The 576,716-nt window shown below is 42.0% G+C and overlaps 20 protein-coding genes across 30 annotated transcripts; 10 read left to right on the forward strand and 10 right to left on the reverse strand.

Annotated features, from left to right (window-relative positions):
* Positions 1-2,374: 2,374 nt before the first annotated feature.
* On the reverse strand, positions 2,375-18,152 carry LOC309704287 (cytochrome P450 2K1-like). The gene is made up of 9 exons (XM_082529353.1): positions 17,421-18,152; positions 17,102-17,264; positions 15,755-15,904; positions 15,405-15,565; positions 4,926-5,105; positions 4,693-4,834; positions 4,175-4,359; positions 3,925-4,066; positions 2,375-3,850 (listed from the first exon to the last, which is right to left on the reverse strand). The coding sequence occupies exons 1-9, from the start codon at positions 17,628-17,630 to the stop codon at positions 3,663-3,665; spliced, it is 1,521 nt and encodes a 506-aa protein (XP_082385479.1). The 5' UTR covers positions 17,631-18,152; the 3' UTR covers positions 2,375-3,662.
* Positions 18,153-33,506: 15,354 nt separating this feature from the next.
* abca3b (ATP-binding cassette, sub-family A (ABC1), member 3b) lies at positions 33,507-78,913 on the reverse strand. Its single transcript, XM_082529369.1, is given in 41 exon segments — positions 33,507-34,792; positions 34,876-35,059; positions 35,150-35,291; positions 35,398-35,582; positions 38,157-38,298; positions 38,401-38,580; positions 39,726-39,886; positions 40,037-40,186; positions 40,969-41,131; positions 41,236-41,340; positions 44,718-44,846; positions 45,464-45,537; positions 46,070-46,266; positions 46,363-46,533; positions 46,629-46,816; positions 46,922-47,116; positions 47,233-47,361; positions 48,837-49,009; positions 49,132-49,290; positions 50,343-50,562; positions 50,681-50,885; positions 52,707-52,980; positions 53,065-53,371; positions 53,458-53,656; positions 55,318-55,416; positions 56,019-56,169; positions 56,372-56,582; positions 56,695-56,850; positions 57,236-57,390; positions 57,493-57,622; positions 57,812-57,958; positions 59,147-59,328; positions 59,448-59,621; positions 62,223-62,343; positions 63,218-63,334; positions 63,421-63,680; positions 64,449-64,614; positions 66,566-66,693; positions 75,374-75,617; positions 77,548-77,646; positions 78,594-78,913. Coding segments are annotated over 40 exon segments (6,549 nt in total). The 5' UTR covers positions 77,602-77,646; positions 78,594-78,913; the 3' UTR covers positions 33,507-34,770.
* An 8,648-nt stretch (positions 78,914-87,561) lies between these two features.
* ccnf (cyclin F) lies at positions 87,562-98,901 on the reverse strand. Its single transcript, XM_082530776.1, has 17 exons — positions 98,590-98,901; positions 97,602-97,756; positions 97,387-97,493; positions 97,235-97,302; positions 96,915-97,111; positions 96,595-96,648; positions 96,144-96,248; positions 95,842-95,919; positions 95,242-95,396; positions 94,718-94,882; positions 94,500-94,623; positions 94,210-94,390; positions 93,965-94,052; positions 90,718-90,817; positions 90,457-90,590; positions 89,752-89,930; positions 87,562-89,563 (listed from the first exon to the last, which is right to left on the reverse strand). The coding sequence occupies exons 1-17, from the start codon at positions 98,600-98,602 to the stop codon at positions 89,109-89,111; spliced, it is 2,358 nt and encodes a 785-aa protein (XP_082386902.1). The 5' UTR covers positions 98,603-98,901; the 3' UTR covers positions 87,562-89,108.
* A 9,392-nt stretch (positions 98,902-108,293) lies between these two features.
* Positions 108,294-386,987, reverse strand: tedc2 (tubulin epsilon and delta complex 2). The gene is made up of 10 exons (XM_082529354.1): positions 386,969-386,987; positions 114,759-114,897; positions 111,911-111,969; positions 111,181-111,775; positions 111,025-111,081; positions 110,845-110,923; positions 110,536-110,674; positions 110,146-110,241; positions 109,073-109,266; positions 108,294-108,968 (listed from the first exon to the last, which is right to left on the reverse strand). Exons 2-10 carry the CDS (start codon positions 114,860-114,862, stop codon positions 108,819-108,821), a joined length of 1,473 nt encoding a protein of 490 aa, XP_082385480.1. The 5' UTR covers positions 114,863-114,897; positions 386,969-386,987; the 3' UTR covers positions 108,294-108,818.
* On the forward strand, positions 123,453-128,691 carry hmox2b (heme oxygenase 2b). 3 transcript variants are annotated; one of them, XM_082531170.1, is made up of 7 exons: positions 123,453-123,497; positions 124,086-124,235; positions 125,417-125,532; positions 125,643-125,760; positions 125,960-126,451; positions 126,733-126,856; positions 126,945-128,691. In XM_082531170.1, the coding sequence occupies exons 3-7, from the start codon at positions 125,465-125,467 to the stop codon at positions 127,070-127,072; spliced, it is 930 nt and encodes a 309-aa protein (XP_082387296.1). In that variant the 5' UTR covers positions 123,453-123,497; positions 124,086-124,235; positions 125,417-125,464; the 3' UTR covers positions 127,073-128,691. The 3 variants fall into 3 exon arrangements, with proteins under 3 accessions (XP_082387296.1, XP_082387295.1, XP_082387297.1); XM_082531169.1 differs by having other exon boundaries at positions 123,459-123,539; XM_082531171.1 differs by lacking the exon at positions 123,453-123,497 and adding an exon at positions 123,546-123,901.
* dnaja3a (DnaJ heat shock protein family (Hsp40) member A3a) lies at positions 130,570-135,659 on the reverse strand. Of its 2 annotated transcripts, XM_082530277.1 has the most exons (12): positions 135,388-135,659; positions 134,226-134,368; positions 134,056-134,139; positions 133,746-133,952; positions 133,455-133,607; positions 133,225-133,372; positions 132,552-132,616; positions 132,308-132,436; positions 132,101-132,216; positions 131,920-132,017; positions 131,630-131,762; positions 130,570-131,373 (listed from the first exon to the last, which is right to left on the reverse strand). In XM_082530277.1, exons 1-11 carry the CDS (start codon positions 135,629-135,631, stop codon positions 131,644-131,646), a joined length of 1,506 nt encoding a protein of 501 aa, XP_082386403.1. In that variant the 5' UTR covers positions 135,632-135,659; the 3' UTR covers positions 130,570-131,373; positions 131,630-131,643. The 2 variants fall into 2 exon arrangements, with proteins under 2 accessions (XP_082386403.1, XP_082386404.1); XM_082530278.1 differs by lacking the exon at positions 131,630-131,762 and having other exon boundaries at positions 135,388-135,655.
* Positions 135,732-251,331, forward strand: coro7 (coronin 7). The gene is made up of 28 exons (XM_082530273.1): positions 135,732-136,143; positions 137,715-137,811; positions 138,960-139,040; positions 139,210-139,280; positions 140,296-140,482; positions 141,558-141,634; positions 146,054-146,104; positions 178,922-179,005; positions 179,884-179,966; positions 244,336-244,390; positions 244,496-244,553; positions 244,651-244,796; positions 244,885-244,983; positions 245,063-245,167; positions 245,279-245,438; positions 245,559-245,734; positions 245,875-245,983; positions 246,067-246,153; positions 246,562-246,704; positions 246,927-247,031; positions 247,350-247,435; positions 247,538-247,679; positions 247,763-247,852; positions 247,953-248,069; positions 248,206-248,341; positions 248,478-248,569; positions 248,684-248,770; positions 249,734-251,331. The coding sequence occupies exons 1-28, from the start codon at positions 136,084-136,086 to the stop codon at positions 249,740-249,742; spliced, it is 2,793 nt and encodes a 930-aa protein (XP_082386399.1). The 5' UTR covers positions 135,732-136,083; the 3' UTR covers positions 249,743-251,331.
* On the reverse strand, positions 201,198-223,765 carry vasnb (vasorin b). Its single transcript, XM_082530274.1, has 3 exons — positions 223,376-223,765; positions 216,920-216,962; positions 201,198-205,122 (listed from the first exon to the last, which is right to left on the reverse strand). The coding sequence occupies exons 2-3, from the start codon at positions 216,922-216,924 to the stop codon at positions 203,049-203,051; spliced, it is 2,079 nt and encodes a 692-aa protein (XP_082386400.1). The 5' UTR covers positions 216,925-216,962; positions 223,376-223,765; the 3' UTR covers positions 201,198-203,048.
* pam16 (presequence translocase associated motor 16) lies at positions 252,095-255,487 on the forward strand. Its single transcript, XM_082530282.1, has 5 exons — positions 252,095-252,216; positions 252,540-252,624; positions 253,510-253,646; positions 254,099-254,164; positions 255,318-255,487. Exons 1-5 carry the CDS (start codon positions 252,214-252,216, stop codon positions 255,405-255,407), a joined length of 381 nt encoding a protein of 126 aa, XP_082386408.1. The 5' UTR covers positions 252,095-252,213; the 3' UTR covers positions 255,408-255,487.
* Positions 255,678-287,909, reverse strand: glis2b (GLIS family zinc finger 2b). 2 transcript variants are annotated; one of them, XM_082530276.1, is made up of 8 exons: positions 287,793-287,909; positions 287,334-287,435; positions 263,769-263,963; positions 263,553-263,683; positions 262,038-262,175; positions 261,807-261,940; positions 261,597-261,715; positions 255,678-261,172 (listed from the first exon to the last, which is right to left on the reverse strand). In XM_082530276.1, the coding sequence occupies exons 1-8, from the start codon at positions 287,803-287,805 to the stop codon at positions 260,460-260,462; spliced, it is 1,545 nt and encodes a 514-aa protein (XP_082386402.1). In that variant the 5' UTR covers positions 287,806-287,909; the 3' UTR covers positions 255,678-260,459. The 2 variants fall into 2 exon arrangements, with proteins under 2 accessions (XP_082386402.1, XP_082386401.1); XM_082530275.1 differs by having other exon boundaries at positions 262,038-262,193.
* tfap4 (transcription factor AP-4 (activating enhancer binding protein 4)) lies at positions 288,259-301,399 on the forward strand. Of its 3 annotated transcripts, none has more exons than XM_082530280.1 (7): positions 288,259-288,371; positions 294,730-294,895; positions 294,994-295,092; positions 295,209-295,379; positions 295,474-295,623; positions 299,102-299,269; positions 299,353-301,399. In XM_082530280.1, the coding sequence occupies exons 2-7, from the start codon at positions 294,821-294,823 to the stop codon at positions 299,509-299,511; spliced, it is 822 nt and encodes a 273-aa protein (XP_082386406.1). In that variant the 5' UTR covers positions 288,259-288,371; positions 294,730-294,820; the 3' UTR covers positions 299,512-301,399. The 3 variants fall into 3 exon arrangements, with proteins under 3 accessions (XP_082386406.1, XP_082386405.1, XP_082386407.1); XM_082530279.1 differs by lacking the exon at positions 288,259-288,371 and adding an exon at positions 291,164-291,684; XM_082530281.1 differs by lacking the exon at positions 288,259-288,371 and adding an exon at positions 291,893-292,642.
* On the forward strand, positions 306,671-320,488 carry srl (sarcalumenin). Of its 2 annotated transcripts, XM_082530882.1 has the most exons (7): positions 306,674-306,737; positions 314,747-314,842; positions 315,071-315,166; positions 315,902-315,937; positions 316,918-317,034; positions 317,283-317,516; positions 317,612-320,488. In XM_082530882.1, the coding sequence occupies exons 1-7, from the start codon at positions 306,680-306,682 to the stop codon at positions 318,421-318,423; spliced, it is 1,449 nt and encodes a 482-aa protein (XP_082387008.1). In that variant the 5' UTR covers positions 306,674-306,679; the 3' UTR covers positions 318,424-320,488. The 2 variants fall into 2 exon arrangements, with proteins under 2 accessions (XP_082387009.1, XP_082387008.1); XM_082530883.1 differs by lacking the exon at positions 315,902-315,937 and having other exon boundaries at positions 306,671-306,737.
* On the forward strand, positions 322,810-368,618 carry LOC309704822 (adenylate cyclase 9). Its single transcript, XM_082530272.1, has 10 exons — positions 322,810-326,391; positions 352,298-352,470; positions 355,392-355,502; positions 355,896-356,152; positions 357,538-357,640; positions 358,253-358,461; positions 359,571-359,730; positions 359,952-360,094; positions 361,385-361,408; positions 361,877-368,618. Exons 1-10 carry the CDS (start codon positions 324,579-324,581, stop codon positions 363,234-363,236), a joined length of 4,353 nt encoding a protein of 1,450 aa, XP_082386398.1. The 5' UTR covers positions 322,810-324,578; the 3' UTR covers positions 363,237-368,618.
* crebbpb (CREB binding lysine acetyltransferase b) lies at positions 369,408-415,426 on the forward strand. Of its 2 annotated transcripts, none has more exons than XM_082529344.1 (31): positions 369,408-370,335; positions 386,172-386,761; positions 392,898-393,065; positions 396,646-396,886; positions 397,703-397,816; positions 398,542-398,787; positions 398,877-398,973; positions 399,166-399,303; positions 399,407-399,524; positions 399,679-399,841; positions 399,994-400,050; positions 400,317-400,438; positions 400,932-401,120; positions 401,285-401,671; positions 401,907-402,083; positions 402,261-402,435; positions 404,221-404,339; positions 404,437-404,676; positions 404,856-404,944; positions 406,267-406,377; positions 406,511-406,567; positions 406,673-406,750; positions 406,871-406,938; positions 407,017-407,167; positions 409,709-409,855; positions 409,950-410,063; positions 410,177-410,342; positions 410,739-410,906; positions 411,158-411,319; positions 411,638-411,919; positions 412,039-415,426. In XM_082529344.1, the coding sequence occupies exons 1-31, from the start codon at positions 370,251-370,253 to the stop codon at positions 414,451-414,453; spliced, it is 7,434 nt and encodes a 2,477-aa protein (XP_082385470.1). In that variant the 5' UTR covers positions 369,408-370,250; the 3' UTR covers positions 414,454-415,426. The 2 variants fall into 2 exon arrangements, with proteins under 2 accessions (XP_082385470.1, XP_082385471.1); XM_082529345.1 differs by having other exon boundaries at positions 406,297-406,377.
* A 963-nt stretch (positions 415,427-416,389) lies between these two features.
* trap1 (TNF receptor-associated protein 1) lies at positions 416,390-425,890 on the forward strand. Its single transcript, XM_082529346.1, has 18 exons — positions 416,390-416,602; positions 417,653-417,823; positions 417,904-417,986; positions 418,068-418,208; positions 418,649-418,720; positions 418,844-419,004; positions 419,104-419,213; positions 419,303-419,376; positions 420,501-420,656; positions 420,881-421,001; positions 421,088-421,157; positions 421,920-422,067; positions 422,166-422,351; positions 422,490-422,628; positions 422,709-422,794; positions 424,260-424,405; positions 424,492-424,564; positions 424,951-425,890. Exons 1-18 carry the CDS (start codon positions 416,482-416,484, stop codon positions 425,050-425,052), a joined length of 2,160 nt encoding a protein of 719 aa, XP_082385472.1. The 5' UTR covers positions 416,390-416,481; the 3' UTR covers positions 425,053-425,890.
* A 35-nt stretch (positions 425,891-425,925) lies between these two features.
* LOC309704298 (MAPK regulated corepressor interacting protein 2-like) lies at positions 425,926-429,425 on the reverse strand. The gene is made up of 5 exons (XM_082529366.1): positions 428,938-429,425; positions 428,760-428,829; positions 428,181-428,320; positions 427,273-427,362; positions 425,926-426,304 (listed from the first exon to the last, which is right to left on the reverse strand). Exons 1-5 carry the CDS (start codon positions 428,990-428,992, stop codon positions 426,234-426,236), a joined length of 426 nt encoding a protein of 141 aa, XP_082385492.1. The 5' UTR covers positions 428,993-429,425; the 3' UTR covers positions 425,926-426,233.
* A 1,094-nt stretch (positions 429,426-430,519) lies between these two features.
* On the reverse strand, positions 430,520-435,692 carry LOC309705186 (glycerophosphodiester phosphodiesterase 1-like). Its single transcript, XM_082530814.1, has 6 exons — positions 435,127-435,692; positions 434,427-434,602; positions 433,442-433,547; positions 433,159-433,251; positions 432,626-432,837; positions 430,520-432,397 (listed from the first exon to the last, which is right to left on the reverse strand). Exons 1-6 carry the CDS (start codon positions 435,391-435,393, stop codon positions 432,250-432,252), a joined length of 1,002 nt encoding a protein of 333 aa, XP_082386940.1. The 5' UTR covers positions 435,394-435,692; the 3' UTR covers positions 430,520-432,249.
* Positions 435,686-466,541, reverse strand: dnaaf5 (dynein axonemal assembly factor 5). Its single transcript, XM_082530811.1, has 13 exons — positions 465,974-466,541; positions 465,098-465,282; positions 464,834-464,958; positions 463,402-463,520; positions 461,705-461,937; positions 461,156-461,380; positions 457,545-457,688; positions 455,980-456,148; positions 450,788-450,935; positions 443,418-443,568; positions 441,959-442,115; positions 441,506-441,697; positions 435,686-436,271 (listed from the first exon to the last, which is right to left on the reverse strand). Exons 1-13 carry the CDS (start codon positions 466,533-466,535, stop codon positions 436,117-436,119), a joined length of 2,565 nt encoding a protein of 854 aa, XP_082386937.1. The 5' UTR covers positions 466,536-466,541; the 3' UTR covers positions 435,686-436,116.
* A 6,474-nt stretch (positions 466,542-473,015) lies between these two features.
* Positions 473,016-539,507, forward strand: prkar1b (protein kinase, cAMP-dependent, regulatory, type I, beta). 2 transcript variants are annotated; one of them, XM_082530812.1, is made up of 11 exons: positions 473,016-473,209; positions 474,941-475,128; positions 490,011-490,181; positions 493,185-493,276; positions 513,070-513,131; positions 517,378-517,424; positions 520,049-520,207; positions 525,011-525,071; positions 527,259-527,380; positions 535,664-535,745; positions 537,097-539,507. In XM_082530812.1, exons 2-11 carry the CDS (start codon positions 474,955-474,957, stop codon positions 537,267-537,269), a joined length of 1,143 nt encoding a protein of 380 aa, XP_082386938.1. In that variant the 5' UTR covers positions 473,016-473,209; positions 474,941-474,954; the 3' UTR covers positions 537,270-539,507. The 2 variants fall into 2 exon arrangements, with proteins under 2 accessions (XP_082386938.1, XP_082386939.1); XM_082530813.1 differs by lacking the exons at positions 473,016-473,209; positions 474,941-475,128 and adding an exon at positions 487,070-487,630.
* A 13,984-nt stretch (positions 539,508-553,491) lies between these two features.
* Positions 553,492-571,951, forward strand: pdgfab (platelet-derived growth factor alpha polypeptide b). Of its 2 annotated transcripts, XR_014276263.1 has the most exons (7): positions 553,492-554,205; positions 555,225-555,321; positions 558,935-559,078; positions 560,277-560,467; positions 568,229-568,355; positions 568,906-569,034; positions 569,754-571,951. XR_014276263.1 is itself a non-coding variant. In XM_082529601.1 (6 exons), the coding sequence occupies exons 1-6, from the start codon at positions 554,146-554,148 to the stop codon at positions 569,765-569,767; spliced, it is 633 nt and encodes a 210-aa protein (XP_082385727.1). In that variant the 5' UTR covers positions 553,492-554,145; the 3' UTR covers positions 569,768-571,951. The 2 variants fall into 2 exon arrangements, 1 of the variants encoding a protein (XP_082385727.1); XM_082529601.1 differs by lacking the exon at positions 568,906-569,034.
* The last annotated feature ends 4,765 nt before the right edge of the window (positions 571,952-576,716 follow it).

The raw sequence follows: 576,716 nt of genomic DNA on the forward strand, positions 1-576,716 counted from the left end.
TCAATGCACTGAACTCACTATGTTATCCCTCTAACAGCCTCCACATGTTCTCACTGTAATTTCCCCCTCATGAATGAATTTATGCTGCACTAATTTGAATGTGTCCCTCCAGAGATTTATAATTGCGAAACCGGTTCACCTTGTACACGCTGACTCCACAGACAAGGTACGAAAATATATCAGGCTACGTCAATAGCGGTAGGTCGTCAGGGTTTCTACTCCACGGCCGTATTTCATACGGTTCCACATTTCCAATGTACGCTATTTTCTGCAAGTACCGTCTCTTTGCATCCGGACGCAACCTGTCTCTGTACCGTCCCTTTTCTTTTAAACTGCTTTTAAGCATGTTTCTAGCAACCGTCCTTCCAGCACAGTGTGTTTGCTTTGATTCGTGACCCAGATATATGGCGCCGCGCTCCCACAATACATTGCGGCATTATGTCAACTCCAAAGCCCTACCGTTGAGTCCCTTCCAGTATTTCAGACAATCCCTTTCCGTCAAGAGCCACTTGTTAATTTGTTGCGGACTTGTGATTTGCACTTCCCAGCCACTGTAAGGAACACTATCAGACACTCTGATCGATGTCAATAAACATGTGCGCACTTAGTGCAGACTTCCCCAAGCTACAGTGGAAACTATCAAAAAGAAAAAGAGATCCTAATAGAACAAAGATTCATGTTCCAAGCCATCAAGTATTTCACTTGAGGAAACTTTTATCCTCTCCAAAATCACCTGGGTTATTTGGTGGATTCTTAAGAATTTGCTAAACAAAAGACTTGCCTTATAGAAAGGGGCCCATTTTAAGGCATACCGAGACACAAAGTCTGAAAGAATATGTATCCCCTGCAACTTTTAGAAGGAAAGACTAATCTTCTCCAAAATCATCCATATTCGGTGCTTCCCCCTCTTCTTTGTGCTTCCAAGAATGGGATCACAATTTCTTCACGACACCTTACTTATGTCTGTGAAGGTTCTCAGTCATCCAGGTCATCGTAGTCAAAGGAGCTTGCAAAGAAAAGCGTCTGGACTTCTTTAAGTTACTTGAAGACGTTTCACCTCTCATCCGAGAAGCTTCTTCAGTTCTAAGGTCAAATGGTGGAGAGTCTGAACTTACGTCTGAACAGACTTAACAATGTGGTGTATGCTGTACAGTGCAGCGAGGAATGCCCAGACCTCTACATTGGAGAGACCAAACAGCCACTTCACAAGCGCATGGCACAACACAGAAGAGCCACCTCCACAGGACAAGACTCAGCAGTCCATCTGCATCTTAAGGATAAAGGACACTCTTTCGAGGATGCCAATGTTCACATTTTGGACAGAGAGGACAGATGGTTTGAAAGAGGAGTGAAAGAAGCCATCTATGTCCACTGTGAGCGACCATCTTTGAACAGAGGCGGGGGTTTACGACACCAACTCTCTGCCATCTATAATCCAGTTTTGAGATCCCTTCCCAGACGCCTTAACGCCCACTCACATCCTGGGCCATCTGATCTCAGGAATTCGCATGATAAGGTGGGGCCAGGTTTCACAATGAACACACCCGAAACTCTGGCTGATTGGGACCCACACCCAGTTTCACACCTTGGCTCAGGCGATTAGAGGATCATCAGGGGGTCCTTTTGTCCCTCTGTGGGGGGTTACTCCCACTAGGTTTATATCTGGGACTCTCCACCATTTGACCTTAGAACTGAAGAAGCTTCTCGGATGAGAGGTGAAACGTCTTCAAGTAACTTAAAGAAGTCCAGACGCTTTTCTTTGCAAGCTCCTTTGACGACGCCTTACTTACTTTAACCTCACTTTCACCATTGCACTTTAGTACAGAAAAAGAAACTTATTTTCTTTGTGGGTGTGTTTCGGTGCAAATGGGAAGGAGTTATAGTTCTTAGTTATAGTTTATAGGCTGTGATAAGTGCTGTTATGAATTTTCAATTAATTGTATTACAACCATCATATGACTCCCTGAGCAAGTGCTTTGGCAACAGTAGGAAGGAAAAACCCGCTTTTAACAGGAAGAACAACTAATGTGGTCAAGGATGTTACCTGGGTATTAACTACTAAACATAGACACAGCATAGGTAAATTTAAAAAAAGAAATTAAAAGGTTGCACCAATGGAAAAGGTAAAGCCTTTAAAAAATTACTGTCTAAAAAACAAAACAAAACAAATTCTAACTAAAGTCTGGTCAACCATAAATCTGACTGTTAATGGCTTGGACTGTGAGTGTTCATTATAGAGCTTAGTTTCCTCCAAAGGTTTGTTGCACTAAAATAGCTGGCTAAGCAGATTTAAATATTGAATAAATTAGAGTACAATGTAAGAATACCTATCTAAACCTGATCCAACATGCTGTATTTTTACATGCCATTTGTAGTATCTTCACTGTTTTGGTAAAAGTGTGTCTTCTTTATGTTCATGATGTGTTTCACTGCGTGCAAAAAGCAAACTGAAAAGCTAAAGACTTTCGTTTATTGCCATTTTAGATCCGTTATTGAAAATGCACAATTCCAAATGTATCTGCAGAAAACAACATTTTTCACAATTCTCCTGCAATTGAAAGAATAAACCTCTAACAAATTACTCTCTAAAAAATAACAGTGAAAAACAAAAATACTGATATGATCTGTTAATCATTCAAACAAAGTTCTGGTTGGTAATCAAAAATTTGAATGACTCCACTCATTCTGTCAATTATACTTTGATTTTACTTGTTAGAAGTGACTGGCATCGGTCGGCCTGCCCGTGATGTTGTGTTCTCGGAATTTCGAGGGTTAATCACCACCTGGGACGAGGGTTATTGGAGGACACGGGGTGTTTATTCTCTACTCGGGCACGGACGAAAAGAAGAGGAGAAAACCACCCACTCAACTTTCATTGTACCTGGATCAGCTGTTCACTGTTTTTACCACTTTGTAAATAAACCACACTGTTTATTCTTAAAGAGCAGTGTGTTCTTCACTTTTCACAGTACAACAAACTAACCTGTTTATCCTGCACTAACCTACAGCAAGGAAATACAGCAGCTGGACCTTTAGCTAGCAACACACTTTGAGACAAACTGCACACAAACACTTTGTGTGTTTGTGATGTTTGTTGAGCTGAGAGGAAAGCTGCACTGGAAATTAACTGACACTTAAAAACAATCACTTTTAATCCCTGACTTTGACACATGTCATCTTTTTTTATCCACTGGTGATTAATAAACAAACAAAGGTCTGCAGTCTCCAAAAGTTGATTCTGTTTATCTGAAAGTAGCGTTTTCAGTGGGAGAAACGTTTCGTCTCTCATCCAAGTGACTTCTTCAGTGTCAGCTGACTGCAGGTTTCTCCAATCTAATTAACAGTACATTTGCATAATGACTGAAACCAGCCCAGTGAAGGAACAATGGGCTGGGAGGTCCACAGTGACAAGATAATAACGAGATAATGATTCCCCCCAAATGCATTATAGCCAAAGTAATGAGCCTGTTTTGAAAACGTAATAAGTAGAAAGTACAGATATTTGCTTGAAACTGTAGGGAGTAAAACTAAAAAGTAGTCAGAAAAATCTGTTCCCTTGACATCTGCCTTTGCCTGTTGTTCAGAATGCTGACATCTGTTTGATGCTATTGCTTATGCTATTGTCACAAGTAAATGCTATAATGTCAAGTTCCATGTGTCTCTCACTGGCGACTGACAGCACACAGCATATGAGATGAAGGAGGGGTGGTGAATCCCAGAGCTGGTGTGAGATCCAGTTCATCCTCTGTGATTCCAGGTGGAGGAGTGAAACGAAAGCGCTGAATGAGGGAGGTGAAGAAGAGGAAGAGCTCCATCTTAGCCAGACCTTCTCCGAGACACATCCTGCGACCTGCAAGAGCAGTTTACACTCATTTAAATCCAATCACGTCTGTGGAAGTGTACATTTTATCAAAGTTGTCATACCTGCAGAAAAGGGCATGAAGGCATCTCTCCTGACAAATTGACCCTTTTTGTCCAGAAAATGTGAAGGGTTAAAAGTGTGTGGGCTCTCCCATTTACTCTCATCATACAGGACAGAGGTGAGAAGGGGAAACACAATAGTTCCCTGTGGGAAACCAAGAAGATTTCTCATGTAGATGTACATCTACAGAACTAGTTCAGGTTATCAGAAGTGAATCAAGATGTTAAAATATATTTAGGTACAGCAGCTGACCTTTTTGATAAAGTATCCCTTGAAGGTGACATCTTGGCTAGTTTGGTGAGGAAGAGAAATGGGAGCAATATTCGCCAGTCTCTGAGTCTCGTGAATGACTGCATCAGTGTACGGCAGGTTTTTCCGGTCATCTACACAAACTTGTCGGCTTCCTACTACCCGGCTCAGCTCCTCGTGGACCTGCTCTGCAGAGACAAAATAAAGAAACGCATTTGTCCACATTAGTTTTAACAGATCTGCTAAAATGTGTAAAAAAAAAAATTTAAATCCAAAATATACACAGAATATTGTTATGGTGCACATTGTTTGCATCTGACATGTGTATTTATTTACCACTGACTGGTAGTAACAAAGACAAAACTCCTAATTTTTTGCCTTATCTCTCTGATATCACATGCTGACATGTCAGTAAACCCATAACTGAAGTCCTTGGTCTTGTACCCCAACAGGACACTGAACTCTATTTATGTGTTATTACCATACATAATGAGACTTGCATGTCTTGTCCAGTTCCTTACCCTGTATGTGTGGGTATTTAGCCATTAACAGCAAACCCCATCTCAGTGTGGCTGCTGTGGTGTCAGTGCCAGCAGCAAACAGGTTGCTCACTGTGAATGTCAAGTTCTCCTCATTGTAGTGAGTATCCAAAACACAGGAGTCCTAAAAGAAGTAACACTCACATTGCTTATTGCTATCAAACCTAAAGTGTAAATAATATTATCATAATTTTAAAAAACACATATTGTCTTACTTCTTCTTTCTGTTTCACAATCAGAAAACAGTCCACAAGCCCTCGGCACAGTCCGGGCTCCAGAGTCTCTTTCAGATGATTAATTAAATTCTTTATATCTGTGACAGCCATCTCAACATTTTTTAACACCACCTGGCGATTTTTTATCCAACCGAACAGCCGAGGAAACATGTTAAAAAGCTGTGGAAAAAACAGTAAAACAAAGCTTATTCCAAGTAAATACACGTAATTATCAGAAATAAAATGAAATACACTTTACTTTGTCATATGACACAGTTTACATACTTAAAAATGTCAATATAGTATTATTACACAATTTTTCACTAAATCCTGGTTTTCATTTTTGTGAAAGCACCAATGACTTAACTTATTTCAGAATTTCTCTCACAGAAATCATTGAAATCACAATTAACAAAGTTACTGTTGCTGTGCATCTAAAGATATCTAATATTTTCAGGTAGCGTTACCATGTATTCTCTTAATGACTGTGAGTGCATATTGTGTCATATACAGTGGGGCAAAAAAGTATTTAGTCAGCCACCGATTGTGCAAGTTCCCCCACTTAAAATGATGACAGAGGTCAGTAATTTGCACCAGAGGTACACTTCAACTGTGAGAGACAGAATGTGAAAAAAAAATCCATGAATTCACATGGTAGGATTTGTAAAGAATTTATTCGTAAATCAGGGTGGAAAATAAGTATTTGGTCACCTCAAACATGGAAGATCTCTGGCTCTCACAGACCTGTAACGTCTTCTGTAAGAAGCTTTTCTGTCCCCCACTCGTTACCTGTATGAATGGCACCAGTTTGAACTCATCATCTGTATAAAAGACACCTGTCCACAGCCTCAAACAGTCAGACTCCAAACTCCGCCATGGCCAAGACCAAAGAGCTTTCGAAGGACACCAGGAAAAGTATTGTAGACCTGCACCAGACTGGGAAGAGTGAATCTACAATAGGCAAGCAGCTTGGTGTGAAAAAATCAACTGTGGGAGCAATCATCAGAAAATGGAAGACATACAAGACCACTGATAATCTCCCTCGATCTGGGGCTCCACGCAAGATCTCATCCCGTGGGGTCAAAATGATCATGGGAACGGTGAGCAAAGATCCCAGAACCACACGGGGGGACCTGGTGAATGACCTGCAGAGAGCTGGGACCAAAGTAACAAAGGTCACCATCAGTAACACACTACAACGGCAGGGAATCAAATCCCGCAGTGCCAGACGTGTTCCGCTGCTGAAGCCAGTGCATGTCCAGGCCCGTCTGAAGTTTGCCAGAGAGCACATGGATGATACAGCAGAGGATTGGGAGAATGTCATGTGGTCAGATGAAACCAAAGTAGAACTTTTTGGTATAAACTCAACTCGTCGTGTTTGGAGGAAGAAGAATACTGAGTTGCATCCCAAGAACACCATACCTACTGTGAAGCATGGGGGTGGAAACATCATGCTATGGGGCTGTTTTTCTGCCAAGGGGACAGGACGACTGATCCGTGTTAAGGACAGAATGAATGGGGCCATGTATCGTGAGATTTTGAGCCAAAACCTCCTTCCATCAGTGAGAACTTTGAAGATGAAACGAGGCTGGGTCTTCCAACATGACAATGATCCAAAACACACCGCCCGGGCAACAAAGGAGTGGCTCCGTAAGAAGCATTTGAAAGTCCTGGAGTGGCCTAGCCAGTCTCCAGACCTCAACCCCATAGAAAATCTGTGGCGGGAGTTGAAAGTCCGTGTTGCTCGGCGACAGCCCCAAAACATCACTGCTCTCGAGAAGATCTGCATGCAGGAATGGGCCAAAATACCAGCTACTGTGTGTGCAAACCTGGTAAAGACCTATAGTAAACGTTTGACCTCTGTTATTGCCAACAAAGGTTATGTTACAAAGTATTGAGTTGTATTTTTGTTATTGACCAAATACTTATTTTCCACCCTGATTTACGAATAAATTCTTTACAAATCCTACCATGTGGATTCATGGATTTTTTTTTTCACATTCTGTCTCTCACAGTTGAAGTGTACCTCTGGTGCAAATTACTGACCTCTGTCATCATTTTAGGTGGGGGAACTTGCACAATCGGTGGCTGACTAAATACTTTTTTGCCCCACTGTATACATTTTATTGTATCTCATGATTAAGAATTACTCTCTTTGGCTCAATGAGCAACAAACAAATTTATAAAATAAGAAGAAAAAAGATTGTGAAAAAGCAAACAGTCAGATTTCCAATGCACCACAGAGCCACATTTGCAAAACACATGGCCAAACAGCGGGAGCAGCAGGAAGAACTGCAGAATCGAATCGAGCGTATGATGGATTGAGAACCTGGCAGCTCGGATCGGGTCCCGGCCGCCACCCCAACTGGCGTTCCCCGAAGCCGTGGAAGTGGAGGAGGTCCTGACTGTTCCGGTGCCCGTCGTCGGGTGGGAGCGGCTGGTGCCTGGCAGCCTTATACGTGTAGTAGAAATCAGGTCATGAGGCCTGTTTGTTGTTGCTGATTTAAGCTGCTTTTATAAGATTTTATAGTTTCACAGGATGTTCTACTTCCATATATGAATGTATGTGATTGTCATTGTAGCAGGTTGAAAAAGCTACATGTTTATTTTTGTAAGAAAACGGGATCGTCTAGTGGTGACGTGTGTGCCAAACGACCAGAACTGGTGTCCAAAGTCTCAGGGAAGGCTGCATTGAGTGCGTCATCCAGGGAGCCCAGGTCACAGTCAAAACGTCAAGATGGCCACTGTTACCCCACGGCGGTTGTTGATAGTAAAGATCCAGAAAAGACTTTGTGATTTGAGTGTGAGCCAGCTGCGCACTGTTGTTTCTTCAGTGGAGGATGGCAGTATGACTCGCAATCTTGATGGCTTAAGTCAGGGGTGTCAAACTCAAATACACAGTGGGCCAAAATTCAAAACTGGAACAAGGTCGCGGGCTAACATTAATATTTATTGAAAAAAAATCTTCCTCCAGATTTAAGAATGAATCTCTTCTTATGGACTCAAACAAGTTTTGCTGAAAAACTGAATATGGAACGAGCAAAGCTTAATACTAAACAATATATATATTAGCTGTATAATACCAGTAGGCCAGCTCTAATAATAATTTGGTATGGCTTCGCGGGCCAAATGTAATTAGGCTGCGGGCCAAATTTGGCCCGCGGGCCAGAGTTTGACACCTATGGCTTAAGTGAACCAGAACTGTATGACCTGATCGTTGAGTACATCAGAGGTGAAAAGTTAAGAGCGTTGGAGGATGAAGGTATGGCCCAGCTCTTGCTCCTCGACGACATCGAGAGTGACCTGCTGTCAACGGACGTCGGAGGGGCTGGAGATCATCTGGCCGTGCCGCTTGAGATGGAAGATATTCCTAACCAGCAGCAGGAGTGCCCTACTTGACCCCACACATCCTGACAGACACCTGGCTATGCCAGCTGACCACATCCCCTAACACAGACTCTCACACACAGCCCATTCTACCGCAGGACAGAGACATCTCCACCTTTCCCTCATCCATGCTAAGAGACACTGATACGCCCACCAAGAACTTCAACATCCCAGCTTCAGTGTCACCGGCGCCTAGTGTTGCTGGGGTTTCCCCTGGCAGGGTGAGTCGTCCGTCCAGAGGATATGACCAAGTTTTGAGTCTCAGTGATGTGGCAGCTTTGTTTCCACGCAGAGAATTCAAGTTGCATGGTGGACAAATTTCAGATCTTGGCTCGGATATGTCCTACAGTAGTCTGTGCAAACAAATTGATGAGGGGTTACAAGAAGGGTTTACTGAGTGTGAAATAATCAGAACCTTGCTAAAGATAATGAAGCCTGGTACTCTCAAGGAAATGTTAACCAACAAAGATGATTTGACAGTTGATGGTTTGAAGAAACTTCTCCGCTCTCATATTCGAGACAAGAATAGCGCTGAACTCTTTCAAGAGCTAAGTAATGCTAAGCAGCAAGACAAAGAGAGTGCACAGCAGTTTTTGTACAGAATTATAGGGTTAAAACAGCGTGTACTATTTGAGTCACGACAGCCTGGTGCAGACTTTAGCTATGACAAAAAGCTTGTGCAGGGCACATTTCTTCACACACTTTATCAAGGGTTCAATGAAAAAAACAACTATGTGAGACAAGACCTCAAACCTTTTCTTAATGACTTGCAGGTTAGTGACGACTTTTTGCTTGAACAGATTACAAAGTCCATCAGCGAGGAAGCTGAGAGACTGAGGCGACTGGGTACAGCATCTAAAATCAGACCTGTGACTGTAAGTGCCGCTCAGCTTGCTAACACGGACTTGACTGAGCAAGCGAAGGTTAACACTGAGCTACAGGCTAACCGTGCAGCTATTAGAGAACTGACTGCCCAAGTGTCTTCATTGACTAGACAGCTAACTAAAGTGGTGAGCCAGACTGATAGTGTGGCATCTGGAGACTCCTGCTCGCCCCTGAACCACCCTCCAACACCTCCAGCTGAGAACCGGGGCAGATGTGGTGATTGTGTACAGCAAGGCAAAGTGAGCTGCCCCCCACTGCTTTGCGTGTGGCCAGCCAGGACACCGGGCTATTGGCTGCCTGCGGCGTAAGGTGTCGGGAAACGGGGTGAGGTCACTGGAGAGGGGCTGCCAGTGACCGAACAAGCCGAGGAGTCCCCAGCACACACCAGTTTTGCTAAGACTTCAAGTGTGGTGAGATCAAATGTACCCAGTCCTGCACCACCAGCGAAACCCACTGCACAGCTTATTGGGAACAGATGTATGGTCTCATGTGCCATCAATGGAGTACCACTTAAGATGCTGCTTGATTCAGGGGCCCAAGTGACTATGGTATCAAGAGCATGGATAGAGAAAAACATCCCCCACATTAAGATCAAGCCACTTGAGTCCATCCTTTCAGACCAGCCTCTGGAAATAGCGGCAGCTAATGGTACAGACGTTCCATTTGATGGTTGGGCAGACACGGAACTTCAAATTCAGAGTGTGAACTATGGGCATGTCGCCATACAAGTGCCAGTGCTTATCAGTCAGCACAACCTTAACTGTCTTATTTTAGGCAGCAACGTAATAGCTGAAATCCTAAAAACCAATAAAGAACAGAGAGGTGGGGCTGACCTGTCTGCGCTCCTCAAAGAAGCTTTAAGTGTCAGCAGCAGTGCAGTAGATGCTCTAGTTTCAGCACTTCAGATGCCCACCCCTGATGAAATAGATCCTGAGTGTAGTGTGAGAACAGGAAAAAAAGGTGTAATGATTCCTGCAGGACAGATTTGTGAAGTAAAGTGTAGAGTCAGAGAATGGCCAAGAGGTGGCCCACGACTCTTCCAACCAAATCTAGAGAACAGCTGCCCTGAGGGTTTGGAGTTGTTCCCAGCTTTGGTAGATGTCCCCAGTGGGTTGACAAAAATTGTTAAGATTCCCATTCAGAATCCTACCAAACATGACATTTTTCTCTCCAAAAGAACAGTCTTAGGTACATTGGAAGAGGTGACTGAAGTAAAACCTGTCAAGTATCTCTCTGCTGACGCAGGGTCATCAGCCCATACAAATGTAAAAGTGTGTTCAGTTCAGCTAGGTAACGAAAAGCATCAGACAGAAGTCAATGAAGGTCAGAGATGGCATCCACCTGTTGATTTGTCCTACCTGACAGAGGGTAGTTAGAGACATGTTGTATGAACAGTCAGATGTTTTTGCCCAAAGTGACTCTGACATTGGTTGCATCCCAAGCTTGCAGTTGAAAATTAATCTGAAAGACGATACGCCTGTCCAGACATCCTACAATTCGGTCCCCAAACCTTTGTATAAAGAGGTAAAAGAATATGTTCAGAATTTGCTGGACAACGGCTGGATCAGAAAGTCCACATCACCCTACTCATCTCCGGTGGTGTGTCCGAAAGAAAGACAAAAGCTTACGCTTGTGTATTGACTTTCGGGGCCTTAACCATAAAACCATTGCTGACCGCCACCCACTACCACGCATCCAAGACCTGCTGGATAATTTGGGGGGCTATTCATGGTTTTCAATACTCGACCAGGGTAGTGCGTACCACCAGGGCTTTGTTGATGAAAGATCAAGACACCTGACAGCATTCAGCACGCCTTGGGGGTTGTACGAGTGGATCCGCCTCCCATTTGGCCTTACCAACGCCCCAGCAGCATTTCAGAGATGCATGGAGGGGGTCCTTGATGGTCTGAGGGATGAGTGCTGCTCACCATATTTAGATGATGTGCTTTGCTTTTCCAAGACTTTTCATGACCATGTTGATGATCTGATGCATGTGCTTTGCCGCCTGCGAGAGCATGGTGTGAAGCTACGTCCCAAAAAATGTGAACTGTTTAAGCGTCAGGTCAGGTATGTTGGGCGCTTGGTGACCACTGAAGGTGTCCAGATAGACCCAAAAGATCTCGAAGCAGTGGAACATTTGAGAGACAGAGAGCCAAAGAACATGGGAGAGGTCAGAGCACTCTAGGGTTTCTAGGGTATTACAGGACGTTCATTCAGGACTTTTCTAGAATAGCGAGGCCACTGTTTAAGCTTATTGAGAGTCCCAGTGATCCTAGCCTGCAATGTAGCTCAACTAGAGCCAAAATCAAGTTAAAGCGCACAAATGGTGGTCAGCTTCCTTCCAAAACACCAGTGCAATGGACAGCAGAACATCGTACTGTGGTGTCACGTCTGGTGGATATGTTAACCCGTCCACCTGTCCTGGCTTACCCAGATTTCAGTTTGCCCTTCGTTCTACACACAGATGCATCAAATGAAGGCCTGGGGGCTGTGCTTTATCAGCAACAGGGGGAAAAGCTCTGTGTCATTGCTTATGGTTCCAGGACACTCACGCCTGCTGAGAAAAATTACCATCTCCATTCTGGCAAGCTTGAATTCCTTGCCCTGAAGTGGGCAATTTGTGATAAATTTAGGGATTACCTCTACTATGCACCCACTTTCACAGTGTACACAGATAATAATCCCCTCACATACATCTTGAGCACAGCAAAGTTAAACGCTGTGGGACATCGGTGGGTGGGCGAATTAGCTGACTTCCATTTCACTGTAAAGTATAGACCAGGCAAGTCCAACGCAGACACTGACACGCTCTCCCGCTATCCATTGCCACTCCAGGAACACCTCATGGAGTATACTGAGACACTGTCCCCAGAAGTGGTTTCTGCAATCTGGCAAGGAGACAAAGCCATGAGAGACGGTGATGTACCATGGGTGGCTGCACTGCACTGTGTTGACGACACACCCCCTGAAGGTGCCCCTGTCATCACCCCAGAAAACATCAGGGCTGCGCAGAGGGAGGACCCCCCTATCTGTGAGGTGATAAATCTGAAAAAGAGTAGATGGAGTCCTAATAGTAAAGATAAGAGACAGCTAGGACAAGAGACACGTAGGCTAGTACATGAATGGAACAGACTTGTACTTGAGGAAGGAATACCGTACAGACAGACTGGACAAAGAAAACAGCTGATTCTACCCAGTAAGCTTAAGCAAACTGTACGGAAACACCTGCATGATGATATGGGACATGTTGGTGCTGACAAAGTCATTCAGTTAGCAAGGGAGAGGTTTTACTGGCCTTTTATGCAGTGTGAAATTGAGGACTATGTCATTCGCCAGTGCCCTTGTATCAAACAGAAACGGCCAAGTGTCCCAGAGAGAGCACCAATGGGCTCGATAACAACCAGTGCCCCCTTTGAACTCATTTCGGTTGACTATTTACATCTAGAACCAAGTAAAGGTGGCTTTGAGTACATTTTAGTCTTGGTAGATCACTTTACCCGTTTTGCCCAAGCTTACCCGACTAAGAATAAATCTGGCAAAACAGCAGCTGAGAAAATCTTTCTTGACTTTATCCCGCGTTTCGGGTACCCTGAAAAGCGGCATCATGACCAAGGCCGGGAGTTTGAGAACAACCTTTTCCAAAGACTCAAACAGCTGGCAGGAATAGGCCACTCTCGAACAACCCCCTACCACCCACAGGGAAATCCTGTTGAGCGTCTAAATAGAACACTTCTACAAATGCTACGGACTCTTCATGAGGAGAAAAGGGCAGAATGGAAGGATCATTTGCCCCATATAGTCCATGCATATAACTGCACAAGACATGAGGCAACAGGCTATTCACCTTTCTTCCTCCTTTATGGAAGAGCCCCACGCTTGCCTGTTGATCTGCTTTTTGATTTAAAACCTGAAAAAGAGTCACAGTCCAGACAGGAGTATGCACAAAAGTGGGCTGCACGCATGCAGGAAGCCTATAAAATTGCTTCAGAAAACAGTGCAAACTCCTCTGCAAAGGGGAAAAAGCATTATGATCAGCAAGCACATCAAAGGCATCGCACTGCAACCAGGAGATCGAGTGCTTGTCAGAAACCTCTCCGAGCGGGGTGGTCCAGGCAAACTCCGTGCCTACTGGGAAAAGAAAATTCACAGAGTTGTTGAGAAGATTGGAGATGGACCTGTATATAGGGTACAATCAGAAACAGGAGACAAAACCTTTCGTGTCCTGCATCGAAACCTCCTGCTGCTTGTGACTGATTTGCCGGTAGAGCAAGATCAGCAGGGACGTCAGAAAAGACAAACACAAAGACTGGGAGAGACAAACCCCAATGAAACAGTGGAACATGAGTCTGATCATTCGGATGAAGAGGAAGGGTACACATACAGCCTGAGAACTATACCTGTGTATCAGTGGAGGAGAGTTAACCCCAAAAGGCCTCAGCCGAGACCACACAGTGAACAGAGCTGTAGCTCCTGAGTTTCAGCCAATAAGACACGAAATGGAATCAGTGGAAGTGCAGCAGGGAAGTGCAGTCCCACCAGCTGTATCTACAGAACCAGCAGATTTCCCAATGCCTGTTGTTTCATCACCAACTGTGGAAACCCAGGAGGAACCTGCAACTGAGGATCTTATGGAGGACACAGGGTTGGAGAGCTGTGTGGATAACAGGGACCCTGCCCCAGAGACACCAGAATGGGATGTGCCACCAATACGGAGGTCGACTAGAGCTGTGAAACCGAAAGAGGTTTTTACATATAGCCAAATGGGACAGCCTTCATATCAGCTCTGGAGACCTGGAGCAAACATGATGCTTGCATATGTTCCCTGCCACATGTCACTTTACCCAGCTGTTCCTGACTGTTATTACCTCACACCAGTATGGACATGTTAGACTGGTGACCAAAAGACCTTTTGACATTACTCCTGGAACTAATAGTTTTGACTATTAGACTTTAAAGACTTTGGGCAAACGCCATGAAGTGTGTTAGTTTGGTTCCAGATGTCCGGAGCCATCTCTTAAAGCAGGGGAGAGTGTAGCAGGTTGAAAAAGCTACATGTTTATTTTTGTAAGAAAACCAAATAGGCTACCCCCTTATTTTTTGTTTATTATTGTGACTTATTTTGACATTGTTATGTGTTGTTATATTGGTTATATTTCATTATGCCAGTAGATGGTGCTCTTGCACTGCTGTGGAACTACCAGAGAGACTAGCTATAGGCTCTGCGTATGCGCAGCTCAGAAATAAATGAGCTCCAGCCTGAGCAAGACGCTAACTTCGGTGTCCTCTCTATTAATCCACAGGTACTGACAAACAAACTTTTATGTTACCGAACTGGTTCTAAATGTCATGTAAGTTGAGTAACAACTGTTCGGCTATATTTTGAGATGAGAGTGATGATGTTGTTTTGTGGTATTTTGTTGTAATGAGTATTAGTGTATCATCGGCATAATGCTTTAATGCTACGTAGCACTATAAGTATATGCTATGACAGTGGCAACCTGCGACTTCCGAAAATGTGTTGTAGTGTTTGTTTTAGTGTTAGCCAAGCAGTACTGAGTACATGTATTAAGGGGAAAGCTTTTTGTTGGTGAAACAATGTTTGCAGTCGTCTGCCGCCATGTTGGTTGCGTTCAGGAGACGCCATGTTCAAAAGTAATAGCGTATATGGCGCGAATGTGGGGAAAGGTTGTGTGAATGTGAGATGGGTTATTTTGGTATGTTGTTATGCTTTGGCCGTGAGTGTTTTGTTTAAGTGTGAGTATGTAAAGTCATTTTGAATTAGTTTGTATTTATTTTGCTTTTGAGAGAATGCTTTTTGTAACTTTATTTTTGTTTATGAACTCTGTTATTTTATGAGAAGAATGCATGGTCTAGTGTGATTTGTATTGTGTATATGTGGAGAAATAAATGAGCTCCAGCCTGAGCAAGACGCTAACTTCGATGTCCTCTCTATTAATCCACAGTTTGCTCATATTTGGCTACGCAGTGCTCTCTAGCCTGTGTGCCGCTTGCTGCCGGTCCAGATTCCCCTAGGTCTGGTGCCGGTAACATCATCAAATCTGAATCAGCATGAAAACGGATGCTGATTGCTGTTAAAGCTGTAACAGTATCAATTTATACCTCGATCCTTTGCACAGTGGTAATATTAGTGGATTTAAATCTTATGTGTAATTTATTTTAAAAACAGCGTCAAGTCAAAAAGCCAACCTGGACTGATGCAGAACCTGAGACACATATGGTTTGATTGGCTCGCTTCACCATGTTCTTGAATACAGGGTCACCGTAGTCAAATCTGCTTCCGTACACAATAGAGGAGATAATGTTGGCTGTTGCGTAAGTTATTGGAAGAGCTGTATCAAAAGCATTTCCTGTAAATTGACACACAAGGGGGGGGGGGAAATCTAAAATAAATAAATTCGTACACGGGCTAACAGAAATGCACAAAATTTAGAGGTGTGCTAAAAAATTTTAAAAAATCCTTTAAGTTGAAGTTCAGGGTTCAAAACTGCTTCAGCACACAATGTCATCACTTACATGTACACACACTATCGCCATACCTTTATGCTCTTCAATCACTTGAATCAGATAACCACACTCCTCCAGGATTTTATCCTGAGAAAGTCTTTTGCCCATCCCAAAGTTTTTGAGGGTGGTGAGGGCAAAACGTCTCAGCTCTTTCCACGATTCTCCATTTGCAAACAAAATTCCTACAAAACATAAGGTATAATGCATGTCTGCTCCAGCCTAGCAGCCAGAGCCTGACATTCATCAGTTCAGCAGAGGCACAAATGAACAATCAGGCTTGTAGCGCAGACCTTTGTCTGTTTCAGCAGTAGTCTCTGTGACAGAGTTCTCAATTTTGCATTCATGCCTTAACTCAAATAAAGAACTGACAGTATGTGTTTCATGTAATTTTGTATTTCAGCGTGTACTTCTCGGGCTCCACAGCTGAGGTCCTACTTTATCATATTTATCATTTCAAAGTTTGTTTGTTTGTTTTTTCCTGTGTTAATTCTCTTTCACATCACCAATCGGGTAAGAGGTCAGATGACTGCTGTCGTTATCAACTCGATATGTCAGTCCAGGATTTCCCAATCATGTGCTGATTATTTCAAACATGGATAAGTCTGAAGGCAGCAGAGTGACGACTTTTACAAAGCAAGAAAAAAAGATAATTACAAAATAAATATAAAGCATCAAACCACCTCAACCAACCACTGATTCTGAGTTGGATAAGCAAGGGAAAGTGACTTTAGCTGGTAATATAACATGCTAATGTGTGTTAAATGTAAAATCCACAAAGTAAAACATTGATAAAGGGATTTGCTGTTGAGCGATCTGTCAGGTCAGTGAGAGTGAAGGGGGCTGTTGCTCAATCTGATCTTAACCAAGCAAAACAGCAAAGATCAGAGCAAAAAAATAAAATAAAATCAGCATTTCTTCAAAAAGAAAATCATCTGTTTTTAAGGTTTTCAACCGTAATTCTACGGGTCTTTAATTTTTTATTTCAGAGTCATTTTATCACTTTTGATCTGACGTTTCCATCTGTGTCATTGGTGAAATGTTATTATAAAGCCAACTATCAACTGAACTCAAAGTACAACACAATGTTGTCACAAACAGCAGAACTTACTCTCATGGCAGACATCGAGAACAAAGGAATATGCACCACTAAACCTTTAAAATATTATTTTGAAATATTATTTTTCTGATTGAAAAGAAACCTGGACTTCAAGATATTGGTCAGCTGTTGCAAAACATGAGGAAACATGCTGTTAATTGTGTAGCCTGTTTCGATCATGTTTTCTTATATCTCTAGTGATCACAAATAACAAAACCCTGGGCTAACACAGGTTTATGAACATGAAATTAAACTTAATAAACCACAATATAAAGAATCTTACCATGACCTCGGTTTATATCATTAAGTATCGGGGAGATGTTGCGCTCTCCAAACTCCTCTGCATAGTTGACCAGTGCCTCTCTGACTGTCTCATATCCAGCCAGGACCACGACTTTGTTGGTTCCAAAGTAAAGAGTAAATACAGAGCCATATTCCTTTGAAAGCTGGAAGAATCATTCAAAATAATAATAATTAAATAGCATGTTACGTTCCCCTAACATTTCACAGGAGACCCTGCTAGGGCCATAACATAGCATTAGGTATTGTAATATGTTTAAACTGGCTTCTTTTGATTCAGATCTTGAGAAGAGTTACCTTACCTCACACAGAGTTTTGTGGGGTCTGTTAAGATCTAATTGCAACAGGTTACCAAGCAGGGGCAGAGGTCTCGGTCCTGGGGGTTCATTTCCTTTTTCCTTAGAGATGAAAATGATAGAAACAAGATAAAGTACAAGCAGGAAAACAACGGCTGCCAGCATTGTGGTGGGACTGAACAAAATGAAAAAGATAAAATCCCCAAAATGTTCCATTTGCTCTGATGTTGATGGTTCTCCTCTGTGCTGTCCTTGCAGGTAACACACTTTGCTTTGTGCCAGACTGCAGGGTGGGGGGGGGTTTGACTGGCTTTGCAAAAAGTAAACACTGCATGGAAGACAGTTAACTCACTCGACGCCGTTTACTAAAATCAGGCTGTTTTCCAATGGCTGATAAAAAGGCCAGGAAGGCTACCAGAGACTCTGATGTCAATAAACAACTCTCCAAAACCACCTGGGTTATCAGGTATACTCTTTTTTTTTTTTTTTTCTTTCTCATATTTTTATTGAGAGACAAGTGTACAGTGGTTTACAATGACAATACAATCTGTTCCCCTCACATATTTTTTAGTTTTTCTTACATGAACAGATACGATAACACACACACACACACAGGCACACCCACACACACGCTTAAATAAACAAACAAGACAAAACCTAATAAGAAACTGTTAAAGACTAGTAGTTAAACATATGCCATTTTATGACCAAAATACCCCTTTCTCTGCGATTATGACCGCCACCACGGGGCAAAGTCGCATCATAAAAGTGATGCTTGCATCCCCGAAGTTATACCAGACATCATAAACCAGGTCGCAAGCATCACTTTTATGATGCGACTTTGCCCCGTGGTGGCGGTCATAACAAACAAAACAAACACAAACAACAAACCCCAAAACACACAAAAAAAAAAGGGGGGGGGGGAAGAGATATGATATTAATCAGCTTAGATAATGTCACTTCAGAAAAGAATATAGCCCATATGATCTTCACTGCCCTATGCATAGCCAAGAAAACAGTCCTCATGAACTGGAAAAATAAAAATAATCTTAATTCTAACCAATATAGAAATTATCTATTAGATTACATTAGTCTTGACACAGCCTCTGCCACCACATCAGATCAATTGCTCTGGGCCCCTTTTATCAGCTCCATCACCTAGTGGGGGTGGGGGGTCATAGTTTGGTCCCGCCTTCACTGTTGTGATTGGTGAGGGGGTAGGGACAGGCTTAGGGCGTCGGGGGGTTCCCCGGAGGCATCTTCCTTGGGGGGCTCAACCCGGGGTAGCGGTCACGTCCGGTTGAGGGCTCTGTTGGCTCTCAGGTGACTGTTTCCTCGCGGCTGCGTGCAGCGGGGCTAGGGGAGGGTCTGTGCTGACGGACGTGGGTTACTGACCTGGCAACCTGGCTGCCCCTGGGTGGGTCCAGGATGGGCGTGAGGTTCTGGGGGTGCTCCGTCTCTGGGCGGGGGCCCGGGCCGGGCCTCGGGGGCTCGGGTCCTGGTTGGTGTGTTGCCGGGGTTGTGGGCGGGTGGGTGCATGGGGGCCCGGCCCTGGAGCAGGGTGCCGCCGGTGCATCGAGCCGCCTGGGGGGCTCTTCAACTGGTGGGGGGGATGGTCACATCTGGCAGGAGCTTTCTTCTCTCAGGAACTCTCTGCAGGAGGGGGAGATACAGGAGAGGTGGAGGAAGATCTCAGCCTGGGCGTTTACCGTCTTATGTAGTCTGGAAGATGTGTGGTTGGTGGGGTGGGTGCAGTTTTCTCTGTGGTGGGGTTGGGTGGACTGTCCAGGGCTCTGTGGAGCCGGGGGGCGCTACTGCACTGGGCCCCGGTCTGATGGGCCTGGGCCCCCCTTCCCTGGCGGGTCGCGGAGGGTGGGAGTGCCTACTGGGGTCAGCGGGGGAGCTGGCCCCAGGGAGGGGTTACCTGCCCCTCCCTTCCTTCCCTCCCCATCTCCAGCTGCCTCCCTCTTCCCGCTCCTCCACAACCACCCACACATGCAGGGCCTTGGAGTGGGGGTATGTCACCAGGGTGCAGAGGAGGCTACCCCCCCCCCCCCCCCTGTCCCCTTCTGGCTGCCTCTGCCTCAATTTTATCCCACAACTTAGACATTCACATTATTCACACTCTCATTACACATACATATAGGATCTTGGGGGTGGGCACAATCACGGAGTCCAAATCACCATCAGGGTGTATACCTCACCCCTGACGTCGTTGCCCACCTCTCAATTTTAAATACACTTAGTCATTGAGGGTTAGCAGGAGGGACTATGCGCTTACCTGCTGCTCCTTGGCAGGTAGCTCCATGCCCTCCTGGGTTTTAATTGCACCTTAGAACACATATGCATCAACACTACAATGAGCGGGTGGAGGGAGGTTTGGAGTCTTCTCCCACCCCCATTCTCTGCGGCCTGCTGGAGCGGGAGGGCTAGTAGGAGGAGTTGGCTGTCCGACTGCGGTCTGGGGTGTGGGGCCTCCCTGCTGCTGCGGAGTCGGGGTGGTCTGCCCCTCCCCACCGCAGGGAAAAGGGTAACACCACCTGGGTCTGGGTGCAATTCCCCCCTCCAGGGGCAAGGGTACCTAGACCCGGTTTGTAGAGTACGCTTGGGGAGTGTGATTGTGTGTACAGCGTCTCTTTATGTCTGTCTCCACGTTGGTTGAGTGTGGAGTGAGTGCATATGAGAGCATGAGGGTGGGAATGGATGTTTGTGTCTGTGTGTGCCTGTATGTCTGTGTCTATATGTCAGGTTGGGTATCAGACGCCACCTCTCTGGGGACACCTCAGGCCCTCCGAGGTTTGGAGGCCTATCTCCACCCACCACCACTTCCCCTGCCGGTGGCGGACTCCCTCAGGTGTCGGTGTGTTGGTGGTTCTTTGTGTCTGGGGGTGGGCGTCCGGGTACACACCGGCTCACTCCTTGGCGGCCGCTTGTCGGGGCCTGGGGCCTGGGGCTCGCTCGGGCCCCTTTGGAGGTGGGGTGCCCCCGGCCTCTCGGCCTAGGGCTCGGTCACTCAGGCGCAGCTGGGGGCCGGCGGAGCTCACGGGCGCGTCACTGCAACCCCCCCTGGCTTCTGCTCCGCGGCTGCTGAGTGAGCCCTCATCTGGGACTCTCCTCAGCTCTTACTGGAACAGTGGCGCGGCTGCCCCTCTGTTGGTCTTCCATGGTCTCTTGTGTTCTGGGGGCCTCTGGATGTCTGGAGTTTTGATCTCCTCCATACCCGCTTCACACCCTGGAGGACGGGGCTGTGGCCCCCCCACACTCCCTAGCAGATCATTACATGGAGAAACCTTTGGAATGCAAGCATGCTGATCCACACAGGTATGCACACATGGGTATTCACAGACGCGGACTAAAGCTTTCTTGGCTGCTGCCTCAAAGCACACTGTGCGCTGTCTATCTTGCGTGCTGCACAATATCGTTTATTACTTAGTAAATACTGATATCTATGACTAGCTAGTTTATTGTGATGGTGCTTTGTTTTCTCTATTATTATGTTGCTCTTTGTTGTTTGCTGTCTCCTCTGTTTGTTTGTTTGTTTGTTTGTTTGTTTTTTCTCCATACAGGTGACCCAGGAGTTTTTTGGTTTTGTTTTTTGTTTTTTTTTGTTTTTTTTGTCTCTCTTCCCCCCCCTTCTCACCGTCTCTTCTCCCCTTGGGTTTTCTTTCTTTCTCTCCCCCTCTCTCTCTCATTCATTCCCCCTGTCCTATTTATTAAAAAAAAAAAAAAATGACAAAGGATGAACTGAAGCTCTGCCATCACGTAATGTCGCATACTGCTGTTTCTGATGTCATTTAAAAAAAAAGAAAGAAAGAAAAAAAAAAAAAAAAAAAAGACAATACAATCTGTTCCCCTCACATATTTTTTAGTTTTTCTTACATGAACAGATACGATAACACACACACACACACACAGGCACACCCACACACACGCTTAAATAAACAAACAAGACAAAACCTAATAAGAAACCCAAAACAAACACAAACAACAAACCCCAAAACACACAAAAAAAAGGGGGGGGGGGGGGGGGGAAAGAGATATGATATTAATCAGCTGGTAGAGCGTGTAATGACTTGCAATAGTCTACGAAGGGGCCCCAGATACGATAAAATTCTCTGTATTTCCCTTCGCCACAAGGCCTATCTTTTGCAATTTAAGAAATGACATCACATCTCTAAACCAAAAAGAAACTGAAGGTGGCTTTGAAGATTTCCAAAGGAGTAAGCTGCAACGTCTAGCCAAAAGTGATGTAAAGGCTAATATTTTGAAGTGTGTAGGGTCGGTTAGACCAGTGTTGACTGGAAGCCCAAAAACAGCTAGAAAAGGGTCCATGCAGCTTTGGGTCCCAAGAGCCTTGGAAAGAATAACTGAATACTGACTCCAGAAGCCATGGAGTCTTGGGCACAGAAAGAACATATGGCCTAGGTCACATGGGGTGGCATGACATCTCTCACACTGATCCATCACTTGTGGGTAAATCTCAGACAGACGAGACTTTGAATAGTGAACCCTGTACAACACCTTGAACTGGATAAGTTGTAACCTGGCACAGGACGTACTATAACGGACATTGGATACTGCCTTCTCCCATTGCTGATCCGAAAAAATTACTCCTAACTCCCGCTCCCAAGCCCCCCTAATTTTAGCAACTGAATGGACATTTAAATCCATAAGTTGTTTATATATTAAAGATATAATTGACTTCTTATTGGGTTTAAGGGATAAGAATTCCTCCCACGGTTGGACATTTGGAAGAAGAGGGTAGGAGGGGAAGAGAGCAGAAGTGCAATGCCGTGCCTGAAAATAACGGAATAGATTGGTAGCCGGAAGATTTGTTTCTGAACACAGGTCTAAAAAAGTTAAGAAAGTACCATCTTTATAGAGATCCTTAAACGTATTAATACCATGATGCTTCCACTGTACATAGGTACCATCAATGAGGCCAGGAGTAAACAGATGGTTCTGCGTGATGGGCATGTGTACTGACGCAGAGATGTACTTAAAATGACTCCTGAATTGTGACCAGACCCTTAGACTAGACTGTACCACGGGATTTTGGGTGAAATGAGAAGGCTTAAGTGGTAGTGGAGAGAACAATAAAGCTTCTAAGGATGAGGAAGTGCACGACAGGCGTTCCAGTTTGCACCACAGCAGTTCTTGAGATTCAAGCCAATGGGTCAATTTGTGAACATGAGAGGACCAATAGTAAAATAAAAAGTTAGGCAAGGCAAGACCACCATCAAATGTCAGTCTCTGTAATAATGATTTCCTCACCCTGGGGTGTTTCCCTCCCCACAAAAACGATGTAACTAGCTGGTCTAACTTTTTGAAAAAAGCTTTAGGTAAAAATATAGGAATACTCTGAAACAGAAATAACAATCGAGGCAAAATGTTCATCTTTACAGCATTGATCCGACCAATTAGGGACAAAGGTAGCGATTTCCATCTCTGAAAATCCGATTGAATTTGAGTCATTAAAGGGGAGAAATTGGAAGAGTATAGAGAAGACAAAGTACGAGTCACGTTAACTCCCAAATACTTAAAGCCGGCAGGGCTAAGTCTAAAAGGAATGTCAGATTGTTTACGTGTAAGACTTAAAGAATTTATGGGGAAACGTTCACTTTTAAGAAGATTTATTTTGTAACCTGACAGAGAGCCGAACTTGTTTAATAGAGACACAATCGATGGTATGCTAGATAAGGGATCAGAAACATATAGAAGCAGGTCATCTGCATATAAAGACAATTTTACGTCAAGGCCTGACCGGGAAATACCACGAAAATGAGGAAGAGCCTTCAAAGCTATAGATAGGGGTTCAATTACAATAGCAAAAAGTAGGGGGGACAGGGGGCAACCCTGTCTCGTGCCGCGTGACAATGAGAAGTAGCCAGAGGAAACACCATTTGTATAGACACTGGCTTGGGGTGCCTTGTACAACAGTCGAATCCATGAAATGAATCTGTCCTTGAAACCAAATCTTTGCAAGACCGCAAAGAGAAAGTTCCACTCCACACGATCGAAAGCTTTCTCAGCATCAAGTGAGATAACTACTTCTGAATTAGTGGTCGAGTGTTGGGAAAGAATGACATTCAAAAGCGTGCGGACATTAAAGAACAGCTGGCGGCCTTTAATAAAGCCATTCTGTTCATCTGAAATAATAGTAGGAAGAACCTTTTCAAGGCGAATTGCTAAATTTTAGCCAAGACTTTAACATCAACATTCAGCAGTGAAATAGGCCTATACGAGGTGCAAGACGTAGGATCCTTACCCTTCTTTAAGAGAACAGTAATTAGTGCTTGAGACAATGTAGGGGGCAATAGACCACGTACAAAAGATTCATTATACACTGAAAGAAGTAGTGGGGCTAACTTGTCTACAAATGTTTTTAAAAATTCAACTGAAAACCCATCAGGTCCTGGTGCCTTACTATTGTGCATGGTCTTGATTGCATGCACAATTTCATCCAACCTAAAAGGGGCATCTAATTGTTCAGCTATAACAGGATCGACAGTGGGCATTATAAGACCGTTAAAAAAGGAATCCATCTCAGAGGCGTCAGCAGCAGATTCAGATTCATATAGGGAGGAATAATACGTCTTAAACACCTCGTTGACTTCCTTTGAATCAGAGACCAAGTTGCCTGCCGCATCTTTAATTTGAGAAATTAATCGAGAAAAGGCCTGACGTTTTAACTGATGGGCCAAAAGCCTTCTGGGCTTATCACCATGTTCATAATAAGTCGCACGCGCACGAAGTAAGAGACGTTCAGCATCTGCCGTAGAAAGTAAATCAAATTCGGTCTGCAAGTCAAGTCGTCTTTTATGCAAATCAGGAGTGGGACTGTCAACAACCTGTCTATCTATGTCACAAATTTGTGTAGTCAAAGTTTGAAGTTTGGCTTTGTGGCTTTTAGTGGAATGGGCAGAGAAAGAAATTATTTGCCCACGCACATATGCCTTAAGAGATAAGATAAGATAAGATAAGATAACCTTTATTAGTCCCACACGTGGGAAATTTGTTTTGTCACAGCAGGAAGTGGACAGTGCAAAAGTTATGAGGCAAAAATTAGAATACAATAAGAATAAATACAGTACACAACTGTACAGAATAGAATAAAATAAAATACTATATACAGTAGAATAAAATAAAATAAATATACAATAAGATAAAAATAGAATACAAATACAAATACTATATACAACTGAGTAAAAATACAACGATGACAGAAAGGATTATTGCACTTAGTATTATTGCATATGTATGGATGTGTGTGCTTGATCAGTTAAAGTCTTTATTATGGAGTCTGACAGCAGTGGGGAGGAAAGACCTGCGAAATCTCTCCGTCCCACACCGTGGGTGCCGCAGTCTCCCACTGAAGGAGCTGCTCAGTGCTGTCACAGTCTGCTGCATGGGGTGGGAGATGTTGTCCATCAGGGATGACAGCTTAGCCGCCGTTCTCCTGTCACTCACCACCTCCACTGGGTCCAGAGGGCATCCTAGAACAGAGCTGGCCCTTCGGATCACCCTGTTCAGTCTCTTCCTGTCCCCAGCAGAGATGCTGCCGCCCCAGCAGACCACACCATAAAAGATAGCAGAAGCCACAACAGAGTCATAAAATTTCTTCAGGAGTGGGCCCTCCACTCCAAACGACCTGAGTCTCCGCAGCAGGTACAGCCTGCTCTGCCCTTTCCTGTAGAGGGCGTCTGAGTTATGAGTCCAGTCCAGTCTATTGTTCAGATGAACACCAAGGTACCTGTAGCTGTCCACAGCCTCAATGTCCATACCTTGGATGTTCAGTGGTTGCAGTGGAGAATGCTTGTGCCTGCGGAAGTCTACCACCAGTTCCTTGGTTTTACTGGCGTTGATCTGGAGGTAGTTCAGCTGGCACCAGTCCACAAAGTCTTGGGTCAGACCTCTGTACTCCTTGTCGTCCCCATCAGTGATGAGGCCGACTATTGCAGAGTCATCAGAGAACTTCTGCAGGAAGCACTGGGTGGAATTGTGGGAGAAGTCTGCAGTGTAGATGGTGAAGAGGAACGGAGCCAGAACCGTTCCCTGTGGGGCCCCCGTACTGCAGACGACCCTGTCCGACACACAGCCCTGAGTCCTCACATACTGTGGTCGGTCGGTGAGGTAGTCCAGGATCCAGGTAGTGAGGTGATGGTCCACTCCAGAGTTCACCAGCTTGTCCTTTAGAACCGAGGGAAGAATGGTGTTGAAGGCACTGGAGAAATCAAAGAACATGATTCTCACAGTGCTTCCAGCGGTCTCCAGGTGAGCGAGGGAACGATGTAGGAGGTGAATGACGGCATCATCCGCTCCAATGCCAGGCTGGTAGGCAAACTGAAGTGGGTCCAGTGATGAGCTTATTAGGCGCCGAAGCTGAGCCAGGACCAACCGCTCCAGGGTCTTCATCAGGTGGGATGTCAGAGCCACCGGCCTGTAGCTGTTGAGGTCCTTGGGGCGTGAAGTCTTTGGCACTGGTACAACACAGGAGGTTTTCCAGAGCTTTGGGACTCTTCCCAACCTCAGGCTCAGGTTGAAGAGGTGCTCCATCACCCCACACAGTTGGTCCGCGCAGGACCTGACGACCCTCGAGCTGATGCCATCTGGACCCGCTGCCTTCTTGCCATTAATCCTCCTCAGTTCCCTCCTAACCTGGGTGGTTGAGAGAGACAGGCTGGAGCCTTGTGTTGAGTGTGTATTGGATGCTGTTGTTGGGGGTGGGGGGGAGTGAGCAGGGTGAATAGAGGAGGTGTGAAGTGTCTGAGGTGGAACAGCAGCAGTGGGGGTGGGTGAGTCTGCAGCCGATGTTGCAGACTGCCTCATGGCTGAGTCAAATCTGTTGAAGAAATGATTCAGTTCATTTGCCCATCTCACATCCCTCCCAGGCAGAGAGTTCTGCTGTTTGTGGCCCGAGATGGTTCTGAGGCCTCTCCAGACTTCACCAACGTTGTTTTGTTGAAGCTGGTTCTCCATCTTCTGCCTGTAGCTCTCCTTCCCATTCCTTATCAGTCCCCTCAGCTCTCTCTGCACCCTTTTCAACTCTTCTTTGTCTCTGGATTTGAAGGCCCTCCTCTTCTGCTTGAGGACGGTTTTAATTTCTGGGGTAATCCAAGGTTTGTTGTTGGAGAAACACCGTACAGTCCTGGTAGGTACAGTGTTATCCACACAGAAGTTTATATAGTCAGTAATGCATGTAGTAAGGCTGTCGATGTCCTCACCGTGGTCATCACAAATCACCTCCCACACAGTCGACTCAAAACAATCCTTAAGAGCCTCCTCGCTCTCCTCTGACCATCTCTGTACTGTGCGGGTGGCTGGTGGCTCCCTGCGCACTAAGGGCTCATACACAGGGACAAGGTGCACCAGGTTGTGATCAGATCTGCCCAGGGGAGGGAGAGGTGATGAACTGTATGCCTCTTCTGCATTGGCATACAGTAAGTCCAGTGTTTTATTGACTCTGGTTGGGCAGGTCATATACTGGGTGAAGGTGGGCAGTGTGGAGTCCAGTGAGGCATGATTGAAGTCCCCTGATATTATGAGAAGGGCTCTCGGTGATTGTGTTTGCAGTCTGCTGACCACAGAGTGGAGAGAGTCACAGGCTGCATCCGCGTTGGCCGAGGGGGGGGACATAGGTAGTACGGACGCATGCTAACGGCTAACAGCTCAATGTCTCTGCTGCAGAGTTGCTCTTTTACAGTGATGTGCCCAGGGTTACACCATCTGTCGTTCACAAAAACTGCCAGTCCCCCTCCTTTCCTCTTACCGCTGTCTCTGGTCCTGTCCGCTCGCAGCAGCTGGAATCCCGGTAGTGTCACGCTTGTGTCCGGAGTTAGCGATGTTAGCCACGACTCCGTTAGCATCATGATGACGCTAACCTGGTCACCCTCTGTGACCAGGTTAGCGACATGAGCTCATCCATCTTATTGGGCAAAGATCTTACGTTTCCAATAATTACAGAAGGAAGAGATGGTCGATAACGTCTCCTTCTCGGGCGACGGCGCTCCTTCCCAGCACGACACCCCCGTCTTTTCCTCCTCAGCTCGCTGGGAATATCGGGTCTGTCCGCCGGCAGTACCGCTGCAGGACTCAGCGCTAACAGCTGATCCTTACTGTAAACAAAGGATCTCTGCTCTGGGTCCCCAGACACGGGTGAAAAAAGTAGAAATAAACTGAGAAAAACGACCAGGACTAGCACAAAACGGTAGAACATGGTTGCAGAGTCTAATTACTAATACGTTAGTTATAAAAAAATTACGAGAAAAAAGATAAGAAAGAAAGAAACTCAGAATGAGCAGAGCTGCTGTAACAGGCTGCCGCACACGGGGGGCGCTGGAAGGGATTCCCAAAGTAATGACCTCGTAACAGTATCGCTGTCGTTAAACACCATAAATTCATCAATTGCGGATTTGATAAAGGTAACAAACCCCTCATCCGAAAGCAACAAAGAGTTAAATCTCCAGGGTGAGGAAAAAGAGGACTGGGCTATGAGCTTGATGTCAACGCTAAGTGGTGCGTGATCGGAAATGACAATAGGATGATATGTAGATGACAGTACTTTTGGAATAAGGGAACCGTCCACAAAAAAATAATCAATCCGCAAAAAGGACTGATGTACCTGAGAAAAGAAAGAGTACGCTCTGGTAGTAGGGTTAGAAAACCTCCAGGGATCTACAAAACCATTCTGAGACATAAACTCTGAAATAGACTTGGACATAGAGGATTGGGTCAGGGTCCAAGGATTCGAGCGATCTAAGGCAGGATCAATAACACAGTTTAAGTCACCACCCAATATCAAAAGATGAGTATCAAGGGAAGGGAGACTACTCAAAAGTGCATCTGTAAAACCTGGATTATCAAAATTTGGCGCATACACATTGACTAAGAGGACGGGTACATTGTACATGGTGCCTACAACAACCAAATATCTCCCGTTTTTGTCAGCTTTAATCTCAGAGGCTGTAAACTGTACCCTTCTGTTTATTAAGATCGCCACCCCCCTGGCTTTTGAATTAAACATTGAATGGAAAGTATGACCCACCCATGGGCACCTGAGCCTAAGATGATCCCGATTTCGCAAATGGGTCTCTTGCAAAAACATTACATCACTCTTTAAACGTTTAAGATGCGAGAATATTTTAGATCGTTTAATTGGGCTATTCATACCTTTGACATTCCAAGTTAAAAATCTAATACCACAATTGCCTAAGGACTGACCTGAAGTACTGGTCATTGCAGAAAGATAAAAGAGAAAATACTTATTTCTTCACCCCCAAAGAAAGAACAAGTGGGAAAAACACACTCACACAAACACACAACGCAAACCCACAACAACAGAAGTACAGCTTCAGAATAAAAATAATAATAACACGTCAAACACACCCTCCCGCCTCCCCCCTGCACAGCAAAAGCCCCCATCCCCAAACGATGGAGACGGCAGTGCACGCTCCCACCCGGAGCAATCTGAACAAAAACGCTCCCGACTACGAAACGAACCGTGTCAAACCAAAGCTCCAACAGAGTTATTTCTCAATAGATTAAAAGGCACAAATAAAATAAAAATAACCCAACTATATTTTACTATTAGACAGGTAAAACAAAACAAGTGTTTGGCAGAGTAACAAACTTAGCTTACCACAATGATGTTTGGATTTGGATCATGCGCTATTTCAAACAAACAAACATTGTCCCGCTATATTTTTTATCGCGTGGTTATTGTCTTAATATATTCCTTGGCCTCATCTGGCGAGATGAAGTCGCGCTGCATTCCTTGATAAGTGATCCGCAGTCTTGCTGGATAGAGGATCCCAAATCGGACTCCCTGGATGCCGCGAAGCTGGCGACGGACCTCATTGAAAGCCGCACGGGCCCGCGCTGTCTTAGCGGTGTGGTCGGGGAACACAGAAATGGTCATATTATTTATCTGCACCCTCTGCAGCTCCCTGGCCTTCTGGAGAATCCTAGCACAGTCCGCGTAATAGTGCAGCTTCACAACCATAGCACAGGGGCGTTCACCGGTGTTAGGTTTGGGGGCCAAAGTTCGGTGGGCTCTGTCTACAAGCGGCTCCTTCCCAAGCTGAAATGCCTCCATCAACAGCACGGACACATCTGTAGCGGACAGGACGTTCTCCTCTGGCACACCAACAATGCGTATATTATTGCGGCGAGACCTGGACTCCAAATCCTCGCATTTATTCTCCAATTTGGCCAACTCCTTTGACATCGCATCCACTTTGGCTTGGAGGTGGACAATATCATCCGTGCATGTGGAGAGAGACTGTTCCATCTCCGTAACTGTGCTCCTGAGGCCAGCGAATTCCTGCCGCATGGTAGTTATATCTGAGGAAAGGTCCGTTTTTAGTTGCTGTATGTCGGACCTGATAGACGTGAGATTCTCCGCAAACGCTGCCGTCAGTTCCTTTTTAAACAGTGCTGAAATTTCTTCACGAAGTTCAGAGAGGAGTTCAGCCTTCGTGAATTTTTCCGTAACGACGAGCGGCGTGTCGGGTGACCCAGGCAGTGGCGAAGTTTTACCACGAGGCGGGGATGCAGTGTTAGCAGCAGGCCGCAAGTTCGGCTGAGAGGTGCTTGCGCTCTTATTAACCTTACGCGACATTGTAAACACAAAAAGCAAAAACAGTCTTGTCTCGGAACTATACAAAAAGAAAAAACCCGTCAAAATGTGCCTGGAAATGCTAGATAATAACTAGACTCTGCAGGAGCTACGCTCGGTGCGACCTACGCCATAGTCACCTAAACCGGAAGTCCATCAGGTATACTCTTAAGTATTTGCTAAACAAATAATTTGCATTATTGAAATGGGCATGTTACGGATTCAAATATTGGGGATGGATACAAGAGGAAAAACCAAAATAACAACACTGGTCGGGCCGGGTCAAGTCAAACGATGATTTTAATGATCACACGCGTGGGAGATGGACACCGTACGCAGACAGCATCAGATCTCAAAATGGTGGAGCATTGATCAAACTCTTATAGCCTCTAGTGGCCCCCATCTAATCATAAAAGCCTAAAAATTCACATTCTTTCTCTCACACAGCGCCTAAGCTACGACCTTGGCTCCCTGTTTATCTGCTCCTGCTGAGATGGGGCAGAAAACTCCAGTATGTTCTGTTCTCTTCTAATCAGACAAATAAGGCGATGACTTTCTGCGAACAGTATTTCTTATAACTCAGCAGTATAATGCATCATAAAACAATATCATTCATTCACAATAAATCAGAAGTCTATGCAAATCAGTTTAACAAATGTAATAGTTATCACCTTCTTCTAATTCAGGAGAATAATGCAAACTAAAACTACATAATAATTCACAATCTTTAATTAAGGGTCTAACATGGCATAAAATAATATTATAATCCCACAGGCACATTTTAAGGCAAGTATAAGTAAAGTAGCCAAAATAAAAAAGTTAAGAGACTGTAGATTATTGGAAATGATAACACATTTAATAAATTACAGTCTAAGCAAAGAGTTACATAAAGCAGGAATGTATGTCAGAGTTATGAAAGCAAGACCCAAATGCAAGACTTCCTGTAGAGTACAATGTGTTTATTTACAGGGAATAAAATGACAACAAGTGCAACAATCTTCCGCGTGTGTTTCTCTCTTCGTGTGCTCGCTCCCGTGCATGACTTCTCCAGTGTTCGTGGTGGTTGTCCTTTTCCTTTCAGTAACTATGAACAACATGCTCCACTTCCTCCACTCGTTTCCGCAACACTTTGGATATAAACACACTGCCGTTAATACACGCAATCCCCTCCACTCGAAACACTATCACAAAGTAGCTGGGAACTGAATGATTTCTCACAACGATCCAGCATCGAGTGAAGCTCAGCTCGTCTGTTAAGTAGCTCTTCAGATTAGGCTGATCAGTAACAGGTGAGTTTCATTCACTTTCAGGTGTGGCTGGCTTAACGGCAGGAAACTCTGCGGGCCTGACGTCTCCAGAAACCCCGCGGGCCTGACGTCTCCAGAAACCCCGGACACCGCTGTACACACACACACACACACACCCATCAACTCACAAGTGAAAATGAGGGACGGTGAGTGTTGTGTTGGGCTCTTGAATAAAACTCCCGCTCAAGCGATAACGTGGAGCAACAACAATCTTTCTTTAATACAGCTTACTGTCGTGCTGTTTTACATCAGTGATGTTCGATTCGTGAACGAATCGTTCAATACTCGAGAATCACTTTACTGACTCGTGAATCATGATTCACAAGCCCAACTGACTCACTGACTCATCCCTGTTGCTGTTAGCAAACTAATTCCATTAGTAGAAATATATCTAGCTTATAATTAAAATTGTGGGGGGGGGAGAAACAACAGCCAGTTTCGTAACAAAAGCATTTCTGCTCTGAACTGGAAGAAAAAACCCTGAGTAGAAGCTCACATCAAGAAAATAGCTCCTCGGTTCAGAGTAGCATCGCGCTGCTAACATGCTAACAACACATTTGAGCTACTCACCCCCTCCCTTCCTGTGCTGAATCGTAAGCATAAGCGAATCACTCAGGACTCGCTCACCCCTCCCTCCTGTGCTGAATCAAAGAGCGAACGAACGAATCACTCACTCACTCACCCCCTCCCTCCTGTGCTGAATCATAGAGCGAGCAAACAAATCACTCACTCACCCCCTCCCTCCTGGCTCACAGCTTCTTCTTCTTCTTGGTTGGCAACCAATGTTAAGGCGCATCACCGCCCCCTGGCTCAGAACGCAGTGGACATTTAGATGAGAAAATATATATTTGACACACTTAAGGAAAATACTAATAAAATACAAATAAACAAAATAAATGTTTATTAAGCAATTTTGATAGGAAATTGCTTAATTTTAGAAATGTTTTTGCTCTTTTTTCTCTATAGAATAGTTGTTGTTTTTTAATCATTCATCTTAGCAGTGGGATTTACATGAAAAGGGAAACAAATTAAGTTTGAGTGAAAATGTAAAATTTTTGCACTCTGGTCAACTGACTCAGTGAATCAAATGACTCAAAAAAACCGATTCACTTTGGTGAGTGACTCATTAACACTCGATTCAGTAAAAAGAATCAAATTTACCATCACTATTTTACATGCTACCAATTTCCTGTTTAGTGGGTAAGTACTGCCGCCTAGTGGCGCATGATGTACATCAATATACAGTGAGCAAACACATTCATGGCCACGGCAGGTCGTCAGGCAGGGACGGCAGACCATGACAATATACTGAGCTGATTACTTTTTTTTTTTTTTTAACACAAATTCAAATTCTTTTGGGCTTATCAACCCTAAATCTGAACCTTAATGGCTTGGACTGTGAGTGTTCATTATAGAGCTCAGTTTCCACCACAACTTTGGTTGTTGCTCTAAAATAGCTGGCTAAGAAGATTTAAAGATTATATAAATAAGAGTACAATCTAAGAATACCTATATGATCTAAAGCTTGATCCAACATGCTGTATTTTTACATGCCTTTTGTAATATCTGCACTCTTTTGGTTAAAGTGTGTCTTCTGTATATTCATGATATGTTTAACCGCATGCAAAAACCACACTGAAAATCTAAAGACTTTAGTTTGTTGCAATTGAAAGAATAAACCTCTACCAAATTACTCTCTTAAAATAACAGTGAAAAACAAAAACAGTGACATGATGCACAAATACATTTTGCCGTGTTAATCACCAAAAGCACACATTCAAACAAAGTTCTGGTCGGTGATGAAAATTTTGAATGACAGAACTCATTCTGTGTATTATAATCTCCTTTTACTTGCTAGAAGTGACTGAAATAAAGGGTTCCCTTGTAGAGGTGGTAAAAGTATAGAATTTTGTTCTTAAGTAGAAATACTACTGCAAAAAAAAAAAAAAACTCCAGTAAAAACTGAATTACTGATTCAACTTCTTTACTCAAGTAAAATTTAAAAAACAAACAAACAAACAAACAAACAAATACAGGCTCTGAAATGTACTCAAAGTATGAAAGTAAAAATAGCTCTTTGGAGGATTTTTCTCTTACCTAGATTGTTTTTCTAAACAGGAAAATGTGTGCAGTCGGGGGTTAATGTGAGATTCAGTAGGTTGGAGAACCCTAAAATTGGTTGCAATACCTCAGTGTGTGGAAAACAATCATAACTCACAATTGGCATGTCTGCTGTGGCAGACGGAGAGGAGTGGAGAAAGATTGGACCCGAATGCAGTCACTGATAACGGACTTGAATTGAGAGTAAGCCTTTATTACGGCAGAGCAGAATACAAACAAAAGCAAAGGGTGGCAATGAGTAAGCTAGCAAAACCTAAACTGGGAGAAACCTAAAAATAAATAAATAAATAAAGAATAATGACACTAAAGCCCTGCAACATGGGAAATGCAGTTTGCAGACAATCCAGCAACAAACAGGACGACAAAGGGCTTAAATACACAGAGGGATAATGAGGGAATGAGACAGAGGAGGAGGAGAAATCACACACAACGAGACCGGGGAAATAAAACTGAAAACACTAACATAGCACACGAGACTGTAAAAGTCTCTGAGCAGTCGTTACCTTTGAATCTAACCTCTCTTCTTCCTCTCCTGTCCTGTCTTTCTTATCTTTCTCCATCTCTGAGTGAAGTTGGCTCTCTTTCTGTTCTCTCCCTGTGAAATACAGCAGCTGGACCTTTAGCTAGCAACACACTTTGAAACAAACTGCACACAAACACTTTGTGTGTTTGTGATGTTTGTTGAGCTGAGAGGAAAGTTGCATTGGAAATTAACTGACACTTAAAAACATGGTGGCTGTAGCTCAGGTGGCAGAGCAGGTCAGCCACTAATCAGAAAATCGGTGGTTCGATCCCAGGTTGCCTCCTGGCTGCATGCCAGGAGGGTAAGATACTAACCCCATGTTTGCCTACTGGTGGTGGTCAGAGGGCCCGGTGGCGCTAGTGTCCGGCAGCCTCGCCTCTGTCAGTGCGCCCCAGGGCAGCTGTGGCTACAACGTAGCTTGCCATTGCCTGTGTGTGAATGGGTGAATGACTGAATGTTGTGTGAAGCGCTTTGGGGTCCTTAGGGACTGAGTAAAGCGCTATACAAATGCAGGCCATTTAAAAAACAATCACTTTTAATCCCTGACTTTGACACGTGTCGTCTTTTTTTTTTTTTTTTTTTTATCCACTGGTGATTAATAAACAAACAAAGGTCCGCAGTGACAAGATAATAACTCCCCCCCCCCCGAATGCATTACAGCCAAAGTAATGAGCTTGTTTTGAAAACGTAATAAGTAGAAAGTACAGATATTTGTTTGAAACTGTAGGGAGTAAAACTAAAAAGTAGTCAGAAAAATCAGTTTCCTTGACATCTGCCTTTGTCTGTTGTTCAGAATGCTGACATCTGTTTCCTGTTGGGTTAGGATGATAAAAACAATGTTTATGCTATTGTCACAAGTAAATGCTATAATGTCAAGTTCCATGTGTCTCTTACTGGCGACTGACAGCACACAGCATATGAGATGAAGGAGGGGTGGTGAATCCCACAGCTGGTGTGAGATCCAGTTCATCCTCTGTGATTCCAGGTGGAGGAGTGAAATGAAAGCGCTGAATGAGGGAGGTGAAGAAGAGGAAGAGCTCCATCTTAGCCAGACCTTCTCCGAGACACATCCTGCGACCTGCAAATGCAAAGAGTTTACACTCATTTAAACGAATCATGTCTGCGCTAGTGAGAATTTTCTCAAAAAAGCCTGACAAAGTTGTCATACCTGCAGAAAAGGGCATGAAGGCATCTCTCCTGACAAATTGACCCTTTTTGTCCAGAAAATGTGAAGGGTTAAAAGTGTGTGGGCTCTCCCATTCACTCTCATCATACAGGACAGAGGTGAGAAGGGGAAACACAATAGTTCCCTGTGGGAAACAGAAGATTTCTCATGTAGATGTACATCTACAGAACTAGTTCAGGTTATCAGAAGTGAATCAAGATGTTAAAATATATTTAGGTACAGCAGCTGACCTTTTTGATAAAGTATCCCTTGAAGGTGACATCTTGGCTAGTTTGGTGAGGAACAGACATGGGGACAATATTCGCCAGTCTCTGAGTCTCGTGAATGACTGCATCAGTGTACGGCAGGTTTTTCCGGTCATCTACACAAACTTGTCGGCTTCCTACTACCCGGCTCAGCTCCTCGTGGACCTGCTCTGCAGAGACAAAATAAAGAAACAAATTTGTCCACATTAGTTTTAACAGATCTGCTAAAACGTGTAAAAATAAATAAATAAATAAAAAATCTAAAATTATACACAGAATATTGTTATGGTGCACATTGTTTGCATATGAAATGCTGTGTATTTATTTACCACTGACTGGTAGTGGTGGTGGTTGTTTTGCCTTTTCCCTCTGATATCACCTGCTGACATGTCAGTAAACCCATAACTGAAGTCATTGGTCTTGTAGCCCAACAGGACACTGAACTCTATATACGTATTTATGTGTTATCACCTTATATAAATATCAACTATGTGTGTTGGAAAGGCTGTCGACTGTGTTCGAGAGCCCCCTTGTGGCGAGAGAGTTGAACTATTGAGAACATGGTCCAGATCATGTAGGTTAAGCTAACACATAGCAAGAGGCACCTTGTAAACTGACTCAACAGTGGACGTCTAGGCATAGTGTGAGTTGTGTGCGTCTCTAAAGAACTGTGAGTCGACATCTTGATTGAATCCTTATTATAATCAGCATTCTGTATATGTTTTGTTTACAGACCACACATATGGGCTCAAATTGTGGGCATAAATATTTTGTACTCTTAAATCAAATGTGTAGTTGTGAACTAAGTGTGTAAGTGTGTGTGTAAAAAAGATTTGTGTTTGTAAAAAAATATTTACACAGTTACAAATTTGTTTGTTAAGGTCTGGTTACAACGGTGGCCCTGAGAAGCCAAACGGACTGCAACTTACACCAGCAATAAGAAAAACGTTGCAAAAGCACACAAAACACAACGGAAATAGGAAACAAGAAAACAAAAATAGGAAAAAAAAAAAAAAAACCACACACACACACACAAGGGAAGTGTTTCTGGGGAGACAACCTGACGGACCAGTTGCAGGAACCGAAAAAAATGGTGTGTTTTATCATGATTCATATAATACTGCTGACGTATTTTCAGACTAATAGTTAGGCTAACACACTTACCTCTCATCTTTTCTTTCCTCACAAAACCGATAGATCCTTCACTTCTTCTAAGTGTGTCCCAGCGCAATTCTTAGCATAATTTGGTTCCTGCAACTGGTCCGTCGGGTTATTGTCTCCCCAGAAACACTTCCCTTGTGCTTTTGGAAATCTGTTTTTTCCTATTTCCGTTGTCGTTTTTCCTATTTCCGTTATTTTTTGTGTGCTTTTGCAGCGTTTTTATTGTTGCTGGTGTTTTCTTAAGTTGCAGTCCGTTTGGCCTCTCAGGCCCACCGTAGAGGTTACAGATACAAAGCAAAAACCTGCGTATTAAACTCTACACTTAAGTTCCCTGGCTATGTGTGACTTTCTTCTTATGAGTAGTGTTAGGTATTTTAGTACCATGGGAGCATTTACTGGATATTGTTTTATAGTGACATTATGCAGGAAAACTCTGTCATTCAATAAGGCCCCTTTGTTTCAGTGTTTTTCTCTTTGACCCAAGAATTGATGTGTGAGAATCACAGGCTGGTACAAGGTTGAAATACCACAGAGATCACTCCCTCAGCTACATTAGTTTCTTAATCTTTTAGACGCCTGTTGAAGGCCAGATGGTTTGTTTCAGATTTCACTAATGAAAGAACTCTTCGTTTTGTGCCTTGAAAATATGTCGCTGAGATAATCACAATTGTAGCTGAACTAATAAACTACACAAAGGATGCTTCTTCACCCAAGGGCAGGAAGACGCTCCCTTATCTTGGTCTGTACTGGTTTAAACTGATAATCTGCTGTCTCATGAATTTTTCCCTCTATATAAACTGTTGTACTTGTGAATAAAGTTGAGTCAATTTGGGAAGACAACCTGAAGCAGTCTCTGTTTTCTTGTTCTCCCAAGCTGCTCCCGAGCTCGTACTAACACGCTGAATGGCATGCTTGAATGTTGCTTGAGAATATATTTGACTGTGTTACAGACTAAGGGACATTCTCTGCTGATAGGTGAAGGTACATTCTCTGCTGATAGACGTCCACGCCTCGGAGGAAGTCGATCCACGGATTAGGCCCTGGAAACCGTTTCCTTCAAGTAGGAATTTTGTCCCAATTTTTCTGCCTTTCACCTGATTGGTCAATGTCGTGTCAATCATAAATTTAACAATCCAGTCAGAGAATAGATGGGTTTGGGGTGCTTTGCTGAGCTTCAGGTCCTGGAAGGGTAATGCAGTTTGAAGCTGGAGGATCTCTATATGAATATCCTAAGCTAGGTCCCTTAACTTTTGGCAGCTACTGAAAGGATAAAGTTGTGCTATACCAGAAATACCATTATTACTTTAGTATTGAGCCCATACACAGACCCCACCTACGAGTTGTACACCACCCCTGTAAGCCTGTGGTTGCATCACTGTGCTGTTGTGTTAAAGAATAACAGCAAATAAGGAATAACCTTATTTGTGCGTCCTGTGTGTTCTGACCGACACCCCAAGGTGAACACCATTGTTATTCAACCAACGCCTATACAGTCCTGGGTGAAACCCAAATTAACAGTGTGGTATTTCTTATCAGCCACATTCTTTTGAGGTGAGACTTGCATGTCTTGTCCAGTTCCTTACCCTGTATGTGTGGGTATTTAGCCATTAACAGCAAACCCCATCTCAGTGTGGCTGCTGTGGTGTCAGTGCCAGCAGCAAACAGGTTGCTCACTGTGAATGTCAAGTTCTCCTCATTGTAGTGAGTATCCAAAACACAGGAGTCCTAAAAGAAATAACACTCACATTGCTTATTGATATCAAACCTAAAGTGTAAATAATATTATCATAATTTAAAAAAAACAAAAAAAACAACACACAGTCTTACTTCTTCTTTCTGTTTCCGAATCAGAAAACAGTCCACAAGCCCTCGGCACAGTCCAGGCTCCAGAGTCTCTTTCAGATGCTTAATTAAATTCTTTATATCTCTGACATTCATCTCAACATTTTTTAACACCACCTGGCGATTTTTTATCCAACCGAACAGCCGAGGAAACATGTTAAAAAGCTGCAGGAGAAAAAAAAAACAAACAAAAAAAACAACAACCTTAAAGCTTATTCCAAGTAAATACACTGAATTATTAGAAATAAAATTAAATACATTTTACTTTGTCATATGACACATGTTATAGTTTAAATATTTAAAAAAAAAAAAAGATTAAAGTCCACACATTATTATTACACATTGTTTCACCAAATCCTGGTTTTCATTTTTATGAAAGCAGCGATGACTTGACCTATTTTAAAATTCCCCTCACAGAAATAATTTAAATCAAAAATAACAAAGTTACTGTTGCTGTGCATCTAAAGATATCTGATATTTTCAAGTAGCTTTACCATCTAATTTCTTAATGACTATCGGTGCATATCGTGTCATATATACATTTTATTGTATCTCATGATTAAGAATTACTGCCTTTGCATCAATGAGCATTAATAACAATAATAAAAATTTAAAAAAAAAAGATTGTGAAAAAGCAAATAGTCAGATTTCCAATGCACCACAGAGCCAGATTTGCTAATGGCAGCGCTACAGCTTTGGCTCTAGCCTGTGTTTCTTCACTGAATGTTTAGAGCCTTGTTATTGTAGGGAGTTGTGTATGCCTTCCAGAGAGCCATATCGATGGGGACTTTAGCCCCTGGGATCCCTGTTCAGCCAGGCAGGTCACGAGGTGGAGGCCGGACAACAATCGGCAAAGTCAGATAAGACAGACATGAGATGGATCAGTTATCAGGCCATCCTGACTCCCCGAAAAGCCTTCAGTTGATCCAAAATGCTACAGCGAGAGTATTGACTGCAAGCATATTTCTCCCATATTCGCTTGTCTTCACTGGCTTCCTGTTAAATCCAAAGTTGAATTTAAAATCCTTTCACTTACAAAGTCTTGAACAATCAGGCCCAGTCTAATCTTATAGACCTCATAGGAACACATAGCACTGCTGGTTTACTTGTGGGACCTAGAGTATTCAAAAGTAGAATGGGAGCCTAAGATACGAAGCACGTAGTAAACATCAGGTCATGAGGCCTGTTTGTTGTTGCTAATTTAATTTAATTTATAAGATTTTAGTCTCACAGAATTTTCTACTTCCATATATGAATGTATGTGATCGTGGCCAACTTCACCAACTCATCGAATCTGTCAAAAAGCCAACCTGGACTGATGCAGAACCTACGACACATATGGTTTGATTGGCTCGCTTCACCATGTTCTTGAATACAGGGTCACCGTAGTCAAATCTGCTTCCGAACACAATAGAGGAGATAATGTTGGCTGTTGCATAATTTATTGGAAGAGCTGTATCAAAAGCATTTCCTGTAAAATTGATACACAAGAAAAAAAAAATCTAAAATAAATAAATCCATACATGGGCTAACAGACATGCACAATATAACATTCAGAGGTGTGCTAATTAAAAAAAAATCATTTAAATTGCAGTTCATGGTTCGTGTACTTTTGCCATACCTTTATGATCTTCAATCACTTGAATCAGATAGCCACACTCCTCCAGGATTTTACCCTGAGTAAGTCTTTTGCCCATCCCAAAGTCTTTGAGGGTGGCGAGGGCAAAACGTCTCAGCTCTTTCCACGATTCTCCATTTGCAAACAAAATTCCTACAAAACATAAAATCCTTTATTTTAAAAACTCAATTAACTGATTTTTATGATATGGAAATAGAAACATGCTGACAAGGCTTAAACCACCAGTAAGGAAGGGCTGAAAACAATGAGTATTTTTAAAATTTTTAACTTTTGAAGTAGTTTTTGTTTTTGAATATATCACATTTTGTACCCCCCAAAAAGTCAATTCTGTTCATCTGGATGTAGTGTTTTTACTAAATTACAGTACATTTGCATTTGTCTTTTTTTCCCCTAAATAGTTTAAAATTGTACATGTGACTCTATTGTATTGAAATTAGCACCGCTGACTAAAAATGTCAGATTCATGATCATTGGTCAATGAACATTATTTATAAAGCTGGGGAATCTTGCAGTCAGCTGAGACTGTAGAAGTCACTTGGATGAGTGACAAAACGTTTATCCCACAGAAAACGCTGTCGAGATGAACAGGATCAACTTTTTGGGATTTCCTTACCTGGACGATTGAAGCAATTTCATAATAAAAGTGCTGTATTGCATAGTTTACTACACAAACAGGGTCACATCCTCACGGAAGACATTCAACATTAAAGGAATATGTAGCACTAAACTTATATAAACTTTTTTTTTTTTTAATTCTGGATGGAGAGGAAACCTGTATTTCATGAAGTCATGTGAGTCACAGCAGCTATAAGTGCTGTTGGTTATTTCTGAGAAGCCAGGTATCATATGTTGACCGGACTATTTGTGATAGTAAAATGAAACAGAATAAATGGTATTATGAAAGAATTTCATACCATGACCTCTGTTCAGGTCCTTAAATAGCGGGGAGACGTTGCGCTCTCCAAACTCCACTGCATAGTTAACCAGTGCCTCTCTGACTGCTTCGTACCCAGCCAAGACCACAACCTTGTTGGTTCCTAAATAAACTGTAAATACTGACCCATATGTCTTTGAAAGCTGGAAGAATAAAAATTAAGCAAAAGACAACTGAAATAGCATTAAATACATTGCAATCTTTCATTAAAGCTGCTCCTTTTGAACGAGAAGACAGCCTGATTTACCTCATGCAGAGTTTTGTAGGGTCTCTTGAGGTCAATTTGCAACAGGTTGCCTAGCAGAGGCAGAGGTCTCGGTCCTGGGGGTTCCTTCCTTCTTTCCTTAGAAATGTAATTGACAGATAGGAGATAAAGAACAAGCAAGAGAACAGCAGCAGCCAGCACGGTGGTGGAACTGGAAAAGTTAAAATCTACAAAAAGTGCCATCTCCGTCTGGTGTCAGTGGTTTTTCTCTGTGTTACTTATGTGAAAACTGCTAGAGCTTCCTTGTAGGGACTCCCATGATAGGTTTAGCATCCATGTTCCCGCCCCTGAGATGCATATCTCATCTGTGCATTAGGTAACTCCCCCAGTGATTTAATTACAGGAACTTGTTTTGCCAGAGCAAGTGAGAGCTGCCTCACCCTTCAAAAAGCCACAGCTATGTTTTTTTAGGGTCAGCAATGTTTCAGTTACCAGGTTGCTATTTATCACACAGAGACATGTAGAAGATTGAGGTCTGTTAGGCGCCACCTCTGTCCCCTGGGGCTCCACCTTGTTTATGCTCATGGTGGCTTTTGGAACATTTTAACACAGTTATCTGATTTAAAAAAATATATCGCTTGCTGTGTGATACAGCTCATCCTTCCTTTGGGATTAATAAAGTATGCTGATTCTGATTCTGATCTAAGTTTGGGGAGTGGAATTCTAATATTTAATTAGTTTGTCGCATAACAATAAGTAAGTAGCAGATACATCCAAACAGTTCATGGGTGGCAGCTTGTTAATGAGGCTCATACAAATATGGTCACTAAAGGCTCCAGAAGACTAACCTGGTGGAGGTCAAAATGCTTACTTGGAAACTAAAGAAGGACCTTACAGTGGTCTCCATTATCCAAATTATGCTGCATATATATATTCATTCCCCTATGAGGATTGTCACGTGACTCTCCAAACAGGCTGCTGGACATCAGGATGTGCAAACATTAAATTATAAATGTAGCAGGGAAGGAGTATTTCCAGGATTTCTGAAATGGGATGGAACAGGGTGAGCAAGAATGAGAATACGTAATCGGAAATAAAATCAACACAGAAAACAATAGGCATCATTTTCAGGCTCATGTGTAGCCCTGTGGTCTTTAATAATTTTAATTAGTTATATATTGTTGGGTAGTCTGAGTTATAACAATGCAATTAATCTAAAAAGAATAAAAAATAAATAAAAACTTCAAAATAAATGGAACAAAGAGCAAAACATAGTAGCGTAAAAGCTTGAAGTAGCATAAGATTTAAAAAAAAAAAAAGAAAATACTTAAAGTACTTCATGAATACTCGATTACATTCCTACTGGTCTGTCGCTGCTCTCCTCCAGTGGTGTTGGGCATCGTAAAACACTCGAACACCTGGTGCTATCCACTCTCTCACTCTAGCCTACCTCAGTTCTCCTGCTTCTCTGTGCAGGTATGCCATGATGTCCAGCTTTAGGTTGGCTTAGATTTACATAAACCCATTTCTAACATACATTTGTTTTGTGTGCATTTTGTTTTGGGGTTTTTTGTGGGGCCTAAAGGGAGAGTTAGCTTTCTGGGGATGATGTGGTTGCCCATCCTTGTCTGTCACAGTGTGGTTAATCCAGGAAGAGGTCAACAACAAAATAAACTCAAAACCCTTCACCACTTACCTCTGGTGGCAAAACCATTCAGGACAAATGCTGAACAAACTGAAATATAAAAACAGGATCCCACACTGGGCTTTGCATCCTTTTGCATAGAGCATTATTTAATTTAAAAAGAGTAGCGATACATTTAGAGTTGACAAAGTCAGTCCCATGGCATGGTACAGTACAGTACACAATTACAATGATGTAAATTCCCTTTTTAAATTTGATACACCACATTTCAGCGTTAAACATTCTTCAATATCAGCAGCGCAAACCTTTTAAATGTTTATCATTTTTCTACTTGTCTAACAATGCTGTTATTTCAAGTCACACATAATGAAAGAGGATTTGTGCAAATACACAGAAATTATAATGTAAAAACCTTTGAAAACCTCTAAGCAACACATCTGTGGGGTTTTTAGGAATATCAGTTTCTTGTTTAGCATAAAGAAAGCACTGCGGATATATCAAGCTGTTAATACAGCTGTCAGAGAGCTTTTTGTGTGTAAGACGGTATACATTCATTTCATTTCTCGGAAGTGTTTCTTTGAGGACAGCAATGTCAAGTAAAGGACTCGGTGTGGTTATCCCAGATTGCAACAGCAGGATACTGAGTAAGAATTCGTTTTTGGAGACATTAAAAGTCTTCAATCTGTTTTGCAGACTCTGGGATGAATCCAGGAAGTGGGCTCCCATTTTATCTGTCGCTGTCTTTACACATGCACAGGTGCAGCATGTGAATTGCACAGCTGATGGAAAAAAAACAATAAAAGGTCATTGCAGTCTCGGTGTTCTAGGCCAATTTTAATTGAAAGACTTTGAGTTTCACCAGAACAATGGCACGAGTAAAATCTCCAGCGTCACTTTGTGGGTTTTTTCTTTTTTTATAAACAGCTTCGACGTAAGCACTGAAGCTGATATCCACATAGTAACACACTGTTCCTGTACTTTTGTTGGGCAGAAAACTGAATAGTTACCTAACAGGAGCTGAAAATTGAGATGTAGTAAATGCTCTAAGAAGAGACTAAATGTACCCTGTGGATTAATCCTCAGTCTGGACGGCCTTCTATTGTTCACTAGCAGCTCTCTGCTCTCCCAGTTTCGTGCATTTTGCAAGTCCTATTTTAGGCATGCATCCATTAATGATTCCAAAACAGGCTTTAAATGAGTAAATGGTTTTAGTACCATGAACACATCGCATTATGTACATCTGGCAACAACATTAAGAGGCTCTTAAGGAAAAAAACAAAAACAGTCCTTCTTCATAAGGGCGACATAAAGAAACAGGAACCCTCATTTGTTAGATAGGGCTCAAAGGTGTGCGACAGTTACACAATAAAATCAACTGGAGTGGTCCGTTCTCTTGCAATGATTGACAGTCACCGAAATAAAGCACACATTTTTGAACACACACAAAAAGTAATAAAAATCATAAATAACAAAATGACAGACTGTACACTCAATTAAAACACACAAATAATCCCTGTCACACACATTTCATAGTAGTGGTAGTATCTATTGAGTGATGCAGTTTTCTTTGTTTGACCTCGCTAGAGTCAGTGTAATCGTGTCGTAATCAGAATCAGTTCTTCTACTTTTAAACAACAGCAAATGGCATGAGTGACCAAAGAAAGACACATCCGGGTGATACAATAAAAGAAACGCTGAAGTTGGTGTTTGCCACTGACCCGCAGAGTGTGTGTTCGTGTTCAAGGTTTAAAAACGGCGCTGGAGATGAACTGTGTTCTCCTCTCCACGCCTGGCGATGTAACCGAGGCAAGTCCCTGCATAAGGGCCGTGTGCACGTAGTGTAGGAAATGGGCGATGGGATGGACAGATTCTTCACCTAGTTCCTCTCGCTCTGTGTGCAGTGCTGAAACTGGGCAAAGCTAAGGAACACCTGCTCCAGTGATATCTGACTCACGCAGTAGTCTTCAATGTGGTATTTCTCTTTGGCTGCCTCCAAAGTGCCAAACACCTAGATGGGAGTTGAGAAAGAGAGGACATGGAAAAGTGAAGATCACATTTAATACCTTTAATTTGCACACAGTTAAGCAGACAAAAAAAAAGAAATCTACTTTTTCATGCACATCCAAATACCGGTTAGCTTTTATATATACATTTTTTTGTTTTTCAGTATTTTCCAAGGCATTTTGTGCACCATGTATCACAGCAAGTTTGTATGTTAAAGTTATGATATGAATACAGACTTTAAAATTAAAACACGGCAATCAAGACGTGGAAAATGTCAAGTTGAAACCTTGATCAAGTTACAAGAGGACTAGAAAAAACTGACTTAAACAATGTAGTTACTATTTTGTCCAATAGAGGGAGATATAACACAGCACAAGTGCAGGGACTTATTTTTTTATTTGTGAGCGATCTACTTCAAAGTTGACTCACAGATGACTAAAAACAATAATTAAAAAAAAAAAAAAAGGACAAAAATAAATATAATTTCCATCATTTGTGCATTCATCTTTTTTTCACTTATCCAGGGATAGGTCAGGGGTAAACGTAAGAAAATAGAACATAATACGATCAATTAAAGTATAGACAAACAGATGCAGGGTAAAAGATCAAAAGTAACTGTACCTGTGCCCAGGTTAGTGTTTTGTCAGTCAAATGGTAATGCACCATTCCCTGGTGTTCATCCTTGAGCTGACTTCCTGTTGTGGAAGAAAACTGACAGTTACATTTGCTTTGTTATTCTTTTACTTTGAAAATAATAGCTTAATCTGATGAGCTTATCGTCCCACTTGAGTGTTTCAGTAAACTGTAAATGTGCCGCTTGTGTGTTGTTTACCCTTTTGGAATATTTCGGTTTGACCGCATTGGTCAAATACAGACTCATTAAAAGGATTTAAAAGGCTTCACCACGAAGAAAAGGAACTTCATTGTATAGTTTATTAAGAGTAAGGTCTTTGGATATTATGGCTTCTGTCTTTTGAGAAAGAGTAGCATACATTTTTGTTATTGGATATAGTCATAACACCACCAAGTGGCAGCAAACAGCCACAACAGGTAGAATTTCCTCAACATGCAATGCCATGCTTGAAGCTTAAGATATATATAATTATTTATGATCTTGGTATTTTCAATCCCTGAGAACATACTTCTAGTAACTCACATTTTTTATGAGAAGTATTTATAGTTAGATTTAGAAATATTGAAACAACTCTTCTATCACGAGGCTCTGACCTGGGAAGGTGCTTTCAATGAAGTCTTTAAATAGCAGCAGGTCGCTGTGCTCCAGTTCAGCTTCTACATGGACTTTAGCCAGCAGCGTGTAGCCACTGCCAAACTTGCTCTTTAGATGTTGGGGACTCCCGAGGCACTTGAACTGACCGTTGACCATCACTGCCAGCCTGGTGCACAGGGCCTCACACTCCTCCATACTGATGAACGAACATATCGGTGGGAAAGTTAGGTAGGTGTAAGCTTAACTAGATGGAGCAAATCAGCTGCTATCTACCATATTCTTTAGCATGTACCTATGAGAAGTGATGATTATAGCCTTGCCAGACTCCCGTGTGCGTGTAACAGCGTCCCACAGCAGCCTCCTGGCAACGGGGTCCATCCCAGTCGAAGGTTCATCGAGGAAGATGACAGGAGGCCCACCAATCAGAGCCATTCCTGCGCTCAGCTTCCGCTTATTACCGCCGCTGCATATGTGCATTACGCCACATTATTAGAAAAACTTTTTCAAGCATTCTTCAGGATAACATGTGTATCCTCCCTCCACCAAAGAGCTACCTACCTGTAGCTGCGGACCAGTTTATCAGCATGAGGCTCCAACAGCAGCGAGCGCAGGACATTCTCCACGCAGCCAGACACGTACTTCTCTGGGATTCCTCTGAGCCGGGCGTACATACTCAGAGTTTCTCTTCCTGTCATGTGGTCCAATACTGCATCAAACTGAGGACAGTACCCTATGCGCTGCTGCACCTGTTATACAGAGATAAATCTTCTTTTTAAATATTTGTGTGTGTTGAAAGCAGTGTAGTTCGCCACTCTAGACTTTGTGGATTCTCCCATCTCCCTCCCTCTTACCTTCTTAATGTCTCTCCGGATGCTGTATCCATCAATGAAGGCATCTCCAGACGTGACGCTCTCATCGCCTGTCAACATCTTGAAAGTCGTGGTCTTTCCTGCTCCATTGAAGCCCAGCAGGCCGAAACACTCCCCTTTTCCTACAGCGAGAGACAGCCTGTCCACAGCCAGGAGACTCTCCCCGCTGCTGTACACCTGTGAAGAGGAGATAACAGTTTTACATGTATTTCAAAATTGGGACACTCAGTCCAAGTATTTAAAAAATAAGTCAAGACCTTTGCAAATAAGCAAAATACAGCTAAGCCACTTACTTTGCTGAGCTCCTGCAGAATGAGGGGGCTACCAACCATAGACTCTACTATCGGCTGGCACTCCAGAACCCGCTTCCTCTCATCGGCAACATCTCGGTCCTCTGGGAGCAGTGCTGTTGCCATGGGTACCTAAAAAACACACCAAAAAATGACATGATATCCACCTGATATTAAAAGGGATCAGATAATTGCATTTCTATGCACACAGTTTCTATGTGAAATAGCTTTCTATGTGCCATTTTGGATAAGACAAGTCCGTTTTAGGTCAGTTACACTGCAGAAACATGTTTCAACTGATTCCCTTAAAAAGAGCATATAGGGTCTTAGGATTTGGTAAGTAGCTATTTTAGGAAACATTGTGCAGCTGTCTTTGCAGTGTGCATCGCTGACATGAGTGGGTCTGTGGGAAACACAACAAAACAATCATTTTAGAGCTGGACCTTCAGAATAACATGCCCATTAATAAAATACTGGCATTATAAGAGAGATGGACAATGGACACCTCGCCATGGTTTAATCTGACCTTTAGCTGAGTGACCTAAAAACAATCTGAAACTGAGCATTTAAAGCAGTCTGAAGCTATAGATGATCAGTATGAGCAAAAACCCATAGTGGCCATAATTAATATATGCATTTATCATTGTAGCAGCGTAAATATGGCAATTTGAGCACAGTCAGTGCTTTCTTACAACAAGCTTCATTCACGTGGCTTTGTCTATGCGTAGGCCCTTTCAATATCTGGCCCAAGGATTCTTTTTCAGGTAGGTTGGAGGAGCCATGTATCAAACTACCAAACTTCTAATTAGTAAAGGTCACACTCTCTCTTCTGAGCCTCAGCTGCACCCAATACTAATAATATTATCTCCATGGACCACCACAATAGCCATGCATAGTGTCACAGTGCACCCTTGAGAAATTCCGCATGCGCACCACTTCACAAATTCAAACGTAAGCACTAAATATTAAAAATAGAATGTTTTCTGCGATCATTAGTCATAACCCTGACCCGTATACTCAAACATGACATCTTTCAAAAGCCTTTTGTGTCCGACCAGCCTGACACCAGAGTTTACAGCCTTCCACTGCAAAGAAAGATCAGTTAATCTTCAACACGAGAAAAGAGAAAATGACCGAGATTGTGACTGTTTCACAAATGAAATAAATCTTTTTTCTTACAATCACCTAATCACTTTTACTTCTAGTTTTAGCTCTGAGGTGTTTTCTTAAATTAGCAACACAAATGATAATTTCATATGCAATTTTTCAATGTCAAATAATCCCTAAAGTCCAACTGTTCAGCTTTGCATGGATTTTACAGCTCCAAATATTATGTCCTTGTGAGGATGAATGCAGAGGTGGTAATCCATTTTAGAACTACCAAGTGCCTCAAGGGTATCTATTCTGGTGAAGCAGATTAATATACTAATCAATATTTAATTCCTCCAAGACTCAAAACTGTTCCCTTGGAAAAAATAAAAAACACAATTCAAACTGACCGCATTTCAAATGCAACATAATATAGACCACACTAGTAGCAGAAATGTTTGCAAATTAACCATGAAGAAATATTTTAGTCTTTTTAAGCACCCTCTTAATTCATCTACCTTTTTGCTCCTCCTGAACAGTGAGGTGAAAAGTCTCCAGAGAGTGTGGATGCACTGCAGCTCGATGACAAACAGCAGAATGATGAAGACCACACCCTGCACGGAGAAGGCCACGAGAAATCGTCCCACCCCGGGCTCTGACATTGAGAAGTAGTTTCGCTGGTATGTGATGTCTACAAACAGAGAATCACCAGGTTACCTCTGCACTTCACAAGTAAACTTCTGTACTCGCGGCACAAATAAAATAACTTTTAAGAATAAAAATCAAGCGATTAATCTTTTAGGCAGTACTTACTATATTGCTTGCAGATTAATTCAGTCATAAAACTGGAGGTGCAAAACGAGATATATTCATAGTTCTGGTAGAACTGGCTGAAGGACATTCCCAGGCAGTAGTTTGGGAAGATCAGGAACACCTTATCCAGCAAGTGTGACATGTGCTGCAACTCCAACTCTAGACAGGAAATATTATAATAAAAATATATTTAACGGGATGGATTTATTTTTTAAGCATTCTTCATCTTTTTTCCCCACGAGGACCTAAACGAGTGTGTAGAGATCCAGGGTTCTCATCACAAGTACGTCTCACAAACCCACTCCTTTTCACAAAGTTAATCCAGTTTACCAGTAGGAGGTAATAAAACATGATTCTTCACTGACTTCCCACACATACTTATACTGTCTATTGTATTCAGTGAAGGACAGAGCCAAGCCAGAAGCACTGCTGCTGGGAGATGAGCCCTAATGCCAAAAAGAAGGACTAAGTGATTTTTTAAATACATGAAGTTGGCACATTACATACTGCTGGTCTGAGTTTATTAAAAATATTGAGTTTGTTAATGGAAAAAATATTGAGCCGTAAAAGCTCTGGTCACTTTAATAGGTACACCTTGTTAGCAGCCAACACTGTGGTCATAAATTGATGGACATGGTCACCAACAGTCCTCAGGCAGGCTGTGGTGTTTAAATGATGCTCAGTTGATGCTAAGTGGAGCAATAAAATATCCTCCACTTCATTACATCACCAGCAGCCTGAACCGTTGATACAAGGCTGGAAGGATCCATCTTTTCATGTTTACTCTGAATTTTAAACCCAACACACTGAAGGTTATAGCAGAAAATGGGACTCATCAGGCCAGGCAATGTTTTTCTAATCTGCTATTGTCTAATTTTGGTGAGCCCGTGTGAACTACACCCTGACTTTCCTCTTCATAACAGTGGCACCAGATGTGGTCTTCTGCTGATGTAGCAGTCTGTCTGTCACCAACATCAATGCCACATTCAGTCACTTAAATCACCTTTCGTCCCTGTTATGATACTTGTTTTTAACTTTAGCAGGTCGCCTTGAATATGTGTCTGAATGTCTAAATGAACTGAGTTGCTGCCATGTGATTGGCTAATTTAAAATTTGCTCATTTGTAAACAAGTGTACCTAAAAAACAACTAGCAGTATGAAAAAGAGGGGCTGTCGTATTTTGACTGGTGACCATCCATAACCGCTCTCACCTGGGATCGTCAAGATGGTGACAGCCAGAAAGGTAGCAGTGCCTGAGATCATGTTGAAGATGGTGAGGCGCGTATATGCAGTAGCAGCAGTGGAGAAGAGGAAGCTGAGCAGGTACATAAGAGGCACCACAGCCCAGCCGTACAGCAGAAGTAACAACAACACATCTATAAGGTGGTTGTCCTCTAGAAAAGCACTGATTCCAAAAGCCTGGAACACCACCTGAAAGAAATATACACATATATGCATACAACAGATTCACAAAACCCTATATTGAAACCAATCAATCTGCCTTATTATCCTGTCTGAGTATTGCAGTAGTAACAGATGTCATACTGACCAGCATGAGGAGACAAGGCAGCAGGAAGTTGACCAGGTCCCAAAGCAGGGCTGAAAACCAGAAGTTTGCCAGGTAGACGCCGCTGACCTGCTGCACATGCTTGGACTTGATGGAGGACTCTGTTACAAGCAGCAGGGCAAAAGTGCTGGACAGGGAGGCCATCCCATACATCAGGTTGATAGCAATGGCAAACCCTGTCTTACTCCTACATAAAATGGAATGAAAGAGTGCGACGATTACACCACAAGATGGAAAAGAGGTGGGAAAAGGTTGCAGACAGGGCGTCTTTCTATGTCCCAAGTCTTACTGCTATAACATAACTTGAATACAATTTAAATGCCTGATTTATATTTCAGAAACCAGAAATCTTAACCCTGTTAAGACTGGTGTGGTGGTGTGTTGGTCTCTACCAACACTTTAGGGATGATACCCAGCAGCAAAATGTTCCACTGTCTGTGTCTGCCTCATTTGCTGTAGGTGGACAAGCAGTGGAGAGATCATTTTTTCTAAGTCCACAGTGAAAAAAAACACCCAAGGTTTTCAGCTACACATGGGTTTAGTCACCCTAAAAGAAAGGAAGCAAATCTGCTTCATGTAACAATGATGTGTCACTTTGGCTCACCCTCATCACTGCAGGGTTATTTTCCAAACAGTAAAGGGTATTAATGAGCTCGACTAGAGAAAAAACACAGCAACACTTTGAATGTTTGAGCCTCGTGACAGTGAAATTAAAAATATTGTAGAGCAACCATCCTGCAACATCAAACACGAGAAAACTGTTTGAAGCTGGAGAGGAGAGATGTTAGTTACTTCATACTGGGAAGTGCTGTGAATTGGTTTCAGCTGTTTACTCACTCACACCTTCTTTGCGTGAAAGGAAAGAGCTTCATTTGAACAGGAGTACACATGTGCTGATTGTTTTTTTTGTTGTTGTTTTTAGAAAAATCTAAAATTCTGATTCAAGGAAAGCCCTAGGTGTACGCATCACATACAAAAATGACTAAATTGAGAAAATCTAACTTCTATCTGTCTAATTTCTGTGATTTTTAAGTTGCTTGGAACTGTGCTCTTAAACTAACTTCTATTAATTAGTCTGAATGTTTGAAGTTTTTGAGACTGAGCAAATACTAGGCTCAGTCTCAACTGATCCAGCATAGAATTGAAAATTTTTAATTAAAAAAATCAAATTAAAATACTATGAACAACAAGGTTCATCTCATGCACCAACATCCAGAGCAGAGGAAACATTAAACTGGCTCAACTGAAAAACCAGCCAACACTACGTCCTAATTCAGAGCCAGCTAACGGCTCAGTCCCACAAGTCAAAATAGGAAAACAACCTCCTTGCATCTCCAAAAAAAGAAGAAAAATGGTGGCTGCGTGGTGATTATATAGTTTTTTGTTTTTCACATTTTGTGATCGATTGCAAATTGTGGCGACTAAATGGTTGCCTTTAGCTGTTCACTCATGATTGTACAGGTCGCCTGTGGCAGGAGGCAAAATTACTGCAGTCTGACTTGGACTGACTGCGTTCCCTCTCAGGGAGATTGTCGAAGTGTTGCGAATAATCGTTCTAAATCTGCAAACAGATTGCCAGCGTGTTGCCATCTTTGTCAATAAGCACAACTCGAGGGGACTCGACTCATTAGACTTGCTGAAGCACAACTATAATAGTTAAATGGGAATTCCTGTCTATGTATACAGCAACAGATATGTGATTTTCAACAATTTATGACAGTTAATTGCTGTATTAATAGAAACAGAGTGCATGTAATGACCAAATCAAACACTGATGGAAGACTGACTTCAGATATCGTCAAAAGTTGAACTTTTTTTATCTTAATCTGTAGTTGAAAAAAAAATGTGAAAAATCGCAATATGTGTTATTGTGATGCTTCGGATTAACAAAATATTAGAAATCACAATAATATTGAATCCTAAAGGAAGTATTGTGATAATATCGCATCATGGGATATCTGCTGATTCCCACTGCTAGCAAATACTACCCTATCCTTTCTCTACTCACTCTGAGAGCTGGTTCTGAGCACTCTCAGACAGGTTGCGTGGCATGGGATAATTGCCTGCCTGGATGGAAGCATTCGGCCCTGCTAGAAGTTTGAACAGGGCATTGTCCACCATCATGAGTGCTGTGGCAGGTGTGTGGTAGCCCTCGTTGTTAAAGTAGGCTGTAGCTTCTGCAAAGTGGTTGCTGCTACCTCGAAAAACAGCGCCCACCACGCAGTGCTCGTTAAAGCTGCCTCCTTCTTCGTCCGCCTGAGTTAGGATGTAATCGTTGAAGTCTACAGGGAGAACGAAGGCTTACGATCAGTAAATACCAAAAGTGAGCAGCAACACCAAGCATTTGTCCTCCTCGTTACGCTTACCAGTAGCATTGGTAAGTTCGCCAAGCTGGGCAGAGAGCTGGGAACCGTATACGCTTGCCCAGGCAGAAGCCAGGGGTCCTGCCCCAGACTGCAGAGAAACGGGAACCCTGGTGGGACCATAGCGACTGAGTCCCAGACTCAGTTTCGGAGCATCATTATGACTGGGAAGGGTGCGTGCCACAAATAAAGCCACAACAGTGAAGACAAGAGGGACCAGGAACTGAGCCACCATCACCTTCCAGTTTCTCCAGCTGTACAGCGCCCTCTTTAGGAACATGGCATAGAACTGCTGCAGGTGTAGTCTGACCTGTTACAGGAGAAAATGGGAGCTTCAATCAACAGAGCAAATTCGCTAAAAAGACGCTGAGCATCGCTTTTATTCCTCTGTCTTACCCCGGTGTTCAGCTTAATGTTGGAGCAGTCTTCTGAGATGAGTGTGCCGCTGTCTGTGAAGTCAGTGACATCAGTCAAGCCGCTGATGCTGCTGGCATCATCCATGGTCCAGTCATGAGAGCGTCTCTCATGTTGGTACTGCAGGGCTGGCAGCTGGATCGCCTGGATATCCAAACTAGAGTCCACCAGCTTTCCAACTCTGGAAACACAAATAAATCTCATTTTATCCACTGAAAAAAAAACAAAGAAAAAACAAAACAAAACACCATTGGTTTTATAGCTGACACAAAAAATAAAAATAAAATTTAGATAGTTTAGATAGTTTAACATTAAATATCAACTGTTTATGATAGAAACATGTATGAGGAGAGAAGAATCTATTCAATCTGTAACATTTTAATTCATTTCAGCACAGTGCGGTGAAGACAGCAGGGAAAAAATATTTCTGGGCCTATTTATAATTCAATAATCAATGAGAGGCTCACAGAGTGCCTTTGTGAGCGTGCAGTTTAGTTTTATATTCTTAATATGCCACTTATCTGTGAAATGTACTTTCACAAGTAAGAAAAAAAAAGAAAAAACACAGAAGTTACATTTTAAAGCTTTTCAACTCAACACCAACTCAATAACAAATTAGCAACAAAATCTCAGGAAAACACTATTAAAAGGTGATTTATTTGTTGTGAATAATTATAGTTTGATAATAATTAATTGGCAGCATTGTGTAATGGAGTTATTACACTCGGCTGTAAAATATGAATGAACGAAAGAAGCTAAACGACCAAACGCTCCAACAGCAGCTTTTCTTTGGTGCAACGTGTCAATGGCCAGAACACGCTGCTGGATTCTCAGTATGAATCATAAATAATGAGGCCTGAACAGCAGCAAATACAAATGTTAAACTCGTGCCAGCTGAAGTAGCACAGCGTAAGCCTTCCGCAGTGGATGCGGTCTTGTGATCGTTGCCACAGATACGCATATTAAATCCAAGGGGAAGAAAAAAATAACTGAATAAGGCGGCTGGGACTGCAGTGGATCAGGAAGAGTTGAGTTTGCAAGCAAATTTTTTTATATTTTATTTCTATCAAAGGTGGCGTCTAAAGTTCCACAAATTCCAAAAACGATTTTCAGTAAAGCGTAAAAGATTCAGGCACTGAACACCCTATACCTACGACTAGAAGCAACTATAACCTTTTCTATCACGTCCATACTGTTTTATATACTAGAAGACATTTAGTCTTACACTACTGCTTGTGAATGTAACACTATCTTACGTTACGTAAAAGAAGGAGGAAAGGTCTGCACACCGTTTGGCTCCAAGTGATACCTGACTGATGACGACACTATATAGAGAAATATCATTGTCACGCTTCGATCCATAGTGTCCTTTAACCCATTTTTGCAACAGCATACTCTGTTTTAGATTACATTGGAAGCTGATGACAGGGAAGGAGCAGTGTGTTGTGGAAGGAGGTTCTGATAGCATTCATTTTTTCTGTGCAGGCTCAACTCCTACTGTTGAAAACGTCCGGAAGAAAACCACTTCCTTCTCCAAAATTCACTGAATCTTCATAGACTTTAGAGCAAACATTTGATAGCAAACATAATGTCCCCCATGTGATCAGAGTCAGTTGAACTTAATTAAACCTACTACTTAAGTACACTCTGAACCAGTTTTATCCCCATCTTCACTAAAATTCTCCCCAGAAAATATTTTATTGCCTTTGTGATCCGTCATTTTAAAGCTTTTAATTTTACAAAAATGGTATTTTTACAGATCAGAGACTAATTTTCTGTGATACCCGAGAGAAAAATGACTTTAAGGGAGAGAAAAACTGTCACTTGTCCTATATTTCCTACCTGAGGAAAACCTCTTCCATAGTAGTTACTGAAGCGCCATAGCTGGCGATGCCCAGCTCCTCTCTGTTCATCTCCAGCTCAGCAAACAGCAATTCAAACCTGATAGAAAGCAACAAAGAGTTTGATTATAAAATTAAAAAAACAAAACAAAACACAGAGCCAAAATTGCTGCTACCTTTATTTAATATAATCATGTCACCAGTAGTCAAGTGAAAATGAGTTACATTTTTAATGAAAAGCTGGCTTGAGTTATTAAATACATTCACTGATTCAATTTGTGGTATTGTATAATCTGTTGACCCATTTCTAACAGTTCAAAGTAATATTTCCATGCTTTTCCCTCACTCCATTTTTTCTTTGTTCTTTTCCTTCCCCATACATACATAATCGTCTGCAATAAAAAGACATGTGAGAGCAGAACAATTTCCTAAATAACTACATTTTATTGCGCATAATGTGTTAAAATACTACAGTTTATTACATCTTTTATTATATGACTATTTTATTATTCAGTTGCTGTTTTTCTTTGTATACTTGAATGAAATAACTCCAATGTCCCTGTATGTCTAACCCCGAGTCTTTCAGTTTTTTCAGTCTAATAGTAGTTGTTCATTTCACCCGGTGTGACTTCTAGCCTGTTGTCTTTCTTACAAAGAGGTCAGTCCGCACGCTGTGTTTTTGTGCATATGATCAATGCTCACCTGCTGGTGCTTTCTTTGGGAAGAATATAAGAGAGCTCAGCTCCAGCGCTGCTCTCCAGAGTGGCATTGGGAACATACATGTGAACAAGGCGGGTGATCTCGGACACGTTACAAAGAGCATCCTTGACGATCACCATGTGGTATCCAGCACCTGGTTAAAAATATTACATAAGACATTTACAGAATCAGTCCCAAGAATAGTTAAACTGCATGTGAGTTGGTCCACGTGCAGTATTTCTGTTGAAACAAAACAGCAAAATTTCAATGCATGCTTTTGTAATACCACCGCTAGTCTAGGAAAGAAAAACTGCCTTTCAAGAATCCATCTGAGAGTACAGTATGCTTTCACTAACCATATTTATTCTTGAGAAAGAGTGGTGAGCCGCAGCACTGCAGCTCTCCTCCTGCCATGATGGCAATTCGATCACCGAGCAGGTCAGCCTCGTCCATAAAGTGTGTGGTGAGCAGGATGGTGCGGCCGCGTTTCTCCCCTTGCAGAAGGTCCCAGGTGCCACGTCGTGCTGATGGATCCATACCTGATGTGGGCTCATCTAACATGACAACCTGCAGATGGGCAGAAAGGAAAAGAAGGTTTGCAGTAGTCCGCCCATACTTACACATTTTACTCAAATGACTCTAATGTTCTTTGGTTGTTGTTGTTTTTTTAATTCCAGACCTTGGAGTCTCCAATGAGAGCAATCCCAATAGAAAGTTTTCTCTTCATGCCACCAGAGAGGGTCTTGGAACGAGCATGTCGCTTATCCTCGAGGTTTAAGATACGGATTATCCGGTCCACCTCATCTGGAATCTTGTCTTTGGAGTAGCCTTTCAGCTGGATATAAAGTAGACAACAAATGGATCAGGTTGTCATCTGTTTTTTCTGCAGCTAATTTACGTTAATACAAACTGAGAGGCTGGGAGACAGCAGGAAAGTGCAGAAAATGGAGAAGTTCACTTGCTACTCAACTCATACAAAGTTTTTGTGTGAGGAAAAAGACAAAAAAAAAAAAAAAGGTAATAAAAGTACAATAAAAACATGCTTTGTGCTGCTTTTAATGTTTTTAATAAACAAAACCAATTAAACTCACTTTAATGGAATCAGTGTGAACACCTCGTACTATAATGTGTATAACAGCAAGTGGAAACATTAAGCTATAGTGGATGTGTAGTACATAGAGATGTATTTTTTACATAAAAGTGCATAAGTGTGTAAATACCTGTGCATAGAACAGCAGGTGCTCTTGTACTGTAAGGTTATCAAACAATACATCGTGCTGGGGACAAAGTCCCAGGCTGCGTCGGATCAGAGCCATGTCCTGACAGATGTCGTAACCACTGATATAAGCCCTGCCGCTGGTGGGAGGAAACAGGCCTGAAACATGAAGGAAGGTAGTTAAATTTTTTATTTAGGGGGCATGTTTAATGTGTGTGCGTGTATTTATTGCTTGTTTACATGTGCATTTAGGCGTCTAACCTGTTAGCATAGACAATGATGTGGTCTTCCCAGCACCATTGTGTCCTAGCAGGACTGTGATCTGTCCTTCGAACATGTTCACTGTAAGGTCTCGTACGGCCTGACGTGTCTTGTTGCCCACTTTGAATTCCTGTTAAAACGCGTGACATGAGCAGAAATGGAATGCATGAAGCGTAACCTTTTTGTCCATTTACCTTTTAGTAGTAACACTGAGTACTACGGTGGAGTTATTAGTGGCCTTTCTTTTCCACTGGGGCATCTGCAGCGTACGCTAAAGTGGTCATGATTACTCTCTGGATCATAGTGTTTTGCTGCTCACCTTAGCGAGGTGTTTAATCTTTATCCCAGACACGAGTCCAGCAGGTTCTTCTTCTATAAACTCTCCTTTCATGGCCTTTTCAGCATCCTCTTCTTCTTCCTTCTCATTTACCAAAGCCATGCGAGGGGTGCTGCACCAGTATGAAGGCTGCAGAGGAAGACAGTCAGGGAAGACAAGGGGAGTAAACCAGCATTTCTTCCAAAACTTTTACCCCAAATTTTCACTATTCATTTCCAGTATATCTAACAGTATAATTTTACTAGGAGAACATCAAATATAGCATCCTATATTAACCACACGGTGTGTGTGTGTAATATAGCACCATATATTACACACACACACACACACACACAGTGTGTTCTGACTTATCACTGAATCAGGTAATCATCCACTGACATAAGGAAGGAAGAGGAACACAATCATTCACTTAATCACAAGAAAGAGAGATCGAGCCAACATTATTATTGTTCATGTACACTCTGCATGAAGAGATTGTTTCCCAGCCAAACCACCTCCTGATTCACTTCCTAAAGACCGGAGTCAAACCTCCCCTTTTTACGGAGCAGAAACACCATCTGACACCCACTCACACAATGGACATGGAGGAAAGTGCGTCAACATCTAATCCACACCCTTCTGGCAGTCCCTTAAATTCCTGACAACTGAGAAAAAGGTTAGCAGGAGTTTATTTTTGTGTAGGCGCGCATGTCTATAAAGGCACGCCATTTCGTGATCGCTCATAGTTGTTATATAGATAAACCTTATTTGTTTTGGCTCTAGATACTCAGACATTTCCTGTTATTCTAACTAGCTGAACCCAAGGCTTCCTCTGGTCGACATGTTGAGACCTCTATTTTGGAAACTCTTCTGCCCCCGTATGTGACAACCACTTTCACTGAGAGCAGCTTCATTTTATCAGAGAAAAGCTCTTGGATATAACAGATCTCAACAATTACCACTGACACTCCCTAGTGCTGCCTAACGCCACCCACCTGCAGACTTTGGTAGCATGAAAATACCCGTTTAACTTGGCAGAGCTCATAGCCAGGGAAGTACTAAGGTGAATGTGTTAATGAGCACAGCGTGAAATGTAATAAATGAGACAAATTACGCTGAACTTGCAAAAACAAAATGATCGGCATCGTGTTTGCATTGGACTACATTTGTTGCAGTGTTTCTTTCAAGTTTGAAATACTACTTGGTATTAATGCTGCCAATAAAGGAGAGACAGAAAAGTTTCATAATTTTGGCTCGCAAATAGCCATTCATGCTTATATCCCCTCATCTATTCATCGTTTACTGTCACATCATCAGTAACGCCTTTTTAAAACATACCAGTAAAAAGAAGTACGATGGTAAAGGCACGCCATACTCTCCAGGAAACACCGCCTCCATGTACCAGGCCACCATCCCGTACAGCACAGCATCGAAAAGCAGCAAGCACAGAACCTGAGCCATGGAGAAATCATCGTCCACCGTAACAGCGTCAAACAGGTTTGACCACTGGATTCCTGTACCTGAGGAGCAAGGCACGGACAAAATTAACCTATATTAATATTAAAATTCCATGTTTTCAAAGCTGTGCACAAATAATCACAAATTTTGGGAATGCCACATTGCCGCATCAAAGTCTCACCTTTGCCTTCAAACATTCCTATAAGCTGTGCGCCCATGGCCATGGCCACATTGGAGATAAGGCAAGCTGACACTTTCTGGGAATGGCTCAGTAAGTCGTAGCGCGGCCACAGGAACAAATAAGGCAAATAGCTGAGAAAATAGATGAAGCCCCCCGCTGCTGCCGCCACATTGGCTAAGAACACACAGAAGAGAAAGAAACAGACTCAACAGTCATCTTACAAAATATTTAAAAAAAAATAATACACCCAGCACGCCCCTGCGGGCGGTTTATCCTTCAAGCTCGGGTCCTCTACCAGAGGCCTGGGAGCTTGAGGGTCCTGCGCAGTATCTTAGCTGTTCCCAGGACTGCGCTCTTCTGGACAGAGATCTCCGATGTTGTTCCCGGGATCTGCTGGAGCCACTCGCCTAGCTTGGGAGTCACCGCACCTAGTGCTCCGATTACCACGGGGACCACCGTTACCTTCACCCTCCACATCCTCTCGAGCTCTTCTCTGAGCCCTTGGTATTTCTCCAGCTTCTCGTGTTCCTTCTTCCTGATATTGCTGTCATTCGGAACCGCTACATCGATCACTACGGCCGTCTTCTTCTGTTTGTCTACCACCACTATGTCCGGTTGGTTAGCCACCACCATTTTGTCCGTCTGTATCTGGAAGTCCCACAGGATCTTAGCTCGGTCATTCTCCACCACCCTTGGGGGCATCTCCCATTTTGACCTCGGGACTTCCAGGTTGTACTCGGCACAGATGTTCCTGTACACTATGCCGGCCACTTGGTTATGGCGTTCCATGTATGCCTTGCCTGCTAGCATCTTGCACCCTGCTGTTATGTGCTGGATTGTCTCTGGGGCATCTTTACACAGCCTGCACCTGGGGTCTTGCCTGGTGTGATAGACCCCAGCCTCTATGGATCTTGTGCTCAGAGCTTGTTCTTGTGCTGCCATGATTAGTGCCTCTGTGCTGTCTTTCAGTCCAGCTTTGTCCAGCCACTGGTAGGATTTCTGGATATCAGCCACCTCCTCTATCTGCCGGTGGTACATACCGTGCAGGGGCCTGTCCTTCCATGATGGTTCCTCGTCTCCCTCCTCTTTCTTGGGTTTCTGCTGCCTGAGGTATTCACTGAGCACTATATATATATATATATATATATTTTTTTTTTTTTTTTTTTTTAAATAAATATATAAAAACAGTCAGCTATGCAGTCCACTCATGAGTTACCCAAGAGGTACACTACAAAATGCTACCTGATAAACTCAAACAGACACGTAGACAAGAGCTGACGGAGAAAATAACTGAGAGAAGAACTACATTTGCTGAGAAACCCATTTCTCTGATAGGCAGACGAGCCTGAGTGCAGCTACAAGAAAGCATTAAATAGGACAAAAGAGAGATGAGCAAAATGGGGAAGAAAGCAGAGTAATGCGCTTCCATTTGTAGACAGCCTGACAGACCTCATCAAAAACCACTTGTTACAGACAATGTGACATTTTGAGCCTGCTTGGAACATGCATTTACAAAGTACCATCATCTATTCTTAAAAACCACATCACTGGGTATGTGCACACGGCTGCGCGTACAAAGACAGCGAGGGCAGAAAAACAGCCCATCTTTGTTGTTGTTTTGTTTATAAAAATTGCCGTGTAGGTCACTCGAGGATCCTTTTTTTTTCTTGCCAATTTTCTGCAAAAGCCTCGTCTCCCCCTTCTTCCTCTACCGCCTCCAAGTCAACACTTAGAACCAAAACCCTTGAACCCAGCTGGGGTTCAATATATAATGATTTCATTGTCTAGGGTCAGAAGGAAAACAACATGACAGAGTTATTTTTATTTTGGGTTTTTTTTAGTTCAATGAGATTAGTTTTAATGATTTTAATAAGGTTGTCAAATGTTACAATTAGAGCATTGTTCAGAGAGAAAAGGCAGGGCACCTTTTCATGTTCAAGCACCAAATGAAAACTGTCAGGGCAGGTGACTAAGCACATCATATTCATTACTCAGAGCAGAGACGCAGTACATCTGAATGTGAGAGAAGTCAAAACATCAGTGTAAACAACTAAATGGAGGTTTTTAAGGTGTTTCCTTCAATTAAAAGCCTAGGCATTACCGTCATAGAGTTCATGTTTCTTATGAGAGCAAGTGGAAATTTTAAAAAAATCAAAGTAAAAACAAGCAAATAAGTGCTCTTTGAAAATACTGCAAGACACTGAAGCAGAGAAGCATTTGGAGCTCAAGATACTTCGCTGTAGAAAGCTGAAAGAGGAGGCTGCTAGTCTGAATGAGGAGCTTTGAATGAGGAAGAGAGCAAAGGAAAGGGATCATGGGAAAGGAGAGATTTAAATAGTTTCCTTTATTGGGGAGGTTGTCCAGGCCGAGCAGGCGAGCTTGAATTTCACTCGACTGAAGATGGAAAGAACTGAAAGTGACTTGCTCTTTTTTAAAAGGGAACACAACACTTCTGATCACCAAGAAATGGCAAAAACAAACTAAAAACCATTAAATATTAAGTGCTATACTCAACCGCTAAAGAAATCCAATTATTCTGTGCAAATCAACAAATAAAACATAGCTTTCTTTTTTACTGCTGTGTGCATTCTGCAGACAAAGTTAAAGGAACAAAGCAGAAACTTTGGTCTCAGAGACACACCGTGCATTTCAGGAAATGAAGTGAAAAGTTCTTTCTCGCACATACATTACAAAGCAAGACAGCAGCAGTCAAAAAGAGACATTATTATTATTATATTATCATTTAGAAATGAGTGGAGTGACAGAAACACACACCTCGTGAGAAGAAGGCACTGATCATAAAGCTGAAATTGATAGTGGCCACGGTGAAGACGAGCAGGAAGACGAAGACCAGCGTGGGGTCACTGCTGGTCAGCACCGCTCCGTTGGGGCTCACCTAAAATACGAGATTGGGTCTGAGTAATCACAACATTTATAATCTTTAAACCGAGGGTGTCAAACATAGGCCAGCCAAAGGGTCCCATCCAGCCTAATAGCTGCTTCACAGCTTTTTGGGCTGGAGGGCATCATTTATGGGCTTTTTACTGCATTTTCTACCAGGAAGCAATGTGTCCTGTGTAAGCATAGATCAGCTGTGTCACTTTTACAGCCTTTTGCAGCCTTTCAACTTATAAATGTTTTTATAGGTTATTCTGTATTGGCTTTAGTGGAAAAGCCCACTTGAGATTTAATTGGGATGTATGAGCCTGTTAACTAAAATGAGTTTGATCCCCTTTAAAGAATCAGCTCAGTGCATGAAAATGTGGGCTGCCTTTTCATTTTTGTGAATTGTTTGCCATTTCTCTTTGCCATGCTCATAGCTCAAAATGCAAAGCAGCACTCAATATACAAATAGTAAAATAATGCTTTTTTACCTCAGACACCCAGATGCTCCTCCAGGTCAGACATTTTACTAATTTCTCAGATGTGGTTACAACTCTGCCAACAAGACCTCAAACTGCCCCACTGACATGCTGAAATATGCATGAAAGTGGCTGTGATACAACTCCTGGATCAAACCATGAAATTCCTGGCATCTCTTGAGAACTGGATGAACTCAGAATCTCCATTTCTTCCATTTATTTATTTTGTTTTGTTTAGAAACATCAGGACAAGCTCATCATCACCTGAAGCTGACACTTTCGGCGTTTATATACGTTACACTTCTTACCTTTAGTCTGGTATGTGTACCATGGTTTCTTTTGCTATGCTAAAGGCATCACAGGCGGGAATGTGCAGTAAGCAAAGACAGTTTTTTAACACTGGCTCACCTGGATACAGAGGAGCAGAGTAACAAAAAACACCGAAATGGAGAGGAAGAGTAAAAACATGAGGAACCAAGCGCTCCAATGGAGCCAGTTGCTGAGACCCATCATCCTCATGTACTCCTAGAATGCACAAAAAAAAGCACAGGTTAAAAGAGTCTGGCAATTTTATTACTCCTCCAGCTCATACAGAGGCTCGTAAAACATACCTTGAGCTTCCTTTCTTTTTCCTGCACCACAGCTCGTACTATGTTGAGGGAGGTGTAGGTGAAGCTTAGCACCAGTAGTAAGGGCAGCTGGTTCTGAATAGCCAGGATGAAGACGTCATATTTAAAAGCAGGGTAGGGGAACCGTGACATGACCACTCTGATAGGACGCAGCAGGTGCGAGGCAGCGGTTCTGTTGTAAGAGTGCATAATGGCTCGGTCCACTGCATGCTGTACTGCCAGAAAGCCTTCTCTGTAATAACCTTAAAATAAGAAAATAAGCAGCAGCACTTAATAGAATATATTAACACCACCATTACACCATCAGTAATCAGCGTCTATGAAATGACTCAGTGGGCATTTTAAGCCCACTTAAAATGTGACCTGCTCCACAAGGTCAAAGCTTTCCAACCTCCTTCTAGAAGCTGACATGAGAATGGACAAGCAGCCTTGAGTAACAAACTTGAAGCTGCAATCACAAGTTATTATGCACGTGGAGGCTGGAAATCCATATTCATGTGACTCTAAATGATAAAAGCATGTCACTTTTATTATGCTGTCAGAAGGGCTTTGGAGTATACCTCCTCTTTCTATTTTAGCTGCAAACAATTTTTAAGGACAAAAACATTTTAAGGAGAAATAAAAGGCTGCTGGGACACACTGGAAAATGCATCCTCCATTGTTACTGTATTATTTAAACCAGCTGACGGGCAAATGTGAAAATGAGATTAACAGCAACTCATGCCTCCTGAAGGGTTCTTAACGCCTTGAAAATGCCCCATAAGTGATTGGTGGGCACACTGTGCCCTGCCAAAAACTAGATAACGCCGATTATGCTGAGCATGTGCAGGGGTATGGTTGCCATGGAAATGTAGCCTGATCAGGCAGGGCTGTCTCTCCACTCAAAGTCGAAGAATTAAGAGCTTTTTATCAGGCATAATCTCTAAGTAGAAAAATAAATACCTACTATTTTAGGTGTCATTTAAAAATAACATTTTAAAACAGCATTTTAAAACAATAGGAATTCTCACCAGGTGTTCCCCCTTCCTTGAAGTGCTTCTCTCTTGGTCCTGGCAGTTGAAAAAGGGGAAATAGACTGTGTGTGTGCCAGTCTAAGTCATTGTTGGGGTTCAGCTCAGACTTTTCCGAGATCGGGGCGTTGCGTGGCGAAAAAGTAAAGCGCAAGTGGTAGCTCACCTGCATGTCAGAGCGCAAAAAGAGAACAGACGTTAATGAAGAGTAGAGTGATACGCTAAGCAATACACTCAAGTCGTGCAGTGAATTTAACAACTGTAGCACCTCCAGTGGTTTTGTCCTTAACAATTTTTCCATTTTCAAGTAATATATAGCCATTGAGAGATTTCTGTCTGTACTGGTTATTTAATGTCCTTCTGAAAACGACTTGTAGTGGCTTAGCAAACGCCTGACTTTTCACATTCAAAATAATCCAAAGTCCACAGAGCAGCGCTGTTACTGAGATAAAGCGCTATTAATTTGAAGTAATAAACACATACAGTATCCATGATTTCAAACTAAACTTGAACAGGGATTACAAAGATTAACTAAGGATTGTCTGAAATCAAAAGCAGCGCAAGTAGAGGCCAATATCTGAGGAGGAGATCTGTGAGGTCGAAGATTGTGTATTCCTGTTTCAGCCACCCCACTCCAGGTAGCATCACCTGCCTTTATGTCCTCTCGACACCAATTTCAACCACTAGATGGGGCAGACTCAAACTAAGTAATATTAGAAACTGATCTATGTTAAACATAATCATCTTTGGCTCCTACACTCTCACATTTCAGGCATGCTTCCAAAATAAAATGACTGGGTGTGCATCTGAATTTAGTGAGGATGATCTCTGCCTATACAGCTTACTGGGGCTAGCCTTGGAAAAACCCAGGCTTTCAAACCATGTTTTTATTGATATACACTGAGGGGTCAAAACTATCCTAATTTAGGAGTGCTTTGTTTTCAAAATAAAGCGCATATAGAGCTTTTGTACATTAAAGAAAAATAAAAACTAAGGCGAAGCTATGACAGATGTGTGTTTACAGTGCAGTGTGTCTGTTCGCCTGTCCCCAAGTTACCATCCACCCATCTGTCAATGTGTTAGGCTACATCACCATGATAAGGTATTTTTTGAAACAGAAATTTTTCTAAGTTCCTCCATTGACATGAAAACGCAAAAAAAAGAAAGAACTCTCACACGATTCTCAAAAGTGGCAATATAACCGTAACCATGAGGAAATGTTGGCCAATCAGAAGCACAGAAACAATGACATGGCACAGTCTGACATGAGAAAAAGACATAAAAACATACACTTTTAATGTTGCAAGTCAAAGTCTCAGTTTTTCTTCTCTGCACGTAAATACAGAAACACAGCTTTTGAAAATGTTTACCCTGGCTTAACTTTTTCAAAAGCTCCATTTTCAGTGATCTGAAACGTCGTTTATGTCATTATTACTCACAGATGATGCTTACCAAAATACCCGTGAACATGTGGATGTAGCTGTAGTCTCTTGCAAAGAAATGAAAGAATAGCTGACATCTACGAGTGCCTTCCTTTAGCCTAACAGTTCACTGCTTTGATTGTGAATCCCATTATACAAAGAAAGAGAAAACCGCCAGTAAAAGGTGAGCATTAAAGAGATGTGCATGTCTCACGCTTCCTTTTGTCACCTGTATTTTTTTAAGGTTTAATCTGGCAAGCTGTACTGAAGTGATGTGGCTGACACACAGGGAGACAGGCACAGAGGAAGCGTAATCCAGTACGACTGAAGAGACATTTTGTTCTTAAATGATTCACCCTAAAATGTAGGAGTACGTCTCTTGAAGGCTTTACAGTGAGCGATGTGAAGCTTTCAAGCCTTTTAAGCCTGTCAGGCTTTTTCATCAGAGTCAGCTGAAGCTTTTCCTACAGTGCTAGACTGCGTGACCCTCTAAATGCATCTTTCCACCATCAGGTTTCACTATAAAAACTAAAGGTTGTTTGGTCAGACTTTTCAACTACCACCTCTCAACAGGTAAGGCAAATGAATGAATTTCAGGAAGAAGATAAATGTGCCTTAACAGGTACTGCGGGTAAAACGCTGTAAAAACAAAGTAATCTTCTGGAATTGTCTGTCAGTGTGTACGCTGCATTTTACCTGTTGGGGCAGGGGCTCATCATCATGCGTGAAGTGATGCTCAAAAACTACAGCAGCCAGCACATTTCTTGATTGAGGGTCATTCCTCACAAAGTTCTCAAACTGCTCCTCTGTCTCAAAACCACGCACTGGAACAGGGACAAATACACACACACAGACGAAGAACATTAGATGAATTGTGTTTTGGTATTCATCTCATGCACACAGGTGTTTTCACACCTGTCTCGCTCCTTGACCTTGCGGCTTGCCTTTCTTGCCGACAGGCATGAAATTGCTCACGATGCGGACAGCATACCAAATTCTGTCACAAATATTATTAATAGAACCGATCAGTCCCCCAGAAGACAAGTGTGCACTGGAATATGCTTCTTTTTTTTGGGGGGGGGGGGGGGGGGGACGACACAGATGACAGATCACTTTAAAAAAAATTGGAGCAACATGTGGGGTTCAAAACACAAAAAAAGATGTCACAGCACCATAAATAAGACTAAACCACCTTTTCTTATGTAGTTTCACTGTTGATTAAATCGGTTTTATTGCTGAACTCTTTATTGCACTTATCAAGCAAGCATGAAGGTATTCTGCGCCTGGCAAAGAGCGTCAGGATTACACACAGGTCTCGGGGTTAAATCTGGTTCATGATCATAAAATAAACACTTGCACAGAGATAAAGAGGAAGGGCAATCAGCCAAAAGACACAGTTCACATATTCACCTGATATCCTTCACGCTCCTCAAATGGTTACCACTAGTATAACTCAGTAATTCCCATCTAGCAGCATTAGAAATAGATACATGGGAAGATTTTGGGTTAGCTCAGTTGTATTAGTGAAAAATCGGATTATTCGAAGCAAGTAGAGACAGTTTAAAGAGTAAGCGTTAGTTTAGGTGTAGTATTTTTTAAAATGAATCAATAATTAGCCATGTAATAGCCATACTTGTTGGCTAAATTACACTAAACAGTACAAAACAAGTAGCTAAAGTTAATGGTTAGAGTTTGGAACAGTTAGCTGGTTAGTGCAAAGTACTAGAACAGCAGGTTTGTCAATTACCACTTGAAGTGAGAGTGCGAGCCATGACAGTGCAGCTGTGCTGATAGTTTACCACTTAATGGTCTTTGACAAAATTGTAAGGTTTAGGAATTTGGGTTAACTAGCCCTTCAAATCCTCAGGTTTATTCTGGAGTTCAAGTTGAACTCATATAAAAAATAAAATAAAACACCCAGCACGCCCCTGCGGGCGGTTTATCCTTCAAGCTCGGGTCCTCTACCAGAGGCCTGGGAGCTTGAGGGTCCTGCGCAGTATCTTAGCTGTTCCCAGGACTGCGCTCTTCTGGACAGAGATCTCCGATGTTATTCCCGGGATCTGCTGGAGCCACTCGCCTAGCTTGGGAGTCACCGCACCTAGTGCTCCGATTACCACGGGGACCACCACATCCTATTCATGTAGCCCCTTCCGCCGGGGTTACTTGCGTAGTAGCATTCCAACAACGCCCTGTTTTCGTCTCTTGCCCACCGATGCCTTCTTGTTCCAGTAGCCCACTTTTCGTCAGGGTGCCCTGGTTCCTCAACACCTGACGCGGACCTTGTTGATCCGGGTGACGTCCTGTTCCAAAGGCGTGTAGTCTAACCACTACGCTATCCAGCTGCTATGGGATATATATATATATATATATATATATATATATATATATATCTCAACTTAAAGAAGTCCAGACGCTTTTCTTTGCAAGCTCCTTTGACTACGATGACCTGGATGACTGAGAACCTTCACAGACACAACGAATATGACTGCACGTTTACACCGACATCATCCTAGTGCAAAGACAAGTGGAAGCAGACAAAAACAACAAGCATGCATGCTACAAACTTTACCCGAGTCATTTAGACAGCCGTTAGCACATGATTCTCCTTATGGGGACCTGATATGTTTAATATTGTGGCGAACTCAGACAAGGAGGAGACGGAGGTGTCGTTTGGTCTTGCTTCCCGTGAGCTAGCCAGGGAGCACAGCCGTTTATTGACAACTGCAGAAGAACACTACCGCTAGCTAACTGCTCAGCGCGGCAACCGCACAGCAACAACAACAACACACAGGGCGCCCTCTGACCCCGGAAGGACACACCGTCGCAGCGAGAGGGCGTCACCCGTAACTATGGCAACATAAACAAAGCATAACTGTACAAACAGAACCCCGAACAGCCCTGACCCGCTACATAGCCCCCACCTAACCCCACACAAAGTCCTGCAAATGTCCAGGTGCCTTCTTTTGGCGCAGCGGCCGGTCACGACCGGCGGGGGAAAAGTCACTCGGGTCAGAACATGGGGTGCCACCATCATCCCACTTCTGACACCAATGTGGCGAGCTCAGACAAGGAGGAGACAGAGGTGTCGTTTGGTCTTGCTTCCCGTGAGCTAGCCAGGGAGCACAGCCGTTTATTGACATCTGCAGAAGAACACTGCCGCTAGCTAACTGCTCAGCGCGGCAACCGCACAGCAACAACACACAGGGCGCCCTCTGACCCCGGAAGGACACACCGTCGCAGCGAGAGGGCGTCACCCGTCACTATGGCAACATAAACAAAACATAACTGTACAAACAGAACCCCGAACAGCCCTGACCCGCTACATAGCCCCCACCTAAGGGGTCAGTCGTCCCCAACGACCCCATTACCCCACACAAAGTCCTGCAAATGTCCAGGTGCCTTCTTTTGGCGCACCGGCCGGTCACGACCGGCGGGGGGAAAAGTCACTCGGGTCAGAACATTGGGTGCCACCATCATCCCACTTCTGACACCAATGTGGCGAGCTCAGACAAGGAGACGGATGAACTGAAGCTCTGCCATCACGTAATGTCGCATACTGCTGTTTCTGATGTCATTTAAAAAAAAAAAAAAAAAAAAAGAGTTCAAACTGATGAGTGGGGCCACAAATCCAAGGCAATCACTATAACAACCACGGTGATATCAACAAACATCAACCTGAACAGAGTCTCATCACCGTTTTGGTCAGCAAGGCAACGAGCTCTCATCCAACACACCACCAAGAGACAAAGACATTAAAGAAAACCAGAAGAGCAACTGTTCCAGCGAGAAGGAACAAAAGTGGCCACAGCCATCTGAGAACATTGTTGTTAGGAAAAGTCAAGTGGTGTTGAACAGCTGTGGTTAGCACTCAGAGAGAATGAGAAGGGCCCGCTGTGTTCTGGAGGAGGCAGCGCAGTGTGCAGTCCAATCTACGCTCACATTTTGTCTCTGCTAATCCACGAGCAGGACTGTGAATACTTATGAGCAGCTGCTGTTTCTGTCCCGCACAGCAAAAAATCCCAAAAAAACCATGTCTGAAACAGACGAGAGCAGGGACGAACACACGGGAGAACTTTTTTTAAAGTGAGCAGCCATTGCATCATTAAAGCTAGCGTGCCAGTCTCTATAATTAGATTGCTCCAGCGAAAGCTGGCGAGACTTCCTTGGCTCTGGTTAGCGTCTTTTCTCCGGAACTCCTCGCCTTGGGCCCAAATTTTAGCCTTCATTATTCTTTCCAGTTGTCCAATAAAGCCCCCCCCCCAAAAAAAAAATAAAATAAAAAATCAGAAAAAAAAAAAAAAAAAAAGGAGACGGAGGTGTCGTTTGGTCTTGCTTCCCGTGAGCTAGCCAGGGAGCACAGCCGTTTATTGACAACTGCAGAAGAACACTGCCGCTAGCTAACTGCTCAGCGCGGCAACCGCACAGCAACAACAACAACACACAGGGCGCCCTCTGACCCCGGAAGGACACACCGTCGCGAGAGGGCGTCACCCGTCACTATGGCAACATAAACAAAACATAACTGTACAAACAGAACCCCGAACAGCTCTGACCCGCTACAATATGCTGCTGAGAATATAGCCCAGAAGAAGCGGTCCGCAGGTGCGCATTCGCTGTCCAAAAAAAAAAAACCGAGCACAATATATGAGGTTGCGACGCGTGTTTGCGTACATAATATTTTCTGGGAGGACAGACATTTGTTTAGAACTCTTAAAGATGTCGAAGAAGCAAGCTCCTTTAAGCAATTACTTTGGTGTTCCTCCACAAAAGAAACCACAAAAGAAGCACGTATTCTCGGAAAAGTGGTTGCAGGAGGTGAGTGGCTTCAAACAAATGATGAACGCACAGAGATGTGGTGCGGAATGTGCCGTGAAAATCCCACTCTAGCGGACAAAAACAGTGCTTTTTATATGGACGCAAACTTGCGTTGCAACTTCTTATCTGGTGCGCGTCTTTTATTTTGACAGCGAATGCGCACATGCGGACCACTTATGTGCACCTGTGTAAACAAGGCTGGACTGGGACAAAAAAATCGGCCCGGGCATTTTGACTAGAGACCGGCCCACCAGGATAAAGATTGAAAATGTGACGTCATTCAGGGTTAAAACCGCAAAGGATTCTGGGAACTTGTGGCAAGAGGTACTAGCGCACGCAGGCTTTCAATTGAACTCAGTTACACAGCGATAAAAAGAAACCCAAAAAATGACAAGAAGCTGTTGTATTATTAACTGCAATAGCCGGTCGCATGACAGCCACGGGAAGCCGACGGGTAAAGAGATCGTTTTTTTTTTTTTATCGGATTAAGTCGTTGAAGTCTGTGAAGGTTCTCAGTCATCCAGGTCAACTAAGTCGTTGAAGAGAAATTTTTTAAGCCATGTTTCCGAAGTAAGAGCCGACGGATGGTCTGGATATACCAAATATAACGTCTCAGAACACTCCAGCTCACAGGTTAGTCTGCTCCAAGCATTCCCACAAAGGTCAGAGTTTTGTAGTAGTTAATAGTCATTTTTCTTAACATAATTGGTGATATAGGTTACAAGCAAGTCTGGCGCTGAACAGAAATTGTTGCGCTATGCTCCTTTGTTTATTGTGTTTATTGTGCATAAATAGTGAATTGTCCTGACACAATATTGCGTTTCGCTTCTGTTATTACCATGGTACATTGACAAAAACATAAACAGTTGTTTTGTATCACTAATTGTCCAGTACGATTACAGCATACAATATTATTGTCACTGCTACATTTCTGTAATGCTACCAGAAATTATTTCCACTACTAATTAATTACCGTTGAGCTCAAAGGTTATATTAATAAACGGTTAACGAATGTGTATTTATGAAGACGATTTGTGAGACTGGTAAACTCTGTACGTACGATCGTCTTCCGTTCTACACGGTGCATTTCAAGGTCCTGTACCCATCCGTCGGTAAACTGTACCTGGGCTTGTTGCAGTGACCTGAAGTTACTAAACTTCATGAGTGCATGCACTCACTCCAAGAACCGTATAATTATAAATATGAGCGTGGTGAAAGTTGGGCAGCACGCTAATGTCTTTTGTCCACTCTGTGTGCTCGTAAGGGTCTAACCCTTTCACTCCTTTGATTTTTTCCTCATATCTTTTCTTTGTCCTTTCGTCGAGTCTGTCTTTGTACGGACCGGCATTATTCTCCTTTTGTTTTTGTACATTCCTTTTTGTGCGTCAAAGAAAAAACAAGAAGGCATTGGGACCGGAGAATGAACGTTTTGCGGTGCTGCAAATGCTTGCATTTGATGCGGTACTTGGATTGTTTTGCCACGAGTTCCCGGCATGCAATGCGCGAAAATCACGTGATTGCTAAACAAGGGAGAGGGTGCATCCGGCCTCCTCGGCTGTAATTGGTCCAGCCCAGAGTCGATCATGACCAATTGGCCAATCCAACACCTTTCATTATATATACCCTTCCTAAAAATAAAATAAAATAAAATAAAAAATCCATCGGCCCATAAAACACGACAGACAGACAGACAGACAGACAGACAGACAGATAGACAGACAGATAGACAGACAGATAGACAGACAGATAGACAGACATATATATAGACATATAGACATATATATAGACATATAGACACATATAGACATATCTATATCTTATTCTCTGCACCGCTTTACACCCTCTGAAATGCTACTATCTAGTCCCCAAAAAGTCTTGCTGTGATTGGTCAGTTTGTACAATGAAAACCAGGAAATATAGTCAACAAATATCCAGCATAGGTCTTCTCCAAATAGGACTGCACCATATTATATTATCTGCGATAATACCAGCAATATTTCTTACATGATTTAAATGTGTCATATTGAGGTTGCAATAGCAATAGCTATGTTTATGTTCCCTAGTTCACAATAACAAGACAAGATAACAAGAGCCATGTGTCACCCTATGTTGAAGACTTAGTACCTAGTGCTGTGCGATCATGCAGTGTTTGGTATCAATTCAATAACAAGTAAATACAAGGCCAGTACTGCAAGTATTCGGATCGATCCATGTACCTCTTCCTAAAAAGGAAGCTACTTCAACAACCTCCAACAGAAAACAGTATTTATCCAGTAAAATATGCAAGGAAACTGTTCCAGTTAAAGGTGGAAACAACAAATGTGTTTCACCACTTGGCAAAAAACACACCATCGAGTATGATGCTAGCAGCTGGTGGTGTACAACCCAAAAGTAACCAATGACTCAACCAACCATCACAAGTTTCAGTCCATATGTCAGGAAGAGCAAATGGTGGATTTAAATTAGTGATGCGGTTACATGGTTGAAAACCAGGGCTTTAAGCAGCTGTTTACAAAGATAAAACATCCCGGGAAGAGAATATTTTGCAGTTTTATTATGTGACAATATTGTGCATCTCCTCCAGAATTACAGGAGAACTCTTCGTAGGCTACTCTGTGCTTGCATTTGTCACTGGATATAATGCTGTGTGACTACTAATACACCATAATCCTGTGGCTGCTGCTGCTGGCACCTTGTTTCAATAGATTCACACTACAAATTTGGCAGTCTGTCATCAATGCTCACTGCAAAAGAAAGATGGAAAATTCCCTTTAATTACTTACAAAAGCTGCTGCCTGCATCAATAAAATTTGTCAAAATCATCGAATTTGCAATAATATTGCACATTTTCTTGGAATATCCAGATATAATTTTGAGGCTATATCACCCACTGCTACTCCTAAGAGCAGTTCACTTTACCAGCATTAGAAAGACTTTCTGTAGCTTCTAGCAAACAGATTGTAACAATAGGATATTAACACGAACGAACACACGGGTATTTCCCTAATGACAGTAAGCCACCGCGTTTTCAGTTCCTCAGGTGCATAATATGATGTTTATGTGTCCATGGTGATGCTGAAATGTGAAAAGGCCAGATGTTCAGACTTAACTTGGCAGAAAGAACCATTTTCTTTCTTCTTTTTATAGGAGGGTCTGCTTGGAGTGTGAGAACATGAGACTGAAGGTAAAACAGTGTGTACGAGAGACAACCTCAATAACCCTGAAAACAGATCACTGAGGACATAAAGATGTTGGAATTGCATATTTTCAAAAAACAGTGATTTAACTGATAAAGTAAGATTAGGTTTTATTAATTGTTGTCTTGAGTAAAACTGTTCACTTATGTGTTTAAAGCTTTAAAAGAAGTAGATTATCTGCAAATTTTAAAAAGGGAAGCATTATTCTTAAATGATGACAGGAAGGAAAAATAGTTTTGTAACACACCATTTCACAATATTTTGGAAAATAAACAATTTCATGACCGGAGTCACAAATAATTCCATTATTTATCTCTAATTATTAATTAATGTGTTATCTGTTTAAAAGAATCCCTCATTTTAGGCACAACATTGTAGAATTACAGCAGGAAAAACAAAATATCAGTGATTCAGCCTTGATCACCCCCTCTTCACCTTCCCCTCTGAGTGCTAAGACTAGTTAAATTATTTATTAACAGCTGAGCTTAGATCTCAAATAGCTGTGTTCAGGGAAGCAGTTCCACAGATCTCTGGCTACCTGTGTATCTCTCCGCTCACCTCACACGGCAGCCATTTGCCCGTCGTGCCAATTGTCAGTCAAAATGAAAACAAATATGCAAAAAGCCTGTTTGTACACCTGTCTGTCAGGCTGTCTGCATGTTTATCTGAATAACTGGTCACACAGGGCAGATGTGTGTTAGCGCCTGAGTTTTTAAAAAGACGTGTCCCCGGGGGAGCAGCCATGTGAGCTACAGTGTGTGTCCTTTTCATTTCCTTGTCTAAACTCTAAGCTGACACCGTTTGGTCGTGAGCAGGGTGTGGCCCTTCTGAGGATTGTTTCTGGAAGAACAAGTATTCCCAGGTTTGTCCTCAACTACAAATGGTGTCAGGGCTAAAGGGTTTGTTTTACTGGCAATAAATGTTCCTGCAAACATTTGTTTTTTTACTTCATCTGACAAGAAACTGTACTAAAATAAATACTAAAGGCAGAAACCTGTTAGGTCGGCTCACTATAAAGACTGGAATTATGGGAAAGACGCATTTTAATGTTTATAAGTCGGCTTTAGTTGAGAGGTGAGGGTAGATTTCATGCTCTTTTCCTGTTTTTAGTTCTACGCAAAGCCAAACTAACATGCTGCATTCTGTAACCTTGTGTTTACCAGACAGACAGTGGAGTTGGTATTGATCTAATCTTCAGGAAGGTTTCCCAAAATGTCAAACTATACCTTAATGAGACAAACAGGCTGATGGATGATCACATTCAGAAAGAGCTAAACACAAAGACGGACACGTGAATACCTTCTGATTCAAATCTAGATGTATTTTTACAAAAAAATGCCTTTGATCATCTTTGGTGCCAATCAAATCTTGGCTGTTGACTGATCAACTGCAGATGGAATATATTTTCTGACCTACTTTTCACAGATCTACATTTGGATTAAAATTCCTTCTTAAACAAATCTTTACATGTTATACGACATTCGTTCCCCACCTGAGGATAGGAACAAGCTTCTTTGCACATCCTCTGCCACCTGACGCACCACGCTGGAGTTGCCGGGCACATATGTCAGCTGTAAGTTTTTCCAATCTTTTGGTAGTGTTTCTACTGAGTAGCTCTCATAGATTGTAGCATTTGGGTAATCCTTGAAAGACACCTTCTGGCGCAATACAATGAGGATGCAGGAGAAGAGCAGGGGAAGAAGGATCTCCACCAGAGTTACAAGGATTTGTCGTTTCTGGGGAGCAGAGTGAGGGAGAGTATTAACACTGGTATCAAGTGCATACAGAAACACAAAGTACTGATCATTTTTAATAAAGGCAACACATCTTGGGAAATAAATAAACTCTCCCTTAGGTCATCCAAAATGGAAAAATACTGTGACATTAACATGTACAACCGCTCTGCAAAAACCTCTCTATGATAATGCAAGCTACTAATCATTTGAATCAGGATGGGGTTTGGGGCATTGGTTTATTCCTATTACCCTGTTATGGAGTGAAATGAGACAATTTCACAGACACTTAAAATAAAACGTAATTTACGTGATAGACTCCGCTTGCTGAGTGATTGAAGTACAAAGTGCATTGGACAGTTTCAGGACATTAATCTCAATCTCAATATTACACCCTCCCCTTTCAGCAATAAATCCAAATTGCTACTTAGGAGAATGAATGCAAGCACAGAGTAAAATATAGTCATGCAAAAAAGTCAGTGTGAACTGTAGTGTCCCCTTACTGCTCCCATGGGTAGGAAGCAGCCAGATGCTGCTAATAAAATGTACTGGATTAACTGATCATCAGCAAGTATGACCACCTTTGTAACAACAGCAGTTTTGGCAGTTTACTGGTGTGGAGCAGCAACCTGCCAAAACTGGTTGGCAGGTTGCTGCCGGCTGACAAAGAAAAAAGTCATATGTTGCAATGGCCCAATCAAAGTCCGGACCTCAGCCTGACTGAAATGTTGTAGCAGGCTCTTTGAGAGAGCTGTGCATAAACAAACACCCACAAACCTCAATGAACTGAAGCAACATTGTAATGAATACACCAGAATTTCTCCACAATGATGTGAGAGACTGATAAAGTCATACAGAAAATGATTACTTTGGGTTACTGCTGCTAAAAGAGGTTCTAAAAACTACTGAATCATGGTGTGTACTTAGTTTCATGACTGCATATAGTTGTGGGAAATCTGTCTTGCTTACACAACTCGCTTGCTTACAAGTTTTAAAAGACTTAACTAGAAAATAATGTCAAAATCAACATGGGGGTGATGACCACAAAATAAAAAACAGGATGAACCAGAAATGTATGGGCTTTGCTGTGGGCTTTAACAGGCCTAAGCTACTGTGTCTGTGAATTTCATTGTAAAAGTCAAATATGATCATATATGAGATTTTGTAAGACAGATTAAATTATATAGTGCGCCTGTGTTCTGCAAACGGAATCAAGGCAACAGCTGGAGCAGCAGGTGAAAGACAAATAGGTGATGGAGAAACAGCCCTCAGAGCACACAAGCTATGCAGCAGAAAGCAAAAGCCATTTCTCAAAATGTGCAGGATTGTGAAATCATCAACTGGTATTAATGTTCAAAAGTGTACAAGAGCTACAGAGCACAATGCACAAACAGAACTGTACCAATAGCCTGTGCCAGTATAAATCAAGCACTCTGTATTGCAAAAATGATTTCCAGTCTTCTGTAAACTGACAGGCTTTGAATGTAATCACATGCTGTTCCCATAAACACAATAGAAAAATCCAGCTGTAATGATTTTTGTCTCATGATCTATGTTGAAAGAAAAAAAAAACTGAAATAACTAAAGATATACACCATGACTTCTCCCGAAGACAGCCATATAAGGCTAGGAAACGCATGTGATAGCCACCAATAAGCTGACCAGTCTAGAAACTGTACAAACATATTGTCTATTTCTGAGCTTAAACAGGTTTCAACCCACTGGGTAACATCTTAAGTTCATGAAACTAACTGTTAGTCAGTTTACTGTATTTATGAGCTTTCATATTGCTATCAATTCAGTGCTGTAAATCCAGGCGGCCCCTCTGTAAACACTGCTACTTCTGACAATACACAATGGTGCTGCGAAGAATATCAGCACCTAAAAAGGACATAGAGGCAGGTTAGAAGTGGTACACCTTCTTTTAACTCACCTGCTGAAGATAATTTTTCCACAGCAGTAGTCCAAATTGTTGGAAAATGGCCATTTTGAAGGGTACATAGGACACAGTTCAAGCTGCCTTCTGTCGGAGCTGGAGACAGAAAGAGAGCGAGTCAGGTTTTCATTCCAGATTTACCTTCTACTAAACTGTAATGACTTCTTTCTGAGTTTCTATTTAACAGCAGATTCGAAAAGAGAAGTGAAATTGAGCAATCATCAAAAGCATGATCTTTAATAATTTCTGAGAACCATGAGGAAAACCAAAACAAGAGAAGTTAAAAGGAAATTCCACAAACTGTGATGGGTAATAAATATGAACAGCTATAATAAATACAAAATAGATGATAAGAGTCTAGAAATTTGTTCAGACACCAGAGGCACATGGGCAAAGAGGTGATAAGAAAAAAAACCAGGTCATTTACATTTACATAAATAGTCAATGGAAATTCCCCAATAGGTTATTATAGGAGTAATAAGATCACAGACAGAGAGCTATTTGTGACAGCTCCAAAACACACGAGAATGCGCACATCTGCAATACCACATTTACAAACACACACAGTCCAGAAAGCGCGATCGATAGACATGAACTCCTAAACCAGGATGTCCTCGCAGTCTCACAGTACACTTTTGTCCCATTAGAATCTTATTTCACAGCACAGCACGAATAAAACAGAATAAAACTGACCCTTCTGTGAAGGAACTGGGAACTTGTCTCATTGACTATAATAAGTCAGGGCTCAATTATCGCATTGACCTAGTTCCTTATTAGTATTTTCTGGCAAACAATAACCACGCACAGGGAGTTAAAGACGTGGACCTCCTCGACATCGTCTCTGATTGGCCCATCCCGGGCCTTCTGGCTCTCCCGATTGGTCAATCTTCTTGTCAATCCTTAAAGGGCTCTGATGAATGCAAATAATGCAGCCGAGGGGGAAAAAGACAGCAATTTCCTACATTTGAGGCACTGACTCATCGACACAGTTACATTTCACACTATTTAATAGTGTAAATAGTACTGTAAATACGCTCAATTACCTCAAAAAGAAAGGTTTCTGCACAACAACTCCACGAACTGCGGTGTCCCTCTTCCTGTCGAGGTGAAAACAGTCCCTCCGTATCGTCTTAAACCGACAACAAAAGCATCTCTTCGGCTCTCTTTGCTTCGCCAGTGCTGTCGATACTCGGTAGCATTAGTGAAGCTATTCGCCGGCAGCCCAGTGCAAGTTTATACCCTCCGGAGTTTGCTGCTTGCTAGCGAGGCGATGACATTGCACCAGCTTCTGGATAAGCCCATGGATATATTGCATGTAAAATACAGCGAGAAACGTCAACAAAAGATATCACGTGACCACATAGGGGTGTCACATGATCCCAATAACTGGGATCGAAAGTCACCGCTGCACATATAACACCAAATATAGATTAAATAATAGTTTTAAATATAGTTTTAGTTGGTATGAGGCTGTATACTGTCCTTATTGTTACTATTTCCTTGTTATTTATTCAGCTTTCTATCAAGACCACTAAACTTTTTTTTTAAGTAATCCCTGATGAGATCATCTTCCGTCTTTAAGCGCAAAGGCACCGCATTTATATTTATATGTCAGGCTTGAGGAGTACTGCTCCACTATTTTTTTTTTCTTTTCACAGAGTTGGGAAACTTGCAAAAACTGCATAAATAAATATAAAAGTCAGTTTAGGTTAAGATGACAAAAAACAACAACAACAAAAACTTACTACCCAGATGGAGTAACTTCTCTCTTGGATTGTTTATATAATGTCTGCTTCTTCTCCTTTTTTTAATTCATGCTGATGAAATTATTTTGAGGTTACAGCTCACTGACTGAATGTTAAGCTCTGGAGAAGACAAAGATATCTGGAAATGTCTTGGGACCTTTTTTGAACTTTTTGAAGATTTTGATCTAACAGAAATTTGTTTGTTTTGACCATGTAGTGTATCAAACAAGTGGAGCTATTTGCTTTCCTTTTATCTTTATTAAGTGTGTGTGTGTGTGTGTGTGTGTGTGTGTGTGTGTGTGTGTGTGTGTGTGTGTGTGTGTGTGTGTGCGTGCAGGGGGCATCTTTTGTTTGCTTTTGTGTTTGTATATTTAGCATTAAAAATAATCCAACATACTGTTGGGAAGGACATATATGCTTCTGGTCAGCAGTTTCATACACACATCATGGACGTGAATGTCACTGAAAATTGGGGGTTTTCAGTTCTGTGACCTGTTTCTTTTCCAGGGTGGAATGATTATATGGAACTGTAATGATATACGGGAACTTTGTGCAGAAGTTGGAATTTATTTTGGATTTTCTCTAGTCCACACAGAGCCAAAAGTGTACATAAAGGCTCAAATATATACACACTCAAATCTTTCACTAAATGGTGCTGAAGGTTATGAAATGTCTTTAAATGGATAAGTCCTATTAACTCCTTATAGTGATCATGATTGAATACAACTGGTAGTTTCTCTTTGCCAGCATAACAAGGATTTGTTTGACTGCTCTCATTGGATTGACCAACACTCAGAACAAAAGGAAAGTACAAAGAACTCAGTGAAGATCTAAGGAGATTGTATATTTACACAACTTTCAAATGTCTGTTGGAGCCATTTCTAAACACCTGCAGATTCCAAGACCATAAGTTTAAATAATTGTACAAAAGTTATTTGGATGTGTCAAAAAAATTGCCAAGATCTGAAAGAATAACTAAAATGTCACCTGCAGATGTCAGGAAATTGGTTTGGATTTGCAGAAACCTCCCAGGAACAACCAAAGCTCAAGCCTGCCATGGACTAAGAAACACCTGCTCCAAAATCGACACCGTTGAGCTTGACTAAAATTTGTAGTTGCTTACATGGACAACCCAAATGTCTTCTGGAGAAAAATTTCATGGTGAGATGAGACACAGTTTGAGCTATTTGTGGGTTAGGGTTACATATTTTAGGTATGTGCCATATATATATATATATATATATATATATATATATATATATATATATATATATATATATATATATATATATATATATGTGTGTGTGTGTGTGTGGGGGGGGGGGGAGACCGGGGATAGTTGTAATGTGGGTCAGTTGTAACTAGAGATGGACCGATCAGATATTACGTATCGGTATCGGTCCGATACTGACCTAAATTACTGGATCGGATATCGGAGAAAAATAAAAAATGTAATCCGATCCATTAAATATCACGAAAGCACCTCACAAAACTTGCAACACGCCGTAACTCACCTCAGAACGTTAGCACGTCGGAGCAGTATGCATCACGTGATAGAGCGCTGTGGCATGCGGGACCTGTTGGTGGTCTGGATAGCATTTGGAGCTTCGCTAGCTACCGGGCATTTCATCTCCAACAAAGTTATCCCCGAGAGAAGTAAAGCAAGTGTGTAAGTCCATCTCTGAATGTTTGTAAAGCATTCCTGCGTTAAGCTTAACAAGCGATATATGGAGCGACTGCCTCTTCTTGCTGCTACTTCAATCATGAAACTGCTTAATGATCAGCTGATCGGCTTTTCTGTCGTGAGTCCATCTCTCTTGTTTGTTTTTGGCCCACTTTGCACCAGAAAGAGGAAACCAGCGGCTGAACAACAGCAGCACGTTTAAGCTTGATCAGCTGTTGTTAGAATTTATTTAATATTACTTTCTACACCAGGAGCTGACGCTGGTCACTGTGCAGGGGCGGATCTAGCAAAGTTTAGCCAGGGGGGCCGATAGGGCATTAACAGGGAAAAGGGGGGCACAAAGACATACTTTTCTTTCTTATTCTCATTTAAAATGTCAAGCTTTTAATAAATAATTATCTGACACCCAAAGTTTTAATTTGATGTAAAATGAATAGAAGTCAATTACTGTATATAGTAACTATTAAGTCTAATTTAAATACCCTAGTAAGCTATAGTACTTTTTCCTTTGGGAAGGTACCATCTGTGCAGTCTGCAATTTTGTTGAAGAAAGATGTTGAATCTATTTAATATTTCTTGAAAAATAATTGATTTCTGTGCATTTTTTTTCACACTGCATCAAATTAAGGTTGATTACGTCGATTAAGCGTCATGAGGTGGAGCGTGAGGGGTGGTTCCCTATTTTTTATTTATTTATTTTTGTTGATGCTGGGAGTTGGAACCCTATTAGTTAGGTTGCTTAATATTTACGCTAAGTACTCTTTAACAAGATGGCGCCGAGTATGGCAGCCTCGTCGCGAGCTCCCCCAAGCAACAGCTTTTTTCTGTGTTTAATTTTACTTTTCCTTTATTTTTTCACGAGCAGCACTTGTCTCCTTGTGTACGACCGACAAACCTTACTGGACATAAAAGACGGTCTTTCTTATAACTTTCCGGAGTTCAAGTTTTGCAACACGGACGCTCCGTTTGCAGACCCCCCATTCATCTCACCTGAGACGCCTTTGTTCTCTGGCCCTGGAGGCCGCAAACGCCGACGCAGAGGGAGAAGATCTGGCGTTCTGGTTCGACTGAGACGGCGCACTAACAGACCACCGTTACCCAGTTTATTACTGGCTAATGTGCAGTCTCTGGAGAACAAGCTGTGCGAGCTTCGGGCACGGATCTCATTCCAGCGAGAGATGCAGGACTGCTGCGTGATCTGCCTCACAGAAACCTGGCTATCGGACAAGGTACCGGACTCCGCAATACAACTACCGGGGTTCTCCGTGCATCGCGCGGACAGGTCACAGGATCTTACTGGGAAAAGCAGAGGCGGTGGTGTGTGTTTCATGATCAACAACAGCTGGTGTGATTATGCGAACGTGCACCCGGTCAAATCCTTCTGCTCACCGGACCTGGAGTACCTGATGATTAAGTGCCGGCCATTCTGGCTACCGAGGGAATTTACAGCAGTGATTATTACGGCTGTTTACATTCCCCCACAAGCCGACACTGACCGAGCACTCAGAGAACTGTACAGCGCGATCAGCAGCGAGGAAACCGCACACCCAGAGGCAGCGTTTATCACAGCCGGAGACTTTAATAAGGGAAACCTGAAGAAAGTCTCACCCAAACTCCACCAACACATCCATTTTAACACTCGTGGAGACCGGCTACTCGACCACTGCTACACCTCTTTCCGGGATGCGTACAAAGCCCTCCCCCACGCCCCATTCGGCCAATCAGATCACCGCTCCATCCTGCTCCTGCCCGCCTACAGGCAGAAGCTGAAACAGGAAGCTCCAACCCGGAGGGCGGTGCACTGTTGGACGGACCAATCGGAGTCTGCGCTGCGGGACTGTTTTGATCACGCGGACTGGGAAATGTTTCACGTGGCTGCTAGGGACATTGATGAGTACACAGACTCAGTCTGCGGATTTATCAGGAAACGCGTGGAAGATGTCGTCCCATCCAGAACAGTTAAATCCTTCCCAAATCAAAAACCCTGGATTAACGGAGATGTTCGCGCGGCACTGGCGGCACGGAGCACCGCCTTTGCCTCCGCAAACACATCGGACTACAAACACGCACATTACCAACTCCGGAAGACGATCAAAGCAGCCAAACGTGAGTACAGGGACAGGGTGGAGCAACAGTTTGACAACCCCGACAGACTTTAGAGGGAAAACCAGCACACCGCAGACCACGGCCTCTCTGTGTGAGGATCTAAACGTATTCTACGCTAGATTCGACACAGCGAACACCATGAGACCGGACAGTGTGCGCACCGCGGATGACGTCAGTGCGCACACTGTGTCTGAGGAGGATGTGCGGAAGTGCTTCAGGAAGGTGAACGCACGCAAAGCTACTGGTCCGGACGGGATTCCCGGCCGCGTCCTCAGGTCATGCGCGGCTCAGCTGGCTGGAGTGTTCACGCACATCTTCAACCTTTCCCTCTCTCTGTCTGTAGTCCCAGCCTGCTTCAAAATGGCCACCATCGTCCCTGTACCCAAATCCTCCACCATCTCCTCATTGAACGACTGGCGACCTGTAGCCCTGACCCCCATCGTAAGCAAATGCTTCGAGAAGCTGGTCAGGGACTTCATCTGCTCTGCACTACCCGACTCACTGGACCCTCTACAGTTCGCATACCGCCACAACAGGTCCACTGATGATGCCATAGCCCTGACACTACATACTGCCCTGTCACACCTGGAGAAGAGAGACACGTATGTGAGAATGCTGTTTGTAGATTACAGCTCAGCATTCAATAACATCGTTCCCTCGAAGCTGGACAGGAAACTCCAGGATCTAGGACTGAGCAGCTCCCTCTGCAGCTGGATCCTTAGCTTCCTGTCTGACAGACGCCAAGTGGTCAGACTGGGCAGCATCACCTCATCCCCCATCACACTGAACACTGGTGCTCCACAGGGATGTGTACTGAGCCCTCTCCTATACTCACTCTACACCTACGACTGCACGGCCACTAACAACTCCAACATCATTGTGAAGTTTGCGGACGACACTACAGTGGTGGGTCTTATCACCAATGGTGATGAGACGGCTTACAGGGAGGAGGTCAGCGCCCTGACCCACTGGTGTCAAGACAACCATCTCACCCTCAACGTCGCAAAGACAAAGGAGTTGATAGTGGACTTCCGGAGGTGCAGAGAAGTACACACCCCCATCACCATCAACGGCGCTGCTGTGGAGAGAGTGAGCAGCTTCCGGTTCCTTGGTGTACATCTGGCTGAGGATCTTACGTGGTCAGTACACACAAACAAAACAGTGAAGAAGGCGCAGCAGCGCCTCTTCTTTCTCAGGAGACTGAAAAGATTCGGCATGAGCCCCCGCATCCTCAGGACCTTCTATTACTGTGCCATTGAGAGCATCCTCACTGGATGCATCACCACCTGGTATGGCAACAGCACCGCCTACAACTGCAAAGCTCTCCAGCGAGTAGTGCGGTGCTCTGAACGGATAATTGGAGGTGAGCTTCCCTCCCTCCAAGACATCTACAGGAAGCGCTGCCTGAGGAAAGCGGGGAGGATCATCAAGGACTCCAGTCACCCCAGCCATAAACTGTTCAGACTGCTTCCATCAGGAAGGAGGTTCTGCAGCATCCGGTCCCGTACCAGCAGACTGAGAGACAGCTTCTTCCATCAGGCCATCAGACTGATGAACACGTCATAGACACCTCACCTTCACTACTGGAACTTTAACATTATGCACTCCATACTGTACAGTAATGCCACTGTTTTGCACATGTCTCAACTCTGTATATTTTTATATATTTTATTTATTGTTTACTCTATTTAATTTGTAAAATATGTGTACACACACACACACGTAGAAAAATATTTAGTATACACATCCAGAAATGCATATACTATTATATATTGTACATATATTTATTAGTTTCAGATGTAGCCATTCTTGTATTTTGCTTGTTTACATTATTGTATTTTGCACAACTCTGTTGCTTGTGAAGCTCACACACAAGAATTTCACTCACATGTGCTGTACCAATGTACCTGCACATGTGATGTGACAATAAAAGTGATTTGATCTTTAAAATACCAGAATAGGGAGGATGGTGTAGGTTTAAGTTTATTAGATTGATCAGTATTGCTGAACTATGAAATATTTTTTTTGCATACAGGTATAACAGAATAGCTTTAGTGTAGTTGTTGTTTTAAACTTGAGTATGAACTTATACAAAATGCAGCACGATATTTAAAAAAAACAGTTTTGTTGATTAAAAAACACTATATCAGATTCATATCGGTATCGCAGATATCCAAATTTATGATATCGGTATCGGTATCGGACATAAAAAAGTGGTATCGTGCCATCTCTAGTTGTAACACTTCCAATTTCTCCAATCAGGGCTAAGTTTCAAATGATGTGACTCATCCTGTGCATGCCCAATTCAGTTCTGCTATCACATGTGAAAAATCAGCACATTTTGTCAAACACAGACAATTTAACACGAAAAAAAGTAATTTGTATGCCAAAAAGTAAGTTTTTCTACTTTATTTCAATTTCTAATAGCATTATTTGCTTTTCAGTTAAACTCATCAAACTTAAATTGTGTTATTTGTATGTCTATGGGGATATATTCTGTGTAGGTCTTTAGTGCTAATGTTTTAGCCGTTGGCTGTAATGTTAGCTAGTTCATGGCTATAGGAGTCTGGGTCAGTTGTAACAGCAACAGTCTGGGTTATTTGTAACAATAATGCAGATGTTACAACTTACCACACTATTACTTTAACTTGTATTAAACAAGTTGGGGCAGTGACATCAGCAGAGAGAGGTTCACTGGTCGCTTTTGTATATGCGGTTAATGCCATTGACAACACAATTCCTCCACTGTTTGTGTTCCCACACATACATTATGCAGACCACTGTGTCAGAGATGGACCAGTAGGAAGTACTGGTAGTGGAAATAAGTCAGGATGGGTGTAAGAAACAGATTTCCTCATCTTTCTGAAGCACTTTGCAAACCACACCAAGGTAAGCCATGATAAAAAGTAATGGAATTGCGATGCTGGTGAACAACTACATTTTTTCAGCTTCATTGTTATGTTCAAAATTGGTGCACGAGTTGTAGGTTATAATGCCCACTGAGCCAATGAGGCCAAACTCAAGGAAGACCAACCAAAATTAATGAAATATTCAGTTGCAGAAAATTCCATAACTTGTCTTTTTTGGGTGGTTGGAATATGTTCAAAAGCTAGATTTCTGCATTCTGTCACACACACACACAGAGCTACATAAATGGCTCTAAGTGCATTCATGTGTTGAATAAACAAAGATTACATGTTAATGTTTTGTTAGTACCCTTATTTCATTGTGTTACATTTCACCCCAGGATATGTTACAACTAACCCAGACTATGGGGTTAATTGTAACATTTCACTCTTTGTGTTTGAGACCATACCATGCAATGGGTAATTGTGCTGCAGAGAAAATAGCTGCACTATTTAATAGCAGAGACATGTAAATACTTTGCATTACATTTTGAATCCTACCTTAAAAGAGCTCCAATTTACAAATAATCTTGACAACTCAACTTTTAGTAATAATTGAAGTTCTTCTTAGATCACCTGTAGTTTACACCTTAGGAGCTTTCAAAAAACAGCTATGATAAATATAATAATTACCTCATCACAAGAAAAGGGGCATAAAAAATAATCATGAGCACAAGCATCCTTGGCTCCATTACTAAGTGGGCTGCACCAATGTTTTTTCCTTAAATTCTTTCTGATGTACAGCCTGTTATGATTCAGTGTTATCAGTGTTTGTTTTATGTGTGACTATTCCCAAAAGAGGATGGCTGTGAGTTTTTTCCTTTTCTTTCATGGGGGTGGACACCTGGGCGTGCCTGCTGAGTTGTTGGGTGGAGGTTGTTCCTGCCCTGGGATTGGACAATTGGTTGATCACCCCCAGTATTTAACCACCAGATGACAACCACCTGACCCCTCTCTCCTAGCCTCCACCACCCCAACAAAGAGCCTGTGTTTTTGATTTGTTGTTACATAAAGTGTTTTTACCAATTGACTCGCAAGTTTAACCTCGTGTGTGTGTCTGGCGTTAGAGCTTTGATCTTGTAAATAAATTTGTAAAGAAGCATTTGTGTACCTTTTTTTCACTGTGTATATATTGTTCACTGCAGCAGCCTGCTAGGCGTGAGAAGCCATTTTTTGTTGATTCAGTTTTCTCCTGTTTTTCTTTTAGAATGTTAGGTAAGTGAACTGTCTTTTGGTTTGATTTCTTTTGTATAGGGAAGCATAGGAACCTTTAGGGAGTTTTGTATATTCTTTTGGCATTGCTCACTGCTGAAGCAAATAAACGGCACTTTAAAGGGTGATCCTGTTTTTTCTTTCTTGAGTAGTGCGTGAGTGGGGGCCAATTTCTTTTGCGTTCAATGCGCACCTAGACTTAGAACGATACAAGCCTTATTACACTGTTATCTACCATCTTTTTTGCTGGGAGCTGGAGTGGGAAAGAATGCAGAACCAACCCAGATCTAGATAATGTGAAATAAGATTTTACTGTGCAAATGTGCAGTGCTTCAAAGGTGACACTTAGACGCGCCATGATGTCTTGATTTATTTGAAAAACAGAAAAAAAAAAAAAAAGTAGTACATATTCACATCAAATGTCTACTGAGAACACACTAAAAACAATTTCACAAAGAAAACTGCCTTTTTTGGAATGAAGCAAATAAAATTTCAAGTAGTGGCATTTTCTTTGTTCTTTTTTCTCATTTATACATAAAAACACTATGTACATTAAAAAAAAAACCCACAAAAAAACAACACAGGCTATAACCAGTCTGAAGTAACAGTTTAAAATGCATTTACAGTCAGTCACAATCCTTTCAACATCATGTACTGGTCCTCCTGAATGTGGGATGAAATTCAGTGAAAACCCCAGAAAGAAAAGACAAAAAACAAAAACTTGTTTAGTGTAAAAAAAACAACAACAAAAAAACAAAAAAAACAACTTCCATTTGCGTCAACGACAGAAACACTAATGCATTAAAAACCACTTTAGTACTGATTGTTCAAGCGTGGAAAGTTGTTACATTAATCATCACAGAAGGGAGGGTGGTTCAATCAAAGTGCTAGACCTTATACAGATGGAGAAAGAAAGAAAAGTGAGTAAAGCACTTTTTCACATCATCTTAGAGTTCTGTGTTGCGCTGGGTGCTGTGTCAGGTCTGCGCAAAAATAAGTTACAACCACACAACACCAAACATTTGCACAATAGTTGTTCGGCTGGTGGTTCTTGGTCATTGGCAAAACTTCACAAATGTATAGTGTATGAAAAACCCAACATTTACCACCTGATGTGATTAGTGTGTTACAGGTCTTAACACTGATCAAAACATTAAAACAGAATAAAAATTTATACACAGCACAACTGGTGTATAGTTACAAGACTACAGAGGATGCAGTTCACCAAATGAGTCATTTCACAGCTCTGCTTCTCTGAAGGTAGATGCCCCTGAAACGAGTAAAACAGACACCACCACAGTACCTTTGGCAAAGAACAAAAGTGAACGTGAAGGCAAACAATCATTGACGATCCATTAAGTAGATGACAGTGGTCACCTATGTATGAAATTCACCAAAATACAAGCTTACTTCTTGTACAGACAGTGCATATCAGCAACCAAAACAATACACCCCCCCAAAAACAAAACATATCCATGAGGTTTCACTTTTTACAACTATCCAGCGTGATCTGAGATAGGTCGTTGTAGGAGACTGTAAAAATAGCTGAAATGGCAACCATTGTACCAGGGTCCTGAGGAAAGGCAAGTTATTTTCCAGTGGTATCAGAGCTGAGTGTGAGTCTCTTTACTGGAGGTATTTAATTGCTGCAAGCCTGTAAACATGTAAATGAAATGTAACACAATAGAAGGCATGTTTCTATTCTATTCATATACAGACGTTCGTCTTTCCCTTACTTCTCCTTGAGCCAAGTCTCTAGATCTTGTGGTGATTGACAGACCAGTGCAGACTGACATGAGTCAGCCTGCAATATTGAAAAGTGCTGGAATTTTTTTTTTTTTTGTGTGTGTGTGTGTGTGTTTTCTTAAAGTGTGAAAAGTCTGAGGCCATCAAAATAACCATGGTCTATAGGCTCAGAAACCCTGCACTGGCAGAATACTCTTCTTCCTCCTCTTCTCTCTCCACCTCGCATCCACTGTGAGCCGCTGTGTTCTTCCTTTTTACTTGTTTGCTAGATGTGCCCCGAGGCCTCTGCATGGGAACTAAGAGGCGGAAGCCTGGCTGGGCATTGGAAGAAGCAGCACCCAGAGAAGTGGTAAAGGTCTTGAATGTGCAAGCCCTGAGAGACGATGAGTAGGAGGAGGAGGAACATGTAGATGAGGGGCTTACACTCTGGACTGAGGAATATCCTGAACTGTGAAGGTCTTTAGAGAGGGAAACGGGCTCTTGGCCTTGGGAATCCTTGTTCACCTCCCTCCTTGCGTCACAGAAGCTGTCCTCATCGCTGGATAGAGCTCGGCAGTGCTCCCCCCTTTCGCCTGCATCAGTAAGCGGATCCAGCTTGATGGATATCATGGAACCTATTGGGGGAAAAAAAGAAAAGAAAGTGCTGCTTAGTCATCTCCATTTAAATTATGTCTTACTCAAGATGAACTCAGGCATTATTCTCCTGTTCATATAGTTTAGCTCATTTAAATGCATTAAAGAATTTGAGCCTGCTGGTAATCAGCACTGCATTAAGCGTGCCCTACCCCTCCCTCATACTCACAGTCATCCTCTCTCTCTCCCTCGCTTTCTTCCTCCCTGTCCCCCTCATAACCCGAGCAGGAAGTGTCCAGGCTCCAATCCAGGATGTCGCCCAGCAGCTTCTCCTCCTGATTTGATAGTTCTGCAGTGGGCGTGGCCACAAAGCTGCCTCGGTGCGCCTGCATGCTGTCATCGCGTCTCCTTCGGAAAAACAGTGGGACAAGCAGAGGGGTTGCTGTGAGTCACGGGAACTTCTCGCAGATGGCACAAAAACAAACACCTTCTGGTCAAGATGCTTCACGAGTCAGTTCGCCACAGCACACAGGTGACTCAGCCACGATAAGAGCTGCTAAATGAGCAAGGAAAGAGGCGGGGTGTGTCTCAATTCTCCGCATGTCCTAAATCCCATCACACCAGCACTCTACTAAGCTTGTATTGATTTTCTATATACATCCTGCACATGATGCAAAACTGGGTGCTACACATGCCACATCATGTTACATACTGGAGCTTTAATAGGAACTGTTCCCTGGTCTTTGCTGATGTAGTCAGTACACTTATCTAAAATCATTTGATTGCTCGCACAGGGTACATTGCGCAGCAAATGTTTTTACTGAGTGGCCAATTAATACCGATTTTCACAGTCATAGAAAGAGAAAATAAATGCCACATTACTCACAATTATGTGAGCTAATGATGTGTCTCTACACATTCAGACCCTGCTTACTTCTTGCTATCGCTTGATGGAGAGGCCAGGAAGGTATGGATGTCCGCTGGCTGACCAGTGGGACTGGGAGGCTCCATCTGAGGCACCACCTCAGGAATCTCCAGGATCTGGCAGAGCTCTTTAAAATCCATCACCTTGTTGAAACCATGAAGGGGAGGAAAAAATTTCATTCAGAAAAACCACGGCAAGATATGCCTTAACCATGCCTAACCCTTTTTTATAAAATTAAGACAATTAATAATAATAATACTAGCGCAGTACCTTATCTTTACTGATGTGGTGGTAGGCCTCGTCTTCAAACCGTTGCTTGACACCAGTGAGAGAGACGTGCCTGTAATCTTTGGGAACATCTTGACTGAAACTGAAGACAGACAGGGAGGGGGAAGCAGAGGGGGAAAAAAACAAGACCTGAGTATGATCCAGTTTACTTGCAGCAACACTTCAATCATCTCTTGGGGACAAATCTTGTTACTTGTCCATTTGCGAATTACAGTTTGTTGATACGATGCTCACCTATCAAAGAGACTCACCCCGAGGCACGTTTCTGTGACTCAGTTGCTGATTCACTGGTCACCCACACACACACACCCACATCCAACCACCTCCACATCAATAGTCCAAATGCTTCCCTCTGTCTATAAGACTCTGGCACTCTCTCCACTTTGGTTTTGCTTTAAAACCCTCACGGCCAATCACTTTCTTTGGCCAGAGTCATCAATCAATTCTTGTTATCTTCCAATCGAGGAAAGCACAGTGAGGCAACAGGGAAATACATTTTTGGCTCATCTTCTCCAATGTAGGTTCTGTAAAGCTGCTGAGCTGTAAATAAACAGCTGAACAGGCATTTGCTTTATTAATTTGTGAGATCCAATAATAGGAGAGAAACTGGTGAGATTATTGGCCATGGGAGCACGTCAATAGCAATTTTACAGTCTGCTTGTAGTTTTGGAGTTCCATCGACCAATCACGTTTGAGCAGGGTTTAGGTGAATGCAGGTAAATCTCTTTTCTCCGAACATGGACGAACTGTAACAACGAAACCACCAATTATCATAAGTGACAGCTGGGAAACAAAAAAACAAAAAACAAACGCATTGATAAATAATAACCCAAAGACAAAACAGGAAGTTTTTGTCATCTGCTTTCAGTCAGCCCATTAGCCCACTCCTTACTTTGCCAATGCTGATTCCCCCCCCCCCCCGTTTTTCTTGACTTAGCGTTGCTTCTTGCTTTACCATAACAATTTCTTAAGTACATAAAGAGTTATAAGTCCCTCAGCCGAACAACCTGTAATTAACAACAAGCTACAAGCAAGACGCAGCCTCCAGGGCTGAAAATCAAGCCAATAAAGAAGTGCCAAAAACTGCAATCCTTCTAATTGCCACTTAAGTATGACTCCAAAAAACAAGTCATTTCCCACAGGCTGCTCTTGTTAAAATATCACATTTTAAAGTTTAAAAGCAGATTTACTGCCCGCTACAAACTGTTATGGCCTCTATGGATAGTTTCTTCCTTCATCACAACCCTACTGTGGGGCGATTTATTAAAGAAAAAAACAAAAGAAAGAAAAAAACAAACAAACCCATCCTCCATGCTGGAGTTTGAGGCATAGCAGCAGCATTTGTTATACTAGGCTTCACCTCCACAAACTGCATCTATTAACTGGACTTCTGGACTGTGCTCCAAAAAGAACATTTTAATAGAACTAACTGACTAAGAATATGGCTCACTATTTAAAAACAGGCCAAGCAAGAAATTTGTGCTTCAGTTTTTTGCGAGTAAGAGTATGATGCATTTAGAAATGCATTCATTCCTAAATGCAATGATGTGAAAACCTCAAAGCCATTTAAAAAAAAAAAAAAAAAAAAAAGGAAGAAAATAAAGAAGAAAGATCCCGTGTGCACAGAGATTTCTCCAGATTCTCAGGATGTTTTGATATTGGATGATTATATGGATTATGATGTACATGGTGAGATATTTTTGAAGTCTCCACAATGTTAAACTGATGAACCTCTGCTCATCTTTACTCATGAGAAACTGTCTCTCAAAGACCCCCCCTTCTCAAACCCAGTCATATTACTGTCCAGATGCCAATTAGCATATTTAATTGTAAAATGTTTCTTTTAAGTACTACTTTAATCTCCAAGCCGTTTGTTGCCCTACATCCAAACTTTTTTGCGCCACGTTGCTGCCAAATTCAAAATGAGCTAATATTTCCATTAAAATTACGCTCCCTCTTTTCTGTGATCTATTCTGAATAAAATATGGGTTTATTTGATTTGAAAATAATTGCATTCTGTTTATTTACATTTTAAGTGCACAATTTTTGGAATTTTAGCAATTTCTGCATACTAAAACCATGATTATGCTGTCTATGCAGACAGGTGGCGCATAGACAGTATATAACATGAACATAGCTATTGTGATGTTACTCGTTGATTTCCGAAGTCCCGTTTTGAAGCCCAAAGGTGAGTATAAACTGTCTGTGAAGCATAAACTGTGCATCTATTGGCTGATGACTTGTTGTTGAAACCTCATTAGCCAATGAGTGTACAGTTTCACGCCATAAATAATCCTCGATTATGAAAGATGGTATGACCAAGATTTACAAAAAAAAAAAAACTTCCTTTTTTTAAAATTTAATATTATCCCAAAATGTATGACTGAGTCCATCAGACTTGTTTACAGAGGTCAAATCAGAAAGCTGTTTTTCTAGACTTCTATTGGATCGAAAGTCTTTCTGCAACTTCAGCTATCACCATCTGGTGGCCTTCAAGCAGAATGCAAGTTTAAGGCATTTCTACATTGGTTTCATTTTTCTGACGTGGAAGCTACGTCCATGTTTTTTTATTGTTTATTGAGCTGGAGACACGATGGCTAAGTAATCATTCCTGTTGTACTACTTTGTCCACCTACTCTGGTACACATGGGGTTAAGTGCATTGTACTGCTAAGTCTCTGTAATGCAAAGACCGAGCTGACTCAGACGTGCAAAGTATAATCAAGGCTTTAAGCAGATTGCTCCTGTGTCGGTGGGGTGAACCAGTAAAGTTTATGCAGTTACATCTGTAGTTCCAATTACATGGATACTAGATAATGCTAAGACTTAATCTGGTTTTATAATTTCAATGTGCACGAGTTCTCTTGGGTTCCTGGAATGTGGAGGGTCCAAGGCTTCAAAGAAGTATAACAGGAATGATAACTCTCATGTTGGGTCTCCAGTTGTCCGTGTCCGTAACCAAGTATAACCCAGGGTTTAGTAGGATCTGCGCTAAGTAACCACTAATCAAATACAGTAGGGTAAAGCAAACAGCACAAAATAGATATGCCCATTTTATATTTCTTATTACACTTGCAGCTTATGATCTGAAGCATTTAAGATGTGCAAGTCACGGCTGCTCTGATGTCATTTGATGTCACACTCTGTGAATCTAACATGGCGTGATGTGAGGGAGTTTAGTTTTGCGTACACACACACACACACACGCACGCACACACGCAGAAACGTACCATTTGACATAGAGCAGCACTGAAAGGGGAACAATGTCTTGCTTGGAAAAGCCTGTGTAATCTGCCAACAAGGTGGGCCAAAGAGGAGCTGCAGAGAGGAAGAACACAGACATAATTTAAGATGAAGGTAAACTTAACACGAAACTAAACCTGTACATTCTGCTTGTTTGAAAAGACTCTTGAGTTACAGCCTGTTGTTAAAAGGCTGGAACGTTGTACGAGTGTGTATGAGCGAGTGTGTTTACCATAGTGATGTAATGCCCGTGTGAGCAGCAGTGCGGCACAGGCCAGTTTAGCAGGTGGCGGTGTGGCTAGAGCAGAGTAAAGCAGGGACAGCTCGCAGATGTAGCTAAATAGGTGAGTGGTTCGCCTCTCCAGAGGGAGCAGAGAGAACAGGACCTCGCCGTAGTCCAGCAGTGTGGGGCTCTGCAAGAAAGCATAAGCATTAGTCTTTGCATTAAAGAAGGTCGGGAAATACTTCACTGGCACCAAATACTAAACAATACACTAAACAAACGATGCTTGTTGTATTCACCCTGATGTTTCCCTCCAGCACAGAGATGACCTCTCCCATCATTCGAACCAGGTCCTCATATTTGTAGGTGTTGTCTGTCAACCAAACTGCTTCACGTATGGTCAGGATTTCTTTGCTGATGTATCTGAAAAGGAAAAAAAAAGTTACAAAACATTTGCCTTTTAGATAAATAAATAATTCAGAAACGAACAAAAACCATGGTATGTGTGCATCCTTACCTTGTGCAGATGACCATGCAGGCGATTCCTAATAACTGAAGACGAGCTTTGGGGACAGACCGCAAAGTCAAATAACGGTCCACGCAGCCTACAGTCACATGCAGCGTCTGGCTGGTGAAGTCCTTCATTGTGGTCACCTCCACAAGCCAGTCCACCAGGATGTACCTGGAGACAAGCAGACAAAAAAAATTTAAAATCAGGTGCATCAGGGCAGTGTGCCAAGTTTTAACCATGTAATAATAATCAATATCGTAAACCTTTTAAGAATATAAACTGGGTGGCTTTGGAAAGCAGAAAGTGGCGTTTCTAAAACTTGGTAACAACAATTCAAGTTAACTCAGGGCATCAGACTCGATCACATCCACCTCAAGTCGATGTGGTAACTTTTATTGCCGGGGTGTGTCATCCCTTTACTAATGTCATTAAAGAAGGGGAGGATAATCAGCACGCAGTGAGTCATCACAGGGACTAGAGATATTCATCAAGAGACAGTAAAATCATGACGTTGCTTCTGTTCGATCTACCTCATGCTGTCCTTGATTCCTTGTTTCAAGATTTCCTGAGATGAGGGCCGTGATGCTGGATTACAGGAGCTGAAGAGCTGGGCGACTAAATCCGAGCAGGCCTTCGACTCCAAACCCAGCGGATTGCCACTGCTGCACACTTTGGCCAAGGACAACTAGGGGAAGAAGACAAAGCACTAAAATAATTACACAAGAAGGCTTGACATCTTGCTGCTATGTAACGCTAGAAAGGCAACAACAAAGTTTAGTACTGTATTAGTTTCCTGATATAATTACAGACCTTGGGATTTAGCTGAGTCATACTTTTGTGATTCAGTGGGGCGAAAAAAAAAGAAAAAAAAGAGAGAACGTCAACATCTGTCAAGCCCTCTTGACTTTAGTTGATAGCATTTCAATAAGCAACTCCAACTCTGGAGAAATGTAGGCCCGGGTAATAAAAAACAAGAAATGACAGCTGAAAGGCTTTCAAAAGAAAAGCCATTTGCTGCTTTTTTGTATCACCGCAGGGGAGTACAAAGAGAGAACAAAGCTACAGATTGACAGAGAAAACCGATCACAAGAAACCAACTGAAAGTTGGTGAATTGTCCTCAATCACGCACCTGTGCCTCCCAACATCCTTTCCCAGCATAGTCCCTGAGGGTTCGCACACACTGCAGGTACCTTCCTGGATCTGCGATCTGAAACACATACACCAAAAAAACCGAAAACAAAACCGTAAGCTCATGATTGGAGTCAACGTGAGAATCTTTCTAGAATCTGTAAAGCATTTACTATGTTAGCTGGTTATGTTTGACTGACTGTGTAAATAAGAAATAAATCCCAAACAAACAGCTGTCTTCACCAAAGGCGCATGCTTCTGAGAGTAAATCTCGAAACACGGTAATGAGAGAACCTGACTCACAGCTGCCTTACGGCTGTGCTGCCACATCAGGTATGAGCTCTGTAGACAGCCAGCCTGTGACGACTCCTCCAGCATGGATATGGCTTCTGAACGCTTCTCATCATCCTGGACAAATGAAACACAGTTCCTTAAGGTTAATGATAGCAGTAAAGGTAAACTGTCTGCCGCATGCTGTCTCTGCAACATATGAAGGCTCGTGACATAGTTCTGCTTTGTCACATTGGTAAATAACAAAGCATACTGAAGCTGTGAGTAAGAAGAAACAACAAGGCCTGTAAGACAACAGAAGCTGCATGACAGGGACTTATTCCATCTGTGGTGCTAATGACCAACTGGTCCAACAGCCCCTGTGACATCAGCTCAGTTTTAGGTTTTGGTGAAGGGGTGGGGGTAATAGAAACTGGTCTAACCACACCTGGATTGAGATACAGCCCCCCACAGTCTCACTCACCTCAAACAGCTGCAAAACTTTGGCCAAACAATGCAACAGGGGACCCCTCCTCTCCTGCAGAGAAATCACAAAAGCAGATTGGTAAACAGTTTTGCACATGCAGTGTATGGCACTGTAAATCATAGTCAACTAAGAAGAACAGAAGCCAAGCTTTAGGGACAGGGTGTTCAGGCAGCCTTCCAAATATTACATTTTTATGTAATATTTTGTCTGAATTAATGATTTAAGAGAAACCCCAACTTAATACTTTAAGACCAAATCAGACATCAATGGAGATTAAATTTGCACCCCAGCTGGTCAAACAGGAACTCTGAGCCTACCATGTTGTTAGCGCACTCAGCCTTGAGGTGATCAAACACCACGGCCTTGCAGCAGCTGCCGGTGGGCGACCACGGTGGACGGATGAACACCCAGATGAAGGGATCTGCTGTGAGGGAGCGCAGGCTCTCTGCGAGGCTAAAGAAGTGGGAAGCCTTTCGACCACACACATCTGCTCGGCCCTCGTCACTTAACAATGCTGAAGGCGAGAGAGGATGCACATTTTTAATCAATTAGTTCAATTATTTAAAGGGTTTTCTGTTATCTGTGTTTATATATGACTCCCCATTTAATCTCTGACATGAACCAACCAACAACTTACGTCCTTCATTGTATAAATATGCAATTCCAAGCTTCACAGCAGCTTCAAAATTCCCTTTGTCAGCAGCTCTAAAGGAAGACAAAATTTAAAGTAAAGACTCAAATTGACAAACAACATATATATAAGTACACTTTTGACAGTAGGTGATGTACCTTTCAAAAAGCCATAATGTGTTTGGGGATGGCCACGTGTCTCTGAAACTGACCCTGGCCCAAACACTAGAGTGGTTGTCAACAATGTCCCGCAGCTGAGAGTGAACCTGAAACAGGCATTTAAAAAAATAAATAAAAATAATTAGAACCCCAGCAGAGGAGAAATCTCAGGTAATAAAGAGTTTAGCTGTGTCAGAGTGTGCACTTTTACTCACAGCTCGGATAGACAGGAGATCCTCTGCAGAGAGATACTGGAGCACACAGAGAAGAACCTCCTCAGGAAGAGACAGCAAGGTGATCCCAGAAGATCGCTTACGTACCCGCTTCCGTGCTGGAACCGAGTAGCATTTTGAACAACGGCAGTGGACAACTGAAAGAAAAAAAGCAAAGAGGAACTGCATATATTACACATCAAATGTTTTGAATACTTGAGCATCTTTCCCATATTCACCCTGCAAGCAACAGCACTGGGAGGAATGCTTTAAGTGTACACAATCAAAATCACAAATCACTTAAAATTCCACACCTAAGTGCAAGATTGGCTAACTAATTCTCACATTAATGACTAACTAATATTTGCCTTTCATTGAAAGCAGGTCAAGTTGATTTAGACATACAGTGATGCACTCCAAGATGAAGGTTGCATGGCTCCACATTCAAAACTACTAACGTAAGGCATCTACGGGTGGTCTACTCAAACTCTCTGTGAGTGAGTGGGAAAATGTTTAAATTAATGGAAAGATCATCACCTTAAAAGTATTAAAACACATAAAAAGCTAATGTTTTTTTTCTGCAGATGTTAAAAATCTAACGGCGGTGAACTGAGCAGCTGAAGGAGGAAAGTCAAAGTCGATGAGCGCCCAAATTTCCCTCCTGTAAGTTCCACGGCAGTAGTAACGATGAGTTTCAATTAGGTTTCAAATTCGAACTAGTCTAACGCTAAGTATTTATTTTTCAATGACCACAAAATGCTCACAAAGTTAAAAGAAGAGACGTTTTACCTGCATAGATATATTGCCAATATGATTTACCATTACTTCCCGGAGGCTATACCAGTTAACGTTTGTGGTGAGCAGCAGCTAATCACCAATGCTAACTGTGTCAAACTTTAGTGCTCTGAAGTAAGACCGCAAACACTTGTTGCATATTATAGTAATTTCCATATATCGGTGTTAGCAAGAACAAGTTGAAAAAAGTACTTACCGCCTGCTTTCATTGCAAGTACAGGGATCACTCCTCAAACAGCGATGTCTTACTGTAGATGCAACTCTTGAGTAGCGATTTATATACGAGACGATGTTGGCTAATGTTACTCACATTCAAATGCTCACACTAATTACTAGAAAACGAAATAGGCAGTGTTACAGTGTTGTTTCCTGTGTCTGTTTTGCTGTGATAGTTGACTAATGTCTCCGTAAGTTGTTAGCTATTGCCTGAATTCAAATCCAAGCACGCGTCCTCACTTATTGGACCCGCCCCAAAAGATGCTCTCTAGGACCGCCCGCGCTCACCGTTTAAACTATACGTTCAATCTGATTGGTCCTCACTGATGATGCCTTTATTTAACATTTTAGCCATTTGATTGGTCAGCGCGAAGAACGCTCGCGACGATTGGTCAGACGGTATAAAACTGTAACATATTAAACGCTCATTGGAGAACGTAACGACATTTCGAAGTACGCGCTCGTTAGTGAAGGTATATAATTGGCTGACCCGATTTAGAAGCATGCCCACCGAACAACCTTTAAACAGTGGACTGTGGGAAATGTAGTTGGATAGAGAATATTTTTTAAAGGTACGGTGTTTAAAGGGACAGGTGCGTAGCGTCAGCTTTGAAGGATGTCAAAAGACATCCCCCAAACATATTGTTAGCCATGGGACTTCATTGTAACTTTTTAATCATCTTCTGTTGTATATATATATATATATATATATATATATATATATATATATATATATATGTGTGTGTGTGTGTGTGTGTGTGTGTGTGTGTGTGTGTGTGTGTGTGTACATTAAGCTAGATGTTTCTTTACGTCCTGATATGTAAAATATTTGAAATGACAGAAGATGCCAGGTCAAATCAAAGTTTATTTTTATAGGACATTTAGAACAACCTCAGTTGACCAAATATTATATAATTAACATTAAACCAGCTCACTAATAAATACACTAATATACACAATAAACTCAATAAAACATCATGAGATAAATCTCAATAGACATAAATAAGACCAACTGTAATAAAAAAAAATGCAATACCCTGCTCAGCAAGAATAAGCAGGCTTTAATGTGTGTTTTAAAATGACTGAGAGTTTGTAATATGATATGTAATATGATTATATTTGTTTGCTAAAACAGAGATGTAACTAAAAGAAATTAGCGACTGGTTCAGCTTCTGAAGCAGCTGCCTTTAATTAGATGACACCCTGATTGTAATTATGATTATTATGTCCCCACTGTTATTTGCTATACTGTCTCAGTTCAATAGTATCTCTTCATTGCTTGTCTTTCTGAAAAGGGTCTTAAGGGAGCAGCGTAATCTCCCAAGAGTAATCATGTGTTCCTTTCAGGCTCTCTATTGATCCACACATCACCTGCTCATCCAATCTAATCATCACTAACAATAGCCAGTGCTCAACATTGCCTCTTCCACTCAGTAGGTTCCTTTAAAAAAAAAAGAAGAGGAAAATGCCTAAATAAGTTTACATGAAACTTTTATGTAATTCACAAAAGCATTAAGACAACACATCTAGGCATTCTTCTTCTATAATCATGAGCTTACAAGTGTTTAAATTGCTCATTTGCTCATTCTTAGGCTATTTAAAACTGGAGGTGCAGGATGATCAAATTATCTTGTAGCGGAGTGACCTCAGAGAGGGAAGGGGCTGTAACATCCACAACTAGATGCAGCAGTTTCCATAGAAACTCAGAGTAATCTTAACCGTTTTCTCAGTAAAACACAAAGTAACCAGGGAGAGGAGATCCAGTGGTGCTTTGAACCTTAACAAAAATAATTAAAGCTAAAGCTCAGTGTGCTCAGAAAACTGCAAGATCTGTCATTTTTATTGGTAGTAAAAAAGTTTATTTATATATGGGAAGTAAATGGGAGATGACTTCACATTTCAGTGACTTAATTTGCAAGCTTTATTGATGAGAAAAAGATTGCTACTATCTGTTTGTAATTTCCAGTGTTGATGATGCCCATACAGAAATACCTAAAACTAAGAACCAGCATTTAGTTTGTGTCACTGTTGGATTATTAAAGTATTCTCAAGTCTTTGAGTGATTAAGCCCAATGTCTTCTCGTCACATTTGTTTCTGTTGCAATAGCTACACACAGACTGCAGCTTAATGTCATTTTGCTTGTGATTTAATCTGACCGTCTGGCCAGGCATGTGTAATTTCATCTACAACTGTCTCCAAAACAGCTCCCATAATATCTGGAGATGAACTGAAATGTAACTCCCTCCTGCTACAAAGGTATTATGTGGAACCAGCCTTAGTCGCTGGCTAATTAAATACACCCAGATTTGTCTTTTGAACAGATGGTGTTGATCCGAAATTTGAATAAAGTATAAATAAAGTCTTGGGACACCAGATGTCTCTTTAATGTGTCAAATTGTGCTGTTTGCTTCTTTTTTCTGTTTTGTATGTATTAAACTGAGTTTTATATAATTCAAAGTCTGATAAGGAGCCAAATAGTGCTGAATGTTTTGGTTTGAGGCCAAGTTCTGGATAAAAAGAGGCGGACGACTTGTTTCCGTCTGGTTTCCTGTAATCCGTGCTGACCCTAGCAATCCAGCTGACCACTTCCACCTCGTCTGTACTTTGCCCCTCAATGGCCTACCCACCCTTTTATCAAGACCTAAGCACTGTTCCCTCCACACCCACGCTTTACCAGCTGTAATTTAATTTGATGAAATATGTTTATACCCAGAAATATAAAATTAATTCCTGCAGAACTGTGACTTAATAACAAGTGAGAGTACTTGGCCTACTTTATTCTACTGCCAGTAGGTGGTGTCATTTATTCTGATTGATGTTGGCCAGTCTGTTTTCTTAACAACCAGATTCCTCATCCCCGGGTATCTGAACAAGTCATCCTAGCTGGCAGGGCAACACATGACAGCGCGTCTAAATACAGCATCGAAATTTCAAGCGAAGGCTGTCAACTGAAGACAGGTTTTGCGTTTTGTGAAAAAACAGAGCGACGGTTGTAATTATTGCTCACACTGTTCGAAATAGAGCCAAAACAATGTTGTTCTCCTTTGTATCCACTGTCCACTCTCCACTTGTCTTCTGTATTTTTAGCCCTGTCAGAGATTCTTCCAGATTGACCAGGACAGAGTTGAATGGTGTGACGGTTCACACTATTCTAAATTATTTTCCAAAGCAAACAAGTACAAAGACATACAATGAATGCATAAAGGTTCTTTCTTTTTACCTTTAGGCTATCACAAACAAAGGTGCTTATGTGACATTTGTTTAATACAGTGCTTACATGAACAATTCAAATTTACATATGAGTAGAAATATACAGTACAAATAGAAAAATAATTGTATATACAGCACCAAATATTAGTGGGCACACAAACCAACGTATTTTGTGTCACTCGCTGGAGTGACAAAAAGCATAGGCTGACAGCATGGCTGTCTTCTGGGAGAGGGACATTTTTCCCCGCAGCAGAGAGAGGTAGGTTTTCCCTTTAATCTTTCAGAAGGCAGAAGGGAAATCACTTCACATCTCCAAGAAACAAGAAACAATTTCTGGTCACCTTCCATCATTTTTTTGTTTTTGTTTGTTTGTTTAGTGTCAATATACTGGCACGATATAGCTTTAAAATGAACAACAATGCGGCCAAAGTGTACTACATATATAATGTGGACTATACAGAGGCGAGAGTATAAGCGTATACACGTTACCTATCTTGTTTTTGGCATCCTTTGTTTCCCACAGTAAACTGACGAATAACCATCTTTTTTTCCTCTCTGTGCCACCAAACATCCTTCTCTTCCACATCTGTGACAGGTCCACCACATCTGTCCACAACTCATGCCCATCATTGTTAGAGCAAACCCTAATCCGGGTGAACGGATCTGATAGCAAAGCGAGACAGCCCGTGTAATGTAAATCTTAACTTGTCTTGATCAGAGGATACTAAAACAATGGCCCACCTATAAATACTTTTATGAGCTTTGTGCATTTGACATTTACCTTAAAAAAAAATTATAAATGCTTGCAGTATGCCGGTGTTTGCAAACACACTGATCTAAGGTTCAGAGAAGACTTATTCCTCTCCTATTCAATTTAAATTCTCGCCATGGATTCCAGTAATGCATCATGTTCCTCGACAATATTACTGCTTTGTTCAGGATGGCTGATCCTAATCTAACTGCTGGGGCAACTACTCACTGCCACATGTAGTGAAAGGAATGACTTCCCAGGTTCCTTGTTTTTCTCCATTACCTCCTAACTATATTTCTCTTCCTTCATTAGCATGCAAGACAACATCTAAATGCACACTGAGCCGCAAAACATGTCAAAAGAAAAGGGGCCGACTCTTTGCAAGTGTACTGAGGTTGGGCAGGATGACAGATGCAGCCTTGAATTTGGCAAGTTGGCCTTCAAAAGGTCCTCGGTGGGATTGGCATTCGATGTTAACTGTTACCCCTGGGTATACAGACACATTTTCCTTAGCAAGCTTGACTAAACCAGTGGAGACAATCAATGCAACAGTGATCTATAGTAGCTCTCAAAGGTAAAGAAGTGTCACTAAAGTCCTTCGCGTGGAGACAAATTGTCTTCTCTGAAATTGCTATACATTGTATACATTGCACTTACTCCCTGCGGGAGTTACGTTTTGAACCTCATGTTACATTCAGTCACACAAAAGAGAATGATTAAGACAGAGTAAAATGCCATTGTTTATCTCATCCTGTGAGAAAGCACCTATTCACAGATGTGGCGCTGAGCGCAGCTACATTCACTCACTCTTCCTAAAAGAAAATGTGAAGGAAAAGGAAACCCCAGAGCCACTTAGAGCCTACCTATTACTCAATTTTCACTAGAGAACAGCCTTGTATCCTATTTTCACACAGGATTTTGCGACTCACTTTTAATCAACATTTTTTCCACAGCTGGGGGAAAAAATTAAAACAACCAATTCCTTTGGCACAGATAGATAAAGACTGCATGAATGTCTGCGGACTGTGAGGTTGTCGTGTAAGTGTGTGTCTTAATTTGAGCATAATAAGTCTGTCCACACATCTCCTGGGCTATACAACAATGGAAAATGAGTGTGATTAAGTCAGAAGCTGGCAGTGTACAATGAGAAACAGATTTGAAGAGTCCTGTTGGGTAAAGAGAGAAAGCAAAGGGGGGTAACTCTTGGAGTGGGGGAATGTGGCAGAGCTTTTTTCCATGAGTGGTTGCTCAAGGCACCAAACGGGAGGGGCCCTAGGGGAGCAGGATCAGTCAAAGTGTCCCTGCCGTGGCATGTCCCCTATGGCAGTGTCCTTCAATAATCCTGGACTCCTTTGTATGGAGTTGAGGTGTCCCACAAAGACATAGGGCTGAGTGTAAATGCTCACTTATTGAAAAGAAAGGCAATCAAGTCAGTCATAATTAGGTCCCCAGTCCTTTGTAATGCGAAGCTGAAGCTACAAAAGGCCTTTCAGGGTATGTCGCTTTACTTAAAATGCTTTCTTGTTTGCCATGGACATGGCCATATGTGCAAATCTCTTTTTCCTTCATTGTGAGGACCAAATTCCAAAAGTCTCTCAGTTGACCTGGATCTTAATTTGAGCACACACAAACACTTTGCACTCCTCCAGCAGGTCCTCTACCCTCTCCAACTGATCGTCCACACAGATGCCAGTAAGATCCAGCAGGACTCAAGTTCCAATCTCTCATTGCGCAAAAAAAAGCCCCCAACACATTGCTGTAGTGTCACAGGACGAGTGAATGACGTTGGCCGCTGACGTGGGTGCGTTGCTTTTTCGGCCGGGTATCAGGTTGCCGTCTTTGGCCCGTTTGTGGCCTCTTGGAGTGTCACCTGTCCTGATACAAGGAATGCTGTGACTGACGTGCCTAGTGACGCCAGCACTGACTCCAGCAGCAGCTCTGCATAGCGTGTTAGGTGTCTGTGTGAGCTCCCGCTGTAACTGCTCGTGCGTAAGTCATCAAAGGCCTGTTAGTGTGTGTAAATATGCATGCAGTGTCCAATGCATATTCTGCACATCTCCTCGGAGGTTGTTTTGACACCGGACACCTGCTGTCTGATGATAAAAGAGCGTGTGAGGCACTGGTGATCTCTCATTGCCAATCCAAAAAAATCTGATGCAGACCTCACAGACTAAACAGATCTTCGGCGTCATGTTTATCTGTCCTTTTGACCCAAGCTATCTCCAACATGATTTGAATTCAACTTTGTAACTTCAGAGAATGGAGGGACGTTGCATTGGGAGGTGAAGTGAAGAATTTCTGGCCAAACCTTGAGCTCCCAGCTCTAGGCATGTTCCTCTATCATACCCCTGTGTTCACTCACAGGGGACACTGCTCAGACGTGAATGAGCCCCCCTCTTTCTTTTTCCTTCTCTTCTTCTTGTGGACAGTCCAACAAGCAGTTGCCATCATTAACAGCAAAATACCCATGACGAGTAGCACAACTGACACCACTTTAGTCTGAGGCAGGTCATTATAAGTGTAGGTCACTCCTGTTCCTGCTACACCGATAACTAAAGAGATGATTCCAAATGGAAAGATGCAGCGGTACCAGGACTTCTCCATTCCTCCAGTAGCCTGAGATAGACGCTCCAGAGAGGAGAGCACCTCGGGCACTTTGGCCCCACCAGTCTCTAGCGATTGACCCTCCTGCCCCAAGTTGGTCTGCGGCTGTGGTTGGCAAGCCAAATGGCCTGTTGTACAGCCCATCCTGACTGTGTGGGCTGGCGTATCCTGACAGGATCAGCAGCGTTGGCTTCTGGGATCCTACTTGTAGGTAGCTCTGGCCTGGAGAGACAGAACGAGACAAACGGAGGCGGAAAAAAGGAGAGGAAGGAGAAGGAGGTCTGTATGAGACCAAAGAAACGACTTGAGCAGGTATGGCTTGAACATGTCCGATGAAATCTTCTAAAATCAGCTGAAATCCACTCACACTTTCCTCTTCTCTGCCTCCCTCTCTTGCTGTTTCTCTGTACACTGTCTGCCGGCTCTCTAGTAGCACATTGTACACTCTGCAGAACGTAGTGAGGGGGGCATATATATATAAAGGCTTAAGGAAAGAGGAGGGGCTAGGGAGGAAAAACTGGGAAGTCCAAGTGCTACGATTCGTTAGCTCATTGGTGACATCAAACACTGAAGTAGGGAGAACAGGGGTTGACGAAACACAGGGAGGGGGAGGGGAGGAGAGTTAACTGCTCTCTCTATTCTTCATGCTCCCATCACTGCCTCTCAAATGCAGCATCTTTGTTTTCCTGCAATATAAAACGTTCCCCATGGGAACGCAGAAGCCTAGTGTTGACTTGAAATTAGATGCGAATGGGAAATCCTTATTTATCTCTATGTTTACTGAAAAAAGAAAAGGGACATTCCCCATATAGATCGCTACAGATGTGTCATCTCTTCATGGGAATCACACAGTCACAGTGATTCCATCCCCATCACGTCAACATGAGTCAGTCATCAATATATATATATATATATATATATATATATATATATATAGGGCCTCTATTAATGTAAATACAATGATGAAAATATTGACTCGTGGCAGAAATACTCATAAAAAAATACAGGCAGCCTCCACCTTCCCTCCCACACACACATGCACACACGGCTGGAGCCAGTTCTTTCTGAATGGAAAGCAGCCTAGTAGTAGTTAATCCCCTTGTATGCTCGCTCTTCCACAAAAAAAAGAATTAAATAAAATCAATCTAGACACCTTTCATGTCCAACGTTTGCTAATCTTCCTCCTCCACATTTATAAAGCTACGTTTGTGAAGGACACACAAATCTGATTGTCTGTTTTATCTTCAGGCATTACTGGGTTTTCTACGACAGCATGTTAGCCTTTTAATGCTTCCAAGATTTATTTTTTTTATCAGCTCAACTTATTCTTGATAATATGATAATCAGAGATTTTACCAGAATAGAAAATACGTCATGCTCCCTTATAAATGCCAAACAGGCTTCCTTCTGTACAGGACAGCTGCTGTTAAGACCGTGTATGGGTTGTCTTGACAGAAAAATTCAACTTGACTGCCTGATCAGTGGGGGGAAATCAAAAAATATACCCTAATGTTGCCTAACTGATGACTACATTGACTTAACAATCTCGGCTGTAGCTCAATCAGCAACAACTATTTAGAACAGCCAAAGAGAAATAAAAGAGGGGAAGTGAGGAATGTCTTTGTGAGGAGTGGGGGCGCAGTAGAAAAGAGACGTTCAAGCGCAATGGGCATTTGAAGGACAGAAGTGGATTCTTGGTAGCTCTGTTGGGTTTCTGGGGATTTGTGCTTAGACTCCAGTAAGCGATTAAAAGTGAGATGACTGGAGGAAAAGAAAAAAAAGAGTGGAAGCTCCAAAGTATTTGAACTTTTCCCCTCTGTAAGTGTGTGTGTATGCGTGGCATATGGCAGTAATTTCCATGAAGTTTCACCCACGGACAGTAAAACTGTCTTGCATCTTCCATTATGGGTCACAAAGAGGCGTGAGAAAAATGGGATAAAGGCGTGAGGCATGCATAACCTTGGGAGGACCGGGCCATGCTGGAAGAGTGGAAGAGCTCTGCTGGTGACAGGCAAAGCCAGGCAGCAGCTGATGCATGCAGGTCACAGGAAGGCTGAGCTCCATGAGCACCACTCCCACTAGGAACTATGTACAGTGTTGACCCAAGGATACTTCCATGCCTCCTTTTTTTACCTCCCTCACACACATAGACAAACACAGATCTAAGACTATGTGAGGCCATAAACCAGCAGCACTCTGATCCAGTGCCCTGCAGATGACTGCAATCCAAAAGTAGTTGGACATTTCTGTGTGAACAGGTCTTGTAAACCTGCAAATGTATTCTTCTTTGAACCCAGGAACAGACGTTCAAACCATCAGGCCCTTGTTCTTTTGGACTCATCCAGCCATCTGAGGCTGAAATACTCCTCCTTTTTTCATATAATCATTTTTTTGTCCCTCTCCTCAGGGAAACATGCCATTTCCAGCTTGCAGCATGCTGCGATGCCAGGCACACCCAAGCACATCTTCTTTATGACTCAGCCGGCTCTGGGTGTGCATGTCTCCCTGTTTGTGTGCGTGCGCATGAAGGGCCGGTGCAGCAGGGCTTCAACACCCACGTCCTGCTGCGAGAACCCAGCGCCACCTGTCGCCCAGTCTGGCACAGCTCCTGCCATCCACCTGTCATCTGTGGGCACGAGCCTCTAAGGCTCCTCCAGGCGCTCCTGAATTTCACGTACAGCCTCATAGCACATTTGATCGTGAATACCATATCACAGAAACACAGTGATGGCCCCATATATGCGATCTAGCAGATGTATGTATGAAAGATTATGCTGGCTCAATATGGGGGATCAAAAACATATGGAAAAACAGTATGGAAGTGTGTGTGTGTGGTGGTGGCACATTTCTTCTTTCTTTTTTATTTAAACACTGAAAATGAATGATATGAAGTGAAACACACAGGTAAACTTGCAAGGGCATCTTTGATTAAAATGTAATTTGGACTCTTTTTTTTCTGTGAATTGAGTGCCACCTGCTGGCAAAATTCACCGAGTGAATATTACACTTCTGAGGCATCAGTTACGATGTGTCAGAATTTAGCAAAAAGGAAAAATTAGAAACAACTCAAACATATAATTTAACCTACAGCTTACATCACAAATACACACACTTAAAGTCACTGTAATATTATGTATCTTTTATTACGTTACTCTGATCAATGGTGATACTTAAAATTGTGCCTGAGGCATTTATTCAGAAGCTGCGTTTAAGAGACAGGATTAATGATCACAGTTTTATACAGTTGTGACATGACATGAGACACTGACATAACACAGCGATGCCACTATTAAAAACAGATTCTTCAAAATAATCATTCGTGATGTTTCAGTTACCATTTTATTAGGTACACCTGTTTATCCATCCATTAATATTTCCATGATATCTTTAGGATCACGAGGTGTAACACAGAGCATCGAACCCCTCCAGCAGAACCTCCTGAACCACAGCTGCCCTCTGAGGCTGTTCACTCAATTCAGTTCCCCCCTTTGTTTTTTTTTAACCATGTCCTTGTTTTGACTATGTCAGAGGGGTTTGATTTCATCAGTGTTGCACCAGATTGCAGCATACCACAAGGCCTTTAATGTATTCATACCTGTTTCTAAACTTACAAACCTATAAGTCAATTTAATGTGCTCATTAGTCATGCAGGCTCAGAGTCCAGGACTATAGCTGGGAAACGTTCCCCTCCTTCACCCAGCAGGGAGTACATGTCTCTGAGTACACTGGGGCTCAGACGTTCAGGCCCAGGTACGACAGCCGAAAACTGAGGGGACAGGGTGTCCAACAGAGCCTGTGGGACATCAGAAAAGACTGTCAGCCAGTTCCTAGCTTCTACTAAAAAAGAACATGCAGGTATGTAAAACTCACGAGGTGCTTTCAGAACACGTCACCTACCTGTTCAAGATCAACCTCTTGTTGCAGCAATGCCACCCTCATCCGCAGCTGCTCAAGCTCTTGCAGCTCTGCCTCTGTTGCATATGTTATAGTCAGGGGCAGGGGTGAAGTTCTCCCATCTCCCTGCACACCATTTGCCCCAGTGGGGCAAAAACAACCTCCCTCTGGCCTCCATCGATCCCATGCTTTCCACTCTGACGGAAAAAAAGGTTATTTTTAGAGCGCGAGCAACCATACCCCTAAAACTTTTTTCTTTCTGCTCTGTTGCCTCAGCTTTAAATAGCTAGGCCCTTGCTTAGTGGCATCAGGACAGACAGCTTTAAAACCCCATCGTCATGGGGACGAGGGGGTGAGGGGGGTCTGTTGAGGCCAAGGAAAGGACTGAGCTGGCGCTGAGGGTTCACGGCAGCTCTGCTTTCATTTTCCATACGCCAAGATGGAGAGGCTCCATTAGCGCGTTAGCACGCTGCACTCACCATAATCATTTTCTAAATGCTGTTAAAAAGCAATAAAAGATAATTCCCTCCCTGGATATTACAACGCGGTGAAATAAAAATACTAACGTGAGATGCTAGATTGGATGACACCAGACGTGTGGACCTATTCATTACTGGAAACTTCTCTGACACACTGGATTTAGTTGCTACTTGTGCTACATTGGTGCTTTAACGAGTAAACATCAATAAATCTTTGTGAAGGTGTGAATGGAAAATCTCTCGTCATTCAGGTTCTTTATAACTGCATCAGTGGAGGAAATGGAAATGCTGCTGTGCATATTGTAGGTACAGACTCAAACTGGGATGCCCATAGACGATGACCCACATGGAAAAGAAATCGCAAAATGTATGTAACACTGGTTAAACACAGCCAAAAACCATGTCATGATGTCTCCACCAGCATCTCCTTTAGGAAAGTCAGTGCAAAGGAATAAATATTTTTGATAAGGTGTCTTCCAGCTAATGACCACCTGTCTACAAACAAAGATCAATGATCTGCAATTAATGCTGGAGAAACAATTATTTTACAGAAAGGTTTATGATGTTTATTATGCTGCGTACAAACAGGATTCTTACCTTGTTTCACTTGATCTGCAAAATTCTTGAGCTCAGCTGCTGTGAGCTGCAGCCTTTCCAGCGACATACAGGAATCATACTTGTCGCCTGTACTAACTGTAAGAAAGCACATTAAAAAAAGAGAGTTATAATAGAAGCTTACTGAGAAGCAAGTGGAGTTGCATTAAAAGTGTGTTTACAGTCACTCTTAGCGCATGAAAGTTGTTACAGTTATAGAAAAACGTCAACTTCCTGATGGTTCCTGGCAAAGGAAAGTCTTGATTTGTATCAGTCGAAATAGCTCGCACAGTCACTTCCTGCCAACTCCCACATTGTTATTTTGTCACCCACTGACTTATGGAATCAGTCCCTTTCATTTCTCCCGAATTCACATAAAAGCTTCTCTATTACCCAGTCTTAATGTTATCTCTGGCATCTGTTTGGTTAGAGGCTCCCCGCAGAGCTGTTTCAAGTCTTGAGCTTGGTGAATCAAACTGTCCAGCAGAGCCCTGGTCTCATACGGGCTGCCAAATGGCCAATTCCTGGGAAACTAAACAAAGCAAAGGAAAAATGGTGTACAATGAAACACAGGGGTTGTTTAGAGAAATTAATGTATATTAGCTAGAATTTCTCATTAATACACTTGGCTGGTTTTCTAAATTAGAGCATAAATTCCAGTTTAACATGACATCATGGCTGACCCCAGCTGATCCATTTTACCGTAGCTCTCATTCTCTCCATGAAGTGACTCTTCCCAGGCCCAGGGTTCGTCTGTAGGGCAACGGCTTTATCCCACAGTCTGAAGATAATGTACAGAAGGAAACTTTGTGAATAAAGGAAAAATGTACAAGGAGGAATTTTGTTTTTATATTTTTTTGCATTACAATGCATTGTAGGCACCTGCTCTGCTTGCTCTTTAAAGATTTCCATTTTGTTGTTTGCTCAGAAAATATCCTGCTGAAGCAAAGTCAAACAGAATGATTATAATATTACAGAACATGTTTTTGTTTTTTACAAAGCATGGTTATTTTCATAGTGTAATTCTAAAAAACATGCCCATTCTGTTGAGGGAAACTGCATGCTCCTGGCTCATTTGTTTGTGAAGAGGACACTACGTTATTTGAAGAATTTGCAGCGACAGGTGCAGCTTTCCTCAGGTCATCACCACTCAACATATTGCTTCTGATAGTCTTGTTTTTAGAGAGCAAGCTTGTGATGTGATCAGGAGAGACAGACGGCATGACAGCCTGCTGCAGTTTCCTAGAAGCCTGGTGATGCAAAGCGCCAGCTGATGAGGCAGGATGGTTTTGGATCGTGTTTCTATTATCTGTTCTTTTGGTCTGTCCGGGGTCGGTGCTAGCTAAAGGTCCCGAGGCTAGTGAGGAGCATACTGATAATCCAGGCCGTCCGTACCCTTTTCTGTCAAGGCTGGCAGATTTAGTGGATGACCTTATCGTTCTTTGGCTTCCTCTAGATGCTGCAGATGAATGTGTGATATCCACAGGCCTAGCACCTAAAGTCCCCGTTTCCTTTCCAGGTTTGGGTATTTTGGATTCTTTTTTAGAAGGTTCTGAGCTGGTGCGCACACGGAGGGCTTTCTCTAGAGCCTTCTCAAGCAGTTCTATGTCTTCCTTATCACATGGGGAGACACCTGTTTATGAAAATAGCAACATGCAAATATGTGGTTACTACTTGGCAAGAGAAAAGAAATGTAAATAAACGAATAGGCTATTTTGTTTTAACTATCAGCACCTTGACAGACAAATAAAAGCTATTTTTTAACTACCTGTAGGAGCAGCACCTGCCAATTCTGTTTCCTCAAAGCTCACCTCGGGTTGGGGTGTTCTGTGGGAAAATACTTCATGTGAACACACACTAAAATTAAAATAAAAGTTTTAAAGTCTTTAAACATTCCAGGACAAAAATGATGTGACACAACAGATGAGCATCAGCCACTGCCATTTTTAAATGTCATCTCATTTGCAGAAAGGCCGCTGGCAGTCAGAATGGATGCTTCATTCATACAGTATATTGCATTGGTGATCTCTGGCAGACATAACTGCTTAATGATGAAACACACTGTTAAAAAAATAGAAGTCCTAGTGTATCTAGGTATGTGCAACTCTCAGAATCTAGTGTAATAGTGCACAAAATTAAAGAGGTTTTACAGGGAGTGCAGAATTATTAGGCAAGTTGTATTTTTGAGGAATAATTTTATTATTGAACAACAACCATGTTCTCAATGAACCCAAAAAACTCATTAATATCAAAGCTGAATGTTTTTGGAAGTAGTTTTTAGTTTGTTTGTAGTTTGAGCTATTTTAGGGGGATATCTGTGTGTGCAGGTGACTATTACTGTGCATAATTATTAGGCAACTTAACAAAAAACAAATATATACCCATTTCAATTATTTATTTTTACCAGTGAAACCAATATAACATCTCCACATTCACAAATATACATTTCTGACATTCAAAAACAAAAGAAAAACAAATCAGCGACCAATATAGCCACCTTTCTTTGCAAGGACACTCAAAAGCCTGCCATCCATGGATTCTGTCAGTGTTTTGATCTGTTCACCATCAACATTGCGTGCAGCAGCAACCACAGCCTCCCAGACACTGTTCAGAGAGGTGTACTGTTTTCCCTCCTTGTAAATCTCACATTTGATGATGGACCACAGGTTCTCAATGGGGTTCAGATCAGGTGAACAAGGAGGCCATGTCATTAGTTTTTCTTCTTGTATACCCTTTCTTGCCAGCCACGCTGTGGAGTACTTGGACACGTGTGATGGAGCATTGTCCTGCATGAAAATCATGTTTTTCTTGAAGGATGCAGACTTCTTCCTGTACCACTGCTTGAAGAAGGTGTCTTCCAGAAACTGGCAGTAGGACTGGGAGTTGAGCTTGACTCCATCCTCAACCCGAAAAGGCCCCACAAGCTCATCTTTGATGATACCAGCCCAAACCAGTACTCCACCTCCACCTTGCTGGCGTCTGAGTCGGACTGGAGCTCTCTGCCCTTTACCAATCCAGCCACGGGCCCATCAAGACTCACTCTCATGTCATCAGTCCACAAAACCTTAGAGAAATCAGTCTTGAGATATTTCTTGGCCCAGTCTTGACGTTTCAGCTTGTGTGTCTTGTTCAGTGGTGGTCGTCTTTCAGCCTTTCTTACCTTGGCCATGTCTCTGAGTATTGCACACCTTGTGCTTTTGGGCATTCCAGTAATGTTGCATCTCTGAAATATGGCCAAACTGGTGGCAAGTGGCATCTTGGCAGCTGCACGCTTGACTTTTCTCAGTTCATGGGCAGTTATTTTGCGCCTTGGTTTTTCCACACGCTTCTTGCGACCCTGTTGACTATTTTGAATGAAACGCTTGATTGTTCGATGATCACGCTTCAGAAGCTTTGCAATTTTGAGACTGCTGCATCCATCTGCAAGATATCTCACTATTTTTGACTTTTCTGAGCCTGTCAAGTCCTTCTTTTGACCCATTTTGCCAAAGGAAAGGACGTTGCCTAATAATTATGCACACCTGATATAGGGTGTTGATGTCATTAGACCACACCCCTTCTCATTACAGAGTTGCACATCACCTAATATGCTTAATTGGTAGTAGGCTTTCGAGCCTATACAGCTTGGAGTAAGGCAACATGCATGAAGAGGATGATGTGGACAAAATACTCATTTGCCTAATAATTCTGCACTCCCTGTATGGTTACTGAAGTTTGGCTATATAATTCAAAGCAAACAATCAACAATTACCGCTTGATATCCAGATGCTGTTTAAAATGAAAGATGACATACACCGATTAAGATTAAATGATATTTTTAAAAACAAAAGATTAGGACCAGTATAAAATGTTGTGTAGCTGTTATGGGTATATTTTTAAACATATATAAATTAAGATGTGACACTCACTGAAACCATTGTACAGAAATAGCATAGTTATCCTGTATTGTCATAAAGGTTTAGTGCAGAGATGCTTCAGATGCTTACAGCTCATTTGTAGATGGAATTGACATAAATTGTTTATTGTTTCTTATTTCTTATCTCATTACTTAATATTTATTTTGTCGTTATTCTGAATGAAATGAGTTTAACTATGTAGTTGATTTGATATGCGTTGTTGTATCAGGGGCAGGTGTCATATAAGCTCATTTACAACAGTAAATAAGTCATGAACTCATTTAGTGTTCTTGAATAGTCCAACAAAACTAAAGAAAAATCAACCAACACACATTTTGAGATAATGTAGAGTAGCTAATACACACACACAGCCGTCTCGTGTAGCAAAAGGCACTGCTGGGATTCGAACCCAGGATCTCCTGTTTACTAGACAGGCGCTTTAACCAACTAAGCCACAGCGCCGGATGGTTAACCAGATCTGTATATAGCCTACGTAAAGAGTCACTCAACTACCGAAGGATTCCCCTACAGATTACTACAAGTGGCACACAAACATCACAATACTTTGGACCTATGTAACTTAAGAGGATTTTTCATAAATGTTTATAGAGAGTCAAAAATCCAGGATACAAACTTCAGACATCGCAGAAATTGGATTTGTTTTTAAATTTGTTATAAGAAGAAAACAGCTTGGGGGGAAAAAGTCAAGCGTGTACTTACAGGCTCTTTAATAATTCTCTGTAGAGTTGAATGCGGTGATTAACCTTAGCTTGTTCCACTTTGCATGACCTGACAGCTTCCTCGACTGCGCACAGCAGCGACATGATCGTGTCTGGGTGTATAGCGGTGGTGACCTTCTCTGCCACGACAACACGAAAAACAAAACGTTCACGTACTTGTTTAACACTGATTAATGACTTATTAGAAACAGTAAGACTTGGTCAAAAAGTGCAGAATACGTCGTTGTTAGATCCTCTTTATAATGAAAGCTTTTTTGTACAGACCCGCGAAACGCTCGAACCCGACGGATGCGGAAGTCACATTTCTCCCCCTCTGACTAAAGAAGGTCACCGATTAGTAAATATTCAGTAGGTAATCAATGCGATGAAACCTAAGTGACTTTAGGTGAATAGCTAAAGTTTATATATATATATATATATATATATATATATATATAAACCTGTCAGGCAGAAAAAGAAACTTTGAGCATTCGTAGAAACAACGGACTCGCTACTTCTCGCGAGAAGTGTGATGGTTACCAGGGACGCTGTTGTCATCTATACTGCCTATCCGGTTGTTAAGTGATGACGTGACGACTCCTACTTCCGGGCCTAAAGTAGTCTGTTTAATATGGCTTTTGTGTTGTTAACATGTTTAATGTTTTGTATTTTCTTCTATTTAATCTCAAAAAGCTCTAAGACAGTCAGTGATCACTGTTGACCTCCCTCGGCTTTTATTACCACTAATCATTTAATCAATTTGTTTCCAAAACCCCGCAGTCAGGACATGCTATATTGTATTTAGATAGAAGCTAGCGAGCTAACTCCCTGCTAACTTCTAACTCCGTTAAATGTCATAAATTCCGTTTTCATGGATGCCTGGATGTTAAACTCAATTGTTACACCTGGTAAAGCAGAACGCTGATCATTTTATTAAAGATGAAAGACTTTAGACAGTTTTTCAACTCTCAGTAATGCCATAGTGATGTTTGGACCTGCAGCGGAGTTTAGGTCCAGACACGGCTAGTGACGTCAGACTGAACGACCGGATTAGATTATTGAATTCTTTATTACCACGTTTCTATTCAACAGTACTCACCCAGTCTTAATTTCTCATTTGGTACTCATACAGTTGACTCATAAACATGTCATAATATATGAAAGTTTCAAAAATGAAGAACACTGCTGATTATTTCTGATAACCACAACCATTAAACGTTCCAGTAACATTCCCAAGTTACCTGCTTACACTTACAGCTGTCAGTCTGAGTGAGCCTCATGAGAAATGTCTGGAAAGCAGGTGTAAACAGAGGCAGATTATGAGTAACTGTTGGATAATTTGCTGCTTATGAAGTAAAAATACACATATGAGAACTGAGACATTAAGCACAATCAGATGTTGTTGGAGCCAATAATTCCTCTCATAAAACGTTTATCAAGCTTTGGTGGATTTCATTTATATTTACCAGGTTTGCAGTATTGCGCGTTCTGTTGTAAGGGCATGAATGTCATTACTTGTTTAATTTTTGTTAGTCTATAATACACAATCTTTTGCCACTTTATTAGGTAGAAATATTGTATCAGTGGATGCTTGTGGTGGTGGTTTAATGCTGTGGGACTCATTGAAAGTCTCATTAAAAATCTCTTTCAAGAGAGTCATGGCCAAGAGTGCGATTAGAAATGAGAACATAACACAAAATAATATAATAAGTAAGAAGGAAATGAAACTGACATTCAGTACAAGTGGACACAAATATGTAAGTCATATGCAATAACACATCAAGAGCAACATCAAAAACAGTCACACTGACCAAAAGAGCTACTTTCTCACTCCTTTTAAATGGACTTAAACTCCCCCACTGTAACCAGTTCTGGAAATTTCAGGTCCAAGTGAAGATTATTCCAAACGTTTTCCTGCTCTGACTCTTGGGGCAAACATTTAAAATATTGTGAGAACATATACTGTACTACTTGTATTTTTTGCACACATAAATATTCACAAATAACAAGGCATTAGCCCAAGCAAAAAGTTATATACAAAAACCAACTAATGAGGAAGTCTCCAGACATACAGAGATACCTATTTAGCACCAGTATACAGAGAACTTTGATGTGCCAGATTTTCATGGCCTGCAGTAAAACATACAGCACAATGGTAGATGGTATCCAACCTCTTTAGGTACTGGCCACATAAATTCATAATCCAATAAAGGAACAAAAACGTTGCATATACGAAGTGTTTCCTCAAGTGGAGTGACAAACATTTAAAGATGTGACCTTTAAATGATACATTCTGACCTATAATGATGCCTAAATACTTTTGTGGCCATTTCAATTTCAGCTCCTTCAGTGGTTTTGATTTCAGGAAGTCTGAGCCCTTTAGTACCAACTGAACCTTCTGTGGCATCCATTTATGGCCGCCATCCTCTGATGGTTGCTCCCAGCAGGATAATGCACCAAGTAATAAAGCTCGAATCATCTCAAGCTGGTTTGTTGACCATGACAGGGAGGTCTTTGTCTTAAAAAGCTACCCACGGTCACCAAATCTTAGTCCAATAGGGCACCTCTGGGATGCGGCTCTATTCACATCACAGATGGGCAGCCAATCAATCTGCAGCAATCTGATGCTATCATGTCAACATAAACAAAAGTCTCTGAGGAATGTTTCCAGCACCATGATGAATCTATGACTTAAAGAATTAAGGTATAATTAAGGTTCTTAAGGCTAAAAGAAGGTCTAACCTGGTACTAGGAAGACGTACCTAGTGAAGGGGCTGGTGAGCAGCTGCACCAATACAATATCCCCAGCAATAGAAAAATGAAGAGAAACTTCCAGGAATAGACACTACTTTAAATTCATTTATTCCCCTTGTTTGACAGTTATTGTTGCCACTTTACTGACTGAGGAAACTCAGTGAATTTAATTGAACTTTAAAAAGACGCTCATTAGTTTGTAAGTTAAACTTTTTAATAGAGGTCCTAATGAGTGAAAGGAATGGGCTTTTTCTTTTGATTTGATTGACATGTCTTCTTGGTGCGCACCACATTGTTTTTCTTGCTTTTAAAAGCCTGCGCTTGATGTTCCCAGCATGACATTTCACTTTCCGATTAAGTCATGCTCATTTAAATCCCAACAGTTGTGTTATTCTTTTTCTATACTGATCCCAAATTAAGGGGCTTCACACTTCTCTTCATTAACAGGCAGTTTGCCTCGTTAATGCAGGGAAGGAACTAAGAAAACCTAATGATAACTGACAAAGTACGTCCTCATCAAAGAAGGCCATTTTTACTTATTTTTCCCCCACGTATGTCATTGACATGTGAAGCAATGCAGATGTAATGTTTCATTTTTCTGTATTGTTGCCATTTTTAGGACAAACTTAGTAAGTTTTTTAATGTGTGGCAGCCATTTTTAGATCATGCATTAAAACAAATTCCTCTTTGATCGATAATTCAGTCTACCACCCTAGCATTTCATTTTTGTATCTTGCCAGTGTTGAAGTAGGATCTTTGTTGATGCAGTGTGATTTTTTGCCTTTTTTTTTTTGCCCTTGCTGTTGTGTTGTCTGTTTTGTTTTGTTTTCTTTATATCAAAAATCTTAATAAACATATTTTTAAAAAATAAATAAATAAAAATCAGATCCCAGCAGGTACCATGTCAGATAGTGGTAGGGTAAAATGGACTGCGTGCTATATCTCAACCACAAAGGGAATGCACAGGAAAGCAGAGTAGCAAACAAAACTAAGTAGCCGTGAAACAGGCTGAGAGACTTATCAAGCTGTCAGTGCAAAGAAATGTTATGGTTTGTGTGGAAAAATCAGCTTTAAAGCTAACATTTCTTCTTTTAAACTGATCCCCCCCCCGCTCTGAACGGTATCAGTAGCTCAAAAGCACTTCCCAAAGCAATTTCACTAATGGCAACAGCTTTGTGGCCCCATTGCAGGGAAATGAATCATCTTGTTATCCTCCCCACCAGGCTCCTGTGGCTCAGCAGCAGAATGAGGGGGAGAGGCACTCAACTGCCCCCCTGCCAGCCACACATCTGACAATGCAGCCGGCTTGCCAGACTAATATTAGGCTCTGACAATCACATTTGGACAAAAGCACACACACACGTACGTGCCCTCACAGCTACAACATGCAAGTGGGCTTTTAGCCCTTTACTAATGGATCAATCTTCCAGGCAACATTAACAGTCACTTTGTACACTGGACCACTGCTACACTACGGTCAAGGACGGCTACAAGGCACAATCCCGCCCCCCGTTTGGCAAATCTGATCACGCCGCCATCTTCCTCATGCCAAAATACAAACAAAGGCTGAAACAGGAAGTTCCGGTTCAGAGGAAGGTCGCGCGCTGGACGGATCAATCGGTGGCCGCGTTACAGGACGCACTCGATGACGCAGACTGGGGCATGTTCAGAAACAGCTCCGACGATGACGTCAACGTGTTTACGGAAGCGGTTGTGGGATTCATCGGGAAACTAGCGGATGATACCGTGGAGACAAAGACTATCACAACGTTTCCCAACCAGAAGCCGTGGGTGGATAAAACCATCCGCGACGCTCTGAGATCCCGCACCGCTGCCTACAACACGGGACTCATGACGGGGGACATGGACCCATACAAAGCCGCGTCATATAACGTGCGGAGGGCGGTGAAAGAGGCGAAGCAGCGCTACGGGAGGAAACTAGAGTCACAACTCCAACAGAGTGACTCTAGGAGCCTGTGGCGGGGACTAAGGACAATAACGGACTATAAAGCACCAACAACCGGTATGACGAACGCGGCCGTGACTCTGGCAGACGAGCTGAACACTTTCTATGCTCGCTTCGAGGCTGCAGCTAAGGTCTCCAACAATGCTAGTGTTGGCGCTAACGGCTGCAGACAGGAAGATACTGCTAGCACCGGAAACGTGCTCGTCATCTCCGAGCATGAAGTAAGGAGAGCCTTCAAGAGAGTGAACACCAGGAAAGCAGCAGGACCAGACGGCATCCCAGGTCGTATCCTAAGAGACTGCGCATACCAGCTAGCTCCTGTGTTCACTGAGATATTCAACATCTCTTTATCTCAGTCGGTGATCCCCACATGCTTCAAAGAGTCCATCATTGTTCCTGTCCCGAAGAAACCCCACCCTGCTTCTCTCAACGACTATCGCCCTGTAGCCCTCACCTCAGTAGTGATGAAGTGCTTTGAACGCCTGGTCAGAGACTTCATCATTTCTTCACTACCAGACACACTGGACCCACTACAGTTCGCTTACCGTCCAAATCGTTCCACAGACGATGCCATCTCTCATCTCCTCCACACATCACTCACTCACTTGGACACTAGAAGGGGGAATTATGTTAAAATGCTCTTCATAGACTACAGCTCTGCATTTAACACCATAATTCCCTCCACACTCACCACCAAGCTGGAGCATCTGGGACTCAGCTCATCTATGTGTCAGTGGATCTCCAACTTCCTAACTGGCAGACCACAGGCAGTAAGGATGGGCGGACATGTCTCAGCCTCCACCACTCTCAGCACTGGAGCCCCCCAGGGGTGTGTTCTGAGCCCCCTGCTGTACTCTTTGTACACATATGACTGTGTGGCCACTACCAGCTCCACCACCATCATCAAGTTTGCTGACGACACCGTCGTGGTGGGCCTGATCTCTGATAACAACGAGACGGCCTACCTGAAGGAGATTAGGAATCTGGAGAACTGGTGCCAGAGGAACAACCTCCTTCTAAACGTCAGTAAGACAAAGGAGCTGATAGTGGACTTCAGCACTAAGCAGGAGAGGAACTACCAGACCCCCGTCATCAACGAGTGCCCAGTGGAGAGAGTGGACAGCTTCAAATACCTCGGAGTTCACATCACGCAGGACCTGTCATGGTCCTGTCACATCAACACCGTGGTGAAAAAGGCCCGACAGCGTCTCTACCACCTCAGACGCTTGAGAGACTTCCAACTGCCCTCCAAGGTGCTCAGGAACTTTTACTCGTGCACCATAGAGAGCATCCTGACGGGAAACATCTTAACCTGGTTCGGGAACAGCACCATGCAGGACAGACGAGCTCTACAGAGGGTTGTGCGGTCAGCTGAGCGCACCATCCGCTCCGAGCTCCCTGACCTGCACTCAATCTACAGCAGGCGGTGCTGGACCAAGGCCAGGAAGATCGTGAAGGACCTCAGCCATCCCAACAACAGACTGTTCTCTCTGTTGAGGTCAGGAAAGCGATTCCGCTCCCTGAAGACCAACACAGAGAGACTGAGGAGGAGCTTCTTCCCGCAGGCGATACGGTCTCTCAATCACACCACCACACAGTACTGACCCACACATATGGTTCTTACACACACACTGGACTTTCTGGACTTTGGTTTTGCACAACACTGGTCACTATATTCTTCATTTCCGGTTAATACTTGTACAGCTGCTGTTATTGTGTATATATTTATTTATATTTAGATTTCTTCATACATTCTTATATAGTTCTATATTGTGTATTGTGTATTTTGTTGTACAGTTATTTTATTTTCAACTCTAATTTATATATTTTATCTTATTCTTCCCAGTTAAATTTACCCTTCATTCTAATTTGTGTTGTACAGTTATTTCATTTTTAACCTTAATTTATATTTTATTCCTTCCTAGTTAAATTTACCCTTTTTAATTTTTCATATTTATTTCCTATCTTATTCATAGCCTTTTCCTTTTTTGTTCTCTTTAGGTCACGAGCAGTTGTCCAAGCATTTCACTACATATCGTACTGTGTATGACTGTGTACGTGACAAATAAAATTTGAATTTGAATTTGAATTTACATATGCATGATGAGTATACACGAAACATCTATGCACAGAAACACCCAAAACGTAATTATCACACTTGGATCTGTTACTGACTGTCATGATCCAGTCAGTCACAGATTGAAGAGGGGGAAGAGGGTGAGGCCCTCATGTTAAACTTCATCTATGGAACAAATGTGTTTGGGACAAGCTGTTGTACCCTCACAGAAAACCATTATGATTTTACCAGTGTATGAGGCCAGTGTTTTATTCAAAAGCCTTGAATTCATAGGTGCATCACCTGAAGCGCCAATAAGGAAGAACATTGAATTGTTCCCACGTCAGATTAGTGGATATTGTGCAGCAAGTCCTGTGAAACTAGAGAACAGCTTGGGTAAAATGGGCACATCACTGAACACCAGCTGATGAGATGATTTAAAAACACTGCCATAAACAATGCCATTACAAGGATAATTGCTGTCAAACCCAGTGATGGTTTTATCAGGTTATGTAACTTGCAATTACTTCATTATGGCCTGATAGAGAGCTACAGATGGTTTTACTAAAATCACGTCCTGATTTGCAACTGGTGTTGCAATTTAAAATGTATTAAAATGAGCATCCATTAAAACTTGGACTACTTTATCTTTTATTCATTCCCAAAGGAACAGTAACAGCAGTAATTGTTGACAAACCATTGCATTTATTTGGTATGAAGGCCATCTTGTGGTTATTCTCTTGTAGCCTTTTGATTTGGTCTTGGTTTTCTCTCTAGGTTCCAATTTCTGTAATTTAGGACTTATGATGTGTCTCATACTATATCTAGCAGTAGAAAAGATTATCCCTAATGTTAAATGACATGCAAACCAGCATGTTTGGTATTCATTACCATGAAAAATTTCCTTGAGGAATAGTATGAACATTGATTTTGCCAGGTGCTGGAGATTGCCTTCTGATGAATCTATATCTTCAACATTTGCAGGAAAGTTTTGGAGATTTTCTATCCTGGTGACACCTACAGGATGATCAGGCTGGCTCTGGGATTTGTTGTTATCCTGACCACTTTCTGCATCATTTACTGGACAGCAGCAGAGCACTTGTCTAACAGACTGATTCAGCTCTGACAGTAAATCTTTCATACCTCACGCAATAGCTCTCTACAGTTTACACATCTGTCTGGCAAGGCATCACCTCATGCTAACAGTTTATTTCAAGACTGTGCTCTCAAAACACCTTACACTCTTACACTTACCCACTGTATGTCCTCTGGTTTTTGCTATGCTGCTTTACTACAGTCAGTAAGCTAGTTTAAATTCTTCTCTTTGACATGTTTTACTTAGCTGTACATTATTATTTCATGCTTTTTTCCCACCTACATCAGACTGACAACCTGTCCTGAATGTACCCTGGCTCTTGGATAGTCCCCAGCCCTCAATGCACCTGAAGTGGATAAGTTGAAGAAAGCAAATGGATGGATGGATTTCTATTTCAGTTCACTTTTTTAAAAGTATTTATTTTCATTCCAGGTTAGTTATTGTTTGGTCATGTCATAGTCTGTTTTGTTAAGCTTGTATTCTGTGTTTGTTTGGGATAAAGTTTATCCTATCTTATTGTCCCTATTGTGACATACTACTGCCCTTTTCTCCATAGTTACATGAATTTCTCAATTATTGGAGTAATAAACAGATAGTTCGACGGGACTAGCTATTTGAAATCTATGATTTAGTTGAAATTCTTCATTATTCGGCTACATCTTTTATTATAGCCAATTTTAATAGTTTTTTCAGTAGCCTTTTCGCTGTGACGAAAAGCCTAATACTATGAAGATACGGAATTTTTTCTGGATAGTTTTTTTTTCTGTAGTCCTGTGCGAGAACTACAAATCTTAGAGCATCCTGTAGAGTATCGTGTGATCATCGAAGGGGCGGAGTTAAACGTAGTTTCGCTCTGGACCTCCGCACGGTAATTTTGTAGCTGTAGGTAGCTTATCACGGTGCAGAGAAGGTTTGTTGTGGCATTGTAATTTAGCATTATTACATTTTACGAACAGAGACGTGGGCCCCTGGTGTGTGGCAAACCGCTGATTTCTCAAATCTTAAGCGTGTTTTGTGGAAATGTTATGTTAGCTAGCTTACAGCTAACTTGGCTAGCGTTGTTCAGTAAAGTTAGCTGTGGTTGTTAAAGTGATGCTCCCACTGTGGGAAGCTAGAGGACGAACTCTCGGGTTTAACCTTCGTGTGATGATAAAAGGTGGTTTTACAACATGGTCTGTGATTGGAGGGATTCAGCTGATTTAAATCACTTACGAGGCTCTCCTCGTATGGCACTTGCTTGCTCATTGTGCGAGTTATGCTTGGAGTCTCCCGGTAAATGCCAGAAGGCCTGTGCTGTGTTGTTTGAGCTGCTTTTTGTTTGGCTGCATTGATTTAGGTCACACCTGCCTGGATGCTGCTTATCTCTGTAAACCAAGCCAGCACTTGCCCGTCTGTACTGTATCAGTTTTCACTCTGACCCTGTCTTATCTTTCTTTTCTTTTTTTTTGTCTTACAGTAAATCAGGTCAGAGGCTTAAAGCCGCTGGATTTAAGTGGCAAAAGGCTTTATTTCTTTGACCTCCATCATCATTAACTCAGGGACGACAGCCACTGTGAAGAGGTTATTAGCTTCACTCGTTTGCTGATTAACCTCTGTGTCATCTTGGGTAAGAGTTAATTCTGCTGTTATTTAATGTACGTCTAAATATCCAAGGGATATTTATGTTTTGGTGTCGGTAGTATTTGACAGTAAGTCAAACACCATAAACAGACTTAGCTTTATGATTATGGATCTGATATGATTATTACAAACTTATTATTATTATTACAAACTTATTATTATTATTACACACTTATTATTATTACACACTTTATGGTAAGTTAGGTTTTGTGGACTCTTAACCACTAATCTAGGTAAACTGTTTTTAATAGCGTAATGTATTGGTCTCATTCTATGTCAACTGACCCAGAGCATCCAGCCTGATGATCTCCAATTTCCTTGAAAAACTTCCAGTGATGATAGACTTGAACTTTTGAAATTATTTATTCCTGAAGTCACAGTAGCAGATATTTGGCCTATAAATTAGAATGACATAGTGTAAGTAGTTCTCTAGCTTCAGGGCAGTCAGAGGTGGTCAGGCTGGGAAATGTTCTTAAATTTGGTTATGTCAGTTGTCATGTAAAGATCCATATGGAAAAAATGTCGTTCTGCTCCCAAGATGGTAAATAGCAAATGGATGTACAGCGCTTTTCTATTCTACCTGAGCACTCAAAGCACTTTATACAACTTGCCTCAATCACCTGTTCATACAGGCACTTTTTTCTATGCTTTTTCTACTGAAGTGCTTTCTGTCTAACATTCATGCATATTTAAACGAGAAACTTGGGGTTAGTATCTTCCCTGACGATACTTGGCATTAATACTGGAGCAGCCAGGGATCAAACCACCAACCCTCTGATTAGTAGATTACTTGCTCTCCCTCCTTTTTTAATTTTGTTTTTTCTTTAATATTGTGAGATAGATGACAAAAGGAAAAAAATCATCTGTCAGGAGGAAGGTACAGAAACTACCAGGTTTGATTTGAAGTTGCTTTGTTAAGAGACAGTGCTTGACATTTTTATTCAGGATAGTGAGACAGAACATTTTTCTTGGTAGTGGATGTGTTTCTGAATGTCCTTTTAGCTCTTGTACGCTATTAATTTTGTTTGGATCTCGAGTGCTGCAGTGAGCAATGCAGCTGTACGGCAGCACTCTACCTTGACAGCATATAGATTAAAAATTATGGAGCGTGATAATACTTTTTAATGTGACTATACTGCTTGTTAAATGCTTTGTTCTGATTTTTAGGGTTAAGTAGGTGTCAGGAAACATCATATCAATAAGTCACTGGAGAAGATGGAGACAACAGGGAATGTGTCCAATGGTGCAGGGCCTGTGTATGAGCAGAAAGAAAAGACCCTCAGGTAAAGCTGCTTCCAGTAACATAGTATCTGTGTTAATAAGATTTGAAATGAATAATCCTGCTTCAGTTTTGCCACATACGCAACAAACCAAACTTCCTTTCTTTCTCCAGGCCAGAGGATCTGTCTGAGATGCTGGCAGCAGGGACCAAGCAGATTCATGAAAAGGCTGAGAACACTCAGTTTGTGAAAGATTTCCTCAGGGGTCGCATCCGCAAAGAGCTCTTCAAGGTGAGTGTCAAGAAAAAAGGTAGACGATGTCCTTTTTTTATATAGAAGACTACTTCACAAAGCAAAGCCTGCAAATAAATGTGTTATAGAAAACTGGTGGAAACAAGAACACAAAGCAGACAGCTCATGTTACGCTTGTGTTTGAAGAAGGGCAGAAAAAGTGGCTTTTACACCAACTTTTCATGTTTGTTTCCCTCAGCTTGGTGCGGTGGCGCTTTACTACACATACACGGCCCTGGAGGAGGAGATTGAAAGAAACAAGGATCACCCCTATTTTGCTCCTCTTTATTTTCCCGCTGAGCTGCATCGCCACGAAGCTCTGGCCCGTGACCTCGAATACTTTTACGGTCCAGAATGGAAGAGCCACGCAAGCTGCTCAAAGGCCACCCAACAATATGTGGACCGCATCCATCAAGTAGGGCAGGAGGACCCAGTTTTGCTGGTTGCACATGCCTACACTCGCTACATGGGGGACCTATCTGGTGGGCAGGTGCTGAAGAAGGTGGCACAGAGAGCCTTGAAGCTGCCGCCCACAGGAGAGGGCTTAGAGTTTTACCAGTTCGATGCCATCCATAGCGCCAAAGCATTCAAGCAGCTGTATCGAAGTCGGATGAATGAGCTGGAACTGGACATGGAAACAAAGACGAGACTGGTGGATGAGGCTGTGAAGGCTTTTCTGTTCAACATTGAGGTGAGAGGCCAAGCCTTAAGTCTTAAACCTCAGTTGTTGAACAAGTGTGTCTCCAGTTCACCTGTTTATACACAAACGCATTCAAGCACCGTTGGTGGTGGACGTGCAAGGTTCTTCTGTTTCAGTAGTGTAATAAATCGGGGCTCCAGCCATCAACCTTATGAGTTTTGCTTTTTCCAAGTATTTGAATTACTCATAGATGTTTCATCTATCTGTGTTATCCAACAACAAATTGTAGACTTTATATTTCAACCTCACATGCTTCACGATCGTTCTGGCAGGTGTTTGAGGAGTTAGAAGAGATCGGCAAAACCATCCAGGAGGATGTTTTAGATGCTGGCATGCCCGTTCATGGAGCAATGGGTGGAGACATCAGCAAATGTCCCTACTACAATGCCAAAATGGGTAAGTGTACTGCCTTTGTAAATATATGTAAGTGATACCGTTTCTTGTCACTAACTAAGCTTTTGTCCGGACCTCCTTTGTGTCACAGCGGCATCAGGTGGAACAGCATACGTCCGTCAGCTGGCCATGGCTGCTCTCAGACACCCGACAGGACAGGTCCTGTTTGCTACTTGGTTTGCTGCCTTGGCTGGACTGGTTGCGTGGTATCTGATGTGATCTGTCGCTCCGTCTGCCACTCTGCTGCTGTGTGAAAAGAGGACTGTAACAGGAAGGACAGTAAAGGACACTGAGATCTTTCCACGAGATGTGGACCGTGTCATAGCTTGTGGTCCAAGTTTATTTATTGTTACATATTGCATAATAATGTAAGCTTACAAAAATATGGAACAGTTAAATTCAAGCAAAATGATCTATAGGACCAATATAATTCCATCCATCACGCTAGATTTATTCATCTTTTAAATTCTCTACCTCCTCCTGCATTATCCCTCCAATCTGTGTCCTTCCAGTTGCATTTGGTCGTATCTCGAGACCTCATGTAGATCTCCTATTTTCTTACTGAAGTGACATTTCGTTCCACAACTGTATCTGGCTGTTTAGTATTTATTCCTTAATAATAAATTGAACATAGAGTGAGTTAATTGTGTGATTAGTAAAGTTCGCTGTGCACTTTAGATTTCTACTGAAGCCTTTAGTAAGAAGATTATTTGGAAGTGTAAACTTTGACTCCTCGTATATAATTATCTTTATTTCTGCACAGTAATTCAGTTGCAAAGTTAATGGGAAAACCCAAATTTCATTAATCCATTAAGCTTCAGCTTCAAATATTTCCAAACGGTTTGTTTTTTGAGACGGGCGATAGCAGTTAAAAGCTTGATTAATAATCAGTCTTCACATACTAATAACATATACAGGATATTTTAATCTCTCCTGGTGCATGTTCAATTGTATAATTTCTCTGTTTTCAGAATTATGTGACAGTGCACCTTGTATTTGTTCAACAAAACCAAACAAACCTGCCTGTTAGTTTGATTGCAGAGCTTAACTATCCAATATGAATAATTCACTGTAATAATTCAGCTTTACTGGCAAACGGGAGCCTATATTAGGACAGAGGTGCGTGCGGCTGTTTTAAGAGGAAGATTGTATTTTTGTACTAATGACGCTTCATCCACATTCTTTCATGAGATGAATTTGTGTGAGAATACCTTCAGCAGCTCAGCACTTATTTATGTGTCCATTCGTTCTGGATGCATCAGTATGCATTGTGAATGTACGAAGTGGGATGATCACCTATATTGAGTTTTATTTTGTTTTTTTAAGCACAGAGAAGTGTGTACTGTATGTATTTTGTGGTTGAAGTATAATCTTTATCCTAACACAGTAACGGTATTTTTTAACTTAAAGCACTTGAGGCACAGAGAACCAAAAAAACAAAAAATACTGCACATAAGTGGATGTGCAGTATTTTTTGATGACAGATGGCTTTATGCATCATATATGGAGGACAAATACAGGGATAGGCTGATACGCTCCTGTAGTTTCCACGTAATACCATTTTATAATGCTAGTGTCAAAATGATTCAGTAGTTTTGGACCTATTATCATAGATTAAACGTGGAGTGATTGCCTGAGTCATATGTATTTCTGATTTTCTTGCATTTTCATTGACTCTGCTCTTAATCCTTATCTGTATCTAACTGGAGCTTTACTAGTAACTGGCTAGAGTAATCTCTTTGTATGAGAGTGGGGAAAAACTGTATGTTATGCTTTCAGTAATGAAAAAAGACATGTTTTGTTTTCATGAAGAAATAAAACATTCTTTTTGACTCGTAGTTGCTCCTTTGTTTGTTTGCCTTTTCTATCATACAGCTACAGTAATTATACGATTTTGGGTAAAACATGAGATGGATTTGTTGTATACATTCATTGTCACCTAAAGGTCTAATAACAGATGAATTGTAGGTGCCAGGTTATGTTACTCATAGTGCTGTCCTCCACCACTCCACAAAACGAGAGAAAACAGATGGAGGGTATGCTTGCCTCTTTGGATTTTGAATTAAAGTTTAATGTTGGCACACCTTTGGCTACGTTCACACTGCAGGCGAAAGCGCATCAAATCCGATTTTTTTGACACTATGCGACCCATATCCGATCATGGTATGACAGTGTGAACGGCACAAATCCGATATTTTCAAATCCGATGGGTCACTTTTGTATGTGGTACTGAATTCGATACATATCCGATGTTTTAGAAAGCGACTGCTGTTTGAACGGTCATGTCGCATTAAATCCGTCTTTTACATCACTGACACAAGACACACGCCAATTATCAGCGCCGGAGAAGACATCGCAAACGCTTCCTGGCCATCCAGCGTAGATGTCAGTGAAACTGTTGGGAAGACAACGTTGGAGAAACGTGAACGTTTTATTTGTACTGTATAATCTGTAGATTCTGACAGAAATCTGCAACTATCCTTTGAAGCACCGCTCCTCTCTAAAACAGCAATAAGGATAATTATTAGGTTATCTACATTATTATGTAAATAACAAAATAACTTAAAGCAAAAATTGGGAAACGAAGTCCGAAGTCTTTATTTTAAGGGCCATCAATCAAACAATATTGTTTGCTGTGGGTCTAAACAGAGCGCGTTATGTGTGACATGTTCTTTTGCGCATGCGGGCCGCTTTGAGCGTTCACACTAGAGCACGTTTGCTGGCACATTTTATTTGTAGTGTGAACAAGCAGACAAAAACATCGGATTTGATCAAAAAATCGGAATTGAGCATTAACACCTGCAGTGTGAACGTAGCCTTTGAGAGATGCTCCTTTATTTTCGCTCATCACCTTTTTGTTGCACAGGGTAATGTAGACACTTTGTGTGGGAATGAGTTTACTCATTTACACATATAAAACAAAGTGAATGAGCTCATCATTACTCATACATAAGACTAAAAAAGGGTATAAAGAGTCAGAAAAAAGCGAATAATTTCTATAGTTTTGGCTGATTACACGCGCTAAATCCTTCATCGCCATGGAACCCAGGCTCTGCAGGATCTTCTTTCTCATCCTGCTTAAAGTGTGTGTGTGTGTGTTTCTCCAGCAGTAATAGTGTTTTGGTACCCTGCTGTTGTCTTTATGTTTTTGAACCATACAGTATTATCAATGAAGGATAGAGATTGTTGCCTTGGACAGAAACCACCTCTTGTGATTTGATGAAATATTTGCAATTTCACAGGGTTATTATAGAAGATTTGTCAACCCTAAAATCAACACCACAAAGCCTTTCATCTGCCTGTAGAGGACCAGAGCTTGAGAATCACACAAATTCCATCCCTGAGGGGGTATGAGGCAAAATTAAAACTAGATCTGAAAAACAATATAAAAACTACTTTCGGGGGAAAAAATGAACTTGAAAAACAGAGGAACTCTCTTTAGTTTTAGTTTCTGTTAGGTTATAATATTATCTAAAGTTTTTACCAATTATTTCTTACAGCTATGTAGTACAGCTGTTAATACCTGTGCTGACTTTTCTAAATCTTGCCTCTGACAAATGCCCTCCACACAATAAAAAGATGACAATGTCAACAAAAAGTGAAAATGTAAAAGTGCCGGAGCAGTAGCGCTGTAATGCATCTCTGTTTACGGGTGTACCTAATGAAACGATCAGTGCATATACAAAGACATGTTAAACATTAAGGTGCAGACAGAGTCAAAGCATTGTGAACTTTATTTTTTCTGTACTTTACATAAAAGTTTTTTTTTCTGGGCCCTAGCTTTATTAGAGCTGTACAGTATCTCTTCTATATAGCACATTGATGCATTAATGTATGCTCTACAGCTGTTTATGTACATGTGGACTGTGGTTGAGGATTAAAATCAATTTCTCTCTCATAATGCAACATGACAGATCAGAATAAATCAGTTTTCACAGTTTGAACAGTTCAGTTCGATCTTCTATGATAATTCTAAGACTTTTACTTTCCACTGTTGACACACCTCCAGCCCACCACAGCAAACTTTATTTTGATGTTTATCCTGCCAGGACTGGCAGCGCTGAGGAAGCGGAGAAGCCCAAGCATGAAAACACAACTGATGCATACAGAACTGAAAGATTAATAACAGGATTGTTTAACCCTGAATAAAACTTTAGACTGCACCTGAAGTCTTTGTGGATACAATAACTTATTTGTGCGCATGTGGATGCTGTTATCACCGTTATGTTTCTCTTCTGATAAAGAATAGAAAACTAACATTGACATAAGAAATTACAAGTGTTTGCTATCACCATTGCTTCTATGGATGCTCGACAGAGGTCTCTTGTTCCAGGATCCACTTTGGCAGAGGTACAAAGTGCATAATCCTCTTGGTTTTTGATACAGGGCTGGGTAGGTAGGTCTGTAATACTCCATCCAGAACTACAGTTGTCCAAATCCCAGTATTCCTCTTTCCGTTGTCCTCCTACTTGTCTTCTGACACACTGATGGAGGCTCTCAGTTCATGGAAGATCTTTTACCTTGAAAAGGAAGCAAAAAAAAAGAAAAGAAAAAAAAAAGAACTTAAGACAACAAGAAAAACAGCCAAATTGAAAAGATAAGGAGCAGACACCTGATACATCCCTAAACTGGCTAAATGCACTGTGTTCTTATGCGACAGCCACAAACCAGATAACAAAGTATTAAAAAAGTATATTAAAAAAGTTTACTGTTTGTGAACAACAGCACGAGAAAAGGTTCAGTGAGAGATGAACATAAATCAGTAACCAGTCCTACCTGGTTTGTGGCTGTCAGGACGAACTAAATAATTTCCTTAATTTGGAGAAGAAGCCAACTTGTTGATTCAACTCTGCCTTGTTGTCATGTTTTCTTTGCCCTGCCTCAGACCGCCTACCACTGCTGCCCCCACCTGGACAGAGATTGATACTCCATCAGCCAGGTTTATCAACTAGGCAGAAATTCCTTTCTCAATCTTATTTCAGTGGACCAGAAGTACACAGCAAAAACCACAGAAGAAGGTAGAAGTAGGTAATGAAAAAAGCAGGAAACCAGATGAAGCTGTGTACCTGTGGTGGTGGCAGTGACACCATTTACTGTCCCCTCTATGTCCGTCTCATCCTCAGCGTAGCTCATCAACAGAGCTCTTTGCCTATCTGTGAGATTCCTATACAGGAAAACAAGGTTTTAGCTTTATTGTGATTTAATACATTTTTAAATTACACTGCAAGGATGTCAGTGCAGTCTTACTTGGGTATTTTAATTTTGACGTGGATGTAGTGATCTCCAAAGCCATAGCCACTGACTCGAGCAATTCCCTTCCCTGACAGGCGGATCCTCTGGTCTGTCTGGATGCCTGCAGGGATCTAAAGACAAATCCAGTCAATTGTTACACTGAATGTGTTTGAAATGTTGCCCAAAGTTGTTGTTATTCGGGTAACAAGACTTTCTACTTACAGATAAATTCAGAGTTTCATATAGGCCCTGTGTTCTCGCTGTGCCGCCCAGGATGGCTTGCGCTACGGATACGTAAAGGTCAGAGTGGATGTCTGCGCCGTCCCTCCTGAATATGGGACTTTTTTGGACCTGGTCACAATCACACGGCAATCCCATTAAAGAGGCTCAGAAGGAAACCCTTCTGGAAGGTCTGGCTATGAGATTAGCATTAAATAGCAGCAACTGATGCGCAACAAATACCCACCTTAAATGTGATGAAGATCTCCTTCTTTCCAACCGGCATTCTCACGGTCTGACCATCCTCCACTCCTGCAGGGCATAATATGTAGTATCAATTAAAACGACTTTTAACTTGAACAGTGGAACGATCCATCTCAAAGAATAATCCCATTAAGATCAACACCAGCAGGCTTTAAAAGGTACAAGGAGGAGATGTCGCTTACATTTATACTTTAAATTTTTAAGATTAAATGTCTATTTTGTTTTTCTAGACTAAACACCTCAATACAGAGATAAACTATCCTCCAGTCCACAACTATTTAATTATACATTTAGGACAGAGCTAATTAACTTTCTGGCACAAGACCATTTTCAATTTAATATGCATAACTATACGGACAAAAAAGGAGCCAAAATAACCCTGATTACATTACTCGAGTCACATTATGTATTTAACTAGTTAAGAGTAATTTTATCTTTGCATTCTTTCAAATTCTGAGTGATTAAACTATCTTTTACTCAATGTTCATCAGTGAAGCTGCCCTTTTAGGCAATGTTTCAATAACTTTGTGAAACAGCCTATAGCAAAGCTTGCTTTGGCACATGGTCCTGCTCATTAAAAATGAATGCAAACATATCCTTGAGGTATTTGCAGCGTGTAAACAGTAGTCAGATAAACAGACTTGAGTGTGACTGACCTGCAGGCACAGGAACCATCACCGTCTTCTTCTGTTTGGTTTGTCCCGTGCCACGACAAGAGTTGCAGGGGGTGGAAATGACCGTGCCTTTGCCACCGCAGCGCCGACATGTGGAACGCATCACAAATGGGCCAGTATTTACTGTTTCCTATAGCGGGGAAAATTAATGTTTAATAACACACTTGGAAAAAAAAAAGAGATAGAAACGAGATGATTGTTGGAGCTCTTACCATGCCAGAACCATTGCAGTTGTGGCAGTGTTGCACCTTAGTGCCTGGCTCGTGGCCTTTACCATCACAGCGCTGGCAGGCTGTTTCGATGTTAACTGACATCTCTTTGTTGACTCCCTTTGCTGCCTGAGTAAATGTCAGCTCCATAATGTACTATGAGAGGGAGGCAAAACAAACAAATAAAACATGTAAGAAGAGGACATTCTGATTGATAAAATAAACTGTTTCAATTAGAATCAGCTAAGGAATCGCTCGTCTTCACTTCACCCTATTTCACAATATCCCTCTAACCTCCTGTGGCTGATCAAATATGGCGCCGAAGTCTCCAAAGCCGCGGCCTCCAGAGAATTCTCCAAAGATTTTGCGGAAGAGCTCCTCTGGATCCACATTGCTGGCATGTCCACTCCAGTAATGCTGTCCTCTACCCGCCTGACCTGCATCAAAGCCCGCTGTGCCATATGTATCATACTGCTTCCTCTTCACTTCATCACTAAGAACCTATGAAGAACAAAGTAAGGTAATAATGGTAAAACCTGGAGATGTTTCATAGGTTTCAATGGGCAAAGCAAATCTAGAGTAGAATTAATGCCCAAAACCAAACCTCATAAGCTTCAGCCAGCTGAGCAAATTTTTCCTTGGCTTGTGGGTCATCTTTGTTGGTGTCAGGGTGATACTTTTTAGCCATCTGAGGGACAGCAAACATGAACACACCGTCAGCTACTGCAAACACTACTGTGCTCAGTTCAAGCTGCATCTCAGGCAGGAACAGACCTGGTAGTAGGCTTTCTTGATCTCCTTCTGCGTTGCTGTGCGAGGTACCCCAAGAACCTGGTAAAAGTCCTGTTTGCTGCTGGCAGGGGCACTTGTGTGAAAGGACTGAGTGTAGACAGCGTTTGGTGGTTTGAGGCCTGGAACTGTTCAGCAGGGTGAAAGGTGTGAGTACAGTTTCAAGACATTTAAAGAGAAATGCAGACAAGTAAAAAGACGCCAGATGGAGGACAGCTTTAATGTAAAACTTGGATGCATCTACAACCAAATAACACTAGAGTGTGGATCTGAGAATGTGTGGTTGTTTGTCTCTCGGTTAGCTCTGTGATGGACTGACAATCTGTCCAGGGTGTAGCCTATATCAGCTGGGATAGGCTGTAGCCCCACTGTGATCCTAAGAGGTATGTATGGATAAATGAGATGTCTCTCCAAATGCAGTGGTGCATTTTTAACTAAAAAGTTAAAGTTGTGGCTCATCTGTCCACAAATCCACTGTACAAGAAGTATTGTGGATCATGTTAGATGGTTTCCTCTGTGGGATTATTCCAATAACACAATTCTTGAAAAATAAGATGTGGAATAAAAATGTAAGTAAGCTGTGGATATTTCTGTAGGTGTTTGTGTAACTGTGTCACTAATTAGTGTGTTTAACATTGTTTTCTGCGGTTAGTTAGCGAGTGTAGGTGACAAATAATGCTAAAAGACATGAATGGAAAGCATCCTTAGACTAACCCTAACTGACAGAAGATTCTAGAAACAACACAGATCCCTAAAGCCCCCTCCAAATGTGGAGCATGTGAATTAGTCAAACTGACAGGTCTAATGTTAGTGTTAAGTTACTGACCAGGCCAAAATCTACAGTCTGACAGCAAAATGTAACACCGGCATCGGTCTCCTGCAAACTGAACTTAATGGCTGCAAAGTATGCAAGACTGACTGCATCACATTTGATCAACTTTGAGAGTGCATCATAAAAATGCGCCGGTCTCCAAGCTCGTCTTTTCTTCAGTGTTTGCTTGAACCGTCATGAGGGCACTTTTATTTAGCTGTCTTACCCTGCGTCATTCGAGTGAACTTCAAAACAATTAGCCTAGAATAGCCTAGAATAGCCTAGCCTAGCCTAGCCTAGCTAAGGCTACTACCATATGGCTAACACAGCTCTTACCTGACAGCCCTCTCAATGTCACCGCTTTCCCCACTCCGCCACACACCAGGCTCCCATCGCGCCACAGTTTTTCGGCCCGCAGTGTAGAGAAACTCCGGACTTCTCCATGCCCAGAGCACACAATAGCACTGACAGCTCTCCGCTGTCCTGAAGACACGGCGACTGTAATCCAACGTGAGGAGCAACGAGCAGCCGAGGACGCCATCATTGCTACACTGGCCGCCGCTCCAGACGCTCTGCGCATGTTCGGGAAACAGTGGGCGTCTCCCACTAACCCCCCCCCAAAGATATTCTGTTTAATCCGAGATGTCACTCTCTCAAGAAAATATGAGCTTTGAAAATTTAACTTAAATCACCTTTTCTTTTTTTAAATAAATTCTGCTTAAGAAGTCACATCATATAAATCACGACCGGCTAAAATTATTCAATTTCCCCTGACTTTCCTCTGTATATCGAACATAACAAGTGACAAACGAAAGAGGATGCACACCTTTTGCAACACGGCGTAGCGCGTGAAGACAGCAACAATCCAGAAACAAATCTCCCGCCCTGTCGGACAGCTCCGTGGAGCAAAGCGAGCGAACACTTAAGCGGCAAGGCTGAACTGTCAGCTGTAGAAGGAACCCTCCTTTGCCGAGTACCAGCCACCTCGACACAGACACCCGGAAGGCACGAAAGTCAGTTTGAGAGGGCAGCATGAATCGCTTTAAGACCTCCAAATTCAAAAACACCACTCCGAAAATTGCCAAGAAAGATGTGAGTAGCTTGCGAGCAACAGAATAGGTGCAGATTTGCTAGCTAGCGTTAGCGTTGGTAATTAGCTCTGTGGTGTGCTCTTTTGTGGGGAACGCCTGCGTGTTTGCAAGGGATGTTGAACTTCCTGCATCTGGAAATCTGCACAGCATTCAGAGCAGGAGATGCAAGTGTTCTGTGGGCTCTTAGTGAAGACTGAAATCATTGTGGTTGCACACTGCTGTCAGCCGTGATAGGATGCTGTGGTGATGCACATCACCATACTTGTGTTAAAATAGCTTATTAGCTCTTTGCTGCAGTATTATATGGTTTTGATTGCTCCGATTTTCAGTCAATGGGAAAAAATATAAAATTTCCCCACTGGGAAAGGAAAATAATAATAATAATATAACTACCATATAACTACCACAGTTGCCTCTTTTTCAGTGATAGTAGTCCTGCAGATTGCAATTGTTGACATGTCTGGACTGGACTGCAGTGTCTTGCATACAAATCTGGACCAATTCTTTCTCAACTTTAAACGCCTAAAGCTCTGCTTTGTGAGGTGTATATTATTATGTAATCCCCAGCTTTTTTTATTTTATTTTATTTTTAAAGCCGAGGCAATCCTTGGCATGCACAGAAACAGTGGTATCTCTACAAATCTGTGCCCGGGGTTTAAGACAGCAGGTGGTGCTTTGCTCTTGTGAATGTTAAACTAGCCCTTTGCACCGGAGAGCAGATTTAATGTGAAGTCATGTGTCTGTGTGCTGACATTTTATACTCAGTGCAGGGGTGAAATGTTGGTCAAGAGGAGATGCAGGATTATGTGGCTAGAATGAGAAAAGAAAGCAATTTTATGTCAAAGCTACTTCAAATCATAGGCCTGCAGAGGAATTTAAAAAAGGTAGTGAAAGAAAGTGACCAGTGAACATAAAGTTGTCTTTCAGATGATATAACTAGAAGTTTTATAGACTCAGTTATTGTAATAATCAGCATTATATGTGGTTTAGATTGAGGAATTTAAGTTAAGTCATATGTTGTGATTTTGTTTGGGATTGAAACGGCCTCTAGTGTGATGTATTTGCATTTGTTGTCTACCTCGCTTTTGACACAAACATGTCTAGTTTTGTTGCAATAAATGCAAAGAGTGCTTTGAAATGAATGAACAGAGCAGCAATACATCTCTTCTGCAAGGCTGTCAGAGCTGTCAAAGTGCCCTTTAGCGGCTGAATGACCATCAGGATTGCTCTTAGTTTCCTGAATAGCAGCGCAGCAGTACTTACTGGAGCATGCTGTACAGACACACTTTCCTCTAGCTGCTCTTGCCTTGTTAATGTTATGAAAGAGTTTTAAGAGTTCTCTGCTGTGCAAAGCAGGGAGGACTTCCACTTCCTTCCCACTCATGCGTGCATGTGTGTGTGCTCTCTGTCAGATCCTTCCTGTTTATTGCAGCGTTTGCTTTCTTTTTCTTTTTTTTTATGGTTGTGACAGTGTGTGGCTTAATATTATGAAACAAAGAGGAGATGGTTGTTTGTGGTCTTTTTTGCATTGACTTATGCTTGCGCATTATTAAACCCATGTGTTTCCACTAGGAGTGGATCAACAATGTCCATGCTGGCTCCTTTGCCTCCCAGGGCAACCACATCAAAGCAAGTTCCAAGCTGGTGGCTTTCAATACTGAGCAGGCTGGTAAGACTATAAAGGTTTGGCAGAACAGTAACATTCCCTTATACTGTGCTGTGAAAAGGTATTTGCCCCCTTCCTGATGTCTTTGTAAGGTTTTCCAACCTGGGTTGATTACTGAAACTGAACTCAGCTTTTCAAAAATGTGGTTAATTATAGTTAAATCAGGAGTTAACAAGGGTGGGGTGTTACTTTTCAAATAGGGCCAGATAGGTTTGGATCGATTGTTTTTTCCGCTTCTTAAATAAAATCATCACGTTAAAAATACATTTGAATTTACTCAGGCTTATCTTTGTCAGATAGAAGTATCCACTTTTTACAGTATGAGTCATGTTTATACTGCTGTTACCCAAGTTCAGAATATCAAGATTGTCATGGTCCTGGGCCATGTGGGCCCAGTATTCTTAGTTCCTTGTATTTTTGTATTTCGTTCCTTATTTAGGCCATGTTTTCTGAGTTGCCCTGTTGTGTTGTTCCCTAAGTGTTTTCCCTTCATGGCTTTTACCCCCTGTGTGCCCCTCTGTGTATCTGTGAGCCCTCGTCTCTCCTTATGTTTTATTCCATGTGGCCCCTGCCCATTATGTCTAAGTTCTCCCCGTGCTCTCTCTCCCCCCTGTGTGCCCTCTATGTATTTATGAGCCCTCGTCTCCCTTTGTGGTTGTTTCATGTTTCCCCAGCCCGTTATGTCTGTGTTTTCCCCGTGCTCTCTCTCCTCCTGTCTGAACCTCTGTGCCTGTACATGTCATGTTCAGTTCACCCCGCCCTGTCTCGTTATGATTATCAGTATCACCTGTGTTCCCCGTGTGTGCCCACTTTCCTCGTTTACCCTCTGTGTATTTCTGTCTGAGTCTCCCTCTGTTCGGCGTCGCGTTCTCCCTCATGCTGTGTGTGATTCCCCTGTGTTCCTTGGTGAGCTTTATGTTAGTTTTTCCCAGTTTAGTTTTGTATTGTTTCTCGTGGCCAGCAATAAAGCTGTGTTTTTGAGTTCATCCCCGTGTGTGTGAGTTTTGCGATTGGGTCCTCATCCTGCCTGCCACACAGCCAAAACATGACAAAGATAACATAACCTAAAAATCAAACACAGTTAGAAGGAACATTTTGAATTTTTGAAAGGATAATTCCTGACATTTCCTGTCTGCTGTACGTGTCCACAGGTGGAGGCATGCTGGGCCTGTCTTCAGTCCAACCAGGCTCAGACGGCCAGCGGGCTGTCACCCAGATTTCCTGCCATTCTGGTAGTTTTTTTTTTTTTTTTAATCCTTTTGATTGCCTCTTAAACTCTTTAAAAACAGAAATCACATGAGAAATCTACATGATGTTTCTCAGAAGTGAAAGTAGACACATGACCTGGTTCTAATATCTTATGCTAATGTCTATTAATTAATTTTCCTTCTCTCCTGTCAGATCTTGTGACTGACATGGACTTCTCTCCTTTTGATGATAGTCTCCTGGCAACATGCTCAGTAGATGAAACGGTGAGCTGTTCAGTGTCCTACTTCTTTCTGACCTTGTTCGTTCAAATATACTCATAAGCCAACGTTCCATCGTCTCAGGCCTTGTTATTCCTGCCAGGATTTTGAATTGTTTTTCCTATTTAAACGTTTTGAAGACTCCTTTCTCTCAGCCACAGGTGCCCCAGCTTACTGGAATGTGCTGAGCGGGGTCCTGCGTCTTCATACTCAGCAGCTCGGTTTACCTCACAGACCCGTAAAGATATGCAACTTTTGCCGCACACACGAACCAAAGTGATCTGCAATGCCCCGCATCTGCAAAACACTTTCTCTCCTCTTATCTTTTGCCAGCACGTCATATTGTTTCACCAGCTTGGTTGTGCTGAGCAGGGAAAATGTCTGGGAAACGTGATCTCAATTGTGTGTTTTTCCTGACTTAACTAGACTTTATATAAACTCTTTTTCATAAATTTTCATGTAATCTGATATTGATGTTAGAAACATAACATGAGCCCAGACCCCAAATTATTCAACATTTAGAGAAATACATCATTTGACGGCCTGGTTGATGTTACACTTTGATATTTTAATTACATGCTGTTTTGATCTTCTTCACACAGTTTGTTCCCTTTGTGAGGCTAGACAACCACAGCTCCTGCAGTCTTATGGTTGCTTAGCCTAGCCATGACCGGTTGGTGAGGGGAGGGAGAGAGGACAAAAAACACACTGTAGAAGAGAGCCACACAATAATAATACTTAATGATTAAATGCAGAGTCATGTATAAACACATTTAGTGAGTGAGTGAAGAAGAAACCCTCAGTGCATTATGGGAATCCTCCCAGCAGCTTAGGCCTATTGTAGTGTAACTAAGGGAGGATTCAGAATCACCTGATCTAGCCGTATTGTTTGTTTTGCTAAGAGGAGGGAGCGGGGGAGAAAAGGGATGAAGGTTTGTTTTTTCCCTGAAATGGATACAGAGATGGCAGGAAGAGGGAGAAAGAGCCATTATCTTTATTTTTAGTCCTTTCGTGTGCGCAGGTGAAGCTGTGGCGTTTGTGTGATCTGGCGCAGGAGCAGTCCAGCAGTCCAGAGCTGACCCTGCGGCCAGGTCAGGGCAGGCTCGAGCTGGTGCTCTTCCACCCCACCTCCTCTGGCTTGCTGGCTGTTGGCACCACTAAGTCTGCTCAGATTTGGGACACCAACTGCCAGGAAGCACCGCTAGCAGGTAACTACAACCAGCAGCTGAGCACAGTTAAATTTTTTTATTTGAAACAAATCTCAAAATCTTTGTTCGTACATCATGTGCCGTGCTGTTTTTCACATGTAACATTTCAGTCTGTGTCAGTTAGTTGTCAGTAAATGTGCCGCATTTTGTTTCTGTGTGTAACAAAAGTTTATATATGGAGTGGAGTGAAGTGCTTGCCCTTTTTTTGTGTTGGAGACTCTCTCACTGACACTGCCTACGTTTTACAGCCCTGTGGCTCTGTCTAAGTGCTGGAGCAGCAGAGGTAATGTTTTGGTTTGCAATCCTGGCCCCAGTCTCCTTGGATTGGCCTCAGAATATAATCACTATCCTCTGGCCTCACCCCCCCCACACCCCCCCCACACCCCCAAAAAAAACAAAAAACAACCCCAACCCACACACATATACTGTGTCCCTCCTTCTCCACCCCCCCATGACAGCTGGCCTGGCTGCTGCTGCTCACTGCTGATCCAACCTGCCACCGTGTCTTTCATCGCCCTCATTTGTAGTTTTCTTTCCATGTGTGGTCAAGGAGCAAGATCTGAATGAGAAAATGTGCATCTAAGTGAGCGTGTGTTTGGGTTCTTGTGTTTATTTGTTTGTTTTTTCGCTCTTCACTTTTACTTTGTGTGGCACTGTCCTAACAAGAGCACCCTTCATTTTTTGGTGTGTGTCATGGTGAAATGATTCACACAAGCTATGCTGTGATCACTTATGGCACTTCAGCTTACACGTGCCATGCTTTGAATTTCTTACATATGCCTACACTGGTGAAAGGTGTAAACCACTCATACTTTTATTGTTGTGTTTTCTGAACACTGTGTGCTTGATTTATGGCCTCATCTCTTCCCTGCATTTTCATGAAGTGACCTCTTTACATTGATGTGTGTGTTTTGTTTTCTTTTTTGTCTTGTCTGTGTTTGTGCTGTCAATCTGTCCTCGCTTCCCTCTTTCTTTCCAAACCATTTTAACTTTCTTTGTCATTGTTTTGTCACTGTCTAACATTAACATTATTTCCAGTTTCTACCACTTTAAAAGATCCATTGCGTGTTTGCAGTTCTAGAGCAGCACGGTGACCAGGTGCAGAGTCTCGGCTGGAAACTCGATGGATCTCTTTTGGCTTCCTCCTGCAAGGTGAGGACAGCTCAACCTGAACAGGATGTTAAGTCTTAGTCAAAACTAAGTCAAAATGCACAAGCACTGTGTAAAAAAAAAAAAAAAACTAAGGAAACCTCACGATTCAGCAGTTTGTAGAACCAGCTGTAGCAGCAATAACTTGAAGTACTTGTTTTTCTTTATCAGTCCCTCACATCATTGTGGAGGTATTTGGCCCACTCAGTTCATTGAGGTTTTATGGGCATTCTCTTATGCACAGCTCTCTTAAGGTAACACCATAGCATTTCAGTCGGGCTGGGGTCTGGACTTTGGCTAGGCCATTGTAACACCTTGGGTCTTTCACCTTGGATCATTGTCCTGTTGCATGATAGAAATTTGGTCAAGCTTCAGCTGTCAGACAGATGGGCTCACATTTGAGTAAGAATACTTTGGTTTACAGAGGAGTCCATGGTTTACTCAATAACTGCAAAATGTCCAGGCCCTGTCACTTCTACACTAGCCCAAAGCATCACCTCTCCACCACTGTGCTTAAAAGTTGGTATCACATGTTCTTGCTGAAATGCCGTGCATGTTCTTTTTAGAGAAGAAAGACAACCCTCCCCATCCCTTTTACTGAACTTTACCATTTAGCATGCTAACTGAGGCCTGTAGAGTCTAAGATAGAGGTCTTGGGTTTTTTGCTGTTTGTCTGAACATTAAAGTCAGTTCACCCCAAGGTCAGTACAGTCTGAATTTACTGGGGCTTTCACTGCTGGTAAAATTGGCACCAATCATGAATGTTTTCCACTTGCGAATACTTTAGTTCACTGAACTGACTTCAGATTGTTTGGAAATGACTCTATAACCAGATTGATGAGCAACAAAAACAGCTTCTGTAAGTTCAGAGAAATTGATGTCCTCTTTGGACTGATCGAGCAAACTGACAAAAGTTCTGCTTTTATGGAGGTGCTCACACTTACTGATGATCAATTAATCAAGTACATTTGATTAGCAGCACGTGGCTGCTACTTACTCTCTTAATTCCTATGCAATCAGTAAAGATGTTTTCAGTTTTTCACATACTGCTTCTGCATTTTGACTTTGTTAAATATATAATAGTGTCACATTAAAATAATATATCGTGTGATGTAATTCATCTGGGGTTGTATTTACTAAATATTAAGACCCTTTTAGGGACAGATTATTTTCATTAAATCCTAATGCATTAAATCATAGACGTACTTTCTTTTTACTGTGACTGTACGTTACAGTGATTTAAAGTGAATGCTGTAACCCTCTAATATATGGACGGAGGGTTGATTGCTCTAGTTGCAGTTGTGGTTTGTGACCACTAGATGCAGTCAGTGTCTCACACTGAGTGCAGAAAGCCCCACTTTGAACATTGCTGCACTTTATCTGTTTATATGAGTTAATTTCAGAAAACTGTTAACACGGGTCAAACTTATAAAAAAGGGTGGGGGTCACATTACACATTAGATCAGAAACTGTTGAGCAGGTCTTTAGAGGGGAAAAGGGGATACATTTAGAAAACCAATTTTATAGCAAAAGATGTAATTTACCGTTTATTAATGTTTTTGGCACCATTATTAACATATTAAAACAGAAGGCCTGTGGAGATTTTCTTCATCAGACTGGAAACTTCAGTCTCTTGGCAATAAAGGCTCTAATAATGGAAACAAGCTGCGTACAAAGGATAAATATATCAAGGCCTTTGTTTTGTCTTGCCCCCACCTGACCCCTGAGCCCCAAACCCAATAAGAAGAATTAGAATCTGGTGAACAGTGCTTGTTTGACATCTCCACTGGGTATGTGGTTTATAGGAAAAGCATGAAATAAACTAAATTAATTGCTCAAGAAAGGAAGTCTGGAAAGCTGTGTCTTTATGGCCAAAGGGTTTTCTGTTTGGGTGTTAATAATTTAGGCAAAGAAAGAAGAAGAAAGGATGTGGTTTAAATCTGTTTAGGAATAGAAGTTTATAAGTTTAGAGGGAATTATTTGATGAGTATATTTTGAATATAGAAAGAGCCCAGGGATCATTTTTTAAATATTATTCTGTTGTACACTGTTTTAACTGTCACATTATGCACTAGAGTAAACTTTACTAAAAGCTCAAATTAAGTGATTGATATGAAAATATGACAAATACTTAATGAGCTTACTTGAGCTTGAGACCAAATAAACTTTGACACAGAAATATACCACATGCATGTAATTAGCAGGTAACATTGTTGGCCCAGGCTCCCTTTGTTTGTCTTTGCTCTGACAAGTAACAAATTAATCCAGCAGTCATGGATTGTGTCCAAATGATGACATTAAGTTGACAGGATAATAGCCTTCACCGGAGCTAACAAGCCTTTCTGTCCAAAGTGAGACTTAGACGGAAAGAACCAGGCACCTCAGAAACAAGTGTGCAGAGGTGTGGCGGTGGGGTGGGGTGCAAGATCAGAGGCTGTGAGGCCTCTGAGGTTCTTGCCCCATTGGGCTCTGGTGTCATTTAACCAAAAGGCCCCTTTCAGTCTCCCCAATCTAGCTTATTAAAGCAAATAGGGCCTGCCAACATGTGGGTCCAATCTCTCCAGCCCTCCTGTAGGGTAAACACTGCGCACAGGGCTGGGTTGGGGGAAGATGAAGGGGAGACCACCACCCTGAGGAGCAAGAATCATGACAGGCCTCATTTGAACCTGGAGAGATGTGTATTTATGACACACTGTGGAGAAAGGCAGCATTCAGTGCAATGAAACCCACAGGTAGTGTGAGCAGGGATGGAGGTAGGCCCTTGTTTATCTGAATGATGGACGGGCCTGGGTGGTATGCTGTCTGGAAGTGAGGTGTCTGTGGGTTTATGCCCCACGGTTCACCTTGAATTTTGAATTTTATCTGTGCTCTGTCTCCCACAGAGCACAGAATCACTGGTTAAAAGGTTGTGTGATCCCAAACTGCCAGTCACAGTTACACTACACTAGTAACCATGGGAAACAACAAGCTGGCAGGACAGTGTGTTTGATGAGTGAAGTTGGAGTGAGAGAGCAGCCCTCGCCGAAGATTCCCAGCATCTGTGTGTGTGTTTGCACACATGTGAAAGTTGTGTGCAACACACAAGTGGCGAAAACTCATTAACAGCAGCTTGAGAATGAGGCTCCATCACTTTGATTATACAGCAGCTTTCTCAGCACACACACACACAAACACACTCATAAACACACACAAGGCTATCTGGCCACTCTGCATTTATGAGTTTAGGTAAAGTTTATATGTGTTGTTGTTGTCATAGGCTTAACAAGGTGTGTGTGTGTTCGCGTTTGCTTGCTGGAGAACATCTGTATGTGAGAAACCTCTCATTTGTGTATTTGCACAAGCTGGTGTCCTCTTCCATATCTTATGTGAGAGAGTCGGCATGTATGTGTTTGCATTGAAGGTTTCAGCATTCACAACATAATTCAAATAAATCATGGACATAATTGTTAGGGGCAGCACCAGCTTACTATCTCCCAAAATAAGCTCCACAAATAAATCTTTACCACTTAGAGATAGTTTAGAGCTCATAGATTGGTTTTAGACCAAATCTGGCATTTTGGCAGCAGGTGGGCTGTGGCCCATGTGGGTGTGTTTGTGTGTATGTCTGCCTTCTGAGTCTTTGGCTTAGCCCCAGGTCACAGCGGCCTGAAGACACAGCTTTGGGCCATCATACTCGTGGGTGGGCTTCACTCACACACGAGTGGAGAGGCAGAGAAAGAAGCAGAACGTTAGTTATTACCCTTGTTTACTACTCAAGTTAAAAAAATCGGAAAAATGTAGCTCTTTATTTATATTCTGTTGCACAGAGCTCATCTTTTTGTGACTTTAACTGCATCACAGTTAGCATAGTATATCTTTAAAAGTGCCGATGGTTTTGCCTTTAGAGTATTGCCTGCTGTCAGCTCCTCACGTTAGGCCGTTGCGGTGATCACGGTCGTGCTGCAGACACACATTCACATTCACAGTCACAGTTTGATCCCATTAAGCCCCCATTTCCTTCCAATCACATAGGAGCCACTGTGATTGGCTGCTTTGATTGATGCCTAATGCATGTTTGGGCTGGCCGGGGTCACGGCACGGGAGGCCACGGCGAGGTCACTGGGTTGCATTTGCTAACAATGAATCAGTGAGATCACGCTGATGAATAAGGGCACTTTGGAGAGCTTGTGTTGCTCTTTCTTAATTTTACTATAGATATATAGACTTTTTTAAAAAATACTTAAAAAAAAGCCCCTTTCCATTGAGCTTTTTTCCACAGAAGGAAAAAGAGGAAATTACAACACAGACATAATTTTTTTGGTTTTTAAAAAGTCCCAGTTTAAATTGGCCCTCTTAATATTTGTGTCATGTATCAAAAATAATAAAAATTTCTAATATTGCTAATTGACTTACTAAGTCTCTCTTTCTTTAATGCTTGGATAGGATAAGATGATCCGCGTGTTTGATCCCCGAGCCCAGCTGGCACCTGTTCAGGTAAGTCTCCAGTAAAAAGTCATCACAATGCTGCCAAAGGAACAACTGCAGCTGCTCTCTGGGCATTGTAACACTTGTAACTGTGGTCCACTTCTTGCTTTTTTTTGTGGCGTGGGATTTTGTTTACAGTGTAGAAGAAATAGAAAATCATCTCTCTTCAAAGTACCTATTGGTAGAATAACCACCCTGTTCATTGTCACTGTGCTCTACTGCCATTTACTGTAATATAAGCCCCTTTACTTTCCCGCACTCCATCTAGTGACAAACATGTTAACAGTAACCAAGAATGCTCACCACTGGCCACTCACAGTAATTCATCTACTACTGATTTATGGAAGTGCTGCACACGATGTCATCGCTGCTCTTTAATTCCCACGGGTACCCATCCCAGCCCTCATCCCTCCTTTTTTTCCCCTTTCTCCTCCACTGGCAATCAGCTTTGAGCCAATTTTATCCACCAGCAATGAGGGAGTGGAGTGGTAGGGCATTTGTGTGCTAAGGGGATGAGGAAGAAAAGATGAAGTGGGGGAGGCATGAGTGAGTGTTGCGAGAGGCAGCTCAGTATAGTGCAAATAATCTCACACATTTCCACAGTGGACCTCCCAGGCTGATTTAATTACTGGGGTAGTATTGTGCCTGATGGTCTCTTGTTCACATTTGTAAATATAAAGAATCTTGCAAAAACACAACATGAAGCAGCAGCTTTAATATATTATATCACAGAAATACCTGGAAGGCACAGCAGGCTGTATGGAAGTGAAGCATATTTGTGGGTTCATGCACCTGCGAACATGTGAAGACATTTGTATCTGCTCACACTGCACAGTATGTACTCGCCCATGTGTTCTTTATTGTGTGGATGCTTTAAGCATCCACACTATTGAGTTCCTGTTTCTCTTTATTCTTTATTATTCTTAGGACTTCCGTACACTTTTCGCCGTTTAACTACTTCCACAGTTTTTGTGCTATTTTCACCGTTCAAACTTTAAACTATTCAGCTATTTTTGCTAATGCCGGCTATGACTTTTGGTATTTTTAACTATTATACTTTTTAAAATATTAAGCTTTTTTCCTTTAATTTGTCCCATTGAAATGAATGGGAAACTTCAGCAATTCTGCTAAAATTTGCTTGTTTTTGAAACTTAACTACTTCCTCATACTTTCACCTAGAACAACCATTCAAATTTTAAAATGTTCACAAATTATTGGGCTATTCAGGTATGATTCAGCTTTTTCAAATCTTCTACTGTTTTACTTTTATGCCTCTTAAAGTTTTGAGTTGCAAAATTGTGATTTTTCACAAAATACATGCGTTGTTATGGTTGCTATGCTCTTGGCTTCCAGTGTGTCACTGAAGGTTTTGCAGTCTTCTCTTCATGTCCGAACAACTGTTTGCTACTTGCTCAATTTTCACTCAACTTCCACAAATTATACATCAAAACGTAGGTATTTTTGCTGGCTTTCAGGAAATGTCACTATCATTGTTGTGGGATTTATAGAATTTTCGCAAATCTCCTCAGACCAACACAATGTCAGAAAACTCTCCATATAAAGTCAATGGAGAGCTTGTTCAAAATCACCGCTGGATTTCTGTAATGAGAGGCATATTCGAATCGTCATATCTCCTTAACGAAGCAAAGTTAAGACATGAAGCTTGTCCCCGAATATCTTCAGACACCCCTGACGCTCACAATTCAAGAATTTCTTTCTCACCTATTACCGTTCTGAAATGAGTTGGACTTGTTTGAGGGTAGGAAATTCGTCCTTCGCTCAGATTTCTTCAGATTTCAAACTGTGGAAATGAACCACTTTTTTCTCTCGTCATAACTTTTTGTTGGATTTCCACAGAGACCTGAAAATTTCCATGATTGTTCACCAAAGCCTGCTGTCTCTTACGGTGAAAGAATGATATCGATACTCCAAATAGATTTCAAGTCACAAAGCGTTGTTTGAGGGCAAGTCAAGGCAGTTTTTGCTTCGCTCTACTCAGTTATGGTGCATTAGAAGTCAAATATCTTTAATAATTCATATTTTAATGATAAATGGTAAACACTGGAAGATTCCCCCATCTCTTCTGAACAAAACGGTGTAAGAATGACCGCTCTAGCCCCTACGGTTTGGAAATTATGGTCATTTGTTTGAGGGGAGTCCTCACTATGAGAAATAGGCTGCAATAATCCTGTGCCTCTCTGTGCTGCGTGTGTAAAAAGAGGCACATGTTTTGGCGGGAAAAAGTACACAGGCTCTCTGATTGGTGGATTCAAATTCAGCAGCTCCCAGGCTGACCTAGAAACTTACTTCTCTCTCCCTGTGCATTTTTTTGCTGATTTTTTCATTTAACAAGTATATTTGAGGGACCCTCAGCATGTTCAGCATTTTTTCAGCTGTCCATTTTGCTTTTCCAATTTTTCTGTTTAACTTATTACTATTGTGCTAAATCATACTATTTCTGCTATTTTATAAGATTTGTGCCTAATATAGTATTTCTGCTAAATTACAGTATTTCTGCTTTTTATACTATTTGTGCTAAAACATAGTATTTCTACTAAATGTAGTATTTATGCTTAATCATACTATTTCTGCTTTTTATGGGATTTGTGCCTAATATAGTATTTCTGCTTTTTATAGGATTTTTGCTCAAACATAGTATTTCTACTAAATGTAGTGTTTATGCTTAATCATCCTATTTCTGCTTTTTATAGGATTTGTGCTTAATATAGTATTTCTGCTAAATTATAGTATTTCTGCTTTTTATAGTATTTGTGCTAAAACATAGTATTTCTACTAAATGTAGTATTTATGCTTAATCATAGTATTTCTATATATTTCTGCCAGGTCCCCAGGCAGCCAATCCTCTGTGAGGACTTAGACATTCAAATTTTCAAATCAGGGCCTGCACGGTTTCCCAACCAATCATATATGTGTCCTGAGGCATTCAAATTTGCATATTGGGGCCTTCATGGCTTCTAAGCCAGCCAATCATATCTGAGGGCTGAGGAATTCAAATCCACAAATCAGGGCCTGCACGGCTTCCCAGCCAGCCAATCATATATGTGGCCTCAGGCATTCAAATTTGCATATTGGGGAATTCGTGGCTTCTAAGTCAACAAGTCATCCATGTCGTATATCTCTAAAAATTCACATTTTAATGATAAATTGTTAACACTGGAAGATTCCCCCATCTCTTCTGAACAAAACGGTGTAAGAATGACCGCTCTAGCCCCTACGGTTAGGAAATTATGGTCATTTGTTTGTGGGGAGTCCTCACTATGAGAAATAGGCTGCAATAATCCTGTGCCTCTCTGTGCTGCGTGTGTAAAAAGATGCACCTGTTTTGGCGGGAAAACGTAAACAGCCACTCTGATTGGTGGATTTAAATTCGGCAGCTCTCTTCTGTGTGTGTGTGTGTGTGTGTGTGTGTGTGTGTGTGTGTGTGTGTGTGTGTGTGTGTTTAGTGGGAGAGAGAGGACCCTGCCCTTATTTGGCAGCATGTCATTGTAGGATTTAAATTGAATATAGTTAGACTGGTTGACTGGATTAGAGCCTGTGTTTGTGTGTCCCTCTGTGCATTTCTGTTTCAATATGCCTCCATATTTGTAATTTTGTAAGTTATTACTATTCTGCTAAATCATAGTATTTCTGCTTTTCATAAGATTTGTGCCTAATATAGTATTTCTGCTAAATTATAGTATTTGTTCTTTTTATAGGATTTGTGCCTAACATAGTATTTCTGCTAAATTATAGTATTTCTGCTTTTTATACTATTTGTGCCTAATATAGTATTTCTGCTTTTTATAGGATTTGTGCCTAATATAGTATTTCTGCTTTTTATAGGATTTGTGCCTAATATAGTATTTCTGCTTTTTATAGGATTTGTACCTAATATAGTATTTCTGCTTTTTATACTATTTGTGCTAAAACATAGTATTTCTACTAAATGTAGTATTTATGCTTAATCATACTATTTCTGCTTTTTATGGGATTTGTGCCCAATATAGTATTTCTGCTTTTTATAGGATTTTTGCTCAAACATAGTATTTCTACTAAATGTAGTGTTTATGCTTAATCATCCTATTTCTGCTTTTTTTAGGATTTGTGCTTAATATAGTATTTCTGCTAAATTATAGTATTTCTGCTTTTTATAGTATTTGTGCTAAAACATAGTATTTCTACTAAATGTAGTATTTATGCTTAATCATAGTATTTCTATATATTTCTGCCAGGTCCCCAGGCAGCCAATCCTCTGTGAGGACTGAGAAATTCAAATTTTCAAATCAGGGCCTGCACGGCTTCCCAGCCAATCATATATGTGTCCTGAGGCATTCAAATTTGCATATTGGGGCCTTCATGGCTTCTAAGCCAGCCAATCATATCTGAGGGCTGAGGAATTCAAATCCACAAATCAGGGCCTGCACAGCTTCCCAGCCAGCCAATCATGTATGTGGGCTCCAGGTATTCAAATTTGCATATTGGGGAATTCGTGGCTTCTAAGTCAACAAGTCATCCATGTCATATATCTCTAAAAATTCATATTTTAATGATAAATTGTCAACACTTGAAGATTCCCCCATCTCTTCTGAACAAAACGGTGTAAGAATGACCGCTCTAGCCCCTATGGTTAGGAAATTATGGTCATTTGTTTGAGGGGAATCCTCACTATGTGAAATAAACTGAAAGAAGCAGGTCTATGTCTCTGTGCTGCGTGTGTAAAAAGATGCACCTGTTTTGGCGGGAAAACGTAAACAGCCTCTCTGATTGGTGGATTCAAATTCACCAGCTCCCAGGCTGACCTAGAAACTTACTTCTCTCTCCCTGTGTGTGTGTGTGTGTGTGTGTGTGTGTGTGTGTGTGTGTGTGTGTGTGTGTGTGTATGTGTTTAGTGGGAGAGAGAGGACCCTGCCCTTATTTGACAGCATGTCATTGTAGGATTTAAATTGAACATAGTTAGACTGGTTGACTGGATTAGAGCCTGTGTTTGTGTGTCCCTCTGTGCATTTGTGTTTCAATAAGTTATTACTATTCTGCTAAATCATAGTATTTCTGGTACTTTTCGGTACTTGTGCTAAATACAGTATTTCTGCTAAATCATACTATTTCTGCTTTTCATAGGATTTATGCCTAATATAGTATTTCTGCTAAATTATAGTATTTCTGCTTTTTATAGGATTTGTGCCTAACATAGTATTTCTGCTAAATTATAGTATTTCTGCTTTTTATAGGATTTGTGCCTAACATAGTATTTCTGCTAAATTATAGTATTTCTGCTTTTTATACTATTTGTTCTAAATTATAGTATTTCTGCTTTTTATAGGATTTGTGCTTAATATAGTATTTCTGCTAAATTATAGTTTTTCTTCTTTTTATAATATTTGTGCTAAAACATAGTATTTCTACTAAATGTAGTATTTATGCTTAATAATAGTATTTCTATATATTTCTGCCAGGTCCCCAGGCAGCCAATCCTCTGTGAGGACTGAGACATTCAAATTTTCAAATCAGGGCCTGCACAGTTTCCCAGCCAATCAAATAAGTGTCCTGAGGCATTCAAATTTGCATATTGGGGCCTTGTGGCTTCTAAGCCAGCCAATCATATCTGAGGGCTGAGGAATTCAAATCCACAAATCAGGGCCTGCACGGCTTCCCAGCCAGCCAATCACATATGTGGTCTCAGGCATTCAAATTTGCATATTGGGGAATTCGTGGCTTCTAAGTCAACAAGTCATCCATGTCATATATCTCTAAAAATTCATATTTTAATATTAAATTGTCAACACTTGAAGATTCCCCCATCTCTTCTGAACAAAACGGTGTAAGAATGACCGTTCTAGCCCCTACGGTTAGGAAATTACGGTCATTTGTTTGAGGGGAGTCGTCACTATGAGAAATAGACTGCAAAAATCCTGTGTCTCTCTGTGCTGCTGCGTGTGTAAACAGATGCACCTGTTTTGGTGGGGAAAAGTGCACAGCCTCTCTGATTGGTGGATTCAAATTCAGCAGCTCCCAGGCTGACCTAGAAACTTACTTCTCTCTCCCTGTGTGTGTGTGTGTGTGTGTGTGTGTGTGTGTGTGTGTGTGTGTGTGTGTGTGTGACATGTGCATGTGTGTTTCCTCATGTGTACATATTTGTGATTGTGTGGCTGTAATAATTTTTTTTGCAGATTTTTGTCATTTAACAAGTATATTTGAGGGACCCTCAGCATGTTCAGCATTTTTTCAGCTGTCCATTTTGCTTTTCCAATTTTTCTGTTTAACTTATTACTATTGTGCTAAATCATACTATTTCTGCTATTTTATAAGTTTGTGCTTAATATACTATTTCTGCTTTTATAGGATTTGTGCTTAATATAGTATTTCTGCTAAATGTAGTATTTATGCTTAATCATACTATTTCTGCTTTTCATAGTATTTGTGCTTAATATAGTATTTCTGCTAAATTTAGTATTTCTGATTAATTATAGTTTTTCTACTAAATCATAGTACAGTATTTCTGCTTTTTATAGAATTTGTGCTTAATATAGTATTTCTGCTAAATTATAGTATTTCTGCCAAATTATAATATTTGTGCTAAAACATAGTCTTAATTTAAAATTACAATATTCATAGTTCATCACAGTGTCTCTGGTAAATCACAATATTTCTGCTCTGTTGTACTATTTTTCTAAATCATAGTGTTTCTGTAATGTTTAAGTATTTTTGGCTAAATATATTCTTTCTGTTATCTTATACTATTTCTCCTAAATTCTTGTATTTTTGAGAAGTTATCATGTTTCTGGTAAGTTACAATATTTCTGCTAAATTCTGCTATGCTGTTATATTTCTGCCAAGTATTATGTTTCCTCTAAGATATTGCAGTTCTGCTAAGTTATTCCATTTTAGCAAACTTCTTTTGCTTCAGCAAAGTTTTTACAATTTCTGCAACTTTTCAGCTTTTTCAGCTACTTTTTGCATACAGCTTCAGCTTTAAGCATCCACACTGCATTTTCGCAGGAAATGCAAATTTTTCTAGTTTGTTTTGAATCTTTCGAGACCTTTATGTAAGGGTTACAGTTTCAGAGGTATGTCTCTGAAGTCAGCGAGGCAGCAAAGGAAAGGGTATGCAGATGATTTTATTTGTGCCACACGTCTTACTGCCTGTATAATGGAGTGAATGGGTGTCTGTTTTCTGAGGTAACATGAGCTGATTCTCTCCAGTCTTTGAACCCAGTTGTTTACATCAGGTGTCTCAGTGTTGATGTCATTTTAGCACACTGCTGTTCTGCAGCCTGTTGGAATTTTCTGCACAGGAGGATTTTCTCCCCAGAAATCCAATGCAGACTTTAAGAAGATGTGTCCAGCAGTGCTATAAATTGCCTGAAAATATGATATTCCAGGCAACTTGGTGCAGCCAAAGGGTGTCATTAGTTTAGATTAAATCAGTGCTGGGTAGTCTGTCTGTCTCAAACAGTGTCTCCAGTAGGAGCCAGTGGTTCCTAGTGGCGGGGATATGCTGCACTAGGACATTTTAGGAATGGGGAGAACCAAATACGTGAAAAGGCAAGGTCTTTGGGTCAGTTTAAAAAAAAATTTCCTAAACGAGTACTGCACAGATTTTGCACTTCACATCTATTCTTCCCAGTTCTGCTGCATCTGAATAATCCTGGAGATTCCATCATTTTTTATCCACATACATTTTTTGATTGAGTCTTAGCTCATTTGGTCGATGACCTGATGAGCTCAGTGGATGCAGTCGAGAGGCATCTATCAACAATCCGTTCATTCACAACAATAATTGCTGCTCCTCTCAGAGTATTGTTCAGAACTGAATCAAAGTTACTCACAATGATTACCTGATGTGTCTCTTTTGGGAGTAGGGGTTCAAAATCAAGATTATATTTGCCATTTCACGTTCACATTTTTCCATTTTCACTAGAATGTTTTTAAAGAGTAAGTTTAAAATGCATGGGTAGACTGGTGTCTTTTTTAATGTTTGAATGATTCGTAGATCAGTGTTAAGTGGTTTAACAAACTAAAAAGATTCTTCTGAAAATGGTCAAGTATAAGGCCTGGAATCAAAATAATTTAAAAAGCAGCTTATGGCATGAAAAACTTAAAAAAAAACAGGCAGAGCATTTGCTAAGACTAGAAACGACTGAGTATTATATGGCTAGAAAAAGGCTAAATTATGTCACATTCTCCCTGTGCCACATCTTCCATATTACTTCCTTTATTACAAGAGATAACAAATGCATTGTCAACACTTTTCTATCTAAGCAGTGCAGCTATTGTCAGAGATCTTTATTAATGTAGTAAGCAACCACAGTAGGAGACAGACTGAAGGTTTACTCTTGTTTTTATGCTTGCTTAACTCTCGTTTCTTCTTTTTTATTTTCTGTATAAGATATATAAGAAGCTAATGATAGACTCCTTTAGACTCTTTTTATCCCTCCCTCTCCCAGCTGGTCTGCAACAAAATTGTCAATTCAAAAATGGTTTGTGGCTTTAAAAAAAGTTTTCTTAGACTGCTTGCCGCAAGGACACTCAGAGACCATTGAGCCAAGTCTGCTAGCCTCTCCACCCTCTTTGTTTCTCTCTTTGCTTTCTCTGATTAATGTGTGTCTTTGCCTCGCAGACTACTAATATGTGCAGATATGTGATTCAGCAAACTGAGATTCTCTGTAGTCAGCACATTAATTCACCACCTCAAACCAAGGAGAGCTGGGATCCAGATCAAAGTTATGAGAGGGTTTGCTCTTGCCTTTTTGGTTTTGCATTCTCTCCCTTTCTTCTTTTGCTTCTATAACAGAAAACCAGAAGGTCCTGCTTTGAAAAGCTTTGGTCTGGGCCCTCTGAAGAGTGGGCAGAACCTCACCCATACAGCTTTCAGATGTGTTTCTCTGTCAAAAGAATGGGAGAGCCACTGCCACTCCTATTAGCACCAGATCTGCTGAAGGGTGTGGGTGCTGAATCCTTAACACACTGAAACATGATGAGTGCAGTAATTCTGATGCAGAGAAGAGTGGGAGCCACAAAGCAGTTCGACACCATAAAACATAACATAGCACAACATTTCACATTGCATGAGTGGTTTCGATGAGATTCCACAAAATAGTTTGTTTGTTTCTGACATGAAGGCATTTTCAAGCACTTTCTCCACTTTGCATTTTCAATGGTTTGTTGTTGTAGATGTGATGCGATGGCAGGGAACGGCCATTGTGGCCACAAAGTAAACAGAGGGGCAGAGAAATGGCCAAACTATGCGAATTTGTAACCTCACTGGGAGGTCTGTTTTCCTTCCTGCTTGAGCGCCAGTCAGTTGTCTTCATCAGGAGACGCCGCAACTCTTCTCTGAAAAGACTTCTGGGGGAAGGATATTGTAAGAAAGCTGGGGAGCATTAGGGTAAAGCACGAGTTTCTCCAATTTTCAATCCGAATTTCCCTGGAGTAAACAAAGTGAAATGTATACATCTAACAGAAATGTTTTTCTTTTGCCCGAATTTGGAAGGAAGCCGACGTATCATTTGCAACACTCATCTGTGTAGTGCTGATCCAATAAGTGATTGTACTGGCTATTCTCCTCCTCCCTTAAGGACTGCAAAAGAAATTTGTATTTTCCAGGTATTTTTAGGTAGTTAACAGTCACTGGATATACCACAGGAATGAGAAATAACTCAAGGTAAATGCAGGCTTATTGATCGGTTCCTCAAAAAGCAGGTGCGCTCATGTAGATGTAATAATGAGGAGTTATTTGTTATAATGGTGGCTCTTGCGAAAACAAGAACAAGGCTAAAGAGAAATATTAAAAAATTAGAAGAGCAGGAGTGCCATGCAGCTCACCTGCTAAAACCATTAAATGACATGCAGTGTAAAAGCCCCCATCACACTGTCCTAGACGCGGGTCGGCGACTACCAAGGTGGCTACTATTTACTAGGGATGAATTTGTATTCCCCAACCAGTTAGTGTGTGGTTGCTAGAGGTTCATGCCTTTCACTGGGTGAAACCGGTTGCAAAGAGGTTTACGGTTCAGCTGAATTCCACTTTGCATTATACTTTTAAGAACTCATTTGAAAGAGCAGGTCATCGAACGGTCAGAAGGTTGGTGGATTAATTCCTGACCTTTCATATCAAAGAATCAGTAGATACTGAACCCAGAGTTGATCCTCTATGCATCTGTACATTACCGTGGCGATCTGATGCTATGCAAACCAATGGCAACATGGTTTTCTGTACAGCACTGTATACCTTTTTGCAATAAATTTAATCTTGCAGCTACAGGCAACCTTCAGCAACTCACCATCTGGTCAGCGAATACACAGTTTTCCCTAGCAACCTGTCGTTGCCAGAGGGGCATAGACTGCTGTTTAGGCCACTAGGAGTGAGTGGGGCTTTAGGAAGCAATTTTACAGCAGCTACCAGCCACCTCCAGCTGCAACTTGCCAACCAGTCAATACATAAACACTTTGCTAGGGGGTAGTTGACTGGGACTTCACACGCAAACAATAAGAAAAATAGGAATTAAGAATCCTAAGCAGCAGACAAGCAAAAGTTAGATGAGATAGTTTAAGAGATGGGTTGCAAAGATGGTTTAGGAAACAGCTTCTATTGTGTTATGGGATGAATTCTTTCAAATTAAGTATTTTGTGGAGATCATTCCAGCAAATACAGTATTAGGAACTGTGACACAGGTTTTATTGTGCACCTGATTGGATTTTGTGAGGCACTCCTCATCCTCCACAGCATCCAGAACCATGAGCTGGGACACAGCTGGTGCCTTGGTTCCTCCAAAGGCAGCCTAGTTGAGTGGGGCTTGCTCATCCCTGTGGCCAGCACTGAATTGGGTTCTCCCTTAGCCAGGTGGAGTAAATATAGGCCCTAATTACAGCCCTGCTCCTGCTGTATTTATGGGAAATAAGACTGCACAGGGTAATTAAGGTCTTGGACAGAAAGAGCAGTGTATATACTGCATCTGTAATCAGTGCAAGTGTGTATGTATGTGCACAAGCGACAGTTGTTAGGTAGTTGGCGCACGGAAGACGGGTTCAATTTCAGATTAAATTTTTTTGTTTTTCCTCTGGACATCTTTTATTTTTTTCCAAGTAAAGGGGCTTTTTGATAAACTTCTAGATATCCTTCAACATACGTTTGGGTTTAAGAGTTACAAATAGATTTTTAAATAGTACATCAACCGCCAACTAATGTCATCCGAAGAACATTATATGATTTAAAGCAAAAATCTGTTAACCACACATTCACTGGGCATATAACATATCCTAGTTAAGCCGTCTCGTTTGTGTCGTAAAGCCTTTAAAATGGTAACATATATCAAAATCAACTGAATCTTTGGATTTCTCTCCAGAATTAAATGACACACAGCATGAGCATAGCAAAGTGGTGAATCATCAAGTACCAAACAAACATTTTTTTTTTAAATCTCTTTGCTATTCTTGGTTCTACCCTCCCTGCCATAACATCCCAATACTGGCCTCCTGTTTACAGATGAGTTTCTTTCACATCTCTTTGTTGCTGGGCCTCCACCCTGTTTTCCTGTACTGAGCTACTCAGTACAAGACTCCTCAAACTCGGCACTCAGGGCACACTGACCTGATCCTAATGGGCCACGTGTCTTTGTGGGCATCTCTGTCTCCTCTCCACTCTCTTGTCTTTTGATCTATCCCCAATGGCTGTGTATTTGCTGAGTGTGTGGTTCTGTATTTGACTTTGTGCCTGTGTGTATACCATGTGTCTTTTAAATTACAGTGCTGAAAATACCCCTCATAGTTTTGGGCCAGTGCTGGCCGTAGAGCTGTCGATCTGTGGTCGCTGGAAGAGGAGGGAGACAGGAAAAGGGAATAGTTTGCTGGACTTGGGGGCCACATTACTCTTTTTCAGCTCGAGCTTCTGCTGCTTGGGGTGAAATTAGAGAGGACCATGGGCTGCCGTGGGTTTGGACTTGAGGAGGGAACACTGGGCAGGGCCAAGGAAAAGCAAAGTGGTTTCAGTGCTATAGCATCTTTTATATCCCGCTATAAATTACACGGAATGAACTCTGTGTTAGCCGTTCTTGTATTTATAATTACAGGCATAATAAACTACACTTGGATGTCCGTCTTATCTGCGTTTCTTTGAATTCTTATAATTGTGAAAAAATAAGAGCGCATATGTGTGTGTGTGTGTTTGGAAAATGTGCGATCACTCTCAGATTACTCATTACAGGCTGAATAAACTACAGGCAGGCATGATGAGCTTAGATTGTGTGTGGACTCTGGCAGGCAGCACAAAGAAGCTCTTTGACTGCTGCAGAATAGTTTAGTTTGTATCACTGATGTCGACCCAAAGGGACAGCCATGAAGGAGAAACACTCAGAGACGTGATGTGAAATGGATGGACTTAATTTTGGTGTTTGTGCCTCTGCATTTGGTTTATTTGATGCTTCATTTCTTGTGCAACTCCGTGCATAAGAAAGAGCGGTTGAGGTGAAATTAACTCACTCTAGTACATTTTATTCCCATAGATTTAATCTTTGTGATGTGTGGATTTTGGATCAACCGTTATTATGGAAGGACTGCAACAATCAGCTGATATCAAATTATGAAATCTGTGTTGTTATAGTTCATTAGTGTGAACACATGCAGAAAGATACTGCAGTGCAGTGACTTGATGCAAAATGTGCAGTCAGCATTTCATATGTTCGTCCATCCATTGATTCATTTTCTTAACAAAATATCCAGTTCAGAGTCGTGGGGAGCTGGAGCCTGTTATTGATCGAGACGCTGGGTGAACCCTGGACAGATCGCTAGTCTATCACATACTAACACTATGGTCAATTTAGAACCTAACATGCATGTCTTTGGACTGCGGGAGGAAGCAGTTGTACCTGGGGAGTACCCACACAGGCACAGGGACAACATGCAAACTCCAACACAAAGGGGCCCCCAGCTGGCTTTCTTACTGTAAGGTGACAGTCCTAAGCACTACACCACTGTGCTACTTCTTTTCTATGTATTGGCTTTAATTTTCCAAATTGAATTTAAGAAGACAATTGCACTTCCAAGTTCAATTAGTTTTTGTTGTATGCTTTTGATAAGAGAGGCGGCTGGTGCTCAGGTCATCTACTAACTGGAAAGTTGGTGGTTTGATCGCTGGCTCCTCCAGTCTGAATGCTAAATATCCTTGGGCAAGATGTTGTCCTGTGACACATCTGTCGAAATGTATGTGAATGTTAGGTAGGTTAGGTGAATGATTGAATGAGGCATGTTGTATAAAGCGCTGAGTGCTCAGGTAGAGAGGAAAATCTCTATATAAAAACCAGTCCATTTACCATAAGAACACTTGGCTGTTCGAAGTTGAGTTTCATAGTTCATGTTTGACCTTGGAAGCAGGAGCTGACACGATTATAAAGGAAATCCTATGTTTACTGTTAAATAAATAGGATATCACTTGTTTTAGAGGCTGGAGAGGAGTTAGTAGAAACATGATAGAATAAATGTATGTGAGTGAGTAGGAGACAGGTGACAAGATTAGAAGTTAGTATATCGGAGCGAACATTCAGGTTGAGATTTGTGGAGACAGAAAGAGGCAAGGTTGAGATGTGTTGGACATGTGCAGAGAAGCGATAGTGCATATACTGGAGAAAGGATGTTGAACACAGGAGATTCATGGATTTAGTGAAAGGGGACCTGCAGAGGAGTGATAGAGGAGGATACTCGGGACGAGGTAAGACGGAGGCAGGTGACTTGTTGAGTAGCCAAAAGAAGAGAAGGAGGATCCCTGACAAAAAAATATTTTTTTATTAACAATATTTGCCGATATACAACTATGTGATCTTATAAAATTTTAATCTGCCTCAAAATATAATAGAAATATTGACTTTGATTGAAGCAATTTCCTCAAGTCCCCGGCTGTGGAGGCTTAATTTAAAGCCAAACCTCTCGTTAATATTCAATGGAGTATTAAAATATGCATCTAGTGTCAATACAAACTCTCATAGTTTCATAACTGTTCAGTATTCTACCAACAAGTTATTTCTGATTGCAGAAGATCCGTGCTTGCCAGAGAATGAAGTTTCACTTCCCGCAGAATGAAGCTTGTTTAGAGTTCGGAGAATGTCTAATACTAACACCACAGGGATATGGAGGCAACGTTGTGAAATGTGAAATATAATGTCTTTAAAGAACCGGAACTTATTCCAAGAATATGTCACGGGCTTACTCAAAGCTGAGCTCCGAATTCCAGCTACACAAACAGCATAATTTAACTTTAAACTGAGCCAAAAATGCTTCTGTGTTTTAAAAAGTATTTGTCTATATACCAGTATATCTGAACATGGCTGGAACCGGGCAATTTGTGGAGGGAAAAAAATGTTTCAAACGATTTAAGGGACAGGCTTTCATGTGCTGTTAAACAGCTTTTTAGTGCTAAATGTTTTCAACATCAATTTCTCATCCTGAATATAAACGTGCCATATCAGAAATATTCCTGTTTACCTTCCCACAGCGTCTTCAGAACATCCTCTTTTTCAGTAAGTGTGCAGCAGACTGCACACAGTGGTGCGGTTGAACAAATATTCACATTTTACATGTAATGCCAGTGAAGACTGTTATACGTACATTAGTTTTATTTTCTTTATCGCAACACATCTTCACTGTTTGTATAAGTTATGCTACAGATTCAAGACTCTATACAGTTGTTATATGTTACAATCTGCCAAAGTCAAGCTGCCTGTTAGTAGGCTGATCCAACCTTTGACCTCCTAGGGGCTGTCGTATTTTGTCGCTGGTGCACACATAATTCCATGTGATGTTTCTGTCCTACTCCTGTGGTTTGTCTTTATGTGAATACTCACCGTCCTCCTCAATCAGTATCATGCACAGTACTTTGTGCTTGTATCTTTTCTCCATCAGACCCTGCTGAGTTCAGGACCTTGTAATGGCCAGTGGTTAACTCAGCCCAGATGTTGTGCCCCCTCCCCCGTTTTCCTCTTTCTTTCCTTTTCTCTCTCAATCTCTGCTCCCTGTGTTACTGGCTGCCGCCCCGCTGCCAGTCTTAGTTACTTTCAGGGAAACTGAGGAGACTCTTTCCTAATGAGGAGTTTTTCTATCCAGGCAGCTCAGCTAAACAGTGGCAGAAAATGTGGCTGTTCTATTAGCAGAATTGGATGGAAAACGTCTCAGTTATGATTACTTTACCAGTGCTTAGTTTGTGACCTACAGTCTCTTCTCTATGCGCATTGACTCTTTGTAAGCTACGTGATGTCTCAAAGCATGAGGGGTTGGGGGGAGTAGCGGGGCCAAAGGTTTGAGGGGGTGTTAGCTCCATTAACAATCCAGATTTGTGTTTGTGGGTGTGTTTTTCAGAGGACAGGGGGTAAAAGAGTGGATGCCAGCTGGCAGCACCAAAGCCCTTTGCTCACATGTGTGTGTTGTTTGTGGAGCGGAGGCCCCATTAGTGTGCTGGCTGCTCTGAGACTCCCATTTTCCAAGTAATGAAGACTCTGTGCACACATGTGGGTCACACCTGGAGCCAAAAATAGTTGATGATTAGCTCTTTTTTTTTCCTTGTCTTTTTTTCCCCTGCCGCATCCTGAGATAATGGATCCACCGGCATGGGAATTGGCTTCTTTTTTAGCTTGTCTGTCATTTTTTCTCTGAATCTGCGTTTTCTTTGATTTGAGGGCAGGCTAAGAAGAAAGAGTTGGAAAACAGGGATCAGTTCACATGGGAATCGGTCGCTTCATCATTATTTTTAAATGGGATAGAAAAATATAATGAACCGACATCAGCGCCGTTTCAGGATCTTATAAGCTCCAATTTTACTTCACCTCAGTTTGCCCTCATTATCTCTGCTTTAGTTTTCAGCATGACCTTAATTGCCTATTTTGCTGTTTTACTTATATGATGCATTTAAAAAATACAGATTTTTTTTTTCTGTGTTCTGTTTAAAATTGGAAAAAGCATGCTGCTCCTGGAGGAATTACAGGAGAAGGGAGAAGTCTGCTTTGGAGGTAGAGCAGCAGAATGTGATGTGAATGAGCAGGTGTGTGATGCTGCGTGTGAATTGACCTGAGGATTAGTTATTATTTGGGTTGCACTTTCCTTGTGTGGAGTGGGTTCTCTTTGGACCTCCTTCGGGCTCCACGAGGAGTGCATGAAAGATGTATTGCTGTATGCATTCAATGACATCTACAATAGAAATCACCACATCTGGAGAGCCTGTGAAATGCCAAACAGCATAAGCAGAAGCTGACCTGTCAGATTGTGATGAGACTTGCATCCATATGCTGTGCAGTAGACCTCCACTGTAGAAGGAGAGAGCAGGAACTGAAAGACATCTGAGGCCAGCCTCAGAGTGCCCTCAGGAAATAAAGAACAGCGTGGGCTCTGTCCAAAACTAGGCTTGTTGATCTTAGTTTGACGAAATGGTGGCGATATTTCACATAAAAAAATACAGCCTGTGTTTTCTCTCTATGATATCTTTAATCACATAATTCAAGTGGAAAGCACTTGAATTCATTTCATTAGCTATGTAATCACTACAATGTGATTTACATGATAAACAGTAATGTAACTAAAATTATTTCAACAATTTCCCATGTTATATTGAATATACAAAGCTCCTTTAAGACTTCGATATATAAAGTTCTGCAATAAGGAATGTCAAACTCATTATATTGTGAAAAAGATAAACAGTTTATGCAGTGATTATGTCATTATTGTATAATTGCAGATAATTGGCAAAATAACAGTATAGATCAAGCTGAATAATAGTGTTGTTTTACTAAAATGTGTCATATCATACCAATAAATCACTGGTGGAATCCAAATGGGAAAATGTAAGTGTTATACATCATTTGCAGCAGCTTTAAAACCACCTTTGTAATAATGTATACAGGAGCTCTTAAAACAGGCTCAACTTGATCACTGGCAGCAGGTCTTTTGGGTTTTTTGAGCGGTAGGGTGGGGTCTCTGTGGATCAGTCGTGACCTGCATGGCACATCCCCTCGGATGCTTCAGTGGATGGTGAATATGGGTTGTTTGGAGACTGTGATTGTCTCTTTGATGTGTTCCTTCAGTTGCTCCAAAGCAGTTTTTGTGGTGCAGCAGGGCACATGTTCCTGCTGGGCAAGGCTACAGCCACTGGGGATCGTCATTGCCATGAAGGGGCAGCTGTTTTTTTTAACAATGTTTCAGCGGGTGGCATGTGAGACTGTGACATCTCTGTGCACATTTTCAGGCTGTTTTCCGTATTGCATAAACTTAACTATAGCTATTCAGCACAAGCCCCAGAGGACTTGCAACTTGTGTTTTAATTCAAAAAGGATTGCTTTGAGATGGTTTTGTACTGTTGGGCAGAGGTTTCTGCTGTTAGCATCAATAAAATTCTTGCTTTAAACCACATAGCAGTGGTATTTTTGCAAAAAAAATAAAGATTTAGATGTTCAGTATTGAAAAATTTCCCAAAATATTCACCTTAATCTCCAAGGGGATGCACATGCAGAATGGCCTCTATTCCAGTGCTATTACACTGATTCTGAGCATTGGACACAGGTGTGCATACCTGCATAGGTGCTAAATGTTTTTCCTCTCCAAGGCCAAAGTATGTAATGAGTTCTTAACAGTGGAAACTATTGAGCATGGAGAGAGGAGGGTGGTGGCGGCGGGAGCTGAAATTCTGGCTCACACAAGTCTTTTAAATGCTACATCCTTTTCCAACAAAAGCAAGCCTGGGTCATCTTTTACTAATTGAGTCTCATAAGACAACAGGTTCTGCTGCAATTTGTGGTTTCATGCAAGAGCTAAATGGAAATTTTCCTGGAGTGAAGCTGCTGAGTGTTAGAAGGCATGTTGTAATTGGGAGAGGAGAATGAGCTGTTTGTTAGCATAGCAAAGACGAGGTAATTAATCAGTGTGTCACTCAGCTTCCCCATGCTTGGGTGTTTCACATGCAGTGTGCAAGAGGTCAACACTTGGGCAATAGCCATTGAAATTAAATCCAGTTTTTGAAAGATATAAGCCTGGTTGGGATTTTATACACTTGCCTCATCTCATTGTCCCTTTAGGCTAGCACCTGCTGTGGCCATTATAATCCCATTAAACTACTTGTTCTCATATTTATTGTGATCTTTTTTTCCCGTAATATCAATAATTTCACAGGTCTTTGAAATCAATACAGGAAAGCTCCAATACCTAACTTTAATTACTGAATATAAACAATCATTTTGGAACGGAAGCAATTAAAGGAACAGCCTCCAGTATTTACACAGGGTAAAGGATTCCTGGAGTATAATGACACGGACGTGAAAATGACATGCTTTGCACACGTGTGCCTCTCAATTGACTCTCAGCGCTCGCAACTCATGCTTCTATGCAAAGGCATGGGGGTATACTTTGAAGATGTGAAGCCTCTATGATGTGGTTTCAGAGAGGGAGTGCAGCCAGCCAACTGTATCCGTCGCAGCTATGAAAGAGCCATAAATGACAACAGGCACTAAAGGGCTGGGTCAGGCTACAAAGACTGAGCAGCCTCGTGGGGTCTTCAACAGTGTTGGCATGATTAATTGTGTAGGCTCCGGCTCAGTCAGAAATGCTCTTCTATTTTTTTGCACATGAAAAAAAAAAGAAAACAAAAGAATTGTCTCTTTGTTATTGTGGCTCAGGTCTGGCGTGCAGATTCTCATCACCCCGAGTGTTGGCAGTTCTTGCTGTCATCAGCAAGATCATTCCTCCTTCTGTCATTTGTGCCCTATCCTGACCCATGAATCTCTGGTTGGATTTAAAAGACTGAGCCACTAAGTGCATCTCTGTAATAGTCATTGCTTGAACCTTAACCACAATAACCATCAAAAACCCTGGAGATCACCAAACATACACTTGAAATCTCCTCTGGCTGGATTTTGCTTCTTTTGGACTGAAAGACTGATTTGGGGAATTTACTGGTCCCGTTAATCAAGATAGTTCCAGGAACCAGCTAAGTCTGTATGGTGTGCTGAGCCAAGGAAAACTTCTGTGACCTTGGATGGTTTTCCCAGAGGGAGGCCCCTGTTAGTAGGCACACTGTTGGTATCGTCAGAGTGGTGCGATTGGGTCCAGTATGTTGTCCCGGGATCCTGGAAAGTGGTGAGCATAGCGAAGGCTGGTGCTGTTGGCTGCTGGATTTCTAGCAGTGGCCAAATGCCCCAATTAGCAGCCTGGCTCATATATACAGTTTTTGCACCACTTAAGTGTTTAATTTCTTCGGCAGATAAAGTGATTTGTTCACATAGCCCAGACCAAAAATCACAATCTAAATCTAAAGCTGCCTTGGAGTTGAGCTTCTGATAGATTTTTATGACATTCTAGTGTATGATTCATGGCTTTATTATACAACTCTATTATCTTAGATAGAATTTAACTGATCCCTTTTCTAGATGCTGTGAGAGTATGCTTAATCCATCAGTCACCCATGTTTAGGCAGCTGTGATCTCCGGGTTTGCAGTGGTCTAAAATAAGCAATTAAATAAGTTCAGTGCCTTAAATATTTTGAGTAAATGAATCTTAGATTACATGTGAAGTTTTAACAGGACTCTGTGGATTCCTGTGAAAAGTATACCTTTACTGCTTCCATAGGAATTAAGATGGTAAGCAGTAGTAGAAGTATTGCTAATGAAATGCATTCAATTAATTGATCATCAGTAAATGTGAGCACCACAAGTTTTTGGCAGTTTGGTGGTAGTTAATACAATGTTGAGGAGGTAAGACGTTTCCAAATAATTTAAAATCTATTGTTCTACAGCAAAAAAGATTGTTAACAAATGGAAGCATTGAGGACAGTTACCAATCTTCCAGTGTCCCAGCAAATGCATATCAAGGTCAGACCATGTAATGCAATGCTACATTTCAGACACTACAGTCCTCAGTTAGCATGTTCAGAAACATCAGAATCAGAGTACTTTATTCATTCATTTGTGAAGTTGCTTTTGAGTAAACCAATAGACATCTGAAGCAGTTTTCCTTGAACAGACAAGACCAAAGTGGAAATATTTGATTATAATGCACAGCATTATGTTTGGTTAAAGCCAAACACAGCTTATCAGCACAACCACGTCATACCAACTAAAGCTTGGGCTAATTTTTGGTCATGCAACAAGACGATGAGCCGAAACACAGCAATAAATCGACTACAGAATAACTGAAAAATAAAGGAATCAAGGTGCTGCAATGGCTCAGTGAAAGTTCAGACCTCAACCCGACTGAAATGCTGTGGCGGGACCTTAAGAGAAATAAATGCCCACCGACCTCAAAGAACTGAAGCAATATTGTAAAGAAGAGCAGGCCAAAATTCCTCCTTCAGTGCCATTTAGTCTCTATGATTTATTTTCTTTTTCCTGAAACGAAAAGCAAAAAAAGCAAAACTAAAAACAACATGCATCGCAGCATTGCACCTGCTATCTCACATTGAAGGAACTCTAGGACATATGATGTATATTCAGAATGTGGGGCATGTGTAGGATGAAACTGAGAAAACACGTCTTTGATCCCCCTAAGATTGATGTTTCCAGTGTAAAGGTGGACTATGTGCCTTTTCCTCATGATTCATTTCCCATTTCTACTCATCTCTCTCTTAAGCTCTCCACACTTTCTCATCTATTAGAAAGTAAAAGTGGATGCATTTAAAAGGGAGAAGAAAATCTAAACATCTGGCTTAAAGAAAAGACTTCTGTATATTCCATTGTAGCTGGATGCTATTTATATATCTATATATTTATCTATATATAGATATATATATGTAAACTTGGGGAAAGTCCAGTGTGTAGAACCTCCCCAGGGGCTGCAGGCCTTGCCTGTTGTCTGCAGAGTAGACGTGGCCCCTTAGCTGTGCTCATTGTCGTGTTGGCTCACATCTCAGTTCATCTTGAGCGGGACATTTCATTTGCTGACACAGGGGAAATGAGACAGGCGGAAAAATTGACTGTAGGCAAGTCAAAAACGAAAAAATAAGGATGTCTGTGTGGTAAATTGTAAAAGTTAATGCTATTAGTAAGCTCTGTAGCTGCATTTTATTGTTGGAAAATAATCTGGCCCACTGTGTGTAAGAATTTTAGGATCAAAATGTGAACCCACGAGCATTAAAGATTGACAGCAAGCAGGATTGTTTTGGTTCTTTGACGCTGATCAGTCTGCAAGGCTCTAAAATAAATGCGAGTTATTTTAATCACAATAGTGTCAACACCAAAAAAATTCTATATGCATTGTGAATTCAGGAAACATTTCAATTACATGGAAATGGGGTCATATTATGGATTTATGCTGTTACAGCTGGATTTACACTGTTGTCCACCTGCTGACCCTGCACATTAATTTTCATTTTCAGGAAGGGAGACAGCAGAAAAGGCAGTGTGCAAAAATAAGAAAAGGGACTGTGTCTTCCTGACTTTGGAGAATTGAACAAAAAAAAAAAAATAGTATGGTTCCAATTAACAGAGAAAAAGCGGCGGTAGGCGGCAGAGGAAATGAAAGCATAAAACGGCTGGTTTGATTACCATCTTCCACCCACCCCCCGACCCACCCCAACTCTCTTCTTCGTCTTACCTCCCCCTCTGTCCTATTTCTAGTAGAAGCTTCTGTGGAGTCCGAGTTACATTTAAGACAGCAAATCCCGACCTAAAACACAAGTTAAATGGCCCGTGAAGGCAGAAAAGGATGATGAAAACCGAGCAATCGCTAAAAGACTAATTAGCCACAGATGAAAAGACTGAGAGGGAGTCTGTTTCAAGGGTGATGAAAGCGACGAGGCAAGGAGTTATTGATTAGAGGAGTGGAAATAAAAATAAAAGAAGGCCGATTCTTTGGGGAAAGAAAATGAGGAGCAGGTTGCAGCTGCAATCATGTGATGCAGTGCTGGCAATAGAGAAGCTGATCTGGCTTTGTACGTCATTTTTACATCATTTATAAACTATTAAAACAAATGAATGAGTGTACGTTATGGTTCTGGCAGGTGGATTTTGTTACCTTTAGTCAGAGTTGTACCATGTTAAATACACTACTTTGCAAAAGCCTTTGACGCACTCCTCTTTTCCTGATATTTTGATTCAAGAAGTAAATGTTCTTGTAATTTCTACAGTGGTATTGAGCAATTGTTTTCCAGGCTTTCTAACGGTCTTTAAAAGTTTTTCTTTTTTTTACATTGATTGCTTTAGCACTCATTTTCTGTCCAAACCTGGTATTTAACTAACCCTAACCTATGAATAATTCAAGCATAACAAAGGGACCTAACTCAAAGGATGAATCAGGATGAATAATCTATAAATAACAGACAAGTTAAGAAAGACCCGATTTTGAATTGTATCTTTAGGCGCTTTGTTACTAGCAGAAAATATCAACAATAACACAGTTTGACAGGCATAAAATATTTTTGCACCAGCGATTTCCAAAGACTATTAACCAAAAACTTGTTCTATCTTAGCATTGCGTGCAGTGTATCCTAAACAGATAGGAGGAAACTGGGCAAATGGAGGACAGAAGAAGAAGTGAAAGGAAGACAAAACTTTCTACAGCAGAAATAACCTTATCTGAAAGTCTTGTCCTTAAAAAATAGTAAACAATGCAGCAAAGACCTGACAGATGTATCAGGCTCATCAAGAAGCCAATCTTAAGGAAGGGAAATGGGAAGAAAAGGCTGAGGTATGCCAAATTACACAAGAACTGGAGTGAAAATCAGCAACGACGTGTCTTGTGGAGCAATGAATCCAAATGTCATAGTTTTGGTTTAAACTATCATCAATTGGTACGGAGGAGGGCAGGAAAGAGGTACGACAGTCGGCATCCAAAGTCAGCTGGAGGCTCTGTCGTGAGTTGTGGCTGGTGATTGAAATCTTGTTAAAACTGATGAAATTATAAACATCAAAAAGTACTGTCAGGTTTTGATCCATCATACAGTACCATAGAAAACGGCTGATTGGCAACAGCTTCATTTTCAGCATGATAATGATCCCAAACACACTGCCAATGCAGAAAGTTACAAGAATACGTGATAAATGTGGTCAGACCAAATACTAACCTTTAAGCTTGTTACAATTGTACAAATAGTTTTGGCCTTGTAAACTGTATTTCCATGTATTTTTGCATGTTTTATTAAATCTCTGCACCCATTTCCCATTTTCTTAGCACAATTTAATGAAATTAGGGGTGGTCCAAGACGTTTGTACAATACTGTAAATCTTGTAAGGCAGTTAATGATAGGATTTTCCAAAATTTTCAAATATTATTTAATATAGAGTACACGTAAGATCCCTTTTTTTTAATTTGAGGAAGCTGAGCAGCAGCAGATGATTGACACCTACCAACTTTAAGCCCACATTATCAGACTGGACAGTGTCAACACACTGTTATAAGACAGGATGAAATGAGTACTTATTCTTCCAGTACATTAAATTAAATTCTTGACTGCTGGCGCTCATTGTTGAATACACTCCCATTGAGCTGATATAGAGAACATTGAAAAACTGAACAGAAAGAGGGGCAGTGAAATAGAGGGATGGAGAGATTGTGATAGTTCCCATATGTGCATACAGACACCTGATATTCATCCTGGTGGGTGAATCAACATTCTCGGTGAGTGACACAGATGTGCACACCGTCTGCTCAAGTTCAAAAGTTAAATAGCTGAGGGAGAAGGACAGAAGGAGATGGAATGATCTTCATTTGTTTATATTGAGAGAGGATATTTAATAGACCCATAAAAGCATAATTGGCCAGACTGCTGACTGGCACTTTCCTGTTGCCTGTAAAGTGTTTAACCTCGGTGTAAACCCTGCCTGCTGTCACTTCAGTTTGAATTGCATTATCACTGCCAACAATTCTTTCATCCTTTCTTTTTATCCTTCTTGGGCATTCCTTCTTTATTGTTATTAGACTGAATTCAGTATTTTTATGATTTAGTCTTTAAAATATTTGCCCTGATCTTGATGCGGACGCTTTATTCTTTTCCCAGATGTGATGTAATTTCCTTTACTTCCTTTACTCTGTCATTCGAGCAGGTGTAACTGATCCCCTGTGCATATTTTGTAAATTCATGAAGTGTCTCTCACTTTTTCTCAGCTTATCTGTGATTCCATCCTTTGTTTGGCTTTTAAGGAAACATTTGTCTTGTTTTCCTTTTTTTCTTTTCTGTTACCTCTCTCTTTTTCGCCTCATTTTCAAATGTGTCGTGGTCGATTAGTCAGATATCTGTAAGGTTTAGCTGTGAGCAGGAGAAAGCCTAGGTGAATGGGATTTCAGACAGATTTATGACCCCAGTGGAGAGATACTGTTTGGCAGCATGTATATACACACTCACAAGGTCCAGATGTTGTGTCCTCTGGCCGCCCTCCGGCATCAGTAGTATTGTAGCCCTCTCATGGCTGTGCTACTCTTCCTTAAACTGAAACACTGTTTACTGGGAAAAGGTGAATGGAGCTCAGAAAAACCTCCTAATACTCAGTTGTGCAGGGGCTCCAGTTGCCAGCTGGAGCCACGATGACAGCTTCATTGAGGGGCTCAAAGTTGCACGTGCTTTCAGATCTGCACGTGCCTTCAGATCTGGGTGAAGGATGAGATGTTGCCGTGATATCTGCAGAGAGACTTCAGGCTGGTTTATAAGCCCTGCCTGGCTGCCTCATTGATGGCCTGTCTGCAGTGGCAAAACTAAGCTGTTCCTCTCCAGATGTGGCTCACAAAGGTGAAATGTTGGTTTTTTTTCTTTAAAAAGAATTATGTCTTTTCCTCCTTCCTACTCCACAAGCAGTTCTAAAAATAGGACAGAAATTTATGGTGGTATGAAATGAGGGTCTTGTACAATTGGCTTCTTTAGTATCACTAGCAACATAGATCTAGGGCTTGTGGATGGTATAAAGAGATATGTTTCTTTCTTCTTTCCTTTATTGCCACCATAAGCTTGAAGTCTCTAAACAGCTATTCATGATCTGTAATTGCTACAAACTTTAAGGTTTCCGTGCGGATGAACTTATCATCCTCATTCGTGACAGATTAACTAAAGAGGCTGTTCCCATCAGCCTCAGATGTACTCGGTGTCAGTTTTGGAAATAATAGTGTGTTAATCAGAGACTGTATTTAAAAGGTGGATGTAGCCACAGTGACATCAATCAAATGTGAATCCACTTTTTAAAGTCTTAACTTTATGTTCAATTCAATTTTATTTATATAGCGCCAAATCATAACAGTGGTCAAGGCGCTTTGTATTGTAAGGGAAAGGCCCTAAAATAGTACAGAGAAAGCCCCATCCATCAAACAATCCGCTTTGAGCAACCACTTGGCGGCAGTGAGAAGGAAAATCTCGCTTTTCACAGGCAGAAATCTCCAGCAGAACCAGGCTCTGGGAGGGGTTACCATCTACCTATAGATGTTGGGTGTAGTGAGATTTATGTAAATGTATGACAGTTATCAGCCAAACCACACTAGCTATGTTAGCATATCATCTAAGTCACACTGACTGGTTTATCAAGGTAAATCTAAAGATTTTAGAGAACAACAAAATGCTTAAATTTCCTCACATGCTTCTTGGTTGGCTGTTAGTCTAGTTAACTGCCCCACAATCCAAATTACTTTGAGTTTCTCGGGAAGGGCATCTTTATTAGAGCCTCTAATATCTCTACAGTGGATATTAAAAGCATGGACACCACTGTTAAGATGAAAGGCTTTCATGATGTTAAAAAATAAGGCCACAATAAATAATTTCAAAACTTTTCCACCTTTAACCCTCTGATGCATAGTGGTCACTGGAGTGGACAGCTACTAAAACGTACATATCTCTTTAATGCATTGGTTTCTATGGTGGAACTGCATATTAGCCTCTAGAGTGCTCTCTGCTGCCATGCTCCATTGAGGTCAATTCAGTGTTCAGTTAGTGCAACTGCAAGTAAATTTCCTCTGAATCAAAGATGGCAGACAAACTGTCACCCCTGCCGACCACTGCTGGCATATCCTGTCAATCCTTCTATGCTAAAAGAGCCCAACAGGTAAAAAAAAAAATGATGATATGCAGTAACATCTAGGGAAGGATATTATCTGTTTGGAATAAGAAATTGTTATGTCTAATATGTAGAAAACTACGATTAACCATGTGTCCACTGTAGTGGACATCATGCATTACCCACTATATTTTTTTAACATAAGTCATAAATTGTCTCACTGTTTTTTGGGACTGTTTTGGTTATAATTAAGCATATAATTGTTACATTTATAAGCTTCTCATTTAAAATATATATTTCTGTGCAGATCAGCTGTAGTTTGAGTTACTATAATAATTATTTTATCATATTTTGTAGACTTCAAATGCAGCAAAGAATAAGGCAGCGTACAGAATAGTCCAGGAAATTCCATCCAGCTCCAGTGATGATGATTTCATTGATGAGTGCAGTGATGAGGAGTTCAGTGATAAGTCCAGTGATGATGAGAGTGGCTGCCAGAGCAGAACAGAGACATAGGAACTACGGATGATGAAGACACAGACAGTCAGGATGCAGAAAGTGAGAACGATGAGGGGCAGGATGAAGAGGAAGGTCAGTATGATCAGGGAGCTGTGGGAGATGGGTACATGGCACCTGACCATACTCAAGCCCGCAAAAATATTTGGAAAGTCCAAGACAATGACTTGGTTGGAGACTTGCCTCCTTTTCTAGGAGAGTGGAAATTGAATGTGGAGGGGAAGGATCCCATAGATTTCTTCAGACATCTGTTTCCAGCAGATCTAATTGATAATATAACATACAACACCAACTTGTATGGGAAAGAACTGTCAGTAACAAGAGAAGAGATTCTCCCTCCAGCAATGCAAAAGAGGAAGACCCAGTGGGACCCCACAACCCGTGAAGTGGAGAGCAGTCACCAAAGTAGCCTGTGAGGTCAGGTTTGCCACAGGATATCACTGGCCCCAACTGACCGAGGTGAAAAATGCAAACAGGTGCCATGATGTTGTGTGCACACGGAAGACCAAATACATCTGCATGCAATGCTGTGTGCCATTGTGCCCTGGATGCGTTGCAAACTTTCGCACAGCCTAGGTGTGATGAACATAGAACTGTTTGGAGATGCAGAGACTAAGATGTCAGTTTGTGTTTTCTTCCAGCATGCTACTAAGGGCTTGGTAATACTGTCCTGCATCGTTATAGAACTGTGTAGACTCAAAAATGTTTCTCTTGTTGGAGATAGTTTGCCATATTCAGGTGTAGGATTCATAGCTAGGACTGTTGATTGGTTTTGTTATTTACGTCTAAACATTGGGGCCTTATGAGTTGAAAGTTCCAAAAAAATTGCTGAGATGTTTTTCAAAGGATACAAGCAAACAAGTGTTTGTATATTTACAATAGAACACAAGGTAATTAATTTTTACAGTAAATTCACAGTATTTCATGCTAAGTGCTCAGGCGCATGTAGTCCACTGGAGTGGACAAGTTTATAACTTTATAAAAAAACATATTTTTGAAAAAAAAAGAGTTAAACATTTTTTTTCATGTCCTGAGAAGAATAAAAGCACTTAAGAAAAAAATCTTGACCAAGGCTTTCATAATTCATGCATCAGAGGGCTAATGTGACCTTTAGCAGAAATGCCACTATGTACGATTTGACTGAAAAACAAACACATCTGTTTGGGTGGAGAAAAAAGCACAATAAGCGGTCTGTATAAGTGCGCACACCCTTAAACTAATACTTTAAGTACCTTATGATTTAATCAGTATTCAGTGACATTCATTCAGCGGCGTTCCCCTGGACGAGCTGGGTGAGGTGTCCTGGAAGAACGAGTTTTGGGCTTCTTTACTTAGACTGCTGACCTCAACACATGGACCAAATTATTTGATAGATTATTAAAGTATTAAAGAGTATTAAAAGTTCACCAAAAATGCACCTACCAGTTGTTAACGTGTTTAATTCTGGCCCTGATTTTGGTGTTTTAACAGCGAGGGTAACTGGGATTTATCTGCTTTTGCAAAAAAGTATTCAAGCCGTTTTTGACTAATGCTAAATTTAGATTGTAAATAGAGTGAACACCAAATCTCATAAATCAACATAAACATTTACTTTAAGCGTGTCAGGTCAGAGCCATGCCGTGCCCAGTACAGGTCCACAGGAATGGCAACAAGCCTGCAGACTTGGCCTTCTTCACGGGTGATGCTTTTCTCACTTATTGCAAATATGATTGGGGGGGAAAAAGCTGACCTCACATTAACAAAGTCATCTGGTGCTCAGCCATGGATTAGCATAACTAACTATGATAAAAAAGTGATGATGATGCTGTATTTAGTCTGTTTACTCTTGCATGTAATTAGAACACAATTGGAATCTCCATCTGTTTTTGAGAATTGTGACTCACAAAACACATGTGGCTCCTAAAAGCAGTTTGAGTGTTAAACAGAGCCCGCATGCTTTAAATGGACTTCGCTCAGCTTGTTCTTAGTTTGGTCAGAGTTCCTCACCAATGCTTTACCCCTGGAAGGAAATCAGCCAGTGGTGATGGTGATGAACGGCTCAGTGGCAATGACTTCTTTTCATGTCTGTTTACACGGCACTAGCTTTAGCTTTTCTCCTTCCTTGCTCTTTTCTGATGTATTGCTTCTTTCGAATGCCTGTGTTTACTCTGGACCTCTGCTGTACATCTGAGGATGGACTTATCAAGGCAAATATGAGCTCTGTTACCTGCATGAGGTACACCATCTGACTACAGGCTGAAAAATGATCCCAGTCTCAGCTTAAGTGTTTATTCAATCCAGGACTTATTATCAACTTTGTCAGTACAACTTTGGTAGTGTTGCTTTAGAAATATGTTTGAGGGCCAGGTCAGTAGTATATTTTCTAAACCCTCTTAGTGGATGAAGCTATCTGGGAGCATACCAGGAGCCAGAGCGCATCTGTATAACATACAGGTGGTGTTAGATAAAACAATGAAACAGACAAAGACATATCACCCCTGAGAGTGGTGCAGAAGTGAACGTTTGATCATGACGTGTGCAGATGTAGCTTTGTCAACAATAATTTTGTTTGCAGCGGCGTCAGGTTTTTGCAGGATATAATTTTAGATCTCCAACATGTGGTTAGTCACCGCCCTGAGTGGTTGCCAATCAGGAAATGACTCATCCTAAAATCAGCATCTGATTTCTGTAGGTCAATATCTGCTTAACAAGAGGTCTGTATTACTCTTGCTTAAGCTGAAACTGTTTAGTCTGAAAAAGTGAAAAGCTCAGCAGATAACACTAAGATGAACTGCGGTGGATCCAGCCAGCAAGCTCTGATGACATCTTCATAGAAAGTCTTAAAGCCGCACATTCCTTCAGATCTGGGTGAAGGATGACATCATGTTGATGTGTTTAATAATATTAAAAGATATCTGCAGACAGAATCCAGGCTGGTTTACATGCCCTGCTTGGCTGCCTTGTGGTGAAGTCCTGAGGGTTACTACAATGACTAAACAAAGTTTTTCTGCACCAGATGTTGTTTACAAAGGTCCAATATTTGATCTACCAAAAAGAACTGTGTCTTTCTGTCCTTCCCACTTAGCAGGCAGGTCTAAAAGTAGGGTAGAGGTTCATGAAGGTATGATTTAAGATTCATGGTGGATGGTCTAAAAACATATCAAAAATCTTGCTGACCTTTAGGTGTTTCTGTCTTATTTTTTTGGTGCCATCACAAGCTTTTGTTGCTATTAACAGCTATTGTTGTGAAGGTTATAAAATTTACTGCAGACAGGAAGGTTTGGATTTAGATGATCTCATCATCCCCCTGCGTCTGGTTAAGGTATAGCTGCTCAATTGTCCCCCTGTGGCATCACCAGAGGGGGTTAACATTAGAGATTAAAGTGCACTCTCCATAATGTGCAATGGGCAGATATCAGCTGAACAGCTAAAACAGCAGGTGAAGTTGAAGAATTTAGAGGTATTTCTCTTTTTTCATTATTCCATTTCATGGGGGTCTTGAGCCTTGGTTGTTTTTCTTGAACTTCCTCAATAATATCCTCTCATATGGAGGGTGACAGCTTGGGTCTTCTTCCAGACCTTTGCAAAGTGGTGACACGTCAGTGTAACTATTTGAACTGATGCTGTTGGATTCTGCAGTTCTTTAGAAATACTACAATTCTCCTTCTTAGAGTTTCCCAGAACTCCTTGGACTTCCCCATTGTTCTGAGTATTGGTCAATCCAGTGAAAATTGTCAAACAAATCTTTTTTATGCTGGCAAAGGGAGGCTACCAGTTGTAGTAGGCAACAAGAAGTTAATAGGCCTTGGCCATGTCAAGTTAAAAGATATAGAATTTTCAGAATGACTTATTCAAAGATTTAAGTGAGTTTATGTATATATTTTAACCCCCAAAAGTGTTTTTTAAAGTATTAAAGATATATACGGTACAATCATTCCACCCTGGAACAAAAGAAAAGGAAAAGTTCAAAGGCATAATTAAAAGTCCCCAAATTACCAAGACATTCATGCCCATGATACGTGTATATAAACTTCTGACCACAACTGTAACCTACTTAACAAGATAAGACACAATTACACGATCCCTTTGGGGAAGGGAGTGAACTTTTAAGATTCCTATTCAGTGAAATAAATAAAACAAGCATCAATTCCAGTAAATGACCACACTTATCCTTTCTTTTTTCGGTCCAAAGAACTGTGCCCTGAGCTACCAAAGTGTGTCAGTCATAGTTTGGAAATTTCAAAGTAACATGTGCCTGGAGAGGATTTGGAAGGAATCGGCAGGGATGAAATGCTTACTTGAAACATTTATAAACCATATCTTCAATTTCTTCCTCTGAGCAGTCAATTCTGAAACCACCAGAATCAGACTGTGTCAAGAACAACATCAGAAAGGGGGAGGGGGAAAAAGGAAGTGGGATTTGAGTTTGAAGTGATAGGTCCCACATATGTTTGTCCTTCCCTACTCAAATTTGCAAAACTCTTTCTAAACTGCCTTTTATTGTTATGTGTTCATCCCTGTTTGACCAACTGTGGGCTTCAGCTGCAGATTTATCATTGCCCAGCATATATATGGAGGTTGTATAGTGCCAGGCCCTATTACCCTCTGACCTCCAGTGAGATCAGGGGTGCAACATGGCAGCTTAAATTCTCCCCATTTGTTTTTACAATTTGTCATCTGTGACTATTTAACGGTTGCACAAGAATGAGGCTGCATGCTCTGTAGGGAGGTTGTTAGAATTGAGTCCTAGAAAACAAGCCTCTGTCTTCTTGCCATACACAGAAGTTCAGCCGTGTTCCTCGGGGTTAGTATGTCCATAAAGAAGACAGCATTAATTTTGTGAGGCATATTGGGCTGAGGGGCTCACAGCTCCTGTTCCATGGAAATCTCATCACTGGCTCCCATTCCTTATGCTTAAAGCTCAGTGTAACTTTAGTATTACTACACAGATATTGGGGGAATTGCTGACTGAGAGTGGCTGTGAGACTTTACTTGTATTACCTGTCCTGATGGATAGGCTCTTAATAAGTGATTTTAACACTTGAAAGTAGCTGATGGATATTCTGTGAATGAGCTTAGTTTATCTCGTCTCAGCTCTTTTGTCAATAATCACAGCACATGCCATATGAAGTGAGTCAGTAGAAACTCTGTGTTTAACACAATACACACAAAATCCTGCTCAATTACATGCACTCTTCTGCCTTCTCCTCTTTAATATGTTGTCTTTACAGATTGCCACATTCCTTACATTTCAACACTCCCTGTTGTTTTTAGGCATTACTTCTGACAATGTGTGTCATTTGTATTTCGAGACCACCCGGTAAACTCGGCCCGGTTGTGCTGTTTCTGCGCATATTCCCCATGGAAACTGTGCAACAAAGACTCATGAATACACCAGTAGTGTCACAGTTTAGGAACCTTAGCTGCACTCAAGGCAGAAGTCCCCTTGTCTGCTACATCAACAATAACAAGCTCTCCTTTCATGGGGCAAGTCCTGTTCTGTCCAGCCACGGGGATGTGAGGCACCTGTGAATCCTGTCTGTAGTCCTTCCCCTTTCTTCTTTTTGCTGCAAATCATACACTCATCACTTCCCAAGTTATCTTGAGCTAGACCTGGAGGTTATATGTAAAGTTGGGGGTTTCTCTAATGGGCTGAATGGTTGAGAGATGACGTCAGAGCGCTAGATGATTTCTTTAAAGAAGGTGATTTGTATGTTAAACTTAGGGAAAGCTATAATTTGAAATGATCTGATAATTTTTGGAAATACATATAAATTAAAGATTGTATAGGAAGTAACATCCAGGTGCATCTATGTGCCAACATTCCTATAGTCAGTACATGCAGGTTTTGGATTGTATTGATCAGTGATTGAAGTGTGACTTCCCCCATGTCACCAAGGATCTCCTCAGGTACCTTACCACAGTTGAATAAGCCTGTAATGAGAGTATTGATGTGGTTCTAGCCCTGAAGCTTTGGAAAGGATCGACAACTCTGACACTAAAAATTTTTGCTAAACAAATGATGGACATCCTTGTGAGAAGATGTTTGGAAGGCTTAATTGTAAAAATGTAAAAATGAGGTCAAGCAGCAATGGGGACAATTTTTTTATAAGTTGTTGTGATTCCAATAGTATCTCCTAGATGTTTGATACTTGACTATTACTCAATAACTTGTTGTACAAATTATCTCATACACCTCACTCCATGTCTGCGTCTTTGAGCGGCCTTATTCATTCCTTTTGTTTTGATGTTTTTGCATTTAATTCAATAAAAATTCTTAATTATAAAGTTTGGGTTTCACCACTGAGACTTTAACTTTCAGGAAAAATGACGTGTTTTGTCTTCTTGTGATGCCGATTGGAAAGTCAAGTAATCTATTTATTTTTTTGTATTATTTTTCCCATAGAGTGCCAAGAGTCTTCAAAGCAACAAGGATTCACGGATCCTGTGGACCAAAGATGATCTTTTACTGACCACTGGCTTTGATACGGTGAGAAAGTGTGAAGCCAACTTGTTATACTTGGTACAGTGTTTGTCACTGTAAGAATTACAGAATCAGTGCTTCTTTGTACAGTAAGTTGTATAAAACTTACACCAAAAACACGAGACACCGCAGGCAGGAAATTGTTTTATTCATGCATTTAAAAAATATATATATTATTCCAAAATTCCCAATCACACAAGAGGAAATGGTGATTGGCATGACCAAAACTATTCCAACTGTGTGCAATAAATTTGCAATCAGGTGCCGTCTTGTTGCATTAAGATGCTGGTAAAGCAGCCGATTTAAAAAAAAAAAAAAAGACTGATTGGAGTTTGCTATGTGTTTGCCATTGAATTGGGTCCAGATGCCTATTTCCTGCAATTTATGATAACACAGTGATAACTGTGATAAATCAGTGAAAAGTACTGCCGACTCCTTCAATCTGTTTCACATTAATTACATTCAGAGTCTAGCCAGAACCTCATAGATTTGATATGGAAATTCAGAAAATCCTCCACAAGCAGGGACTTAGCTGCATGTGTGCTTGGCAACATTGGATTAGTGTAGAATACAATCAGTAATAGTGCCAATTGATTCCCCACTGGCATAAAGATACATCACAGACGAGTTGCGCTCCTCTGTGTGAGTGATTGCAGTCAGTCTGAGTTAAGACTGATTGTTTGGAGAGAGGTTACCTCCCACCCGATGACCTGTGCAATCATCCTGCAATCAAAATTGAAAATTAGCATCACATAGCGCTGTAATATGTGACAATTTCAAAAACACCTCTTAGGTTCATATAAAAAAAGTAACTTATTTGACCCCTTTTGGCGTGCTCTGTCTCTGTTCGGAGTACTCAGTGTCTTACTTTGTTGTTTGTTTAGATGCGTAGTCGTGAGGCGAGACTTTGGGACAGCAGGAAGCTGACCTCTTCGCTCGGCTCTGTTTCGCTCGGCACTTCCAGTGGGTGAGTACAGCATCAGTTTGTGTCCATAACTGACTCACACAGCCATGACACTGACCTTCTCACTTTTAAGTGTTTGTCTGTGAGTGAGAGTTTACGAGGTCATGTGTTGCAGTACAACGGTGTATCTGTGTGTGCATATCATGTAGGTGGGCATATTAGTGTGTAGCTGGCACATATGCAATGATATATGGCCAGACAGGCATGTGGACCTCCCAGAGTTTTTACACTGTTCCTCCACATTCTTGCTGTTTCCGGGAATGTCGCAGACAGATTCGTGTACTGTCTCAGTGGAGCAAAGCGTGTGCACATGTGTGCTGAGCGTCGCTCTCTCTACGACTGCTGCAAAAGGGTCAGGAAGCAGCAGCAGACACACTGACACTTCCTCCCTCAGCTCGCTGCTTGTCATTTCTCCAGCCGCTCAGTTTATTTTCCCAAACACGGCTGCCGAGGACCGGAGGACAGCAGGAGCGTGGCTGGGCTCCAGAGGGGAGACAAGGGGAATAGAAGGATGGAGGAAGAAAGAGAAAAGAGGAGGTGGGAGTGAGGATTCCTTTGTTAGATTGAGCTCATGCATTGTAGTGTTGTTATGAACAGGCTGGCCTTCCAAGTCATTCCACTCATAAAGTGACTGGACTTTGTCGGGTCATGCTGTAGTCTGTGGTGGATGAAGTAAATTTATTATCATTATTATTACTGCAAAAAGCATTTTTCTTGCCATATGTGAAATGGCCACGGCAGGACAGATTCAACATTTGTTCTTCTGGCACTGCTATTCAGACTGGGTGTCCACGTGTGGCTGCACCAGAAAGTGTGAAGCTTTATGGCCTAGTTTTTTATTAGACAAAACACTACCAGAGGGAAGCGGTCTCTGTGGAATGTCATAGTTTTTGTTTTCTTCCAGTGAATGAGAGGAGTTAATACAGCAAGGTCCCTAAGTACCAGCCTCTGCTCTCCCTCCCTCTGCCCTCGTGCTCGCCACTCGTCTCCATTTCCTCTATTTCCTCTTTCATTTGATTGAGACAGATAGTTGCATGTCTGAGTGCCTCTTCGCAATCATCCCATTGTTTGGTGCCTGTGCACTTTTCTTGGAATTAGGGGATATGTGATGCCACAGATGCCAGTGTTTACTTCCTGTTACCAAAACTGGTAATTTGTTTTGTGAGATCCATGATACAAGTCATACAAGTCAAGTCAAGCTCACCCAAAAAACCAGAAAACCAGAACAACTCAAAGATAATGGACAAACAGCGTGAGGACGGTCACTAATCTGAGGACAAGCTGTTAAGCCTTCTGACTCTCATCTTACTCAGCCAGTGTCTGTTTTTTTTTTTATGAGCCTCCCTTCACCCCCCCCCCCCCCCTTTTTTTTTAAACTGACAGAGAAACGGCTCATCTTGCATTTATTAAATTCTTTAGATTTAATTTGAGACAAGCCTTTTGGTTTCCTGGTTTTTGATAGTAGTTCAGTTTTAATGCTGTGATTTTTCCATTGGACCTAATTGCAAGGTTTGGAGCTGTCCCATCCGCAGTATTTTGGATGTCCTGTATTAAATCACTTCAATCATGCTATCATATGCCGAGATGTGTGTCAGAGAGCTTTTACTCGCAAGGCCACATCCCTTCCAGATGTCTGTACACCAGCACTGATATAAAAGAAACAGACATTTAACCGAGAGACGAGACCTCATCATTTACTGCTTTTCAATATTGCCGTCTCACTCTTACACAGCTTAAAAAATGATATACAGTTTTTTCTCGTGCCTTTTTTCCCCTCAAAATACTCTAAGTTATTACTAGAAGATAACTGTTTGTACAGCCAAGTTTCCAGAAAAGAGTGGCACTGAAAAAAATGTAAGAAACCACAACTGCACCCACACAATTGCCAAACATTAGTATCGGGTTGTGCGCCTATTAGTGAAACTTCGTGTTTATTAACTTCTCATGCCAGCTTATCCCCATTTTTCTCTTGATATTTTTCACAACCTTCACTCTTATTTTTTTAAATGTATTTTTAACTACGGCCCTTGCCGGACTTTTGACCCAAGCTGCCGTTACAGGCCGAGTCTCCATTGTATTTGGTTATTCTCTGCAGTGGGATACATCAGTGTCAAAAACAAACAATGCTTCAGGAGTCAAATTGAGGGGAAAATGCAGTGATTACTTTCTATTCAGCCATATCCATGTAAGCACTAGCCAACCTCTTTATCAAACTAAACTACTAGATGTAGTCTGCAATCAGTATTTACTGATAATAGAAAGTGCTGGCTGGTTTCTACTTAATGGCCAAGGTCAAAATGTTGCTGACTGCCTATTTGTCTCACTGTCTTTTTTTTTAACCTGTGTCTTATTTTGTAAGTAGTGGAAAAAGATTTTTGTTCTCATTTCAGACACTGTGTCCATGTCTGTGTAATATTTTTAGCACGAGTGCTTAAATTAAACATCAATCAGCCTGTTCCCGACAGGAACAAACTGTCTTTAACCTCCTTTCCCCCCTCTACTTCTTTTTGTTTTAACTGAGCATTGCATTAGTGTTTTACCAAGCAGCTATGGCAAAGACAAAATGCACTAATCAAAAGGGGATATTGTCTTAATTTTTCTCTGCACCTAATAGATTGAAAACAAGTGACCAAGGAAACTCAAAGTCAAACATCCATAGAAGGGCACTTCCTCCTTGTCGTTTTAAGCCTGAGGTGCATATAAAGATGGATTTGTTCATGTTTTCCTGCCTGTTTTTAATTAAAACAGCTGCGGTAAACATGGTGTGTAATTGAAGCAGTGAGCTGGCTTGTATCAGGTTAGCTTTGCTTGTAGACAGCATTCAGTAGAACTGTTTTCTTTGGACTGTCACAACATAAAGAGGCCCAGGATCATGAGCCAGTAAAATAGAGTTGTGGGTGGAATATAATTTGGATGGAGAATAATGGGCTGGAAATGTTTATTTTTTGGTCGGGGTTGAAATGGAGAATGAAAAAAGTGAGGGGTGATGAGTCTGAGAGGAGCATTTTGAACTATGTTAAGGTGGCTATTACTGCAAGCCTGTTTTCCATGCAAGCTGTAGAGCTGCACAACGAGGAACTGTGCGGGTCTGTGTGCACTGCTCTCTCCCTCATATTCTTCCCCCTATAAACCAGAATTATAATAATGAGTTTAATTGGGTCTTTAAGCCAGCTGCAATCAGTGAACTTTATAGCTGGGCACGATTGCTACCAGCTTGTTGTGTAAATGCTTGAGACGTCACGATAATTATGCATCCTCCCCCCACTTCAGCAGCTAAACATACTTTGACCACACTTACACAGCCGCCTCTCGCTGATGTTTGCTTGCATACTAGCTTGTAATCGGGTCATAAAGATGACAGTCAGTTCTCCAGGGGTTACTCGGTTAGCATTCAGCTTGACAGAACTGCAGTCTCAGGAGAATTTCAGGCTGTGACCTCCTCTAACTGTTCTCGGTCCCTATCAGTGTTACCCTCCTCTCCTAATGGACACAAACACCATACATTTGCATGCATGCTCATTTAGACCTTCTGTTATTTTGGTGTCTCTTAATGTCTGGCTAGAGGCTGATTTAAGTAGATCACTGTGACCTGCCTGTTGATTGGGAAGGACATATGTTTGCCCCTGGAGAGCCAGCCTCACTGCTTTTACAACCAGTCACAGGTTATACTAAGGACTTGCCGTCTGAGGCAAGCGCTGCTGACAGACTGTGCTGTTAACTGATGGAGAGAGGCTTTTGTTGTGGATGATAGGAGTACTCCTAGTGCGCTGCCTGTACTCTTGCGCTCCTTATTGACTGTGTGGGCCGTGCCTGAGCGCAGGGCCCAGTCAGTAGGTGTATAATTGAGCCAAATTCCCTTTAATCAGATAGATTGAGAAGAGGCCTGCGCCCCATAAGAGAACGAGCCTTTTATACAGAACAGTCACTCCTTTCTCTTGCAGCGGCCCGGGCTCTCCAAAATCAGTCCCAGATGATGGCTTTCCTGTGGGTATTAGGTGCAGCTGCAGGGCCGTTTACCAAACCAGAGCGAAAAAAAATACCACTAAATGTTTGAATGATAGTCTGACCTTTCTCCGTTCTAGGAGTTCACCTTCTAAGGAAAAAAAAAATAGAGCTTTGCTGTTTGGGTCCAGCTCAAACACAACTGTTTGAGGTGCAGGAAAAGGCAAAACTACAGTCTTCTTCAGGTGATCTGCAGGGTCAAGGCTCACCAGTACGGCTGTGGGGGATGGTATAGGGTAAAGATGTGGCCGCACGCGCTCGGTCAGCATTCTGACAGTTGAAACATGGCATCTGAAATCTGTTAGCCATTTAGGGTTTCAGTTTGTGATTAAGTGGAGAAGGAGTTTGACCAGAAGAAGAGGATGAAAAAGGAGGAGGGAGCTTTGAAATCCCCTCTTTTCTTTTCTTTTTTTTGGTGAATATATCATTACTCTATGAACCTTTATTGGCTGCATGTGTAAGTTCATATGCTAATCCTAAACTTCTTTTGCTCTTAGTTTGAGAAATTCCCCCTTGTGATTAACTCAAAGACGGAAAAAAAAAGGTCTACCGTCAGCTGTTATCCTTCAACGAATCTTTATCCTTACCTGACCGCCTCCGAGACCTTCTGTCTATTACTATCTGTACCCCTTACTCATCTACCTCTCCATTACGGATAGATGAAATGGAAACGGAGAGCCGGGTTTTTGAAGGTGCTCGTGTCTGGGCTTCTAATTTAGTATTTTTTCTTTTTAGAGCCAGACCTAATGGAGCTGCTCAGAAGCGGTAAAAGCAGATGGAAATATGTGAAGCGTTTGGCGGGGGATATTTAATATAATTCACAGAGGGTTTTTGATTTCATCCCGCAGGTATGTGCTCAGCACTCCAGGGATCAGAAGGACCCTTTTGTGTGAACTCACCACAGAAGGAAAAATAAAAAGTCTCTCACTCCCACCTTAGGCTGCCTCCTTTCACCCTCTTTCCCTCCTGTTTTCTTTCATGTACCTTTGTATTTCTTTAGTTTCTTTTATACTTTACATTAATGGTATGGAAATGGAGATTACTAGTCGCAGGAAGTCACTCTGCATTAAATTGCACTTGAGGACGTCCTAATGTTGTTAAGGTATTTAAACAAATGGTTTGGTACTAGAAGGCTGAAGCCTCCCCCCAATTTGTCTCAGTTATGAGGCTCGAGACCGTGTCAGACTTCACTTTCAAACCTTAACAAAAGCAGCAGCAGAGTTGCACTTGCAGCTGTGGGTATTGTTTTTCTCCAGCATCTGGAAAATTGTCTTTCTTTTCCCTTTATTGGAAATGCACTCACAATAACAGTTAGGATCTTTGCTGCTCACACTGCTCAGGATTATTTTAGCACTTGTTTCTTTGCTCTGTGGGTTAGATATCCAGTAGCTGAGGAATAAATACACTGCTAGTATCAATGAAGGGAACTGTAATAATTTGATGGAGATCTTCTAAACTTAAGCAGCTAGTTCTATATGTATCGTTTTTCCTTCCTTTTCTTTTACCTGTGTTTTACTTATTTCCTTTACTGTGCTCTTTTTTTTTTTAAACCCGATTTGTCTACCATCTGTTAATGCCTTTGAAATTTGTATTCTAGTTTAACCCCCTCTTTTTGGACCCAAGTGCCTTTCAACAAATCCATGTGTTTTCTAAGACTCGTGATTGCGCCTTTCACGAGACTCAAGAACCGTCTTGCGGTACAGAGCTCCCGTTTTTAAAATCATGCCTTGGTTCTGGACGCCAGTCACCTCCTGGATAAATGCCACCTCTCTCTGCTGTGGTAAGAAGACCAATCTGAGTGATGGAGAGAAGTGTGTTTCTCATTAGTACATGGTTTCCTCTGCCTTGCACCCTGCCCACACCCACCCTGCAGGCTGGCCTCTAACTCCTGCCTCTGAGACTGGAGCCTGTCATTGTGCGCCTAATAGGCTTGCAAAAAAGAACAGAGGTAAGAAGGGAATGACAGACAGCTCAGGATATGGATGAACAAAGACATGCAGGAGTTGAGTCATGGCCACGTAATTTATATGTTATGTGCGTTCTTCTACATGCACAGGAGAGATGAAAATAGATAAACTTACACAGCCTGAGAAAAGAGCAGAATAAAATTTGTGGTACTTCTTATCTTTAGTTTAGTTAAAAGCATCTAACACAATCCATAAATTTTGTATAAATTTTAATAAAGTGTCACCTTTCAGCATTAATTCAAAGCGGTTTACGTCCATGGTAGTGAGTCTTCCTTTATAATTCTCACAATATAGTTGGCTGGGCTAAATATAAAAGCAACAAAGAACCAAAAAATGTTTGTCCTCCATTGAGCTGTTTTGTCCAATAAGGTTCCTTGTGGCTGAGCAGATCAGACGTTTTTGTACAAATCTGAACTCGTCTGAAGCTGAAACTTGTCAACTAAACACTACAGTCATTGTTTTATTAATTTCAGCCAACGAAAATGTGTCAACCAAATACTGGAAGCCAGATATGATAGCCAACAGTGATGCCACAGCTGATCTCATAATATCTGAAATGGTGATGTTTCCCATGTGTAAATAGTCTGTATACTCTCTGCACAGCCATCAGCCACATCTGGACCTTCAAAAAAACCAGCCCAACTTTCCTTCCTTATTTTTAAAGCCTCTTTAAGCGAGCAGACTTTTCCTATAATTTAATAGCGAGAGCAGGCTAGGTGGATTGTCTCCTCATTGTATTCTCTTTTATGGTCAGGTTTCCATGATAGAAACCAGCAATCTGCATCCTGCCATTGGCAGGTCTGCTGCCTAAGAGGAGAACTCACAGAAAACAGAAGGAAATTCAATAAAAAAAAATTTCCCTCTGTTTCTCGAGTTTTCTCAACGCTCTCTGATTGGCTGGTGGCAGGTGGGCCACATGTGCTTCTGGCTGATATCTCTCCCCATGTGGGCCCTATTTGTCTGCCCACAGCATGGAAACATGTCAGTGTCAGCGAGGCAGGAGTAATATGCCATGCATAGTTTAATAGGAAAAGTGCTGAAGCCTGCTGCTGCTCACTGACTATTTGTGTGCGCAGTCTCATCTTTTAATTGTGTTTATTCACAGAGTCAGCCATGCATACATAAATGATGTGTACACGTATGCACATGTTACTGAGTAGTAGGTGGACAACAGAGAGGAAAATAGCGGTGAAGGGTCTGAACTCCATCGCTGCCTGTCAGATTTCACTCGTCTCTATGGAAATGTTATGACAACAAAGCTGCTCTGCACCTGCGTGGCCCCTTTGTTTTCCTGTTCAGAGTTGTGTGTCTGCATCTGGGCAAGTGCACTTGGCCTAAGAAGATTAAAAAAAAAAAAAAACCCGTCAAGATGTAATTGGTGGTGGGAGAGCGGAGGAGGTGGTGGTGGCCAGGAAATAATTTCACCATTGTGCAAAGCATACTGGAGGAACTGATGAAGAAAAGGTGGAGGACCCTCAGGGTCTGTGCACTCTTGAAGAAACCTCTGTGGACTTTCCTGCTTTAACACTGACTGAGAGTCCTCTGTATGAGGCCAGCTAACATTATTTCAGGAAGGTCAATTAGTCAGCCGGCTATTGTATGCATGCTTTGTGTTAGACCGCAGAGGGAGAGGACTAAAAGGCTGGGGACTAGTGGGAGGTAGAGTCTTGTTTTGTGCCTTTGTTCTCCTTTTTTTTAACAAAAAACTAAAAACTAAAAAATAAAACATTTTCCCTTTGGAAACAAAGGATGGTAAGAAAAGTGGACTTTATCTTAATTGTTGGATTTGTAGCTGTTTTTAATTTACAGAATGCTCAAACAGCTAGTTTAAAATGGTAATCAGCTATTTTAATTGAACACCTACTGAATAATTGTGGAAACTGCTGAAATCATTGTTGCAAGCAACCAGACCTACATGGATGATTGTTACAGTGTGGTTTGCTTGCTTTGAGTCTGTAGAGTTCCTCATCCATGTCATCCATTCAATCTCGTCTGTGTGCTGGGACACAGGGTGCTGTAATGGGGGTTCTGTTACTCTTCAAGTTTACAGTGCTTTGCATGCATGCATGCATGTTTGTGTTGCACAGGTGTCTCTCACAGCAGCCCAACCATGAGATGGAGGGGCTGCATTCCTACTGGGAAGCTGGACTGGGCAGCCAAAAACACACGTGTGGATTCACAAGCGATGTGACTTGCTGTCGTACACATTCACAGGTCTAGACGTGTCGGCCATTTCTTTGCCTTTTTCATTGCACGCAGACCTTTTCCAAACAGCATTCATGATCACTCAGCAGGTTTTGACAGGTGGAGTGACATAAACGTAATCTTCCATGCCTTTCTTCTGCTATACGTTCATGCACTATTTGGCCTTTTTTGGTCAAAGTTAAAACAGCATGTATTGCACTTCTTCATTTTCTGTCTTTGTTTTATGTTTTTACTGCAGTTTAATTCAGACCAGTCACTACAACATGGCTGCAGTGATGACCCTAATGTGCTGTCTCTTATAGACATACAGTGTTGTGGAGAAGTATTTGCCCCCTTACCTGAGTAGGCGTATTTGTCACATTTAAATGTTACAGATATAATTTTGTTTATTAAGGGGAGAAGATGTCCAAACCTACCTAAATTCAGACACATTGGTGCGTTTTTAAGCATGAACGGTCTGCTTAAGGTCATCCCAAAGCATAACAATTGGATCTAAGTCTGGATTTGGACTAAATCACTTCAAAACCTTCTTTTTTTTTTGTTTTAGCCATTCAGAGGTGGACTTGCTGGTGTTTTTCAGATCATGCTCCCAAGTTGTCTTGAGCTTCAGGGCATTGACTGATAGCCTTACTTTCTCCTTCAGGATTTTCTGGTAGAGAACAGAATTCATGGTTCCATCAATGAGAAAGTCATCCAAGTCCTGAAGCAAAAAAACAGCCCCAGACCATCACACTACCACCACCATGTTTGACTGTTGGTGTGATATCCTTTTTATAAAATTAGCTGTTGAAATGTTAGTTTTATGCCAGATGTAACGAGTTTTGAACTTTCCAAAACTTAGACATTTGTCTCATCAGTCCATCAAATACTTTCTCCAAATTCTCAGGGATCATAACAATATTTTTGGCAAATGTGAGACGAGCATTTGTTTTCTATTCTATGGTCAGCTGTGGTTTTCTCCTGTCCCATGGATGCCATTTTTGCTCAGTCTCTTTCTTATTGTTGACCTCTACTAAGGGAAGCGAGGCCTGCAGTTCTTTAGATATTGTTCTGGATTCTTTTGTGACCTCCCGGAAAGGTTCACCACTATTCCATTTTCTCTATTTGTGGATAAATGCTTTAACCGTCATTCGCTGGACTATTAAAGCTTCAGAAATGGCTTTGTAACCATTTCCAGGCTGATAGACGTCAATGACCTTTTTTGTTTGTTTCAACTGTAGTAGTGTGTTGCTTTTTGAGATATTTTAGCTTACTTCACTTTGTGTGATAAATTCTGTTTATTAAATAATTTCTTAGTTAAGGTAGTTAAAGTAATCAGACCTAGGTCTGGCTAATAAACTTGAACTAAGCTTTCCAAAAGGTCAATCATAGTTGATTCATGATTTAACAACTTGCAAGTTTGGATAGTGTTTTAACGCTATCTTCAACTTTCGTCTTTTATTTTCTGTCTCTTTAATCTCCAGGAAATCGTTCATGTAATGTGTTTATCAGCTGAAAGTCATTTTATAGCTGCAGTGCCCTCACAGTTTTGTACCCAAATGTTTACTGTATCCTGCTGTTTTTTCGTTTCCACTGGTTTTCTTAGTGTGACAGCTGGGTAGATTGGCTCTTGGAGTGATAGTAAAAGAGCAAATTCATTACAAAGCACGTTAGATAAAAACATTTGACCAAAAGACCAGCTTTTATAAAGAAGGAGGCCCCATTATTGGAAAAACTTTTAGGGGCTGCTTGTTCTTTAGTGTCCATAGGGACAAAACTCTGGAGCTGCTGGGCCTTTCAGTCTAACCTACTTGGTTGGTGTTCCAGGGGAAGAAACCTTTCATTAGCACTGGACTGAAAAAAACAGACGGTTGATGGACAAATGGCGAGAGACATATATACACATACACACACTACTGAGGTGACTTGTATTATTCTTAACTGTTCTCCACACATCCTGGCCATCATGGTCCACCCACGGTCCACTGCTGATGTGAAGCTGTGGGGATCCACAGCTGTGAGCTGACAGGCTGTGCACTGTCTTCAGTCATCTGCACGCTAACTACTGTGCAAACTAACCACAGTGCTTACAGTGCTCCTAGCCATGTCTTCTAAACTTTTCTGCACATTTACAAATAACAGCAAACATTTGTCAGTTGCACTTGTTTTAAACTGAGGTTTTTGATTGAGATATCTTATAAATGATACTCCTGCTATGCTGAGTTTTTGTTTCTGGAAAAGTTTATACTTCCTTCTTACTTGCAGTAGTATCTTTCTTCTGTCTGCCTGAAGGGGATTGCTAATGGACAATATGCTGGAAGGCAGGCTCAATAGCCGTTCTACGAAAAAATAGAAAAAACAGCTTGAGGAAGCTCAAATCCTTACTGGCGCCTCACCTGTACACACCCGGCCAGTCAGTGTGTAAAATGTAACTGACTATAACTGGGAATCGAGTTGACTGAAAAATATTCGTCAGATTCTGCATCTCTCAATTCTGCTTTTACCGTGGGGACAGGAAGTCTCAAATATTCTTAGATGACCTGACAAGTATTTTCAAATTTCCTAGCGCCTTAAAGGTCAGTCCTTCTTATTCTGCCAAAGCTTTATCATCTATGATCAACACTTGATTTCTTAGAAAAACGGAGTCACTATTTAGTCCTCAAATTCCTCTACCTAGTGTTTCAAGGCACATCTGAAACAAAGATTTATGGCACACTAGATCTAGGGTCATTTTAACTTAACTTGTGTATCTGTACACCGCCGCTTGTGTATCCCAGACCTGGCATGTTTGTGTTATTAACATGCACTCTCTCTTTTAAATAAATAAATGAAAGAAATAGAAAAAACAGAGAGAGAAAAGAAAAAAAAAACATGCACACTGACTGCTGAGATGGAGTTGGCATTGCCTGCTCTGCTCCAAACCTTTAGTGGGTTTGTTTAAATTATATCCCTTACGAGGGAAAATATGTAGTGGTTGAACTAGAGGACCCCCCCTTCTTCCAGATTTCTGTCTGCTGTCGTTTACTTTTTTCAGTAGCACACCATCCGTCTTCCAGACCCTCTTCAAAGTCTTCTGGTCTTTCGCTTCATGGCTTCCTCTTGCTCGCAGTATTCAACTCATACTTTTATGAAGTTGTTCCCCTCTTTGGTCTCATCATATTCATATAGTCCTGATTTGTCCATCCATTGCCTCTCACTTCTCTATCTCAACTCTCTGGTTTTATGTCTCTAAAGCTGCCTTCCCTCAATCCTTGCCCTCCCCTCTCATCCTCCCCACAGTTATGCTATTTTCTACTGTGCGTGGTTGATACATTTAGCTTGTGGTTGTTCGGGAAGTAATGGCTATAATGGCTACATCAATTGCCGGGGGGGGGGGGGGCTCTGCTGCATTGCTACCTTCCCTTAGCCACAGCGGAGTCTCTGCAGACTGATGCAGACTTTCCACTAGGGTGAACCCATCGACTTGGGGTGCCTACTGGGGCTCGCTGCCGCCACTGACACGCCCCCAGGCCACAGCCCGGGCTGGCAGGCACCCACAGAGGCACGCGGCGTCAGCCTGCCTAGCGGACGTTCTTGTTTGTGTTTGTCTTGTGTGGTGGTGAGTTTCTCACTGTGCTGCAGTGACCGTAGCACCACCCAGCTGCCTCATACCAGGATATGTTCCTGCACACCCTGGTCAGGCCCTGTGGGCCGTAAGTAGCCTTTTCCTACTCGAACTACACAGAGGTTGACTGTAACTCTTGGTACACATCCTGAAGTAATGAATGGCTCTACTCAAGACACGATACTGGTGGTTTTTATGTTTTTACTCATTTACACCCTGCCTTAAGCCATTTTTATTTTCTTGGGCTCCCTTTCTTCTTTGGCTTACATAGCACCGTAATACTAGAGTCACGGTAGGAGAAACAGAGGTTGGAGTCCACAACAAAACCATGAACAGTGAACTTAACGTCTTGTTGCCTTTTGAAATGGTTGCTTCACAGATGGAAACCTGGTCTGTGACACTCCACAGTTAGTTGCCATCAGTTGCTGTTTTATTGTTACAAAAAGGTGCATCAGAGACGAGTTGGGCTCATCGACACAGACCGACTCTGTTAATCTGTCTGTTTAGAAATTAGATGGCAATTGTTTGCAGGTTTTTACCAATCTGTCTGAGAGTGATTGTATTCAGACTCAGCTGCTGTTTGACTTTTACTCTACTATGACTGAATTTGATCTGTCTTTGATTTACCTCATTTTGGGGAATTTCCACTGGGTATTGTTGATGTTCATATAGGAATAACCTGCTATATTTTATACTGATTGTATTTTGAACTTAAAATAATCACAATCAGTGTTGTGTTATGTCTGTCATCAGTTAGCACGGACTACCGTCTCAATAAATATGTTTAATATGAATGCCACCAGTTTTCCCAGTTTTATTTAATCTGTAAAAATTGCAGAAAAGAAAAATCAGTAAGTATAAACAGGCTTGTAACATCATAACTCCAGATATATAAAATGATGTCTTTGTGTGTGTTTATCCTTGTTAAATCCAGAGTATTTAGGATATATTAACTTCTAATTGCCAGATAATAGTCTGCAAAATGCCTCATCCTGCTCTGCTATTCCTTCACCATGTCACTGCTAATCAGCTCTCTGACACCTGTGACTGTCCAGACCCCTGCTGCAGACAGAATTAGCAGATCAACATTTTTGAGTGTAATGACCCACTCCGATTTACCCCCCTTAATCTGAGTGTTGTTAGTCATTTAGAACAAACAGGTGTTTGTTGCATGGAAGCTGATGAACCATGCAAGGGTCAGAGTTCAGTGGCCTCCACCCTGTAGTGACAGGATCATTTGGGATAGCCATTATGTTCTGCCAGTGAGTGTTTGTGTTTGGCCTGGAAGTGGATGCGTGTTTGGAGCAGATGGAATTAGTGTGACTAATATGGATTACTGAAATCGGCCTTTGCACCAGAAAACATTAGGGCGGAACACTCCGCATGGTAAGATCATACACATGCGCATGCAGTTTGAGCTGTAATTGTTTAATAAATTTCTAAGTGATCACCAGAATAAAAGCATTGAATGAATGTATGGTTATATGTGGTTTTTAGTCTAAAGTGATTTGAGTGGTTAGTAAGTATGCCACACTGTTCCAGTCCACCCTAACCAGCATCCTTGAAAACAATATGTTCAGAGAGCTTTTGTGTAATATTTCCAAAATTCTTTATGAAATGTTAAAAAAATTACTTGCTTCATTTAATCCACTTAACATTTAGGGAGGGACTCCATAATTCAAGAGCTACATACTTTAAGTCATTGTGTCTGACACAGAAACGGTGAGTGCTTATAGTGTTGAAAAGGATTACAGCACATAATGTGTGAACGTCGTCACCCTCCATATATGTTTAAACAAACACATATTTCTGAAATAACTTTAAATGTCGGTAATTACTTATACCAAACATTCGAATGCCAGTCATTATTTTCCCTTAATGAACTTAAACTTTTCTTTTCACTCCCTTGTGCGGATGATATGCCCACCCACATTTCAGCATAGCTCGGCTCAGTTTGAGATTACACAGGAGCTTCAGCTACAAACAATGTGGAATCTGCAGATGTGTATACATAGCACGGCTGTGATGCAAGTAAAGTTTGAAAGTTACACAGGATGTGTACACAGCAGCTTTTGATGAATGTCTGCTGGTGTCACAAGGTTATATATCAGTGACTCGAATGCTTGACCCCGAGGCTTTTGGAGATTTTGATGCCTGTCGCCGTGCTTCTCTTTGTCATTGTGTTTTTATAGTGCAGGTATTGATATGAATATTAAATGTTAAGATAAATGTTTATGCATATCTGGGAACTGATGATATGAGCGGGGGGGGAGAAGATGTTTTGCAAGTCACACCACACACTGTTTGCACTCCAAAACCAAAACACATCACAAACAATTGTTAAATTACTATTTCAGCCTCATCTGATGTTTCAGTCTTTTTTGTTTGTACGATATGTTTCTTATACTCAGTCAGTGAAGCTGTACTTATCTCGTGAAACACACAAGTAAATTTTTTTAAATCACCACTGCAGATTTGGCCAAACAGGCAGAAGATCCTCTCCCACTGGTGACCCCCACTTTCACCACAATGCATTTTTTGCCTCCTTTTTGTGACTAAATGAGAGTTTCAGTAACTTTGTGCGATCTTAGAAACAAGAGTCTCTTTGCAATATGTGAATCTTATCTTGAGAGATTGAACACTGATTTTTCTTCTTCTTTTCTTTTCTTTTCTTTTTTTTGCCTTTTTGTGGTTGTTTGTAATACTCACTCTACTCTCAGTTTAAGAGCTAAGTGCTTTGTAAGAGTATTAACAGCACAACAGACAGTTCAACTAAATAAATAACCAAGAGGGCCATTTAATGTCACTCGCTTTGTCAGATTTCAGCTGTCAGTGTTGAGGCACTGGAGTTTTGGACTATGCTGGCTCTGTGAACATCTGTGGTTAGACCTTCATCATTTTTCATCACAGCTTTTCTTAAAAGGGGCATGTGAGGTTAGTAACCTTACTAAGGTCCAGCTTGAGAACTCGTGCTATTAATTAATTAGAGCTTAGTGCCATGATGGTTATAGCTAGTTATATTTTTAACAAAGGGAGGCCCAAAAAACTGTTTCCTTGCATGAGTTTCATCTACAGTAATTGAATTTAGTGTTTACAACTATTTAAGACCTCCTGCACCCTTTTCACCCTCTATGACCTCCTCACCATCTGCTACAACCTCATCTCATTAATACCATATTACTCATTTGCTTATGTTTTTGTAAATAAATAAAATCTCCCCAGCCTCCATCCCTCCATTCCTTTCAAATGAGAACCACACTTGGGTTGCTTTCCAAGGGTGATAGGCGGTACTTTTTAGGTGCTCCCTGCTGGCTGTTGGGCACAGAGAAACACACATGCACACACTCAACACCTCCACAACTTCAGCTTCTCAGACCCCGCATCAGTCGATTTCCAAAGACGGATAAATTTATCAGTTCTTGTGGCCTTGCTTGGACTTAGCCAGAAACAGCAGACCCCCTCCCCTCGCATTTCATCAGTGCTCCACCTCTTTAATTTCCTCTAATTCTTTCCATCCTCTGCTTTTTATATTGCAGCACTCGTTGGCTCATCACTCCTCATTTCTGGTTTTCTCATTTCTGTTTAGATTTTTCTTCGAGTCTTTAGACACCTTGCTAGCTTGTGAAAAACCACACAGAAATCTTGTCTGCCAAACGCCAGAGCAACGTAAAATGCCTGAATGAAGCAATAATGAAGAAAATTAATAAAGGAAAAGTTTATTTCATTTCACACTTGTCACAACAACTTGAATAGTTGAGTTGAGAACGTTTCGATTGAACAGCAGCACCAGCAGCTGCTTGCTATTGTTTGGGGAACATAGATTTTTCCCTCTTTTATGCTCACGTGACTGAGATCTGAGGTCAAATGAACATGTGAATGTGAAAAAGTACTATTCTTTCCATAAGTTATGAATTAAATTAAGAGTTAAAATGCTTGCAGCCCTAGGGTATTGCTTTATGTAAATCCATATTTAAATCAATGTAGAGCCCCCATTTGCCTCTGTTGTACATTAACTGCCAGCTTGCATTGTCCATCCACTGTAGAAATGATATGGAGGATCAGTGAGCGCTCTCCTGCGAGGGTGAGACGGTGACTGAAAGAGACACAAATGCATGCCTTGCATGGACAGAAATATCTGTACTCGGGAAATCAGGCTGCCATTTGTTTTTATTTCTAATAATTCACCGAACTGCACGTGAAATGAATCACATGTGTGCCTGCTGATGTATTTTGCCAAGAACTAACCAAAGTCAAATTCTTCCTTTGCTTTCTTTCCCTGTTTTTCTTTCTTTCTGACTTTCCCTTCTTTCTCTCCTCGTTGCTTTTTTTTTTTTGGTCAGAGCAGCAGCTAGGCCATCTGCTGGAACAGGCATACAGTAGTATGGCATGAGAGAAACCAGTGGCACACCAGCCTTCATCTGTTATTAGTACTTTTCAGGAAGATTTAGAGGAGGGAAATGTGGAATGTGAGGCAGGAGAAGCGTGCAGAGAGCCAAAAAACTAGAGCTGGAGAACCTGGATCCAAAAAACAAAGTGGTCGTGTCTTCCCTTGGCTGAGCTTTTCTTTTCCCCCTTTGCTCTTTTACTCTCTTCTGCCACAATTCTATTTTGTACCACACACCAACATCACAAGGAACGAAATACAGCTCAGCAATACTACGAATCTCTCTCCTCTGATAAGGAAAAAACACAGTTTGTGTGTGCTGATGAGCAGAGGTGGGACCAAGTCATTGTTTTGCAAGTCTCAAGTAAGTCTCAAGTCTTTATCCTCAGTCTCAAGTTAAGTCTTAAGTAATGTCAGGCAAGTCAGAGTCGAGTCTCAAGTCACTGGTGTAAAAGTCCGAGTCAAGTCACAAGTCTGAAACTTTGAATTTCAAGTCCTTTCGAGTCTTTAAAAAAAACAAAACGAAAAAAATAATGTTGCAGTTATGCTAAATGTAAATATTAGACCATGTAATTTTAAAATCTGTGTTTTTCTCAACACATGACAAAATAGTGAACTTAGAAAATATACACAAATTGTGAAATTGCACCTCTTTAAAATGCAGCTCAATTAAACTTAGCTCCAAGAATAATTTTCACCGACAGTTCTGAGATAAGCTGCATGTTATTCTTGGATGCGGTTGTAGGACCGGCTTTAAAATCGCATGACAAAAATATCATACACATTAAAAAAACTGTATCACCAACGTAGCCTGGACAACATTTGCTAGTTAGATGAAGTCAGCTATCTCATCGTAGCATATTTATATGCATATTTATAATCATACGGTTCTTGGAGTGAGTGCATACACTCATGAAGTTTAGTAACTTCAGGTCACTGCAACAAGCCCAGGTACAGTTTACCGACGGATGGGTGCAGGACCTTGAAATGCACCGTGTAGAACGAAAGACCATCGTACATATCATAAGTTTACCAGTCTCACAAATCGTCTTCATAAATACACATTCCTTAACCGTTTATTAATAGGGCCTTTGAGCTCAACGGTAATTAATTAGTAGTGGAAATAATTTCTGGTACGCATCACAGAAATGTAGCAGTGACAATAATACTGTATGCTGTAATCGTACTGGGCAATTAGTGATACAAAAAACCTGTTTTATCCTGTGAATAAAAGTATATGTTTTTGTCAATGTACCATAATAACAGAAGCGAAACGCAATATTGTGTCAGGACAATTCACTATTTATGCACAATAAATAAAGGAGCATAGCGCGACCATTTCTGTTCAGCGCCAGACTTGCTTGTAACCTATATCACTAATTATGTTATGAAAATGAGGTATTAACTACTAAAAAACACTGACCTTCGTGTAAATGCTTGGAGCAGACTAACCTGTGAGCTGGAGTGTTCTGGGACGTTATATTTGGTCTTTGAATGGCTGCAATCCAGGCCACCCGTCGCGTCTTTGTTACTTCGGAAACATGGCTTGAACAATTTCTCTTCAACGACGTAATCCGATAACAACCGATCTCTTTACCCGTCAGCTTCTCGTGGCTGTCATGCGACCGGCTATTGCAGTTAATAATACAACAGCTTCTTGACATTTTTGTGTTTATTTTTATCGCTGTGTGACTGATTTCAATTGAAAGCCTGCGTGCGCTAGTACCGCTTGCCACGAGTTCCCAGAATCCTTTGCGGTTCTACCCGAGAATGACGTCACATTTTCAATCTCTATATAATATGCATGTTAAATTTTATATTTGGGGTAAAATATCAAGTCTTTTCAAGTAAACAGGTTCAAGTCCAATTCAAGTCCCAAGTCATTGGTGTAAAAGTCCAAGTCAAGTCACAAGTCTTAGAACATTTTTTCAAGTCAAGTCTAAAGTCATAAAATTAATGACTCGAGTCTGACTCGAGTCCAAGTCATGTGACTCGAGTCCACACCTCTGCTGATGAGCATTACTAAAGCAGTAACCTTTGCACCAGTATAGATGTTCTTATACTGAAGATATCAGTCATCTATTTATCTGCTTTTTCTTTGCTGGTTATAATAGGCTGAATGCTTCATCTTATGATTTTTGTCAATAATTTCATTTCCTCAACTGCTGACTGTAAATAATCTAGACTGATGTCCGAGAGATGGTTGGAGGTTACTGGGAGGTCAGATGTGTCGTGTGGGCAGTGGGGATATTTGGAAAATTGAAAACTGAGCGGCAGAGAGAGGGGAGAGAAACGACCGAAAAGGTCAATTGAATTAAAGATTGTAAAGTGCCGAGGGAAGGCAAATGCTGCCTGCAGCCACATGACCCCGTGCTCCAACACTCTGTCATTGGCTGCCTCTTCTTAACCCTGAATGTGGAAACTAATTAGAAAGAAAAAATAGGGAATGCGGGGAAAAGAAAGGCCAAGAAAAGGAATAGAAGAGGGAAAAAAGATAACTTTATGTAGATTTGTGTGTGTGTGTGTGTGTGTGTGTGTGTGTGTGAGTCTCTTGAAATTACAAAACTACAGTAGGGACCACTGAGCAGGGTGGGCTGAGTGAGTGTCAAAACTGGCTCTTGTCCAGGAACCAGATTTCCTTTAAAGCCAGGGGAAAAAGAGGAACTGTTCTACAGTAGGAAAGGAGAGAACCCACACACAGAAACTTCCTTTGTTCCACCTCTTCCTATTTACTTACATATCCAATTCTCAAACCTTGAGTCACTGCAGCTTGCACATATACAGTAATAATTATTTGTACAAAAGACGGTAAGTCCCTTTACACCTTAAAAAAAAAAGTGTGTCTATAGCAGTTTGGATAAATATTGAGAACCTCAAAAAAACATGGTGGCTAAAACTGCTTTAAAAGGACAAAAAACAGTTAAAACCCACTAACCTCTAGGTTCCTGCATTATTTCCTCTGTTTTTTTTTCACCAGGAAGTTTGTGCCATCTGAGCAAATTGATATAATAGTGCCTGCATGACAGGAGTGGTGCTGTTTTATGTGTTTGTGTTGTTAGCGTGGGACCAACCGCTCACAGCTATGGGCCAGTTTGCTTTTGTTTGTGGGTGTGGGGGTGTGTGCTTGCATCCTGCATCAATCCCCATACCAACATCCTACCTATAAAACACATGGGTGGGCAGTTCTGTTTATTGTACGGGTTAGCAAACAACGCTTACTTATTTAGTGAGTCAGTCATAATGGTTAAATCCATTTATTACCTTCCTCTGCCTGTTTTCAATCATAATCTTTATTTCCATTTTGCCTTCAGCACACTGCTGGCAAGGAAGAATTACAAGACCTCTCGTGCACTGAAAGACGACATTAAACAGTTATAAACGTTTGTTTTGGGTAGTGGATTATGGCTGGATTCAGCAGACAGAATTCAATAGTTTGTAGAAGGGGTTGCACGGTCAATGTTTTTCCACTTACTATCCGATACAGATACCCTGGTTTGAGATATCTGCCAGTACTCGGTACCAATCCGATAATGGTGTCATATGAATAGGCTATAATTCTCATTATGAAGAAGAGAATGGGAATCATTGTTTTATGTTCAAGGAAACATCAGGCTCAGCTTAAAGATTACCTTGCAAGATAAAATGTAGGCAAGCAAAAACCTTAGAACATACCTTAAAGATAAAGAATGAAAAGAAACTAAATCTATTAAGTTAAAAAAAACAGGATTCACCTTATTACCCAATCTAGTTTTTAACCCAAAACAAATGCTCTACCAAAGACATAACAGAGAGAGCTTCTTCAAACGTCTGACCTTGAAGTCAGTTTATCTCTAAATGGTAAATGGACTCAGAGTTCAGTATCTTGTTCAACGACGCTTTGACATGTAGACTAGAGTGAAAGATGTCAAAGATATTGCCAAAACTGAATGATGAAAAACACATTTTTCCAGTTCAGTTTGAAGTAGTTGATGTCTGGTGAAATTGGTAACAAAGAGGGTGCTGCACAAAAAAGCTCCTTGCAGTCGCCTTGTTCGTTGCCAGAACGCTGTACTAGGAATGTACAGTATTCACCGACTTGACTCGCAAACACACACCAAGCTGTACTGAAACTTGAAAATGTGAAATACAAACCAGTAAGGTTGTGCCCCACTCTGAGCGCAACCTTTACTTTGAGGACGAATGATCTCCTCTATGTGACCATTTCACCTAGCAACAGCCCGCAACCACTCACCAACAGGTTGTGACCAGAGGTTGTTATAGGGGGTCTCTGATAGGTCTCTAGGTCTATGTGACTGAGGCTGAACCTACATAATATGTCTGTCATCACCAGCCATTTTATTAGGTACGTCTTAATACTAGGTTTTACTGCCTTTTGTCTTTAGAACTGCATTAAATCCTTTTTAAATCATAGATTCACTATGTTGCCATCTATATTGCTCTGTGTTTACATTATAGCATAGCTTTCCTGTTCTACCTATTCCCAATGGTGCCCTATGGGTTTAATTATAGTGAACGTACTGTCATGTTCAAGACCATTCTGACATAATATGAGCTTTGTGAGATGGTTCTTTATCCTGCTGGAAGTAGAAGATGAAAATGGTGTTCATAAAGGGATGGTGATGGTACTACTTAATAATCAAAAAGCTAATAACAATAATACTTGGATTACTGATGCTCAAAGTGTGATTAAAAATTCTCCACACTAAGCTGCACCTGAAGTGCTGATCCAATTACATTTTGACGTGCTTATGCAAAATCCTCACTCTGAATATTACAGCAGAGACTTGGATGACAGGAGTGGCACTTTGTGGTGTTTGTATTGCTGTAGCCACTCTACTTGTGTTCAGACTGAAGCAAAAGTGTGATCATAAACAAACAGAGCTTCTTTTAATTTAATAATACTAGTGGCCATATAGCTAGGAATATGATTGGTGAATGACAATGGCAACAAAAAGTTGGCAGGCACATGCTAAGTGTTGTTTGCCAATAAGGTGGCATAGACTGATTGTAAATGTTAAGGCAGCTATAGACCATTAAGAATAATAAACACCAGCAAAAATGTATAGAAAGAAATACAAAAAGGATGATTTGTATTTTTGGATATTCATTTAATGATATCACTTTTTCCACTTGTACAAAGATGTTCACAGAGTAAAAAATAAACAACACATAATAGCAAAGGGTTTCCCAAAGTAAACAGGGAAAAATTAACAATCACATCGAAAATACTTGTGGTGATCTTCAATATTTTCTATTTTACAGAAAAAAATATTCCAGTTTTATCACATGATCGTGGGTTCTCCAGACGCTTACGTTAGCATAGAGTTGTTAGCTGTACACTGGAAATACTTTAGGTAACTTTACAGACATTCACAGAGGTGTCTTTGGTGTGTTTGCCTTTAAGTGGAGTTGCTTAAGTACCTCCGCAGGCATGTGGGCACATAAAGGGGTTAACTGATACAGGTGTTTGTGCAAGACAGAACATGTGCTTGCATTATCGCTGATGATGACAGATCTGCACACACACATACACACACACACATACGCATCCACACATACACGCACCTGCACCCCCTCATGCACCTCTCATTAATTTGCTTTGGAGCTTACTGACCTGTCTGTAATAATAGCAGTCATGCAGTGGATCTCTGCTAGTCTCACAACAATATAAACACTCTGTTAGCTGCATTCTGGCTTGTGCCTGTTCATAGTCTCGTTTAGTACGAATGAGCAAAACCGGGATCCTGCTTGCCAAAGAGAAATTGTGCATAGCGTTACATGCAGGCTATTTTTTAATCAAGGGAAACACAATACACATCCACTGTTTGCTTTACTTTTTGTCAGCCAGGCCGGTTAGTATGTTTTAAGTGTATTTTGGTTGAGGGATAAAACGGTGACTATAAACCATAAATAAGGTATCCGAAGTTTTGCTGCGTATTGTCAAGTGTTTTACTGTAATTACCTGTGAAACAGAGGGGGATATGTCAACTGCTCCACTCTGTACTTTTTCTAATCCTGCTTACCTCCTCTCTTTGTGGTGGCAAAGCAGGCTGAGGGCTCCAGTATGGAGAAGGGGGATTTAGTCTTGACTCTGTCCAGACTCACATCTACTTAGACTGTCTGATATTCTGGGGGCAAAGCTCTTTGATTGACTTTACTGGTACCAATGAGTTTTAATCTTCAAAGATTTTAATCTGCTGTTTTGTCTGTTAGTCACAAGAGGTGGGGAGGAGGGTGCTGAGGGCTGTTAACAGTCACAATGTTGCACAATTTTTAAAAAATAATAGACACAGATATAAAAAAAAAAAAGCATGACAAACATACATAACAAAGTCTTAGAGCCAGATAAAACAATAAAGGCATCAGTTTTTTCTTTGCACAACTTCATTTAGTGTCTTAAAGGTCATTCACAGCAAGCAAGCACTGATCCCGTTGTGGGGTAGTACTGATGAGTTACACTCAGCAAAAAAAAATTGCTGACTGTTTTAGTTGGGCTGGTGTGATCGGGAAAGGCAGCACAACCCCATTTTAGTCCACACCCCTTTATGGACAGATAAAGGAGAGCATGAGGTGATTCTGTCTCTTAACCCTGTTTTCAGTCAATGACAAAAAAAACACGAGTTCCAGCATCATATCACACCATGGGGCCTGACTGCATTCAAGCAAATATGCAGCCTTTAAATGGAGTGAAAAGCACATTTTATGCTTTTTGAAGTCCAAAAGCAAATTCTGAACTTGTTTAACGTCTGCTTAGACAACGAAATAACCAGGAAGTTCAATATATGTCCATCTTCCTGTTTCCTGGTTGGTCAGCTGACACTTTGTTGTCCACTTTCACAACGGCAGTAGCTGCTCCTTTTTTCTTTTTCTTTTTTTTACTTAGGAGGGCAAAGTTGAACATTTAAAAATCCTCATTGGGATTAGAGTAGTGAAAAAGGCAGTTGTCAAAAGCAGGAAGGCTTATGTAAAGATATGTTGTTATTTGACATACAGTGATCCTGTAGTAGTAAAACCTCATATTCCTGATTTCCACTCTGAACAGCAGGTTCTGGGATCATAAGTTGCAACTGCTTTTGAGGCAGGGGCCCATTGTCTAAGCCAGCTTTAACTCCATCCAACTCTAGCTGGGAGGGATCACAGTCAAGGTCTAGGTTGCTCTTGGTCCTCTTCCTGCGAAGATAGCATACCACTCCCACTGCTACTGCTATCAGTATAAGAAGTAGCAGGATCACAATTGCAGGGGCCAGTATTTTGGTTAGCTTTGGATCCTCAACCAGTGGAATAGTGCCTCTAAGGATTCGAGGGGCTGTATGGACCTCGGTGCAGACGCTGTCTATGCCATTGGGGGACCTTAATGGACTGGCACACACCATGTAGGTGGAGTTAGGATTCAGGCCGTTAAGTGTGTACTCCAGCAAGGTTGGAGGGAGATTGAATTGAATTTGTCTGCGATCTGGTCCAGAGAGATTGCGGTAGGTTAAACGGATTCCATGGATGTTAGGCTGCTTTTCAGTGTAGCGATGAAAGTCCAGGAGGACAGAAGTTCCGGTTATCTCACGCAAGCTGATGTCGAGTGTGTCTGCAGTGACAGTTGGTATGTGGGGTTCTGCATCAGGTGGTGAAGGTGGGTGATGGTTTTGGATTTCACAGTACATGCCAGAGGTACCAGGTGGACAGGTGCACATTACCTGACCACGTTGGTCCAAATGACAAGTACCCCCATTCAGACAGTTGTGAGAGGGACAGAAATTATCCTCGTCTGGGTTTATGCTGCTACTGGGGGACGCAGGAACAGGGGGGTCCGGAGAATCACCTTCTTTTTCAGTGGGGTTGTCACTGGCCCGAGGAGCGGGAATTACCTTAGTAGTTGTTGGGAAGGTAGTGACTAGAGCAGGCTGGGTGGTAGTTGTTTTTACAGTACTAGTGGTGACAGTGGTTGTGGTAGGACAGCCAAAATCTCTATGATCCAGTCTTTCTAATACCTTTCCAGCATTGATAGGTGGGAAATGGCAGCGGGTCTCCTCTGTTTTCTCAAGGGTGATGCTCTGGGTTCTGAGCCATCTCGGGAACCATGCTAAGTTGCAGAGGCAGTTGAAGGGATTTTGTGCAAGTGTGAGCTTTCTGAGGTGGGGGAATAGCTGGGAGAACTCTTCAGGGAGGCCCTGCAGACTGAGGCTGCTTATGTCCAACTCCTGCAGCTCCCCAAGGTTCTGCAGGTCCTGAACCTTAACAGGACCCATTGGGTTTCCAGCCAGGCTAAGGTGAATCAGCCCTGGGGTCTCTTTAAGCACTGAGGGAAAAGACTCGATTTCGTTTTCTGAGATGTCCAATTCATGGAGATTCTTCAGACCAGTTATGAGCTCCTCATTCAGACTGGTAAGCCCCACACCTCCCAATTTGAGTGACTCGAGGTTTGGGGTCTGAAGGTCTGAAGGACCCAAAGTGGGTAAAGTATTAAAGCGAAGGTCCAGCAACAGCAGATGAGACATTGATAGGGTTGGAAGGGATGTCAACTGGTTCCCCTGCAGTTTGAGTTCAATTAGGTGCTCCAAGCCATTAAAGGCTGCAGGGTGGATAGTCTTGATGTGATTACTATATAAATAAAGACGCTCAAGCAGTTTCATACCGTGGAAGCATTCCTCTGAAATGTGAGTGATCTGGTTGGATGACAAGTCCAGGTTTCGCAAAGAAATCAGAGGTTCAAACACCCGATTGGGAAGATGGGTTAGTTTATTTTGACTGAGATCCAGCATGTCCAGGTTCTGTAGTCCATTAAAGTCCTCAGCTGTCAAGCCTTCAATCCCATTGGAAAACAGGTAGAGGCTTTTTGTGACTGGGTCCACTCCCTTTGGCATGGTAGAGGAACGTCTTTGGAAACAAAAAATGGATCCTGAAGAACAGCTGCAATCTACTGGGCATTCGCTAGAAAAGATGCCATCAGGAAGGATGAGGAGAAACACAAAGGGGATCACAGGAATGTGAAAGATCTTCATGGTGCTGACTCTCTCCATGCTCAGCCTGAAACAAGATAACATAAAAAAAAACCTATTAGTCAACTGTATAAACATTCATAGTAATAAAGAATAAGTACTGACCGGTAAATAGGATACAACAGCAGTATATAAACATTTTATGGCCTTTGTCATCAGTCACATACATTTAAGGGCATGTAGAACAACAGAGATTTTCCAAATTGGCTTGAGTGAGTTATTGATTCACAGCGTGCTCTTTACTGAATTTCATGAAGCCAGATTACTATCAAAGGCTTTAACTATGTGCAGCCAGTGATCAAAGGTGGTCAAACAATAGGGCTGTGTCCATGACCTCAGTCTCGAGCCTGATGCCATACTCTGTGAAAAGCTGACATAATGGCACCCTGCCACACTTTTCTGGCTAAAAGACATTGCCTATGTAATAGTCTGTGCAGCAAGATATATGCAGTGATCTCACAGTTTTAAATTTGGATCTAGACTGCCAACACAGCACCGTACACTCTGTGGGATTAAAGTTAACAGTCCTCCCTATGCTAATGACTGGCACTGAAGCCTGTCAACCACACGCTATTTGTCTGCAACAAAGTGTGTTTCTCTGTTTCTCAAGAGCCAGTGAAACAGACGAATGTCCTTTGAACAATTAAATCCATGCCTGAGTATCTTCAGTTTAATATAACCATGTCACCTTTGTGTGTCTGTGTGTATAATGTATGCCACGCTACACCCGATTGTGAAGAATTGGCCATATGACTCACACTTCCCGTGTTGTTGATACACAGCCTGCCAACTAGTTATATATGTCTAATAAACGTCTTCAACTGGGTTTGAAGGAGGAGTTCTGCTGATGATGAGAGTAGAACATCAATAAGATATATTACAGTGATTCAAAGCCAAAATGAGCCCAGGCCTTAAAACAAATACACTGGAAGTGTCAACACAGTGCTTGAAAGAACTCAAAGGAGAAGAGGGATGTGAAGAGGCATAGAGGACTGAATGGAAATAGAGAAGTCAGACAGCCTTGGAGAACGAGGCAACACTATCCACCTTCGATGATTTTAGCAGTCAACTTTATTTAATATCACTATTTAATTTTAGTTACTTGAAAAAGTGGTTTTAGGGCTTTAAATGATGCAGTTGTTATTTGCACTACACAAACACTGTTCTTACACTGCTTAACTGGGGTCACTCCTCATTTCACCAAAATAGCCAAATAAATTATTGTGTGTTTTATTTTTTGATTCTATTCTTTTTTTTTCTTCTTTTTTCCCCCAAACTTACATGTTAATATGTGAAAAATATCTCCTTTAAATTAAATAAATAGTATAAAAATTCCATAATCTCTGGTACAGGTTCAGCATTTGTTGTCTTTGTACTATTTATGATTAAATACAGGGTTTAAAATCAAGTGTTGTTGTTGTTTTCCTTAATTGACTCATGCAGTAGGCATCATTAGCCATGTTTTGCTGTTTCATTAATACAAAGTATAAGTTTTAGGCCCGGTAAATGTTACTGTGGCAAAAGAGTAAATGTAAATTTTAAGAACTTTTCAATATCATGCTCTGGTCTTTCTTTTCACTTTTTAATAAAACATGCACAAAAAAAGTCATTGTATCCAATGTCTGAACTTGGAGAGGAGATCAAGGCAGCTACATCAGTGAGCCAGAGGAAGGGCGAGTATCATCTCATCACACCACAGCTATGGCATTTATTTTCCTTCCCTTTTGGCATACTTTTCTTTCCGCTCCTCCTTGAAATTGCAACCTCCTTGGAAAGAGTTCCCCATCTCTTATTTTCCTTCTCCAGTGTATAAACTAAAAGCAACTATGGCATAGGCTTGAGCTCCCACTGCCAACTCTTTCCAACAAGGCAGAACTATTGTTCTGTTCAGCCAAATGTTAATGACATGAACCTGCTCAAACCTTACATGTTTATTAAGCAAAACAGCTAGCGGGTTTTTAGAGTCTGCACCTGCTAACAGGATGGAAACACTGTCCAGCTTTGTCAGCCATGCAGAAAGTTAGACGCCTTCTGTGCTGGAAAATCTCGTGCTGAAAGCAAACATGACATAAGCTTGCTGGCGACTATGACTAAATACACACACTCACTTAAACAGGTGATATAGTTTATTTTCACCTGTTCAGAAATTCATATTCTACTCAACAAATACTTGAGTCACAACTCCAAAGGCCAGATATAGTCTTGGAGACTCATTTTTTGAGACCAGGCTCAGAAATTATGGATGCATAGATGAAAAAAGGGGAAAAGAAAGTGTAGCTGCTGTGCTGCATATGTGTGTAGAGCAAGGAAAAATAAAAGGATTTGGGAAGATAAACAGGAGATAAAGAGGATAGGGAGAATCAAACAACAGCTGGAATGCATGCAGATGGTTTCAGGTTTTCATAGCATCACTGTGCAGGGTGCTGCATTTTAGTTTCAGGCCATGATATCGCGTGTGTATTAGAGAGGGTACACACACGTTATTTTAACCTTCTTCAAAATGTAGAAAAAGTATATTGAGTGTTAGAAGTTGTCCAAAAAAATTTTCTTATTTCTTCTGGACATAGCGGAACTTCACTTTGTTACAACATATCAGGGCCAGACACGGGTATAGGGGTCCGCTGCCAGAATATACAACAACATCAAGGCAGCTTTGAGAGAAGAGTAAGCTATGCAGATAAAACTGAATATTTTTCTTAGAAACTCATCGTGGCGATTCTACCGTAGCTCCCCGGGGCAACGTGTTTATTTGAGCGTGCCTCATTCCAAAGTGGGCCAGGCACATCTGATAACCCAATGGAGGAGAAACTGTGGTGGAGGTGGATGGGGAGGAATTTACCCAGCGAATATAGCCAGATCACAGATAAACTGTAGCTTGATAGTTTAGATTTGCCTGCTTTCTTTCCCTTCAAATGTGTGGCTTATGCAGATCGGAGGTTAAGATAAGGTGCAGTTGTGGCGTCAGTGCAGCATTGATCCAATATGCTCTGGTACTGACTGCCTCCTGTGAGTGGAGGTGGAGGGCTGAAAGAGAGATTAAAATTTTGAGGAATGGCCCTCCCCCCTCCCTTTTAGCCTTCTTTCTCTCTCCTTGAGTTGTAATTTCCTTTTCTCTCCCCTGTGCATTTGAGATATTTCTGAGACAGACAGCCGGTGAGTTTGAAAAAGTAAGGAAGCTTATTTTAGGTTTATGAACCGACAATGGATTGAATTAATGTGACCTTGTCTGTCTGTCACGCGATAATCGTGCTTACTTCTGTGGGGTTTTTATGCATGAGTTCAGGTTTAATAATAATAATAATGGATACTTTATTGATCCCCATGGGGAAATTACTTGTTTTTCTCTGCATTTGACCCATTCACTCAGTGAAGCAGTGGGCAGCCCACTAAGCAGGCGCCCGGGGAGCAGTGTGTAGGGACGGTACCTTGCTCAGGGGTACCTCAGGGTAGCCGTTAAGTGGATTCGAACCGCCGACCTTCCGATCATGGGGCGACCACTTTACCTACTGAGCTATCCCTGCCCCCATACTAGAAGAAGACATGTTGGCTGATTAATACACAGTATCACCCAAGAGCCTGAAACAGTAAGAGGAAAGCACACACACACACAAAAAAGAAAAAACAGACTTTGGGAACATCTTTGCGTAATAATAGTGGGGAAAGCATTGCCTAAGAGCCTTAGAAAGAAAAATCAACGGAAGGAACAAAAGCATTTTCCCCTCTCCCCCCTCTCACTTCTTATCCAGGTTTTTCTTTCTTTTCAAGATAAGGAAGAAAAGAAAACACAAGCAGCAGTGAAGACGAGAGCGGGTTTCTGTCAGCAGGGGCACCAGGGTGAATAAGGCCTGGCTTTGAAGTGGGCTTCAACAATTAAATCCTGGCTGGATGAGTGTCAAGAGTTTTTATCTTTAGAGCCGAAGGCCAACACTGAGGGGTAATGAAGGCAACAAGAAAGTTGTGGTGTGTATGAGTTTAGGCTGGTCACACGTCATTGTGCATAATTTGGCAAGCCGGGTCAGAGAGCAACATGCCAAGTTACTGTAAGAGGATAAGACTGCTCAATGCAGAGCGTAGGCTTCCAATAAAAAAGTTCCTTATCTTTTAAGGGAACAATGCTTGTGGTATGCACATTAGAGTATCATCTACGTAGGTATGCACAGGCCTGCTGGCTCTGCGGTGCCCTAATATAATATTTACTATTTCTGCAAGCTGAGCTAACTTATTATAGCTGGTTCATACTCAATTTCATATTAGTCATACATAATAATCCTTTCCAGTGTCAATCTTTTCCCTCTCTGTTTTTGCAGCTTTTCCATCTATGAGAAGGCAAAAGCCCACACACTCCAAACACACTCATGTTCTTGTCCCTTTCCACTGTCAGCAGTGTCCCAGATGGATGTTGTTATCCACAATCCTGTGGGGCTATCCATCAACGTGACAAAAGGGTCAAGAGATAATTAGAAATGAAGCTGAAGGGGGGAAAAAAACACTTATGTAGAATATTTGATGATGACAAGATTGCATGTAATGTGCTCTGGAGAGACATGAAAACATCTGTTCAGACACCAGAAACACAAAGCTTAAAGTATGAATTCAAACAATGTCAGCTATGTTAACGCAAGACTGCCATCACAGCGTGAAATGCAGGAAATATTTGTTTATAAGCCAACACGTTTTTTGTTTGTCATTTTGATGCTGGTTGTACCTGTTGAACTATGGTAGATAAGAAAACACATTTTTACGGTGGCACGAGGAGCACAGCACTTGATGTCATCAACGCTCAGTGAAGGGATGCTCAGAGGTTTTAGGATCATAACAGGATAGCAAGATTTTCTGCTTACACAAAAGCCATTGGCTGTTTTCTTTCATCATTGTGTGCTGTCAGCGCAAATAATGGTAAAATTGTAACGAGGCAAGAAAGGATTAGGTGTCTCTTAAGATCAAGGCTCAGCTGCATTAAAATCTAAGTGAAGCCAGTCGTAACTTTGTTAAAAAGACAGATCACATTCCAAAATATGCTCTGCTAATGCAGCACTTACATCAAGGTCAATCAAGAAGACAGAAAACAAACACGCCAGGCGGAAGGGAGGGGAATGTGAAACAAGAGAAGAATGATCGTTTTACTGAGTTTGTCACTGGTAATACTCCTCTTGAAGCCACAGTATCACTGCTGTGCTTTGTAGTGGTACAGAGGGGGTTAGGCTCTGTAGCAGTTTTACAAACAAAGCTTCCTACTGATTTCAGCCTTACCACAAGAAAAAAGGGAATTAATTCACCCATTGTACATCTGCTTCTGCTAGTGCTGAATGATGGGGCTGATGTTTTCATAAACAGGCAGGTTGTAGTTGGTCCGCTTCCTAATAACAGATCAATGATGCACTTTTCTCAACTTTCTACACTTTAAGCGTTCCATACTGTGATTTATATCTCAACTAGCCGCTTCAATATCGGTGTTAAAGGCGGCTCTTTTCATCTGCGGATTTATAGGTCGAAACGTGCCTGCATATTACGACAATGTGAAGCAATAATTAGAGCCTGCAGCTGGAGAACTTGAAAGAGAGCAATAATATACAGTCCAGGGGTGAATGGGAGGGTAGTAGAATAGTAACACTCACATAAAACTGTGTATATCTTCAGCACTGTGGGGCAGCTCTGTGTTTGAGTAGTTACATTTTGGATTTCGGTGTAACACATCTGTTTTAATGTGCTAAGAATGAAGTTGCAAAATACAGCTGCAAGGGAGACTGAGGAGGCTAGCGTGGCCAGTTCAGCAGGGCTTAGGTGGTGTGGCAACTTCAGATCAAATTATGTTAAAACCAGGGCTCTAAGCACTGGTAGGAAAAATTTATACTCATTGCAGCATCCTTGATATATAGGCAAAACAATTTGTGCATAAACACGACACCAACTTCAAGCCTATTTTCTGTCATTTACAAACCATTACATTTTTTAGGTTATATTACACATGGCTACAAGGGTCAGTATAAGATAATTACGGATTATTTTCATCTATGAATCATGCAAAGCTATTCTAGCAGAGTCCAACAATGAGAATGTGTGAAGCTGAATATGAGAATAATAGTGGCCCGCCACTGACTCCAGTGGCAGAAGAAAGAAAACTAAAGATGCTATATAAATAAAGACAGCAAATGCTAGCACAGAAGAGTCTGAAAGCCAAACAGTATTTCTTCCATTCATCTGGTTATATAGCATCAGTCCATGGAACAATAAAACCAATGAGCCAATGAAGCATAGAGTGTCTCCTGGCGGTCAGAGGTCAGGCTCTGTTTCCACTTCTCTTGCTATTCTGTTGTTGTCTGTTGTAACTCTGGCCCAGACAGCATAGATAAAAGGCCTTGTTCGACACAGGTACACACCCAGCTCCAGTTACACCCGTGTTTACCTGAGCCTTATAAGTCCTCATCTTCACAACAGGTGTTTTCTCTCCTCCTCCAGGGCAGCATGAAACCCAAAACCTCAGGAGTGTGTCTGAGTAAATGTTGTTACCTGCGCCAAACTTCCAGCCTTTACCGGCTGCGCACTCCTACCTAAGCGGAGGCGAGAGGGGAAAGGAAACAAGCAGAGGTGGGCAGCCAGGCAGCCAAAACCAGACGAGCTGGATCTCTGCAGTAGCATGTGTGCAGTCTAGTTGTGCCTCCTCTGAGCTTTAGAGCATAGAGGTCATCTACTACGAGTTCCAAAAGGAAATGTGGGCCATTTCCTTTTGTTTTATTGCTATAGGATATGACTGATGGTGTAGTAGACGCTAGACCCAATTTTGTTTTCATAAAAGCTCACATGAGAGGAGACACAGGATGCACTGACGGAGGCTGTGTCTTCTATTATCTTCTTATTCTGTGTCTCAGACACAGGGTCCACTTGTTTTGTCTCGACTTTGACGCCAGTCTCTCATCAGCGCACCCTGCCCTGTGACCTTTGGGGACAGACAGACAGTCAGAGGTCTCACATACGCATCTATCTGCTATCCTCACCATGGGAAACTCACATTACACAGATACAGCAGATTTCAGTTCACCAACGACAACCTGTGCTTTGATCTGTTTTGTTATTTCTCCTTGGTGTTTACTCCTGCAGTGTTTCTTGTTCCCTTGGTCTTTTCTCTGTTGGTCTTTTCAGTCAGACACAACAGCAAACCACACCATTGAAGAAGTCACTGCCTGAGTCCAAGAGTACTAAATCACCAGGAAACAGTAAATATGACATCCTTGTGTCACAAAAAACTGGACTTTCTCCAAGTCTGGGCTTGTGCCTTCATATCCTGCGTATGGCTAACCACGCCTCTACCCAGAATCAAAACTTCATTGTGCTTTCTGGCACGCTGACCCTGTTTGCAGTTGTCCACACATCTGTGGAGTGTGTGTGGTAGAAACACCCATAGCAAGCTGTGACTGACAGCAGGTAGTGATTCAGAATGACTTCTATTGACAGTCCTCAAAACACCTGACATAACAGGACGGTGCGTCTGTGTGTTGCATGTGTGGTAAGTTTTGCGGTTTAAAGCGACTGGGTGGACCTGTTCTATCAGTGAGCCTAAAATAATGTGCACACTTTGACACTCTGTCTGCTCCAGTAGCATTCATTTGACTCCGGTATGACAAATGCTAGTTTGTCCCCTGGCCACTATGACCTTTATCTACCTGAAACCAGCCAGCCTGCATTTTTTTTCCATAGTACAAATCACTTTAGTTTCCTGGTAAGTCTCCTTTAAAGCATAGGCCAGAATTAACATAAACCACTCTTAAGCTTTGCTTTTATTAAAAGATCAGGGTATGGTCCTACTTTGTGGACAGCTGTTGACACTGTTTTCATCTTTATCCTGTTTGTATGATTCAGGCACAAAGCAGGATTATGAGTGCCTCCAGGTCAGACTGACTGACAGGCTGGCAATCCTTGTTAGACAAACAAAGCCACACGTACTGACGAAGCGCTCGTATATTATCCATTCGCCTGTCTGTGTCATCTTTCTTCTTATTGTTTGAACCGTTGTAGCTGCTACTGTTTATCTGAGTATCTACTCTAACCCCCCCCCCCTGCCACACACACACACACACACACACACACACACACACACACACACACACACACACACACACACACACACACAGCATTATAACAGAAGGTGCTCTTGTTTAACACGTCACACAAATATCTCTGAAATTCCCCGTCTCAGCCTTGTGATTTTTGCGCCCCGCACTCTACTTGCTCCTCTGTTTGCCCCTTTTGCTTCCCTCAGGTTTGTTCATGTCGCTGACAGGAACACAACTGGAATCTGATGAAGGCATGTCTTCTCCACTTGCCACAACAGCCCTGGGAGGCCTCATGGCTGCTATGTAGCAGCCTACATGCTCATTAGAGAGCTCCGGGCTAAAGTAATGGGGATGGTAAACAGAAGCTTAAGGGGAGCAGTAGTGCTGACAGGTAAATATCAGCTTCTTTAATAAAAATGCAGTTTAGGATTTAGACTACGTTCAGCATGCAGACTTGGAAATATACATTTAAACACACAGCACATGACAGTTTTATCATTTGACTGTGTCAACACATCTTTCACCTGTCTGCAATAATACAACAAGATGAGCACTACAGGACATTTCTCTCAATGAGATGTACAGAGGTCAAAGAGATAACAGGTCTTATTTGGTATTTAAGCTACATCTTAAAAGGGAGTTTGCCTTCTCTAACTGCTCAACTATGACAATATAGAAAATGAGAGAGGCGATGGGAAAAGAGCCGAGTGAATTACTGATAAATTGTCTATTTTAGCTTTGAGCTAAGCCGCTGATTTGGTAGTCTCTGCTGTCGAGTGAGTGGCAGATTGAATCACGTTCACTTGTCAGTATTATTAATTCTTTGTTACGTAAAGATAGTGGCAGTAGTGCAGCTGTCCTGCTTTTTCTTCTGTATCAGAAACAACACTCGGAGGCAGGCACCATACCTGTTTTTCTGGGCCCTAACCCTACACCCCTACCTTTTCCACAAGTTACCGTTTGTTATTTTTCTAGTTATTCTTCTCTGCAGTCTTTTCCTTTTAAAAAAACAAAACAGAAAAACAACTTAGACATGTGCCACACACACAAGATAAATGTGAACTGGAGATCGTCGGTGCTGATTACAATGTCACAAAGGAATTTATTGTGAAACTGCTGCCTGTGTCGGCACCGCGCCAGCGCTGGGGAGCCTGGCTGGCAAATCAACAGTCAGGCGGCACAGTTTTCCCAACCCCCAAGGTTGACATGCCTTTCCTCCGTAGCCTCAGGTGCCCTGTGACTTGTTTATTAAGAAATTACAACCAGTGTTTTTTAAGGGTATTCAAACTGGTCTCTTGGAAATCTGAGTTCATTAACTATGTAATCCTTTTCATAATTTGCTAGAGAACCAGCCCCCCCATTCAATATCATTCCTTAAATATAATGCATTACATCTCAATTATTACTTCATAATCTCCACTGCAATGTCTGGAAATTCAATTTAAAAAAATCCACAGACACACAATAGGATGCTGTGAGCCAGCATTTTATCACCACACTGACATGCTACGCTACCTGTGCCAACAGCTGATTAAACAGGTGAGCTCTGCCATGTTAGAGACTGTAAAGACCTCATTCAGCAACAGTCTATTAAGACATCAACAGTGACCCACAACTCAGCAGGCTGCCCACAGCAGGTGTGCGTTTCCTAACACTTAAACAAGATGAAGGAGGGGAGACAAGGAGGGTAATGACAGCAGAGGAGGTGTAAATAAGTGAGCCTTTAGCCTGCTTTTCCCTAGAGGCTGTCAGTATGCACAATTCAGGATACATTTCTGCCGAATGCTGCAATCTATCTTAAATGATGGATTGTATAGAAGGCCATCAAAATCAGTGTACAGTATACCTCTTATAATGTGAAAATAAATCAGCTGATCTCATTTGTATGTCAAAGAGAAATAAGTAGAAACCAGTGGATGGTTCACATTCAAATTAGAGTGTGATTTATGACCCAGATCTTGGCATTTGGTATAAAAGATGTGTGTTTCTGTAGGTCTGTGTTCGGTTAGTCAAAGCCAGAGAAGACCCAACATTCAGTAAAAGAGAGAAGACATAAATGGTTCTTTGTTATCGTAGCAATTTGTCTACATTGAGAGCAGTTTACTGATTCTCATCGACACAGTCGTTCAGGCTAGTCATTAAGTGAGTCAAGCAGATTCCTGAGCTGACCTGTAACATAGGGAACAATGCTTACCTGTGTAAGTGTTTGCTCACACGTGTGTGTGATCTGGCTATACGTATGGTTGAGTCACGGTATATAAATATCCCGGAACACCTTTGTTTGCTCTTACATGTTTGCTTTTAGGTAAAAATATTAACAATATTAAGTGACTCTTGCCGCGGTGTCAAGAGTGCACTAACTTGTGGCATTTCTGGACATTCAAAGCACAGAGCCAGCAGAGACTGCTCACACCCAGACATTTGGCTTGAATTCAGCCCCTCGTTATGTACGTACACCCATATTTTACCTCGTATTGAAGAGCGTGTAGGTGTGGCTAGACGTGTGTAGTGTTACAGTAAATGCTTAAGAAAAAGGCAGGAAAAACAAGCATGCAGGATGTCAGCGTATGCTGCAGTCAAAGGCAGTGTTGATGTTAAAACTTCAGGATCATGGCATTAATGGAGTCAGTGTGTGTTTTAACACTGAAGCATTGACTGCATAGCAAATAATTTACAGCGAGCGAGTCGAAACCTCGACCTGAGGAATGTCTGCATGTTCTACAAGCCAAAAGCAGCAGGAGAAGAACTCAGTTTCACCAATCTTCTCGGCTCATCTCTGTTTTCCCTGAGATGGACGAGGTGGGGGAGTCAATTAGTGAAAGTAGCGATGTGCGTCCAGATGCTCAAGGCTATGCCATATCCTGTGTGTGTGTGTATCTTTACAAGCCCACACAGTTCCTGTTACAGCTCATTGAGAACTAGCACGACACAGGCTGGATGGAGAATGAGAGGTCAGAAGGAGCGTGTAGGTGAATCCTGCTCTGTCAGACAGTAAAACAAGACAAGCCGACTAGACTCTTGATACAGCAACACATTAAAAAGCTGCAGATTGACTATTCTAATGGCCAGTCTGAAGTTTAGCGCTCATTGTTTTTGATAGACTGCATACCGACAGGATTGTGTTCATTTTTTGTCTGTTTATATCTGGATTTCCTGAGAGGGGTGACTCCACTGATCAGGACAAAAACTTTTAAATGATAAAACAGATATTCTTCTTTTTCATGTGCAATACTTTAAGATTATTGTTGGAATATCATCACGATGGTGTCACCAGACTTTGAGGGGATTTGAAAGTAATGCCAAAACAGCAGAAACCATGTAGGTTACTAAGAAAATGTTTTCAACAAACACAGGGTCATTATTCTACCTTTTTCTCCAGCAACCAGACCGGCATGCTAAACTTCAAACTTCCTCCATTCCCCCCTTTCCTTCTCCCTCTGTCTGAAACTCTACACAGCCTCACTGTATCTATTAAATGCCGTGTGTGCTAAGAGAGGCGCTCTTGTTCTCCTGCCAGTCTTGTTAAGAGGCTCAGAGCTGTGTGAAAGGATCCCATTGAGGGAGCAGAGTGTTATGGTTAACATGGTAAAGACCGCCAACTGCGTGCCGTTTGGGTTTCTTGGTGCAAATATTCACAGGGCTGTATTATTTAGCCCGTGCCAAAAATACTACATTACTTTTCTGTCTATTTTTTCTTCTTGTATAATAACTTAAGCTATCTTTGCACCTTGGTATCAAGTAAAACGACCACATCTTTCAGATATAATTAAAACTCACCCCATGAAGATGCTTCCACTATTCTTCTTCAGGTCTTCTTTCCCTGTAAGGAACACAAGAGTTGTAAAAACAAGCCAGAGAGGTGTTGCAATATTTTTCTGAGTGCCTCTTTTCTACTTATTTGGAATCCAGCCCCCTTTCATGTCTTGTCAAAAGCACATAAGTGAAACAGGAAGTTTTTTTCCTGTTAATTGGGTAAATTCCACCCGAGTGTGGGAGCACGCCGAGCAATGGCAGAGCCGTGTGGCAACAACACGAAAATGATGGAGTGCCAGAGGAAGAATGCGGGCCGACCACTCTTTCTCCATCATCTCCTACTACAGATGGACTGTAGTATCGGTCCATCTGCCATAAACTGCAGTTGTGTACTGTACGCAGAATTGTGCAGCATGTTGTTATTCAATCAAATGGTTTTTATTTCTATTTCAGAGCAAAATTAGGCTTTCCACTGTAAGCCAAGAACAGCTTTTCATTTTATGATATCAGCTGGCAAAAGCTGACCGCGCTTTCTTCATTTCTTTCTTAATGGTGAACATTGCTTTAGCCATAACCACAGCACAATTTGTGCGTGCGTTCATGTTCGTGCTGCTTTCTGTGACTATTATCTGGTATCAGATGTTATTTCTGAATGTGATTACAGGATCATAAACATTAGTTGGTTTGGGGAAAAACCTAAAGAGTGCCTGATGGATGTTTTATTTGTGAGAGGCATTTAGCCAAAAGCACTTTCAACATTCTTTTCTATTGGCAAACTGTTGTTTTTTTTTTTTCTTTTTCATTGATATAATGCTGTTCTAAAATGGTTTCTGAGATAATTACCTAAGAAACACAGCATGCCCTTTCTTTCTCTGTGTACTGTACAGCATTGTATATCTGTCCGCGGAGCATAAACCGGCCTGACTCTTCCAGAAAGTTCCCGCTAAGCAGCCATTTTTCATATATCTAAGCTCTGAGTCACAGTCTGTGGATGCGAAAAACAGAGTGACTACAAAACCACGTGTTATACCTGGCTTGTGTGACTCCTGAAACCTGACTTCACTTTGCGTGTAGCATATCTCTGAGCAGCCACATGCTTCCTTCATGTCAAGGGTGTAGTGTTTATATCTGAAAATAACCTGTTGCACTGCAGGGCTGGCTTTGGCACGCTGACCTGTGTTGAGGCCCGTGCTGCGCTCTGCATCCATGTGTTTATTTGTCTGTGGGACTGCTACACAGAAGCTTTTTTGTGAACGTACGTGTGCGGTCAGTGGGTGTTTTTCCCTGTGATTTGCATACATTCGCACAGGTAAATCCAGCAGTGGCTGAGCGAGCGCTTCTTGCATGAGTGGCTGCTAAGTTAAGTACGGGGACTCCTTTCTGCTGACACAACCCACGGATCTGTTACCCGAGGTCACTGTATCCCGCTCTCAGACAGTCCTTCAGCTGAACTGTAAATGTTTTTGCTTTCAAAGTGGAACTAGACACCCTAAAATAGATACAAATTGTCTTTTACCGCTAAACGTCTTACATGACTGCAAAAGACTAAACTGCTAACAACAGTGTCCTGGTCTTGGTTTCCCTTAATAGCTTAAACAATCTCTTTCACTATTGTCTCAAAGACATTCGGTCTTTAATTAGTGCAGACTGCATGCTACCAAAACATTTGTAGTATCTTTTAACCTGCTTTGTACCTCTTATTTTCTCTCTTTTCGCTATTATTGGCTTACTTTGATATTCAATCTCTCTCTGACTCCCTCTGTCCTTTTTTGGGAGCACTGATACGTTTTAGCTTTTCTCTCCACTGTAATTTTCTTCCTTCCTCTGTGTTCATCTGTTCAACATAAATATCACCTCACCCTCGTCGCCTCTGTTTCTCCTTCTCTCTCTTTCTTTCTCCCTCCCTCTCTTCTCCTTCCCATCTGGTTTAAACTCTCGTACGATAGGAGGGAGCTGAGCAGCTTGACAATAACACTGGAACCGTTTTGTTGTGGAGTAATCACGTAAAACTGAAAACAGTTGGTTAGCTCAATGTATGTTCAATATGAACTGAAAGATTGCAGCTCAGAACATGAGTCCAAGCTAAACTGCTAAAAGAATTGGGTGGAATAAATAAACAGGTGCCTTTTACTTGGATGGCTGGCATTTAATGTGACACTCTTGGAAGCTTCTTCTTGGGTAAATCTGTACCAGTGACAAGTTGCGACTTGTCATTGATACAGATTTGTCACTGTCACAACTGCCTTTCGGTTCATGCAGGCTGATGCACGATCGTCTTCAGGCATATGTGCATGCATGCTCAGATGTTTCTGAGTAAGGCTCAGGCTTCTGGCTCTTTATCAGGGTGGACAGCGCCAGATAACAACACTATCTGTGTCTGCTGGTAGCCGTGTAAATAGACCTTAAGGAAAACGGGACCCGGCGGACTAAAGCACTGTCTGGTGCGATGAAAGAGAGCAACTGTGTGCATACGTGTCACCTTGTAAGCGACACACGCTTACATGAAAATGTGAGTGACCACTTTCTATGGTCTCACACACTTGGTGACCCAGCTGCGAGCAGACGAACACTAACCCAAAGGTACATGCACTTCTTAGTGAAACATTAACAACTGACATTAAACTTAATGCTTTGTGTCAAAGTTTGTTATTAATACCCCAAATTTTCATTTGGCGGCAAATAATTTAGCCCTGTGCTTGTGTGCGCGTGTGCATTTGCCCTTGCTTTTGCTCTTGCCCAGTAAAATCTGGTTCAGGGCTCATTTCCTAATTACAGTGCTGGCCAGAAGTAATTACAACCTTAGATTAAGAGCCGTTTCTCCTTTTTTTATAGGTTCACTGAAATGCAGCAATTTGTGGTGACTTGGGACGAGCATCCTCCTTCTCATCCTCTCTCTCTCTCTGTTACTCACCATCTGCCTCTCTCTCTCTCTCGCTCTCTCTCGCTCTCTACTCCATTGGAATTTGGGGGATTTTATTTTTTGCCTCTTTGCAGATTTTCCACTCAAGTGAGAAGGTTAAAAAAATAGCGCAGTTAATCACATGAGCGGTTCATTTCAAACAAGAGATAGGGAAAAGCTGTGAAATATGACTTTAGTGGGCCTGCGTGTCTCTGTGGACATATGGACACGGAGGACAGCAGTTATTTGGGGTTTGCACTCAATCCGGGGCACTCCAAAGCCCGCAGATCCCTTTGCATGTGTGTGTCTATTTATGCAAGGTTTTGAAGTGGTTCTTCTGAACGCATCATTTGGATGCATCGGCAAGCTCTTCTTCAATTTAGCTTGGCAGGCGTATGGGCTGGGGTTTGCCCTCCACATACCGCTGGTTCAGCATTGATGTTTGAGGCTGAGGCCTTTGAAGCCAGGGGTTTTATTTAAGACGCCTCTTATAACGGAGGAGCTCCAGCTCTTAGTTGTCAACCAGAGAGCAGAATCCCCCCACCCCCTGCTGAGAAGCACCTGAAAAGGGGTACCCGGAAGGAGGATTTGCACTCCTTGAATCGCTCACACAGACTCCTTGCTAATTGCGATGAGACTCCAGCTTCACGTGTTCTCCAGAAAAATAAACACACGCACACATATTTGCACACTTACTCCAACTTTCTGTCCTGTCGACTCTCCTTTCCCTCCCCGCTGCGTAACTGCCCCGCTCTTGTCCTCCTTTTGTACCTCTACCCCCCATATCTCTCCACTCTTCCCTTCCCTAGGCCTCCTCGCCTCACGTACCTGACTTTTAACCCTCTAATCCCTCTGATACAGAGGGAAGGGTGATTCAGCCACTGCTGCTAATTGGCATAAAAAAAAGATAAATCCTTCCCTTCTTAAACAGTTTGGAGAAAGAAAAGAATTATTCATTATAATAATCAGTAGATTTATAGGCAGCAGATGCTACTGTAAGATGTCCAGCTCATCTTTTTGTCTCGTCTCAAAACAAAAAACTTAAAGATCACCAACTGTCAGTCATCATCTGCAGCAGATTTAGACATCAGTGCTCTTTCCCTCTCGAGCTCTTTTGCACAGATAATGAAACACTGGCCTTGATTTTGTAAAAGAAAAAAAACCCCCCAGAAGTAATAAAAATAACAGATAAAGGTACAGGCTGACACAACGTTGGTAACCAGATCTTGATGGGTCCTGTGGTTTCAACATCACTGTCACAGTGGTGTGACAGCAGGCCTGTGCTTAATTGTATAAATTAGATTCTAGAACAAAGGGGTCGCCTTAGTCATGCTTCCCCATCCACAGTCAGACACTTAAGGGGAATAAATATACCGGAAAGTGGAGCACGGATAATCAGTCCGAGGTTATTATGTATCCCGTGCACAACTGCAAGTCTTTGACTTAAATTTTTACATCACAGAAGACATGCAGCTTCCTTGTTTATCTCTTCCTGTAATCATCCTTCTTTCATCACTGAGACGGTTGTGTCAACAAGTTACTTTCTAGGTCTAACAGTCACTGAAACATGAAGCGTCAAGTCTCTACATGTTTTTAGTCTTACTTAACATATTAAAAAATTCAAGCACACTTCTGCATTCTGTAGTATTCCAAGCTGTGCCCACAAACAGTCTGTTGCGCTGTTGTCTTGCCATCTCTTCCACACATTATCCTCAAAGTTCTCCACATTAGTGGAGGATAATTGGTCTCCTGTGGCTGCTCTGCAATTTCTGTTGGCCTAATATAAACAGATTACAACTATTTTATACTGTCAGAAACACATTAGCTTCTCCTGTAGTGTAATTATAGTCTGTGAGGAAACACTTGGTGGTAATAGAGAGGCTTTTGGGGCAGTTTGTGCTGCTTATTTGGCCTTGGGACGGATCGGGTGATTTGCAGCATCTGTTTGTGTGGGCCTTATAAATGATGCTCATCTGAGGACTGAATTTAGGATTCAAGTGATGAGATATACTGTGATTTATTAGATTCGATTTTTTTTTTTTTGATCAGGTGAGTATTTGGAACTATTCACATAATAAAACAGAGATGAAAGAAAGCTGGTGAGATTGACGTTAGTATGTTTAATTTGGCACATTATTTGGAAAGGTGAGATCATATTTTCAGACACAGACACACTGAGATTGGTCTAAACCTGCTGATCCTGTCACTTGATTGGATGCTGGTTTATTGGTGGGCTTGATCACTGTGAGATTTAATCTTTCAGGAATGTGACCCCATGGCTCACTGCTCTGCTGCACACTTGCAGTAGATTTCTACCTTTCCGCACATCTGAGCAACTGTTTCATTTTTTATGTCTCTGCACCGAAATGCCTTCAGCTAAACGTCAAATTGCGCAGAATGTTAAAAATAATAATGAAGTTATGTAATCCCTTTTAATAACAGTAGCAGCATTTGATGGACAGCCCAATTATTAGTAGCCTATTGCAACGGGGCTTCAGTAAGCTTTTTACTGGCAGCTGGCTTTTGGCGTTATACAAATGAAACATGGTTGTGTTTTAATCTACGGAATTACTCAAAATCTGAGGTTTAATCAGCGCATGCTTCATAATGTTGCTCCTATGAAACATAGCCCTTACTTCCTCGACAGTTTGTGCTTCACATTGAAAGCAATGACCGTCCAAATGCTAAAATAACCAAATGTACTAAATTTGCAACTTTGAGTGGTGTGCGTATTGGAGCCGTTTCAGCGCTCGTGTCCTGCTGAACTTGGTGTTGTGGGACGTCCCCTTGTGTGGTTCCAAAAACAGCTGTCCTCTGCGGTGGACACCGCTCGGTGCGGTGTAGACATTCGGCACGGCTCTTGCATGCTGCACGGCGTCCTGCGGTCCAACACCAGCCCGCCTCATTACCGTCCCGGCGGCTCTTTTTGCACCGCGCACACGCTCGCGTTTTCTGTTTTCTGGGTTTGTTTGGTTTATTTACGCGCTTTCCAAATATAAAGGAACTCGCGTTTTGTTGTCTGGAGAATTAATGGAGCCCACATCTCCAATAAACCTGTTGAATCCAATGACTCAGCGGCGCATCTATGCAAATAACCCATTTAAAAAAAATTTTTAATTCAGATTTCCACTTAGTTGCTGTGCATTTACAGGAGAAACAGGTTCGTGTTTAACGCACTGTACATTACAAGCAAAACGCGTTTTTGCAAAGAAGACACGAGTCTGTTGAATTATTTGAGCGAGTTTTTGTTAAGAAAGTTGTCACAGGAGAGAAAAAACTCGGTACCACTGTCAGCTTGTGCTCAAAAGAGGAAATAAAGCCGACAAACAGCTGGAGTGTTTTTTTCTGTTATACATTCATTTTATTCTGACAGTCAGTCGATTCAGATGTTTTTAAAATGATCATTTACTTAACCCCGTTTGTCAATATATCCCTGTTCACGCGTCTTTACGCTGGACTCGATCATGCCGAAAGTGTTTTAGAGCTAAAACACACACACACACATACACACACACACAAAACAAAACAATATTCACTCTACCATTTAAAATATAAGTAAGTATAAGTAAGTCAACTCTTACCCGTAACTTCGGAAAAGTGAAGCTGGAAGCGCAGTCGCGCTTGTGTCTTTATCCAAGAGGAGCACTTCAACGATATAACTCCAAACCTGGTAGTTTCCCTGCGTGCGTTCTCGGAAAAAGAGACCTTTCTGTGAACGTATGAAACTTACAAGGAACGGTCTTCATGAAATCCTTGGAGGGGTACCCCTGCCTCCATGTCAAGGAATGCGTTCAAGTACCAACTCCCTGGACAAAAAGCGCTTTATTGGTGAGCACAGAGGAGAGTTTAAAGCGGAGGAATGGGAGGGGCGAGGCGCGCTGCAGTTGGGCGCACTCCTGCGCTGAGCGGAGAGCAACAAACATCTCACCTTGCAGCTTTGCAGAGTGCGAAGGAGAGAAATTCCAGGCTCTTTTCAGCTCACTATTTCTTAATTCCTACCTGCGTGACCTGTTTTGAGCAAGATACATTACTGATCTTACTATTTACTTTTACAAAAAGTTAGTCGCATTTCCTTTGAGGGACCATTAACTTTGCCTCAGAGCACTGTTTGTGGCTTTCTCTGCAAGAAATAAGCAAACTGATACAGGTTTTTGCTTGGATACAGAGAATGGTGAGAGCAGTCAATCAAAGTGACCAGTTGATCCCCAATTAACCTTCTGCATAAATAGGGAGTGCCTGCAAGATTAAAAATAGAGTGGACCAGAACAGGTTTGATTAGAAAGATTGAAAGTTAAAAGTCATGGATAATCTGAATGGAGATTAGCAATGATCAGAAGGTGGAGAAAGTTATACTGTTTTAGTGTGTCTAGCAGCTGAAGTTGTTGCCTTATGGAAGAACCCATCGGAGAAATGGCCAAAGCCTAATCAGATGGAAAAGGCTGGGGGTTAAAAAGTGATCTATGGCATATTCAACTTCACATTAAATGAGAATAATATGTTAGTAACTGTTTCTTTCATTTGTTCTTATGCTTCATCTGTTCATTCACTTATGGGGGACAGCCAGTTGCCTCCACAGTGTACGTGCGGTTTACATTAGCTCATATGGTTGCTTTCGTTGACGGAGATGTCTTCAAGCTGAGAAAGCTATCAAATACTTCCTAACTCCAGTGACAAACTACCCGTTGGCAGCTGGGAGCCTATTTCAATGCCAGCCTTTCCCAACAAGGTGCAGTAAGGCGATAGCTCTCTGGAACTGTGTCACCACCGGTGTGTGCTTTTGGCCTCATGTCACAGAATTACACAGATCCCTGAAGCATACAGTGGCTGATTTTTATCAGCACGTTGCTGCTTTTTCTCTTAATGTTGGCAAGAAATTGTAAAAGATCATTTGAGCCAGGTTTAATTCCTCATGGCTGAAGGCAGAGACACTCCAACAAGAGAATTATTCAACTAGCAGACTTCTCTGTAGCCTTACACTATTGCACGTGTCTCCTTAAACCACCCCCAAACCTAAGTATCTTCTGAGCAATGGGTGCTTTAGTTAGCCACTTGTTGAGCCATGCTTGCGTTTTTCTTTTCTTTTTCTTTTTACCATTTACTGTGTGATAGCAGTCTCCACTTTGCCTGTGGCTCATGAATTTCTCTCGCTCATTTTCCTCCATGTAACGCACAGGCTTCCATCTGCAAAGCATTACAGTAAATGACAGGAATAGAGAAATGATTTCACACACGTTCCGCATGGGCCAGATGCAGCTCCAGAGTCACTGCCGCAACTAAGTCTCATGTGGTAGGAAGAAATAAAGAAGGAGTAAATAAGTCTTACCCTGCTGCATTTTAGTGCATATGTTTGAGGTTCACAAAGTCAGTGCCTCTGCCCTGGTGCTGTATTATCGTTTATATTTGTCATTCAGCTCATGTGTGTTGGTCCGGCATCTCCAGATTTGACTCTCATAATTTTTTATGCTTTGTTTTTACAACTTGCAGCAACCAGCTGGAGTAATCATAAATATTACCTCATCCTCACCAGGACCATGCTGCTTTTTTCACAGCTTTTATTTGAAGGAGTCCATAATGCATATTCTTAGTAATAATAACTTTATTATTATTTTATTATATGTGTGGAAATTCTTAATATTGAAAATGTTATTATGTTTTTCGTGTGTCATTTGTATGTAGCTAAAGACTTTAAAATCCTTCTTTCCTATAACTACCCTCTGTAATATCAGTTCTGGGGCTGAGGCTGTTTAGTGGATTTGTTACCAAAATCTACATTTCTACTTAAGCTAATAAAGCATTTAACTGTATAATATTTATTACTTATATAATATGATTTAAGCTTTTCTGACTTTAAGTATATTCTAGCCTCTTAGTTAAAAAGTAACAAATATCTGCTGTCAACAGATATTATCCAGTCTCATCAAACACTGCTTGAATAGTAGAATAGTCTATTTTTGGCCGTCTTCACATAGTTTCCTGGTTAAATGTCCCAAGCAGCAATGCGTTCCTGTAATCTGTTTCACATATTTGCACATATTTAGCGGACAGGCATTTGGTCAGGGGTGTAAATCAAAGTGGCGGTAACAGGATTCTGCGTGCCATCAGCACGTTGCGCTCCTAATCACCAGGGCTCAGTAAAAGATGGTGAGGCAGCCTATAACACTGCCCAGGGGAACCAATAAAACACTGGTTTGGTGCTCAGCCAGTTCTGCAGCCTGCTAGGGGTTTAATGCTTGAGGCACTTAGTCATACAGCACCATGCTTGTTTTTTTAGTTGTTGTTTTTTTTAAGGACTTAACTGAAAATTTCTTCTTGTCAGTTTTCATAAAAGATGCGCTCTTTAATTTTCTTGTAGCTCACTTCACTGTTATTCTCCTCGAATCCTCTTTTCCATCTCATTTGGTCCTCTGAATATGTGGCTGCACAGAGTCAACCAGACTGTCCCCACCCTGTAGTGAAGCAGATGTTAACAATTACATCTGCTTCATCTTTTTGGTCTTCATTCGTCTTTTATTTATTTATTTTCTTGCCTCCATGATACGTGGTAACCTTTAAAGTCTCTATTTCATGTTTAACTTTGACCAAACACTGTATTTAACTGTAGATCTTAGCTAACACAGGATTAACTGTTTGGCATAATTATCCAAAATAGAAATATGACAATTTAAAGTAAAATTAACATGATTGTGAGGACAGTGGGTGTTCCATAGCACACAGACAGCTGTATGAGAAACACTTTTGTCTCAAAGGCACATAATACCACAGTCTCTAGTTTGGGTTCCTGGGTTTTTTGATGCTATGGCGAGGCTTCTGTCCATCGATTCGCAAATCACAAGAATTACTATTCCTTCTAGTATTGGTTAGATTTTAGTGAAACTTGCGCACACTGATGTGCTTAAGATCGAGGTGTAGGTCTTGTAATATGATGCAGATGATATATGGCAACTCATTTTACATTTTAGGCCGCATATAGCCCACTTAAATCTTGTGTGGGTCGAATCAGTGAAGGTCCCCTTCCTCTAGGTGGCCTTGTGTTTCTAAATATCACGTTACTTTGGACCTTTGACGTCTTCTTCAAGTTCAAACGTTCATAAAATGCCTTTTTTCTTAAAACACTTGTTTTAAATTCATCTGCCTGTCTTTGTATTGGCAACTTTTAGGAAGTGATCGTCTTATAAGGAAATTCTAAATATCACATCCAAACATTTTGTCACATTTGACCTCTGATCTCACTTTTACATTTACATCTGCCTTTCTTTCAAATTGATCTTTCTGTGTTAACGTCTCGGTTCCTTGTTCGTCTTCGGTGCTGGTCCTCATGTCAGTATTAGTTCTCTTCATTATTTCCCATTTTTACTTTGAATTCTGGGTTTTCTTTCATGTCTTGCATTAGTTTTGCTTTCTGTCGGTTTGATTGCTTTGATTTACTTTCACCTGTGTTGGTTATGTCCACCTGTGTCTCGGCCTCCTCCTGTCTACTCCCTAATCAGCACATTTTGTGTATACGTGTGTCATTTGTCTTTTGTGTCCCCTTAGGTTGATCTTTTTGCTGCTTGACCTCCTCTTGGACTCTTTCCATCTTTTGTTTCTTTACCGCCACCCATTAAAGCCTTGTTTTATTTCTTATTCTGCCTGCTTGAGTCCTTGCGACACAAAAATGTTATCAGAAAGGCTAAACTGAGTGTAAACTGTCTTCTACCTTCCTTTCTTCTTACTGACCTCAGTTTTCATGAGTTGAATGGGTCTTAATAATACACGTACATTCCCGTAAATATCAGTGTTTAATGTTAATTACATTTTAAGGGCCAGTTCCTTTATTCCTAAAGGAAGCTAAAAGGGATTAGAGTTGGATATTTGTTGGCTTGTTTGGCTTATTATATGTTGTTTGTGCTTGCTTTGCTGTAATTATAGGTTTGTTCTGCATGTGCAACAACAGTTATTTTTCTTGTGGAAAATTACCCCCTTTGCTTTTTTCCCATTTTTCTTGCTCACTACACTCTTGTCTAGTGTAGGCTTATTGAATATATATAATATAATGATCAGGTTAATTTTGTTATACTACATAAAGCACAAAGATGATGAGATATTTACACCAAATGCTGTAAGACCCTTTAAACCCATCTCCACATTTGTCCTGGACAAACAGACCCCCACTAGGACCCGAGCATAGACAGACCACATAACCTTTGTCGTTTCTCTTCCTTTGTTTGTCTCTATAATGCACTCCTGCTTTTCTTCTTCTTCTCTTTTTCCTCTGCTGCAAAAACGTTTCTGCCCCTCTCTGAGCCTGGTTCTCACGAAGGTCTCTTCCTGTTAAAAGGGAGTTTTTCCTTCCCACCATTGCCAAGTCCTTGCTCATAGTGGACCAGCTACTGTGAATTGGTGCTTATAATATCATTGAACTGAAGTGAAACTACAAAGGCCTAACCTTCATTGTCACGTCTGCAGATCTTTGCCAACACACAAACGTGTGCCTCGGTTTGAGGTGTTCATGTTTTGTTGTTCACAGCATGCCTGTGGCTTTTTACTTTTAGGAGCTTTTTGGGACAAAAAAACCCAAGAAAAGCATCCTTGGAGCAAACACGGGACAACAATGAGTGAGAAATGTCATTTGGTAACCACAAAATGACATTTCACTTATTCACTCATTCCACGTGTTGTCAGCCGGCACAACAAAATGCTGTCTTTTAAACAAACAAAGCTAGCTTTATGATCTCTCTTTTTTTTTCTTTTGGCTCCAAAAACAGTGTCCATCAAATTTTAGAGAGTAACACTGATGGCACATTTTGTAACCAAACAATGCAGCTATGCACATTTGCTAAACCATTTGTCATAATTTTCAAGATTTTTCCCTGTGACAAATCTCTGGTCACACAAAGTGTGAATATTCATTTGCTTTTCTCTGGCTATTCCTTCAACATTATTTTGTTACACAAGTGTTTCAGGAATGCCTAACATCTGTTACTTTTTGAAATTTTGAAAAGCACAAAAGCTGCATTACTTTCCTAGGACAGCGTGGGAATGATTAGTCGTTAATTTTCCATCCTCTGTCTCATTGAGAGGTTGAGGAGATTATGTCCTTCTTTAGTGTTTAGTGTATGTGCATAAATATTTGCAACTCTGTACATTTGCGTTTTGTGCACATGCACGCCATCCTCCTCTGTCCACAACTACATGTCTTCCCGTCACACATAAATGCGCTTTGACGGGAGTGTGTGTGTGGGCTGCCTAGAGACAGGCTGGGACCTCCTCTTAAGGCTTGAGCTGCCTTTCTTCCCACAGCACCCGGCAGGAGGATGTCCATGGGAAGTATAGTGCCGTGCAGAGGGGAAGAAACCTGGGAAAGAAGAGGGAGTACCTCAGAACATGCATGGTTAATTAGTGGCTGCTATGGGAACTTGAAAGGGACAGAGAAATATGGTCAACACAGCGTGCAGCAAAGAAGCAGAAGTTGTCACTATTTGTGTAAGTGCAAACACATAATGCTAACATTAGATACACCATATCAGATAAAAGTGAAGTGTCGTCTGTTTCCACCCATCCTCTCTTGCGAGGTCTAAACATTATATGTCAGTGTGTTCCTCATAAAGCTGTCTTCCTTAGAGGAACCTTTCACACATAAATTATTATTGTGTGTTGTGCCGTCCATCGTTGGTTAATCAGGCCCGGTATGGCTCAAGGAACAGTGCGTATCCTGAATTTTACTTATTGTTTAGGGTTTTAAAAAAGGGCTTGGGTGGTTACACAAAATATATTTTTACCCTTTCTCATGTTTTTGTTTTTGCTTTTTTTTTGGGGGGGGGGGGGGGGGGGGGGATTAAAAAGCTGTGCTACTAAATCTTGCCTTTGGGAACACAGACAGGATGTCATAAAGAAAATTTAAAAATGGCTCCTGTTTTTCATATATTTATTATTTTGTTCTTAATACTTTTTATGATTGTGATTTGGGGCTTTTTCTCATTTCCATATGGTCTGGTTATTCCCTTTTGGTCTCGTTGGAGCTAGTTATGTCAACATAAAAAGCCCTCAACACAAAGACCTCAAGAATCCCAACACTGAACTTTTAGTGATTGCAGGAGCTGTTTGTTTCACACAGAGGAGGGCGAGACAGCAAATACACGGAGACCTACAGAGGTCAGACCATAGTTCACTTTGAGGTTTACTAGTCTGTTGACTTTGTGCACGCTAGCACTTCTCATTAAGGAGCGAGACAGAAATGGCAGACAGCACAGCTGGTTCATTCCTGCCTTAGAGCTGGACAAACCATTAGAGCGCATTTTATTGTAGAAAGGATAAAAACAATCTTGGCTTTACTAACGTACATTATCAAGCTGATTGAGAACATGCTTCCTTTAGCATCTGTGTGGTTTGTATTTTTATAGGTATTATTTACCCTTCAAGGTCTTTGGTGCCGTGTCAGCTTGTGGTATCTTGCATTTGTAGACAGTGCACTTGTTACTAGTTATCTGTTCCCTTGAGTTAAAATTGAGGGATTTTTGCAGGGGCTGAGGGTTAAGAGCCAAGGTAGAGAGACTGAGTGGCCTGTATATAAAAAGATAGACATCCACTGTGAGTCTTGCTTTAAAGGATTGATCTCAGCATTTTGGCTTCTGTCATCTAAAATGGGACCCAGAGGTGGCCATATTTAGATATTTTAAATATGAATATTTTACTGTGAGTCTGTGTGGATTTCCTCATTTGCTCACTTTGCTCACTTTTAGACACAGTCTCAAAATAACGATTAGAGGAACTGCAGGTTTTCAGTTACGCAGCAGCTTAGTTTTTCTTTCCTGGAGGTTGCTTCTTAGGATTTAGAGGGACCTGTCCCTGGGTTAGTCTAAGACAGTAAGATTTTTGTTTATCCTAAAATGTAGTATTTCCTTCTTTATTTGTTTAGGTTGGGTTTTTTTATTAGTTTTTTTGTATATCTGTGTCTTTCTTCTTTAGAGACTAGAGGGGTTTTTTATTGCCTTACACTGCAATTCCCCTTCAGCTCTACCAAGCATATTAGCAAGTTTGAACTTGATTTGATTCCCTGGTTTGTAACTTCGTTAGGCAAGCTGTTATTGTTCTCATTAGACACTTTATTCATTACAGCTGATGGCTGTTTTCAGTTGGCAGTTAAAGAGCCAAATACTTTCCTCGGAGTTTGGTGGAGACCTAAAAGAAAGCAAAGGGGATGGTGAATATTTGATCTTTTTTGGCATTTGACATTAATCACGACTCTTATCACTAGCTGATAACATCACCCTGTGTGTGTTGTAATTAGAGAAGTGTTTGCTAAGCTAGCCACGTCAACTTAAAAGCTAGTTTGTCAGTGTTGTGTTAATAGTGTCTTATGTTACAAAAACAATCCATTAACCCAGGTTTAAAAAAATGATATAATATGCAAATGTGCACATAAACACTTCCCTTCAACTCCAACTGTCTGTCCTGCATTCCTTCTGTGCTCACTTCCTTCTACCTCTCAGACAGATTTTCAGCTTGCGCATTGGTATGCCAGGTATTGAGTAGCAACAGCATGCCTGTGGTTAAGTGCAGGAATGACTGAAGCTTAGCTATATTATGTTCACTATGACAATTGCAGGATTGGTACTATGGCAGAAACTCTTTCAGAATGCAGAGAGCAGCAAAGGTCTGATCAGGTCATCCTGGTGCTTGCACATGCATAATTTCCACTAAAAGATGGTGTTTAAGCATCTTAATTAGTTTTTTGTTTTTGCAATATTGACTTTGCTTACATCTAATTATTCCAGCTTCTGATTTAACAACTTGCTTTGTTAGATTTTTCTTTTCAAATAAATACATTGTGAGAAAACATCAATGTTTAATATCTCCACAGACTAAAAGTCCACCCCTCTGATTCATAGCGGGTCAAATCCCGTAAAGTCCACCGAGCACAGAGAGAGGGTTTGTCAGTATTATTCTTTCACCTCCTCTTCTTCTGTTTAATGCCTTTCACAGTACTGGGTAAATCTTTCAGTGTTGTACCCTACATTTTTTATTATCCCACCATCTTTCCATGCCCAGATGCAAACTGTGTGGTCTTACCTTCGCGCTGTGTTTCTAAACTACTGCGGCAGCGTTGCTACACACTCTCTCAGCCACTGAGTCTGAAGCCCTTGTTGCATTTTTTTTGTTGTTGCTATTCTTTGACCAGGCAGTCACATGAGTAATTTAGCTAAAAATGACCTGACTAGTTAAATAAAAGACTAAAAACAAACACGCACGCACAGATAACAGGTGTTCGCTCAGCTGCGACGCTGATACCATCAAGAGATGGATGCAAAGGACTCGACATTGAGAAAAGGTCAAGAGGTTGATTAAATGAAAAGAGAGAGCCAGGCTCACGTCCCCGTGGCTGTCGGGTTTTAGAAGAAGGGCCCAAGCCGCAACTGTTATTTTGGATTTTGTTTCTGTTCACTTCATGACAATCCGGTCACCTTCGTGTTTGCAGGGCCCATCTGAGTCTGATTCAGTGCAACTTGAGCACCACTTAGCTTTATCCTCTGGAAGAATATGCATGTGCTGTGTTAACAAATTGCTCAAAGCTGCTTTGTCATGTAGCGGATGGAAACGAGCCCCACTGTTCCTTTTACCACAAACTGTTATGTTTATACATCTCATTAAACTTTTTTTGTGTGCGTGTTACTGGAAAACTATCCGTCAGTAATTGTTTCAGTGATTAGGTGGTCAAAAAATGTGGTTTCTCCGTTGACCAGACAGAGATGGTGGAACAAGAGAAGAAAAATGTGTTTTGATGTGTGCGGATGGGGGCAGAAATCGGAGCCGGTCTGCTCGTACCAGCAGCTCATCAAGGCTATTGAGTCAAGGCTATGGTGTCTTCTGTAACAATCTCTCGGGTTCTCTTTGGAGCGGGTATCGCTTCATTCTAACTCTCCCAGATGTTGCGTTATGAGCTCAAAGCATTCTTGGACACACACAAGTATGTGGACATGCATAACTGTTGTGATTTACTACAAAAATGTGATAGCGATCTTATCTTTTACTTCTCTCTCTCGCTGACTCTCTGCTCTCCCTCCCTCAGTCTTTCGCCGTGTCTCATAATAAATCTGTTGTTCTGTGAGTTTTTTATAGTGTTTTACGGTGCTTATTCCTGCTTCTATCATTAAAGCAGAAGATTTAGTGTGGGCGTGCTGGACCTGCTAAAGGTAAAACACAGAATTTCGTCAGAGGGTCACGGTTAGTGCAGCCAAGCTAAGTCTTGAGGCTGTTAGACCGACCCCCAACGATGTGGTTAGGGATTTTTAAACCAAACCTTGTGTGTAAATTTTTCACAAAAGATCACACTTGTCGTTTTGAAAACAATCCTTTTCTGTACTCCTGAATGTTTTTTTTTCTTTTTAGAGATTTAGGATTGTTATCCAACAGGACTGGAATTTCTGCTTTTGAGATATGAGAGAGATTGGTGGCGGGAATAGAAGCGATAAAGGTGGTGATTCAGAGTTGAAGACACCACAGAGTCAAAACATGTGAATGTGGATCCTTGAAAGGTGCTCCGCTCAACGCCTCAAGAATGTTTCGTCTTGTGAAGAAGGTTTGAAGAAGTTGTTTTAGGGTTTATGTTTCTCCCTTTATTTTTCTTCTTCCTTCTCTCGAGTTGACCCCTTTAACTCATCTGCACACATGTAATGTACTCGGGCTTGTAGGAAAAACAAATATTAAGCAGTCGTGTTTTGCGTACATAAATCACTGGGTTTTATGGTTTTAGCATTCCCAATAATGCAGACTTGGCCGGCCATGAGCGGGTGTCTCGCATACACTCAGACATATACACTAAGGTGAGTATGTTCTGGAGGTTTGAGTCAGCAGTTATGAGCTGTTCTTCCAGACCATTAGCCTTGAAGAAAATCAGAGATTTCCAAACTGTCGGCTGGGCTGCTGCTGTCAAGCACCAGAATGTCCTTCTGAGACTGACCACAGTCTGTTTAGCTGGACAATATTTTAACAGGGCTGTAAGTCCTTCATCAAGGCCATTATTGGTGGATTGTGTTTTTATATTAGACTTTACTGAGCGCTGCAGTGTGTGTAGCGTAAACCAGCAACAGTTCGGGGCACATGTGGTCTTTCCACACCAGGAAAAATAGATTAGAGTGGACCTACGTCGCCAGTGTGATTCCTGTTTGAAATGTACATTTCAGCTATGGCTCTGGTATGCAGAATAATTACTGTGCACTGCGTGATGTCGATGGGTGATTGCAAGCATGCCATTCTAATTATCTGGTTTTATTTTCAAAACCAGAAGATATTTTCATTTCTTTTCATTTTTGAGTCAGAAAATAGCAAAAACGAAGTGGATTTACAAAGACACCGATACAGATTATATGCAGCTTGCCTTGTGTTACCTGCTGAGATATACCGTAGTTTTGTAAATATCATTTGTTTTAGTTGTATTCTATTCATTTTGGCTAATTATTATTAATCTCTGTGTGTTTTTTCTATCACACAACATGAATCGCGACAGGTTTAGAGGAAGGCTGCCTCTCCCCGAGCCTGGCTCTACGGGACGTTTCTTCCTGCGTTGTGCTTGCTCACAGGGGATCGTCTGATTGTTGGGGTTTTCTCTGTTTTCTTTGTAGTATTGTAGGATCTTTATCTTACCTTAAAAAGGCACCTTGTGCTTTGAGACTGATAAATAACACTGAATTTGATAATTCAGTGAGTGTAATTATTTCTTCAGATAATTTTTAGCTTTGAAACTAAAGCAAGTCTCCACATTTCCTTGTTTCAGTGTATTTGTTGATCGAATAATGTCTTTCAGATATTACTATTGTCCAATAATCTATCAACTTCAAGTCAAGAGTGCAAAACAGTTCCACACTTCCTCTTTAACATGTGTACTGTATTTTGTGTTTAGCGTTTAAATTACAACCATGACAAGAGCAGGAGTTTTCTCAGGTAACCTAACAGCAGAGAGGGTCATAGCGGTCGTGACCCTCACCCTTTTGCTGTCTGTCTTATGTGCCACGTCCTCTCCTCTCTGCTCTGCTCTGAGGCAGTCACAACTACCAACTGGTTCCCAGGCCCTGAGCGACAGGTCACGCTATGGTCGTCTAGCCTGGGCCCTTGATGCTGAACCCCGAGGTTAACGCGGAACACATCCTTTCAGGGGCGCTGCGATCATCATCTCACCTACTGCACCTACCAGCTTTTTAGAGATGTAGAGACACAACACACAAACATGTCTCGGTAATGAAAGTAGCTATTTATTTCCTCTAGCACGCTAGTCTTAATTCCTAAAGTGTGTTTCATGCAAATGAGCATTTTAAGTATTTGTGTTTCCCATTAGTGCATCCTTATTTCTCCCTCATGCCCACCCACATCCTACAACAAGCCCATTCCCACTGAGCACTGACAATCAAGAGGCTGAGCCCTCCCACCAGTTTATGACCAGTGACCTGACTGTTTTATAACTGAGCAAGTCTGGACCAGTTTTCCACACATTTGTGTGTTTTTGTGCTGACATGAGCATCTGTCATTTTTCAGATAGTATTTTTTTTAAATTTATCTTAGAAAAGCATCTGTATGCGTTTCATCATTTTAGTGTACATATCTGTTCAGCCCGATTAAGCCCCCTCGTCCTTAATCGGCCCTTCGTCCCCTCCAGTGAAAATAAAGATTGGGCTTTTCATTCTTCATGTCAACATTATGTAAAGCAGATGTAATGCCGATCATGTGGTCATGCAGCATTCTGTTAAGTTGCCTCGAGATGTGTTGAAGCTGCGTTGCAATGGGCTATTTTTCTGCACGTGTTTGGTGTTTTGCAGAGATGCGTTATGTGGCGGCAGCAATATTAGTAGCAGTGTTGCAGGTCTTGCTGTTTCTGCCTGCGGAAATGGATTAAGTGAGCGATTGGCCGCACCGATTTGGGTAGCCTGTGTCGGTATGAAGATAATTTGGAATGCTAATGAAGCGTTATTCTGTTTCTTGAGGACACGAAGAAAAATACTGTGGAAGCTTCTGCATTTTTTTCCATTTGGCAACTTTGCGTGTGGTTATATGTGGAATTGGATGGTGGGTGTCATAAGGGTCACTGCAGACCTGTTGACATCGGATTCAGTGAGTTTAATTAAATCGTGGTCCATGTACGTGTGTGTGTGTGTGTGTGTGTGTGTGTGTGTGTGTGTGTGTGTGTGTGTGTGTGTGTGTGTGTGTGTGTGTGTGTTGGTCCAGAGGATGGGGGCCCAATGGAGAAAGCAGAGAGCAGGCGCTTGGCAGCCCATCTGAGGGGTTCGTCACTGGGGCTCACACACGGCCACAGCTGGCCTCTCCACTGACAATCCTGGCTTTTCTCCCCCTCTCAGGAACGCACTGCGTCAACTCTAATTCCTTTCTAATGAACTGGCTACTGAAGGTAGCTAGGCAGGCAGACCCGGCACACTTATTAAAAGCACATAGTGGAAACTAAACACATACTCAGTGGAAAAAATATGTCACACTTTTGTACATTTCAGTTTTCAGCAGGATGTCTGTGCAGCTTGGCTCAAGCACCCGTTGAGAAACTTCAAACTCAGAATGTCTTTGAACCTGCAGTCAGCTCAAGCAGAGCTGTATCTTTAGATTTTAAACCATATGAGAACCTACAGTTTGTCTCATTGTGAAGTTTTTTATCGCCTACAATTGAGCCACAAAGACTCCTTTGTCTGATATGATCTGATGATCCGTGCGGTTTACACTTATTCACTGGTTCAGTTCAATTTTCTAGTCCAAATAAAGATAGTATCTCCATATACCATACCTTATGCATGGAACAATGATGTACATGTCTTTGGGAGGTCTGAAAATACTTCTGGAAATCACAAACAAACCAGATTAACCAGAATAATCAAGCCACAAATAGATTTTAGAGTAAATAGCATTGATTTTTAAATTACAACTGTACTTTTCAACATGCATAAAGAGTCAAAGATGTTAATGGCTGCAGACATGACTGTAGAATGCACTATCCAATCAAAGTGTGCTGGAAGATGCCACTCTGACACAAATCACCTACCTAAGCCTATTTTTCTAATGCTGCAACGTTAATTTGTATCGTCCCTGTTGTATAAATAAATAAAATGCAAATATAAAACATTGTTACAGCCTGTCGTGGTAGCTTCCTTGCAGTTGCCTCTTTCAGTTGACAGAGTGCATCACTGGATCATGAAAAAGAGATGAATCTTCAAAGATGAGTCCACTCCTTGATGGATCAGATCAGTTTTGATGGCCTGATGGGAGACTTACACAGAGATAGTAACGTGGTTTTAATGCTGTGGTCTATCGGTGCAGTGCTGTATTTAGTATAAGAAGGTCGGAGCTGAAACTTTGGTTTCCTCTTGTGGGAATGAGATAAATTTGGACAGTTTTACGTGAGGACAGTTGAATGTATTTCAGTTAAAGGCTAGTACAACTATGATACAGAGTGAGTCGAGCGGCCTCACTGTGACCCTTTGCTTTTACTTCTGTGGTGCAGCCTGTGGATCCTCTGTTGCTGCTAATGGAAACTGCTAAGCACATTGAGACAACACAAAGCGCATAGGTTTGATTGCTGTGTCAGTTTACAAAGGTGACAGAGTTCATCAGCTTTGATGTATTGTTTATTTGCCTGCGTCTGGCACCCTTGATGGATCGTGATGCTATAGTTTGAAAGCATTTGTCTGTTCCAAAGCTTTTGTTGACTTTTTAGGTGATCTTTTCCATGATTATCCATTTTCACTTGGATTATCTCCTATGAAAAGTATTCCCTTTTCTTTAATTTCACATACTTCGTTAGCAGTACATTATAAACCAACCTCGAATTTTCCATCCTGGAGACAAGCTTACAGCTTCTGTGAATCCCATTTAATATCAGTGGATTATTCCACTCCAGTCCCTTCATTATCGAGGTAATGTTAGCACCCGCAGCGCAAGTGTGCATAAAACCATTAGCTGTGTCCAACTCATTTACACAAAAGTAATAACACTAGAACAGGAAGGTTGTGCCCTTTCACAGAAAGCAATAAAGAGAGGAAGAGGGCAAGGTTATCAGGAGAACAAGTAGATATTCTGCCGGTCATATGAACTGTCTTCATCAGATAGTGGAAAATAACTGAAAAGCATGTGCTTATATGGTCACACTTTTAGATGGGAGATACAGCTCTTAGTTACAGCCAGATGGTTATCACACCAGATATTTTTACAAATCAATTTTATACTACAGTACATATGCCACATTATTAATCTACTTTATGTCTGTACATGTGAGAACAGATAGAATAAAGTCAAAAGTACAATTAAAACCTAGTTGAAGGTTTTACGGTCATTACAGCTGTAACTTTACAGCCATACAAGCGATGGTATCTATTTTGCTCTATGTGAAACTCAGAACAATATCAGATGTCATGAACCTTTTCCCAGATATTCGTAGTGACCAGGGGACAACTAATGTAGAATCGCTGATCCATCGAGGACAAGACAAGATGATAGTTTATTAAATTTAAATGAAATTTGTAGATTGTTTCGGTGGAGTTTAATAAACTGCTTGCTATCTAAAATATAACGGGACACCAGAGTATATTCTCGAGCATCTTTAATCTCTTTTCAACTTTAATCTCAGCCAAACAGATTTACTCAGGAACAAATAAAATACTAAAAAAGCCAAACAATAACATTTTTAAGTTATCTAAGTGACTCATATATCATGTTTAACCTGAGTAGCGAAAGACGGCGGTGGGTTTGAAGACGATTTGCGGGGAGTCCGGTGTTCTCACGGGCTCTAGTGAGCCTTGCCCCCGGCTCGCTATCGAGCTAGTGGGTAAAGAAAACGTCGGAGCGCTTTTGAAAATATTTGGTGTCTTGATAAACTGAGCAGATATTTGAGGTTTACACAGCTACATTCTTGCCTAAACGTTTATTTTGTGACCCAGAAAGAATGAGAGTAATATTAAAACTAACTAGCTGCCGCCATTGTTGTAAACTGCGCTATGAATTCTGGGAGACAGCTTCTTCTTCTTCGGGGTTTAACGGCAGCTGGCATCCTTGTACATGCAGTGCTGCCATCTTCTGTTTCAGTCCGTTATTACACTCTTAAATCCTACTACTTATTCCTGCGTCTTTTGGGATCTTACAAAGCTTCAAACGACGCGTCGACTATTAAATTAGTCGTCGACGATTTTCATAGTCGACGTAATCGTGACTAGTCGACTAATCGTGGCAGCCCTAAATGCTACCCAGAAAGAGGAGGCCTTTGAGGAATATGAAGCCAGTTCAGTTTTTGACATTCAAAGCTCTGAATGTGACTGCCTTTTGTTCTGGGGAGGCCAGTCCATGACTGATAGGGTTCCATTGTGTGTTTTTCTATCCAGGCATGCTTTCACTGCATGAGCGGTGTGTTTGGGATCATTGTCATGCTGAAAAATGAAGCTGTTGTCTATCAGATGGTTTCCAGATGGTACTGAGTGATGGATTAAAAATCTGATGGTACATTTCTGCGTTCATATTTCCATCAATATTGACAAGATTCCCAAACCTACTGGCTAAAATATAGCCCCAAACCATGTCAGAGTCTCCACCGTGTTTTACAGATGGCTGTAGACACTCACTGTTGTATTCAAAATTTGAATACATCACTTTATAAGATATGTTGACACTGATTTTCAGTCGTTCTTGTATAATTTGGCATGACTCAGTCCTTTCTCCCCATTTCCCTTCCTTAAGAATGGCTTCTTGACAGCCACACTTCAGTGAAAAGTAGTTGGATCAACAGATCCATCTCTCAGATTTGCTGGGGAGACCACGTTCATGCTTCAAAATCAGTGATTCAAAACTGCTAAAATGTGCTCTGACCTATCCCAAGAGTCTTTGTGGCCAAATAGTCCGATAGATAGCTGACCAGCAGGATTGCAGTGAATCAGTCAGATACAGATGGACAAGCTGAAGCTTTCAGTCTGTAGAGGCAGGTGGGCTGATAAAGTGGGCTGATTGAGGGTGAAGGGTCTGTTGATCTGTGAACTCAGAGATAGCGCTGCACCCATCACTCCCACTGACGGGGATGACATAACCAGGACACTGATAAAGAAGATGGGAGTAGGGCGGATGGTGTGAATAAAAGGCAGGTTATATTGTATACAAACATTACAGTGGACACTCTCCACTGCTGTGACTCAAGATAAAGTCAAAATGGCTTTTTTCTGGTGGAACTTGGTGAACTCTGAGTGTTCTCGTCATGAAAAGTAGTATTTTATAGGTCTAGCACATGGTTACAAGCATACAGCATCCTCTACAATTAGCCTCTCACTTCAAGTGAAGAAGAATACTTAAACAAGGACAAAAGGAGAACCCTTTTATAGAAGGATTAACAGCAGCGAGAGGGCGAATTTCAATAAAATAGTTAATAGTTCGAGTGTTTGTCCATCCAGTCTGAATAAGACTACAACAACTGAGCTGGTTTCATATTCCTCAAAGGCATCCTCTTTCTGGCTAGCTCTTACCTGTCATCTGGAGCTTATTGAGCTGTCTACTGTGTGTGTGTTTTTGTGCACGTGTGTGTTTATAGCAGTAAGGTTAGCCAAGCTTTAAGGCCGTGATCTCACACGACAGAGAAAGGTCCCTTTGAGTGATACAGATCTGGTCGTAGCTCAACCCATAACATTATACCTCCACAGGCTGCTTCCATTAGCTCCACCTATACTCTTTATACTGTAACAGTACTGTGTGTGTCTGATAGCATCAGTGTGACTGGATGTGCCTGCACACTCACAAGCATTGTGTGGGTGTGCATTTTCATATTTCCGAAGAACATACGGTACAAGAACATGCACCTCAGTGTGCTACTGAAAGGACTGTGTGTGTGTGTGTGTGTGTGTGTGTGTGTGTGTGTGTGTGTGTGTGTGTGTGTGTGTGTGTGTGTGTGTGTGTGTGTTTTTGGCGTGCACAAGATTTGGGAAGTGCATATAATTGGGCACCTGCAGCTAAAGTTGGAAAGAAACTTCAGGGTTGATGGAGTTCAACCAAGCAAAAATGTCCAGTCACTGAACATTAAGAATGGGCACAGCAATCAATTTACACACACACACACACACACACACACACACACACACACACACACACACACACACACACACACACACACACACACACACACACACACAATTTCTGCACTTGTCTTTCATCCACATGTCTGCTTGTCTGGCCCTCCATTAGCCAGTTATTCCAATAAAATACACTATCTCATACATTATCAAATGACAGCACATTCTCACAATAATACTATACCTGTGCTGATTCTGACTCACACACTCGCACACACAGACTCACTCACACAGATGCAGGCTGGGGTAATATACCCATCATATCTGCTGGTGATGAAGGCTGCTGTCATGGGGCAGAAGGTTGTTTTATGATGGTTCATTTGGGCCTGCGTGAGGCAGCAGTGTGAGGCGATGGCAGACGAGACAGGAGGCGTGCTCTCTGTGCTCTGCTTTGTGTAAACTCTGACAGGAGCAGAGTCCCAGTGACAGACTGAAGCCAGGGGGATTTGGGAGCACCGGGCGGCTCGTTGCAAATCATTGCAAGAGTTTGAAAGGTGTTAAGATGTTAGTGGGTGTAGATGCGACTGAGAAGAGTCTGGCAAAAGTTAAATCTTTCAAGGCGGGGTTGCTGAATTGTCATGTTTTCCAGCTGATATTATAATAACTCGTAATAAGTTTTCTCGTTTGGTTTTCTCTTTTTCTTTCTCTTCTGCAGTATTATTTGATGGCTAATTAGTGCATGTGGTTTTAACTTGGAAGCACACACCCAGCACTGGAAAGGTCTTATGTCTGGATTAGCATGTCTGGCTGCGTTCACTGCTACACTCGCACCTCTCCTGAATGAGCCCTGTAATTGTTTTCCTTTCATTCATAATCAGCCCGTGTGATCAGGATCTGCATAACAAGCTCAGTCCTGTGAGTCTAACTGCACTGTGTCATTAATAATACATGTATGCATACATCATTAAGCTGCGTAATTAGCCTGTGTATCTTGTAAATCTGTGTGTGTAAATATGCACATGCATGCTTTGCGTGAGTTTTCCTGTGTGGGAAAATGCTCTTGTGGTGAGGTGGAGCATGAAATACGACAGTAAACACAGGCCGCTATCAGTGATAAAGCTCCGCTCCTGTTATGTGGATGTTTGACTTGTACTTTTACTGTGAGAAAACCAGAGATAAGACCTCAGAAAAACTGAAGGCAATTTGGAGAAATAATTGGGGATTGTGGAGGACAAAGCGAGCTCACGGTTGTAAGCAAGGTTGTGTTTTTGAATGAGGAAGGCTTGAACGGGTGAGGGACAGGAGGACAGGCAGCGAGAGGGATGTGGGAATGGAGGTGTTTAGGGTCTCCCTGTGGAGCGTCTCGGATATGGGAACACGGAGTCGGCCTAATGAAGCGTGGCCGCCCCTCGCTGACTTAACAGGCCTGAGATACAGGCAGGGATGTTGGGGGAACAGAGAAGTCACAGGTCTGATACTCGTCCAGTTTTTGAAACAGAAAGAAAGAAAGAGCATAAGAGGATGAGAAGAGCAGGGAACACTCGTTAAAAAAAGACTTACACCTACTGGATAAACATTTAAGGAACAAAACATTAAAATGACAGTCACGTTGTTCTGGAGGGAGACGACTGATCTTAAAAGGTTTTAAAAGATTATGTTCCTTGATGTGCGCTGGGTCATTTCTGCCGTTGTGGCTTTTGCGAAGCAGCTGATATTTCAACAGGTTTAAGAGCTGAATACTTTGTATGGGAAGAAAATCATAGTGGACTCTTAGCTATTGACGTCATGGGGTTCAATGTTGGGACCGGCAATTTTGTGGTGCCATGGCGGTGCCAGCTTTTTGGCACAAGGAGCAATGCTTTTATTTATTGAATTTTTGCATGAAACTAGTTATAGATTAGAAAGTAGCAGCGCATCAGAGGAAATGGGTGAGTGCAGAGTAATATAAAGTGGGTGTGTGATCACCTGTTTGATAGCACTGCAAACCAAGTTTCTTAGCTAAACTGTTAAAGTCTGTGGCCGTCAAACTCCATTCTCAAATTCATCCAAAATACATTCTTTCTCTGGAACCTCTCACGCATGTACACACGATAAACCCTCGCGTGTCTCCGTTCCCTGTCACTTAAGATACCCAAACTAAGTCTGTCATTATGCTGTCATAGTTGAAGCATTACATCACCAGTCTGTCAGTCTCAGTTGATGTGCAGGCAGCCAAGTGGCGTTCCCCTGGAATAGCACCATTACACAAAGTCTTCATCATAAACCAATCATTCGGACTGCCTCTCCACTTCAATCAGACTATCCGTGGTCTGTAATGGGAAGCGGTTGGATCAGCCAGCACTCCCTGTCCTCTTGTCCCGTCTGTGACCGGCCCTGGAAGCTAAACTGGAAATGGAGATTTAAGAGCAGACACCGAGGTGGAGAACAGGAGATGTTTGTCAGCATTGCCAGTGTTTGCGCAAATGTTTCCTGTTTGGTCACCACATCCAATTGTCCTTTCCTTGCTGATTAAAATGGCTTGCTCAGTTTCCGCAGCCCTCAATCTTCTTCACTCAAATCATGAGAGAAGGCAGGTGACTGTGGGCTTGTTTTCAGCGTGCATGGGTGAAAGGTCAAGGTTGAACTAGAAAGTTTGAACAAAACATTAATGAAAAAGTGTTGATAATAAAAGCTGGATTTGGAGATTTAAAAAAATCTTTTTAATCTAACAAATCATAATGTTGATAAACTACGAAACTTGTTCCCAGTTCCAGTTCTCCTCCCCGCTCACCTCCAGTAATGTTTTGCATTTTTAAATAACATTTGGAATGTCTGGCATTTGCCTCATGGTCTCCTCTCCTCTCATTACTTATCGTCACAACCTTGTTGGTTTTAATGCAGTAACAAGTCATGTTATTATTAAATTTATTTTACCAGGAAGTCCCACTGAGAGCAAAACCTGGCCACAGTTACAACTATATAACAGAAGTGTCTCTAAAAAGTTGCAAATGCAACAAAAATATAAATTCACAATATAAAAAATACAAACGCATATTTTAAAAAAACTTCCAAATATTAAACAGCTTCTCAAAAGAAACATCTGCAAGAAAGTCTCCATCACTGCATTCCTTATTATGCTTTTAAATTCACCAACAAATTTAGGCTTTTCTGTAAATTATTCCATGTTCAACATGAATAGTGAGAAAATACTGGTTTCTCGGATCTCTCAGAGCCGTAGCTAGCCTCAGGACTCTACTGCCTCCTTTACCAAATAAATGGGCATACTACACCATCTAGTGGCAGCTCACTAATGCTTAAACCCAAAGAGGACTTGAGTGTATATAATTTTGAATGACAAGCCACTCTCTGCTGAGCCAAAGGCAGAGGATTGCCATAGCAGGTAGCTCCCCCTGCTTTGTTGTAGCAGAATCTTACGCCTTCCTGACCCAACCCTGAAGGGATTTGAACCAGCGACCTTTCATTTACCGAGCAAATGTGTATATCATTTTGAATGTCAGCTTCTAATGTCTCTTTCTCTCTTGTCTCTTTTCTTTCAGGACACTGATCCCACTATTTGATGAGGACACAGGTCTGCTTCTACTGGCTGGCATGGTAAAAATATATGCTTGAATATTAAATTTGTTGTTATTGGTTATGTTTTTAAATATCAGCTGGAATGACCACACCATTAACATCACCTCTCTGATTCTTATGCAGGGAAACACTGGGATCGATTGCTTTGAAGTCTCTTCCTCCGAGCCTTTCCTCTCTCAAGGTGAAGCTCTGTTTGTTATCTGTCTGTACAGATGTCACAACCAGTCGTCTTTCCTAGTATCCTGATCCATCTCTTCTTCTAATTCTCACATCCATAGTCAGCCACTGTCTGACGGATACCTCAACAAAAGGCGTTGCCCTGGTCCCCAAGCTTGCCTTGGATGTGATGTCCTGCGAAGTTGTGCGTGTGCTTCAGCTGACAGACAGCTGCATCCTGCCGATCAGCTATCAGGTCCCTCGCAAGGTGTGTAGATGCACAGCAATACTTACAGCTCGCAAATAAAGGTGATGGACTTATTTTAAGTTCTCCGTGTTCATTTTTTGTCTTCCAGAATTCAGGTCACGAGTTTCATGACGACCTTTACCCAGACACGGTGGGCACAACCCCAGCCATGTCTGCTGAGGAGTGGTGGAAGGGAGGGAACAAGCAGGTACGTGATCCCTATTTTCAAAAAGCTTAATCCAGTCTTCACGCTGCACAGGAAGCTCAAGCTGTTCGTTTTATTGTAGGTGGAGAGAATTAGCCTGCACCCAGACAAACGTCCCAAACAAAAGGCAGCACCAGCAAAACAGACACCTGCAAAAAAGGAAGTGGCCAGTGGAGGGAGCAAGGAGGTGAGATGCACAATTATTCAAAAGATGGGCAAAATCTCCCAATTTAAACTTGATTTTCTTTTTAAAATACCAGTGGATTGAGGATAGTAATCCCATCTCTCTTCCCCACAGGATCAAGCTCGCGACTGCTCTACCTCCAGCAGTCCTTTGAGCACTCCCAGCAGCAGCGCCGCACCATCTCGCTCTCCTTCCTCCACCTCCGGCCTCTCCTCAGGCTTTGTTCCCAGCCCCAGTCCCAGCCAGACTGCCAAGGCTTTCCAAAACCTGATGGGTAAAAACAAATTAAAAAACACAAACGCACACTCTTAATTTCTCCTTACCCATGTTGGCGTTTTATCTTTCTTTACACAGTAAGCTGTTAATATTGAATTATTGTTATTTTTTTATTCAGGGCCAACTTCCAAGTTCCGTCATATCCAGGGGACAGTCATGCACCGGGACACGCACATCACCAACATTCGTGGCCTCAACCTGACCACACCTGGCGAGTGTGACGGTTTCTGTGTCAACCGCCAACGTGTGGCAGTGCCCCTCGCCATCTCCGGGGGACAGATTGCCGTATTTGAGGTACAGCAGCAGAAGAAAAATAGAGGGATGTTGTTTAATAAAACTGCAGATCCCGTTTTCCCCTGTAGTTAGTTATATTGAGAAATTAGACATGTGTGTGCTGTATCTATGTGTGTGAGTATTTTTAATCCTTTCCTCAGCGCTCCCAGCCTGGCAAACTTCCAGATACAGCCCTGCCCACCATCCAAAACTCTGTCAATGTGGCTGACTTTGCTTGGGACCCCTTTGACACACATAGACTTGCTGTCGGTGAGTGCATATGCACTTTAGGGTAAATTGGAAGTGTCTCAGTATGTATTTAACCTGCTTGTCTCTCTCTCTGTGCATGCTAGCTGGTGATGATGCTAAGATCCGGGTTTGGCAAGTACCAGAAGGCGGGTTGAAAGAGACCCTAACTGAACCTAAGATCATCATGCAAGGTAGAGTTTTATTTATTGCAAGTTAGAAGGTATGCAGATGTTTGTACTGCGTGTTCCCTTGCAATACACTTTGCATTCCCTCCAATCTGTAGTTTACAGAAAAAGAGAGATGATCTGAGAGTGCGTGTGGTGCATTTCTCTACTGAAAAGGCAGAACTTTAGCCAAACTGCCACTGACTGCGAGCAGTCAGTTAGTAGAGAGCCTGGTGAAGGAGGTCCTAACTGCAGTCATACCAGTTATTTTGTGCTTTGGTTACATTGTGATGTTATCGACGGTACCTGAGATTGCATCAAAGTTAAAGTGAGGACATTTAAGTTTGAGTTTCAAAAGTAGTTCAAAAAGAAATTCGCACCACGCTCCTTAACAACATTACAGACAATACTGACTTCTGAGGCGACACTTTGCAGGCCACACAGAGAAAATCTACTCCATCACGTTCCACCCTCTGGCCAGTGGACTCCTGGTTTCTTCATCATATGATCTCACAGTCAGACTGTGGAACCTAGAGACCGGAAAACAAGTCAAAGTTCTCGATGGACACCAGGACCAGGTGAGTGATCAAGAAGTACATGAGGTTAAATACAGAAACACTTTGTGATTTCATTCTGTGTTTAAGAAGCCAAAGAAAATGATGCCGTATGTGCAGACTGTCTGCACCTATTTGGATATCTGGATCAGTTTCCATACAATGTCCTGATGAAAACCTGATCATCTTAAAATTCCTGATTTCTTCTTCATCTTCTCTTGTGCTCCTCTTTGTGGATCTCATCAGGTGTTTGGCATGGCGTGGAGCCCAGATGGGAAGCTTCTGGCTACAGTTTGCAAGGATGGGAAAGTTCGTATCTACGATCCTCGCAAATCCACTTCACCTGTGCAGGTGTGTATCACCAACTTTCTAGAAATGATTTGTGTTTTGTGAAAATAGGACAAATCCACACATCTGAGCCTCGTTTTTGAATTCTAGTACACTAAGAAACAGACTCCTACAACATATCGACTTGTTGTGCTCATTTCCAGCTCTATATTTGATATTCTTGGGCTCTACTACAGTAGTTTCACATGATTTACAGCTCAAAGAAATGCTTGCATGTATTTTCGCCAGGTGCTCAGATTTCCTTAAAGCCATTAAGTCGTTAAGTCTGCCTATCTGGGGACACCGACAGACACTTAAATGCTAATTTCGCTCTTCTTTCAGGAGGGCCCGGGGCCTGAGGGCCACAGGGGAGCTCGTGTGGTGTGGGTCTGTGATGGCAAGTACTTGCTGGTGTCTGGATTTGACAGGTACTGCAAATGTCAGAGAGTTTTTAAGCAGGCAGGTTGTTGGAGCACCAACGAGAAAGTCACAGGAGAACTTGTCTACTCACTCTTTTCCTTCTTCTACAGTCGCAGTGAGAGAGGACTGTACCTGTACTCTGCTAGCTCCCTGTCCTCTGGGGCCGTATCCAGTGTTCCTGTAAACGTCTCCCCTTCCACACTGATCCCATACTATGACCCCGACACCAGTGTCGTCATCCTAACTGGAAAAGTGAGCACACAAACAGAAATATTTACTCTCCATAGCCATTGTTCCATGAAATAAGATTTAACCTGACTGTGTTTCTTTGTCAGGGTGACACCAGAGTGTACATTTATGAGATCGTCCCTGAAGATCCATATTTTATTGAGTGCAGCAGTTTCAATTCTCCCGAACCACATAAGGTGTCACAATCGCTCCCTTTATGTTTCATTCATTGTTTTCCGCTTCTTTTTAAGTTAACTGGATATCGTTGAACTAAATCAAAATGTTTCCTGTTTGCAGGGTTTGGCCTTTCTGCCTAAGACTGAGTGCAATGTTCGCGATGTGGAGGTAGCTGTTGGACTGATGCTCACCAAGACAACCATAGAGCCAGTGGCCTTCAAAGTGCCAAGGGTCAAGGTGAGCCAACTGCATCACCTTGTGGCCAACTTGGAACATTACATGCTTTCCCCTCCTGATGCTTTTTCTAAAAAGTAACTGTAGCTCTTATTAGACGCTGTATACCTAATTGTGTATGGCTTTTTTGTGTCTCCAGAAAGAGTTTTTCCAGGATGATGTGTACTCAGACACAGCGGTGTGGTGGGAACCAGCACTTACTGGCTCTGCCTGGCTCTCCGGCTCCAACGACCAACACAAAAAGATCAGCTTGAAGCCTAAAGACATGACGCCAGGTGCAGGCAACGACACAAAACATATACACACATGCCCTTATCTAGCATGCCTGTCACTCCAAATCAAGATTCTTACATCTACAGTCTGCGTGTCAGCACTAGACATGTCTTGGTATGTTTATTCCCCATCCTCTAGTGAGTGAGGCCCCCAAAGAGGCTCCAGTGAGGAAATACCTTCCCTCATCTGTTTACCTGGAGGAAAAAACTGATGAACAGAAGAAAGACGAGGTGAAAAGAAGCTCAAATACTGTATACTTTTATTTCGAATAGATCTCCAAAGTTTAAGTATTTAATACTTATTCAGTACGTAATAAATTATTAATAAATGTGTGTGTGATCCAGCTTCTGAATGCCATGGTGGCTAAGCTGGGAAATATGGATGACCCACTACCACAAGAGTCCTATGAGGGGGTGGATGAAGATGAGTGGGTAAGTGAATGTGATCAAAATATGAATGTGTGACTTTGATGTTTCTTTCTTTCTGAATAAATACTGATTGGTTCAAAAATGCTGATGTTGAACTAACAGGAACACATTTAATCAGTCAGTCAACCTCAAGGAGCATCAATCTCTGCAGTTAGGAAGCGTAAACCACTGTTTCACTTGTTTTGGCTCAAATTAAAGTGACAACAGGTGCACTGTGCAACATTGTGTAACACACCCTCAACACTGGAAACTGTGCTGAGAGGCACGGCAAACAATCGGGAGAAGCCGGACAACCTGAGCAACCTGAACGAGCTGCAGGTGCCGTCTTGTGTTACCAGTAATGACAGCGCAAAACTTGAGAAAAATCAGTCAGGAGTTGATAAGGAGAGCACCGTGGTGTGTCGGCACCACCTGCAAAACCATTCCCTTTTAGGCCACTATAACTCTCATCTGATTGAGCATGTGTGGGTCAAAAGGCTGCAGAGGCCTGCGTGTCATTTTCTGTCATTCCTTCCTATCCACTCTCTACTGTCCTGTGCAATAAAGGCTAAAAATGATAAAAACATCCCCTTTTTAAGGATGTCTTGTTGTTTTCTCTCCAGCGCACCTGTTTTCACTTTAATTTGCACCAAAGCAGATGCGATGCACAATGAGTCACAATAGCTTATGCATCCTAACTGGATAGATTGCTATCGCTGAAGTTTAACTGATTTTGTGTTACACTGTGACAGTCAGGTGTTCCGCTGTTTTTAGCATGGTGTTGAAGAGGTAAATTCGGATTTCTATTCCCTTGCAGCTGACCCAGAAAGCTTTATGACCAATAAACATGGATGTTCTGTCAACACTTTTTTAAATGCATTAAATAGTTTGCTGTGATTACTGTCAGACAGAAGGGTCAGTAGAGACTGAAGGTAAGTTGCAAGCCAGGGTTGTACTTTTGCTAACTTTTGTTTCTTTGTCATTTAGGACGATTAATGGGGATGTGCCTTTGGTCCAGTCGCCGTGCCAACAGCAGATAGAGGAGAACAGCTCCAGTGTTATATTGCCAGTCACTTCATCGGTGTACATCTCAGCCTACTGAGCACACACAGATTGCTGCATCATTACTGCACAATAACTCCATCATTTTTTGAAAAAAAAACAACTCCTTATCTTCTGTACAACCTTCTGGTTTCAGTACTGTATGCATGATATCATCTGTTGATCTCTATATCATCAAATTTGATTTTTTGAAATCATTCTGGGTTAAAAACATTTTTTTGTGTGCATAAAGAAATAATATCACTCTTTTCACAGTATTAATGGGAAGAAATCACCATCCAGTACAGCAATATTTATCAGGATATACAATGAAGCCATCTCAGTCATATTGCTTTAGAACAATCATAGGAACAATAATAGTGCTATATGCTACATTACCAGTTAACTCTGAGTGCTCAAAACCAGGCCGACCCGTGGTTTACTCTCACATCAAGCAAGTTTTAAATATCACACATGTACTTTTCATCTGTTTTTCTCTCTGTGTGATCATGGTTTGATAATGTGATACACGCTGGCAGTATCCTGAAGTACAAAAAAAAAAAAGAAAATGTTTGTTTAGGTTTACATGTCAAAAAACAACCTGTACCTACACAGTGGACCACTGCTTGTATTTTATACTGGCCAGTCATGGCAGCGTGCTCAGCTCTGCAATAAAAAATGTTATATGGCAAAAAAAAAAAAAAAAAAAGATTTTTACGTCACCCAGCTGATAAAACCAATTGTCTTCCTGTTAAGTTGGGTTAAATCCACACGCTCACACATGCACAAGCACAAGTTTAGCAGCAAAAATCCACGCTGAGGATAAAACAGGTTCGCCAGTTTTCATGTTTAGCCATGAGCTGGAGTTTCTATTTACAGCAACATTACGTTATCTTCTCTTTATTAGCTGATATTTGCCTCGGAAGCCATTCTAGCATAATTAGGTGCCAGGTACATATGATTCAATTTATGGCCAGTAGTAGTCTCATAGTTGGCGATCAAAGGTCAATACAAATAAACCACTTGCTTTTGAGTTTTAAGACAGGGCTTTATATACTTAAGGATGATTGTGTCTTTCTTTTTATTTATCGGGCAGATTAACTTTTAATTTAGACTCTTGTCGGTGTTCTGACTGTTTCGGGGATCTCCCTCATTAAATGAGCTAATTTTAGTATCTAATTTTTCCTACTAACAACTTATGATGGTGTTAATTAGACAACAGTACAGTATTAATAATTTACAATGCAGCCGTCATGTAGTTTCTTTGTAGAGCTACAGCGGTACCTTCAGTAATTCAGGCTTGATCTCACAAAGTTTGTTTACAACCTCTGATGGACCGAAATGTTTACTTTGCTTAGGTGTCGTCAGGTTTTTTGTGATGTATACTGTAAGTGCTTGTGATTCTCAAAGGCCATACTTTTTCTTCCTACTTTTGGATCAGATAAACTTGCCTTCCATTTGTTTTTATACAGTGAGTAAAGGTTTGTTTTGTTTCTGTCTTACTTTTTTCAACATTGTCTTGCAATAAACACCTTTTAAACTCATTTCTGCTTGTCTCTGTATGACTAAGAAAACTAGTCGATATGTGATTTTTTTTTTTTAAATCCCCACTAACATTTGGTTTAATGTCCCTTAGCAAGGTTTCGTTTCCATCAATAAGTTTCTGGGATAATTCTAGCTGAATTTTTGACCACTGTACTTGGCAGAATTGGTAGAGTTAGTTTAAATTGGACTTTTAAACTTTTAAATCTAATCCACAAATATAAATAGCTTTGAGATTTGGGTTTTGGGAAGGCCATTCCAGAAGTTTAATGTTAGCCTACTTTATCCTGATATGAGTTTGGAAGCATTATCCTGTTGGAACGCCCAGTAAAAGAAATCATTAAAAGCCCCAAGTACCATAAAATTCATGCCCATGATGGTTAACAGTAGCTGCAGTTAAACTGTATTTGCAGCTTCAGTTCATTATAACTTCATATGTACTTTATTTTGTTTGGCCTGACTTTTTCCGTCCTGTGTTAATTCACATCACCATTTTTTCTTGTGAGTCAAACAGTTTATAAGCTGCGTTTTTCAACATACAGTTATTTTTTTAGCACTTAAGTTATTGAATTCTTTTATTGCTAATTATACAGTGTCAAGGAACATTTACCAACATATTTATTTTAATCAGTAGAGTTTAGTCATGTATACTCGTTTAATTTTATCGTCTTACTGTTTTGAATGAAAACTGCACTTTGACTTCCCGACCAGCAGGTGTCAGTGTTCAATTTTTCTCCGTCCAGCCGAGCCGTCTTCAATTTGATATTGTCGACTCTTCCTTGAACTCTGACCTGTCTGTAACCTTCAGCGTGCATGTGAAAACAGAAGAGACGTGCTGTTAGCTGAAGCTTTATTAATATTATTATTGTTGTTATTATTATATCATGGTAAGAGTACATTTGATACTTTTTGTGTTAATGTGCCAACACTGTTAGAGACTGCGGTTATTCCGGAAGCTTCCCTTGTGTGTTTGTCGCACATAAGACGTAAGACAGCTGTGCCTCCTCTTCACTGAGAGGTCTTTAATTTGATTTAGGGTTAAATTTAAACAGTTTTTAGTAAAGTCACATCCAGAAAGGATGTAGACGTGTGTGGAAAGCGTGTCGCTGTTTACAGATGTAATGCAGGTGTTGTTGACTGTAAAGTCACTTCTGGGTGTTTTTTGTGATTAACTCCGTCATTCCTGATGTTTTTTTTTCTCCTGTTGTAGGCTAAATATCTCGCACAAATCGTGGTGATGGGAGTTCAGGTGGTGGGACGTGCATTCGCTCGTGCTTTGCGACAAGAATACGCAGGTATGACCCGGAGTTAGTCGATTATTCGATTCTTGCGCAGAATACATTGTTACAAAGTACTATCCTAGTTTAACACCTGGCATAAGGTAATATAAGAAGTATCAGTTTACTTTCAGTAATATAGGGCCACACCCTGGCTGTAAGGTAAATTGTGCACACCATTATAGTTTTAGTTACCTTAGAAGCACATTTTGTAATTTTCAGACAAATGTTGCACACAAAGTCACAAGTCTGATCAGCATTTTTTTTTTTTAATCACCATTACATGTTCACTGGCCTCATGTCTGCCTTTAATTCTTCATGGCATAGGTTCACGAAGCTGCTGTAAATATTCCTCAGATCAGTTCTCTATTGGATTTAGATCTGAGGACTGTTGGAAGCAGGGAGGGATGGACATGGTCAGCAACAATACTAAATTAGCAGCCGGTGTTGTCTTCTGCTGCTGTAGCTCACCTGCTTCAAGCTTTGATGTGTCCTCTGCCTACCTTAGATCTAATGAGTGATTCTTTGAATTACTGTTGCTTTCCTGTCAGCTCAAAGCAGTCTTCCCATTCTCAATGTTGATGGCCTCGGGCATCAGCCAAGTACTTTCACCTAGACATCAGCCTGGATATTTTCTCATTTTTTAACATTCTCCGTAAACCCTACGTATGGTTATGTGCGAAAATCATAGTAGATCAGCATGCAATATTTGAACTTCAGCATGTCATCTTGACCACATCTGCATGTCTCAGTGCATTGAGTTGTTGCCATGTAATTGGCTGATTAGATAGATCCTGGCGTTAATTAATGGGAACTAATGTACCCAAGTGGCAGGTACTGTAGGTGTATGTGTGTCTGTGTGCATGTGAATCACATTTGTTTTTGTTGTGTTTTGCTACACAGCCAGTCAAGCTGCAGCGCAGGCCAGGGGCCGTTCGGGTCAGGAGTCGGCCGCAGCCTCCAGCATCACTGGAATTAGTTTGCAAGAGGCCCAGCAGATCCTCAATATCTCCGAACTTAGCCCTGAAGAGATTCAGAAGGTACAGTCACACTAGTGATCCTTTTAGATCCTTTTAAGGTTGAAATTGGTCTGGAGATCTTAGAAGCTTTTTTTTTTTAAATACCATCTGATGTGGAAGCTTTTTACTCTTACACAGTTATTAAAACAAATACAGTAGTTTGGTTAGTTTACCGTCAAAGACTGCATGGAAGGTAAACCATCTCTAAAGTGGTCATCAAGTAATGGAATTTTTTTTTTAGCGTTTGCTTAACACTAGAACACTAACATCGGGTATATTTTACATGACAATTTCCATCAACAATACATGGCAAGCTGAAGTACTTTTCTTTTACTTCTGAATCTCTGATGTCATGTCACTGATGTGATTTGATAGAATATTTGGTTAAAAAGTGTGTGTTTCTGCTGGGAATAATTAAATGGAGTCAGATGCTGTCACTAGAATACTAACACTGAAGCATTTCTCTTCACCAGAACTACGAGCACCTTTTTAAAGTCAATGACAAGTCAGTGGGCGGTTCCTTTTACCTACAGTCAAAAGTAAGTGCTCTAAACGTGCATTCACTTTCACTTTCCAGACATTTTTTTAAATGTGTACAGTTAAGGCAGCATGAACATAAAAATTGGTACATTGTTTTTGCTTGTCTAAAGATGAAATCAGCACCAAAAAATAAATAAATAATTAAAAAGTACAATTTTATACCTGTAGGTGTCAGAGTTTTGAGTCTCAAACTCAGATCTTTCTTCTGCCAGATATTGTGAAGACAGAACTAGCTGTTCTAAAAGGTTTTTTAAACTGTTGCAAAAGGCATTTTCACCCTTTTTTTGCTGTTCTCTTGGGTTCTGATGATGCAACGACGAATCCAAACAAACCAAAAGGAATCTCTACCAAGAGGCTGAGAACATTCGCTCCACTTATTGGTCAGATGTGTCTGAGAACTGAGGAAGTATCGAAATAAAAGATATGTATCATGTCAATTTAAAGTGGCACAACATCAGAGTTGGCATTTGCTCATAATGGTGGAAATGATAGAAATACACCAAAACCATAACTTTGCTCTTTGTGTTGAATTTCCGCTCATTCACACTTTGCTTGGGGAAAACACTCAGCAGAATAAAGTAGTTCATGTTGATCATGTAGCACAGATCATGTGACGGTTGCAGGTTTCAGTGCCCTGCCTTCTTCCACAATACAAAGTTAACTGGTCATACGAGCTGTTTAGTTCCTGAGGGAAAACTAACCAGTCTGATCAGACTGAACTAAAGAGTGATGATGTTAAATGACTCTGATGCTGACAGATTCCCTCAGAAACTGTTTATTCTCAGAGATGCTGTTTGTGTTCAAAATACCTGTTTTAAGGCTAAAGACAGAAAAGTCACTGTGGGGCAGATTTCACTGGCTGACTGGTCAGATCGGACCAAAGTCCATGTTTGAAAGCTCAGTGTTTTTTTCGCTCTCAGGACCAGCCTGATAGTTTCTATGACAGATGTGCAAATACAAACTTCTCACTCCTATTTTAGTCTTCTCATTGAATATCAAGTAACACGTGGGTGGAGTCGACTCTTTGTAATGAGTAATGTTTGACGTTCAGTCAGTTGCTCTGTACTTCCTCTTTACTGTGACTAATTTGTATTTTAAAAACATTGAAGTCACCTCTTTCTCTTTGTCATCACTGTTATTGTTTGTGTGTAGGTGGTGCGAGCAAAAGAGCGTCTGGACGAGGAACTAAGTATACAGAAAAAAGAAGAAAAGCAGCAATCACAGCAGAACACGGAAACATGAAGGACAAAGCGATGCCCGGTCTTTCCTCTCCCCATCCTCTGTAAATTATAACCCAATTAAAAGTCTTCTCCTTTTCTCTAGTTTTGACTTTGTGACACTTTTTTTGCCAAGCAATGAGGTGCAAAAAAGGAAACTATAATTCTAAACATACAATTTTAGCTTATGTGCTGAATTTAACTGCATCGAGTTGAATGTTAATCAGGTTATTCTGGGTGGGTTTTCACCTGTTTTAATGTATATGTGAGATAGAAATGAAAATGCACACAGAAGTATCAAATGCAGCTTTATTAAACATTTTTTTGTTTTCATTGACATTATTATCAATATCGTAATAAAATTCCTCTAAAACAGGAGCACGCCGCTATGTTGTACCAATTGGAGACTTTTACAACTCTAAAATTCTGCATGTTCGACCATAGAACATGACGCCAGGAAAAAAAAATATATTTTCATATAATCATTTTCTTTTTCATAGTGTATAACTTCTATATTTACCTATAATAATAAAAAGGCACTTGGAAAAATTAAAATACTGACATAATATCTCACAAATGTGCAAAAAAACAGAACTTGGAACAGGCCTTGCGTGGCCTTAGTCTTATCATTAACCCTTTGTGCAACGCCGTAGCGCTTTCGGTCAGCGGCACCCCTTTTACCCTGACCCGACTCGCTGACAGCTTTTTGCCCTGGATTTCAGCTCCACACGTCTCAACGTGAAGTGTTAAAATCTGCAGGAACGCGTACCACTTTTTCTTTTTATGCTATATGAAAAATAAGATTTTAGAATTCAGACATTTTAGCGACTCCGAATGACTTTTTACAATGACTTTGTTCCCAAAAACAACCGACGAATAACGCACTACGCTGAGAAAAGACGTGACAGCATCACCTTATCTACACTCGCTATAAAGGGGGGAGGGGGGCGGTTTATTACAGGCTGAGCTCAAAGGGTTAATGGATCGTACAGCTTATTTAATATTAAAGATGGGTGGACCCTGGAAGGATCCGTGTCAGTATCGTTCAGACTTCTGCAGCCACGCAGAGTCTCTGTCCCTGGCTTCGACCAGCAAGAGGAAGAGACAGACAGGGGAGGTGGAGGAGGAAGAGGAGAGCCGCAGCATCTGTGGGTTTCACTGTTGCCATGGAAACCGTGTCTAGCCTACTTAACACCTGTTTTGGTGACATCACACGCCAGGATTGTCCACTCAAAGAGCGAGAAATTCTTTTCAATTCAATGCCCACCCGGACTCCAAAGACAGGCCAATGGTGTGTGTGTGGTGTTTTTTGGGGGGGGGTCTCTGAGATAATAATGACTAACAAAATTACTGAGGCAGAAACACAGGTAGGCTGTGAATCCTGGTGGACCTGTGGGCAGCACAAACTCAGGCACGGGGGTTTATACTTCTTTTGTTTGCTGTGAAAGTGGCCTTTTTACTATCCCTGTCAAAACAAGAAAAGCTTTTTGGCCGGGAGGTGGGGGAGTTGAGCCTGTAGGTTTAATCTATAAAAAAAAAAGAAAGAAAAAAGCCCAGAGGGCAGCTAGAGTTCAGTGGCCTAGTTTTCTGCAGGCTGGTATGCCTCTGAGTGGCTGCCACATTGGGCACAGCACAGCGACTTCAGAGCTGAGAGGGCCGTTTGCTGGGGTAGGTGGCCAGATGGAGAGTGGCTGCGCTGCACAGCCATCCTCCACTGGCATACAGCCTCTGCTCTCATCTCTCCCCGTCCCTTGTCTATTCATTTATTCATTCAGCCAAGCCTTTCTCTTTGCTCTCACGCTCTCTCAGTGCTGCCCAACATTTCACAGTCAGATGTTTTCCTTTTTGTTGTTTTTTTGTTTCGGATACTCTCTCAATAAAGACATTTATTATGCTCACACTCCCTCAGTGGCACACACCGGTGTGTTTGTCTTGGAGGACTGTAATGTCAAAGCAGTGGTTCCAACCTTTTGGCTTAAGACAAAAGGGATCAAATCTGCAGTTATGGCCTCGAAATCAGGGTTGCCAGGTTTTGGTAGAATCTGTAAAGTTTTGGAAGTGCTGCCTCTTGTTTGTTCTGCATGAAAATTGCACACATCATTCATTTGAACCCAAACCTACTGAACAGATTACAGATCACTGTGTCTGCCACCTTGTCTTTTTGCACAGTGTATGGTCTTAGTCTTAATATATGTTCAGCAGATCCCCCAAACACTGATACCGTTCCTTACAACACGGTTTCATTTTAACTCTAAGAAATTTAACAGCGTCGCCCTTTACATATTAATAAAGACGTTGTTTGACGATCATTAGAGCAGGTTCTATGTTTTTTTCCAAGGGTAGCCTTGGTAAGCTGTATAGGCAGAGCTCACTTCTGATTCAAACCCAGTCATTTTGCTCTGGAAGCAGATCTGCAATATGACAGAAAAGACTCAGATCAAAGAGAAACAAAGGTTACCCATAGAAGGCATCCAAGGGGGAGGAGTTAAGGAGTTTGTGACACTGTATAGGAAACCACACTGAGGACTTAACTGTCTCTGTGAGGTTACGCTCGGGAAAGGCAGTGTGTTAAAGTACATGATAACATACTACAATGGAAAAAATTGGCCATAGGTGTGAACAGTGGTCTGTCTCTCTGTTAGCCCTGTGACAGACTGGTGAGCTGTCCTTTTGCCCAGTAAAAGCTGGGATACACGCCAGCACCCCTACTAATCCTGAAGAGGATGGATGGGTGGATGGCAGCACTAGATGATAGAGATCACTTGAATTATTAAAATGATCCTGAGGGGCAAAAGAATCACACTGGATTCATTATTCTAGAAAGACTAAAGATTATTCACATATAGGTCTAATGGCAAAATAACGGGCTGGCAAACAGACTTAGTGTCATCCACTGATCTACTGAAGCATTTTTAAAGTTTTTAAAAATTATTACCCGACCCTTCAGATTTATAATAATATCCCTTTTGTCTCCCAGATGTCAGATTGGGGACCACTGCTGCTGGAAAACCAACCAAAGCTCTCCCTCTCTTCGACTCTTCGACCTCTCGAAAGACTCATCCTCGACAGCAGAAAGCTGATTTGCAGAGAAGCCATGACAGAACACAAGAAGCATCTTCAACATTAGAAAAAATGTCTCGTCTGAACAACAGCAAAACAAAAAGAGAGAGAAAAAAAACACGAAACAGCAATAACTAAATGTATCGCCCCCTTGGATAAAGTGATGAAAAAAGGAGACAGCCAATGAAGCGGAAGGAGAGGGGAGAGATGGAGGAGTGAAGAGAGAGGAGGGCTGGGGTTTATGTCAGTCTCTTGAGGGAATGTTCCTTGTGTTATGATCCTCCTCTCCCGCTCCTCGACCTCTCTCTTCTGTGCACGCAGCAATCAAAGTCAGTGTCACGGACAATTACTGAGCGACAGGCGTCTGGAAGGACCCACAGCAGGAAAAAAAACCGGACTGAGAGCAAAACAACTGATCAAAGAACCGTGTAACATTTCATAAGAACACACAAGGGATATAGTTTGTGATAAGTGCATGTCGACAGCTTTATCAAACCATGAGAAGTTTCCCAGAAGTTAAATGAGTCTTTTTTTGTTGTTGTTTTGTCCATTTTTGCCCCTTTGGACAGAGTAAATTGAGGCAGTTTGCAATAGTGTGGCTTCATATTCAGTCCAGCTGTATGTGGCACTGAGTGCACAACACCCCCCCGCCCAAACACACCTCCACCCCTCCTCTGTGGCACAATGTGAACATCCCGCTTGCAGTTTTCCAGGTACTTTTGGCACAGCGTGAAAACTTGTTGAACTCAGGACAAATATTCGACCGACGGCTCCGGGTTGGACCTCGACTGGACGACCACCTGTTTTTCACAGCTGGTTTTGGGTCGGGTTACTTAAAAAAAAAAAAAAAATACAAGACAGTAGTGTTTATCGCCACAGTGGCCCTTTCATACGCAAGATGGCCGTGTTGATTCAATTACGAGAACGCAGCTGGACAATCCAAGAGAAAAAAACAGTGCTAGTTCTGTAAAAGGCAAGCAGGATGTCGTGTGTGTCACGTCCTACTAGGAGGGGGGTTGGAGGGTGTCGGCTACACCACAGTGCCTTAAATCTCACTTGAAAATCGATTGGTGATTGCCAGGTGATGTAACACCGTTTGTCTATGTTATGTCCTCAGTTTGCTCCGTGCCCCTAAAAGCCCCTAGTCTGCACACCTCGTACACATTCTGGTGGACTAGGCTGGTCTGTGTTGGTCACCCTCTCCCCAAACTGGGGACAGATTGTCAATAGTTAGCAGCAGTTTTGAGGTTTCGATACTATAGCCAGTTGACGCTATTATTCGCTGTGTTTAATGGTCTCGTCACCCCGCACAAATACATTTGAGTTCACTTGCTTTGGTTTGGCAAGCTTGTCTGGATCATATTAATCACAGCGTCCTGCGAGAAATAGGTCAAAACTTTAAAGTGATTTGAGAATCCCCCTGTTTGCCTAAATGTGAGCGCGTCACTTATTTTGTGTGTGTGTGTGTGTGTGTGTGTGTGTGTGTGTGTGTGTGTGTGTGTGTATCTCACTGCGAAGCTGGAGGCACACTGTCAAAGTACAGTCTTATAAATACTTGTCAATGAAGGAGGACTTTTGTAAGAACACAGAGCACTAAGACTGTCACTTTCATGGTCCTTGTCCATAGAAACAGCAAACAGGAATGAGTAGAGTATAAAATAAGAGAGGAAAGAGGAGCCTGTTGTAAGGCCTTAGCCATACAAGTTTCCTGAACAGAGCATTTGGGCCTCAAGTTTAGTTTTTTGCCAACAATGCGATAGCCTTCCGTTGCACGCTCATTCTTGTGAGGTGTAGTATTTTCACTTGTTTTGCTGATTGCCGATTTGATAAGTATGCTTTTATTCTTTAAGTGTCTCTATCCCAATGCATTGCCTGGATTTGATTGTGCGAGCCAATCCCTATCACCTTTGACTGCCCAGACCCTCACTATGGCATTGACCCTCCCAGCCCGACCCCCTGAGCTCTTCTGGAATGTGTGTTAGTAAAACGTGTGTGTGTGTGTGTGTGTGTGTGTGTATCAGTTGACCACAGCTGGCTTGAGCACCACAGTGCCTGGGGGGATGACGACCCAGGACAAAGGATCATGAGACCCTCCTGTGCAGAGGTTCAGGGCCCCCCCAGTCACCTCATTCTCTGCCTCCTCTCCTTTGCACTCGGATGCGGGCCCCAGAACCGGCACCATCGGCAGGCCCAGGGCCGAGGAGGGAAACGCGGGGGAGAGAAGATGGGACTTTGTGAGACCCAGCGGGGAGCCGTTGAAAGAGAGGATGGATGTTCCTCCCAAGCTGCCAGGAGGGGAGTTGGCACAGCCCAGTGTGCTGAGGTCCAGGGGCCGAGAACTGAGTGGGGACAGGGGCAGGCTTCCACCCAGGCCCTGCAGAGCATGGCCTCCCAGGAGAGCAGCCGCTGCCCCTGGGATTATAATGTGGGCTCCACTCACATAGGACAACTCTGAATCTTTCCCACCACCACTAGTAAACCCCCCGCTCTGACTTCCCTTTAACAGGGAGCCCACTCCACCTGAGGAGCCCTGCTCCTGAGTCACAAAGTGGCCGTGGGCTTTGATGTGCTTGCGGAGAGAGCTGGGATCTGTGTAGCGCTTCAAGCAGCCCACCATCTTGCAGTAGTAGGGCTTGTCCACATAGTGCGTGCGTGTGTGTTTGAAGCGGTCGCTGGAGTTGGAGTAGCGCTTGTTGCAACCCTCATACGGACAAATGTAGGGCTTTTCACCTGCAGGGGGAGAGATGATACAGATGTTTAGATTCATTCAGAAAATCTTAAAAATCTACTCCACAAAAACAAAAGCCTTTGTAGGAATTAAGTAGAGACTTTATATGAAGGATTTCACAGCCTCAAGCTGAATGTTTTTGCAGTCATCGTCTTAGTTTTTTGAAACCAAACAGCTGTTATCTATTGACTCTCCAATCACAAGTCAGCCAATGAGCACAGCTCGGTTTAGCCTGCTTTCTTACTCTAATGGAGATCGCCATTTACAAAATGTCATGTTTTATTTAATATGACTCGATAGAAGCCATCAAAAACACAAGCTGACTATTATAAAGAACTTCCTTATTAATTTTTACTTTACAGTTTAATTGTATAGCAAACACTGCCTCAGATATCCGTCAGTACTCACTGGGCTCTGACCACTGACCTGTGTGTGAGCGGTTGTGTATCTTGAGATTCTCCAGGCGCGAGAAGCTCTTGTTGCAGGTGGGACAGCGATGGGGTTTCTCATTAGTGTGAGTGCGAATGTGGATGAGCATTTTGTACCTGCGGCACACACAAACGAAAAAGCTTTAAATCTATTTCTCACTTGTTGAATTTCCCCCCTCAGAGACAAAATGAACCGTTTTCAACTCACCTAGCATTAAACCCTCTCCCTTTGCGAGCACAGCCCTCCCAGTGGCAGCAGTACCCAGAATCCTTTTCAGGTTTGACGTGGAAGTCGTTAACGTGGTCCACCAGGTCTTGCAGGGAGTCAAACAGCAGATGGCACTAAGGGAGGGAAAAGCATTTGAATATAATCTTGTGACAATGCAGTTGTTTTGATTTGATTCAAACTTCCCTGCAAGGGCATCAGAAAAAGCTTTACCTTCTTCCAACGACAGGCTAGCTGTTCATCTGCTGAAAGATCTGGAGAGGATCTCTTGTCACTAGTCTGGCCAATGAACATAGAGGATGGAAGGTGAAGTCCTGTCCCATGTCCTATTGGCACAAAGAACTGGAAGGCCTGTGAGATATGAGAATTCTGGTAAAAACAAACCAAAAAAAAAAAGAGGGAAAACAGCAACAGAGTTATTAAACTGCTGCACAAGCTTTACTGTATATCATAAAACCCAGAAAATGAAAGGATATATGTAAATAACACTCAGCTGCCACTGTCCATAGTTATGATCGTATAAGGGTGAAACCTTCTGTTTAGTACTAGCTGTTGCACTTCCAGCTTTAAAGCTGTGGAGTGCGCTGCATTGGAAAAGCAGACAGGTGCTGATGGACGGACTGACTGACAAAGTAAAAGTGTCGCTTTTTATCAATGGAGTACTGAACTGCAGATTCATGTCCTTCCCTTCAAAAAAAATCCCTTCCACTTTTCCTCTAGTAGTTTCCCGCTGTGCACTACAAAACCTCCCTACATCCCTGAGCTCGGCATGAGAGATGTAAGATTCGCTGGATCTCAGCTGGGGCTCAAAGATCTAATGCACCAGCTCACCCACACACACTCATACACACACAGTTTATCTTAGCTCGAGGAGAGAACGGGAAGGATGAAATGCTGCGTTTACAAAGAGCCACACAGGTACACGGAGATTTCAAGGGGAGCACAGACGGAGAAAAAGGGCGTACAGAGAGATCACAGTCTTCAGTGTTAGAATGCGCAGGTGACAAATTTCATAAAATGACGCCGTTTCCCTGCACTGAGCTGCAGCTCTGTGTGCAAAAAGTGTGTGAGCTACTTTGTAAGAGGTCTTATTTTTGGGTGTGACGGTAAGATAGACTGATAGTCTCCAATCTATGTCCACAGGGATAAGTTAAGTGTGTGCTGCGGTGGGTTTGGGTTGGAGGGATGTGAGACTCAATAAGATGTGGGGCGACTGAATGGCCCCAGCCAGCATGCCTCAATTCAATTGCGTGGGAATTGAATTAGGCGGCGTGAGGTCTGCATGTCTTAAATCCGATTATAAATGTACACACCAACATCCATACACACACACACATCATGCCAGCAGGGCCACTGAGTCCAAGTTGCACAGACAAAGGTATTTGTTGGGGACACAAGAGGTGTTTGATAAGACTTTACCCCCTCACTCTGCCACTCTGTCTCACACAGAGGCCTCCCACCCTTTCCATAGCCTGATTCCCTTATGTGAGTGTGACACAACCCGATGTTGTTCCTGATTTGCTGACCCTAGCAGGCTGACTCACTCCTAGCTGTCGACAGGAAAGTGTGCTCACTCACCGCTGCAGTGAGAGACGGTGTTCATTTTAACAACAACTTGGAGGTGAACGAAGAAAAGAGTATGAGAGTATGAGAAAATGTGGATTTGGAGCACTTATGTGTGCTTGTCAGAGTGTGTGTGTGTGTGAATTTGAGCTCTGATATACTCACGCCTGAAGGGATGTAGTTTCCGTTGGTCATTTCTGGAGAGCTTGGGGTGTGGCGGGAGGATGGAGACATGCTCAGGTCCACTGCAGGGGGGGTGGGAGTGTCTGTTCGATCATGAGGGACCACCTGCACGCCTATGAAAACACAACACAGGGACACTAGCCTCAGTGTGTCCACTTAAACATAGAAACAGTTGTGTTGTGGTTTGTTATTACTCACCTGTGTGTGGAGATGCTGGTGAGGCAGGCTCTATGACTGCTGTCCCATCATCTGCCATGTGGAGCTGGCGAGCATGTTTGGGGTGCAGCGGTGAGAGAGGAGGATTGCGCGCCCCTCTGTCCTTCCCGTTGGCCCTCCGAGGAAGCTTCAGGTCCAGAGGCTCGTCCAGCGACAGCATGATCGCAGACCTCCCTCCTGCAAGTGCGTGCAAGCTCGGCGTTAATATACACCTGCAGTACTGCGCACGTAAATGTTGTTGAAAGTATCTCCCTTTCCACGATCCCACTGGGGAAGAAATACCTTAAACATTGCCGAACCGACCACAATCATAAACTGAAACACCGAGTGAGCCAAAGAATAATAAACACACAGACACACACACACACACACTGAGGGCCCAGTGACCCCTCTTCTTTTTTTTCTTCGACCTTTACGAACACTCATCCTGAGGAATGTCTACAATCCAATCCAGATGGTCACCCCCACCACTAGCCTGACTTCTTTCCACTCCTTGGCCACTCTTTCGCTCCGTCACATCACCCCCACCCCTGAGACCGTGCACCTTCAGACACCGTAGACCTTTGAGACCAAACCCTGAAGGTCTTTAAGTTCAGCTGTACCCACTGCATTTATCTCCTCCCTCCTCTAAAAACACTGACCTCTGGACCCAGACTGGGGGCTGTGGGCATGACTCTTCTTCTAACTCTCATTATGACTCAGGAACTGGACACCTCCATGAAGCCCATTGTTATATTTATGAGTTCAAATCCTTAACAATAACTTCCTAAATAAAAAATCACATTCTTTTGACTAAATGAATTAGGAATTCTATCGTGGTCCAGACAGTTTTTGTGGCTTCAGTTCATTTTCTAAATTCCCTGGTGTGCAGCTCAATAGCAACTTGGACTGGCCACAGGCAGGTGGTGTACAGTAAGGGACAAAGAGTTTCTGTCCTAAGGAGACTAAGGTAATTCAACAGCTGTAAACTCCTGCTGTTCACCATACGGTGGTGGCCATTGCTCTGTTTTTTTTGTTTTTTTGCTGTGGCCTACTGGGAAGAAGGTGTAGACAAACTTATCAAGAGCGCTGACTCTGCGGCCGGGTATGAAAGCTGTCGGAGCTGAAATCAGTTATGATAAACCCTGCACACCCACTCCAAACCCTGAGGTTGTTTGGTCTTTATCATATTACTACAGTCATAGATTGAATGGAAGTGATGGACTTGTCCACAAACGTTGGCGAGCTACACTCTGAGCTGTACTGAAAGCATAAATGGAGACCATTCGCCCTCAAAGTCCAAGTTGCACCTTATGAAACAAGCTGGCTGCTGCGCTGAGGCACAGCTTTTACTCTAGCAACACTTTTTTTATTTCACTTTACCAAATTGTACTACTGCTCGGCTAGTAGTTAGCAACTATTTGCAGACATATGTGAAAAACTACAGTAACTTTAGTAATCTGCAAACAACCAAAGCAATCACTAAGAAGTTTTTGGTACATTGCCCTCTTTGAATCTGATTTCCCCCACCGAGAGCAGGCAACCTCCAGGAACCACTGCTATCCAGTCAGGGAATACATATTTTTCACTAGTAACCGATGGCTGTATCACGTCTATTATGTCTAACTGTCATCCACATGACATCTGTGAGAAACCTCAGTACACCCCCATTTTATGATAAACGCTTAATTTTAGAGTTCCAAATGTGTTCTGGAGTATTTTTAATTCTACTGTTTCCTACTCACGTTTGGGTTTGAGTGAGTGAAATTCTGGCAGTTTATCAGTATGTTATTTTGCATTAATTGGCAAAAATCTGTGTCACCCATGCAGTCTATGTGAGGGATGTCAAACATAAGGTCCAGGGGCCAGAATCAGCCCGGCAAAGAAACCAATCTGACCCACAGAACGGCTCGGGAAAATCTACGTTTTATAGCTTTTCTAAGTGACAGAACTCCAGCATGGCCATGGCTACAATAAAGTGATTAATTAATAAACAATTAAATGACAGAAAGTTCCTGGTTTTACACTATCTACTATAGAAAGTGCTGAAAAAAGACTGTTTCTGTTAATTAATAAAAACTTTCAGGTTTATATTACAGGGCAGTCTGGCCAATAAGCTACCAGAACTACTACTTCTTTCTGTAATTGTCCACATTCATGTCTTAGAATTTCAAATTCAAATTCAAATTCAAATTTTATTTGTCACACACACACAACCATACACAGTATGACATGGGGGTGAAATGCTTGTAGCTGTACAATGCCCAACCATTAAATGACAGAAGAAAAGTTTTACAATATTTACAATTTACTACAAAAATTTACAAATTAACTTAGGAATTTACAGTAAAGAATGTGCAAATAGCAGAAGAGATTATAAAGATAAGGATTATAAATTATAGGAATTATAGGATTATAGGAAATGTGTGGTGGTGCGTGTGGTGACGTGTGTGAGAGTCCAGTCTTATAGTGACGTGTTGGGAGAGTCCAGTCCTACACCTGGTTCAGGCCCCGAATAGCCTGGGGGAAGAAGCTCCTCTTCATTCTCTCTGTTTTGGCCTTAAGGGAGCGGAAGCGCTTCCCAGACCTCAACAGTGAGAAGAGTCCATTGTTGGGATGGGAGAGGTCCATCATAATCTTCCTAGCTTTGGACTTGCACCGCTTGGTGTAGATGGACAGCAGGTCAGGGAGCTCTGATTGAATGATGCGTTCTGCCGAGCGCACCACCCTTTGCAGATCTCGTCTGTCCTGCTTGGTGCTGTTCCCAAACCAGGTGCAGATGTTTGACGTCAGGACGCTCTCGATGGTGCAGGAGTAGAAGTTCTTGAGCACCTTCAGTGGCAGATGGAAATCTCTAAGTCTTCTGAGGAAGAAGAGATGCTGACGGGCTTTCTTAACCAGGGTGTTGATGTGACAGGACCATGACAGGTCCTGAGTGATGTGGACACCCAGGTATCGGAAACTGTCCACTCTCTCCACTGGCGTGCCACTGATGATGAGGGGTTTGTAATTCCTCGCCTGCTTTGTAGTGAAGTCCACGATCAGCTCCTTAGTCTTGCTGATGTTTAGGAGGAGGTTATTCTCCTGGCACCAGGTCTCCAGGTTCCTAATCTCCTCCAGGTAGGCCGTCTCGATGTTGTCGGAGATCAGGCCCACAACAGCAGTGTCGTCAGCAAACTTGACAATGGAGGTGGTGTCGGATGTGGCTACACAGTCATAAGTGTACAGTGAGTACAGCAGGGGGCTTAAAACACAGCCCTGAGGCACTCCAGTGCTGAGTGAGATGGAGGGGGAGACTTGTTTTCCTACCCTCACTGATTGGGGTCTGTCTGTGAGGAAGTTGAGGATCCACTGACACAGTGATGAGCTGAGTCCTAGATCCGTCAACTTGGTGAAAAGCTTAGAGGGAATTATTGTGTTGAATGCTGAACTGTAGTCCACGAACAGCATCCTAACATAATTCCCTCTGCCAGTGTCCAGGTGACTCAGGGATGTGTGGAGCAGGTGAGATATGGCATCGTCTGTGGAACGATTAGTCCGGTAAGCAAACTGAAGTGAGTCGATGGTGGGAGGAAGTGAAGAAGTGATGTGATCTCTCATCAGTCTTTCAAAACACTTCATCACAATTGAAGTCAGTGCTACTGGACGGTAAGCCCAAAGCCCAAAGAGTTGTGCTCACCGATTTCTTTCCTTTTCTCAGGAGCAGCATTTCTTTATCACGTAGAAAGACTGAGATGTTTTATTAAAATTGCACTTCTTTTTCTTTTATTAAGATATTTTGGGGATTAATTAAACTTGTTTACACTGACAGAAAGGAGACTTTCACAGGTCTGGCCCACTTAAAAATGACTTTCTCATCCCTGGTCTACAGATTCAGTATGCTGACCAAAGTTGCTGGCATTAGCTGACAGCTAATAATCCCAGCCTGCCATGTAAATGTTTTCATTGCTAGAGTGGCAGCTACAAAGCTAAAGGGACTATCATTTACATACAGTCTATGCCATACAATTTTGAATGTTTAAGCCAAGCTATCCTCTGAACATAAAGTCCTAGGATTCAGTGCTTCTCTACACAAACATCTTCTCCATCTGTTGCAGTTTTATAATTTCTTATTTTAAGTGTCTATAAAGTGTATACCATATGCACACAGATTCTTTCTGATATACATGCTTGCTCACACATGCATACAAGCAATTGCTCAAACTGTAATTTCAAAAATTATCCATCTGTTCCCCCTCTCCTTCGCACACATGCCGAGACAAACTCATAGAAGGGATGGCTAGTCGTGAATGGTGGGCTTTCAGTGCAACTGGCTAGCAGCCACATGAGAAGCCCTTGTTTCTGGGAGGCATGGAGCAGGGAGGTCACCAGGTTCGCCATCCCAACGAGGGATTGCCAACAGCTCACACACACACAAATACAGACACACAGCCAGGGGGTTGGGAGGGGTGTAAAGACTCAATCAGCCATAGATAAGAGGATGATAGTTCACACACGTACTGATGCAAACAGAAGAAGGCACTGTATGAGAGCAGCGTCATCGGTGAGATGAGCTGTGATGCATGAAGAGACACCCATTTTCCTCACATGCACATAAAAACACATCTTACAACAATTCTTTGGGGAAAAAAATCCAAAGTCCAGCATCAGTAGGTAAATAAAATATTACCTCCTATAAGCAAACTAATAATAAAAAAAACCCCCAGACAATCATGCATTCTGCTTTAAAATAAGCTCTTTGTGTACATTGTCCAGAATATAGTGAACCACACAACCAATGAACACATGAAAAATGTGAAGCTGTTAAATGACTCGCATGATTTCTTGGGTTAAAGAAATGTTGGTGTGGCAGTAAAACACAGAACCTGAGATTTTGCGTGTTAGTCCTTAACCGGCTGTATGCTTCTCGCTTCACCAGTGCAGACCTCCGAACGAGGAGATTCACTTATTATTGTTTTCAATCACACGGTTATTGTAAATTATATGGTGACACATAATGAATGTTGCTAACAATAAAGGCGGGATTTTACTGGTAATTGCTGTCAAGTGGAGTTTGTTGTCATTAACTGTGAAAATAAACATTTAAAAAATCTCATAGTGAATATGAGCATCTGCTGCAGTTAATACTACTCCCATTCTCTGCTGTACTGGGTGGCTATGACTAACTTGCTGTAACTCCTACCACACATGCTTGCCAAGAAATTTTTTGGCTTTATTGTTCGGCCAAAGTAGCAGAAAATCGCCTGTCATCCACTTTAAATTCGTAAAAGCCCTCACCCCGAGGCGCAGACCAGGAATCAGCTTAACCTTTCTATAAATCCTGCTCAATCTTATGCAGGGACCCATCGGCATTATGGTCCATGCAATGAGGAATGGATATGGAATTTCTGAATCCATATAACATTGGCATAGAATTTGGTTTGGCACCTGATGTCAAGCAGAGAGCTACTACCAGGTTCTCCACCCACTAAAGATCTTCCCTGCTGGCTGCTCCTTGTGCATACCATTACACTAAACAGAATGTAATGATTTTGCAAATCTCATAAACCCACTGACACTAGAACATACTAAACATATAAAATGTCTACACTGAGAAAATGCACCATTTAAAACATATGTCAGCTCATTTTGAATTTGATGGCAACAGCATAGGTCAAAAAAAAGTGCCGGGGGCAACAAAAGGCTGGAAAAGGAAGGGGTAGTAAAAAGAAACAGCTTGACTAATGTTTTAGAACTAATTATGTTCACTGGCAACAGACTGAATATAAAAACAGCATCTTAGAGAGACAAGAGTTGCTCAAAATAAATAATATCGTCAAAAGATTCAGAAAATTTGGAGAAATCTCTGTGCGCAAGGGAAAAGACCAAAAATCTTCAGGCCTTGAGGCAATACTGCATTAACACCAGGCATGACTCTGTCATGTAAATCATTGCATGGGCTCAAAAAACTTCCAGAAGTTATTGTCTTTCAACACAGTTCACCGTACTATGACCAAATGTAGGTTAGAGCTCTATCACGCGATGAAGAAGCCATATGTGAACCAGAAACACCGCTGTCTTCTTCGGGCCAAAGCTCATTTAAAATGGACTGAGGTAAAGTGGAAAACTGTTCTGTAGTCAGACGAATTGAAATTGGAAATTATTTTTGGAAAACATTGACCCTCTCTCTTCTGGCTAAGAGAGGGACCACCCGGCTTGAGATCAACACTCAGTTCAAAAACCTGAATCTGTGATGGTACTGAGTAGCATTTGCTCCAATGGAATTGGCAGCTCGTGCATCTGGAAGGGCACCATCAGTGCTGAAAGGTACATACAGATTTTAAAGAATTACATTCTCCCACCCTCACTACGTCTTTTTCAGGGAAGGCCTTGCATATTTCAGCAAAACCACATACTGCAATTATTACAGCAGCATGGCTTCATAGTGGCCTCCGTGCCCGACTGGCCTGCCCGCAGCCCAGACCTTTCACCAGCTGAAAACATTTGATGCATCATGAAATGAAAAAGCAGACACAGGACTGTTGAGCAGCTAGAATCCTAAATCAGACAAGAACAGGACGACATTCCTCTCCCAACAGTCCATCAGCTGGTTTCTTTAGCTCCCAGACGTCCATAGCCTGTTGTTAAAAGAAGAGGGGATGCTACGCATCCACGGACCATTCCCAACTTTTTTGAGATGTTGCAGTAACATCAAATTCAAAATAACCTGATATATTCTGTTTTTATTGATACATTAGACAATGTCCCAAGTTTTTCATTACACACACACACACACACACACACACACAAAATGGACTATGCAGTTCATTTTCTCCAATTTATTAAGCACGCCTCTGCATCAGCCCCCAGCCCACTCAAACAACAGCTAGCCAAGAAAAGTGTTGTTTCCATGCATCCATCCATTCGCTTCCGCTTGTCCTTTTCAGGGTCGCGGGGGGCGCTAGAGCCTATCCCAGCTGTCATAGGGTAAGAGGCGGGGTACACCCTGGACAGGTCGCCAGTCTGTCGCAGGGCCAACACACAGGGACAGACAACCATTCGCACTCTCACACCTAGTGACAATTTGGATTATCCAATTAACCTATCCCCACAAGCTGCATGTCTTTGGACGGTGGGAGGAAGCCGGAGTACCCGGAGAGAACCCACGCAAACACGGGGAGAACATGCAAACTCCACACAGAAAGACCCCGGCCTGATGTTGGAATTGAACTCAGGACCTTCTTGCTGTGCGGCAACAGTGCTAACCACCGTGCCACCGTGCTGCCCTGTTTCCATGCACAATATATCTGCTGCATGTTGAGAAAATGCCACTTTTTTTTCCCAAAAGAGCATTACTGTCCAGTCTTTTCTTGCTTTTAAATTCCAAATAAATAAATAAGTGTTCAACATTAAGTTGTAGGGTTTTTTTTTTAATTATTCGGTTTACATGTGTCCACTGAACTACAGCTTTAATTTCTTTGAGATGAATGAGGAAAAATATCATTTTAATCAGCAGCAAGCTGATAAAAAAAATAACTGATCAATGTCTGCACATGTGTCATTTGTAGGCTTAAAGCTCCATTGGCTTTTATTCATTATCAGCCTGGGGCAATTATGTTCATTGCTATGAGTAAACGGTAATACCTGAAGGCCTTATAAAAGAAAGGGGCCCCTAAGTAAACAATGTGACAAATATTTAAAACAAGATTCACCTAAAAGTTTCTTGGACTTCCTAATGACAGCGAGCTAAACAATAACTACAAAGCCTAGAGCAATCCATACCTCACTGATGTGATCCCAGAGGTGCTACACCTGCTTTGTACTTTTTTTAACCCAGACAGACAGGAGAAGTGTGGACATGCAGTAAAAGTGCAGCCGGCAGACAGTCAAATCTGGAAATTGGCTGCAGAGGGCATTTCCCCCCTACTTTACTACTCATTCATCAGGTTACTGGACTTGACAAGTATAACTCTTGATGAATGTGCTGAATTTCACCTCAACCTGCCTTCGTGATTGTTCCTTAATGGAGAAATAGTAGAGTGGCTGGGAAGTGACTCACAGAGTGTGGATCTTGGACAGGATTTACGGGATCTTGACTCCACGCTCAGTCACTGAGAGGGGGGGCTTGTGGGAAAAATGAGACAGAGAAAGGGTGCCTAACAGAAAGAGTGATACTGAGGTGGAAAGAGTACGGTGCTCTGTGTGCACGTCTGTGTGATATGCGAGGATTTGTATAAAGCCTAATGGCGGATGGCTGTGAAGTTTGGGGAAGGGGTGTTGGCTGGCCCCCATGCAGACTTCCTCGCTCAGTCGTGGGGGTCAACAGTGTCTCTGAAAGGAGGCATTGTCCCTCTTTGGGCCTTCTCCTCTCGCTCTAGCAGAGTAAACACTGACTACAGCAGCTGAGCGGGAGAGAGAGCGGAGCAGAGGGATGACCGAGGGGGCCACAGCGAGGATATACGAGGGTGAGGAGGAAGTGGAGGAGGAAGCGTGCTAAAAAGGAGGCTTGTGCATGTCCTCTTTAACAACCCTTGTGACTTACTCCCCTGTATAACCCTTCCACCTGAGTCTTACTCTGCTGACCTTGCTTTGATAAAGTATGAGTATGTGTGTGTTCAGGGGTGAACCTGGGTCGAGACTGGAGGGTGTGAGAAAGACGGCACGGTTACTTATAGGGTGAAATAGTGCAAGGGGACTTCAGGTCAAAGGAGGGCTATGTGTTTCAACACCCCTGTGCTCTGAGGCTAGGCTCACATGGATCATTGCTGACCCCACTCTGACCGACTGATCTTTACCCTAATCTGATCTGGTGAGGATTGCGTTTCAGCTCAGTCTGCTTGGTCTGATGGTGCAGATACGCGCCAATAAAACGCATCAGAAAACATTATAATTGTGCAGTATAAGATGATTATTTTACAGTTTATAAAATCGCATTGTGCAATATTTTGTTGTCACAGTGTGGGTTTCAGAGAGTGAGGGAATGTGTTTGTGTGTGCGTACACATTTTGTGAAACCCCCTCCGAGTTTGGCTGTAACTTAATCTCCCTCCTGCTGTGACCCTGGGAGGTGGTCTGTAGGAGGCAAGCCAGTTCTCCCCGGGGCTCTTTGCTCTCTTTTTCTCTCCGTTCTCTTATATACACACACACACGCACGCACGCATGTGCGCACACACACACATACATGCACACGCACACATGTGAAGAGAACACAGAGAGAGCAAAAAAGCATGATGAGAAAGATAGCTTCTAGTGACCGATGGCGTTAAGCTAAACAATGCCATTTAAGCCAATATTAAACTGGCAATAAATATATAAGTAAAATCAGAGACGTCATTTACACATATTTCAAAATACCATTATGAATATATTTGAGCGAATACAGCTTTATTTAAAACAATTTCATTCGTAATTAAAAAAAGATTTAACATTAACACGTATAAAGTGCAAACGTTTAGCCACCACGCATTTCTTGCCACTTTGCTTCCAAGTTTCCAGACATTATTGTAGTTTTGTAAGTGGTCTTGAGGAATAGTTCTCTAGGCTTTCTGAAGTTCCTTTAAAGTTTTGTCATAGCTGTCACGAAAACACAAAATGCCAAATATGACACAGTTTCACGGGCATGAAAGGTTTTTTTAAACAACCAAAAAGGTGATTCCCAAAGAGCTATTAGCCAAAAGGTTGGCATAACTTGGAGTGGTGTGTAGCGCAATCTTGTCCTAAAAAAAAGCAAACTATCTAGAGCAGTATCTGAAAGTCATTTCCTTAGGAAATTGAAAAAAAAAACAATGACACAGGACCTGAGAGATGCATCTGGTCCTTGTGTTGATTCAACTACTGTTCACCGAAGCCCCATCAGAAATGGTCTCAGTGGAATCAAGAAGTCATTCTTAAGGAAGGGAAACAGGGAGGGAAAACACGGTGAAGGCTCTGTCATAGTTTGGAGCTGCATTTCAGTCAGTGGTGTTGAGGATATTGTCAAAATTGCTGAAACTATGAAAAGTACCGTCAGATTTTGATCGACCGTGCAGTAGCATCTGGAAAGCATCTGACTGGGAATGGCTTTATTTTTTGCATGACAATGATCCCCAACACACTCCCAATGCAGTAAAAGCCTACCTGGATTTAAAAGAAGAAGAATCGCACACACTCACACACACAATGGCTTCCCCAGAGCCTGGACCTCAACATTATTAAAGCAACGTGAGATCATCATAGCAGAGAATGGAACAAAAAAGGCGACCAACATCCAAAGAATGAATGTCCTTCAAGAAGCCTGGAGAACTAGTCCTGCAAACGACTTAAAGAAATTACAATGAAGCTTGGCTGAGAGAGTTCAGGCTGTTTTGAAGAATAAAGATGATTTTACCAAATACTGACTTTCAAACTCATTAGAACTATAAGCACAAATATACTGCATTTCCATGTATGTTTGCACTTGTTTGTTGAATAAATCACTGCACTTATTTTCTTAGCAAAACATAAATAAATGATGAGTGCTTCAAGACTTTAGCACAGCACTATGTCTATAGAGTAGAATGGAATAGATTATTTGAAGATGCACGTGGAAGAGTATGCATGCAGTAAGGAGTCTTCTTATGTGTATGCGCATATATCAGTTGATAGAACATAATCAGAGCCAGTATAGTCCACTCAGAAATCCAAAAACTTTTTATAGCACGGTGTGGTTAAATCACATTTTAAACAGAACAATTATGGGGTTACTGAGACCTAAATGTGGACTTTCTGCCATCACAAAGCAAACACAAAGGCTGCCTGGCACATTTAATGAACTAAAGGTCAGTAACTCTCTTAGTAAATGTGTTTCTAGGTTTTCTGTGGCTTGGCGCTGATGTGTAGCGACCCACAGCTGCAGCACCAGTCATGTTGAAACCTGCAGGACTTTATATCCAACAGGTGAGGGTGTGGTGTGACCTCTGACCCCTGTTCAACATCTGTGACCCAGGCCTAGAGGAAATAAACAATACCCTCACATTTTCAAGCAAACGAGCGCAGTACTCTAAACAACTGTGACTCCAATCTGCAGTTTTCCTCAAGAGTCAGATTTACATGGATTCGTGTCAAAGGTGAGATCAATTCGAGAAGGATGCGACAAAGGCGTTTTCGTTCATCATCAGCTGAGCCGCGTTAAAGGCCGATGATTCGAATCTTTGCATTTAGAGACGCACGAAAAACAGACCCAAAAATGGTCACTCTTTCCCTCACACTTGTCTCATCGCCGACGTTGCTCGAAGTAATAACCGCAAGTGACCCCACCTCTGCTGACACATACACCCCCCCCCTCGTTTAAGCCCCTGATGGATCACTCAACACACAAACACACACACAGGAGAGGGTTTTTTTCCCCCTGCTTCTGTCCTCTTCAGCCAGCCACCTCCTCAAACAGGAAACCTCAGTTTCCACTCCTCCTCCTACTCCTCTGGGCCCCATATTCCCCTTTTCTTCTTATATTTATTTCTTCATTATTTGCTTTTTTTGCTCTTCTTACATTTACTGCTTCGTTATCCCTTTATGTTAATATTCCACCTTCACTCTTATCACATTTAATGTTATGTTTTATGCTCTAGCTTCTGTGAAGCACTTTGTGATAGTATCTTGAAAGGTGCTATATAAATAAAATTTTACTTTACTTTACTTACATTCCTCTGATTGAATACTACACAAGATTCTGCTTTAAATACTGCAAAGCCAATTCCTGTATTAAAACATTTTATTTAAAAAAACATATGCATAATAAGGATTTCAAAGTTTTACTGGTGTCTCCAATTTTTCATACTTTTCCTTCAAACCTTTACCTCTTGTCTTTGACTCTACTGCAAAAAGGCACACAGGATCTTACACAGGATTATGTAATAGCAGCAAGCATGGAGCCACAAGGGAAGGGCTATTGAGGAAAAACTATTTTTGCTGGAGTCACAGTGGCTGGAATATATATAGGGGGGGGGGGGGGGGGGGGGGGGCACACATGTGTTAACATGCTTCAGGGAAGAATAAGCACAAAATTGCCACTTGCTCTTTTGAGGGTTTTAAAAAGACATTAGGCATACATCATCTACAAATAAAAGACAGGGAAGAGATAAAAGGTGCCGACATAGAGAAGAAGAAAGAGGCCCGAGACACAACAGAGCAGAGGCGAAAAGAGCAAGGGAAAGAAAGAAGGAGAAAAGGAAGGGATAGATGGAGTGAAGGAGGGAGAGGGTGCAACAGGAAACTTCTCAGCGAGCTACTGATGGCCTCCAGCCAGAGCATTCAGACACTCAGGAATTCCAGGCAGAAGGCAGGGAGGGAGGGAAGGTGCCAGGAGGGAGGGAGGCACTGAACGAGGAGGGCGGGTCGCACTTGTGGTTTGTTGTCAAAAGGCGACTGCTACAACAGAAGGGACGAGCACACACTTACAGTGGTGTTTCTTGTGATGTAAAGCTTTTGGTTAATAAAAGCATTTTTTTTCTTTATCACTGCAGTGTAAACTTGACTTATAATTTCACTGTAGAGCAGTTGCACAAAGTTGTGATCACTATAAAGAAATGCAATACCATCTATTATATAAGTATTTTCTGCTCTTCTCTGTTTTGCATTATAATAATTCTTATTTCTTTAGCAATACAGCTGCTGGTGAGACACCAACTTTTATAAACATTAATAATTTGGTCGTTTATTTAGCAATCCAACTGAGGTTGCAAAAGGGGAATGTGGCATATAAATATATATAGAGATATAATAATAATAGCCAATATTGGGAAATGGTGGCTGGGTGGTGCTTAGCACTGTTGCCTTACAAGAAGAAGGTTGTGGTTTGCATCCAAAGTGGAGCCTTTCTCAGTCAAGTTTGGAGGTTATCCCCGTCTCTGGGTTCTCTTCCAGTATTCTGCTTCCTCCCACAGTCCAAAGACAAGCATTGGTTTGGGTTAACTAGTGATTTTAAATTGGCTGTAGGTGTAAACGGCCGTTTCTCTCTGTCTGTGTTAGGCCTACAACCTGTCCAAGGGTGCAGCTTGTCTCTTACCTGCTCCCCCAGTTATTTGATCCCTTAGAGGAAACTACCAGGTATTTACCGTAGTTTCATGTTACAGACTTGCACTTTAGACCTGTAGGATATGCACTAATGATGTTTATATGCACTCATAATGCCTGGGGTTAATTTAGAAAGTGTGTTATTATCACATAGTTTATCCACTAGAGAGGTTTTGATGTCAATGTTTATAATCGCTTTAATCTCTGATTTATTCCCCATAGATGTACAGAATCTGTGGGATAACAGCAGCTTTATGGTTTCCATTTGTAGTCTGATTAGAATTGGTCAAATACATTTCATGGCTTATTCAGGCGGAAAGTCCGGTATAGAGGAAAAGTGGAGCACATTAGAGGGGTTTTTTAATTTCATTTCATCTATTTATTTATTTTTACAGTGAAAGTGTAAGGTCTTGCCCCCTGACATCAGTTATCTGTTACTAGAAGCTATGGGTTGATGTGCTGTGTATGTTTACAGTTTTTCTCAAATGCTAAAACACATGTCACAAACGTTACCACCAGGTCCCCCAATGTCCAAACACAACACCCTTCTCTAAAGCTACATAAACACAACCACACCTTCCCACTGCAAAACTCAAACTCCCACACCAAGAGAGCAGCTCGAAGCTGTCAAAACTGTAAACACTATACACAGCATTACACACTACAGCAAAACAATTGAAAACACAATGCTCAATTTGTGAGAAGGTTCTTTGTTTCATAACTGCCAATGCATATTTTAGAAACTATACAGTAACGGATCGTCGTAGATCCCTGCAGAGGATTAGGCATTTAGATTTGTGAGTTTCATATGAGTAGTATAAATCTATAGAAAATCCTGCATGTACGTACACTACTGTAACACAACTCAATGCAAAAACAGAATCTATTGCACACAACAGTAATCTTGAAAACATGAACAGGGTGTGAAGTTTTTTTATTTACGTTATTCACACCACACACACACCACAATCACTGTGCGGCATCATGTCGCTGAGCTGTTGCTCGCATCTCGTCAGTAATGATGGTGCGAGGTTGTCTTGCTCTCCCTCCTGGACCTTCTCCTCTCCCATGTTGGCCTTCTCCTCTTCCTCGTTGGTCGCTCCTCTTCCTCCTCTCATTTGAACTCCTCTTCCTCATTGGCCTGCTCCTCTTCTTCCAGGGCCAGCTCTTCTCCCTCCTCTGCATCAAATTCCTCTTCCCCTGACTCTGCCTTCATCCATTGTGTTTGTTTGGAATCTTCAGCATACTGTGCACTCTGAACTTGCTTTTACATGTGGGTACAGCATTAGCAACAAGTGTCTTCAATTTTGAGTCATTGTGTGTAGTGAATGACGCCAGGTGTGTTCCCTGTGTTCAAAGATTGGTGACTGTGGCAAGCATTTTGCATCACATGGGCTTTCATTTGAGAATATGAGCAGAGTTGTTTTGCAACATGTGTTTTAGCAAAGAAAAATGTGTTTAGATTTATGAGTACAGAGGGTTGTGTTTTGTGACTTGTGTCTTCATGTGACATGTGTTTATGGTACTGGAATATGGTGGCTACATTTAGTAAATGTGTTTAGACTACTGGTCATTTGGGTTACAGGATTGGCTTTTGTGTTTTAACATTTGAGAAAAACTGTAATTTGAATCAACACACTCCACCAGGCTGCGTATGGAGCAGTAACAGCACTCAGACCAGACCTGACAACAAAGCAGCAATTCCACTTAGTCTGCCATATAGTGAGATTAGGCCTCGAATGATCTATAAAAAGCCATTTGACTGAGATTTCACAATGTGTCTGTAAGCCTTATGGCCCGCTAAACCAGGGATTGTGGCAGTCTTGGTTAGGTGAGGAGTGATGAGAGTGGGTGAATAGAAGGAAAGAGAATAGAGGTATGTTAAAAAAGTATATAGAACTGCTTTAATTTGCCAGTTACTCTTGTATCAGTGTCTCACAATATTATGTATGGTTTTTTTTATGTAGTAAGATGGAAAAAATAAAGGAAGAGGCAGGTAAAGCAGGAGACAACTGCTACATATTGGCGCGAGGCTAGGAACCTTCCTACCCGGCTATAGTTTATGAGCTGTTGTATGACATGAACTGTACGTGACTGTGAGCCCACGTGTAGCAGCATGTGTTTTGAGTCACTGGATTGTTTTTCTCCCACCTATTCCCCATTCACAATCAGATGGGCCACATAAGGTTTTAATTAACAGTTTAAATGTATATCGTAGCATCAGGACAGCAATCAGTGCTAACAAGCTACCCCCCCCCCAAACGAGGACATCTACTCTGGCTGTTTGATGAATGTTTAAGCGGTGAACCCATCCGACGCTAATGCTTAAGGCACTTCACACAGCGGTACCGCAGGCTTTGAAGAGCGGTGAGTAATCTTACAATAACGCAGGGCATTTCACAACATTTGGCATCTGGTGATGCACCAGTGGGGCAATAGCAACCAGTGAACTCAGCTCTACTGCCATCCGTGAGAAGAGAAGAGAAGAGAAGAGAAGATCTGAATATCTGATTGGCATCCCCACCCAGGCTTACTTTGACCTCCACAGTAACTCTGCTGGGCCCGTCTCCCCTCTGCAGCCTACCGACTGCATTCCCTCCAGCCCTCATTCCTCATCTCCTCTTTGCTCTCACATACTTCCACATAAACAAAACATGCCTCATCTCCATTCCCTCTTGACTTGCTCTTCACTTTTTACATCTATATACTCAGCGTCTGTCATCGCTCTCTCCCCTTCTTTTCCCTCTCATTTGTTGACTTCTCTCACGACTCTTTATCTCTCTTTTCCCTGCTGCCCCCCCTTCAGTCCATTCCTGTGGCCGCTCCCCACAAGCAGTGATGCAATCCTCTGACTCCTGCGCGCAATCACAGGGTCTGGAGTTGGAGCACCAGCCAAGCAGGGGCGTCACCACACCACACTCAGTAGGAAAGCAACGGCAGAGGAAAGAAGGGAGGTGGGGAGACGAAAGAAAGGAAGGAATGAAGCCAATGAGAGAGGAAGTTAAAACAGCCCGACACTGTGTGAGCTCTGGGTGATAGAAGAAGGAAAAAAACAAAACAGCTATGATAAAAGTGAGCATTTATGTTTCCCAAAGCAAAAGTTTGGGTGATTTTTTGCTTGCGTGCGTTCAGCTGTGTATCCTCTTTCGAGCACACTAAATTACATCTACTGAAGGAACTTCTGAAATAATTTAATTTATCAAACATCGGGACTCTCCACCCCCACACCCATCCTCACATCAGCCTACTAACCAGCTGCGGCTGTTTTGCTGGGATTTACTGAAAAAGGTCTGTATTTCGGAAGTGACGGTTCTTTGCTACTCCCACACTAGATGCTGTCATTCCAGCTGACTCACACAAACATTAGCATTATTCTAACAGCCAGACGTGCGATATGACATTTAAGCGAAGGAGCGAATTTCATTGTTTGATTTGGAAGTCTGCATTTCTCTCAAAGTAAACCTCCTTTCCTCTTCATTTCCTTGGTGGGGCAGTGCAGATGAAATATGTTAATACTATGTATATACAACAGACGTGGAGTGAAATTCTTTCCACTAAAAGTCTGAATCGTATAGCACTTTAAAGTAACTAAAAAGATTTAAACTTATGTTATGAATTAAAAAAAAAATGATTCCACGAGCGCGTGGACCCACATCTGCTTTACCAACTGTGCCGAGGCAGACCTCCCCTAAAGGCAGCAGAAATGAGCGCAAGGTCAGGATAGGAATGCAAAGCACTGGCACCTGCCTAAATCTTTAAATTAGCAGGTTGTCTCAGCAACACACACACACACACACACACACAAGCTATTGTTGACCACTCCCTAAAACCCAGCTCAGGATTTAAGCCTAAAGAGAAATGACTTCAGCTCAAAGCCAACAGGTGTGTACACTAAAATTTGAGGATGTATGAAAGTATATACTTAAATTACGATGAGAGCTTTAAACTCTTTTCAAAACATCTCAGAGTGCATAAAACGTCTTCAGCTGAACTCTCAACGGGACAAGTTATTTTCTCACTGGTAACATCCCAGAATAAAGCATCTGAGTAAGAAAGCATGGGAAAGTCAGAGAACCCCCTCTTTCCCTTTCTCCTCTACAAAGTTCAAAACAGTCAGAGGGCATTTTATTAGGGTTGATACTTATAGAAACTGAGGCACATTAAGAAGAACTGAATTACTTTTAGCACCGGTGGATCTGTCCCTGTGGTCTATTGATTCATCAAGGATTGGGGTGCGAATTATAGTATGCATCCACACAGTGCGGGCACACACAGACATACCGACTGTCCGGCTCTTGGGTACGAACCCATGCACGAGTGAGCTGCATGCTTAGCTGTGTGCTGTGGAGTTCAGACCAGTTCAGAGCGCTGTGGTACCGCTCCAGCTTTTGGGAGGGGTTCATCTGTCTCACAGTCATTTCCTGGACGGGAATATTATAGCACCACACGCATGAGAAACAAACCCCTTTCTTTTTACACACTGACTCCAGCCACTTTCATTTGCTTGCAACTCAATAGAGAAATCCCTGGGAAGTAGGTCTTCTTATTCAATAGCCTCGGTAATATGATTCCAACAACAACTTTATGCAACGCGGCCTCCTGTAGGCTCGAGGCGAGGCACGGAGTCGGTGGGCGCTCTCTTTATTTTGCAGGCTTACGTCTGCTGCACCTTTAACTTTTAAACTCCTTCACCCCTGTCGCTTTCTCTCAAGCGGGGCTGGGCGACACCTGTGCACCAACTGTACTGAATGGCAATAACAAAGAAGGCGGGGCACGGGCCCAGATGTGCTCTGGGAGTGTCTCCACTGGTGCGGCTTTGTTAGCATGTGGGTCTATACGTGTGCACGAATGTGTTCATGTACAAAGAGGAGGGACAGAAGAGGGGCTTTGCTTTCCAAGCCAAAGCATAATGAAAAGGAAGGAAAACAGGAAGAGGGAGAAATGCACAACAGCAGAGAGCAATTAGTAGACTAAGTGACGTGATGCATGTTTTCATGTTATGGACAGCAGCAGCACTGTTGTGGAGCTCCTGCTTCTTTAAATCTCAGTGTACCCCCAACTCCCAGACTGTCTGCTATACCTCCATTTTAGCCCTTCTTCGTCCCTCTCCAGTGATCGCACGTATACATGTAGGCACAAAGCTTGTGTTGTCTTTTCCTTGTGAGGCTCTGCCAACTTAATGGCAGCCCTGTGTTCTCCCTCCTCACATGGAGCGCCTGTTTTCTCTGAGTAACCCGTCGCCCCATGTCTCCTCCCACCATGGCTGGCAATATGACAAGGTCAATATGACAGTCTTTTCTCTCCCTCTCTCTTTTTCTACCTTTGTCTCCCACCCCTCTCCTTTTTTCTCTGTATTTCTGTGTTCTAGCTCAACTGGTGACAGGCTCCACCCTGCAGCTTTCATCTTTTTTTCCCTTTTTTTTTTTTTGAAGCTCCATCCAAGAGTGGGAAGCAGGGAAAAAGAGAGCAGAGAGACAGATGCAAAGGGACAGATGGAGGGTGACTGAGATGGCGACAGACAGGGTTGAGCATAATGCTGTAAAATGGAACAGCACTAAACTCTCGATTTAAATTTGTTGACGCGTCCAAGTCGTGCAATCAGTTGGAGCTGAGCGTCAGAAAGATCTGGTGCCGATTCCTCCTCTCGTTTTGGCGAAACGAGAGATCGAACGGCGAAGAACCAAATAAATGTGTTGTGGAACAAACCGCACATCGGCAGCCTGAGAAAGAGTCTCAGTTAGAGCTGAAGGTCAAGAAAATAGCCATGCTCTTGCATCTGAATCAATGCCAACACTTTAGAATCAGATAAGGAATGGCAAAGTCAACTATGACTGACAGCACCGATTATTAAAGACACGAGCAAACAAAGAGCGAGTACGCGGCTTTCAGATGGCGACCATCAATAGTTAAGATGGCCACTGAAGCCAATTCACTTTTAGCGAGCAAATAAAAACAGTGAGGCTGTTTCACAGAAGCGTCTGAGGTCAGAATTAGTCTCAAAAAGCAGCCTCAAACTTAAAACATTCCCAAATTACATAAGGCTCCCTGGTAAGAGGGAAAAAAAGGGAAAACAACCACGGTACATATGAATTAAATTAGTGCTGGCAACATCTCCACAACACCACAGAGAAGGTACAAACACTAAGAGGCCAAACTTTCCCCCCCTCTAACTCTCTCTCTTTTACTGCATGTATAAGATGGAGAATGTCTTATGTAATGTACACGAAGCTGGGAGCTCATGGAAAGTGGGAGACAAAAAACGTAAGGGAAGGACGGAGGAAGAGAAGGGAATAGAAGCCGAGTTGAACGCGAGGAGGAAATGGCGTCTCAGGGAATTAGGGATGGAGGGGAAGAGGGTGGTAGGAGGGAGGGGGGTGAAGGGGGCAAAGTCTGGAAGCTAGCTGACAGGATTGGATATGCCCAGACAGAGAGCCAGGCCCAGGCCCAGACTTGAGAGCCTTATGTGAATCTTAGAAATGCCTCACCCATCTCTCTCCCTCACCCCCTTCTCTTAAAAAGAAAAAAAAAGAAACCCTCACAATTCCTCCCTTCCCAGTCCGATACTCCTCAGCCATACTCACGGGCAGAGCTCCTCCCTTTCTTTTCTCCTCAAACAAGCAAACACACAAAGTCAAACTGGACTGCACATACGACAGAATCCAGGGTGTTGACCGAGCAAGTAATAATAACATAAACCAGCTGCGGCTCCACTTCAACCACAATACTTTGGGTATATTACTGTACAACTGGCAGATCCCTTAACTCAGCTTTCTGATCCCTTAAAGGGTCAAACTAGATCTACTTTTACTTTCATTTGCAAGTTAAACAGTAACAATGAAGCTGGAAATGGACCAAAAGTACAAAAAGTAAAAAGGAAAGGAGAATAAAAGGGAAAAAAAGAGAGCGTCTTCCTCTAAAATCTCCCATGTCTTAGCTCTCTTTCTCTATCTTTCCTCATCAGCAGTGCCCTGCCCCAGACATGGTCTGCATATTGTCTGCAAGGCTTTGCGAGCTGAAATTCTCTCATGATAGAAATACTGAGCAGGGAGTGCAGAAGGCGCTTTAAAGAGAATGGGAAGAGGTAGGGCGGGGTGGTTGGAGTGAAGCACTGAGTTGTCTGTGTTTATTTTGGAAATGCAGGACTGCACACTTGCAGCAGAGGAACTGACCCTAAACTTCACCGATCCTCACAGAAAAAGCCAAACCCGAGCACTCATTTAGGATGTCCCACACAGGTGATTTAAGAAAAGGGTAGACCATATATCCCCTCGGGGCAGGGGGCTGAGGGGTAGTTTAACCCACCCTGGGGACACAGGAATGGTCTGCTCGAGGAGGAAGCAGTGAGGCCGTGAGGTGATTAGTGGTTACAGTTTAACTGGAGAAAAATGCACGGTGCGTGAGCCCCAGCCAGCCTGGGAGCAAAGCGGTATGCACTGGTCTTTTTCAGTTTTCAAACTAGAATGAGTCAAGTCACTGTATGCACTTTGTCTATTCTTAATGCATGGGTCCAAGAGTGTGACCCATACAGACACATCAGTCTGCAGCGCTCCAAAATATGTCTGTGTCATTCAGCAAGCACGTGGCAATGATTAAGAATAAAAGATTTGATTCGTCTGGAAGTGATTTACTATTATATACAAGTTTATCTACATTCAGGTATTGAGATTTACATACAATGTTCAGCTTGACGCTACAAGAGAGGACTTTACTAACCAGTGGATGATGCCAAAGTGGTTTTATCCACCCTTTATGTACAGTTAGTGGTAAGCAATTGAATGATTACATTGCCTTAGCGTTTTGGCAATAATTTAATTAATTAATGAAAACAGGCAACTCATTCATTGCGACTTATCTTCAAATAGGCACAGCTTTCTTAGAAATGTATCCAAAAACTGACCATCCTCTCTTCTCCGCCTAGCTTCAGTACAAAGACATTTCTTCTGGCACAACACTTGCATCTCCTCGATCACTGGTAACGAGCTTGAATGCACGACCCCGCCAAACGCGTTCGAGACGTGACATTTCCCTAATGCATGAAGCACGAGGCTGTTCATCTGATTAGCGTTAACTCTCTACAAATGCAAACCCCAGAAAGGACAGGCTCTGCCATGGGAAATCTCAAGTGCTGCAGCTCTTATCCCTGGGAAGATAAACGCAAGTGTGTATCAGGTGCCTTGTTTTCACTGCATGCTGCCTCATTCACTGACCACTGTAATCCTCCCTCCCCTGCTGCTGAGTTGCCTTTCAGCTCGCCTGTAATCCCTAGCAGCTACGGAGCCCCACTGTGATATTAATTCGAACACTCAACTTGGCTTTACCAAGCAGGTTTGTGCAACTTACATCCCACCCACTTACTGGTAGCAATCCTTGCCCTCCGCACAGTGTTTTTTCCCCTCTTAAGTAGCAAACATATTGTTGTGGTTTTACATGAAACTGTGAAAAAAAACCAACTTGCTTCTGCCACCTTTTAGACTTTAGATGAGGATTTCTTTGGCGGCAATGCAAAAAGCACAATGTAACAATCAAATCTATGGTGTCCATTTGTATTGGGCCTCGTTTAAGGTATTAAGCACAAGTGCACCCTGGGTTCCCACCATCTCTCTACCACAAACCTCGTGGTAATGCTGACGCAGGAGTACGCCTTTGAGTTCCACCTTTTCCACCATAAAACAGCTGCCGTTCCCTCACAGTTTGGACCAAAACTGAATGATGTCACGGTTGCGGTGCAATCTCAAGACACATGGAAAATTGAGGAGGGGGTGAATACCACACCCATGATCTGATTTTAGAGACTGGCACGGTGGACAGCCTTAATAGTACATATCCTCTGAGGAACCAACTACAGCAGCCAAAGGCTGTCAGACCTATAACTCTGGCTAGCACTCGGTGCAAGTTGTTGCTCCCAGCAGCAGTCCAGTTCCCTACATATGGCCAAGTATGAATTAAGGGAAGGAAAAGGAAATATACAGCAAGAAAATTACACACACACATCCTGTGAGCGTGGAATGCCACCACAAAGATGCACAGCTGGAGCTCTGTGGACATCTGGCTTTATGGTGGAGATGAGAGACTTTTCTCTGCAATGACTAAATGTTGTGGGAGAGAGTCGTTGCCTGAATAGCGATGGTGATAAATGCCTTTCCGTCTGACCACAGTCTTTCTCTCGGATGGATGTTATGGTTGACCTGCGGCTGAACTGATCATCAGCTGACTGGATAAACAATGCAGCCAGTGGGCTGTGGATGTGAGGAGCACCTGTGCTCACAGTTCTGAGAAGGTTTATGGATTACATAGTGGGGGCCTCAGGGAGGGAGCAAAAGGAGTCTCTCCCTGTGCAGAAAGCCTCTACGGCCTCTTTCGCTCCTTCCCCACATTCTTTGAGAGAGGTCCAGTGGGCCTGTGGCCAGACCTCCTCTCTCCACATGCTGCCTGTGTGACGGTTTTTCTCATGCACCAACACACTATATTGTTCACAGAACACCTCACAGTCACCTTGGAAATATACAGTCATCCAGCTCTTATCCCAGCCCCTGAGTGTGCCTCGTTCTGCTTGTGGCCTAATGCGTTTTAATGATCAGGCCTTATTACCCTCCAGCGTAGGCCTTGTTAGGTCTGCCTTGGCAGGGCAGAGCTCGGCTCTCTCTCTCTCCTGGCATCTTCTGGAACAATGGGACCAGGGGAGGCAGCCAATGGGGAGAAGGTCCATCCCAGGCCCAGTCCCAGTGTGCACACAATTAGGCTTAGGAACAGTGGAATTGCTTAATTGGAGGAAAATAGAGCTTTATCTAGGTTTCTCTGCCAGGGCTCATCCTTGCCCCCTTTGCTACATGCTTGGTCGCATCTAACTCAGAACTGGATGGAAAAAAATGACACAATGGCAGGCATATAAAAAGACCTAAAAGAGGTCTTAAGATCATAGTTATGGGCAAAATATTCCATTTAATCACAGCACATTTTATACCCAGTTGCAGCAAGATGAAAAGTTTAAGTGAGAAAATAAGTTTAAAAAAAAAGAAGAAGTATTTTCTCATCTTCGTTATTTACCAATAACAAACATCACCGGTTTACGTATCACTCACAAGCATGGAGACGTTGAACTCTCTATCAGATGCGGTGGCAAACATCAGAGAGCTTCTATCAGGGAGGCTCTGTCTTGCACAACAGCTGGCTGAGCGGTGATGCATGCTTCTATATAGGGCGAGATTTGTGACACTGCTCTAAAAATGTCTCTCTCGGGGTCTGTGGAGGGGGATGCTGGATTAAGAACGGATGCAGACACGCGGAAAAGGTCGGTGACGCGGTTTGTGGGTGAATGGCACAAAACCCGGCGATGGCACGCTCGCCTCCACCGGCCTGTTGGCTGTGACAGAGCGGGGAGTCCTGGCTGCAGGATTTTCGGCGCACCGCTGGAGAGAGTCCCCGAAAATAGGTCACTGCCCTGTTTGAACTCGCGCAAATTTTCCTCACAAAGCAGGAGCGCACTCACACCAGCGTGACCACGCAAGACAAGTGGGCACAACACACAGAACTGACGTCTCAGATAGGGTTGCCTTTGGCTTACCTTGAAGCGAGAATGCCGTGGATGTGGTCGAGATATCTCCGGCTTGGTCCCGATCTCTGCTGTGCAAACTTCGCACGCAAAGTCCCGTGGCTCTAACGGCGTCTGTGTCAAGAAGACCCCTCGTCAGTTTGTTGCTTTTTCTACGTTAAAAACGAAATAAACAGCTGTCATGTCTTGGGAAAATAGAACTAGGTGTCTGGAGAGGCGGTCCGTTTGCAGACCATTGTCAGGATTATTTCTAAGCATTGAAAAGCAAACATAAGCCTTAAAACGCAGCGTGTGTGACAGCTGCTCGTTTAAATAAAGGCTTGTCTACGAGGATGACAGCCTTGTCTGTGGTCGTGGGGTGATATTTTGCATGTTATCCCGACACTGGAAACCCGTCAAAAAAGTGCAAACACCCAGAGATCCTTAGCCTGAACTGTTCCCGCTGAGGAAAAAACAACGAAGACCACTTGCTTGTGCTGTGCATCAAAAGCGCATAGGTGATTTCTTCCTAAATTCAAAGCGCATCGCTTAATGGCAACGCTGGTCAAGTACAGGGGTTCCTATGGGTGGTCTCGCTTCTCCAAAGAGGGGGCGGGGGTGAAGGGGTGGGAGGGCACCAAGTGGTGGTGGTGGATAGGATAGATAGGGCGGGTTGGCGACGGGATGTGGGGTAGAGGGAGAGGATCGTCTCTAGCTTCTTCGGTGATTTTCCAGATGCAGAGGTAGGGCTGTTTTTGGTTTCTTTTCGCGCAGTGATCCCCGTGTGCCTTCTGCCTGATTTTTTTCTCTCTCCTCCCTCTCCGCACTCGGGGAGACGCTGAGTGCTGATGGAAGTCTCCCCCACGACCGTCTGACGCGCACAGACAGCCGCCCGGAGCCCAGCCAGCCCGTCAGGACCAGCCCAGAGTCTGCCAGCTCAGCGCATGCTTACTGCTCCGCCCATCCACCATAGGCAGTCCCAGGCTCCTCTCCAAACTAACCCTCTCTCTCCGTGTCCTCACGGTCATCTCTCCGCCCCTGCTCCCCGCCAACAACAGGCCATCGCGCAGGGTGACACCTCTCTTGTTTACAGTTTAAAATGTTCTCTTCTTCTTCAGTTTTGTCTCTTTGCTCGTATTAGCCACTAACTCAGCCCCGACAGGCTGCTCCGAAAAGACGGAAAACGCCGTTACGTAATTTAAAAGTTCAGTCTCGAGAAGAGCAGGCGATCCTTCTGCAAGACAAACGCACATTTTCACCACACGAGCCAAAACATCCCGTACTTGGCTCGTACACTGCACTGTCGTTAGAAATGTCAGTAATTATAAGGATGCATTACTGTAGCGGTAATTAGACAAAGCTGGTTATAGCAAATGCAGTCTGTGAGGTAATTAACAGACAGATTATCCTTTTTAAAAGCTTAGCTGTGAGCACCATTTTTACCTTAAAGTGTTTATTTTTTTAATTTCATATTTTGATAATCAATGAATCAGTAAACAGAACAGGATTTGCTGCCCCCTCTCCCTTTTTTGTTGTTGGTACACTGTCGCCATAAGTTGTAAGAAAAACACATCAAACATATTTTAAACCTTTATTTGTTTATTTATTTACAAACTTTTCAGTTGCTGCATCTACAGTAGAAATTCACTACATTGCCTAGTTTGTCATATTTGGCTGAATCCTCATATAATTTGGTGCATTCTTCGGGACAAAAGAAAGAAGAAAACAAAACAAAAACAACCCCCTCTTGTTTTTGTCATTTGGATGGAAATTACACACCAATATTATGATTTGAGCACATAAACAGTGTGAAAATGTCACCAACTGAGCAATTTCACCTTCTGGAACAGTTCCCTGGGCCATTTACTCCTCTTTGAGGTTTCACATAACCCATTTGTTTCTCACAGTAATGGTAAGACTACAATTACACGGTTGAATTTGGGAAACAAAATGTCAGCGTGTTAGATTTTAAAATTTAAATGTCAAAAAAAGAGAAGTGATTGCTTGTCTTGTATTTTGTGGTATCAGCACGTTACAGACAAAGCCAGTGGCACCACAGTGATAGTGTGTGTGTTTGGAATGTAAATAAAGGGTAACCTGGAGTGATGTGGCCAATGCCGAGCTGTAAGTTACTGTAATATATTAGGATTAAAAGCCTTTTATTGTCATTATAAATGTATAAGTCAGATGCAAAGAAAAAATTAATATCATACAATAATTTGTACAGTAAATGTAAAAAAGTGGTACATAACAACATTACTAAATAACCAATGTAGATAAAAGGGATCTAAGAGGTAATGTGTCATTTCCAAGGTGCAAATATTTTGCTGTATATGTATCAGTGTGTACACCACTGTTTTCTGGTCTTATAGGCTTTTATATATGTTCTAACTTTTAAAGGAATTCACGTTTGTAAAATAACTAGCAGCACAGATACCAACTCAAACAGAAGTCTCTGTCATAATCAATGCAACTTTTTTTTCTAACTTTTTTTCCTGATAGGTTTCTGTCCGGCCCATCTTGTGCCATCTAATGTGTGAGGTGTGCAATATGGCAGTGACTCGCCCTGGGTTTTCCTTTTACAACCACCAGGGGGCGTAAAGTTACCGGGTGGAAGGTGAAATAGCCTCCGGAGCCTTACATTTACTGCGAGAAAGTAAAAAATAAAAACAGTAATCTAACACTTCTATTAAAAATAAATAAAATGAATAATAAATAAATAAATAATGGGACTGAATGGAGTATTTGTACCATCAGTGTTGTAAAACATTAAAACTCCATCTAGCCTATCTTCATGTTATTGGAAAGTAATAAGCGGGGGCCTAAATAATAATGTCTGTGGAGTTTAAATCGTCTGCTATATCTGGAGGCATTACGATCTGATTCGGGATTCATGAACAAATGAATATTCCAGATAATATAAAGATGATTCAATGATGATGATGATTCAATATTCAAAGATGAACAATGTAGGCTTTATGAATGAAAGGTAAAGAGCGGGTTTGTTTCTTGGAAGCATTTGTAATTTGGTGAAACGGTGCTAAGACGCACTTGTCCAGAAGAGGGCTGCTTTAAAAATCACTGCCACGGTTTCCAGCACTGATCTCCCACAGATGTATTCCTCTATTCTCCTGTAAACGCCCGACAGCGTGCAGCCGCACCTGTGGGTAATTACTAAAAATGCGCCATCGTGAAAAGATATAAAGCTGCTGCTGCTGCGGCTCAAAATTCCGGATCAAATCCACTGCTCCCGTCCTGTGACTTCACTCCATGCATGCGCCATATAGCCTCTGTTTAACAGATTAGATCAGGTTACTGTAATTTAGCCTCCCGTGCTTCCACTGTGGGTCTGTCACACCCAAAATGGTGAACAACATTAACATTCAGTGTGTGTGTGTGTGTGTGTCCCTAAAAGCCCTCCCCGGTGCGCTGTTGCTGTGCAGCGTTGCCAGCTCGTCAGCTGATCCCTCTTGTTCCCTTATCGCAGCTGTTGGATTGTCCACCCCTGTAGTAGTCCCGCTCTTTATTTGCTCATGAGCCCGAGCTGTCACGGTGCACTGACATTTGGGTTATAAAATAAGAATTTAAAATAATGTTGTTGTTGTTTTGTTTTTTAAGCCTATTTATGTTGAAATCATAGCCCCTCTCTACATAAAGTATATTTAAACCGATTCAAGCCATGTGACGGGAAACCATTAATGATTCAGCCCAGCTCTGTGACGGCAGATCTGATCACAGATCAGCTGTAAATGCCCCCCCCCAGGTTTAAACATTTCAAGCTCCCTCCGCGGCTCTCCACATGTGTCGGTGTATTTCTGCGCTAAATAGTCCTTTGTTTACGCGCAGTCCTCCCCCCCCTCTCTCTCTCTCTCTGCGGAAGGAGGCTTTTGGTAGTGCAGTGTGTGACTCCTACCAGCTGTTTCCCGCCTTGAAAGCCATCCGATCAGCTGCGCACACACACACAGACACACACACGGTCATGCAGAGGGAGAAAGCAAAGGGGAGGGAGAAAGAGAGAGAGAGGTAGAGCGCCACACACAACGAGGGAACCCCATCAGCTGGAAGTCGAGTAACATTACAACTCTCAGCAGCCTCAAAGTACTACATTACACGGACGAGGCATTCATATCTCCTCTGTGGATTTAACCCGCATCGGATCACGGGGGATTTTTACCCACTAACGTCATCATTTTTCCCTTTTTATACCACGGAGACTGTTTGCTGCTTTTCTTTTTTTCCCCTTAAAAAACTGCTGGTGGTGGGGAGGGGGGGCACCAAACTGGCGAGAGGCGAGCATGGAGTATTTCATGGTACCAACTCAGAAGGTGCCCTCCTTGCAACATTTCAGGAAAACGGAGAAAGAAGTGATTGGTGGTCTTTGTAGGTGTGTATGCCACGCGCGTTTCACCCGACATGCTGTGCCTGTTATTATTTTTATTGTTATTATTATTATTATCACCGTCATCATCACTATTATCACCATCAAGTCATCTGCTGAGAGCACCGCGCACTTAGCGATGTCGGTTTTGGGCAACACGCTTGGTCTGATGTGTTATTGTGTACACGACCCTCTCACGCGGAGCTGCGGGCATTAATTAACATCAAACGGCGAGATCAAGGGGCGACCGAGCACGCGGGGGGCTCCCGCTGTGTCCACGGCGTCCTCTGCGTGCTTTTATTTTGCATCTTTGACTGCGAAATCGATGTATTTTGTGGCTAACAAACATAAACCACGTGGTTCCGTGCACACCACGCTGCTACTCGCTCAGCGCATCCCCGACCTATTTGTGCTTAAATAATCCCTCACCCGTGGCCTATGTGTACTTAAATTTACACGAGAAAGGGAAAGTTGAGCTAGCGGGCGTCGCGGTGTGTGAAGGGGTCTATTTTCGCCTCGCACATTCGTGGGGGTTGACGATTTCGCTCGCAGGGAGCCGAAGTTTATTGTGGGTAGTGCGGCCATGCTTGTGGCTTGTGCAAAAAAGTGATGGAGGTGGGGGGAGTGGATGAGAGAGGGGGTGAGAGGGTCTGGCGTTTGTTTCCTGTTTATGGCGCCCTGTTTTCATTCACTCCAAACGTTAAAAAAGCACTGCTGTTGTCTTATTCGCCCCTGTTTTAGGCGGCGGTGGTTTAAATGGCGTTTCTGCGCTTCCCGTTGACGCTATCGAGCCGCCTCCACTGCGTCGTTTCATCCCGCACCTCTGCCATGCTGCCTGCCGCATTGTTGTAATGGCGGAGGACACGAAAGTCTGCTCGGAGCGCGAAGGTGGTGTCGGGCACTGTGAGGACGGAGGAAGTGTGTTTGGGGGACGTTAAAATACGTTTCCCGTTGGATTTGTTCGGTAAAAGGAGACATTTGGCTTTTCGCGGGGAGGCAGGAAAATTAAAAGTGGCGTTATTAATAAGGGGGTGTGTGTATGTCGCGGAAGGCCCGTCGATACGTCCGCAGCCCTGTTTGAAGAAGGAGGCGGAGGGATCTGCGACTGTTGCTCCTGCTGCTGGTAGTGACATGGGCAGTCTGGGAAATGTAGTCCGCTTTTCTGCGGGGAATTGGTGCACCGCAAGGAAAGCCGGAACTTTACCCAGACAAACTTTAAATGCTTTTACAATTTAAAATAAAGCGGAAATTGGCACATTTTTTCTTTAAACTTTGACTCCGTGAGCACACTCTAAAGTCCTTATCACTCAAATATAACTTAATAAAAACCAGAATGACTAAAATTTGTATCAGTTCTTGTTGTAAAGTCACATTTATTCAGCAATAAAATACACAGTTCGTTATTAATTAGCTTTTTTAAATCCCTGGATCTGTAAAATATAACAGTTTTTAAAAAAATGATGATCACTGTTATAGTTTTATTGTTACATTTTATCTGCACAACAGTTTTAAAACTCATGTCCAGGTTGTTATATTTGAGACATTTTGGCAGTCTTGCTGGAAAAGCAACTTGTGATTATTAATGTATTTGTAGAACTCGTAGAATTTGAAGACAAAGTTAGAAAGGCAAGGTTGAGATGGTTTGGGCATGTGCAGAGGAAGAATAGTGGATAGGTTGGAGATGAAAGATGGACCTCCCAGTTGAGCAGATTGCATACAGAGGGTTGGAGTGACAAGAGAGGTTGCTAAGGGTTGGATGTGATGGAGGCAATCGAAAAATGATGTTGAAGATATTTGTGGAACCATATTTCAATTTGATCAGTTTTAATCAGCCTGTTGGTTGAGCTTTGTTTAGTTTCTTGGGTAATAATTTAAGCCTAAACTCACTCTAATTCAGGCTCTAAAGTGGCCTGCGTTTGTAAAGTTCAGGCTCAGTTGGTCATGTTTTGGCAGTGGATCTGTTTGTTGGATGTGCTGCTGCAGTGCTACACGTGTGTGTGTGTGTGCGTGTCTGTGTATACACACATAGACACTGCTTTTCTAATCTGCGTCTGCACAATTGTTCCCAATGTTTGCACTAAGGCAGCTGAGTCAGTACAGATAAGAGCTTGGTTTCAGAGAGGGTCCCATAGATAGTGTTTGATACTGAGGATGTTAGAGGAAATTCACTTAGAATTCCCCCTCAAACTGAATTTAACCATGTGGAATGCACTGATTCACAGTTTAAATATTGGAATGTTCATAATAAACTATATGCTGCTGCAACATTGACATATCTTCTAACACGTGCTAACAATTCAAATAAACAGAACTTGTGATCTTTCATAGGTTTGTAACAATTTCAGTTATTAGCAATGATACATGTAGTTGCTAGTGAGCTGAAAGGACAAAGCCGCTGTAAATACCTGTGTAATCACAGGAACGGGCCAGTCATTTCTGCTCTTTGGTGGTGATATAAATACACACTTTAAAGAGTCAGCTCACATAAAAACAAAACAAACAAAAAAACAGTTGATGTCAAGGGGAGCAAATGCTGTCAGCTTTTTGCTTTTCCTCCTGTGTCCAGATAATTTCTTATGTAATGCAGTTCTGGTATATGTAAACTTAACTCAGCTGCAGGTTTACTGCATTGGTGAAGAGTGGAGCAAACTGTGCCTTGGCATAAACTGTTTTTATTGGAACTATTTCTTGGGTATAAAGTAGTTCCAACAAAAACCATCAGGAGAGGCTTGCCTGTGCTTGCAATTAGTTTACTAACTTGACCACTAATAATTTCCCCACACTAAACCTTGAGATGTTTTTGAAGTGAAATGAAGGAAAGTGCTAACGGAAGTACGAGAAGAAAGAGCAAATTGAGGAAATCTGGGCTGACCAAAAAAAAAAAGATTTGATTAGCATTCGCAGCAACAAGTTTACTTGTGGCCACTGAGTGTGCCATCAGCACCATATTAGTAAATGTTTTTTGTTTTAACACAGATTGGTTTATTTTTAAGTCTTCTTAAACTGTACATTTTCCCTAATAGCTTTCCTGCCTCTCCCTTCTTCCCCTAGCCTGGCCAACATTCCTCTGACCCCAGAAACAGCCCGGGACCAAGAGAGGCGAATCCGTAGAGAGATCGCCAACAGCAACGAGCGTCGGCGTATGCAGAGCATCAATGCTGGATTCCAGTCACTTAAAACACTCATCCCACACAGCGATGGAGAGAAACTCAGCAAGGTGGGTCATAAACAGTGATTTAAATTAGATGATGAGTTAGCTGGAGCTGGAAGGGTCTGAACTTGCTTTCATAACCAAACTGTAATGTTGTTTTTCAGGCTGCCATCCTGCAACAGACGGCAGAGTACATTTTTACTTTGGAGCAGGAGAAGACACGTTTATTGCAGCAGAACAGTCAGCTCAAACGAATCATACAGGTAAACCAGTGCGCTGCCCATGCAGACTGTTTGCAAAGGAGTTAGCTGTCTTTTCACTATCATCAATCTTAGCATTCATCTAAAGCACATCTCACATTTCTGTTTGCGCTCTCTAGGAGTTAAGTGGTTCCTCCCCCAAGAGGAGGCGTGCAGAGGAGAAAGATGAAGGGATTGGCTCACCAGACATCCTGGAGGAGGAGAAAACCGAGGACTTAAGAAGGGAGATGATCGAGTTGAGACAGCAGCTGGAGAAAGAACGTTCAGCCAGGATGAATCTAGAAGAACAGGTGACGACAATAACGCAGTTTCAAGAGTTTGAAATTCCACCGACTGCTGTGGTTTGAACTTTTCAGAAATATTATCCTATTTTTTGCATCTTAGATGCGGTCCATGGATGCCCAGTTGTACCCAGAGAAGCTGAAGGCAATCACCCAGCAGTTCCAGGAGCAGCAGGCCCAACCGCAGAGCCTTGTCCGTCTGCAGCAGCACAAACAGCTGGAGAGGGACCTCACTCCAGCCCACAGCCCACAGGTTGAAACATCTGCATATCACTGACTGATATACTTTAAAGATGTATGCTTTTTACTGATATAGAAAAATCCCCTCTGTTTCAGTGTTTCAATAAAACCTAATGAATTTAAACCGTTTTTGACACAGAGGATTAGTAAATCAAATCAAGAGTAAAAATCTGGCCTTTTAGACAAATTTTTAGCTTTGAGGTAAATATTTTTGGATTTGTCGATGGAATGATAGGATAAAAAATTTAGACCTTTTGTCGTCATTGTTCAGCTCAGCGTTTCCTTTCCCCCTCTGTTCATCCTTTTAACATATACAGAGGCCATGTGCAGCAAGCTCTTGAATTTGACACACAAAAAAGTGTTTATTTTTGGCTCATTAGCCTAAACTCATCAGCTGGCAGGCACCAGATTTCCCCCCCTTCCCCCTCCCTAGCATGTAAATTTTTTATGGACTTTGAGTCAATTATGTCAAAGTGTGTTGCGTTTTCTAAAAATACACACACACACACACACACACACACACACACACACACACACACACACACATATACGCAGCTAGACTAGTCTCAGAGTCTACCATAGATTTCACAAAGACATGTGGACAAGGACATGACAGTCCTGTCCATGTCTACAGTTAGAGCTGTCAGCAGCTCAGACAGATTTACAGTGTGTTAAATGAGCCGCTCACACGTCTTTCTGCCGGTGCCGTCTCCAGCCCTGATAGCTGCAGCGTCCTGTTACTGCAGGCTTACCCTAACTGAACATGATGCCAAATCAATCATCGCCTGATGTCTGCCCTATCCGCTCCTTGTGGCAGCTGGGCTTTTGCAGTAAAAGATGATTGACGCCCTTTACATTAGTCATATGACACTTTGTGACTCCATAAGCAGAGCTGTGTAATGTAACCTCAAGTCAATATCAGTATGAATTTGCAGAATTGCAGCAACACTGAATTACCCGGGGGGGGGGGAAGCTAATTCAGGTGTGATTTACTGTATTGTTACCATCATGACTACTGAACAGTCTAGGACTGCATTGCATGACTCATTTTAATATTGCATTTTAACTTGTTATCATGTTAACATCTCAAAAAAAATTGTGATAGGGTCATGTTTAGCACTATGCAGCATCTTCTCTTTTTTTAACAGTCCATAAACATCTGGGAACTGAGGTGATCAGGGGCTAGACTTCTGGGAAAGAATGTTGTCCTATTTTTGTTTGATATAAGAATTTAGCTGCTCAGTAGTCCTATCTCTTCTTTGTCATAGTTTTCATTTCATAATGTCAATTGAGCTCAATTTAGGGTTTTTATATAAAGCACTAAATCACAACAGTCCCCACAAGTCACTTTATACTGTAGGGTAAAGACTCTATAGTATTCGAAAGAAACAATCAAACATACCTCTATGAGCAAGCTCCAAGAAGTTGAACTTAATTCTTCTCAGTATTAATTTTATGTTTTTATAAAATGCTGCAGGCAAGCGTAGATGTTAGGTGATTGAAATGTGAACTATGCGCCAACTTCATCACTACTTGATCAACAAAAAACAAGTGTAAACAATCTGCATTACTTTTGCAAAACACTTGTCACTTGTCTCCTTATGTGTGGAAAGTTCTCACCTGCAAGAGAAGAATACAAATCCAGCAGTGATACTGAGTTGAAGCGCTCTGCCAGTAGTGAATTAGACTGCAGGTCAATGAGTTCAAGCTCAACATCACTGGATCCATTATTCAAACTGCAAGTGAAGGGAGCTGAAATCATGTGCATTTCACTCTCAAGTGTTTTGAAGTCTTCAAATCACCTTGAAAACTCATTATGCAGGGCTCCTAACATGGACAAGTACCAGCTGAGGGGATCAGCTGATGGTATGGCTTCTTTCACTGTTGACATGTAAGTGAGAATGGTGTTCCCAAATCGGCTTGAAAGAAACTGCAACTTTCTTATGAAACCTTTTTATGAAGCTTTACATTTCATGTGCAAATTGGCCCTGTCTTGCAGTTTGGTATTTAGTTCATTCATTAGTGCAGTCATATAAATAACAAATGTAAGACTGTATTCCGTTCTCCTGAAGAGCGCTCTGAATTATCCTTGCCTTTCTTCACATAAAACTCTTAAATTTTTACTCTCAAGTGCGACACTCTTACCCAAGCTGAGCCACCTGACAGCTGTGTGGTAGCCTATGTCACCATTTTCAGTCTCGCGTCCCTCCAAAAGTCTAACAAACGGTGCTCTTGCCCACATCAAGTTAAATATTTCAACAATGATATGGTTAATTTTTAGCACCTACTTACACAACACCTCCTGGTGTATAATACAATGCAGAGATACCTATTTCAGTTCTGGGATCATTTCAGTCCCTTTTTCTTGCATCCACTTCAGAAGGCTGACATTTTCCCTGTCAGATTAGATTTTTTTTACTCGGGGTATGCTAGCACAGCACAGTCCACAAAACACTCTTTTATAAACTCCCCAAGAGAAATTGGCTTAATGTTTTTTTTATGATTTGATGAGACTCTTCCATCCCTAGATCTGTAAAGCCTGGTAAAAGGTCTTTGTCGTTTTGTAGCTTTTTTTTTTTAGCAAAGGTTCAACTGTCTGTTCCCACTCTGCATAGGTTCTTGTATTTCTCTAATGAAGAGCTAAAAAATTTCAAAGTTTTTCTAACTTTTAATTGAGCTTTGGCCGAAAGAGGACTGCAGTCTTTCACTATTATGTTCACATGTGCCTCTTTTTTGAGTGAATGAGCTTCAACATGCATTTCTGGTTAGCATCGTAAACCGTTCACAGACAGTGATTTCTGGAAGTGTTTCTGACCCCATGCAGTGATTTCCATGACAAAATCACATCTGTTTTTAATGCACTGCTGCCCAGGAGCCTGAATATTACAAGTGTTCAGTATTGATTTTTGGGCTTGTCTTCTTTGCGCACAGAGATTTCTCCAGAATCTCAGAATCTTTTGATCATATTTTGTACTGTAGATGATGAAATATTCAAAGTCTTTTTCAGTTTAACATTGAGGAACATTTTTTTGATGATTTTGCAGTTTTCTGCAGATTGGTGATCCTCTGCAAAGACTCTGACCCTCTAACATGCTCTTTAATATACTCAGTCATACTACTGACCTGCTGCAAATGAACCTAATTATTTTAAAATGCTCCTCCAAGTTTTCTTTTTTATAAAACCACTTACTTTTATTATTGCTCCTGTCCCAACTTTTTTGAGGTAGTTTTTGCCATGAAAATCAAAATGACCTTAATTGTCTCAGTTTATTAAACAACTGATATGATATATTCTCTTCTCCTTTGCATTTTACACAGGATCCTAACTTATTTGGAGTTGGGGTTGTATTTTTGTATTACTGCTAACGTTATTTACAAATTTAATATATGTTAATAGTAAACGGTGCAGGTTAAAAATGTGCCTTCAGTGCACTGAGGTTGCAGAAGTGATGACATGAGAATAATAAACGGTGATTGCACCTTTCTACCAGGTGTTGGCCCCTGCTACTCCCCCAGCCCCTACACACCACGCTACAGTCATTGTTCCTGCACCTGTCCAGACTCCTCAGTCCCACCATGTTACTGTGGTAGCCATGGGCCCAGCATCAGTTATCAACACAGTTTCCACATCTCGACAGAACCTGGATACCATCGTTCAGGTAAGGCACAAAATCCTGCCTCATATCCCACCACTAGAGGGGGGTGTTGTCGCTGACATCTGTTGCCTCTGTGTTTCCCTCAGGCAATCCAGCACATCGAGGGCACCCAGGGGAAGGGTGGCGCCGGGGAGGAAGAGCAGAGGAGGGCGGTCATCGTCACTTCAGGACGTGTCCTCTCTGACGCGGCAGGCTCAGACACAGCCTCAAACAGCGACGGGCCGGACGACTGTTCACTGCCTTGAGTTCATCCCTGACGTCTTACGTACCATACACTCACATGCACGCACACACCTACACACAAGCCCCAAGCGGAGCAGGGCTACAGGAGCCTACAAACTCACAGCGCTGTTGTTCGGTGGAAAAGTCTGCTAGTTAGATTGAAGCACTTGTTTTGTTTTCTTAATCAATACACGTCATGTTGTACCGTGATAGGCAGCCCTTATGGTTTACACTTAGACACTCACACATGCAGCCTCTTCTGTTTTTTTTCCTTTCCTCTGCTTATGTCTAGCGCCGATCCTTCATTCACTCACTTACACAAGCTTTCTTCGTTAAACTATAGAAAGACAAATAGAGCGACTACTTCACTGACTATAAATGCTCTGTTTTACTGGATACTAGAACTTTCGAATGTCAACTAAACATTTCCATTAACTACCAGGACTGTTATCTCTCTGTGCGCCCCTGAAGTCGAAAAAGGAGACAAAGTCAATGAAGAGCCCATTGGTGTGGCGTCAAAACCCCCGCACCAGAGCAATTTTTTTTCCCGCCCCTAAGCTGAACATCCTTTAAACCTTCCTCGGTTCCCGATCCAACTGAGCTGTATGGAGAGACACTGTGAGGAAAAAAAAGACTGTCCTAAAGTTCCACCTTTTAGGCTTTGTGTTGAGAGAATGTGTTATTTTACTTTTGTGAAGTCGACATTTTCATGCTGTGTTTTTCTTAAGAGTCCTCTAACAACAGGTTGATGAGAATTTCAAAGCTGTTTTTCATGGCTGACTGGTGCTCACAGGAAATGAAGCGAAGCTCGAAAAGAGAGTGCACTTACTGGTTCAAAACGCTATTTTATTTTTCTTCTCATGTTGTTTGTTTGTTGCCATTTTTGCTGGGCTGGGATCCCAGTAAACCCACATATCTTGACCCACATGACTTATTCTGTTTACTCGTGGTCTGACCAAAAAAAAAGTTTTTAAATTTCTTTTTTTAAATTTCACATTTCCTGACATCTTCCCTTTCTGAGTTTAAAAACACATGGCTTTTAAAATAAGCTACTCTTTGGGCCCCTGTCGAGTAACTGTCACATATGTGTCTCTTTTAGTGTTTTGAATCAGCGAGGCTTAGCGGTGCTCCGGACTCTGGTAGTCTGCAGCAGACCCGCTTTTGCCTTGAAATTCTTGCACGTGCAAATATAACTTGAATACAATCACTTGTTTGCTCGATCTTAAGAGCTTGTTCTATTTAGCCCCTTCCAGTGTAGTTTGCTTGTTTGTTTTTTTGTTTGTTTGTTTTGGGATATGTATCAAAGCAGAATATGCTTAAAATATGAGGAAAATGCCCAGTCTATATGCATTTCTTTATATTGAATATTTATCCTTTAGTGCGTTTTCTGTAAAATGTACCATGTTTTTTTGTTTTTTTTTTGTTTTGTTTTGTTTTTTTTTTTGTACACATTTCTGCTTACATTTTTATTTGTTCTGTTGCCGGGAACTCTTGGTTGACGGACAGATTGACAAAGACATGTAGCGGAGAGAGGCTGCAGCATGCCTTACTAATAGCAGGTGCAGGGAGGCACTGTGAAGCCAGCCTTAACACAGCCCTGGGGTTGAGGGAAGTTTTATTTTTTTATTATTATTATTTTTTCTCTTACCTGCGTCATTTGGTAGCCGCTGGAACCCCTTTTTGTTTCGAGCTATCAGATCAATCCAGCTGGTTTGTGTTGGAATACTGTATATTCCCAGTCATACTTTGTTTTTATTTTACTATGCTTTTTTAAAAACAGGTTGCATTCATATGGTCCTGAAAGAGTATTCAAAATGCGATTTCTGGTTACTAGTAGATTTTATTATATTTTAGCCCCTTAAAGCCAGTTGATTGGCAAAAATATATATACACACAAATATATATATATATATATATATATATATATATATATATATATATATATATATATAGCCACAAAGAGACGTCAGCATTCCATAAATGTCCTTTAACAGTTCATTTTTCAGAAGATTAGTTGCATCTTTGACGCATCCCTCCTCACCCCTTGCGTCAGTGCATAGATGGAGCTTCGAACCGCTGCACAGATAAATCGCGGAATTGCCCTTTAAAGAAAAAACTATTGATGTCAGCTGCACTGCAATAAGCAGAATTAAATGATGGGTTGTTTGCGAGTGCTTCTCTTGATAGGAAAGGGGATTCCTGGATATGGAAAAAGTTTGCATGCTCTTCTGTTTGTGGAGCTTGCTTTCCTTATTTTTTGCCGTCTGTTTGCATTTGATCACTTTCCCCTAAATCCCAGACATTGTTTATTTCCATCTACGTTTTACGCTCTGGGTCGAGTGTTAGGAAGCATACGCGGACATATCAGGTGGTCGGAGAAGTGGGGTTGGCTTTGAGGGGGTTCCACTAAATAGGGTCAAGATTACAAAGCACTTACTGTACTATATAGGAGTTTGCTTCTTTCTTGTTTTTTGTTTGTTTGTTTTTTTTTATATGAAGGAGCATCTCCTCATTTGAAGCTCTTGAAGTTGAGTAAAAACCGCACAGCTGTGTATCCCCCCTTTCCCTCCATGTCCAGTCCTCCTACATCTTGTCCTGTCACATTCTTTTGCAGTTTTTATGCTGTCTTTGTTTATCTGTTGACAAGTCTGAGCTCTCTTCTCATTTTTCCGCTTGTTCTCCTTCCTCTACCCATTTTTTTTATTTTTTATTTTTTTTGTTAGACCCATCAATGGATATGGTCATCAAGAAGCTATTTTTTTTTTTTTTTTTTTTTTAAAGAGAAACGTTTTGGGGATAAAGAGGCTCGTGCCTTTGTAAAGACAGAATAATAAAGTTTGTACTTTGTTTTGTAAACACTGGGCTTTCTGTGTGTCTTTTCTGTTTCTCTGGTAACAGTTATTCTAACACAAATAGTGACATAACCAGCTGAATTTGATTCATTTCCAGTTCTGTTTGGCTGTTACTCAAGCAGTCGAGTTGATGCACAAGTGTCTGTTCCTGATTGGTGGATGGGCTGTTCAAGCCTCCCTCCCTCCCCTGCTCAGTTGCTCATGGCTAAATTAAGACTGACCACCTTCTCTGTAACAGTTAAAATTTACACCAGGGACGGTAGACTGCATCTCCCGTTGTCATCCTGTCTCTTGCCTCTTGTTCACACGCTCGCACATCTTGTAGAGATACTGCTGGTTTTGGTGTCTGGGGTCAGCTGTTCGTGTCATATCAGGATGTTCTCAGTCATTTAGTTAATAACCAAAATCAGGAACGTCTACAACAAAAGTTGAATGTGGTATTTATTTCAAATGTCATTGACACGTTGAGAGCATGGGTACACCCTAGATCAGGGGTGTCAAACATAAGGCCTGGGGGCCAGAATCAGTCCGGCAAAGTCTCCAATTCAGCCCCACCTGCTGTGGAAAATGTGACGGGCATAAATTTTGCTGTTTTCTGTGGTCCCCTGCTCACCCACTGAGCCTAACTGACACCCATATTAAGAAACAGAAGACTTGGATTAGGTGACTCTTTCTCACTTATTGTTTAGATATGAAAGTTGCTGTATAATTTCTCATATTATAAAGTCTGTAAATGTCCTCATACTCTCCTCCTGTGCCTCAGGTCACCAGCTAGACTTCCTCAGACTCCTCTGATGGCATCATCATCCTCCCAGATTGCTTTGACAAGCTGGTTTCGGCCAAGCCAAAAGTAAAACAGGAGGAAGAGGAGGGTTTCCAGCACGAACTTGTGCAGGGATGCCCTCCGAGAGAGAGGCAAGAGTTGACAGAGGTGGTTCACCGGCAAACACTGGGCCTCCACCCATCACTCGAATCAACACCACCATGGACCAGGTGCTGTGTGCCTCACAATCTGTGGATGATGTGACGTTGTTCTCCCTGGGAATCAGGGCTCCTATTTTCTGTACCCCAGCTTCTCCCATCAGCCTCCTTTAATCACCAAAAAGTCCAAAGGGAGAAGCTTTATAAATGAGCTTAGGTTATAAATGCTTTGGTGTGAGAAATTAGTGCAATCTGTTACCAAGCAAATACAGCGTCAGTATCTGCGATACTAAGTACCGGTACTTTTCACTAATACAGACACTTTATGTAAGGGAGAGCGACGTGCTCAATCTGCATACTTTTTAATCACGACTAAAGATGCAATTTTTATGATTGTGAATTAGTTAACACAACAAAACACACCTTCCACAGTTTTTCTAATGGAGTATAAAACTGAAAATTAAAACTGCTTAAGGGCTAAAAATGTTCTGAAAAGCCAGCACACATGTATCATGGTGTTATAAAGCTATCTGGATACTTTGGGGGGTTACGGGGTCAAAGCCCAGTAAAAAGAACAAGAAGCGCATATTTAAGATTTCTTGCATACTGTTATTTCAGACATTGAGATGTGGAATGTGCACAAAACTGTCCAAACAGATCACCTTTCAGATGCAGGCAGGGTTTTCTTTACTGCTTTTCAGGTGACACCTGCACGGCAGTTCGAGGGTTTTAGAGACAAGTTGTGTTTTTTGTGGTTTTAGAGCAGTTAGAATGGAAAACATCCGCGCCACCTATCATCATCTTTGCCAACCTGCATTTCTACTCATTCTGATTTAACCGTCAACTGCAAGCTAGAAAATGTCTTCAAACTGTTACTTAAATGACTTATTTAGGGTGAGAAGAAATAAAAGCATAAGGAATGAATAAAGGAGGAGTCGAGAGCATGGGTAGAGGAGGGAGAGGTAAAAATTAAAGAGTTGGACAAAAGATGAAGGAGGAGAAGGCTACACTTGTCCAAGCTTAACTTCTTTTAGGAAAAACTTGAAACGCGCTTTTTCTCTTCAGAGTTCCTGCAGAATTTATCCCATGCTTGAAGGTTTTTCATCTCAGCGATCATATCTGAATTCTGATCAAGTATCTTACACCGTCTTCTACTGCTCTTCATATTTCTCTTTCTGTAATTTCTTTGTCTTCATTCACGTTTTTGTTCATTTCTTCTTCCATGTCTTTTGGTTTCCATCTGTCGTTGCTTCTCCTCCTCCGTTTCAGTGTTTTCTCTTCTGTACTCTGTTTTATACTCCTTGCAAATGCACATTTTTGCTCACCATTTCGTGGATACTACACTACATCACTTTGCATACTTTCTCCAAGTTTTACTTCTTTTCCTCAATTTCAATATTTCAAAATATAAAATACTTGCAGTGCCCCATATTTTGTCTCAAAGTCTTGGAGAATATGCTGCAACCCTAAAGTCAAAGTCCTGTGCTATTGCATATGTGCATAGTGGTTTGAAAATTTTTCAGCCTTTCGCTTGCAAAGCAATCAGGAAAACAAAACAAGAGCACATGCAGTAGTTTTACTCACAAGCCCTTGAGTAGCCAGTGGCAAAGCTGGACAATGTGCTAGTGAAGGAAACAATGAAGGAGTGCTGCAGCAGCTGGCAGCAACCAAAAACCCTCTTGAGAGATGTCAAGAGACATCTGCAGACATCTGGGTTCCTCTATGCTCCATCAAAAACTCCAAGGACAGCCCCCTGGTCAATAACTTTAGCCAGCGTACACAAATATCTCTCAGTCCACTCACATTATGAAGCCCGTTAAAAAACACTAGAACCACCAAAGTGGGTCATTTTGGCCCTTTTGCATTTTAAAAATCACATAACTCTGTTAAAATTTAAAAAAATTGTCTTTTCCTAAAAATCGGATCACAGTATTCATCAAATAGTGAATCTTGGGGTGTGTGGGATTGAAAAGCCCATTGTTCATCAGTGCTGTTGGTTTCAGTCATTGTGCAAATGTACTGTTTATAAGTTTGGGGAAACCTGCAGTCAGCTGAGACTGAAGAAGTCACCTGGATGAGTGATGAAATGTTTCCAGATTAACAGAATCAACTTTTTGGGAAACCATAGCCCCCAACTACTCCCCAGCACCAGTGAACTATCTGAGGATTAATGCTGTTTTCCGCTCTAAAATGAACACGCTGTAATGTTTGGACATGCTTCCCGAGTCATTTGGAAAAGGCATGCTTGGGTAAGAAACTTCTGCCATATTTGGGGATTAATTTACAGTGGAGATGTTGATTCCTGAGGAATTGTGAGATTATGTTCGCCACACTACATCTGCCTGAGTGTGATAAAGCAGTAATCCGCCCAGCCTTTAGCTGTGCCAGGGATTCAAGTCTGACTCAGGGGTCCTCATGCTTCCGACATACCCTCTCTGCAGCTCTCTCATCCCCTCACACTCTCTTTTGGTGATTACTTTAACCAATACGGCAGCCAAGTAAGTCTTCCTTACCAGAGTAAGAGTCTGACAGTTCCCTTCAATGCTTCAGTGCAGCACATTTAAGCCTACTAAATCTAGAAATTCATGGAGATGGGTTAGTAAAGCTGTTACAGTCATTATTTTCTTTTGTTTCAAATTTGATAATGCTTTAGTTAAATAAGAGGAAGACAGTCTCTTTAGACACAGCTGTACTATTCATTCAAATTGCAGCAAATACTCCAGCTCTTGGCTGACACAGCTTTGTTATTTGGTTTAGACAAGCAAACTGCAGTTCCTTAATTAGTGAACTTCCTGGGAGAGGTGCTAGTCTCGTAATTATGGTGTTTTGGTCGGATCATAGCAGAGCAGCACCTATATTTTTTCCCTGTTTGCAGCTTTTGTGCTGAGCAATGCTAACTAACTAACAGATAAGAGATTCCTGTTGCTCTATTAATCAAGTACTCACCAAGAAAAGGAATGCATAGGTCCCAGTTTGAGCTACTTCAATGCATTTGGCATTTATCCACTATGAGAATAATTTAAAAAAAAGAAGAATTATATTACTTAATATCTGTGAAAATCTTATTCACATAAAAAATGTGGCTATTTCAAGTCTCTGGCATTAATTATGTGATATATATTGTTAGTGAGGAGTTGAGTGAATTTGCTATGGAGGATAGAGCCAACTCTTGTGCACTTATGACGAGGCCTGAACTGCAGCCTCCCGCTAAAAAGAAGAAGAAAGAGTCAGCTGCTTGCACATGTAGAGTCCCTGTGGCACGATAGACTCCTGTAACACCTCGAGCACACACAGATCTCAGCCCCTCCACCAGCTGGCCATCTCTGTATCCCACCTCTTCTCTCTCTCTGTGCACTTTAACCTTCCTGCCTTGGTATATATAGTCTGTGTGACTATCAGAGTTCTCCTGGCAGCCATCATGAAGGGTGCAGTCTCGATCTGTTTCCTCTCTCTGCTGCTTTTGCAGGCCACAGCAGGTAAGATTCAGAAGCAATTTGGTAAAACTTGCTGTTTTAGGTGAGCTGGTGCACCGTGGGCGTGAGAAATGTTTGTGTACAAGTACCGCTGATGATTGAAATGGTGATGTGGCATAAGTTTAGAAGCAGGGTTAATGAATGGTTAATAAATAGCACCATATTTGACTGCTTTGTCAGCTTGATACTTCAATGGTTCCTCAAAGATTCAGAGGATGGCCAGAAATGGCCTGTCATATTATTGAAAACAGGCTGTCCTGTAGGTTTTTGTGTCTATTGTAGGGTCAGTTTGGCCACAAATGGCACTGGCTTTTAGAGGCAGAGTACAGCACCACCCAAGGATAAGGATAGACAGACAGAAATGTTACCCCAGCCTTTCTTTACCACCAGGCTAAGCTATTTAAATCTGTCCCAGTTTATAGTTAAAAAGCTGGCACGTGTTACAGAGTTGTGGATTTACCTGTCTCTTTCTAATGCTCTTCATTATTAAATCAAATGTTTCATGGCATACTGGAACAGCCGTCACTTTTCATGTATGAACAAATCGCGTTTGGGCGAGTTTCTGAAGTTCGGGATTATTCAAAGCCGTTCGGCCTCCACTGTGGACTGACAGCATGTCAGCTGTCCTAATGCACGGCACCAGCTGATGGAAAGTCTTAGTCTAACCAAGGAGACGGGAACGGCCACGTGGGAGCCTGAATGGACGCTGAGCTTTTTCTGCACGCGCTAATTCGGTCTGTTTGCTTCATTCTTCGGTTTCACCTGCTACAGTCTGAAGAATGACAACCATAACACCAAAACAACATACATCCTAACTATATCAAAGGGCACCCATGGAGCTGAATGTCACAGCGAGCTGATCACCCATAACTGCGCCCAGATTACCCATTCTAAAAATGCGGACTGGTCTCTGGGGCTGGACTAGCGCGGGTATTGTTACCCTTGTCTGTCACCCCTGTCCGTCCTTGGGGTGGCGTTCAGCTCCACAGCCGGGACCCAGGCCTCCATATTCCAAGCTGCTGTCAGGTGTCTAAGATTGGATGGGCTCCTGAAACCCAACCCCAAATCCCCCCCTCCCTACAGCTCCTCCCTCCCTCCTCTAGACCCTCTACCCTCCCCATCCCTCCTGAATCGTCACCCCTCCCAGTTCCATGCTTCCCTTTAGACACACTGCACAGCTGCTGCACTGTCACAATCACAATTTATTCCCAGCAGTTGGCCTTTTAGGGACATGCATTCTCCAGGCTGGAGGGGCCGGGCCGTGGCTTGCAGCTCAAGCTTTCGAAGAGCCCTTTTTTGCAGGCTCGTGCAGATGTCTTACGGTGGCCCCCTGTCTGTGAATATTTTCCACAGGCATACTGTGTATTGATTTTTGCTGCAGAGCTAAAAAGGACTTTATGTTGAAATACCCCCAGGGTATGGCAACACTGAGTCATGAACTCTTTTTGTCTCGGTGTGTAATTATGGTGTTTTTATTTGGTTCAGTCAACTCTCAGGAATTCCACTGAACTCTACAGGATGGACACGAAGGTGTAACCGCCCTCGAAAGCAATGTGGTGTTAATATGCTATCATTTTATCACAGGCTGCCTAGCATACAGATTTATTAATCCACCAGAAAATCTTATATCCTTTTTAAAAAAAAATACACCTGAAGGCTGCATCAGGGCTGACATATTAACACAGAAACTGATCATGTCAAATCTTATGGAAAAAGCCTAAAGCGGCTGATTGCATGGCCAGCATTGATCGCCTTAGCTGATTGATTGGAGTATCCACATTTTGATATAAAGCAAGAACACCAAATGATGCAAGTCATCTTTTAAGCTTAGATATCACTCGGCTGATGTGCAGCAATGTGAACATCTTATAAACCAACAGTAATTTTTTTCTCACCTGACATTAACATGCAGTCATTAAAAAGCTAAAACTTTTCACGAGCTATGTTTTTGGCGGCGTAAACAAGCTGCTGGAAGTTGCAGGTTTCTTATGTGGATGTGACACTGCTCAGTGTTGGCATGTACTGAGAAACATAGGCTCTGTAGGCAGAGAATGTTTTGTGTGAATGGCTACGATTGACCATTCAAGGACTACAATTGTGTTTGTTACATTATAGCAAACTTTTGGGTAAACTGTGAAGAGGCTTAAAATTTCACTTTACTATCTAAAGTACCTTGAGATTGGTAAAATTGTAGTGAATTAAAACAGCCGCTGGTGCAAATGTAGAAAGATTACTTGTCTAACAGGCAGCGCTCAGAACTTGAGAGTCAGCAAAAAGGACAAAAGTGCTATGTGTAGAATATTTCTGCCCACATAAGCACTAACAGTTCTTCAGCCGTTTTGGTCCTTCAGACTATTTCTTCACACTGCTGTGTTTATAGTTGGTGGCAATACTATCCATCCTCACTCAGTAAAAATATCTTTGGCCTCCTCACTTTGCAGAGGGGAGACACTGAAAGTTAAAGGAGCACGGTCTCCATGTGATTCTCCTCTAATGGCACGCAGGACATCCCTAGGCTGGACGTAGTGCAAGGGACACGCCAGTCATACTCGGTGACTTTATTACACACGCTTCCTAAGACGAGCCGCGCAGCCCCAAGGGCACCTGACGTCCTTTCCTGGCTCTAAAACAGGCGAGCAGGGACTGAGGCATCAGATCAACACTTCAGCGTAAAGCGCCTTTGCCCTCGAACCTTTCTTTGAGCCTGTCCCTACCCTTGATGCAACCCCCCCCCCCCCCCGGTACTGTTTGGTGGCTTGTTCATTATTGTATGACATAGTAAAACTAATGAAAAAAAAAGAAAAGCAATAACAGTGATAATTGCTAAGTGATAAACACTCAATTCCATTACTTGTTATATTTTCAGAAATTTAATTAGCGCATACAAGCAAAGCCACGCATTTGTAGCACATTTAAATTTACATGCATCATGCTTTTCACTTGGCTAGCCTGTGTACTACACAGTCAGTTTGTAGGGTGAGGATATCTCTAAAGTCTCCAAACTGACTAACAGTCAAAACCTTAAAATAGGCAGCAGTCATTTTGCCACCCCTCCTCTGTCCATCTTCTGACCCATTGTAGGGCTATTTTTGACTGTGTGGGAGTACGAGCTGCAAGCAGTGCCACCTGTTGCCATCTGTGGTATCTTCTCACCACACCCTGCACAGCTGTGCTCTCGCACCTCTGACCCTCACCGAAGGAGGAAACCGGCATCCTTATAGGCTGGCAGCAGGCTTATTTTCACATTCATCTGCTTTGGTTTAAGTATGTTTCCTGCCTTTCTGAAATGGGCACTAGTGAGAGAGTAGTTTTGCTTAATTGCATTCATGAATTTTAAATGAGAGCGGAGGCACTTTACAAGCCATTGGTCATGTAAACATTTTTTCTTTCTCTTTAAATTTGACTCGAATCATTGCTTCTCGGTGGATCTTTCTGGTGGAAACATTCTGCCTTCAGATTAGGGCTGCTTGTGCAGGATAAATCCTTTAACTGGGGTTTCCAGGGCTGCTACCCTCATCATGTTCACTTTAATTCAATTTACTTCGACTGTGCTGTAAGCATAATATGATCCCGGGGGTTCCACAGTTATACAGATGGTCATTATATACAGGCACATATCAGCACGCACACAATCTCAACAAAGTGATTCTTTGCCCTCAATAAACATGAAGCTATAATTTTGAGTGAAATACGGACTGATGTATTAAAGGTTTATTTATTCAGATAATCAGTCATGAAGGAAAATATGCTTGATATACATTGAAAGCATAGCAGTTACATTTTATCTGTTCAGATTCCATTAAATTGAATATTTTACACTGTACTTATGGAAGAAAATTACATGGAACATTTACATGTAATCAAATTACTTAAAATCAGCATTTTGGGCATAAATATTTATTGAGTGTTTGGAAAAGACCACAACATATATCAGGATAATCAGAGCATAGATTAAAGATGGATTAAATTTATCTTCTTTAGTCAAAAGAAATTAACCTTGTGGGTTAATGTAATTAAATAGGAAAGCGAAGCATATTTCAGGCTGGTTTCCAATGGCTGGTAGGTCATAAGAGATCTGCCTATAATTGCCGCAGTGGACGGCTTAGATGTTCAGCGGGATGTACCGACGCCACCAGAATGTTTCTCCAAACTGTGGTGCGGTTGTGTGGCAACGAGCTCAGCGAGGACAGGGTTCAGCTCCCCTGCCACCTTCAGGGTTAATTTTGAGCACTGATGCAAGGCCCACTGTCCACGGGCAACATTACCTCTCTGATCTTTGCGGAGCTCTGTCCTAATTAGGGATCGACTGGATTGGAAGGTGTTAACAAGTTCACAGCCGCTAAGGCCCTCTCGAGGAGCTAGCGTTAAAAGACGTGACTTCTCTGAGTGATGAGTCAAGTTACAGAGGCTTTAGCAATCCCTGTAGTACTGCAGTGATGGCGTGTGGAAGAGATGGGATCTGGTCATCGACAGCCACTTTAGTCCTCAAGTGGAATCACCCTCTCTGCCCTCTGGTGGGTTTCATCAGAGGGCACATCCCCTCTATTTTGCAATATGATCACATTCTATTCAAAACTTGTAACCTGCTCAGATAACCGGAGCTATGTGGCTCAGATTCAAATGCAACCAAGCGGTCATGGATCACAAACAGATGACATCACTTAGTGGTGTTCTAAAGGTCACATGAACAAAAGCAGCTTTGCGCAGGCTGTAGTTGTTGTCAGAGCTAAATCCGATTTATTATAAAGTCGCTGTGGAAAAAAAGTTGCAGAAGGTTTGATGTAATTTGTCTTTAACATGTTTAACATGTGTTCGAATAAACACTTCTTCCCTAAATGCTTGCATTTTTCCAAACTGCCAAACCCAATGAAACAGTGCTCCTTTCGCCTCTATGTGTTTAGTGCATATGTGCACTATATATTATTAAACTTGGCAGAATCAAAAATGAAGAAGTGTATTATATACATGCAAAACACAGTGGTTACGCCGAGCAATATTTTCTTTACTTTCCTGAAATGCAAATAAATAAAATAACCAAACTAAACTAAGATAAAAGTAATGAGCATATAAAAGTAAATAAAATAAAACAGTACTCTCTGTACAAAAGGGTAAAGTGTTGTCACAACATAGGAAGTCACATGAGTTCACATTACTGCATCTCTGCTTTCATTGTGTTAATCCACTAGAATAAAGACAGGGCACACTTGCCATTAGGAGTTCACACGCAAGAAATGAATGTAATTTTTTATTGTATGGGCTGATTAAGGAAGGCTTTCTGCCTGATACTATGTAGCCACATACAATATATGGGTTAGCAGTGTTGCTCGTACCCTCCTTTTATTCTGGCTACTAACCTTTTGGTTTCTCTTGTTCTTGCGTCGTGCCGGCAGAAACATTACACAGGCTTATTTTTAGCAGGTTGACTCGGTGAGAATCAGCACTGTGTCACTGCCTCCACGCAGCAAAGGAGAAACCTTTCGGGTTTCAGTTAAAGCCCCAGAGATTTGTAATTTCGGGGGTCTTTTGTGGTCGTTTATTGTTTTTGTATGTGCACATACTGAAATGCTCCAATTGGATTTCTGTGATCAGAAAATGCGGGCTGCATTTTTCATGAATGAGAAACATTTATATTGAACTCAGTTCATTTCAGTGAAAGAGTCGATTTACAAGCCTCGAGGCTCATAAATATAAACATAAGTTTGCTTGAGGCTTGTAAACAAACAGGCCTTCGGATGATTTTACTTGTCATTTGATGCAGCGTTGGATTCATCCAAAGCGACGTGCCATTCTGACGCTTGGCCAGAAACACTAGAAGTCATTCACCACATGGCCGGTGGCTTTACTCGAGGCTGTGGCGCAGGATGCTGCAGCAGCACTGCCCTCTGAGGGGGTGATGTTTATCAGATGTTTAAAAGAACATCTGATATGTGACTTTGCTCTGCAGTTTTGGTTTTGACATTTTAAAAAGGAGGCATTTTTAAATATTATTTCTGAAAGAAAGCTTTCTGTTTGAGAGAACATTGCTGATGAATATGGTCTATGGTGACACCAGAGAGTTGGAGGAACTATAGTTGAGTTTTTCAAAGAATATTTAAGTCACCTTCTGATTTTTACTCACTCCACCCACAACTTACAGCCAATCAACTTTCTCAAAAAGTGTTTTAGTATCTGTGAGAAACGCCACTTATTTCACAATAACAGACGGACTGAGAGGATCTTACATTATTCAACACTGTACATGAAATGATGTGTCTGCAGTTCTAGTCTGGAAGTTTTTTTACCTTCCCATTTGAGCACCTCTGCTCTACCCCCAGTCACTTTTTCAGGAGCATTACATAAATGCCAGGATACGATTATTTCTTCACAGACACCAGCTGAGATCAGAGGGTTGTGCCGCCAGCGACTGAACCAACTTTTCATTCTTTTTCTGATCCTCTGTGCAAGTGGTGTTAGTTTTATATAACTGCAATAAAATTGTGTATTTTTACTGAGAAAGTCAGGTAAAGTGCAGGCGATTATATGAGCTTATATTCATTTTTCTCTGTGCTGCTTAAAACATTTTGAACTTATCAGCGCCAGTAAACTGAATTTGCTGGCAGAAGGTATGCATGTAATTGGTTTAAGAACAAGATCAATATTCTGTGCTTTCCACAGTCTTATTTACAACTAAATGACTGCAGTTAATAATTCAACAGATGCTCCTATATCAGAGTCAATCTTCCACACTCTTAAATACCTTTAAAATTCTTTAACAGTTCTGTTAAGGGGGTGTCTGGTAGCTTGGATGCTCAGACCCATAAGCTCCCAGGGCATGGAAGTGTGAACCAGGAAGACTTCCCAATTGCTGCTATATATATCTTGTGGCAGGTTGGCGTGTGGGAGGCGTTGTGGAAGGGGTCTGTACTGAGGCCTGGGCACACAAGGACAGGCCTCACAGCCTGATGAGCCTGTGATTGGTGGATAAATATAGATGAGAAAAGACAGAGGATTGCACACCATTGTCTCATGTATATTATTGTTGGGAACACTCAGTCCGGCTTTGAGTTCTCCTCCTCGTCTGTTACGAAACCGGGGAAGTCCCTCTCTCTGTCAGTCTGCCTTATCTTTGCTGTTGTTATATAGCCCGCGCTGATGCCAAACACATGTCTTTGTTTATTTTCAGCATTTGCTTTCTAAATTAAGACCTGATTGTACTAAGAGCTGTGATCTAAGTAATCCGACATGTTCAAAAGTGGACATGACTGGTGAGCAAATATTTTCTCTTGGTCATTCTTTCTCTCTTACACACACGCTCATACACGGACATGAAACAAGCTTATAGCTCAGTTAAAATGTGTATATTGACATGCAGGACCTACATCTGAATGTAAATGCTAACTTAGCAACTATATTCCATTTAAAAGGGGGGTTGGTTAGAATGTCAATACCTTAGATTGGCTACTATTTAGTTCACTTAACCAACAGTTGGTGTGTCAGTTGAGAGCTTCTACTACATCCAAAAATATTTGCCCTCAATGAATAGTCATGCAAAAAAATGTAATCTAAAAAGGGAATATTTAGATACTAATAACTACAAATCGAAAGTGTTTAGTTGGTGGATTGTGCGGGGGGAGTTTAGGTGCTTTAATTTCCTAACTTGACTTGTTAAAATCTGAAAATACAGCAAAAATCATTGAATTGCTGATTTTATTTTTTTTGTTTTCTTCCATATAATGCCTTTATACAAGGCTCACATTAAAACATTTTATTTATTTGCATCCACTACAAAATCAGTCAAGTCTTTCTTTTCACTGATCTTTGGCCAGACAGACCGTCATGTAATAGCAAAGCTTTAATAAACATGGCATGGCACCTGTCAACAAACCCAGTGTCTGCTTCTTTATTAAACTGCCGTTGAACAAATCAGACCTCCCATGTTTATTTTCTTAAAATATCAAGCTGGCCATTTAAGGCATACGCTGAGGTCTTGAAACAAACTGAATTTGCTGTTGATGTTTGTGATGTTTCTGCAGAAGAAGAAGAAGATGTTACCTCCGTCCTTAGAGACAGATCTCACATCGATGAGACGCTGCGGCTTGCAATGGAGGAAAAAGCAGGAGACTATGCAGGTGAGGATTGAAGGTGAAAGAGGCATGTTACAAATCTGACTGCTTTAATTTTCTTAATTTTTTTCCACCTGATTTCCCTTTAACACTTTTGGGGGAGCAAACTAAATATGACAAGTCAATAGGATTTTTATGCTATTTAAAACAAACAGTGTATCCAAAGAAAACACTGTTTACCTTATTTACCTTACTAACATCCTTTTGATCATCTCTGGTCTCCTTTTTCTTCAGCGGCTCTGGAGAGGTTGCGGAAGATCTACCATACGTCCATCAAGCCGATGGAGCAGGCCTACAAGTACAACGAACTGAGGCAGCACGAGATCTCAGGTATCACCGAGCTCACCGGCTGCAGCTTCACTTTGCTTCACTTTCTCCTGTTGGTGTGGAGTTTTCTGTTTGAGTTGCTTTAGTAACTGATTTGTTGACTTGTTTGCAAAAACACAGCATCTTTACACCTCCAACTGATGCATTAACAGCAATATGTTCTCCTTTGGAAATTACCTGTAGCCTCTTTTTATATCAGGTTTAAGGGTGGGATTATAAAAGTAAGAAGGGTAGTGTCTTTTTTTACCCCTTCTGTTAAACATTGCACTGTTCCCTGTTTCTTTACAGTGGACTCAACACTCCAAGCTGTACACTGAACTGCCCAGAAAACCCCACTTTCCTACAATGAAATAAAGTTATCGCCCTCTTGTGGCTTTTCAGGCCTGCATGCAAAAAAAAAAAAAAAATCAACTTCTATTTTCAATGCATATGTGCGTTTTAAAGATGGGAGTAAATCCCCCCCCCCCCATATCACCTGACTACACGGGCATGTCCTCCATCTGTTTACAGACATGTTTGACACTTCGCAGGTCAAATATGGGATTAGACTCCAGCCTGGATCTCCCACCTGTTTATGTACATTTTTACTTTATCCCTCCATGTTGCTTGTAGAAACATCACTCCCTCACTGAGCTTTCCTCCACCTCCTGTTTCCCTTCACTTCTCTATACTCCACCCTCTCCTGTCTTCCACTCATCCCCATCCCCTCCACTCCCTCTTCCACCCCTCATCTAACAGCCTACCCGGGAAGAACCCTGGGGGACTCAGCCACAGGTGGGTGTGGCCAGAGCTTACCTGTGCATGGCAGTGCCTGCAGTGCTCGGCCCTTTCTTTTCAACCCCTTATTTGTCTTCATACATTTGCCCTGAGTGGGTTGCAAAATTTCAAGCACGTTTCACTTTGGACGACACTCGATATGACTGAGGTGTAGTCAAAAGTGATCCATGGGTGAAAGCTTCATTTTACGGAGAGTGAATAAAAAGAGAAGTAAAAACACTCTTAACATACTTTAAGTGTGATAATGTTTAAATTGCACATTATTTAAACTTTTTTAAAAATGACTTACCATTACTTTGTAAAAACAATATATATATATTTATATAAATGGGGTTGCATGTGCAGCTTTGGTTTTAACAAAGGATACAGAGGTTTGAGGAGGGGACACTGGTGGGAGAGGGTGGTCAGTGTTCAGCTAGGAGTGAACTGGTTTACTTTTTCACTTTATTTTTTAATATTATTATTTTTTATCATTTTAAATTCCAGTAGCACCAGGAGTGATGCTTAATGTCTGCTTTTTTGTTTATTCTTTCTCCTTTCCCTTTTTTAATGCTATTTTTCCATCAGTCAGTTGCATTGTAGTACATTGCACCCAGCCACCCAAACACCATGTCCACTCACAACAGCTACGAGACACACAGCTTGTGCTAGACCCGTCGAGTCTCTTTGTCAGAGTATAAAACTTTATCGTGTGTCATGAGATTATGGCTGCTGCATTTTAATGAATTTCCTTTATGCTATTAAACACCCTAACAGCTTTACAACATGTTTCTGTCCTTCCTTCTTAAGTCTTGTAAAATGTGCCCTGTGCTCTGGATTGGCAGTGCTGTTCAGATGTGCTCTTCAGTGAAAAAAATAAATAAACAGATATGCAGGGAGACCTTTCGGATAGATGGTTGATTAGATGACTGGCTAGATGATGATTTCACCACACTGCTGATAATTTAATCAGTGTTGTTTCTTCTTGCCCTAAACAGATGGAGAGATTACCTCCAAGCCCATGGTGCTATTCCTGGGACCGTGGAGTGTAGGAAAGTCCTCCATGATCAATTACCTCCTGGGCTTGCATGACCACCCCTATCAGCTCTACACAGGTACCATAAAGATGTTATTTTTTATTTTGTAAATTAGCAGTAAATAACGTTAAGTTCTGAAATCCAGCGCTGATGGGGGGAAAAAAGGCAAGGTGAAAAGTGCAGTTGTTGCTAAATCTACATCAGATGGGGAGTTGACTGGAGAACTGGGTGCTTTACATCTTACTGAGGTTCAGTGTGTTTTCCCATCTGCTTCTCCTCCACAATGCTAATCTCTTCCTCTCTTCCTCTGTGATGTCCTTCTGCAGGAGCTGAGCCTACTACCTCTGAATTTACAGTTATTATGCACGGGGAAAAGATCCGCTCTGTTGAGGGTATCGTTATGGCGGCTGACAGCTCGCGCTCCTTCTCTCCCCTGGAGAAGTTTGGTCAAAACTTTCTTGAAAAGCTGATTGGTATTGAGATGCCCCACAAGCTTTTGGAGCGTGTGACGTTCGTAGATACACCGGGAATTATTGAGAACCGGAAACAGCAGGAAAGAGGTAAACTCAAGAAGCTCGCTCTCAGGTTTTGATTTTCAGATACCACAAATCAACTGCGTATAGCTCTTTATGACCTGTGCTTTTCTCCCATTTAGGCTATCCTTTCAATGATGTCTGTCAGTGGTTCATTGACCGTGCTGACCTGATCTTTGTCGTGTTTGACCCCACCAAGCTGGATGTTGGTCTGGAGCTAGAGATGCTCTTCAGGCAGTTGAAGGGTCGTGAGTCACAGATTCGCATCATCCTGAACAAGGCTGACAACCTGGCCACCCAGGACTTAATGAGAGTTTACGGAGCGCTCTTCTGGAGCTTAGCTCCCCTCATCAATGTCACTGAGCCTCCCCGTGTCTATGTCAGTTCCTTCTGGCCATATGACTATGCACCTGACACCAGCCGGGAGCTCTTCAAGCGAGAGGAGATCTCTCTTCTGGAGGATCTCAATCAGGTGATCGAAAACCGCATGGAGAATAAGATTGCCTTCATCCGCCAGCACGGTATCCGTGTACGCATCCACGGCTTGCTGGTAGACCGCTACGTCCAGACCTTTAAAGAGAAGATGAGCTTCTTCAGTGATCCCGAGTTAGTCTTCCAGGAAATTGTAGATGACCCAGACAAGTTTTACATTTTCAAATCCATCCTAGCCAAGACCAACGTCAGCAAATTTGACCTGCCCAACCGCGACGCTTACCGTGACTTCTTTGGCATCAACCCTATCACCAACTTCAAGCCTCTGTCAGCTCAGTGCTCCTACATCGGAGGCTGTCTGCTTGATAAGATTGAGAAGGCAATCACCACTGAGTTGCCTGCCCTTCTGAGCAGCATTAACTCTGGCAAGCAGCCTGGCCTGTCCTCCTGCGAGGCCACCGGCTGTGGTGAGAAGCCAAAGAATCGTTACCGAAAGAACTGAGGAACACAAAATACTCTAAAGGTAGAAAGGAGAAGGTGAAGGTGAAGAGAAAGGGTCTGGTCGATGCCAACCCTGCTTTTTGTCAGAACGCTTGTATCACTAATGGAGACAGAGGCGAGAAGATGCTTTTTTCTTTCCTTTTTTTTTTCTCAGGAGTTTAAGGGGAGGTGCATTTAATGTCCGTAGGATTGAAAGAGATAGCGGGAGGGGTCATCGATAAAGGCAGCTTAAGGATACAAGTGCTGAAGAAATGAGAACATGCCTCTCTCCCTTGCACAACCACTCTGGACTGTCTGGGACTTTGGGATTGGGAAATCAATGATGTGAATAAAAGAGGAAATGGGAAAGATTAAATGAGAAGGAATAAAAAGTTTAAATCCTGAACAAAAAAAGTCAAATACCAGCTCCCTTGTATGTGAATAAAGGAAAAAAGTGGAAACAGAAATGTGTGTTGGACAACTTGTGAGAATTGCATTGCAGCAGGTTAATTCCACACGCTTCAGGAAGCTGTTTTTGAAGTAGCCCCTTGTGTGGGTGCCACACAGAGCTAGACATCCAAACCTTTGCTTTTGAATTAGATTAACACTGCATGTTCGACATCACAAAAGGTGCATGCATTTTCTCTCTGACACAAGCAATAGTCCCTTGTGTTACTGACACCTGCAACACATGTGGCTGTTTTTTTGTTTTGGTTATTTTTCCTCGTAATTTTGTATGCTCGCCAGTCTTGGTTGTTGACAACCTCTGAGAATAGCAGGGGTCAGGGATCAAAGGTCAGAGTCTTCAGTGCAGAGTGGGTGTGTTTACTCTGCTTGTAACTGTTGTTACTCTTTCTTTGTTTTTTTTTGTTTTTTTGTTTGAGTCTATAAATTTGCTTTCAGCAGAATTTAAATGCTGTGTTAGCGTTTATTTTCCCCTCAGTGATAAGCTTCTCAGCCCTTTCTTTTAAGTGATCATAAAAAAATAACATATGAATGAGGCTCTAATATATATATATATATATATATTAGAGAGAGAGATATTTACACACACACACGCACACACACCTCTGCTGCAAAATTTTGAAAAGTGCTGCCAAAGTGTGGTCGATCTTTGCAGATTTCCCAGCTTGCAAAAAAAAGAAAATAAAAAAATGTGAGATGGAGGTAAAGGAGGACTCATGAGTTGACCCCTGACCTCTATGGAGAGAAGGAAAGCAGAAGGTAGCTTTTACCGCAAGTTCCTGTGTACTGTGCCTCAATAGATGTCCTAAACACACTTGGACAGTCTGGGCATTGAACAATGGATATTTTGCTTGTTGGCTTCAGCTTTGTGGAGTCTCTGCACACCTTAGCATGTTATTTCTTTTTCTTTGGCTTTATAAGTTGTAAAAGACAAAAGATCAAATGTGTTAGGGTTAGCAGCTTCTGACAGAGCCAGGCTCGTTGCTTCCAGTGTGGGTGCTGAGCTGATTCAGTATATTTTTCCAAATTTTTTACAAGAGTGCTTCATACACAAAGCCCTAAATCGTAAAGAACAGGTAGGTGGTTCTAAGCTAACCCAACAAAAAACTAAAGTTGACTCATGGCCAAGCGCACTTCCTGTTTCCTCCACGTGTCCTGCCTCACTAACACCCCTGCTGCTTTTCCCAACTAAACTCTGAAGCATGATTCAAAAGAATATAGCAAACATAACCTCCAAATAAGCTTAACTTTGATTAACTTTTTAGTTTGAGTGTAAGTGCTGCACAGGGTGTTTAGTATGTTTACACTGCAGATTTAGAACATGGCCACTAGAGAGAGCTGTGTAAAAAGAGGAAAGAAAATGCAGACCACTGGCAAAAGTTTATAGTGGGATTGATCGCTCAGGCTTCGTAACATTAGGTGCTTGCATTTTATTTATTTTTTTGTGTACTTGAGTGTAATTTATCTTCATTTACCTGTGAATTAGATATTGAATGGATGTGCATCCCATTAAAGTAGTTGTTGATTCACTTTTTTTTCCTTTTTAAAAAAAATATTTAAGTTAATCTTGGCCTAATTTTTGCAAGCTTGACCATCAAGAATAAAGATTTCTGATGGACCAAGCAGTGAAACTTTGTGGTTATTCAAATAAAATGATCAATCTTTGGACTCAAACAAGAAAATTTGCTGAGATTACATCTTGGACTTGCACATTTCCTGTTTCTCCATCTTGTCTCCATACATTTGTCTGTATAACGTCTCGCTCTGTTCCTTTTGTCTCTCTTACACCAACATCTGAACAGGTCTGATCTCCCACTTTTTGAAAGCATGCTTTTTGTGTTCCACAGCTGCAATGCACCAACAGTTTGTCGTGACTGTGGGAGTGAGGGGGGGGGGGGGGGGGGGGGGGCATGTATGTGAGTGTGTCTGTGGATGTGTGTGTGTGATGTAAATTGCCTCAAGTTTTGACACATGCACCAAAATCCCCCTTTATACAGTCATATGAACCCACGTGAGCTTCTCTGTGAGTGAACTCCAACTCTTCTGCGAGCGTTGAAATATTCTCAGAAAATTAAAACTGATACAGTGGTTTATGAATAAATCAAGAGAATTCCAGCTCACCACTTTAAAATCACAGTAAATGTTCTTATTCTCCCAATTAAAGACAGAGTTTTGTTTGTTCCCATGCACGAAGGTGGAATGCAAGAAGGTAGCGCGGTTCCCTCTGGGGGTGCTTTCAAAATACAGCGAAGCTCCTTGCTGACTACAGAGGCCAGCTGCTTAATATTTCTGTCAGGCTGCTGAATAAATAAATAATAGAGCATTAAACCTGAAGGTTCTTCATTCAGTTTGGCTGCACACTCTGTAGCCTTCATTTCTCATAGTCTGCCTTAAATGAAGTATTCAGAATTAGATATCAGTGCTCCTATTCTGCTGTTTATTTGAAGATACTCTGTATATATCCAGGTGTCTTCTAATTAAGACTTCTTCTACTCTCATATTAGACTAAATGTAGTGTCCTTAAATGATAAAGTGTTTATTCTATTATTTTTAATGGTATAGAGCAGCAGAAAAGAGAGGAGGGTAGGGGGCTTTGTTCACGAACTGAACATAAGGAGTTTCGCTGAGTGCCATTAAAAACATACATCCCCACCCCTTCCCTAAAATGCGTGCTCGCTACATTTCACTCTATTGCTTTTTATCAAGTGCGTACACGTTCCTGCACTGTAGCCCTCCCCTCACTCAACCCCTCTTTTCGTCTACTCTGCTCGCAGCGTCAAGTCGATGGTGACCATCAAAACGGAAGAAGAGAGAGGGATTTTCAAAATAGAAGATCGTTAAAAGTAGATTCTTTTAGCGTGTGTAGAGTGAAGCTCCAAATTGGTTGAAGCTCCAAATTGGTTGACAAGAGCCTCTAAGGAAACAGTCTCTTATGTATGGAAGCTCGTTTCCGCCAAAAATAAATAATAAATAAATACTAATAATAGGAACAAGAAGAAGAAATAGATACATTAAAACAAGTTTAACATGCTGCTACTGCTACTACTGCACATTCACCCAATGTGTATATATATATAACGACCGAGACTGTCCAAGCCGGGGCTCGAACCGGCAACCTTCCAATTACAAGGCGAACTCCCAACTCTTGAGCCACAATCGCCCCAATATATATATATATATTGTTTTTCCTCTACCCCCCCCCCCCCCCAATTTTTTTGCACATGTCGAGGAGCGTGTCAGGCTACATTTCACTGTGTGTTATACTTGTATAACTATGCATGTGACAAATAAAGAACCTTGAACCTTGAACATAAAACATAAATTTGAAAGATGCCACTTATAGGTAGAAATTTGCGTTTTGCAGTATTATCTTAAGTTTTCAACTTACTAGATCAAACTTATGAGAAAATAACTTAAGAATTTGTTTTATAAACTCTAAATTCTACAATAATAACCTGAGATTTTGACTTATGGATAGCATTTACTTTTCTTTTCTTTCTTTCTTTCTTTCTTTCTTTCTTTCTTTCTTTCTTTCTTTCTTTCTTTTTTTTGTTGAAGCTAAAAAAAAATTTTTTAATTTTATTTAAACACACAAAATAAATCAAACAAACAACAACAACAACAAAATCCCGAAAGAAAATAAAGGGTCTGAATGATTATGGGTTTACTTAAAAACCACAAATTTGTTTGCTGAAGCTTTCTTTTGTAGTTTCATGCTAACAGAGTATTTTAAGGTGACCCTATAAAAAGGTTGTTGTAGAAAGTATGTGTTATATTGACCATGTAATACATGCTAATACATGGATTATTATGACTCTGTGCCTTTTTTTAAACAACTATAAAAGGCACATTTGGGTTTTTATTTTGAAAGGAGAGAGGGGACGTGATATGGTATTTATTCTGGCGTCACTTTCTTTCTTTCTCCCTCTTACACACACACACACACACACACACATACAAACACACACTTCTCTCGGCTGGACGGCTGGAAGCGCACAGAGACAGAAGATGGTGGCGGCTGCTGCTGCCACCGTGTTGCCCGCTGCGCCTGGATTGCGCGCACAGCGTTTTTGCGCACGTGTAGACGCCGGTGCGGCACACAAATTGTGATCAGATAACCCGGTAATAGGACAATTCTATCTCTCACTGTGGACGGCACAAGGGATGGAAAGGCAGGACGGTGCAGCAGCAGCCCTAATCTAGCCTATCATTTGAATCTTGAATCACCTGGAGGTATGACGATATTCTTTGTATCCTGCCCAATTAATCAAAGTGGCCGTATGAAGGCAGCGCTGTGCTTTAGCCTGTGGGACTGTGCTACTGGGGGGAGTGGGGAGGAGGTGGAGACCTTTTAATTAGCCCTACTTTCTCCGGGGCTTTCGTCGTCTGGCGATTACAGGGGGGACCAAGCTGTCGTGGGCAAACTTTACTTCATATACCAGGAAGGACTGGACTTCACGCTGCCTGCTCCAGGGGTCTGTTTGTCTTCGCAGATTTCCGTCTGAGACACCACACAGCCGGGAATGGTCAGGATATTAAGACAATCTGGATATTTTCCTTCTTGGGGCGCACTGACGATGAATTGGCCACAGTTTGGATGTGAATACCAAAGCAGCGCTAACAAAACACTGATTTAAGACTGGCTGGGCTATAGCCTTGAGAGGCGCGCGAATCTGTGGAGTGGTCATTGCCGTCTGAGCTCTTGCAGTAACGCCGAATAGTTCATTCGCATCGCATCTCGCTCCTGCAGAACTCCGTGCACAAAATATCTGCCGAGTTCGGAGACGCAGTGACTGTGGAGACTCTGGAGTGGAAAGCCAGGCGAGGACGGGGCGCCGTCCATGAGTGTGTTGGCGATTAGGCCCTGCGGCAAGGAGCGTGGGGGTATAAAAATAAAAACTCAAGTGGCATGATCCCTGTATCCGGTGTTAACCTACGCCTTAATTTTAACCGCTGACCTTTTGGATCGACACAGCAAACGACAAAAGCTCGAACCACTGCGTCCGACTGGCCCTGGATGAAGTTTTGCTCAGTCATGTAAACTTCACATGGTTTAGTTCACTTGACATCGACGTGTATGGAAGTACAAGCGTGGGTAACTGAGTGGATAAGCGGAATTGGACACGCACCAGCAATGAAAGCGGGCTGAGCAAACACAGAGTACAAAACAACTTGACAGAATTTAATCTGGGTTTTTTAGACACATTTTGAGAGCACCTTAAAATAACTTATCCTCTCAGTCCTATTTGTGTGTGTATGTGTGTATTTTTCAGCATTTCCCTGTACTCACAGTATTGTGTAATTCTGTCCGTTTGGCCAAATAGTTTCCAATGAATGAAGCAAAGAGCTGGCTGCCTCGGCAGAGGAGGCACTGGGTGAACCTTGCAGTTTCAAGTGCGTCGAGTCAAAACATCGGGAATGTAGAGGAATGCAGGGATTGACGTCAAGAATGGCAGAAATGAACTACTCAGAAACTTTGGATGGTCTGCTGGTGTTTCTGCAGCCAGAGCACAGAGTGTGATTTTTCTCTCAAACTTTTTCCCCAACCCTTCCTTTTTTTAAAAAAAAAAAATTCTAAAGATTGAACAATCATACTGTGTGGCCGCAACTTTTTGCCTTACTTCATTTGTGTTTCCCGAGAAATAACTGTGCCTTCTGCCTAGTTTTTGGGTTTTTTGTAATTTTTTTCTTTTTGATAGATTAGAAGAAAACATGGCATCCCCCCAGCATCAGCAACTGTTGCCTCACAACACAGAAGTGAGCTGTGACTCAAGTGGAGATGGAGGCGTATCGGTGAGAATTGGCAGTAGTGTCAAACACAAGCATGGAGGCGGGCCGCTGGGTTCAATCGGGGGAGGCTTCATTGGTGGAGCCAAGCACTGCAAGTACAGCATTTCCTCTAGCTGTAGCTCTGGGGAGTCCGGATTGAGGAGGCCGGTGGTCAAGAGTTTTCGTTCTCACAAAAAGATGCCACAGCTTTTTGAGAGATCTGCCGGCCATTTCTGGGACCCAAAGTTTGACTCTTCTATCCTGGAGGAGGCCTGTAGAGAACGGTGTTTCCCTCAGACCCAGAGACGCTTCCGTTTTGTGCTTTTTTACCTCCTAGCAGCTGCTTTACTCTGGGGAGTTTACTTTGCTGCCAACCCTTCCCGCTGTGATAGGGTTGCTTTTCTCGTCCCCACTGCTTCCTTCCTCCTTTTCTGCTTCCTCCTCTTCCTCTTAACGTTTACCAAACTGTACTCTCGCTGCTACAACCAAGCATCTCTGCTCCTCATCCTTGTAACCTTCATACTGACCCTGGCCCCCCAGATTCAGACATCTGGCTTCAAGGACCCTGAGTCTCCAGCACCTACACTTGATGTGGAAGAATTCAGTGGAATAGGGCCCACATACAACATGTCACATGAAAAATTTGTGGGAGATAGCAACTGGTGTCCCTGTCTTTCTCCTGTAGGCACCTTCTCCCTTTGCATTGAGGTTCTTCTGTTGCTATATAGCGTCCTCCACGTTCGTCTCTATGCCTCTGTCCTCCTTGGGTTTCTCTACTCCATCTTTTTTGAGAGTTTGGGATGGCTGCAACTGACTCAGGTAGGCGAGAAGTGGAGCTTAGCCGCCCCATCAGATTGGGATACTCTAAGGTGGTTGGGCCCAGCAAAAGCCTTGCTTCATCTCTGCGCTCACGCCATCGGTATGCACCTGTTCATCATGTCTGAGGTGCGGTCGCGGAGCACCTTCCTTAAGGTCGGACAAGCTATCATGCACGGCAAAGACCTGGAAGTGGAGAAAGCCTTGAAGGAACGAATGATCCACTCTGTTATGCCCAGAATCGTGGCTGATGAGCTCATGAAGCAGGGCGATGACGACATAGGTGATCATTCTGTTAAACGTTACTCCACCAGCGGGGCTGCTGCTGCCATTTCCAGCCCTAAAAACAATAAACGCAAGAAAACCTCCATCCCCCGAGGCCAGATCATCTTCAGGCCCTTCAACATGAAACGGATGGAGCCTGTCAGCATCCTTTTTGCAGATATTGTGGGCTTCACCAAAATGTCTGCCAACAAATCTGCTCATGCCCTCGTTGGACTTCTTAATGACTTGTTCGGACGATTTGATAGACTTTGTGAGCTCACCGGCTGTGAAAAGATCAGCACTCTAGGAGACTGTTACTACTGTGTGGCCGGGTGTCCCGAGCCCCGACCAGATCACGCCTATTGCTGTGTGGAGATGGGCCTGGGCATGATTCAGGCTATTGAACAGTTCTGCCAGGAGAAGCGGGAGATGGTGAACATGAGGGTGGGAGTCCACACTGGCACCGTACTGTGCGGCATCCTGGGCATGAAGCGCTTCAAGTTCGACGTTTGGTCAAACGATGTCAACCTGGCCAACCTGATGGAGCAACTAGGCGTTGCTGGGAAGGTGCACCTATCACACGCCACTGCCAAATTCCTGGATGAACGCTACCAGCATGAGGACGGACAGGTCATGGAGAGAATAGGACAGAGTGTGGTGGCTGACCAGCTCAAAGGTAAGTGAGAAGAAATGATAAAGTAGAGTGAAAAACATTTATTGCTTTTCGATCTGCTTTATTGTAGATTAATGCCGATGAACCGACAGCCAAAGTCGATGTGTTCTAATACTTTTACCCTACCCACAGAGGAAATGTGTGCTCACGCCAGCATATTACTATTTCACCCTCCAGGTGAATCAAAGCACTTGTGAGGAAGCATTTGCATTGGTCAAGGTCAGAACGGAGTTTAAGCATCATGTATTATACCTGATGGGCTGGCAGGGCTTTGAGTGTGTTATCAGTGCCCTCTGTGGCACTGGTACTATGTGACTCTATCACAGACAGACGCCATCTTCTTTCCCGTCCTTCCCTGCTCTTTGTTCTCTTCTTCAATTACATTGCCTTCCAGACGTCCTCAGTGTGTTGCGTTCCCGTTACCTTGCCCTGAACCTCTGGGATTGCTTTACAACTTAATGCAACTGTCACCTTTTCTAAAAGAGATTTGCCTGCAGCTATATCCTCAGCCCTCTATCTTGTCTTTTATGCTGCTCGACTGGAGGCTTTTTTTATATGATGCATTTATGCAAAACGCCTCAGTGTGACTAAATGTTGGCTTAACTGCTCTTCTCGTCATTTAAGGCTTTCTGATCCATTATCAGCCATTGTAAGTGAAGTGAAAGTGTCTGACTAAGGTATTGCAGATGGTGTTCATCTGCCCTTTTGAATTAGCATTTTGGGTTTATTTTTGCTTCACTGTGCTGCCTTGAAGGCTGCATGTCAGATTTTGTCCAGTGCATTTTAGGCAGGAATTAGTGTGAGCACAAATTAGCAATTCAAATGTAGACATTAATAATTTGGGCGCATAAATTATCAGTGTATTTATATACACATCATTTCCCCCCAGAGATCAGTGCTGGGATCAGTCAAGGAAAAGGAGCGACTGAAAGTGCCCTTTGTTTACCAGGCGGCAGGGCCGATTTATAGGCCTGCATTTTCCTCTCATCTTTTAGATTAATGAGCGACTACCACTCTTGCTCTTATGCTTCTTTTATTTTTATTCTGAAGATAAATGTCTTATCCAGAGTGCTATCGCCCTATTCGCCTCTTCTTTTCCCCTTATTCATGCCTCCTTTCATGCCTCCATGTATTCACTTCCCCCCATAAGATTTATCTTCATCCTGTAGGTTTCCTATGCCAGTGACAGAGCTGGCTGTCAGGAGAGAGTTGTTCTCCAGCGCTGTAAAATTCCCTCCGCTGTCTAGCTCACTCTGTGTAAATCTCTTGGGTACCACTGCAGCCAAGCATGGATTGTGTCTGAGTCTGGTTCCTGTTGCTTGACTCAGAAGTAAATTTCTCCGACCTAGACAGCGATCGCCGTCTGGCTGTCTTTTATGTATCTTTGAAGCACTTTTTGAGTTAGTGTAATGTTTTAGTTTCTGGGTTTTTTTGCAATTGCACTATAAGTTGGAGGTGGGTTTCTGACCAAAACGTGCCTACTTCCAAGTTTATATCCTCTTATTTATATCGAGCTGCTTTTAATATAAGCTGTTTATGGTTCATTGTAAAAAAAGGAAGGTTCATACGGAGGGCAGCCACGTGTGGACAGTTGAGTTTTACAGCTGCGTCCTGTTCCCTCCTCAGCTCTAAACCTCAGTAGTGAGGAGTTTTAGGAAGAAAGTGATGAAATTGGGGCCGAGTTTGCATCCTGTTCTTGTAAGTAATGCGGATATTACAGTTTATTATGAGCCTCTAATTGTTTTCGTTGCACTTGAGACACCTTTGACAGAAATACCTGCTACTGTGTTTCTAAGGTGACGTGGCGATGCCTGTCTTATCTAGCAAGGAGTCAAAAACCTGAAGGTGTGTTTTTTCTAAGCAAAACAAAATTAAATCTAACAAAATTCAACAATAATCAAATATTAGTCTGTAGAAATGCTGAAAAATATCATGAAATTAGTTTGGTCAAGGCAAAAGTGATGATCTGCAACATCAAGTTGCAAGTCTACCCCTGAAATATTCAGTTTGACTGCCACGAGGAAAAAAAAAGGAGCAAATCCTCACTTTAGAGGACATATAACAATTAAATATATATTGCTCATTACTTTATGGCATTTTTTAGAGGATTTGCGTCTTAATTGCATAATTTAAAAATAGTATTCATAGGCAGTTGGAGCCTTACCATAAATCATAACACGGTTTGCTGGAAGGATATTATGATATGATTCTTCTATAAACAAACATACAGGCTTTTTATCACGTAGCTATCTATGCTTTTTGTTTGTTACTTTTTCTTACTGGAAAAGCTCTATTTGGCTCCATTTCCCCAGAAAAGTACCTGCATACGTCTTTCCTTTGTGCGCAATGCAGAATGATGGGACCTGCAGAAGATTATCCCTTTGGAGGAGACTGTCGGTGTGGCCTTGTTATTTTTCTGCTGATGACAGAATCGCCACACAAAACATTGCTCTTCTCTTTTTCAAGAAGCCATTGTTTCCTGGGAAAAAATAACGTTGTTTTTTATTTTTGGCTGATGCTTACTGAGGATTGCACATACTACAGTAAGAATGAAGTTATTGCTTTCATAACCAATTCATGTCTTAATCTCCACAACTTCAACAATATTACATGTGAGCAACTAGTAGTTACAGCTGTCACAAGTGATGCCCACACTGCTTTGGATAGTTAGTGAAAACACTTCTGATAGATACTCTTATAATGAAAAAGATGGAAAATGATTGTTAGTAACAAACCCGCAGGGATTTATCATCTTAAATTGAAGGTCCCTTCAGCTTTATAGAGTTTCTTAGTAATCTTTGGAGCTGTCACAGCTTTTTCAGAAGACGGGAAGGCATGTGTTTTCAACCCAGTAGCTCTAAAAAACCTACTGCACAGTGCCTGCTCAGCACCAGAGAGCAGACAGACACAGCAGAGCCAAGTCTAATGACCCACATTCATGGGCTTATTTATATTGGTCAAACTCATGTTGTCGCCATTCACAAAAGATGCAGGTCCAGTCCTGGGGGCACTACATCATGTCCATGTATAGCACTGCCCACAATCCTTCCAAAAGATGCTGGCTCCAGATCTGGATTCAAATGTTAATCGCTTCTAAGCTGGGCCTATCTCTCAAACAGACAAACAATGCCTCCCTGGCAGACAATAACTTTGCTGTATAACTGCTGGGTGTGCAAGTTCACCTCGGTGACTTGACTTGCTGCACAGGTGGTATCCTGTCACGGTACCATGCTGGAATTCACTGGGTGAATAAGAGCAACCCATTTTCTTACAAATGTTTGTAGAGGCAGTCTGCATGCTTAGCTGCTTGAGTTTATACACCTGTGGCCATGGAAGGGTTTGGAACACCTGAATTCAATGATCTGGCTGGGTGAGTGAATACTTTTGGCAAAATATTGAAAGCCAGTGATGTGCTTTCCCTGCTCATGACTGTGAAAGGGTCTGCCTGGGTGTGAAAAACTCTGCAGATGTCTGGGTACCCTCCAAGTTGTTGTGACAACACAAACTGTCCTACACAGCCACCAAACTACAAGAGCACCAACAGTGCGTGTGTCCTCAAACAAAACTCCACCCTACTACATATTAGTACGAAGAGAACAACTACTTGTGTCCAAAAGTACATAAATGAATGTTTTTAAAAAAAAGAAATGAAGCAAAATGAGAAGCAGTTGCTCCACTTCACCTAATTTGAACCTCTGATAGCTCTTTTGTACAATAGGCTCTTACCAAGAATACTCATTACAGCGTTCTCACTAACCAGCTGCCTCGAGGTTTAGCATGTTCGTGACCTTTTAATAAGTCATATTGCTGAGCGAAGCTGTGTCGGGCGGCTACGTACAGCATTACCTTCTCTCACCCTGTTTTCATCTCTGTGCCCTGAGGGAGATTTCTAATTAAGCAAGACTGGGTAATCTCCTTGGCTAAAGTGATTAATGTTAGTAATTCTCCATCGTCATATCTTCCCTCACTGGCCTGTTGTTATCCCGACCACGGAACGCATCGGCCGTCTCCCTGCCAGCCCTTTTTATCACAGCAAATGATATTGATTGCTTATAATGAGGCTGTCATAGCCGTGTGTGTTTGTGATGAGGAAACAAGGGAGACAACAGCAACCAGACAGGGTTTGATGTCGTGTAGATATCAAATGAAAATAACCAGGGTTTGTATGCAGAAGGCAACATGTCTCTTTATTTTGTGAATTTGTAGCACCGCCTTTACCCCTTGCTAAGAATTGATTAGCTACATTACGGTATAATTGATTTTTTTTTAGCAAAGACCAAAACCAATTTGCAAAATGTCTGTGTCTCCAGCTCTATTAATATCCTTTAACATTTACGAGTTATTGACAGTTATTTTTGTTTTGGTTAACTCGTGCACATGTACATATTAGCTTTCCCATGTCTGTACCCCTGTGCTGTTCTATAGGGAGCTACGGTCACTCAGCAAATTGCACAATATTTCCTTTAAGCTCAGTGGAAAATTACTTACAATGGTTTCTACCTGTGACCTTGACTGGGATAAATGAGGCTGGTTTTGTGGTTATGCTTAGAGAAGCAGAGAAAGAGAAATGAAGGTGAGAGAGACGATGAAATGCATTTAGCTTTGGTCCTGTTCTGCTGGGAGAGACCTGGTTTTTGACCAGCGGATATTAGTAGCTTAATGAAAGAAAAGAAAAAAGAAGAAGCAGAGATACATCTCTATTGGCTCACTGTATTTTGCATTCATTGGTTTCAGTTTTGAGCTCTGGAGTGAAGCACACATAAACAAAAATTGTCTAAACAAATTAAAACCACTGTATTTTACTGCCAACGCGATGTGGACGTGTGTGTGTGTTTGTTTGCGTGCGTCCACTGCCCTTATACTGCTGTACTTGACAAAAAGTTAAATGGTTTGGCTTTTTCACCCTAATATGTATACGCAGCTGTCTTCTCCCCTTGCCAACAACAAAATACCTGGCATAATTTCTGTCTAGCCTCTTGAATCCAAATCAGTATGCACACACAGCATTCAGCCCTACAATTGAAAGACAGGGGTGGCGAAAGTGAAGTGGGCTGCATTTGAGCGCTTGGTGGGGTTATGAGAGGCATACATAGGGCTATAGACATGCTAGACTGTTGTGGCACAACTGTTAGGAAGGTAAGTGCGTTAAATAAGGGGTAGGTAGTAGTGGACTGAAAGTGGGACAAAACTGCACAGAGGCAGCCAGGGGAAAGCTAAGCTGTTATACAGTTTTACAGTGACCAAGCAGAGGCTAGAGCACCTTGGCTTTGCATGGCAGATGCCAGGTTGGCCTAGGGAGTAATGGCATAATACATCACATTGTTTGATATTGTACAGCACATATTATAGTTCAGCACGGCATGGCACTCTAGCCCCCAGAAATGCAATCTCACCATTTGTCATCCTTGGCCTTATCATACTGAACAAGTCTGCAGAGCCTCAGGGTGTCAAGCTCTGCAAACACAGGTCCATTGTGGCAAGGTTATTGAAGGAATATGATGTGGTGATTAGCTGATTATTTCTTCTTTTTTTTAATTGCAGCAATCATTTCGATAATCTTCTGTGTCACACTGTTACTCTGCAGGATTAAAAAACGAGAAAAAAAGCTCTTTTCGTTCAGGAGAGTTGTGTAAGCAAGGGAACTGCTCGCTGTTTTGACCCAGCAAGCAGTAAAAGATTGAGGAGGAGCTGTAATGAGCTTCTGGATCAAGAGCAGGAAAAGCAGAAAACATACTAATGTAAAAAAAAAAAGAGCTCAATGAGCTTTCATTTAAGCTGATACTGTGGGAGATTTTTATTTATGTTCTGAAAATCCATGCATCCCCATTGTGATACGCCTCCTCCTGACAAGTGTCAGAGGACCCTGTAGACCTCTCAGCCCACCTATAGGGGACAGCTGTCCTGTAGACTCAATGCTAAAGTGTCCTACCTCTGTCTGTTGTGACAGAGATGACCCAGGGCGAGGAGGATGAGAGGACCTGATATCAGCAGCACAGCTGTCTCCGTGATAAGACGCTGCACTTGCAAGCAGCTGACATGGCTGAGCCTGTAGAATACCATGTGATGTACCATGTGATGTAGTATGTGGAGTGGAACATGCCTTGTTTCATTTTTAAATTTAAGGTAAGGACGTCAACTCAATAGTTTTGCTTACAAAGTATAATTCGCAGGTAACATTTTAATGGTTACATCGTGGATTTTTAATGCTGTGTACTGTAAAAGCCATCCTGCCATGATATTGACTCGATATAATTATTGCAGAATAAATGTAGTGTTTTGTTGATATTGTTAAGGTGACAAGAGTGACTGCTTGAGTGTTTGTGCGTCATGTTACTAGTATTTCCAGATTTAATTCGCCAAAGTCAGGGATAATTTATCAATTCTTTTTCGTTCCTTGTCTCTGGGAAAGTGGTGGGAAATTTTCCACCTTCTCCTAAAAACCTGTTTTTGAATCACATTGTGTCAAAGTGCTTGATTTGTTCAGTAGGAGTCAAAAATATGAAATGGAGACCTGCTGTCTGTTGCAGGCATTGTCATTTCTGATCATACTGATGTCATTGTAGGATCTGTTTTGGTATAAGACGAGAGCGGGCCTCTGTTTCAGCTGCTTCATTAGCCACCATTAAACTGGAGGCTTAATGAAGGTAAGCTAATGTAGTGGAGCCATGCATTGAACTAATGTGTGGAGGTGTTTGTGGACAGATTTGTCTATAATTAGTCCATAACTCAGGAGGTTGTGAGTAGTGGAGGATGGAGGGAGTGCTGATTTGCAGGACTGTAAACATAACTTTATTGTGTGTTACAACAATGTTCTATAACTATAATGTAAACAGTTTTGATACCTTCTCATACTTTTTGCATTTGGAATATTTATTAATATCCTAAAGTAACAACCTTGTAGAAGACCAGAGATAAAGCTATTTATCTATACTCACAGGTTACTTTGGTACACCTATTCAACTGGTTGCTAATGCAATTATCCGTTTAACCAGTCACGTGGCAGCAACTCGATGCATCTAGGGATGTAGATGTGGTCAAGAGGACGTACTTCAGTTCAAACTGAGCATCAAAATGGTAAAGAAAGGTGATTTAAGTGACTTTGAACATGGTATGGTTGTTGATGCCAGACATGTTGGTCTTAAAGTATTAAAGAAACCGCTGAGCTACTGCTGCACACAACCATCTCTAGGATTAGAGGGAATGCTCCAAAAAAGAGAAAAATATCCAGTGAGCGGCAAATCTCTGTGCTGAAATGCCTTGTTAATGTCAGAGGTCAGAGGAGAATACTCAGACTGCTGTGATAGGAAGGGAACAGTAACTCAAATACCCACTTATTACTGAGGTATGCAGAAGAGTATCTCTGAACGCACAACAAGTCAAAGGTTGGAGCGGGTGGGCCACAGCCACAGAAAACCACACTGTGTGTCATGGATTTATCCTTCCTTGTATTAACAGTTCAGTCTTTTGGTGGTGTAATAGTCTAGGGAATTTTTTTTTTTTTGGGGGGGGGGGGCTTTAGTACCAGCTGAATATTGTTTAAATGCCACAGCCTAACTGAGTATTGTTGCTCCCTTTATGACCACAGTGTACCCATCGTCAGCAGGACAGGGGCACCTCCAGAAATTATTCAGAGGTGCCCATATAGGGGCCACAAATAATATTGGGGTGGTACACCAAAAACAGAATTTTCAGTTTTAAATGTGCTGCTGTCAAATATAGGTCACTTGAAACATATGGCAAAAAAGAGAGAAAGAAAGACTTATATCACTGAAAACAGGTACATATGAAAGCCATATGAAAACAAATCCATAATAATCTGTTTTAATTGATTGATTGATTGAAAACAGATCACCTTCAGATTCTTATCATGGATAAGTAGACAAATCTGCAGCATGTGCTGTCATGTCATTGTAGACCAAAATCCCAGAAGTTTCCAGAACCTTTTTAAATCTGTGCCATGAATAATAACGGCAGTTTTGAAGGCAAAAAGAAGTCCAAACTAGCAAGGTGTACCCAATAAAGTGGCTGGTAACACAATAGCTTGTAATAATGTAAACTTTCTTCAACACAGCCAGAGTTTTTAAAGCAATCTTCTGGCTGTTTTCCATGATTGCATGCAGCAAGCCAATCTGTTACGTGGCAGGAGTTTTCACATATGCAAATGTGCTGAGAAGATCAGTTTGTATATTTCCCTGCATTCAAAATGTTCCCTCCTGCAGCGAAGAAATAATAAAATAGAGCAGAATGGAAGCACGGAAAAGAAATAGCAGCAGAAAAAAGGAGAGGGCATGCAAGAAAGGTATTAAAAAAACGATCCAGTGAGAGACAGACAGATGGATAGATTCCTGTTTTGTTAATGGCTTTTGCGTGTCTGTATTTCATAACACCAACCTGAACACAACACATACGATGAAGACGTTACATCTCCATGCCTGTTAGGAGGAGGATGAGAGAACCAGACTTCCACTTAGTGTGGACAGCTGAACACTCACTGCAGTTATAGTACTTTTTGCCTAAAGTATTATCTGTGTTGGTCTAATATTTCCACGGCCTGGGTGTCAAAGCAAAGACACTAAAATTGACGTCTTGTACGTAATTTGCCGAATCCTGCCTGCGACTTCTGGTAGAACATTGCTATTTGACGCCCTGGTATACGCACTCGCACACATGCGCTTTGCTCCAGCTGTGCACCCTGGGCCTGCAAAGGCTAATTGCCATGGCAACGGGCTATTGAAAGAGGTGAGGGTCAGCTGGCTCTTTTTAAATGGAAGGACAGGTGATTTGACAGAGAGAAAGGGTCCAAATTGACTCCATTCAACTGAATTTCTGGCTTTCATATTTCGGTCAAAGCAATGCGAAGACTTATTTTTGTGCGAGTCCAGCAAGAATAAGACAAACACATGCGGCTATACTTTACTGTCTGAGCTCTAAAGGACACCTACGCAAATAGATTACACACTCCGAGGAGCTCAAAAATTCATACACCCTGAAAAAATGGAAAGAAAGTTAAACAAAAAAGAATCTTTCTTTTTTGTCTCTCTGCAGCTGTTGCTATCCCACTGTGTGCTCTGTGTGGTTGTTTATTTAGATCTCTGCTGGTACACTGCGAGTTGTGAGCTGTGTTATCGGCCTAGGCTAGCTTGCCTCGTGGTTCTGCAGACGCTCTGGTGATAAATTGTTATCATGAGTCACCGATGCATCCTAAGCTTCTTCCCCCCCCTTTGTGTTCAAGAGTACAGAAAATGCCAGCACTCCTTTTTAATAGATGCACACCAGCCTTTACTGACACTGACAGATGGTGCTCACTCTTAAGGTGACACACAACACTCAGTCCACCCACAGCGCACCTCTCAGTCACAAAACACCTACTTTTGCAATTTATTTATTTATTTTTTGGTTTGAGCACGCTAAATGCAATCACCCACACATACAGCCACACCCTTTCCATGTTTGTAGTGCTGTAGTGACTTGTTAGTGTGCACAGCGGGAGTGAGTGTGTGATAAATGGCTATATGAATTATGAATGATGAAAGATGACGGGGAGTCGGTGCTTGCTTAAGCCTGCTACCGTACTCAACATGCACGGATTGATGGAGCGCGTTTGTGTGGGCGTGCTGCATGAAGTAAAAAAAAATAAAAAAAATGTTTTCCTCCGTTTGAACTTGTGGGCATATTTGGGTTTGTTGTGAATGCACAGCGGTGAAGTTCTTCATTATTAGCAGCTGGTAAATTCACTTTAGAGTGTCTGAGGCCAATTTTAGCTCTCTCCTTTCAGTGGATGCGGAAGTATTTTGAAATGTTTGTCTCTCACACCCTTCCTGTGTTACTGTTAAGGACATTTCTGTAATATTTTTGACCTTCCTCTTGAACCATTTAGGTTTTTTTTTTGTCACCCTTGTCTCACTTTTGTGTAATGATTTTCTGTTGTGTAATTTTGTCTTACATAATTCAGCAGTGATGTGCTTTAACTTTATTCAAAACCTGCAAAATTAAGTTAAAACTGACTGTTATCTTCCAGTTTACGCACAGTATAAAAACATCAGCAAGAGTTTGAGCTGTCACTTGAGAAAGCTTCTTGCCAAAAACAAAATAAATCAGTTTATACTTGAGAAAAAGAACTGTCGATGCTCACAAAGCAGGACATAGATATACAAAAGTGTCAAGAACTGGAGTGAGAAGTATCACCAAGAAATTCAAAGAGAGCCACAGAGTACAGAACAAGCCTGGCAGAATTAGGAAGTGAAAGATTTCAAAGACTCTGGAAAGAAAACTAGTGAGAGATGTGTCTAAAGACTCCAGAACAACTGCCAAGACATGAGTGAATAGCTTAGCCAAGTCAGTAATTGTAGTCTGAAAGAAGACAATCACTGGAACCGTACACAGGAATGGACTGCAAGGCTACAGATAAAAAAAAGCTCCACTTCTGTTGGAGAGACACCTTCAAGCCAGACTGAAGTATGCAAAGGACAACCTGGAGAAAGATTATAGATACTGGTCATATGGCATGAAACTAAAGCTCTTTGGCCACAGAGATGCTGCTTATATTTGGAGAAAGAAGGGAGAGATGTACAACCCAAAGGACAGCATTCCCCACGGTGAAATGTGGTGGTGGAAGCGTTATACTGTGGGGACGCTTCAGTGCATCTGGAACTGGGAATCTCATCAAGGTAGAAGGAATCAGGAAGAATGAAGACTATGTGAAGAAAGCAAATTCTATCGTGTATCCTCATCATTTCATCAGTTGAATTCACGAGGCTTAACCTAACAAAGAAATGTCAAGTTGGTATTTGTTCTGTTTGTCTGATACAGTCATAAATATGAGCTAACATAATGTCAACTGTAAAATCATTTTTGGCTGAGCTAGTACGTCAGCCACAACATTAAAACCAGCTGTCTCAGACTGCAAGGAGGCTGAAACACAGCGATCCAGGTTTGAGTCCGAGCCGCTCTCCCTCCCTGCTTTCCTATGGAGGAGCAAAGAGAATTAAAAAATAATGTTAACAAACAAAAACACCTGCCTAATCTTTAGTAGCTTCACCAGGCCAGAACAACGTCCACAAGACTGGATGTTCCAGCAACACTGCGTCTTTCTAACAGGATAATTAATGTGTAATTAAGTGAGCACCACAGGCACAAAGGAATGAACTATTAGGTTTTGGCCTCACAGGAAATATGACTAAGATCAGTGAAATTAGTATGAAATGTTGTTTTTAACAATACATAACTTCCACTTCACAGTAATAATTTTTTAAGTGTTTAGTGGTGGTGCAGTGACTAGTTTGTATCCACCAGCCAGCTGATGTTTTTTACTGTGGAGTTTGCGTGTTCTCTCCAGGTACTCCTGCTTCCTCCTACAGTCCAATGACACGCACAGAGTTGGGTTAATTAGCGATTCTAAGTCGGCCGTAGGTGTGAATGTGGTGTGAATGGTTGTCTGTCTCTCTCTGTGTGCTAGCCCTGCAACAGACTACCAACCATCCAGGATGGAAGGCTGCCTTTCACCTAGCCCTCCTGCAACCCTGGATTCTATACATGGAAGAAAATGGATACGGAGCAAAAAGCATCACCAATGTTTCCTTAAACTGCCGGTGTTCCTGGTCTCTCTGGTGTATGAACTGATCTCCCAGCCTTAGCTTCAGGTTTTCCCCTTGGCTTTAGTGTGGTACAGTCCTTCTGCATTTATCAGCTGCTCCCCCGTACACATACTTCATAGCCCCAGGGAATTTCTCTGCTGTCACCTTTTAAAGCTGTTGCTGACTTACAGCACATGTGTGTGTTTGTGTGTTAAGTACCTGATATATCCCCAACAGAGGTCATCCCCCTTTGTTTGCTGCATAACTTTCAATAAGTTATGCAGCTTATTACTCTTACTCCATGCTTCTTTTTTTCAGTTTTTCTAACCTCCATCTTGTTGCTGTCTCATTGTTGAGTCAGACTGCTGCAACTGCTGTTTTTCAAATGGCACCTTCATCAACGCTGTGACATTGCAGCAGTGTTTAGCTTCGCAGCCTCCGTATCAAACTGTTCCTCTTCACTGAGATGTGAAATGCAACACAACTGTTAATTATGACACTTGTTAAGAGGATGTAGAAGCAAAAGCATACATGACTTTTGTGTTTGTCTCAGGCGGTATACAGTGGAGGGGTTTCTGGGGTAAGCTGAATTTGTAGTTAGCATCCTCATTTACTTTTGCTGTATCACTTGCCTGTTCTAGTTAGAGAGCCCTCAGGGGAGCGGCACAGTGCTCGGCAGAAGATCTAGCAAATTTCCGTCATCAACCCCCAGTGAAGACACCATTAATCAAAATGTTGAGTTAGCAAAGTTTGTGAGACAGCTGGCGCATGAAAGGGAGGGAGAGGTTGGCCTCTGTCGGCTGTTTGCTTTGATCATTTACCCGGAGCCACAAATGTGGTCGCTGTTTAATCAATAGGGGAGCGCTGCTCATAGCTGTGGGTCAATAGCATCTCTGGCTGAGATAGTTCAGCCTGTAACGAAATCGAATTTCAGTTATGAGACTGTCTTCTGACAATTAATTAAATGTGCAATTTTTCATGGATGTTGGCATTTTATTTGTTTTATTTAAGAGAATGGATGAAGAGAACTGAGTTTCAGACAGCATATTTTAGCATCATATTGTGATAAATAGGAGGAACACCATTAGCTCCTAGCACTCAAACAGCACTTTTCACAGCCAGGAGGAGATACTGGAGGAGATACCAGCATGCTCTTGTGGTTTTGGGGATTTTTAGGTTTTCTCTAAGTTTGTATTTTTGATTGTCTTTGCATTATCGTCCTGTATTCTGTATTGCTGTTATTTAGCTTAACGTTATTTCCCTATACCTGATATGCTTTCCTTTTGGTGTTGTTATTTAGTTTTCAGCTTCTATTCGATAGAGCTCCTAGTCTTCTGTTTATAGTGTTCTTCTTGCTCTTCTTGTATTTATTTAATTTTGTACCTTTAGTTCCTTGGTTGCTTTAGTTGGTCATAGGTTTGTTAATCCCCTTTTTAATTCCTGTTCTGTGTATTTGTTTGTCCTTTGTCTCTGTCAAGTTTGCTTCTGTGATATTTTCTTTTCTATTTTGACGGTCTTTGCCGCTCATGTTTTGTATTTAGCTCTGCTTCCCTTGTCTCATCTTCTGTGATTAGTTTCAGCTGTCCACCCACCCGTTTCCTCTCCCCTCATTACCTGGTGTCTATTTATTTGCCTTACCCCCCCCCCCTCCCCCGAGTTCTTTGTTGCCTGCTGCCTCCTAGTTAGTTGTAGTTTTGGATTCACTATCCTACAGTTGTTTTGTATTTTGTGAAAGCTCACCATTAAAGCTGTTTATGATTTTCAGTTTGTCTCCTGAGGCCTGCATTTTGGGTCTATTTTCTGCCTGCCATGCAGCCGTTTCACGGCAGGTGTGGCGACTTGTGTATTTTAATGACCTGCAGAGCTATGCCATTAGAAGCATGAGCTCCTGGTAGGGACGCTCATGCTGGACAAATCAAAGGGTAAAAGTCAGACAAATTTGAACTACCTCCCCTTGAGGTAAAGGCGTTGATCAGAAAATAAAAACTGGGGATTGCCAAGATCCAGGTGCACTGGCAGGGTACAAGGAGTCATCAATGGCCTATGGTTCTCATAAAGCGAAAGGGCTTAGACAGGCAAACACTGGAGGAGATGGGGAAAGCGTTCCAGGTTAAAAAAATAAAATTAACAAGAAAGATAGTTGTGCCTAAATCTACGCAATTTTTCTCACTGCAGAATATTGGACTTCAAAATGTTTGACTGCAGTCGGGCATTTAGCTTCATTCATCACATTACGGATGTCTTTCCTCCTTGAACACTCGCCTACTCCAAAAAAACTGCCAAAACATCTGCTTTCATAGATGTGCTCACACTTGCTGATGATCAATTAATCAAATGCATTTGGATTAGCGGCACCTGATTGCTACTTATCCTCTTAATTCCTGAAGAAACAGTACCCACTGTGCAGTGTACCCACTGCTTCTGCTCTTTGGTTTCTGTTAAATAAATAATGCCACATTGCAATATGTCATTTTTGTTCATCCGATGTTTATTTCCCTCATTTTAGATCCTGGCATGGGTCAGACGATTTTCTTTTGATATGTGAAACCTTGAAAAGGGGTGCATGTGTGATGGCTGAAAAACTTAAAAAGAGTTAAACAAAAAACGTGTACTGGAAGGCTTGCAGTAGTGTGACTTTTCCTAAAATAAAATAAAAACATGAATCAAGTGCATTATCTGTTGAAACACTTTGGATGGTGCGTTACATCAGTTCACCTACTTAACCTTTAACAATGTTCGTTCGTCAGATTTAAAAAAAGAACATTAAAAGCGTTTCCATAAGAAAAGCTTGCACATTTGGCTATTTCTGCAGCGTAGACAGACGTGCTGAATGGCAAAGAAGCCATATGGTCACCATTATGTGAGCAAGAACGAGGGAATTACCTTTCATTGTGTGTGTGTGGGTGAAGTGTGAAATGTGATGAGGTAAAAAGCAGAAGATGGAAAGTGAGGCTGAGCTTTTGGGACGATGTCAGTCGGAGTGCTTCTTTGTGGAGAAGAGTGCTCTACGCCGATGTGGCGATGAGGCAAGCGGATATCGTTGTGAACACAAAAGAACATGGAGGATATTTGGATTTGTGACAGAGAGCGAGAGAGCGGGCAAGTCAAAGAAAGACAGTGAGCTACAGCAAGACTGACAAAAACAGGCAGAAAATACAGGCCACTGTGCAAAGGAAGGGGGGTGTTAAGAATTTTTGAGGGATGTCAACTGTATCTGCCAGTAGACCGCGGCAGCATGGGATTGTCGGGGATGGAGGGATCGTAGGCACAGAATACAGAAAGAGTGCGGAGAGCGTAAGAGACAGACACAGCCAAGCGAGAGTCAAGACTTTGGAGAGATGTCAAGTGTTTCTATTGTTGTTTTGAGTGAGCTGTGGTAGGGCCCGACTGAATTCAGGAAAAAAAAGGAAAGCCCAGACCAAATGTGGAAATTTAGTGTTAGTGCCACCCCTGTGTGGAACAAAGAGAAAGGAAAAGGATATTAAGAGATTCCAACGGGAAGAAAGGCCTCAGAATGACTTGTTGTGCTGGGACAGTGTGTTTGTGTGTAAGCAGAGAAGTACTCGGACGTGAGTCTCAGTATAGTGACATATTTTTGTCCTGAACCTGGAAAGCAAATGCTGAGAAGGCCCAGGTGGTGTGCAAGACCTGCTGTTTCTTCTTCATATTTTTTTTTTTTTTTTTTTTTTTTTTTTTGAGTACAGGCTTATGTAACTTGTTTTGAGAGGTCACTCTGGTTATCTAGGGTTGAGAAAAACTCTGTTGATTTAGCTGGGCTTCACTGAGTTTGACGTGTACAAGCAAGGCACAGGTTTATTTGTATCCCCGTCTGCAAAACGTAATGCTTGGCACTGATAATGTGTTGTTGTTGTTGGAAAGACTGGCAATGTGCAACACATGCAGATGAGAGTGATGATTTTGCTTGACATGCTTGCTTATGTATACAGTGGCGGTTCCTGAAAGCAGCAGCCTCGTGAGCAGGACAGTAGAGTGCCCTGTCCTGCATAAAAACTACATTCTGCACTTTTCCAAAGTCTTGAGCCACTCCTGATTTCTCGTATCGTGCTTGAAAGGAGCCAGACTTTATTCAAATTTTTAATTTAGTTTTTAAAGTGGTCTCAAGCAACAGTTCTCCAGGCTTTCTGAAGGTCTTTTAAAGTTTTTCTTTGCACATTGGCTGGTTTTTTTGTTTTTTGTTTTTTTATACTCGTTTTCACTCCACTCATTTCACTGGTTTGTTAGTTTGTTAAGCTTCTTAACGTCGCCTATGAATAATACAAGTGTACAAATGTACACATAACAGAAAACTTAACAAAAATACAATTTAAAATTGATTCTGAGGAACTTTAAAAGCCTGTTGGAAAAACGTAATTTGTTCACAGTCCTTTAGTTGACTCTGTGAGCTATTAGCCAAAACTTGGCATATTTTGTCATTGTGTACATAAAAAAAAAAAAAAAAAAAAAAAAATTGAGGAAAGTGATCGAGTGCAGGATAATGAAGATTCATCCCAAGCAGCAGCAGGTGAACAGTGTCAGTCATGCTGTTGAGAAAAAAGAAAACTCCAACAAAGACCTGACACAGGACCTGAGAGATGCATCTGACCCTTCAGTTGATCCATCTACTGTTCACTGAAGCCTCGTCAGAAATTGTCTCAGTGGAAGGGTGGCTGTCAAGAACCAAAAAAGGAAGTGCTGTGTGCTCGAAAAGCTTATCTAGAAGTTGCTCTTTGGTAGGGCAGATGCAAACTCAGTCCTATTGACTCTTAAATCTTCATCACGGTCTGATGAAAAGCCTGATAAAGTGCAATATATAATATAAAATATACTTATTGTTTCAATAAATCGCTGCGCTTATTTCCCATTTCCCATAATGAAATCTGGGAAGGCTCAAGACCTTTGCATAGTACATTATATTAAATCGCTAATCAAATGTAATTGTCATGATTCGTTGTGTGGCAGGCAGGAGGACCCAAAATGCAAAACTCACAGACACGGGGATGAACTCAAAAAAAAAAAAAATCACAGCTTTAATGCTGGAGAGGCAGAACGTAGGAAATACAAAACTAAACTGGGAAAACTAAATACAAAGCTCGCCAAGAGACACAGGGAGGAACACACACAACATGAGGGAGAACGCGACACAGAACTGAGGGAGACGCAGACATAACGGGCTGGGGAAAACAGAATAAAACACAAAGAGAGACGAGGGCTCATAAATACACAGAGGGGCACACAGGGGGTAAGAGTCACGAAGGGAAAACACTTAGGGAACAACACAACAGGGCAACTCAGGAAACATGGCCTAAGGAACGAAATACAAAAATACAAGGAACTAAGAATACTGGGCCTACATGGCCCAGGACCATGACATCACCCCCCCCTTAAGGGCTGGCACCAGACAGCCCAAACACAGAAAAACAAAACCAAACAGAAAACGACCCAGGGCGGGCGGCGGGGCCCCAGGACGGAGGGCTCGGAACGGAAAACAAAAGAGCACAGCAAACACCGGAGCCCAAGAAAAACAACCCAAAAACACAGTGCAGTTCAGGGGGCCGACCATGCGGACGGCAACGATGGAGACGTGGAAACAGTTCAGGGGGCCGGCCGCGCGGAAGGCAGCGGTGGCGGCGAAGGAGACGACGGAGCAGTTCAGGAGGCCGGCCGCGCGGAAGGCAGCGGCGGCGGCGGTGAAGGAGACGACGGAGCAGTTCAGGAGGCCGGCCGCGCGGAAGGCAGCGGCGGCGGCGGTGAAGGAGACGACGGAGCAGTTCAGGAGGCCGGCCGCGCGGAAGGCAGCGGAAGGCAGCGGCGGCGGCGAAGGAGACGACGGAGCAGTTCAGGAGGCCGGCCGCGCGGAAGGCAGCGGCGGCGGCGGCGAAGGAGACGACGGAGCAGTTCAGGAGGCCGGCCGTGCGGAAGGCAGCGGCGGCGGCGGCGAAGGAGACGACGGAGCAGTTCAGGGGGCCGGCAGCGGCGGCGGCGAAGGAGACGACGGAGCAGTTCAGGGGGCCGGCCGCGCGGAAGGCAGCGGCGGCTCTCCAGTGTTAGGCGTGCTGGCCATGGCCCGGTGGGCACAGGACCAGACGAGGCAGGACCAGACTGTGGCGATGCGGGGGCCGGACCAGGCGTCGCTGCAGAGGCTGAGGCTGGACCAGGTGACGGCGAAGCAGGAGCTGAGGCCGAGGCCGGACCGGGCGGAGCAGAGGCCGAGGCTGGACCGGGCAACGTTGAAGGCGATGACGGGGCCGGACCAGGCGACGTTGAAGGCGATGACGGGGCCGGACCAGGCGACGACGGGGCCGGACCAGGCGACGTTGAAGGCGATGACGGGGCCGGACCAGGCGATGACGGGGCCGGACCAGGCGATGACGGGGCCGGACCAGGCGACGTTGAAGGCGATGACGGGGCCGGACCAGGCGATGACGGGGCCGGACCAGGCGTGGCAGAGGCGGAGGCTGGACCAGACGAGGATGAAGACTCGGATGAAGCTGGACCAGGCGAAGCACAGGCTGAAGCTGGACCAGGAGGAGCAGAAGCCGAAGACTCTGAGGCTGGGCCAGACGAGGACGAAGACTCTGAGGCTGGGCCAGACGAGGACGAAGACTCTGAGGCTGGGCCAGACGAGGCACAGGCTGGAGCTGCAGCAGGCGAAGCACAGGCTGGAGCTGGACCAGGCGGAGCAGAAGCAGAAGGTGGCTGGATGGGCTCCTCGGGCCCTCCAGCTGATGTGGCATGGTGCTGGACGGGCGGCTCGGGCCCTCCAGCTGATGTGGCATGGTGCTGGACGGGCGGCTCGGGCCCCCCAGCAGACGTGGCATGAGGCTGGTGCGGTTCTCCTGAACCCCCAGCTGACGAGGAAGGTTGCTGGACGGGCTCCTCGGGCCCTCCAGCTAACGAGGTGTGAGGCTGGACGGTCTCCTCGGACCCTCCAGCGGAGACAGGAGGCTGAACGGGCCCCTCGGACCCTCCAGCGGAGACAGGAGGCTGAACGGGCCCCCGGGCTGAACGTCCTCCGACTCTTCCTACCGGAGAGGCAGTTCCGGGCGGATGCCTACGGTGGACATGAGGAAGTCCCGGATGTGGGGGTGTAGCGCGCCGAATAACCAGGGGAGTCCGGACACCATCCTCTGTAGGCGGATGGCTACGGTCTCCCGGTAACCTCCTCTTGGCAGCGCTCCCCACTCCTGACAGTGGTATTCCACCGTGTAAATCAGGTCCTCACGGAGCTCGGCAGAGGGGTTGTGAGCTGCTGGGTCCATGTCGTGGTCGCGTTCTTCTGTCATGATTCGTTGTGTGGCAGGCGGGAGGAGGACCCAAAATGCAAAACTCACAGACACGGGGATGAACTCAAAAAAATCACAGCTTTAATGCTGGAGAGGCAGAACGTAGGAAATACAAAACTAAACTGGGAAAACTAAATACAAAGCTCGCCAAGAGACACAGGGAGGAACACACACAACATGAGGGAGAACGCGACACAGAACTGAGGGAGACGCAGACATAAATGCACAGAGGGTTAACGAGGGAAGTGGGAGCACACGGGGAACACAGGTGACACTGATAATCATAACAAGACACGGCAGGAGTGAACACAACACTAACGGGAGACGGGCAAAGTAAAACAGGAAGTACAGAGGTTCAGACAGGAGGAGAGAGAGCACGGGGAGAACACAGACATAACGGGCTGGGGAAAACAGAATAAAACACAAAGAGAGACGAGGGCTCATAAATACACAGAGGGGCACACAGGGGGTAAGAGTCACGAAGGGAAAACACTTAGGGAACAACACAACAGGGCAACTCAGGAAACATGGCCTAAGGAACGAAATACAAAAATACAAGGAACTAAGAATACTGGGCCCACATGGCCCAGGACCATGACAGTAATTAAAATCTTTTGAAAAGTTTTACCACCGTCTCTGCTTTTGCAGAATTCTTAGATTGCTATTCAGGATATTTTAAGTACTATGTCTTTCTGAATTCTCTCTTATGTCTCTGAAAAAGCAGACTGCATTGATCTGCTTGCAGATCCCAGCGTAACTGAGCACCCATGGGATGCGCCAAAACAAGCCAGGTCCACTGAGGACCAACTAGCAACCCAACTAAACTGCCACTATTCCAGTGCCAGACCTCCCTCTGGAGGGCTAGCATCTGTGTTGCGATGCATCACAGCTGTTTTGGTGGACCAAACGGGCAGATACAATTCTAGAGATGTGGTTTTAGTGTTGTGGCTGATTGGTGCACGTAGTTAATGGAACAATATTTAAAAAACCTGGCCTATATATTATTCAGAAGAGGATGTGTTATTGGCAAAGTCAGCATGTGAAACAGCCCGCTCTCTTTAACCGTCTCTGACATTCTCTGACAGAGGAGGAAGTCTTTCCTACCTTGACATTGGAAATAATTCTGCCTACCTGTCCTTTAAAATCTCAGAAGAAACACTGGCTCAGCACAACTAGAAGGCCACCACTTACTTTCCTTCCCGGTCTCCCATGGATGCTGGGCATAGAGATGTACGCAAATTCACTGTTCTCCTTTACTGACAGATATGACAGCTGAGTCCCTGTGGGATTCCTTATGAAAAATGCATACACGTCATTTATGTTTTCTGACTGAATAGGTTCACTCACAAATTACTTTTTACCCACTACCACCACAAACAAACTCATAGATCTATCCTTTTACATTTTTTTCCTCTTTTTAAACTAATCTCTACCTCTTATGGCTGTCCACTTCACCAGAGCAATGACATTCTTCCAAGCAGCCTGCCATGCCGGAAAGATTTCCTGTTGTTCCTCCTGCCTTTACCGGGGACAGGATGTACAGAATATCTCTGGACGGAGACACAGAGGAAGAAGGAAGGGACGCTTCTTATTGGTAGTGCCAACATGGCATGGAGAACTGCCCAGCCTAGCAGTGCTAGTTACTCTGCACCACCTGTTCGAATGCCCTCCTGCTCAGATACCTGGCCCCGGAAAGTGAACCTGTCATTATGGAAAGATCAGCCGCATGATAGGTTTGTGTGTGTGTATGTGTGTGAGTGTGTGTTTGTGTGCTGATTCCAGTAAATCTGCCAACACTCCTTTCCTCTTTGCTGCCCTTTGTGTTCGGTTGCTTTTAATAAACCTCCCTGGGACTGCAGCATTGGCTTTTGAGTCCCACTTGGGTTGCAAATGGAACTTGAAAGCAAAAGGTGTTGCTTTGTGATAAATGTCCAGAACATTTTATATTTATGGCTACTGTACCTGTTGCATTCATGTGCTATTTTTTTCCCCAATGTGAATTATCTGTTCTTCTTTTCTACTTTTGTATATCCCAGTGGGGAAGCAGGAGGGGTGTTTTTCTATGATAATGATTTGCCTTTCTTTGGTCCTATTCCCTCTATGTTCTGCTTGTTGCATATAGGACAGTGTAAGAGTGTGTGGCATCTATGCTTTTTGTTACTTAATGTTCGCATTCCAATTTAGTTGTCCTTCTCTTTGCACAGATGGATACATTAAGAGTGCCTGAAATGACCACCGCAGTGTGTTTGTGTGCGTGTGCTCATTCATCGTTTTTTTTTTTTCTGCATGTTTTTTTTGGCACACCCAACCTCTGCACTGAGACACTCAGAGGTGGCTATTGTCCCACGAGAGCTTGGACGTGCCATGAAGAGGTGAGAGGAAGGGAGGAGTAGGGCTGATGATGTTATTTGTTTGCAAAGTGTTTTCTCATTTCACCCTCCTCTGTCCTGAACAAAAGGGCTTGGAGAGGGAGATAATGTAACTAGGCTCTCATGGGGAAAGGTTATCTACTGTTCCCTGTCAGCTGATAGCAGAAGACAGGACACTTCAAGTCCCATACCGCCCAGAGGCTGCTGCTAATGATGCTCTTCAATTAACCCAAGGTCATGGGAGATGTAGAAGGGCCAGCACAATCACATACCTGCCTAAGAGACTATCAAACAAATGTACATAGAGTGACAGATGTACTGAAACCTACACAGCAGGAAAGAATCAATTGGATCTCACAGTTTCCTGACCTTTTATCCTGCCACGAGGACTTTAGAGTGCAGCTATACTATGAAGATATTGGACCCTATTAAATGAAGTGAGCTATGTATCCAGCTGCTTATCTGAGCCATACTCTACTGGCTGACAGCGCAATTTCAGCTGCTACAAGGTTAGATGACAGATTGTCCTCAAGTGGTCAGGAGCAGGCACACAAAGCTGCATAAAATCTCGTGTGACCACACTGATAACATACTTGGAAACTTTGCCAGCCTGGGCAGTTTGTTCATCTTGCTCCTCTTCTCTTTTGGCTGATCGGAGGTGTGAGTTGGTTTGTATAATTCTAATGACCTTGAAAGTCAATATTTGATACAAGCACCTTTATTCTTCAACACAGCCTGAACTCACTTAGGCAGCTTTCTTCTAATTTCTTTAAGCAGTCTTCAGGAGTAGTTCTCCAGGCTCCTTTAAAGACATTCATTTATTTATTCATTTATTCTGGGTTCATCACCCCATCAGACCTGTTGTCACCGATTTTCAGTCCAGGACTTTTGTAATTTGGCATACCTCAGCCTTTTTTTCTTTTCAACTCTTTCTCTTGTATTTCTATTAATGATCCTTTGGGAATCATGTTGTTGTGGCAAAAATATATTCACAAAAGATATTTTTGTGTCAGGCTGTTAGTAGCAAAGTGCCTAAAGATTTGCTACGTTATCTGTCATATTTAAACACAACACTGGTTCATCCTCTTTAGCTAGGTCCCTTTTTTATGCTTGAATATTTCAGAGGTCAGGGTTAAGTGGCTTAACAAACCAAAAAACATTCCTCTGAAAATGGTTCAAAGACTGGAGTGAAAACGAGTGAAAAAGCAGTCCAAGGAACTATTGCTATAGACCATTTTTTAAAAATTACATTTAAAATTAAAAGTAAGTCTGGCTCCTGGGAAGCAAAATATAAAAAAATAAAATAGAGGCTTAAATTGAAAATGGTAAAGAGACAACTTAGCCACATCAAAACTGAAACATTTTATTCTATTAAAACAAACAAATATTTGAATTTGTGTCACGGTTCTGGGTCATTTTGACCCAGCTTTGTCAGTTTCTTATATTTTGGTATATTTCTATATTATTGATTATTATTCTAGGTTTAGTTCAGTGTCGGTCTGCATCTTTGTAAATTGTTTCTTGCTTCCTGTTTTACTTTGAAGGTCCGTGTCTGGTGTCGGTGTGTTCAGTTTTACCTGCCTCCTGTCTCGTTAAATGGTCTGTCTGTATTTGTATAGCGCTTTACTTGGTCCTAAGGACCCCAAAGCGCTTTACACTATACACAATCATCCCCCCATTCACACACACATTCGCACACTGGTGATGGCAAGCTACATTGTAGCCACAGCCACCCTGGGGCGCACTGACAGAGGCGAGGCTGCCGGACACTGGTGCCACTGGGCCCTCTGACCACCACCAGTAGGCAACGGGTGAAGTGTCTTGCCCAAGGGACAAGTGTCCTTGGGACCGAGACTGTCGGAGCCGGGGCTCGAACCGGCAACCTTCCGATTACAAGACGAACTCCCAACTCTTGAGCCATGATCGTTAGCCCAATCCCTCCCAGCTGTGTCTCCCTGATGTTTTCCATTCCCTGATTACTCCCCCGTGTATATAAGCCCTGTGATTCCTTTGTTCTCTGTTGCGTCGTAAATATCTACTCACCCTTACGCTATGTGTTCTGCTACCTGTTTTGCTTGCGTGTTAGTTTATATTTTCCAGTTTAGTTAGTCTTCTGTTCTATCAGCAGCCTGCAATAAAGCAGTTTATTCCGAGTTCATTTTTGCCTCCGAGAGTCCTGCATTTTGTGTCCTTCCTCTCTGCCTGCCTGCACACAGCCATGACAATTTGATGCTAGAAACACATTTAACAGTGTCGGGATAGGAGCATGTTTGCCTCTGTGTTGCATCACCTCTTCTTTAAATTTCTAAACTAACAGACCATCTGCTCTAGCACAGAAAGAAAAATATGTGTCGCCCTGACTTTTCTGAAGTGGAGTGATAATGGATCGATATTCTTTGCACTGGCAAACCTGCTCTCTCTGCCTTTTATCTTTTCTGTCTAGTAATTTGTTGCTACACACATTTTCTGTCTTGACATACCTCATTATTTTTAATAAGCTTTCACAGTATTTGGGAATAGAGGCTAAATGGTCCAGGGATTTCTGTTAAGATGCATTTGGGTTGGTTCCCATAATATGCAGTTTTATTATTACTCAGCGGGCGCCTTTGCTTTTACTGCGCGATTTGCATTAATTGAGAGTATAAATATATTAATAAATAATGAAAATCTGGCACTCTCTCTAACTCAAAGGCTCCCGATCTGGGTTGTGAAAATGTCAATAAAAAGGCAAGGCAACAATTACACCACATTTCTCCACTCAAAGTCATTTAAGGCATCTTCTACTTTACCTGCGTCACTCCAGGATGACTTGCGGAAGTTGTGAGAACACTGCATGTCACTGGAACTCATTTCTGCTTCAGAGATACTGATGAGAAAGGATAAAAGAAGACAGGAGAAGCAGAAAGAGAAGGGGAAAATAACCTAGTTGACCCATCAGCAGAAGCAGAAGACGGTGTGTCATAATGGGAGGCAGTGTAGGATTTGATTAGCAAACTAATGAAATCAGTCATGCTGCGTGCGAGTGGTGTGTGTGTGTGTTTGTGTCTCTGGATCTGTCTTTGACACACAGTCACTCTCACACACTCACTCTCGCACATTTTCATTTTCGGAGGCAGTCAAAAGCTCTCCTCAGTTTCCTGCTGCCTCTCCTCATCTGCTGTGCCATTCTGCATCACTGATGCGGGGAAATGGTTCATTGTAACTGCTGTTTACCGCTTTCATTTCCCGTCCTTGAATCTCATCCACCTGACTATCCACCCAGCTACAGTGAAGTCATCCATCTATACTTCTGCTTGCTTTGTGTACGTGTGTTTTACTAAGTGTGTAGGCGTTTAGCGATGCTGTTTTTGTGAGTGTCTCATAAACGGTACATCGATCTTTTTGTATGCATTCTTATTTTTGTGTCTTGCTTCTTAATTCGTGTGTTCATCTTAAACTAAGACTTTGTTCCCTTGTGGCATACGTGTGTGTGTGTGTGTGTGTGTGTGTGTGTGTGTGTGTGTCAGAGAGTGGAGCCCCAGGGTGGCTTAGCAGAGCCAGTGGCAGGCCTGTCTGAAGTACTTAGTGCATACAATGCTCAGAGCCTGAGGCTGCAGCTTCACTGACAGTTAAATTATGTGGCTAAGCACACAGTTGCAGGTACTAACCTATGCTGCTGACAAACACAGATAACCTGTTAGTGTGGCTATGACGTGTCACAACAGCAAAGAGTTGCATACAAATACACATAACTTGCAGGAGTAATGGAAATGGACATGTTGATAGAGGCAGGAGGAAGCAGGTGTTCAAATATTTGGCTGTTTCATGGTCAGCGGAAAGGAATACATGAACACCCACACTTACATGCACATGCACCCATATTACGCATATATGAAAGATTACATTTCTCATTATGGAGAAGGTGAAGATCAAGAAGGAGAAATGGAATTAATTCAGAAATTGCTATACGGAAATCCTTCCTCGGGCTATGGGGGAATTGGTGAGAAATTCAGTGGTGTGAAAAAGTGTTTGCCCCCTCCCTGATTTCCTATTTTTTTATGTTTGTCACACTTAAATGTTTCAGATCATCAAAAACATTTAAATATTAGACAAATATTAAAACGTAAATGCTGTTTTCACATGAAGAAGACATGATTGTGGGCAGGAAATGGGACTCTTGAAAGAAGTTTTACTTGTTTGTATATATCAACTGGAAATGATAGATATAGCATTGGGACATTAACCATTACATTGTGACCCACTAGTTTAGGTCTCAAATGTTTCTTTTTGGTTTATTTTGGGGTTTTTTCTAGTTTTGGTAAAAGAAGTAAACTTTTTCAGCCTCTGATGATGTCACTTGGTATCAAAGTGCTAGTCTTTTTCACACTGTGTGTATTGAAATGACAGAAATGCAAAGACCTGCACAAATGCATCAAAAATGATGATAAAGTTTTGTAAACGTGTAGGGAAACAAAAAAGGATCATGTCTGCAAACTTGAATTTTCCAACTTTGCATAATTCTCTGTGGGGATTTATTCTGGCCACAAACCCTCTGCTGACTCCTAAAACAACTCCACAACTGCCTATACTTTTATCCACAAAAGAACAACTAAGCCCAGCTCAGGCCTTTTCCAGTTAGATCTGGGAATAAGAACTGATCTGTCAGTGACATCCTCTCTTTATTTGTTTCCATTTCTCTCTTCAGGCCTAAAGACCTATCTGATTTCTGGCAGGAAGATGGAGGCTCATTCCGTCTGTACCTGTTCCCAAATAGGATTAGCTGGGACGGAGCAAGCAGATCCTTGCTGTCCCACGTCCAGAGTGCACACGCCTGATGGAGCCCCTTCGGCCTGCACCCTTCCCCAAGACAGAGCCAAGGTAAGTTGCTGTCTCTAAGGGAATCAGCTTTGTAGTTAAATATATAAGTATATTTTCTTGGGCTCATCTATCATTGTACAGCTATATCACCTGAGGAAGAACACTGAGCTCTATGTTCTGTCACAATCTCTTCGATGTTCATCTTTGCTCTGTGTTTTTGTGTGGGCGTATCAGGAGCTTTGATAAATATTTTCATTTTTCTTTTTGCATGCATTGAGCTTTCTATTGTCTTGTGTTAAAGGAGCTAAAAAACAGAATTGCTTTGATCCACACCATGCAAAACATCCATATTTTTTACATAAGCTTAACCTTGAGCATCTTTGTTAATTTACCGCTTCATATTTGGTGCACTTGTATAAAATATGCTTCTGTTTGCATGGCACCTCAGTGCATATTAAATTCTAAAGAGTATGAATCTAAACAAAAAACACAGAGATATTGTCTAATCATATTAGTTATGCAACAAAAATGCAGGCAGCATTATAGTGCTGATCGCATACAGTTCATAAGTATTTGGCTGGTGACACAAGTTTGGTCATTTTTGACTTTGTGCAACCCCACAGTGGATTAAAAAAAATTAAACAAGCGAAGTGTGACGAGATGCAGACTCCCAGCTTTAATTCATGAGGTTTAACAAACGTAGCCATTTTTATACATAGTTCCCCTTTTTTCAGAGGACGTTTGGATAGTTGTTTCATGGCCAAGTGAGACCCGTCCCAACAAACAGACAAAGCAGATGTAATATCTCAATCTGATTCTAAGTGTTGAGATTTCATTTAGCTGTTAACTGACACTCCATATGAGGTCTGAAGAGATGCAGATGAAAGCGAAGGAGGACCATCATTGGGCTGAAAACCAAAATGAGAAGAGAGAGAGAAAAAGTCAATGGACAATTCAACAATCTGATGCGTTGTTAAAAACACTGAATGCACTGACCAGCTCAGCAACACCAAAAAGTCCTGAAAGACCACACAAGACAATTGAAGTAAAGATAGAATTAATGCCATGGTTAGGAAAAATACTGTTAAAAAATCATATCATTGTCAAAGTCTGTATTCAAAGACACCTTCTTTGGACAGATGAAACCAAGATTAATGAGTGATGAAATGTGTAACTGTGAAATAGACTCTAAAGCAACACCCGGGAGACAACAGCTCACAGTTCAGAGTTTATTGCACTGGAAGGTTTTTTTCACAGGGATAAGTGCTGGAAAGAGTCTCTGGTAACTCAGAACAGCAACTCTAGGAGAGAAGAGATGAGAGTTACTTCCAGTCTACGGCATGGGCGAGCACCAGAGTAATGAGCTAAGTGAATGTTTCAGAGTTGCTTACTTGGGATGGGCGCGGAACGAGCAGTGGGGTGAGCCACTGGTTAGGTGTTGGGGAAAAAAATCTAATTGACAGGAGGGTGAGCAGGCAGGTGGTTCAAGAAGGTGTTGGATATTCTGGAAAATTCTGAAGAATTGGATATTCTTTAATGGCCAAGACAGTCATCTGAGCTTGGCCCAGTAGAGCTTGCTTTTCAGTTACTGAGGACAAAACTGAATACAGAGAGACACATAAACAAGCAGCAGTAAAAGCCTGGCAGAGCATCTCAAGGGAAGAAAAACAGCATGTATTGTAGACCTCAGGCAGTCATTGACCGCAAAGGATTTTCATCCAAATATTAGAACAATCTTTATATTCATAATAATTTTAGTTTGTCTGACTGCGTATAAAAATGGCTGTAATTCCTGAACAGTTAATTCGGTACTTTTGTTAAACGCCTTAAATTAAAACTGAAAGTCTTGGTCCTTTATTTAAAATCCCCTATGGTGGTGTACAGAGGCAAGACTATGAGAACTGTGTCATTGTCCACACGCTTATGGACCTACCTGTGTGTCCATCGCCGATCTTCTCCTTATTTCTGCCTTGAAGGGAAATTTTCACATTTGCCAAAATTGTACCGCCATAACATACTCAGCAAAACCCTTAACACATCATTTTTTTTATTAATTAGCCTCAAAAACCTTTACTGCTGTAGCATAAATTCACCCAAATTAATCATCTGTTTGCACACCGCGATCTCTGCACAGCTCTTTTATCTCTACCCGGACAGGTGGAGAGTGAAGGTGCAGTAGAGAAAAAAGGAAGGCATGTGAGTGGTAGAAGAGGTAGGGCTGGAAGGTGGGGTTGGCTTCTCATCCCAGTATGGAAATGAGTTAACTCAAGCAGAGGGGACCTTGGAAGTACTGCCAAAACCTGTCTGCCTACCACTGATCACTTCTTCATTTGCAGCTTTTCATCTTCAGCGTAGCTCTCACACAAATCTGGATGAGTCTCACACTGAAGGATAAGACATCTTAGAAAAAAAAAAGCTTAATAACTGTGAGCAGGTGAAAGGATGAAACGTGAACGGCAGGCGTAATCACAAATGTTTCCATGTTTTTAATGTGACAAGTAGGTGTACATTATTTGCCATCTCTTTGTATTTACATTGTTTAAGCTACACAGTACTACTTTATGGCACCTTGTGCTTCTCTGTGTCATGGTCAGTCATAGCACAACAAGTATCACACAGATCTCTCGCTCTCGCAGACACACTCGCCTGAAAATAAAGACCTTGAGCCAGTGCAGACCTCCTACACACAACTTGTTAACTCTTTTATTGCCATCACTGTTTTTTAAACATTGAAACATACTATCATAAGTGTTTCAGAGTTTGTTAGATTAATTTAAAACATGTTAGCGTTCCTGCTTTGCCTTTTAATGGCACATTTTAGCTCTTTTGCCCTCACAGCAAAGCTGCATCACACCGACGTATCTTGTTGTATTTTTATCAGCTCGTATGCTCTGCTTGATCTGCGTCACTTACTTCATGAATTCTCTTCCTTCCTTCTCTACTCCCTTTCCTTCTGTGTCACCCGTCTAATCACCCCACAGTCCCCCTGTCTTTCCTGCAGCGTGGCACTGATAGCAGGGGAGGATCAGGTCCTGGAAGAAGGCATGGTGCACAATGGCTGCCATGACGACCACAAGACCAACAGTGGCAAGGTTAGCTAGTTGATACCACCTTAACAAAACAGAGAAAACAATATTAAACAGTCAAAATGTTATTTGTCTGACTTTCACATTTGGAAAGACTCATAGTCTAGTCTACTTTTTGTCATTATGGTTCTAGCAAATATGGGCACATAGAGATATTTCATTTACACATACCCGGCAGCTAAAAAAGGTCTCAAAAATAGTTCAAAGAAGTAGAACTCTATGGGTCCCAGATGAACTGTGCCACAGAGACAACCATTTAAATTGGTGCAGCTGAAGCACAGCCTGTAACTTTCATATTTCCTATTCAGACTCCTTCATACTATTTCTGACCCATTTCCACAGCCACATCACACGTTCTTCTTTGTAAAGTCGAGTACCTCTTTCACCTCTTCACCTCAGGATGCCTCAAATTTGAAGTGCTCCCCAGTGATTTCTGCAGGCTGCAACCCCAAGGCTTTAAACGGGTTGCTTAGTCCTCGATTAGAAGCTTTGACCAACAGCCAGACGTCACTGTGTGAGATGCTGCAGGAGAAGGAGAAGAAGACATGGAGCGGAGGAGCCATGGGGATGGATCATTCAGCGCTCTTACCTCTGCGATCCAAGAACTTCAGGGAGAGGAGTGATGCTCACTTTGTAGATGTTATCAAAGAAGATAGGTAATCCAGCATTAACAATATGCAGTAGTGGCGTACTGTATAAATACATGGGCACCGAAATGAAGAAGAAATGGTCAGTGCATCATGGGAAGCCTCTCAGCACACTGAGTCTTTAGCAACATAATTAAGGGAGGCTTCAGGCCCACATGATCCAGCCCAAACTATATGCTTTATCAAAAAGGAAAGTTTTTAGCCTTAAAAGTAGAGACAGTGTCTGTCTCCTGAATCCAAACTGTGAGCTGGTTCCACAGACGAGGGCCTGAAAGCTAAAGTCTAATAGTTAAGTGCTCACATTGTGGTAACATAGTACTGTGAGGTCTTTAAGACATGATGTGGCCTGTATATTCAAGGTTTGTGTGTAGAGGAAGCCAATGAAAGGAATCTGGAAATATGCGAGAATATGATCTTCTGGATAAGCAGAACATTTTTCAGGAAGCTTTTAGAAGTAAAGTTAAACAAACAAGTAAAGCTGATCTATTAGGCACTTTTCATAGACTATCACAAAGTGTTATACACAAAATGACTAAAATAAATAAGAACACTAAGTGCCATAATAGCCAAAAAGGATATAATAAAACACAATCTATTAAGAGCCAATGTAGAGAGTATAAAAGAGGAGTAGTGTTGGCTCCTGATAGACTCCAATCAGATAAATATAATTCAAACCAGTGCAGAGCATTTCCTTTAATGCCAGTGCTGCGTTCTAGTTTAAGTCATAAAATGTTCAACGTCATCAACAGTATTTAATGCAACACTGAAGTCTAAGAGGACAAACACACAGCAATGTCCACAGTCATAGACTTTAAGAAGGTCATTAGTAACCTTTACTAGTGCTTTTTCGGTGCCATGGTGAATTCAAGACTGTATCCATTCCATTTAACCATTCCTCTGCAAATGATCACATAACTGATTTACAACATTCTTTTTGAGAATCTTTTAAATAATATGAATATTGGAAATCTAATTGGATCAACTTTTAAGCAAAGTTAAAGGCCTCTGGTGGGTAGCCAGTTAGTAAAAATAAATAGAGCACTTAATGGTAAGACTTCTTTGAACAGCCTTCTATGAATGGGGTCTAATAAACACACTGATGGCTTGGATGAATTCATTATAAAGTTGGTTAGGAGAGATTAAAAAGCAATAATTGAACAATTAATACATTTTAGCAGCGTTTATAGTTGCTTTAGTTAACGATACATTTGTGGGAAGGCTGTGAACATATGTTTTTTCTTTAACATTAACATCTTATTTGTAAAGCAATGTCTGAATTTCACATTTGTGCTCTCACGTGCACCTCCATTGTCTACAAAATGCTGAGGGTTCCAGTGAATGTGTGAAAATGGCTGAAAGTACTTGTAAAATGTAACTTTGTGTGTCTCTTGCAGTCTCATGAAGGACTATTTTTACAAACCTCCAATAAACAAGCTGAGCCTCACCTTCCTGGAGAAGAGCCTGGAGTCTGCGTACCGGATAAGCTACCAGGAGGAGGTAGGTGTTTGTGTGTGATGAAATGTTGCCTAACATAGTTACCTTTGGTCTAGCTAAGATCTGAGAGTCATTCAGATAAGCACGCATAGTATGCTTGCTTGAATTTCTATATATTTATCTTAGCTTGTTCATGTTTTCCTCTTTGTCTGTGTCTGGTAGCCCGATAGTGCTGCGTTATGACCAGACCGCTCAAGACTGCGGCAAAGGGAAATCACTGCAGGACCTTAGAAGCAGTTTAGTTTTAGGTTGTGATGTCCTCTGCTGGTGTATCATCAGAAGTGCATCTTAAGGACATGGCTGCTGCTGTTGCTACAGTCTCATTAACAAATAATATGTAACTAATCACAAATAAGATTTATTGAAGCTTGTTAAATTTGTAACATTCATTTTTATTTCTTTTTTTCATTCTATTCAAGGGGGATCCAGCTTTTTTTTGTAGTTGCTCTGTGGTTAAATTTCCTAATATACCACCAGTATTAAGACAGATTTCCTCTAACACCTCATTCTTATTTATGAATCCCCTTCACGCTACCTTAATAAGCATATTTTTACGATTATACTCTTTCTTTTTTTCTTTCCTGCCCTCTGTTTCCTCTTTTCCCATCCTCCCAGGTTGAGACCCAAGCAGCGGTGCAGACATTTGCCAGCCCAACATTCAGTTCTTTCCTGGACATGCTCCTGTGCTGTTTAGTATTTCTGGCTCTTTCATTGGCCTGTTTCCTTCAACCGCTTGTTACCCAGCAGAACCCATCCACACCGGCACTCATTCTCACAGCTGTAGCCACAATTTTGGAGGTCCTGGCTCTGCTGATTGCCATACGGTGAGATACTGAATGCAGGAGAGGCTCAAGCCAGTCAGACATTATCAGAAAGTCTTGAACATATTTTATTAAATTAGGAGTGCAATACAAAGAATAGAATAGATTTATATTCCCTGTTAATAAAAACCAAAACTTTGAGCAGCTCTAGGCGGGGCAGCAGTATAAAAATAGACAAGAAATATGGAAATGAACAGATAAACACAGTGAGATAGTATATACAGAAATAATAATGCAACATGATAGTAGTCGTATGGTACTGTAAGCACACCCTACCACCCTCACCAGCTGTTGTAGTCCTCACCACACTTGTTGACTGATAGAAGTTTGGCCATCAGGGGATGAGAGAGGTGAGTATGCTCTAAGATCCCAACAGACTAACGCCTCTTATGGGCCTTCCCGACTTGGCAGGAGAGGTGTGTGGTCCAGGTGAGGGCAGCCTAGATGTGCACACATCATCTCTACTTCTTTCTCAAGTATGTTGAGAGAAGAATTCTTGGTACGCTTAGATTTTCTGTAATACCCTATCATTGGGGCATTATAGGTTGTTGGCCCTGCGTGAGACTGGTGGCCTGTCAATGCTGTACCCTACCTCTTTCCCCCTTGACCCTGATAAGGATAAGTGGAGGAGAATGGATGGATGGTCCTTATCATTTCCTTGTTCTTTTTAAGAGGGAAGAGATAGTAGAGACAGTGGTACTCTTATCTTCAAGCTGTGTACAACCCATCTGAGGGCTAAGTCCCAAGCTGATTTTTGGAACTTTTAATCAGAGGCTAGAGGAACTGTCTAACGCAAGAATTGAGTGGGTGCTTTGCTCACCTCAAAGTATATTTAAAAGATGACCAGGAGGAGAGACAGAAGAAAAAAATGTTGGCATGGTTAATATTGGACTTACAGGTAAAATCTGTGCAGAAAGAAAATGTATAGACCCTAAAACAAAAAGAGAGAGGAAATGTTTCCATCTATATCATATATAAATCAGCCCTTTAATAATTATATCTGCAGCCAGTTTATTAATCAAGCTGGGATCACATGAGAACACATAAAACTATAAAATCTCTCACATGTCATCTGTATCAGTCATCATTTTCTGGGTTTCTTTTCTCTCCAGGATGGCTTTTTATCTGGACAGTGTGCTGACCTGCACTCGAGTGCTGATGACGGCCATGTCAGGCTGGATAGCACGCCACTTTATAGGAGCTGTCCTGGTGTCCCTGCCTGCTGTGGCAGTATTCTCCCATGTCGCTTGTGACATGCATCACTCCATTCAGGTGAACTAAAATTTCATGTTTATTTTATGCTTTTAAAAAGGGATCTTTAGAGTATTAAATACTGCTACTGTTGTTTGATCAAGTTCTGCTTGTCTTACTTCATCGTTAATTATGTCTTTAACTGCTGTATGCAGTATGTAAGAAGTATTGTAGTTAGTATTGTTTACAGTATGATCTACACCTTTTTGACTGATATTGTGTTCTGTCTCTTGTTTTCCTAGTTTACCATGTTCATCTGCTGTGCTGTCATCATAGCTATTATTCAGTATTGTAACTTCTGCCAGCTCAGCTACTGGATGCGCTCAACACTAGCAACACTGGTGGGACTGGCACTGCTGGCTTTGCTCTTCAGCTCCCCCTGCAGGTATGAGATGCATTTATTTTACTGCGGAGACGTCAATAAAAGGAAGTAATAGTTTTGCTCTTTACAACCCATGCAGTATTTTTTGGCATGGTCATTTGGTCAGTTCACTTAATTATAAAGGATAATGTGATGATGAAAATTTCAAGGAGGGAGGTCCATTCAGTCAGCTTTTGTTTATTTCTCATTCATAATCCATAGAAACACATACATCTCACTTGCACTTAACAATCTTGGTCTCTTCGATAATAAGCTCATGGCGTCATTATACGCTACATGAAGTTTCCGTAAACTTGCTTTCCTGGAATTCACCTACAGATGTGCCTTAAAGTCTGTACATGCATTAAATTTACATAAGAGGATGTTCACTTGTGCATACATCATCAGACATTCCCTATAAATGTCATTGTCTGTCATTTGATCTTTAATAAGATATCCAACATACCTGACCTTGTATTATCTGATGGTTTAAACTCTGGAAATCTTTGGTGTTTGCCCTCTTTGGTTTACAAATCATGACAGTACGCTTGCAGGCATTACATCTGATGTCATGTTCCACAACATAACATAACATGTGAAGGAGCTGCTCTAGACCAGCACCACTAGGACTAAAGAGCACAAGACCATCTCCATAGATAATATGATTGACTAGCAAATTGCCAACCCTGCACCCAGTTTTTACAGTCATCATCACAAAGATTAAACAAACTGGGACAACATTTTTCTTTGCCTAACTCGATTGCTCACTGCAAATGGGGCTGAAATGGTGTCTTTCAACATCTGGTTGCCACTTCAATAAACTCTCACATTGTATTTAGCACCCTTCTTTAACTCAACTTGCAAAATAGGGTGTGAGCGCAATCCCCAAATAGTTGCCACAAGAAGAATTTGTTAGTTTTACAGTGATTTACAAAAGTCGTGCTGTTTTCTAAATGTGGTCAGGTTCATTTCGATATCAAGCGCAAAAATTAAATATCGATGCAATTAACAGTAAACTGTGTGTCTTAAACATTAGTAAATCGGTTTGCATGTTTGATTTAAATGTTCTCCTCCCTATATTTTGCACCCTGAAAAATGAACTCTTGGAAATACATACATAACAGGGTCAGTCGCAAAAATCTCTGCCTCAAAACTTTTGAGGCATCAATGACAAACATAAAAACTAATGAATTCTTTCCTCTTTACAGTTGCGTGCCATTTCATGCTATGAACAAGTATAATGTCCGTGAATTGAAATCATTTTTGATGTTCTTATTTCATGAATTAATGTTGCTTCTGCTTTTTCTCTTTCAGTGTCACTAAGAGTCTGTTTTTCTGGTAAGTATGATTATTGTTGATGTTTTGAAGTGCATTATTTCTCACTTCTCATTTCACATTAAAACTGGACAAAAAGCTTCAACTGAATGGGCTCGGTTATTATTCCAACCAAGCTCTTTAATCCATGTCAGCTTCCTGCCTACTTCCTACATTTGTCTCTCACTATCAAATAAAATTAAAGATAAAACAAGACAAAACACACTATGCCTTCAACAGATAGTGATAGTGAACTGAGATTGAATGGGTGAAATAAGGACACCAGCCAGACTCTAGGCTCTCTGCCACTGAGGTGCTCTGACTTTCTATTCTGAGCGATGGCAGTTTGATTTTGGTGAGATGCATTGAGTTTATAGCAAATGCTGCATTTGATTATTTGTAATCGTAACAGCTGCACTATTTCTTAAAGTATTCTAAACTTTCCTTTCCCTCTTTCTTCTCTTTTTTCTCTTTCTTCTCTTTCTCAACCAGGTCTGATGGCCAGAACAACAGCAGCAGCAACAGCAACACCTCCATTGTCATGTCTGACAGCCCACTGGAACTTGACCCACAGACCCACCCACAGGACCTTCTCGGCCGTGAGGCCTGTGTGGCCTTTTTCCTCCTCCTTCTCTTGGTCTGGTTTCTTAACCGTGAATTTGAGGTCAGTTACCGTCTGCATTACCATGGCAATGTGGAAGCTGATCAACACCGCATCAAGATCCAGAACATGAGGGACCAGGCCGACTGGCTGCTACGCAATATCATTCCCATACATGTGGCCGAGCAGCTCAAGGTTACCCAGAGCTACTCCAAGAACCATGACAATGTGGGTGTAATATTTGCCAGTATTGTTAACTTTAGTGAATTTTATGAAGAAAGCTATGAAGGAGGTAAGGAGTGCTATCGTGTCCTCAACGAGCTGATTGGAGACTTTGATGAGCTCCTACGGAAGCCCGTCTTTGCTAATATAGAAAAGATCAAGACCATTGGTGCCACTTACATGGCAGCAGCAGGACTCAACGCTCAGCAGTGTGCAGATGCAGCACATCCTCACGCCCACCTCCGAGCTCTTTTTGAATTTGCCCTTGAAATGATGCGTGTGGTGGATGACTTTAACAAGAACATGTTAGGGTTTGGCTTTAAGCTTCGTATTGGATTTAATCACGGGCCTCTAACAGCAGGCGTAATTGGCACCACCAAGCTTCTTTATGATATCTGGGGCGACACGGTCAACATTGCCAGCCGCATGGATACCACAGGCGTGGAGTGTCGTGTCCAGGTCAGCGAAGAGAGTTACTGTGTTCTTAGCGGCATGGATTACGAGTTTGATTATCGCGGCACAGTTAATGTCAAGGGCAAAGGTCAGATGAAGACCTTCCTTTATCCTAAAAGCAGCGATAGTGGCCCGGTGCCTCAGTACCAGCTCTCAGTCTCTCCAGAGATCCGAGCACAGGTGGATGGCAGCATCGGGCGCTCACCCACTGACGAAATTGCAAGCATGGTCCCTGCAACCAGCACCACTGCAAGCAGTACTAATACTATGGTACCCAGTGCCAGCACTGGTTCCCCTAGTACAACAGGGCTTACTCACGTGAAAGAGGTAGATAGCCGTGAAAGACGTCCCACTGCAGAAACTTCTGCTGCCAGGCGATCAAAGTCTCACACTGGCCTGACATCTGTACATATAACCAATCTTGAAGGACCCCCTTCTTTGTCAGAAAACAAACAACTTATCATCTCAGCCCAGCAGGATACATCCCAAAGGTCAACAAATCCCCTGAAGGATATCAAGAAGGACAATTGCGAGGATGAAACTGGCGGTAATGTTGGCGAGTTAACCAGACTCTAGAAATCGTCAAGTGTGCCGCTTTCATCATCAATCCTCTACCCTTTAAGCTCTCATTCCTTCCAGCTGGCATGTGTAGAATCACTGTACATTTGGTCCTACTTCAGTTGGCGATGGAGGATGTGAAAAGACCCCAAGCTCTCGCCTCACCAGCCAAGAAGCAAGTTGTTTTTTTTTGTGTGTGTTTGTGACAATATAGCCATTTTCACACATGCACTGCAGTACATAATTTTTACTAGACATTACCCAATTGAGCTGCATATAGGAGCACAAACATTTGATCAGACTTCAAATTGGCTTTCCACAGTAAGCTCCTTATAGCACAAAGTGTAGGCAATGTCCAGTTGGGCCTGTGTAAAGATAGAAAAGGCACTTATCCTGAGAATTCGTGGCAAAGGATGGACGTTATGTGTCCTGCTTCTTGCACATGCTAAGAAAGCAGCACCTTCATCTAAACCAAAAGGAGTATTTCCAGCAGCGTGAAGTGGACTGTCACCTGCAGCATGTGAGAAGGGACAATTGTAGATGTTCTGGTGGGATACAGTGGGGCAAAAAAGTATTTAGTCAGCCACCGATTGTGCAAGTTCTCCCACTTAAAATGATGACAGAGGTCAGTAATTTGCACCAGAGGTACACTTCAACTGTGAGAGACAGAATGTGAAAAAAAAATCCAGGAATTCACATGGTAGGATTTGTAAAGAATTTATTCGTAAATTAGGGTGGAAAATAAGTATTTGGTCACCTCAAACAAGGAAAATCTCTGGCTCTCACAGACCTGTAACGTCTTCTGTAAGAAGCTTTTCTGTCCCCCACTCGTTACCTGTATGAATGGCACCTGTTTGAACTCATCATCTGTATAAAAGACACCTGTCCACAGCCTCAAACAGTCAGACTCCAAACTCCGCCATGGCCAAGACCAAAGAGCTTTCGAAGGACACCAGGAAAAGTATTGTAGACCTGCACCAGACTGGGAAGAGTGAATCTACAATAGGCAAGCAGCTTGGTGTGAAAAAAATCAACTGTGGGAGCAATCATCAGAAAATGGAAGACATACAAGACCACTGATAATCTCCCTCGATCTGGGGCTCCACGCAAGATCTCATCCCGTGGGGTCAAAATGATCATGAGAACGGTGAGCAAAGATCCCAGAACCACACGGGGGGACCTGGTGAATGACCTGCAGAGAGCTGGGACCAAAGTAACAAAGGTCACCATCAGTAACACACTACAACGGCAGGGAATCAAATCCCGCAGTGCCAGACGTGTTCCGCTGCTGAAGCCAGTGCATGTCCAGGCCCGTCTGAAGTTTGCCAGAGAGCACATGGATGATACAGCAGAGGATTGGGAGAATGTCATGTGGTCAGATGAAACCAAAGTAGAACTTTTTGGTATAAACTCAACTCGTCGTGTTTGGAGGAAGAAGAATACTGAGTTGCATCCCAAGAACACCATACCTACTGTGAAGCATGGGGGTGGAAACATCATGCTATGGGGCTGTTTTTCTGCCAAGGGGACAGGACGACTGATCCGTGTTAAGGACAGAATGAATGGGGCCATGTATCGTGAGATTTTGAGCCAAAACCTCCTTCCATCAGTGAAAACTTTGAAGATGAAACGAGGCTGGGTCTTCCAACATGACAATGATCCAAAACACACCGCCCGGGCAACAAAGGAGTGGCTCCGTAAGAAGCATTTGAAAGTCCTGGAGTGGCCTAGCCAGTCTCCAGACCTCAACCCCATAGAAAATCTGTGGTGGGAGTTGAAAGTCCGTGTTGCTCGGCGACAGCCCCAAAACATCACTGCTCTCGAGAAGATCTGCATGGAGGAATGGGCCAAAATACCAGCTACTGTGTGTGCAAACCTGGTAAAGACCTATAGTAAACATTTGACCTCTGTTATTGCCAACAAAGGTTATGTTACAAAGTATTGAGTTGTATTTTTGTTATTGACCAAATACTTATTTTCCACCCTGATTTACGAATAAATTCTTTACAAATCCTACCATGTGGATTCATGGATTTTTTTTTCACATTCTGTCTCTCACAGTTGAAGTGTACCTCTGGTGCAAATTACTGACCTCTGTCATCGTTTTAAGTGGGGGAACTTGCACAATCGGTGGCTGACTAAATACTTTTTTGCCCCACTGTACATGTGTGAAAACGGCTCACAGTTGGCTGATGTTATCGAGAGTGGAGGGTGGACCACAAAGATGGTCTTAGGCAGTAACGCACAAGAAAAGGGAAAATGTGACAGCTGACTCTGGACCTTCTCTTGCCTGTCGCAGATCCCATTATCTGCCATTAACTTATTTGATTATCTTTAAACCTTTAATCTTGATTATTTCTTTCATATGTCTTTTTAAGTGCCTTTAGAGTAGAATATTATGTAGACTAAGCCTTTATAAATAAGGGAATAACAACATAAAGGGAAAATTGTAAATTAGAAAGCTTTTCGGGAAGAAAAGCTTTGCTTTTGTTACAGGTTTACTTTTTAAACTATGTTTTGCTATGATAGTTTTGCCTTTTATTAAAAAGAAAAGCAACAATGTGTAAAACATCACAATATGTGACAAGCGAAGGGCAAAATTATGTACGAGTAAAAAAAAAAATGCACCGCACTAAAATCCTGCAGAGCCTGTGTCCATGTTGTTCTTGAAAACCAGAAAACGCATCAGGAAAGGCACAACGGGAACAAATCGGTACAGGCTAAAGGCAGACGAGGCTGAGCTGTGAGTTGTCGAGTGAGTGTATTGCTCTTATGCAGTGTGTGTCTGTATAGTAAGATCACTTAGGCTTTAATAAGGGGAGGTGCCTATGAGTTACTCAAATGACTGAAACTGCAGGTTTACAAATAGAAACTTGTTTGCTGATGTGGCAGCTTTTTCTCTGGCCTCAGTTAAGATCTTTGCATTGCCTCAGCACTGAGGCATGATGGTCTAAACTGCATTTAATCAGCATGCTCGCAGCATCATAGGCTAACTGCTACTAGTGTTTGTGCCCTCTGCACATCCAGACTCTTGTAGGAGCTCAAACTATCTAACTGTGTTTAGTGAGTATTTTAATGGGTCCTACAAGATGCTGGCGTACCTATAGAGTGTCTTAAATTGTGTCTTAATTTCTTTTTTTTAGATGGATTAGAGAATAAAACTGCCTGGGTTAGCTATGGATTACACTGTGTGTTAGTTGATTGTGTTTTAGGACATGGATGATCAAAGTGGAATGTCACAATAAAAATGTGTTTAATAGTGTTAATTGTTACACAAAACTTGAACTTTCTATCTGAGGCGTCTTAATCTACTTTCTGTTATCTAAAGGACATTACTGGATGCAAACATCTGGACACTTTTACAGCTTCATACTTTCAGTGACATGAAAACTTTACATAACGGCATTGTAAATGCAAACGGCAGTGCACCAAAAGGTATTTCATAGAAGGGTCTCTGTGCTTTTCGCTTTCCCTTTAATTTTTTCTATCTATAATGTCAGAACAGTTTTCATCTCTCTTGCTGTTACATTTTCTTTCTTCTGCTGTTTAAAAAAAAAAAGGATTGTGTGCTCAGACGTAAAAATGGTTTCACCAGTGCACCATTTCTTGACCTGAACTCAAGTAATAGAACAAGCGTTGCAAATAAAAATAATTCATCATCAAGTAATTTATGTAAGCTGCTGCAGCTAACAACACCTTAATAGTTAAATAGTTTGCTCGCATTGTTTTCTAAGTGTGGAGTTAGGGTAGCTTGTGCCTTTTAAATTTAAACATGTCATATTTTAAAGTTAGTTCTGTTGCTTTTCATTTCTCAAGACACTTAATATTGATCAAAATTTAAAATACTGACGCTTGTGCTTGAATCATTTAATTTGATAAAATATTGAAAGATGAGATTTCAGCAGTGCCTTTTCTTGACATGTATAAGTAAATATAAATATGCCAAATATGTGACATTATTTGGATTTATTGCGGATTTTAAATTCCTTTTTCTCTTTTATTTTATAATGTTATAATAATTTACTTATGCAGTTGGTTTAAATGTAACAACAATGGTTTAAAAGGGAAAATAACCTTCCTTTGCTTATGAGCACACAACCCTTAGCACCATTCCATTTTTTTTGGTTTTTTTACACTGTAATAAAGGGAATAACCATTACTGTTCATGGTTAAACACTTAATAGTGGTCATAATTCTTGAGTGTTGAGCTACCTTTTAAATGGAATTTTCCTTAATAATTTTGATAAGCCCTGTTGAATAAGCTGTTTGTTTGTTTTTTACTCTGAACAGGTGAAAATCTGAAAGGTGTGTTAACTCACACATTTGACATGCCTTCTTTTTCCCTTGTGTCACCGCAAACATGAGCGCATCTTTTGATTTGCTGTGATTTAATGAGATGTGAGTGGCATTCTGAATCAGCAGAATGGCACAAATATTAATGCCAAAGAGTGTCATTGCCATCTCTTGGATTTTCTCTTTTTGTTGTCTTCTTAATTTGCAGGTATTTTGTGCACACCTTGTAGTCATCATATACTAACTGGTAAAGGCGCTCATTTTTTAATGTGCGGTATGCCTTTATATTGTATAGTATCTGAGCATTTTCTAGAATTTATATAAGCGCATGTATTAGAATATTACTTGTCTTAAGAACTGGGTAATTTTAACAATGTTGGAATAATACTTGCATGTGTGTTTAAAAAAAAATGTGTGCATTTGTAAAACTTTGTGATTGTGTGTATTTTGGAAGAGATGCTCCAATCCTAGCAGGAATGTGAACAGTGAGGCTTCAGTTGGTAGAGATTTAAGTTCCTTTTTAATCCAAACTAGCCAAATAAAACTGTGGAGACGTTGCAAGACCTCTCTGGTTGGTAGTATTGAAAAGTAGCCCGCTGTCGATCCCTCTAAGTTTTAAAGGGGGCCTATTATGCTCTTTTCTGGGTCATTATTTCGATTTTTGCACTCTAGTAAAGTAACTTTGGATGATTCACAGTTCTTTATCACCTTTACCCTACGCTATATGGACACATTACACCTACAAGAGCTGCTCAGCCATGTAAACTGATTTCATGAAGCTCCCAGTTTACAGTTTTTGTGCTGATGTTAATGCAAGAAGAGGTTTGGGACTCTGCAGTTACTGAGTCAGCAGTAGAAAGTGTCTGAAACCTGAACTTTGGGCTTAAAGTGAATTTTTTTTTCTTTTGTACATCAACCTCATTATTCAAAACTTTTTGGTTAGTGTGTCTGATATTGTAACATAAAACAATTATATATGAGAGAAAAGAAGAAAAGCATAATGGGTCCACTTCTATGAACTGTTGCTTTCTTTGGATATGTTTTTGTATATAGCACGCTAACAGGTGAAGTTAAATTTAATAATAAATAAAGTCAGTTGCTGGGAAATGTTGTCCTAATGAATTTATAGCCTGTATACTACCAGTGATAGATTGAAACAATAGACGTACATGGTACAAGTTTTTGTTTGTTTGTTTTTTACTTTACACTTACCCTCAAATGTATTTCATAAGCAAACTGTGTACTTTCTAGTCCAATGCATTTAACTGAGTGCAGCTTTTTAATTATATTTCTTAACTGATTATGCTATCCACCAATACAGGCAGCTACAAGATTTCATGCAACTTAAACATTGGTGCATCGATACACATTTATAACAAAGACATAAGCTCGACTGTGTGCTTGGCTAGTACTTCATTGTAGTTTTCTGTTTTCTAGTTAGTTTATATATATATATATATACACACACTCATACTCTGAAAGGTGCTTCTTCCCAAAAATTAATCATCTACTTTCACACTTCACAGAGAATCTTCACTTGATTTTTATATAAGTAAGTAGACATAAGTTTGATGGGATAATATGTAAGTTTTTAAAACCTTTCCTGTAAGCACCAATAGTCACATACTGGTTTATCATAGCTTGTGTACTTGATAGTGTATTCGCTAAAAGTAAAGGCTGCTTTATCTGTTTCTATATAACAGTGTATAGCATTGACTCGCGTTTTAGCCTGGGAAATACAAAAAAAAGTTCCATTTCAGGTAGCGACTGTTGGGTGTTTGAAAAGTTTGAAACAGGTAGCTCGTTTTTTCTGTGTAATCCACCCCTAGAGGCAACTTCTCGTACGTCCACATGACGCACGGTGGGGACACAGGTTTACGTCAGGGCGTCAGCGCGCCTCCCCCCTCCCCCCACAGTCTAGCTGGGAAGAAAAAAAAAACTTTTTTGTATCGGAGGAATCAACAGCCGCCATCTTGACGCGGCTCATAGTCTGGATTTCGGGGGGAGCATTAAATTAAAAAACCGATCGGAGCCACACGGAGCGGACTCAAACGGCTTTTTTCGTGCAGAAAATCGAAGCGTGAGCTCTTCCGATTAGAAATAATGCAAATATGTGAGGGCTAAGTGGGGTTTTGTCGTCTCGAAAGCCCTCTGTATATTTGATTTCCCTTTTAGAGAGCGCCGCTTCTCGCCGTATCGCCGTCCCGAGACGCTTTATTTATCGGGAGACAGCGACCAGAAAAATAATCCGTCTCATAGAAAATATTTTTCGAATTTTGATCTTTTTATTTAAGCCAAAAACGGAATTTATGGCTGCTCGTTTCGACTGCGAAAAAAATGATTCTGTGCGGACGTGAAATCGGCGATCTGCGGAGAAAGGGATTCGCTTATGCTTCGTGCCATATTTTATGATTGATTTTTATTTATTTTTCTCGGACTGAAATAATTTTTGGACGTGATTATTGAGGATAATTATGTGGGTGTTGGGTGTTGGATTATCATGGGGTGATCTTAGGTGGCGAAGCGTGGCGCTGTTGCCTATCTTTTGAAATCCTTTTTCTCCAGGCGGCGTTTCGCCAGTCTGCCAGTCAAAGAAAAGGAGGAAAAAACTGTTAAATTGCTCCTTGGCGCCTAACAATACAAGTGACCAGCGACTGCAAACCGGGGGGCGAAGATTTGGACTGATTTCTACTTTTATTCGTCGGTGTCTTTAAGCGCTTGTAATATTTGCCGACGAGGATGGCTGACAATCTTATGGATGTGGGACCCCCCACTGCAAAGCGACCCAAGATCAATTCACCTCCCTCAGGATCAGATGGCCCAGGTAAGGACAGGGCATTGTTTTTAGTGTACCTGTTGTGACGAAGGTGTAGTAGTAGTAATAGTGGTAATCACAGTTTTCAAGCTACACTGTGCACAGTTTGTGCCCCTCAACAGAAGTGAACGCATCATCTATGTACAGGAAAGCGGTCACTTGAGCGGACTGCAACTTTTCACAGGAAAACAGCACATGGTGATGTTATAGGAATAGTTTGCTTTAATCTATAGATCACAAAATAATGGCTGTAAAAGACAAATGGCGTAAAAGGGGCTCAAGCTCAATGCATTTCCATCACACGAGGTTTTCAGCTGCTCAACAGGCAGAATTTGCTCCCAACTTTTCAACCTTTGTTGGGATAAATGTTAAATGCCTCAATTGTGTTTTATCATCATAATATATCTTAAGATAAGGAAAACTACAGGGCTCTGGCAGCACTGATGAAAATGCTGCTTCGGTGTCTGGAGTTGAATCGCACTTTGTGTCGTGCTCCTTGACACTGGAGCCGTGCAGATTCGTGACAGCACAAGCTGTTGATAAACCTGCTGTTTGACTGAGTGATAGTCGGACTGCCAGTGAAAGATCAGGTCTTCCTCACATGCTGAAATAGGTTTTTTGCTTTAAGTTAGTTTAGAACACGAACTGGACAGCAAACTTTTCTGCTGTTTTTTCTTCTTCAGGGAAGCATATTTGCATATCCTTTCCTGTTGTAAAAAGCTATCATGGGGAAGTCTGAGGCGTTTAGAGGGTAGCCCAATGGTCTGCCTGTTAAGCGGTGAAACCTGAAGAGCAACTTTGCTGATCCTACTCGAGAAAGGACTTTCGAATAAGACGGAAGGACTTTTTTTCTTTCCTTTACACGGCATGCCTCCTCCTTACAGGTTATGTCACCCTGTGATTTGTGTTTGTGGTTAGGAAAAGAAAACATAACAGTCTATTGGCTTGTTTGATATGATGAGCTTACTTTTTATTTTTGTCCCATTAAAATAAGAAACGAACGCATGACTATAGTAACAATGCAAGGATTGCTTCGCAATTACATGGGGACTTTTTAAACTTGAGGACATCCTTTCTTATTATGTCTCTTTAAGGTACACCTCAAATAGTCCAGTTGTATTGAAAAATACACTTTTGAATCAGAGCTGTGGAAAAGTAATATGCACTATTTTCACTTTGCTGAAAAGCTACTGCTGCAGAAGTACTCTGTATATACTTTCCATCTGTATACAGTGTAGTTGTCTACCAATTTAAGCCTTGATGACGTTAAGGGTTTACTCGTTGTAAGCATCAAAAAAGCATGTAGGGTCTTATTTCAGTGAAGACTTGCATTTCATTGCTGGGTTTGCATTAGTTAATCGATTCCTAATAAGATTCCTAGGTAATGCTAAGAATCTTAATCTTCAGGTGGCTTATTAAGCTGAAGCATCAATTTTCAGGAATATGTTGAGCTGTCAAACTTAGAATGGTGAAATGAGCTGCTCATATATTAAAATGCATGGCACTAAGGTGCTACCAAAGATGTGAAGGGGAAAGAACACAGCATGTTGTGGAGATAAGCAAAAAGAAAACCACCAAAAAATACACTGAGCAGAAATTAGGTGTAGCTTAAGGGGAGTGATAAAACACAGTCGGGGTTAATGTAAAAACTAATCTCCAGGTCGCCTACCCAGAAGGGTAGCGGGAACCTTCAGATGTTTCTAAATCTCCCTGTGGGAAGCACTTAAGTAGAGAATCTCTTTAAGTTTGAAATGCAATTTTTTTTTGGGAATGCTCAATAAGGTTTAAACCCATGTAGGTCACCCACCCAGAAAGGTGACCGAAACATTCGCTGGGCAATAAAGCAGCCCTACCTGGGGCTTCTTCCTCCTCCACTGCAGTTGGAAACTATCTGTTTTAGTTGATGTTCACACAAAATGTATGTTTTTAATAAGCCATTGTAGGATGTTTAGTGTTTTCCACAGGAGCAGTAGAGATGCAGGTAGATGGTTGCGCACCCATGTTTTCTTTAAAGAATTATTAAATGTTATGTTTCAAGAGGTGTCCCTTTGCATGTTTAAGTGGGGCTATATGTTAAAAATAAACAGGGCAATAATGAGCTGCATCTTTCGGATATTTCTGTTCTGCTGGTTGGATTCAGCATAAAGATTTTGCTCAGCAGCCACCGGGGGTTTGTTGCAGGAGCGCATCAAGCATATTTCCACACTCTTTGGGTTCTGCTTAGGGTGGACACCCCTCCCCCTGACCAGGAGGACCACTGCAGCAGTGCTAAACAGCTAACCCTCATATTTCCCTGGTTTAAAGGGAAACATGAGGGTTAGCGGTGTAGCAGGCACACAACTTTTAAATTAAGAGCAAGGCGATCGTCCACTAGTAAATCAATAGAGGAGCGTGTCACTCGTGGTGCAACACTCATTTTCTCTCGGAGACCTCCTCTAGTTTAAATTGTGGCATGCTCGAGGGATAAAGACCAACTGTAAAAAAACGATTGTTCTGTTGCTCGTCAAATAAACGGAATTCATATTAATTCCAAAGTAAATTGTGTGAATGCAGTCCATTCAAATTTCAACGCTAATTACTGACTGATCATTTAAATATTGTGGGGCTTCAGCGTGTTTGTCCAAATCATCCTGACTGTTATTTACACATTATATTGCCGACTGAGTCACCTTGGTAACTATTATTAGTAGTTGGGCCGATAGGAACGACATCACCCTATGCCACATCAAGCCAACTGTGTACAGAGCTGATGTTCACAGGCACAAATTAACAAAAACATCAAATACTGCTAATGTGTGACTTTTTTGTTTTTTGTTTTTGTTTTTTCCCCCATGGTGCACTACTCTCTTGTCAGTATGTGCCTGTGGCTTCAGGCCAGTGTCGCTTGTTTTCATTTGTATGACTGAGTGGGCGTGTCAGCACCACAGGCAGTAGCAGCCATCTTCAATCCTACCGCTCACCTAACGGGTTTCTCTCTTCCTCTTTCTGGCCTCGGTGTCTAGGAGACTACCAACTCCTGGGTGTATTGGTAGTGTTCAAGAGTGCTAAAATGTGCTTTTCACCAACCTCTGGATGTGCTGGCTGATGTCTCGTGTGGCGTAATTGGTGGAGATGAGAAGCAGGTGTGGCACTGGATCGCTAAAATCCTCTGAGAAAGTATTTTCAGCAGTTTAATTCATTCAGTTCCTTGCCCCAAAATTAATAAAAAAATTTATATTTTGTGATCTTAGATCGTTTTGCCCAGAAATTTTCTTGTCCATTTCTCTAAATGGTTGCGGTTTTTATAAACACACGGCCGCAAATGATTGCAGCCCCAGCTTTACATGTTTCGTGGGCAGCTAATTTTGAACATCTTGAAATCATCATAGTTCTTATAAAACACCATATTAAAATTTTTACAGTTGCAGTGCCACTCAAATGAGTGGAAAACAGCCCACTCGCACGTTTTCTCTTCACATACAACAGTACGTTTCCTATATTTCTTTGTTTCATCAGTTCAGAGGTTTTCTTTGATCATCATACCTAATTAAAAGGGAGCAGATTGTCATATTGGTCTTTTAAACAAGATTTAAATGTATAATTAACATAATAAAAATAATTGGTACAGAATACATTAACAACACACAAACAGTGTTTTGTCAGAGGTCATACAAGATGTTAGTAAGTATCGTGCTCTCACTATGTACCTATAATTTTTATACAAAAAACTTTGGCGTATATTCAAATAGAAATCTTTTAGAAACAAGTTCTGTCACTCTGCAGCCATGTTGGTAACACCTTGGGGCAGTTATTTAGAAATAATAAGAATAAGCCTCTAGGTGTTGTGTGCCATGGGTTTTATGATAACAATGTTACAAAGGAAATGGCAAGAATAAGCAGCCGAATGAACCCATTGTATGTTCTTTGGCCAGTTTTTTGAGTGTGTGCAGTAAATAATTTTTCCCATACACCCCTGTTAAGGTCTTCCCTTTGCATTGCTCACACTCTAAAGCCCCTTTTCCGTTAGTACCTACTCAGATTGACTCGGATCGGCCGGTTTTCCATTATGATCTAGTACTACCTAACCACATGCGTGGTTGTCGTCATTGCAAAGTGTTCGAGCGTACTGCGCCATAATTAATATGCGACATGAACGCTACAAAAAAGGTGGACGTTGAGGCAAGAATATACCTGCAGCTCGGTCTGTGGTGGGTTTTTTTTTTTTGGGGTTTTTTTTCCTTCTTGGTACATATTTCCCTCGTTGCCGGGTTTCAAAATTGGCAGTTTTAACTTTCGTGAACTTAGATACTGAGTAGACTCTAATGGAGAAGGGCCCTTGTCCACTAGTAACTACTTGGGTTGACTTGGCACAGCTTGAATTATTTTTTAGGATTTTCCATTAGGTGATGGTACCAGATACCTTTGTAGTGCCTACTCAGCTGGAGTTCCAAGTGATCTGAAAATTTTATGTCAACAGACTGCATACCACGGATTGGCAGAGGTGCCATTTGATGAGTCTTGAGAGTGTCTCCTTCACGGAAATCAAAACCGCCATTTTTAAAAACCCAGAAACGAGCACAAAAAATACTGACAAAAAGCCGAGCAGCAGGTACACCATTACTTCAACATTCTGCTTTATTGTGGCGTTTGTTTGTTTGTTTTTTTTTGTTCTTTTGTGCCTGTCCCGTTTGGCTCTTTTGCCATCAGAATTGTTGTCTAAAGGCAAAGAAAGATGCCCAACGGATTTACTTTACCAAATTGACCATCCCAGCCTTGCCATAATGGTCCATTTGATTCACCTTTTATTGTTTATTTTATTTTCACTTACTGAATATGGGACAGACTTGACTGGGGGAAAGAAGGGGAGAAAGAAAGAGGGAAAGAGAAACAGCTGAGAAGAGGGACGGGGGAGAAGGGCAAAAACCAAAAACCAACAGAATGAGCAGAAAAATAAAAAAAAAGGAAAAAAAAATGCATATATCAATCACCTGGGTCACCTGCTGAGAAAGAAAAAAGAAAACAAGCAGAAGAGAACAAGAGTAATAGAATAAACAACATCACAATGATATATGGGAATATGACAGTAAATATTAAATATTAAACATTATTGTGCAGCACATAAGATCAACAGAACACAGTGTGCTTTGAGGTAGGAGCCAAAAAGGGTGTAGTTTGTGGGTGTGATCACCCGTGTGTACACCTGTGAGCATGGACGCGTTTGTTTTTTGTTTTTTTAAAAGGTTCCTTCATGTAATGATCTGCTAGAGGGTGTGGGGGGGCCACAGCCCCGTCCTCCAGGGCATGAAGCAGGTATGGAGGAGATCAAAACTCCAGACATCCAGAGGCCCCCAGAACACAAGAGACCAAGGAAGACCAACAGAGGGGCAGCCACGCCACTGTCCCAGAAAGAGCTGAGGAGAGTCCCAGATGAGGGCTCACTCAGCAGCCGCGGAGCAGAAGCCAGGGGGAGTTGCAGTGACGCGCCCGTGAGCTCCGCCGGCAGCCAGCCGTGCCTGAGTGACCGAGCCCCAGGCCGAGAGGCCGGGGGCACCCCACCTCCGAAGTGGCCCGAGCAAGCCCCAGGCTCCAGGCCCCGATAAGCGGCCGCCAAGGAGTGAGCCGGTGTGTACCTGGACGCCCACCCCCGGACACAAAGAACCACCAACGCACCGATGTCTGAGGGAGTCCGCCACTGGCAGGGGAAGTGGTGGTAGGGGGAGATATTGTGGCGTTTGTGTCACATACAGATAACGTCACGGGACTTTCGGCTGTGTTGCTATAATGACCCCATGGACATTAGGTGGTAAATGATTGTAATGGAAAACAACCAATACCGGTTTGAGTTTTGTCCAACCTCCTCGCTTTGAGCCAAGTAGGAACTAGTAGACAAAGGCTATATGTGGGATGTCCAAGGCAGCAAGCTGAACTGAACAATGGGCTTTGGCTAAAATTTTCATTTTATTTTATTTTGTTTTATTTTTTAGTCAATGTGTGTGAAGAAGGCAAAATTGCTCCATTTTCCTCATTTATAAAGTCTTGATTTCATTGTTGGTTTATGTCATTTTTTTTATTTTATTTTATGTTTGTATTTATTTTTAAAGAGCTGTAGTGGCTTCATAGTGTAGTGGTTTACACAATTCCCTAACATCCGTCATTCAATTCTGCGAGGAGAGACGGATCCCTTTGCAAAAGGCATCCAACGCTACCCGCTGTGGTGACACCTTGTGTTATCTTTTAGTAGCTTTTTTATTAAGGCAGTATTCGCATGTTGTGGTTGCCAGTGCCGCAGCATACACGATACATTTGTCGTCAAACTTGGTGCACTCCAAAGTTTCCTCCCTTTCAGGAGGTTACCTACCTTAAAGGAGGAACTATAGGAAAAGCAGCTTTTCATATCAATGGTCACTAAGTCATAAAAACTGCATTTAGCGAATTATCTGATAATAGAGAAAATTGATAAATGCCAGATAAAAAGTTTGGTAACTGAATAAAAATAAATCTAGAACCTCCTGCAGTTTATACTTCCACTCCACATGTGCAGTTTCACAACGCAACTTTAATTTACAACAAGTCCAACAAAATTGAGGCCTCTCATCAGAGTGTTTGAACAAATGCCATGCTAATTGATGGTGTATGGACAAAGAACAAAGCACAAACGCAGGTCGGTTCCTGCCACAGAACATTGGCTGAAAAGGCACGCAGTGATTGCTGCTACAGTTTAAGTTACCGCAAGAAACTTGTTAACTTGTTGGCGAACTTGGGTTCTAATTCACTCACATGTTGCCTGCATATCTAGATTAGATTAGATTAGGTTAGATAGAACTTTATTAATCCCTCGGGTGGGTTCCTCTGGGAAATTCGATTTCCAAAAAAAAGCACAGCACCGACAGAAGTTACAGAGTTACAGAATATTTTATATATACACACACACACACACACACACACACATATATATATAAATACAGAGACAATATAAATAAAATATACGAAGGGGATAAAAAGAATAAATAGGAATAAAAAATAAAAATACAAGTGAATTGCACATTTCAAGTATTGAGGTCTATTTGCACCATTGACTATTTACAAAAGTGTTGCACAAAAGGTATTTCACAGTGAGGTGAAGAGGCACTACAGCTTAGTTGTTCCCCCCTCCTTTGTCCTCCTGTTTCCCCTCCCTCTCCCCTCCAGAGAGGAGTTAAACAGTTTGATAGCGTGTGGGACAAAGGAGTTTTTAAGTCTGTTAGTTCTTGTCTTTGGGAGAAATATCTATAGCTGATATAGCTCTGCTGTTTATCCAGCGTTAGAAAGACGCCCCATATCCACATTATCATGTTGTTGTTTGACTGCTTTTTGCAGCGTGGCGTTCTTTTCGTGCTGATGTCTTTTTACTGTCTCACATTTTCATTTTTTTCAGAAAAGTCGTCTTTCCTTGTTTCGGCCTTACATGCGTTAGGCACATAACCATGTTGGCTTGGAGTGATTGTGTAGATAACAGCTGAACACATTTTACAGTCTTTACTTCACCCCCTCTGCAATTAAAACAACAATCTTGTGACTTTACTGATTTTGGAAATTATTGCACTTAAATGAAAGGGGGACAAATGCCCACACAGCTTTGAGCCATCTAACGCGAGCTTGCCTGTGATTACCTGTTTTCCAGAAATTGTAATCTCTTCGCAAGAACTAATGACACTGTCTGTATGTCCTGATTTCTAATAAGCATTTCTATTGTGCTATATTCCTTTTTTGATGAGAGGGGACGCTTCAGATCCAGCTCAATTTCTACAACAGATGCTGGAACCATCTTAGCTGGATGCAGCTGCTGTTTATATGACCCAACACATTGGTATAAGTCAAATTTGTTAAGTTTGCAATTAAAACCGTTTTTGGCTATTTTCTCTTTTTCATAAAATGAAGCTGCCAGTAGGGCAGGGCAGTATGACCAAAAATATTTATCACGATATATATTTGAAAATTTGCGATAACGATATAACTGACGATATAATTGACGTGAGAGAAAAAATACTTTACAACTCCACAACTTTATTACTGCAAAAAAAACCATCAATGTATTTTCACTTAAACAAACAGCTGTTTTTTATGTGCATTAAAGCTAAATAAAAATTTAACAGTGAAAATGCTAATTCCTTGCTGACCGTTTAACCAAAAGGCATTTCCAGTGGAATTTGGCCGACATATCCTGAGCATAACCATGTATAATATCCACAAAACTTAAAAAGAGGTTACACACACACACACACACACACACACACACACACACAATATGGTAATAGAGTGGGGCAAAAAAGTATTTAGTCAGCCACCGATTGTGCAAGTTCCCCCACCTAAAATGATGACAGAGGTCAGTAATTTGCACCAGAGGTACACTTCAACTGTGAGAGACAGAATGTGAAAAAAAAATCCATGAATCCACATGGTAGGATTTGTAAAGAATTTATTTGTAAATTAGGGTGGAAAATAAGTATTTGGTCAATAACAAAAATACAACTCAATACTTTGTAACATAACCTTTGTTGGCAATAACAGAGGTCAAACGTTTACTATAGGTCTTTACTAGGGGTGCAACGATATTCGTATCGATATTGAACCGTTCGATACAGTGCTTTCGGATCGGTACGCATATGTATCGAACAATACAACATTTGTAATTTATTTTATCAACTTTCCTTCTGACGATGCTGTCTGTGTTGAGCGCTCAGTGAATCTGCGTTCGACTACTCCGCCTAGGCTGCACTGTCGAGCGCAGATCCACTGAGCGCTCAACACAGACAGCATAGTCAGGAGGAAGAGCGCAGGGCAAGCTAGCAAGACAGAAGTTAAGCTCTCCTTGCAACATGGACCTCCCCCACCCTCATTCAGATCTGGCGTTTGGAATTATTTTGGTTTTCATGTGACGTATGACCCTGAAGGTAAGCGAGTCGTGGACTAAAGTAAAACAGTATGTTGGATGTGCCATGGAATGCTTAATTACATTGGTGTGAACTAGTGTGTTAGCGCAGTTAGCTCGTTAACGTGTTGGCCGTCTAGCCCCATGCACGGGGCGATCGGCGGTAGCTCGTTAACGGAGATTTGCCGTGTTGTGGCGTTAAGGTCATTTCAACGAGATTAACCTGAAAGCACTAGTGGGAACACAACGAATATGACTGCACATTTACGCCGACATCATCCTAGTGCAAAGACAAAAACAACAAGCATGCTACTAACTTTAGCCGAGTCATTTAGACAGCTGTTAGCACGTGATTCTCCTTATGCTGCTGAGAATATAGCCCAGAAGAAGCGGATAGTATAGCTTTTATTTTGGAAAGAGACATTTCTCTGTAATAAACTCTCTTTTCCAAAGATGAGTGATTCCTCAATCAGATACAGGGCTTGCAAAATCGCTAGCCCGACGTCCCAGAGCTAGCGATCTTTCCAGTCGGGCTACAAAAATCTCTCTGCCCTGCCCGTCGGGCTATTGTAGGAAAAATATATGTCAATGCTTTTGCATTCTTTCAGAAATGTAGCTGGGTAATTATGTCATTGGCATCGGTGAGCCACTGTCAATATGTGACATATTGAAATCGCGTTTGAATTTGCGCTTGTTTTTTTGCTTTCACTTTGCAATGACAGCACTGATCTGTGAGTGATGATAATTTGTGCACCAATTCCTCTGACATCGTCTTATTAATCGTTAGCTTACTATGCAAACATGACAAGTGAAATCTCCCGCAGCTTAAACATGTGAGAGGTTGATCGCGCAGAGAATCGCTGAGCTTATGTGAGTCCGTGTGTAAAAGTAGCAGGATTTATATTTCAGCTCTGCTGAGCCAAATAAGACAGGTCGGGGTGAAGAAGTGACAGCCAAAGAAAAGCTTACCACAAAACGGAGAAGTTATGACAAATGAGACTATAAGGCAAAAAGAAAGTGCAGCTTTATGGTTTCATGGACAAAAGAATTTCTGTGGCTGCAATATGACGAGCTAAATAACCAGGGGTGCACATAAGTGGTCCGCAGGTGCGCATTCGCTGTCAAAATAAAAAACGCGCACAAGGGTTAGGGTTAAATTTAAAAACTGTACTTTTGAGTTAAAATATATATTTATAATTTTAATAAATGACAAATTAAAAAGGCATGAACATTTTTTTGTATCGAAAAAATATCGAACCGTGACACCAAAGTATCGAACCGAACCGAACCGTGAATTTTGTGTATCGTTGCACCCCTAGTTTTTACCAGGTTTGCACACACAGTAGCTGGTATTTTGGCCCATTCCTCCATGCAGATCTTCTCGAGAGCAGTGATGTTTTGGGGCTGTCGCCGAGCAACACGGACTTTCATCTCCCGCCTCAGATTTTCTATGGGGTTGAGGTCTGGAGACTGGCTAAGCCACTCCAGGACTTTCAAATGCTTCTTACGGAGCCACTCCTTTGTTGCCCGGGCGGTGTGTTTTGGATCATTGTCATGTTGGAAGACCCAGCCTCGTTTCATCTTCAAAGTTCTCACTGATGGAAGGAGGTTTTGGCTCAAAATCTCACGATACATGGCCCCATTCATTCTGTCCTTAACACGGATCAGTCGTCCTGTCCCCTTGGCAGAAAAACAGCCCCATAGCATGATGTTTCCACCCCCATGCTTCACAGTAGGTATAGTGTTCTTGGGATGCAACTCAGTATTCTTCTTCCTCCAAACACGACGAGTTGAGTTTATACCAAAAAGTTCTACTTTGGTTTCATCTGACCACATGACATTCTCCCAATCCTCTGCTGTATCATCCATGTGCTCTCTGGCAAACTTCAGACGGGCCTGGACATGCACTGGCTTCAGCAGCGGAACATGTCTGGCACTGCGGGATTTGATTCCCTGCTGTTGTAGTGTGTTACTGATGGTGACCTTTGTTACTTTGGTCCCAGCTCTCTGCAGGTCATTCACCAGGTCCCCCCGTGTGGTTCTGGGATCTTTGCTCACCGTTCTCATGATCATTTTGACCCCACGGGATGAGATCTTGCGTGGAGCCCCAGATCGAGGGAGATTATCAGTGGTCTTGTATGTCTTCCATTTTCTGATGATTGCTCCCACAGTTGATTTTTTTCACACCAAGCTGCTTGCCTATTGTAGATTCACTCTTCCCAGTCTGGTGCAGGTCTACAATACTTTTCCTGGTGTCCTTCGAAAGCTCTTTGGTCTTGGCCATGGCGGAGTTTGGAGTCTGACTGTTTGAGGCTGTGGACAGGTGTCTTTTATACAGATGATGGGTTCAAAACAGGTGCCATTCATACAGGTAACGAGTGGGGGACAGAAAAGCTTCTTACAGAAGACGTTACAGGTCTGTGAGAGCCAGAGATTTTCCTTGTTTGAGGTGACCAAATACTTATTTTCCACCCTAATTTACGAATAAATTCTTTACAAATCCTACCATGTGGATTCATGGATTTTTTTTTTCACATTCTGTCTCTCACAGTTGAAGTGTACCTCTGGTGCAAATTACTGACCTCTGTCATCATTTTAAGTGGGGGAACTTGCACAATCGGTGGCTGACTAAATACTTTTTTGCCCCACTGTATTATGTTGAAGCACGGCACGTATTACTCCGCGAGGCTCCTAACTACGGTAGCCATAATTCAATTGTCACAGCCAGTTATTATGAATACAGAATTTGTGAAAAGACGAAATGATTAAAAAAAATAATTCCCCTGCTGTCATGCAAAAACACCCCTTTTGCTTTACAGTGGGATGAAAATGGAGCCTTTGGGGAACAAGATCTTTCTAGAGGAAGTAAAGTTCACAAGTTTATAGTAGGGAAACCTGTTAAAGGATAATTAACAGTTGATTTTGTCTCCATTTCACTCATGGTCTCTTCATTGGTTTGTTTTCGGCAGCATGAAATACTTTGCTTTTAGCGTTGGCTCTCTGTTACACAACCTGTGGCTGCAGTACATGTTTTAAGAGGCATACAAGTCCATCCATCCATCCATTTTCTTAACCGCCTATCCCACCTGTCTGCAGCCAAATTATATTCATTTAATTAGGATGTTTTTCAAACACTTGCCATACGTAAAGCCTTTCTAATGGTTATAGGGGAGCTTGTGTCCTTGTGCTTTCATCTGGTTTGCAGTGCAAATTAATTACTTAATTACACTTAATTACTTTGATTTTCTCCATACACGTTTATCCAGGTTTCTTATAAATCTAATGTTGCTTTAGTACTGCTGTAATTGCTCAGATTTTTTTTTTCTTCCTTTGTTGTTAGGAGAAACTGAAGCACTTTACAACTGTCTGCTACCAGATGAAGAGAAATTAAAGATTTTAATGTGACTGCTGAAAACCTTTTGGGTGAATTATAGCCGATCGTAGTCTGTCGTCTCCAGAGAGAATAGTGTGGGATGATGGGATTCTCTGAATAGTGGTTACTACCATTTCCCACTACTTGGCATGTAGTAGTAGTAGTCTGCTTCAGACCGTACTTTTTATTTTTTGGATATGGTCATCATATTGAAGGTCTTAAGCGAGGCCTGGGTGCTTGCTCTTTGCCTACACCTAGTTCACATAGTTTTCTTGGTCCACCAAGTCTTATTCCTCTAACCTTAAGCTTACCTCCGGTATTTTATTTAATGTTTGTGACTAGAATATTTAAGCTTTTTGTAGTATCTGCCACATATCATTGAGGAACAGGTTTGATTATACTCCAGTCGTAATTACCTAGTGGCCCTAGACATTGAGCCAGGCGTGCGTGCGGGTGTGGTTGTGGTGCTAGTAAAATGTTTATTGGCTGGCGTTCACAGCCACGCTCACGCCCCTACGTTAAGGACCTTGGCATAAATGCGATTTGGACTATAACCTTCATTAATGTTATCTGTGTGTTGAGTATTCATGTTTACTCATTCTTTGCACCACGAGTGCTCTGAGTTTCAGAGCAAAAGGTCCCCTCTGTATGATTTTTTATTTTTTATTTTTTGTACTCAGTGTTACTGTAAGGTCACAGCTGGGGCTGTGTTACTTTATTATTTTACTTTTAAGTTTGCTGTGTGTGAATGTAAACATTGCAGACATGCAAGAGTTCATCTGCAGTTTAATTATTTTCTCTGTTCAGCCTGATTGTTTCTAAACTGAAGGTTAGTCGGTGTGAAATTTCAGAAATGCCCGCTAATTGTCTAAAGTACTCACTCACCTATACAAATCATGGAATTCAGGTGTTCCAATCACTTCCATGGCCACAGTTTTAAAGTCAAGCACCTCGACATGTAGACTACATCTACAAACATATGTGGAAGAATGGATTTCTCAGTGAATTCCAGTGTGGTACCATGATGGGATACCACCTGTGCAACAGTTCAGTGATGAAGTTTTCTCACTACTAGATATTCCACAGTCAGCTGTTAGTGGTATTATAACAAAGTGGAAGCGATTGGGAATGACGGCAACTCAGCCACAAAGTGGTAGTCACATAAAATCAGAGAGCGGGGTTACTGGATGCTGAGGTGCATAGTGTGCACAGGTTGCCAGATTTCTGCAGAGTCAGTTTCTACAGACCTCCAAACTTCATATTTGGAAGAATGGCCATCCAAACCTTACATCACCAGTACAATGCTGAGCGGCAGATGCTGTGAGTAAAGCATGCTGCAGATGATCCGACTATGTAATAATGGAAATGGGGCTTTAGTTCCAGTAAAAGGAACTCTTATCGCCTCAAAGACATTTTTGACAATTTTATGCTCCCACCTTTGTGGGAACATTTTGGGGATGACCCATTTCTGTTCCAGCATGACTCCTCAGCAGCACATGATGCAAGGTCCAAAAAGACTTGATTGAACATGTTTGGTGTGGAAGAACTTTACTGGCCTGTACTGATTCCTCATGGATCACCTTTGGGATGAATTAGAGCAGAGACTAGGAGCTAGGCCTTCTCATCCAACATGAACATCTGTTCAAATGCACCTCTGGAGATTGGTCTAAAATTCCTAAAAAACACACGCATAAGTTGAAGTTGTGAAAACCCCCTCAAAGGACTCTACATATGCTTAAAAAGGAAAAATGATTAGGTTATTGTTTTGTATTTTTATGGCTCCATAGTCTAGTGATTTTCACGTGCTTCTAACAAGCAAAAGATCCCCTGATCACTCCCAGGAGGGAGACATCAATCTCTTGAGGGTTGTGTCACAAAAGGCATTCGGTGGAAAAATCTGCCAAATGAAAATATGTTGAGCCACCCACTCTGGTAGCCCCTTCTGATTAAGAGAGCAGCTAAAAGTACCTTTTATTGTTCAGTAACTTCCATGAAGACATTGATTCACTCTAAACCACTATGTACTTTCCCCCCATTGTTTTCTGAATGAATGAATATATAAATAAATAAACGAAACATTGCTGATTTCCTTTTTTTTTTGTTTTTTTTTTGCCTGTCCCGTTTGGCTCTTTTGCCATCAGAATTGTTGTCTAAAGGCAAAGAAAGATGCCCAATGGATTTACTTTACCAAATTGACCATCCCAGCCTTGCCGTAATGGTCCATTTGATTCACCTTTTATTGTTTATTTTATTTTCACTTACTGAATACGGGACAGACTTGACTGGGGGAAAGAAATTGCTGATTTCCAATAAAACCTTGGACGATAATGGACGATATTTCTAATGTAAAAGAACAGAGCTTCTATACAGCAGGGCTTGCAAAATTTCAAAATCACTGGTAGCCCTTCGGGCAGGCACTCTTCGGTTTTTGGTAGCCCAAAATAAATTTAAGTAGCCCGAATAAAAAAAGAGATAATTTTTATTGTATAATATTGTAAAGGAAACAAAACATCAATCAAAAAAAATTTGTTAAAACACAAATTACAACAACTGTATAAAAATGGCAATCATCAACTCAAATATCTGGTTTTAAAAGTTTCTGTGAACTTGTAAGAACTGTGTGGAACAGGGGTGGGCAATCCCAGGCCTCGAGGGCCGGTGTCCTACAGGTTTTAGATCTCACCTTGGGTCAACACACCTGAATCACATGATTAGTTCATTACCAGGCCTCTGGAGAACTTCAGGACATGTTGAGGAGCTAATTTAGCCATTTAAATCAGCTGTGTTGGTTCAAGGACACATCTAAAACCTGCAGGGACACCGGCCCTCGAGGCCTGGAGTTGCCCACCCCTGGTGTAGAACTTGAATCAGTCTGTGTCAGATTCTGAATCTGAAACTTCCACTGAAGTCACGGATGAGAAAATGCCACTCGACGTTGAGGGCATAGCATCTCCTTCATCGGCTTTCTCTTCCTGTGCATTGCCCTCCATTTCACTGCTCTTTGTTCTTGTCGGGGTTTTATGATCCAGGTGTCTTGAACCTTTCAAGAAAACATCCAGAAATGAATAGACTTGTCAGGGCAAAAAGATTCAACTGTTTCCCCATTAATGGAGAGTTGCATGCAGTCATTTAGTGTTTCAGGGTGTAGAGAGGTACGATGTGTTGTCTTCACTCAGTTCATGCAAGAATATCCTCTCTCACAGATGGCTGTTGATGGAATAAGTGTCAGCATTAATTTCACCACCGCTCTTTATACACAGTTTGTGCGATTGCAAAATGAAAGTGAAAGCAAAAAACAAGCGAAAATTCAAACGTGATTTCAATACATCACATATTGAAAGAGGATCATTGATGCTAATGACATAATTACCCAGCTAAATTTGCAAAAGAATGCAAAAGCACTGACACATTTTTCCTTCCTATGATAGCCCGACGGGCAGGGCTGAGATAGATTTTAGTAGCCCGACTGGAAAAAACGCTAGCCCCGGAACGTCGGGCTAGCGGTTTTGCGTGCCCTGTACAGTCAGCTAATAACTAACTGGTAGCTTATTGACTAATTCTTGTTTTCCTTTCTCTCTTCTTTAGATCTTGTCTCACTGTTTGACCTGGAAAATGACCTTCCTGATGAGCTCATACCCAATGGAGACTTGGTAATGGGAATGTCCTCTAATGGTGGCCCAGGTGCTGGTCCTGGTCTTAACTCAGTGGTTCCTGATGCTGCTGCGAAGCACAAGCAGCTGTCTGAGCTCTTGCGACCGGGAAGCTCAAACAATTTAGGAGGTGGCCTGCCACAAGGAAGCATGGTGGGAAACCAGCTAGGTGGTGTGCATGGTAAAAATACACTAGGGCAGGGATCCCCCAATCACCAGTCTCCCCAGGGCCAGAAGGGAGGTCCAGGACAAGGCAATGGAAGTGCAGGCATGGGCTTCAGCCAGCCTATGGGCCAGGTTCATGGTGGCATGAGCCAGACAGGACAAGTGATTAATGGGGCTATGGGACCAGCAGGGCGAGGGAGACCTGGTCTTGGCATGCAGTACCAGGGCCAGCCCATGCAGGGGACACAAGTGGGTGCTGGAGCTGGAAGCAGTGTGGTGGGAGATGCACTCACACAAGGAGGGCCACAGATGGGTGCGCACAACACGATGAGTGCACAGCAAGCAGGAAACATGAATAAGGTAAGGTTTGAAACTCTGCTCAGCTAACTTGAATACCATATTTTTCAGATCATAAGGCCCGTTAAGCGAAACAAAACAACCAGATAAGTCAAGCTTTACTCAGCTCATTTTTCTTGCTTCCTCCACTTCCGTACCATTGATTCATTAATGTTGAATTCTCTCGCAGCTGCTCTGTTCACATGTTTTTGCAGTATATTAATGACTAACCTCGTGTTGTGAATGGATTATTTTAGCTGTTCTCCTGACTGAAGTTTGGTCCATTTACAGCATCCTGCCATGCGATTGCATTTGTCGCTAACCCTCACATTAACTTTTGAGTGGAAAAAAGTTATCATTCATCCTCCAGCTTCACTATCGATATAACGATATGTATCAGATGACGATATAAAAACGTCTATCGTTTCATTTTACGCTATTGTTTCGTGGTGTCGCAAAATAAACTGTTTATGGCAATATTTGCCACTACAATGACCAATTGTAGTGGCAAATATTAATTTCCTAAAGTTCTCTCTTTCTCTTATATTTAATATAACCACACTACGGACGGACAAGTGCCTGTTTTTATGCGTTGTCGTTAGCAACAACGACAGTAAAACATCGCGTGTCCGCTTGTTTATTTTCCACATAAACCTTTCACAATAAAGCTCAAGATCCTGTTGAGACTTTTCAAAATAAACTGAACCATGTGAAAGATTATGCAGTGTTTACGGATGAGAAGCAAAAAAAGAGCCGTCAGAACAGGCTTTTCCCCGCAGCACCCTGTGTAATAAATACTCACAAAGAAAACGGCGGACGTTACAACGTATGTCTAAAAATGTATAGCTTCATGCATCGGTTAAAACACTCGAATCCAGGTACATGACGTGCAGCTGGAAACACTTCACGCAAGTCGAGCTGCCCGAGATTCACTTGAATTTACAGAAAATGATAAATTTTTGTGATTTATATCGTTATCAGTAGGGCTGCTCAATTAATCGAATTTTAATCACGATTACGATCTGGGCTTTCAACGATCATTAAAAATGACTGAGCCGATTATTAGCCCCTCCCTCATTTATCCGCGACACCTTAAAGGCCGGTCCGTGAAAATATTGTCGGGCATAAACCGGTCCGTGGCGCAAAAAAGGTTGGAGACCGCTGATTAAGAGGACCCGAGGGAAGCTCGGAAAGCTAAGCAGAAGTTATTTGGAGAGGAGAGTGACTGCCGTTGGCTGAAAAGAGAGGTTAAAAAAACTTCAGTGGTGTTGCACACTATTTTATATTATTTTTTAAAGTCATTGTTAACCCTTTAAAGCCGGTCAGAGCAGCACGCTCCGTTTTGTGTAACTATTTTTTAAATCCCTGTAGAACCTGAACCGTGTAAGCTAGCACAATAATTTGTTTTGCATATGAAACCGGAGGAGTTGTACTTACATCTTATGCCATCAGCTTGTCCTTGGTCACAGTTTCCTTCCACATATAGCTTTGCAAAAATTGCATAAAAAGCGCTTGCAGGAACAAAAACATAATATTCCAGAAACACGCTTTGCCGATCCGATCAGCTGTTCGTAACACTTCCCACAGTGAAACAGACATCAGCGCGAACTGTCGCATGTCCGCCTTTTCCTGGCCGAAACCGGAAGTGACGTCATTTTCGCGGAAATTGTAGTTTTTTACTTGTAGGCCTTAAAAGCCTATACTGGTCATGTTTGACTTTTCTGAATAGTTGCTGGGATGCTTAGAACTCGAATTGCACTGCTGGAAATAGTTTATTTTGATGCACATGCTGTTTTCTTTGCAAATTTGCATCATAAGATTGTTTTTTTGTTTTTCCTGCAGTATATAAAAATTGGTGTATCTCCAAAATAAAACTATGAAGACACTCAAAATAAGTTTCCTGTTATTGTAAACTATTTTTTGCAACTTTTTTGTATTTAAAGCTTTGAGGGATAAGCCTCTTAAATTTCTCCAAGTAGAAATATATGTAAAAAATACAAAAAACGATTTTCAATTTATTTGTAGTTTATTGCACCTTTTTTGCAATTAATGTAGTTACTATGGACTTAATGCATACATATTATTAAAATATGGGCTATAACAGTTGTATAGCAACTTGAAATGCTCCCACAAATGGCACTACAGCATGTAAAAATATAATATAAGCTCTGGCGGACTTGGTTCTATAGTAGGTCTTAAAGGGTTAAATAAATATCGTCAAATAATCGAGATCTCAATTTCAGTGAAAATAATTGTGATTATCATTTTTGCCATAATCGAGCAGCCCTAGTTATCAGGACGATAGACGTCCTATTTCAGGATATGAGATTTTGGTCATATCGCACAGCCCTAACTGTGTTTATGTTATGCTAACATAGCTGTGTTGCTAGCGATCATGCAGCACATCATTATATACCAGCTAGTCCAAGTCCAACCCTACAAACGTAACTGCTGTTTAGTTTTCTGTCTTCATTTATGCTGGAAGTGACAGCAGAGCTGTACGTTTTAATTTTTTCAGAAATCTCTGTCAGAACATGCTAAATCATGTTTGGGTAGAAACTAGCGAGCTAACTTCCTGCTAACTTCTAACTCGGTTAAATTTAGCAAATTCTGTTTTCATGGATGCCTGAATGTTAAACTTTATTGTTCCACCTGGTAAAGCAGCAACGCTGATCATTTTATTAAAGATCAAAGAATTTAGACCGTTTTTATCTCTCAATGATGTTGCAGTGTTCGTTTGACTTTGGGACCTGAAGCAGAGTTTACACCCACACTGTTGATTTTTGAGAAAATTAAAGGATTTTAAGTGCGCCTTATAGTGCAAAAAATACAAGTACATACATTCTGAATAGGAATTCGTTGACACAACCAGGGCAAATGTGACGAGACCTGAAAATTGTGTCATCGTACTTCTACAAAGCGAGTCAAAGTTTGTGAATGAAAAATAATTTCCATGATGTGCTGCTGGTGCAGTTGGTTGTGATAATCTTTACTTTCACAGACTTTGAAGTGCTCATTGTGAGAACATGTCTTTCCTTTTGTCTGAGAGCTTTGCGGTTTGACAGGAAACCAGGGTTAAACCAGCAGGCTAGTTCTCACTAAGATTATTTGAACAGACATTGCCACATGAAAAAAAGCCCCTCCTTTCCTCATATAGACACATACGCAGTAATATAGGACTGTTTGTGTTATTTCATTGTTTAACAACGTGCATTGCTTTGAATCTCCCTTATATATTATGTCATTTGTACGAAACTGAAACTGTCACCTTTTGATCGTACTGAGACACCATGATTATGTTTGAGGTGAGGAAATGGGGTAAGAAGAATAGGTCGATTTGAACCAGCTTGTGAGCAGTATGACATGCGATCAAGAAGTTTTGTGATTCGATTTGTAAAAAGGAAAACGTACTGTACCTTATTTCAATATGGCTGCTGTCCTCGCCATAGTTGTCTACTTGTGGACCGAATGTAGTCTGATCAAATTGTTGTGATTTTTGTGAGGAAAAAGGTTAATTTAAAGTAAGATTTTTTTTTTTTTAATTATTTTTGTTTCTTTTGTTTGGGCAGATATAGCTAACACAATTTTTAAATATGGAGCAATTTTTATCTTTTTGACCAAACAATTCATGTGAGCTGCAAGTAACATAGCATGATTATTTGAATTTTTTTTGAAAGAATTAAATTGAATTGCCATCATACAGTAAAGTGGCAATAGACAAAAAAACCTCCACTTTAAAATAATCAGTTAATTTTAGTACAGCATTTTTACATCTGTCATAAACGTTTATTAATCAGACTGTAAATACTTAAAGAAGATGAGAAAATTAGATCCACTGAGAATGAGGGGAAAGAGTCGGTGCTTCGTAAGGCCGCTTTTATGCTCAACACACTCAGCACTGCTGTTTCGGAGTCACTTTAAGTAGCCATGCACCGCTGCCGCTATTGCTAGGTTGACAATATGTCAAGTGTAGAAGCTAAGAGATTAACAGGTTACACATAAGGAGATTTTGACTTCTCAAATCAATGTTTCCGGTTTTGACCTCTTCTCTTCCTAAATCAGCGGTGATGTGGCAGTATTTGTCTCCAGGTGTGTGCGAAGCCACCACTTTTATTATGGTGTCTTTCCTCAACTTTGCTCGACTTGCAAACAAAACTTGTTAGCGCTGAAATGGAAGAAGTTGAAATGTGAAACAAAGCGTTTCTGGACCCTTTAAAAAAACGTTTTCTGCAGAAGTTCTCATGTTTTCCAATTGTTGCTGCAATCTCCCACTAAGCCATCTGGAAATCTTTGTACTCCTATCGTTGAAATTCATGTAGAGACCAAACGGCTCACGCTCTCGTGTCTCCAGCCCAGCTGTGCTGCGCGGGCCAGCTTACAAGCTAAAACAACACCAAAGCGCACTGCACGGAACAACAGAAGCTGTCACGTCATTTTTGGCGCGTGCCAGCGTTTGCAGGCAATAACTGCCTGTAATACGTACAGATCATCAAGTGGGGGAATCCATGTGGGAGGCAGAATGTGTGAATGAGAGAGCGGCAGCAGGAAAGCATCTGTGTCTCTCTGTGTGGAGAAGGGGGAGGGGCAGGCAGCAGTGCAGTGCTCTGCTCAGCTGTTGTGCAAGCTTTGTGTTGTCACCTCCCTTTTTTTTTTCCTGGGCAAGCCCTGCCCAGCAGCGAAAGCAAAGCAGACTGCTGCTTTGGCCACCACAGAACAGCGTCAAGCAGAAGCAGCAGAACGGTTCAAGTTGAGGGTATCAAAGGGAACAAAAAGCTAATGTCGGCTGTGGTAATAAATGGTGGTCGGAGCTCTTGATAAGGAAGTATCTGTATGTGTGGCCTTAATGTTGTGTGATCAAGTCTGTAAATTTTGCTCCTGGTGAAGCCTGCCAAGACGCGGGAGATGATTGAAACTGAAATTTCATCAAAAAAAAAAAAAAAAGGAAATATGTAATTTTAAGAAATTGAAATAAGCTTCTGGAACACTCTTTTAAGAAGATGTCACACTTGCTGGCTAATAAACGAGTGTTATGTACCTTGAGCTAATTTTCCAATACGCACACAACTTTGGTAACATAGATACTGAAGAGTATTTGTAACCACATGCTTTTGTTCTTGCAGGTGGCACATTAAATTGTCATTTTAATTAGTTCTACTTTCACTTGTTTTCTACAAAACACGTTCTCTGGGCGGCAGTGTTAATCGAAGCTGCAGATTCATTAGTTGTAATTAGATTACTATAACTTATGGACACGTCAGGATTTTCCAAGTCTGCTGCCAACACGTCTCACCAAAAGTTTCCTTCGTTGGCTGGGAAAGCAGGACGGTCTTTCGGTCTCTTCATCCATCTTCATTTTGTTTGGGATCATTTTCTGTGGACGATGGCGCAAATAAATATGGCCAACCGTTTAAAATCAAATGACTGATTGTCCACATAGTGGTATGTGGAGTAATCACTGGTGGGGGGAAGGGGTTTAACCAAGAGGAAATGCTGAACTGTGTGTGTCAGTGATTAGTTCGGCTCGCGAGTTTTCATGCAAGGCAGCTAATTTCTGTTTACCTTCAGTCAGACGGAGGACAAATGATTCGTATAAAAATCTGCTGGTTTGAAAAACTGCATGGAGCCCATGCTAGCTCCTTCACACAACAGCATTTACAGCTTTTTTTGTGTCATTCCCTGTTTCCCTGTGTCTCCCCACAGTGGAAGTGAAACATGTGGAGTAGAGTCATAAAGCCAAACACATGGTTGAATTAAACTGGAATTATCCTTTAATGTGACCTTTCTTTACTGGGAAACACTGATGAGAAGACTGACCATCATTTTGTAGACTTTGAAGGATTTGTTTTTTACCTGCGCTTTCAACATAAACAAAAACAACAACGAAACTTTATAACAAGCGGCAGCAGCAGTGCTCCTTTTCTTGAAAGGAGAGTGCTTGAATTTGTTCTGTGTGTTCGTTATCAGATTAACCTCCTACGGTGCCCAGTAGGAAAACTCTTCTTGGGCTCCTGTTGACCTTCATTGGATTTGCAGTGTATGTTAAAGTCTGTCCCATTTGCAATGAGACACAAGTGAGTGGAGCGGTAAAGGAGCTGTCCACTATGAGGGTATGCTGCACGATAGGTCTTCTAACTAGCCTGCATCCTGTTACTCACTGTAGATGCCGATCCCAGGAGCTCCATTTAGCCAGCAGTATGGCCAGCCTGGGGTGCAACAGATGGGGGCAGCGGGGGTCAACGCCCAACAACTGCAGAACAAGACAGCGATTTCCAACAACCTTCCTCAGTTCCCTGCTGATTTGAAGGGAGCTGGGAGTGTGCCAAACATGGTGAGTGTCCGTCCGTTGTTTAAAAAAATAATAAACGAGGGTAAACGTCCCAGGCTTTAGTTTAAAGTTAGTTTCTGTCCTTGCTGCTACACATTAAATTCTTATTTTAGCTTTTTTACTCTGACACAACTTACTGAGCCCTTCCTGAACTTGTACCTGTTGGCCTGGTTTCAGCTTTTTTTCCACTGTCATCTTCCTGTTGTGGAGATGAGCACCAGGAGCTAAACTTCAGCAAGTCTGTTTCAGCGTACTTACAGGGAAAGTGACTCAGTCCTAGTAGAGCTGTTGCTTTTGACTGGTCAACCACAGCTGTCTGTTGTTGATCATCAAACAGATGTGACGTTGCATCTGGTTTTGTAGGTCAAGCAGGGACAGTAAAAACAGTGTTTGATAAACCGCGTGGTCTGCCTTACAATGCATTTCGTTGCACTTATGGTTATTGAGCATTTCATGTTCTCCACTGTCTTCTGCATTGCTTTGCACTTTGAGTATGTCAACACCATGAACCAAGTTTAGTTGCAGGAAGTCCCCGGGCTTCGCTGTTGCCTTTTTAAAAAATGCATCCAAATGGTTTAAAGCGCACCTCTTCTAACTTGGTGCTATCCACCCACCCTAATGCGTACTGTGGCTAATTGGGACTTCATAGATGGACCTCTCACTACTGCCACTGGTAAGAGAGGGAGAGAAACATAACAGGAAGTTTATTTCATGCTTCCAGCATGATGGCATAGTAGCATAAGTTTGTTCTCATTGAGCAATGTATGTTAGTCAACCCTTATTACTGACCATAAGTGGACAGCAACCAGGATAAGAGGTTAAACTGTGTGAAATGGTATTTGGAGGGTTCTTTGTTTTTAAACATCTTTGTAGATCTTACAGTCTTTTATAAGATTTTTGGCAGTGTTGGCATGGTAGTTTGTGAGGTCGGGGATGGAGGATGGAACAAAATTTGTTTTCTTTAAAGTATTTAGTGTTGGAAATAAATCAACTTTTGTCCAAATTTAGTGAAGACTTGAGAAAGAAAGGATGACTTTTGCTTTAACTTGGGTTGGGTGTTGAATTTTCCAGTCACAGCACGCCTTAAAGTAAATCTTCTGTAGCATTTTAATAACCTTAATTAGCTTGAGACTATTAATTGGCCCGTTGAAGTTGAGTTGTTTTAATGTTATTTTGATGGACTTCTTTTTTTAAATCCACTTGTGTATAATGTTTCACTTATCTGAGTATCCATTTAACATTAACGGTTGTTACCACTTTTTCCTGTGATTACACTGTATGTCGTCTTTGCTGTTAATGCAATGTTATACGTGACATACATGACCGACAGTTGCAATGGTGTGTGGGAGCGCATGTGCCCGCACACATGTTCATACCAGCGCAACGGCACTCTTCCAGTTGAGTGTAGATGTGGGTACGGGCTACAGTGATCATTCACTTACAAACAAGAAAAAACAGACGGGGCATTTCTTTGGGTTTTTTTTAATTTTTTTTAATTTTTTAGTTGGAGTTTAATGTAGCTGTGCACTAGCAGAGATGGTAGGTTAACTCTTGTGTATTTGTTGGTGAAAGAGAGTATGTGTGTGAGGAGGGTTTGCAGTGTGGTGGGGGAAGATGGGTGCGCTAGTTTTTATGTGTGTAAAAACAGATTAAAGTTGGAGGAATTATATCAGTGGGGGGAAAAACTGAAAAGAATAGACTCCGGCAGATGACTTACGGTATTATTGTTTTAACTGTTCTGTCCCCTCATGGTCAGTAAAATTATTTTTTTTTTGTGTGTGTGGTTAATGCTGGAAATGGGAAATTGTTTCACTTTCTCTCTCTCTCTGTCCGTCTGGTTCTCTCTGAACACGCTAATGTCTGCGACGGAAATATGTAAGCAGAGGCAGACATATTTGTCCCTAAAGTTTTGTCACTATTTTGCATTTTCCCTCATCGTCATTCCAACATTTTGTCATCTCCTTCCAGGAATTTGCTAATATCTGCGATTCCTTACAGTGGGGGCAATAATTATTTGATCCCCTGCTGAATTTGTAGCTTTGCTCACCTATTAGAAATAAATGTCTCTAATTTTTAGGTAGTTTTATTTTAAATCGAGAAAGAATATCAATCGAAGTCCCAAAAAAATATGACACACAAGTTATAATTTTGTTTGCATGTCAGTGAGTGAAATAAGTATTTGATCGCCAAGCAAAATTTGGAGAATGTGGGAAAACCCTTGCTGGCAAACACATGCGTAAGATGTTTTTGTAGTTGGACACATCTCAAGATTTAGGTCCACTCTTCTTTACAGAAACTTTCTAAATCCTTTAGGTTTCTCAGCTGCCGCTTGGCAACTCAAAGCGTCAGCTGCCTCCACAGATTTTCTGTAAGATTGAGCTCTGGAGACTGGCTAGGCCACTGCATGTTCTTGTAGTTGGTCACCAGGTTTGGCCACATCTCAGGAGGGAATGTTCTTCTTCTTTAGCCCCTCCTTTTTGCCTTGGCAGTATGCTTTGGGTCATTGGTCGTGAATGGGTCTTCTAAGGTTACAATCTTCAGTCTTCTGGCTGTGGGAAGCTTCTCAGTAAAGATTTTATGGTATTGGCCCCTCAGTGTGGTAAACTTGTCCTGTAAACTTAGCAGAAACACAGCCTCAAAGCACAATGTTTCATCCCTGACTGTGGAGAGGTGTTCATTGGGTTATACTTAGCATTTCTCTTCCTTCAAAGATGACAGCTCAAGCTAGCAAATTTAACACGGGCTTGTACATGTGCCTTCTTGAGCAGGTTGTCTTTGAAGGTGCTGATTACAGTTTGATTACAGCATAGTGTGTTGCTAATGGTGTAATGCTTGGTGACTGTGGTTCCAACTGCCTTTAGATCGTTGACAAGCTCCTCTGTATTTTTGGGCTGATCCACCATCTTTTCTCATCATCATCCTCAATCCATGAGGCAAGAGCTTGCATGGAGTTCCTTAACGAGTACGAAGATTTATTTTTCTTCCATTTCTGATTAATCTCACCAAGCTGCTTCTTGATGGGTCTTGCAGCTCATTGCAGCCTTGTGCAGGTCGACAGTCTTGTCTCTGACATTCTTTGACACTCTTTGGCCTTGTCCATGGGGGTACAGACGATAGATTGGGGGGAGAAAAAAATGATTCTGTGGAAATCTGCGTTTCATACACTTAAGTTGTAATCAGGAGTATCTGCAAAAGACTCGTTGTAAAGGGAAAAAAACCTGATTATTTATCATATTGAGGTGAAAGTTGTACAAATGTCAAAAACAACTGCAATTAAAAAGTAACCAGAAATGCATACTGGCCTGCAATGACATGTGTAGTTGCATTTCCAGGGAGGTGCACATCAGGTTACCGCGTAGATCACGTTGTGGGGTTTCATACCTATGATAAAGACTTAATTCTAAGGCCAAAAAAATATGCATAGCTTCAGTCAGAGGAATAATATTTTTCCTCTCCTCACGCTATGATCAATCATATATCCACATTTAAGTTTTTGCCTCCCGGGGTTTCACATCTGTGTCTGAGTTTGCACCTCTGTGCGTATCCATCACTAACTTGTGTGCGTATTGTGTGTTTATCACAGATGCCGCAACAGGTAGCATCAATGGTCCCTGCTCCCGGTGGTGTGTCCGCAGGCCCAACGGCCGACCCTGAGAAGCGAAAACTCATTCAGCAGCAGCTGGTCCTGCTGCTGCATGCACACAAGTGCCAGCGGCGGGAGCAGGCCAACGGGGAGATGAGGACCTGCACCCTGCCCCACTGCCGCACCATGAAGAACGTACTCAACCATATGACCCACTGCCAGGCTGGCAAAGCCTGCCACGGTGAGTGAAAGTGATGAGTTTTTAGAGACTGAATTAAAAAATAAATAAAGAGAAGCCTTGGATCTACCCATATGAGCTTTTATGTGACCGTGTTCTTCTAATTTGGTATTTTATCTGCTAACTGCTGCTAATAATCTCATAAAAACGAGATTCAGCTTCTAACAGATGGGTTTACTGTACCATGTGTTTGCAGCCATAATTAGAGCCTGTGATGTGGGCCTGATGCCATTTCATTTAGCATCTAAACAAAATGGCACCGGGCGTTGATGTCTTGCAAGTTTCATCCAAACGACAATAAACACCTGTTTCTTCAGACTCGCACATATACCATTACCACAATAGTTTTGAGTGAAATTTCAAAAAATAAAAAATATCCATGAAATTTGCCTTTTTGAAAATTACTGACTTAAACTTTTAAAATGTGGCTTTAAAATAAAATGCTGAGGATTACAATTGTGTCACTTTTCGATTTATTGCTTAAATGGAGACAGTTCAATTGTTTCATTAACCAAGCCTCAGTGATTGACATTACCCAACAAAAGTTGAATCTTAAGTTACAAACAAGTTTCTCCTACAGTTTGGTCCGTGTCTGTTAGTCAGTAGCTTCACTCTGACAGTTGTTGGTAGTGATGAAGGCATCCAAGAGTTATAGACTTGGAAATTTGTCATTTTATATTTTTTTTCTCCATTTAACCAGCACCTGTTCTTCACTGTAGTGTGTAGATATTGGGGTTCAATAGTCTTGCGATTTCTCCTGAATTAACTGTCACCAGCACCTCACTCTATTTTTCCTATTTGTGCTTTATTTTTCTCCAGTTGCACACTGTGCATCATCCAGACAGATCATTTCCCACTGGAAGAACTGTACGCGGCACGACTGTCCGGTGTGCCTGCCTTTGAAAAATGCAAGTGACAAAAGGAATCAGCAGCGTAAGTAACTTCAGCAGCTCCATAATTTTAATCTTAATTATTCATTAAACCCATATGAAAAAACCCCACATGGATTATAAAGCAGATATCTGAAATGCAGGTAACTTTTCAGTAAAGCAGTCATTACTCTGGGATAAGCCTCTCATGTTTGTGGTATAAAGTGGTGCCACCTGCAGGTTGTTTCACTGCCACTTCTCTGCTGGCTCGCAGACTGTGAGGGCTCGAGCTGCAAGAGGATTCCTCTAGAAATACTGGGCCTGTAATGTGACACCCAGGGGAGGGGCTCAGTGGCGCTTTTAACACTGGGGGCAGGTTCTTGGGACAGCATGCTCTCTAATTGGTTAAAAAGCCCTATGACAGATTTAAATCCCCCACAGAGGCAGCATGCTCCCTGTCAGCTATCAACACAGCAGGGAGCAGCACAGGGATGTCAAAGTCCCAAAAAGACTATTTGTAGGGTTTTTTTTTTTTTGGTTTTTTTTTTTAAATTTTCACATAAAAAAACAACAACAAGTTTTTCATTTTTATGTTTAAAATTGTTATAGTCATATACTAATCTTTTTTTTTCTAACAATTTATAGGCTGACATTATTAATACAGGAGAGCATAGAAGCACATCTGAAGCCGCATTTACTCCTCAGTTATTGCAGGCTATTACTTGAGTTAATTCTTTAATATAATATTTATAATGCAAAACCAATTATCATCCTGTTTTCTCCCTACAGCTACGCTAAGTTCATCTGGAGCCAGTCTACAAAATGCCATGAATGCAGTTGGACCTGGCCAGCCCAGTGCAACAGCCATCAGCAGCGCTGCAACACAAATTGACCCCAGCTCCATGCAGAGGGCCTATGAAGCCCTGGGCCTGCCATATGGGAACCAGTCTCCTGCTCAGGTGCAGGGCCAGGGTCCATCTCAGCAAAACCCACAGGGCCCCCAGCACCAGCAGATGCGAAATATGAACCCATTAGGTATGGAATAAAACGAAATGCCAGTTTAGAAGTTTGTGTATAATTGCTTCTGTGCCAGTTTTTCATAAATTCTTCTGTGTTTTTACCAGGCTCTAATCAGATGAATCAGATGGCAGGAAGCATGGGTACCCCCTCCTCAAACCAGACTGGCATGCACTCTGATTCCTCGTTGTCTGCGCTTAGCAGGTAAGACTTTTCATTCCTTCTGCATCACTTGAAACGAGGTCTACTGTACTGCCCTTCCCAAAATAAATTTATGCCTCTCAAGTCAGTCATAAATATGTGTTCTCAGTCTCTTCGGTAATTTTATTTTATTTTATAGAAGATTATTTTTCAGTGTTATTTACAAATTATGTTCAAATTGCGTCCGTCGTACAGTCAGCTGATGCCAGATGGGTCAGTAGTAGGAGGCATGGGAAACCTCCCCGCTGCCACCCCTCTGTCTGCCACAGGGCTAAGGAAGGCCTGGCATGAACATGTTACTCAGGACCTGCGCACCCATCTGGTGCATAAACTGTAAGTGCAACAATAAAACAGCTGTGTTTGTAGATAGATGAGTTCTCATATGGTACAACAGGTTATATTTGCTTATTTTATTTTATTTTATTTTTTTCATCAGAGTACAAGCCATATTCCCAACCCCAGACCCAGCAGCACTGAAGGACCGACGCATGGAGAACCTGGTGGCTTATGCACGCAAGGTTGAGGGTGACATGTATGAGTCGGCTAACAGCAGGGTAACTTGATAAAGCATCTTCACGCTATTCCACCTTCATCCTTTTTGAATATCTTTAAAGCTCTTTGTGCAGCTATCCTTGCGACTGAGATGAAATCATTTTTAAAATATCCCCCCCTTTGTTTTTTTTTTTTGTTTTTTTGCCTCCTCACTAGGATGAGTACTACCACTTCCTGGCAGAAAAAATTTACAAGATACAAAAGGAACTGGAGGAGAAAAGGCGCTCCCGGCTTCAGAATCAGCCTAGCATGGGACCAGCTGGGCCACAGCAGCCTCAGCCCAACCCCATGGGCCCAGGACAAGCCATTCGACCTCCTAGTTAGTAACTTAAATTCTTAATCAGCCGTTGACTGTCCTAAGTTGACAGTACCAAAATACCTTATGTTATAATTACTTTAATGTTTCATCAAATCTCTGTTTTTATCTGAAAGAATCTTTTAAAAGAACCTCGACTTATCCTGTCTTCTCAGATGGACCTACACAGATGCCTAACATGCAAAATCAGATGATGCCCCGCATACCACAAGGTATGTGTTCATCTTCTGGTTTTTGTTTTGTTTTTTGGGGGGGAGGGTAGCACTTGAATTTGCGTCTTTTATTTCTAACATGCTCTAGTGGTTTGTCTGTTGAATGCCACTTTTATTTGTTTCATTTGTCCACACCTGTTAAATTGCTCTGATACAGGATATCAAATTGATCTGGTTAAGTCTCCCTTATATCCCATTTGGTTATGCATTATTAAATTATATTAATTCCCAAGGATCTTAACAAGATATGTACTTGTCCCCCACAGGAATAAATCAGTTTAACCCAATGGCAGTGCAGAATACACAGATGCCTCAGGCACCCATGGGAGCAAGGACTCCCTCCCCCAGGAACCATCCACAGCAGATGAACATGAACTCCATGCCAGCGGTTAGATACACTCCTTTGTTTCGTTTTGTTTTTGTGTTTTGTTTTTCTTTCCCTTTTCTCTTGCCTTGAAGCAGTTATTTTTCTCTGAGCTCACTTGCTTGCTCCCTTAAATTTCTTTTCCCTCTTCTTGACCGTGAAATACGCGAGTCTTTAACTGTATATTTAGTTAATGCTCTGTTACTATTGTCACACGGAAGCATCAATACAAAATGTGTTTCCTGTAGTTCACACAGATCTTGATTCATTTATGAACCAGCTGCTAATGAATAATCTGTACTGAAACTACTAGTTTGCGTCTGTATTCTTCTTTGAGTCAGCCGAGGCTGTTAAGTTTACACCACAGGACCTTCAGAAAAATAGCAGGATGCCCTTGTGGTAGCTTGCATGTTGGTAGCATTTCCTTTAGAAACAAATGATTTTACCTGGCAGACACCTTCATAATAGGTGTTGTCTGTTGTTTTGATTTATCTATTTGATCTCTTTGACTTTACAGATGGGAATGTCTCCATCAAGGATGCCTCAGACTCAAGGAATTATGGGTAGTCATGCTAATAACATGGTATCTCAGCCAGCCAACCAAGGCCAGTTCCTGCAACAGGGCCAGTTTCCTGTAAGTGCGGGTGGAGCGATGAATGTGAATATAGGTTTGGGACCTGCCATGTCACAGGCTAGTGTCACACAGGTGAGAAAGATGCTGAGGTTTTTTCTTAATTCTCCTAGACTTTTTATTGCACATTGCTTGTTTCTTTTTAAATATACAATCTTTTGTGTGTGACTTTGGTGTCACACGCTTTGTAAATGGTTGGTAAAGTTATTCTAATAGTGCGCACACCTTTGTTCCAACAGCCACAAAACTCTAACCTCCCTCTGAATGCACTGAGCTCCATTGGCTCTCAGCTGCCCTGCGGCCCTACAGCTCAGCCTGCCCTGGGTACCACCCCTCCACCCAGTGCCTCTGCCACCCAGCAGCAGCCGCCGCCACCACCACCGCAGCCACAGCCACACCATACTCCCACCCACTCCCAGATGCTTCCACAGCCCTCCACTCCCGTGTCCACGGGTGGGCCCTCCTCCACCCCAACCCACATACCTAGTGGCCTCCCTCGTCCCCCCTCAGCCTTGGGGACACCACCTGACCCTTCTCACCCTCTCACACCCCTGCAGCCCCAACCTGAGCCCTCCAGCCAGATGCAGCAGCCCTCCTCTGTGCAGGCACAGCACCCCAGCACGCCGGTGAGATACTAGTTTTTCCCTGAAAAGCTACCACAGCTCTTGAATTGCTTATGCCTTTTTCACTTTCCTTTAAAGCACCATCCAGGTGTTTTAACCAAACAATATTTCAAATTTTATTTAATAAAATTTAGCTGTCAATATTTTAATCGCAGGAGGGGAAAAGTTTTTTTTCTTATAAATCAGAATTATTTTTTAAAAACTGGCAGCACTAAACAGTTTCTGTTTCTGCTTTAAGTTGTCCCATCAAACAGCAGCGAGCATCGATAACAGAGTGCCTACCCCAGGCTCTGTGGCTGAACTGAGTTCCCAGCAGGCCCTGCCTGACATGAGCAGCACTGAAGCCAAAAGTGAAGTAAAAGATGAAGAAGACGACAGCAGCTCTCTGAAGACGCAGAATGATGTAAAAATGGAGGTATGTGCAAACTTTCTCCACCACAAATAAACCAGTTCTGTCAGTAAATCTGTCTTGTGGGATTTCAGTAACTTAATCTAAGGCGTTATGCTTCCATGGGTGTCAAGTGCTTGATGGTTTGCTGTCTTATCAGTGTTGAATAGATGGTTAACAATCATTGTGTTAATATATAATCAGGAGGAAGAAACCAAACCCCCAGTGGTGAAGAAAGAGGAGCCAGATGCAGCAGAACCAAAGCAGGAACCAATGGAAACTGAGGAAAAGAAGCCAGAAGTGAAGACAGAACCCAAAGAAGAGGAGGAAAGTGGGGCCAACAGCACGTCAACTACCACCGCTCAGAGCCGCAAAAAAAGTAATGTTACTATATTTAGATATAAGGTGTAAAAAAATTAGACATAGGATGAAATAGTTTTTTGGTATTTTTCAGCACGCTTGAACACCCAAATGCTTGCTCTTCCTTGGTAGAGTGCTCAAGTTAAAGGTGTTATACTTAAACAGCAGCACAAGGAAAATGGCTTTTTCACTCACTCACCACAACACTTTCACTAAAATATCAATGGATGCTTTTCTGTGTATATAGGAAGTACACTCTTGGCCTCAAAATCTTGTTTAGACCCTTTTAGCACGACGGTCTTTGTGCAAGAGTTTTGCGTGATTGTCCACAAGTCTCATCAGACAGATGAAAAGCTACATGTTAGCTAGCTGTAAATGTTCTATTGTTGAGGGTTGTTTTGCATAGACTATTTAAAATCACTCCACAACATTTCAAAGGAAATAGCCTATCTTTCACAAAAATAGTTGAGCTGTGAGCTGCCCAGCCCCGGAGGCAGGTCGCTGGCCTCAAACCACAAGATTTTTTTCCATCATACTTAACAGGTGGTCCAAGACGCTTCCTCTGAAAAGCCACTTTTGGTCCGAGCCTAACGACTGCTATTGTTGTATTTGTTTGTCCAGAGCATGTTCTTGTCAAAAGCCCTTTCTTTTGTATTCACTGGCAGACTGTAGTTTTGCGTTAATGCTTTAATAGGACAACAAAGAATTTTCTGGCATGTCTCCTGTACATGTTAAACGTATGTGATCTCTAATGGCTGATGCAATCTGGTTCTTATAGTGGAATTCCAATGAGCTGCTGTTTTAATTTAACAGATAAAGTAACTAGTTGTTTGAAGCCTTAGCCACTTGTAGATCATTTTCCTCATGGTGGAGCAATTTATTTATTTGTACATCTTTTTAATCCTTTGCCAGACTTAAAAAAGTATCTAGAGACTATTTTCTGAAGGTTTTTTAAATTCCTGGCATGATGACAGCAAACACTTCAAAAGCATAAAGAGAACTGGGCCCTGGATGTCAGAGGCAGGTTCCACTTGTCACTTCCTAAGAAGGCTGTAATCATTGACACCTAATCGTGATATAAGTGCGATTCCTTTTTTTTTTTTTTTTTTTTTTTTGTATTCGTCCCTTTTGTCAATGTTTATCAACAGCATTATCTACTGGCAGCGTTTTTGAAAAAAGAACAGCATTTGCCTTTCAGACATTTTAACATGAAGTCAAATTTTTTTATGGGTATTAGTATTTTGTGTGTATGTGTTTTATTTAAATATTTAAACTAATTCTGGAGTGGAAATCTATTGAACAAGACACAATTTTATGCCTGCATCACCAGGCATTTAATTTGTAAACCCAGCTGCACGCCACTGATCAGTACTGAGTCCATTTAGTTAAGGAATGTCACGATTCCTTAACTACCGGTAAATGGCTCAGGCTCAGGGGGTTGGGAAGCGTATCCGTAACTGGAAGGTCGCCGGTTCGATCCCTGGGCTCTCTGTCCTGGTCGTTGTGTCCTTGGGCAAGACACTTTACCCTACCGCCTACTGGTGTTGGCCAGAGGGGCCGATGGCGCGATATGGCAGCCTCGCTTCTGTCAGTCTGCCCCAGGGCAGCTGTGGCTACAACTGTAGCTTGCCTTCACCAGTGTGTGAATGCGAGAGTGAATGAATAGTGGCATTGTAAAGCGCTTTGGGTGCCTTGAAAAGCGCTATATAAATCCAATCCATTATTATTATTAATAATTTTTTTTTTTTTAGACATAGGTATGCTGTTTATGTGTTTTTCCTCATGGGCTTATTCTTGTCTTTAGTTTTCAAGCCAGAGGAACTGAGGCAAGCCCTAATGCCAACACTTGAAGCCCTCTACAAGCAAGACCCAGAGTCCCTGCCTTTTAGACAACCTGTAGATCCAATGCTGTTGGGTATCCCTGTAAGTATACTTAATGATGTGCCTTTACTCAAAGCTTCGAATTGTTATGGGTCATTTGCTCAATCCTGGAATTGCTTCCCTGCTTCTGCTCCTGTAGGACTACTTTGACATAGTAAAGAATCCCATTGACTTATCCACCATCAAGCGCAAGCTGGACACGGGTCAGTACCAGGAACCGTGGCAGTACGTGGAAGATGTGTGGCTCATGTTCAACAACGCGTGGCTGTACAATCGTAAAACATCCCGAGTCTACAAGTACTGCACCAAACTGGCAGAAGTGTTTGAAGCAGAAATCGATCCTGTCATGCAGGGTCTGGGCTACTGCTGTGGTAGGAAGGTAAGATGGCACATCCTGGATAGTCAACACAAGCTACTTAGGGCAGCACACCATTCTGCTTACTGATAAAAGTCACTTACCCTTAGTTTAGTCTTTATTTGGCTGTTGACTTTAGATGAAAGCTGATTGTCACATTTACGTGTACCTTAATGTTTTGTGGTTTTTTTCCCACCCTGCAGTTTGAGTTCTCACCACAGACACTGTGTTGCTATGGCAAACAGTTGTGCACCATCTCGAGGGATAGCACCTACTACAGCTACCAGAACAGGTAAAGGTGCATGCTTTCTCTGCTGAAGGGATTGGCATGGGTAAAGAGGTGAAGAATTAATTATACAAAGTGGGTGTGAAGTTAAACCCTCAAAAGTACAGCATGACTAAAGATCCCACTTCACATTCACCATTCTGAAAAACTATAACCCAGGAATGTGGGAAAAAAACTTTGATCTTAAGTGGGCCGGACCAATAAAACTTCCCTTTTTCTCCTTGTGTGGAAGTTTAACTTCACATTGAATCCCTTAGATACTCAAAAAAGTACGATTCCAATATTTATTGTTGCTGTTTTGTAACACCCCCCCCCAAAAAAAAAAAAAAAAAAGTCTGTCTGATCAATTGCTGTCATTGAGTTATACATGGCCATGGGGAGGTCTTCATCAGCAGGAAAAGCTGTAATACCTATTAAAATACAAGTCTAATACAAGTTTAAAAGTCCCAAATTTATACCTTTTTCGCTGAAGCCAATCTGTGGGCAGGGTTTGAGTTTTTACCTGGCCAATGCTGGTCTCTGGGCCTTATGTTTGACACCCCTGCTCTAAGGACATAATTCTCACCGGCTTTCCTTTATAGGAGTATTGCACCACAGTTTGAGTTGAGTGAGTCATATAATTAGGACAAGCAAAACGCATGATGGGTCCATCCCTCACATCTATCCCTTTAATTTCTTTCTAGGAAATGAGCTCCAAAGCACCCCCTTCTGTGCAGAATATGTTATTGCAGCTTAACATTAGTCCAATGGAACACACTTTAGTTGTAGATAATCAATGCTAAATGCCTCAAGATTTCCCAAATTAGAATTAAAGACTTGGACACTGTTAAAGGGAATTTAGTCATGTTGTTTCTGCTTAAAGGAACCGGCACAATTGTTTTTGCATCATCACTCCGGTCTCTTCTGACATGATCATCCATTCATCAACTCTTAATGCATGTTGCTTCTCATAAATGATTTCAGTGTAAATGTCTTTACCGTTTTGATTTTGCAGCATGCATGTTCGATGACGATGTTGAACACGAATTTGTTGTTGACGACAATCATTTAATGTCCTTAACATAGCATCTGAGCATGTTTCCCCACATTTCTGTTCCACTTTGAATGAGAGTGGCTGAATCATGACCATTTTGACTAACCATGTACCTCTACCTGTGTGTGTGTGTGTGTGTGTGTGTGTGTGTGTGTATGTGTGTATGTGTGTGTGTCCTTCCGTCTGTCCGCTGCTCATGCTCCATCCTCGGTTGTTGCTGTGTGCTCCGTTCACTCTGCATTCTGCCACCCGTACGCCGGTTTGCCTGTGCTGCTACTGTGTGTGCTGGCTGCAGTTCACCCAAATATGGCCTTATTGCCGACAGGTATCACTACTGTGAGAAGTGCTTCAATGAGATCCAGGGCAACAGTGTGACCCTGGGAGATGACCCGTCACAGCCACAGACGTAAGTTCCTTGGTCCCCGGATGTCTGAATATCACCCCGTGATCATCGTGGAACCATTTGCTTTCTGGCTCTTGTTCTCTGGAAGGGAATAAATAGTCACAGATTTAACATGAAGATCTCTCTTTTTGTGCAGGATGATATCTAAAGATCAGTTTGAAAAGAAGAAAAATGACACGTTGGACCCTGAGCCGTGAGTATTCTCTAGACAGTTTCATTTTGATGTGTGTGACTGCAGTGTTGCTTCTTTGCTGCTTTTTACCGAACAGAAAGAAAAAGCATGTTTTTGTCATCGTAGGTATATTGAATGTAAAGACTGTGGACGAAAGATGCATCAGATCTGTGTGCTGCACTATGACGTCATTTGGCCGTCAGGGTGAGTATAGCTTGACTGCTACGCTAGACAAATATCTTCAAGCACATAAAAGAAATGTTTGACCGTCATAGAATTTATATTTGTTAGTCGACACTAAAAATAATTAGATTCTCGTTTCAGTTTTATCTGTGACAACTGTCTGAAGAAGTCTGGTAAAGCAAGAAAGGAAAACAAGTTTTCAGCCAAGAGTAAGTTACATATACAAGTAAAACAACTTCTGACAAAGAATGTCAGTGTTTAAAACATGTCTTTGTGTGTTCGTTAAGGGTTGCAATCCACAAGGTTGGGTTCATACATTGAAGACAGAGTTAATAAGTACTTGAAAAGGCAGAACCACCCTGAAGCTGGTGAGGTGTTTGTGCGAGTGGTCGCCAGCTCTGACAAAACTGTGGAGGTTAAGCCTGGCATGAAGTCTAGGTAAGTGTCACACCTGCTTTACAGCGCTTATTTTTAAAATTTTTTTCCTTTGGAGGGTCCAGATGCATAAAAGCATCTGATAAATCTTCAATAGCATTGTGTTTTCAATCTTTTCAATCACGCGGCTGATTCCACATTTATCTCAGCTAGAAACTGAACTGCATAATGCCTCAGAGAACAGTTTTTGTATTTTGCAGCTCATAGAGTAGAAGGACCGATGAGCTTGTTTCTCCTACAGTATTGGGCAGAATTTAATCAAACTTGGACACCATGGCATGATGACAGCAAACACCAAAATGATCACCATTTTGGGTTATTACCAAATATCCCAAAGGTTTTTTTTATAGGGACTCATCACTCCAGCTGGACTATTGATCAGGATTTAATCAAATTTAGATACAATGATCACGTAATTGATCACCAAAGGCATATTTTTCATTTTATGAGCAATAACCTGGATCGTTTGCTGAATGCACTGTGCCAGTGATGTGCTAGTTTTAGGAAAATGTTGTTGGATAGCCTTGGCTCAGAAGGTAGAGCATGTCATCTACCAATCGGAGGTTGCTGGTTGGCTGCTCCAGTCTGCATGCCAATGTACCCTTGGCCAAGATACTGAAGCCAGAGTTGCTGTCAGTGTGTTCATTGGAGTGTGGATGTTGGATAGAAAGCACTCAGACAAAGAAAAAAGTGTGTGTTTGTGTGAATGGCTGAATGAGATGTCTCAAGTATAGTAGAAAAGCTCCATATATGACTAACTAGTCCATTTGCCTGTCCATTTGTGTATTTGATGCCTTGTGCAACGTCACAATGTCGATACATAATGCAATTTGTTCAGATATAAACAGAAATCTCCATGTTCATACTTTCATATCAAAGATCTGACTGTGGAAAGGGAATTGGTTCCGGAAAACATCAGAGTTATATTTAATCTTATGAAAATTGATTTACTTTTTTTTTTCTTCTTCTTTTCACAAATGACTTGAGTTTGTCTTTTAAATGCTGTTGTATCCATCCATTCAGTAATGCATTTTAAACTGCCTGTCCAGGTCTGAGCTGTCTGGGCCTCTCAAGCTAGCTGAGAGATACAATCCCTACAGCATGTGCTGGGTTTGTCATACCCGAAGCATCTCATCTAGGTGATACTCAGGAGGCATCCTAGCCAGATGCTTCAACCATCTCAACTGCTTCCACTGGGCTTGAGTAGAGCCTTTATTCCTCCACACCAAAATGACCTCAGCCCAGACACTCTTCGAAGGAGGCTAATTTCCGCCACTTCCTATCACTACTCAGTTATTGCCAATAGGTGATTGTAGGAACATAGATTCACCAGTAAAGTGAAAGCTTTGCCTTTGTGCTCACCTTTAAACAGCATTTACATTACTGTAGATGCTGTGCTTATTTCTCAGTCTCCCACTCCACTCTTCCCTCACTCATGCACAAATCTTTGAGATATTTGCCCTCCTTTGCTTGAGGCAGGCACTTGTTACCAACCTGGAGTGGGAAATCCATCCTTTACCGGGTGGGAACCACGGCATCTGACTTGGAGGCGCTAATCCATGCCAGTTTGTAATGTGCTGCAAACATCCCCACTGGGAGCTGTAGCCCATAGCAGAGTGAAGCCAGCAGAGACATGAACATGACCAATGAACATGACACCCTGTGCCATTTGGCTACGCCTAGAAATTCTGTTCATAATAGTAATGAACAGAATCGGAGACAAAGGGCAGCCCTGGTGGAAAACAAGCCTACCTTATTGCCAGAAAGATGAACCCAATGACCCATAATCATGAAGCAACCCCTGAGGGGGCACAGTTGAATTGCTTCTTCAAGTCAGCAAAAGTATCTGTAGAGTAGTTGGGGGCAATACCCCACACACATTCATCTATCATCATAGAGGGCACAGAGCTGGTCCAGTGCTCTGCAACCAGGTTGAAAACCACATTACTCCTGTGAATGGAGGTGGACTTTTCTCCACAGGGGAAGGGAAGCTAAAAAGTGTGATTTCCTGTTGAAGTTTATACCTCTGGCTCCCCACGGCCTACAGTGTGGTCAGAGAACTGCTTTCACCTCCCGAGTTATCTGACTTGAGGTTGCTAGATTTTCTTCAAGACTTATGGGAATCTTGTTCCATGGCTCTATGTACCAAACCCCTCCCACACTCGAGTTGGCGTAGTTGGCGGCTAAGAACGCTGTCTTCTGCCAGTACCAGTCAGCTGCTTTCAGAGTTGCACAAGTTAAGCAGTCTTGAAAGAATCCCTCCCTTTTGATTGAGAACTCCCTTCACTTATGTCCATCTTCTGCCAGAAGCCATCGTAGGCGGATACTGCGTCAGGCACCAACAACTTTATAATCACAGTTCTGTACATCTGCGTCAGCAATGGAGGTGTGGTACACGGTTCATTCAGACTACATGACCCCAGCTTCCCCAAGGATGCTGTTGACATGCCTCTGCCAGAAGCTCTAAGAGCACCCTGACTATACGTTGAGGTGTACTCGATCTGTCCATTGCTGCTGTTGCTTACACCTTCTCTGTTTCCACAGGTTTGTAGACTCAGGTGAGATGATGGAAAGCTTCCCCTACAGAACCAAAGCACTTTTTGCATTTGAGGAAATAGACGGGGTGGACGTTTGTTTCTTCGGAATGCACGTCCAGGAGTACGGCTCAGAGTGCCCCTTTCCAAATACCAGGTAACACGGGCAAAATGTTAGAGGCATTGCTCTAAGTTTCCTTTTAGTTTGTGTGCATTATTCTCACATCACATATTCTGTATCTCTTTTTCAGACGGGTTTACATATCATACCTCGACAGTATTCACTTCTTCAGACCGCGTTTGCTAAGGACTGCAGTATACCATGAGATCTTAATAGGATACCTGGAGTATGTGAAAAAACTTGGGTGGGTAAAAAGTAACTTTATGCAGTGTTGCATTTTAGCTCCTTTCAGTCATGTATTGATGCATGTTTAATTCTTCTAAGTGCTAAGTGAGTCATAACTTAATTCCTGACCAGGTATGTGACGGGTCACATTTGGGCCTGCCCACCCAGTGAAGGAGATGACTATATTTTCCACTGCCACCCTCCGGACCAGAAGATCCCCAAGCCCAAAAGGCTTCAAGAGTGGTACAGAAAAATGCTGGACAAGGCTTTTGCTGAAAGAATCATACATGATTACAAGGTCAGAAAATTATACCAGTAAAAATAACTTTGTAACCACCTGTGCATGTTATGTTTCTCAAGACATTCCCAGCTATAATTAACATTTTGAAGTCTGGTGTTGGCGGCAGGCGGTTACCACGCTGTTCAGCTGAACTAACGTAGTTTGCTTTAGGAATATAAATGATTATCTTGTAAGACTCTGGAGTGGCTGATGGGCACATTTACACTGGAATATCAGTGAATTAACATTTATTACCAAACGACTTAGACTTGATGTACACTCTGATGGGAGTGACTCCCCCCCCCCCCCCCCCCCCCCCCCCTCATTTTTCATAAATCCAACTTCCAACTTGACCCAATTAGAAGCTCTTGTTGCCCAATTCCATGATAAGAGCCTTTGTGTGTCTGTGTTCAGGACATTTTCAAGCAGGCAACAGAAGACAGGCTGACCAGTGCCTACGAGCTGCCGTACTTTGAGGGTGACTTTTGGCCTAATGTACTGGAGGAGAGCATCAAGGAGCTGGAGCAGGAAGAGGAAGAAAGGAAAAAGGAGGAGAACACAGCCTCCTCTGAGACAACAGAGGTGAGTTTGATGGATACATGGATTCAGAATATTTTTATTAATGAAAGAAAGCCTCTTCTGATCCCAGAATCAACAGCCCAGTGTTTTAAGTCCTTTGTCTCGCCCCAGATTGTATCATTCTCAACTACCCATTATATAAATGCTTTTGGCTTTCTGGCACTGTATAAACCACTCTGCTTAATTGCATAATCTCATCTTGCCTGTTGTGCAATCTCAACTTCTCTAAATGTCCATGTGTGTCTTTTTACAAGGGAGCCCAAGCTGACAGCAAGAATGCCAAAAAGAAGAATAACAAGAAAACCAACAAAAACAAGAGCAGCGTCAGTCGAGCCAATAAGAAAAAGCCTGGAATGCCAAATGTAGCCAATGATCTGTCCCAGAAGCTCTATGCCACAATGGAGAAACATAAGGAGGTGGGAAACCCTAGCAACTATAACAGATTTTTTTTTTTTTTTTGTCTCTGCTAAATGAATAAAATTTCATTTCATGTAACATTTCAGTAACTTGACTCTTGTTTTAAAGCTTGGGGAAAAAATTCAGACAAAGCTGGTAGATTGTTGTGTGTGAAATTCTAAGTACAGAGCAGCGTCTCTCTTACTGTGCTGCTTCCTGAGGATAATTGAATTCCACATGAAAATTTTCTTCCACACAAGAGTTATGGAATTTGTCACATTGCACTACACTTCAGCAATGCCTATAGCTAACAGTGTTGCTTCCCCTCCTGCCACCAGGTATTTTTTGTTATCCACCTCCATGCTGGGCCAGTCATTAACACCTTGCCACCCATCATGGACCCTGACCCTCTGCTGACTTGTGACCTGATGGATGGACGTGATGCGTTTCTGACCTTGGCCAGGGACAAGCACTGGGAGTTCAGCTCACTGAGAAGGTGTAAATGGAGCACAATGTGCATGCTGGTGGAGCTGCACAACCAAGGCCAGGACCGCTTTGTGTACACTTGCAATGAGTGCAAGCACCATGTCGAGACTCGCTGGCACTGCACAGTTTGTGAGGTAAGATACAGTTGTGATCATTGACCGTGTTTTAAAAGCAACATCTGCATCGGTTTTGAATTAACACCTAGTTTACATTTTTAACTAAGGTTAATGTCATCTCTCTCCCCTCTCATCAGGACTATGACCTATGCATTAACTGCTACCACACTAAAGGCCATGATCACCAAATGGTGAAGTGGGGTCTGGGCTTGGATGATGACAGCAATGGTCAAGGTGGAGAGGCCTCCAAGAGCCCTCAGGAGAGTCGACGCCTTAGTATCCAGCGCTGTATCCAGTCCCTGGTGCACGCCTGCCAGTGCCGCAATGCCAACTGCTCTTTGCCGTCCTGCCAGAAGATGAAGAGGGTGGTTCAGCACACCAAAGGTTGCAAGCGCAAGACCAATGGTGGCTGTCCTGTGTGCAAGCAGCTCATCGCTTTATGTTGCTATCATGCCAAGCACTGTCAGGAGAACAAGTGTCCCGTGCCCTTCTGTCTCAACATCAAACACAAGCTTCGACAACAGCAGCTGCAGCACAGGCTTCAGCAGGCTCAAATGATGCGTCGCAGAATGGCCACCATGGCTGGAAGGGGTATGCCTATGCCATCTCCACCTACCTTAAATGCCCCAGACACTCCAAATTCTGTGCAGCAGCCTAATACACCCCAGACTCCCCAGCCCATGTCCAACCAGCCCCAACAACAGCAACCACCAAACCCCACCAATATGTCCCAAGGCTTTCCCAGCAACGGCCGCAGCAGTCAGCCTCCAACACCAGTGCCGCAAGGTAAACCGGGGCCTCAGTCATCCCCTCTCCATCAACAGCAGTCACCCATGCCCAACATGCCGCACCAACAGCAGCCTCCACAGCCTCGCCAGCAGCAGCAACCGCAGGAGTCATTGATGGAAGCCCTGAAGGTGGCCAGACAGATCGAGATGTTAGCTAAGTCAAAGCAGCCGCAGCAGCAACAGCAGCAGCAGCAGCAGCAGAAGCAACAGAATTATGCAATGAATGGGATGCCAATGAACCACCCACGCATGATGGGGCCCATGCCAAGCCAAATGCAGATGATGCAGGGGCCACGCGGGCCCCAGGTGATGCAGCAGGGCCAGTGGGGTCCGGGGATGCAGAATCCCCAGGGTCATCAGCCACAGGTTCCTCCTCAACAAGGCCCCATGCCCCCTCAGCAGCCTCAGGGAAACCCAATGCCCCAGCAAGGTCAGCCCATGCAGAGGCCCATGATGCCCCAGCAAGGTCACCAGATGTCTGGGGTCATGCCTACACAGGGCTCCTCACAGCAGGGCATGACACCACAGCGACAAAACATGCCCCGAGGTATGGCGGGTAACATTGCTCCAAGTGCCCTGCGGGAGCTATTGGACACCCTAAAATCACCCAGCTCCCCACAGCAGCAACAGCAGGTCCTGAGCATCCTCAAGTCTAACCCCCACCTCATGGCCGCCTTCATTAAACAGAGGACGGCAAAATACCAAGCCAACCAACCACAGCAGCAGGCCCAACAGCAGAACCCTCAGGCCATGCTAGGATCCCAGCCAGGAATGCACACAATGGTGGGCATGGCAAACCAGGTGCAAAGGCCAGGAATGGCACCTCAACAGCAGCCTCCTCAGCAGGTGGGACCCCAGGGAATGCCATCCATGGGCACCCAAGGCCAGATGGTACCAAACGGAAATCAAATGTTCCGCAGACAGCAAATTCTTAGGCAGCAGCAGTTGCAACAGCAGCAGCTGCTGCTGCAACAGCAACAGCAGCTGCAGCAACAACAGCAGCTGCAGCAACAGCAGCTGCAGCAGCAGCAGCAGCTGCAGCAGCAACAGCAGCAGCAGCAGCTGCAGCAACAACAGCAGCAGCAGCAGCTGCAGCAACAACAACAGCAGCAGGGAGGTTTGCCTCCAGCCCATGGGCAGTTCCCCCAACAGCAGCCGGGACCAGGAAGCTATATCCGTATGCAGCAGCAGCAGCACATGGCTATGCAAGGAGGTGGGGGGCCTATGGGACCGCTCCCTCCCACATCTCAAATGGGCCAACCTGGGATGGGAATGGATGGACAGCAGAACTTCCAGCAACGCATGCTTCAGCAGCAACAGCATCAGATGATGAAGCAGCAGATGGGCTCTTCGGCACAGGCCAACTCGATGAGTCCACAGCCTCACATGCTCCAAGGCCAAGCCCAGGCAGGAGCTCACCTACCTGGCCAGACAATGGCAAATACCCTGGGAAGCCAGGTACGCTCTCCAGCCCCAGTGCAATCGCCCCGCCCACCTTCGCAGCAGGCACCTCATTCCAGTCCCTCCCCTCGGATACAACCCCAGCCGTCACCTCAGCATGGCGCACTTCACTCCAACTCTCCCCATCCCAGCTTAGGAGGTCCCATGTCAGGGTCCATGGAGCAGGGTCACATGGGAACACCAGAGCAGAGCGCCATGCTCCCGCAGCTTAACACACCAAACCGAGGGGGGTTGAGTAGTGACATGGGTATGGTGGGTGACACGACGGGAGACACACTAGAGAAATTTGTTGAAGGATTGTAGCATTTTGAGACAGAAGAAAGGCATTGTTCTGTTTTCAGCTGCAACATTTTTCTATTTGCTGATGTAAAAAGCTAAAAGAAATCACAAAATAAATTAGTCTTACGAGGCCTACGGACTGTGAACCAAGGACTACTTTTTCAAGTACACAGAGTGATTTAATAATTGCTGTTGAAGAAACAACAAAGACACAATGAATATATTTTTGGTTCAGACCAGCCTTGCAAGATTTTGCCCTGGTCTTTGTGTTTTAATTTGTTTTTCATTTGTTATTCTCTGGTATTGACTTTTTTAAAAAACCTTCTCTAAAAAAAAAAATTTCATTTTATTATTTTTTATTTTGTACGTTTGCAAATTAATATTGTATTTGTGTAAAGAAGACTGTAAAATTATTTGTGTGGGAATTGTTTTTGCCAGGCTTCACCTCTTGCTCAGTTTCTCTGTTCCTGGCTAATTTATTCTAATATGCCATTTTTCAAAAAGGACTGCCTTTAGGAAAGCCTTAATTTCTTTCCTGTTTGCAGAGTCTAAAGGAGATTAACGTATTTGTATAGATCTAGGAACTATTGCACACACCCAAACACAATTTGCAGGTTGAAGGTAAACCTGCGTTGACTCTTCATGTTCACAGGTGCAGGAATGTTCTTTTTACTGGCCTGGGCCCAGTGTTCGTCTTGCAGATGTTCAAAGATTGCTTTGTCTCTCCTTCAGTCTAAAGAAATTCTCATTAAGTCCTAAACCTCTTTCGCCTGTGGTGGGAAATTATCTTGTTTGACTGCTGATTTGTGTTCAGAGAGTTTTGTGCATCATTTTCTCTCGCATTAAACTTGACTTGATGATGAACTATTCTCTAATGTAAATCATGCAGGTGGACAGTACTGTAAATATGCAGAAATGAAATCACTGTACAAATTGGTTCAAATGGCTCATTTCGTACTTATATACCATATTGTTAAATAAACCTGTGTGCCACAGACTCTGCCTCGAATCTTTCTGCATGGGGGAAATTCGTATGTGTTCAGCAGCTGGGCTGATTTTTATTTGCTCAATCATTTCTCTATATTAAAAAATAAATAAATAAAACGATCCATTAGATTTTCATCAGTTGCGTGTGGAAGCTTGTTTGGGCCACTGAAGAATTTGTTTTGGTTTTTTTTTTTTTTTTTGGGGGGGGGGGTTGCCCTCCTTAAGTCAAGGTTTCAGGTAAATTCAAATGATCACTGACATTTCAAATTTAGTTGGACATTAACATTTTGAAATGTGTAACCTGAAATTTTGAGAGATGATGAAATTATGAGATGTGTAACTTAAAGTTTTAAACTGATAACCTGAAGTTATTGAGATATGTGAACTGGAATATTGTGAAATGTAACTCAAATTTTGAAATAACCTGAAAATTCGAGGTAAGATTTTGAGAAAACTGAATTTTTATGTAGGTAAGAGGACAAATTGAAATATAAAACTTGAAATTTGGAGATGGGTAATTTGAAATTTTTGTTTTATTTTTTTCCCCCAGTGGTAAAGACAAGCTTTCATAGTTTCCAAGAGTTTATTTTGATGTGAGAACAGGATCAAGAAAAATCTTCACATTTAAAAAATATTGAACCATCAGATTTTTGCCATTGACAATTTGAAATGTAACAAATTGTTGCAAAAAAAAAAAAAATGCTGCTTGCATGAACATAACGCACTACTTTTACATTCTGTTTGACCTTGAATTGTAAATTGGGAACAAAGAAAAAAATCTAAATTTTAAGTAATCAGAAAACTCTAATAAATAACCGTACTAAAGATGAATATAAATATATACACATATAATATACACAGGTGATTAGCCGTGTATTATGACATAAAATTATGCACTTACAGTTTAAAGAGCATCCTATTCTCATCAGGCAGATTGCGGTCGGCCTTTTGGCGTCATTATCGCGCGCAGTCGCAGGTCCTTTTTCCGCTGTAGTTCAGCGTGTGTCCCTGTCGGTCAGTTGACCTGTCATTTGTTTCGTCTTTGGGTCCCACCTGAGTGTCAGCATGTCCCGCTGTCTCGCGCTGGCTCGGTTCGCTCTCGGTTCCTCTCAGAGGGCCAGCTCCCGGCTGGTGTCATCTACACGCGGGCTGAGCAGCCGACCTGTCTCGCGCTCCTTGACTGGAGGTAAGCTGTGCTTATTAGCCAGCCAAGTTAGCCTAGCCGCCTAGCTGACAGCACCAAGATTTCAGTTAAATGTAAACTCTGCTTCGGCTAACCTTTGTGGCCATGTTTTATAAACTAACCTGCGGCTCACGTGTCTTACAGTAGAAACCGATTAACGGTTAAAAATGAATTTAAAGCGATTCGCTTATAAATTTTATTGCATGGTTACATCACACTAAACACAATAGATTTCATTTATCGTTTAATATCCCCCATCTTTGAGGAAAGCTTACAGAAGTACCATACCATAAACCCCTGAGAACCGAGGAAAAAAAGTGTCTTTCAGTTGAACCTTTTTGGTAATTTCCTGCCTCTTTGGAGCAAAAAGAGGCCACCCAAACAAATAAGATATAATTGAAAAGGCCAGGATGTTCTCAATTGAGAGGACACCAGGACTTAACGTTACTGTTACACAAACACTTAAAAACACAAAGGTGAGACCCTTATTTTTTTTTGAAAGAAGGCTCATGCACACTGCTCAAACGAGTAAATCCATTTCACCTGCTTTGTTTCAAATCAAAGTGGCAGCAAGATGGAGCCCCCCTCCCCAAAATAAGCAATGGTTGTGCAGATGTTGACTACAGACCCTTGCTCGGAACTTACTTTTCTCTAGTTTTGCTTTTTGCTGGTGTCTTTGTGAGTCCTGGTAGCATGAGACGTCACCTACAGCCCAACTGCAAAAGCCCGATCCTCTCTATGCTTTAATCTGCTTCTCAGTACACCTGGATACAGGAGTCGAGCTACAGCATTTTGAACAAGCAAGAGATGTGAACGCAGAGCCTGACTAATGCCCAAATATAAGCTAGTGTGATAACTAAGCCTGGATGACACGAAGCCATGAATCACTTTCTTGAAGGTCTGTTTTGCTGTAGGCAGCATTCGGGCATTGTTTGGGTAAACTTGTGGCCTCAGAGGGTTAAGTAGATCCTGATTAGAGAGATGATGAGGGATCTAAAATGCTACTGCTTCCCTGTTAAATGGCCTCACCATCTTTACTTGTCATGCCATCAGGTTTGTCGGTTGGACAGCTGCAGAGGTGGAGCAGTCGCCCCAGGGTGTGGAGTTCGCAGCAGGCCTGCCTTGGCGTTAGCCCACAGTATTATTACAGCACCCAGGAAGCAGAGAAAGAGCCAGAGGAGGAGCCTCTGCACAATATCATCAGTGATACAGAGGCTGTGCAAGGTACTGGGACAGCTGCAGACATATTTCCTATGAAAGCTTGTTCTCAAATTCTGAATGTTGCTCTGCCTTTGATCTTTCAGGTAGTTTCCACAAACATGAGTTTCAGGCTGAAACCAAAAAGCTGCTGGATATTGTCGCCAGGTCCCTGTACTCAGAGAAAGAGGTGATGTAAAGTTGGACAAAAGCTACTATCATTACAGTTTACCTTCACTGCTCTCCTCTGACTGACTTGTCTTTCTTTCAGGTCTTTATCAGGGAGCTCATCTCTAACGGCAGCGACGCACTGGAAAAACTGCGCCACAAATTGATATCAGCAGGTGGTGAAACGGCTCCAATGGAGATCCACCTGCAGAGTGATGCAGCAAAGGGCACCTTCACCATTCAGGTACACCTGTTTACTGACTTTAGAAGTTTTGGACAAGTTTTAGAACAGGAAGAGTAACATTAGATCAGAAAGCGAGTCGTAATCCTAGCAGATCAGCTGAGCTCGGTGCCAGCAAAACACCAGCCGATGGCTCAGCTGTTACCTTTCCATGTATCCAGTCTTAACCAGGATAATTCTAAATTTGTTCAAGCTGCTTTGCAACCCATCTCCACCCCAGGTCCTCCTCTTTTCTTGCATTGTTACTTACTTAAATCAGTAGCATATCTCTGCTTTTTGTCCTGAGATCCATACAGCCAGCTATAAATAACTATAGCAGGTTGTTCCTAGTGCTTCTAGTGCACTTGAAGCCCTGAGATGGTTTACTGCCCCCTGCTGGTAAATGGGATACAACACACTAGGATAGCTTAACTCTTGAGTGACTGATTTCTATATTCAAACAGGACACAGGAATCGGCATGAACAAGGATGAGCTGGTGTCTAACCTGGGCACTATCGCCCGCTCTGGTTCTAAGGTGAGTGCTTCATTGTGACATTACTTATCTGATATAGCGCTCCTGTTTGGCTTTTAAAATGCAGCATTGTGTTTTCTGATGCTCACTCCTTCTGTCATTATTGTAACTTTCTCCCCACTGTAGGCGTTTTTGGACGCTCTTCAGAACCAGGCGGAGGCCAGCAGCACCATCATTGGTCAGTTTGGTGTTGGATTCTACTCCGCCTTCATGGTGTCCGACCGCGTGGACGTGTACACTCGCTCGTCTGAGCCCGATGCACCTGGATACAAGTGGTCCTCAGATGGGTGAGAGCAAAGAGTGGCTGTAGAGAGGTATCCTTGGTTTGAGAAGGGCTGCTGTGAATCAGAAGTGTAATCCTCAATATTTCACATGGTCTCCCTCAGCTCTGGGGTTTTTGAGATTGCTGAAGCCACCGGCGTTCAACAAGGAACAAAAATCGTGCTCCACCTGAAAGACGACTGCAAGGAGTTTTCCTCTGAGGACAGAGTTAAAGGTAAAAGTGCTGTCGCTGCTTTGGTAACTGTAGGACGGCTGCAGTGAGGAGACGTATTCATGCATCAGTACTTATTGTTTCTGTTTCAGAGGTTGTAACAAAGTACAGCAACTTTGTAAGCTTCCCCATCTTTCTGAATGGACGGAGGCTCAACACTCTGCAGGTGAGCTGCTGTTCTTCTGTTTTGGATGCAAAGGTTGTCACTGAATGGTCCAACCTCACAAAATAAATGGCACAATTGTACAGTACTGTGTAAAAGTCTTTAGCCGCCCCTGATTTCTTGATATTTTGCCTCCAAGGAGCCAAACGTTTGCTCCTTGTGTTTGTCCTCGTACCTGACAATTTTAACCAGAATGTTTTTGTTTGTTTGCTTTTTAACCCTGACCTAGGAATTATTTATTAAAAGGCACTAACAAATAGTAAAACTATCGTTATTTCTTTATTTTATTTTACCTTAGTTTGTTGTACAAGTTCCAAAAAAACAATTCAGTTAGATTAAATGTTTTCAAAAGTGTAGTTTTTGCCGCTCAGCCCTGAAAGGCTCATGGGGTATTGTCATCACCCGACTGGGTGGACAGGCATGTGGTGTGGACACCTAAGTTTGTGAATTTAATAACTTGAGAAAGAGGTGACGTAGGAGCTTCAAATTGATACCATGGGGTGCATCTACTAAAATACCTGGACGAGTTCAAATCTTGGTGACCTCAACCTGAAAGTCACTGTAAGCTTTCCGAAAATCTGGTGTATGGGATAACTTAAGAACAAGACGACGTAGGATTTTGACATGAATACCATGGGTGTGTCTACTAGGAGGCTGAGGGGTAGCACTGTCAGTCATTAGTATTTATTTAGTTAAGTTGAATTTAACTGTAATAATCTTGGTGTCTGTTTATAACAGACGACTTGGCAAAGAACCCGTTTTATATTGTATTTTGTGGCATTTTGTTGCTAGCATAAAAATCCAAAGACAGCAGGCATAAAATAGTATTTTTGCACCAACAAGCTGATTCCCAAAGACCTCTCAGCCCAAATTTGATATACATCGTAGCTGTGTATGTTGTGCAGTTTCCTTAAAGAATTTTAGGCACCTGGGGAGGTGGGAGACAAAAGAAGAAGTATTAAAGAAATGTAATGATTTAACTGGTTTTTTTTTTACCTTTATTTATACAAGTAGTTTCATTTAGACTCAGTGTCTCATTTACAAGAGAGCCCTGTTTCAGACAAACATATTAAAATTACGACAATGAAAATAATAATTTTTAATAATCGCTGTCTGTCTTCCTTCAGGCTTTGTGGATGATGGAGCCGAAGGAGATCAGTGACTGGCAGCACGAGGAGTTCTACCGCTACATCGCTCAGGCTTACGACAAGCCACGCTACACTCTGCACTACCGCGCCGACGCCCCGCTTAACATCAGGAGCATCTTTTATGTCCCCGAAGCGGTGCGGAGTATTTCGCAATGCAAACTTTACTTCAGTTGCTGTTTGGTTGCAAAGCTCTGTGAGAATCTTCATTTAGGAAACCGGCTGGTGTTCAGGTCCAGTACTGATAGATGACGTAAACTTTACAGCTTTATAAATTGTTCTTTAGCGACCTTTCAGCAGTGTTGAGTCGAGGAAGCTGGTTTCCTGTAACGTGTGTGACAAAAGAATGTATTTGCCAACAGAAGCCATCCATGTTCGATGTGAGCAGGGAGATGGGGTCCAGCGTGGCTCTGTACAGCAGGAAGGTCCTGATTCAGACCAAAGCTACTGACATTTTGCCCAAGTGGCTGCGCTTCCTTCGAGGTTTGTTCCTCCTCGAATGCTTCTAGCATGCTCTGTATTTTTTTCTTCACGCAACACTTTGCAGAATGTTTTTGTTTTGTTTTTAGGTGTGGTGGACAGCGAGGACATCCCTCTGAATCTGAGCAGAGAGCTGCTGCAGGAGAGCGCCCTCATCAGGTACACTAGCAGTAATGCAGCTGTTTTAGGAATAAGTTTGGTTTAATGAAGGAAACGTACTGTACTCCATATCTGTATTTTTATTGTGGAACTTACTCTCCATTAATCAAATAACAGTCCCTCATGTCTCAGGCCACATCTGCATACATTTGCATTTTAACGGGGCGATAGTGGCTCAAGAGTTGGGGGTTCGTCTTGTAATCGGAAGGTTGCCGGTTCGAGCCCCGGCTTGGACAGTCTCTGTCGTTGTGTCCTTGGGCAAGACACTTCACCTGTTGCCTACTGGTGGTGGTCAGAGGGCCCGGTGGCGCCAGTGTCCGGCAGCCTCGCCTCTGTCAGTGCGCCCCAGGTGGCTGTGGCTACAATGTAGCTTGTAAAGCGCTATACAAATACAGACCATTTACCATTTTAAAACGGTGTTTTAAAAAAAGGGACTGAATTATCTCCCAACACGGCTGTAACCACGCATCTCATTGACCGCTCACCTTCTTCTGGAAACCGCTCCACACAGAGTTTCGTGACCTCAGAGGAAACGACTATAGTTCGTTACAAAAAAATCTCCTCTAAAATATGCATGTGCAAAATCAAAGCCATGACGGTAACCTGTGCTTTGACTATGCATTAAAATAGACGTTTGACATCACTAGAGCATATCAGCGGGAAGACTGACCCCTTACACTAAAACCGTGCAGTCAATTTTTCCGTTCTTCGCTTGTTCTCCCCTCGATGTTTGCTCATTCCTCTACCGTCTCCTTTCTTTAGGAAGCTTCGTGATGTTCTGCAGCAGAGGGTGATCCGCTTCCTGCTGGACCAGAGCAAAAAGGAGCCAGAGAAGTACAGCAAGTTCTTTGAGGACTACGGCCTCTTCATGAGGGAAGGCATCGTCACCACACAGGAACAAGATGTCAAGGTTTGCACCAGAGCTTTGCATTGAAATGACACAGAACTTTAAAGGTTAGCAGAAACACTTTGAGTCTGAGTCATGCTCCGTGCCCTCGCTCTTTGTAGGAGGATATCGCAAAGCTGCTGAGATTCGAGTCGTCGGCTTTGCCGGCCGGCCAGCAGACCAATCTGATGGAGTACGCGTCCCGCATGAAGGCAGGCACACGTAACATCTACTACCTGTGTGCCCCCAACAGACATCTCGCAGAGCACTCCCCCTACTACGAAGCCATGAAGCAGAAGGACATGGAGGTAAGACTTGGACTCGAGTTAGCCAGCAGCCGGGTAACCCGAGCTGATCATTATCCTGATTAATCAACAACAGGTGCTGCTTAGAGCTTCACTATAACAAACTGCCGTGTCTCCATTTGCGTGCGTGCACGTATGCAGGTGCTCTTCTGCTACGAGCAGTTCGATGAGCTGACCCTGCTGCATCTCAGAGAGTTTGACAAGAAGAAGCTGATCTCAGTCGAGACCGACATCGTGGTCGATCACTACAAGGAGGAGAAGTATGAAGACAGCAAGCCAGGTGTGCCCGTCTTTCACAAGAGCCTCTCGCTGTTGCAGCTGTAGACTTGACTCCTGCTCATCGTCTTTTCTTCCTCGCAGCATCCGAGCGCCTGACGCAGGAGCAGGCTGACGACCTCATGGCCTGGATGAAGAACTCGCTTGGACCCCGTGTGACTAACATAAAGGTAAGAGAGGAACATTTGCATGCCTGAGATACCTGAAATGACTGTTTCTGAATTCGGCTGATGGGTTCTTGGAGGCTTGTTGGTCGTCTCTATCCGCACCTTCGATCGCTTTGTTTCCTTTCTTTTTTGTCCTTTTTCTTTCTGCACAGTTGTAGATTTGTAAAGTTTTGTGGGAAGAGCGTGAACTTTAGGTCCTGAAGGAGGGTATGATGGGAAAAGTTAAACACTTTTCTAAAGTGCTGGTTAAATCAGATTGGGAGCTGTGGTGAATGATCGGCTGATTTCCTGTCACGGACTCAATTTTAACCGTCGTGTCGGTAAATAAAAACCAATGATGTGGAAGCTTGCTTCCTCTATGTGAACTAAGCAAAGTGTGACTAATTCTGACACAGTTAGGGCGACTCGGACCTTAGTTTTTACGTTCGTAAACAGATTACAAGCCAACATCTTCACAGAAGCTCCAAAGCTTCACGTCAGGAATTTCAGGATGAAATCGACTTGAAAATGCGATTATTTGTGAGTTTGACTCAGTTTATAATGTGAATACATGAGAGACATCAAAGTTCAGCACAACCAGGCTTTCTTTGGCTCAACAAAACCTAAAACCCCAGGTGGAGAGAACGGGTATCACTACAGGAGTAATCAGCTTTCTGCTTCAGGCTCTGTATGAGGAGCTTTGTGGGTCATGGGACTCTTCTTTCACACAGTGATCAGTATGAGTAGCACCTGCTCTAATCACAGATGTTATCAGAGGGTGATAATGAAATGGTGATTAAAAATCTATAAGGAACATAAAACACACAAAAAGGACGAGACAGTCCGAGCAGAGGACAGAAGATCGTTAATCAGAGGACAGGAAATCACCTGATTGGATTTTTCTCTGTACAGAGTAGTAATAAAAACATTTTAAGTTAATCATTTTAATTGCTTAATTATTATCAGTGCTAATAAGGTGACGGCTGCACATTAAAGGCCTGAAACTTTAAACTACATTTAAACATTTAAGGTGACTGTCACACAGCGTGGGAATCGATTTGGCTGAAAACGATTTGGCACATTAGAATCAGGTTTCACATCATCACCTGTGGCGGCAGACGGCCGCCCCTCGCTGAGCCCGTTTCTGCTGGAGGCTTCTTCCTGTTAAAAGGGAGTTTTTCCTTCCCACTGTCGACAGAGTGCTTGCTCACAGGAACTCACCTGATTTTTGGGGTTTTCTCTGTAATTTTGCAGGGTGTTTAACCTTAACTGTTGTTGTGATTTGGTGCTATATGAATAAAACTTTAAGGGAAATGAACATTTACACATTTCCTGCATCATTAAATGGACATTCCAGTAACAATGGGCGTCACAGTTTGTCCTCGGTTTTGGTAACAACCATTTCATGTTAAGCACCTTTAGAAACAGATTTAAACGTCTCTTTGTTACCACCGTGTGCTGTAGTTAATTTTCTCCTCTGGCACTTTAGCTGACGCCTCGTCTGGACACCCACCCGGCCATGATCACAGTGCTGGAAATGGGCGCCGCACGCCACTTCCTCCGCACCCAGCAGCTGGCCCGCACTGCTGAGGAGAGAGCCCAAATACTGCAGCCCACACTGGAGATCAATGCAGGGTGTGTGTGTGGACAAATTGTACTGGGTGGAGAGTGGGAGAAAGTGGGTTTTTGTCCTCTTCTGACTGCGCTCTGCTTTCTCACAGACACAATCTGATCAAGAAGTTGTTCGCACTGAAGGACACAAACTCTGAGCTGGCTGGATTATTACTGGAGCAGGTACTGTGCTCAGTTATTTCATCTCTATTTGCTCTTTGCCCATTTTTTCCATTAATGATTTCTAAACCAAAAAAAACAAAAAACGCCATATCACAATTTTTAACACTTTCCTTATATTTAGAAGAACAAAAATGAAATGTCAAATGTGTTTTAATGAAAAAATAAAGGCTGCGTTGTAGTGCTGTCAGATACTGCAAATTTTGGTAAATACAGGGCTAATATTGCCAATACCGATACAATAAGCATGTTATTATCAGTGTAAAACGTTGCCCAGCCTTTCTCTGCAGGCAGGATGCCATTAGCTTGTTCACTGGAGAGATTTTATGGTAATTTGTTTTAACTGGTAGCAGTGCAGCTTCTATAGTTTTACTTTTATTTTTTTCCAGATCTATGACAATGCCATGATCGCAGCCGGCTTGAACGATGATCCTCGACCGATGATTTCCCGCCTCAACGACCTCCTGACCAAAGCTTTAGAGAAGCACTGAGAGCGGCCCGCAGACACACTCTGCTTTGGTGAAAGCGGCCTGTAGACTGGAGCATTCGCAGCAGCTCAATGGTCGATAAAGCCAGAGAACTAGACTTGATAAAGAATACGCCACCTCTTTTCCCCTCTCAAGACTTTCATTTCCACCGGTGCAGCAGGCGTGAAGGCTGAAACAGGAACTGCCTGAAGATTCTCCATAAACACTTCAGTGTCTCTGCGCTTTGTGTTCTTTGGTCCTGCCATTAACAGGACATGAAGGTCATGGTTGCACCGGTCTGTTGTTACAGTGTGACTTTGCCATTACACTCTTAGTGTACTTCCAGTTAATAGCCAGGCTCATTCTTAATCACATCATGAATACTCCAGGCTTCTCAGTGAGCGCTGAACTTCTGATGTGCTGCTGCCAGCTGGACTCATCTTAAATATCTGATATTTTTCCAAGTTTGGATTTATAAGCTTTATTGGTCTTCCTTTTGGAAATGTGCCACTTCTAAGTTTCCAGGTAATCTGGTTTTTCAGAGTAACAACCTCGTCTTTGAGGTACAAATTGTGCAGAAAAACGTTGTCCAGCTCAACCACAAGGACACTTAAGAGTAAATCTTCACCTCTCAGCACATTTGAAATTCAGCCTGGTAGTTTGTAATCTTTCGCTGTTCTCACTTTTTTTGCTTGAACCATTTTTCTTACGCTCGTTAGTTTTGCGGTGTTAAAATGTTTCTGAGCAGCGGTTTGCGCTCGTACTCTGAGACTCTGCTGCATTCAGGAAGCGGTAAACGTCATTTCAGATAGTGTGAGGATTTATGGAGTCTTGTCAGCAAATAAACACTGATTCAACATAATGCCCGGTTAAAGAAATGAAGCTGTAATCTGGAACTTCTTTAAAATACAATTTTACTGCATTTCAAAGTAACATCTCTGCTGTGAGAGAGAAAATAAGATGAACCTCAGTTTTAAGACTTCATCCTTCTGTGTGCAGTCTGTCTGCACGGCTGTGTGACCGCACAAGTTCAAGTGGTTCTCAGGAGTTTCTCTGTCCACCGTTATCAGCACTGTCAGTCCATTTCAACCACATCTGGGCACTTTGACCCATCAGAACTCCCGCCCAGGCTTCCTCTTCTTTTGTGAGCCGTCATCGCGGTCTCACCTCCAGACTGTCCGAGAGCATCGAATCCCAGAGGAGCGTCAGGAGAGCTTATCTATGTTTTCTAAGAAGCGTTGGGCCCACCATTCATCCAAATCTATGGGCACAAAGTCTGAGAAGAAAACAGAAATTAAACCATTAGATACATCTTTGTCCATGTCGTGGATGGTTGAGAATAAATGTCAAAAGGATGAAAAATAAAGAACCACTAAATATTACGCTTTTCTCTTCATCTATAAAATTTTCCTTACCACCTATTCAATACACTACTCCACTGCTGCATTTAGCCCAGTGGTAAAAGGTAATCCACTCAACCTGTGAGCTAAACCATCACAAACTGCAACAACAGCATTTTAAATGAGTCTTCGGTGCCCTCTTGTGGTCACAAGGAGGAACTGCGACGGTGTAGTAAATTCAAAGTAAACGCATTTTTAAATCTCATTTAAAAATAAAAGAAATGAGAAACGTAAAAACTTCAAAAATAAATACTAGCATCTTTTACATCAAGCTGTCTTACATAATGCTACGATATATATTTAACACTGCCGACTTTTATCAGTTACGTCTGCCTGCTGGGAATCTAAAGTGATCATCGCCCTCCGGTGGTCATAAGGCGGAACTGCAACAGCTCAGTCACACCACCACATTAAAAGTTAGAGAACCAACGAGTTGTATTTAATGTATTTTTATTTGACTCATCTTATTCATGAGTTTTGGATTTTTGTTCTGGGCTAGAGGTCTTAGTATTATTATGATCACTGTTACATTTAAAAAAACCTACAAATACCATGAAAACGTGTGTGAGCTTTGCCTATGCATTGCTATAATAAAATTTTAGAATGAGTCAACAGATTTGACCCGTGACTTTGGGCTATGCTATTTGGCTGTTATAAACCAGTGCGACCTTCTGCACAGGTTGCAACAGTTACAGGCCTGTGAGCTGCAGCTAGATGAAATATGATTGTTACACTTGCACTAAATAAATAAAATCTCAGGACTTTTTTTTGTCACAGTGCGTAAAAAAACACAGACTTGGGGTCTGAAGATAACACAAAAAGGAAAAACAGTAGCTATACTCACCGTCCATGTGTGGGCTGGGAGTGGCCTCTTTATAATGCACTGCTTTCTGTGCAGCCTGGCCCACCTCCTGCTGTAGCACCTCCTGCCAGGCTGAAAACACAAGACTTCGGTCAGTAAAGCCACCATGAACACCAAAATGTCCTCTGTCCAGTCCTACACTCCAGGGCCACACCCACAGTGCCTAACAAGTAAAGTCCAGCAACTGTTTCAGAGGCATACCTCTGACCAATGTTTGTGTTCCAAACAGTGAAGCACGTGGTCACAAACTGTGTGTGTGTGTGTGGTTGTACACTACAATTGAGTTCAACTTTGGCAGCTGTCTCCAGGTCACGACTTTGAGGAGCCCCCAGTGGATACGTTTGATTATACAATTTGTATTTCAGTGAACAGAAAAGAACCAATCCAACCTGAACAGAAAGGCGGTGTCAGGCCTACTTTGTGCCCTTGTCCAGTCAGTGCCAAGGTTACTCAAGTCATTTATGAGCTGCTGTGACTGAGCTTCAATGCCAACAACAGGACACACAGTGTAAGAACCACTGAGCCAAGTGGGGGATCTCCTGGAGACCTGCTGGGTTTGTGAATGTTAAAAAGAAGCCCAAACTTCAAATCCAGGTCACCAGACCCAACAATCCTGTCAGAACGCTTTGGTGCTCTTCTTTAAAGTGATGCCTAGATTTAAACCCCAAGCCTGAAATTTCATTTCTTTCAGCACATGTGCCAGCGTGGGTCAAGAGGAGATTGATGTGGGCGTGAGAGCATTTTTCTGCTCAGTGCCTATCAGTGTCAGAGCAGCTGTGTGGGTGAGGCCTTGGAGGGAAGAAGGGGCTGGTTAGCATCTTGATAGTAAAACAATGTCATTCACAAAACAGCAAGTGAGGAATGGGTGTAACGGTCTCTCACTTTCTTACCCTCAGAGACAAACTTGACATTTTCTTCATGTGACGGGGTGAAACTCTCTTCGTGATGATTGTGTGCAGGCAGAGCTGGAGCAGGGTGATGGTATTTCTTACCATTCGGACGGTTGAAAACGATCTTTGGAGCGGGAAGTCTGAAAGGGGGACAAGAGAAGTACTGTGTTGATTTCTGCAAGAAAGAAAGTGCTCATTATCATTCCCAAGCAGGAACTTTAAGTGATATCCTATATCCAAGAAAGGCTGGTTAAGCAGGAGTAAGAAGTTACAACAGCTGAATGAGGGACCTTGTGATCCAAGGTCACACACACATGAACAGGGCCAGTCTGCCTGGCTGGTTCAAACCAAAAATCATGAAAACCCAACAGAGTAGGCAGGCCAAGCTCAGAGAAAACCAGAGCGGAGTTTTATTCAATCACCAAGGCATCAGCTGATGAACAATTGCTGCGGTCTCTAGCTGATGACGTCCACAGCTGCTAGGACACAGTCATTCACAATCACAACCAAAAGTATCTGAAAAAACTATAATGCAATCATTTCTTTACAATTGTCTCCTTTCACGACCTGTGCACCTACCCAGGCATATTCCAGGACGTTTGTTTGTGCTTGAAGTCACTGATTTTGCTGTCCAGCTGCTGTGTGGGCCCTGGAGAGCAAGACAAAGAGGATAAAACAACTTGTTATCAGCAGTCCGGAGAGGTGAAAGTGGGTTTTCCGGTGTGCCGTGCTTCATAGTTTAGCCCCACAGTCTCACCTGTGCGTCGCTGCGTGACCAGTTTGCTGGGACCTCTTGTAATTGTGTACATCATGCGCGGGCGGCTTCACCTGTGATCCCCGAGTTCGACACTTTGAAGTGTGAAGCGAAGCACGTACATCCAAGAAGCTCTTCTGATGTGAGAAGCTGATCAATCCACTGTTCGGTAACCTCGTGAAGCAGAGCAGTGCGCCACGCGTAAAAAACACAACAACCCCAAAAACTAGCGACCAGTGCACAGTCAGAGTCCCGTCTCTCCGTGTGCCCCGATCACTCACAAAATGTAAGTCACTTTGGTGCTAAGGTGTCCTGGCCGGCCACAATGTCACATAACCTGAAACAGCGGCAGTCATTCGTAAGACACGAGACGCACACGGTCACCGTCTCGACGTGCCTACACGCCTCCTTTGGCGCTTTAAAGCGACAGCGTCCCCCGAGTGTGAAGTGAGACTTGCAGAGGTGTAATGAAGCTTGTTTCACTAATTTGCCTCAGGTGAGAGCGAAAAGGCAGGATGATTTCACGTTATCGCGATGATTCGGCCTCACTGTGACGAATAAGACACTAAAATCGGGTCAGATGAGTGACGTGTATGTGCTTCAACAAGCAGCAAATGCGCCAACGATGTCTGTGTTTACAGTACACACAGGTGAGCACAGGTGCACCAACAGTAACACATCTGTGGGAGTTCTCCCCCAGTTCAATTCTGAGGCTTAAAAAGTTAATTTTGTGCGTTGGTCTGATATTGTTTGCAGCATTTCGAACCATTAGTGCGTCAATTCATGATTGAAATATATTTATTTGCGTCCTGGTTCTCAGTCAGAGTGTAACCAGGTCGATCCCAAGCCCGGGCGGGAGTTCTCGATACCAAGGCCCCTTTTTGTTTCTTCTGTAACCTTTTAAGGGGAAAAAACTTCCAAATCTTTCGATGTCTGTATCTCAGATGTGTTGCAGTTAAAGACAAAACAAATACTGCTGTTTTTGATATATATATATTTTTACTTATCTTTACACGAGTACAACTCAAGTGTTCATTAAGAAAGTAAGAAAGCAAACTTTGACCCTGTAAATGAAACTATTAGCAGCAGTTGGACACAGAAACACACCTGAAACATCAGAGGAATAAATATGAGTTACAGTAATGAATGAGATGTTCTGCGTGTGTCACCTCGCATGATTCATGACCCACTTTTTCTCAGATTAAACAAAACCCTCTTTTATTGACACACGCATTAAAACAATATAGAAATATTTGAGTTGGTGCTTCTGCTTGCACTTTTGAATTGTACAATTAACCCATATTATCACTGTCTTACATGCAGCACAGTTTCTTGTGTTTTTGTGCAGCTGCAGGATTAAATAAACATCACATAGCAGTGACATGAGATCTTTTACCATTATGACAATGTCATCATGACAAGCAGTAAATATGATGCCTAAATGTTATGTAACCACTATATACATACATTGTTGTCTCTTTAAAGGTGCAGTAAAACCTGTGGAAGATCAGCAGCACAGCAGGTAGAGAAAATGCTTATCCCTGGTCCAGGTGAGGTGGAGGTGTTACTGCCGGCAGTAGAATAAAGGTGACAAGTCTGCACATGTTCCTTCATGGTGTCGCATGTTTGTATAGCCTGTGTGCCAGCTACAGGTAACTAGAAGAAGAGTCAGATTTTACTGGAAGTTTTCAAAAGGTGGTCTTGAGCAATAGTTCTTTGGGCTTTCTGAAGGTCTTTCAAAGTTTTTGTTTGGACTTTGGCTGCTTTTTCACTCATTTTCAGTCCAGTCCTTGTACCTGATCATTTTCAGGGGAATAATTTCGGTTTGTTTGTTTTTGTTAAGGGACTTAACACTTGACCTATGAATAATTCCTATTGTATGTGTCTACACATAGCAGACAACTTTGCAAAGAACCCATTTGAAATTGTGTGTTTAGGCACTTTCTTTCTAGCAGATATAAAAAAGTATTTTTGCACCAACAAGGTGATTCCCAAACAGCCAAAAACTGAAAAATCCCAGCATGGTGTGCAGTCGGTCCTTACAGCATTTGAGGAAGCTGGACAAGTGCAGGATAAAAGAAGATGTAGTAGTTTCTAAAAACTATATATATCTACAGCATCTGCAGATATATATATGAGCAGGAACAGTACATGAACAGTATGTGAAAGTCATCTTCTTAAGACATAGGAAAGAAAATTCAGGTTTGATACAGAACTTGAGAGATGCATCTGAACCTTCAGTTGAGCCGTCTGCTGTTCACTGAACGCTCATCACAAATGGTCTCGGTGGAAGGACGGCGGTCACGGAGCCATTTGTAAGGAAGGGAAAAGAGGAGAAAAGGCGGAGGTATGCTGAACTACACAAGAACTGGACTGAATGATGTGGACAGCATGACAATGATCCAACACACTCCCAATGCAGTAAAAACAACATGGATAACATACAATAGGAAACTATCAATCATGGATCGGCCTCTGCAGAGCTCGAGCCTCAACTTTACTGAAGCGTCTTGACACAAAAGGCAGAAACATCCAAAGAAGAGCTTTGAATGTCCTTCAAGAAGCCTGGGAACTACTCCTGAAGATTACTCAAAGATATATAAAGAAACAAGTGCTAGCTCAAGACTTTTGCACAACGCTGTAAACCGGTGTATTTCTGTGGAACTGGTTGCCATCACAGAATTAGCTAGCACCAAACTTCTAGCTTTATTCCATTTTATAATTTATCTTTCAGTATTATCAACACTCTCACTTTATTATATACGATTTTTAGGATTATTAAAAGGAAAAATGACGTGTGTTGCTATTCTTTAAAAATAATCTGCACTGGTTATGAATCTGACTGATCGCCACCTAAAAGTCAGCTCCTTGTGAGGCGCTGCAGCACTTCAGTCGTGACCACTCGTTCTTGTGCCTCTTTGATTTCACTACACACCACGCACGCTCATCATTTTTGCAGCACCGAGCAGGTTTTGAGCTGTGACTGTTCCCATCCCAGGCTGACACTGTTCACTCTGAGGTGTACTGTAATGTCCTGAGATTTCTGAGGGAATTCAAGTTGAAGGGTCACCATTTTGACACAGAGGAGGTTTATGGAAGAGCAAGAGGACTTCCTAAGGAGGCTGCCTTGAAGGGGAGATTAACCACTTTAAATCGGGTATGGTTTTTATTTACTTGTACGCAGGAGTAGAAATGAATGATTGCACTTCTTAATTATACCCTTTGTCAAACCAACGAGTTTCTAAGATCTAATTTGGTTATATTGAGAACCTGTAAGTCTGGAAGATTTCTGTGAGTGTGGCTGTGTGGTATCGCTCAATAATGAGGATCACAGTCCTCCAGCAGACTGTCAGTCATGTAGCTGATCTTCAGCAGGTTTTGGTAGTACTCCTTCTCCACAGCAGTGTTAACAGTCCAGCCCACCACCTCCACTCCTCGCTCTGCCCAATACTGAACATAGTCCCTGATTGAAAGGAAAGAGAACAAACTCAATTGTGCAATTCTCACGCAGCAAAAATATTTCAAAAATCGAGAGGTGGCTCGAGACTTTTGCACAGTACTTTTAAACACTAAATATGAAGTTAATCATTTATGAGTAACAGATGAATCAAAACCACCTTCCTGTTGGTCACCGTTGGTCTGCAACAACACAGTCTACGGCAAAATAAACTACCTGTCAACTCTCAATTACCGTGAGATGAAGTCTTTCTGCACAAGAATGGCAGAGATCCCACAAAGTTTCCACAGTACGCGATGGTGGGCCCAGTCCAACAAGACGTCCAGAACACCGGTCCACAACTGGCTCCACGTCGACAGAGAACGAGGCGTGCCGTCTCCAAAACGGCTCAGTCTCCAGGGCCGGTGGGTGAGAGCTGTGATCACGTGGGGGTCAGTCTGACGCATCTGCGGACCAGAAGAGGACAAAGGTCAACACAGTGCAGGTTTTAGTAGTTAGTAGAGCCTTTTATTTCGTTTAAACAAAAACAGTGGATTGAATTCAATCTGTACCGGTGGTGAGCAAGAAAGTCTTGGGTGATAAATCTCAGCAGGGCCCATCACTGCCACACAAAATGACATCACTGCCTCCATAAAACAGAGGCTGATTACGAGAAGCTGAAATCACTCACAGAATTCCTCCTCCTAAACATTATCCTAAACCGTTATGATTGGAGTTGTTTTTGACTGATTTTCATGATTAGTGTAATTCAGGAGTTTTTGAATTACCTTGTAGATGACTTTGGGTTCAAAGGAGGAAACGACGCTGGAGTTGTAAAGCACCGGGAACTTCTTAAACATGTTATGAAGCACTGATACAGCCTGTAAAGCAGGGGAATGAACAACACAAGTACTATAACTGTGCGGTAACGTCAGTCTCTTTCTTTTTTTATTACAATCATTGCATTAGTTCAGCTAGCGTGTAGTTTTTCTCTTTTCTTCGAGAGCCTTGTATGTATGTTGAGTAATGTATCCATAAGCCTGTTAGGTTAGCGCTTAGTGTATGTAGTACCATATCAGGTTGACCTTTGACATCAAAGAAGATGGTCAGCTGGTGCCTGATGCATTCCTCCACAGCTTCCTGCAGAGTTGGAACCTTCTCTACATTAAATCTGTCCCTGCAAATTAAAAGAAACCATTGGAAAACTGACATAACTCCCTGTTCTTACTGGTTACTGGTCTATGAACTACATCTGTGTAAAGCTGGTGGTCAGAAGTTTGCATCAACTCATTTATGCTTACAATGAGCATAAATGTCTCATTGTAAGCATAAATATATGATTTCTTTGAGCTGTTCTTTTTCCAGGATGATTTCACATTACACATCTTTAATGACTTTGAAAGCAAGAAGTGGGTGCACAAGTTTGAATTTATTTTGGATTTTCTCTAATCCACACACGGTCAAAAGTATAGATACACACCCACTAATATTTGGTTAAATGCTCGCAGTAAGTTGCACCTCAAACAGATGCCTTTGGTAGCCATAAACAAGTTTCTTGCTTCTAACTCAAACTGGATATTTGACCACTCCTCTTGACTGAATTGACAATCTACAAGTATAACTGGCAGCAAAAGAGCCCCAGAGCTTGATGCTACCACCACCATGCCTGAAATTTGGTATAGTGTTCTCAGGTTTGCAACCACAAGATATTTGACTCATCCGTGTGGAAAGACGCGAGAATAAAGGTGTCATTTTTGGAGCATGATGAGTGTATGTAAGGTTTTTGACCACAACTGTGTACATTCTATTAGTTTTATTCTACGTCTATGAAAAGAGATGCACTATTAAATCATTTTGTTGAAAAATACACATATAGACAAAAATAAGGAGGAAAAAAAGACAAAAAGAGAACCAAAGTTTCTGCATTTCTAAAACTGTGAACTTTTGGTGAAACACACTTCTAAGACTCCACATTGAGCAGCTTATTGTTCACAAACACTTTCCCCTTTTTAATTAGCCTAAACACGCTTGAATCACTGATCAATAGGCAGCCTACTTCATCCTGTGGTGAGCAGCAGCATTGAGTCTCCTGAGCTGAACAAACTGAAGTTTGCTGATTGGTCCAGACCCATTGGTGGTTCGGTCCACGGTCTCATCGTGCATCAGGACTGGGACTCCGTCGGCTGTGAAACTCAGGTCCAGTTCCACTCCGGTGGCCCCGTTCCTACTAGCCTAGAGCAGATGTAATGGGACAGACTGATACAGTGTGAACCAATGTATGATTATATACATGGATGGATGAATTCTGCTGTCCAGAAGACAGATAAGATTTTATCTTTGCTTCATACTCATAAAAAGCTGAAAACCAGCCTGTTGAAATAAAAGAAGCATTTCATCCAGAGGTTTAGGCATCTGGATAGATGCTAGGAAGAGAAGGCATTGTGAGATGGAGAGCAGATCTTCATCATAAAGATGGCATCAGATTATAAACGGCACAGGAGCAGAATCAGGTGCAAGATGAGTCTGACCTACTTCCACTTATTTCTAACCCCCCCCAAAAGCAGGTGAAAAACACCAAGAAAACCTGCTTTTACTGCAAAAGTAACAGCGACAGCATGTCTCAGCAATGGCTTTTAACCCAAGGGGCTGTTATTCCAGATAACACCATAATTAAATGTCCCTGCACCTGTCATTTGCTGCAGGTAGATAAGAGACAAGAGGCCTGTGGTTATAAATCAGAGCACTACAGCTCTCACCTCTCTGATCGCTGCCAAGGTGTTCTCCGGAGCGTCGTGGCTTCCTCCGCGGTGCGCCACCACCGGGACGCCGCCGCCTGAGGAGAGAGCGCCGGGCCGCAGGACTCGAGCGGCCCGGTCCGCCGGCACCGGAGGGAAGCGGAACATCACCATGAAGATGTAGAGAAACGCGGTGAGGAGGGTGGCCCAAGTGGCGCTTCTAGTTACCAGTACAACCAGCAGAAACACCACTGAGAAATACACCACCTCATCTCCGATCTGCAGCATGGTGAAAGAACACAGGACGGGATGTTTGTGTCACGGCCGGCTGGGTGGATGCAAAAGTCGCTGTTTAGACACGGCATGGATGGAGCTCTGCTATCAGTACGCGGGTGGCTACATGTTGGAGGCAGATCTCAAATAGATGAGCGAGAATCAGCAGATTGTGAAAAGGATGGATACAGGAGCGCTGCTCTTATCAGTGTGGTGCTGCAGAAATCTATAATGTCCTATTTAAAGAATCAGATTTCATGAAATATAACCTGGATTTAAACATCCAATCAAGTCGGTTTGGACAAATATAAGAAAAGCTTGTGCTTTTATTTTGAAGGCAAAAATCACATGACCAGCTCCTCTGACCGGTTTAGTACAAACAGGATATGCACAAACAACCAAACATACACCATTTTGAAAACATTTTTCTTAAAATCAAACATTAGAGCCAAAGGAGTGCAGCCGAGGAATGAATGCAGAACACAGCAAATTAAGGAGACTGTACATGAATAAAAAGAAATTATTAAAAAATCTTTTCTTTTTTCTTTTTAAAGAAAATTTAGTCATAAAACTCATAGTACTTTAGAACAATGGTGAGGTAATGAACAGGTCTTGGAAATGTTTTCTACTCTTGCTAAAAAACAAACAAAAACAATTAAATAGACTTCAAAGAACAGAAAGTGAACACTTTTTTCACAGTTAAGGCACAAACATCTGTCCGTTTCTCCGTGTGCAGCGTCACTCCGTGCAGCTTGCTGTGGACTCTGTGGGCAGTGAGCTGATGTGCTGGAGCAGCTGATCGCAGTAGACAGGACTTCGCTGTTTGTCCCGGACAGCCTCCACCTCCTCCTTCAGAAGTGCAGGGTGCACCGAGCTGCCTTTCTTCAGGATTTCTGCGCACGCACACACACACACACACACACACACACACACACACACACACACACACACACACACACGGAGAGAGAGAGAGAGAAACAAATTCAGAAAGATAGCACACATTAAAGTCAGCGTTCTGGATTTGAGCTGAACATCAAATACTTAAAAATTTGGGCCCAAAAATAAACATCTCCCATGATCTTCAATTCCACTCTACACTAAATAACAACAGCGAGCTGATGCTGTCACTCAGTGAGGGGTGACAGTTTTAACAAGCTCAAAGCCACTTATAATATTTGCACCATCATCATACTTAACAACTGGCACACTGTACTTCTCTTAAAGTGCTGCCTCATATTTATCTGTGAACATAAAAATAACTCAGTTTAAAGTTTTAACTACTGGCTGGATGTGTTTTTAAAAGCACTCTGGCTCATCAAGATGCTGCACATCTCACACAAATTGCAGCTAAGGTTTCCTTCCAGCATTTTTCCTGCCAGTAAGAAATTCTGACATTCCCACCCCAAAACGTTTTAGCCAGACCCAAAGCAAAATCTCTTTCCCCCATTCAACTTATAATAAGCTATTTTTAAAAAACATTTTATGCTTAGGCAGTTTACAAAATCATAATGCACATTTTTGTTCAGTAAATAGTCATAAAAAAGAAAGAAATGCACAGATTTCTGTCAAACAAGGTAACAGATTGATGATGTGCAGGTTTTTTTTCCCGTTTTGTTTTTGCACTTCAAGTTTTTGCAGTAAAGAGTTGACAAGAAAGAGTCGGAGAAGATACTTAGCAACGGACTGCAGGTTGGATTCGAACCCTGGATGCTGTACAGCCATAGGGATTTTCAACCAGTGAGCTAAACTAGCACGCACTGATGCGCAGTTTTAATCTGAAAATTTTCATGGTCTTCCAGATCTCGTTTTCCATAGTCCCCTTAATTTAACAACAACAACAACAACAACAACAACAATAATAATAATAATAATATTTTAGCTAATAAAGGTGGGCGAGGCACTGTTTTTATAGCTTTACAGCCTTTCCTTATTTTATAGGCAAGCAAAGGCTGTAAGTTGACCTTTGAGCTCCAGGTGGATGCCGTCTGTAGAACAACCTAACCACGCATGCACTTTAACTACAAGCTCTGTGGTTTCCACGTCAACAGCACTTTTATGAGTTTTATTGAATTTGTTCTCATGTTCTCTTTTATCAGCTGGAACGCTCACTAAACCTAACACCCCCCCCCCCAAAAAAAAAAAACAGCAACAGTGTAGCAAAATTGCAGGTGTGACCCTGAATCATCTTCATAACCTGTACAAGGTAAGGACAGGCCCAGCCTATCCTGGATGACTCTAGCCACCCTTTCTCAGAGAAGTTTGCCATTAGTCTTGTGAATAGCACGCTATTTATTGCATTTTGCTTGTTGATTGTGTGTTTTTTGCTGACTGTAAATCAAATGACCCTTTTGGAGATAATACAGACCTCCATGACAGCTTTTTTGAACATTCTTATTCGCTTAAAGGACTGAGCACACCAGCAGGTGGCAGCGATCAACTATATTATAGACGCCAAGTGTGCAGATCCTTAAAGAAAAAAAAAAAAATCCACCAGGAGGCGATAAGTCACTGTTAAAATCCTCCATTGCTCCCACACGCTGTGCTGATTTTCCAGGTATATTGAATTACTTCTATTGCTGTCCCAGTGGGTAAACACTCCACAAACAACAATGCAAAAGCGCTGTTTCAGTGGTGACAGAATATCACTCTGGATGAGTTATTGCATGTAAGCTAATCATTTGATACCCACCTTTGTTCTTCAAGGGGATTGAGGGGATTCTTAGCTTTTGTGTGTCCTGTACTCAGTTGGGATGGATGTGGTGGGGAGAGGCGGGACTTTGAATTAAAAGAGAACAATGATGGCTTGTGAGAAGCAAGTTACGCCCGTGCCAGCAGTGACAGAAGGAGGGATGGGAGTGTTGTCCATCATTCTGTCAGGACATGCTGCAGACATCAAGACAATTCGCAGATATGCGTTTGAAATACAAGAAGCGTAAGAATGGGATCAGCTATTAAAGGAAGAAGTAGAGAGAGATAGAGGGAAAAACAGAGGGTGGGAAAAAGAAAGCTTCAAACAGAGCCATGCATGAGAGGGAGGAATGCTTCCACCAGGATATGGGCTGGTTATGGGTGCTGTCAGATATAGATCACTCAGCGAGACGCGAGGTCGTGTATTCCACAAAGAGTCTCTGAGCACAGTTTGAAGAGCCCGACTCACAACCATATACTTAAACTGCTTGAGGCACATCTGCTGAAAAGAATACGTTCTAATGCTCTTGTGTCATTTATTTCAGCACTTCTAAAACACTTTGGAGCCTCTTGGAAATTTGAGAAATTTCCAAAAACTGTAACATCATTTAGGTACCATTCAAACCATTGGTATTCCAAACCCTTTCAGCCTAAATGCTTCAGACACACGTGACACAATTTTACACAATTGTATCAGAAAATAAATCTGGATTGAAAAGATAACATGGGTGAAGGTGGAATATGTTTATTTTGTTTGTGTAAATGTCCCTCATTTTTTCCATTTATAACAGCAATGTGCAAAAGTCCTGCGCCACCCCTCATTTCTTCAAATTTTGCTTCCAAGGAGCCAGTGTTGTGTCTATAAATAACACACAATTTTAAATTGTATCTTAAGGGAATTTTTTTACTGGCAGCCTGCTGCAAAACAGATAATTTGTTACCATTTCTTTAGTTGAATACATGAAAAATACCAACGATAATGCAGTTTGCCAAAAAGCATTTTTGCATCAACAAGGTGTTTTTACAAAGCGCTATTAGCCTAAAACTCCCTAGATTTCGGCACTGGTGTGCATTGTGTCCTTAATAAATTTGAGGAAACTGGACAAGTGGGGGACAAAAGAAGATGTAATAAGTCTTAAAAAATATCCAGCACAGACCTGACACAGGACCTGAGTGGTGCCTCTGGACCTTTGGGTGAACCATCGGAAAAACTGGAATTATGCGTTTGTACAATCGGATTTTGACCCATCATGTATAGAAAACGTGATTGGCTACAGCTTCCTTTTTCAGCATGAAAATGATCCCTAATACTGTGCCAATGTGGTAAATGAATACTTGAATTGAAAAAAAAAAAACAAAACCCACACAATGAAACAAAACTATCACTGTACTTTTTGGCATCAACGATGGATGACCCCAGTGTGAGAGTCACTGGTTTCAGCTGAAATAACTAAACTAGATATTTAAACTTTTAAATATCAATTAAAAGAAAAATCTATTGTCTGTCACAGTATGTTGACCTAAAATCAGCCAATAATGTTAAAGAGGGCTGATGCTTTTTTTATACATTGAAAAGACCAGCAGTTGTTTATAAATTTCATTCAAACAGTCTTTTTTGGTAGTTGTGAGTGCTGCATCAGAGTCTCATGGCCAAGGAAAATGTAGGAACACTTCACCCAGTGTGACTCATCTATCACACAGAGATCTAAGACACGGAGTAAAGACTTAACAGGCTTTGGCTATGCAGGTACTAACTGCTAGCAAAATAAACCCAACAGTGATGTGGGACTTTTCATGGGATTTGTTGCCATTGTGTGAGATACGCAACTGTTTCGTGTCCTGGATAAGTTGAGACAGTAACCACATCCTCAATTATTCATTTCATGATTAAACTGAAACAAACAGAATCAAGGCCATGGACATCTTTCTCTCAGTTTTAAAGAAAGTGAGCAAGATCCAGGCCAGCGCTCTTCCTAATGCTCCACCTCCACAAGTGCGGCTAAACGAACGTCCTAGCCTTGCCAAGAGGAATCCCATTATTTTTTCCACCCACCAAGGAGATCCTTAAAAAAATAAATACAACACAGAAACTGCTCTCAATAAAAAAAAGAAAAGAAAAAACACTGAATGTGGGTGTGCATATAGTAAGTCTCCATCACAGAAACAAACAGTGTCTTTGTAAAGTCCTCTTAAGTGTGAGGCTTCATGGTATTGAGGCTTCGGCGGCATTGGGCGAGTATGAAAATGCTTCTTTTTTAAACCCAGAGAGAGAGAAAGAAAGAGAGGTCCCCTAGCGAGGCCTCCCTCTCGCTCATCACTGGCAAAGGCATCAGCACTCACCTGCGTCCTGTCAGAAGCAATGACAGCTAACATCCATATGAGAGTGGGAGGGAGTGCAAGTCCAGAGGAGCAGAGGCTTGGTTAGACAGTTCAGGAGGGAAAAAAATGTGCTCAGACTTTCCACTGATACGTAAATAAAACACAGCCGTGGACAACAGAGGGCACGAGGAGGAGGAAGAGAGAATGACAGATAAAAGATGAAGGGATTAAGTGGGATGTGAGGGCAGATGTGAAAAGGTGGCGAGGGGCAGAGTGGTCTGAATGTGGTTTTCATTTCGTGGGAGCGTTGAGAAGAGAGATCCTGAGCAGAGAGGCAAACCACACACACAAACACGCACACACTCCTGTGCGTGTAGGAGGGAGTTAATATACAGACATTAAAGCTCACATATTTAACCTGTGAAATGAACATCTTAGGTGGGGAGGTCTTTATCTGCAACCCCTGAAGCCCAAGAAAAGCCCAGCTCTTAATGGTCTTAAAATACTTTGACAGGGGAAATTGCACATGCTGCTTCTGGTGATAAACTGTGTGGAAAAGAGGGATAATGGTAAGCTTTGGAAAAAGGGAGCAGAGGGTACACTGGCCGACTGCCAGTAGCACAGTCTAACGTTTGATAGAAGACACCCCAAATTCCTCTCATCCCTGTCTGAGTGTTTTGGACACAGGGGGCTGATCTGCAGAGCGTCACACCTAAACTCTGCTTTCACCACTGCCTCACACTCACCATCATATTTCTCAGATAATCAAGATCGTAAGATCCGTCGCACATCATCTGAAACCAAACAGCGCACACGCAACTTGAGAACGGTGCGCTTAATGTATCCCAATGAATACAGTAACAGTCTTGCACTATTCTCACAGCATCAGGGACTGTTGATGTCAAGAAAAAAAAACAAGCTGTACGAGAGTTTGTCATTGTACGTCAAGAGTTATGGTTTGGATTAAGAGTGCAGACCCAGAAGGAGCTACAGCACATTTCGTTAGCAGTAAAACGTCAAATTTAAATATTTTTTATTTGTTTTAAAAAGCAGGTTGAGGGCATGTTTGCGTCCTGCTATCAACACTCTGTCCTCGTCTCTAAACCCCACCCAGTCTTACCGAGCACTTGGTCCTGCACTGAACTGTCAGGGTCATCCAGGTGCAGGAGCAGCTGCTGAAAGAGAAGCTGCAGATGAGCACCGCAGAGCACAGGGTTGTAGTCTTTGGTCAGGCTGGAAAACCACAGCCCCACAGCCTGCAGGGCCACACCGCGCACCTCCTCGCTGCTATCATCCAGACGCTTCAGAAGCTCTGTGGTAATAAATAAATAAATAAATAAATAAATAAATAAATAAATGTTTTTGACTACATCAGGTTTATAATGAAAAATGTCAGGTACTGACAGGTACTAGAAAGAAAGAACATATTTCACCCATACTGGCTTCTTCCAGGCTCTTTACCTTACAATTTAAAACACCTTAAGGCAACAGTTTTGGTGCGATATAAATAAAAATGACTTGAATCGAGCCTGAACTGCATTCACACAAAATGACAGTGCACACTGTGACTTACCCGGGTAAATCTTATTGAGAGCCTCGTGGTGCAAACTGGTTCCTGTGAGTCTGAGTATGGAACACAGACAGCGACAAGCCAACAGTCGGCTCATCTGAGAGTCCTCCTCCAGGGCCGACAACACCAGGGGATGCATCCTCTCCTCCAGACTGATCAGCTGCGTACAGAACAGGCAGGGGGTCAAACTACATCGTTTCTAAAATGCAGGCCAACCAAGAAAGAAATTCTATCTCTACATAAGATGTCAAAGCCATTTTCATTTAGGGGTCAGTCAGCACCACATGAGGTTTTATTTGCTTAAATTGCGAAACATCAACCTGAAGTATAGCATTTACAGGTTTGGATGAGTTCACAATCACGTTGAGCTCGAGTCCAGCAGGAACTGATGTTTTAATCACACCGGCAGAGAAACAGACTGATGAACAAGGTGAGGCTCCAAGAAGTGATGGCTAAAACCTCTGTCGCCCAGTCTGTTTGCTATCGAAACCATGCAGGCGAAACAATAAAAAAAAAGTAAAAAAAAAAAAAGAGAGCAAGGAAGGGGGGGGGGGGGGGGTCAAAAAGAGGAGGAAAACTTGGCAGAGAAGTGATCCGGCATTACATCAGTGACAATCTGACGGTGCCAAGTGCAACTGGAGCTGCTAATTGTTTTCACAGGGAGCAGAGAGGAAACAATGTCCTTTTAAACGAGTCGCTGTCGAGTCGCCTGTGGAAAACACACATGACTTTCTGTTCTCGCATCGAACTGGATGTGTTGTTCAACTCAAACCCAAAATTTCTCTTTTCGAGGCTTTCCGCTCCTGCAATCATGGACACGTACGCCTACGTTCACACCGCCCCACCCCAGATATTTGCAGCTAAAGATGTCTGAAAAGACCAGGTGCTTGAGCTAGTTTAAAATGGTCACTCTGTGCACGCGAGGGCAAGTACTGCCAGATGTGCGGGTGCTTGTGCGAACGCACATACTGTAAACTCGGCACATGCTCCGGCAGGCAGGTGCAAGGGCATGTTCCGGTGACAGTTCCTACATATAACAAGGGCCCAGAACAGTGGAAGCATTGTTCCTCTGGGACAAAGGTATGCGAACCCGATTGCCCCCGCGTACACCTGCTACCTGCCGTGGCCAACTCTTTCAGCCAAGGAGAGAAAGATGGCGGACAATATATTTTCCTAAAAGGCCGAGTGGGACCGTCTATTTTGATGTGAAATGGACAAAACAGAGAATCTGAAGTAAATGTCAAGCCCTGATGGATTACAGGAATGCACTACCACATCTTTTCCTTTACAGAGTCAATAAAAAGAAATTTCCTGCAGATTGGAGATCAAAAGTGCTGGAGGGAGCTCACATCCGGTATGTGCCTCCAGTGCTTATGAGTCACTCTGCACAGGTGGAAACAGAAAAAACTGTGCGCATCATACTATACATGTGATGGATTTGCTGATGTCCTTCAGTAAATACCTGTCCAGGTGTGATGGCACCTCCATGCAGCACTGCCAGCAGACAGCTGAGGGCAGAGGTGCGGACGGCAGCGGCGATGCGGCCTGCGTGCCACACCAGGTTAGGAAGCAGGATGTCACTCAGAAACCTCTCTGAATCATCATGGAAACACCTGGGATGACGCACAGGAAGGGGGGAAAAAGACACGATAAGTCAGCAGGAGTACAGAGAAAACATCTGCTTTAAGTACAATACAGCAATCGGCCAGCACCGAAACATTTCTGATGATGTGCAAATGTAACATGACATGCAGCATTACAGCTATACCATCAATATCATGGACAGTCCTACACTCGCTGTCGTAACGCAGAAGGGGGAGGAAGGCAGCAGTGGAGAAAAAGCCTGACGCAATGACTAGAACATCTGGGTATCCTCCTTTCACTTCTCTCTGCCTCTGGCATCCATACCACAGTCTGCAATGCCCTTAACTGCAAACCAGCACTGGCCACTAGTTCTTCAGCTTATGCCACTAACCTGTCATATGCCACATGCGTTAAAGTGTTGCAACGATTCCCTGCCAGTAGAGGGGGACTGTGTGTCGCAAATACAGCAAGAATTGTGCAGCTGGATGGGCTCAGTCACCTTAACAGCTCATCACGAGTGATGCCAGAGGATGGAAAGACATATTCCCACATTACAAGGATGATGTCAAGTGGTTAGGGAAGCAAGATTTTGTGTTGTACTTACACATCCGTATGCATGCACACCCGTGCACGCAAGTGCTAGGTAATTTTGACTGTATACCTAATGGCTTTATATGTCCTTGAGCAATCTCTCAGAGGTACAGTGGGGCAAAAAAGTATTTAGTCAGCCACCGATTGTGCAAGTTCCCCCACCTAAAATGATGACAGAGGTCAGTAATTTGCACCAGAGGTACACTTCAACTGTGAGAGACAGAATGTGAAAAAAAAAAATCCATGAATCCACATGGTAGGATTTGTAAAGAATTTATTCGTAAATCAGGGTGGAAAATAAGTATTTGGTCAATAACAAAAATACAACTCAATACTTTGTAACATAACCTTTGTTGGCAATAACAGAGGTCAAACGTTTACTATAGGTCTTTACCAGGTTTGCACACACAGTAGCTGGTATTTTGGCCCATTCCTCCATGCAGATCTTCTCGAGAGCAGTGATGTTTTGGGGCTGTCGCCGAGCAACACGGACTTTCAACTCCCGCCTCAGATTTTCTATGGGGTTGAGGTCTGGAGACTGGCTAGGCCACTCCAGGACTTTCAAATGCTTCTTACGGAGCCACTCCTTTGTTGCCCGGGCGGTGTGTTTTGGATCATTGTCATGTTGGAAGACCCAGCCTCGTTTCATCTTCAAAGTTCTCACTGATGGAAGGAGGTTTTGGCTCAAAATCTCACGATACATGGCCCCATTCATTCTGTCCTCAACACGGATCAGTCGTCCTGTCCCCTTGGCAGAAAAACAGCCCCATAGCATGATGTTTCCACCCCCATGCTTCACAGTAGGTATGGTGTTCTTGGGATGCAACTCAGTATTCTTCTTCCTCCAAACACGACGAGTTGAGTTCATACCAAAAAGTTCTACTTTGGTTTCATCTGACCACATGACATTCTCCCAATCCTCTGCTGTATCATCCATGTGCTCTCTGGCAAACTTCAGACGGGCCTGGACATGCACTGGCTTCAGCAGCGGAACACGTCTGGCACTGCAGGATTTGATTCCCTGCCGTTGTAGTGTGTTACTGATGGTGACCTTTGTTACTTTGGTCCCAGCTCTCTGCAGGTCATTCACCAGGTCCCCCCGTGTGGTTCTGGGATCTTTGCTCACCGTTCTCATGATCATTTTGACCCCACGGGATGAGATCTTGCGTGGAGCCCCAGATCGAGGGAGATTATCAGTGGTCTTGTATGTCTTCCATTTTCTGATGATTGCTCCCACAGTTGATTTTTTCACACCAAGCTGCTTGCCTATTGTAGATTCACTCTTCCCAGTCTGGTGCAGGTCTACAATACTTTTCCTGGTGTCCTTCGAAAGCTCTTTGGTCTTGGCCATGGCGGAGTTTGGAGTCTGACTGTTTGAGGCTGTGGACAGGTGTCTTTTATACAGATGATGAGTTCAAAACAGGTGCCATTCATACAGGTAACGAGTGGGGGACAGAAAAGCTTCTTACAGAAGACGTTACAGGTCTGTGAGAGCCAGAGATTTTCCTTGTTTGAGCTGACCAAATACTTATTTTCCACCCTAATTTACGAATAAATTCTTTACAAATCCTACCATGTGAATTCATGGATTTTTTTTTCAAGGGTTTAAGGTTCAAGGTTCTTTATTTGTCACATGCATAGTTATACAAGTATAACACACAGTGAAATGTAGCCTGACACGCTCCTCGACATGTGCAAAAATTGGGGGGGGGGGGGGTGTAGAGGAAGAACATTATATATATATATATATATATATATATATATATATATATATACATACATATAGTATATACACTGGGTGAATGTGCAGTAGTAGCAGCAAGCAGGTGAATTCTGTACATTAATATGAATAGACATCTGACTATTTTACAGGATAGACAATATAAACATATTTAAAATTAAAGGAATTCACATTCTGTCTCTCACAGTTGAAGTGTACCTCTGGTGCAAATTACTGACCTCTGTCATCATTTTAAGTGGGGGAACTTGCACAATCGGTGGCTGACTAAATACTTTTTTGCCCCACTGTAAGTGTCACTCAGAAGACAGCACAGCAGAAAATTGGTCTCAAAGATGGGGAAGGGAACAAGTCTCCTGGGCATCATTGGACAAAGAAATCCACAGTAACATTTCAGCATACATTAAGTGATCCAAAAGGAAAGCTGATCTACTCTGGTCTTTCTTACAAACCCCCATGGTTCCACACGTTACTCAATTACAGGTTTATTTAAATCAGATCAGAGCCTTCAGATGCAGTTGAAAAAAGGTCAAGTGGTTCATTTTCTGGCATGCTCCACATCGCACAACAACTTAAATCAATCATTAATAATGAAAAATGAAACTGAAATTATTTTAGTATATATCATTTGGCACATTAACAGAAGTACACTACTGACTGTTTTCCCCCTAAATAAAATCATATGAATTTAACTAGATTTCACTCTATTTTTAATCTGTTTTTCTAGACCACACCTGCAGTCACCCTACATCCCACATTCTGAGAACCACTGGATTAAACAGAAGTGAATTTTGAATCTCATGTGATGCCAAAAGCCATCTTCAGACTGTGCTTTTTTCTGTAGTTGGTCTTATGCAGTGCACAGACCTCAAATAGATTTTGGGTCTTTCAAAATCATCATTGCACATACACAATGTGGACAACAAGATTGGACATCTTAATCTTGAAATCTGGTGTTTTCAGCCCTACTGCAACAAGTGTATAAAAGCAAGGTAGTCATGCAGTCTGCCTTTTCAACCATTTGTCAAAAAAAATAGCTTGTTTGGAAGAGCTCACTGAACTTGAGCATGGTAATGCAACTGGACGCCCCTGTAGCAACAAGTTAGTTTGTACATTTTCTTGCAGCTGAGATATTCCACAATTAAATGTAAGTTCTATCACTGCAATGTGGAAGTGTTTAGGAACCACAGGAACTCGGCCACAAAGTGGCAGACAATGTAAAGCTACAGAGCGGTGTCACTGAGTGCTGAGGAGCAGAATGTGGAAAATTCACCAACTGTCTGCTGACTCAATAACTGCAAACCTCCTCCGGCATTAACATCAGCACAAAAACTTTGCACTGGGAGCTTCATGCCATGGGCTTCCATGGCTGAGGTAGGAAGGTACCCCCCCCCCAAAAAAAAAAAAAAGGAAGGTACCCCAGCACTTTTGCCCAAATGATGGCGTCATGGTAGAAGGTAGGGCTGTGCGATATGACCAGAATCTCATATCCCGATAAAAGAATTCTATCGTCCGAATAACGATATAAATCACAAAAATGTAACATTTTCTGTAAATTCTGTGAATCTCGGGCAGTTCGACTTGCGGGAAGCGTTTCCAGCTGCGCGTCATGTCGGAGTGTTTTAACTCCGAGTGAAACTATACATTTTTAGACATAAGTTGTAAAGGCGGCCGTTTTCTTTGTGAGTATTTATTACACGGCGTGCTGCGGGGAAAAGCCTGTTCTAACGTTTGAGTCTAAGGTTTATTTTTTAGCACCTGGCGGCTCTTTTTTTTTAAAATTCTCATCCGTAAATAATCTGCTCTTTCGCGTGATTCCATTTATTTTGGAAAGTCTCAACAGGATCTTAGGACTTTATTGTGAAAGGTTTATGCGGAACATAAATAAGCGGACACGCAATGCTGTTACCGCCGTTGTTGCTAACCACAACGCATAAAAACAGGCGCTTGTCCGTCTGTAGTGTGGTTATATAAAATATAAGAGAAAGAGAGAACTTTAAGAAATTAATATAGCCGCTACAGTGACCATCAAAACCATGAAAAAATATTGCCGTAAACAGTTTATTTTGCGACACCACAAAACAAACCATAGCGTAAAATGAAACAATAGACGTTTTTATATCGTCATCGATATATATCATTATATCGAACAGCCCTAGTAGAAGGTGTATTGGAAGGTTTTTGGAATTTAGCCATATTATTATGCAATATTAATTTCAACTACCCTGTCATTTGTTTCATTCTATAATGTGTTATTACAGGGTCAATTCTGATAAAAGCACAGCTCAGTTTATTCTTTTTTCATGTTACTAATTTATCTGCAATCAAAAAAAAAGATAAGAAACCACATTTGGAACAAGAGAAAGAGCTCATCTCTTTTTCCCTCCCGTTTCATATCTTGAAACCTGACATTAAGACTAAAGACGTATCTATTGCATATCGTTCATGCATGAAAGCACACCGTTGTCTTCCTTGTAACTCAGATTATTTTGTCCAGCCGCATACGGTGGAGAACAGAGGCACACACTTTCATTTCTTACACAACACCTTCTACTTAGATTTCATACTCAGCTTTTTAATCACGACACACAAATCCACATGAAACAAAAGTGTTATGAACGTGTGCGGATGAAAGGCACGTGAACTCACACAAACTTTCCCTTTCAGCTTGTTCCATAGCGGCGCTGTCATTATGCCATTTTGGTTTCAGAACAAAGACGAGAGGTTTTCTCTATGACTATCATTGTGCTCTTGATGACATATAGCGCGTGTGTGGCCTGCAATCTGCCAAGCATCAAGACCAGTCCATAAATCATGAGGGGAGAGGACTTTGGCAGAAGGCAAAGCCCCATATAGGATAATTTAAGTTCACACTATATGAATCTGAAACCTTTTGAAGGTATACCATGATTTCCGTCATACTGAGGGTTTGTGATTACAGGAGATATAGCTCAGGGATGAGTGAACCAGTTAGCAGTGCAGGTGGCCACGTTGGAAGTGAAGAGACAGACTTCTTTTGTGCGATATGCCAAATTATGGATTAAAAAAACAAAAAATCTCACGAAAGCTGAATATCCAACTTCCACATTTTTGGCAAAGATGGCAGAATATTCTGGCTCAAGAAGACCTCCTGTTTATGTGATACTTTTCACTGAAATACATTATGTTGCCTTCTGCTGCCGCTGCCAACTCGAGCCAAAGGGGACTTCTAGTGTGTTCCCATACAAAGATTAGCACTAGTTTCTTCCTCCTATTAACAAAACAAACTTTCTGACTGCAGCTTTAAGATTAGTTACACACGACACAGATGTCTCCGTCTGAGGTTTTCTTTCTGATCGACGGGAGCAGCTGCTGCGAGGATCTCGGGTTTAATGCATTCCATCAGACGCAACCCCGAGCCCATACTGAGGGCTGCACAGCTGAGGGCTCAGAGGGGACCCTGTTGGGGTGGTGTTGGCGTGGGGGGTGGATGTCAGACATCCCTGCTAGACCCCCTCATATCTCCTTAAGCAGTCAATAACCATTCAAATTAGCGACGAGAGATTCAGGCAGCATGCGCCGTTTGCTTCAGGCAAGCTGTGAAGTGATTAATTAATCAGCGTTAGTTGATCTAATACTCCCAATGAGACCATCTGAACTCAAATGGGACTCCCCTGCAGTCTGTATGGTGAGTGAGGAATGTGGTTTATAATTTCAGGATGACTGGGCGTCTTACTGATTTTAGCAGACAACATCACATAACCCTAGCTTCTCTCCATTGGCTTCCTGTTTGTTTTACAATTGATTTTTATGACTTTTTTATTTAAAAAAAAATAATTAAAGTATGTCTGGGCCTGGTGCCCAGCTATGGAGCAGAAATTATGACCTTGTGGCTTTGGAATTACCTGCCTGTGGAGAAATGTTTTACAGATTCAGAGATTCTTTTAAATCCCCGGTTCTGGCAGAATCGTTTAGACTTTTTTTCATTGTTTTCATCCATTTATTTATTTTTTTGATGGCATTTTGGAGCCTCCTAGGAGAGCCATTTCAGGCATGTCCTGCCAGGAGGAGGCCCCCAGGAAGACCCAGGACTCGCTGGGGAGATTATATCTGTCGGCTGGCTTGGGAACGATTTGGTATCAACCCACTGAGATTGGTGCCCCAAAGACCCTAGCCCAGATAAGCGGTAGAGGGAGCGAGGAAAGATGGATGGATGGCATTTTGCATTTGTCCTTATTATTTTACATGAAGATTTCTGGATGTAAACATAGTGGAAGCTTTCTGATTTATATTTCTTGTCTGTGTGCAGTTTGAGTCGTACTGACTAATCACATTTGACCAGGCCTTGGTTGCATGCAAGTAAAACTGTCCATGTAGAGAGAAAAAGGAGTACAATTTCACGCAATGATGTTTTACCCACGTAAAAATTATTTTCACTAGTAAACAACGACCAAGATGTGAAACTGGAAATCTTGGCCTTTGGAATATTAGATAATTTACATTATCTGATATTCCGAATTTCCTGGCCACACTGAAAGCTCCAAAATATTGGCCGTTGCCTCAGACGTTTTCCTGTTGTGTGTCAAAAACACTCTGCAACCTCTGTTTTTATAGGTGTGAATATAAAGCTAATTATCATTACATATGAATCCTATCACCAACCATCTCAAACAACTTCTACAATTACTCATTTTGTGCATGCAGTCCTAATTATGGTTCCTTGTTAGCATGTTTTGAATGAACACAGTGATGTAAAATCCAGAAAGTGTAAACTAAAACTGATTAGTTGGAAATTTAAAGTCTGAACCTCATCCAGAGAAAAGGATGAAAAAGGAAACAGCAAATGAGCGTGCTGTTAAGTGTGAAATATTCATGAACGTCAGACAGAAACATCTCATTCCCGAGTTCTGTTCTTTAGTGTGAACACGTGTCACTCTCACCCCTGAGAATCCAGTGTTTTGTTTGCATCCAGCAGCAACTTTGCAAGCATTGTGAAGATGCTCATCCTCATCTCTGGGTCTCTGTTTGGTTGGAGGCAGTTATGGAGAAGAGGCATTAACTGGCTCAAAAACTCGCCGATCACTGGACCTTTAAAAACACAGACAAAGTTGCATTACTACAAATAACATTTCTTTTTCTGGTCTAATACACTTTTGCACAAAAAGGAGTTGCATGAAACTGTAGATGCTGACTTTGTGTGGCCTGTATTTTAATCACTAGGCCACCATATGCCATAGGCTCCATTTATTTATGCAAGGACAAGGACAAAGCTATTCCAGGTCTACCTGCTACCTTTGTAATGCAGATGTTTGCAAAAGAACTGGGTGAATTTGTGACAGTGGGGACAGTAAGTATTAAAAAAAGGCTCATTGGTGTACCTCAATATGACCTCAAAACACCTCAAAGCCTTCGCCAAAGGCATACTGAATGTTTTTTTTAATCCAGTGATGGCAAAAACATGACTGTACCCATCTGAACTTCAGTATCTCACTTTAATATATAAACTTTGATACACCACCACCTGACACCATGTGAATATGTAAGGGGAAACTCTGTGGATAGACATGCACAGTGGCACTGCACCCTTAAAATGAAAAGGTTTGTATACGGTATAAAGCTAAAAAACAAATTAAAGTAGTGTAATGCGGCTTCAAAACACAATAAAAGTTCATTTCTATGCCATTTAAAATTCAAGCACTGATTTGGAGGGACAGAATATTCAAACTTGATTTTCACATTTTAAAAAAAACTTAGACTGCCTTTATAAAATGTGTGCAACAGTGGAGAGTGGACAAAAAGGTGGGGACAGAGAGTTAGGGGAAGACACGCATCAAAGGTCACCAGATCGAACTCAAACCCCACCTGCTGCCTTGCAACCTATGCTCACCTGCCCACCCTGTGAGCTAAACTGGCGCCCTAGAAACAGATTTCTGATGAACACGAAAAAGCTGCTTTGCGCTGCCATATTTAATCAAATCTCCTGTGTTCTCATACCTTTCCTCAGACCAGCTGACTGTGCGTTCTGCATTTGGAAAGAAAAAAAAAATAACGCACAGATGCACAATGGAAATTTCAGTGTCCAGAAAGACTGTTGTTCAGCCTAATTCTCGCATTACCAATATAACCATTATCACTACTTCAGCAGTGCTTAAACCTGGATTCTTCATCCAAAGGACTGAAGTTCATTCAGTCTTTCAGTCTTATTTTTACCCAACTACTAAATGCTAAATCCCTCCATAAAAAGCAACAGTGCTGGTTTTACAGAGAAATAATATATTTGCGTTTGTGAATTTTCTCAACAGGACTTTGTCAGGACAAAAAAGAAAAAAAAAGCCCCTGTTTTTTGCTTTGTTCTTACCTTTTTAAAAGGCACTGACCATATTGTTGAGTTATTAAAAACCGTGGACTGGTGAGGCATTAACACTGAGTCAGAGGAAATGAGATGTAAGAAGATCTTTGTGCGACACTGTTTTTAAACAAATGTCTTTTACAGGAAAATGAGAAACTCACCGGGCAAATATCCCCATGCCTACGCACGCTTATCCACTTACAGTCTTGCAGCATGTTTACACAGCTATATATAGTGATCTCTCTATGTGTAATGAGCGATAAGTGTCCAAGCCCTGTTTGGACAGACAAACAGAGTTCATGACCTGTTTATACAGACACGAGTGGAGACGGAGGAAATCCTGACATGGCCCGGGGATGCTAGCCAGCGACATAAAAAGATATGGGAAAACAGGCAGGCCTTTTCCATCCAAAGGGAATTTGTGAATCAATCAAGAATGTGTTATTTAAGCAGAGGGAGCTCAAAATGACTACTGATGTGGCAAGGCAGAAACAGAATATTTTGATTATAAACAATTAAAAAACAGTCAGCATCTATTTTATCCTTTAACAAGAGAGAATGGGAGTGAGAGAGATTGTGAGTAATTGTGCCATACTACATACAAGCAGACATTCTGACACCAGCTGGAGAACAAAAGACTGAGGAGGATATGAGCAGGCAATAATTATTCCTGTCTCTTACAAACACAGATGGAGTGTTTGAAGAGCTGATGAGCAAGCAAAATGACCAATTCTCAGTTGTCATATCAACTACCGTCAATTGTCCAAAAGGGACCCAATTTTCCTGAATCACGTGGACATCAAACACAGTGATAAAACGATAACACGACTGTCTGTTTTGCTGCCCGTAGCAAAGTCCTTGGGATGTGTTAATAGAACATCTGCAAGAATGAAGCGAAGCTTAACCCTGGAAAACATTTTGTGCAGTTCTGCTTTTTATTTCATGCTATTTTGGCTGTGCTGAATTAACATAGCTCATATTTGCAAGACAATATATTTTATTTATTTATTTTATTTTAGAATTGTTGTCTCAGTTCCTTAAATTAGCTTAAAATGGCTAAGCAACGCAAAAACCTCCACATTTCATCCTCAGCCCCCCCCCCCAAAATGCCCCACTGAAAATACAATTTTTGATCCCGCATTTATCTTGACATCAACTAACAAATTTCTTTATGTTAGGATTTTATTTTGGACCGCTCTTAAATTTTTATATTTGCCCACCAGGTGGCGCTACTTTTTACAATTCAAAGCATGCAGTAAAATTTCAGAGTTTTTTTTCTGTTTCCCTCAAGGATGCCTTGCTACTGAAATCATAAGTGTGTCCAGGTATTGATGTTAAATTATGGTTTGTTTGTGTGTGTGTGTGTGTGTGTGAGTGCGAGTGCGAGTGCGTACCAAGTTTACACATCTTTGTGGGGACCAAAAATTGGAATTTTACTATACTTGTAGGGACCAACAGCCCTTATGGGGACAATCCCCACGAGTTTGAAGGCATTTTTGAGAATCAAAATGTGGTTTAAGTGTCAGGGTTAGAGTTTGGCTAAGGGTTAGGCATTCATTTTTTATAGTTAGGAGTAGGGTAAGCATTATGTCAATTAGATATCCCCAGTAAATGATAAGTAACTTTACAGAGCTTCAAAGATGTCTCAGCAGCAAGAACAAAAAAAAAAGAAAAAAAAGAATTGACTTTTTTGAAAATTTGGTTCTTGCTCAGGCAGTTTATGCAGCTGCAGCCATGGTTAGAAGTATGAACAGTACCTCATCCTCCTCTGAGCACTCTGAGGCTGACGTGGAGGCCTCAGAGGTAGAAACAGACGCAGTGACAGGATGGACCTCTCCATCTCCATATTTTGGTTATCCCCATATTTTGTCTCCCACAAAGACTGCAATGCCCTGCTACATCCCAGGAGCCAGAGGTTTGACCCCAGGACCGACACACCCTGCCACCAGCTATGCACTGGTGCTGACGGATGAAATCCTGCAGCAAATTGTGGTTATGAGAACCTGAAAGGAAGAACTGCTTATGTAGAGATGCTCATGTTGGATGGTGTTTATAGGTCAAAAAAAAAAATCTGTTCCAATCTGCAGGGTGCTGCTGCAAGCCCCTTTCATCAGCAAATGTAAGGGCAGTGTGACCTTTGCACAGACAGAAAGAGAAGAGCTGGCAGCACCACGTGGAACGCATATAATACTTTTACAGCCATTTGTTTGTGGAAAGGTGGTATTATTTTCGTTAGGATGAGTTAAAAAAAACAAAAACAAAACAAATCTGACTCTGTATTAAAAATAAAAATGGATGAAAATAAATAAATATAATGACAATATAATCCTTGAAATGTAGTTTATTTTATTAGTTTGTTTGTTTTTTTCAATTAAAAAAAAGAGTGGAGCTGTGCAAACATAATGGCCTTTAAAGGGTTAAAAAAAAAAGAATGATTAATCATCTTTTATACATTTCAGGCTGAAGTAGTTTTAGAAGACTGAGTCATTTAAAGTACAAATTATAATATATAATTTATATAATTTATATATAATATTTCTACAGCGGTTTTTGGGAAAGTGGCATTTTGTCGCTTTAGGGTAAAAAGAGTCCGTTTTTTTAAGGCTCATCTAAAGATTAAAGCATTATTCAATATGAAAACAAAACACACCTTTACACAGACACGCACATGGACACACAAACACTGAGCTTCAAAGTGTCCTTGATCCAGGAGAAGGTCAAGAACAGGCAGCTTTGCTGCTGTTTGATGTAGTGACCTGCACAGGGATCACTGGACTTAGAGTGGACTGGTCAGTAAGTGTGTGAGAGTCTGTGAAAGAGTAAAAGAGAGAGAGCACGTGTGTGAGTGTGTGTGTGAGAGAGAGAGGGGGGGGGGGGGGATTATGAGGGGGGGGACCCAGCTGCCCAGTCAATTAGAAAGGGAGTAGTGAGATGGAGAAAGAGATGGAGATAAAAGCGTGGTGCAGGGAGGTGGTGATGATAGAGGGTTTTATAGGCTAAAGGGGCGCAAAGAGAAGTCTCAGAACCAAACCGAGGGTCACAGCTTTTAACCCTCTGTGTCATCCACATACACACACTCTAACTGCTTTACAAACAGAAGGGAAGACAGAGATGTACAAAAGTCAGGAAGCCAAATTCTCTCCTGTGTGGACAGTCACTCACAGGGATTGATCTTAGACAGTGACACAGTATGCGCTGCCTTGGGAACTGTCAGGTATTAACTAGCATAATTTTTTTATCCTTAACATTCGACTATCGACATGGATTGTGCCGACAGCACTGACATCAGCTCTGACTGCTGAGATTAGGACCTCTCCAGCTTCTCTCAGGAGGAGTTGGGACCAGCAAGAACCAATGAGAGGTGGTAGGATGTGTTTTCATGATTCCTCCTGCTTCTGTGCATGCAGGACAAAGACAACAATACAAACCAAACTCCCCAAAAACCCAAAGCTATCCCAACTATTTGTGCAGTAAAGCGTATGTGCTGCCTTCAATATGGACTACATGTGAGGGACAAATAACTTTATTCTTAAAATATGATGTAGTATATCATGTCCGAACAAGCTGAAAAATTACTACCACATGAGGTGGACGTGAACCTGCTCAAACTGATGGATGTAGTGATTTTCTTCATGTGGCAATTCGAAGTACCCATGTCTTAAAGACCTTACTGCATATTTTTTTCCTCCACTTTTACCACTGTAGAGTCTATACATGCAAAGACTTCAGCACCTGCAGTATAAAGTGGCTACATCTTGCACACATACAAGCTTCAGCTCTCACCTGATTGTATGACTACGATATGCAGCTGAAGTCTCTCTGGGGAGTAACTGGACCAGGTGTTGACAGAGGCAGACAGCCAGTCCAGCAGCTGGCCCATATGTTGTCTATAGAGCTCCATCACCGAGTCCAAGCCCTGCACCTTACACAAGAACTGCACACTCTCCAACGCCTGAAGAAGAGAGGGGGTAGGTGGAGCAAAATTAAGTCAACATAAGTTTAGACTGCAAGGTTTACTTGAAATCATGAAGTGTCTATAAAAAAATCAAAAATCAAACAACAAACAAACAAAAAAAGCAGAACTGAGCGAGAGTAAGGCTTAGCAAAGATGAGAGAAAAGTGATAAGAGAATTATTTCAGCTGAACAGCTACTGGTTTCCAATAATTTCAGGAATTCGGATGAGACACAAAAGCATCGTGTGAAGCCATGGGAAGAATAACAGAGCAGACATGACAGGGTCTCACACAGACAACCACTCAGAAACTAAAACATAGATACACAGGATGTCACAAAGGCACAGGAACCGCCAGTACATGCACACACACATCAATAAAGCTGAGCTCAGAGGAAAGGGAAAGAATGAAAGAAAAAAGGGATAGTAAATACTTAGCTGAGTTCTTATGGCAGGGAAACAGACCTATGGGGCACTTAATAATTCCCGTTGTAGTCCCTTAGGGATGGACGGGGACAGATACATTGTTTGAGTCACAAATCGGCTCTTTCAGAAGAGAGCCAGACAACCCTGAGCTGTCCGCTGATGGGAAAGACATGCCCCTTTTCTGGGAAAACAAGTTCTTCTTTTCCTCTGGGTCCGGGAATGCCCAAGGCCATTCTCACCATTCCTCTCTTTCTTAATCCATTCCTTCCCATCTCTTCTCTACTCACTGCTCCCTGTGTGAACATACACACTGATGCAGACAGACATAAACACACTGTCACACTGGTGGCCCATGTGGTGTCTGGTGAGCATCTGTGCCAGTTCCTTCCCGCTCCTCTCCCTATCATTACCCTACGATTGGCGACAAGAAGTTAGATGACATGTTGACCTCAGATGCCACTGGCTTCACTTGTCACTGGTCCTGTTTGTGCTTGGCATGTGGAGCCTGACCACAAGATGAGAGGTAATTTATTACCAGGATATGAGATGGCTTTTTTTCACCTGAGAAGGCTTTATGGAACTAAACGGGGCTTCACTTCTGACACAAACCTGTGTCACAAGTGCAACACAACTCATCCCTCTCCACCCCTATTTCTGTCCGTTTCTTTCATTCTCCACCTTTCCCCCGCCTCCTTTCCACAAAGACTGGATTTAAAGTTCCACTCCAAAGGTGCAATTTCAGCTCCCGTGGCTAAGTGGGTAATTATACAGTTTGAGCCCATGTAAATGCTTACATTCCTCGAATAGCTCTCGTGTCATAAAACCTGCTTACCTTTCTAGTAAAAAAAATTAAAGGGGAAAAACAACAAGTGAAGGGGAAAATTGTGTAATTTCAGAGCAAAATATAGACGAGAGCTGCAGGAAGGATGGATCTGGATCTGTGACTTCATGATGTGGATGTTTTCTCACCTTTTCGCTCAGCTGTGGCTCAGTGGAGAAGCTCTGGACAGCGATGAGCACTTGGAGCAGCTGCAGGCTCCCTGAGCTGCAGTCTGACTCACACTGATGCAGCAGCACATCCACACACGCCAGCAACTGCTCCAAGTACATAACCTGTGAGGCGTGGTAGGAATGCATTATTATTAAGACTGTCTTTTCTTTGTGAATTCTAAGAAGCAATCCCGCTTTTTTAACCTGGTGACATCATTCTGGAACAACTAAATGGCCGCTTGTCTCATGTTTCCTACCAGTAATAACAGATGAACAAGATACACAGTAACACAGAGTGAGAACGTTTTTCCCCTCATCTGAAAACACACAAGTGTGTGTGCGATTGCTGACACTTGTCAGGCAGTGTTGTGGTGAGCTCATGTTTAGACAAAGACCTGCAGGTCAGACTAATTTCCATGCCATCACTGGGACCGTGGCCCTTTTTTCCCCTTGTTTTCACACAGCCTGTCATTAGGGTGTCAAGGGGGTAGAGTTAGAAGGAGAGTGAGGGGTGGAAGGTGTAAGTGTGATTGAGAGTGTGTGATTTTGTATGAGTTGTTAAGAGGAAGAATGCCCTCCAGGTGTTTGCTTTGGTCTGCAGGAAGACCGGTTGGGTTTTGAAATGGTTTTGGTGGTAGTTGGCTGACTAGCACTAGGTGGTGCACTCTCTTTTCCCAAATTTGAATCTTGGGATTAATTTCCAAGCAATCAGGGGTTACAGCAAAGTCATATAGCAATGCAAAAATAGACTAGAACAAACACTTAAACACAACTTGCCTGCTGCACCATACACCGGTCTTTGAATGCATTTCTCATGTCATTGACCAGGGTGGGGGATCCCTTCTTATGACTGAGCTTTTCACTGGGACATACACACAGCAGGGGCACCAGGGAAGCAGTACTGGAAATAACGCGGCACACACATTCAGATGCTGCATATTAAACATTCGCAGAAAACAACGATTAGGGCTGGCCGAGAGTGAGGGAGCGGAAAAAGTGGTGCGGTGTAATGACTAGGTGGACACCTGGAGCAGGTCGAGATACACCTGGTTTTATTGGTCTGGGCACGTTCCAGGGGCCCTCATCACCTCGCGTACGTGCATCTGTCCACCGCTGGATGCATCACTTACGATACTCCTCTTTAAGAAGCTATACTAGGACCTGGAATTTCTATCCAATGGGGAACCCCACCCCACTCCACCAACAGCTACCGACATTGCTATAGAAACAGAAAAACAAACACTGGGAGTAGATGCAATATCGACCCTTTGCAGTGAGCTGAAAGTTGCTCTTATGCCTTTTTTGCACTCTTTGTCTGCCCTTCAGTTGAGCAGTGAGCGGTACCCAGCTGTCGCTGATGGCAAGGTGCATGCACACAGGAGACTCGCTAATGTATGAAAGTACGCTTGCTTGTTCAGCAGAATAGTTGATGTTGCAACATTGTGAAGCTTCTCCGTGTGCAGACAAGATGAAAAGACCTTTCTTCTAAATCCTGGCTGTGAAACTCACAGAGCTCTTCCAGCTCTAACTATCTTTACCAATCCACACCAGCCCTGCAGACGTGCTGATGTCTCTATCACCATGGCAGCCTAAAACACAGGGACACCACAGCTGTGAAAGGTGTGTATGATATGATCCACTGCAGCCATGTGGGAGTCATAAGAAAACATAAATTTCACATCTGAACACGGTGGCTTCTTTAACCACCCTCTTTCATGTCCGCTCAAGCTCCTGAAATCATCTTCAATTTATAACCAAAAGTTTTTTTGTTTTTCCACGAAGCATCTGTCATTTATTTTTGTGAGTCGTCCCACCCCCCCTTTCTCAAAATAAAGAAAAGAAAACACAGCTGAAAGAGCCTGTGAGGTTATGTCGTGCAGAAGCATCATATATCAGCTCCTTACAGGGCCTTCAAGTCTGCCTACGCTCACTTTGAAGTTTATTTATATTTAATTTCTTAACAGGCTTCATTGTGTTCAAGTCAGACTTCACCTTCTCCTTTTTCTCTGCCTCTTGTTCAGGTGCCACATAACTCTCTGAAGACTGCACTTATATTTTAAAGTCCTTTAAATGTCTATATTTATAAAAAAATTAAGAATAAAATAAGGTTCTGAGTGTGCCTTACTTTCTATGCTGCCATTGTGCCTGCAGCTGAACAAACTTTTATCCAATAATAATCAAAAGCAGGTCAATCTAAAAGGTATTTGGCATTTTAGTGCAGAGAGATCACTGGCATCCTGAACGCAGGTGGTCCTGTCTCCGTTGGTGTTATTTACAGCTACACGGAGATCTGGCCCGTCTCCATGCTATGAACTCTGCCTGTTGTCAAAGAATGTTGCAGGTGCTTTGTCTCTGCCACCTCCCCTGAGCAGTGCTCTGTGCTTTGCCCTCAGAAACAGTGGAGGAGACTGACAGAGTAAGATAGATGGAGAGACAGACAGAGAGGAAGCAGAGGTCTCCCTGCATCTGTGCGACAGCATGTGACTGTCCCATCCGGTTAATTCTTTTTCTGGTTGACCCCACCAGACAGCAACGAGGGAGGACAGAAGGAGGTCAGTTTCCGTATTCATTTATCACCAGCCTTGACCAGTCAGGCTTTGAAATTTCAGGGATTCCTTGAATGGCATGGCTGAACTGCAGTCTGGCGCTAGGAGCTCGCCTGGCTATTAAAAAAACAAAAACAAAAAACCAAAGCCTTTGCGTTGCCTTGCCTGCTCAGAGGGGTCACAGCAGTCATCCTGAATTAGTGATTTTTTGTTATTATTATCTCAAGGAGGAAATTCTTGCAGGGCACTATGAGAAGGGATGGGGTCATGTAGGTCCATATAGGTAGGCCCGTCGTGCGGTTATCTGGCAGACAACTGTTATTGTGAAAGGGAAACATATTTGGCGCTAGAGGAAAAGAGGCATGGAAATGTCTGCTCCGCACACGATAGGAATTTTCCTCTTATTTACAAAGAAAGCCCAAATGTATTTCAGTCACAGTTCATAGCTGCGATTGAGCAGAGGCGGTGCCATCAAAGTGCAATGCTAGATTTGAAAAACACCATGTGGCCCTGAGTGTCACCTTAACAGACTTGGCATTTTGGAGAATTCCTCCACAGTGAACCTCCTGAACTCACCCCATACAGTAGAGCTATTGAAAAGCCTTGAAGACTTTCACCTTATCATCAAACTTATTTCCATAACGGACAAATTACACCAGAAATATATACAGTAGACGATTGCTGCAAAGTCACTGCCAATAATAAGAGCGCTAAGGTACACAGAGAAAGCAGAAAATGACCCTTTATGACACTGCCAAGATCATCTAACATGACTAGCTGGGATGGGGAAAATCAAAACATGGCTTCCTGTGAGGGAAGGTAAGCTGTCATCAAAACAAGTGTGATTTTAATGTTTTAACTTTTTCAACGTGTCCCTCCCTTACCAGTAAACTTCATACTGGAAATCAGCTAAAAAACAGTAAGAGAATGTGTTTGTAGTGGGCGAGCAGGAGGTACATGGCATTACTGGAAGAACACTCATACTCAGGTAAATAAGTTCAAAACAGGCCAACCACAACGAAACCCAAGCTTCCCTCTGCTGACCTGTTGATATCCCTGGCACACATCGGGCTGGGCCAGAGCGTTGGCGACCTGCTGGATGTGTGGTTTAAGGAGGGGCCTGGAGCATCCTCCGAGCACGGCAGCCAGGACCATGAGGGGGGCCCAAGGGTGGGAGGAAGAGTGTGGGCTGGCCACGTGATCCAGCAGCAGTTTGAGGAAAACAGGTGGAGGGACAAAGGTCCCTATCAGTTTAGCAGCTGCCAGACACTGAAGGTGGAAACAGAGAGGAAGAGAGTCAAGAGCAGAGACCTGAGGGAGTGTCGAGGATGATGAGTTTTCCACACATCAAAGATCAGCGTAATCCTCATATGCAAACAGGTGCATCCCAAGTCCTTGAGCCCTGATTGGCCCAGTTCAAATATAGAAGCATGTTTAGACTGACATGAAGAATAACTGCTGACTCAGAAGAAACAGTGCTATTTTACAGTATGTGCAGATGTGAAATTTACTGAATTCCACATTTAAAACAATCAAACAAAAAAATCTTTTAAAAAGTGATGTATAATGTGCTCTACTTCTCTGGTTACTCACATTGTTGACTACGTCCCTCTCACTATCTGTGCAGGCCCGATAGAGGGTCGCCAATAGGGCCGGCAGGTGCTGGATGCAATGGTCCTCGGCGTGGAGCAGCAGCACTGAGAGAAGCTGAGAGGTCTTAACCCGCGTTGGCACCAGCCAATCGGTCACATCGTGTGTGATAGCCGGTACCAGCTTCCCCAGATTTCTCACAACCAGCTCTCTGCAGCCTAACCCTGGACGCTCCACTGCAAGAGAAATTGAAAAATTCACCTAAGCATACTCTGCCACTGTTTGTAATCTGTATTTTCTTTGGAAAAACTCATGTTTTCCGTCTCATTCACTTAGCATTAAGATGGAGAGTTCCAACAGAAAATAGCAGATAATAGAGAGAGATTTGCTTTACAAATTTACTGAACACTCTCCAGGATGCTAGGTTGTGATCAAAAGTATCTCAAATATCACACTAATATAGATATCAAGACCCATAATCGAAAATATTTTCTGTTCAGAGTACATTGCATATGCTTAATTAATTTATGTGTAGTCTACGTGTGAAATCATTTTGTTACGCACATCGTTATGAACTATATGAATCCTTAAAAAGAGCATTTACAGCACAAGAAATGCCACTGATTCACATATTTTCAAAAGTGTGCTGAGTGGGCTCCACATTCTCTAGAAAACCCCCCAAAACCACTTTTTATGACTGCGATTCCGCCAAAAGGGGCTTGTCAGAGCAAGAGTTAACACTTTTCCATATAGCCTTCTACATTTCACTTTTGCTTGTCTTTCTTTTCACTAACCTGCCACCTTATTGCCCTTCTCCTATAGGCACACTAATGAGAGAGGAAGGGAGGACTAAAGGAAGCCAGAGATAAATCAGAGAAACACAACAGGACAAGACCAAACAAGGCCCTTTCTGGTTGTCTCTCACTGTTTGACAGTGACCTCTTCACACTGGGAGGCCCGGGAGATTTATGATCACAAGACAAAAATGGAAAGAAGGACAGAGAGAAACGTGCTCTTCCTTTCCTGTCGCCAGGCAGAACCAGTATTCATTCATACTGTCCCATGTGGAGCAGTGTACAGGATCTTCTTTTTAAAAATGCAGACTTGTGCAACCGAGCTGTGCACATATTTGTCCTGGCCCTCTAGGCAAACTGCAGGCCAACTATTGTGGCCATGTTTCAGGTTCATATTGCTACCAGGCCCGAGGCAAACACTAATCTTTCCAAGCCAGTACCTGCCTTGACAACAAAGCTGTCATAGACTGCATCATTTCTTCTTACTGTACATTATAACTATGAACAGCTGTAATAAAGAGACAAGATTTAGTGGAGTAGGGTGCAGCTATTACATTTAGCTTTACGCTGACATGCAGCTGCTTTAAGAACTTTGAGTCTAGACAAGAAAGTAAAACTCCATATACAGAAAACTTTCTAATCCCTTGTCTCACCACCTACGCGGAGTCGAGGTTGATGCATTACACCGATGCCACCCACTCCACAGCTTATTCTTGTCTTATTTACTAAGATCCCTTGATCACAAACAACAACAGCTTTTAGAACTACTGAGATGGAGAAAAATGTCAATGTCAAAGTTCACCATTCACTCTAGCTTGAACTCTTTACATTATTTACCAAAATACCCAACTGGATGACCACACTCCTTAAAAATTGTAGCATAGGGAAGAAACAACACCTTCAGACCTTCTGATGGGTAATGTGGAGGTGGAGTGAGAAGGAAGTCCATTTTGTCCTTGATGTCATCTTCATTCTCCTTCTCCCACTGTGCGCCTACCTGCTTCCACAGATCAACGGCTAGAAGTCTGAAAGAGGAAACGGAAAGATGAGAAATGAGAAATAATAGTATGGTCATTGTTGTTTGCACTATATTTCATATACATCTAGGTCCAGTGGATCATATGGCCACAGTCAGACAGTTTATATGTAAATGAAATATGTAAATGAAAGAGTGTAAAAACAGTACTGCATAACCAATTACAGCCATTTTTATACACACTTGAACCTGCATTTGGCAGCTGTACACTAGAACTCTAAATATGAGGAACAAATGATGTTTGTGCAAGTGAAGGGGGTTCTTCATTAGGCTGAAAAACCAAAATAAACATTATCAGCAAGCTGGCAAACACTTCAGAAATGACACTGACATTGTTCAGCTGAAAGGCCATAGAAGTCAACTAAAGCGCACCATGGCAGAATTCTTTCACTGGCTAAGAAAACATCTAACACAAAAACCCTCTTGAGGAGAAAGGTCTATCCTTGTTAAGGTTCCAAGAGCATGAAGCCCACATTAGCCTTTCCAAAAAAAACATCTAAACAGGCCCGCACAGTTCTGAGAAAATAATAATTTGGACACATGAAACCCAGATTAACTTTTACTGGAATGATGGGAAGAGATAAGTATGGAGGAGGAGAGAAACATAATTCAAAGCACACCACATAATCTGTCAAACAAAGTGGAGGTAGCGTTGTGGAATGGGCATGTATGACTACTAGTGTTTAGTAATCATGTGACTGCTGATAGAAGTAGCAGAGTGTATTTTACAGTGTACAGAGCTCTCTGCTCAGAGACTGATCAGACAACGCTTTGCAGTGCGAATGGATGATGAAACAAAGCAAACTGCAAAGCAAACTGCAAAGCAACCTAAGAGTTTCTCACTACAAAGAAATGGGATGTTCTTCAATGACCAAGTCAGGTCACCTGATCTCAACCCAACAGAGCATGCTTTTTCAGTTATTAAATACAGAAACGAATGCAGAGACCCACAAACAAGCAGCAACTGAACATAGCTGTAGTAAAGGTCTGACAATATATCTCAAGGGAAGACACAAAGCATTTGGTGTGTCCATTTGGTGTGTACAGTCAGTGACTCCAAAAGATTTTCACTCAAGTATTACAAACAAATATAAAATTTGTTAATTTATCAAATTGGAAATAGGAGAATGTGTATAAAAATGACTGTAATTCTTAACCCCCTAAAAAGCCTTGAATTAAAGTTGAAAACATGCACTTCAGCATCATGTTTGAATTAAAAGCCGCTGTGTTTGTGTAAAGAAATTGTGTCATGTAGTTTCTAAACAGGAAATTACACTACAGAATAAAACTGTGGACTTTAACCTTATTTCTGGGATCTCATCATTGATGGTGCTGAGCAGGAGAGGGATGAGTTTGTGAAAATAAGAATATCTGTCTCTGAAGTGCAACAGCCAATCACCGACGACTGCAGTCACAGCTTTTCTCACCTGGATCCAAAGAGAGAATGATAGGGGGGCAAAATTCAGGATCTTCTAAACATAGACAAAATGGGTTTGAGTTTTAGGACAAAAATGTTAATCCATGGTCATGTTATTCCTGGAAGTTTTTCCCCCCAAAAAACTGAACCTGAGGTGAGTCGTCAAACAGTCTCTGCGCCAGGTGAGAGAGCACGTCATCCACTTTTTTCCCACTTCCATGCTGAATGACCGCCCCAGTGGCTTCGATGACAGAAACCCGTACCCGAGTGTGCTGATGAGCAATTGTCAACATGAGGGGCTTAATGAGACACTCGGCTTGCATGTGAAAGTGCTCTGAAGAGAGAGAAGGGAAAAGGATTGCAGTCCATTCAATTGTCTAACTGAAAGCTGGATCATGCAGTGATATAATACACAACTTATGATACATTATCAGACCAAGTACAGTGCTGTGAGAAGTATTTGCACTAATCCAGATTTATTTCCTCTTTTTTGGATACTTGTCAAACTTGGATGTTTCAGATCATCAAACAAATTTTAATATCAGACAAAGGTAACCTGAATAAATAGAAAGTGCATTTTAAAATGATAATTTCATTTACAAAGAAAAATAAGTAATTTAGGTAGAAAATTGAGCTTAATCACAGCCAATTAATGATTTAACCAGAAGCAAGCAATTCTTTTTCTCACAGGGCCAGGTAAGTTTAAATTGTTTTCCCCTTAATAAATGAAACCATCATTTACAAACAGCATTGTGCATTTACTCGGGTATTCTTTGTCTAATATTAACATTCATTTGACGATGTGAAACACGTCAGTGTGCCTACGGGATCTGTTCAGGCAAAACAAGCAACTACTGACTGCTCTAGTTGCCCAGCACAAAAACGTCACTCTTGCCATTTAATATAAGTGCGGAGGCACCTGCGCAGTACAGGAAAGAGAGCTGTTGGGCCCCAAACATGTCTGCGTGCTTCGAAACCATGGTAACCAGCTTTCTCCACAGCCACAACAAAACCCATTCACCAACCTGGCACACACTTCGCAAAGTTCACGGTGCACTTGCAGCTTTCACGTTTAACATCGGGGAAAGGGTCTACGATGGTTCTCTGCAGTATGTTGATCACTTCGCTCAGATAGGGTGCTAAATTCTTCCCGCACACTTCCACTATTAGAGTTAGCATTTCCACGGCCGACAGGCGAAGTTCCTCCGCCGGCTCCAGGATCTCCTTCTCCCCAAATCGCTGAGCCAAGCAGGGCATGAGATAAGGCAGCGATTCCTCCGGCTTCGGGACACATCGGATAAACTCTGTCAAAACCGCTATAGTAGTTTCTCTGCATCTTTCCATTGGGTCTGACAGGCATTTAAGGAGAGGCTTGATGAGGGAAGAAAAGACTTCCTGTAAGGCGCTGCTGGACAGTCCTTTATCAACCGTCTCCTTCTTGATCGCCTCCAGAGCTCTTTTTCTTGCCTTGTTGTCTTCGTTCAGACAATTTAAATGTCGGGCGAGTCCTCTCAAAACTTCAGAGGAAGCATGCTCGTCTCCAGTCGCCATCGCCGCCATCTTGGCTGTCGTTATGGCAACCGGCATTCGCACGACAAACAAACGACTGCTTTACGATAGTTTCAGATTCAAAAATATGAAACTTTATTTACATTCGCAAACACAAGACTATCATGGTGGCATCTAGGGCTATTCAGATGTTTTCATATATTATTACAGCAGACAGAAGAGATGTTCCAATACAAACACAAATTAAAGAACAAAAAATAGAAATCAATAAAATAATAATAATAATAATAAAAAAACACTAAACACACACACACACACACACACACACACACAACCCCCCCCCCCCCCCCCCAATTAAAAGTTCACCAAATTGCCAAAACAGAATGAAAATGACATACACAATGATTTTATTTGAAGTCTCCCAGCTATACAAACTGTATATTCTGTAAATTAGCCAGGTTTGGCTTACAATTAAATTTACAATTGCGGTCAGACACTCATCATGGCCATAAATCTCATGGCTATTTGGAGATTTTAATGACTTCCTTAAACTGTTTGTTTTTCAGTGTTGGAATCCAATACAGTATACATTTATTTAGGATTTTCTCTAATCCATGCAGGTTCAAAAGTATACATACAGGCTCAAATACATACACTTGATAAGTGGTGCTGAAAGTACTGTGTCTTTAATTTGACATGGCCAAAGTCTATTAACTTCTCATCAGTGATCATGATGGACTGCTTATTTCTCTGACCAACACTCAAAACAACGGGAAAATCCACAGAACTCAGTGAAGATCTAAGAAGAATTGTAGATTTGCACAAGTTGGGAAGGTCTCTTGGAGCCAAATCTAAACAACTATGGGCAGAAATCTGTGCCATCAGAAACTGAATTTGAATAAGTTCAATTTGAATTTGAATTGCTCAGATTGAATCTGAATTGTAACTTGAATAAATGCTTTTGAAAACTGAATTTGAATTAGTCTAATTTGAAATTGAATTTATGGTTTGAAAATGATCATCACTAAATTGAAATTGCATTTTATATTTTGAAAATGAATTGATTTGCTTTGAAACTGCATTTTATCCTTTAAAAATTCAGCTCTCGAATAATTTCAGTTTCACTTCTCACCATTCAGTTTCAGTTCTACAATTCAATTTCAGTTCCAAAATTCAGTTTTTTGGAACTTACATCCGGTTCCGGTTCAAGCGCAGATTAATAGAACTACTTTTACTAGCGGACCGAAAGTGTTACTGACGGGAATCTACAGCATGTTGAGCTGAATTAAGACTTCAGAAGTCATTCGTCATGTCGAATGACCAGCGGATAAACTCTCAGGTTGGTAATAAATGTATTACATGTATAAGAACAAGCGTCATGTTAACAAATGATAGCCATAAGGTAACTTTTGTGCTTATTGTAGCTGTTAGCTAAAAACGCTAATTTAGCGTAGTTTGCCCTGAATTCAGCTTTGACAAACAAATATGATCGACTGTTTCTAGTAGAATTCCAAGGTTGTCATCTTGGACCCTCTCAGAGTACCCCCTCTGTATGCTTGCAGAGACCCCTACAGTAGGGAAACATGCAAAACGGTGTCCAAACCTTTGTATTTTAGCTTTATTTATGTCTTACACAGCATCCCAACTCTGTAGCTAACTTAATAACTTTAGCTAACTTAATAACTTTAGCTAAAGTGAATAGTTAGTCTAATTCATTAGTGCAGCATTACTGGGTCACCTCTGTTTGAAGTGATATAATATGATATACAACTATCACTGAAACAGCAAACTTTGTAAATAAGCAAACAACACTTCTCATTCTCTAAACGTTTGGCCACAGCTGTAGATTACACTATCAGTGCTTGTTCACTCTTGACAATAATTACATTTCTAAATTCTCTTTGTGCATTTACAGGTAAACAATATCTAATATTTTATCTAAATGACTGCTTTGTCTTTTAAAAAGGGTGAAGAGCCTGAGGCCAGTGACAGTCCAGTTCTACTCTAAGTACATCCTTACAGTGGCTCACAGGACAAGGCCACATTCTTGTCCTGCCCGAAGAGATGAGAAGAGAAACTTCAGAGTCTTCATGCAGTTCAACCACACCTGTCATATTCCATATGACAGGGGTCTCAAACTCCAGTCCTCGAGGGCCGGTGTCATGCAACTTTTCCATGCCCTCGAGGACTGGAGTTTGAGACCCCTGCCGTATGGTGTTCATGCTGTTTTCTACCACACAGTTACAGCATGTCTGACTGCCTGTTCAGCATGTGCAAAAATATATGATGAGTTTAAGCATGTGATGACTAAGGCCTTCCATTATGGTGTTTGTCATCACATGTCACAGACATCTGGATGATCATTTGGAATAAACAAAAAACTTGTTACTTCATCTTTTATCTTTATTATTATTATTGTTCTTATTTTACACTTTTCATTGTTAGGCATTAGGTTTATTTGTAGTAGTCCTTTCCAACGTCTTTCCCTCTTCCATGTTACTGTGTCAGCTTGTCAGGATCTATTTGGGTTTGGAAGTGGAACAGAAAGTAAAGAAATCCAAAGTGCCATTAAAACCAGGAGACGTTCTTATATTTCAGAAGAAGGGATTAATTCAAAAGAAATGACCTCAATGCCATATTTTATTTAGGAACCCGAGAGAGCACTTTGCAAAATAACACATTCTTATAATTTCACCCTCAGATGAGCCAAGCTACAACTGTCAGGGAAGGTGATGTAGGTACAGAGCATATGAGAGTGGTTAAGTTAATGTCTCTTGTCTAGATGAAGGCACAATACGGATCAATGGCAAGGCGTAGAGATTCAGTGTCTTCAGTGGACACTCCATTTCTGGCACAAAACACCTGTAAAAGATGGTCGATTTAGGAGGTGACCCGACAACTTCAGCCTGTCAAACATATTAATGGAGCAGTATGCTTTAAAAAAAAAAAAATAAATCAAATTAAGCATGCATTCAGTACCCTAAGAATTATTATGGTAGTTAAACACAGTGATAGTTGTATATCACTTCAAACAGAGGTGATCCAGTAATGCTGCACTAATGAATTAGACTAACTATTCACTTTAGCTAAAGTTATCAAGTTAGCTACAGAGTTGGGATGCTGTGCAAGACATAAATAAAGCTAAAATACAAAGGTTTGGACACTGTTTTGCATGTTTCCCTACTGTAGGGGTCTCTGCAAGCATACAGAGGGGGTACTCTGAGAGGGTCCAAGATGACAACCTTGGAATTCTACTAGAAACAGTCGATCATATTTGTTTGTCAAAGCTGAATTCAGGGCAAACTACGCTAAATTAGCGTTTTTAGCTAACAGCTACAATAAGCACAAAAGTTACCTTATGGCTATCATTTGTTAACATGACGCTTGTTCTTATACATGTAATACATTTATTACCAACCTGAGAGTTTATCCGCTGGTCATTCGACATGACGAATGACTTCTGAAGTCTTAATTCAGCTCAACATGCTGTAGATTCCCGTCAGTAACACTTTCGGTCCGCTAGTAAAAGTAGTTCTATTAATCTGCGCTTGAACCGGAACCGGATGTAAGTTCCAAAAAACTGAATTTTGGAACTGAAATTGAATTGTAGAACTGAAACTGAATGGTGAGAAGTGAAACTGAAATTATTCGAGAGCTGAATTTTTAAAGGATAAAATGCAGTTTCAAAGCAAATCAATTCATTTTCAAAATATAAATTCAATTTCAATTTAGACTAATTCAAATTCAGTTTTCAAAAGCATTTATTCAAGTTACAATTCAGATTCAATCTGAGCAATTCAAATTCAAATTGAACTTATTCAAATTCAGTTTCTGATGGCACAGATTTCTGCCCAGAGAAATGACCACTTCAATTCACTTCAGTCAATTATGATCAACAAGAAGTATAGGATTCTTACTTCACAAGGAAGGACAATTTACACATATTGAACAATTTAAGTAGGTGTACAGTGGGGCAAAAAAGTATTTAGTCAGCCACCGATTGTGCAAGTTCCCCCACTTAAAATGATGACAGAGGTCAGTAATTTGCACCAGAGGTACACTTCAACTGTGAGAGACAGAATGTGAAAAAAAAATCCATGAATCCACATGGTAGAATTTGTAAAGAATTTATTCGTAAATCAGGGTGGAAAATAAGTATTTGGTCACCTCAAACAAGGAAAATCTCTGGCTCTCACAGACCTGTAACGTCTTCTGTAAGAAGCTTTTCTGTCCCCCACTCGTTACCTGTATGAATGGCACCTGTTTGAACTCATCATCTGTATAAAAGACACCTGTCCACAGCCTCAAACAGTCAGACTCCAAACGCCACCATGACCAAAGAGCTTTCGAAGGACACCAGGAAAAGTATTGTAGACCTGCACCAGACTGGGAAGAGGGAATCTACAATAGGCAAGCAGCTTGGTGTGAAAAAATCAACTGTGGGAGCAATCATCAGAAAATGGAAGACATACAAGACCACTGATAATCTCCCTCGATCTGGGGCTCCACGCAAGATCTCATCCCGTGGGGTCAAAATGATCATGAGAACGGTGAGCAAAGATCCCAGAACCACACGGGGGGACCTGGTGAATGACCTGCAGAGAGCTGGGACCAAAGTAACAAAGGTCACCATCAGTAACACACAACAACGGCAGGGAATCAAATCCCGCAGTGCCAGACGTGTTCCGCTGCTGAAGCCAGTGCATGTCCAGGCCCGTCTGAAGTTTGCCAGAGAGCACATGGATGATACAGCAGAGGATTGGGAGAATGTCATGTGGTCAGATGAAACCAAAGTAGAACTCTTTGGTATAAACTCAACTCGTCGTGTTTGGAGGAAGAAGAATACTGAGTTGCATCCCAAGAACACCATACCTACTGTGAAGCATGGGGGTGGAAACATCATGCTATGGGGCTGTTTTTCTGCCAAGGGGACAGGACGACTGATCCGTGTTAAGGACAGAATGAATGGGGCCATGTATCGTGAGATTTTGAGCCAAAACCTCCTTCCATCAGTGAGAACTTTGAAGATGAAACGAGGCTGGGTCTTCCAACATGACAATGATCCAAAACACACCGCCCGGGCAACAAAGGAGTGGCTCCGTAAGAAGCATTTGAAAGTCCTGGAGTGGCCTAGCCAGTCTCCAGACCTCAACCCCATAGAAAATCTGTGGCGGGAGTTGAAAGTCCGTGTTGCTCGGCGACAGCCCCAAAACATCACTGCTCTCGAGAAGATCTGCATGGAGGAATGGGCCAAAGTACCAGCTACTGTGTGTGCAAACCTGGTAAAGACCTATAGTAAACGTTTGACCTCTGTTATTGCCAACAAAGGTTATGTTACAAAGTATTGAGTTGTATTTTTGTTATTGACCAAATACTTATTTTCCACCCTGATTTACGAATAAATTCTTTACAAATCCTACCATGTGGATTCATGGATTTTTTTTTTTTTTTTTTCACATTCTGTCTCTCACAGTTGAAGTGTACCTCTGGTGCAAATTACTGACCCCTGTCATCATTTTAGGTGGGGGAACTTGCACAATCGGTGGCTGACTAAATACCTTTTTGTCCCACTGTATGTATATATTTGAGCCTTTATGTATACTTTATGTATACTTTTTGTGGATTTAAAAAACAAACAAACCTCAAATTAAACTTGTGCACCCAGTTCTTGTTCTCTTCAGTCATTAGAGATGTATAATGTCCAGTCATTCCACCCTGAAAAAGAACAGATCAAAATCCCAAATTACCATGACATTCATGCCCATAATGAGTTTATGTAAACTTCAGACCAGAACTGCTGATAATTAGAAAGCTATTTGTGTAGTGCTTGTGTACACTGGAGTCAAATGTCAAGAGACATGACAAAGGAAAGACACAGAGAGAGGTGGAGTGAGGTAATTAATTACCTATGTGTTTAACAAAACCGCCCCAACACAATAGATAATATAAACAAGTAAAAGCAAGGTATTATCAGTACTGCGGGTTTGTGAGTGCATAGGATAATCATATCACAAAAATATAATCACAATCATATAATGATATGACAATCATATGGCATGATAATATTTTATTATCAGTAATAATGAAGAATGGTGAACAAGGTGGACAACAAGCAAAAATGCATGATGGAGATGACCTTTTAAAAGTCTGAGAAAATGTGGGCGTTTTATATGAGAATATTCATAATGCAGAACCTTTGACACACTTATAACAGAACCAGGTGGCATTTGTTGGGGGGTTGGGCACAGAGACTAGTGTCTCAGTTTTAGATTAGAATGGTTTCTGAGGCTTTAAATCCAGTGTTATTTAGCCGTAGGACTAATCATGTGGTGGGAAAGCATGCATATACGTCATAAAAATGTGATATTAGGCCTGTAGCTGCAGAGCAGTGAGGGTGTAACCCCAAAGACTATGATGGAGACGTTCATACTTGGAAATGAACGCCTCTAAGTAATACTAATACTACTACTACTACTAATAATAATAATAGCAGCACAGTTCTTTTTTGTGTGGTTATTTCCTCTAAGGGTGTTTAATCTGTAAATGCGCTGCCGCGTGCTCGCTGGCCTCGAGAGAGCGCCGCTGCGGTCGAGGAGATGACAGATTGACGTCATCGAGACTGACGCAGAGCGAGCGAGAGGTAGCGGTGAGGCAGAGGCAGCAACAGCAGCATCCCAGCTAACGAAAGGCACCTCATCAATCTCTTACCAACCAGCGAGGTGTTTTTTCCTCCACATCCTCCACAAATAACGGTAGGGACACGAGCGCGAGCAAGGACTGAACCGTGTCTACGAAATAGCGGTGGGGTGGTTTTAGACCGGGCTCGTGATGCTTTATGCTGTCGCCGTAATTCCCCCTTCGTTGTGGTTTGGTTGTCATTGTAAGGTTAGCAACTCTGGCTGTGTTAGCTGTGTATTGAATGCAGACGAGCAGGTGTTCGGTTTCATCACAAGCGCCACAGTTTACACAGTTAAAATTGTTCCGTGTGGACATCGCTGCTGGTGTATTTGTTGTGAATGAAGCTGCAGCCTGATGTCACCCTCAAAGTCATGCTCGAGTCTGGTTTATTATGCAGAAATAACGATACGGTTAACGTGATTTCCCTTTGAGGAAGTGATTCAGGGTAGTTAACTGTTAGCTAGCTACACCTGCCCAGCTTCCTGTCTTGATTTGAGACGTATTGCACAATTATCTGCAATCAGACATAGGCTACTAGCATTTGTTAGTAGTCATGTGTTGTTATATAATTACCATTGCCTCCACCTGCTGAAGTATTTAGTTTCACAAATAAAGGCACTACTTTCCAGTATTTCAATGTTCAGTCATGTTTATCCGCCACGAAAAATAGGCCGTGTTCCAGTGGACCTCCATTGATAGTAAGTTAAGTTCTGTTAGATGTGTTTACATTAACTTTTTTTTTATCGGTTTCAATTACATTGATTTCAATTGAACTTTATTTATATAGCACCAAATCACAACAACAGTTGCCTCAAAGCACTTTATATTGCAAAGTAAAGACCCTGCAATGTTAGAGAGGTAACCCCAACAGTTATATGCCCCCCACCCCATGATCAAACATTGGGCGACAGTGGGAAGGAAAAACTTCCTTTTAACAGGGAGAAACTTCTAGCAGAACTGGAGTCAGAGAGGGACAGCCATCTGCTATAACCAGTTGTGGGCAAGGAGAAGAAGTCAGGAAAAAAAACACCGTGGAAGAGTGTAATAATAATAATAATGGTTACATACAAAGTTGTGTATAAACACATAGTGGTGAGGGAAGAAAAAATGCTTAGTGAATCATTGCCCCTAGCCCCCAGCAACCTAGGCCTATTCCAGCAAACTGCTCTGTAGGGGGGATATAGTACTATGAGGTCTTTAAGATAAAGCACGGTCTGATTAATCAAGATCTTCTAACAAACAGACACAAGAGTTACACTTCTTTTCAACCATCTAGAAGCAGATGATAATATCCTCTATCTTTAGAATCTGTAACTTTATATTCTAAACACAAATGTATATTTTTAGGACAAACACTTGAAAATTGTTAGTGGCAGTAATAACAAGATCAGATTGTCTATTTTGGGCAATCTTCTAAATTAAAACATTCTACCTAGTTCTACAACTTATAGATTTGCTTTGTTATTTATACTTATATTTTGTTTAGTAAAGGGAATAAACTGGCAACAGCCTCTGTTGTCACAAAACGTCATACCTTGCTCGCAGGGTTGCCTTTTTGTGCAAGAAGTATAAAAAAAAAACTGGTGAAATTTTAAGTCACCTGCTTCCCACGATCTATTCCCCCTCCAAATCTCTCCCCTGTGTCCGTCATATCTCATTATACACTCCTCATTTTGCCCCTCCTTCTATTTTTCTGCTCTCCTCAGCCCTCTTCTCCCCCCCGCTACATTGTTCTCCCTGCTATCCTCCTCTGGCTTCCCTGCCCTCCTCTCATGGTCCACCCTGTTTCTCTCCCACTGCCACAGAGATAAAAGATAAGATGGCCACCTCCTCCTCCACTCTGGAAGAAGACGAAAGTTTGAAGGGCTGTGAAATTTTCGTGCAGAAGCACAACATCCAGCAGATCCTCAAAGAGTGCATTGTGAACCTCTGCATCGCTAAGCCTGAGCGTCCTATGAAGTTCCTGCGGGAGCATTTTGAAAAGCTGGAGAAGGTTGGTGATGACAAAGTTTTGAGAGTCTCTGTGTCTAATGTGTGGAAACTGTTTTTTTTTTTAATGGGGTGACTTTGGGTTAATTGTGATTGTATTACGTGACATGCACTTTTCCTGCAGTGTAACTCTATTTGTGGATAATAATGATAGTAATGTGGCTGGTTTGAATGAAGTAGTCTTAAGCTGAATCACATAAGGTGGAATTCTTTTTGAAATCAACATCTTCTGTAACTTGCTGGTATTGTATGTGTTTGTGAGGAAAATACACCTTCTTTTTTGGCCTCCTAATTTGTTACATTACATCTGCTCACCCAACGTTTGTACTACTGTATGAATACGTCAGTACCATCCCAGTTAGTTAGAGCATTAAAAACAGACGGTGCCCAAATTATTATCTTGGACTTTTCATTTTCCATCTCATAATAGGAGAATCCATTAGGGAATGCAAGAGGAGCACCCAGTGTCCCGCTTGCAGACTCAGACAGCAGACTTTTTGTATTTGCCCATCTCACTCTCTCAGTCTGTCTGTCTGTCTCTGAGCAGGGAGACAAAAGAGATGCCACATCCATTAAAAGATTAGAGGAGAGTTGGCTGTTTTGAATACAGACAAATGAAAGATCAGAGCTAGAAAACAGGTTAAAACAGGGGGTAATCTTTGTAGCTCAGTCCCTGTAGCTTAAACGCAACGTGACTGCTCAGTGTGTGTGTGTGTGTGTGTGTGTGTGTGTGTGTGTGTGTGTGTGTGTGTGTGTGCATCTGGCACTAGTACAGCAGTAAGATGTTTTTACAAAAAAGTTGCTTCCTTAAGTCTTCCTTTATTTATAAGATGCTTGTTGAGTTAAATTAACTGAACGGAAGCACATAAAAAAGTTCAAATGTTTCAACCCTCTCTGAAGTGTCATACCTCAAATGCAAATGAAGCACTCTCCAAACTAGGGAATATTTTGGAGCATTTAGCTTAAATGGATGTACTTTCTTGGTGTTTGGCTTCGATCATTCGGAGAATCGTGCGTTTGGGCAGTTCATTCATAAGCAGATCATAGGATTTGTGTGTTTGAACAATGGGCTTTACTCTTACAAGTGGTTCATTAAGATGTGTTATTTGGGACTGAAGGCTATTAATGGTGGTCTCAGGAGGGCTTTGCTTTAGAAATGCATTTCCAACAAGAGAAGTTATCGCGAAGAGAGATCAGATAGAGCTGATAGTGATTCTCACCATGCTCATGTCCGGGTGAAGGTATCCATCTTTCTTCTGTAGGTATGTATGTGTGTTTGTGTGTGTGTGTTTTGCACTGTCTTTGTAAGAATGACTGGATTACACTTAATTCTAAATGCTTGACTAAGAATTTCCCCTCACATTCAAGAAAATGTCTTGTGTTCAGTTGGTTATTACCCTGGCTTGTTTTTGTTTTTTTTAAATCTCTTTTAATACTATAGTTTTAATCTTTAGGACTGAATCAACAACAATGACAAAGTTCAAGGTCAAGCAGGGCTCTTTAGCTTGTATGTCCTGAAATTGTTGGTGTATTTGCGTCTTAAGAACAAAGAGCAGCAAGTTGAGGTCAAGCAGCGTTAGAGTCAAAACGAGAACACTGTTGATATTAGAGCTGCTGCTGGTGTTGATGGGGACTGTAATGCTGCATAGCCAGAGAGGCAGCATGAATACAAATCAATGTGATAGAGCTCAGCAGAAACAAGCTGTTTGTGCGTCACCTTGTGTGTATCCCATTACAATAACAACCTATCATGTTAAGAAAAGACATACTGCACAGTGTGTAAGAAATAGGGATACATTTGACATGAGTGTTTTGTACATGTTTTACATCATTAATAAGTATGTGATCTAAAGTGCTATTCTTCTTAGAGGGAAAGAAATATGAAAGAGAATTATTGTAATACCTAAATAGTGAGCATAGAAAAGAGGATATAATTAATACAAGCTGTAAAAGTGGCTGGATGGAGTAAATGCATGCAACATGCAGGACTGTATAAATGTATACAGTCATTGTGAATGACAGGAGCCTTGAGGCGGCTGTTGTTGTGATTTGGCGCTATATAAATAAAATTGAATTGAATTGAACTATGCAGTACATATCCATCAAAAGTCTTTATAATAAGTAGGGGTGTGGGTAAGAAATATATACAGCATAATATTGAAATATTTTGAATGAAAATACGTTTTCTTAATTAAATTAAAATACTCTGGGGATATTAAGTGTATGAGATGAGCCTTCTTGTTCAATTATCCTGAGATGATGCTAGTTGGGGAACTATCGAATTGGCTCAACAAAAAGCCATCAAACACTGGGCACACTTAACTTGACAAAGCTACCTTGTAATACTGAGCAAGCTCTGTGCTGAGTCCCAAAAGTAAAAATAGGATAGCAACCTCCTTGCGTTAGCAGAAAAATTGGTGGTTGCTTGGTGATTATATTATACATTCTGGGACTGATTGCAACCTGTGGTAAGTAAATGGTTGCTCATTGCTTGAGTGATCACAAAGCGATTGTACAGGTTGCTTGATAGGAGGCAACCTTTCTGCAAACAATCACAGTCTGACTTGGGTTGGCTGCTATCATCTTCAGAGGGACGGTCCAAGATTTGCAAATAATTATTATCTAATTTATAAATGCAGACTGACTATCAACATGTTGCCATTTTTATCAATGAGTACAACATGACTCAGCAGCCTGCCAGCTGGTTGTAATCTGGTTATATTTCTGTAGAACGGGAAGGCAGCAGAGCACAACTGTAATAGTTAAATGTGAATTTCTGTTAAGTGTGAATTTCTTTCTATGCACACAGCAACATATGTGGTTTTCGATGTTTTATCACAGGTAATTTCTTTATCATCAGAAACAGATTGCATGTAATTACAAACTTGATCGACAAAGTTTAACTTTGAGGGCATTCGCAGTTGAAACAGTATTGTCAGAGCTGTGGGTTACATGCAGCACTTGACCAACTTGCAACCATCTTTGGACTTTTATTATAATATAAGGGAGTAGAAATTTCCCACTGTTCAGTCCTCCCCACTGCAGACCAAGTGTTTTCTGCAGCAAACATCCGATATTATAATTAAAAGCACAATAGCCTGACTGTTCAAATGATTGTAAAACAAAAAAACAATATTTAATTTCTCTTTACATGACAGACGGTTTAATTTTTTGAGGAAAAAGGAAAAGTGCCTCAAAATCAAGAAGATACCAGTGATTTTTACATGTCTTTTACATAAATGTTTTCTGTCAATGTGAACTTTAAATTTTAGATTGTGTTTGTGAGGTTCCTGTGTGGCAATTACAAGGACATGGCCCTGTGATCATTGGTTATCATTGTGTAACTGTGTGCAAGGTCAAAAAAGCATCTTTGTACGGTAACAAGCATATATTTTATTGCTCTAGCTGCAGTAGTTGAATTGTTATGTTGTTGAATGTTGGTCTGTGAAATCACTCGGTGTAAACAAGTGGTTCGAATAAACAAAAAAACTGCAGACTTGCAGTCCTCTTTCGCCGACAGTTGCCCAACATGGTTCCAGTCAAGCCATCCAAATCTGTGCTTGTGCTGTGAGGTCAGTCATTTGTGGAACTGAAACAGGCCATGTTTTGGTGACCCAGTTATCTGAGAGGCTTATTGTGTTTCTTTTCTTCTTGCCCACTGTAACTTTGAGGACAGTATTTCATTCAACAAGCCATATCCATTTAATCGGAATTTAGGGCTGCCTTTCTATGTTTGCTAAAAAATATTCATCTTCATGTTTCAAAGTGGACATTTTTCACAGCAGAAGGCCACAAACAGAGGTAGAATATTTTAAAAGCTAAACAAATACAGAAATTGAAATATTTTTCACCACCTGCAGTGTCTGGTCCCTGATCAGGCAGCCTTTTAGAGCCGAATGTTTTTGCTACAGATAATAGAAAAAAAACAACCTTGCCATGCCATCTTTTGGTATATTTCAGCCTCCCTGATTGCGTGTTTCTTTGTCTTCTCTCACCACCAGTTTGTCAGCACTGCTCGCCCACTAGAGGCGGTAACCTAGGCAACAATAGTGGAGAGAAGGACTGTAGTCGATCCTGTGTTCAATAAGCTCTTTTATTCACAAGTTTATCCCCTTTGTCCTCTAATGTGTCCACTTTTTTTTTTCTTCTTGTCTCTGTGCCAATTAGATCACTGGGGTATTCATTCTCCTCTTTTTCCAGACCTCGTCAGACCTAACCTCATATCTGCAGAGGATCAGTTTCATACAGCACAGCAATCTTATCTGGAAAATCTTTTCTCTGTTATCTACTCTCCTCTCTTCTTCTTTGGTGTTGCTTTCTTTCTTTCTTTCTTTCTTTCTTTCTTTCTTTCTTTCTTTCTTTCTTTCTTTCTTTCTTTCTTTCTTTCTTTCTTTCTTTCTTTGAGAATCACACAAAATCATTAGTCTGACAAGTTTGTTTCTGACTTTTGTTTTGAGGTAATAACACATCTTTTGTTCACAGCTGACATTGTGAATGTGGAAATAACAGCCATCTCTCTCCCTTTCATCCTGTCTATTTATGTATGGTAATGATGCCTTTGATCTCTACAATAGTAGCTTTGGATGGTGTTCTCATCTGCCATCTCTATGAGATCAGCTTAGTGTGTAATTGGAGAGAAATGAGCTTAATTTTGGCACATAGTACAAAAAGACAAAAGATTATTTCCATGCCACGTTAGCTGACATTTCCCCCCCTGTTATTTAACAGAAATAGGTTAGAGTTGTTTCTTGTTAACACAGAAAGCTATTATAAGATTACCAGTCTTTTGACATTAGGGCTCCCAAACAGTGATTAAAAATAATTACTTTCTAATACAATGGGCTGATTGTCCTTTGAGAACCCATAGAGAAGTCTATTTTAGATGGTTAAATGAATGCTGGACTAACCTAGAAATCTCATGAGTCTCCCAGGTTGCAGGTCTGTCTGAAAGCAGCACTTTATAATAGTGCCAGGAGATAATGTGTTAGTGTGAAGTTATCACTTAGAATGAAACGGGCAGCTGGAAGCACAGATGTTTTATTGAATTTGTTATGTTGCATCTTCACTTAGCTTAATAGTGTTTTTTTGTTTTTTGGCATTTTTGGTGCAACTGCTGTTGCTGGTTTTGTTTAACAAACATCCAATATGGAACACCTGGATAGCTTCACTCTTTCTCCTTTACTTTCCATGAGAACATATTTGATGACTTAGGTTGTGTCTCACTCATACTTGTGCAGTTCTTGCTGCAGCCATGTAGGAGTCAGTGCTTTGATCTTTACATAACATGCCACCTGTGCTGGCAACTAAATGTTCAGCACAACGCCAGCCGTGACTCCTCGACTCCATCTGTATGTCTGGCAATCACTCATGCCTTAGCACTGTTCTGTTAACTCTTATTTTCACATCTTATAGCAGTTTCCTTGTTGTGGTTCATTTTTATTGTTATTATATATTTGTTCATTGCAGTGCCTGTTAATTGCAGAACATTTGTGGAATCTTTCCATTAATAGCTTGTTTGGGTATGGTTAGATATGCCCAGCTGCTGTTATTGAAGACTTTTGGGTTATTCTGAGCAATTTGAACATTCATCACATTTATTTTGAAATAGGAAAAATAGTTGACAAACTCCACACTACATACCAATGCTATTTTTTTTTTTTTTTTTGAGTGATCTGACTCATAACTTGTCTCAGCTTCTGTCTGATTATGTTTACCTCTTTGTTGTTGTTTTTGTGGTAAATCTTGTTGTCAGAATGACTCATCATGCATTTCTACGAAAAAGTATTTGACCTCCTGGTTCATTATTTTTGGCATATTTTTCAGACTTACGTTTCAGATCAGTAAACAAATTTTAACATTAGACAAAGATAACACAAGTTAATACAAAATACAGTTTTTAAATGATGGGATAAAAAGCTTATTAAGGGATAAAAGCTATGAAAACCTACGAATTCTGCCCTCTACCAGAAAATCCAGAAGAAGAATGTTTGGACATCAGTTCATGCCCTGAAGCTCAAGCACACTCTGCAGGAAAATGATCAGAAACACCCCAGCAAGTCCATCTTTTAACAGCTCAGAAAAAACAAAGTGTTCTAGTCAAGTTTTTGCAGCAGAATAGCGGGCTCAAAATTCCTCCACAGTGATGTGACACATTAATTACCAGTTATTGTTAAATACTTGAATGCAGTTCTTGCTGCCAAGGGTGGCACAATCAGTTAGGGCTGGGTAGGTTTGGATACCTTTTTTTTTCCCCTTAATGAAATAAACACTGATTTTAAAATAGTGTTTTGTATTCATTCGCCTTATCTCTGTGTAATATTAAAATTTGTTTAATAATCTGAAAAATTTAAATGTGACAAATATGTTTGTCGCACACTGTCGTTTTAAAGGGTTCTCCTGTCCCTATTGCCCCTCATTATTTGATTTTTTTTCTACTTTTCTTCTGTCTTGTATCATCAGACATCTACTCTTGGTAACCCTGCAGAGGACTCATTGAAATAACAATAAATTTAGGTATATTAACCCACTATATTTATTAATTAAATTAACTTTTGTTTTTTAATCTCATCGCAATGAGAGAACAACATCATCCATGTTTGATCTAAGCGTGGACAACTTGCCCCTATTTTAAAAGTGTAGTTGCAGCTAACCAGCTAACTTCATCCCTTCCTTTCTTGAGTTCCCTCCTGGTTAGATCATGATTGTGGTCGTCCTTCCCAGTGAATCTCTCTTCACACGTCTGACAAGCTCTCTCTTGCAGCTTGGACTGCATATCGTGATGTTAGTGTTTGTTCAACAGTAGGAGATCTGATTCATTCAGTTTTAACTAGCCTCCAGGCGTAATTGTTTCTTTGGATCTTAGGGCTTCTAACTTGTAAATGTAAATTAAACACAGGCCTTTTAGGCATTAAATTTATGTGTTTTTGATTTGAGCTGTTTTTGGCTGTGTTAATATAAGCTTTGAAACATGCATTAAAACAAAAATCTTTTCTTTTAGCAACAGAAGCTGATTCTGGATTGAGAAGTAATGTGATATTTGTATCTCTTTGCAAAGGGGCTAGTGTTGCGATGATTTTTCATTGCGTCGTCGTCATATGTCAAGTAAAACAAACGTGCCACATCTCCTTCCGTTTGCATTATGAGAGAGAGTTCCTCACTCTCTGTCATTGGATCAGTCAATCAGTTGCTGTCTCCCCTTCCTATGTAAAATGAGAAGGCTTTCAGTGCTGTTGGCTATTCAGCTGTCACCAGAACCTATCATAACAACTCCACCAGTCCCTTCGAAGGGCTCTGATTGACAATTCGTCAGAAGGGTTTGACTGTTTGTTGAGTCTGCTGAAAACATTTAGAGGAGTATTATGAGTAGCTTTGGATCATCTACCCTACCAAGATCAGTCTCCATTTGTGTAATTAAGTTTGATTGCACTAGAAGTGGGTGGATCAAACTAAGTATTGATAATACCAATACCAACACTGATATTTGATTGATACCAGATCTATACTAGCGCAAAAGCCCAGTTTCAAAATACCTAAAAATCTAAAAGTTGTGTTTTTTTTGTGTTAACTAGTTTTATGGAAAGTAAAAGTAGAGTATTAATATTGGCGATACTGTTCCTGTATTCACTTGATATTGGATGGATACAAAGTTCAACCAGCCTAGAAAGTTCAATCCATTTCAGCATCACAAACAATACTATGTGCCATGTGTGTCAAGAAGTTCTAAAGTTTTCCATCATAGGCGTAATTAGTACCTCCAGCTTCTGTGTTCATTTGTCACCACTATGTTAAATGGACGGTACTCTGTCAGATCAGTCTAGCTTTCGTGCACTCACCTGGACTTAAACCTCCTCCTATCTACCTCACCCTGGTCCCTGACAGGTAAGTCGGACCCCCAGCCCTCACTTTATGATGGTCCTTCTTTGTCTTCTTTTACTGGCCTTTCACCTTCACTTTTCCTCTACCACTTTTCCTCTTTCTGTGAAAGACGTTATTTTCACAAGGCTTACATGCTTATTTCAGTAGTTAGTCAATGTTACATTTAGAAATATGACTTGTGAAGCAGTCATTTCTTTGCTATCACTAAAAATGGCTATCATTACTCAGGATATTGTTTTTTCCCCCAAAGAAAGTCAATTAAATTCAATCAAAAATATATGTATCTCAATTTTTTGTCAATTGACTGGAGTTTTAGCTGCAAAAGATCCAGTTTTTAATTTGGACTTAAGCTGCATAGTTCAGTCTAAAATACTAAGTGTAGTATAAGCTGACGGTGCTAACATACTGGGGCTTAGATGTGCATGCAGTGCTGAAAAAAAAAAGGTGTAATGACTCTTTCACTGTTGGGTGTCTTTGTCTGAAAAAATCCAGGAAGAATCAGTAGATATCAGTAGAATCAGTAGAAACATTTATAGGAATGTGCACCTACCCTTGTCTGCTGGAAGGCAGACAAGGGTAGGTGCACAGTATTGCTAAACCAGAAAGAATATCATGAAAAATTTTGTCACTACTCAGTGATGAAAATACTTATGAGCCCCTGAAATGAGATCCAGGAAGTGGCTACAGGAAGAGGGTGATAGACTATCTGAAGCAGTTAGAACAAGACAAGGCTATTGACCGGACCTTATACCACAGGCTATACCCAGGGGAGTCTACACCAAGTTTGTATGGTTTACCGAAAATACATAAACAAGGTGCACCTTTAAGACTGATTGTCTGCATGATCAACTCTGTCACCTATAACATCTCCAAGTTTCTGGCTTCGATCCTCAACCTGCTGGTGGGCAGCTCTGAACACCACATCCAGAACACCCTGGATTTTGTTGAGAAGGTGAGAGATGTCATTATGGAGACAGATGAAACCATGGTCTCGTACGACGTTACATCTCTCTTCACTTGCATTCCAGTCATGGAAGCGTTGGAGGTAGTTCGTAAGAGATTACAGGATGACACCAACCTCAGCAACAGGACCAATCTCAGCATCGACCAAGTGTGTTTGCTTTTGGAACTGTGTCTTCATTCCACCTACTTCACATACAAGGGTCAGTTCTACAGGCAGAAACATGGGTGTGCCATGGGCTCCCCAGTTTCACCCATCGTGGCCAATTTGTATATGGAAGAAGTGGAAAAGAGGGCTTTGCTATCCTACCCTGGAACACCACCAAGCCATTGGTTCAGATATGTGGATGACACCTGGGTGAAAATCAAATCTCAGGACGTACCACAATTCACGGATCACATTAACTCAGTGGACCGACACATCAAATTCACCAGGGAGGATATGAAAAGTTTGACTCTCATCATCCACTGGAGCACAAACTGGGTGTCATCAGGACGCTACAACACAGAGCGAACACCATCCCCGCAGACACAGTGGCCAGGGAGGAAGAAGAACAGCACATCAAGAAGGCCCTGAGTAAATGTGGTTATCCCAGCTCGACTTTTGTCAAAGCTGGAAAGGCACCTAAAGAAAGCTCCAGCCGATCCAGGAGAGAAGGACAACCGCTGCCTAAGCGAAAACCTGTAGTGATCCCATATGTGTCAGGAGTATCGGAGCAGTTGAGACACATTTTTTCTAAACACCGGGTTTCTGTGGCTTGGTCCACTCCAAGGATCAGGTCCCCCGACACAAACAGAGTAACATAGTGTACGCTGTTAAGTGCCAGGAGGATTGCCAGGATTTATACATCGGGGAAACCAAACAACCTCTGGCGAAGCAGATGGCACGACACAGAAGAGCTACCTCGTCAGGCCAGGACTCTGCAGTCTATTTACACCTACAGGCCAGTGGACACTCTTTCAAGGATGAGGATGTACACATCTTGGACAGGGAGGAACGCTGGTTTGAGCGCGGAGTCAAGGAGCTCATTTAACTGAAAAGGGAAAGACCATCTCTGAATCGAGGAGGGGGCCTAAGGGTACATCTTTCACTATCTTACAATGCTGTGATTGCAGCCATTCCCCAACTCTCTGTGAATGGTACTCATGGCCATTGATCAGTGGGTTTTGGTCAGTGGTTGTTGATCAATGGTCATGAGAATTTGCATAATTAACATTACGGAACTGACCTCCCAGCCCATTGTTCCTTCACTGGACTGGTTTCAGTCATTACGCAAATGTACTGTTTATAAGATTGGGAAAACCTGCAGTCAGCTGAGACTGAAGAAGTCACCTGGATGAGTGACGAAATATTTCTCCCACAAAATGCTACGTCCAGATGAACAGAAACAACTTTTGGAGATTTACTTTCCTGGATGATTGAGAATGCATCAAGACATTTATAGAAATTATTTCAGTGTATAAGCACAATGCTGCTAATCTAGCAGTTTTGCTTTAGAGTTTAGATTTAGTTTTAGGGCTGAGGTCAAAATACCTGTCAGTTCAGGATGATGGGTAGATTTTTAGGGTTAAGATTAGAGAATGAATATAGACAATGAAGAGTTACCGTTTAGACAGCGAGACAAGTTTGTGTGTGCGCTGCAATGATAAATCGAGTAAACATCTTTTCATTGCATTTGCACACCTAATACAGCAGTGAACTTTCTGCCTATTGTACTGTTGTAATGGTGTGAACACAGTGATGAGTAGACTGTTAGCTCCGCTGGTGGATCAGCTCTGCATGCTTCATTACCTGTGTGTGTCTGTGTGTGTCTGTGTGTGCGGCACTTTGCTGTTTTTGGTTCACTCGCATGTTTTCAGTCCCAGCAGTGGCGAGTAAAGCTGTCTGATATCGGACCAAAGGTGGCTAAGGTAATTGCCATGTCTCTTTTTCTCTAACTAATAGTGTTTGTGCAGTTTTTGCAAGAAGCATGATGGGTGGTCTCCCGGATGTGTGATTAATTACTGGTTAGTCAGAGCACTTCAAATCAGGGTTAGTCATATTTTTTTCATGTATACTTGGTGCAGATTGGTTCAGGGAATAAATAAAGCAGTTTGAACTACGTTTAAATGAGTCATCATCTGCAAACTAGTTTGAATTGGAATTGATGATGGCTTTAATAATGATAGGGAGTTTACATGGGACGTGTTTATGTGTGTGTGTGTGTGTGTGCGTGTGTGCATGTGTGGGATTGGATTTGTGTCATCTTTTGTCTGTGGCTTCATTCTTTAATCTCTGACCCACACTAACTAATGGAAAGCCCACTTTATAAAGAGCTTTTGTGTCCTGCTTATGCCTGTGTCCTCCGTCTCCTCTCACTGCCCCGTCCTATCTCTCTGGCAAACATCCGCTGATGATGACGCAGGCAGAGCAGAGGAGAAAAGGAGGGAGTGTGAGTCTGATATAGGGCAATAGCACAAAATCTAGAGTAGAAAATGCTATTTATTGGTGAATAAAATTAGCAGATCTGAATGCAGGATATTAATCATGTATTGGTTTGCTTTTTGAATGACAAATGGATTACTATCCTAGATCGAAAAGAAAAATATACTGAAGATGTGTTTTGTTTTGCTGCTGTACATAGCCCTGCGTAGAGTACTTTAGCTGTTTAGCTTGCGTGTTGCTAGAGAAGGGCTCAACATTTGTCTCTTGCAAATGCTTTTAGCTCGCAATGAACTAATGAAACTTGCTGTGTAGGCAGCAAAAGTAGACTTCAAAAGTCATACTAAATGTGTTTCTTGCACCCTTTTAATGGAGCACTGGAATCACAACAATACAAAGACTTGTTGGAGCCAGACACAAAGTCCTCACTTGATTAGTGACCCTCTGACCTAAAAGCACGTGGGCAAAGATTGAAAAACAAAGCAGTACAACTGCAGAACACTTGCACACATAGGGATTGTATGGGATGATTATGCATCCCTGTGGGAATGTTTGAATCCATTCATTGGTGAAAAACTCAAGCACACCATTTGGTCAGAGCAGAAGTCCATCTTGAAGAGTGTCACGTTTTCCCTTGTGTGATCTGATTCACCATAGATGTGCAAGCGAGTGAGCGAAAGCGAGAAGGCGTCAGAACTGGTGTGTACAAAGGTGTGTGAGCCACCGTTCCTTCCTGCTCAGACTCACCAACTATTCAGGATGCTCGCAGTACCCAGTTGTCATAGTGACGGAGTATAGCAAGAGGAGACCGCTCATTGCGCCACCTGATTGTGCGTGCGAGAGAGAGCAAAAGCGAGCGAGAGAGGGAGAGAGAAAGAGGAAAGCAGAGACAGAGAGTTGCGCAGGACCAGTGAAGAGAGAAGCTTTTTGCTGTGATAAGTGTTTTCATCAATAGACTTGTTTTTTGGCTGCTGTGTCGCGGGGATTGCAGACATTTTGTCATTTGCACGCTATCACTTTGTCTCGCACACTACTTGGATTCTCTCCTTACTTGCATGCAGACAGACACACACAGCAGTTGCTGTGCTAGAATGGCAAGATGCTGATGCATTGTGGCATGTGTCTCAGGTGTGCATGAGATGGGGATCAGTGTGTGCTGATACCCATGCACACTTTGACTTGATGCCGAGTGCCTCTGACAGGCTACGGGACTCATAGCCGGCCAGGCCAAGGGGCCCTCCATGCCATGGTAAATATCTCTGATTACAAACTTAACTCTAGTTAGCCTCCTGAAGCTAATCTGTGTACCTAATTGAGACTGAAACAAGTAGTGCAATTCCATAAAAACCTTTTTGCAAGGTAAAGGTGCTTGCCCACTGAATTGTTTGAGTGAAAGTGTGTGCATTTAGGTGGCTGTTAGTCACAGACAGCAGCAGATTAACAGTGTTTGCTAGTTCATGATTCTGTCGAGCACGTTTGTGCGTAAGTGTTTGTTTCGGCTCTGTAGAGGATGCAGTGTGTTACCTGATTGCAGATCTCGCCACCTTGATTAAGCTCAGTTTGGAAGCTCTCCTCCCGGAGACTGCCTGTGCATGTGTCTGCAAGGTTATGTGTGTGTTTATGTGTTTGTGGCTGTATGTGTTCTCTGAATCTGCTCTCTGGTTCTGCTTCTCTTCTCCTCCTCCTGCTGGCTGTGTTCCCGCAGGCAGTGACTCTGCGTAAGCAAGAAGCGCATGTATGCGTGTGCACACCGGAGTGTTTTGCTTGCTTTTCTAACTCACGTGTTGGCATGAGATTTGCATCATCGTACTGTTTTGTGAAAGTGAGCAAAACATTAATACGAGTAAGAGGGTAATGGAGTCAGGCAGAAGGGGGAGTCGAATTGGGGGATGTTAGATGAAAGTACACTACATCAAAGGCTGAGTCAAAGTCTGAGCTAATGAATAACCTTGAAAACAACTGTTTTCTAAAATTGTATTGTGGATGTGTTGCCGTTCCAGATTTCATGATATTGTGCTGTTGTAATTATTGAAATAGTTTAGGAAGTATGTACAGAGAAGTGCTGACTTGTGATTTGACAGGTTTGAGTCTCCGTTTTCAGCTAATATGACAGTTTTTCACCATTACCTATGCTCTCCATCCCTTTCTGTGGCATTTTCTGTCTCTCTGCTGCAAGTTGTCTCTTGTCCTCTCTCCCCTTGTCGGTTTTTGACTACAGTGAATTGTCAGGAAATTTCTGCTCCCTGCATTCACTAACCTTCTTACTCCTAGCTTACTTCCAGGTCTTTTTTCTTCTTACCTGTCTTCAGATTTGCAGCAATCATTTCATCTGTTAAACATCAGATAATAGTCAAAAATGCATATTACAGTGCACTAAAGTGAAAAGTGCAAAACTCTATTTTTTCTGAAGTCCTTGAAAAGCAAAAGATTAAATCAAATGTCACTTTAAATTTTCATTTTTGTTGGGTGATTGAATCAGGTCATGTTTTGCTCAACACAGTTACAAATAGGCTTGGAAGAGAGACCACCGACGCTCTGAAAAATCTGTTCTTACAGCAGTTCTCTTTCTGTTTATATCTTGTCTGTCTGGTGTTTCTGTACTGCAGTGTGAGAGTGCCACTTCTTGCCACGTTTGCCTGTCTGGAATCTTGTCTCTCTGAGACATCTTTGTTTATTTCCGACTGCACAGTGGCAATGCACTGAACTAGCAAACAGAAGAAAGCCCCAAGTGTGTGTGTGTGTGTATATGTATATATATATATATATATATATATATGTATGTATAAATAAAAGAAAACGTGTCATAGATATTGTTACTGCACCAAAACATGGGTGGTGAATAATACTGCTGTCAGCTCAGTTCTTACTGTGCTACTAAGTGCATTAATGCATGAAAATCCACAGATTCACACCAGCCATTGTCAGTGTCTGTGCAGGAACGAACAAAGCAGTGGATTTTTGCTACCTTTGCACAAACTGTTTTCCCATTTCCCTCGTCTCAAAGCAGTCTCACATACTAACAAGCGTTCAGTGGTTTGATTGTGTACTTATGCTAACGTGTTAGTCAAGTTTGCAATCAATAATTCATCACCTGCAGAGTGTTCAGCAGTTAAAAGAACAGCCAGCCAGAGGCATCCTGTGTCCCCCTTTGATGTCTCTATTCCTTGTTGTTCATTATCTGAAAGGAGGACAGTACCTGGTTGAGCCTTCTTCGTGCTGCATGGTCAGTTCTGCCAATATTAATATGTGATCCCTTTCATCATACCATGGCAGCCAGGAGTAGGACACTGATGTTTATTCTCTTACAGTGTCTGACCTAAAATTCCACATGATGTTTTGTTAAAATGGTGGTTTGTCAGCTCTCGCTCATGTGATTGTTTTGAAAAGAATAACAAATGCTTTAAGATGATCTTGTTTGTCTTGCTTGAAGTTACTGTAGTCTTTTGGCACTAGTAATAGTATTTGCTGTGTTCCTAGGCACATTTTGTTACACATTAAAGAATTTGTCTTGGGTACTCCTTTTTGAAATACCAGCATTTTCTAAAAAAAATATTTAAATAGCCTTGTCCATTTATCTCCCTCTCTTTTTGCTTGCAGCTCAAAAAATCTTTTCTCTTTGCTTTTTGCAGGAAGAATGCAAGCAGATCATGGCACGCCAGAAATCTAACAGCCAGTCAGACTCGCATGACGATGAAGTTTCTCCCCCACCACCCAACCCTGTTGTCAAGGCCCGTCGCCGCAGGGGCGGTGTCAGTGCCGAGGTTTACACCGAGGAGGACGCTGTCAGCTATGTGCGCAAGGTCAGCCTTATGACGGATACATACATTAACATCTGATTGCAGAGACAAACATCTAACGCATAAAGAAGCTGTGTGCACTTTTATACAAAGTCATTAACAGGTTTGCACACAGTTGGCAGCAGGTATGTAGGTTTGTATGTAGAATACAACCAGTTTACTTAAATCTGTCTAGTTTTTCTGTTTTCTAAGCAAAACATCACATTAAACTATGATGCTATGATAGAGTAAAAACAAATGAACAATGAATACCGTTCAGTCAGAAGGTTAGGTGGGGTTTATTATTATTTTTTAATACACACTAGTGTAATCAATAACATTGAAGTTGTTTATTTTCATTCATTTAACACCCACCAAGAAATAGAACATTTCACCAGTGTGAAAGAGGCTAAACGGTGCAATTTTACAAACATTAGTGAAGAGACTTGGAGTTAATTTATTTGCAGCAAAATACTCAAGCGTGTGAGTCATCTATGTCAGTACAGATGCTGAGTACCCAGACTTAATAGCACCTTAAGTATATTAACATTCATACGGAAATCTGGGTTAATGTAGCAGGTGGATTTCTGGGACAAGATTCTTATTTTTCATTTTTTTGTGAATCCTAATAAATCTAAAAGTCAAAATCTTCTTCACATGATGGCTGATGGTTTTGGGATCACATTTCACCACTACTGAATTTTTCTCTCTCCACATGGACTGTTCATCTGCGTGCAATCAAAACTTGCTCATGCACGACTGGTTAATATAACTGAGAGTGGAAGTGGGAACCAGAAAGCTTCCAATTTCAAAGGTCTTGTTCGCATATGAATATGCACATATCTTTGTACGCAGATTATGCAGAAAATAGACTTGATTCATACTTAGATTTACTTTGTATCACTGGTTAACACAGTGTGGTTAACAGGTAAAGAGGAAGAGAAAGTTCAGTAGTTGTTTTCTCTTTGTGGACAACAAGAGTTCAAGTTATCAGTCTTCTTACAAACTGCCGTGTATCCATTCCTCCATAATTTATTGAAGCTGGAAGAAGGGATGCTCTTGTGCCAGAAACTGTAACTCACCATTACACACAGACACACACTGTTATACACAGACACACACACACACACACCGTTACACACACACACACACCGTTACACACACACACACACACACACCGTTACACACACACACACACACACACACACACACACACACACACACACACACACACACACACACACTTTAAGTGGTGTAACATTACCATGCTTTTTCAGTTGTAATTAACTTGACACGCCAATAATTGCTGGGTAATGACATAACGGCACGAGCCCCCATCACCACACTGTAATCGCATGCCCAATGGAGCATGCAGTGTGTGTGTTTGTGTGTATGTGTGTATCAGGTGTGTGCAAACACCCACACATGGCTCTGAGGTCTATACCAGACTCTACAGACATGTGTGATGGCAAAAAGCCTGCCTGCATCTCCAGCCTCGTTTTCTTTACACATCCACGTCACGTCAAATCCGCATCAGTAGCATGTACAAAAAAACTAAACAAAAAAAAAGACTTTGTGCTGTTACAACTTAGCCTAACACAACAAATCAACCAGAGAAAAGTGATTTTTTTGTGTATTTCTTCTTCTGTATTTCTGGCCATTTATGTGCAGTAAGGTGCCATACACACAACACCAAACACACACAGACTCAAAGCCTGTAATACACGCTTACAAATTCCTACATAAATATTTCTATCAGTAGTCCAGTGTAAAAAGTAACAGGTGATTTATTTGACAATGTCAGTTAGCGAACTGTGCTCATCTGATTAAAATTGTTTTTGTGTGATATCATTCTTAACAAATTATAAGGTCTGCCAACTTGGCCTGGAGATTGTGTTATGAGAATTGAATTGCGTGTTTCACCGCTAACATCACAGTGCATGTTGATTTTGTTTAAAAAAAAAAAAAAAACTGCTCTGAAGGTGGAAAGTGTTTTTGTGTTTGCAGCAGATAATTGCTTGCAGGTGTAAATGACTGAACACCAGAGATCCATCTTTTTCTATCTGCCTTTACCTAAATTGTTTGCTTGGACTGAATGATAATTTCTTTCCATTACATTCAAAATGTTAAGCCAGTTAAGCTTTTGGAGTGCAAATGCATCCAGCCGACTGGTAACAGGCTGTATGGAGCGACACTGGATGATCTTCTGGGTGACGGAGCTAGAGATGGATCGGAGGCTGACCTAAAATCGGTGTCCACTTCCAACTGCATTTTCCAGGCCTGACCAGCCTGTTTCTCTTTCTGCCCACTAAGTAGCCAGTTCTAGTTCTAAAATTTGGGTACTTTTTAGTTTGTGTGTGATGTGGTTCTGTGCGTATTTGTGTGCATATTGTGAACAGCACAGTGCGGCTGTCTTCATGTGGAGACATCTGTTGCATTAACTTAATTACAGCTTACCCCCTCCTCTCTCCCACGACAAGAGGGACACACACACACACACACACACACACACACACACACACACACACATCACTCCCTCATATCACTCCCTCATATTTATATAAGAAAAAACGTCTTTTTGTTTTACTTTTTGCCATTTGTGCTCTACAGTTAAATGAGCATTAGGACATCCTAGAAGAGAGCTATACAGACGGACTTCTCTCTCCAGCTGCTTTGTTGTGGCTCCAGACTTTACCATTCCATTTTTTTGTGAACACACACACCACAGAGTCTGGGACATGAAAATGCATGTTTTATGAATGAGTTCAGGGCTTTGGTGAATTTTTAAGGCCTGTGTGACATTTTGAGTGCAATCCTTGAACAGATGGGCTTCCCCAAAAATATACAGATGCACGTGTGGGATATTCCTTTCAGAGTTTGCCAGCACTCTGGTCTTTAATTACTTAATTTACTGAGCTTTTGAAGTGGGTTCTGCTTTTTGTTTGTGCTGGTTTGTTTCATGTGTCCACCTGCATGGTGTTGTTAAAGCACACATTCATGTGCTGCCTCTTTCTTTTGCCTTCACAGGTGATTCCAAAAGACTACAAGACCATGACTGCCTTGGCCAAGGCCATCTCCAAGAATGTCCTCTTCGCTCACCTGGATGACAATGAGAGAAGGTACAAAATCTTTCCGTTTGCCCAACATGTGATTCCAGCGACCCAGATGTGTGTTTGAGGTCTGAATGCTTGTTTTTAGGCTGATAAAATCATAAAGAGGCCATTGTTTCAGTCGGGTCTTATGCCCTTGTGGCCACTATGTGCCAGTGTTGTCAGCATCTCATTACCTAAACAGCGGAACATGGACAGATGTGGAAGAGAAGGGGGTGCCGTTATGTGTGGGTAAGGGGCGACTGGATGTGTTTCATTGTGTTGTCGGTTGCCATGGTAAGCGATGTGAGTATCCGTATCATGTTGCGTATATGGGTGGAGTTGCACAGACACAGTGCTCAGTAATCAACGATTCTCCATAGTTGTCTTAAAGAAAAAGAAAGATGCCAGTTTTCTTCTGTCTCCCCCCATTTTATTTTTTTACCATCTGCTCCTACTCAGTGTTATTTCACATTCCCCCTCTCTTCAGACGCCCTTTCACCATCCTTCCATCTGTCCCATATCTGCAGTTCATGGGCTGGGTTTGGCTCAGACAGGGGACGGGGTGTTGTGGGAAAGGGTTTCAGGTGGCCGGCGGGCAGACTCGCCAGGAGGAATAGTGTTTCATTGGCGGGGAGAATCCATTATGTCCCATGAAGAGGAAACACCGAAGCTTTCCTGTTGGCTACAGAGAGCACAGGCCAAACCCAAAACACAGTTTTTCCACTCTTTCGTCAGCTGACAATTTACCGTGCTGCCTTGGCACAGGCACACAGACCTCTGATTGCATGTCAGTGACTCTGAAGGAGCCTCTAGGCGGGCGCAACATGTGATGGAAGTGGACAGTTTGAAAAACCATGCCCATGGGTGGCTGATGTGGCAGATTAAAGTTACAACAGAAAAGAAATATCTGGCAGCAGACCATACCCATCAGGTTTTAATATACTTACAGTCTCTTCCCATGCAAAGCAATGTAATGGCATTGTCATCAGCCCATGAAACCATGCATGATGCAGAATTTATTTGACTGGCTGTCATGTTTGCTGTCTCAATATACACAGCAAGCTTAAACCATTAATGGTGTGCACACAGGAATTTGTTGTTGTGGGATTTGTGGGTGAATGTGCAGCAGTGTCTCGGCGAGTGAAAACCTTGTTGGATTTGCTAGATTTTGCAAGGACATGGCAGTTAGCTGGTTTTGTCTGCCCCTAACTTTCTATCCTAGTTGCTTTTACACTGTCCATTCCTCAATTCTGCTCTTCCTCACTCTTCACTTACAGCTAATGATGCTGGACCACTGGCTGGTGGCTTGGTCGCATTGCAGTTGCATTGCGGTTGTTGTGCCTGGAGTGCCGCTGACAGAAATGTGTTGATCTATGCCCAATGTGGTCTTGCAGCATTAATGAAACGCTGCGCAAAGCAAGCAGAAGGCCTGCACACATGACTTGGTCACTTTAGAGTACACTACAAGTTCTCATTGGCAAGGTTTGCCATAAAATCCTCAGTCATCTACCAGACGACTGTACATTCCTTTACAAACAGGCATCAAAGCATAAAATCAAGTTAAACTGAACTTCAGAGTGAAGAATATTTTTTGCTTGTTTGTGCCTTCTGTTGTTGGCATTGATGGAGTGACAGTAAAGTACATCACCCTCGCTTGATGTGCCAGAACTGCCTTGGACTGACGCAGATTAGCAGATGGAGTCCGACTACATCGCCCCCTCTCTGCCTCTCACTCTGTCTTTCTAGCTCTCCTTTCGTTCTGCAAACAGCTGTCCATTTGATTTATCAGACATTGAGCCATTCATGCACATATGGTCTAATGGGGTAGGAAAACTGGGGAAATACACAAATGCTGAAGTTATGTGTCTGTTTTTGACCTGATGGCGTATTTCTCATCATCACGATGTATCAGGTCATCTAATATTACAGGGAGGGCTATGCATGTGAAATGTTTTTTCCTTTCATTTTTTTTATAATTATTTTCTTGATCTTAAGTGTTTTTTTTATTTTATTTTGTGCAATAATTTCCTTGAGACCTCCATGAAATGGAGGTGAGCGTGTGAGCGGCACAGAGCGGAGAGAAAAAAAGAGGTGCTGATAGCTGTGTGTGTGTGTGTGTGTGTGTGTGTGTCAAGGAAACAACTTGTGTGATTAGTCACTCAGCAGTTATGTAAGCCGAACACCACACAATTTGTTCCCCCATTAGCACTATATTATGCTATCATCCCCTTCAGTAATGAGTAAAAACAAAAACAATGAAGCCCTCTTTGTTTTTTGCTGCTCTCTCCAGTGCTCTCTTTTTTTCCTCTCATCGCTTTTTTTGTGGCCAATTTTCCCCTTGTCTTGTCCTCCTTCATCCTGTCTCTCATCCATTATCTGTCTCATATAACTTTCTAGAAATTCAGTGAGACTGTGCTGAGCCCTGTGAGCATGTCACTTTTAATAAGCTTAGTAACAGACACTTGTAGACAGGGCTGTTTTATGCCTTATACTTTTTATTCCCATGTTTCCTTTTAAAATGATTCTCTATAGCAGTTAAGCACACATATGGTGCTTTAAAAGTCTTTTCCATTTCATTTTACAGAGTGTAGCCAGAAACGGTGAAAAATATGTTTTGTGTATGCTGTATGCATTAAAACATTAGACATTTGTGTTTAGTTAATGAACATATATCATGCCACTTTCTGACCTTTCTCAGATTATATATTACTGAATAGACTAGAAGCTTATGTCTGGATATGCACACCGATTAAGATAAAGGTTATCTGATTGTATTAGATTTATAAGCATTATAACTCATGCGTTTTCATTTTTTTTTCTCCACCAGTGAAGCTAGTCTATTTGTTTTTTGCTGGGGCTGAGATGGGTCTGTATAATTACAGGAATGAGCCAGACAGGAGGACAATGATGCAGGAGGGCATCTTGGGACAAGAAAAATATTACTTAAACTGAAACGGAGCCAGGTTGTGGTCAGCATTCTGGTTATATCCTGTTTTGTAAATGTCTGCTTCCTCAGCTTTCATTCCAAGCTTTTTAAAGATGTCAGGGTAATGCGTGTTTGCGTGTCTGCTGTATTCACAAAGAATGGCAAGAGAAAAGATACTTGTCTTGTCTCTTTTCAGCTTGTCTGGCAGAAGGACCAATGAGAAATCCATCCATAATTCCGACAAATTGCTTCTCCTCCTACAAAATTTAATCAAACTTGCACACAGTGATTACCTAATGGGTGTTTAGTCAAAGCTGTGCTCAAAGTTAAGATCACATTTGTTGTTTTCCAGGCAATAACCTGTGAATTATGACGGATGTCATGAGCCAGATGAGCTACTACGTCACTGACATTCTGGTTTTAAAATTGCCGAAGTGCAGAGCTCCCCAACCACATGTAAAGGGAGAAAAGGAAATACTGGAGCATTAAAGGGGAAGAGACATGTCATTGGCTCTTTTTGCGCTTACTGCTCTACAATCATGAGATAGCTTTTTATTTTTTTGGGACTTTGCATGATTCACAGTGCACAATAATCCTTATTTTTCCTGTACAGAGTCTTGATCCTCCCGTTATAGCTCCTAAATGCCATACTCCCGTACTTCTGATTGGCTGCCAGTCTCAAACCGAAGATTTGAACAGTATGTGCACAAGACTGCTGTCTTCATGGAGCTGACCATATTAAAGATATTCCCCTCTTTGACAGTGTAAAGAAAATCATTATTATCACCATTTTAAAAAAGTAGCCAGAAACTAAAGGTTTAGAGGGAAGTTTGAGCTTCTGGCTTAAAGGGAATTAGTTATACATTGTTTGACCTCATTATTTGAAACTTTAGCCATGTGTAATATGATCATCTAACTGTATAATACAGTAGATCCACTTTAAACCAAAACAACTGAATTTAGTAATAATATGTTATTTTAGATTAAATATGTGTAATTCTTTAAATAAACTACACAGAAAGTTGGAAAAGGGTACCAGGGTTAGGCAAAGGCACACACACGTGCATAACCCGGCTCACAAACTCCACCATCACTGCAAAAATTGACAGGCTTTACATTATTATGAGAAACATGCACACACACACAGACACATGGACATTCACACACACGTGTTACAAGTGCATTCTCCAGCATGCATGTGAGAATGTTTTTCCAGTGTGTCTGCTCCAGCTGGGAGCATGGACTCTTTGATTAACACACCATTCCATATGTCAGCCTTCATGACCTCAAAGTTTTTGAGCTGCACCAGCCATGTGTTTGTGCGGTGCATGCAGTCAATCTTTCCTCAGATGCCTGGAAAAGGAGCCATAACAGGTTTTGCGGCCTCACAGATTTTAACACACCAAAACATTTCTGTGTTATTAAATAGAGGATTTAAAGAGAAATACACACTTTTCTTGCATTTTCATCATTGAAATTTTATGTTTATGCTCATCTTCTAAGGGGTCTAAGTTCTGTTTAAAAGTCAGGGAACAGTTTTGAAGATGCTTCTGCTTCTTTAAATTTCACTGTAATAATAGCATGCACTTGAGCTGCCTGGACTCAGAAAACTGCATAACCTGAAAATGTGTGTTGTCACAGCCTGATTTGAGAGTCTTTCAAAGGGCTTATTGTCATGTCAAGGGTGCTTTGCTTTCGCTTTCCTGAAGTGCCCCATGCGTCTGAGGCTATGTGACTATAGAGGAAAGTCCACACTGGCAAATCACAGGTCACACGTGCAGTTATCCAACTCCTGAAGATCCCAGAAACACTCTTTGATTTGAATTATTTTGCAGTGTTTCACACTTTCCATCATGTTTGTCTTCTTACATTTACCCTTTTGTTAATTCCAGAAATCTCAAAACTGGATTCATCAATACACACTGCCTTTTTCCCCTCCTAAGAAGAGGTTTCCACACTGCTACTAATTCTTGAAAGGTTTATCACCCAAGTGTCATATAGGCAACCTTAACTTATTTTGTAATTTTAGCTTGAAAATTACAAAACAATTCTCATCTTTCAAGAACTATTTGAATTTTCTCCCTCGCCCAAAATGATTGAGGGGTAAAATAATGTGAAGCACACATGGTAAAATGTAGGCGCAGCTGATTTTTTTTGTCTGTGTTCACACAGCAGCGCCTGTGAATGCTTTGTGCTACCGTGAAACACTGAAAATCCCCATGAAGCTTGATTTTTGTCTCTAGTACAAAAAGGAGTTACAGTTATTTAAAGAGCACTTGTAAAATAAGCCCGCTGCTGGGCCGATTGATGAGTAGTAGTACCAGTAGTTAAAATAAGTTCAAACATTTTTTATGATGATTTTATGATCTTATGATTTTATTTTATAAATTCTGTGTTTGGTGTGTGGTAACATCTACAAGTGTCTCAGCACTAGCAGAAACTTTCTTTCTTTATCTTACTTTTTTTTTTCTTTTGTATTGTTGTGCATATATAAAATTTGAATGTTATATATATTTATTTCTTGTCTAAATAAATGTAACATTAGTCTAATTCTGAGCAACACCCTTTTTGTGTAAAATAACAGCATACGTCTTATAGCAAGGCTCCCCGCTATCAAAATGCAGCTTTTTGCTGGAAACATCTTAATTTAGCTTTGTACTCTGCTTTAACCCACTGAAATATTATGAGCAGTGTTTGGGAGCACCGAGAGACCAATTCTAAATGAGTGCCACCTTTGAGGAGTGGATCCAAGCCACCTGAGGGTAGTGAACTAACGCTGCTATGACAGATTTTTTTTTTTTAATGCAGTGTCAGAATGTTGACCCTGTACATATAGCATTCATGTGAAACACCTGTCTGAATGAAGTACAAAGTCAGGAATGCTTTGTTACTGATAAAAACTGAGTATCTTCTATGTGCTTATCTCTTTGACCTTGGCTGGTCTCTAAAGTAATGTCTAAACCTCGAACACGTTGCTGCCAGCTAGCTCATGGTCAGACCCCTCTATTTGCTACCCATTAGGTACCATAATGACCTCATTATGATGCGTCCCTATAAACGGACATGTGGTTAGCAAGGAGCAGGTGTATGGTTTCACATTATAGTCAGTCAAACCAGGCCACGTCAGTGCTGGAGCTGTATTGAGTGAAACTATCATCTTATCTTACTATCTACGTCTGATTATTGTGTTTTGGTTTCAGCTAATTTACAGCACTTAGATTAGAATATTTTTCAGATTACATGTTTAAATAGGAAAATATCAGGTTTGATAAGAGAATCAGGTCATACTTTCTTTTGCACCAATTTGGATATGGTCTCAGCCACTCAAGATTACACCGCTTGTATATGCATGTGCCAGTACAGTGTGCATGTAAATACAGCCTGTTTATCCAGGTGTGCCCTCATTTGCCAGCCTATCTTCCCAACACTTCCTCCAGCTAAATGCCCATTGTGAGGCAGTCTTTTAATATAGTAAATCAAAGCACTGTTGGCTATTTAAACAAGTTTTTCTTATCACACTTCCTCCTGAAGAGCTATGATTTGAAATTAGCTTTTTGATAGCAATGGGCCATTTATCTGTTAATGTTGGCCTGTTTATTTTCAGGGTTTTTTTTTTTTTCTGCACACCTGGTTAAACGACCTTGATGACCTCCCACTTTCCTGTGTATAAGAACAACAATTAAGAGAAATCACATTAATTCTTAAAGGGGTATCTCAGGAGCCCGTTTTATATTTCCCTTTACACAAACAAAACACACACAAATAGACTCTTCAGGTTGTCTACTCCTGCCCACCTCCATTAGTGCAATGCCCTCACACCACAAAATGCTCTCACGGGGACAGTGCACATAGTAGAAACCATGCTCTCTTACTATCCACATAAATAGTCTGGCAGGCATGAGGAAACCCTGTTTATCCCATTTCTTTAGCTGACTTGGCACGGTTTGTAGTATTTTAAAATAACATTGCCATCTGCTAGCAGGAGTTGTTAAATCTTCTCAGGTCAGGACCTGAATGTAATTCAAGCAAAAGCTGCTCTTTATCTCTGATAAGTAGAGAACCAGAAACTGGGAAAAAAAACAACCTCAAAATGATACTCCAGAACTAAAACTGGTTTACTTCTAACCACAAGAAGCACAACATGCACAACAACAAAACAATAGCAGTTAAAATTTAAGGTTACAATGGGGGGAGAGCACGGTTGTAAAGAGGTGGTGCTTACTTCATCCTGCCTGCTTTAATCCTCAAATTAACTAGTTGAGTAATGAGTTGATGAAGTGACTCATTAGATGGCCTTTGGCCCTTAAACCCTGACCTCTGCACCTTCCCAACCAGCCCCTGCTGATGGACAGGGAACATCTTTAGTCTACGGGCAGTCTTTTTCTGTGTGTGTGTGTGTGTGTGTGTGTGTGTGTGTGTGTGTGTGTGTGTGTATGAGAGAAAGAGAGACTCTGTGTGAAGTGAAAAAACTAACAGATAAATTAGCAAGCGACAGAAAACTTAAACATATAAACAAGAGCAGAGGGAAAGGCACTAAAAGGGCCTCAGGGAGCTCTGTCTCCTCTTGTGTTCCAGCGGAAGTTTATTTAAGGCCCGTGTGAATGGACAAAGCAACGGAGAGGATGCAAGAGGAGATAGTGTACTGTCTGACCTAATCAGATGATCATAACTGTCATCGTCATATCTGATAGCTCAGCTGATCTGATGTGGAAATTGGGCTTCGTGCTACAGTGTGTTAATATCTGTTATACACGAAAGATGCTTCTAAAATTACATAGGGTGTTTTGCTAAAATGTGACACACAATTCATCTACACAGTTCCTACATGAGCATCCACTTAGTGAAGCTGAGTATGTTGTTACCACATTGCAGCCCCTAGGGGGTGTTTTTGCCACACAGAGATAAAAGAGGTAATAACAGTCATTGGGCTCATTGCTTTTTTTTCCTCGAACAGATACACCTGTTGTACTGGAAACATACAAGATGTGTGCCTGCCTATAGTCATGCACACTTGTATTAGGTGACCCTAGCGGACTTCCGGGCAGTGTAGGGTAAACAGGATGTAGAATAACGTGCTACGTGGATGACTGTGTGGGAGTCTTCTCACACCCAAATCTCTTTTTCTCAAGATTTTAGAACTATTGAGGAAGTATCCCATTGACTTTGCGTGTCTTTTCCCATGATTGTGAGGACGTGTCTCTTTGTGTGTTCGGGTGAAGAAAAGTGAGGATGTTTGACTGTGTCTATGATTTGTATTTTATGGTGGGCAGTACACAGTGTGAACAAATTAGCAGGTTTGTGTTGTGTGCTGTTTAGTCTGTTTGTTTGAATGTGTTTGTATTTCCTGTCTTGTTGGTCCCCTCATTGACACTCTGTGTGTCTTTATGCTTGTTTTCCCTGAGAGCCTGGTGGTCTTCCGTTCCCCCCCCCCCCTTTTTCAGAATTCACTACTTTCTCTGTCTTTACGTTTTTCTCTTCCTGTTTTGCTCCCTCTCTCAGTCATGCAGGCTCATTCGCATCTTCTTCTACACTCACATCCACTCCCTCCCCCACATTCATGTGTAGTCTTCTATCTGTCCCCTGCATGGCTTTGTGCTGCTGCCACAATACCAGGGGCCAGGCGATGAGGTCACTCACCACAGGAGACCTGCAGGCCTGACTGAACCCCAACCATCCCCACCACCATCCAACCCTTAGCAAACTAGCAGGCTAGTCTCACCTCCCCCAGCATATCACATCTTTGCTTCAGCTGAGGCAACTTCACCTTTATGCCCATACAAAAACAGTGCACACACTAAAACATATAGTTCGTAGGAAGTCCATATCAGCCAGGCTTTTTGTTTGCATGCTAGCGCAGATAAACATCCAGCTATGCACGTCAGAAAGTGCACACATGCATGCACAAACACAGTTAAACACAGTCATCCGCACAGAAAGCTGGAAACTTCTGTCCTCTCTCATACTCTCTCTGTCTCCCCAACCTTTCCCTTGCTGCCTCTTCCAACCCGGCATCTCTCTCCATCCTTCACTTCATCCAATTCTCATCAAATTCTTCATAAAGTAGTGAGTAATAGAGTAGTAATGGTGTCTAAAGAAAGCTGTGTTCCTTCCAAGATGTACCCCAGAGTCTGTGCAGGACTGTTTTCCAACTCGCATAATTCTTCTCTGCCCTTTCATCTGCTTATAACATCACTGTGAGGATGTTTGTATGATTATGTCTTTTGTGTGTTTGCAGGTGTGTGGAGTTTTTGTGTGCATGTACGTAATGATTACAAAAAACAAAAAACAAAACAAACAAATTTGGGCTGTGCATTTGTGTTTCTTTTCATGCATGAATGCATTACTGCATATCCACGTTTGTGCTGGAGTAAAGTAAAACAGTTATATTTTGGACCTGAGCATCAGTTACATCAAATGTCCACAGTGGAAGAAGCAAGGAGTTGTTTGCAGTGTCTCTGTATGAAATTAGGCTGATAAGTGGTGAAGAGGACCAAAGAAGTTGGCACTTTTAGGCCTCTGTGTGCATACCATAATGATTAACAGTACCTAAGGTCATTTATTATTGTGCACAGTGTCAGGTTTCATTTCATGTGAACACATTCGTAGGGTAAAAGTGGGCTTGTAGATGTCACTGTAGCAAGTGCTTGCCCCTGCTGTGTGGACATGATGTTCCTGCAACCCTTCAGTGCCTTTATAGCTCAGCCATTCCCAAAATACTGCCCACACACTGACCACCACATTGTGACAGAGCAGCCCAGCGCCTTACAGAAGAGGCTCAGTTGGCCCATGGCCTCCTATTGTATACATCCCGTCTGCTTTGTCTATGCTAGTGCGATAGATTCCAGTGCACAGGAACAGACAACAGTCTTGTTATAGTGTGTTAATTCTCCCATGACCTCTTCATTGGTTTGATGGTGTCACTCTCTTTGAGATTTATTTAGACTAGATGCACTTGGCCCATTTTCATGCTTGATAAGCTACAGTATGGGACATCTCATAGAGGTTGTTTAGCATAATTTAAGCCACAGTACAGTGGTTTATCGTTTTAGGAAATATTTTCCTCTAATGATTTAAGATGTGTTAAAATTGCTTTTTTGTACACAATGAGTACTTGAAAAAAATCTGTTGCATGTCATCAATTTACAGCTTGCAAGACTGTATCTTGTATAGCAGTGTAAGGGCAGAAATGAAGACAAATCTGTATGTGCAGTCCTGTAAAAAAGTACGACCCATGATTCAGTAGCTTTTAGAACTACCTTTAGCAGCAGTAACTTGATGCAACTGTTTTCTGTATGACTTTTTCAGTCTCTTACATTATTTTTGCCCACTCTTCTTTACAACATTGCCTCAATTCATTGAGGTTTGTGGGCATTCGTTCATGCAGAGCTCTCTTGCTACCGCATTTCAGTCCAGATGAGGTTTGAACTTTTAACTGTGCTATTTCAACATCATGATTTTTTCTTTTTTTAGCCAAAATTATGTGATATCCTGTTGCATCACCCAATTTCGGCTTTAGCTGTCATATTTGACTCTACAATACTTTGGTATACAGAAGAGTTAGTGGTCAAATCAGTGACTGCAAGGTGCTCGGGTCCTGTGGCTGCAAAACAAGCCCATATCATCACTCCTCCACCACTATGCTTTCTGTGGTTCAAAGTGTTTGTGCTGATATGCTGTGTTTGGTTTTTGCCGAACCTGATGCTGTGTATTATAATCAGGTATCTCAATTTTGGTCTTGTCTGTCCAAAGGACATTGTTCCAGAAGTTTTGCAGCTTTACAAACACAAGCTCTGCTGCAATATTCTTTTTAGCGAGAGGAGGCTTTCTGTTGGAGATCCTCCAAACAGGCCGTACTTGTTCAGTCTCTCCCTAATTGTACTGAGGCCTGTAGAGTCTGAGATGGGGCTCTTGGGATTTTTGCAGTTTCTCTTAGCTTTGCACGGTCTGACTTTTTACTGGGACGTCCACTCCTGGGAAGGTTATGGTGCACACCTGAATGCTCCAGCACAGCAAACTGCCAAAATGTCTGCTTTTATAGAGGTGCTCACATTTGCTGATGAACAGTTAATGACGTGCATTTGATTAACAGCATCTGGCTGCTACTTACCATGTTTATTCCCATGGAAGCAGTAACAGTGTACTTACAGCTTTGCATAAAGTTTAAAAACTTTCTTTTTCACATGATTTTATTTGAGAGAGAGGAATAGAAGGAGAAAAACAGAGTATATCCGTTCCTAATACAGGAAAAACACTGATAATAAAAATTGAGAATGGTTCATACAATTTCCTGTCAATTTTCAGGACAGAATCCTAAACTGACAAATGTATTATTTTTTAAATTGTTGATGTCAGCATGTACTCTCTCTCACTTTTGGGTTCCTTTTAGTGTTGATAAATTCTAGGTTGAAAGAACATTTTGTATCTACTCCATTGAATTTGGTGTTTTGATAGCCAGAATGCTTCAAGACAGAAAAGTTGGAATATTAATTTAGGGCATCAAGTAGAGTGCAGAAGAAACCCAATTTCAGCTGCTCCCGTATTCACAAGGGGTCGCCACAGCGGGTCGCTCCACATGTTTGATTTGGCAGATTTTTACACCAGATGCTCTTCCTGCCACAAAACCAAAGGGATTTGTGTCTCCTCCCAGGATTGAAATGGGGATCTTTTGCTTGGTAGGCAGATGTGTGAACCACTAAACTACAGTGCCACTACCAAGTGGAGGATATCAAGGATAATGAGTATTTCTGATTACACATGATTTCCTTATTTGGAAAGTTCAGTGAAAACTCGTATCGAGTGAAGTGTTCTGTTTGTTTCTGGTTAATAATTGTCTAACATTTGTGCATTCCATAGTTTTAGCATATTATATACAAGTTGGTAGGTGGCTGCGCTTTTTACAGCTGGAAAGGCCTTACGTCAGTCAGATGTCAGCTACTGAATGTCTCTCCTCTGAAGCACCCAGTGCACCATGACCTCACTGCCCATTGTGAAGGTAGATAATTATAACCACACACACACTATGGTAAACACCACAGTCCTTCAGTCCTTAGTAGTTCCTTCTTTACTTTTTTCCTCCTAGTGATCTGATCTTGCTTGGGGCCCCCAGGTTGTTTTCAGAGTTTTGTCTCTACTTCATTCATGTGTTCGAGCACGTATATGTAATGTGCAGTGTTGTGTAAACACCTCTCAGGTTTAAACCCCAACAAAGGACCGTTTGCATCCTGATCTGCTTCTCAAATGCTTATCTTGTTTTAGCTCTTGTCTTCTGCAAGGTGGGAGGGACAGAGGAAGGGGAGTGCGAAGGAGAGTGGAAAGGAAAAGACATGCCCGCAGGACAGCGGTGAGCCTTTTGATGTTAGGCAACATGTCAAGATTACATGTGCATGCGTGTATGTGTGTGAGTATTAGAGAAATGGCTCTTGGCTTCTCTGCAAAATGTATAGGGTTATTTTAGCTTTACACTGTATTTTTTGTGTGCATTCAGTATAATTACGTGTGTCTGTGCACGCTGGGAGAGGAAAAGAGTACGGCTCACTCTCTCTCTTTCACTCATTCCAGTGACATTTACCCTGTAGACACATCAGAGAGGCAGAGGCTTAGTCCTGTCAGCACCTGATTCAGCCTGACCCTTTTTTCTCTTCAAGTGGAGGAAGAGCTCGCTTTTTCCTGCCCTGTGGCGATGAACAGAGAAAGGGGGCATTAGGCAGGTGTGAAAATCCAGTACTGAAAATGTGAATTGCACTGACAGGATGATGAAACTTAGTTAAAATAAGCAGGGGAGAAAATAAGTTTTAATACAGTGTAGCAGTAGCTCAGTAGCCTAACTGGTATACTGAGAAAATCCAGGAAGGAAAAGAGAGAAAGGGCGAGGCAGCAGGGTTGGACAAGTTTGATGTTTTTAGGCTGACATCATGACTGCATCAGCAGGTGGTATGTGTTGGCTCATAAGGTATGCCTGCAAGACAGCCTGTCACATTTACACACAGTACAATACACACAGTGGGCCATTAAAAGTTTGCCAGGAATTCTCTTCCAGTGCCACCAGAAAACTACCAATATAGTCAGAAATTTAATCGAATGCTAAGTTTTAATCAATTTTCTTAATCCAGCTCAGATTTGGAAAACAAGATGCAGTAAAGAAGGAGAAAAAGCATTTGATATATGACTGCTACTTTCCCCTGGAAATCATTCAGCGTTTTCCTGTAATAAAATAAAAAAAAGTTACAATTATAAACTTTTTGAAGTTTGGGGCATAAATTAACATTGAAGAAACAGCCAAAGTTATACACCCTATTTTCTTCTCACATCTTCCCATCAACTTCTTACTCTTTCTCCTAAGTCTGGTTCTTTCTTCCTCTGCCATGAAACACTGGCTCTCACCTTCCTGATAACAACCCGAGTGTGTATACCTTTGCTCTGTGCGTGCTGGGAGAGAGAGCGTTTGAAGCAGCAGTAATGGAGGGGAAATGAGATTGCTCTACTTTTACACAATTATCACTCGTAGCTCTTAAGACCTTTGGAAATTCTCGTTAAATAGGGTTTGTAAGCACGTATATGAGTATATGTTTGCATGTTTATTTAAAAACAAGTGTGTTAACAAGGTGTTGATTAAGCTTGGTCTGGTAGAAGTCCCAAGTTGTCTGGTACTCCCTGTTTCTGCTGGATGCTTCTCAAAACTCATAAAGAAACTTGACTCTGTGGTTTCTCTCGCGAAACCTTCACATCGCTGTGCAAGAAGAAATAAGGTGAGAGGAAATAACTGGTGCTATTGTAGGTCCCAGGCATGTGAGAAGGTGATAAGGCCATATTGGTCCATCTGAAATGGACATCCACAGTCTGGCAGGGTTTAAGGCGCCAGTTCCAGTTCAGTTAAACCTGATATTTTATCTGACTGACTCAATTAAGTTCAAAGGTTTAAGGAAAGCTACTGTGTCTGTTAGACTTTTCCTCCAGACTGGCTTTTTGTCCCTGTTACCATAGTAACATGGGCTCTTACTTATTTGTTCCTTTTGTCATTTTTTGTGTCAGTTGGGAGAATGACTGCTGGGGTCTAAAGTTGTATAAGGTGGATTTTACAGTAGTTTCCTCTGCTGTGTCCTCGTTCTGTAACTGGACTAATGCACAACTTCTGTTATAAAAATGTAGTTTTCAATGGATTGGATCCAAAGCATGAGCAGTGCAGTTGCATGATGGCACTTTGTATATCACATGTTTGTCAAACACTCTGTGTAGTTTGCTCACTAGCCGAGTATGTTTTTGACAGTTCAGAATCAGAAAAGTTTTGCTCTTATAAAGTAACATTGATGTTCAGTTTGTACTTCACCTACACTGTCAATAAATGTCAAATTGTGTAACATGTCTGAAAGTAAAAAGTAAACACAACTAATTTAAATCATGTTGCCTTACCATGGCATTTGAGTACATTTAAATCCACATAAATTGGATTTAGGAGCCTAAATACATGCTTAGACTTTAACAGTCTGTCTTCAACCCCTTCTTTTTTTCTCTGAGGTGGTCCAATCAGTGCAGGGTGCATAAATGGCAGTTTCCTTCATCAGCATTTCAGTAAAAGTCTGCAGGTCAACCAGATCACCAGCATAAATGCACTGGCCCTTAGGTGGTTAGATTCTCTAGTGTGTACATACTGGGACACGTTTACGTTTTTAAGCAACAGGATGCATTCACGTTTACACCCCTTGTAAACCTGTGGAGCCAGGTGTGAGTTTAACACAGTGGACTGCGTTGCCTCTGTTGGTTTCCACTATTTAAATTGCACGCTATCTGAGTCTTCAAACCATGTGAATGTGAGACTGCACCAGATCTTTAAAATAAAAATATTAGTCTGTTAAATTGTATGGAGAAATGGAGAGAAAAAATGAAGGTTTTCTCTCCCCTGTCATCTGCCTTTGGCATCCTCCTCTCCCACATTGTTGACCATCCCTAAGTGCTCATTGCCACTAGCCATGACCTGTTATGTCCATGCATGAATGGCTGGGACCACCTCTGTGCTGTGCTGCAAGGTTTCCGTGTGTACTCAGGTCCAATCATCCCAGTAGGTGTAAAATATTGAAAAATAATTGTTAAAATTGCAGTGGAAATGTTCAACATTGCATATAATTTTATGTTTAAGTATTATAGCTTTAAATTTAATATACACTTACATACTATACTACTTATAGTGTAACTTTTATACTATAAATAGAATAAAATCTTTGAGTATGTTTAGCCTGCTCTTGTACTGCCATTCATTACACTTTTGATTTGGTTGGAGGAGATATCTGTGGTTTGTTTTGATCAAATAAGACACAGTTTCCTTAGGAGTCTCAAGGCCAGTGTGAAGAAATTGGCAGCAGCTGGCATGACCTGGTTCTTCCACTTGCTGGTGGTGCTTCGTGATGAATAAGGGAGCGTGCTTGGAGCTTTTATGTCATAAATATTCTCCTTGAATGCTTCATTGCTTTATGATTAATCCTTCCTCATCTCTTCCTTTTTGTCTCTCATTCACTCTCTCATACTGTTGCTTGTTGTCAGGGAATGTGCTTTCATGTTGATGTAATTACAGATGAACTGTACTTTTTTTAAAGAAGTAATTGTGTCAAAGGTAATGGTAGGAACGCTGGCTGTGTGCGCCTAACATTAAATGTCACAATGCTTAGTCAGCCTCACAGAGCGGTTTTCTAGCTTACCATGGTGTTTATAAAACGTAAATTTTACATGCATATGATCATGTTTGTGAATATCCTGCTTTACACATCATCCTGACTGTTGGCTGAGCTGCCAACTCAGAGCAGTTGTGTGTATTATTCTAAGCAACCTGCCCCTTGGTGGCTTAATTTCTGTTGACTAGTATGTACGCAGCATACATTATTTACTTTACTTTGTTGTCCCTGAAGAAGAAATTTGTTCTGGACGCCAAATTGCAGATAGTACAGCCATATAACCTGAATAACGATGTTGGCATTGTCTCTGGTGCATTTCCATCTCACTGCTTTCACTTGCATCTTAAAGGCTGTAACATGTCTTACCATAGGAAGTCATTTTTTAACTTTCATTGCCAGTGTACATTTGGTATCCCCAGATCATTGCTTATATAATGGAAATGATTAGACTCGCAAAACAAAGACTATTGTTCTGGTTTGCCAGAGTCAGCAGTCTGAATTACTATCAACTGTGGCAGTGGAAATTAATCCTTCAAGCACTTACAGCATGAACGCTGCAACAGCCAAACCAGTGGCACATTGCTGCCAAGCTGAGACGCAACTTGGAGCAGGGAAGTTCCCGTATGTGGTGGAGTTGTTGATTATTTCAGATATTGCAAAACCTCTCCTACCCAGACAAAGAGCATACTGGATGGGCTCCCCATTAAGGACTTGTGTAACTCAACATTCTGCGGCCCATTAAGAAACACAAAGACATGGCGGCATGCCGTGCCCCTAAAGAGGCCTTTGGTGTTAATGGTATAATGGCAGCGCTGTGTGTTGATGTAGTAATGTAAAGATAAGATGTCTGCTGCTGAACAAATAAACATTTGGGCTGTAGAAGAGATTAAAAAGGAGGGAAGAGGAGAGCGAAGAGGGAGTCTGTCATTGTCAACCTGTAAGAACAACAAGCAGTCCAGCTACAACAAGGAGCGCTTAATTTTATTTTATTAATGACTGAATCCCTCCAAGCTAACCACATTTTTATGGGTGTTTGAGAACAATAATAGGCTGTTGCTGAACTTTTGAGGGCATGTCTGAGGGTGAAGGAGCGTAAAAGCTTTTCCTGTCACAACTGCATGTACAGTACACAGTACATGCATGAATTCACATGCTCAATGTGCGTACATGTTGCAACCTTTCACATTCAGCGCAACACAGCTTAATGCAGGCTGTTAGATAAAAGCGCTGATCTGTTGGCCTTAGTGGTCCCTGCTTTGAACTTGAACTGCTGCTTTATTTTTATGCTCACATTATTCCACAGGTGTCATCTCCACCTGCTTCTGGCACTACAAACAGACACATATGGGCAATGTGCCATCCATGTGATGTCAGCTGCACATGACTTGTGTGTGTGTGTGTGTTTGGACATATGGTAAAAATTCAGATGAGATCAAACTAATGTGACAGTGTTACCAGCGTAATTAACATCTGGGTTTTTACATGAATGAAATTTTTGGTCTGTTTTAACACTGTACACATGGACGAGTGAATGATTATCCATGTGTGTATGTTTTAAGGAAGAATCTCCACATAGCTCAACCATGACAGAAGCTTTGTCTCCCTCCATTGGGTGGAGGTGAGCTTCCTAGGCCCGTCACAGTCTACAGGGTCTCTTTCTGCCTCTTTCTCCTTCTATCTGTCTCTGTCAGAACAGCACACTCATTGTTAGTGGGGTTGCTCTGCCTTTTCATAAGGTCAGAGGGGCTACAGGTAGCGGAAAGGACAAGATTAATCACTTCATTTGAGACACGCAGAGAGGGGGTGATAGACCGAGAGATGGGGAAATGGGTGGGGCAGCAAGAGAATTACAAGGAAGAAAGGGGTAACTGAGATGGGAGATGTAGAGAAAAACCGAGCAGGAACCGACATGGACGAAGAAAGGGAAAGAGAGACGGGTAGAGACAAGGGGAAGTAATTACCTCCATATGCATCTTTGTTGCGCTCACTGATGCATGTACTGAGTGGATGGAGAGAGGCGGTCAAGTGTAATTAGGTAAACTCAAGTTTACTGCCTTTGATCCTCTTGCTGTGGCAGTGTGGGCCAGTCTTGCCCATCCTCCTTAGCCGTGCCCCGTGTGATCAACAACGCATCACCACCACCACAGCTGAATGTAACCATGATGCCACTTATGTGCCTAGTTTTGTCAAAACTTAAAAAGTTCTGAGTTTTGAGTACTTCCAGCACTTTCTCCATGTTTTCTCACTTAATGCCTCTAAATTGGTCTACACTGTTAAACCTGGCATTTTCCAAAGTAATTATTTTCATAAGCCACACAATATAAATTGCACATAACCTCAAACCAACTTCTCAAAAGCTCCCTGAATAAACACAGTCCACGCCAAGCACAGGTGGCCACAGATGCAAAGAGAGTTGAGGGCACTCGTGCAGATGTTGACTGACTAATCATCATCATCAAAGTGTTTGAGCGAGCGTGTCACGTCACAGTGCCAGTATGCAAGTGTTCATCAGAAAATATGTTGTTGCATTGTTGTATCAGTGGGCAAATTGCACAACTGTGGGTCTGTGAGTGGATTGGTTGCATGCGTCATTATGGTGTATGGGGGTGTGGCATCCTTTAGTTGTGCGTGCAGACTTCAAAGAGTAAGTGTGTTATTTGAATGTGTGCTTGTGTGTGCTGCTTGTCCTCAAGTATGAGTGAGTCAGTGGCCAGCTGCAATGCACCGAGCCTACCTGTGGGTGAAGTTGGCCCAAATCCATCTTCTTAAGTCTGCTTTTTATTCAGTGTCACATAACAAATACCAGCCAGGTCCATTCACTTCCAAACCACTCAATAACATCCTCAGCTCTCTCCTCAACACCTGTTGACCTATGTTACTTTCTTTTTTCTTCTTAAAATGGCAAAGTTTATGCAAAGCAACATTTTTTTAATGTTTGTAGTGTGCTGTAAGTTTGGCTGTGTAAGCCTTTTCATTTCCAAGTACTACGTAGTCTTGTGCACTGTTAGGAGTGCACACTTATTCAACACCCACACATCATTTTGCGCAAACCTGTGTGTTTTCATAGGCAGCGTTCCACTTAGATGCAGACAGACTGGCTCAAGTGCACACATTCAGTGACACACACACACACACACACACACACACACACACACACACACAAACATAACTGAGAATGGGCTCTGACTTGTCCCACATTCACTCAGCAGGCCTTGTATGTCTTTGATATGCCTGACCCTCTTTTATTGTTTTCTTTTTTTCCCTATGTTTCTCTATGAGAGGGGTGGTATGCAACTGATTAGATAGATAAATATACCCCGAAGGTGTGAGGCAGGCAGAGAGGAGGAGAGGAAGGATACTTAGTTTTCTCTTGTCCCAACACATCCCAGCAGTGGAGCTTTTGCGGCTTCATGCATTTAAACAGCCTGATTAGCAACAGTCTAACAGGCGCTTTCCCTGGTGGGCTGAAACAGAAATTAAGTGCTTAGACACAGCCATCACTTTGTTTGTTTTCTCAGTGTCTCTAAAGGAAGATACACTCTGAGATATGGGCTTTGATCATGGGCTGAAACAAAACAGTCATTGTTAAGCCTGCGCACAGTACCGGTCCAATGTAAAGAGGCACATGGGGCTGAAATGTTTTAATTCTTATATGTGATGATAATATTCTGATGTGTTTAGTATTTCTACTTAACAAAAATAAACACCAGTAGTAACAGAGTAGTAACAATGGCAATGAACAATTTCAGAAATGGAGAGTAAAAAAAAGTACAATATTGTAGACTGATGATAAAATAAACTGTGGTCGGTTTGTTGGACTAAACTGTGTGTTATAACTGGCATAAATGTGTTCTTTATGATGGCACTAAGTAGAAATAATGGGTGTGTGGCTGGATATGGATGAGGACAAAGAAATCAGTTGTGTACACATTCAGATTCATGTGTCTTGTGCAAGCTTCTCCCCCTCTCTCTCTCTGTGTGTTTGAGTGTGTATTGGGGTCACCCAGAGTTCCCATGCTTGTCTCTTTGGCCTTTTCTGCCTGTTGATCGAGTTTGCAAAGTGATGATGGCTGCTGTCTTTCCCATAATGCCAGTCCTACACAAAAAGTCTTGTGTTTACTGTATATTTGGGCATTAAACTCAGCAAACAATTCAGAAAACTGGTGGAATAATGTAGCATAATAGCAGGTATGCGTTATTAACTCTCTCTCTTTTCCTTTCTCTTTGTCTTCCAGTGACATATTTGATGCCATGTTCCCGGTCACCCATATTGCAGGGGAAACAGTTATCCAGCAAGGTCTGTATGGATATTTGTTGAGATGAAGATTAAAGTCAGCCTGCTGAGCAAAATCCACCTTGGTTTACGTACTTAATTATAGCAGGAATATGTTACTGTTTATTTTCCTCTGGTGAACAAAAACAATCCTTAAATTCTAATCAAAAAGATTCAATTTGAAACCTAAATGGTTTTTAGCGTCATAACTTGCACTCAGAGGTGCTCCTCTCAACAAGGTTCTGGAAGCATTCCTCAGAGATTTGGGGACATACTGACATGATGGCATCACACAGTTGCTGCAGATTGTCAGCCATGTTTAAAATCTCCCATGACAACACATCTGAAAGGTGTGCTACTGTTCTGACCCTAAATTCTGACCCTGCTGCTGTGTGTCACAGCAGAGATCAGTAGTCATCAGACCAGGTAACATTTTTTATAATCTTCTGTTTTTGTTGAGCCTGTGGTAATTGTAGCCTCAGTTTCCTCTGCTGTTGTAGTCCATCATAGAGGCTCTTCTGCATACTTTTGTTGTAATGAGCGGTTATTTGAGTTACCATTGCCTTCCCATCACCTTGAAGCAGTCTAGCAATTCTCCTCTAATCTCTGGCATCAGCAAGGCATTTTCAACTGCTGCTCACACATCATAGATGGTTCTGCAGGAAAATTCCAGTAGATCTGCAGTTTTAGACCACCCTAAGCAGATGGACAGGTATACCTGATAAATGTGTATTATGACCATGTGTATCTATTCACAATCTGTAAAAGGTCTGAAAAGAGAAGCCAGTGCAAAGGTGCCTCAAGCCTACATTCTTTCTAATGGCCAGCAGTGGTATAGAACACTTGTATAGAAGTCCATGGAAAGAACACCCTTATTGCTCACTTGACCTTTGACCTTAGTAAACACTTATCTAATGTATTTCTTAGTCTTACTGAATGATGTTCATTTCATTCATTCTGGTCCCAAGTACAGTAGAAATGATAATGGAACAGGCTGTGCTTCAGGGTGGCGTTACCTTGCACTCTCAAATTCAACTCTTGCTTGTTATATCTGGTTTCAAAGCACTAGAATTATAACAGCCAAAACGCTCAGCTCGAGGCTTCAAGATTAACCATTTGGTGATGTCATAGTGGTTGTAGCCATCTTTGACACGCTGGAATGCTCTGCCATGGTCAGGAGTTACATCGTCTTGATGGACTTAGCCACTTTAATGGAAAGGAAACAATTAAAGTGCTATTCTCACTGATTACCTTCGATGACTTTATCTTAAAGAATACTACAATTGTGCTGCAACCCCTGTTTTTTTTCCCTCTGCCACTCCTACATTCCCTCCTGTTTCCTCTCATTGCCTCACTCAAACATTCCCCTCAGTCTGCACCAGATGCCAGGTCTTTCTCCTCTGCCTAACTGCAGTCATCAAAACCTTTAGTCTAGGCATCCCTGGACTTTGACAGAACACAGATCAGCAGGTCCAGACTGTATTTTTCCAGCGCTCCTCCACACAAGCTCCTATCAAACACAGAAGTGGACACATTTAATCACATATTTAAAACACTGAAAACAAACATTCTCTCACACAAATTCCCAGTTCTAGATAATATTATGTTCACACCTGCTCAGAAAAACATAGTTTACATGTGTGGAGCATGCCTTACAAACACACACTCATACAGACACTAGGTGCAGGAAAACTGCTAGTGTTAGACAAACACTCCCTCAGTCTCTCCCACCTTCTCTTAAGACAGCATCCAGGAGTATATCAGTCCTAATTTGGTGATAATAAGTCTAGCTAACTTTTCTGGGGGCCCTAGTCCCAGTCCCAGACAGTCCATTGTTATATACACTATAGAGTGTGGTATACACTATATGCAGTGCTGATGTCATTGCTAACGTCTGGACTACTGTACACCATCAAGAAACCAACCACGCCACTGACCACTCACACACTGTTTAGACACAGCTGGGAGTTATTGACTGTAAGGTTTGAGTGGGATTTAAACAGGAGGTGATTTACTGTATTATAACATGCAAAATGTAGCATAGAGCTATTTTCATTGTAATATATTGCTTATAGAGAAGTTCATCCGCTGTTCCTGACATAAACTGTTTCAATTAATAGTAATAAGATGTTTTCAGCGCTGATTCTTGTTCTGTTTGTCAGCAAGATTATGCAAAGACTATAATGAAACTTTGCATAAAAGTAGAAGTCGATCAAAGAAAGATGGCATTAAAATTAGAATCAAATCCAGATCACTTTCTTTAAAAATGCAGAATAGCAGTATTGCCCTTGGTGCCCTACTAATTTTATATGAGGGAAAAAATATTCGAAGATGAAAACAACTTGATGATGGACATGTTTACTTTAATGCTGACATTGTGTTTACAAAGCACCTGAGAGACTGAGGATGCAACCAGCGTTGTCCTTTTCGAGTCGCAGCATAACACCTAAAATAGCTTGTATTGAAACAAAGCCTGTGTGTGTGAGTGTGTCTCTGTGTGTGCGCATTATGGTCAAATATTTGCTTGCACTCACAGAGGGATTGGAAATGATGCAAAACAAAGGATTGGGCACCAAAGTGATAAAAGACAGGAAGAGCAGGAGAAAAGAAAGACACAGTGAGAGGGAACTGAAAGACCGATAGATGAGATGAAAGAGAGAGACAGAGACAGACAGAGGGAGATAGCCAAGGGCCAGGTTGCAGCAGGTTGTGAGTAGGTGTATATATGTGTGTGTCTGAGGTTTCCACTGGGACAGACCTTCAGATAGACAAGGAGCGTTTTGTGTGACAAATAGAGCTGTATGATTAACGAGCCCCCTCCACTCAGTATTAATTAGCCGTGTGAACTCCTGTGAACTTTACTCACGGGGTGCTCTAAGCCTTTCAACTCTTTAGGTGAACATGCACACAGAAACACAAGCACACACACATACAAGCTCACTTTGTATCTGCTAAATGCACACAAATGCATACTTGTGTCATCAGGACTCATGCATCATTACCTGTATGTACCTCTGAATGGATTTGCATTTGCAGTTTGGAGTTGTGGGGAGAGATTTGCGCTGCTCATGTTTGTGGCTATCAGTCCTTTTTAATAATTTCCCCTGAACCCTATGTAATGGATAGCATAATTAAAGGAACACTTGCCATTTTTTAGCCTTATCTCCAGACTAGATGCTTTTAACGGACATTAACCATCCGGATCCCATGACTCGCTTCGAGGGTTATTGTTCGCTTTGAAATCCCACCACACTTATATCAGTGACACAACATCAGACCAGACAGCACATTTAGTTCCAAGCTTTGTAAATATAACAAGCGGTATTCTTTAATATAAGGAACTAAATAAATTAAGCTGCTGGCTGTGGTTGGTTGCTATACTATGGATCTCTGTTCTTTACACTTCAGAAGGATCTAGCTATGCATGCTCAGACACTTTGGTTTCAGAGCTTGCATTATTAAGCCACCCAAGAACCAGTAATGAACACTGCTGCAGTTGCACTCTTCTGCTTGTGAGAGCCTTATATCACAAATATATTGGCAGGCCCAGTGAAATATGCGTTCTGGAGAAGGCAGTAGCACTTTTGACGCTGGGTGTGCCCTGAAGCTTGAAGTAGGTAATTGAAGATCTGAACAAAAATAACATCCAGACAAGAAACCCAACAGTTTCTTTTTTTTGTTGTTTCTTTGGCTTTTCGGAGAGGGCCCAGAACCAAACAGAGACATTCCAGTATTCACAAATCCCCAAAGTTTCTCAAATTATTTGTGTGAATTGGCTTCAAAAATACTTTAATCCCATAATGCTTCAATTTTAGTTTAAAGGTTCTTGATGGAGTTTTTAAACCTCTTTGAACACTACTTTTTTATGAATATGCTCTCTTTTTCTTTATTTGTGTTCATGCACAAGGACGCTCACAAGCGAAGTGTCACACTTAATTGCAGGGGACGATAATGATGATAGAGATGGAGAGAAGATTGCATGCTAGTAAGCAGTTTTAAGAGGCTTATCTTTTTTTTTTTTTTAATGAAGCAATGTGTTTGTTTGGCCTCAAGGATACATTCTGTGAAGAACATAACTAGATTTGTTTACAAGAAAACATTATAGGGACACCTTTTACTGGTTAAAAAGTCCACATTTGAGAAATAAACAGGAGGTGAAAGTAAAAGGGGAAAAAAGCAAGTAAAGGAAGCTTTCTAAATGGTTTAAAGCTAGCAGGTATTGATGTCTTATCTGTGCTCACCTGTGTTTCTCCTCCTTTCTCCCCTCTAGGTGATGAAGGAGACAACTTCTATGTGATTGACCAAGGCGAAGTGGACGTAAGTGGGTCAGAGCACATTTAGAGTACACTCTTACTTGTACTTTGAATGAGTCAAAGCAAAATATTTAAATTAAAGGGGATTCCAGTATGGTTTTATTTACTGTCTCATGTGTAGTCTATAAGAAGGATTGTGACTCAGTAGAAAAACCCAGCCTTCTTCACTCACGTAGAGATAAAATTTCCTTCTAACAATGGGCAGGTTGTAGGATTGCCCCTATGTTTTGTTCTCTTCAAAGGTCTCTTCCACTCTGATGACAATCTGTGCACTGCTATAGATTTGAACTGGCTGTGAGAGGCACACAAACTGAGAGATCTTTTGTCTTAGCAAGCCTGACACAGAGCGATAGAGTTAAATGGAGGGAGATAAAACAGAAGCTAGTTAAACAGGAAGTGACCTTATCAGCTTACAACAGTGAGCACAGAGACAGTGGGCAAGAGGAGAGAAGCAGGTTGGCAAGCTTGGCTGAAGTTTGACCCACCTGAGCAGGAAGAAGTAAGTGTAGGAGTAGTGAGATGGTGCCTTGATAGAAAGATGGTGTAGCAATGAACCCTCAGAAAGTGAATTGTCAAATATCATTTGATAAGTTGTGGGGCTATTTTTAGATTCCTGTGTAAGAGTAAGGATCCATGGTTGTTTATGTAGTTCAAGATTATATTCACGTTAGATGCAAAGATAGTTGGTAATATCTGGAAAAACTCAAAAATCTGTCTACAACAATCAAGACAAAGTTTGCCTGTTTAATCTTATAAAGTTCCCTCTTAAGATTTCTTAATTCTGATCTGATCTAAGTCCACATCTGCATCTGCTCAGTCTGTGCATCTTTTTTTGTTCTGCCGGAGGTCGTCTCCTCTGGACTGACACCACACGCTCCCAAAGCCAGGACCCTGTCACCCTGCACTCCTACCCTCAACCTCACCCCTGTCCAAACCTCGTGTTCATTTGTGTCGCCTTCACCTCATCACCATCGTGCCATCCACCCCTCTATCTCTACAGACAGCTGCTGCCTCCCAGCCAAAGCCCAGGCGCTAAACTGCTTCAAGATCAGTGCCGAGGTTATTAAAGTGTGGAGATGTCTCTCATTAAGCTGGGGTGTAAATCTGCCAGCATCCCATAAACTGCCTGAACGCTGACAACCACTGCCACTACTGTAAACACCCCTCCATGTCTGCACTCAAATCTCCTCACTTACGGCCTGTATTTATATGCGTGCACCGCTAAAGAAATTACAGCTTTCATGCCAAAATGTAAGATGATCTTATCAGGGCAAAGAAATGGTAGCTGTAATTAAATATTGATAGTTGTTTAATCACAATTATTTGGGTAATCGTTGAAATTACTTACCTTAACAGTCATTTTAAAGGAAAGCTTATTTTATTTTTATAGTGGATTTGGCAATGAAATTAATTACATCATGCCAAACAGATGCAGATTTTTTGCTGCACCTACCTGTATGGGCAGCAGGCTTGTGCAGAGAAACAAACTCATGACTCATCTAACCCTTCCAGTAAATTTGATTCATTGGTTCTTTAATTATTCACAGGCACATGCGATTTGCTCTTGAAAATTCACTTATTGTGAGAGACAGCATGTTAATCAAACTTTTCTGTTCTGTCATCTCAGCCCCGACTGGGAGTAACTTCACTCTTGCTCCCGTTCAAGTATTAAAGCAGCTCTGTCTATCCGGGATTTGCAACAGAGTGTTCATGAAACTTTATGACACCACATGTACAAAAGTGAGGATGAAACAGTGACTCATAGGTCAGGAGATACCTGAGGACTGGACTGTTAAAAAGCCTGTATGCTACCTGTATGCTCTGATGTAACTCTTTCTCAGTGTTCATTTAATTGCTCTTCTAGGCTTGACGTAACCAAAGTCAGCACTCTGCATCTCTTTGAAGCCATGCCACTGTATAGTGAAGGATGAGTCCCCTGTGGTCTACTCAGAGCATGAATAATGGCCTGCAACAATTCTGGCAATTCACAACAACCACCAGAGAGGAATAAACCCTGCTTCCCTCTGCCTCTCTCTGTGTTATTAAGTCAACAAGATAGTGGATAGTGTGTCGACAGCTGAAACCGTAACAGCCCTAGAGACAGCCTGAATGAGTCTCACTGAGGTTGCATTGTCTGTAGAGCTACAGTGGTTGATCTCAGTAGAGCTGTGCATGTGTGTTCCTGCACATGTAAGTGATGAAGCATCATGAGAATGTGTGTTTCAGATGACACACAGCCCGAACAAATCCACACAGCTTTCCGACCTCCCATCACTTCCAAATCACAGGGATGACTCTAACAAGACAAGACAAAGAAAATAAAAGGGATTGATGGAGAGATGGTAGGGATAGAGGGCATTTTAGAGGGTCTCATCTGAGGGCTTAGTGGGGATCAAATACTTAGGGACAAGCCTAGTGAGAAAATCAAACAGCCCGGAAACTGAAGGGGGATGGGGGAATGGTGGGCCAAGTGTTGGATAAAGTGTCTTTGGATGGGTAGCTGAAATAGCAGAAAGTTTTAAATTCCTACCTCAAAACAGCTGTACCCAGAAAATGTTTGTATTCTTCAGAAGCATCTCATCTTATATATGACCCTCTTTATAAATTTTGCTTTTGTTCTGTCTGCAGGTGTATGTGAATGGTGAGTGGGTGACCAGTATCGGAGAAGGAGGTAGTTTTGGAGAGCTGGCCCTCATCTACGGGACTCCTAGAGCTGCCACCGTCAAGGCCAAAACAGACCTGAAACTGTGGGGCATCGACAGAGACAGCTACCGACGCATCCTCATGGTATGAACTTCGTCATGATGACTCTCAGTATTTCTGTAAACTCCATGGTAACAATATGCAAGAGGCTGGTTTGTAGCAACCATACATTGCAAAACTTGATGGGTAAATTGCTTCCACTGTGCACACATCAGTACAGCTGTATATTTTTTTCTGTGGCTGTACTGTGGTGGTGTAGGTTCAGAAAAGCTTCCAACCTGCTGATGATTGTAGATTAGCTGTAGATGTAGATGTGCGAATGTACGGTTGTCTGTCTTTCTTTGCGTTTCCCTGTGATGGAGTCGGATCTGCCTTGGCTGTGCACTGCCTCTTGCTCTACATCAGCTGGGATAGGCTTCAGCTCTCCTTCTTCCCCTAGTTAGATAAGCGGCAAAGAAACAGGTTGGAGTACTGAATATCTTCTTTCTTGTGAGTGAAATTACAGTATGACAGTTTTGGGACACAAAGTGCTTGCTGTGGTTCTTCGTAGTGTAATGCTTTACACATTTGACTAACAAGCTAAAGACACTTGGTTTGATCACACAGCCCTTAAGGGTTGTGGTTAGGCCGGCTAGCCAGTGCAAAAACTCTGCCAAATCAAACATATGGAGCTGATAGGGTGACCCCCTTTTGTATAAGGGAGCAGCCAAAAGTTTCTTCTTCTTTACGTGTTACTCTCTTGATTACTAAAATAGATATACTGGCTACCTATAAATGTATGCATTTGAGCACTATGGAAATTTCTATATTATATAATTAAAGAGGAATGCTATTACTCCGTTTTGGGCATTTTAACAGTAGTAGACAAATAACCAAAGGGGTTCTAGGTCTGTAGAGCTTGTTATTTGTAGGTAGGTAGGTATTTAAATATATTTAACCCATGAATTGGAAAAGATATGCTATCATAATTTTATGGTATATTTGAAAATATTAAACATTAAAACAAATCCACACTATGACACTGTAGACAAATAATATCTACATCCCATTAGTAGGCTCTCTACGGTCATCAATCACAGTTCTTTGCTTGCAGTATTTCCTCCCAGTCAACCACTTAAGGCTCCTTAAGCACTTAAAACATTTGCTTTCTGTTTTATACTCTAAATACGCTTTAACACACAGAGGAGTGTATCCTCCCATTTTAATGCGTCTACATCTCTTCTTAGATGAAGAAAGCCAAATGAGGGGAGGGAGTGAGAAGAGGAGTAAAAAAAGTCAATATTAATGCCTCCTCTTGCACTTCCCACTCTGGGAGCTTATCTAGCAGGAATGTCGAAATGTTTAAACTGGAAACACAAGGAACTGTGCCCTTGCCCTCATCTTTGCTCATAAGTGCACACGCACACACGCGCACAGATTGGTTGTTATTAGAATGACTAAATATTGTCCATGTGTGTGTCTGTGCCCAGCTAAACACTTCCTCAAATGTTCCTAATACCATATTCCGAATAAATTAGAGAGTTCCCATTTAACTTTTCAAACTACCTCTTGCATTTAAGCCTTGGCCAACTGAAAGTTCAGTTCAGTGTAAAACCAGCAGAGATTGAAGCAGGTTTGTTTTCGGACCTTTCAGCTCAGAGTAAAGTTGGCATTGACCTACACAGCACTCATGTCACCTCTTAAGCGCATAGTTAAACTAAGGGCACAGTCCGCCCTGGTAACCTTTCTTTGAGAGGATTCTCCTTGTCTTACACATTTCATTCCTTCGTTGCTTCCAGCAGCAGCTGCAGGAGGGGAGACGGGGTGAAACAGAATTCAATTATGTGAACCTGTAGTTAATTATTGCTGTCAATGATTTGTAAAGCTGTTTTTACAAAGTGTGGTATTCTGGCAAGGACTTAGGCCAACGAGTGAGCTTTCTCTCTGAGTGTAAGTGTGTGTGTGTGTGTGGTGTGTTTCCCAGCGAAAAATATGCTGAGCGCCTGTGTCTGCAGCTAGTTAGCTGGAAGCTCATAAGGTGCATTGCCACTGCCATCAGGTTCATTGTTCTCACATCTGCTTTCCTGTCCCGAGTCTGCTGTGTCTCCAAATCTTAAAAATGATTATGTGTAATTTAAATTACACATAATTTACATTTACAGTCACTAGTTCATTCCATTTCAAGACACATTATTTTGAACAATTATAGCAACAGTTGCATGTTGCATTCAGTTGCATGTTGCAGGCCATGGAATACCAGATAATCTCAGTGCCAGCCCACTCAGCTGATACCCATCTATGCTTTCAGTTAGGCAGATCTCATGTTTAGCTTCTTCATCCTGCACACATCCTGCAAATCACTTTGCAACCCACCTAAATCTCAGCTCCTGCTTTTTATGCCATTTCTGACTTTTTTGCACTTAAGTGGCTCTAACTGCATTAGGTTTTTGAATAACCGTCTATATTTGATCCTTAAACTGAATATTAATTTCAACGGATCAAAGTGAAATTCAAAACCAATCAAGCCACATTTATGTGATTTTTAAACTGCATCGTGCGCAGTCTCCTCCCCAGTTAGTGATCCACCAGAAATGTAAATTTTGTAACCAGTTGATCATCCAAGTCACTTAGACCTTTAAAATGGTAAATGGAAAATGGATCAATCAGGAATAAATTTAATATTTTTGAAGAACTATTTGGTTAAAAAAAAGATACTTTAAATCTCAGAACTTTTATAATTTACTATTTTAGTTCTCTAAAAAGTGCTTCTTCTTACTTCTTATATACTTCATATATTTCATATAAAACCTTTAAGATGAGCAGAAATTATTTATAGGTGCCTTTGATGAATTTACTTGTAGATATTTCTCCTTACACCATGCCCAGTGGAAAATAATGACACGCGCACAAGTCATTATATCACAGTTTGTTTATAGTACGGCCATGATTTTATCATGTAGAGCCAAAGAGCCTCTCACTACACCACCCACCCTACCAGCTTCCTTATCAGGGTGTACATTGAGTAAACAGTGTAATGCCATTCCCTGTGATAACCACACTGTTTCTATTGTGTTACTGCCATTTATACAATACCTTCCTTGTTGTGTCATCTTGGTATTTAAACACACATAGCTACAGACAAAGCCGTTAACAAACCGACAGACAACTGTCAACAAACAGAACATGAGACGAAAGGAAACAAGGAGAAATTATACAGAGAAATGAGAGGGGATGTGTGCATGGCGGGTTGGTGGTGTATGTTTTTCCACATTGGACAGAGATGAAGGTGATGGAGATGGGGTGTAAGGTACAGTTGGTTTAGTCTGGCTTCACGCCACACCTCAAGTCTTTGATGACTCTCCCTCAAAGACTGAACAGACACAGAGGCTGGTTCATCTTTTAGCCACAGGAGGAGTGAACACTGGGGCCAACAGGAGCAGAAGAGTTTTATACATGAAACATGTGCTCAGGCCCTCCCAAGTAGACAAGATAAAACAGAAGACAAAGAGAAAAAAGATGTTCACCAACAAAATAAATGACAACTTGAAATTTTAGAAATAGAAATTTGGAAACGCATCATTTTCATTCCTTCCACCGCAGCGAGCCTCTTTGAAACCCTGCGATGTTACTCCGGCCCACCCATAGGTTCCTACTGCACTCGTATAAATCACATCTACTGTATTGTAATGTAATTTCATGTACACATGTTAAGCCTTTAAGCCTTGCAAGGCTGTCTGATTAGCTCTATGGGGAGACTTTCAAATCTGAAGACCAACTTAACATCTCTGTGTAAGCTGGAGTGTGCGTGTGTGCGGTGTGTGTTAGAGGTAGAGCGTACATGCGTTACTGTTTGTATTTGCTTGCTTAACGAGCAAGTTTCATCTCTGCGGAGACGGCAGCAAAACATAAGTGGCAGAACTAAAAACAGACTGCACGCTCTGCCTGCACACACTGACGACACACATGCACACAGACACACAACTCAAATCATTTATCCAGGAGGGAGGCAGCGGAGGCTAGAATTCCTTTAATCAAGTTGTTTACGATTCTGACTTTGACATTGGCTCACTTGGGAACATTTTCTCCCCTTTTAAGACAAAATGTGAAATTATATGAAATTAGAGGCAGCAGCGGGTCTCAGGCACTTATGCACTAAAGACACCCCAAGCCTCAATATATCATTTCCATATGCAAAGGCAGGGCGGACAAGATCGTCTCTCCTCACTTGCTTTTACTCTCTTCATGCTCCCACTCCCTCTGAGTGGTTCTGTGCAGTGAAGGAGAAATGCAGCGAGGGAAGGGGTCCTCTGGGTCTAGACTTGTCAGGAAGCACCTGATTTTCATGGCAGAGGCAGAATGGGGGAAAGTCCCCTGCCTGGTGGGTGGGGTGGGCCACACACACACACACACAGACATACACGTATCAGAAACACATTACATACACCTGCATAACCATGACTCCATGAACTGTCATCTATTCATCACAGATAAAAAAAAAAAAAAAAAGTGTATTCATGTTTTAATATTTTGGCAGTATTAATATGTAATATTTGGAGTTTTTTTTTAAAGGTTGGCTGTGGAATGAGAAACATGCAACCCTTTGGATGCTCTATGTTAAAAGGTGCAGATTTTCAGGCTCTTTCCGATATTTGCACCCCAAAGAAATACATTTTTCACAGTTGAAAAACTTTGTCGAAGCAAAGTTGCTGTGCTTTTAACTTTGGTTATTAATAAAGGAGTGAAAAAAATTAAACAAATTAAAAGTTTTAAAGAGTTTCTGATTAATGAGAGTGATCTCTTGGTTTTGGGATAAAAATCAAACTTATGACCAATTGGTGTGCATTAATACCATAGTATTACAACAACTTCCTTAAATGGTAAATGTGTTTGCTTTTGTGTGTGTTACAGGGCAGCACACTGAGAAAGAGAAAGATGTATGAAGAGTTCCTGAGCAAAGTCTCCATTCTTGGTAAGTCTGTGTTAAATATAATATAGACAAGACGTGCAGCATGTTGTTACTGGTGACTATAATGAATTCTTTTACACTTTGTTAATCAATTTGTGACTATGCCGAAGGATATGAGTGTGTTTATACATATTTATGCATTCATTTTACACAGGTCAAAGAGTTGAGAGTGCAGAAAGTTACTTATATACTGTAGATTAATCCACATCAACACAGGCGCACGCTGTCACACCACAAGGCCCATAGCTGAGTGAGGTCTGTGTGTACAGTCCTAATCTTCTCACACTGTTCATGCTAAAGCCAGTCACACTATGCAATGTGTGCAATGTCTCCATGTGGACAATTAAGGAATAGTGAGTTGAGATAAGCCTCTCTTTGCGGCTGGAATTTGGATAACCAGCCTGCACAGGCAATTTGGTTTTCAGGGATGGTGAATGAGATTCATTCAGATTTTGAAAACGAGTTGCAATTGGAGCTGACATCTCATCCCTTTCCACTTGATTGTGTATGTGGTGTATAAAGCAAGGCCATGCCCTCTGTACAGAGTTATTAGCTGGCTGAGTAAACACATACACTCAATCCTGGTCTTAGGAGGATGTCTTTGCGAGGTCCGCTCTCTTTTCATTCAGCTCTTTTCTTTCACAGCTCTCTTTTTGACAGCCTTGTCGAGGCCTGTATTCAGACAGCACCCTCCTGCTTTTCCTCTCCTCATTCGCTTTGCTCGGCCCCTTTGAATTGGAGGAGGAGTAGGAGGCGGGGGTGTTTTTGTTTGTCTTTGATTTTTGAGATAGCCACGAAATTGGGTACAAGCCCTTGATGTCATGGAGTGAAGGGAGTAAAAAAACACAACCTGTTGTTTGTCGTACACACACACACACACACAGGCCCTAGCATATCCACGGGCAATTCCCTGCGCGTCTACCATGTATGTGTGTAGCATGGTGCTCCAAGTGGTTGCAAGTTCTGTGAAGCATGAAATGTAGGTTCTTTAGTCGGCACATTTGTGTATCATGTTACTGCGCTAGTTGTTAGGGTTCACCTCTATAGGACCTGCTGCCTTTAACTGACAGCCAGAAAGAAGACATCCATCTGGGTCCAGCAGACACCTCGGCCCCACTGGCGGGGGACACTGGACACCTCCAAACCGGCAGGCTTACCTTAACTAATCCTAAGTGCACACACACAAATAGACACACTGGGATCAGTTACTGAGCACATCAGGGACAAAGAGAGTGCTGTAGTTTTACACCTCTAACTCATGTCTGAGTCAAATCAAAACATTGAATCTTTTAGACAAAGCTAAGGATGAGCAGTGCTTTCACTGCAGCAAAGTCACATTCCACGTGTTGGTGTAGCTGCTTTTAAGGCAACAATAATCTGCTCCATTTTTAAAGGATTAGCCGATTCGGTAACCAATGTCTGAATGGAGATGTTTACTTAGTAGCGGGTCCTGTTTCTTTAAGTATCATTTCATCTGAATTGCCTAAAAATCCTTTGGTTTAAGCATTTTTCCCAGTGAGATGTATGACTGTGTTTTTGGTTTCTAGAAATATCTCAGGCTAACCACGTCACTGTTGCTGTGGTTGGATAATCCTAAAGACTATCTGACTCGCTCAGAACAAACCTAGAAAGATGCTGTAAAATGTTTTTAGCAGAACTCCTTCACATATCTTGACCTTTACTTCTGTCTGATCTTTAAAATTATATAAAAGTGAAAAAAATATTTTAAATATATCATTTTAATAGTTATTAAAGCATTGCTGCTTAAATCGAAATCATATTTATTAGTATATTTGGTTATATTTCAGATAATTTCACTGATGAAGTTAGACTGTAGCTATGAGATCATATTTTGCAACCATAGAACGGAAGTGATGGAAAGGAACTTGATCGCACCACTTGAACTTGATTGGAGTATAATCAACACAATCCAGAGTGAGTACAACAAAGTTTTAGGAGTCAGTTTTAAGGTGTTTGAGGTCCATGAAATTAGGGAGGAGACAGAGGGGCTGATACAACGGTTCCTCTTAAATTACTGGATTGTAATTAGTGTTCCTACCAGCTTACTGAACAAGGGAAGCCTCTATCTACAGGCCATGAAACAGTAATCCACATTGTATGTGCATCTACTACTGATCAATGTAAATAAGACTGTCTTTTCAGTAATCTGTATTTGCTGTCCTTTCACAGAATCTTTGGATAAATGGGAGCGCCTGACTGTGGCCGATGCCCTGGAGCCTGTTCAGTTTGAGGATGGAGAGAAGATAGTGGTGCAGGGAGAACCTGGTGATGACTTCTTCATCATAACAGAGGTAAAGTCTGTGAAGAATATGATGTTTTACAAAGCACTGGAAGCATGTCTCTGTGTGTGAAAGAGACAAGTTTGATGATGGAGTTTAACCTAGTTCCAACACAGAGCATAAAGCTGATTTTTTTGCACATTGAGTGCTTTAGAAAAAGCATTAAAATCACCAGAATTACAGTGTATGTAGTGGTTTCCTATTACTGTCACATTTCCTGTAAGCTGTAGATGTTGACATACCGGGGCCTAAAATCGTGTGCATGTCATCAGAGTCATCAAGGGGGGCACTAGGGTTGATGTAAATGTCATCATACAGAGACGTTGGTGGGCTGTTTGCTGACATTGCAACTGATCCCAGTTTATTGCCACCAGCAGACAGAGTACCCAGTGCTCCCCTGCCCCAGCCTGCAAACACACAGAACCTGTGCAAAGAATGGCTCCCTCACACTGGAGGCTTTGTGGAACCGAGGCCCCTGGTGTGACTTCATGAAGGGCCCCCTGCCTGTCATCCTAACGCACTTTTTATTAACTCCATACTTATTCGGCTTTCACCAGCATCGAGTCAAAAGGGGCATCTAAAGGGGGTTGGGGCACAATCTGCTGTGGTTGCGTCCTTATTTTCAGACCTGCTCGTGGGTTAGTCAGTCTTCTTCAGAGTGTCATTCTTTCTGTCACTTACTAAGTTTACCTAACTTACTCGTTTCATGTCCATCGATAATAGGAGCAGTACACTGGTTACAGGGGATTGAAATGGCTAAGCTAGAGGTACTTCTTTATCCGGGTTGGTTAATGATGTATCAGCCTTTATCCCTATTTTGGCTCACACAGATTCCCTGCGCCCCTGCAGTACAACACTCTTCTTCATCCTTCTTTTTTATCTGCATTTTTATGCTCCTCACTATGCCCCTCTTAACACATATAATATACATTCATTTTCCAGTTATTTGAAATGTTCTTTTGGCTTTTATCCAGCTCAGTAAATTTGCACGTCAGCCGTTAATGCTCCGAAGGAGATGGGTTAGCAAAATGTAGCACTCATGGTCCCGCTTACATCAGTCTCACTTGCTGAATTTCAAACTTTAGTATATACAAAGAAAGCCTGAAGACAGCCGAACTACAGCTCTAGCAGAGCTTAACCAGGGAGGATATGCTGTCAAAAATGTGCATAAAATTAATATACTAGTTATATTAGAGCTGTTTAGATTTCCTCCAAGTATAGCAACAAAATGTAACTTTTGTAACAAGCGATGTTTACAGGACATTGTTCAAAATCCTAAAACTACTTGAACTACTTGTCATATCAGACCAAATAAGGTTGTAGCATCACTAAAGGCTTTTTATATTTCCTATGAACTTTCCTCACAGATGCTCATACTTTTCACTTGTAGGAAAAACACTGTTTTATGTCTTGTTTAAAGAAATGGCAGCCCCCGGGTACTGATATAGCTCATGAAGTGGTGCAGGTGACCCATACGCTGTGAGGCTGTTACACGTTCAAATCTACTGCTCTCTCTCTTGCCTTTTCAGTCTTTGCTCCACTGTCCTATTTCAATAAATGCTAAAAAGCTGCTCCACATTAAAGCTGAAGATCTTTGACGTTGTAAATGACCTCTGGAACTCCAGGAATTTGTAATAACCGACAGCGAATGTCAGTGGTCTCAGTCCTGTACGACAATGCCAGGATTATCGATAATTTGTAATGCAAAAATTACCCGCACAAATTCCGTATTGCTACTGTTAACCTGTATTTTATCAAATAAAGAGGTCATACTATTAGGTCTTTGAAAATTGGCATCTTGGTGATTTTTATAGAGGGTTTCAACAGACTCAACCACTTTTATGTTGCATCCTGTGAATCTAGTTTGGTGTGAGGCTCCTGATGTCAATCAGTTTGAGCTCATCACATCCAATGCATATATGCTGCACAAAACACAGAAATTAAACTGGAATTTTTTAAATTGCATGGAATTTATTGGTAATACTTTGAAAATATAGACCTGTACATATAGACTGCACTGTATATATTTGACATACACCTCACATTATCTTGTTGTCTATTATCGCAGTGCTGCTCTAAGTCTTTCAGAAGCCAATTTGCGCAGGAAATGCAAAAGACACAACTATGTATGTGTGACTCATCAATCTGAGACTTTGTACATCCCAAAGAGGAAAAACAAAATAGCAAAATATGTAGAGGAATGTGGGGGGGGATAGCAGGATGGAGAGATGGAGGAGGAAGAGGAAAAGGAAGAGAGATACAGGAATCCACTTTTACAGGCAAGCAGCCCATTGGAGGCAGCTCTCTAGGTCTATGTGAATGTGTCACAATGTGAGACTCATCATTTTACATGCAGGCAGCCACACGCAGCACTGAGGAAGGGGGACCAACACTTTCTAGAATGTGTATATATTTTGAACCTAAATACTGCTTTCTCTTTAATCCCATCACCCCAGCAGCAGCTTGTCTCTTTCTTTAACCCCGTTTCCCTTTCTTCTGTCTATTTTCCCCTTTGTGTCTAAGCTCTCACCCCCTCTTTTCCTCCCTCCCTCCCGCTTGCTCCCCATCTCTCGTGCTGCAGAGCCTGACTTTCCCAGAGCAGGGCGGACTGTGGTGGAATGTGTGTTGCTGACTTTCACACAGGGTCAGGAGCCCTCCTGGGAGGGAGACGAGAGAGACAGACAGAGGGATGAGTCAAAGAGGGCAGGGACATATGGGTTGTGAGGAGGTTGATTCAAAAAGGACCACATGTAAAGAGTTAGAGGACTTTGCGAGTGCGTGTTACAGTAAGATTAGCCTCTCGCTGTGCACTTCTTGTGATTCTTTTTATTTCTTTGCTCTGTGCTTTGCTTAGTTAGTTACTCTTTTTTCTTTTTTTTCTTAGTTGCCCACCGTGCCTCTTTTTTCTGTCTCCTTTCACTGTCTTTTGTTGTTTTGTGTGGTTTTGGTAGATGAAGCCAAAGACAAACCCCACAATCACAAATTACATGCTCCTGATGGGGAAGATTAACTAAAAGGAGGTATGGAGACATCACTTTCTCTTCCTTCTGGGTGAAATGGGGCCCTAATGAAAAGTGACATGTTTACATTTTTTTTTTCTCACACTGTACAAACAAGCCTTTACAAGCTCCGGGGGCCACAGAGACTCAGCCTCACCTTCCCTTACGTCAACCCTCTCTGCCTTTTCCACCGTTTGCTCTCTTCTTAAGGGCTCTACTCACCTAATGTGCAGACTCTTATTTTCTCCATGCCATTCAGTCAAGCCTTTGAGAAAAAGGGCCAGTTAAAGATTAAGATGCATTATGTGTTGCCACTTAACTATAAACAGATGTGGGAAAAGTTACAGTTTGTCAAGTCAAAATCAGTGTTTTCAGTCTTTAACAAGTCGTTTGCACCTTTTACACTGTGATATTTCAAGATTTCACAGTATGCTACTGCTAAGTATTAACTAGAAATAACATGTGCGTGTTTTTTTTTTTTAATGCCAAATAATTAGTACCATAACTTGCGCTTTCCCAGGCAGTAATGCAAAACTGTAACAGCAAACAAGGCTACCCGAAAAGCTATTCAGTGCACTCCTGAATCAATGCAATCTAATCAATTCATAAGATTTATCTTTACATGAGATAACTGGAATTGTAAGGTTGACATGTTGAATAATATCATTTTTATTATTGGTGTTTAATTTTTATCTAGAAGGTCACTCAGAGTACATCCTCTGGAAAAGCCAGTGTCCATCTTTTAAATTCTTAATGAAAGCGATGCAGATGTTCACCCAAGCACCACTCCACCACCTTTCATGAAATTAGTTTTTGAATAACAAACAGATGAACAGCTCTGATCATATACCAATCACATACCTTTGTAAAAGGAATTATTATGTCACTTTATGCCAAAAAGATGACGTCCAGCTGAGGTTACGAATGTCAGAAGTCTAGCTGAAGTCTTCCACAGCCTACTGAAGTCAGATGTCTCTGCTGCTTCCCACCTTTTTAAAACTGGGTGATGACTCTTGAAGAACGTATCATCCTCTCCGCTGATGTGTTCTTCCAGTCATCTTCCAGTCATCAGTGTAAATGGACGTCTCCCATTTGTTCTTTGACCACACACAGAACGAATCATTTCTCAGGAGTTTACAGGTTCCCTGTGGGTCCCACAGATGGTATATCCTCTGTGGATTGTCTGCAGAATATCTCCCGGTACTCGCGTGTAACCTGCTTGTTTTTTGCTGAAATGCAATTTAGCTAATGGAGATTAATATTGCTTTTATAGAATGAAGATCAGTGCGGTTGATCTGAGTGAAAACAAACAGGTAAAGATTAACGGGCCTCATTAGATTTGAACCATTTTGAGTCATTTTATGTTCAAATAAGAGCCCCTCAGGCTGTTAGATGCAAATCTTGTGAGAAACACTGTTGTCCTACCGTATGTTGAGCAAGTGATCTATGCGTGTGTGCTGGCGTTTGAATGAGAAGGTGCAGACTCTGCTGATGCTGGGTGGTCTCGTGAACAGACAGACTCGGGATATCACCTTTCTCCATTTCTGGCTGCGCCTCTCTTTCTGCGAGCATGTTCAAATTGTTGTCATTTCTTTCATGCAAGATGCTACATTTTAACTTGTCACTACAAGCTGGTGCACTTTCTATGTGGCATGTTTGTTTAAAGTGTGTATACACAGAAATGGATGCAACTGTGACCGGTCCTTAAAATACGTCCAAAAATCATCTGATACTTCTTATTTAAGTTGAGGGCTGAAAGTGGCTCACACGAATCCTTTCTTTGTCTCTCTACTACTTGTTTGTATTCATGTTCATTCATTCATATTCTCTGTTAGTGTTTCTCGCTCTGGCTGACCTCGTCTGCTGTCTTTTGTTGTTACCGGTCTCAGTCTCCCTGAGGCGGGGAGGGGAGGCTCTCTGATGTTTATAAAACAAAATATCTGTGGAGCAGAGCGCTACCCTTGGGGTGGTACAGTGTGAGATGGTTATCGGGACCACACTGGATGAGGCCTGTTCACCAGTGAACTACTGTACTGGCAGCGCTGCACTGTCTCACACACTTTGTTTGGACATGAATAGAAAGAAGAGGTTGTAAACACTCGCGTCTGTGCCTCGTCCACCTCATTCTCTCTCCATTCACATCTTACGGTTTTGGGCTCTCAAACCACAACACTCGAAATTTGCGAGCGAATTTGCAGAGACGGAAGTTTCAACAAAACGTGACAAAAAGTGCAGTGGAAACAAGACTAACAATGGAGATACAAGCGACCTATTAGTCACTCTACTTACGCTCCATTGGAGAGAAGAAAAATATCAAAAAGATGAAAACATCAGATATCTGTGGGCTGAAACACTAGCAGTTTATCTTAATACTCTTATCTCTGTAATGGCAGTAGTGGTCGCTGTTTTTTGTAAAATGGTTAATGGTTAGATGAAAACCGATGGGGGGTTAAGACGGGAAAAGTGTTCATTATATTTTTGGAAACATTTTTATACCTTGCATGAAATTAGGCAGAGTATAACAACAGACATAAAAGAAATGTGATTATTTATGTAGCGCTTTTCTTGCAGTGTTACAAAGAGTTTAACAACTGAAAAGTTTTTTTTTTTACAATATAAAAAGAACTGTGATCAGCATAAATGCAAATATGCAAAAATACATTTGCTAAAAGAGCCTTTTAAGATGTAAAAAGCCTGATAGAGCTAATTCTGCTAATGCAATTCTTTGTGTAGATGGTGTGGCTGTATACGCTGCAGTCTACAAACCCTCGTCATCTTTATACATGTGCACAATGTGGCTTAAATGTCACAGAGGTTAATGTGCCATGAAAGCCAGCTTGGTCACATAGCAGCATTTTAGTCAACCACAAAGGCAAACTGTGAAGTACCAGCTTTTCCTATGCTGCATGCCCATGAGGAGATGAGCCGCAGCCTGCCACAGCATTAGGATTCAGAGCGGCAGACAGAAATACTTACCTCCACGCAGTGGCTACTCTTTTATTTATCAATATGTCTAATCAGATAAATTTGATTTAGCAGTCAAGCGATTATAATTAAGTAAGTAAGCATAAGCACTTTCCAGTAGCTTACCATTTGAACTTGATCGAATCAAATTCTTTACTTCAAAGTTCAGTTAAAGTGCACGACTACAACAGGAAAGAAAATATATCATTAAGAGCTTTAACTGTTAAGACATTTGCCCATAGCGACGTACAAGTTCAGACCAGGATCTGCTTTTGCTGTTTATTTTGGACGGGACTTCCACAGTAAGCAGTAAATAACTTTGCACAGTAAGGAGTAAGGCCAAGTTTGATAGGGTCATCATCAAAGGCTGCTCCTATAATACTTCTCATTTTTTTGAAGCAAGCCTGACGGAAAACAAATATCTTTTAATTTTGGCAGAAATAAGCTTGTTTCCAAAAAACTGAGTGCACTAAAAGCAAAAATGTTATAAAACCTCAGTGTTTGAATGAAAAAAACAAGGGTCTCAGATCAGTTGTAGGTTTTCTTTTTGAGAATATCTGACACCCAAAATGTATTTTTTTTTAGTTTAGCAGCCAGCGATATAAAGTAGGCAGCACATGTCAAATAATTAATAATTTTAGTAGAGGAGCGTAAAGTACCACCAGTCTTGCTTTTGATCCAACAAGTTCTCATCCTACACTGTTGTTAATCAGATGTGGGTGTCTCATAGACAAAGCGGCTTTGACACAACTACACTTTCTTAATCCCTGGAAATGAGAATGGACCGCTATACCACGTGGATCATAATCCTAATTTTTGGTGGCTACACAACTACTTAAAACATCACCTTCAGCCTCCGTGACCTACAATATCCCCGCTTTATTTTAATATGGTTAGAAGACCTGTCTCCAGAGATAAAACGACATCACGCCACGGTTTGGCCAGGTATTACTTGGAAGTGGCGCTCTCACGGTGTTCTCCACTTACTTGGACAGTACCCCTCCACTCCTCCACAGCTCATTTCTAGCACAAACCCACTAAATCGACACACACATCCCTTTCTCTGAAATACAGTATTACCTTTGTGTGGCCGCAATGAGTAGCTGGCAGTTTTGAGGTTCTCATTAAGGCTCATTATATTCATATTTAGCATTATTAGCCTAGTCGGCACAAGGAGGAGAGAGCAGAGAAGGATTAGAAACGGAGAGGGAGAGCGTTGGAACCGTCAGGTCTGTTATATGAAGCGATCCAAGACAAGCTGGGAAGTTTCTCTACTGATTTTCTTTTACCTACTACCAATTACAGCAGCTTGTGAGAGTACATGTGAAGGTCCAGAAAATAAATATCTCCCAATACATCTGCATGGCAAAAGGTGGCAGCTGCACTTTAATGTGAATATACGTCATCAGGCGCAGCTTTGAACACGCGTGTTCTGGTTTATGCGTTAAGATAAATATTCAAACATATGCTCACTCACACACACAATTTTGTCAACAGCTGCAAGATGTGACAGCATAAACTGTTATCATCTGTTGGGCAAAGTGAATGGAAATCAAATTTCCTCCCTTATACTTTTTAGATGACTCACAAACACTCAGCCAGCCGTTGGTGGTCAGTCTCTCCAGCAGCTATCAGCTGTATATATGAAAATTGACATTTTCCGAATGTGAGAGTGAGCATTTGAGTCTTCTTCTATCTTCTTATTTAACATTGCGTGGTTGTGTGCACTTGCAGATCTAAAGCAGACCATTAGCAACATGCTATTTGAGCTTTTTTGTGTGTGTACACAAAAGCGCTTCGGTTTTCCGAGGTCATTTAAGGACTGTGTTTTGGAGAACTCTCACTCTTGGACAACGCAGTTGTTTCCATTTAATAGCTGAATGCTGATAAAGGGGATTATGTGATGGAGGAGGAATCAGTTCAGCCTCTAAAAGGCTTAGATGTTTGTATTTATTACACTCTGGAGGAAATAATGCAGAACCAATCAGTTTTTGTATCGCATGCAATTTTGGGATACATGAGAGTGTGTTTCTTCTTCTTCTTCTTCTTTTTTTTTGTTTTGTTTTGTTTCTGCTGTCCAACACAACAGATGTCCATCCCACAGCAAAGTGGACTAAATCCTGTGCACCTGTGTTCTTATGAAGCAAAGGAATTTCTCTTCGGCTTAATCCTCCTGATGATTTTCAGTTCCTCGTTAAATAGCCCCCTCCAGACCCCTCCTCCTCCTCCCCTTCTTCCATCATCTTTCCCTTCTTCACACACTATCCTTCCTCTCCCTCTCTACCTTTTTTCCTACAGCTTTAAACTTTTTTCCTTTTCTTTTCTGTGTTAGGGAATCGCCTCTGTTCTCCAGCGCAGGTCTGACATTGAGGAGTACGTGGAGGTGGGACGCCTTGGACCTTCTGATTATTTTGGTAAGTGTGTCCCTGCTGCTTCTCTGCACCACATAAGTTTGTGAGACTAAACTTGGTTTATTTTACACCTTTTAATAAATATCTTAAATACAAATTTTGCTAGTAGAAGTCAATAAAGATCAATGAAGACAGTACACAGTGATCTAGAAGATCAAACACAAGTCACATTGCTTACTGCTTTTTTATAGTGTTCCAATTAATTTTAAGCAGTTATGTCACAAACTGGTTTTTAAAGATATGGTAAATAAACACGTTATGAGAAGATGAATCATTCTGAACCAGACTTATTATAGTTTTAATTAGTCTTTATTTTTTTGCTTTTAATTCAGTTTCAGTTAGTTTCCAGAGTGAAAATCCTCGTGTCGGTTTCGTTTTTACCCCTCAGCTGTAAAAGGCTGATGGGCTGTTGTCGTCACCCTGCATGGCATGCAGCGTGGAAACCCACGTTTCTGAATGCGATAACTCGAGAACGAGGCAACATAGGAGCTTCAAATTGATACTGAGTGACCTAAAGGTCAGAAGTCAAGGTCACTGAAAATCTTGTGGATAAGATAAGATAAGGAAGATTATTAAATTAATACCATAGGTGTGTCTACTAGAAAGCTGAGGGGTAGGTATTTTTATCGTTTTAAAATATTTAATTTTAGTTTAGTTTTTATTAGTTCAGTCTTAGTTTTAGTCTCTATTAATTATTATTGAATTGAGGGCATATGTCAGAGGCAAAATTTAGGAAAACTACAGTACAGTTATTACATTAAAAACAGAACCTTTGAAAGCAGTTGACTCACAGTCTTGTAGTCAAGTTTTGATCAGATTTTACTAAACTAACAAACAGGATCTTTCCTCTATATTTCTGTTTTGTTTTAGTTTGTTTTCCAAGTTTATAAATTCATTTCAGTTTTTTTTTAGTTTAGTTAACTTTAATAATCTTGTTCTGAAATATAAATTGTAAAAAGTCTTATTAGCAGTTGCTTTTTACTAAAACACAATACTCGCAAAAATGGCAAATATAAGTATTTTAAAGGGTCAGCTTGACTAAACAGGGTAAAATAGTGTACGAGCACAATCCCCAAATAGTGCTGTTAGGTGTGGTTTGTTTTACTGGTGATTTACAAAATATGCTGGTTTTTAAAATCATGTTTCAATATCAGGTGCAAAAATTAAGACATGCCTTTTTTGGGTTTAAAGATCATCGCAGTTAGTTGTAAATCTCTATGTTTAACTAACTTTCTTTTAATTTGTCACTTAACTGCACTGATTTAGGGCCTTTTGCCCCATTTCTCATACTGTTTGTATTTAATGTTTGAGGTCAAAATTTGGGGCGACGTGCTGATTATTCTCTCTCATCCAGGTGAAATTGCCCTGCTGCTGAACCGTCCCAGGGCCGCCACCGTAGTCGCCCGGGGTCCCCTCAAGTGTGTGAAGCTGGATCGGCCACGCTTTGAGCGCGTGCTGGGTCCTTGCTCCGAAATCCTCAAGAGGAACATCCAGAGATACAACAGCTTTATCTCTCTCACTGTGTGACATGTGCCCCCTCCACCATCTGGGCCCCACCAGCAGGGGTGTGCAACATCAGCATCAGAGTTTTGGTCAGTGGGTGGGAAAGGGGTGAGGATGCAGGGTGAAGGATATGGGTTTTACATGCCCAGATTTGGGGCGCTCATTTCCTGCCTTTTTCCATTTTGCGCGTTTCTCTCTTTTGACCTTGTGCACTTTGACTTGATTCTGTGCTGTCACGTAGCTTTATGTCAAAAACAACATGCAGGGGTGTTTTAAAAAAAGAAAAACAGAGGGCAGAGATTATTTATCTTGTTTCATATTGTAAATGAATCATGCATACAGTGTGTCGGCTGTATACGATGCATGCTTCAAGACTGACAGAGAATGGCGTTTGCACTTTCATTCGTTAACAGGAGGGTACGGATAATTTCAGGAAATAAGAAGGAAGTAAAGTCATGTTTACGTACGGCGGGGGAGGAAGACGGACCAGATTTGGTTGCACGCTGGCTGAGGTTTGCCTTTTTTATTTCTGGAGGTCGTGTTTCCATTTCTACACTGAATCAGAAATGCACTGCACAGATCTCTGTTCCCTAAAATGTAGCTGTTAAAGGTATGAAGAAGATTAAATTACTTGCTGTTGTATTCATTTTCAACGCTTCTTGAGCTTTTACCTTTTATTGAGTTTGGAGGCTGTTCGAGGCCTAATTGAGTTAAATTCTAACTTTGTTGGTATTCTGTATATTTCTTTTATCGAAACACCAAAACAAACACTTACTTTATTGTGCTGAAAGTATTGTGTGTGTATCAAACGCATGTAAAGCCTTAGTCATCCAAAGCACACAAAACACAGGAAAATAACATTTCAAGGCACACCTGTATTCATATCTGTGCAAAACTGCCTCTGTGTCACCTGATGAGTTGTCGGATCTTTTGATTATTGGCGGTTGAAGGAACTTTTGGAAGCACATTTGCTCTGGAGCTCTCATTCTGCATAAGAGTAATAAGAGACCAGTCCACTAGCTTATCACTGTCCTCCACTGGTTTATTCGACACCTCTACGCAGTCCAAACGGTCTTCCTGCATCTGGAAAACTCAACATCTGAAAAAGTGCATGAACAAAATGGGAAAATGAGTGCTTACAAAGTTCATTTAACAATTCATTCAAACAAGGTATGATTGTCACAAAATCACAAAGCACACCCAGACTTACCTCATGGCACAGCATCCATGGATGAGTGAACAAATATATTTAGACCATAGTTTGTTTAGGAACAGCTCCGTGCACTATTGATGGCACTTACTTTCACTGTGTTTCTGGAAAAATTTGCTCACAACATTTTTTCACTTAGCCTTTTCATCATATCGAAATTTTGCGTTATTAAATGTTGGTTTTAGAAGTTGCATTTCCAGTGCCAGCGTGGTTCCTGGGAACAGATGATTTATTGCTTTATCCCTTCAAATCCTCGTTTTCCTTAGTTTGTTCATCTTGCTCAAAGGCTGAAGTGTCGTCTTATCCACGTGTCGTCATGTCATTACTTTGTCACATACAAGCATCAAACCTACTACAGTGGTTTTTATGAGGAAAGTTTCGTCAGTTCAGCAGTGCAGCTCAGTGATGTCCTTTAGTTTTTCAGTGATAATGGAGCTCGGTGGCACAGAGGAATTAACCGAAGCTTTTGATACACAAACAATACTTGTTAGTGAATCAATTGTCGCCAATAAAATAAGAAAAATGTAGGAAATCACCAAAGTTTATCCCCTAAGATTTTACAATGTATGTTGTGTCAAAATAACTGACAAGTTGCTTTTTTCCCACCTTGATATTCTCAAAGCAGACAAACACAGTTATAAACACACTAACATGAAACACACACCCACACTGTATATACGTGCACTGTCTCAGGACTAAATACATTTTCGACACACACACACGTTTTACCTGATGCTTTTTTTTTAAGCTGATTTTGTTCGTTGTTTGCTAGATGAAAACTTTTGCACCACTTTTAGAGTTTGTACCATACAGCAGCTTGATTTAGGTGTTTTTAAGACATCAGTTCTGTGTTCTGACTGAAAAAAGTTACGATATATGAATATATACAAACTTGTGTTGCTTTCCTTTGATCTGCTGTAATCTGTCAAAGTTGCACAACTGACCCAACAACTGATGTTGTAAAAAAAACAAAAAACTTTCTGTATTCTCTCTCTCTGTATCTTTTTCTTTGAAACCATCTTGAACAAATAAAGAAAAGCTTCTGAAATCTCTCTGATTTGACTCATTCTTTTCTTCCTTTCTGTTTTTTTCCGCCTCTATATTTTCGTCCTTTTATCCCAGATCTTAGTTCTCTTTCTTTTTATCTATACCTCCTCTAAATGTTCCATCTTTGTTAATCTTCCTTTTTCTTTCCCAAAGCTACTAACTGTCACCCTCAATCACACTTTTCATATTTATTCCTGCAGGTACCTAATCTCCTTTTTGGCCTCCCTCTGCTCCATCTGGCTCCCTCCGCTTGTCTCTGCTCTCCATCCTTCTCACATTAAGCCAAGTGTCAGTCATCCGTCAGGCCGGCCTGTCAAACCTCAGAGCTCCTCCCAGCCAGTTTACATCTTAGTGGACTTAAAGCCTCCGCAGCTTTGACACATTCCTCTTCATCTTAATGCCCACTAAATCAACTAAGGAATGTGCCCCCGACTCACTGACATCGAGTTTAATAGCCGCCCCCTCCCCACTCATATACACACACTGACCCATACACCTTCTTCACTTTGACAATACACAGTAACGCACATGAACTTGAGGGAGGTCGGGGTTTGTACCTCCGCGAAGCACCCCTTTGCCTTCAGTCTTGATTGTAAGTGCAGCTCCTTGCGTGTAGTGCTCGACTTTTCGTTTTCTGACACTCATCCTCAGCGGCAGGTCTTCAGGTTGCTTTTAGACCAAACTCACTGTTGTGCAATTTGGATCCATTATTTTAACACTGCTGACTCTGTTTTTGGATGACAGGTTTAATACAAATGTTGTTTGGGCTTCCTAATAAGGATGGAGTTCAAACTAAACCTGCACTATAGCTCACAGTATAGATCTACAGTATAGATCAGTATAGATGCCTAAATTAAAGTCTATGTGTAATCGTACAGGTTAGACAAAATGTTATTTCCAAAAATTAAAAGCAAAAATTTCTAAACTTCATTTCTTTTAGCCATCATGCACTCTTTCAACTGAAAGCAGTTGGGGGAAAAAACAGGCGCTGAGCCTGCACGTCACCATTCATCTACATGACAAATGAGCAAAAACATGTCAAACGCTTTAAAACTCTAAAATAAGCAAGTGAGTGGACCTTGAACGGGGTTTGTTCAGTCAAACATGCTCCAAGTTCATGTCTACCAAAGAAGCAGCGACATTAAAACTAGTTACACCAAAATGAGCAAAATAAAAGCTGTCAGCGTGGAGACTGTGTGTGTGTGTGTGTGTGTGTGGCCAGAGTTTTTGATTAAGCACGGCCATTAGCGGGCATTCTGGGTGGGCCAGTTAAGGGCAGAACTTGGCACCGTCACATGAGCAGCAAGATGAAACTTTGATAACGCTTCGTTCTGCCAGGGGCAAAATAAGAAGGTGCTAACACGTACACACGCTCCTTTACTGACTTTTAATTTAGGTCGCTGTGTTTGGTTTTCCTTTATGCTTTTATTATGTCATAATCTATCATAAAACTCCAACTTTGTAACACTAATGATGACATTTCCACGAGCTAATCTGTTTTCACACTGGATCCGATAAGGGAAAAAACCCCATCTGTCCATTACCAGTCAGTCCACAACCTGCAATTAAAATTTCACTTTTTTTTTCTCTTTTGCACAGCGATCCTACAAAAATAGCTAAACGGTGAATCAGATTCATTCCCAGTATATGTCTGTTAAATCTTTTAATGTTTAAACACAGCAGATCACGTGATTATTTGGTTCAGTGAGTCTTTTGGTAACAGCTACTCTGTTTCCTTCACAGAAAGCTCGTCTCTAGTGATTCTGCTACTGCCAAGTTTTAAACCTGCCTCTCTTTTTCTAAGCACAACAAGAGGGAAATGGTCCATCAGACAAGGAAAGTATGACTGGATACATGACCCCAGTTGCACCATTACTTCTACTGCCTCCATCCATTTTTATCTGCACGGTGTAGCTCCAACTTACTTAAGTCATCTTCTTCTTTCCTATCACCCCAGCAGGTCCCTGAGGTCTTGTGACCAGGGGTTGCTGGTTGTCCCGCATACAAGGTTAAAAACAAAAGGTGACAGAGCGTTTGTATCAGTGGCTCCCAGACTCTGGAACTCACTCCCTTTGAGTTTGAGATCTGTGGACTCAGTCATGTCTTTTAAAAAGCAGTTAAAAACCTGTTTAAACTCGCTTTTGGTTGATTTTGTTTTGTTTTAGATTTTAATGTCTGTTTTCTGCCTCTGTAAAGCACTTTGTGATTTTATCTTGAAAGGTGCTATATAAATAAAATTTTATTTATTTATTTATTATTAATTTGCTACAAGATATAACTAGCTGCTCCTACCGTGCAGGTATGTTTGCAGAATCCTTAGCTGACCAGCAGTTGATGCTTAGTGAGTTGGGGAGGTTGGGTTACAGGAATCAGACAAGATGTGGAGAATAACCGTGGAGGTGGAGCAGATGGTGAACATGCAGGAGGTGGAAGTGGAAAGTAAAGAAATCCTGGGCCAGCTTCACTGACAGTTTGTAACAGGCTTTCTACTCACTCCTGATTAAAGTCCATTGAGATTTACTGACATAAATGTGAAAGAATTTATCCCACCATGGAAACATGCCGTCTCCTCATTACAGGATGACTTCTTAAGTGGATCCCTCCCCCAAATTCCAAGTTTTATTTAATGATTGCCAAAAATTTACAAGATAAGATGGCCTCTAGGCATTTGGTATGTGTGTGTGCATGTTTGGATGTTTATTTGCTGCATCCCATGCTCCCAGGAGAGCATGTTTTATTTGGTGGTGCATATTTAGATCTGGCACAGTGACTCTGGCCCCTGGGTATTTGACCGCAACAGCCCCTCTGCTCACAACGCCTCCCTGATTCTCTCTCTTTTGTTTCCTGGCTTGTTGCGCCGAGTTCCCATAGATGCCATCTCCTCTCCGCTCTATCCCCCTCATTGGGGAGATTCAGGCTAATTAAAATGCCTACCAACCTCCACTGATTTGTCTCTCCTCTACGATCTCCACATCCTGGTGGAAAAAAATAAATCAACCCCCAACCGCTGGCGCTAATGACCAGCGCCCTTTCATACACAGCTGTCTAGAAATATTGGGTGTGGCGACCTGTCTGCTCCGGGGCAGGGTTCAGCCTGGTTGAGCTGAAATTCTCAGTTCAGAGGCATCCCATCTCTGCCTAGTTCCCTCCCTTCTCCACCACTGCTTCTGCTGCTCTAATTCTCAGCGCTAATCATGGCTTTCTTAGGTCAAAGGTCACTGCCCAGGCCTGGTCACAGGTGACTGAGCAATAGTGAAGCTGATGGGATTGAAAGGATGAGAGGGGGGTAGAAGGAGAAAAGAGTTAAAAATTGGGTCAGGAGCTCATCACAAGGTCTGCTTAAGTTAAACAGCAGCAGTTGTTGTACACTGAGTGTGTTACCACAGCAAAACAAAATGTCCCTCAAACAATTTTGGACTCAATCTGTGTCGCATTGTGAGACGCAACAGCTGGGCCTATATTACACACAGTGAAGCTGTACTGATTACTCGTCTTTGTTCCGGTGTCAAAGGGTGGGCAGCTTTAGCTCAGAAGGTAGAGCGGCTACTCTGCCAATCACAAGGCTGGCGCTTCAAACCTTGAAAGGATGTGGTGACCAGGGGGCATATAAAGTAAATGACAAAGCAACTATAGGCAATGTACATGATCAGACCTTTTAGTGCTCCCTCTGCAGCAACAAGACTTTATGCAACTTCTCACAAAGTAATAATACTCCCCTACACCTTTAATCTTCCCATTTCTTAAGCCATACAGCCTCGGTCTCTCCTCAGTTTCCTTGCAACCTGTTCCTCTTCCTCCTTAACCCCTTCCACCTGAGATGAGAGTGGAAAGTGTGGGAGGAATCATGAGGAGTGAAGTGTCTGGGCAACGGCCATATTATTTTGTTATGGTCTACTGGGGTATTTAATGATCCCTGTCAGATAAACACAAAAGGGTTCATACCTACTTGTATGTAAACTAGAGTCTAGTCTAGTTTACTCTAGAAGACTAGAGTCGCGTAATTCCTCCAGGAAACCTCCTCTCTTCTCAAGATACATTTTAGCAACTGAGATATTATTTATCATGGTTCCACATATACTTATTACAGTGGGCCAAATTTCTTCCACAATGATGTAACACACTGATAAAGTCATTCACAAAGCAGTTACTTCAGCTTTTTGCTGCCTAAGGTACTTAAGGAAAGGCCTGAATCTTGGGCTGTACTTAAATTTTCAGAGGACTGCGCACAGTGCTGTGAAAACCTGTCACAGACAGGAAGGCACTGAACAGGTGAAACAACAATTCACAGAAAGAGAGACATAAGAAAAGCCTCCTTTAAAAAAACACACTCATTTTAACACATTTTTATACGTGTGTTAAAATGAGCAAATCAACCATCTCTGCTGTAAAAACTAACAGGTCTGAGTCAGGCATAATTGCCTGGAATTATTTACTTTCGAATTATGTTCGTCTTTTAATTTGACCCTCGGAGGAGACAAAAGAAAAGAAAAGAAGAAAAAGGAGAAAAACAAAATGAAGGAGGTGACGTGATACCATCTGTTTGTTTTTCTGTATTTCTTTCCCAAGCTTGTTATCGTTCCTCATTTCCTGCTGGACGACAAGTAAATAATTCACATGTATACATGTACCAACACTGAGACCAAGCCTCCCCAACTAGCCTCCGTTTTGGCCTCAATTTCAAAGCTATTCCCAGCCTATGAACCCTTCTGTGACTCGCCTCTGAAACGGCGTGTAGAGAAAACAAACAAAAGACTAAAATGTTCTCCCGACATTTTGCAAGGGAAGGACAAAAAAAGTAGGAGTCGGTAGCATTTTTCTGAGTGAGATATTCCCTCTTGCACATGACTCTGCAATCTCCTGCCCACATTGATCCCAACACAGCACAATCCCTCTCTTGACTTCATTGCTCAAGTCATTCCCTGAGGAGGCAGCTAAGCAATTGTCTCAAGTGTTCGCTTTTCTTTTTTTTGTGTGACTCCTACTCTCAGAGCAATCATTAGGGTTTTAAGTGCAGGTCATAAAAGTAGTCAGAGTTGCTTCTAATCACATTAGGAACATAGAGAAATGCATTGAGCAAAAAAAAGTCCCTGTTGAGCTGTTAGGGAAAGTGTATTAAAAGCCCACTCTTGTGTGTGCTACTACTGTAGACCTTTGAGACATTTGGATGATTAATGGTTTGCTCCACACTTAAAAGCATCTTGTAGACATTGGACCGTAGACTGTGTATCTACAATGTCTCAATTAAATGTGACATGCTCCCCATGAACAAACATGTGCCAGGGTTTAGTAAATGGGACTTTGCACAGCAGAAGGTCTTTGCAGGTGCGCAAAATCACAACGAATAGGCTGTCAAATCTCTTGATTGTCAGGCTGCCCTTAAACATCAACACCTCTCCAACTCCTCCTCGGGCGCTCTGTATCCCTTCATTTGTCCCAGCTGAAAAATGCCCCAGGCCCGAGGTAGCGCCTTGAGAGTGGAGGGCGACCCCCTAAAACCCTGCAGGACCCAGCTCAGGGGGTGACCCAGCTCTCTCTAAACCCTCGAGGAATTTGTGGATTTGAAGCTAGAGCTGTAACAAGAGACCACCACTCTCTCCTATCTGTAAGCCCATAATGGAGCCACTTCCTGTTGATAATCAGTTTGTTGTGATCTGACTGCCTCTGGATTTTGACACTTCATCTTGATTCCTGTAGTAAAGGAGGACGAGGAGAGGCGTTATTATGGTTCTGGTCTGTCTACCATAATGACAGTGTGGGCTGTCATCAAAGGCTCGGGCACCAAAAAATGTTATCTTTCTAATTCGAGTTCTCCATCATACCTGCAAAATATGCATATATGCACACACTCAAACTTGGGCCACTGTATCAGTCTTTAGTATAGGCAGTAAGAATGCCAAGAAAGAAACGAAACATGGGTCCTGCTAGCTTATTTTTTCCATCACAATTCCTTTTTTGTTCCCAAGGTTGGTGTTGGATCGGGGCCGGTACTAGTTTTATGGCCTTGATTAATAACAACAACAATAAAAGAGCCAAAACCTGCTGTAATTATTTTTTAAAAGCAGCTACAATGCTGTTTGCAGAGCATCTAGCAGGGAGCTCTTTGGGGTAGGGGGCTTCCATTTAACTACTGTTAATCGTTACCACGATGCATGTGAAACAGCTTCACGGTATGGCTCATAAACTGGGTAGGGCTTCTCTCCTGGAGGTAAAGCGCTTTCATTGCTCAGTTAGGTGTGGTTGCCAGAAGAATTGCATGGTGTTGAGGAAAATCTCGGGCACACTCCAGACAACGAAGCTGCGGCCGATGAGCATCGTAAAGCAACCGGGAGCCATAACTGGCTTTAATCATCCTCTAATCCAGAGGATTCTTTTGGTGGATTTGTTTTTTCGGGTAACACTTTATGACACGGCCTGTGACTAAGGACGTAATTCCCCTTGTAATGAAATGGAATTTCAGTGCATTTTATTTAAAATTACTGTAATTATATTTATTTACAAATGCTTAAAGGTGGGTACGCTGGAATAAGGGCGTATGAAGTCAGGTTTTAACAGGAAACAAAGAAATAAGAGTTAAGTACAGAGTAAATACATTTAAGCACAGTAAATTTAAAGAACAGTGAGAACAGTTCTGTCTTTGTAACTTACAAGAAAAAATAAATACCATCAAAGTCTGCAGGCCTATGTGACATTAAAATGAGGGAGCCAAGTCTAACTTATTTTTTTAACAGTTCACAATCGCTGTTCAAACAAAACTAAAAAGTGGAGGGAAAAGGAAAAGCGATCCGTTGTGCACATCAACATATTGAATATTACACAAAGATGTGTAAAGGTAAGATTAATCCACTCAATAATATAAGTGCCCTCAAAAGTACAGTATATTAACAATGTGAGGTGAGGAAATGTATTTTTTCTATAAAATTACCATGAAATTAAACACTGGTTAAATTTCCTTGTGCTGTACTTAAATGTACTGACAGTATTAAAGTAAAATTATGAGGTCACGTAGGCCTGCAAATTTTGATTGTGTTCGATATTTTGTGTAAGTTGCAGAGGAAGAACAGTCCTTACTGTTCAGTAAATCTGCAGTAATTAAATTTACTTTAAAATAATTTACAGTGTAATTTTTTCTTTGTTTCCTGTAAATTCCAGTGTATTTATCTTTAAGTCTTTGTAGATAATTAATAAAATTGAGAAAATTCCATTTAATCACTGGCGAATTGCACCCTTAGTCGTGGGGCGTATTACAAACTTTTACCATTTTCTTTCCTTCAAACCCATCCACTCCTTCTCTGTCCCCTTACACCCGCTCTCCTATTTCCATCCAAGTCTTCAGCTCTGTCACAGATGTCTAGTGTCACTTGAGTCAAGCAGACAAATCTCACCTTAATCCCATATATCACCACCATCATCACAACCACCACTAGAGCCCCCTCATCTCACGGTCCCTACAGCGTGACTGCCCATGGCTACGGAAAGACACTGAGAAGGAAGGGTAAAGTGAAAGCCCCCACTGACATGCCAATTGGAGTAATTATGAGCTTATAGTCTCCTAATGCATCTCTGAGGACAGCTTTGTGCAGCCCCTCTGAGAGCTGAGCTAGTCTGTCATGTAGTGATGTAAAGATGACTTGTCCTTTTGCTTGTGATCGAGCCATTTAACCTTTAACATGGTTTTTATTAGTTTTTTAGATAAGGCTCATCTATGAAGATATCAGTTTCTTTATATTTGTTTTGATGACTTCTCTCTGCAACTTAAAGCCGTGTTTTTCTGCTCACTACTGGTGCATAATCCCATCTATTCTAGTGTTTATTATGAGTATGTCATTGTATATGTTTCATTCTTTAATGCTGTTATTCCAGAGCCAGAGTCATGAAAGGCAATATTGGTCCACTCTTTTCCCATTGGCACCGACAGAAAGCTAACACTTCTGCTACTATAATGTCGCACAGACCTCCAGTTTTCCTACATCCCCCCCTTGGGACCCCAGGGAGACAGGGCAGGTCTGTCTTTTGCTGTCCTTTCCACATCGCCTCGTCCTGCCTTTAATGCCCCCCACTCCGTGGCAGGACCTTGATGGTGTGTGTGTTAGTCATGTCCTCCTCTCTAGACTCCAAATTTGCACATGTGGCCACAGTGGGAGATCCCAGATTTTTGGGGGGAGCTGAAGTCAAAAGAGGGGAGGGGGATTGGGTCAGACCACCACAGCGTCGGGGAGACCCCTATCTTCCTCCTCGCCAGTTCCCACCGCTCCCACCACGGCACACACATGTTGAAAAGGTCAGGTCTTGATAGACAACAGAGCACCGGCAATTACAGTGCTATTTCTTAGTAGCTGGAAGTCCCCTGCTTTCAGTGTGTGTGTGTGTGTGTGTGTGTGTGTGTGTGTGTGTGTGTGTGCAGAAAGAGTGTTTTTTTTCTCTCATTCGTAGAGCATAAAGAGGTAGTGTTTAAGGGGAAAATGAGCTAGGACAGGGGGAACGGAGGAACTGCATGTAGGAACTTGTGCACGGATTGCTTCATGTCTCCTCTGTCTGTCCATTTGAGGAAATCAGTGAATGCACTGCAGGTGCTCCCAAGTACACCATCGACTGTATGAGAGAATTCTCATACCTGAGTGCTTTTGCTTCTAAATGGGATTTCCTTTCTTCACATCTGGAGCTGTGGTTTTCTGTCTGAGACTTCCCTCTGCACTGCTGTGGTCAGGAGTCCATCTCTGACCACAGTAGTGCAGGGTTAAACCCTTCGTGTGGATGCTGAGTCTGCAAGCAATCTGCAAACACACACACACACACACACACACACACACACACACACACACACACACACACACACACACACACACACACACACCTTCTTCCAATGTGTTCCCAGTCTTTTCTCTCTTCTGTGCCATTTCTCTTTCACACCGACCACCTATTTCTAGCTCTCTGATGATTACTTTCATCAAGAAGTACAGAATACAAAAAAACAGAGAGACTTATGAGAAGAGCAGACCTCAGTTTGACAGATCTGGAGATCACACAGAAAGGATGCCGCGGCCTCTTAAGAACTGAAGTGTGCTGCTGTAATGTATAATGTGTTCCAGCTGGAAGTTTGCCTCGCATACCTTGTACCACCGGATTTCTGCGTTTATGTGTGCATATGCCATTTTTTTTTTAACCCAGAGAGTGTCAGTTTGCTTAACGTTGTGGCTTATGAAACAGCCCTGCCATCTGAAAAGGCTACACACCTACAGAGGTTTAAAGGAAATGGGCTCCTGAGGGGTGCTGGGGGTGCTCTATGTTAGAGAGATGAAGTCCTGTAAATTGTTGCCAGTAATCATCCATATAAAAGAACAGCTGCGTCTGGGACCAGTTTTAAGTATGGCTGCCATACCGTGCCTCCCTCCGCTGTTTAATATTCAGTTGAACAAGCAGCAAGTGTACATGTGTGCGTGCACGCTCTGTGCCACTGCTTGCTTATGTGCGCAGAGGTTGCCCTGGATATGCACTCTGCTCTGGATAATTTCCAAGCCCAATCTATATTGCTACCAGGCTCTGGAATGCACCTTTGCTCCTGGGAAATTTCACCTGAATTGCTTGGCCCGTGTGAGCGTACGTCTACATGAGTAACCTAACCATAAATGTTACTGCTTCTTCTAATAGGTGTATTACAAGAGTGTGTGTCAAATAACACACAGCTCCGCACTAAAAACATCAAGACTCAACCCGCTAATGGCATCAACTTTGTCATCATGGACTCTGATGAGCTGGTTTGGGCTTTAGTTTGCAGAGCCTAATTTTACCTTGTGGAAGAGGGAGGAGATCTGTCTGTAGTTTGCAAAGGGCCTGCTCCTTGTGTCCGTGACTCATGCGTGCTCATGATATGGCTGGGCGGTGCTGGGGTGGGGGGTGGGGGGAGACATTGGGATCTATGTTTGTTTCTCTGTTGCAAGGCAATCCACTTTGGTCTTTGACGTTATGAGGTGTTATAGAACGGGGATGCCGGTGGACTGTCACGAATGTGCCGCTATCAGTGTGCAAAGTTTCTATTGTCTTGCTCTCTCTTTTTATGGTTCTGCACCAAAGTGTGAGATTCTTTGTTTTGTTGATAATGAGCATGCAACACTTTTGCTGCTGTAACACGTGACACTTGTACTTTAAGCAAATCTGATTTATACCATTCTAATGAAAGGATATTATTATAAAGACCTGCAGTTCTGACCTCATGGGGTCTCCTGTATTATCCTGAATTATAACCATTTGTCTAAGTGTTAGTGGAGTGTGAAAGATGGAAATGTGACAGTGATTGAAATGCATCTAGACTCCAGTGCAGTATTTTTGTTAAGAAAACCAAATAAAATAGGAACGCTCTATATTAAAATTAGAAAACAGCCGTTTTCTCAAGGTGCTTTATATTGAAAGGTAGAAACCCTGCAACATACACAGAAATCCCCAACAACCAGGAGATCCCACTTTGAGCAAGCACTTGACAGCGGAAAGGAAAAACACTTTTTTAACAGGAAGAAAACTCTGTCGGAACCAGGCTCAGGGAGGGGCAGACATCTGCCACAATCGGTTGGGGGCTGGATTCAGGAGACAGGATAAAAGACGCTAGAGAAACGAGCCAGAGGTTAATAATGATGCAGAGTGGTGAATAAAGACAGTGAGTGAAAAAGGTGAGTGAAGAAGAAACACTCCATGTGAAGCCCCCAGCAGCCTTTGCCTAATTCAGCATAACTAAGGGAGGATTCAGGGTCACCTGATCCAGCCCCAACTATAAGCTTTGTCAAAAAGGAACGTTTTAAGCCTAATCTTAAAAGCAGTCTGTCTCCAAAATCCAATCTGGGAGCTGGTTCCACAGAAGAGAGGCCTAAAAGCTGAAGATCGGCGTCCCATCCTATTTTTAAATATCCCAGGAACCACAATTAAACCAGCAGTCTGAGAGCAAAGAGCCCTGTTGAGGTGATATGGTACTATGAAGATTTTGAGATAACATGGGGGCTGATTATTCAAGACCACCTGCCTAATATTTTGCATGTGGGCCTGTGTTGCTAAAATAGCTGACTCAGGTGTCTGTTGAAAGGGAAGATCCCACCGTTTCTCAGTTTTGGGGGCCATCTGAAGAGTTTGGAAGCCTGCTCTATGCCTGGATGACTTTTTTGTGTTCCTTGAGCTGTTCATAATTTTTAAGATATGATGGTGTGCATAATGTTGCTGGGGGGGGGGTTTGGCCATTGGCAATGTCTACACCCACATCCACACGAATGTCCAGCAGAATGAGCAGTAATATTGTTTTTTATAATACGGTTAAAATGCTAAATTTAAATAAATATCATACAGGATTTGCAGATTTTTGACTTTTTTAAGTGATTTTAATAGATTTTTTTCTAATTACACTCAGCTCATGTTTAGAAAAATCCTGTCACAGCTTGAAAGATAATGATAAAATAATAAGCTCAGGCATTCACAAATGATCACCTCTAGCCTTTACGTAAATGAGTTAAACAGACAGTTCATCCAGACGGAGCCACACTTCAATTCCCCAAAGGCCTCACAGCTCATATCTACCGCATTCCCAGTAAAAGTCTCTCCTTTTTCCTATGTGTCTCTCACTGGGAACTATGTGTGGCCCAGAGGCAAAACGGGAGTCATCACCTCACTCAGAGAATCCTCTCCGCAGAGTCTTTATGGCTCAATTTACTGTGCAACAGCATCCATAAAATGATTTAATGGGGTTAATGTTGTTAGGTACACATGCCTCAGTTGCCAGTAAACATGATGTCTAAATAGCTCATGCAGGAGGGGCAGGAATGAGAGAATATTTTCAGATCTTGTTGTTTTGATATTGTTTTTTCCCCTAAAGCATGAAGACTTTGCTCCCTCTGTCTGCTTAGTTCTGCTTGAGTTTTACCCTGATCCATCTTTCACCACTTGTACCATCCTCTCCATCTGCTTCCTACATCTGTGGGACAAAACTCCAGATTTTGGTTCTCCGTATTAATCTTGCTCAACTCACCATAAACCGTCTCCAAAACACAAAATAAACACAGCAGTGCTTCATTCTCACTTTCTACTCACCTGTTCTGATAGACGGACAACTATTCCCTTGTACTTTGTGTCCTGTTATCTCACACCTGACTCTTGCTTTCCCATAAGGAAGCCAAATGTAGACTTAAAAAAACCAAACATGTATGAGTCACATGAGTCATTAAAGTCAAAAATATGAGTGAGAGTATCTATCGGTGCTGGGAGGCTGGCGTGTGATGTAATCATGACCACACAGGAGTCAGGATGAACCCGGCTGTCACCGGCTGGTCTTAGTCACGTTGCCATTGAATCATAAAGTTTAATTCTCTTGTGGCACCACCAGATGAGAAATGAATGATTAATGCAGTTTGAGCGAGATGTCACGTAAACTGCTTTAGCAGAGGGACTTTTCTTTTAAAAATATTTGATTCGTTTAATAGCACCCGTGCCATCTTAACACGAGCTTCATAGGCCTATTAAAATTGTTTCATTAATTACTCCACCATCTGCTGCGGCGCTTTCTCTGTGCAACGTTTCCAGCCAACGTGCCCTCTGGCTCGCCTCGCGCTGTATTGATCCAGTTAAATGGACAAGGTGGTCGGCAGACATGGTCGGCTGACCTATGCCTCCCCGCTGATTGTCACCTCTGGGTGATAATGTGTGTGCAAGCAGTCTGTCTGCGTCTCTGCTCCTGCAGGTATGTCTCCTTTATCAGGCCCTTGGGGCTTTTCTCCCAGACCTCCCAGCAAAGCAAAATGAAGCCCAGCACTGGTGCACTGGTTCCAGCTTCTTCTCAACAAGTTAGGACCAGCCTATTGTGAGCCTTTGCTTTAAGTAGAAGCTTCCTGTGTCCTCAAATCTTACAAATACAGAAAAAAAAACTACATGGAAATTGGTTGCGCTGGCTCACAGAACAGCGGATGTGGTGTGCACATCTAAACACAAAATCCAGAAGGCTCTTCCAAAAGGTTTATGGTGTCAGCGATGATGTGCTATATTTAGCAGCTGGAGTGGATGGATGATTTTTTACCCATATATTCAAATGCAAACAAATAAATACAATTAAAGTCCAAACCAAAATAAATTAAGTAAGCATCAACTCACATTACTAATGCAACCACCATCTTAGTATTTTGTTTTCTTTAAATTTAACATTACAGTGATCCAAGTGAGGAAATATCCCTTTATGCTGCATGGTAATCAGTTATAAGGTTAAGCTGTCTTCTTAACGTCTTTGTTCCTAGTCTGGAGGTAAGGAGGAAAAGGGCCAACCAGGCCAAAAGGGTGGAGTTACATACGGCAGACTCCTGGGCGTGTCCAACAGATTGACAGGTGAAAGGATATGATGCATGTTGTGTAGTGGAGCTGGAAAGGTTGTGATTATAACACACACACGCCCAGCGTTATATAATCAGATTATCATCTGCTATCACCATTAGGAATTTGCTGTCTTTTGATAAAATTGCTGAACATTGAATATTTGTTTTTCCTGCCTTAAACTCAACTTCAGAGTGAGGCGGGCTGAGTCACCACCATCACTGCCGTAATGATCATAATCATTTTTGCCCCCCCCCCCCCCCCCCCCCCCCGCCCCCCAGTTTTGTCTAAATTAAATTACGCCCAGAAAATCACAAACATCCTGAGGGATATATGATAAATTCAATTTATAACTTCACCTGATCATTTGTTTTCATGCTTATTCCGTCAGATGATTTAATGAGAACAGTATCTCTTCAGTATCTCCATCCTGCATCCCCCTTTTCTAATCACTGATAATCAATATCGATTACATCCTGAATCTCTGAATGGGCTCTCTACTGAAGGGCGCGCGCGCGCGCACACACACACACACACACACACACACACACACGGACTGAGGGGGTGGGGATGTGCTCTTGAGTCTTAAGTCATCTAAGCAGCCAACCAGCTTCCCTTCACTGAATAAATGCACGATCACCAAAGGAAGGGGGGAGGCGCAACGGGCACGGAGCTGCTCTCTATATCCAGAGCCTCAGAGTCGCTCTGACACCATTCACTCCAGAGTCCCACGCAGCCAAGGAACTCCGCAGACTGCTGCAAGACAGGCTCTGGATAGCACAGCACGGACAACGTTCCCCAGTGTGATTTTCTCCTCGTTTGGATTATAAATATTTGATGTAGGACTATTAAATACTAAAAAAAAAAAAGTCAGCAAATTAGTCGTGCTATTGAATCCTATGTGACATTTTCTTGAAAGTAGCCGGGTTTATTGCATTTTTTTCCCAAATATATATATATTAAACTGGGTTCAAGTTTGAAGCCTGTAGTTTCTTTTAAGAAAGTGAAGGGCAATGTGCGTCCTGCTTGTCTCTTGGGATTGTCTCACTTGCGTTTGAGGAGCTATGTCGAGTCGCAGCAGCAGAGTGTGTTCGGGAGGACGCGATCCACTGTGAATAACAAGAATCAACTTCCAGCCTCTCACAGCTTCAAGCAAGTGCAGCGCGGTGTCTTGACTGAGCACGCTGAGCTGCCTGACACTCCGGGTTTCTCTCCCAGAGGGGATGGTTGTGGATCCTCTGGGGCCAGGAGCGACTCTGGGGCTCCTACACGTTCGCACTTTTTCTGAGATTCGAGTAAATTCTAAATTAAAGGGAAATGAGAGCCACACTTTCCTACATCCTGCTGTGGACGACGTACCTGCTGGCCACTGCTGAGGTAAAGTTACTAGTTAACTTGGTGGAGGCACGGTGGGGTCAGATAGACGGTGTCTTTGGCCCCCGTGTCATACTTGGTGGTGTGGGGTTTTTTATTCTTGTGAGGGTGCAAAGTTCCCAAAGAGCCTTTGCACCCTCTCACAAGAGCCACACATTCAGCAGCACAGCTTTAATGTCCAGATAAAGAAAACCACAAAAGTAAGAGCTCTCAGATTTGATTTAAGCCATTTGAGGCTCGGATACACACAGATGGGTTTATGTAAGACAGTTTTTATTTTAATTTTTTTTATTTTAACTCACTTTTAACCGATATAAATGATGTATTCAAAAAAACATGGTGGTGTAGGCTCTGATTTTAAACATTAGTGTGAATGTGCTTTCATTTTTTTTCTCGACAACAGCGTATCAGTGACTGTGCGCTTTTGAACAAACATCACGTCTGCACTTGGATGCATATCTCAGTTATTTTTGGCTTATGTGCCAAATCTGTTCGTAGCTTGAGTCAACTGGGCAAACGTTTTGGTTGGGCTGAGCGCGATCATGGGAACCGCTCCGGCTGATATTTTTAGCCCCTGCTCCTGTGCGGGTCGCACGGTTTGCTCTGCTTGAGGTGCCTGCAGGTCCGCAACAAGTGCAGAGTGCGGAGAGGATATTGTTTATGATAGTACAAGCAACTCTTATCGCAAGACAGCTATTTTTTTTAAATGCTGATAGGTAAAGTTAATCCTTTTTTTAACGCAGATTTTAAAGTTTAATGATAAAAGTGTTTATTCTACAGTTATCTGGGTTCCAAATGAACGAGAACTACCTAAACTGCAGAATTCTTAAGAGACCGCTTTTTTCCTCCGTGGATGAGGTGATGTGTGGCAATGAGACAAATCTGCTTGCTTGTTGGCACACTGTTGTAAAGCTGTCCATCACATATTTCTAACCTTCATTTGTCGTTTGATTTCTTTGCCCCGACCGTTCTCCTCCTCCTCCTCCTCCACCCTCCACCCTCGACCCGCGCCCACCCCAAAGGAAGTGGAGTTTCCCCAAGAGCTGATAGACCGACTGTCCCACAGCGAAATCCACAGCATCAGCGACCTCCAGCGGCTACTGGATATCGACTGGAGAGGTAAATTCTGCTTCTTGATGCTTTGAATCATACATATGAATTACGTTAAGAATCCTGACGCACTGAAGGTTATTCAGATGTGATATTACATCATGAATAGCCTTTTATTAGCATCTGATATATATTTTTCTTTGTAAATCAACACATGGATTTACTAAAGATAGTGTTTTTTTTTTGTTTGTTTTTTTTAATTTTTTTAAAAAAAATGTATCAGCGCTTAGTTTCTATGGGCTATTACTATGGAGCCTGTAGTCGAATGGCTATGGCGATGTTTAAGAAAGAACTTAAGTCCAGAAGCCACTGACAGTATGCTGGTATCAACACTTAATCAATTCCAGATTTAATGAATTACGTAAACAAACAGGTTTATGAAATGTGTTGGCACATTTTTGCCAGCTCCATTCAGGCGGGAAACCAGTGCACACCAGAAATGAATCTTCAAAAACATAACCATGTGCAGGAAATTGCTGAGGGATCTGTGCACCAGTGGGGGTCTGCCAAGCACGATAAAACTGCAACAGGTGCATTTACTGTGCACGTGTGACAAAGGTTGAATGTTCACTGAGACCAGGTCATCTTGGACCCTCTGAGATCAACTTACCGGGTGAAACTCTCACCCATAGAGATTAGTTGATGGACACAGGCAATTACAAAATTTGCTTTAACAGTCCCAAATGATGTAAGCTGCCTCACCAGTCATAGCTCATTAGCAACCCTTAACCATATACTCAGCAGAGCAGCGCTGGGACCGGACGTTCGCTCAAGTATTCTTCTGTGTGAGCATGCATTTGCCTTATTGATGAACATGTTAATTAGGACTAATCGCTCCCACATCATTAGTATGTTATCAGTTCACAATCAAACCAGCCTGTACTGCACAACAGTGATCACTCCTCTTTATGCCGAGCCCAGAAAAGATTCCCTGAGTGCCTCTAGCATGAGGAGAGGTGTTTATAATTGAATTAAAATGTCTTTCTGAAAGCAGAGTAATGTTTTTCAGGGTAACAGTAGTAGGCTGATCATTGATACGAGGACATAAATCTGTCCAAAGGCCCACTTGGCTGCCCTGGTCAGCCCATTAAAAGACTTTTGACGCCAGCCAGAGGGATATTTTCAGAGCTTTTGTTGCAATATATAGCAAATGTTGTAGCATATTAAACAGGGAGGGAGAAAGAGAAGCATCTGAAAGGGTATGCAACACATTGCACCTGGAATATTTCAACAAAGAACTGTATTGTAATGATCAAGAGTTAAAATAAATCTGCCTGTCAGGATGAATGTTTCATTTAGTGCTGCTTTGCTCATCTTGGCCTGCATTTGCTTTCGGGAGGATGGTGTCTTTAGCTCTGACTGACAGATGAGATGACCCTGTTGGAGCCTGCAGATGGCCGTCTGGCCCCTGAGGTGCTCCTCTCCTCTCTGCTCCTCTCTTCCCTCCTGAGGTGGCCCCCTGCCTGCCTGCTCTTATCTCTTTCACTGAAGAACTTTGACAGAAAAGGGAACCTGACTCTTAGCATGGGGCAGAGGTGGAGGAGAGAACAGGAATCCGGAGGTTGTATTCTCACTTTCTGTAGAAAGACTGCAGTAGTTGTGCAACCCGCTTTGTTTCTGAAAAGCTGACAGTTTACGCCCTGTACACCAGGACTACCCGCAAATCTGCAAAAACAACGTTTGTGTACTCTCTACCTGCTCTTGCACCCACAGAGGGGGCATGCTGCCCTTGTGACCTAAACGAATGCTTTGTCAACTCAACCATGTAGATGCTCTCAAATAACAAATCAAGGAAGAACGGCACAGAGAGAGAATTATGGGGGTCACTTATTGCGATGAGTCAATAGAGTGCTAGCTATTTAAATAAGCAGAGGGACAAAGGAGAGGAGGAGAGGAGGAGGGGTAAAAGGAGGGAGTAATTTGCCTTCAAGGCATGAGATAGTCTCCTTCATGGTTTCTTTTCTCTTGTCTCAGTTTGACAACATTCTGGGGGTGCTGTTGCTTCTTAGTCACCTGGAATCAGCAGTGGAGCAAACCCCTCACCCCCCTGGTGCTGACTCCTTTCTTATTCTGCCCGTCCTTATTTTTCCCTTCTTACCAACATTTTCTGTCTTTTTTCCATTAAGCATAAAGGATTACCCAGTGATGCTGAAAATAAGGAGCGGGGGGACTTAAGAGTCTGTCACATCTCCCTTTTCCACATCAGATTTTGAAAATCTGGGTGGCCAACAGTGTCACATTCTTCTTCACTCCTGAAATGAGGACAGGGGTAAACTGAGCACAGCCTGAGTGACCTTGTATAAAGATTGTTAGTTAGACGTCCAGTCAGAGGTAGGTAGGTGTTGTGCACTCACTCCCTGTCTGACTGAGCGCACGACAAGTTCCTTTGACTACTCACTAAAGAGACTACACTGAGACCGAAAGTTGACAAATGTGGAAAAAGACAGCATCAAGAAGCAAATAAACAACCAATCCTGAAGAGGGACTTTATATAGATAGAGGAAATCCCTTTAGATGACTCTGGTCAGATCACAAAGCGGCTCAGGGGGTGGAATGTGTTTGCCTGTGGGTAAGCTTTGTTGTGCCGGTGTACATTGGGTTTTAGGCTGCCATGCTGAATAATAATAAGAGTTTGTGTAACTGTCGCTATGTGTTTCTGTTAAGTGTACATGCATAGGAGTGTGTTAGCCAGGTGAAGCATTTGTGCTGTGCCTACAGACAGGTAGGACCCACCCACTTGGCAAACACTCTCAGACTCTGCTCTCTTAGAAAGGGCAGTATCCTGCAGGGAAGTGTTATCATTTTATTGCTGCTCTGGTACTTTTCTGCAGTGCACCTTATATCCTGGGTGGGGACCAAAACAAGCAAGCTTTATCAGATGACCATGAATGTGGAAAAAAAAACTGGCTACATTGACCTGAGGTTAGAGAACTTTGAGGAGCTAGCATAACAAAACATGTACTTTTCCAAGCCACTAAATGATTGAAAAAGCAAACATTTTCAGGCAAATGAGAGACACCAAACCGCTAATTAGGGCAGGAATAATGGTGGCTGAGTACCACCTGTCAAATGACCACTTTAGTCCCCCCCGCGTGTGTCTGTGAAAGCTGGTTGTTTTTGAGGGAGCGTGCTGACTCACCTGTGTCTAGCTACTTCATGCGTGTGTGGAAAGTTCCTGCCAAATGAGTGAGTGAGGCTGACACACAGAGCTTTACAATTATGCAGAGCTGTGTGTAAAAATGGGCCTCCTGCCTGCACCCTGTGTCCTCTGGACTGTTTACCTCAGTTTGTGACCTCACCAGCAGTCACTCTGCCCTCCTGCCCACCAGCATGTTGAAGGGAACTATAGGCCCTGAGAAACCAGTCAGAAGTTACCATCTTATTATGGTTGTGTGACTAACCAACGCACAATTTGTTGTGGATCGGGTATATAAAAACATCAACGGCCGATCGCATGCCGGCTTTTCCTGAGGTCTACCAAGCCACCCATCGCAGCCATTCAGCATTGTTAAAGCTGCAACTCATAGCTGGTTTATTGGCTGAATAAGCTTTGTGTGTGTTTGTGTTTTGCTTTTATTCTCTTTGTGACATTATTAACATGGCGGCCTTCTTTTTTGTTGAGGTACGGGAAACAATGTTATTGAGGAGCCCAAGCACCACATGCACCACAAGCAACCAAACCACCACAAGAACTCCTCTCATCATTATGGTTACTACGGTGACCTGAAGAGCTCCCAGCTGCACAGCCGACGCAAGAGGAGCATTGGTAAGGCCGACAGAGTACAACGTGCTCAACTCAGAGGTTGCATCATGATTACTTTTTACACCATATAGCCTGCATCACACTCTGGCACATAAGATTACAGTGTAAAGACGCCCTAAAAATAACCCGCGTCTTAAATATCACCCCCGACACGAGTTCCCAGGAGATGAAACTGATCACTTTACACTAATTTCAAACAAAGCTAATGGTTAGTGGCTTTTATGTTGCCTTTTTGTGGATAAAAGGGAACCCTAATGAAGACGTCTACTCGGTATTTACTGCAATCAAGGAATCATGAGAAACGAGACTGGTGCGCGAGGTTGACGAGGCCGTCTGACACGAAGCCTTGTAATTGGCCGGAGGCTCACAGATCTAAGGCACACGCGTCAGGAGAGAAATATATCCTTGAGCGTGGAAATTCCAGGCATTCAGGGCTCAAGTTGCAGCTCGTCTGGGCTCTCAGTCAGATTTCTTCATAAAACGCCACGCGGTACGATATCTGATAGAGGCGTGTAGAACACCGTGTGATGCGTGTGCATTAAGACTCTATACCCTAAGTGGCACAGCATTTAAAGCCACACAGGATAATGTGGTTGGTTGTATTTCATATATATCATAAGTGTAATGTACTGTTTACCATTGTGGCAGCTGTCTCCACATGATGCACATATCATCTTTACGACATAATGGCATCTTACTGTACACACTCTATCAAGTCTTTAGGTTTAAGTGCCTCTCGGAGCATTAAATCTGCTATGAATACTTAAAGTCTTCATTACAGCCAGCGGGGTCAAAGGCCATTATTAGATTTCCCACCGGTGCACGTGAGGTTTCTGGCCTTGTCACGCTGCATTAACTCCACCGGGTTCTCTGAACAAAAGACTACTATTTTAATGTCTCATCGAGTCCCAAGCTTCTTAGCTGATATGAGATCAGCTTTGTGTTTTGTTTTTTTTGGATAGCTTGTCTTCTTAACAGCCTTAAATGGGGTTGGGTGTGATCTTAGCCTAGACAAACAGCTCCCACATCAAATGACTCATCAAATAACGAGCAGCGAAAGAATGCATGAAGCAGCTGTGAGCGAACAGGACAGATTACAACAGTACATCGAGATGGAAAAGATGATAACAAATGCCGGCGCAGACCAAAGTCATTAACTCGACTTTCCCTCTCTCCCCCCTCTCGCTCGTCTCTGTTACAGTAGAGGAGGCAGTTCCAGCAGTCTGCAAGACACGGACGGTGATCTACGAGATCCCCAGGAGCCAGGTGGATCCCACGTCTGCCAACTTCCTGATATGGCCGCCTTGTGTGGAGGTGAAGCGCTGCACGGGCTGCTGCAACACCAGCAACATGCGCTGTCACCCTTCCCGCAAACACCACCGCACCGTTAAGGTAAGACGCACGCCTACAGCATAGGTTGTTTGCATAAATCCATGACTGCATCATATTAAACCCAGTCACCCGCTCAGTGCAAACACACTTGCTTCCACATCCATTCACCACTTTTCCTCTCTGCAGGTAAGTAAAACAGGGAGGCAAAATTGGGCTAATATGTTTTTCTGGATACTTGTTCCACACTTTACTCCCTATTTTCTTTGCAACCCTCCTCCTCACGGTTCCAGAATTGGCCACCTAACCTAACCTGCTGCTTCCATTCCTTCCCTCTATCCTTCATTTTTTTTTTTTATCGATCACCACCCTCTCTTCTCATGTTTGGTGAGAGGCCCTGGGTTGGCTGTGACAGGACGGTGGAAGGAAGGAAGAGGAGGAGATGGGGCTGTTGGCACTTGGAACCATGACATCTGTTGAAGGAATGACCCAAGAGGGATGCTCCTGGCAGATGTAAGACAGGCTAAGAGACAGAGATGGAGTCTTGTATCTAGAAAGTATCTGTCTCTCACTATTGCACAAGTACACCTCTCCTGTCTTCTCTGTTTGGACCTTTCGGGAAACAGTAAGCCCAGAGAAGACAGGGTGACAAAGAGGATGAGAGAAGGGGTTGCACTGTTCTCAGAGACTCTTTGGCAATGGTTGCTTGAAAACATGTCCTGTTCAGGATCAGAGGAGAGACTCAGCGGCTGGAGCGGGAGATGTATTTTTGACGTATTTACACTTCAGCCTGTTAGCCTGAGCATAGCTCTGTTTGGAGGTATGGGAGTTATGTGGTCTGTTCTGTAAGTAAGAGACAACCAGGGAATAAACAGGGTAGCCTGGAACAGTCTGACTGCACACTCATCTTCGCGCTCTATTGTTTCTTCTCCAATTCTGATCTTGCCCAGCTGCCCTCGCTGGTACATTGCTTTGTCTCCTGGTCCTTTTGCAGGACTTTAAAGATGCCGCGTTGATAGACCAGCAGAGGAATAGGTAATAAAACAAATATCAATCTTGGGCTTGCCCCCTCTTTCCCCTTTGGCACCCTGGCACAGGCCATGCAGATTTCAGTATTAATAGGAGGATCTCCTCGTGTACTTATGGTGCAGGGAGGGTGAGGCAGCTCTGGCAAGACGGTCACTGTAGGGCAGAAGCCATTGCACCCAGGGCACAGAGTTTATGGTAAGACCTGCTGACTCATAGCGTGGAAGGAGAGTGGAGCTCTGATGTACAGCACAGCTCTGTCTGTCTGCATGCAAGCTCATCTGTCTCTCCGTCTGCCAGACCTCAATGGGAGCACTGTCTGTGATCACAGCGATGAGGGATGGAGAGAGACTGACAACAGCATGGAGGACACTATAAGGCTTGATTCAGCTATTCCTGGAATGCAGTGATCCATGCAACTTTGTCAACCCCCCCACCCCCACTCCGCCCCACCCCATCTTGACACAAAGGGCAAAATGAGCCCACTGACTTGAGGGACCTTCAGGCATGGTGGAACGGGTTTCAAGGGGGTCAGTTTTTCCATGTGGTTCCAGCCTCTGGTGCGGGAGGGCGTCTGAGAAGCGTCGTATCCCTGTAAAGGTCATCCGTCAGGGCTCCGGTCAGGAGACATTCATCGCATTGTGCGTGAGAAACATTGTCTCATGCCAAGTTGGTTTTTTTTTCCTTCTTTTTTTTTCCTGTGTGTCCTCTGTCTGAATAGGGGTTCAATTTGTGTGTCTGCCTTCATTTATTAGAAAACTAAAAATGTTGTTCGTCTACCGTTGGCCTGGCTTGTTTTTTTTTTTTTCTTTTTCCTCCAAAGCAAGGATGGGAAAAGAACACATTTGCGGTGTTTCTTTCCATCTCATGACACTTTGCATTTGTCCAAATACACCTTTATTTATTTTTTTCCCCCCTTCTCTCTTTCTTTCCCTTATTCCTTTTTCATGCTGTGGACCCAAAAGAAGCAAGCGGGTCTGTGCAGGCCCCGTTCTGTAGAAGGCTGCCCTGCCCTGTGATGGGGTAATAAAAAAAAAAAAAGAAAAGAGCCAACTAACCTGAGGGGGGGAAACAGGGCCATATTCTAAATTCATCTTTTCTTTTCTTTTCTCTTGGTTTTGCCCATTCACTCACTCTTTTGCATTTTGCACTTTACTCCTTCATCGAGATAAGTCAGCCTCTGGGACCTTGTACGTGTCAATTTCGTTTACACACTTGTTTTGTGTTGTCTGCATGCCTTGGCATGGAAGAGAACACACTAAAAGTGAGAGGTGTAAAGATAAGCGACGTGGCAGGCTTTTAGAGATGGTTCAGTGTCCGTAAAAGAGATCAAGTGAGGAAGGTGGAAAGAGAAACAGAAAGAGAAACAAAGAGAGGTAAACAGTTTCTAATGAGCTAATGTTATTATGTTTTCATGTATTTACATCCCAGCATTCCTTTACCTATTCCTGCACCCCGCCTCCTCTTGCACTTTCAGTGACACCATAATCACTCTCTTTATCCCGGCATCTTGGCTCTCGCATTTCTTTTCTATTCAGAGTTCTCATTTGTCTTTTCTTTGTGGTGTTTTATCAGCAGAAGGCTGCCAAGAAACCTCTTGGCCAGCATGCTGCTGATTTTGTGCCACAGAGTTCTTAAACTTGTTATAATCTTGACATGGCATGGATAGCTCAAAATATAAACATGCCCAAATTTATTTATCGCTGGCACAAAACACTTCCAAGTTTCTATTTTTGTCTTCATCTCCTCTCTCCTGTATTCCCTCAGTTCATCCTCTTTGTGTTTGTCTGTCTCTGCTGGCTGACGGCTGCAGCTGTGTCCGGTATTTCTGATGGTTTTCTCAGCGCTTTTGGCTCCGAGTGTCTGCAGACGCACTCACTCATAAAACAGGTGATTTTGAAGCAGGCGGGATTCGACAGGAAAAGGGATACAAACTGCGTGGAAAGACGTGCGCTTTTAAATTCTTTTGCGCGTCTGTGTTTGTGTGTACATACATGCAGAAATACGACTGCAAACAGGCTGTGGCGGAGGCAAAGAACAGAGCTGTCATTCAACCTGTCACTCATCAGCTCTTAAGGCTTTTGCAGTATACTGCATTCCCCATAAACATGGACAACTATGCCTTTTTGAAAAAACAAAGGAAAACCTTTTCTTAAAGCAAGCAAATCAGAAGTTGTAGATTTTTAATGCATGCACAGGAGGAAATTGTGAGTTGTGAAACTGAAAAATTGGGGCTGTATATACATGTCCTGGCACATTTTTAAATCCCACTATAGAAAATAGGGCCTTAGTCTAATAAACTGTTCATTCAGTTCAGTTCATCTCAGTCTTGGTTTGGTTCAGTAGCTCGAGGCTTTCAGTCACCTTTGATGTACAGGTATTTTGCAGAGGTTGTTGAGGGTCATCAGCACATCTGTGTAAACCCAAGGGGTGTGTGTGTGTGTGTGTGTGTGTGTGTGTGTGAATAGCATGAGCACTCCATGCTAAGCGATGTAAGCTCACCAACTGCAGAGTAGGGACAAGACCGTTTGTGCAAAGAGGAAGACGGGCTGCAGAGTAATGAAGTGTTGATGGCTACTGGATCAAAGTGGAGGCTGACAGAGGCCAGGCAGATAAAGCCACAGTGCTGAGTGTGGGGGTCCACACATCTCGCTGCGCCGGCCCCGACCCCGACCTTTACGCACAAACACACAACATACGTACTGACAGTTACCTCAGCAACAGTAGGTCACATCCGGGTGTTTGGTTTTGGGGGGTAAAGCAGTAGCTCTAGCCCCGCGGTTGTGTGGGACCCTGACTTACGGGGTGTTTCATAAATAAAAGGCGTCGTGACGGTGATACAGTGAGAATGATTTATGATCATCTGAAGGGTAGGGGTGCAGATGGAGAACGAGGGGCCTCCTGGTTTTGAAGTCTTCTGCAGCTGTGAATTATTTTCCCTTTGATTCACTTAGCTCCGCTAGACAAAGGAAGGGTGAGAGAGTTTGTGTGCGCACAAGCGTGTTTGTGGTGTATATGGCGGGGGTTGCGGGGCAGGTCGTGACAGACCAATGGGAGTGTCCTCACGAAGCTCCAAGATGGAAAGTTTGGCCTCTGCTGCACCGGCTGGAATGCATCAGTCCGAACAGGAAAAACCATATTTTAATCACATTTTACTTCATTTCTGTATTTTTCTTCAATCCTCCCCTGCTTTGCTCTTCCCTAAAGACTTCATCCTCCCCCTCCACATCTCCTCTCAATACAGAACTGCCCCTCCACCTTCCCTTTTCAGTCTTGGAGTCTGATTGTCTGTTCAGTCAAATAGTTGTTCACTCCCTCCTTGCTCTTTCTGTCTCTTTCCTGAATCCGAGCCATCCCCGCTCTCTAATTTGACCCCTCTGCCATTTACTTTATCTCATTTGCTCTCTCTCATTAAAACCTCGTTTTCTCCTCTCAGTAATGTCTCTAACTCTGTTCTGTTGTTCACTTAAAAAAAAAAAAAAACAACCCCCCAAAAACAAAGATTATACACATCTTCAGATTCTTTGATATTTGATATTGCATGATAGTTGTGCAGGAGAGGTACGTGATGCGGTCTGGGGAAGATAGATGTGCACATCTGGAGACGTATGTGTGTGGCTACACGACAGTGGTGTACCCTGAAGTGTTGCAGACCTGCGAGAGATGTGATAAATGTCCTCCTTGCTTCCTCTCTTCTTCACACACAGCCTGTGATAAGCTCTTTCACCCATTATCCAAAGTTTGTGTCTGTGTGAGCAGCAGCAGATTATCTTGGCAGTCTTTGTCTAAAGTTCAGTTTTCATACTTGTCTTCTGGCTTTTTTTCCCTTTCTTTTTGATCTCAGGACACAGACAGACACAAAGTTGTAAGTACAAGAAGCCTCACAGTTGTGGCACCCCCAGCAAAGGTTCCTTTTTGTCAGGCCGCTCTTGCCTAATTTCCGTCTTAACAGATGACTTGCCACCCAATCCTGCCTCTTTCCACCCTCCATTCTCCAAGAGCACACATACATTTTTATTTATTTTTGCTCAGTTCTGTCGCTGTTCCAGTTCATGATGGCCTGCGGTGCACATCTACATCCTCGCTGTGTTTTCCTTGGAAGGCCGGAGTAAAACTTTCCCCTCCATCATGCTCTCATCAGTGCCGTGCACTCAGGGAATTCCCAATTAACTCGACTGGGACGACTGCATTCACAAGTAAGGCTGCGGAGACACTGGGGACAAACCACGGGGGTGCACTTCCCAGAGCCCCCGGCCTCACCCCAACCCTCTGCATCGGATATCATTCCACAGCGACTCAGGGGACTTTTTCTCAGGGCCCTGGCTTTCCAGGGAGTTTAGAGGAGCTTGATTTATACAAAGAGAGTGTGGGGCCCCTTGTCATAGCATGGGGGTCTCTTTCTGATGTATGTTTTATTTGGAAAGTGATTGATTCTGTGCCAGATAGGAAGCCGGTGATCTTTGTATGAAGGTTAAGAAGTGCTTAAAAAATATGACAGAAGTAAATATGAAAGCCAAGTGGAAAAAATAGTTAAGAAAAAAAAAGGGAACAATGGTTCCTTCCACGACAGCATTAACGGTTCCCCATAACATAGGAAACAGGAAGCGAGGCAGAAATTGAAAGAGAAAGCGTCAACTTACTGGTCAGAGCACATGCACTTTGAGGAAAACTGTTGCACAGAAACTTGTTTAGATTTAAAAAATAAAATAAATTTTTTTGGGTGTGTGTGAATCTGTGTGTGTGTGTGTGTGTGTGTGTGTGTGTGTGTGTGTACCAACTCCTGCAGGGAGTGCTTTTAACCCTGCTGTGCGAGGGGCAAGGAGACAAGCTTACTGCTGGGCCTCTCATCATGGGGGCCCATTGCTTTATCCTTCAGTCAATAGCTGTTTGTTTAGGTGTGTGTGTGTGTGTGTGTGTGTGTGTGTTACTAGGATCAGCAGTAAATGTCAGATGTGGCGGTTTCTTTATTTTTGCTTCCTACAGACTTCTTCTGAAGTATTCCGACATTCCCCTTAGCTCCCTGTTTTTCAGTTAGATAATCTGATTAAATATTAGCAAGTTTTCTGGGAAACGGCGATGCTGCTTCACTTTTGGTAGATAACAATAAGCCTTGATAACTTCTCTAGCTGTCTGTCCCCTCGGTGTTAGTGTAGTAAACTTTGTTTCTCAGTGGGCAACCCAGGATCTAAGCGTTAATAGGTAACGCATGAATGTCATCTCATGCGAGTCATGATCACAGCGAGCCGTCCGTCTCACTGCCTTAAATGACCCCCTCTGCTTACACACACACACACACACACACACACACACACACGGGAGTGATGGTTCACTTTTTTTTTTTCTTTTTTTAAAACTCCATCTTCTTCTCTTCTCTCGGCCTTTCACCTGCTCTCTTTCTCGGGGCCTGACGATAGAAAATACACCACCGCCACTAGCCCAGACGCCATTGTCCGTTGTTTGCTCACTGCATACCTCTTGTGCTCGCTCGCCCTCCTTTCACTCCCTTTCTTTACTCGTAAGAAACTGTTGCACAGGAGAGACCGGTGAAGCTCCTCGTCTTTCACTTCTTTCTGCCTCGGTTTTAGTCTCACCTGATGACCATCGACTCCGAGCCACAGTTGTAGCACCAACATGAAGCTGGCCTCTCTGTGTGAATGTCAGCATTATACTTTCTTTTATCATACAGGGACTTGTATGTTTATTAGTTTGCATGACTAACTTGACACCGACAGGCAGCCTTGGCAGTACGCCACCGTGGGTAAGAAAAGGTTTTGCGCCTTGTCTGCGTGCAAATGATCCCTGTGCTGACTGAAAAACTGTGTTGTTCATATCGCTTGAGAGCGCTGGGAGATTTTGCCCAATATCCCTTCTCGTGCAGCAACTAAGATGGTTGAAGCTGAGGATATTGTTTCCATGTGGCCCCCGGGCCCCTCGGGCGGTGGATGGGGAGGTTTCTGTGCCCTTGGCACTCAGATCAGAGAATGAAAAAGCATGCAGCCACCTCCCCTGAGTTACACAATAAGATCATCGTAATCTAAACACAACCCTTTCCGTTCAGCTTTCATTTAAGCTTTAATCAATACAGCGTCTTCATGAACTGCCGACAGGCAATTGTTTTTGTTGCTGGCAGTCGGGTGAGAAATAGAGGTCTAAGGCTTAAAGTAAGTGGGTGTTACCTGCTTTGGAATTCCTGCATTGCTTCTTGTGTTTGCTTGATGGGAAGGTTTACTTTTTCTGCTTAGATTACACCTAGTATTTCTTTAATGCATGCTAAGCAACACTTTCCCTAACCCACAAAGAAATGCCTCCAAACGTGTTATGACAAGGTGAATGACTTTAGGCGTGTGTCTGTCTGGATGTGGATGCTCCTAGCTTCTTCTCTTCTACCAGAGTAAACTCTTTCCTGCGCTTGAGGGCCTACAATGCTCACGCCCCCTCCCACCACCACCCTCCATCCCTTTCCTCCTTGTTTGAGCTTGCTTGGACAAGGTCATACACTCCACTCTTTTAAACACCTGATCAAGAGTCTATATGAGCACACGACTAGTGGAAGTCAATGAATCATCCTCAGGGGAATGCTGCTGTCACACTTCAAACACAGCAAGACAATGTTTTTTTTTTTTTTTTTTTTTTTTCTTTCTGTGAATCGATTTATGGATGTGTCATCAGTCACAGAGCTACGCCTCTTGATATTAGCAGATGGGCAATGAGTGTGTGCATTCTCCGAGGCACACAGAAGAGTAATGATGTTGCTGAAGCAGGGTCTGTAGCTAACCTTTTCCCTCTTCCTCTCTTCAGGTAGCCAAGGTGGAGTATGTGAGGAGGAGACCCAAGTTGAAAGAAGTCTTTGTGCGATTAGAAGACCACCTGGAGTGTGTATGCACATCACATCATCACGCGGTAGAGCCCTCGGATCCAGAAGCAGGTAAATGAAGCTTTGCTTCTTTGCAAAAAAGCACTTAGAAGCTGAGTTTGATTGCAGAAACCGACCCCTCTTCCTGATCGTGCATTCTACTTTCCCGTCTTCCTCATATCGGTCTGATGGTCTTCTCTCTGTTTGTCTCCATGGCTTTGCACTGGATGACCCTTTTTTTTTTTTCTTTTCTCTGTGATTGCCCCAAACGAACCCATGAAGCGGCTCACTATTGCAAAACTGTAAAGCTTGTGTGCTCGTGCCTTGTAAGATGAGGATGTGTGCGTGTATGTGTACTTGTGTGTTAAGAGAGGGTGTCCAAAGGGCTGCTTGGCATGACAGCAGGTAAACCGCCGGTGCCTTGATCTGAGGCCTCTTTTCTCCTTGGGAGCAGATAAGCGCTGTAATGTGTGCTGATAAGGCATCTCAAGAATTTATAGTGTTAAATCTTTGCACTCTCTGCTTCTGTCCCCGGGCTGTTGTGGCTCTCTGTATTATAAACCCCTGCTTCTCGCTTGTAACCCTCCTTCCTATCCACCCTCCCTGACTTTTGTGTTTTCAGGCCACCGTAGGGCCAAAGGTAAAAAAAGGAAACCTAAAAAGCTAAGACGCACCAAGGGATTATTGGTGACTTAAAACAAAAAGTTGCACTCATTACCCAAAGTCCACTGGAGAGCTCTGAAGCGAACAGGTAGGACTTAAGAACTGCAGCCTTTAATCACCTTTCGGCAGTGCACTGGCCCAATCAGGTGCAAAGAAAGGGCCCTGCCAATCACCCAATAACATCACAGCCAATCAGTGTGAAAAGAGGAGGAACTAAGGAGTGTCATCCTCCGTGCTGTCCTCAATGCTGCATGTTGAGCTTGTGGCCTGCTGAGCATGCACACTGCTTTTATCTGCTGTGTTTTGTGCTTGCATGATGTCATTTCATTGTACAGTAAAGCAACTGTTTGTTTTGCTTCACTTTCTAGAAATCACTCCTGAGTTTTCTTTTATTGTCTTTCACCCTATCATATCATCACCCTCTAAAAAAAAAAAAAAAAAAAAAAAAAAAATGAGACCAGTATTTGTGATTTTCCTCATTCTGTCCTTTACTTCAGCCACACGCACACAAGCAAAAACACCAAACATAACCAAAATAACACACACGCTGTATTTTGACTGGACATGATGTCTGGTCTGAGCGCTGTCTTTGAAATATGGAGAAAGGTAATTCAGAACACTGCAGATCTTGTTTGAGCAGTGTTTGAAATGCATGAACAAACTGGTTAAATTGGGCTCTAAATCCAGTAATCTAGTTGGATATCTTTTTCCTGATTTTAAAAAATCAAACTTAAAAACAAACATGTATTGTTTTTGTAAACCTGTGATTCTAATCTCACCCTTCCCCTCTCTCTCTCTCTCCCACAGTGGATGTGAGGTGAGACCAATCAGAACAAGGGACTTCAGCGTGGGAGGTGCCTAAATAGAGGAGGCCTCCAAAAATGACACCTGCTCTGTCCTCTTCCCCGCTGCCGTGCAACCTTCGTCTCAAAAAAACAAAACAAAATAAACCCCAAACTTTTCTGTAAAGATGTCAGACTGAAAAAGAGACAGCAGATAAAAACAACTGAGATACCAAAGGTGCTTTTGAAAAAGAAAACAGCCGGTGACTTTCTCTGCGGTAAGCCACTTACCTAAATGGCTGATTAAGAAGAAAAGAGAGGATGCTGCGGATCTTGGGCAGGCCAGGAAAAAGGCCAAAGGGAGACGATGAAAGGGATCGATCGGTGATGGACATTTTGACTGGGCGACAGTTGAACAGCTGTTGAACAGTTGGACCACATCTCGATGAAAATCAAGTGCTCCGATTTAACACAAGTACTCTGACCTGCTTAAATGAGTCTTGCATTCACAGGAAAAAAGACAGAGGGATATAGGGAAAAAATGATGGAATGAAAGAGACTCTTTCTGGAGCATCAAACACTTTGAGTTGACAGATGTTTGCTCCGAGACCTCTGGTTGTGACTTTGCCCACCTGCTATGTACAGTTCAATTTGAAAAGAAAGTAGTCGTTCTTCTTGCAAGCTATTTATGTGTGGATGTTTGCTTTCCATTATGAAAGAAAAAAACAAACGAAAGATGTTTCATCATGTTTTTGCAGTAGGTCTGGTTCTTTGCAACCATCAGTATCACAATCTCAGTGTAATTTTGTTTTCTTGTCAGCCATGTTTCTTATTATATTACAGTATATCTGATGTCCAGTCTTGTATATGGTTTGGATACATGTGTGAGGAGGAGTTTTTGAGAGTCAGTACAGGAAGATGCTTTATTTTTGTTATGAAATATATTATGCATACTTATATCCAAGCGGGAATTATGTTTTCTTTTTGTTGTTCTTGAATGTCTATATTTAATCCATCTGGGCGGGGCGGGGGCGGGCAAAAAAATTAGGTCAGGGGTGAAAGTAGGCGCGTGCGTGCGTGCGTGCGTGTGTGTGCGTGTGTCACAGCTGTGAACAGGATAAAAGATGGGGATAAAACAGCCCAGGTGTGTGTGTGCGTACGCACTGTGGCATATGCTAAGGCAGTGACACGCCCTGCCCTATCCTTTAGGCAATATTTACCACAAACATGCATTCAGCAAATCAGTGTCTGCCAATCACATGAGTGCACAAAAAGTGCACTAGCATGTCTAAACTAGAGCATATTCATAGGCTGTATATGTGTGTGTGCTTATGCACAATTTCTCTGCTACGAGAGGCTATTCTTTTGTTTTTTGTTTTTTTTGGTTTTTTTTCTCTCTCTCACCCATTTCAGTCCAGCGCTGATAAGGAAGATACGCGCCTGGTCTGCTACATAAGCACACATGTTGTGCCTTTGAAGAGCAAAGTCCATCTTAAAGACTGAATGAAAGTGCAAAGCAAATCGACAAGTGGATGAATGGGCTCCTTGTTTGGTCAGGCTTTACTCCTCTGTTGACAAGAGAACAGATCTCAGATTACTCCACTCCTGTGAAGGGACTCACACTTTATGCAGCTCTCCTCCGTCAGGACAAATGATCTGAGGTGGCTTGAAAACAGCGCGGTGCTAGCCTGAACTCGTGCCCCAAAGGAACAAACAATTACTTCCTTACCAGTTCCTATGATAGTGATGAATGTGCGGCAAGGCCTGGGGCTTACGCGAAAACGTTCCTTTTTCAGCCTGTGTCGAAATACGGAAATATGACTGAGATTCTTCTAGCGGACAAAGGCATGAGAGTGAGTCACAGTGCAATGAAAAGCAATTCAAGTGAGAAGAGCTTGACTGAAACATGGCAGAAACAGCTACTGCTGAACTGTGGGCTACATATCACACACACACACACAGCGCACCTGCTGACTGGTGCCATATTTTGTAAGGCTGATGTTTCACCGGTATTCTCAATCACAGTTGCATCAATATAAGATAGTGTTCTCAGTGAATCAGGGACCATGCATAGAGCAATTTGATTGCAGTCCACCACAATGCTGTTATGCTATTGCAAAGCCTTTTATTACTTTCCTTTTGAGCTTTCATTGGATAAACATAGCAATAATCATAATTTATATATTTATGTTATTAACAATAAATATATTTCTGCTCATGAAATTCTTCACTGGATGTCCTGTTAATTGCACCTTGTGTCTCAAGGATGAGTTTTTAGGATAAATGTAGACGGCGTAAAGACAAACAAATGGACATGAAGGGGAAGGAAAGTGAAGCATGCGCTTGCTATGTGAAGGCAGTAAAAATATGTACAGATTATGCAAGATCAGAAGAGTGAAGTGTTCTTATGTTGGTACTGCCGTAGTTGGCATAACATAAGCTTGATGTGAAGGTGGTGTTGTTACAGGAAATGTGAGCTTTTACCGGCTTGCAGGCCGAGCAGGAGCCGGGCTTTATTCCAGGATCCACCGGTAGCAGACGGTAGGTTCTGGGGGGCTTTATTACTTTTCCCCTGAGCAGCTCACCATAATCCCCGGGCTAAGGGACATGAAAGCCCTTCTGCTTTGCACTTCCCAGCCATATACCCTGCTTATTACCGCAGGAGGGGAATGAGATAAAGAAAGGCACAACATGAAAGAGACACAGGATCAGAGAGACAGCAGCTTGGCTACCCCGTAGAATAGGGGATAAAGTCAATAAAGCAAAGATAAAAGGAGGAGCAGAGGTTTGATTGATTTTATTGTTTTTAACCTGACATGCACAGCTTTATTCACAAAAATGAGGGGAGGGCCAAAGTAAGGATTTAGAATAGCGTGTGCAGTGTAGTCGCCTTGCAAGGCAAAGAAAACAATATGTCATGCTGAGAAAAGAAGGAGGAGTGGGAAAACCCTGATGAGTAAGAGTGCAATGGGATGGGGTGGAAAAAAAAGGATGAAAAGAGGGGTTTAGGTGGGCTCAGGATGGGGGTAATCGGCACCACAGCCTGAACGGGCAGACGGGGCGACACTTAAGGGGACATGCTTTATAAGTAATACCAGAGGGACACATGGGGGTAGGTAAGGTGAGCAGAGGGCTGATGAATGAGCTTTATGTCTGTGAGTGTGTGAAAGTGTTTGAGAGAGCGAGCCTGGCAAAATGTGTGTGTGATTGTGTATGTACTAAAACAATGCAAAGGAGGTGTCTCAGTGTGAAACATGCTGCACTGGAATTTCAGCCCTCATAGAGAGCTAAGTGTCGTTCGACTACACAGGGTCAGAGTTTAGGATTCAGGGCTCATATGAGGATGCTGTTATTGATAAATTTTGAAGCTTTCGCGGCTTTCCCTTTTTTGTTTTTACTGTAAATAAATTCCACCTTTCACAGGAACCATTTTTGGTAACGTTTTTGCTACCCTGGATTCAACGCATCCTCAACTAAATCTAATAGACACAACCTCCTCCTCCAGGAATTAGCTTTTGCTTTATTCCTTAACAGATTACAGATTGTTTAACTTTTGCTTCATTACTCTCTTCCCTCCTCCATCCTCCCCTTTCCTTTTCCCCTCATCGTAGCCCTGTTATGTTTCTTCTCTGAGCCCCAACCTGTGGCCTCTGGGTTTTGAGGAAAGGCAGAGGTGGGCTTTGAAGATGGCGACAGCCAAAGTTTGTCCAGGGCCATGGCCATGAATGCCCGCCTTTGTTGTGCGCCACTCTCTCACGTCTTCATATCCTCCCCCTCCTACACTCCTTACCCTCCCTCTGTCCCCCCGCAAACTTACATGGACACGCTCATGCCCTCACTGGGGCCCTCTTTGCACAAATGACCCTGCTAATTATGTATTTAAGGTATTTGGCTCCTGTGAAAACAGCTTTGGGTTAGCGGTGGAAGGTGGTGGGGGTGGTTGAAGAAAGGAGGGTGTATAAGGACGTGGTGTGGTCCATGGTCTCATGGCTATCATTACTGCCCAGCGTTGAATGTAAACACTGGATTAGGGCAGCAAGGGGTGATTCAGGAGAAGGGCGGTTGAGGTGGCAGTGGTCGCCTTGCGCTTCAAGCGTTCTGTGCTCTGGTTTCACCCCTGGGTGACAGTCCCTCAGAAACCTTTCTCTCATGCACACACTGCTTACCTCAGACAGGTAATGATTTATTAGCAACACGGGAGAGGCAATGCAGTGCGTAAACATCATGGGCCTTCTTTTTTTCTCTTTCCTTCTGATATTATCTGTTTTTACAAATTGTTTTAGGAGTTTTTTTTAAATATTCATCATCACATTTCTCATAAAAATCTTTGATATATGAACATCACTTTTATTTTTATTCAACTCATTACAGTGACCTGAACAGATCCCTGAAGGTCCTTTATATTGTAAGGTAAAGAGCCCACAATAATAGAGAGAAAACCACAACAATCAAAAGACCCTTTTTGAGCAAGCACTTGGTGACAGTAGGAAGGAAAAACTCCCTTATAACAGGAATAAACCTCTGGCAGAACCAGGCTCAGGTAGGGGCAGTCATCTGCTGGGTCTAGTTGGGGGTGATGGGAGGACAAAAGACATACTGTGGAAGAGAGCCAGAGATGAATATTATTTCCCTTACAATTAATATTGATGGAATATGGTAAATGGACTGATTCTTATATAGCGCTTTTCTACTCTCAAAGTGACAACATTCCACGTTCAGCCCTTTCTTCTAAGCTTTTAGTGCATACACATTTATACACCAATAGATCCATCGGAGAGCAACTTGGGGTTAGTATCTTGCCCAAGGACACTTGGCATGCAGACTGGAGGAGCCAGGAATTGAACCACTAACCTTCCGATCAGATGGCCTGTTCTACCTCCTGAGCTACAGCCATCCCATTTGAAAGTAGCATAGCTACAGCTCTGTTACTTTCAAATTTAGTCAGCTTTTGTTTACATTTCTGTAGAATGTTACCTTCAAAGCAACTTAAGTAGTTGATTGACCTATTGCAGCGTCTAAGAATAATAATCACAGATTCCATTTATGCAAATCCTCCCTTTAGTATGGAGATTCAACACTTTCAATGCATTCAGTGCATTTTTGATATAAGTTTAACACCAAGTCACCCAAAAGTGAGATGTAATAGTAAAACAGACTTTACAAGCCAATATAAGGCATAAACTGATACATATCAATTAATAGCAATAAATTAATAATTAATACAGACTGCTGCTGGACTCTTGACAGGTAACACCCTTCTGACTTCCTGTCACCTGGAGCTGTACTGTTAATAAACACTGAAGCCCAATTCGACCAGAATAGAAATAGAAATCGTTAACAAACTGAAATAAAAAGCACCTCTTTTGCCGGCAACTATACCAGCAGACTAATGGCTCAGAAAGCTAAAAGTAGCTGATAATCTCTAGTGATTTAAGCCACATTAGCTAATGTTTTTGATGCTTTTTAGAGAACAAATAAAAATAAGCAGACACTTTGCAAGCCACAGCGACGTCTCTGCATTATCAGAACAGTTTGCATGTTTGCTATGTCTCATTTGAAGTTTGTTTTAAATCTGATTTGTGTCATGAAATTGCCCCTTTATCTTCTCTCTGCCACAGCAACACAAGTCTCATTTAGGCGATTAATGACATGCCATGCTGCTGAAGACATTATTATTTCAACTACTATTAATACTGTTATTTAATACTGTTATTTTTAGGGGTACTGTGATGAAATTTATGGGATGCTTAAGCATCCCCAAAAGGGTCTAACTTGCCTATGACTCAGTGCATTATTGGAAGCCTAGACCTATTGCAGTCTAACTCAGGGAAGGTTCAGGGTCACTTTGTCCAGCTCTAACTATAAACTTTATCAAAAAAGAAGAGAGGGTGTCTGTCTGTCTCCCGAATCCTGGAAGCTGGTTCCACCGAAAAGGATCCTGAAAGCTGAAGGCTGTATGATTTTAAATACCCTAGGAACCAGCAGTCTGGGAGCAAAGTGCTCTATTGGGGTGATATGGTATTCTGAGGTCCTTGAGATAAGATGGGATCTGATTATTCAAGGCCGTTTTGTTATGAAAGGATATGAACCTGATGGTAAAGTGCGAACAGCAGAAACAACTGTTAGACATGCTAACACAACACTGACAGCAGTGAACTCAGAATGATGTTAAAGCTGAGTGTGTACTGATCCCAGCCAAGAGAGAAAACTCAGAAAGACGATGGTTGCAGAGGATCCTTCTTTCCTACACCCATCTTCTTACCTTTATACTTCCCCTTTGCTAAAATGCTTTGTCAGACTCTCACCGTCTGGGCTACAGCAAAGGAAAAGTCTTTGGAGGTGTAAGCAGCTTCTGAAGAACTCTGAAACCGGATCGTTGTAACTCCCCCAAAGGGAGAGAGGGTGGCTGACTGATGGTGCTGATAAACTGGAGGTGGACCATAGCTTGCATGGTCACTCAGTTGGAAAATGCTGAAACAGGACCCATCTCAAAAGTTTTGAAGTAACTTGTTTTGAAGTAATCACAATTCTGACAAAAGAACCAAAAGACACAAGCATGAAAGGTATGAAGTTAGGGACACTGATTTACTTTCTCTTCCTCTGACTCAGATAGACCTATACCTCTTTTAACTGCTTAAGCTGGGGTTGAATGAAAAGCCTGGATATCTTCACAGTCTTATCGGTTAACATGCAACTTGTTTTCTTAACACTATCTTACAGAAGTGATCATGGCAGGGTCTGCATCAGGTCTTGTTAAACTGAGGAAGGGAAGAAGCAAGAGAAGCAGGGAGTAAATGAGGCCATCGCAGAGGTCCTCCTGAGAGTATAGAGGTCTCCAGAGGGAGATAAGTCACGCCCGAATGGGAGCGGAAGTTTGCATGTGTTGTAATTACAAAGGAAGATGCCTGGAGTCACTGATTCTACTGTATATGTGTTTGTGAGAGAGGTCGAGTGTGTGAGCATGCACGTTTTCCGATGGGAGCGCAGC

The sequence above is a fragment of the Aulonocara stuartgranti genome (genome assembly GCF_965226115.1).
Source record: "Aulonocara stuartgranti genome assembly, chromosome: 4".
Taxonomy (NCBI): Eukaryota; Metazoa; Chordata; class Actinopteri; order Cichliformes; family Cichlidae; genus Aulonocara; species Aulonocara stuartgranti.

Excerpts from the sequence above, each read along its gene's own strand:
- LOC309704287 (XM_082529353.1), bottom strand. The coding sequence starts at position 17,630 with ATGGAACATTTTGGGGATTTTATCTTTTTCATTTTGTTCAGTCCCACC. Across the intron at positions 17,265-17,420 it reads CCCACAAAACTCTGTGTGAG|CTTTCAAAGGAATATGGCTC; the intron begins GTAAGGTAACTC and ends TGATTCTTCCAG. Across the intron at positions 5,106-15,404 it reads CAGGTTCTGCATCAGTCCAG|CTTTTTAACATGTTTCCTCG; the intron begins GTTGGCTTTTTG and ends TTTTTTCCACAG.
- ccnf (XM_082530776.1), bottom strand. Across the intron at positions 90,591-90,717 it reads ACCACATCAGTAAAGATAAG|GTGATGGATTTTAAAGAGCT; the intron begins GTACTGCGCTAG and ends GGTTTCAACAAG. Across the intron at positions 89,564-89,751 it reads GGGAGAGAGAGAGGATGACT|GTTCCATGATATCCATCAAG; the intron begins GTGAGTATGAGG and ends TTCCCCCAATAG.
- tedc2 (XM_082529354.1), bottom strand. The coding sequence starts at position 114,862 with ATGTCGCTGCTGTGCGCAGTCGAGGAAGCTGTCAGGTCATGCAAAGTG. Across the intron at positions 111,970-114,758 it reads AGAGAATTATTAAAGAGCCT|AACACCCCAACCCGAGGTGA; the intron begins GTAAGTACACGC and ends ATTTTCCCACAG. Across the intron at positions 111,776-111,910 it reads GGCAGGTGCTGCTCCTACAG|GTGTCTCCCCATGTGATAAG; the intron begins GTAGTTAAAAAA and ends TTTCATAAACAG.
- hmox2b (XM_082531170.1), top strand. The coding sequence starts at position 125,465 with ATGGAGACAACAGGGAATGTGTCCAATGGTGCAGGGCCTGTGTATGAG. Across the intron at positions 126,452-126,732 it reads CTTTTCTGTTCAACATTGAG|GTGTTTGAGGAGTTAGAAGA; the intron begins GTGAGAGGCCAA and ends TCGTTCTGGCAG. Across the intron at positions 126,857-126,944 it reads CTACTACAATGCCAAAATGG|CGGCATCAGGTGGAACAGCA; the intron begins GTAAGTGTACTG and ends TTTGTGTCACAG.
- dnaja3a (XM_082530277.1), bottom strand. The coding sequence starts at position 135,631 with ATGCGCAGAGCGTCTGGAGCGGCGGCCAGTGTAGCAATGATGGCGTCC. Across the intron at positions 132,617-133,224 it reads GATGGTTCCTGTGCCTGCAG|GAGTGGAGGATGGTCAGACC; the intron begins GTCAGTCACACT and ends TATGCCCTGCAG. Across the intron at positions 132,437-132,551 it reads AGATCTTCATCACATTTAAG|GTCCAAAAAAGTCCCATATT; the intron begins GTGGGTATTTGT and ends GATTGTGACCAG.
- coro7 (XM_082530273.1), top strand. The coding sequence starts at position 136,084 with ATGAATCGCTTTAAGACCTCCAAATTCAAAAACACCACTCCGAAAATT. Across the intron at positions 139,041-139,209 it reads CCAGATTTCCTGCCATTCTG|ATCTTGTGACTGACATGGAC; the intron begins GTAGTTTTTTTT and ends CTCTCCTGTCAG. Across the intron at positions 179,967-244,335 it reads TCGCTCGGCACTTCCAGTGG|GACACTGATCCCACTATTTG; the intron begins GTGAGTACAGCA and ends CTTTTCTTTCAG.
- pam16 (XM_082530282.1), top strand. Across the intron at positions 252,625-253,509 it reads TTTGCGACAAGAATACGCAG|CCAGTCAAGCTGCAGCGCAG; the intron begins GTATGACCCGGA and ends TTTGCTACACAG. Across the intron at positions 253,647-254,098 it reads GCCCTGAAGAGATTCAGAAG|AACTACGAGCACCTTTTTAA; the intron begins GTACAGTCACAC and ends TCTCTTCACCAG.
- glis2b (XM_082530275.1), bottom strand. Across the intron at positions 263,964-287,333 it reads CACGGCATTCTCGCTTCAAG|GAGGGAGGTCTGCGATCATG; the intron begins GTAAGCCAAAGG and ends ACGCACTTGCAG. Across the intron at positions 263,684-263,768 it reads ACCAGCATCTCCACACACAG|GCGTGCAGGTGGTCCCTCAT; the intron begins GTGAGTAATAAC and ends GTGTTTTCATAG.
- tfap4 (XM_082530279.1), top strand. The coding sequence starts at position 291,596 with ATGGAGTATTTCATGGTACCAACTCAGAAGGTGCCCTCCTTGCAACAT. Across the intron at positions 291,685-294,729 it reads GTGATTGGTGGTCTTTGTAG|CCTGGCCAACATTCCTCTGA; the intron begins GTGTGTATGCCA and ends TTCTTCCCCTAG. Across the intron at positions 294,896-294,993 it reads ATGGAGAGAAACTCAGCAAG|GCTGCCATCCTGCAACAGAC; the intron begins GTGGGTCATAAA and ends GTTGTTTTTCAG.
- srl (XM_082530882.1), top strand. The coding sequence starts at position 306,680 with ATGAAGGGTGCAGTCTCGATCTGTTTCCTCTCTCTGCTGCTTTTGCAG. Across the intron at positions 315,938-316,917 it reads CCTGGGGGACTCAGCCACAG|ATGGAGAGATTACCTCCAAG; the intron begins GTGGGTGTGGCC and ends TGCCCTAAACAG. Across the intron at positions 317,035-317,282 it reads CCCCTATCAGCTCTACACAG|GAGCTGAGCCTACTACCTCT; the intron begins GTACCATAAAGA and ends GTCCTTCTGCAG.
- LOC309704822 (XM_082530272.1), top strand. The coding sequence starts at position 324,579 with ATGGCATCCCCCCAGCATCAGCAACTGTTGCCTCACAACACAGAAGTG. Across the intron at positions 355,503-355,895 it reads ACAAGACCAACAGTGGCAAG|GATGCCTCAAATTTGAAGTG; the intron begins GTTAGCTAGTTG and ends TCTTCACCTCAG. Across the intron at positions 356,153-357,537 it reads GATGTTATCAAAGAAGATAG|TCTCATGAAGGACTATTTTT; the intron begins GTAATCCAGCAT and ends TGTCTCTTGCAG.
- crebbpb (XM_082529344.1), top strand. The coding sequence starts at position 370,251 with ATGGCTGACAATCTTATGGATGTGGGACCCCCCACTGCAAAGCGACCC. Across the intron at positions 393,066-396,645 it reads CTGGGAGTGTGCCAAACATG|ATGCCGCAACAGGTAGCATC; the intron begins GTGAGTGTCCGT and ends TGTTTATCACAG. Across the intron at positions 410,343-410,738 it reads GAATCATACATGATTACAAG|GACATTTTCAAGCAGGCAAC; the intron begins GTCAGAAAATTA and ends GTCTGTGTTCAG.
- trap1 (XM_082529346.1), top strand. The coding sequence starts at position 416,482 with ATGTCCCGCTGTCTCGCGCTGGCTCGGTTCGCTCTCGGTTCCTCTCAG. Across the intron at positions 416,603-417,652 it reads CTCGCGCTCCTTGACTGGAG|GTTTGTCGGTTGGACAGCTG; the intron begins GTAAGCTGTGCT and ends TCATGCCATCAG. Across the intron at positions 422,068-422,165 it reads CACAGGAACAAGATGTCAAG|GAGGATATCGCAAAGCTGCT; the intron begins GTTTGCACCAGA and ends CGCTCTTTGTAG.
- LOC309704298 (XM_082529366.1), bottom strand. The coding sequence starts at position 428,992 with ATGATGTACACAATTACAAGAGGTCCCAGCAAACTGGTCACGCAGCGA. Across the intron at positions 428,830-428,937 it reads GGTCACGCAGCGACGCACAG|GGCCCACACAGCAGCTGGAC; the intron begins GTGAGACTGTGG and ends CTTGCTCTCCAG. Across the intron at positions 426,305-427,272 it reads TCCCAGCCCACACATGGACG|ACTTTGTGCCCATAGATTTG; the intron begins GTGAGTATAGCT and ends TTTTCTTCTCAG.
- LOC309705186 (XM_082530814.1), bottom strand. The coding sequence starts at position 435,393 with ATGCTGCAGATCGGAGATGAGGTGGTGTATTTCTCAGTGGTGTTTCTG. Across the intron at positions 434,603-435,126 it reads CCTTGGCAGCGATCAGAGAG|GCTAGTAGGAACGGGGCCAC; the intron begins GTGAGAGCTGTA and ends CATCTGCTCTAG. Across the intron at positions 432,398-432,625 it reads CAGAAAGACTTCATCTCACG|GGACTATGTTCAGTATTGGG; the intron begins GTAATTGAGAGT and ends CCTTTCAATCAG.
- dnaaf5 (XM_082530811.1), bottom strand. The coding sequence starts at position 466,535 with ATGCCGGTTGCCATAACGACAGCCAAGATGGCGGCGATGGCGACTGGA. Across the intron at positions 465,283-465,973 it reads CTTTGCGAAGTGTGTGCCAG|AGCACTTTCACATGCAAGCC; the intron begins GTTGGTGAATGG and ends CTCTCTCTTCAG. Across the intron at positions 442,116-443,417 it reads GTGCCATCACACCTGGACAG|CTGATCAGTCTGGAGGAGAG; the intron begins GTATTTACTGAA and ends TTCTGTACGCAG.
- prkar1b (XM_082530812.1), top strand. The coding sequence starts at position 474,955 with ATGGCCACCTCCTCCTCCACTCTGGAAGAAGACGAAAGTTTGAAGGGC. Across the intron at positions 493,277-513,069 it reads CTGGATGACAATGAGAGAAG|TGACATATTTGATGCCATGT; the intron begins GTACAAAATCTT and ends TTTGTCTTCCAG. Across the intron at positions 517,425-520,048 it reads TTGACCAAGGCGAAGTGGAC|GTGTATGTGAATGGTGAGTG; the intron begins GTAAGTGGGTCA and ends TTCTGTCTGCAG.
- pdgfab (XM_082529601.1), top strand. The coding sequence starts at position 554,146 with ATGAGAGCCACACTTTCCTACATCCTGCTGTGGACGACGTACCTGCTG. Across the intron at positions 554,206-555,224 it reads ACCTGCTGGCCACTGCTGAG|GAAGTGGAGTTTCCCCAAGA; the intron begins GTAAAGTTACTA and ends CCCACCCCAAAG. Across the intron at positions 559,079-560,276 it reads CCGACGCAAGAGGAGCATTG|TAGAGGAGGCAGTTCCAGCA; the intron begins GTAAGGCCGACA and ends TCTCTGTTACAG.